General features: G+C 38.1%; 4 protein-coding genes across 16 annotated transcripts; 2 read left to right on the top strand and 2 right to left on the bottom strand.

Annotated features, from left to right (window-relative positions):
• The first annotated feature begins 8,661 nt into the window (after window positions 1-8,661).
• On the top strand, window positions 8,662-18,859 carry LOC117421053 (PACRG-like protein). Of its 4 annotated transcripts, XR_009330488.1 has the most exons (9): window positions 8,662-8,831; window positions 9,163-9,314; window positions 12,330-12,397; window positions 12,596-12,686; window positions 13,598-13,732; window positions 14,276-14,383; window positions 14,981-15,061; window positions 16,317-16,601; window positions 17,751-18,859. XR_009330488.1 is itself a non-coding variant. In XM_034034936.3 (8 exons), exons 2-8 carry the CDS (start codon window positions 9,180-9,182, stop codon window positions 17,805-17,807), a joined length of 675 nt encoding a protein of 224 aa, XP_033890827.1. In that variant the 5' UTR covers window positions 8,662-8,796; window positions 9,163-9,179; the 3' UTR covers window positions 17,808-18,859. The 4 variants fall into 4 exon arrangements, 3 of the variants coding, with proteins under 3 accessions (XP_033890827.1, XP_033890825.1, XP_033890826.1); XM_034034936.3 differs by lacking the exon at window positions 16,317-16,601 and having other exon boundaries at window positions 8,662-8,796; XM_034034934.3 differs by lacking the exon at window positions 16,317-16,601.
• Window positions 18,860-25,430: 6,571 nt separating this feature from the next.
• kcnip4a (potassium voltage-gated channel interacting protein 4a) lies at window positions 25,431-379,140 on the bottom strand. Of its 7 annotated transcripts, XM_059032735.1 has the most exons (9): window positions 379,016-379,138; window positions 74,950-75,055; window positions 63,096-63,216; window positions 33,561-33,630; window positions 32,601-32,671; window positions 31,392-31,499; window positions 30,859-30,963; window positions 26,520-26,582; window positions 25,431-26,143 (listed from the first exon to the last, which is right to left on the bottom strand). In XM_059032735.1, the coding sequence occupies exons 1-9, from the start codon at window positions 379,074-379,076 to the stop codon at window positions 26,096-26,098; spliced, it is 753 nt and encodes a 250-aa protein (XP_058888718.1). In that variant the 5' UTR covers window positions 379,077-379,138; the 3' UTR covers window positions 25,431-26,095. The 7 variants fall into 7 exon arrangements, with proteins under 7 accessions (XP_058888718.1, XP_033890237.1, XP_033890236.1 ...); XM_034034346.3 differs by lacking the exon at window positions 74,950-75,055 and having other exon boundaries at window positions 25,432-26,143; window positions 63,096-63,220; window positions 379,016-379,140; XM_034034345.3 differs by lacking the exons at window positions 74,950-75,055; window positions 379,016-379,138 and adding an exon at window positions 279,426-279,831 and having other exon boundaries at window positions 25,432-26,143; window positions 63,096-63,220.
• A 23,605-nt stretch (window positions 379,141-402,745) lies between these two features.
• Window positions 402,746-446,676, bottom strand: LOC117421409 (adhesion G protein-coupled receptor A3-like). The gene is made up of 19 exons (XM_034035813.3): window positions 445,699-446,676; window positions 432,484-432,555; window positions 429,223-429,294; window positions 422,045-422,116; window positions 421,060-421,131; window positions 420,691-420,851; window positions 420,211-420,424; window positions 419,759-419,923; window positions 412,000-412,201; window positions 411,428-411,577; window positions 408,622-408,783; window positions 407,908-408,111; window positions 407,588-407,795; window positions 406,930-407,138; window positions 406,446-406,570; window positions 406,226-406,349; window positions 405,948-406,093; window positions 404,946-405,041; window positions 402,746-404,410 (listed from the first exon to the last, which is right to left on the bottom strand). The coding sequence occupies exons 1-19, from the start codon at window positions 445,917-445,919 to the stop codon at window positions 403,123-403,125; spliced, it is 3,963 nt and encodes a 1,320-aa protein (XP_033891704.3). The 5' UTR covers window positions 445,920-446,676; the 3' UTR covers window positions 402,746-403,122.
• Window positions 446,677-454,060: 7,384 nt separating this feature from the next.
• Window positions 454,061-463,288, top strand: LOC117420881 (cytosolic beta-glucosidase). Of its 4 annotated transcripts, XM_059032710.1 has the most exons (7): window positions 454,061-454,126; window positions 454,472-454,536; window positions 455,893-455,985; window positions 459,552-459,776; window positions 460,372-461,174; window positions 462,116-462,239; window positions 462,717-463,288. In XM_059032710.1, exons 3-7 carry the CDS (start codon window positions 455,901-455,903, stop codon window positions 462,923-462,925), a joined length of 1,446 nt encoding a protein of 481 aa, XP_058888693.1. In that variant the 5' UTR covers window positions 454,061-454,126; window positions 454,472-454,536; window positions 455,893-455,900; the 3' UTR covers window positions 462,926-463,288. The 4 variants fall into 4 exon arrangements, with proteins under 4 accessions (XP_058888693.1, XP_058888700.1, XP_058888683.1 ...); XM_059032700.1 differs by lacking the exons at window positions 454,061-454,126; window positions 454,472-454,536 and adding an exon at window positions 454,798-454,848; XM_059032704.1 differs by lacking the exons at window positions 454,061-454,126; window positions 454,472-454,536 and adding an exon at window positions 454,859-455,689.
• The last annotated feature ends 41,901 nt before the right edge of the window (window positions 463,289-505,189 follow it).

The raw sequence follows: 505,189 nt of genomic DNA, 5'->3' as shown, positions 1-505,189 counted from the left end.
TCTTGAAATAACTTCCTGTTTATTTATAGATATCTCAAAATAACTTCCCTTTCAATTTGAAGATGACCAACAACCAATACTTTTGGGGTATGCCTGCCACAGGTCAGGTATTTACTGAACATTTTATGTCAGAGCTGCCCGATAGTAGTCATTCCGCAGAGATAACATTCTCTTTTGCTTCTCACAATCAGACAATTAAGGTAGGTATAAGGTAGGTATAAACTAACCTATCCAGTTGCATGATTGAATATTTTAAAACAGCTCTCACTTCGAGTTTTCTGATAGTTCCTCTGCAATTTATTGCTGGAAGTCGGCTTGCTACTACCCCGGAATCTGAAACTCGGCTCTGAGGACTGAGCTTGAAACGCTGTGCAACTGCGCTCTGCTTAAAAAGAAAAAATCTATCAGTTCTCCTAGTAGTCAAGGGGAAACCTTCAAGGGACCAGCAACAAATTTTGCATTATACCACTGTGATAGGGGGTGTGGGTGAGTCACTGAAGCATACGGAGCCAGAGATGTTTAGTTGAGATGCCCCACAGGCGCACAGTTTTATTTTGGTTACCAACAATGTTATTTTATTTCTGTGTTTTGTTGTGCTTTTATCACAGTCCTTTCAGCACATGCAAGTGCCAGTTAAATAAACAGTAATGTGAGAAAAACAACAGATGAAAGTAAAAAGGAAAACAAAACACTATAAACCAAACTACAAAAGAAATACTGCTTTACGCAGGGTCCCACTACCTCCACTACTCTGCAAGGTGCAATTTGTGAATGATGCACCCCTATTCCTCACTACTTACTATGGGGTTGCCCAGATCCCCTCTGAGCTAACTTACACAACATCCCAGTACGGGTACGTAACAAAAGTAAATTCAACGGCTGTCTTCTACAGCCACCACCGCTGCCTTCCAGTCCCCCCGAATCTATTAACAAAAGTCATTTGTGGTGCTGTTTATATAAGCTTATTGTTTTCTTACAAAAATGTTAGTTTTAACAAAACTGCCGACAAGATAAGATTACTATTTTAGATAATTCCTACACACACGATTTCTATAAAGGACCCTGATTTGATACTTTACAGTGACAGATCTACTGACGGCATTGAAATTATGTGCCTTTACATACAATGAGTCCCCCATTAATAAACTAATAAAGGACTGCTTTATGACGATAAGATATTTAACATCTTTTAAAGCATTGTTTAACCCAAGTACATGTTTATAAACACTTAAAAATAGCACTTAGAACATTCCTTAAAACAGTCCTTAAAGTCTTGTGAACAGGGCACAATAATACATTAAAGAGATTAAAGTCCACTGATATACTGTAGATGTTGCTTTTCAAGCCCCTTGGTAAACACATGACTGTGATTGAACTCAATTCAGCCCATTACAATTGAGCCTGATGTTTTTATTTTATTTTTTTAATTGTCTAGTGATTTCAAAGAACTCACAAAAAAATGTAAGCATTCATTATTTGAACATGCAATAGGCAGATAAATGGATATAATCCTTAAGCTTGATGATGTCCAGCTAGATCTACAGTACAAGGACACACAGCTAAAGGGAAAGGGTTAGGGTTTAACACTATTGCCAGTAACATTTGAGACAGACCACCATGAGAGAAAGAGAAGCCTGCATTTTACAAAACAAACAGTTAATATACAGTAACCGAGTATACAGTAGTCCCAAATGCGGTCTTCAGAATATGTACATAACTTTGGGCTTAATGGAATACTTCACATCCATATTTAACACATTTTAGAATGCTGCTAATACTACAGTATTGTAAACATAATGCATTGCCATAGTACATATTTGTGTTTAAATAAACACTAAAAAGAAAGAAAAAAAGTATTTTTTAACACTAACATCACTGAAAAATAATTTGCATCACCAACATTGAGTGTAACCATTGTTTTTTTAAGTACTCAATATAAATATCTGCTTCTGACTTAAGCAGGCTTAATTATAGAGGCGTTTACTTTTTGCCTGGTGATGTGTCAAATTAAATATTATGTTGCTTTGGCAACCACAAGATTCCTTGAAGTTGTTATATACAAATAGAATGCCAGAATGATACCGATACTATTTACTGTTTTCCACTTGGGTTTTATTCTTCCTATGCTGGGTGAGGCTGTGTGGGAGTTTATGGGATGGGATCTGTAAAGACTAAACTGCCACAGGTACATGTTTGTTCAATGAGAACAAAGCAGGTTAAGCTATTAGTAGACTCCCAGGAAGAGGAATATTATACTGGTGCCTGTGTGGTATCTTCAAGAGTTATCAAGTGAGATCAAATATGGACTACTGATCACTATAATTATTTTATTCTGAACGTATATCATATGACACAGTATTTTTAAATAGTAAAAGAAGTTATAGTGACCTTATATGGGATCTAAGAATAATTGAAAGCTAGGAAAGTTTATCTTGCCTCTACCATTTCCTCCTTCAGGATATTATTATTATTATTATTATTATTATTATTATTATTATTATTATTATTATTATTATTATTATTATTATTATTATTATTAATCATAATAAAAAAAACAATGCTTTACATCCACATACACCAATTAGTAGAATTGTTAGATTGTATATCAAACTTAACGGTTATGTTAACCATGACCATTCTACTGTTGCTTTGTATAATGTATTTATTTATTTACTTATTTATTTAAAAGTACCATGGTAAAAGCTAAAAACATCGAGTTATTTTACCAATGGAAGGTTATATCTGTGTGCTGCAGCACTTGACAGGTAAAATGGAAACAGAACCAAAAGATGTAAACACCAATTTTCAGCTTCCATTTGTAAGCTAGGTGCCTAGCAACCAAGGTCATTTGAGAGTCTGCCCTGAAAATACAACCACCACAAAAGAACAGTTAATTTATTCAAACAGAAACGTTAATGAAAAGTAAACCCCAGTACAGGGTTTCCCAAATGGGGCTCTGATACCCCTAGGGGGCTACAGCAGATACTGAAATACCTGACAAAATAATGCTGCCCATGCCATGGGTCAATTCATTGATAGGATCGCTGGTGTTAGGTGCTTTAGATTAGTTGAAAAGTAACATTTACAGTCTTGACATCAGGGCTGTCATAATTAACAGCATGCATTGGGAAGAGGTCCTCAGTCAGGATACACAATGTCACGAGGAACGTTTGGGAAGCCCTGCTCAGTATGTCTGCTAGAAGCATGTATATAAAAGGGAATACCATCCACGAGTGCAGACACAAGCCTCCTTTACATCTGGGAAACTAGCTTACCCAGATGTATCTGTGAGTCTCTCATTTACATCATGTTTTGCAGCTCATAATGTTGCTGCCAAAGACTAACCTATTTTCCAACAGCTGCCAAACGACTGATGTTTTTCTGATCAAGCAGGATTAACCTACCTCAGGGCAGGCGCCAGACTATTCTAGAGTTCTCTTTTTACACAATTGAGTTCCTGACCTCTTAAGTTCAACAGAACCTACAGTAGGGTTATCACTAAACCACTAGATAGTTCTTTGTGCACATGTGGTTTTAGTCACTCAGGCCAGTGTTTCTCAACCGGTGTTCTAGGGAACAGTGGTGTTCCGTGGAAAAAAATGAAAACATTACTGTTAGCTAGCTAGCTAACGTTACATTTACATTAAGCCCTCATACACGTTTGAAATACATAGCTAACGTTAGTTAATACAATGTTGCTCACAATTAACTCATCATACACACGCATTTGTATTGTAGGGCCTATATTAAAAATATATAATAAACAGCTACAAGCAAGTAACGTTACGCTAAGTAGGCCGATAGCTAGCGGTGTGTTTCTGTCACGTGAGACGTAACTATAGCGACAAGCAATTTTCGACAACTTACATGTGTGAGTTGTTTTTCAAGCCTTTTACATCAAGAACAAACAAAGAGAGCGGCTGCGATCTGTGGAAGAAGAACTCCGAGTGTCACTGTCAACGATTCCCCCAAGGATTAAACACCTCTGTGCCACAAAACAGGCACAGGTGTCACAATGTTTTTTTCTTTTCTTTTTGCCTTTCATAACATACTATGAATAGCAGCACACTTTTGTCAACAATTTGTTTTTAATTTTACTTCGATCTTCAATTACAGTTTGAGCGCATATGCGTATATTGTTGATAAACGTTTTTTCATTTAAATAATTTATTTTAAAGCTTATATATATATATATATATATATATATATATATATATATATATATATATATATATATATATATATATATATATTGATGTTTACCGTATTAAGGACAATGCTTTCAGTTTTGAGCATTCTGACATGGTTTTTCTTGGCTTTTATAATGCCTAATTAGCAACATAAATTGAAGGATTTAAACTAGTTTTTATTTGAATTAATAGTTTGATTAATAATTTAAAATGAACACAATGCTATATTAGCTTAAATCAGTTGTTTGTCTTATACTGTTTTGTTCTCGATTTGAATAGGAGTGCTCATTGCAATGTTTATGATTGTCATTTGTTACATTTTAGTCCATGTCTTTAGTCAAAAACATGGATACATTGTTTATCCTGAAACATGATGGTGCAATTGCAACAGACAATCTGAAGTTTAAACCTGAGGTTTAAATCCAGTTTAAACCTCAATCACCAATCTGATTCAGATGGTCCATTGCAATTGCACCAATAAGTTTATAATGGTATTTTGTATTATTATTTTTGTCAGTGATGATTTGGCCATTGGGAATGCAGTGCCCATAGTGCACTGATTGCCTGTGTACAATTAGTAATATAAAAAGCAATACTATCTGTGATTAAACTACAATTTTAAGATTATATAATGTGGTGTGCCTCAGAATAATTTCAAGTGTCCGGCTGTGCCTTCCCTAAAAAAAGGCTGAGAACCACTGACTTAGGCTATAGTATGGACACTCACAGTGCTTGAAATGGACTTGGAAGAAACCTTGTTCCAGTACAACGTAATCACCTGCTCTGTTAAAATGAAATGTGAAATGTATTGTGAGTGTGAGTAACCCCCAGCAACAGGAACTTCAGTGTATAGAAAAACAATAAAGAATTTCTACATTTTCCATCAGAAAACACCCCCACCCCTCCCTTCCTGTTCATTTTTTTTCTAATTTGAAGCAACGAGTGTTAAGTTATGTTTAGTTCTAGAACTTGTAATGTAACACTGATTCCTGAGGGTAGTCCAAAAATGGATAAAAGTGGAAAACCTATATAACCAGTATAATGGCTTTAGGGCATATCAGCATTTATGAAAGACATTAATAATAATAAAAATACATTTAAAAAAGTAGGAGGAATTTTCCATTTAGAACAAGATATTACATTATTTTGGATTATTTCATTTTATTACATTTATTCCAGCCTCAATCCTTACCTTAATCTAATCATTATTTACAGTCATTACTCTATTGCAAAGACTCTTCAATACTGATTTGACAGCATTGCTAAATAAGTCATTTAAGATGGTATTAACCAGTGAGCATTGATTATATTATTCAGTACTGGTATATTATATATTGCAATGACCTTTTTTAACTCTATGCTTGAGAATTCCACATTTCACTATAAAACCTAATTTTATTAAATAAGTTGAACATGCTGTTTTGGTTTCAGTAATAAAACTGCTCACATGGGCAGCGAAGTGGCGTTTTACTACTTTCTTTGTGCAATTTAAAAAAAAAAATACAGGAAATCTGCATCTAATCTAGAACCTTATTTATAGCATAAAATAAAAGCAATGACATAAGCTGCACTATATATTAACCTTCTGCCTTAAATGGGCTGCTGGAATTTAGTCTAAATCATAAGCGTACTGATTCTACCATCCCATGTCCTTGGAAGAAAAATGTTTTCCTCTGCTTGGATGCAGATATCTTTTGGAGTTTGATCTATCTTTGATCTGTGCTGTGAAGAAGCAGACAGAACAAAGTAATTTTATGCATAGCAAATATGACATGCTGAGTAGCTTCATGGTTAATTGATTAAAAGATTCAAGGGAAGGTATCAGATCAAAGGCCAGCCTAATGGTTTTATGTTACTCTAGTGGGCTTTCAGTTCACTTTTTCTGACATGTCTAACCTCAGGCATAACATGGGCTATAACATGTACCTGGAGCTGGAAACTGGTAATCTTTTATTCACAAATGTAAAATACTTTAACCAGGCCCAACTCCCTCCTTAAGGGAAGGAATGTTTACTATGTCCCGAAGGGTACATTTACGATGCACAGTTCAGTGTAACGTGGCAGTGTGTTGACTGGCATAAACTTCTAAATAAAGCATTGTATTGCCCTGAAGCTGAAAACAATTTTATTTGTGCAAAATCAATCATATTTGTCCCAAATTACAGGTTTGAATAAACTATTAGTATAACAGGAAGAAATACAAGCTATTTTAATTCCTTTTGTTTTAACTTCCATACATTATTTAAATGAACAAGCCATTTTCCTTTTTCAACAGCCTCAGGATGTATAATATATTTAATTGATTTCTTGTGAAACATTTTGCAACCCTTTTTAAAAAAAAATGTGTTTTTTCTGCTGCAGTTGGTAAAGATTGCCATCTAGTGGATTTTATAAAATTCAATTGACATAAAAACTAGTCAGACAATATTCAGGAAATTACAAGGATTTTACTATTTCTCTTTAGTACTAAATTTGTTTTTAACTATTTACACACTCAGAAAGCTATGGAAGCGTCCTAGTGCTAATTTAAAAAAAAATGTTGGAGTTAAAAAGTCTGACGTAGGAGATATCCTACGATGTCCTACGAAGTCCTACGATGGATATATAAAGTAGAAGATACTTTTTTTTTCTTTTTAATTGGCACTAGGATGCTTCCATAGACAGAAGACTTTGTTTCTTTGCATACTCTAAAGGTAGGTGTTAGAACCAAGCCGCCATACTTAAAAAACAAACAAACAAATATTTAACATGCTTTAAACCCTAGGAACCTTGTCTTATCATTCAGAGTATGATTTTACACACTGACATGCACGTAATAATGTGCACATTTTAAGAGAATACATTGAACATTGGAGGGAACATGCACTGAACTGCTAAATTGATTGGGAAGTATTGTCCTACGCAAACAGTCTTCAATGTAATTAAACAACAGTGGCAATGCAGTTCTAGGCAGTGAGCCACAATGAATCAATAAATAGTCCATTGCAATAGAAGTGCACTACCATATGAGGAAAACTGCAGTTTGGTGTTCTATATACCATGTGCTTCTTTGCTGATGTTCCATAATCTGTGTTGGCGGTAACTGAGATTTGTCTGACTAATAATACTTAAGGTGCAAAGTCAGTAATGATATAGGGCTGTAGCTGGTACTTATTAGAACTGTGTTGACTTTCCTTTAGTGCCTGAAGAAACCTGGACATGGAATCATTGAGTGTCTGCATCACACCTTGGTCCAGGTTTATAGATTTTTAAAGTTATAAACTTAGTATGCTGAACTTTCTTGCCAGTTTTAACAGGCTTTGTTCTCACTTGCTTCTTTCAGTCTGATTAAAAGTCAGTTCCAAAGAGCTCCATTTCTTGAGCTTGGCAAAACTCAAATACCCTTCAGAGGTTAAGTTTTAGTTTTCTTCTTATAAAAAAAGACGACCTGGGGTCAAGCAAGATCTGACTCAAGTATAGCAATCTAAGATAAAACCTATTGAGACTGCTTTAATAAAGCCAGGAATCCAGTAATGCAATTAAAATACACTACAAGGTTGCAGTATCGCAATACCAGACCATATCGAATGCTCTAAACGTCGAAATTGCAATTCTGAGACATGGTGGACAAAAGCAGTAGAAACAAAAAACCTGTGGTAGAGCTATTTTTAAACCAACACCCAGATAGATGGCTGAAACATGATCAAGCTACTGCCAAGCTACTGTCTTCTGCCTTATCTTGACATTATTGATCCTGCCATTTAACTTTCTGATACATCAGTAAACCTTGCTTTTAACAGTCATTTCTACCTAGATAATGCCAAGCAGTTCCATAAAGGGCATTGTTTTCTCTACAAAGAGACAATAATGTGGTAACATACAATGTGGGGGAAACTGATTACTTTTGCAGTTTCTATCTTTTTTAGACAGTTTTTGGAGGCTAGAAGTCAAGGAGGTGCTAAAATACAGTGTTGTTTATCTTACTACACCCTTCACGTTCTCTGCTTAGTAACCATTTCATGGTTATAGTGGAAGGTGATGTAGACAGAGTACTGAGAGTCCAGGAGGGAGAATGCTGGTGTCAAGTTTTTACTACAGAGGTACAACATTGCTTATGGCCAAAGAAACGAAAGACCAAAACTTGATAATAGCTAACAGCACACATCTATTAAAACATATTTGGTCACAAATGTCTACGCATACAATCTTCAACTCTGTCTGATTATATCCACAAGGAAAACTGTTATCTTGTATCCCAAGTAAAAACGCATTGGAGTTCCTTTACTACCCTTTACTGTATTGTTGTTTAAACTAGTTTTGTATTCCTTGTAGGTTGGTTTTATTATTAATATTACTATTACTGTATTAGGTATCAGCAAATAAACAAACAAAAAACAGACAAAAATTGTCATAAGTCTACACGTGCGGGCTATTTACAAGGTACTAACTCTAACCTTCCATTGGTTCTAGTATAGTTGAAAACATTTGTGCCGCTTCGGTTGCCGTAGTAGGAACTAAGCTTCCTAGCAACAGGTAGTTTCCTTGTCTGAACATTGCTGAACACAGCTGTTGCTCGTTGAATCTAAGACGTAACATTGACTGGCAGTTGGAAGTGTTCAAGACACCGGTACTGTCAATCTGAATATTCATCTAAACATTTTGGTAGGTTAGTGTTTTGCATTTATTTGTGTCTTTTCCATGACGATGGGATGCTGAGTTTCTAATACAGCTCCTAACTGCGATTCGTACGTAATGCGTTTTGGTTTATTTAGCTATGTAGACGGGTTTCTTTTTTGATAGGCAGGAGAAAAACACACACACATCACAAATTGTATTATTAACGAACGGCTGTAGTATCAAAAACAACAATTTAAGGTGACGGTCATTCATTGAAAGGTCTCTATTGTGCTGTTGATCATAAAGTGTTTTTAGTACTGTATTACACGTACTTTTACATGTCTATTTAGCCTGCATGTTTTTCATTAATTTGAAGGACCACTATGAAAAATAATGTCATCAACTTCCCGTGGGAAGCCTGAAACTCCGAAAAGGAAAGTCAAGTCTGCGCCTTCAGTACCCACAGCGACTGCAAATAAACCTCAGCCTAGGCCCAGTGACAGATTGAACCCAAAGACAGTCGATCCAGTACGGTACTATTGTATACAACTGTGTGTATGTTGTCGTGGTTTACCCTTGTATTCTTCATGTTCATGTCTAGGCTACATACATACACTTAGATTGGTCTGTAGTTTTACTAATACATGGTCTTGTTTTACATGTATCAAAAACTATTGTACATAATATTGTCCTTAAGACTTATTTTTTTTACTGAAATAGTAAAGGTAAAACAGTGATTATTCACATCCTACCTCAACAGCAGACATGTTCTCTGAATATGTAGTGTTTGTACACACACACACACACACACACACACACACACACACACAAAACTATTGACAAACTTGACCTTGCTGTCCTGCATTAATAATAATAATATTTTATGGTTTGATGGTTTACTAACTAGCCAGAAAATACAGCTGGGCAATGGCCCTCCTTCCTGACTTGTATCTATACCGAGCATCAAAAGAAACTAATCACTATTATAACACATTTATTTTTGAAAGAAAATAAGGTATATAAATGATGTATATTGACAAAATGTTTTTGGTTTCTTTTTAATCACTAGGTCATTCATCCTTGACCATGACATGCATGAGTGACTATGACTGAAGCATATGAACTTAATCACCTAATTAGTGAGACAGTTGATTGGACACTGGATATGGAGTGATTTCAGCTGTTGAATTGCAAGCTGAATAAGAGAGCAGCACCTTCGTGCAATCGGCATGTTGGAGGCTGGACTAGGGCAGCGTACTGTGGCTCGCCGGCTTGGGTGCTCACAGCCAGCAATTTCAAACCTGGCGAGATGGTATAACCAGACACACTCTTGTCAATGACAGGCCACGGACTGGGAGACCAAGAGTCACAACACCTGCCCAAGATCGACAGATCATTATGCAGCATCTTCGTGATGTTAATTGTTAATCGGCACAATAAAAAGTCACTGCATCTGCTCTAAAACAGAGTTTTTCATTTTTCAATCACATCTAATGAATTTTATCCAAATATAAGTGATAAGTTTCTTTTGATGCTCAAATATAAGTGATACGTTTCTTTTGATACTCGGTATATAATTTATTCGTTCTGAATACTTTAAACCCACCCCAGCTAGTGGCAGCACATTCTTACATTTCTATTGAAGACTCCGCTTGTGATATTTAAAACGAGATTACAATTAGGAATGGAGGCTTGTTTGGGGGATTTAAAACTGTATTACAGTTAAAATACGGATGATTTAAAACAGAATTGCAAATTCTAGCGAAATGTAAAAAAAGCTTACACACGGAAACCCTAGAAGAATGTGCCCGTGACCATAAGGATTTCGTTGTGGAAGACAGTAAAAGAAAGAAGGTACAACTTAAGTGTGCAAGTACTGTCGAGTTACTACTATACATATTTTGACAGAAAAAAAATGCCCAAGCATTTTGGAAAGTAACCGGCTGTGTTCGAAGGTCGTTTTAAACATTAGAAGGTTCGTCAGGTGGCATTCACGCACTTTTTTTTCTCTGTTAACAGAAACTGTTTGACAATGTGTAAATACTATAAATCACGCATTAAATGTCACTTGCATGCAAAAATTGGATCTTTGGATTTGCTTATTACGTAAACAAAAGTTGTTGTACTAAAATCCACTACCAAATCATTATACGTATCAATTCTATATGGCGCTGCTGCCGTGTATGGACCATCCAGAGCACTGTGGGGTGGAGTGGGGGTTCCTATAGCGGTTGTAGTGAATACCTAGTGTACAAGATAGTGTAACAGAAGTGCTATGGTAAAATATGTTTGAAACATACAAAATATACGCTAACAATACGAAGTTTGATTTCGAAAACTGAGCACCGTCCGCGCCAGCTCGTATTATCCAGAGGCAAACCTTTAATTTCTTCATTCACCATCTCGACAGCAAAGCGCTGTAAAGCGTAAGGCGTAAGCTGTATTGAAAGAAATGTCTCGAAACCCCTCTGCTGTTTGGTATTTATTTGCGGGGGTGGGGTTGGTTTTGTGACGCAATCAAATATGAAGACATAAGCCCGGTACCAGCTTCTACAAGAGAACTGGTTCATTTGTACAGCGGTATCGGTGCTATACTTCAGTGCAGGACGTCCTGAGTTCGTGTCCCACCTCTGCCTGTGAGAAACCCTGCCTGTGGGAACCGAGATCTTTACAATATATAGCAGCATCAATTACGTGTAAATAAACAATGTGTATTTTATTTGTATTGAACTTATAAAAACATGATTACTGTTCTGTATAACGCATTTTTAAACTACATGTGACTGTTTTATTCCATTTGGATTCCCTGTAAAATAATACAATTTTTAATCAAATATAAATAAGAAGCTATGGTGATGTCATTAGTAGATTATGCAAATTAGTACTATCAAAGGTTCGAACCTTCCTTCGGTAATGTGTTCCGAACCTTTGAAGGGCAACGTGTACCTTTCATTGCAGCCATAAAACCAATAAATTAATATATTCATATACATATATAAAAAGCGAAGGCCAAAAAAAAAAACCATAAAACAAAATAAGCACCGAAAAATGAAATAAAAAAAAAACGAAAAACAGAAGCCCTACATATAATCCACTAGACCTTCGGTATGTAAGGTGTGGGTTGTGTGCAACTACTCACTAACAATAATGTGATATCAGAATGATCCTTGTGATTTCACAAGAGATTGTGGATGCCTGTACAAGTGTCTCATTTCTCAATACAGTGGCTACATTGTCATGCACAAAACACCTCAAGGCACGGTTCAGTAAACAATCTAGAATAAGATCCCAGACTTGAATTATAGATGATGGTAGAAACCAGCAGCATAGATTCCAATGTACTTTATAGGAATATTATATAATACATCAAAGTGATGTACTGTTAATGTTTCCCACTCTGAAGACTTACATTTAGGAAATCTAGCAAAGTCAATATAATCAAAATGTATTACTCAAACAACATTTTACAATTAGTCTGCTTTATTCAACATTCCCTTATTAGTTTTATTATTGTAAATAATGGGCTTTTTCTTTGTTTTTTAGTTCAGTGGTCCACTGAGAGCTCAGTCCACATTTGCAGCAGTGTATTCTAAAGGAGGTATACCCTGCAGGTATATTTGTCTATTTTGTAATATTAAATATTCATTATTTTATCCATAACTGTAAATACTAAAAAGTCTGAACCAAACTAAAGAAAGTTCTTAGTGGACAAATTCTACTCCATTCTACTGAAAGGTAGAAAGCCTAAATGTTTCACCCTGCTTTCCATTTGTTGTAACATTTGTTTGTTATTGGTTTCATCTGTTTAGGTTAGTTCACGGCTCAGTTAAACACAGGTTACAGTGGGAGTGTCCACCAGAGACTATTCACTTTGACCCTCTGCTTATCACACTTGCTGAGGTAAAGAATTTTGGATTGTGGTGGTTGTTAATTTAGTCAGTGACTGTTATAATGTTTCAGCGTTCTTTGGTAGGCCATTTAGTGTCAGGATCTCAATTTGGAATGTGGCCTAATCATGTTAAAATGCCTATTTATTTTATTTATTTATTTATTTTTACCTATCTCTTTCCCTTTTCTCATGTATGGTTTTGGTTTTTGGACTTAAGAAATCATGTGATATTGTGACCTTTTTAACTGCCCACCTACTATACTTTACCATAAAGCAGGTGGAGTCAACATGGGGTTGTTATGTTGTATGAGCTAAAACCTTTGCGTTACTTCTGTGATAAAGCCTGTTGCCCACGTTTTAGTCTATACTAGTAGCAGTGCACTAACACTAACTTTTATGATAAACTGAGAGTGGACAATCATTAGCAATGGACCACAAGCTGATTGCAACATAGTTTAACTTTGGATCCTAACATGTCTTTAAGAGTAATGCAAGAAGTCATACACACAAAGTCTTGATATAGCTGTGAGGGGGGTTCTGTTAGTACCCACATAATCTAGCAGTGCAAAGAAACTCCAACGATTGTTTCTGTGGATGTTACCATTCAAGAACAGAACCCAAATCGTTTATTCATTTAACTGCTAGAAAATCAGCATATTACAAAGTACATTTAAGTAATTCTGTTAAGGTTACCAGATGTTTACTGTAAATAAAAATTGTAATATAGGTTTAGAAATATAATAAACGCACAAACACATGTTCTGCTTGGTTTTTCTCAGTGAAGTGCAAAAAAGGTTGGAGGTGTTTTTAACAGGCATTGCTGTGCTATGGTGTGCCACCTTTAGCCACAAGATGGAGTAATTTAATGTTTTACCTAAATGTACAGTAGAATGAAAATCTTGCTGTATATTAATATCTACAGGGGCTAAGAGAAACAAAACACCCGTACACGTTTGTGTCAAGGGAAGGCTTTAAAGAATTACTTCTTGTTGATGGGGCTGCTGAGAAAGCCATCCCTTTGCTGGCAAAATTGGTGCCAGCACTAAAAGCGGCTCTGGTAAGCAATTTTTCTCTCTGTTAACCATGCATTTATTTTTAGTACAACTGCACAGGTATGGATCTCATTAGCCTAATCTCACTAACATGTTACAGATGAGTTGTTTGCTGCACCTCATACCTCACGACACACAAGGTTTCATTCTTATTGCTTAACCACTTGCAGGGGTTTATTTTGACTGAAGTGACACGCAGCTTTGCAAAAAGCTCACATTTTCTAAAACTAATCTTTACAAGTCCATGTGTAAAACTTCTGTAGATATAGGTGAGTACATACATACTTCAATGTTAGAATTTATTTTGTAAAAGCTACATACAGCTAAGCTGCACTTACACGTTAAAACTACAATTGCAGTTGGATCAAAAGATTCAGAAGATGGTCAGACTCCTCTCACAATAGGTCTCATATATCTGGGAAGTTCTATTAAGGTTGTGCTTTTTAATAATAACATGTTGAAGACACCCGTTGAAAAAGTTCTCAGACCTTAATGTTATCACTGAATGAAAACTGTAATTTAACTAACTGAACTTTTCCATCCTTAAGGTTCACACTGATTCCGATGTCTTTGAAAGGGGTTTAAATGGCTTGGTTCAATTAAGTGCTGCTGTTGGTCCGGCTCTGAATGACCATCTTAAACATTTACTCACCAGTGTAAGTCCTGCATTTTTAAGTACATTTATTATTATTATTATTATTATTATTATTATTATTATTATTATTATTATTATTATTCCTTGTATAATATGATATCCCAAAAATTCAGGGTTAATGTTGCAAGAAATATAAATGACTCTGAATATTCTTTTAACCACAAAACTTTCTGAGCGAGACAAAACAGCGAACCCTACAAGACATAGTTGTGGACCTCAGTTAGATTGTGACTCAGTCCAAGCTGTGCACATCTCTACCCCAAGGTGACAACAGCTAAAAAGAAAACCAACTATCTTTGCCTTTTAATGAAGTATTACTATTTGATGTAATCTCTGCATGTACACGTTGTCTAGATTTATCCTGTAATGTACGTGACTTTAATGGTTGGCATATAACTATTATTACATGTGTCAACACCTCTGCATAGTATGTATAGTACCTGCCTATGATTTAAATTGTAATGATGGTGCAGGTTTTCTAAAAAGTACCACCTATAAACAAAAATATCCATAAGCAATTTAAACTTCTCATCTTTTTTTTTTTTAAATAACACTTTTTTTTTTAATTAAATACACCTTTTTCTGCTTTTTTCTGTAGCTATCAAAGAGACTAATGGACAAAAAATATAAAGACCAAGTTATGAGTGGATTACAGAAACTGGAGCAGTATGGTGGCAAGGTATGCTGCATGTAATACTTGTATTTTAAACATAGACATTGCACTTTTTAGATCTTTTGGGTGGCACTTTTACACTTGAAACATGGTGGAAGAAAGTTGAGATCTATTCTATTCTATGTGACAGAATTTGTGACCAGCAAGAGATGTAAAATGCAGCAAAATAGTTATGTCTTAAAGGTGGTTTCACATACCTCAATTAGCACAAATCATACATCCAATGTTAAGGTAGTCTGAGATTAGTGCTTATTGTGCTGAGATTAGTTTTTTGGCAGATTTTCTGGCAGTCTGGTAAATTTGAGTTTGACATATACTGTAGATGCCGCTAATTAGCAACCCTGATAAAGACAACTTTCGGTTATTAATAACATATTCCCAGGAACCAATCCCATCCCATAGACTTTAATGTTAATGGAATTCTGATATTAGAAATTGCATGCCACTTATTGACAACTATTACTAGTTGCCAGTGCTACTTGCATGATTTATGCACATACTTTATGCAGCTTTTATAACACATTGACTTCGCAACTGTGTATTTCTGGCAGACTGAGGCACAATCGTGGCTTTGAAACTGGTTACGAAGCTGTATGCAAAATTGAGGACGATTTACAGCGGGATGTGGTACATTGTAAAAAGCAGACAACATTGGACAATTTCTTATTTTAAAATTATGTTATTTAGAACTGATTGTAAGTACAACACATTTCTTATGTTTGCTTTACTCATTAAGGACAGTGTAGTACTATTTAAGCCTACTCCTTTTTTTGTTTTAAACACGCATGAAGTAAACAGTTCTATGTTTGGGTATTTCGTGTTTCTCACATTAACATTTAAAACACATGTATTTCAGTGCCATACTTGTACAACTACAGTATATATCATTCCATATAAATACACTTGAAAACGGGGGCTTTTCACTTATTGGCATCTGTCGGTTAATGACAAGTTTTTGCTGGGAACTGAGGTTGTTAATAAGTGGCATCTACTGTGTGTGTGTGTGTGTGCGTGTGTGTATATATATATATATATATATATATATATATATATATATATATATATATATATAATTTGTTTGCTTGGGGGGTTTTGCACAAAGCACCCTGAAAGTTCTAGATCAAATGAGCCGCAACTGTCTTTCTGAAGTCTCGTTTTTGTACATCTGTGGAAGGGTGGTGGGCAATTCACTGACACACACGGGAGACAGAAGTTTTATTTGTAACGCCGCTCAGGCGCACTGATTTATTTTTACCCGCAGAGGGCGCTGTTGTCCGTGGCCTGAATACTGGCAACAGTAAGCAAGACCACGGGTTTACCAATGCTGGTATACAGTCCAGTGCACATACAAGTGCTCAAAAATAACAATGAAAACAAAAGGCGGAAGAAAAAGAGAAAATAAAACACAATAATAAAACTACAAAAGTGCTGCTTACACAGTGCACCCGCTGCCACTAAGCCGGTCAGTACGAGCCTCCAACCTACGCTCAGTTGATTCCTGTACACTGAGGTGGCCACAGTTCACCGTACTACACACCTTTCCTCGGTACGTAATTATTTATTTTAGTTTTATTTAAGGCAGGCGTTCTCACTCAGCCGTGCTTGCCTGTTCTTTGTCTACACTGACGTCTTCCGCCAGTGTCACTGGGTATCCTCTTGAATGCATAACCAAGCGCAGTTCTTATGGGCCGAGCAATCCCCCATAGCCCACCTCTCAGCCACTCAGAGAGAGGGAAAGCCAGCACACCCTCTTCCCCACCTCTCCGTGTCACTGCCGTGACTGACAGGTGGATCTACGAGGCTAGGAGGCTGCTGCCCCAAAAGTACTTGTTTGCATGAACTGCAGAATGATGACATAGCTGTTTTCTTCTTTCTTTTTTTTTTTTGGAAAGTGTGTATTTGAGAAGCGATTGCATAATGTTAAAATCAGTGTTTAATAAAACAGGTAGTGTCAGAGAAGCATAGTCTACCCATTCATTGCTTCCAATGTTCATACCAGACTTTCAGTTTAGATGTTTTATGATGACATCTACGTTGTACTTATGCAAGGCAGCTAACTATGTGATGCAAGATGTGAATGACACAGCTGCAAAACTAATATTTATCTAAGTTAAAACACTGATGAATATTTTAAACGTTAGTGTTATAACTTAACAAAAAATGAAAAAAAGAAAAAAAAATCCTTCAGTCAGTAAAATGTATTGTGGCTTCTATTTTCTCTTTTCTACCGGCCACTCTGATTGTAATGGGGAACTGTGAAACCACTGTTAAATATTAATATAAATCAGTCACCTACATATGTGTAATCTAAAAATGTGCTCAGGTTCTATGGATTCTTTTATATGATTTTGCTCAATTGGAAGGTCTTCAAGACAATACCAATAGGAAGTAGCCCAGGTATTTCAGAGACAAGTGTGTGTCAATTGAACTCTGCACTAATAATTAATTCTGGTATAAAAACTTCTCTCCATAAATTAGATGCCCTTGTAGAAATCAGTCAACATTTTTTATTTTTTACTAACCAGTATGATCCTTGTAACTTCCACAGAGGTAGAAGAGTTTTACTTTAAACCAAAAATGCAGGGATTACAAGAACACACAATGAAGTACCTTAATTACAGATTTGAATGCAAGGGAATGACTGTAAAAACCTGTGATGCATTGGTAATAACATAAATGTTATTTCTATTTTCAGCCCAGTCTTGCTGTTATCAAATCCAAAGTTCCAACCTACAGTTCTATTTTCTCATGAGAACATATGACGAATTAACCTTTGCAGTATGGAAAAAATATGTCGACCTACTCTGGGATCCTGGGAAAATTCTAAAGTTGAAGAATGCTAGCTAAAAAGAAGTCTAGTCTGAGTTTTCTGCAGTGGGCCTGAAGACCTGGATTTTTTCTTTAAATTGTACTCATTAGCCATGTATGAATGTCCATGCTGTATGTAAAATAGTTTGGTTTTTTTTAGGTGTAGGGGACCATAGACTTTTCTAAAGTAATGTAAATAACTTGAAATAACTGTATAGCTTCTACAGGTATGGCCATACGTTTTGCATCACCGTATATAATTAACACATTTAGCTTCATAAAAGTTGAATGAAACCTGCTGAATAATGTTGCGTTAATAAATTGAATTACATACCTCTTTGTAGTTTTCCATATATATACTTAACGGAAATCTGACCAAAATGTGATATTTCGAAATTTAACATGAAATACTGCATGGCTTCCGGTAGACTATTGCAATATTTTGTAGTTTCTTTGATTACATGATGTTAAATAAATGATCTAAATTATGTTCATGTATTTTTATTTGTTTATTTATTTATTTTTAATTATGTCTCAATCCTAAAATTATAGGTGATGCAAAACTTTTGGCTATGGCTGTATGTCATTATTGATGTTATACAATTAAGTACATTACCCAAAAGTTGAAATATAAATAATATAATCTCAAATGTTGGCACAGTCTGAAAGTTTATTGCAATTTTTTTTTATTATATTGACCTTTTCAAACAAATAACAGTGTGTCTGCAATTAGGAGTTTCAAATCAGATAACACATTCTATTCTTCTTTAAATGGAAGACTTTAAAGTTTTTAACATCTTACTTTACAATTGAATAGCACACATGAGAAACAACGGTCTGATTTCAAATTCCTTTAACCTGTTACACTCACAATGCTAGACGGCAGACTTCTGTATAATTGAAAACACCATTAAAAATAATATTTCTGTAATGGTATTGTTGGTTCTCTGTAACATTATACCTGGCTAATGTATTTAAAACAGAATTATTTATAAATTGTGTTCTTCATCCATCAAAATACGAATTGCGTTAAACTGTTTTCAAGTGTTCGAGGCAGCGGACTTGGTCAATTCCATTACTTCTACAGGTATTTTAGTTTTTCAGGCTTAAAATAGTAGCCTTTTAACTTAAGATGTACAGTATTTGGTTGCATTCTATATTTTTACACCAGTAATTTCAACTCCTGATTTTCATTTAAAGGGAATCTGAACTAACTTGCTATGGGTATGAAATATCAGTCATCTTAACTAATCTGTTTATATCCATTTTGTATAATTTTGATTCAGTAATCCCTGTGAACTCGGTCAATATGAGGTAGACTTTCAAAGGCGACAAAATTTTAGTCAAACGTCTAAAGTTACACGTCTTAGATGACTACGTTTTCGTCAAGATTTTCAAAAATGACTTGGATGAATGACATTCGTTGATGTCTAAGTTTACTATTCGCAGTATCGACGTCCAGCCTCTCTCATAGGTTAGCATCGGAGTTAGACGTCAAGAGAAGGGAGTGATTTTCAAATACTTGGACATTAGTCAGCTAGCCGTCTATGTAAATTACTTTTGCATATTAAAATGAATGCAGATCAACAGGAAGTGATGTGTTTCGTCTAGGTTTTAGACATTGTTCTGGCTTCGCTTGTTACTACTAGCAGATACAGACAATGGCAAGCATCAATGAAGCTGGACCGTCTGGGACAACATCTCATAAAACAGGCAAATGCAGGAAACCAGATTTCTCTGAAGAGGAGAGTTAAGTATTGGTACATGAAATGATTACTTTATATCAAACAAGCGGGGCAGATTCCAATATTACAAACAGACAAAGGGAATCAGTTTTACTTAAGGTAAATGCGATTTCCCCCACTAAACAAAACACAGAAGAAATAAAAAAAGACATGGCGAGACATCAGACGAAATGCAAAAGTTAAGGCAAGTCAAATAGGAACAATGACACAAAAAGCACATCAATTTGGAAGGGATTGCTGGAGTAGACACATTTGCTGATACGCAAAATCAAAGTGATAAGTTAAAAGTCCCAAATTAAATTAGATTATATTAGATTGTACACAAATACGTATTTTACAGGTCTTGCAATCAGGTCTATTTCATTGAGTAGGCTACAACTAACCTATTAATTATTTGATTTAGATGTCTTGCTTAGGCAATCCACCTTAATAAATTAAAAGTTAAGTGTTCATTTTATTGGATATGGTGTTTATACCCATGAATACATGGATGTGTAGTCAGAACTATCAGCAAATGTTAAACACTGTATTGGTTCAGTTGGGTGAGAACACATGAGTCTGAAACTTTGTAAATGGACTGAAGTGCTTACAGAACCACCCATTAAAGAAAAAAAAAACAGAAGATCACCATAACATGCTATAGACCCTCTTTTTTTTATTCCAAGGATTTTGCAAAGTCTTACTGTTCCAAACAAAGTACCTGCTTTTGATGTGTTTTCAACAATGCCATTATTTTGTTCTGAGATTCCCTCCACCCCATCTGTTGCAGTAAACCCAGTGTAACAATGAAATTATGTTGTGAAATAGTAAACGTTGCTGATCTGGATTTTTTGGGAAACGCATGTATGCTCACACTGCATATATCTCCGATCAATCTCTGAAATCTCCCAGAGGCATAATCTCTAAGAGCAGCTGTTACCTTTACTGCTATAGGTAATGCATGGTCATGTTCTGTCGGACATTCCAAATCTGGTCCAAGTATTTCACACAGATCTACTATAGCCTCTGTGTTGAGTCTGAAGCATCTGACTACTTCTTCCTCAGGGATGTCTAAATATGCCAATAGAGGACAATATACCCTTTCTCTATACGTCACAATTAATCTTCTTACTCTCCTCCAAGCAGCTCGAACACACACTAGTTCTAATAGTAGATGTGCCATTGTGCTCTTGCCTTGCGCGAAACATTCCCTTTTTCTAGACATGTTTTTGCCACTGATCAACACAAAAAAAGTCCATAATGTCAAAGTGAAAAATAAAATATACAAATTGTTCTAAATTAATTACAAACGACATTCTGTGACACACAGCATGCTGGGTTTCTGTTGCTTTTCAGAAACAACAGATTGTTTGTGAACGTTAAGGTTGAAAGAAGTCTTGTTGCTGTTTTCATTTTTGTTATCCACACTATTGACAGCCTTATAAATAAAGATTTGACAGCAACTGGCAGCGAAAACAAAGAAAAAAAAGATGATGACCTGTACTTCTATCATTGTAAAGCTTTCATGGTAAGCATTTGTTCCTAAAGCTTGCATGGTAAGTATTTGTTTGTAAAGCTTTCATGGTAAGTATTTGTTCCTAAAGCTTGCATGGTAAGTATTTGTTTGTAAAGCTTGCATGGTAAGTATTTGTTTGTAAAGCTCGCATGGTAAGTATTTGTTTGTAAAGCTTGCATGGTAAGTATTTGTTCCTGAAGCTCGCATGGTAAGTATTTGTTCCTAAAGCTCGCATGGTAAGTATTTGTTCCTAAAGCTCGCATGGTAAGTATTTGTTCCTAAAGCTCACATGGTAAGTATTTGTTTGTAAAGCTTGCATGGTAAGTATTTGTTCCTAAAGCTCACATGGTAAGTATTTGTTCCTAAAGCTCTTTTTGAGTTTTTTGAGTTATGCCAGTACTCAAAAAACCCTCCCTCGACCCGGCTGTCTTATCTAATTTCCGTCCCATCTCCAATTGCCCTTTTCTCTCCAAAACTCTCAAAAGGGCTGTAGCCAGTCAGCTGATGAAACATCTCACGGATAACAATCTGCCTGAATCTCTACAGTCTGGCTTCCAGCAGTACGGAAACTGCTCTGCTCCGGATTGTGAATGATCTCCTGCTTAATGCTGATGCTGGTGCTCCCTCTGTGCTTGTCCTCCTTGACCTAACAACCGCTTTTGACACCATAGATCATGGCATTCTTCTTGACCACCTTCAGAAGTATGCTGGGATCTCTGGAACCTGTCGCTCCTGGACTTCCTCTTACCTATCCAGACGTATGCAGTCTGTTTTCTATGCTAGATGCAGTGGTGTCGCAAACCCGGTCACTTGTGGTGTCCCCAGGGATCTGTTCTTGGGCCCCTTCTCTTCAATATCTACATGCTTCCCTTAGGTCACCTCATCCACCAACACAGCCTCATGTTTCACTCCTATGCTGACGACACCCAGCTCTACTTAAAACTCAACCCTGGGAGCCCCTCTGCCATGGTCCAGCTGTCGGCTTGCATTCAAGACATCGAGGCCCGGATGTCTGACAATTTTTTTCAGCTGAACACTAGCAAATCTGAACTCCTTCTAGTAGGATCTAAAACTCAACTTAAGAATCTCAATATAGCTGCCCTGAACCTCGGAAACAGTCTGCTGCTGCCTTCCCCCACAGTACAAAGCCTTGGTGTACTTCTTGACAGCAACCTCTCCTTTGATGCCCACATCTCCTCCGTGGTCAAATCTTCCTTCTACCATCTTCAAAACATCTCCACCCCCCCCCCCCCCGTCTTGCCCAGCTGCACTGGCTACCTGTGAAGTTCAGGATTACTTTCAAAACTCTCCTGCTCACCTACAATGCCCTTCATCACACAGGTCCCGAGTACCTCCTCAACCTGCTGACCCGCTATGTCCCTGCCCGGAAGGTCTTCCGACTCTGGCCTGCTTGTTATCCCCAAGCAAAAGTGCACCACACTTGGAGAACGCTTGTTTAGCTTCGTGGCTCCGACTCTTTGGAACTCTCTCCCAGCTTTGGTGCTCCCACCGTCGCTTGCGTTAAATCAACTCTCAAGACCCACCTGTTCTCTCTTGCTTTCCATGCTCTTTAAGCCTGATATCTGCTATTAGCTGCTGTGTTGTTGCTATTATTTCATGTATTATGCATTATTTTTTTACTGTATATCATGTATTATGCATTTCTCTGTATTTAAAGTATTGTGGATTTTCTTGTTGTTACTGCATCTTGTAAAACGCTTTGTGATGGTGGTCCACTATGAAAGGCGCTATATAAAATTGATTGATTGATTGATTATTAGCTTGCAGTGTCTGATTAACATTAAAAATGCAGCCAGCTGACAAATCAAAAATTAATTTCAACATAAGATTGCGTTGCATGCAGATGATGGGATTCTGTTTTGCTCAACTTGTAATGTGTCTTTGGATCAACTAAGAAAAGGTACTATTGACAAGCATCTTGACAGTGCAGTACACAAAAACAAGAAAATCAAACTTGAAGTTCAGGCTAAACAATTACCGAACAAGCAGGTCACAATCACAGGATTGTTTAAAAAGAGCACAAAGTGGAGAAACACGTAATGTCAGCACGTTTGAATTAGTGGAAGCCTCTAGTGCAGCGGAAATACCGATACAACGACTGGTCAATGTTGCAAAAGGCCTGACTCCTGTGTTAGGAATGGGTTCTTTCAATGCAGCAGGTTTGTGCATTTGAGAAAGGAGAGGAAGACTGAAATTAGTTGTAGATTTAAGTTGATGAGAAGTAATGACCCCCCGTTGTACAAATTAAAACGGTTTGAAAAATGAGAAAAAGCAAGTCACCAAAGCTACAAAAAATGTTTGTGATATATTCATAAGTTAAATGGAATAAATACACTGGGCTGCAGTCAGACGATACATGTGTTTTGCCAAACACCTTTTGAAATGTAAATAGTGAACTTTTAATTGACTGAGCGAATTCTTTGCTGACTTTTGATTAAATATTACAAAATAAATCAGGGAGATCAAGTTGAACAAACAAATATTTAATTGATTTGCAGAATTAATCATAAATGTTCCATTAACAATTACTTTCTCTGCTTTGACTGTCTCGCAGGACGCTGTGATTTGGGACAAGACCCCTGCCCTCCTCCTACGGAGTGCATTCATTTTGTCCTTAATGTTTCATTGAAATTAATGTTCTCACTGATTCAGCACCAAAAAGCCTTTCATATTTCCCAACCACTTCTTCTGCTAATACATTCAGCTCCTGGTGTATAAACTTTAGATTCCTAACTCTGTCCTCCTTGGTCGCTGTCATTGTGACAAACTCAGAACCATACTTTTCTATAATACAGTGTGTGTAAACCTCATGCATAATTCCGTGCGTTGTGCAACTTGCAAATGAATCGTTTAGATCGCTTTATTTGTGCATATAATTAGCTTAGTGAATAGAGCTACCGCTGCTTCATTTTTGCGCGCGGTGTGGCCTTCCCCCTGCCACGCGGTAATTCTGGTCGTTTACAGTCGTTTGGTGAATAAGGCCTACTGTATCTGGTCTAATGAAGACACTGCAGACTACTTTAAATCATTACTGATGCCAGCCAAAGCCACAAAGCGAACTTCTATACTAATAATTAAAAAAAAAGTACTTTTTTAGTTTAATTTATTTAAACAGTTGTATTTTTTTCTAATAAATAATGTGTGTAAATTATGTTAAAATGATTGTTTCTTTCCCTTATTAATATTACTAGTCAAGCCATCTAACAATGCAATAAGGTTGAAGTCTGTATTAAAGTCTGTGTGATAGAGAGAGAAAGGATTGATGCTGTAAATCTCCCTCCCGATTAGAAAGGGCGCTGTGTAAGGGGGAAGGTACGCTGCCTCCTAGATCTGCCACCTCGGTGGTAGGTGGAAACCGGAAGGTGACCATATTAGGAGGGGCGCGTAGCTGCAAGTACTCAGGACGATTCCATTGCAGTCAGCTGCGGGGCAGCCCTCTATTGGAGAAACCATGGTGACGCGTTGACTGCAGGGAGGAGTTTGCTGAGTACAAAGGGGAAGCAGCTACGTCAGTACCTCCTCTTGCGCTGAGAAACTGAGCCACCAGCCGGAGCGTTGTGTTTTTTGGATTACGTGTTGTTTGTTGTGTGTTTTCAGATTCGGAGTAGGAGCGCGGGACTGCAGCCACGGAGCCAGTTCCAGATCACAGAGCACTACCTTCCCTTCACCAACATCAGCACACCCCGTGGACACTCGGGATTTCATTGTGGACACTTTGTTTGTTTTTGTATTTTTGTTTGTCAGCCAGCTGTGTTCCCCCAATACCCTCACTGGTAAAGGGGAGGTTTATTTTAATAAACACAGACGTTTTTTTGGGAGAAATACTGTTTCAGGACTGTTATTTATACACACACCACTCGCATCCGTCACAGTCTGCCTTCCAGACTCTGACTTATTTACAATACCGTGATCCCATGGTTATCGCGATAATATGTTGTATTACGGTATTAATAATATCGTGGTATTCCGTCATACCGTGACATCCCTATATTGGATATTACTGCACTGTATGTGCTATTTTGTAAACTACCAACAGACTAAAACGTACAGTAAGAATGATTAAGGTTTTTGGATCTCATACACTCAGACTTGGGTGATTATTCTTCTTCACTGGAAAATATGGCTACCCCAAAATGCAGCTGTAAATGTAATGAAGCTGATCCAGTCTTACTTCCACTGGGTGTCACCACGTTCCTATACATGAATTAGGGGATAGCTCAGGGACATTTAGCTTGGCTGTGAATACTGGACTAAAACTTCTACTATATAAACACAATATACAGTATGGTATGGTGAAGTGAAATTTATGTCAAGAATCTATTGACACCCTGAGACATGACACAGTAATTGAACAGAAACGAATCTTTTTTTTTTAATTAAAAGTGCTAACAACATTCTGTACAGCTTGTGATCATTTCCATTAAAAGATTGAGGTCAGTTTATTATATGTTACACAATGGTAGTAAAAGGCAATTTTTAATGACCACCTATAAACATAACAGCAGTAACTTAGCAGTTCAAAAAACAAACACAAATGTGTAGTGTTGTCTATTTACCACATTTGAAAGGATTGTAAATAAATATAAGCAAGCTTATATCAAATATACCAGGAAGGGTAATTGGTACTCTAGTCTAGTGCACAGACTTGAATCCAGTATTGTATGACAGTTAAAAAGATGATATCATATTCTAAGACTTTTGCTGTTCAGTTGCACAGCTATATGTTCAGATCTATTTAAGGGGATGCATTTATAAGGCTTGAACATGAAAACATGTAAAACAAAATGTATCCATGTAAAAAAAAAACATTGACTAAGAAAGCTTCACATTTCAACAAAGCTTATTTGCATAATATATATAGCTCAGGATATTGCTGAGTGGTTTAAGTATGTACGAAGTCGTAAGTCTTGTAATGTATTCTCTGAATAATTCTGGGAGCTGGCCATTAAAGTGCTGCTGGTAAACACCCTGTTAGATGACATTTTCAAAGAGCTGCATGGATCTCATTATATTCTCATCCTGTGAAGAAGACAAACAAGAACAAAGAGATAATGGAGCCAGAAACATCTATCAGCAGTACCGATAATCATGGCATTCATTTGGCAGGACAATTTCTGCATAACAGTTTTTAACACTGAAAGGACAAAATGCCAGTATGTCTGTTGTTATTAAGTTTAGTAGCTTGCCAAGCATTTTTGTAAATCACTGTAGTATCTAAAATAGAAACTAGTAAGTTGCAAAAAACACAAGCCGACTTTCATGAATAATAAAGAATAAAGTATTTTGAATGAACCATTATAGAAAAATACTGCCTGAACATGGTGCATATACTGTATACAAATAAACAGCAGCTCATGTTGGTAATGCACTTAATCAGGGTCTCAACAGTACTCACGTTTTGGCAGCAGTCGATAAATTCATCTATGGTAACTACTCCATCCTTGTTTTTGTCCATTTTCTATAAACAACAAAAGAAAACTATTTATGCACTAGAATTACATGTAATGTAGGACATGCATAAAGCTTATATTTCAGGGGTTTTAAGAATCTAATGCTTATCCCCAATTTTCATCTCAATTTAAAATATCCCATTACATTCCCCCTCAGCAGCAATTCCTCACAACGGTTCAGGAAACTAAATTAATTTATTATTAACAGCGTTATCATTCATTTATACCAAATCACATTTTTATTTACAATAAAATTGTAAAATGTATTTATTTAAATAAAAAAGTGGTTTGGTATAATTTAATTATAACGCTATTAATAATAAACAAATCCTGCAGCATGGTCCTAATAGCAGTTGTTAAGTATTCTGTAAACATTTAGTCTAATAGTTAAAAAGTGCAATATGGGGCTCTAACAGGGGAGATCTGGACTGACTATCTGGCACGTGCGTGGTACTGCAGGAAGAGGGCAGCAGTCTCGTAGAATCCGCCTGTCAGTCATGGCGATGACACGGAGAGGTGGGGAAGAGGGTGTGTGGGCTTTCCCTCTCTCTGAGTGGCTGAGAGGCGGGCCTTGGGAGATTGCTCGGTCCATAAGAACTGCGCTTGGTTGTTCATTTGGGTGGCCGTGTTCGGGAATATACAGTGACACTGGCAGAAGACGTCAGTGTAAAACAAGGACCAGGCAAGCCCGGCTGGAGGAGACAGCCTGCCTTAAAATAATTTAAAGACTACTAAAATACATCAGTAGATGTCATCATAAGAAAATAAATTCCAACCAATATAGATAGATGGCTTACCCCTGCCCCATCCAAAAAATTAATAAAAAATTAATTTTTGTTTTAAATCTGTGCCGTCCAATGTTTACCCACACGCCAGCTAATCGTAAATCATTATTTTATATGTGAAGTTATCTAAATAAATGTACATTCTGTATGACAAAATGCACAATTTTAAATGAAGATTACAAATTATACACAAAATAGATATTTCCATTATATTTTATTTCCATTTGGCTGCTGCTCGCTGTGGTGGGAGAGCTGTCTCACTGTACGCTAGTAGTTTCCATAACAGTGAATTATGCATCAATTAATTTTTCTTCCTCTCGTTAACATGCATTTTGCTTAACGAGTTCCTCTTGTTTAGTCATTGAGACAGGAAGTGATGTATGTGACCTGCAACAATTAAGCTTTTTTAATGAGAAATGTATTCATTAACGACCTCACCGACTCAATTTCAAAGCATTAATGGATTGATTTAATTACACATTTTGTTTGAAAATCACTTGCTACTAAAGCTCTCATTACTATACCACAAGTTCGAGACAATAATACTGTTTTTTTTTAAATCCTGCCCAAATAACCTCATTAACATCACTAATAATACAAATTCAATGTTCCACAGTAGAGGAGGCTTACAAGTTTTAGGACTGTCTACAGTAGGCTAGGCTACTTATGACCTTTGCATAGTGACAATAAAGATTGATTTATTAGCCTAATCAATGCGTCGTTCGTTTACTTTTCAATACCGAGATACAATAAACATGTGGTGCTTTTTAAGAACAAGGATTTGACAAATCGAATAAACACATGCACTTTAATAAAAATGCCTGCCGTTTTCTTTAGAAACTAACACTGAATTCCCTTGTTTTTTTTTTTTGTTGATCTTCTGATAGGTTATAGGCTATATTGCCTGTCCGTTTTAAATTGGCACATTCCCGAAATCACCTCTGTGATTCCTATTCATTTGCGGTATAGTTTGTGTTGAATATTATTTTTTAATACACTACAGGCCTATATATTTATTTATTTTTTAAATTAATGACAATCCTTTGCGTTGTTCCAGCTTGCGGCATAAACCAATTTCGGTAGCTTTTGTTTTTAATGTAGACTACAGACTCCGTAGCCTCCATGTATTTTTTTCTACATGTTTACAGTTAACACGTTTGTATTATTTTGTATCAGACATAATTTCGCTTGTCTCTAGACCAGCATCAGAAAGTATGTTTAAGTAGCTTTTTATGTTATCAGATAAACTGTAGATTAGAATGTTAAGGAAAAAGACGGTATTTACTCACACACACACACTGAGACACACACACACTGAGACACACACACACACACACTGAGACACACACACACTGAGACACACACACACTGAGACACACACACACACACACACACACACTGAGACACACACACACACACACACTCACTGAGACATACACACACACACACACACACACACACACACACATGTTGTCAAAAGTTTACATACCCCAATGGAAATTTATAATTTCTAAAAATTTCTCAAACAAAACATTTTAGGAAAAATCTTTTGTAGCAAAAGTTTTGCTTTTGTGGATGAGGGAAAAAAAAAGTTACAAGAAATAAAGGTCTACAATTATTTATTTCAGCAATTTTTTTTGCAAAACTCTAAATATGCTTATGAACATTCTTACAAGAGTATAAAAAGGGTTACGCATAGGATGATTTCTGTCATTACCAATAAGTCAATACAGGAAAAAGTAAAGAGCTATCTGAAGACCTTAGGCATTTATTGTCATAAAGCTGGAGAAGGATACAAGAAAATTTCCAAGCATTTGAGTATCCCAATTTCATCTATTATTATTAGTTATTATTATTATTATTATTATTATTATTATTATTATTATTATTATCAACTGTTAACTATTATTTTATATTATCAAGAAGTGCAAGACTCATAGTACCATCACAACACTCCCTCGCTCTGGAAGAAAAAAGATTATTTCACAAAGAGCAAGTAGAAGAATTAGCACATAAGAACATAAGAAAGTTTACAAACAAGAGGAAGCCATTCGGCCCATCTTGCTTGTTTGGTTGTTAGTAGCTTATTGATCCCAGAAATTGTGAGGAAGGTTAATAATAATCCGAGATTGACTGCCAAAGATATTTAAAGTGAATTATTATTATTTGTTTACTTAGCAGACGTCTTTACCCAAGGCGACTTACAGAGACTAGGGTGTGTGAACTATGCATCAGCTGCAGAGTCACTTACAATTACGTCTCACCCGAAAGACGGAGCACAAGGAGGTTAAGTGACTTGCTCAGGGTCACACAATGAGTTAGTGGCTGAGGTGGGATTTGAACCGGGGACCTACTGGTTACAAGCCCATTTCTTTAACCACTGGACCACACAGCCAGAATTGGCTGCAAGTGGGACTGGGGTTTCCATTTCAACCATAGGTCGAGTATTGCATGGTGAAGGTCTCAATGGTCGCAGGCCAAGGAAAAAGCCACTCTTAGGAAAACGTCACAAGGACAATCGCTTAAAGTTTGTAAAAACGCATTTGAATGATGTATATGAGTTCTGGTCAAAGGTTTTGTGGAGTTATGAAACAAAAAAACGAGCTATTTGGACACGCTGATAGCTACGTTTGGAGAAAGTCTCCTGAGGCGTACAAAGAAAAGAACACTATACATACAGTACTGTCAAGCATGGAGGTGGTAATATCCTTCTATGGGGCTGTTCTTCCTCTAATGGCACAGGAAATTTAGTTCCAATACATGGTAAAATGAATTCCATAGCATACCAAAAGATATCTGAAACCCTCCGCTACAAAACCTTTTTTAAAGCGCAACTGGACATTCCGACACGACAACGATCCAAAGCACACATCAAAATCTACTTCAGAATGGTAAAATAATAAAATCAAGGTTCTGGAATGGCTTAGTCAAAGTCCCGATCTAAACCAGATTGAGAATCTTTGGTATGAGTTGAAGAAGGCTGTGCACAAGAAAAGTCCTTGGAATTTGAAAGAACTGGAACAATTTTGTGTTTAAGTCACTAAAGAATCATGCCAAAAGCTCTTTGACAAATATCCTAATCGTTTAAAAGAGGTTATTATTGCTAAAGGTGCCTTTTGGAGTTCTAAAAAAAGATGTTGAAATAAATAATTGGAGACATCTATTTCTTGTAACTTTGTTTGCTCATTCACAAAAGCAAAACTTTTGCTACAAAAGATTTTTCCTATCATTTCCTATATTTATTATACATTTCTATTGGGGTATGTAAACTTTTGACTACAACTAATTATTCATATATATATATATATATATATATATATATATATATATATATATATATATATATATATATATATATATATATATATATATATATGCGCTCAGAATACAGCTCAGAAGTAGATCTAAATGGGTGTCCAATCAGCATGAAATGATTGCTATGATGTTTTTTTGCTGTTGTTTTTTCAGCCAGTGTGTATTCCATGAATGATTGCCTTACCTGGAAGAATATCTCCACATGCTGTCTGGGGGCTTCGTCTTTGAGGGCAGGGTATGTGCATTTTCCCATCATATCATATATAGCTTTCATAATGTCCAGCATCTCCTGCAGAACAGTATATTGACAATTGGCTGTTACAGTGTAATTCAGTTTACATTTCCATAGCTAATACACAGTAATTCAGACAAAGTCCAATTTCTACCCCCAAATGGAATTTTTTAAATAAGGGTTAAACCCGATTTGACCCTGAAAATGGTGTCAAAAAGCCATCAACTGATTATGTGTGGGCACTGCACCTTTAAATACATTTTGTAAGTATGTATGCAATTTTTTTTATATTTAAGACAGTTGTCCCAGTCGTGACACTAGAGCTTTAAATCCATCTTAAATGATTTGACTTTATTGAGATACTTTCTGTTTAAACATTATTACATGCTTTAGGAAATGGCAAGGAGGCTTACTGGCAATGTACACTTCACAAAAAGCCCTTGAGTGAGTGATTAGCATTTCATTGCTACCCTGTGTTTCCTTACCTCTTTAGTTATGTAGCCATCTTTATTTATGTCGTACAAATTAAAAGCCCAATTAAGCTTCTCTTGTACCGAACCCCGCAGCAAAATTGAAAGACCCGAGACAAAATCCTACAGGGAAAAAAAAAAAAAAAAAAAGTGCAACTTTAAACAGGACTTTAATAAAAAGATTGGATATTAAGGATACTCTGCAAATCTGAACTGGACAATTGCAGAAGCAAAGTGTTCGCGTTTCAGGTCGCTGGTATAACATTTTAATTATAGTCATTATAACAGTATGCTCCAGTTCCACTGTAGATGATGTTCAATTGCTGTTTTTTCCTCTGCCTGAGCAGCTTCACCATCAGCAGTCTGTCAGCACTGGAAGGTAAATTTCAAAATGAAAATTCACAACAAGCAAGCAAGCACATTATTTACTTAGCTTGGAAGTATGCCCTGGTGAATCATATAACTTAATTTTTTGGTTGTTTCCACTGCAATAAGATATAGTATGGGTAAAAAAAAACAAATAAAAAAAAATCTCATCTTGCTCCTATGGTGATTTTTATATTCTATCTGAATTCTTGCATTTGATTTCTGTGTCTGTCTGTGGATTTAATGGGCCAATGTTTTAAAGGGTATCAGAAATAACCATTGGGGATTTACAGAATATAATGTTTAAAATTAACCACTAACTGTGTTTAGAAAATTGGCAAGGATTCCAAGTTTATTACTGTACTGTATGTAGTACTCCAGAACAAATGAACTAAACTAGTGAAAACAGTACATTTCAACTAAAGTTAACTACTATAGAAATACCTAAGTAGTGTGTAAAATAACAGTAGAAATGGAGGAGTATATCATACGAAATGTAATTATTTGGTGTCAACTGAATTATCTGTCAAGCTCTTTATAAAGTAAGTGTCATGGTTTATTACTGGAATAACAGGCAAGAGGCAGTAACAATAAATGCAGAAGGCTACAGTTTTAGAGGAAACTTTTTATTAGACAATAAAACACATATGTTTACTTGACAGAAGGATTCATAGAGGGTAGGATGTAGAATGTACCAGTTTAGTATCATTCAAAATGAAATTCTGTACACTGTTCTCTATGAGATTGACACCTCCCCCCCCCCACACTTAATAAATTCACCAAATTGTGCTAATGTTAATTTGGAGAATCTGTCTAATATCTCAGTGTGCTGTCTATCAGGCAAAAATGTATGCTTACCTCAAAACTCACAGAGCCGTTGTGATCTGTGTCAAATGCATTGAACAGAAAGTGTGCATATGTAGTCGAATCTGAAATAATACCAAAATATTTTAAAAACTTGGTAAGCACTCAATGGTTAATGATTTAATTGAATAGTTCCCATGCGTGTTTTAGCACACAGAACGCAACTTTGCAGCATTTTGTAGGATATATAAAATATTTTTCAAATATATAAATTAATTTAATTTCCTTTAATGCAAAAAAGAACACAGTTAAATTGAATTAAAATAAGTTGTTGATTAATTAACAGATGCTGAGATATAAAAATAACAACTTTAAGATAGTTCTGCTAACTATACATGGTGACACATACTGTGGTAGTGGACCGGCTGTTGTTGCCTGCAATTTGTCAGTTAGATTCCAAACTATTTAGGTTCTTTCACCAACATTATTGTACTGATTTTCATTGTATTAAACTTCACAACCAAGACTGAACTTAATGGTGTTATAAGAACAACACACATTTTGGTAGGTTTTGTGATTCCTGAACAGTTTCAAACATAATTAAATCTCTATGGTTTCAGCCCAGATGTTATACTATTAACAGCTACAACTGCAACATATGGTGCAATCTCATCACGTATAAAATAACATTGTTTCTGTCTTTTCCTTGCTGTTTTAATATGCCTATGTCATGTTATACATATGGGCAAGAAAAACAGTTAACAAAAAAAACATATTCATTTCCATTGCAATGCAACAATAAGTTATTTGTTCCTTATATTTAACATTTTAGTTTTTAGTGTGTTCTATCTAGTAGTATTTTGTTTTTGTATTCATTACCACTTGATATCTACATATTTTCGACAATGTTTGAGTCAACCAATATGCCCTATGCATTGATTTATATTCAAGATTAAAGGGTACATTTTGTTTAACTCAGCAGTGGTTTTTGGTGAAGTTGGTCCACAAACTTACCTCCCTGTGGAAAGAACTGGGAGTATATCTCTTTAAAAGTTTCTTCATTGACGATCCCACTGGGACATTCCTGAAATAAGGCAGCCATGTATTAAAATGAGAAAGTCCTCCCCCTTTTGTACAGTGTGTCCTGGTACCATTATAACCCTCATCATTGTACTACACTTTGTAGGTCTCTTGTCCAAATTATTATAAGACATAACAGGTGTTATTGTATCAAAACTCCCGGTATAGTAACGACAGCTTTACTAGCAAGTGATTTTCAAACTAATGTTTTACTAAAGTGAATCCGTTATGCTTTGAAATTGAGTCGATGAGGTCATTAAATAATGCATTTCTCGTTAAAAAGCTTAATTGTCGCAGGTCACGTAATCACTTCCTGTCTCGTCAACTAGATGAGGGGAACTCGTTAATCAAAATGCATGTTAACGAGATCTGGAAAAATCAATGAAAGCATAATTTGCTGTTATGGAAACTACTAGCAAACAGGGAGACAATTATTTTTTATTTCCATTTGGCTGCTTTTGTGTAAAATGTGTAAACTTAATTTAAAATTGTGCATTTTGTCATGCAGAATATACATTTATTTAGAACACTTTACATATAAAATGCTAATTTACGATTATCTGGTGTGTGGGTATAAAACAAGCGGCACGCATGTTAAAAAATAAATAAATAAATCAATCCCACTAGTCATTTATCACTGAGGGGGATATTTTGCCACAGCTTATTATATACAACTCTTTTAATGTGCATTTTGCAATCTTTTTTGGTTAAAAAGAAAAAAAATACCTTTTTTTCCCTTTTTTTTGGATGGGGCAGTGGGTGTGGTAGAAGCGTAGGCTGTGTATGCTTGGTTGGAATTTACTTTTGTATGTATTTTAGTATGTACAATTGTAGGCTCTAAATAAATATGTTTGAAGTGCCATTTGTATTTGTAGTTGTTAGTTATTATTAGCGGTCTACCTAAATCGCGATTTCGCGGAAATCAGGAAATTGAGGGGTCACCGCGAAATTCACCTCTTTTAGGGGTCAATGCATACCAGATAAGTACAGAGAGAGAAAAAAAGAAACCTTGTTTAAATGAACTACTGCACAATGCAAACGACGCAAACTACGTATCTTCCTTCTGTAGATAGGCTTTTTTTTAAATTCCTTTGCCGTCCTGTGTCCGTGCACTTAGGCAAAAAAAATAAATAAAAAATGTCCTTAGACAAATAACATTTACAAAGAAATACTCCAAAGTGGTTAACGTTCCTGTTTACTGTTCAAATGACAACAATGTTTTAATCAGCCTATCAGTGTGTCTGTACTGGCTTTTCTGTGACCTGTACTGTGCAGTAGGGGGTGGGACAAAGTCAGTGCTGCATTGTTTTGATTTAGGTTGCTGAAATCTCGTTTTCAGCATTGGAGGTAAAATACCAGAAATGAATGACAAAGCAAAATGGATGATCGTGTCAAGATATTTCCCAAAGAAACTGTACATGCAGATGGAGGTAATTGTTTTGCACATCTTGTAATGTGTCTTTGGAGAAAATACAATGGCAAATGGCAAAATCATAGACAAAGAAAAAAAATAGCAAATATATTAAATGATTACTTTTCACAGGTTTTTACAAAGGAGGACACGGACAACATGCCCCACATGTCGACCTGTTTCTATCCAATTTTAAATAACTTTAGCATAACAGAGCCAGAAGTGTTAAAGGGACTAGGAGCTCTTAAAATAAACAAATCCCCTGGGCTCCCAATAGTACTCAAAGAAATGAAAGAAGTTATTTACAAACCACTAACCAAGATCATGCAACCATCTCTTGACACATGGGTTGTACCGACACACTGGAAAATTGCAAACGTAATACCCATCCACAAAAAGGGAGACAAAACCGAACCAGGTAACTACAGACCAATAAGCCTGATTTCTATTATATGTAAACTTATGGAAACTATAATATGATCTAAAATGGAAAATTAACTGTATGGTAACAATATCCTGGTTTTAGGAAAGGGAGATCATGTCTAACTAACCTGTGTGATTTTTTTGAGGATGCAACATCGACCATGGATAATTGCAAAGCATACAACATGGTTTATTTAGATTTCCAGAAAGCTTTTGACAAAGTCCTGCATAAAAGATTAATTCTCAAACTGAACGCAGTAGGGATTCAAGGAAATGCATTCAGTCTTGAACAAAGAAGACTATGCGGTGATCTGATTCAAGCATTCCAAATCCTAAAAGGTATAGACAATGTCGACCCAGGGGACTTTTTTGACCTGAAAAAAGAAACAAGTACCAGGGGTCACAAATGGAGATTAGATAACGGGGCATTCAGAACAGAAATTAGGAGGCACTTTTTTACACAGAGAATTGTGAGGGTATGGAACCAACTCCCCAGTAATGTTGTTGAAGCTGACACCCTGGGATCCTTCAAGAAGCTGCTTGATGAGAATCTGGGATCAATAAGCTACTAACAACCAAGCTGAATGGCCTCCTCTCGTTTGTAAACTTTCTTATGTTCTTATGATCGCTATTTAGCTTCAGAATCACACATTAAATGAAAGGCTACTACAAAGGCTGCTGAACAGAACGTAAAATAAACAGCTTTCAGAAAACAAACGGAAAAGTCAGCAAGACAAAAGGTATTCCTGTCGGTTGTTGCCAAGTTAAATCAGTAGTACAGGTACGATCTAGCACAGCCACCTTGCTTCAATCAAACTGTTGCTTACTTTTTAAACGCAGTTAGAATTTTAGACCTGAATAGGCACGTTTTTCTGGTTTTGACTCAGTACTAATAAAATAAATTATTGGATGGGACAAATAACATGACAACAAATGTGCTGCATATATTGCCTTTATTAAAGTATGCCAGATGCCCTTGGGTAACCGAGTTTTGGGTCTGTTTCTAATCGATTTCCACATCTGTATAACCTGGCAAAGCTTTGCCTTACACGACAGACAGAGAATGTCGACAGCAACTGCTCGGGGATTTTGCATGCTTGCCTTTAACAAATGACAGCACTCTGTTTTAGTAAGGAAGCAAGTACCACTATTTCTAGGCTTTTATAGTGCTCTGAAATATTGTCAGGTCCGCAAAATGTCTGCAGTTATTAACCTACCCACGAAGAATACGTAAATTTACCACGATTTAAGTAGACCCCTAGTTATTACACATGTATACCATGTATGTAACACTTACGATAGAACTCCCTAACAAGGACACATTGCAAATCCGCAATCACCGGTAAGGAAACTTTATTGTAATAGTATGCTGTTTTCTATACCAAGATTTCATTATTTAATCTTAGGTTTTTATTTGTATAATTCAAATAAAATCCACAGTAGAGGTCAGTTGTCATATAATGCCCTATACAGATCACGTTTTTAGATCGGCATCTGGTAAATCTAAGAAATGAGCCCCTGTCCTGTACACCCTCTCTCTATAAGGGGGTACACCGGGCATCCAAAGACGTGCCCCCATGCGTTCTGTATAGGTTATAATGGGCTACACTTTGGGGTGCTGCTGCTCGTGGGGTACGGCTTGCTCACTAAAATCTTTAGTGGCTTTGCAAAGAGGGTGTTATAACCTATCTAGGCATACCTCGAGCAGTGTGGCAGCAGTGTGGAGTAGTGGTTAGGGCTCTGGACTCTTGACCGGAGGGTTGTGGGTTCAATCCCCAGTGGGGGACACTGCTGTTGTACCCTTGAGCAAGGTACTTTACCTAGATTGCTCCAGTAAAATAACACTGGAGTTATCATCATTTATGACCTTTTGAAAATCCTGCCCAGTAAGTTATGAATATTTCACAGCTTTATTGGATTTTTGAGGTCGTGCGTGAAGTGTAACATGGGAATTACAACATGCTCTTGCTAAAAGAGTACTGCTGACTCTTTGCGTTGATTCTTTTTATAACAAAAAAAAAAAATCTAGTATAAAAGTTCACTGGTAAAAAGAAAGAAAAAAAAGGGCAGTCATCCGAACAAAAACTTAATAAGGTCTCCAGAGCAGAATGAACTGAATAATTACCACAGCTGAATTACAAAACAGTTACAGTTTGGCTGAGAAACAGTCACATATAATATGCCTGTAAGATGAGTGGAATAAACAATAAGGCACACATCAACATAAGTATTTGTCCTGCCCTTAATTTGCTTCAGTAATCTATTCACAGCCCCCTATTATTGTTCAGTTAATCTTGTCTCATAGGCTGTCTTAACCTTGAAAGGTCTTGTAGGTACATCATACAGATCATTTGGGCTATAGATACAGGTTCTTTACAGCATGGTAAACCTCATGGCTTGTCGGGTTCTACAGTATATATCCTCAATACTAACAGGACTTTTTAATCTTCCTTTGAACGTCAGCCTAAATTCCCAGTTGCCTAAAGAAATCCCGACACTAATTTATACCTAAATACACATTTTAACATTATCATCACGCACAAAAACGATTTAAAATGATTAATATCCTTCCTGTAGATAACTGACCCTGTCTTTTCTTATAGAGTACAGTAATAGACAGCCTGGAGGTAGGGCATACACACAGAGAGCTTTCTTTAACCTAGTATGGAACTCACTTGGGTAGAGAAATGGTAACAGACTACCTGATTGGATTTTTTAAAACGAAAAAATAAGTTTGTTATAAATGGTGCTTTCAAGCATAAAAAGAAAATGGGTTCTGACAATAAAATTGAACTCCTAGAGAAAAATATATTAATAATTTAAAAATGTGCTAGACCTGCTGCAATATCAGATTTCCCAAGAATTATAAAAGTGTAGGGTATGCAGTAGAAAAACAAACCAAATAATACAGGAAAGTATTTCATTCTAAATACATACTGTAAGGCTATATTTGCCATGTGACTAAACAAGTCTAGTTATTTTAAAACTACAACAAATAATAAATAGTGAAAATAAGTGAACTTTAACTTGTTTTTCTCAAACTAGAAAGAGCCAATACAAATTATACTATATTATCTGAATTTTGCACCATGGGGTTATTAGAAGCATTTTAACATTATTATAAATGTTTAAAAAGTATGACCACTTAAAAAAACAGTTTTTTTTTTGTTTGTTTTGTTTAATGTTAACGACTTATCTATTTTTAGGCTATTTAATTCACGTTTCAATTAGCCTGGTCTGCCACCTAGATCCAAAGAGGGCAGGAAAAGTAACCTATAAAGAAAAAACTGACCTGGAAATAAAAAGTCTTAGGCAATGTTAAAAAAGGTGGCACAGTGGGTTAATACTCTGCATTCCCCATCTACTGGCCTGGATTCATGCCGGTCGCAGGTAAAAGGAGTTTGGTGGTGTAGAGGACTGGCTGTTGTTGCCTGCAATTTGTCAGTTAGACTGCAAACTTATTTAGGTTCTTTCACCAACATCGTTGTACTGATTTTCATTGTATTAAACTTCACAACCGAATCAATAAATGAACTTAATGGTGTTATAAGAACACAAAACCAACCACAATTTAGAAAACTTGCCAAGTTTTCTAAATCGGTTTTGCAAGTACTCACAAAAAGAGATGCCAAGTATTGAATTATCATGGAGACTGTGCTGCTCCCTCATGCCCTAAAAGGTTGGGCAGTCTTGGTATACACTCCCGCTTTTGCTATTTTATGGTAATAAATAGAGAAATCTACAGACTTCAGTCCCTGCTGCTGCCAATCTTCTAGCATCCCTCTCATTAAAATGTAGCGCTACATTTATTTAGGCATCGATTGTAGTATGGGGTATTCTCATGGGCATGAGAAATGCACTTCATACACAAAGCTCCACTGAAAGCACTTTTTAACTTGGTAGTACAGAAAATAACTTTATAACCCGATTATAACTATGTAGTTATAACTACATCCCTGAATGACCTTACATCACAATTGAATTAATGGTTCAATTGAAAGACAGCTCAACTCAGTTTTGTTACTAAAGCGCTAGTGCTGCTGGTCAACTGCTAGGTTTAATTAATACCAAGTAGACCTTCTGCCTGCAGTGCCTGCACCAGACAAGTCCCCACTGAGCTCACCACATTTTCTTTCTGAAACTGCACAGATAAAAAAAACTGTCAACGTTAATATTGCTACAAACAATTTACTGAGACTTTACCTTTTCTTTATTCGAAAACATTACATAAATTAAATACCAGATAACCCAGGGAATGAATATACTTGGTCAGCACAAAAACTACTGTTCTGCTTATATTTACTGTACTGTGTGGGAATAGATGGGTTTGTGTTTGTTTACTGGTTGTCTTAAGTTTTTGCCCGGGGGTCCTCCTCTGGTTCACTGAGAACAGCCCTCGAGAAAATGAGGTAGGCGCTGCTGGGCCTCTAAGGCTAAGGAGCTTCACTTGCCCACAGAGGGAAATGCAGTTTAGAGGTGGCAGAGATGAGGATGGGGGAGCAAAATGGGCACAGACAGAGAGACGTGCTTGAACTGGGGTTTAAATAGCGAGCTGATTAAAGGTAGGGGAGGAGCTGTTGATCCTGCCACTGAACCATCCCCATGGTAACAATAATGCTAGCCTTGAATATTCCGTCATTATCCAGGCCCAGCTACTTGGTTAATTCATATATTCTGTAGCAGTAGACAAAACTGGGGTAAACAGTAAATATTATTAAAAAATAACTAGCCTCTCCTTTTTTGTTTTTCAGCAGATCCTCGATGGAATTATAGCATTATGTTAGCACCAGCGATTAAACTGTTGTAAAGTGAGTTATTGCTAGTTTGAATGCTGTAAAGTGAACAATATTAGCCAATTGTGTTGAATTAAGTATTTGCCAAGTAACAGCAAGGTGTGGCTGATTCGATTATTGTAATTTGCAAGCCATTGTCTGAAGCACACAGCTTTTGACCTCCAGGGCATTATATATGCACTGATGCTAACCTAGTGCACCTGCACTCAGCACCAGCTCACCAAAGGGCAGGTAGTCTAAACTGTGGTAGTCCAAACGAGTACAGTCCAACGAAGACCGGCTGCACAATTTTTTAACCAAGCAACCGTGAAGGCTCCAACTCCAGACCTGGTTTGCATACATTTTCCTTTTTATTAATTAATGCTCTCACTCCTCCTGTACCTGTCGGTTTTTGCCTCGGTACCACCCTCTCCCATAGCTACTTCCTCTCCTCTACTGCTCCCTATCATGACTAACTTTAGTATACCTCTAATCCTCTCCTCTTGTTCCCCTCCTCTGGCTTGTCCCTGCTGCTGCAAATCTAACTTTTCTAACCTGATCTTTCTGCCTCTTCCCCTCCACGCTCTCACTGGTACCCTCTGGAACTGCTGCTCGGCTTCCAACAAAGACCACTATCTTTGACTTTGTCTCTCACATCTCTCTTGACTTCCTAGCTCTCACTGAAACCTGGATCTCCCCTGATAACTCTAACACTCCGGCCGCCATTTCCTGTCCTGTCCCACTCTCCTTGCCCCTCTGGACAGGGTGGGGGAACAGGACTTCTCTCTCCCTCCCTGCTCTTTTCTGCCCCCTCTGCTGTCTCCTCTCTCTCTCTGTTAGCACCTTTGAGTTTCACACTGTTGAAATCACCTCTCCTTGTCGCCTTCTCCTCATTGTTCTCTACTGCCCCTCCTGGACCCCTTACTCACTGTTTTAATAAGCTTGACTTCCTCCGCTCCTCCCTCCCCTCTCCCTCCACCCCTGTTGTTCTATTAAGTGACTTCAACAACCACCTCTCCAACCTCAACTACTCGGCTGGATTTCTCCCCTTCTTCACTCCTTCACCTTCTGATCGTTGCTCCCTGCTCCAGAGCCATAAACCCACCACGTGTGCTCTGGACCCCCTCCCCACTCACCTCTTCCAGGATGCTGCCCCTGCTCTACTCCCTTTCATTGCCTCTCTTCTCAACACCTATCTACTCTCTGGCTGTTTCCCCTCTGCCTTCAAACAGGCCTGCATCACCCCCATCTTAAAAAAAAAAAACCCTCCCTTCATCCCTCATCCCTCCAGAACTACCGTCCTGTCTCCCTTCTCCCATTCCTCTCTAAAACCCTTGAGTGAGCTGTACATCACCAGCTCTCTGCTTTCCTGTCAAAACATTCCCTGCTCGACCCCCTCCAATCCGGTTTTCGCCCAGCACACTCCACTGAAACTGCCCTTCTGTCTGTCACTAACTCCCTATTACTCTGCCACCTCCCTCTCCTCTGTCCTAATTCTCCTTGACCTCTCAGCTGCCTCTGACACAGTCTACCACTCGCTTCTCCTCTCCCTCACTGACCTTGGACTCTCTGGCACTGCTCTTGCCTGGTTTCTGTATCCTGTACTTGATTTTACCCTTAAAGTTAACCGTATTCAGGTTTTTTGTAATTACTTGAAATCGTTCTTATCCATTTATTGTACTTACTACTTGGTCCTCAATCTTTATTGTCAATCAGTCTTTATTTTATATAGCACCTTTCATAGTGGACCACTATCACATTAAATACAGGCATATTACAATGCAAATACATTAACTATAGGCATATTACATTACATACAAGTCTAGGATGTGAATTCTAGACATTGTGGATGCGTGTGTCATACAGAATCATACGAATAAGATGGAGTGAAAAACCTGAACTAGCAATTTAGACAACAGCTAATAACAGATGTCAGGCTTAAAGAGCATTGAAAGCAAGAGAGAACAAGTGGGTCTTGAGAGTTTATTTGAAGCGCGCGACTGTGGGAGCTGCACACACTAAAGCTGGGAGAGAGTTCCAGAGAGTCAGGGCCATGAAGCTAAAAGAGAGCTTTCCGAGTGTGGTGCACTTTTGCTTGGGGATAACGAGCAGGCCAGAGTCGGAGGACCTCAGCTTGCGGCAGGGACATAGCGGGTCAGCAGGTTGGAGAGATACTCTGGACCTGTGTGATGAAGGGCCTTGTAGGCAAGCAGGAGAATTTTGAAAGTAATGGAATTTACTCTTATAAGCAAATACCTTTACTTCAAGTTTAACTGCTCCTAGTCGAATTCACTCTTAAATGTAATTATTTACTGTACTCTTTTGTGAACCGGATAGCTTCGTGGTGACGGCAGACCTGGAAGAGAATGGATATCAACACCAGACTGGGGTAATTAAGGCACTGATGCACAAGTTTTATTAATAAATAAAAAGATTTAACAAAACAGAAACACTTTACAAAACAAAAAGGCACGTTGGCTAAAACAAACAGACAAAACACAAAACAAAGCGATCACTAAATCAAACAAGCATTGTGCTGGTTTAAAGCCAGCACGAGTAGCAATTGTTTATATTTGTTTCTTTAGTTCTTACTGTCTCACTCTCTTGTTCTGCCTTGTGAAGTAAGGGGTTCAGCCACAGCTGCAGGTTTTTATACATGTGACCATCTCCAAATTAGCAATAAATTAATTAATCTGGAGACGGTCACATTCTACACAAGTTTAGCATGGATGGGGAATTTTAACCCCATCGATGCTGCAAAATAACAATAACAAAAACAATACATTTAAATAATAATATGAACTAATACAAAATACACACAGGGCGGGGTGTACCCCATCACATCTTTATTTTGCTCTTATTTACATTTGCTCATTTTCTACTGATTTGATTGTATATGCTCTTATTGGTAATGTGATATTTTGTAACTGTAAGTTGCCCTGGATAAAGGCGTCTAAGAAATAAATAATAATAATAATAATAATAATAATAATAATAATAATAATAATAATAATAATAATAATAATAATAATAATAATAATAATAATAATAATAATGTTACGATGCCTGCCAGCTCTCTCAATCTTTATAGGACCAAAATGCATTAGAACACTATTAAATCAACATTCTACCAAACATTTAAAAAATTGTCATTAGTCAAAATAAAAAAAAATAAAACATGTAGGTATGCAAAGAGCAGCACGATTCAATTTTCCTAGTTAGCAAAGGGTTGGTAACTATGTCGGATCGGTTTGTCAATTAATTGAATAGATTAGGATGAAATTTCTGCGCTGCCTGTAGATACACTTAAGCAGCAAATTGAAAGTTAATTTAATTTTTCTTTGATCTACTGTGGTTTGATATCAAATTAGCTTTTATTTTCAAAACATCTAAAGACCACCATTGGAGAGACGCATGCATAATTCCAGAAGTTGCCATTTCAAGTTTAAAGCCTTATTATTGTATTATTGGCAAATAAAAACAACATTTCCTGTTGAAAATTAGCAAAAATGACACATAATTTGTATTTTTAAGACACATACTTGTATATTATTGTGGTAGACCTTTTTACTGACCTTAGATTCAATTTTAATTGTGGCACTGCTATCCTTACAGCAGCTTTTAAAATGTGCCACAATCATGATACAGATAATGCATGTTCTTTGGCACTGTATGTTGTATAAGCATTAAATAATTGCACAGCGTTATCGTAATATTTGGTATTTGGTACTTTTTAAGAGCCACTACAAGCATAGCAGCATGATCATTAAAATGCAATCCTAATGTGAGTCTTTTAAGTAGTCATTTGCAGTACTAAAAAGGCATACTTTGAAAAAGGTGTTCAGCTACAAATGTAGAGACATTGACAGGCCAAATGTAAAGTAAATGAAAATGAAAGCTAGGCTGAGGGTTACATCATTAAACAGTCCAAAATAGAATATTTCAACTTACAACTCCTTTCCTTAATCATAAGTAAATTTCAAATTCAGGAGCAAACTATGTCCAAAAAATCTGAAGATTAGCCAGTAAACCACTTTTGCTCTCAAGTTTCAGACAGAAAATTAACTGTCATTATCATTTGAGTTTAAAATAAGCACTGATCATTACTCTCAGTATTTCTCAAAATCTGTGACTTGATGATGTGCTGATTGCTTTATTTGAAGGCGGGTGACAAAACACCTTATTTATTTTCTTGTAAAATGTACTTTATTAAATATGAAACAGATACACTCCACTACATTAAGCTTAGAGTAAACTATCTTGCAGCAGTATTGCTATGCAATTGTATTTGAAATGCTTCTGTGTTTGTGTGTTCTCTCTTCCACTTTCTTGATGAAATGCAACACTTTCTACAAACTCTCCTGTCTTTTTCTGTGTTCTTACCCTTAATCTTTTTCTTTGTGTTATAATACTGCAAAATATAATACATGTTTTTAAGGTCATTAGGACATCCTCTTTCCAAAACTTATGTTTGTATAACTATGAAAAGGGTTGGGGTGTAGATCTCTCAGTTAGTTTTAATGGAAAATAAAAATATACTGATGTACAGAATATTGTTATGAAGTATAACAGGCTTTTGAAAAATCTAAAAGAGCTATTTCAATTTATAATAATGACAGCTGAAAGGTAAAAAAAATTGGGATTGACATTTGAAAATCTTATTATTCTTAGGAAGTTTCCTGGCTGTCATCCTGTTTTCTTTCATCAGTCAGTGAAAAGAAGCATTCTAGTTAGATACTGATTATTCAGACAATGTTAATTTGAAGTGAAAAACGTTTCTGTGTTCATCTTCAAGACAATAGACAGTAGCTGCCAGTATTAGTTGAATGACAAGACATATAATTATACTTCCCTTTAGCAAATCATGCAAGTTATTTGTGAAGTCAAATGTAAAATGCATTTCATAAAAAAAGGAGGAGGTGTGTGTGTGGGGGGGGGGGGGATCATTGCATTAAATGTGTTTTATGGATATTCTTTATCTTTGTGATAGCAGAAAAATATAATGTTAGTTATATCTGGCTGTTTAGCTCGTAAAAACAACTGATTTTTACAGATAATGGCATTATTCCTTTAACCAAGAAAAAAAGGAATTGTATTTTATTTAACTGACAGAATAGCAGCAAGACAGAGACTCAGGAGCCAGAAAACTGCAGTACAAACACTAAAGCACACTTTAATAAACAAAAATAACACAAAAGTACAAACAGGGCAAAATAAACGTTTAAACAAAAATACAAAAACTATTTCAGGCTGGGCAGAGCCTTCACTGAACTTTTAAAGACAATACAGGTTCACTCACCAAACTCCTCTCTCCAAATGGAGCCCTGGCAGAGAGGAATTAACCCCACTCCTGCCAACCACCACCAAACACCAATAAATATACAAGGGCAGAGCTCTCGCTCTGCCACATTAACTTTTATAGAATTTGTGTCATCTGGAGAAGAAAGAGAATTTTGAGAAGTTGGGAGAACAGTGAAAGTGTGTTACCAGATTCACTGTCAGTGATTTCATACAAGATGCCAATGGGAAGCGCTCTTCTGAACGCAAATCTGTCTTGATATTGCTGTCACAAACATAAAGAATATCCATAAAACACATTTCATGTATACCTCTGACAATCACATCTACAGTTGCATATATATATGATATACTGTAGTTTTTTACATGTAAAAGTGCCTTTTTTTGCCATTACCCCCTAAACTTTTGGAATCCCTTCAATTGGCTGCAGCATAGGGGGGAACCCCCCCCCCAGCACACAGAAATGAAATTCAATTAAAAAAAAATCTATATGAACATAATTTACATCTTTTAAGAGTAAGAAAAACATATCGGCATATTATTATTATTATTATATTATTATTATTATTATTATTATTATTATTATTATTATTATTATTATTATTATTTCTTAGCAGACGCCCTTATCCAGTGAGACTTACAATTGTTACAAGATATCACATTATTTTTACATACAATTACATTATTTTATTATTATTATTTATAATAATAATAATAATAATAATAATAATAATAATAATAATTACCCTACTGCTGACTGTTTCTCTACCTTTTCACTTCCAAATGCTGCTCCAGCCTGTATTTCCATGGTTTTATATTTCTTACTACCTGCCCACTCTGTTTTTTGCTCCTTTTTTTCGAGAAAACTGGTCCTGCAAGCTCTTCCATCATTTTTTTATGCAAAATAAGTAAAACAAGCAACAGTATATTACTTTACTTGTGGTTCGCTATAGCACTTTAACCAGAACAGAACCATTAAATTGTCGCATATTTTAAATATGTAGGCTACGGTTGAAGTTCTTAATCATAAATCACTATTACCTGCTGTATTATTGAATTGTGGTTTGTCAAACTTGTACTTTACTTGAACAAAAGTTATTGTATTTCTTGCTCTTATTGTATTACTTGTATTGTAACGCTTGAAATGTTTTTGCTTACGATTGTAAGTCGCCCTGAATAAGGGCGTCTGCTAAGAAATAAATAATAATAATAATAATAAAAAACTAAACTTTATACAACTATTCAGTTTAAAGATAAAATATGTGTTTGAAACACAGGGCTCTATACTTATGCCATTCTCCTCAAATAAGTAGTAAGCATTTTGATGATTGGGCATTTATGTATTTATTGTCTGTCCTAAAAAATTAAATAATAATAATAAATAAATAAATAAAATATACATAAACAAAGATTATACACATTATATTCATACATGTATTCATTTAATTCAGATGGAGGTATTTTTTTTAACATGCCGGGTCTCATTTTGTGTTGCTGTTAATAATCCTTGAAAGTTTTATTGTTTTCTTTACTGTAGCTATATTTGTTTCCATTATCTTTAAGGAAACTTAATTTAGGCAATATGTAATGTTTTAAATAACTTATTTTCATTAGGCCAATCTCTGTTTGTGTTAATGAAATACAGTAGGGGCTACCTGTTGATGTTTGTTGTCATGCCGATGAGGGGACGAGAGCTGGAGTGTGATTGGTTAGCGAGACAAATCTACGCCCGACGCGCACAGAAAAATAGGACAAGGTCTATTTTTGACGTCGTTGGTTTCACGCAATGTGTCCAGTGTGAATGCCTCCATAGGATGTATAGTATTCTAAAAAATGAAGTTTATGCTGGACAGTGATGCTTTGAAGCGACGCACTGTGTGAAAAGACCTTAGAGCAAGTAGGCCACAAAAGTGATTTATGTTTTCCAACCAGTAAGCAGCTTATCCTGTTCAGATGAGTTAACATTGCAATTTAATGCATGTGTTGCAAATAACAAAATACTTAAATTACGTAATTATTGGATAATTAAACATAGATGTTTTATTATTATTGCTATTAGCTTAAATATATGTTCGTAAATGCAGAAATGATGCTTGTAAATCCACCTAGCATGAGGTTAATTATGATGCCAGTGAGGATCAATTAATGGCACAATACAGATTTATGAATCGGACGAACAATATGCTGACGAGAAAATTGGTCTCTAAGGGCAAGTTATTTTGACGTCACGATGAGTGAAGTTTTCTGAAATTACATGTTCTTCCAATGTCACTCAAGTTTAATGATTTTTTTTTTTTGTCTGTTAATTTTGAACTAAATCAAAAGGTCTGCAGTACAGAGCCTTTGAACTCGGGCAGCTGTACTGTAAATACATTTTAAAATTGAATGTAAAGCCAAAACAAGAAACAGCCACACCTTTCTACTATGTTCAGCTACCATCTGTTGTTCTTTAAAATACCAATAAACAGTAATGTTCCAATTCAAATGCTCTTTAATGGGGACCATTCCCAGACAAACATCTGTTTTATTGCACATTTTTGCTGATTGAAATCTGTTAACACATCCACATAGGCAAAAATTTGAAATGAAAATATATCAGTGGTCCCACTGACTGACAGAAAATGTTCTGCAAACTCATGATGCTTTTGGTCTGCTACAGATTAGTAAATAATAATGTTTTTCAAGTAAGAACATAAGAAAGTTTACAAACGAGAGGAGGCCATTCAGCCCATCTTGCTCGTTTGGTTGTTAGTAGCTTATTGATCCCAGAATCTCATCAAGCAGCTTCTTGAAGGATCCCAGGTTGTCAGCTTCAACAACATTACTGGGGAGTTCGTTCCAGATTCCCACGATTCTCTGTGTAAAAAAGTGCCTCCTATTTTCTGTTCTAAATGCCCATTTATGTAATCTCCACTTGTGTCCCCTGGTCCTTGTTTCTTTTTCAGGTCAAAAAAGTTCCTTGGGTCGACATTGTCTATACCTTTTAGGATTTTGAATGTTTGAATCAAATCACCGCGTAGTCTTCTTTGTTCAAGACTGAATTAGATTCAATTCTTTTAGCCTGTCTGCTTACGACATGCCTTTTAAATCCGGAATAATTCTGGTTGCTCTTCTTTGCACTCTTTCTAGAGCAGCAATATCGTTTTTGTAACGAGGTGACCAGAACTGAACACACTATTCTAGGTGAGGTCTTACTAATGCATTATAAAGTTTTAACATTACTTCCCTTGATTTAAATTCAACACCCTTGATTTAAATTCAACACTTCTGTCTTTGAAAGACACATGGAATATATATCTTCCTGAGCCCAAAGAGTAAATTAAATATAACTCTTGATGGCAAGTTTCAATAACTGATTTGTGTAGGGACGATGGTACTTAGTAAGTTATTCCATTTGCACTAATAGCCCAAGACGTCCAGGTCAAAATATATCTTGAAAGTCTTCAGCCCTGCAACAATAGCAGTAAGCTAAGCAAACCACAAATGACATGTAATCTGCTGTCACTGCCATGGTATCATTAAATTACAATATATTAGCTTACTGCAATTGATTCACATGGACTGGTATGGATATCAATAGCCATTCTAGGAAAACGAGAGCATTCTCAGTCAGCCTCTGCTGCACCATGGTCCAGTGTGTCTTTCTTTGTCGGATTGTCTTTCTACATCTGATCCTTCAAATACAGCTATAGGTTCCTTGTCACGTTAGTATCTGGACAGTATCTCTGTGGTTCTCTATGTTTTACTGTTGTTCCTGCATTGTCACGATTACACTGAAATCCTGGAGCAATTACAAGAGCAATTCCATGAATACAGAACATTCCTGGACACTCAGCTTATTTATGGCTTATTTTATTTTGACTATGTGTGTGTGGCAATGTGTCCCATGCCTTGTGTGTATTTTTGTGTTTCATGTTGTATGTTGTATGGTGTGTAAATGTTGGTGTACTGTAATTGCTTCATGGGTTTAAATGGGTGTGTTTAGCACGAGTTATTTAAAATGTATAAAATTGTATTTAGGCACGGGGATTGCACTTCACTTCACATGCATTTAAAGTACTTTAATATGTGAACACAGGGTTTTCACAGATTAGTTCACCTGCTAGGATTCAAGTGAATAATTAATTGGTAATTGAATCCCAGCACAGCACATCTCATTCACTCTGGGTTGTGTGTTCGTGAGTGGAGACTGGGTGTGGAGAGGAGGTAAAAACTAAAACGTAAGAGAAGATAATTGCTACAACGTGCTGGAAGCACCAGCACTGTACTTGTTTGTCTGTTCGTCCACTCGTTTGTCTGTCTGTTTATTGTCTGTTCGTTTTGGCTACTGTGTCGTTTTATTTTATTATATATTTTATTTCGAGTTTGTTCAAACCTTCTATTTATAATAAAGCGGTGCAAGCAAGCGCCTTCATCATTTCACTTCAGTACTGTGTGTGTTTCCTTTCCTGGTTCTGACGGCACCATTCAGACAGTGTCACAGTGTGTAAATTGCTTTATAAATTGCTTTCCAACTAGACTATGAAATGCACTAATGACTTAACTGAATAATGCAAGCTGGGTTTACTTATCAAGATTTACTCTTAAACAACATTTGAGTTAGTTGCTGAAGGGAATTTGTGGCAAGCTGGCCTGTGCAATGACGTCAGACCTGGAAGAAACACAGCACTGCGAGGTGAAACAGTGAGTGAAACGAAGGAAAATCCACAGCAGACTGGGGTAATGAATGCACTGCTAATTGCACGTTTATTATTGTAAATAATAAATGGATAAAATAAAAGGTTTGAACACAAAACACAAAACACGGATACAAAACAAAACGGCACTTTGGCCAAATCAGACAGACACTATCAAAAGGGACGAACACTAAACACACAACAACTATCGTGTTGGCCCTCCAGCACAATAGCAATTGTTATCTTTAATTCTTAATTCTTCTCCTCTCCTCCCTCCCTCCCTCCCTCTCTCGTTCCTTTTCCCTGAACACCCAACCCAGAGTGAGTGAAACATTCATCCTTTAATGCAGCTGTGCCGAGATCGGATTGCTAATCAATTGGAATCTCAGTACATCTGCACATGAACTACTTTGTGCACTTCCCTTGCTTCCATACATCTGCCTTCCTCGTGTCTAAATACAGATATACACTTTATAACACTCATGCTGCATAACCCTACATTATATCCCATGCACCAATACATATACACCAACATTAACACACCACATGCAACATATAAACATATAAATACACACAAGGGCGGGGCACACTGCCACAGAATTCCACTTTAATTTATCATAATGACTGTATACATTCCTGTATGTAGTATATTTTCAAACAATACACAAACTAATACTTTTATTAGTTGTTTTACAATCAAAGGTAACAAATCACAGGCTAAAGAGTTAATAAACACTGCCAGTTCAGTCAGGAAACTAATGCAATAGATTATTTTTTAAAACATAGACTAGATAACACTACTACATTATACATATTTTACATTACATTATTTGGCCTTTGGCCTTGCCTATCGAGGTGCCCCTGCCCATAACTTAGCTCACAGATAAGTGGAGACAAAGCCAAAAAGAGAGGAGGAGGCGAACTTTGGCGCACAGCAGGTACATAATGGATGTTTCGTATTTACGTGATTTGATCTAAGGTTAAAGCGAGTTCCCTGCCAGAACCACAATTTTGCTTAATTTAAAATGGAAAGTTTATTATTGAACAGATTTTTGTTTTTGAGTGAGAAATACATAAATATTATAATACATGTAAGGGAATAGGAAATAACGAAGAAAAACCAAAATAAAAAAAAGGAATCTGCAGATCAATAATGATTCAGAACAGTTTAGTTTTTTTCTTTGATCTCATTGTTTTTTTTCAGTAACTGTTTATGGTAATTTGCATGTCTGAGTTGAAATACCCCTCGCTGTGCAGGGGTATTAGAAAACTAATGAATTTTCAGTTATTTTATACGACTCAATAAATTATGCATACGGCAATATGAGAAAGAAACCTTTAAATGATTCTGTTTCTATGTATTCAGCAACATTTGAAAAGCACTAATGTGTGAAGTTTGCTTCAAACTATTTTAAACCCTCCAGTAAGCACAAAACTGGAAATTCATAAATATTTACAGAGACAGTAAGTAAGAAATCACTTTTTTTCAGACTGTTCTGTGACTGCCACTTTATATCTCCGGCTGTGCCAATTCATTTAATTACACCACGAAGCAACTCATGTCAAAACAAATGTTGTAAACCCAATAATTAAGTCCAATTTCAAAATGCCTTTTAGGCATTTTAATTCATTCAGATTGTGGGAGGCTTATGTAATTTAGCAGCAGGGAGACTACTCAATGGAGAAATACATAATGTATTGTAAAAATAATGTGAAAGAAGTTAAAAGAAATAATCCAAAACATCTGAGGTGACCTTGCAGTGAAAGGTAGAAATGGTTTTATTCATACGGTAGCATTTTATTTCTGCAATGTTTTCTACCCAGTAACCCAGGGGGAAAAAAATCATATTTATTTTTGTGATTAAAGCTTAAGTCGTTTGCCAGTGTTAGACTAGGGGGAGGGGGGACGCAGGTGGACGTTGTCCACTCACTTTTTTGGAAGGGTGGACATACACTATTTTTGGTGAAACGCCATTTTTTACACTCCATCTACGTTGTTATTTATCTTGAATAGTAGCCTATTTTATTTCTCTCCAATACTTCATCGTTTAATGTTCCCGACGCAACTTTTGCTTTTATTGCGTCTGCGTGAGCACTCCAAAGAAACAGCAACTTGAGTTCTACTGAAATTGACAAACGGCACCAAGAACTGAAATCGGCTTGACAACTGGTAGAGGGAGATTTCATTCGTTTTTTTTTTTAAAGAATGTTATCACATAATAATAACATGTGTTGATTCAGTTTAACATTTCTAAAATAAAGTGAAAATTAGTGTAACAGCTGACTGTGTTCCAAGCAAGATATGCTGAAAATAACTGTGAAAGCATATAATACAAAGCGAAATTTGTTTAATAGAGGGTGACCATACGTCCCCGTTTTCCGGGGACAGTCCCCGGATGAGGTAATGTGTCCCCGGGCAAATAATGTCCCCAGTTCCTCGGTTCACGAAGCTCATCCCCGAATAAACTTACTATTAATTTATCGCATTGGTCTAATGTAATGTAAATGCGTTAGAGATAAATATAAATGTTTCTATCATTAAATTACATCCAACCGCTTTTTTGATTCATCACTGACATTCGTAGTCTAAAAAAAGAAACAAGGACCAGGGGTCACAAATGAAGATTAGATAAAGGGGCATTCAGAACAGAAATTAGGAGGCACTTTTTTACACAGAGAATTGTGAGGGTCTGGAACCAACTCCCCAGCAATGTTGTTGAAGCTGACAGCCTGGGATCCTTCAAGAAGCTGCTTGATGAGATTCTGGGATCAATAAGCTACTAACAACCAAACGAGCAAGATTGGCCTAATGGCCTCCTCTCATTTGTAAACTTTCTTATGTTCTTATGTTCTAGTAACTAATCAGGTTTTGAGTTTAGATGACGATCCAACCTCCGTTTAAAAATTCCTACCACTCAGTTTCTTTGTATAATCAGTGGCATTCTACTGTCTGTAGCCTATCGGTCTAGTTTGTTGAGCTGACCCACTCTTGTTTCAACTGCCGGTAAATGCAGCTTCAGTACACACTGGAGCGAGTGTGAAGTACTAGACTTGAGGACATTATTTAGATTACTTTGTTTTTTTAATAAATGCATTACCGTGGTTATGTATTTTTGTCTGAAAAAAAAACAAAACACTTGCATTTTAAAATAAAACGTGCTCGGTTTAGATAGGCTCACTGTATCACATGAAAAGAAAAAACAGCTGCATGAGGCTTGTACGATAATGGCGAGGGAGTAAGTACAAACCTTTATTATAATATATATTTTTCATAAACCCCAGTGTTATGGACGTTAATAAGTGTTCTTGCTTGGTGCGTATGTAAATGTGTTAAACAGTGTTGAAGAAAAAAAAAACATCAAAATACAAAGTATATAAATATTTTTTTTCCTTCTCTAAATTGACATGACATGAAACCCCATAACAGCATACTGTACAGTAGGATGTCAGTAAAATTCGATTTTATATTTTCAGGAATCTCCTGGTTATCCATATCCCAAAGTTCCCAGTATGTCCGCGTCTAACCCTGGCTACTTAGCTTTGGCTTGAAGGCAGCAGGAGAAGTAGGCTGTTGCATATTGCCTGTTTTGTTTAGTTTGTCTGTTTTTTTTTGAAAATGTAATGTTTTTTGCAATTATTGCGGAGTGTGTGTTTGTTTCTGTAGGTTATATGCAAATTTGTTTTCTATTTGTAATGAATATGTGAATCTGTTAAAATATAAGCTGCTGGCGATACACTCTGCAACACACATTTCAGTCTTGGCTACTTTGCTGTGTTCCCATAACTGAGTGTCCCCGGATTTGGTTTACAAAATATGGTCGCCCTAGTTTAATAGCATATCAGTGTTTACAAAGACACTGCACATCTGTTTTACTATAGGCTGTAAAATAAAGCCTTCCATTCTTTATTGTATTGCATATACAAATTGTTGTGCTGTTTTTTTATTTGTGACTTGCTATTTTGTCCGATTTTTTCCCTTTCTTTTTTTAAATTTTATGCATACAACTTAATACGACGGCTTTGTGCTTTACTGTGTGTTGTATAGGTATAATTCGCAATATATTTTGGTAGGTTCCAGGTTTTTTTTTTTTTTTTTTTGGTGCTTCCATAGTAAGTTATTTTTCAAATTTTATTTTCTGTGTATTTCTAAGGGTTTTTTTAAAATTTGTATTATGATTTGCTAAAAGCGTTTCATTTTGGAAATTAAAAAGAAACAGCACTCAAATACAGTAGGCTACAGTAACTTTCAGTTTCTATAAAATAAAAGCATTTAGAATCTCACTTGAGCAACGCATAAACCTTCAACATATTACATGTAGGTTTAATGTTACTAATACATATAAATGTAACTTAATAGCAGATGTCTTGTGCATCTTTAAGATTCAGGTAGTGCAGAAGTGCAGTCGGCTCCCATTAGATATAGACGGAGCTCTTCAGCATGGCAGCAGATGGTGATTGAGGAGCTGAATCAGTGTTGAATCTCGCTGTCGAGAAACAAGATGCGAGAAAGCTGGCTGCCATTCACGTCACCCCAACATGTGTGATGTGGATTTATTTCATTTGTGGTCTTTTATTATATTTAGAAAGGCATTACGTATTGTAATGAGTGCTGTTGAGATGGTTGATTTTGTTTGTTTTGAACCTTTGTACACATGTTGCTCTTTTTACTTTTTAAGCCAGTGTTATTTAAATTGAATGATTAAAACATCGATTTTTTTTTATCACTTAAAAACCAATTAGTTTACATGAAGACATTCTGATAGTGTTAACATGTTTCCAACCGTCCTGCTCTGATCCTCTTTAAACATGTTAATCAGGTTTTATTTTGTGTTTTAAATATTTTGGTATTAGATATTAGAATATTGAAAATTTTGGAAAAGATTCTATCTGGCTTGGCATGTGTGGGACACATATAATAATGAACAGCGAAGCAGAGGGGGGACTACATTTTTTTCTTTTTCTTTATTTTGCGAGGTTCAATCAGTAGTGTACTTACCTATAGAGACCAGTGGGTGGCAGATGCGAGTCATTTCATTGTGAAGTGAATAAAGCACGAAGCTGCAAGGTGTAAAGCTCGCACTGTCTTGACGATTTTTTCTTTATTTTAAAATACTTACCAGGTATGTAGCTCCTCCGAAGTGATTGTATTTTACCCTCTGTTGTGTTGTGAACAAAAAAACTGATTTTAAATTCTAAAATTGCCTCATTGTAATTGTCCGCGGTTGGTACTAAAAAAATCACGTATGGTGCACGTATTTATTGCAACCAAAAATAAATAAAACGCTTTTACAAAAACACACAGCTCACCGAGCAAAATAAAAAGCTTTAAACAAAACAAAGTCTCAAACACATAAAGCAAAACAATGCTTCGATCTGGCTGGGCAGTCGCCTTCACTGATCCTGTAACACTATCGCGCTGGTGCTTCCAGCACGCGTAGCACTCGTTTGTTTTCCTCTCTTTTTACTTTCGTTCTGTTCTCTTTCAGGTCGTGCTCGCTCATGTTCCTCCTTGAACCCACCCGATCAGCAAAAGCTGCCGGTTTTTATACATGTGACCATCTCCAAATGAACAGTAAATGAATCAATCCAGAGATGGTCACATTCCACACTAGAGTTTTATTAATCTGCGTGGTCGACAGCCCATCTGTTAATTAATTTGCTACTGACCACGCATTCTCACGTGATGTCTGGCAGAGACGAGCTGCTACCATTGCCTGTACCAGACCAAATTTAACTATACAACAGTACATTTATTTTAAATCACCCAAACCATAATCCCAACACAATTCATTTAACCAGCAGGGCTTTGCCCAGCCCCCTATTTACACGCAGGGCTCTGGCCTGGCATCGGCTGATTTAATAACCAGCGCAACCCGGGGCTATTCAATGAAATGATGCTAATAATGTTTGAGATTTAATTACTATTGCAGCAAGCATGTTCTTTAAGCATATTAGCAAAAGAAAAGTATGAAATTACAATTGAATGAGGGGGGTGATGCTGGGACGCCAGAATCACTGTCAAGCCCTCTTAAGGTGTTGTGGGCTAGTCAACGAAACACCAAGGATGGAAGGTGCCCACTTGAAGACCCCAGAGAAGTACCCTACTCAGCTCAGTCCAGACGGTTGTCATGCTGATGTGCTAGGGATGCCGCACAGTGGTTGATCCCTGGAGACAGCATTGCAGATGTTGTGTGTGCTGATGCGCAAGGGAGGCAAAATAGGCTGATTCCTGGAGCCAGCATTACACTTCAGCCATCAACACCAGGCAGAAGGATATCTACATCATCAGATGGAAGGAAACGCAGATGGATCACATTAGTTTACAGTAAAAGAAGCTATGTCTTAGTTGGTGCTTATCTTGGCAATAGCTGAATCCAATATCTGCATAAAGTTTTACGCCTACTCTCATGTAATGGAAATCTATCTCTATGCTTTCCTCCAGTGTCCAATCTGCAAACCAAGCCGTTCCTGTGTGAAAACATTACATATCTCATTATGCCTATTTATGATTTCCATTACACGAGAGTAGATGTTAAAACTTCATGCTGATTTGAACTCGGCTCTCGCCAAGATAAGCACCAACTAAGATGTAGCTTTACAGTAAACTAATGTGATCCATATGTGTCTCCATCCATTTACGTTTCCTTCCATATGATGATGTAGATATCCTTCTGTCTGGTGTTAATGGCTGAAGTGTAATGCTGGCTCCAGGGATCAGCTTATTTTGCCTCCCTGGCGCATCAGCACACACAACGGCTCCGATGCTGGCTCCGGGGATCAACCAAAGTGCGGCCTCCCCAGCGCATCAGCATGACAACCGTCTGGATTGAGCTAAGTAGGGTACATCTCTGGGGTTTTCAAGTGGGCACCTTCCATCCTCAGTGTTTCGTCGACTAGCCCATGACACCTCAAGAGGGCTCGACGGTGATTCTGGCATCCCAGCATCACCCCCCTCCGTCCTCCGTTACTATTAAAGGTGATGAAATGTGTTAAATATGTATGCAATAAATGAAGTCCATTAATCAGCTTTTCTGAGTTTTGTTTAGAAGCAGCCCTGATTGCAGCAATAGGAATTTCCTTCTGAAGTCTGGTAAATAGTAATCCACGTAGGCAAAGCCTTTAAGTTTCTCCAAATAGTTATTTCCAAACTCCCCCTTTACGTGCTGTAAGCTGACGGGGTTTGCTAAAACAGTAAGGAAACATTTTGAAATGTTCTGCCTTCCATTTTTCAGTGTCAGTCAATGATCATGAGAAAGCATCTTCTGACAATCTAAATGAGATAACTATGCATTTTACGAAGGCTTATTTCTTTGATCTTGTTCGTTTATTTTTTGAGTCAACAGTAAGGCTGAGACATGGATTGAGGTGTAATAAGATGAAATCGTATTCCTTTTCTGATCAAATGAAACGTTGTCATTTCTTTATTTACGAAAGGAATGCTATCATTGATTGGTACTGAAAAACTGCATAGACAAGGCAGGAAATGTCATCATACAATTAACATGTTTTTAATAGGTTCCTCTGGGCCTCATTCACTAAACAGCGGTAATGTGTTTTGCACGCAGGAAGCCTAACCAGTGGCAGGCAACCTAGCGGGTGGAAAAAAACGTATGGAAAAAGTAATGTGTTCAAGTAATTTAAATATAATGAATAATGTTAATTATTTGGGGGGGGGGGGGGGGGGGGGCGACTGCCCCTGCCAAACTCACCAGGGGGGGCCCCAAATGGCAGTTTCTGTGATAAGTTAAAAGGCTTAAAGGAAGGTGTTCAGGATATCGAAAGTACAGCTTTAAAATATACAAAAGAAACTGTAAAGGTCCCATAAATGAATGTACACAGAGTGAGAGTTGAGGTGCAGTCAAACGGCATATAAATGTTACAAAAGTGACATTTCGCCAAACACCTTTTGAAATTTAAATAGTGAACTTCTAATTGACTGAGCGAGTGCTTTGCTGACTTTTGATTAATATTACAAAATAAATCAGAGGGAGATCAAGTTGAACAAATAAATATTTAATTGATTTGCAGAGAGAGTTAAACATAAATGTTCCATTAACAATTACCTTCTCCACTTTGACTGTCTCGCAGGACGCTGCGATTTGGGACAAGAGCCCCGCTCTCCTCCTACGGAGCGCATCATGTTTCCTTGAAGTTAATGTTCTCGCTGATTCAGCACCAAAAAGCCTTTCATAAGAACATAAGAAAGTTTACAAACGAGAGGAGGCCATTCGGCCCATCGTGCTCGTTTGGTTGTTAGTAGCTTATTGATCCCAGAATCTCATCAAGCAGCTTCTTGAAGGATCCCAGGGTGTCAGCTTCAACAACATTACTGAGGAATTGGTTCCAGACCCTCACAATTCTCTGTGTAAAAAAGTGCCTCCTATTTTCTGTTCTGAATACCCCTTTATCTGATCTCCATTTGTGACCCCTGGTCCTTGTTTCTTTTTTCAGGTCGAAAAAGTCCCTTGGGTTGACATTGTCAATACCTTTTAGAATTCTGAATGCTTGAATCAGATCGCAGTGTAGTCTTCATAAACGTTGCAGGATAAAATATCCTGAGGGTTACCAAATTAAAAAGAGATGTATCCTGCCTCTAAGGCAGCTTATTTTGATATTTTTTAAAGAAGAAAGGTAAAATGAAACGAGGACGTGATTCTTCTTTATCTGTAATTGTTTTAAACTATTTGTATCATATACAGTACTCAACTATCAATATTCATTTTTTTTTTTAAGAAATGGCACCTGGAGACCTGAAACTATTGTATTTCATTATTGCTAAAACATGAAATGTATACTTACATAAATAAAAAATGTTCTGAAACTTGTAAAATATTTTTACAACATGAATTTCACAAATGTGAAAATAACTAGTTGTGACAAACAGGCTGTACTGGTGACGTCAGACCCGGAAGAAACACACAGTACTGCGAGGTGATATGTGAGTTGCACTGTTGCGCGGTTTAATAATGAATAATAAATAAAAGGTTTGAAACAAAAACAGCACGCTGCACTTAAGGCCAAAATAAATAGACAAACAAAACGGACTAACACTTAAACAAACAGTGGACTAACAGATAAACAAACACGGTGAGTCAAAACAAACAAGTATCGTAAATAGCAATTGTTAAGAATTATTTTACTTTATTTTACTCTCCTTCTCTACTCACCGAACACACAACCCCGAGTGAATAAAACGTGCATCTATATATACTGTTGTGCCGGGATTCAATTACTAATTAATTATTCACTTGAATCCCAGCACTTGAACCAATTTGTGCAACCCCGTGCTCACATACTATTAAATACTTTAAATGCACGTGAAGTGAAGTGCAATCCCTGTGCCTAAATGCAATTATACATTTTAAATAACTTGTGCTACACACACCCATTTATATCCCGTGCAGCCATATCTATACACCAACATTAACACACCACACGCAACATACAACACAGAAATGCACACAGGGGCAGGACACATTGCCACACTAGTTCATAAATTATTTTGTATTATTCACTAACATACGTTTCTGTGGTGAACTGAAAGTGAATATAGACTTATTTCAATAGAAAATATGTTTCCAAATACTTTTGTTATATGTTGATGCACAAAGTGTTCAGACCACAACAAGCTTCAGTGCGCTGTGTTGTAAACATGACGGTGATGGGACATGACAGCGTTGATTTTTGCAGTTGTCATCTATAGCTACACTGGAAGCAAAGCCGTTTGCACGCAGATATACAAATATCATGGATGAAGAAAATAGTTCCAACACAATACAATGGTACCTGTATGCATCATTATTGTTAGACTACAGTAGTCTAACCTCTTCGGCCAGCGAGAGTGATGATTCTGATGAGGATAGCCGCCAGTTCATTTTAGCAACAGTCAGTGGATAAACCCACCCGCAACTCTCTGTGATTGGTTGCAAATATGTTCAGTAGTTCTCCAGATTTGCATGGTGCTGTACAGTCACTTTTTAATGCTACTGGTCTTTCAACCTTCCGTTTAGTCGTATCAAGTGTCATTATACTGTAATAAGTCATGGATATGGTAGTATTGTAGTAGCTGCCTGCATGAAAATACAATATTCTCTTACCTGCACGACGACGCTCTGGGGAAAAAAACAGGATGAAATGAGTGTCCCGTTCTGGGGACACTGGGACCAGTGTTCCAAAAGTGAGACTGTTCCATCTAAAATTATTATTATTTGTCTTCGCTTGAAACTTCTTCTAAACACCAGCCTCAATATATATATATTTTTCTGACAAATACATGACACTCTTTCAGCATGCTCCGTTTCTTCGGCAATGATTTTTTGATGTTGTAAGCACCAAATAAACCAAAAGAACACGGACAACAGCACATCACATAAAGTTTTCTACATGTTGGGTATGATGGAAAAGGTTTTTTTCCAGAGAACTCAAGTTTGCTTGATTTTTTTCTGGTGTGAAACGAACCGAGGCAAACTTGAAAAAAATTAGTTAGTTAGTTTGCAAGTTAACCGCGATTCGAATCACTTGCAAGCGAAGTGTGAAAGTGCCCCAACTGATTTTTTTCAGGAGTACGTCAGTTTGTTTCACAGCAGAAAAATTCAAGTGAACTTTTGGTTCACTTGCAGCTTCATCCAGACTGGAATTCTATTGGATTCAGACTGCATTTTTCAAAATGCACTCGGCTCTCTTGCTGATTACTAGAGCGGAAATTCTCTCTGGGGAAAACCTTTTCCATCATGCCCAACATGCAGAATACTTTACATGATGTGCTGTTGTCCGTGTTCTTTTGGTTTATTTGGTGCTTAAAACATCAAATCATTGCCGAAGAACCGGACCTGAAAGAGTGTCACGTATTTGTCAGAAAAACATATATTATATATATATATATATATATATATATATATATATATATATATATATATTTGAGGCTGGTGTTTAGAAGACAAATAATAATAATAATAATAATAATAATAATAATAATAATAATAATAATAATTTGCTTCACTGTTTGGAGCAGTTCGTTTCCAAGTGAATTGGAATACGTTTGGTTTCACTTTGCAAAAAATTGAAACGGAGCAAAGTGGCAAATGTGCCGAGTCCACTTCCATGTGAACCAAGACCACCATTTCAAGTGATCTCCGTTCACTTGGCTTGATCCGCATCCTGGTGCGATTACGTGGTTCTCGGTGGTTTCACATATAATCAAACTGCACTTCAATCTGCATCAAAGGTGTGAACTAGGTGTAACAACCAGACTTTAGACACTAGCCAAAACTAAATGATTTCAAAAAACAGATAATTAAAGACTGATTGACAGCGAATAATGGGACCAAAAGCTCGTGGGTAAGAGTGTTATAATCTTCAGTAGCCTTTTTATAGTGGCAAAAAACTGGAGAACAGTACAATATCAATACAAAGGAAGCAAAATATGCCTTAAACATTGCTCTAAGAAACCTCATAGCACAATAAAGTACATAGTGTATACACTGATATAAATATTTTGGCAGTGAAACAGCAAGTAATACAGCAAAAACCACTCAAAATGTCCCTGTTAACCCTGGATATTGCTGGCAAGAACGGTACACAAAACAGTTCGAAACACAATCAAAAAGTATTAACAAAAAGAAAATCAGTTCATGTAAATTAATGCAGTTACAAAGTTCCTTATTGCAGAAGAAAAAAAACGACAAACCAAACTAAGTCAATCCAAAAAACAAAGTCAAACGTGCTTCCAGACAAAAAACTTACTATACTTTATTTTTACTTTATTTTTCTTTGGAATATGTTTTTTGCAAGTTTGTTTTGTCTTGAAGCACGTTTGACTTTGTTTTTTGGATTGACTTTGTTTGGTTTGTCGTTTTTTTTCTTCTGCAATAAGGAACTTTGTAGCTGCATTAATTTACATGGACTGATTTTCTTTTTGTTAATACTTTTTGATTGTGTTTCGAACTGTTTTGTGTACCATTCTTGCCAGCAATATCCAGGGTTAACAGGGACATTTTGAGTGGTTTTTGCTGTATTACTTGCTGTTTCACTGCCAAAATATTTATATCAGTGTATACACTATGCATTTTATTGTGCTATGAGGTTTCTTAGAGCAATGTTTAAGGCATATTTTGCTTCCTTTGTATTGATATTATACTGTTCTCCAGTTTTTTGCCACTATAAAAAGGTTACTGAAGATTATAACACTCTTACCCACGAGCTTTTGGTCCCATTATTCGCTGTCAATCAGTCTTTAATTATCTGTTTTTTGAAATCATTTAGTTTTGGCTTGTGTCTAAAGTCTGGTTGTTACATAGGTGTGAAAGTGCCCATGAAATAACATTGTAATTTGTCAATAGACAGTATATTGTTTAAGTGTTTTTACAACAAAATACATTTTAGAAACTGAATCCCACACATCCTAGATACAAAATTCACCACTGTTCCTGTAGTTGAGAAAAAAAGCCTGCTTTTAAGATTCAATTGAATGACACCCTCCTTTTCATCCCTTTTACATCCAGAAATACTGTCAATCAAACAGCAATTTAAACTAATCAAAGCAATAACACAATCTGTGTGGCTGCCTTTTGATTACATTGGCATTTACTCTATCTACTTTACTGAAAAGGAATAACATTGCGACAGACACAATTTGGGAGATTAGTTCAATTCCATGAGACAGTTTTCAGATCATTATTAGAGTGGAACCATCAAATAGTACATTACTCCCCCATCACCCTGACCCCACTTCTAAATGAAAATTAAAACTACGTGGCAAACATTAGATTGAGCCCTATCCTACCTCCTATGTTGACCAACAATGATAGCAACCATTGCCAGATGGTTTCAAAAGCACCGGTAATTAAGTCATTTATTCATATATAAACCGATAGAGGTTTAATGTGCTTACGTTTTTGAATCCCCTGTAGAAGATTTGAAGCTCCTTCTTTGTAAATCGTGTTTGTGCCTCCAGCTGTTGCAGGCCCTCAGGACGGTAGCGGACAGTGGCCAATTCCAATTCATCTTCGACGCTGTCTATAAAACAAAATTAACACTTAGCAGGGGGGAAACCATACAGTATGTTAAATTCGGTAAGCTGGAATATAACAGATGTCTTTTAAACTAAAAAAAAAAAGAAACAGTGATTAGTTTAAAAACCTGTTACATCGCTGAAAGCAACTTACCAAAAAAAGTAGTATAATTATAATATATTAATATAGTATAATTATAATATATTAATATATTTCATATTTTTTTTGTAGTGTGTCACTGTGTACAAATAAAGTAAATGGGGGGGATTTTCAAACATCAGCGTTATTGTATTGAACTTGCGGTATAGTAATGAGTAGCAATAGATTTTCAGACAGAATGTGTTAATAAAATCAATCCAATAACGCCTTGAAATTGAGTCGATGAGGTCGTTAATGAACACATTCCTTGTTAAAAAGTTGAATTGTCGCAGGTCACGTACATCACTTTTTGTCTCAACGACGAGATAAGGGGAACTCAAAAGTCAGAGATTGATCAAAATGCATGCTAACGAGATCAAGACAAACGAATGGAAGCATAATTCGCTGATTTACAATTATCTGGCGTGTGGGTAAAAATCGGACGGCATGGATGAAAATAAAAACAAAACAAAAAAAACTTAAATCTCACTAGTCATTTACCCTCGGTCGGGTGGATATTTTGCCACGGATTACTATATACAACTCTTTAAATGTGCATTTTGCAATTTTCTTTGGTGAAAAAGAAAAAAATACAATTACAAAAAGATATATTTAATATTACAGTAGAAGGTACAGAGCTGTGCTCCTAATTTGTGCAGCAGCTTCAAACTCAAAAGGATGCACCTTCACCATCTCCCAGCACACCACCTAGAATAAGGGCAGGGATAATATCCGATCAAAACAGGAGGCCATCCCCTCCAGTTTCACCTGCAAGCTGGACTACTTCCCCTGCCAGATGAATACCGCAGCTGACGTCAGAGATGTTTTGTTTCAGTTGCTAAATGCACAGAGGGAGGTAGATAATGGGCAAGGTTACATCATCAAGATACTGGATGCCATGAAGGACCAACAAGGGCATCAGTTGGTAGTCGTGCAAAACTTAACTGATCACCAGAGTCTGTATGGTTGAAAATCACCAGGCTCTGGTGCAGCAGGTGTCAGAGATAGGCACTTGTCTTAGGGAGTTTATAGCTAGCTTGGTTCCTATTCTGCAAATTCCTAGTTCTCAGCTGCAATCATTTGCTGGAAGTGTACAGGGACAACAGACACCTCCCTTTCCCGGGCTGTCTGTGTCCCTCTGCATCGCACTGGCTGACATGCAGGTAGTGAGAAAAAAATAGTATTTTTAATCTGACATTTTTTTGGATGGGGCTTGGTTGGAATTTATTTTGTAATGTTGACCTCTACTTTTGTCAGTATTTTAGTGTGTACAAGTGTAGGCTAAAAATAAATACGTTTGAAGTGCCATTTGTGTTTGTAGTCGTTAGTTATTATACATGTATATCATGTATGTAACACTTCATTATATATTTATTAAGCTAAAAAATTACAATAACAAACCTAACCCAATACACAATTTGTTTATAATTGTTCTGTGAATTGCTCTAATCGTGTTGAATACATTTTCTCTGGTACTCTTTGCTCACCTCAACGATAAATGAACTCAACATTATTAGAAGTAGCCACTGAAAGCTTACAATATTATAAGAACATTTTATATGCATACAAATGTGTGAAGGTGAAAGTTTACATTGTACTTACAATATTGGGGGGGGGGGGGGGGGGGGTTAGTCAGACAACATTACAAATACGTTTAGGCAAAACCCATGTGAATGATCTGGTGCCTGAGCCCTGGCGGCTGAGGAGGCTCCAATGGTTCAAGCTGAGGGGCTTCTTCCTCCTCACCTTCAAGTGCATCGAGCATTTCTTGATTGCTTAGCAATCTTCGATGTATAGCTATGTTGCAGGAAACAATACGCTACGAAGATCCCAGCTACAGTTTGGGGGTCATATTGAAGCACACCACCTAATTTTTAGTAAACCAAAGGTCACATTCCTAGTGGATCTGTGTGTCCTATTATACACCTGTTCTTCATTCGTTTGTGGATAAGACACAGTTTGTTAAAAGCCAAGGACGCATTGCAAATCCACAAACACCTGTAAGGAAACTTTATTGTAATATTTATTATGCCATTTTCTATACCAAGATTTCATTATTTACTCTTTGTATAATGTAATAGTTTGTATTTGTATAATTCAAATAACATCTACAGTAGAAATCAGTTGCCATACAATGTCCAGATTTGCATTGATCATTTTTGTAACAATACACTTGGTACAAATAACAGTATATCCTTTTAGCAATACAACACATGTTCTGTAAGGTTAAAAATGGTTAAAACAAGTGAATACATCTCATTCATAACCACAAGTATAGAAAAGGCTTAAATATTTTCATAATTACAAATACTGAATGATCTAGGTAGTCTGTAGGAAATTAACCCTGGTCCTGTACATCCTCTCTCTGTATCGCCGGCATCGCAGCCGGGGTCTGTCAATCTCAGGCTCGCACTCAAGCTCTAAAATTACATTTGCTGCTGCAACTGCTGCCCCTCCCAGCAAAGCCATACTGTAGTGTTTATTCTATTTATTTATTTTTAACACCAAAGAACTTAAATACGGTTTCAAGGTGAGTTACATACTTGTATGTTAATTAAAACCCTCCTTCCAAGTGCAAATTAACTCCTGATAAATTATGACAATTAACACAGATTTCCTTTTAAATTCCCACACAAACAAAATAAATAGTCGCAAGAAGCACTGCTCATTAAGATATTAACATTATTTCGTAAATCAACATCATTTCGGAAATCACATTAGCACGATTATTTAATAATGAAATAGGCATAACGACTGCTTGAAAATGTCAAAATCAATGCTACATATGATTTGTTCAGTAACACTGGAGTTATCATTTATGAACTTTTGAAAATCCCGCCCATGGTCTTAACATAAGCAAAAAGGCACTGTTTATATCATTTTTATTACAATACAAACACATAACTGGTGCATTAAGTAACCAAGCTGAGTAAGAATTCTCAGCATACAGAATTGAGCATGCCCTTAAGTGGGTTCTTCCACACTGATATGCTCTGAGCAACTCAGTTATTTAACACACCCAGTGTAACAGGCAGTGACTGCTAACCAGTGTATGATGCAAAATACACCGTGTAACACATTTTTTATTTTTTTTGGTTCCTGGGTAGTAAGTGTTATTTCCTAATTGCTTATGCCTCAAAAGTATAGAAAATGGCTATTATTCCCCACAAACTTTGCTTTTGTGACCAGGACAGTGATATTTTGAAATTTACCTATTTTCCAGAACATTCCAGATAGATTCAGTGCTGAGCAAACTTGGAGTAACTTCTAGAACTTTCTAGAACTTTCCAGTAATATAAATAGTAGTATAAATACAGGGGCCTTAAGCCCACCAGTTCAGTTTAGTTCCAGCTGCCTAAGTGGATACATACAGACGTGCTCAAATTTGTTGGTACCCTTACAGCTCATTGAAATAATGCTTCATTCCTCCTGAAAAGTGATGAAATTAAAAGCTATTTTATCATGTATACTTGCATGCCTTTGGTATGTCATAGAATAAAGCGAAGAAGCTGTGAAAAGAGATGAATTATTGCTTATTCTACTTTGTTGGTACACCTTAGAAAAGATAATAAATAATTGGATTATAGTGATATTTCAAACTAAATAGTTTCTTTAATTAGTATCACACGTCTCCAATCTTGTAATCAGTCATTCAGCCTATTTAAATGGAGAAAAGTAGTCACTGTGCTGCACCACACTGAAATTGGACCAGAGAAAGCAAAGGAGAGAGTTGTCTGAGGAGATCAGAAAGAAAATAATAGACAAGCATGGTAAAGGTAAAGGCTACAAGACCATCTCCAAGCAGCTTGATGTTCCTGTGACAACAGTTGCAAATATTATTAAGAAGTTTAAGGTCCATGGAACTGTAGTCAACCTCCCTGGGCGCGGCCGCAAGAGGAAAATCGACCCCAGAGTGAACAGAAGGATAGTGCGAATGGTAGAAAAAGAACCAAGGATAACTGCCAAAGAGATACAAGCTGAACTCCAAGGTGAAGGTACACCAGTTTCTGATCGCACCATCCATCGCTTTTTGAGCGAAAGTGGGCTCCATGGAAGAAGACCCAGGAGGACTCCACTTTTGACAGAAAAACATAAAAAAGCCAGACTGGAATTTGCTAAAATGCATATTGACAAGCCACAATCCTTTTGGGAGAATGTCCTTTGGACAGATGAGTCAAAACTGGAGCTTTTTGGCAAGTCACATCAGCTCTATGTTCACAGACGAAAAAATGAAGCTTTCAAAGAAAAGAACACCATACCTACAGTGAAACATGGAGGAGGCTTGGTTATGTTTTGGGGCTGCTTTGCTGCGCCTGGCACAGGGTGCCTTGAATCTGTGCAGGGCACAATGAAATCTCAAGACTATCAAGGCATTCTGGTGCGAAACGTACTGCCCAGTGTCAGAAAGCTCTGTCTCAGTCGCAGGTCATGGGTCCTCCAACAGGATAATGACCCAAAACACACAGCTAAAAGCACCCAAGAATGGATAAGAACAAAACATGGGGACTATTCTGAAGTGGCCTTCTATGAGTCCTGATCTGAATCCTATTGAACATCTATGGAAAGAGCTGAAACTTGCAGTCTGGAGAAGGCACCCATCAAACCTGAGACAGCTGGAGCAGTTTGCTCAGGAAGAGTGGGCCAAACTACCTGTTAACAGGTGCAGAAGTCTCATTGAGAGCTACAGAAAACATTTGATTGCAGTGATTGCCTCTAAAGGTTGTGCAACAAAATATTAGGTTAGCGGTCCCATCATTTTTGTCCATGCCATTTTCATTTGTTTTATTATTTACAATATTATGTTGAATAAAAAATCAAAAGCAAAGTCTGATTTCTGTTAAATATGGAATAAACAATGGTGGATGCCAATTACTTTTGTCAGTTTCAAGTTATTTCAGAGAAAATTGTGCATTCTTCGTTTTTTTGTGGAGGGGTACCAACAAATTTGAGCACGTCTGTATCTGCCTTTTTCTGAGATGGCATCAAGAGGCTGCAAGCATCCGGCAGACGCATTTTGCAATGTCTGTGGCCAATTTATCAAGACAAGAGCGAAAAAGTACTCCGTGGAAGCATCTGCTAAGATGTGTGAGGCCTACAAGGCATATTTCGGCATGCCTGTCGGGGATCAAGACAAACCCTGGGCACCTCATTTCACCTGCGAGCACTGCAAAAAAAACTCTGGAAGGTAAGATGGACAATTGTTGCTCGGAATTTTATGTTATAAAATTTGTTAAAATTTTTAAAATTGTAAAAGTTTTTAATTTTAAAATGTTTTACAATTTTCAATGTTATTGAAAAAATATATCATATATGAAAAATGTTGCGAGAATCTCTTACACATTAGTCATGGGTGAAATAAATGTATTTTTGTAGAATGGTACAGAGGGGAAAAGAGAGCCATGAAGTTCGCTATCCCAAGAATTTGGCGGGAACCCACTGACCACTCAAGCAACTGCTACTTCTGCATGGTGGACCCTTCCAAACGTCGGACTGGCAAGAATGCACCTGCTATCACGTATACGGACCTTCCTTCATCCATCGCCCCGGTGCCACACTGCCATGAGCTCCCCGTACCCATTCCTCCGGAGAGAGAGCAGCTGTCTTTAGAAGAGAGCAGCAAGTCAGAGAGCGAGGAAGACGTTGTAGATCCAGATGACAATTTCAGAGGTGGAGCTGAGGAGAGAAACCCATACTACCCCAACCAAAATACCTCAATGACTTGATTAGAGATCTTGGTCTCACCAAGTCCAATGCCGAACTTTTGATGTCTAGGCTCAAGCAGTGGAACTTGTTGGATGAAAGTGTGCAAGTCGCAGATCAGAGGAAGCATCACCAACCTTTTTCCAGCTTCTTCACCCGTCAAGATGGGCTCTGCTTCTGCCTGTAACCAGAACGAGTGGCGCCTCTTCATTGACAGCTCATCTAGGAGCCTCAAAGCCGTGCTGCTCCATAATGGTAACAAGTACCCGTCTCTTCCACTGGCTCACTCGGTGCACCTCAAAGAGGATTACAACAGCATCAAGACCTTGCTGGATGCCTTGAAGTATGATGAGTACGGCTGGGAGGTCATAGGAGACTTCAAAATGGTGGCATTCCTGATGGGTCTCCAAGGCGGTTTTACCAAGTTTCCCTGCTATCTTTGCCTTTGGGACAGCAGGGACACCAAGGCGCACTACCACAGGCGGGACTGGCCACAGCGGACCGAGTTCTCTGTGGGGAGGAACAACGTCAAGTGGGAGCCACTGGTGGACCCCCGGAAGGTGCTGATGCCACCACTGCACATCAAATTGGGCCTTATGAAACAATTTGTCAGAGCTCTAGATAAGGAGTCGGCAGCCTTCAAGTACCTTCAAGACTTCTTCACTAAGCTGTCTGAGGCAAAGGTCAAAGCCGGTGTCTTCGTCGGACCACAGATAAAGAAGATCCTGGAGTGCAATGAATTCCCCAAGAAGCTCACTAGTAAGGAGAAAGCGGCTTGGAACAGCTTTGTCGCAGTGGTTCGGGGCTTCCTGGGCAATCACAATGCCGAAAACTATGTGGAGCTGGTTGAGACTCTGGTGAAGAACTACGGCCCAATGGGCTGTAGGATGTCCCTCAAAGTCCATATCCTTGATGCTCATCTTGATAAATTCAAGGAGAACATGGGAGCGTACTCGGAGGAGCAAGGCGAGCGCTTCCACCAGGATATACTGGACTTTGAACGCCGCTACCAAGGACAGTATAACGAGAACATGATGGGAGACTGCATTTGGGGGCTGATTCGTGAAAGTGATTTACAGTATAATCGTAAATCTCGAAAAACTACTCACTTCTAAATCTTTTGTAGTCATTTTTGTATTACTTTAGTATAATTACATGTTAATTTGGATTCATATGTTGTTTTTTTCTGACTTTATGTGAACGAAGAGACACAAATTCACCCGTTTTCTCATTGGAAATAAGTAAATTTCAAAATATCACTGTCCTGGTCACAAAAGCAAAGTTTGTGGGGAATAATAGCCATTTTCTATACTTTTGAGGCATAAGCAATTAGGAAATAACACTTACTACCCAGGAACAAAAATTGTGTTAAATAGTGATATTAATCCTCAAAGTGACAAAGTGAGCATTGTCAGAAACAATGTGTGTCTTCCAGCCTCTTTTACAGTGTGTTATGAATCTGCACAAATCAGATACTATTACAGTGGCTCTCAAAATTATTCACCCCCCTTGGACTTTTCCACATTTTATTGTGTTACAACATGGAATCAAAATGGACTTAATTAGGAGTTTTTGCCACTGATCAACACAAAGAAAGTCCATAATGTCAAAGTGAAAAATAAAATCTACAAATTGTTCTAAATTAATTACAAATATAAAACAGAAAATAATTGATTGCATAAGTATTCACCCCCTTTGCTATGACACACCTAAATAAGCTCTGGTGCAACCAATTGTCTTTAGAAGTCACATAATTAGTTGAATGGAGTCCACCTGTGTGCAATTGAGATGTTTCACATGATTTCAGGTTAAATACACCTGTCTGGGAGGTCCCACAGTTGGTTAGTATATTTCCTAACAAAAACTACATCATGAAGACGAAGGAACATTCAAAGCAAATCCGGAATAAGGTTCTTCAAAAGCACCAATCAGGGGTAGGATATAAGAACATTTCCAAGGCATTGAATATCCTGCAGAGCACAGCAAAGTCCATTATTAAGAAATTGAGAGAATATGGCACAACTGTGAATCTGTCTAGAACAGGCCGTCTTCAAAAACTGAGTATCCAGGCGAGAAGGGTACTAGTCAGGGAGGCCACCAAGAGGCCAATGGCAACTCTAAAGGAGTTACAGTCTTCCACAGCTGAGCTGGGAGACACTGTGCATACGGCAACAATAGCCCAGGTGCTTCACAAAACTGGCCTTTATGGGTGAGTGGCAAAAAGAAAGCCATTGTTGAAAAAAACTCACATCAAATCTCGGCTAGAGTTTGCCAGAAGGCATGTGGGAGACTGAGACCAAGTGGGAAAAGTTTCTATGGTCTGATGAGACCAAAATAGAGCTTTTGGGCCTCAACGCTAAGCGCTATGTTTGGTGCAAGCCTAACACCGCACATCATCCTGAGAACACCATCCCTACCGTGAAGCATGGTGGTGGCAGCATCATGCTATGGGGATGCTTCTCTGCATCAGGGCCTGGAAAGCTCGTGAAGATAGAGGGCAAAATGGATGCAACAAAGTACAGAGAAATCCTGGAGGAAAACCTGCTGAAGTCTGCAAGAGACCTGGGACTTGGGAGAAGATTCATCTTCCAGCAGGACAATGACCCCAAACATACAGCCAAAGCCACACTGGAGTGGCTTAAAAACAAAAAGGTCAATGTCCTGGAGTGACCCAGTCAAAGCCCAGACCTCAATCCAATTGAGAATATGTGGAAAGAGTTGGAAATTGCTGTTCACCAAAGGTCTCCGTCCAACTTGTCAGACTTGAACAAAAGTTATTGTATTTCTTGCTCTTATTGTATTACTTGTATTGTAACACTTGAAATGTATTTGCTTACGATTGTAAGTCGCCCTGGATAAGGGTGTCTGCTAAGAAATAAATAATAGTAATAATAAGAACTTGACGCAGCTTGCGCAATTTTGCAAAGAAGAATGGGCAAAAATTGCAGTGTCCAGATGTGCAAAGCTGGTAGAGACTTATCCAAATAGACTCATGGCTGTAATTGCTGCCAAAGGTGCCTCTACCAAATATTGACTCAAGGGGGTGAATACTTATGCAATCAATTATTTTCTGTTTTGTATTTGTAATTGATATAGAACAATTTGTAGATTTTATTTATCACTTTGACATTATGGACTTTTTTGTGTTGATCAGTGGCAAAAACTAATTAAATCCATTTTGATTCCATGTTGTAACACAATAAAATGTGGAAAAGTCCAAGGGGGGTGAATACTTTTGAGAGCCACTGTATTTCTTTTTAAATATTTTTCATCCCTGCTTGCTTCCTTCTGCAATTTATGTTGCTGTGTTGGAATTGGTTTAGGTGTTTAGCCTAGTCGTCTTTGCAAAGTCCATGTTTCACTTTAACAGAACCAGTCATACATTACAAGTTGGTACAATCAGACACAGATCAGCTCTCTACCTGATGATTACAAAAGCCTTTTTGGCCTTTTACTTCAGTGAGTTTGTGAACAGAATTGAGTTTCATGCTTCCAAAATGACCATGGATATATTGCCACCTTTTTAGAGCCAATGCTGCCAATGCTAAATCTGCTTGAGTAAAAGTGTGTATGACATCTTTGAGAGTGATTTCAAGTTTGAGCAGTGGGTGTGTGATAGGGAGAGAATGAATCAATGCTGTAAGTCTCCCTCTCGTCCTGTGATAGCGCTGCGTAAGGATGGTCGGGCTCACACAAAATGGTTGACTAGAGCACTTCCTATGAAACTGGAAGTCTGCCATTTTGTGCCGAAGCGGAGCTGCATGGTATCTGAGTTTCCAAACTGTGATCAGCTGTGCTGCATACAGCACTTGGCTGGTTCGTAGGGATGCACTGATTGCAGGACGGGGCTCAGGTGTTTATAAGGAATGCAGCTCATTCACTCACCCCCTTGCACTTTGGAAACAAAGACTGAAACGCCGTCAGGATTTATTGTTTACCTTTTCCAGACTGACAAACTCGTGGCTGAAGCTATTCCATCCCGGACTTTGGACTCGCCACTTACTCACGGATCCACCCTGGTCTGAAGGAGCACTTCACTACACCTCCCTGAGCACATAAAGAGATGGCCAGTGGAGCAGTGTTTGTGTGTAGAACTGTTTTTGTGTTTGAACTGTTTATTTTGCCCTGTGTTGTAACCAATCTCTGGTTTTAACCAGGAGTTTTACTTTGTGCTGTTTTATTTTGTGCAACCTTAATTTATAACCTGGTCTCAGCCATTGCTGGTTTCTTTGAGTTCCCCTGGAATAAAGTACCCGTGTAAGGGTTTGGACTATCCCTTGTTTCCTGTGATGTCATTTTGCACGCTACCACTTGTCTTCCCATGACAGGGTGTCAAAATGTGGCCCCTTTTCAGTGCTTTTTCAACTACTTGGTGATATAACTATGAGGCAATATAATGCTATTAACAAAAGAATCTTCAAGCTTCTTTTTTCTCCATTTACCTGAACAGAAAGGATTTGTTTGTATCACCTCATCCGCAAAGTTTTGTATAGCTATATATTCTGTAAGGGATCACCATTCCCCATTGTTGCACTCTATTGTTGTTTTCTATTCTCCCATTCCAGAGCTTAACTCTTCGATTCAGAGAATTACATCACGCATGAAACCTGTTAATTGTGCAAAACTTTTCAAAGGCTTTGCCACCCAATGTGATAACTTTCAATTTCGTCTTTATCGGATCAGCTGCAATAAACTATCCCTGAGAGCATGTAACCTGAATGTCAATCTTATGTAACCCAGTGCAATTCCTCAATACAGACCTTGTTTACTAGCAAACAAGAAGACTTACTGGACTAGAACCTTTCTGATTCTCTAGAAGCAGGTCAGACATGATCCTACTACTGCAGTACCTTATTGGATAATGCTGTAGATAAAGTGGGCCATGTAACATATGATTGTTGACATTCAATGTTTACTGCAGCTCATCCCCATTTTTTTTTTTTTTTTTAATACAAGGGCAGTGATTTATTAAAGGTTTAATGGACATTTGTCAAAAGTAGTAACTGAATAGTTCAAATCCAAGTTCTAAATCCTCTTTTATATCCACAGGTATATCTCTTCTTTATTGATGACTCTGCTGGTTCTCTGACGTTATTCACTGATTCATCACACCAAACTTCTGAAAGGGTCACTATTAGCATCCTATTAGTCACAATGAGAACACATGCTTGTTTTACACATGCATCCATTAAACCTGGCCATATCATCTGCAAAATGGATTTGCAGCCATACTCCCTTCTCTTCTGGCCAGCACCAACAAATGTCCATGTTACAGTGAATTGTCACCACACGACATCTCTTTCTGCTGGTTTTCTTTTAGCCAAATTAAGTGGAATTCATTAAATTGTAATTTATTATTTTCAATGACTTCAAAATCCTCAATCAGAATTATAAAGTAAAACTATTAATTCATACATTATTTAATTTGTATTTTAAGAATTATTGTCTTAATGAAGGTGTTTTTTCTTATAGAATAATGAATACAATAAAATTAGTTCATAATTATATTGTTGTAGACAGTAATTACCATCACACAATGACATGTATTATTTGTCGGTTTATCTTTGTACCTCACATTTTCACAGATCCGTACTTCAGAAGCAAATTACTTTTTTGCATGGATTATATTAGTTTATTCAATTTAATTTGAAATAATGGAGAGAACACAGCTTTAACAAAAAACGTATATTTTGTATTTTTCATCGACAGGCTTCCTGCAAAACAAAGATAACATAAGTTCTGGAGGCAATCTCAAAACCACAGGGAGCCTGTGTTTTGCTCATAGCCATAATAAATGTTGTCTTATGTACATTTGCATTATAATATGCCCATCAAGAGACCTATTCTCTTTCCACAAAAAGAATCACACAGGGTTAACAAAAGGAAAGAAATGACTTGCTTTGGGTATCAGTAGAGGTCTTTGTAGCAGCTGAGCAAGGCAAGAGTTTCATGAGCCGCTCTTTAATGCTGCGTTTGATGCTCCTCTGAGGATAGATGAAACCTAGAAGATACATCAGTCTTGATTAATACCACTATCTCAGTGACGAGTCCTGTGCATGCTGCATATACAGTAACACTGCAATGCTGAGGAGCTGGAGTGGGGAAACAGGCATCAGGCATAGTCATCCATTTCAAGCATTTCAATTGAGGACCTTAATTCAGAACAACATTGCTTTGTGACTCTTATTTATTTAGCATGCTCACTCAGTGTGTGTTTTAGACTTACAGTTCATTCATTTTGTAACTCACAAAATATGTAATATTTCCCAATGCCCTATGCTCCAACACACTGCGACTGTAGCCTCAATCAGTTATAAACATTACATTGTCTTACACTTCACATTCATTCCTAAAAAAAATAATTAAACCAAACATACATGAATTACTAAACTATATATGAATAATTTGTATGTATTTTCAAATGCAGGGTACTTTACGAAATGTAGTAAATAATAAGATAAAAGTTTAGGTTCGGTATCATGAGCGGAGAATAGATTGTCCACCCATATCCATACCAAGGCCTTGCCAAATAGGGATCATGGGTCAAAGGGGGATCCATAAGCATTCAATGGCATATTTGAAACAATTTTGCTTTCCAATAAAGCATTACTAGTGCACAAAATTGCCCAACAGCCTTCATCTATACCAGTCAGTCAATTTTGCAAAAGTATCACAAAAAAATGTTTAATTTTAAAAAGAATGGCTGAAAATGTAATGTGACACAACATGCAAAGGCATCACAGAATACAGAAAATGCCATGTGTCCTGATATGAGAAGAAAAAAGTATGAAACCTAACGGGTTTGGAAAAAACACACACAACTGTTAAATCTTTGACTGCAGTTCAATAGTTTAGTGTTATCTTTACCAGAGTAAGTTCAGTTTATAACCAGACTCCTATTCTATCACAAAGTGCACTGTTAATTGTGAGTGACAGTGGGGGGGAAAAAAAGAACTGATTGAAGATGGGCAAAACACCAGCAGCTTCAACACCAATAGAAATTGTCTATCTGTATCACAAACTCATTCGACTCATTAGTCCCATCGTACATTTTAGTGTAAAGCAATGACAAACCACTGTGTTTTGATGCATGTATTGTAGTGATGACAACCACAGTCATGCTGCACTGTAAATTGTATATCCGCTTTATCAAACCATCTTTTCTTCAAATTCAATTTGTTTTTTCAATTAAAAGACAGCTTTGGGCATTTCATTATAGGTTTATCTATTAGAAAGTCTTTAACAGAAAGAAAATTGAAATTCCAAATATTAAAGCAAAAACATTTATTTTCATATTATAAAGGCTGAAGGCAGTGTCTCGCAGCTTCTGTGGAACCTGCTGTTTTAAGATTCTTTCTGAAAAAAAAATGCCTGATACTACTTTGAAGAACTACAGCATGATTTGTCTTATTTGAATCCCCTCCAGACAGATTGAACATCATTGTAATTGCTTTTTTAGTTTCTCTTATTTCCTAAAAGTGATTGCATAGCAATCATACTCGTTGGTTTTAGATAGAGTTGCTCTAAGTATTTTGTTTTTGTGTGTGATCAAATGTTTATAGGGGAGAATACAAAAACATAATTTTAAATACAGTAATTCCCCCCCTCTTTTTTCAGTGTTCTGTATTTCATTTATTTTATTAAATAACTGTTTTTTGAACAGTGTTTATAAACATTTGTTTAAACAGCGCTCTATAAAACGAGAATAAATGAATAAAGCTTTTATAAAATAGTTGAAAGGGGATTTGTGAATAGCAAATGTTATTAAAATAAATCGGAATTGGCTTTAAAAAAAACAGTCCTTAAATAATTTCTTAATGTGTTTTTATGTCATTTTCTGTGACAAGTATACTGTACTTTAGCTCTAGGTCATATCCATCAATTTAAAAGGAAATTAATATATTATACTATATATATATATATATATATATATATATATATATATATATATATATATATATATATATATATATATATATATATATATATATATATACATATATACACACACAGACACACACATACATACACAAACACAGAATTCATAGCCTTTAACAAAAATTCTAATCAGTTTTACTGTCTGTACATGGATTAATCTGTTACAATTAACAGTTCCTAAAAACTTCATTTGACTTGTGTTTTAAATTTCTTAAACATTTCTTACATTTCTTAAAACAACCATGCATACCATTATATTCCTGTCCACTATTAGGAAAATTTTTTTTTTCCTAATAGTGGACACTATTTCCTGTCCACTATTAGGAAAAAATGTATAGGTCTTTTCACACTAGCCATTTCGACCAACAAGCACTTTCACATTGCCAGTTTCAAACCGAGACAAAACTGTTTTACCGGGGTGAACTCACCCCTGACAAAGTAGGATTGAGAATTTTCAACCCAGGATGAAGCGCTCACCTTGGGTTGAAAAATTGAATGTGAATGCAACAAGGTTACGCTCGCCTCGGGTTGAAAATGCGCATTACAGTAGCCAAAAACAAACGTCAAGGGGCAAGGTTAACAGATCCACGTGCAGTTGTAAAAAAAAAAAAAAATGTTAAGTGTTATGGAGTGATGATGATGTCCGGGAGCTGCTCAGTCTGGGCAAATGAAAATATCCAGCGGCAGCTGGATGGAACAAAAATAAACTTAAACAGTAGCACCCGGGATTGTGATTGTTGTCGTAGTTACCTGAAACGGTTACGTCTTGCACGGAGCACACGTTGCCAGCGCCTCCTGTACACAAGCCCTCCTTCGCAAAATAATCAAAACCAATGAAAGCCGTGTCGGGAGCCATTGGATATTTTCTTCCGCCACTGCGTTTGACACGGGTTGAAAATATGCAGTGTGAAACGGTCACGTCCAACCCCAGGGCGAATCTTAACCCGAGAACTGTAGAGCACGGCAAATGTGAATGCATGCAGGGATGAACTCAGGGGGGAGTCACCCCAGGGCCACCCCGTGTCGACTCAGCCCGAGTTTTGGTGGTGTAGTGTGAAAAGCTCTTCTGTTTTATTTATATTTGTGGTTGTAAAACCGACAATGGCTACTAGTGGCAAGTAGTTTTGTAAAACATGTATGTTTATGAGTAGGTAACAATGTGATTAGCAACAGCTGAGGGTACATCCATTTTAGTTAGCAATTAGGGGCCAAGCTGTGACAATGGTATATAAAGCCAGGTGCAGAGCCATCCCTCTGTTTGTTTTGTTTGGAGGAAAAATAGGTGCTGTGTGCTTTTACTATGTTACCTACTACACAAACCACATGTTCTTGAGGAGGAGGGAGCATTCTGCAAACTGGCAAAAACATGTATGCATTATTTGTAAGTGAGTAATCTATTTATTTTAGAGAGGTAAAGGGAGTAGCCCTCCTCTAATAGTTAGGGAGTCTTTTGTTTAGTTAGTGCCATTGACGGCAGGTTTGTTTTATTATTTGGATAGGGGAGTTTTCCCATGTTTTTGTTAAATGTGTATGCAATAAAACCAGCAATTTTTAAAAAAAAATCATGGTGTCCTTCAGCTGCCTCTTTCACCTGCATTGATCACAGCATAGAGGGAGGTATTGCCCTCAGTACACCACTAGGGGCAAACTTCTACACTATACAGTCGTCTCTGGCTAAGAGCGAAGTATTATCTTAGCCGAAGTGTTCTTTAAAGAATCAAATAAATATTTATTTATTACTTGTCATGACGCACATGCATCAACATATAAAATGAAAAGAATAAGTAAGAGAAAAGCAATAGACAAGTGTATGTTAATAAACTATAATAAAGTAACAGACAAACTAACGTTAATAAACTGTCAAACTAAATTAACACAGCACCCTTACACAGCAGCAGCTCTAGATGAATTATGAATACCTGTACAGAAGCAATATTCAAGATATGCACAACATTTAAAAGAATGGTAAAGCAACTCACCAGAACGGAAAACACCAAATTGCTCAGCTACTTAGAAATGCGAAGAAATAAATAATAATAATAATAATAATAATAATAATAATAATAATACTTGTGTCTGATTCATGGGTTTTCCAGGAGCTCAAACAATTTACAACTTTTTATAGCACGATAAACAGCGGCGTGTTTCACCGTTTGTTTACATGCCATTTTATAGCGAACAGGTGCACTCACGGAAATCAGAATGCAAAAACGAGGGAATTATATGATGGTGGTTCTAGAAAGATTGATTAAACCAATCAGAGTGCCTCAAGACACTCTCATGATGACAAGTCACATTTGAAAAGATTGACTAAACCATTTTAATTTAATTTTGATGATGATGAGTTATCAGGTTACAGTACTTTATAAGTGAACAAATCGCTTGCGGTGCCAAAAAAGGTGTTATTTTAAGAAAAGTTCCTGTTCCTTTAGGCAGAGCATTCACAATGGAAAAAATCTGTTTCATCACAAGGGTGTTCTCTAAGCGAAGTGTTCTCTTAGGAGGTGTTCCTATATGCGGAGAATACTATGTGTGTAATAAATATATATATTATATATATATATATATATATATATATATACACACACACACACACACATACATACATACATATATACACACACAGAGTACTGTGCAAAAGTTTTAGGCAGGTGTGAAAAAATGCTGTAAAGTAAGAATGCTTTCAAAAATAGACATGTTAATAGTTTATATTTATCAATTAACAAAATGCAAAGTGAGTGAACAGAAGAAAAATCTACATCAAACCAATATTTGGTGTGACCACCCTTTGCCTTCAAAACAGCATCAATTCTTCTAGGTACGCTTGCACACAGTTTTTGAAGGAACTCGGCAGGTAGGTTGGCCCAAACATCTTGGAGAACTAACCACAGTTCTTCTGTGGATTTAGGCAGCCTCAGTTGCTTCTCTCTCTTCATGTAATCCCAGACAGACTCGATGATGTTGAGATCAGGGCTCTGTGGGGGCCATACCATCACTTCCAGGACTCCTTCTTGTTCTTTATGCTGAAGATAGTTCTTAATGACTTTTGCTGTATGTTTGGGGTCGTTGTCATGCTGCAGAATAAATTTGGGGCCAATCAGATGCCTCCCTGATGGTATTGCATGATGGATAAGTATCTGCCTGTACTTCTCAGCATTGAGGAGACCATTAATTCTGACCAAATCCCCAACTCCATTTGCAGAAATGCAGCCCCAAACTTGCAAGGAACCTCCACCATGCTTCACTGCTTCTGCTACAGCCAAATATTTCAAATTTTGACTCATCAGTCCAGAGCACCTGCTGCCATTTTTCTGCACCACAGTTCCTGTGTTTTCGTGCATAGTTGAGTCGCTTGGCCTTGTTTCCACGTCGGAGGTATGGCTTTTTGGCTGCAAGTCTTCCATGAAGGCCACTTCTGACTAGACTTCTCCGGACAGTAGATGGGTGTACCAGGGTCCCACTGTTTTCTGCCAATTCTGAGCTGATGGCACTGCTGGACATCTTCCGATTGCGAAGGGAAGTAAGCATGATGTGTCTTTCATCTGCTGCAGTAAGTTTCCTTGGCCGACCACTGCGTCTACGGTCCTCAACGTTGCCCGTTTCTTTGTGCTTCTTCAAAAGAGCTTGGACAGCACATCTGGAAACCCCTGTCTGCCTTGAAATTTCTGCCTGGAAGAGACCTTGCTGATGCAGTATAACTACCTTGTGTCTTGTTGCTGTGCTCAGTCTTGCCATGGTGTATGACTTCTGACAGTAAACTGTCTTCAGCAACCTCACCTTGTTAGCCGAGTTTGGCTGTTCCTCACCCAGTTGTATTCCTCCTACACAGCTGTTTCTGTTTCAGTTAATGATTGTGTTTCAACCTACATATTGAATTGATGATCATTAGCACCTGTTTGGTATAATTGTTTAATCATACACCTGACTATATGCCTACAAAATCCCTGACTTTGTACAAGTGTACCTAGAAGAATTGATGCTGTTTTGAAGGCAAAGGGTGGTCACACCAAGTATGGATTTGATTTAGATTTTTCTTCTGTTCACTCACATTGCATTTAGTTAATTGATAAATATAATGTATTAACATGTCTATTTTTGAAAGCATTCTTACTTTACAGCATTTTTTCACACCTGCCTAAAACTTTTGCACAGTACTGTATATATATATATATATATATATATATATATATATATATATATATATATATATATAAATCCAGGGCTGGCAATGGAACGTGAAACAAGCAATTTGATTGTTTGAGGAAGGTTCCAGCTGTCCATATATTGGATGGATACGGACAGCTGGAGCCTTGTCACATTCAAAATCACTGTGCTGCATCCACAGATTTTAAAGTACCGTAGCCATCTTGTTTAGAGTTACAGATGTACACCAAGTATAAAACTGAGTGACCAATTACCAGCAAAAAAGTAGTGTAGATATGCTGATTTGGATGAAGAACAATTAAATGAACTGGAAGATAGCAAAACAGAATACCCCCCCCCCCCCCAAAAAAAAAAAGTTAAAATATTGCTGTCTTTATTGTCACTCACTCCGACTTTGTCACTTCAAGTAATGTATTTTTAGTGGTTTTAAACGCTACAGAAAAAAACAAAAACGACACAACTGCACATATCCACCCGTCTCCGACACAGACCTTGAAAAATGACTGAAATCCATTATTTTACTCCCGTTCTGCTGAAACAGCGTCTTGCATTCACAGAATATAGATGTATTCAGTGCTGTCTCAACTCCGCCTCCTGGTGGATATTTAAAATGGGAATGTAAAATTCAACACATCAAAAACAAACATTTACTTACTTTTCCATGTTTCAATTAAATCAATGTACTCAGCTTAATTTAGTGTGTAGTTCAAAGTTCTAAATGGGACTACTTTTGTGGTCCCTTTATTGGCGTAAGGATATTTAATAATAATAAAAAATAGCAATATTGTATGAAGTTCAGCTATTCTTACACCCTTACCCTAGCATATTTATGTCCCGCCTCTGCTCACTAATGATTGGACACCTGCATAACAAGGGGCGGATCTTTGATTCTCCCATTTTTTTAAACCTACTAAAAGACCCAGAGTGGCTCATCCAGTTAAAGCGCTGCCACTGGGAGCGCAGGATGAGTTATACAGCTTGAACAGTGCCGGTTTGCGCCCGGGCTGTGGAAAGAGACTTTGGTGAGAACTCCGAAGTGTCTCAGTTTAATGAAAAACTGTGAGATTTGCATCTCAACGGAAAATAAGTAAGCCATAGATATTTAAATGCAGTGGTAGTCCTGACAGTAAAATACTGTAATGTCATTTTAATTCAAAGGCCATTACATGTAACGCCGCACGGCTGTTAAACTAGGCACCCTCACGAGACGATCACTTCTCAAGTATACTGTAGTAAAATAGGATTCTGCAGCCTTGAGTAAACATAATCATGATCATACAACAAGCTGCTTACCCACGAGGACTTGTTTTGATGTACTGTCCTCAGTGATTAAATGCTAGTAAATGCCATAATGTTTGTCACATTATTTCACAGCTGGCTGAAACAGAAAGGTTTGATATTTTACTTTAGACAGGGTTGTTGATATGATGTCACCTGCGATTTCCAATATGCACATGAGCATCAGCTGGTAAAACCCTGTACAGAATGAGCATGAAACAGGGTTTTCATGCATTGTATTTTAACAGAGAACTACAACTTTTGTCAACAGGTGCATATTCCATCTCTTGTTTTACGCGTGGACATCAGCTCAGATATTAAAAGATATTAAATGATTTTATGTATTGAACAGACGTTTTATCCTGTCCCATTATAATGCCAGATACTGTTACACAGTGAACACAAATTGAGATTGGTAGCAAAAAAAAAAAAAAAAAAAGCGCTATTTTGCTTTCCTCAACATTACTGGACTTCATTGATTTCAACGTTGACACATTTGAAATACTAAATACTAAATTAAATGCATGTATTCATATTTCATAGTGATTAAATACATTCAATTTTTCATATTGGCTTGAAGTAAAGATATTATTGATAAGGCCTAATTTTAGTACCTATACTCAATACTAAGAACTTACTAGAAGCCCTAATTGTTTTCCAAGAGGAAGATGAGGAAGACCGTGAAGATGGTTCCCTGCGTCAGCTACTTTTCCAGGTGCATCATCCGGTCTCCCTTGGCACAGAGCCATGGGGTGAGGATACAGCCACCTCTCTAACCAAAGGGTGATGGGGAATAGTGCTGTGTAGGAGTAAGGGACACTGTTCACCAGTGCCTCCTTGGTGTACTCTGGCCCCAGGCAGGAAGAGCATCTGCCGTCCTCAACAGGCAGACTGGCCTTGCATGTCTCTCGGACAAGAAGCAAGCAATGCAGTGTACGGTATACAGATGTACATCTGTTGCCTTAATCTGCTTATAGATAGCAACTGGGCGCGTCAAGACCCGAACAACACCGTTTTGGTACCGGACCGGGGGTGTGACGTTAGCACCGGGTCGGTACGATATGGTACCAGGTCGGAGTTGGGCGGTGACTTTAGCACCAGGTCAGTACAGTATGGTACGGGTACCGTACCTTGTCGGTACCAGTTCGGTGATTTTAGCACCGGGTCAGGAACAGAGCAGGTCGCTGACCTCGGTACCATTACAGTACGGGTCCACCGGTTCGTAGTCATTGCAGGTAGCAATGCACAGGGATTCCCTTATGTACAAACCACTGGCAAAACCACTCAGCCAGTACACATACGAAACTGAGGGAAGCCTGCTTGTTCAACGTACTAGCCTTTGCAGTGATGATGCTAAAAGCAGTCACCAAAACAGCATCAAGATACTGTGGATGAGATTGCAAGCAATCAACATCCGAAGCGCGTATCTTGGTCCTGCGCAGTGCTGCTGAGCCCAGCAGCTGCTCTCACTGTACGTGTACAAAGCACCACGTTGAAGACCAGCCTGCAGACAGAGGTAACAAGTACTTATCTGAACAAGGTTCATCCATCAGGTCAGTCTTGAAAGGAAAAATGGCATAGAGGTCTGTGAGTGCAGTGCTTTTATGGCCTCCAGGGAGGGCCATGATGGTGTCACAGGCTCTGTAAGTAGCTTTGTTATAGCTTAATCAGGTTTCGGGGTCTTCAGGAGGTAATTACCCATGCAGTAATGGTTACATTTCATACTGTCATACAATCAACTACTAATTTAAACAAATAATTTAAACATTATATGTTATACAGCAAATAAGCCCCTTAGCAAAAAATCCCAGATGCAAACATACATGTTATATGAATAATTCAGGATCACATCAACCTTATACATAATTATTAAATCTATTGTCAATGTTGACTTTTAAATGTATAGCTTTGATTATACCATACTGTGATGAAAAATAAAAACCATTATCAAGTATATTTTAATAGTGTTTTCTAGTTCAAGTCATTAAGCACCCACAGGCTATCATCTTCAAAGATCTTCAATGCAACATGGATGAGAGGGATTGGATTAGAAAACAGGAGCGCACAGACATATTTCAGTCTTTGTGAAAGTTAGTCAGTCAAGACTGATGTTTATTAATAACACGGCAGTTTAGTATTGTGATACATTTAATAAAATTGATCTATACTGACTAACTGTAGGTGGGTGCAGGCACCACTGGGCAGTGACTATGAAACAGGTAGGTGTAGGCACCACTGGACAGTGACTATGAATACAGGTAGGTGCAGGCACCACTGGACAGCATGTGGCTAAGCATGGTTTCATCTAAAGATTTACTAGCTTATAGGTATTTCTTACAACCCACATACAATATAACTTATTTGGAACTACTGTAGTAATGTGGTCTGATGAAGAATTACAGCTATATATATAGAACTGCTTTATCCAAAAATATTTCTGCCAGTTTCTGGGTAGTGTGAATCACCAGAAAACTGCTATCTCTTCCTGTCCATGAAGCTTTAAGTCTCCACTGTAGCTACTGTCTGATAACAGTATTTTAGTCTATTTTCATGTTTGAAATTTAAGCAAGACCATTTTCATTGTTGATGTACAAACTAATGGGCACTAGAGGTTTTCTTTTTTTTTCAAACACTAATCCGTGTGGGGCTTTGTGGGTCAGCTAATGAAGGAAGCAATCCTGTGTATTATGAATCACTTCTGGTAGCACAATAAGTACTAAAATCAGAGACTTGCTCAAGGAAATTGAGCAAGTCAACAGGTGTTACAACAGATCTTTCCAGTCCTCCACTACAAAATCGGACCGATTAATCAACTAATGAGTTGATCGCAGATTATTTTTTTTACAATTGAAATCGTGCACAATTTTTTTTTTTTTTTTTTATAAAATACAACAACCAATAGAAGATCAGCATTTTCTCCATGGCAGTCCAATCATAAGTGATTGGAGACAGGACATAAACAGTTGAAGGTATTCTCTGCCTCTGCTGAGAGCATTGTGTAAGTTTAACCAATGGAAGAGTCAAATATCTGCCCTGGTTTTGGAGCTGTCCAATCATGAGTGAGCAGAGGCGGGACAAATATGCTAGGCCCCAAGCGGAGTAACAATAGCTGAATTTTGCACGATACTGCTTATTAGAGCGTTACTGAGAATTATATTGAGAACGTCAAAGTAAGATTTCAATTTAGTTTTTACAAATAAAAAAAAAAAAAATGTCAGACAACGGCGGCATCGTAGTCAATTTGGTTATGAATCAAATTTTCAAGAACTTTCTCAGAAGCAAATGGAGATTGTTAAAAAAGAGAGGTATACACACCACAAATACCAGAACCGACACAGGAAGGGAAGGGATCTACTTGCCACTTCCAACATTCTAATTATTAAAAGGTATCCGTGGCTTACCGGTAGCTGTCAATTAAAAAAATAATAATAATGCTTTTGTTCAGTACAGAAGAGGTTATACGGAACAGCACTGGCTACAGCAATCTAGAATAGAACAAAGTCAGCACAAAATATGGCACTTGCGAGCCACTGTTACCTCAGAAATTTTGGACAACCCCAAATTTATGTTCAAATGGATAGGGAAGCGTAGGGATACAATACATCACAATTAGCAAGCAAGAACTGGCTTTCAGAGGACACAGTGAAGGTACCAATTCCTCAAATAGAGGATAGAATACTTTTTTCTGACTTCTTGGCAATTGTAAAAGCTCTCCAGGCAGGGATCATGTTTAATCTGACCAATTCCTGTCCACAGACAGGTTGGTTGCCAGTCTGTCTGGGTTCACCAATCCTGGACATGCATTTGTACCCCCAGAATACTGGCGGGAGATTGGGTGCCCGGGATTGGTGAAGGCGGATGGAGGGCGGGGTTTAATGTGAAGAGATAAATAGGAGTGCATGCCTGAGCGCAGTTGTGTGAGTGACAGAGGCTGTCTCAGTGACAGCAAGAGGTAGAATGGAATTTAGTACAGAGATAGGTTATTATTTTGTTTTGCTTTGGCGTGGTCCTTAATTGTTTATTTGACCTGTGCTAACAAACTGCTGAATACAAGCACAAAGCTACTGCCTGTGTGGAGCCTGCTTTCATTTTACACACAAGATGTTACAATGTTATTTTAGGAAAATCATATTTTTCTAAATATTGTGCCGTTTACTAAAAAAAAAAATCTTTGAAGGAGGGCACAGCAAAAAAAGTCTGGGAACCCCTGCTCTAAACTAAAGCAGCTTACTCAACTGTCAGTTTTAAGATGGTCAGCAAAGTTCTTTCAATATGATATAGCAAAGTGTGATCAGAAATCATTGCACATTTGCAACAACAATTTGCTTTTTGTTAATAAGAGACTAAAATTTAAAAGAGTTCTGCCTGTATTTTATCTTTGAGACACTAGTAATAATCCTGTGTTTGTGAACTTTAATAAATTGTCCACCTTGTAAAACACATACAACCAGCACTTTGTGATGGCATGAAACAAAACCAGGGGAATATTAACTCCATTACTCCTTTCCAAGGATTGTGATTTATATTGGATATTTAAAGTGTGTAGCTTTACATGGGGGGACCTTAAGAACAGGATGATCAATAACTGTTTTTTATTATTATTATTATTTTAGGGACTTGATACAAAACTACAACAGATAAAAACCGTTTTCAGATACTATATTGTTTTTATAGGATTTTGAACCACCCCATTAGTCCATAGGTTTAAAAAACTTCTTTAAACACTGAACACAAATGCATTAAAACCAGTCTCTCTTTTATGAGGTAATTAGGATGCAATAAACTATTTTATTTCATGTGTCAAAGCAATTATAGTCAGAAGCATTAACTGCATTCCAGAGGATTCACACGCACCATGGTAATTAGTAAAGTTCAGGTGTTTAATTAGCATTTTCCTGTTGTGCTTTTGAGATGCCAAGCAGCAAAGGTTCTGATGTTTTAACCTTGAATAGTAGCTCAGCCACCATGATCCAATAATAACCGTAATTTGTGCAGTTTGCCAACTTTTGTGCTTAAATACAACAACTGTACATTAATCAATGCCACTTTACACTGGTGTTTAAATATGTTTAGCACATTTAACACTGCTGCTCAATATTATACTACTGCTGCTAAAAATGCCTGCCAAGTAGGCTGAAGAATTTATTCTGCTGCAATTGTGGAAAATATGTCTATATATATATATATATATATATATATATATATATATATATATATATATATATATACATATATATATATATATACATATGATAGCCCTTCCAATTAGGATATTTAAACACTATTTCCCTTATTCAAAAATATGGTATACATGCTATAACTTGTTATATCACAAAATGTTTGTTTTTCTGTTCATATATATATTAGGAACACAAAACCAAAAGAGAATTCTTTCCTTTAAAAACATATCATGCAAAATTACATCATAGTAATGTCTGGTTTTAACATGGTTAGACTGGTCTTAAATGCACTAAATGAATGTGTAGTCAATAGGAAGATTTAACTTATTTATTTATTTATTTATTTATTTATTAAGAAACAGTACTTTACTGAGTAATGTTAATGACAAGTATCAGCATTTGTATAAGTTACTGTCATTTAGACAATAATTGAGTCCTCCTTTTTTAATCTTTTCTAATACAGTGCTATAAAATGAAATGACAATTTACTGGATCTTTTCATTACATAACCAGCATTCCAGAAAGTGAAACACATCATTATTCAAAAGCAGAAAAGTTCAAAGCAAGCATATAATATGGGTCACGAAACAACAAGTTCTAATAGAATTCAGAATCACATTGCATTGTAAGCTCATACAAACCTTGAACATACTACAGCTGCTCGTCAACAACATGAAATACATTGTCACTGCTCCCCTCATATGGGCTCTCCTTGAAATCAAATCGGCACAAAACTGATTACCAACAGAACTAAATGATAGAAATGTCTGATTGGAATAATAATACTCGCTTTAAAAAGAGCTGAATTCCCAAGCAAGAAAATGTGTTACTTTAACATTAACATTTTTATTAAGGAACTGATCATTTAAAACACCCCTCTCTCTTCTCACCAAAATATATTTAATCACATAAAGCACACTTTTTTGGGGGCCTCAGTCAGCAAACCCTTTAACCACATGCTTTGCCACAGCCTTACCTTCAGAAAAATCTATCAGTCCCAGCAAGTGAAGCAGTTTCAGAGAGGCACAAACAATCACAACAATGCCCACCGTTTGCAGTCCCTCTATCTCCCACTCAACACTCAGCATGCTTTCAAGGGGCACACCATCCAGTCTATAATCCCGTGTCTATAGTTGCTGTTCTGTTATTGTTGCCAAAAAACTCTATGTGTGATGTATTTTATAGATAAGTAAGATAATAAAAGTAGTCAGCAGCTAATATTGTTGGAAGAAAGCAAAAGAATTAAAAAAAAATAGTGTCAACCAAAGCATTGCATATCAAGCTCTCTTCTGTTGTTAGTTTTACAAAGTACCGGGGAGTTCTCCTGGAATGCTCTGCCGACCACTTAGTCCCTTGTTGCGACATCCTATGAAGCAGTTAATGCTACCGTAGGGCTCCTGAAAAACATCTGTTCTACGACTGTGTCAGTTTGGAAAACACTCCCTTAAAAAAAAAAAAAATGCACTAGGGAGCACCATGTATCAAGCAACTCTGTGCATTCTAATACGTTTGGTATTTCTAAAGAAACTTCTTGTTTTATCTGTTAAACCTGGCCAATAATAGGACCAGAAATAACAGTTGTTATCTGTACTGTCAACTTGTCCAGAGCTATACTTATAGGCATAGTTTAAATTGATTAAATCATTTCATTTCATAATGAAACATCCCCAGAAGATAGTCAAAAGTAAAAATAAAAAAATCACATGAAAAACGGTCTAAGTGAGATGCCAGTAATTGAATGCAGAGTTTTTTCGTCACAGGAAAATTAAACGGTCCAAGTGAGATGCCAGTATTTAAATCCAATGTTTGCTAGATTTTAAAGCTCCATTATTATTTTAGAAAATAATTATCCCTCGTGGGACATGGATATGGTGAAGGCATCAGTACGTACATATCCATATAAATCTAGAGAACTGGAATGGAATTTAGTAAGGACGTTCTTTAGTTCTGTAGAAACAATGAGCTAATAAGGCTGTTTTTTCTGAAAATAAAATACTAGATACTGAGGTAAAACTGCAATTATACATCTCGGCAAATTCATCAGCTAACTGCAAATATCCTTATTTAGGGAAAAAAGCATAATTAAAAACACATGATCACAATTAAACCCATTGATTTATTATGGTTTTGGCTGCCTATCAACCAGGTAAACACACCATAGAAAGCAGCCGAATCTCCTGCAGCACTCTCGGAATATTCCATTATCATCTACAGTGAGGTAATCGTCTAATGGAGCTTTCTGATTGGAGGATGAAAGTCTTTTTTTTTTAGTCGTTGCCAATTGTTTATTTTCTTCCAATTTGAAATGGCCAATTATTTTTAGGCTCAGCTCACCGCTACCACCCCTGCGCTGACTCGGGAGGGCAAAGACGAACACACGCTGTCCTCTGAAGCGAGTGCCGTCAGCCGACCACATTTTTTCAAACTGCGGACTCACCATGCAGCCACCCAAGAGCTACAGCGTCGGAGGACAACACAGCTCTGGGCAGCTTACAGGCAAGCCCGCAGGTGCCCGGTCAGACTACAGGGGTCGCTGGTGCTCGGTGAGCCGAGGACACCCTGACCGACCTAACCCTCCTTCCCCCCGGGCGGTGCTCGGCCAATTGTGCGCCGCCCCCTGGGAGCTCCCATCCTCGGTCGGCAAAGGAATAGCCTGGACTTTAATTCGCAACGTCCAAACTATAGGTCACTTCCTGCACTCCACGAGGAGCGCCTTTACTGGATGCGCCACTTGAGAGCCCCCTGGAGGATGAAAGTTCTGAAATGTGTAATTATCTAGATATGCCCAGTCCTCAGCATAAAAAGTGCTGGGAAATAAATCTTAGTGAGATGCCAGTAATGGAATACAGCGTATATATTAGACAAATTTCCTGATACTATGAATTATATAGTCTATATGGTCCCAGCCAAATTTAGCAGTCACTTATTGTAATTTACTCTTGTAATACAAATTCACTGAACACAAATTTCCTGTTAAGCCCCGGTCACACCTGGAACGATAACGACAATGATAACAATAACCATATGGAGAGGTCACACCAGAACGAAAAAGTTCTCACATATTGTACAGCAAATGCCAATCAACTTTTTAGTACACGCACACTTTTATTTCCAGCAAGATAAGGGACAGTGATGAGAACATTAAGAAATACTCCTGTTGTATTAGATCAACAGAAGGTGTATTAGACAGAGAAGACGAGTGTGGGTACACAGAATACTACAGAGCAGGGAGTTAGGGGAATTCCACACGCTCGTTGGTATAGTCAAGTGCTGAAAATTACGCCGCGGGTATTGCCTCAAGGAAGTATGCATTGGGTACAACTACTTCCCATTCAAGTAAAACAAAATAAGAACATGGTATGTATCGTTGATTACACCTTACTTTATGATGATAGATGATACTCCATAAATTATGTATATATTTATACTACTAATGATTTATTTTTGTTATTATTATAAACAAACAAAAAAAAGCAACTACAATATGCAGACTGACATGTCTTTATGGAGCACATAGGATCATACGTCATGCTTGTGCTATAATTATACATTAATGGCTGTTTATCAAATAATTTACAACACAAAAAAAAAAAAAAGATTCCTTGATGTATACTAGAACCAGTTTTCCGACATGATGTTCTGCAGTGGAACAGCGGAGGGAAGTCTTCTCTGTAGTAAATCATTGCAAAAATATATATATGCAATGCCTGTATTTACTGTTTATCGTGTTTAAAATAATATATAAAATAACACCAGGTAGGTGATGTCACATTTAATACGGCCCTGATTGGCCAGGAACATTTATCGTTATCGTTGTAGCAGAAAAAAAAAATTTAAAAAAAATTGCTCTGAAAGCGATAGCTATCGTTATTGTTTACAATAACTGTTATCGTTATTATTATTATTATTATTATTATTATTATTATTAGTTTATTTAGCAGACGCCTTTATCCAAGGCGAGTTACAGAGACTAGGGTGTGTGAACTATGCATCAGCTGCAGAGTCACTTACAATTACGTCTCACCCGAGGAACGGAGCACAAGGAGGTTAAGTGACTTGCTCAGGGTCACACAATGAGTCAGTGGCTGAGGTGGGATTTGAACCGGGGACCTCCTGATTACAATCCCTTTTCTCCATTCATTTGAACTGGAACGATTTTTAGAAATCGTTATTGTTATCGTTCCAGGTGTGACCGGGGCTTCAGTGCGGATTATTTTGGAGCCCACTCAGGGAATACAAATTTGAATACAATATAAAACTGCCCCAATTAGAGTGCAAAGGATACTGGGAAATGTATTAACTTGCAACCAGATTCACGCCTCTTATGATGCATTTCGAGTTGCCATAGTGCTCACGCATCAATGCCATCTCCATGAAGCAGCGCAAAAGTGTGCACTATCCTTGCAGACAAGTGGTGGATAATGCACCACCATACAAGAAAAAGAAAGGTGTTGCTGCAGGTTTCAACATTGCAGCGAACACCGTCAACTATTCTGAAAAACTGGGTACAACAGTACAATCATTAACTCTTACCTCAATCCCAGACATTTTGGTGCTCATAGATGACCTTTTGGCAGAGAGTACTGACTTTTCAAACATCATTTGTCTCATGACAATCAAGGAAGGTTTGAAATGCCATGTAGTCTCAAAAAAACAGTAAAAGGGTGATTTCTTATCAGCATTGTGCACAAGATGACCTTGATAACTAGACAATAACGTATTCCTCTGTTTTGACATTAAAAAAGAATTCCAGGTTGAGATTATACAGTTTGTCTTGTTGTGGCCACTAACGCCACAGTATTTTATACGTGGGAATCTTATACACTGTGATAAATGTATTTGAACTAAGCAAGAGCTAAACCTTAGCATTCAAGATGTTAACCTTTTCAGCTGAAAGCAAAAGTCATTTATTCCACTCAAGAGTAAGGGGATACATATTGAGAACTATAACCAGCATATTCCCAGACTTGGATGTTTACAATAATGGAGTTGCATTTTAGTCCTAGGTGGTTAAAATAGTACTTATTTTCTGCTGAAGTTTAATTTCAAGCTTTTCCCTTTGTTGTACACCATTTCAATTAAGTAGCCTTTTGATAGCCAAAGATGTCATTGTCAAGACAAAAGGTGCACACTTACTAAGCTTTTTCTTTTACAATATATTCTGTACATATATTTATACAACGGCTTAAACAATTTCAGCAATCAATCAATCTGTATTGCGTATATAGCGCCTTTCATGATAAATCGCAACAAAAATAACTAAAATGTATATTATACAAAACTATTTAAAGTAAGTAAATAGGTTTTACTATTTCTATCTAAAAAAAAAAAAAACAGTGACAAAAATCAACATATTCAGTACCGGCCATGTGGTGTAGCATGATCTGGTAAAGTCCTGTACTCATGCTTTTCTTTTCTTTGGGCAATCTGATCAGAATTCTCGAATTGCGTTGGCTTACACTGTCAGCTGGATAAGATTTGGTTTCATTACAATTGGATAAGTATGTTTTGGTTTCTTACTGGGGTTGCTTTGAGTCAGTCACAAGATATGCAATTATAATGGCCAGTGTTGTGTGATACACCGTGATTAAGGAGTCCCTCTCCCCTGTCCATTAGAATCTCTATAAACCCAAACAACAGTGCAGGATTTGGAGGAGGACCAAAGAAAAGAGAATACCTGTAGTCTACTGTAGTTGTCAAAACAATAGGAGTTTTATTCTTATTAAAAAAATAATAAGACTGGAGTTAATGCTTGAAAGTTTGTCCCACAGTCAATTAACTACAGCTATTTTACACATTTGGCAGTGTCATTGGCAATGTAAAAATGCAAACTGAGCCATTCCATGTGTTTAACGACACTGTTAATGTTCCCTTGATTTCTATCTATGTGCATTGGTAGTTGTGGAAAATGAATGCTCACAAATCCATGGCTGAATGCCAGGATAATTAATTACTTACTTTATTATCTCCTGTGTGAGCTTAGCTTTTATGGAAAATAATAACTACAATAAAAAACTAAAGAATGCAGAGATTGTAAAATTAATATTTTTAAAACATTGGCTCATGTCAAGGATCACAGCTGCTTTTTGTACTTACAGTATTATGTTTTAATGAACAGTCATTTGAATGTACTTAACACTGTATAAGTAGATGCTATTGACCTTTGGTATGACAGTACTGCAACGTAAGCAATACCAGACACAAAGGGAATTATTACAGACTACTGATTGCTTTTTGGTCAGTCTATTTTTTTTCCAGATTTTTTTTAAGTTGTATTTTTATTGCATTTTAAGGCTGACATTTTGTCTTTCAGCTTGTTTTTTCACCTGTAACTATCTTTTTATATACAACAGCTGTTGCCACAGTGATAAAGTAAAGAGTCTCGGATTTAAACTCACTGAGTAATTCTTAAAATGCCAGCAAAACACGACTGCGCCAACTTCTGGTGAAATACTGTATTTTCATCTAGTCAGATGACATCCTCCATTAACCAGCCATGTGTGGAGCTAACCAGGCCAGCAACTGTAGTATTTGGGATTAACAGAGTTTTATCATCTATGATTTTGCAAGTTTTCCAGCTATCGAAATCTCTATAGACAGTTTGGTAGAAAGTGATTCATTAGAAAAAAGTGAAAGAACAAAAGTAAAGAGCAAGAGGAGAGAGGAAAAAACACCAACTCAAATAGGTTATTCCTTGTCAAAAGATGTGTCTTCTCTAAATTAGGCATTGTGTGTCTTTTCAGAGCAATTTTTTAAATAACACAACAGAAATGAAAACATGTTTGCTGCACTATTGGTGATGCGCTCATTAACCGATAAGCTCAAAAAGAGAAACCAGTGGCAGAAAATGACATTTTAATAATGTAGTAAGCAGTCATGAACTGGAAGATAGCAAAAAAAAAAAAAAGTCTTTATACTCAGTCACCCTGACTTTGTCACTTAAAATAATGTATTTTTAGCAGTTGTAAACCCTACAGAAAAACACAAAAAGTCTTTTCTGCACATTATCCACCCCTCTGACACATACCTTGGAAAATTACTTAAATCGTTGTGTTTATTTTTATTTCTCCCATCTGTTCTGCTGACACAATGTGTCTGCACTGTCTAACAGAGAAAAATAACTCTGTGCCATCTCAACTCTGCCCCCTGGTGTATTTTTCAACAGCAATGTCCACAATATCAAAAATACAGATGTTCTTTCTTTTGCATGTTCCAATAAAATTAATTTAGTGTGTAGTTCAAAGTTATAAATGGGATTACTTTACTGACATAAGGATATTTAATAAAAAACTAATACTTTTTGCCCTAAACAAACATTTATGCTTTGTCTTAAAATCTACTGCTGGGCCTGGATTTTAAATAAGGCCCTTCAAGGCGACCGTATACATGGAATATACAGACTTCTCGGGGGTTGGAGGATGCCCTGTCGGGCCTTATTGTGTGTGTAATATATATATATATATATATATATATATATATATATATATATATATATATATATTACACACACACATACTATTATATCATAGAAGATGACTGACCAGAGGGAAGACTATTGTTACCGACAGGGGGCTAAAATACCCGAAGCCACAGATAGTCTTCCCCAAGGGCATTTAATTTTCCACTGTGCATATTTAATACATAAATCAGGTCAAGCAAATAAGTGAGGCAATATAGTAAGTCCCTGACAAGATAAAATATCTGCATCTCAGAAATCAAGAAACACCTCTTTGAGGAAACAGCCCTGAAGACAACAACTGCCTTTAGAAAACACTCTTGCAATATCATGGACTTGGGGTGTGAAGGATTCTGAAATGAGCAGGGCTAAGAGGAAGTGGATGATGTTGATTTTAAAGTGGGCATTATTTTCAATATAACCAAGTATTGTACAGAGGTTGCATTAATGCAAAATTGTGTGTCCTAGACGCAAAATAAATCCATTGGACAGAAAAATATTTTGTCTTGCGTTCACGGGACACACACACACACAATGGGAAAGGGATGCAGACATCCATATTCATGGTAATCTATTACACTGCAGCAAAATTACCATAAAATACTTGCTTGTTTAAAAAAACCTGTTCTGCAATATAACAGCATCGATTAAGGTACACTCCAGTCCTGTAGGTGGCAGCAATAAGCCTCGTATTTGGCTTACGCAGCAATATCTTAACCGATTAATCTAGCTCAAAGCATCCACACTGTAGTACTGTTTCACGTTTAGTCTGGTTTAATGCGTACACACACTTAAGATAGTTCGGCTACAGTTCCTAGCAGCACAATGATCAGTGGAAATGAATATGATAGTATTCTACCATGCACTGCATTTTCTTTTACAATAATGTGTTATGCCCCATATTAGAGGTCCATATTGCTAACAAGAAATAAAACAAGTATTTTGGAAAAAGTAAATGCGAACACACACAAGTAGGGCTTAAAAGTAAACTCAGAAAAAGCTGTTAATTACAAAACAAATCTTTGCTTTTACCTTCATATTGTGAACCGGCCGGCACCACTCACAGTTCTTGCCCCTTTAGAAATTGTCAACATGTTCCTATCCAGTTTTAAATAACTTTAGCATAACAGAGGCAGAAGTGTTAAAGGGACTAGGAACTCTTAAAATAAACAAATCCCCTGGGCTGGATGAGATCCTCCCAATAATACTCAAAGAAATGAAAGAAGTTATTTACAACCGTTAACCAAGATCATGCAACAGTCTCTTGACACAGGGGTTGTACCGACAGACTGGTGAATTGCAAATGTAATACCAATCCACAAAAAGGGAAACAAAAGCGAACCAGGTAACTACAAACCAATAAGCCTGACTTATTATTTGTCAACTTATGGAAACTATAAAAAGATCCAAAATGGAAAATTACCTATATAGTAACAGTATCCTGGGAGACGGTCAGGATGGTTTTAGGACATGGAGATCGTGTCTACTAACCTGCTTGATTTTTTTGAGAATGCAGCATCGACAATGGACAATTGCAAACATATTATATGGTTTCTTTAGATTTCCAGAATTATTATTTGTTTATTTAGCAGATACCTTTATCCAAGGCGACTTACAGAGACCAGGGTGTGTGAACTATGCATCAGCAGCCGAGTCACTTACAACTACGTCTCACCTGAAAGATGGAGCACAAGGAGGTTAAGTGACTTGCTCAGGGTCACACATGAGTCAGTGGCTGAGGTGGGATTTGAACTGGGGACCTCCTGGTTAACCTCTGGACCACACAGCCTAATTCTCAAACTGAATGCAGTAGGGATTCAAGGAAATGCATGCACATGGATTAGGGGAGTGGTTAACATGTAGAAAACAGTAAGTACTGATTAGAGGAGAAGCCTCAAAATGGAGCAAGGTAACCAGTGGTGTACCACAAGGATCAGCATTAAGTCCTCTGCTCTTCCTAATCTACATTAATGACTTAGATTCTGGTATAATAAGCAAACTTGTTAAATTTACAGACAACACAAAAATAGGAGGAGTGACAAACACCGTTGCAGCAGCAAAGGTCATTCAAAATGATCTAGACAACATTCAGAACTGGGCAGACACATGGCAAATGACATTTAATAGAGAAAAGTGTAAGGTACTGCACGCAGGCAATAAAAATGTGCATTATAAATACCATATGGGAGATACTGAAATTGAAGGAATCTATGAAAGAGACCTAGGAGTTTATGTTGACTCAGAAATAACTTCATCTAGACAACGTGGGGAAGCTATAAAAAAGGCCAACAAGATGCTCGGATATATAGTGAAAAGTCTTGAATTTAAATCAAGAGAAGTAATGTTAAAACTTTACAATGCATTAGTAAGACCAGCTCTGGTCACCTCACTACAAAAAGGATATTGCTGCTCTAGAAAGAGTGCAAAGAAGAGCAACCAGAATTATCCTGGGTTTAAAAGGCATGTCGTATGCAGACAGGCTAAAAGAATTGAATCTATTCAGTCTTGAACAAAGAAGACTACACGGCGATCTGATTCAAACATTCAAAATCCTAAAGCAACAGGAGACATTAAATCAAATGGCTAGCTCATGTCTCCCCCTTGGTTTTTTCTTAATCCAGTGAGATGTTGTGACAGAGAGAGAAGGAATCTGAGCTGCAAGTCTCCCTCCCGACCAGAAAAGGCACTGTGTAAGGTTGGTGGTATGCTTTCCCATAGACAGGGCAACTTGATGGTAGATGGAAATTGGAAGTCGGCTGCGTAGCTGTGAGTTTGCTAAACAAATCCATTATGATCAACTGCTGGGCATGCAGCAATTGGACAGAGCGTGGCGACAGGCTGTTTTGGCAGTACAAAGAGGACACAGGTTACTGAGTACTGCCCCTTATGCTGAATGTACTAACGCGCCAGAGTGTTGCTTTGTTTTCTGTTGCAGAGGACTAAGAGGCTAGGGAGCTGCAGCCACGGAACCAGCACAAACCCCGGAGCACTACAACCACTGCACAGCACAACCCAGCACCACCGTTCTTGAAGCACTTTCCCTGTGCGCAAAGGTGGAGTATTATTTTGGGACTGTAACCCTCCATATTAGCTCCCAATACCATTGCTGGTAGCGGGGGCAGATTATTAGGTATTGTTTAAATAAATACGGATGTTTCTGGGAGAATACTTACTATCTGGATCTTCACTTTATTACCCACACCACTCACATGCCACTCAGAAAATGTTTGACTTAAAAAAGAAACATTTAAATACAGCTTTGTGTACTGCTGTAGAAAATTAAAACCTATATGTCGGCTTTAGCCAGACTTCCAAATGTTTCAATTGAGTCTTTTCCAGTGTATGAATTTGTAAATCAATAAATACATGTGTTCTCCAAGTTTTTCCTGTTATTGCATTCCATGCAGTTAGCTGATGTCCGAAGTCTTCTTTCTGAGGTGTCCAAGCGCTACTGCGGCTTGATTCTGAAAATAGCCACCAGTCTTTGATTTGGTCTTGCCACAGATGGCAATCATAATCACTTCCAATTCTGGAGGTATTTATACTCTTACAAGTACTTGAATTTAAGTTTAGCAAATGTGACTGCCAATAAACTGAAGCTCTCAATCATGCTACAGAGGGGAACTCTGAATCTTGCTAATAAGTCATCCACCCTGATTTATCGGATTGTTTCAAAACACATACTGCAGAAGGAGGTACTTCTGCCAAACCAGACTGCATTTTGTTGTAAAAGATTTGTAAAAACAAGATGAACTTTAAATACTTGAAAATAATTGTTTAAAACAAAATGTCTCATTCTAAAACAAGAACATCTTTAAATGGTGTAGGTAGACCTTAAGAACCAATTGTTCGATTCATTTTTTAGGAAAACCCATATTCTAAAAAGGCTTTTTTCTTTGTAGAAAGATTGGTTTACACTTCATTAAGGATCTGGATAGGCTGACCTTCAAGCTGTCATCCATCAAATACTGGTTGATAGCCAGGAAGAAAAAGGACAAAAATATCAACATAGATGAGACGTTTCCAAATCTATTTAGGATCACATTTAAACCGTAATTGCATGACACATTAAGGAAGAACCATCCTGTGATGCAAAGTGTCTTTATACAGATAGGACCCCATCATATTTACCACAGCATTCCCTGTGACAGGCAGGCAATCATAACCCCTGAACCGCTATAACCCCTGGAAAGGGTTCGCATGAGCAGCATTAATAGGAATAATAACCCCCTAAAAATACCATCAGTATTCAAAATACTGACCCCACAATATTCCTATATGGGGATTACACATTGTTTTAAATTAAAAATAAATGTCTGGTTTTAAACCAACATATAGTGAAAAACATAATATTTAAGTTAACATGATTTACAAGTCCATTTGAACATTATTTAAAAGTCAGTCGCAAGGTTACATCTACCCTTTAATTGTATTGACTTGTAATGCAGTCTGAGCAATTCAATACATATGAATTCATATAGATATGTTTACATGTGTCCCAACAATTGTCAATTAAGTTCAAAGACCATTTTTCCTGTATGTTTAAATTCCATGAAATTTCCTTAAATCAAACTCTTTATCTGCAAACTCTTTATCTGCTTTTAAATAGTGTACATTTCTAGAAAATACGATTATCGATACACTTTTTAAAAACATTTTTATATAAAGTAATTTTGTCTGCTAACATAAACATGCACTAATTTGTGTCTACACTGTGTAACAACGTGGGGTGTTATTTACCACAGTACTCAGCAGGTCTTTTCACAGCTGTCCTCTAGTGTGGTGTTGCAATTACACTCAGACAACAGAAATAAGGTCTAAACAGGGCGGGACCTGTGTGTTTTTTCAGTTTTACTTTGTCCTGTCATGGGGACACAGAGTCACCAATTTTTAAACAAAAATTACAATCTCCTTTTTTGGAGAACTTACTAACACAACAGCCGTTTACCCTAACTATCACCCAGGCAGCTAAGCTGCTTGCTGGTTTCAAAACAAACTTAAAACACATACACAAAACCTAGAGTAGTTGTCGTTGTTACCGTGTTTAATTTTCCTCTGCTCTCTTCTGTTGTTCACAGACGTTAGCCCCACACTGCCAGAGAACCCCTCAGGTGGGGCGTTTAAATACCCATCATTAATCAAGCACAGGTGCTTCCCATTCTCTAGCCACTCAAAGCCCCTTGAGAAATGTAGTCTTTCAGCCTGCCACCATTATCTCCCTGAACTACATTATCTCAGTGGTCAGAAAGGGTATATGCTTCTTTCCAGACGTGGCCCTATGTACCTGCCCTCCATCACTTTAATCACAACTGATTAGAGAATATTATTTACTAGCATGTACTCTAACAGCCACACCTACCAATAACTGTGTTCAGTGTGTTTTTGTCAAGTCCGCAGGCAGCTGTGCGGAGGCGGGTTATTGATGTTGATAATCTCATCAGGACGACAGCGAAATTTGACCTACTCTGGCCGGTTTAAAATCCAGTGTGGACTCACCTCATGTTCTTAATAAGAGTCACACTGTGTGTAAAATGTGCAAGACTCGAATTTGCAGGGTTCCAGACTGGGACTAAAATGGTTGCAAATGCGACAAAAATGCTGCCTCTCTCATTAAAAGCATGTGTCAATATTTATCAGTGCGCTATGACGTCAGTCTGTAAGGGGAGAAAAAAATGCTTATCACACGTTTTAATAAATTGAAGAGCGAGAAGGATGGTAACAAATACACTAATACTAATAACAATTTAATTGAATACAAAATGCTTGTAGATAGGTGCTGTATTAACACTGGAAGAATACGGTAACCCCAGTTTCATGCAACAGTTGTGACGGTGACCAAACATTTGAGTTTTGTGTAAACATTTAGCAATTGGATTTGGCAACCTTTTTTTTTTTGACCTGGAGCCATTGGCTCCTAAGGCAAAAACTTTGTCTGGAGCCCTGATTTGTTATTGTTTTAAAGGAATGTATTTTACAAAATAAACAGGAAACCAAAGCAAAACAGGCCGTGAAACTTATTTGATCAAAAGTGCTTTACCAGTGTGATTGCAAACACTTCCAAAGGGCAAAGAGACAATTGTGTGGTTTTTATGTTTCATGTTTAATTTACTGTATCGTGATATGTATCATGAAGACACTGCTGATACCCAGCCCTAGTCCATACAGTTGAATATACAAAGGTTATTCAATGGTTATGAACAGACAAAGATTATTCTACACTAGAAAACACTTTCAATTTATTAGAAAAATAATTATAAAACCATTGTACATGCTTGGCTGTATGAGGACTGTAATGTTCAAGTTACTTTGCCTTAAGATTAATTGCCTTAATATTAAAAATAACATTAATAAAACAGCACTGTAGCAGGGGCATTCTGTTACTATATGGGTATCTGCTGAGAGACGAGAGAGACAGAGTGTTGTAGGTTGCAAACGCTGTTCAGGCATCCCGATTTTATTATTTACAAGGGGGTGCAGTGGTTGGTGGCCACCACTACGGTACCGGCAATGGTAGCCCTAGTGCAAAAGAATATATATACACAGGTACAAGAATATATACAAAAAGGCAAAAACAAAACACTGTACAAAACAAAGCTAGTAAATACAAACTCAAGCCGTATGCTACTCCCAATAAAAGGTAGGTCCCGCACCAGGAACCTTCACCCTGCAAAAACAAAAATAAAATGGGGCGGGATTAAAAGACCCTAAATTAATCCCTACCCTAAAATTCTAACAATTATCCCAGTACATACATGGTGATAATCCTTATCTCACCCTGGTTCCATACCCAGTCATATGGGTTCTTCTCCAGGCTTGTCAAAGAAGCACAGCACAAACCAACAAAGGACAAAACAGAACAAAGAAGAACCAAGGGCTAGCTTTTCAGACCAGGGTTAAATGATTATCAATTATTCAGTTAACACCTGGCCACCTGCTGCACATGGCATTTCAATTAGAGAGGGAGGGGAGTCTAACCTCCCAGCCCTGCCATATCTAATCAAACAAAAATACATTTTCTTTACAAATCACCACCAATATACACTATTTGCAGGCCTCAGCCCTGCCACAAGCACTAATTAGGAAGTTAAAAGAGAGCCCTGATTCTGTGGGCAATAGTGTATTTGATTGCATGTTCTTGTTATAGCCTGTTGAGGGAAATATGCATAATCAAGACCATGTTTAGAATAGGTGATGACAGGGCAGATGTGATAATGTGAAAAGGTGAACCATTGTAGCAGTAAAACTTGAAAAAAAGCAATTAATATGCAAATGAAAAAGACAGCTGACCAAATAAATGATAAAGAGATTGTAAATTCAGGATATTTAGACGCACAAAGGGGCAGCTTAGAAATTCCAGAGGCTGTAGAACAATGCCTATTAATTAATTGTGTACTAGGAACAGACTGCAATCTAAGACAGTCATTGTAAGACAAATGTATCTGACGATTTCTGAATAGGGAATGTATAGGTGCTGGTGCAGCACTGGCTTGCAAAAGTGAGCAATTTTTCTGCATATTTTTAACTATTTCTAGGTCTCATTTAAATAATTTACTTAAGACCTGGAACTAGGTCAAATTGGTGCAAATAAGTAATTAAAAAAGGTGCAGAGTGGCTCATGTACACTGTACATACACAACTATACACACCCACATTGAATGAACTTATGATAGTTTTTATAAGCTATTTGTCTCAGTAAGCCGAAGCGAAACAATGTTTGGTTTTCCCATTAAAAGCTGGATTGATCATTATAAAACACTGCAGTATTTAAACTTCATTAATATTTAATGAGTTTCCAAATTTAACCTGTTCAAAAGCAGTTTACTGCGTACCATTATGTTACCCCTGATTTCCTCCCCAATTTCCTCCCCATACCATTCTTTAATTTATTGCCTGTACCCCTATAAACATTTACCAAGGTACATTTGCACAATACTTTTACAGTTTCAATGCTTTTGCTGTGCTTTTATAAGGCTACCAGAGCTGACTGTGGTAGTCGAGGGCTCCATACTTTGTCAGGAACACATATGTCTTCCATCCCTACGTTTCAACTCAGCTGTGGTCCTGATGTTTGATGCTATTGCTATTTGCAAGCTGGTTGGCTGAAACAGCACAGTATCACTGACCATACGCCCCCGCCTATTTCACTACAATAATGATCAAGAAAGGATGAATAGCGGTTTTCGTTTTATGTGGCAAATACACAGCTATTGATGGCCTATTGAATTATTATTTATATTAATGGCCTACTGTTTTTATAATGAGTACTAACTGTCCATCATAAATATTTGTTAGCATAAAGATTTTAATGAACATACCTCATACAAACGGAATATCTATGTAAATCCTGGTGCTAGTTTAGGACTGCATTAATTTAATTCTAGAATGCTGTACACGTAATAGGGTTGTGTACGTATATTTTATATATAGAATGGTCACCATTTGTATGGCCTTGATTAGTATTATATATCTGCATGTCCGCAAATACAACCTAATTATTGCACTATTTTATTCTACCCAGATTTACCTTTTGAAGTTTATCACTGATACCTTTTTATTTTAATTCTCTCACAGAATAATAAAACCACGACAAAGAAATTCTGAACATTCAGCAAGCTTACTGCAGATATTCATAGAGTAGAATAGTCTCAGAGAAATAAATGAATAATTTTGCTTTTAATTCATTAGACGACAGTACTTCAGGCACTGTCATTAAACTCATGCTGTACACCAAGATCCAATCTGTAATTAAGCTGGTGTTTTGAATAAACTGGAGGTTACCTAAAAGACCATACATTTGTTGAAATTGTTTATACAAGCATGGCTAATAATTGGTCTGTCACTTGATAATTGTTACTTTCCTGTGCTTACAGATCACCAAGCTCAACCTATGTAAAACTTAACCTAAAAGCTGTAATAACTGTTGTACACTCAACAAGGAATATATAGAGATGACAGGTTGTGTATTATAACTAGGCTTGCTACTGTTCGATTTTGGTTTTTTTGCCAAATCAACGATTAATATCAACATGTATTTAATTTATTTTTCAATTCAAGCAGAGAATGGGTGAAATCGACTTTTATGCTTGACATTGAGAAACGCCTCATTCAATGAAACCCCTTTATCACATTCAACATGCAACAAAACCTTAGTTACAACACTAACTGAAATAACGTTTGGTCACAGCGAAGCTATACCTTGTAAAGACAGACCCTACACAAATTTAGAAAACGTAGAAAACACAGCATATGAAGTGTACAACACAGACTTGTATAGCATAAATTTACGAGTAAAAATAATATGCACAGAACAAAACATTAGATAGTTGAACAGAACTAACTTGCACTTATTATTCGGAGTCTGAGCTCCCCCTCTCCTCCTTCAGCACAGCTGGAGTCAGAGTCACTGGAAGGCAAGGCAGACGGGCCTGCTTCATCTTGTCGCGGAGACTTCAGCTGTCGGTCAGGGTATTGTGCACAATATTCATTAAGTGTTTTCCTCCTACCTACACCTTAACCCGCTAATTTCAAAGTAGGCGCTTTGATTGACAGTCACAGTCAGTGCATCTCTTGGTGATTGACAGTCATTTAAACGAATTAGAGCATTCTAGCACTGCTTCAGCCAACAAGATCTGTAACAACAGGATGAGATAGATGACTGACAGCAACCTTAGCCATACAGAGCGGAATGGAGACGGGACAGACAGCAAGTATAAAAACTACACAAACTAGAGATGATTTCTAAATTATTATTTTTGGGGACTTCAATGTTTAAGCTTTACCGATTAAAATGGAAAAGTAGCAAGCCTAATTATAACCCTGTAAACCTATTATCTGAAATGTGATGGAGAAATAAAAAAAAACACAAGAGTGAAAGTCAAGTTTATTTTTAACATTGCATTACAAGCCAATCTAACAGTTCGAGTGAAATACAGAGTTCAATTTAAATAGCCTGTGACAAATAAGTGACAGGCCTGCTTTCCACCTATAAAAGGGTCACAATCAAAGTTTGCACTTCATTGTTGAACCAATTATCTGCTTGCCTGGTGGCTGGGAGAGATAATGGCCATGAATAACCTTCACTCAGTCAATGCATGCTGCAAATGTGACTGCTTGTAGAATTCAGCAGCATGGTGTTACAATGTCCAGCAAACTACTAAATCTGCCTTCTCTTTCAGCATTATACAGTATCTTCTTTCTATCTTTCAAAATAAATGGCCCAATTCCTTTTTTTTTTTGCAATGCAGGGGTAATATGCATTGTTCTAATACTTTTTTGTTTCAGCATTTCAATCACAATTAAATCACAGTGCTGTGATAAAGTTTAGATTTCAGACAGATATAAGAAAACTGCATCAACTGGCTAGTGTTTTATCACAATTGTTTTTACAAATAAAACAGCAGACAGCTGACAAATCCTCACAGCAGGCATTGCTGTTCCCTTGCACATTTAACTCTATTTGCTACAACATCTCACAAGATCATAATTTAAGAACATAAGAACATAACAAATTCTAGAAAGAGAAAAGGCCAACTGCACAAGACCGGAAAAAAACACTTGGTAGGTTAAACAACAACTGCAACAACAATGCACAGCATAATAAATGTTAATAAATAACAGAACCGTTTGAAATTGCTTTTTTTCTGACAGTACAGGTTGGGTGTCTATATTTATAAAGACTATTCAAATACAGTTTTAAAAACCATTGCTAAAAACAGACTAACATTTTTGTGAATAGGGTCTTACATGTTATAAATATATATTTCCTTTTTACCAGACAACACTGAAATTGGACAAACAATTTGTAGACCACAATAAAATGAGTCAATCAGTGCGTTTACATGAGCATAAGAATTCCGATATTTTTCAGAAAACTAAGTTTTCCGAAAACAAATTCCGATATCAAAAGTCCGAAAATGTATCGGAATATTCAGAAAGTCAGTTTTCGGAAAACAGCACCTAGAAATTTCCGATTCAATTCCGAAAACGAACCAAATGTATGTCATGTAAACGCACTTTTCAGAAAACTTATTCCGATAGCGTACTGCACATGTGCAAACTTTGACCTTCATTCCTGCGCATGGTTTAAGAAAACAGAAAATAATAATATTCATCTGTAGTCAGCCTGCATGCATCCATTTGTCTAGTTAGGAATAAAATAATACATTTGTTAAAGTCTGTATGTATTTTTTTAATAGCCCATATTGAAGCAGCACATGTTTTCCAGCTTTAAAATGATGTGATCATTTCAAATAATGACTGCAAAAGAAACTAGTAATATAGAACAGGATGAGCTGTTGGAAAGGCTGATTGCACATTGTGGGGAATCTTAATAGAGGTACAGGATAGTAATCTTTGAATTTAAGACCTGACACTTCTTAAAGCACTATATTGGATTGGTCTCCGTTCTATCGCCGAAATGTCCGGTCTGTTCAAATCGTACTTAGGTTACTACAGTACTTTGCATGCGAAAATATCCTGCGTTTTCTGAAAACTTCAGTCCATGTATACAGTTGAATTATAATTAGACTTTCTATCGTTAATCATGTAAACACAGACTTACTACCATGTGCAATTGGGAACAATATGCACAAAGGTAAAGGTCTATTCACTAAAGCCTTGTGTAAAAATCCCTCTTACATTAGATTTAGTTTAAATGGTTTTTCCTTAAGCTAATTAAAAAGAGCTCAACTTCAATTTAATCACCTGTCAGATTAAGGCCTGTTTATGTAAGTGGATAATGTATATTTATACAATACAAACTGAATGAACATAAATGTGTTTAAATCAGGTTAGAAAATGTGTCTTGGTACTGACTGTGGTGTTATTGGAAGTGGTGGCATTCTTCTGTTAAATATGTTGCCCTTGCAGACTGGATGTGGATCATGTTTTAATAATTGCATTGTATTCTATAATACCCAAATAGCAAACCTACACATGCACTAATACAACCAATTTAGTTGTATAATGTCTGCACATACATTATATACTCTATGTATCATAAAGCATGTTGCTAACTTCCTAAGCAGACAAATAAACAAAGCTATTAATATGATTTATACATTTATGGAAGTTCTTCAAACTTTACCACAGCTACAAAATGCACCCGCCTAATGTCAATGTGCTATTGATGTATTGTATATGCAGAAAAAATACAACTACACAAATATTTAAAAAATGGGAACAAATATCTACCATAATCCAGGTGCACTTTAAATCCAAGTGGGAGATTTATATTATATATATATATATATACACATACAGTGCCTTGCAAAAGTATTTCAGACCCCTGACCAATTCTCATATTACTGAATTACAAATGGTACATTGAAATTTCATTCTGTTTGATATTTTATTTTAAAACACTGAAACTTAAAATCAATTATTGTAACATGACATTGGTTTTATGTTGGGAAATATTTTTAAGAAAAATAAAAAACTGAAATATCTTGCTTGCATAAGTATTCAACCCCCACACATTAATATTTGGTAGAGCCACCTTTCACTGCAATAACAGCTTTAAGTCTTTTGGGGTAAGTATGTACCAGCTCTTCACACAGTGTCGGAGTGATTTTGGCCCATTCTTCTTGGCAGATTTGCTCCAGGTTGTTCAGGTTGGTTGGACGACGCTTGTGGACCACAATTTCAAAATAGTGCTACAGATTCTCAATGGGATTGAGATCAAGACTTTGACTGGGCCACTGTAGGACATTCACCTTTTTGTTCTTGAGCCACTCCAATGTTGCTTTGGCCTTGTGCTTGGGATCATTGTCCTGCTGAAAGGTGAATTTCCTCCCAAGCTTCAGTTTTTTAGCGGACTGAAGCAGGTTCTCTTGCAGTATTTCCCTGTATTTTGCTCCATCCATTCTTCCTTCAATTTTAACAAGATGCCCAGTCCCTGCTGATGAGAAGCATCCCCACAGCATGATGCTGCCACCACCATACTTCACTGTAGGGATGGTGTGTCTTGAGGCATGGGCACTGTTAGGTTTGCGCCACACATAGCGCTTTGAGTTTTGGCCAAAAAGCTCTATCTTGGTCTCATCTGACCACAAAACCTTTTCCCATTTCGCAGCTGGGTCACTCTCATGCTTTCTGGCAAACTCCAGACGTGCTTTCAGATGGTACTTTTTGAGTAACGGCTTCTTTCTTGCCACCCTCCCATACAGGCCAGTGTTATGCAGAGATCTTGATATGGTTGACTGGTGCACCATTACTCCACTCCCAGCCACTGAACTCTGTAGCTCCTTCAAAGTGATTGTTGGGCTCTCTGTGGCTTCTCTCACAAGTCTCCTTCTTGTTTGAGCACCGAGTTTTGAGGGACGGCCTTTTCTTGGCAGTGCCTGGGTGGTGTGATGCAGCTTCCACTTCCTGATTATTGATCCAACTGTGCTCACTGGGATATCCAAACACTTGGATATTATTTTGTACCCTTTCCCTAATCTATGCATTTGTATTACTTTATCTCTGACTTCTGTAGAATGCTCTTTGGTCTTCATTTTCCTTCAGATTCACAGCCTGACCAATGATCCTTCAACAGTGGGGTTTTTATCCAGAAAATGTGACAGCAACTTTAATGATTCACAGGTGGAGGCCAATGGTAAGGTAATTGTGTCCTTGTTAGGGCAATTTCTTTCATCGGTGTAAACTGGGAGCTTCCATAGCACAGGGGTTGAATACTTATGCAAGCAAGATATTTCAGTTTTTTTTTTAGTTTTTTTTTAAATATTTCCCAACATAAAACCAATGTCACCTTACAATAATTTAATTTGAGTTTCAGTGTTTTAAAATAAAATATCAAACAGAACGAAATTTCAATGTACCATTTGTAATACGAGAGAATTGGTCAGGGGTCTGAATACTTTTGTAAGGCACTGTATATATATATGAGAGAGAGAGAGAGAGAGAGAGAGAGAGAGAGGGAGGAGAGAGAGGATATGCCATGGCCCAACTGGAAATATCACATTTATTTTACGAGTTAGCATAGCAGAGCCACAAATGAGGTCGAAAAGATCAGGCTAAGGAGTAAAAAGAAATCTGATATTTCCCATTTGGCCATGTAACAGATTTATACAATGGTTTTATTTTCTTATTTTTATTCTTTCTTTACTTCTTCAGTTTATGTTGGGACTATGTTATGTCCATCTGCAGTCTGTCATTGTCTTAGTGTTGGTTGTATGAAGGAATTTTAATTTAATTGGTTCTTTCTTTCCGCATGGAGAATCCATCATGGATGAGATTTATTGATTGCAATTGTAGATGGTTTGATTGTGATGGGCGCTCAGGGCCAGATTACTGTGATGGACGCTCAGGGCCTGAGTGAATAATAAATGTGGCCGGAGGCCTTGTCCGTGGGTGAGCAAAGGCTACCTGCATAAGGCCGGCTGGAAAAACATGAACGGTTACATGCATCCTAGTGCCGCAGCTAGGAAGTGGCTATGAGCAGGAGGCTGTGTGGTCCAGTGGTTAAAGAAACAGGCTTGTAACCAGAAGGTGCCCGGTTCAAATCCCACCTCAGCCACTGACTCCTTGTGTGACCCTGAGCAAGTCACTTAACCTCCTTGTGCTCCGTCTTTCGGGTGAGACGTAATTGTAAGTGACTCTGCAGCTGATGCATAGTCACATGCTAAATAAACAAATAATAATAATAACTTGACTGAGCGGCCGAAACAAAAGAATCAATATGAGAGAATAACACACGGAGCCTTGTGGGAATGGCATCTTAGTGAAGCTCAGTTGTGCTGTAGCTGTTGAGGAGGCAACATGTCATGTATGCAGTGATGGATTTGCTCACCCAGGACAGGATTACATATAAAAGGCATTTATTTCTTGGTCTAGTTGTTTTGCCTACTGTAATTGTTACATTTGTTGTGTGCTTTTTGTGCTTACTATTTGCCAGTTCCTGTTCTTCATTCATAGGCATACAAGTCTGCTTAGTGATAAGCAGACATGTCAACCCCTAAGTTCATACCAGTGAGACCCCTACTAAAAAACCTTAAGACCAGTAGATTTTTTTGTTTTGTTTTGGGGGTGGGGGGGGATGCTGGTGACGGATCAATATTTTTGCACATGGCTGACAGCTACGCCACTGACCTAGACTTAAGGGCTATGCACACTGGGAGCGAAGCAAACAACATGAATACAGCACAAGTACATTAAAAAAAAAAAACAACCACAACTGTAGCTAGCCATTAAAAGAAAATACTGTCTGCTTTTGCTCCTTTTGTGGAGATGAAATAAAATAATTAAAACAAAGAAATACAGTAGTCTAGGTACACCACACACTTAAATGAATGTGAATGTTTACATGTGATGTGGTTTAACATGTACATTATTCTTAACATGCACATATTTCTTTGAAAGTACTCCGAAAATTAGTTTAATATACTTTTTTTTTTTTAAATTGATTTTCAGTTTTAATAAAATCTTCAGTTAGTGTGTGAATGTGAATATTATTATTCTTGGTCAACATTATTAAAGCAAAGAAGCATCATTTTAAATAAATACAAAACCAGTGTGTGGCGCTCCTCGTGACGTCACTGCCTAAAATTAAGGTGAAATAAAGAGAGACAGACAGACATACCATCAATTTCCAGTTGTTCTGTTATTTCTTACCATATGGCATCATGAAGAACTTTTTTCTTACTTTAATTACATTCCCATTGATGTCCATTTCTCTTATTTCTGTGGTAATTTCTGTGTGAATGAGACAGTGACAGTGACAGTGACAGTGACAGTCTGACAGTGACAGTGACAGTCTGACAGTCTGACAGCCTCTGCTTCGACTGTCTGAGTAACGATATGCTGTGTACAGAAACATAGAAGGCTGTCACAGACAGTCAGTTTGAGACAAAAAGGCAATTCTATCTTTGGAGTAAGGGGGGAGTTTGCGTAACAGCTACAGGAATACAGAATGGTAACGTACACCTCTTGCACGGCCGTGAGACTCTCAAAATTGTGAAAAACCATGAGTTTCACGGGTAAAGCTTGAGATTTGACATCCGGGTAAGTTATTATTATTTCTTAGCAGACGCCCTTATATCAGTCGTCAGTGCATAAAAATCACTAGTAGATGCAGGCCACAGGGTCAATAGAACTTGTTGACTGCGTGAAATAAAATAAAAAATACAGTAAATTCAAATATGACAGTGTCTGATTTACTGCATATATATATATATATATATATATATATATATATATATATCTGTATTCTTGTTTTTATTTTAGTAATTTCTTACAGCTGAAAGAAAAATCTATTTGTTCCCTGTGCTTTGCTGTCCTGGCATGTTTTCTGTTTAGCACACATTACTCTTGTACATCGCATTGAATTAATATAGTAGAATGTCATTAATAATAAATCGTATCAGTGATACACTTCAAAAAAAGCATGTGTCAGCTATACTGAGCATTTTGTCAGACATTAAAAATAATTAATAATAATTAAGATTCACGTTTCTAGTTTTTGTGAGCAATAAGTCTGTGTCTCATGCCTTTATGTTAAACTGTTTTATTTTTGTACTGCACTGTACATTATGTATTTTGTGTCTGCTTCAATAACTGGAGGAGTTTCTGTCTTTGGCGACAACTCTCGGCAGTCAGGGACAGAATTTTTTTTTTTTCTTTCTCAGAGTATATTTGAATATCGGAGAAACTATGAGAACATAAAAGTAGCCCAAATAAGTACATATATTATAGTTAGTCCACACTTTTTCTTGATTAACTTGCAGCATACCACAGGGTAGACAAAGCATGTAGACAGAACTGAAAATCTGTTAATGAAGTGTCAGGGCTGTCAGGAAACAACTGGGGGCATGTGAAGATAAATGGGATTTTTACAAAAACCATGTAATACATAGCTTCTCAGACCTTTATACAGTGTCTGGTTTACAGGTGCTATGACTTTCACAAATCAAAAACGACCAGATATCGACACTGACTAGAGATGAAACCATGAAACCATGAAACCATCGTTTGCATACATGTATTGGAAATACAAGCACATTTATGTCACAAAATAAATACTTTTTATTACCAAATATATTTTGGCATACTGAGGCCAAAAGTAGATGGTGTAGGTTACCTCCAGGGCAAACAAATAGGTTTCTAGTGCCTTCAATTTCCGGAAAGGTACAACAGTTTTTGCAACAGGTTGAAAGGTTTTATTAGAATAATATTGGATCTCAAATGGGTTATTATCTTTTCCATTCTCAAATGAAAAAGGAAAATCATGTTACCAATTGCACTGTGTGATTTGCCAGTGTATGTACAATTACTGTTTCGCTGGTGGGGTGAATACACTATTCAGAAGAATATCAGTCTAAATAAAAACTTTATTTTACATTTCACAGTTGTATTTTTTGTAAGTTGTTTGTACTGTCTGTTTTCTGATTTACAAGACAGACGTGGGTAACAACCAGAGCATTGGATTTTTACAAGTCATTTTTGTTTTTGCTGTAGAATTGACAACTGCCAACTGTGAACTGACTGGTACAGAATAATGAAACTCCAAAGAGGTTTCAGCTCATCACATGCAGTGTTTCGTTCAAAAAATGTATAATTGTAACCTTGTGTGTGATTGGGGAAGGAGCCCTAGCTCTTGCCCCTGATTCAGTCCCGCCAATAATATCTTCTCCACTAAGCGGTGAGATTAGTCTTTAATTACCCCCTCACAGTAAAAAATAATTCAAAATGAATAATTAACCTCTATTTCTTTGCATTGGTGGCGTAGTTCTAGCCACGCTGGCTTTGTTCAGTCGGGAAGGTTCTCCATGAGTCAGAGGAACCCTGGCCAAATCTATCCTAACTCTCTCCTGGTTTCCCATTCACTTCCCGGTCTTGGAGGCCGACCGGTTCGGTCTCACCTCTGTGAGGGTGGACCTCTGAGCCAAGGGGAAACCCTGTACTCCTTCCCAAGTCATAAAGCACTTCTCTCCTACTCTCAATTCCTGAGGTTCTTCCTCCATGCAGCCCTTGCTCCTGTACTGTGAATCACACAGTATTAAAAGAATGTCCAGGATTTAGGTATAGAAAACTCCTGGAAACTCCTACTGTAGGTTGAATGCTTTTAGTCCTACAATTTACTATTTACAATTTCAAAAAATTGAAAAAATTGAGATACATTCAAAGATAATTCAAAGTAATTTTTAATTTAAAATGAAAGTAACATGTTTTCGCATGTGTCACTTGGTGCAGCACAGGCTCCAGGTTGAGCTGCTGCAGCTTTGCAGTTTTCTGATTGAAATGTTTCTGCCAAAGTGCTGTGGCTAGTTTCAAGATGAAATCTCTCCTACAGATATTTTCATCAGTGCATTCCTTGCACAAAACGAAGGAATTGATGGCTGCCAGGTCCAGTAGAGATAACAAGAAGCTTATATATAAAAATAAAATATTGTAGGTTACATTCAAAATAAAAACATGTATTGTAAAAGGCAGTCAAAATGACAGCTTTGGCGGTTCTAGGTGGGTGAGATTATAACTTCCTTATTTTCGCGATTCTGCCTTTAAAATGCCATCAGGGTATTTAATACATGTATTTAGGAAAAGTCATAAAACGGACAACAGCATAATTTCAGACACGCAAAGTAATTTAAATTTGAAAACCTCAAACCGTCAAAATGACTGCCGTGGCAGTTCTAGTGTTAAAGTGTGGTTCAAAATGAAAAAAATACCTGAGTAATGCATCCAGATAAAAAAAAGATACATTTGATTTTCTTCAGTAATATCACAGTATTTGCAATTAGATTGATACTTACACGAAGTGCCAATCACACTGCTAACAGAGCAGATCACAGAAGTTCCATTATTATTTATTTCTTAGCAGACGCCCTTATCCAGGGCGACTTACAGTTGTAAACAAAAATACATTAAGAATCACAGTGCAAGTATTAATACAATTGCGAGCAAGATAAAATACAATGACTTTGGTTCTAGCAAGTTCAAGTATGACAAAATACGATTCAATAACGGAGCAGATAACAGTGTCAGTGATAGTTACATCAGGATATAACTTCATGTGGCGGAGTGTCCCGCCCATTTGTTTGTTATTTATTTATATTATGATTTATGTTTATTACGGCGAAAGCCGATTGTTATTTGTTATTGTTTTGTATTTTAAAAACCTTGTGAGGATGCGTGACTGATCAGCTACTGATTATTTAACTAGCTGACAGTCATGCATCTTTACTAAACTCGTGCAGACTATGACCGAGGGGTAATAATATATATAAATATACTTGTTTCCATTATTGTTTGTTTATTTGTTTGGCCAACGTGCCCTTTTGTTTACTGTTTTGGTGTTGTTTAAATATTTTGTTTGTTTTATTATTTAATAAATAGCTGAGTGCTGTCGTGCCGAATTTTGAATGCTTGAATCAGATCACCTTTGTTCAAGACTGTTCAAGACTGAATAGATTCAATTATTTTAGCCTGTCTGCATATGACATGCATTTTAAATCTGGAATAAATCTGATCGCTCTTCATTGCACTCTTTACAACTTTTGTAACAGGTGTATAAATAGGGTGATCACTGGTGTTAGATAGATGATTAGAGCTAATGTTGTTGAAGGTATGTGTTCGGTGCTGTTTGCATTTTCGTGAGTGTTTTGTGTCCTTTTGTTTTGGCCCTTGTGCCGTTTTATTTTGTTAATGTGTTTTGTCTAGTGTTTGTCCGAGTTATTTTTGTCTGTTTATAACTAAAGTGTGCATTAGCGCAGTTGAAACTTGCAACTTCTGTGTCTGAGTCTCCCTTCCTGGTGGAAACAGCTTGCCAGGGACACTGTCCTGCCACAGTTTCAAACAGTCATTCATTTTTGGATGGAAGAAAATGTAATACCAGAAATAAACAGAAGCAACACACTTTGGCTAGATTCAATTCTAAAACAATAGACTCTGTTTTTACTGGCTTCGATTCACCAACAGATGGCACCCCAGCAGTATTTAATTGGATGTTGTCTGAGAAAGCTGCAATAATTAAGGTAGAAACTGATTTACTTGACTTGGCTTTGGAAACAGAATCAATTTAGATGCTTCCCAACCAAAATGTACTTCCCAATGTATTTAACAGGAAAGCCTGTCATATGTGCAGTAAGTAGCAGCAGACTGAATCTTTCTGAAGTGTATGAGCTTGATAGAAGATTGAAGTGTATGAGCTTGATAGTCATACTTTAGCCTTCAATGGTAGTAGTCCACACTATACAGTAGAAACTTCAGAAAATATCAATATCATGGTTAGCTACACATTTAGCATGCAGGGTCTATATAAACAAACATACAAATACGAATCCACTACCTAAACTGGTTTCTGATATATGAGGTGCTGACAATGGCGGGTGTAATGAAAGGGTTATTTTTTTCTTGTAAGATACTCAGGATAAAACACGACGGAGAGAATCACAGAATTTAGCTGGGTACTGAGTATTAGGTGAATATCTCAAAGCATTAGGTCTTTTCAGCTTTCTTGATGATAATGTGCCATTACACAAGGATGCTTCATTACTCAATCTCACCTTTTAAATTTACATGGTATAAGACAATTTCAAAAGTTTCAGAACTGTGATGTCATTTTAGTAAAAACAGACTTACATAAACTCAGCAAAGATAAACCAATTGCTTTTTGTACTTAATGTCCCAATGTGTACTTAAAATCACTTTCAACGGTGAGTTGAAATATAAGTCTTGAGATATGAGGCTTTGCCTGAACATCTAAAGAATCCATATTGTTTTTCTAATTTTTTGTAAATGTTATTATCCTGTATTGCTCATGTTCTCTACATACCCACACGCAGTATACCCTCTAAATGCAGGATATCTAATCTAATGGCCAAAGACCCTACCAATGTGGTGTGTAACTACATTTTAAGAGTACATAATTGATATTGTGGTCAGGAGCACACATCCCCTCTAGTGGTCATTTGTAAGCATCACAACTTGGTGAACAATAAAGAACAGTATATTTATTATACTTGCCAATATTCCTCGTACCCAGGCAAATTATCAAATTTGATTTTATTTATGATTGTTTTCTCAAACTTCTCACTTTATAGACCAGATATTTTATTACACAAACCTCAACAACTTGGATAAACAATGTACAATCACTGTTAAAATCCATAAATACAATTTTCAGTTACTCAGAACATGTTAACTAAAACAAAACAAATAAACAAGGACAATATATTTATAGTTTAATTTAGCAAATGCATATGCTATAAGCTGGGAAAGTAAACACTGCTTTAATTAAAGATGGGTCATCTTTAGTTTAAGCAGTAACATTAATAATATGTGAACAAACCGCGAGATCATCACCTTAGTCTAATATGATCTGGCTGTTGAATTCTAAGTTTAAGCTTTGTCTAAAAATACAGACACATGCTCAAATGTTTCCAACAAGTCATAAACACAAAATGTACACTTATGTATTCATAATATATACCGGTACCACTTTATAATAACTGTCATTAATTAAAAATATTACATTCAAGCCACCCGTGCAAATCACTTAAAAAAAAAAAAAAAAATCTGACAAACATGTCTCTTGCTTCTCTTTTTGTACAAATGTGCATCTGCTCTTGCCTAAAAGGGTGTTATATCACTGGTAGTTAGTATAATTAATTTAAGATTAATTATACTATTATTATTTGATTATTTAGCAGACACCTTGATCAAAGGTGACTTACAGAGACTAGGGTGTGAGACTAGCTGGGATTTGAACCAGGGACTCCTGGTTTCAAGCCCTTTTCTTTAACCACTGGACCACACAGCCTCTCTTTTCTTAGTTGTTTCTCAAGACCACATACAACAAAGTGCGTTACTTTGAGCCACTGTGATAGAAGGTTGTGGGTATCCACTGACAGATGGGGAGAGACACACAAAGTTGTCATTGAAAAACACCAAACTGCCATTCAGGATTTATTTGCAGGTAAACAAAATAGAATCAGATATAGACAATCATACATTACACGTGTAACACAGAACAAAAAAAAGCAGAAACACTCAGAAAATAAAACAAATAAAAGCATGCCATTAAGATAGTGAGCACTACTCCCGCTATCCAGGGAGGTCCCACTGACACACCTTGTATACTTTTGTGGGATTTCAAAATCCTTACACTAATCCTTACTCCTACTGGCAATACAACTGTGATCCTGGTTCCACACATGGTGGTCAGCGATTTTAGTTTCTTTACAAAATACAGGTTTGTTGTAGCCTCGACGGTCCTGTCCTTGGCCTTTAAGCAGCCTTGAGGTGTGTCAGCATCTCCCTTGTATGGTAAAACGCTCCGCCAGGACACGCCAACAACCCAGACAAGGAACCGCAACCTCCAATCCTCGGCTGCAATTCTCTGTAAATAAACTCAGCTAGAAGTGCGTCACTTGTGGAACGTCTCGCTTTCTAACTATTAATAAAAGTAACAAAACAAAAAGCACACTTTTCCTGTGTGCAATGCCTACCACAGCCACCAATTCAACAATAGTGATACCATGTGACAGATGTCACAATCACTGGGGATTTTTCTTTGTTTCATGCCCATGCTCCATCTTTACAAGGACTTTGAGAATGTTCAAGTCTGATATAAATCAGATTCAGTATAATTTCTATACAGTATAATGCTGATCCTTAGCAACACACTGATCATGTCTTTGTTTAAAGGCAGTCTACAGTATCTTTAAGCAAGAGAAAATAATTTGTGTTAGTTGTTGAATGACATCTTACGAGAACAAATCGTGTGAACTGGGACTGGGACTAACAAAAACCAATAACATACAATATATAAAATATTTGTGTGCACTAAAGGTCATATTTTTTAGATTGTTTGTCAACCCATCAGAAACCTTGCTGCGACCCAGATTTGGGTCACGACCCCCACTTTGGGAAACGTTGACCTTGACTAATTATTATTATTATTTGTTTATTTAGCAGACGCCTTTATCCAAGGCGACTTACAGAGACTAGGGTGTGTGAACTATGCATCAACTGCAGAGTCACTTACAATTACGTCTCACCCGAAAGACGGAGCACAAGGAGGTGAAGTGACTTGCTCAGGGTCACACAATGAGTCAGTGGCTGAGGTGGGATTTGAACCGGGGACCTCCTGGTTATAAGGCCGTTTCTTTAACCACTGGACCACACTGCCTCCTAATGTGATTCTGTAAGTAGCACATTAATAGAAATAGAATAGCTATAGTCACACAAGGTATACATCACATAATTGCTGTTACAATGGTTTAGAATAGGGGATTTAACCATATCCTTGCAGGGACTAGAACTCTAAAGGGGCGTTCACACCGGACGCTGTGCGGCACAAGCAATGATTTTCAATGAAGGTGGTTAAGCGCAGCGGCAGAGGGACGCGGCACCGCAAAGCGGTGCGCCAGAGTTAAAATATTTTCAACTTTTGCCACGTCGCATCGTGATGTAACCTACCAACAGCCAATCAGGGAAAAGCAGGAGGTTCCTTTGCGAGGAAGAAATAAAATAATAAAATGGAGGAAAAGCTGTTCGCTTTAATTTCTGATTTCCCGGCGTTGTATAATACAACAATTAATAGTTACCGAGATATTAATTAAAAAGATGTAGAATGGAGGTCTGTGGGTGTACAAATGGGATTCCCGAGTGAATATTAAATATACATAATTACGTAAATGAGGCAATATATATTTTTGTGCTAAACTCCACATTGAAAATAATTATGCACCTGCTACTATAAGCATTTTTTTTTGATAAATTAGCTGCAGACAAACTTTTAAAAGATAAAGCAAAACATTTTATTTGGTGTACATATATTATATTTTAACAGTTAACAAAATTAATAAAAAAGGAGGGTGGTGATTGTGGTGGTGTGGGGGTTATAATTAGGTTTTGTCTTTTGTCAGTGTCTTCAGTTCTGTCAAAAGAGTTTTATTTTCCTGCTGGTATTTACTGTTTGTTGCTCGGCAACCAAAAGCCACCGTACCTGCAGCCGTGACGTAACAACGGACCGCCCATTGACTTTACCCTGCCACGTTTGGCATGAACAGTACTGCAGCGTGGCGCACAAGCAGGCGGCATGCGAGCCGCATCCGGTGTGAACGCCCCTTAAGGTGACATCCTAACTAATAGCAATTTCATTTAAATCTGATAAGAATAGTAAATACATGTTTTTCTTACTGGTAGTTCTCTCATAATAGCATCTCAATTACCTTACTATGTAAAAAAAAAAGTTTGAAAGCATGAATTTATGCATGGGAGTATATTAACACTACACTGTTGAACAAATGAACGGTGGGTCATGAATAAGTGATATCGTACCCATATTTCACATTACTGTGGGCTAATATAGTACTAAAAAACTTAATCCTAGCACTCATTTCCAAAATAGTGTTTTGCTAAGAATGACGGAGCTTTTAGTTTAAATAGCCTGACTAAAGAAAAGAAAAATTATTCGCAAAAATCTTGTGGCAGAGAAATCATCATGGAATAAAAACAAGCATATTAGTAACATACATCATAAATACACACATCATATAAATACAGAATTAGAGCCGTCATGAAAAGTAGATCTACAAACTCCAGATCCACGGTTGGCACAGGCTAAAATAACTTAAGACAATCATAAGTTGTATCATTGAGTGAGCAATTCACAATTAGGTGTGACATGCATACACAAAGACAGACAATTATTTTTATTCCCAGATATTGAAACTTTTAATTGACTAGTATTGGAGACATGCCCATATTACACAGACATTCGGTTGTAGTGAATGCGCACACTTTTAAAAAAAAATGCAAGTGGTTTTAAAAGGTAACAAAAGCATAAAGGCAACTCAAATCTGTAAATTCCACATTCTTCTATAAACTTAATATGCCTTTTCAACATGCCATTATGTGTTTAATTGATTTAGCAAGGAAAGGCTGATGCTTTGAACAGTTCCCAGTTTAATTATAAGTTTACTTTGAAGTAGTCTCTGGAAAGCTTCTTGTTCAAATTAAATTTTCACACATCACATTTCTGGCACACTGTCTTACAATTAGCAGCAGAAAACATCCCATATGGATTTGCACATTATCTTAATATCACACAAAGGCAATGCCTGCTTTGTATGTATTGAATATACCATGCAAAACATTACTTGGTGAATACTGAACACGATTTTACTTATTTTAAAACTACATAAAATACCTTGACCTTGCAAGGTGATAGATAACAGGAGTTATTCTGTAGCATGTTTGTACTGTTATTTTGTTTGTTTTGTTTTAAAAAAAAAAAAAGATCACACAAATGACAGCTACCTGTAGCTCATAATTAAGGCTACAATTTTTTAGTATATTTCCATGGATGTCAAGTTTCAAGGTTTACCAGTGAAAGTCACAGTTTTTCAGTTTTGGGAGTCTCACAGTCATGCAATGGATTCTCACATTTGTGCATAAGTTTGTTATTGTTTGCAAGGCTGCAAAACCCTTTATACATGATACAGCATTCACCCTCTACTGGTGGAGCTGGGAGGGGCAAGCAGTCCTCCCACGGCGGCTGAGGCGGAACCAGCAGGCATACATCCTCTGCTGGTGGAGGTGGCGGAGGCAGAGGCAGCTCCCGCTGCTCTGCTCCTGGCGGTGGAAGTAGTGGAGTTGGGGACAGCGTGTAGTCTCCTCCTGTTGCAGGGAACCGGCGCTTCTCCTTCTCCTCCTCTTCCTGGAGAATGGGGTAGTTGACCACAAAGTGGCCCCACTCCCCACAGGCAGTGCACCAGTTCATGGTCTCAAGTGCACTGAGGTATGCTTCCCAGCTGCCCTTCTCTTGGGCTCTTGACGCTCGGGCTCCACCTTCATGGGCGCTGGATGCACGCACCGGCTCCCCCCCTTCCGGGCGCTGGATGCACCGGCTCCCCCCTTCCGGGCGCTGGATGCACCGGCTCCCCCCTTCCGGGCGCTGGATGCACCGGCTCCCCCCTTCCGGGCGCTGGATGCACCGGCTCCCCCCTTCCGGGCGCTGGATGCACCGGCTCCCCCCCCCTCTGGGCGCTGGAGCCTGCTTCTTCGCCTTCTTGACACCGCCCCTCCTTCCCTTCTTCGGGACCAGCAGTTCCACCTCCTGCCATGGAGGGGGTTGGTCGGGTGCTTTGTGCCCAACCTTGCCGAAGGCAAAGCACCACTCCTCCGCTTTGAGGCAGGTGAGGCAGATTTCCTGATCCACCTGCGGTGATGGTATGGCCTTCAGGTGGATCCACTCCTCCACGGTCTCCACCTCACCTTGATCAAAGGCCTGCACAAAGAGGAAGTCTTCATATGGGCACACATCAGGGAGGTGCCCATACTCCAGGCAGGCGAGGCACCACGTAGCCCCTCCTTCCTTCAACTCCCTCTGATGCTCATGCCACCTCTCCATGTAGGCATCCACTTTATCCATTTTTTATTTATTTATTTATTTATTTATTTATTTATTTATTTTTTCCTCCAAAACACTTATTCTAAAAAAACGAACCAAAAAAATGACCTTTTCTTTCCTGGTCCGGCTCCTGGAGGCGTTGTTTGTCCCACGCAGGACACCATATGTGACCAAGTGCTGTTGAGTGGCTTGTGTGGTGACGTCATGGACCAGGAAATACCAGAAACAATGGAAGTACGGGAGAGGGCTGAAACGCTATGGCGTTCAGCTTCTTTTATTTAATAATAAACAAAAACAAAAGGTTTAAACAAACACCACAAAACACAACAAACAAAAAGGCGCGTTGGCCAAACAAATATAACTAAACAAATAAGCGTGCTGATTTTACCCCAGCACGATACTTAGCAGTTGTTTACACTCTCTCTCGCTCGCTCAAAACCTGTCTCGCCTCAGACACTCTCCTCCGAGCACGGACAGCTGCAGGTTCTTATACAGTGACCATCTCCCGATTAGCAACAATTAATCAATGAATTAACGCGGGAGATGGTCACCGTCTAATAAGGATGCGTGACTGTCAGCCAGCTAAATAAATCACCAGCTTATCAGTCATGCATCCTCACGAGATTTTTCAAATATAAAAATAATAACAAATACGTGGCGCTTTTATCTGCGCCGCAAACAATAATACAAATAATAATAAAACAGTGCACATATAAATATAGGGGCAGGACACTCCGCCACAGGGGGTCACCATGAAGAGATGTACATTACCATTCTATATTCCTGTAGCTGCTACGCAAACTCCCCCCTTGCTCCAAAGATATAATTGCCTTGTTGTCTCAAACTGACGGTTTGTCTGTGACGGCCTTCTATTGCCTATATTCATCAAGTGTTTTCCGCAAATTCGCTGTTTCCGTGTGTATGTGTGTTCATAGTAAATCCTCGATCTTTGTAACGTGTCAATTAAATATTATTAATAAGAGAACTAATCAACCCAGATAAACATTATATTATCAATTATTGAATTGTTCCTACAAACACCTTCAGATTAAATAACGCAGAGCCAATGAAACTCGGTATAAAAAATAATAAAGCCACTCAGTAAAAATAAAGTGATATATCAGTGACATAACTGTCAAAAGAACTTTATTAGGAATTTCACAGCATAGTTCTCTGAATAATCTCAAAAGAGGCTAATTGTACTGGGGGTTTTTTTTGTCGCTGATAAAACTACTAAAATGTCAGCACCAAGCCGAACTCTCTGTATATAGCGTAGTAGTCAGTAAAACCTTAACTTATGGTCCTTAAGATCATCGCATAAAATCCTTCTGATGGAAAGTATTTTAATCTCTTTGAAAATTTAATTAATTTAGGAGGTAAGAATTGTAGATCTTTTACCAAACGTATTTTCTATTAACTTTATGCTGTTAATTTCACAAAGGTTTTATTCTATTACAGTAAAACTATTGATCCTGATGATCACATTGCTGACAAAGGATAAGCGTGTCAAACACAGATTAACAGCACATAGTTCAAAAACTAAACTTTAGTGCAAATACTAGTAGCGGGAAAGTTTAACAAATAATTACATTTTACCAAACGCAGAGACAAGTAGAATGATCCAGTTACACCTGTTGTTCACCTGGGTGGCAATGATTGGGTAAGTAAAATTAGAAAGTTTCTGTAATATCATTCTAACCAGGGGCGTCATTTCAGAAAAATTCTTGGAGGGGCAAAGTTGTGTCAGCAGTCTCACGGTAGTCTGTCCGTGTCTAAGATATTTTTTTTTTTTTTTATACTGGGTTATTCCAAAAGAACACTTTTCAGTGCAAACCTTTTTTTCCCTGCAATCTGATTTGTGAATAATGTAGATTGTTGAAACATTGTGCTTTTTTCCCCCCCAATTGGATGGAGGATTCCATTTGCCATTATGTAATGGAAATGTATACTGAGATATTTAACAGATGTTCAGCTTAACAGGTTGCTGTTCTGTAGGACGTTCCCCTAACAGATTGTTACATGTTGTCAAGTGGCAGCTTTCACACAGCTAACTGCTGGGAGCCCATATTACTTCCAGCCTTCCGTGGTTTTAAATGTGAGACTTCAACTGAAATTCTTCAGGTAATTCAAGCACGAAGAAGCTACTGTATATGTAGAATCAGCTCTATTGACCGAGACCTCCCAACATCTACTTGGACTGCAAACATAGTAAAGGCTACAAAAGGGACTGAATGAAAATGTCATGTCAGTAACCGATTTATTTTGAATTACTTTGGAAAAGATTGTTTTTTCTTGAGTGTAGTGTTTGATGTTGTTGATAATATATCAACCATGAAATATGAGTTACAATACAGAAACTTCTGTAGTCTGGTTGCCAAATCTACAATTGGAAAACACTGCAACTTTTCATTAAATAGTTAGGAAAAAAAACAAGGATGTTGAGGGTGAGGACCAGCATTGTAAACCACTGCAACTTGTGGGAAATGCTTCTGTTGTTTGTACTCCATCATAAGGCATTACGTCGGACCCTGAAACACTGCATGCATAAAGATCGACAGACTAAAGCAGTGGTTTTTAATGTGTGCACTCATTTGTGCTATGGACAAGGGTTGCACATCTACAGCAACAATAAATCTACAGTTATCACATCAAGATTACTGTTATTCACATGGATTTGGTAAATATTAGAACTTTCAGGATATCGGTCAGAACTTTAACACTAGAACAGCCACAGCAGTCATTTTGACAGTTTGAGGTTTTCAAATTTAAATTACTCTGCATGTCTGAAAGTTATGCAGTTGTCTGTTCATGACTTTTCCTAAATACATGTATTAAATACCCTGACGACGTTTGAAAGGCAGGAAGTTATAATCACGCCCACCTAGAACCACCAGAGCAGTCATTTTGACTGCCTTTTACAATACATGTTTTTATTTTGAATACAGCCTACAATATTCTTTTTTTTTTTTTTTTTTTTTAATATATAAGCCTGTTATCTCTACTGGACCTGGCAGCCATCTATTCCTTCATTTTGTACAAGGAATGCACCAGGGAAAATATCAGTAGGAGAGATTTCATCTTGTGAAGCTAGCCACAGCGCTTCAGCAGAAACATTTCGATCAGAAAACCTGAACCCAGCATCATCAGGCTGCAGCAGCTCAGCCTGGATTCATTGCTGCACCGAGTAACACACGCAAAGAGAAAACACGTTACTTTCGTTTTAAATTTTTTAAAAAAACGATTTCGTTTTTACAGTTTTGTATGTACATACACCTGTTTACACACTAGTAAAACTTTTGAGTTGTATCCGATAGTTTGCCTTTCATTTTAATACTGATGTTTTTTAAAATGTAACCGTCATAATGACTGCCGGCGGCGGTTTTAGGTATGAGTATAACCGCGGCGGTTCTAGTGTTAAGAGATAAAGCTTAATTCAACTATGCAACACAAACTTGTCTTCACGGTTATGGTTGTGAATCTTATAGGGTCAAATTCACTCACCTACATAAAAAGGACTTCAGGTTCGACCTAAATATGAGGTTGTGGCAGGAATGCTGGGCGGTGACGTCAGGCAGAGGCAGGAAGTAAAAATACTGACACCAAGTCTGCAGTTTAAATAATAAAGACGCGGCGCGCCGTTTTATTTTAAATAATACAAAAATAAATAAAATGTTTTAACAAAAAAGACACTCACAGAGCAAAATAAAAGGTTTAAACAGAAACGAAATCACGAACACAAAATACACGATCAGGCTGGGCACTAGGCTTCACTGATCCTTTACGTTTTAGTTTCGTTTTCTCTCGCCACTTGCTCTCTCCCCTCAAACACCCACCACCTGCATCTAAAACAGCAGGTCTTTTCTATCATGGCCGAGGGGTTAACTGGCTATCAATTCTCTCATTACCCCTCGGCCACAGTCTGCACAGGTAGCATTACTATACGTGACTGCCAGCTAATTCAATAATCGCCAGCTGACACTAGTCACGCATTCCTACAAGGTTTTTTAAAACAAAACACGGCTACGCCGTAAATACATTTTAAATAAATACAACAACAAAACACCCGGGGCTTCGCTGTCATATAAATACAACTAAATCATAACGACAATAATAATAATAATAATAATAATAATAATAATAATAATAATAATAATAATAATAATAATAATAATAATAAACAAATACAAAATAACACGGGGGCGGAGGGGGTGTTCTAAAATTAAACAAATACATTTAATCAGCAGGGCTTACTACCGCCCTGCTACAGAGGTATATATCTATCTGCCATTTTATGGATTAGTTAAATAACTTCAGTGTTTCATTTTAATTGTATAAGTGAATATATAGAGAAATAATACACATCACGATAATCATTGCATAGGTAGTGCTGATAACTTTTAATAGCAGCAACAGTTCATCCAGAAATTACACCCTTCTTCTGATTGTTAACTTTTAAAGCAACTAGTAAACAACATTTTAAAGTGTAGTTTCTATGACTATGGTTTTAATCCTGTATTTTCTCATACACATAAATATTACTGGTTTTAAATGTTTTAAAATCTCTAGTAGCAATTTCATCTTATAAGTTCTGCAATGTTTATTTTACAACTAAGGCTGCCACCTTTAAACAAGTAAACACGCCGGTTTAGAAAATCCATAAACTGCAAACTATCAGTAAGTAGCAGACAAGCCTGTATCACTTTATGTCTGGTGTACTTTTGTATTACATTGCAATCACATACTGACTGAATGGCATTTCATTTTATTTTTTTTATTTGTCTTTAAATACTTTGCATGTCGGTACTGGTATACAAGTACTTGTTAAGAAACTAGAGAGCGACTCAACTTCCTGCTAAATGAATACTCAGAGGCCGGCTTCTGGCAAGTAAACTGCCTTGTTTATCATGATGCAGCGTCAACGTTTTAAAATAAAATCCGAAAGACTAGTACCTTTTGAAACTTGCTAGCCCTGATGTAAACTTACTAGTCCTTATGTGAAGTGCCTAAATTGGAATCAACAAACAGTTGGGGTCCCTAGAAATAGGCTTACAATTTATTTTCCTAAAAAATAAACAGTTATAAATTTAGATTTAAAAAAAACAAACAATTTTTTAACAAAGGCACCTTAGTAAACGCTACTACAGACTGATTAATCATTGTTTTCGCTTCATTACGGACTGACTACTGTACTGTGTGCTGAGAAACTGACACTGACAGCACCAGACGGGATGACAGGACAAATTCTCTCAGCTGTGTCACCTTGACGACCACGAAGCTCTGTCTGAAACTGATACCAATGACACAAATAAAATGTTTATTTTATTGTTCATTACATGTGTTGCTATTAACAAAAATGAAGGGAGGTTTCAGTTCTGAGTGACTGGTTTGTAAGCATTATGAATGCTTATTCACCACAATACACCCCGTTAGAAAATTGACTTTCCTGCATTTTTTTTTTTTTTACGCGAGACTGTGAATGCGAGAGTATGTGTACATTTGTTTTAAGTACTCGCCCAGAGGACTACTGAGACACAGACATCAACTAGTCCTCATCAGATTTAATTCGCCTCGGGCGAGGGTGAGTTTCTAACCCTGATCTTGTAAGAGGACAGGGCTTGTTATCTAAACAAAGGTAAGATGTATTACGATGTGATGTTAAAGCCTTTTTTTTTTTTTAGCTATGTTGTCTAACGTCTTCCCTTAGCTTTAGTTAGACCAAAATAATTGTCAATATTAGAAAATGATTACCCTTTTCAAGGAGGTTTTTTTTTTTCATTTTCCTTGTTGTTTATTTGAGATCAACACTTCATAACCTATGTTCCTGTACAGTGTAAAATGCTGAAAAGCAGATATTTTCCATGTGTTTTTGTGTTTAAAGGGCAATGCATTGCAAATTACATTACAGTTCATCAGTTTTTGGAAAACGTGTGTGCTTTTAGGTTGCAGATTCAATAAGCAGCCATTAGCCTAATATTAAAAAAATATGTCTTGCAGATTTGTTGTCTTCTCTGATCTATCTTACCATATACCTAGGTGCATTGTGAGGCAAGAGGCCATAGGCCGAGGCTCTTCAACCACCCAGAAGTCATGCATTACAGCTAGGCTTGCTACTATTCGATTTTTATTTTTTTGCCAAATCAACGATTAATATCAACGTTTATTTTAGAAAGAATTTACCGGGTTTTTTTTTTCCAATCTTTAATTTTCAATTCAAAGCAAAGAATGCGTGAAATCAACCTTTATGCTTTAAAAAAAAAAAAAAAAAAAAACACTTTATCATTGAGAAACGTCTAATTTAGTGAAACCCCTTTATCATGTTCAACATGCAACAAAACCATGGTTACCAACATTCTAACTAAAATAACATTTGGTTACAGCGGAGCTATACCTTGTAAAAATAAAAGATCCTACACAAATTAAAAAAAATGGTCTCAAATAAACCGTAGAAAACGCAGCACATAAAAGTGTATTACATAGACTTTTATAGCACAAATTTGAGTAAAAATTACAAGCACAGAACAAAACATTAGATAGTTGAACAGAACTATCTTGCACTTAGTCTGAGCTCCCCCCTCACCTGCTTCAGCACAACTGGAAGGCAAGGCACACAGGTCTGCTTCGTCCTGCCGCGGAGAGTTATTCCACGAAGCACTATGAATGTTCATAGAGTATTTTTTATAACAAGTACATGGAAATTCATTGTTTAAAACTAAACTACTGAATTTGTAATGTAAAAGAGTCATACTCTCGTTGGATTTGAATGAATGCAAAATAGATTTCAAAATGAGATCCGTTTAAATAAATAAATAAATAAAGTATTCACTAAAGACCATCGAATATGGAAAAGGTTATTAATGCTAGATATCTCAACGCTTGTCATATAAGGTTAATTATTGAATCACAATCAATGACTGAAGGCACAAGTACTGTTAAATACTGACATTTCTTAAAGCAGCATGTTATTATACAGCACATTTACATTGTATAACCATTCCCAAAAGTGAATATTTCAAAAACTGAAATTGTCTTTTTTTTTATCAGCTGTCAGATTTGGTGTTTAAAGATCCAGTATCATAGTTTAACCTTCATGTTGCACAGTATGTATTCTTTTTCAATTATAAACAGTTTTACCTTTTTATTATTCTTAGCAAACGCCCTTATCCAGGGCGACTTACAGTCATAAACAAAAAATACATTTCAAGAATGAAAGGAGGCTCTGTGGTCCAGTGGTTAAAGAAACAGGCTTGTAACCAAGAGGTCCCCAGTTCAAATCGCACCTCAGCCACTGACTCATTGTATGACCCATCAGCAAGTCGCTTGTGCTCCGTCTTTCGGGTGAGACGTAGTTGTAAGTGACTCTGCAGCTGATGCATAGTTCACACACCCTAGTCTCTGTAAGTATCCTTGGATAAAAGCATCTGCTAAATAAACAAATAATAAGAATCACAGTACAAGTATTAATACAATTAAGAGCAAGATAAAATACAATGACTTTGTGCTGTGTTTTGCCATTCTCTCGTTATCTCATTTCAGATAGACCCACTTCCTTGTTCAACTTGAAATAACAGCTTGTTTTCAAAAGACTGCAAGAATCAACATGTACCTGCTAACCGCAAAAGAAAATAAATAGCCTGTCATTCAAATACTGCCCCCTTATCAATGGAGGAGAAAAACACTTGGGTTAGCTGTTTTCTAAAATGACTAGAAACAATACAAGTTCTTAAGAATCAGGTTTGTTTAAAAAAAAAAAAAATTGGAATCATAGTTGAGATTAAAAGGATAAATAAATGGAGGCAAAATAAAATGTAAAAGAAAATGTCTAGTCTACACACCTGACAGTTTTAAAAAAAATGTTTTAGCCCAAATAATAATAATAATAATAATAATAATAATAATAATAAATATGGGAATGTTGTCATGAGTTTCTCAAGAAAAGTTAAATGTTGTCCTGCTTTATTGCTTGTTGCCACAATATACAAAAAGATTTGGATGATATTTTAATAGTTCAAAAGTGAGTTTGAAAATATGTTTTTCTATTTTTATAGTAACATTACCATAACAAAGTCTGAATGAATGAATAAATTACCTAGGCTTCTGGCTAGGAACCGGGCACTTCTGACCTCAGCTCACAACCAGTGGTATTGGTATTACTATATATATATATATATATATATATATATATATATATATATATATATATATATATATATATTGTAAAAGAGTGGTAGTGTGGTGTTGCTGGGCACCGGTATTTTTCTTCAGACTGGGTGAACACTTCAGTGATTCAGGTGAATACTTTTATTTACAATATTTACAACAAGACATTTATTCTCTTGCATTTATTTGCCCTGTACGGGCCACTAACTATCTAATTTCTTCTCCCCTCTCTATGCTATGGCGAGCGTAAGTTGGACTCCCTCTGGTGGGGTGAGCCAGGACCACAGGTAAGTATCGGTTGGACTCCCTCTGGTGGAGTGAGCCAGGAACACAGGTGAGTATCGGTTGGACTCCCTCTGGTGGAGTGAGCCAGGAACGCAGGTGGGTACAGGTTGGGCTCCCTCTGGTGGAGCAAGCCTGGAACACAGGTGAGTATCGGTTGGGCTCCCCCTGGTGGAGTGAGCCTGGAACACAGGTGAGTATAGGTTGGGCTCCCTCTGGAGGTTATCTCCTGTAACATAAGGAAGAACAGCACATCCTCTATCCTAGGCTGCCTGGAAGACAGCAAAGAGCAGGCCAGAAGGAACCAGCAATAATAAAGATTGTTCTCACACCCCGATTCTGTGCTTGGTGGTTTTCTTCCAAATGTCTACCCCTCCTTCTTAGGATTGTACCGTTACTCCTGCAGCCTGTAATCCACCCTGTATGAGCCGGACCTGCTTCTGTAAATTGTTTCTTGATGTGCACTCGCTGCACCAGCAGCTGTAAACCGTGCAGTATTTTTAATACGTCCCGCAACACACTTGGTCAAAGTAATGCTGCTCCTGCAGCTGGAGAACACGTAATATTTGTAGCGAGTCCTGTTAATATAAACAACACACTCGGTCAAAGTATCGCTGCTCCTGCAGCTGGAAACCAAACAGTGTGGACATCGTAATATATTTTTAATCCAAATTATCAAAACAAAACCAAACAGTTCAAAATAAAAGTCTGCCTCACCAAGTGGTAAAAACGCTCTATGCTAGACTTTTCCAAAATCACTATAATTCAAACGTAACGCACTTACTACATTTTCCTCAGCACCAGAATACTCCTTGGAAGCTTGAACAGGCAGGACAACCGGGTAGCCTTCCCCACAATCACCCCCATTGTTCTGCCCCGCTTCCTTTTAAATCATCTAACCCCGCCTTCTCAATCAATACTGGGGACTATGGGTTGTGTAGTTTTTTCCCCAGTGACGCCATTTCTTAAAGGCGCCACTGCTCCTTCCTCACAATATATATATATATATATATATATATATATATATATATATATATATATATATATATATATATATATATAAAATTACTGTTGCATCAGACATTTAAAAATAAATAAATAATGCATTTGACTTTTATCGTGGTGCACCTGCTACTACCTGACCGGAAAGAATGATTCCGGGACTACAGCCAACAATGAAAACATACCAACTGCCCGTAGCAGTTCACAATGCCAAAAAGTACTGAAAGTTATTTCAAATGATCTGGAAAGATAGGAAACAGCACATCAAGTTCCAATATATCTTACAGGTACCGTTAGCAATTCACAGTTCTGTAAACAAGTAAAACCAAGTGTTAGAATCCATTTGGGAGCCACTGTCTAAAATGAATTCTGAAAATTTAATAATAAGAACAAAGCACCCAGTGTGAGGAAAATGGCTCTCCAATTTAATTTTAATTTCAGTTAAGCAGCTGCGTCATGTAATTTCAATTCCACCTCAAGATCAGACTAAAACATTTCTAAAAATACACCTTAAAGCAATCATGTAACATGTAATGAATGGATTATTAAACTCATTTTGTCAAATGTCTTTTGAAAACAAATGAGCACTTTATTTAGATGTTCTTTCTTGGAATTATGCATATATTAGAACACAATAAACAACAACTTACTAACTTTTGAATTATTCCAACAGTTACAATATTTAGGTATTTCTGATGATTCTTAATATTATATCTAATGTTCTTTGAATGCATAATTTAGGATAGTATGTCAGAGTTGTTCAGTGTGCTCAAAGTGAACCCTCTCACAATATATTTTTTTGTATTTGAAAGATCAATATTCACTGTCCATTACCAAATTTCATGCACTACAACAGAGATATTTAGAATCTAAAATTAATGGTGAGAAGACATTATCTTTAAAAGTTGGCCACAAAGCATGGCTACATCAAAAGGCATTCCATTTTCTAAATCAATCACTGGGCCCTCTATGGCATCAAAGTCTTAAATTGCTGCACCTTGGAGAGCTTAGATTGCTTAACAACAAGATAAAGAGGTTTACTGAAAATGACTTGTAACAACGTGTGTATGTTTACTGTTGAAACAAAGACACAGGCCTGTATTATATTACAACGATCAGCAGTAATAAACATGAGCGATGGAGATTAATATATCTCCTTTAGAGTTGTATTATACGACTGATACTAGGCAGAGATAAGAAAAAATGTTTGGACTATCATCACGCAGCTTAGAAAGTCATCACTGTCTCTCCAGTCATTATTTATGTGACGCAGCACGTACATGTCACGCACGTTCCACACGTTATAGGAAGGGCACATCTAAAACCTTATACGACTTCAAAGGAAGGAGGCAGTGTGGTCCTGTGGTTAAAGTCCAGAGCTTGTAATCAGAAGGTCACCGGTTCAAATCCTACCTCTGCCACTGACTGACTCACTGTGTGACCCTGAGCAAGTCACGTAACCTCCTTGTGCTCCATCCTGCGGATGAGATGTTAAATCAATGTCCTATTGTAAGTGACTCTGCATATAATGCACAGTTCACAGCTTTGTGATGGTGGTCCACTATGAAAGGCGCTATATAAAAATAAAGATATTATTATTATTATTATAAGGGTAAATCGCATTTTCATGCTAAAAAGCTGTACAATTGACCAAAAACTTTTGCATGAAAACATGTCTGGAAATCGTGCATTATGCTTACAAGACTTCAGCAGTTAAAATCCTGCTTGTGCCATAACCTCGTGCAACTTTCTACTATAACTAAAGGCTGTACCAAGGAATCCTATTGGCTGTGGAGAGAGTGACCACTTTCTAAGCTGCATGGAAACACAGCCACGGTTACCCCTACTGTGCAATCAGGTTAGACTGATTTATTTCTGTCTGTGAAAAGGAAAAGTTTAATGATTTAATGATTGCTGTTTAGACCAAGAAAGAAATAAACAATCTTAAATATGTTACAAGAGAAACTAGCTTCCTTAGAGATTACAACACGTTTATGTTAGGAAAAGACCACTGGCTATCAATACTAATTAAGCAGGACAGCAGGTAGCACCTTACACAGCCCAAACTCATTGACTCAGGGTGCTTTGCCAAGAGAAGAAATCAGTGTACTGGGCTTTTGCAGTTGTAGTTTTTTTCTGCTTGAAATAAAGGAGTTCCCTGACAAAATGGTCAATACAAAATCAGCAGTTAAAGAGTTATAGCTACTTTAAATAATAATAATAATAATAATAATAATAATAATAATAATAATAATAATTTAAAAATCACTGAATTTTCTTTTTTTAAATGAAAATAATTACATCAGATTAAAAATAAGCTAAACAAGTCTAACTTTATTAAGTAATTTTGATTATATTGTTGCAATGTTATGTTTTATAGGAGGTCAGAATGAATATTACTGTATCAAAATATTTGTAAATTTTGTTTTACTATTAACCGAGTTAGTACTTGTAACTACAGTGTTAGTAACTACAGTAACTACTGTGTACTACAGCCAGTGTCCATGGATCATTTTATCTTGTCTTGTCTTCACAAACCATTTAATTACAAAACAATGTTGAAAGAATCATGTTGCTTTTCAGCTAGACTATATTTAGATGTGATGTCTGGATCGGCACACGTGTTCCCGGGGTCAAAGATTCTGCTGTTTTCACTTTTACCTTTGGAAACTGAAAGAAAACAGCACAGTTTAAAAAAAAAACGGCATATGTTTTAAAATCTTATCTTAAGCCAAGTAACTTCCTCACTTGTTTCAAGGATAATCTGAAAATCTTCAGTTCTGACCAGCTCTCTATTAACAATGTTTGAACTCAGTATATTAAACTATAATTAATATAAGTCATAGACACTATTGCAGGGGTACTCAATTATTTTACTGAAGGTCCAAAATTCTTGGGAGAACATTCTCACTCCCATCCCCATACTGACAAACAAACACAGAGCTACACAAATATAGTTTTACACGTGCTGTTGGTTTGAGAGTTCTTCACTGGGTTTAAAGGGATTTTTGGGGGAATCAAAACTCTGTCTCATTTTTACTTGCCTACCTTCTTTACTGATTTGTTACAGAGTTCTTTCCCTGCCATAGCCATAGAATTGTATAACTACTGTATTCTTATATGTGTCTGTGTTAGCAGAGCCAAACATTGTGTTTCACCACTGCAAAAACAAAGCAAATTGTAGCAAAGAAAACTGAAGCACAAGAAAAAACTGAACTGAAAAATCACTGCGCTTTCTCTTTCAAGTGAATTAAAAATAAAAACACCTTACAAATAATAAATACAGTAATTTTACATTCACTGCATTAATAAATTGGCTAATACTCACAGTAGGTGGGAGAAGTAGCAGGTCCTCAAGGGCCTTGAGTTACAGGTGAGCTCAGCAAGACCAATACAGAGACGCAAACATTTGCATCAGTCAGAACAGAATGCTGGTATTAACATTAATAATGTTCGTCTTGGAGAATGACTATCCGCACACATCATGTGATTTGCAGATACTTAAGACAGGAAACTTTTTAACTGGAGGCTGTGTGGTCCAGTGGTTAAAGAAACAGGCTTGTAACTAGGAGGTCCCCAGTTCAAATCCCACCTCAGCCACTGACTCATTGTGTGAGCCTGAGCAAGTCACTTAACCTCCTTGTGCTCAGTCTTTCGGGTGAGACGTAGTTGTAAGTGACTCTGCAGCTGATGCATAGTTCACACACCCTAGTCTCTGTAAGTCGCCTTGGATAAAGGCGTCTGCTAAATAAACAAATAATAACTGCATGTGTTGTAAGCCTGACTTGGATCACATAATTTGACAATTATAATCACCAATGCAATCAACATACTCATTGCTAAGCTTTGCACACACAGCACACGGTGGATCGTGGAATGATATGATATCTGTCGTGGACGGGGTTCTGTCCATTGCGCTACCATTTCTTTGGTACACATGACTAGTACAGTACGGTACCATATTGTGTGAGTCAGGGGTACCAACAGTAACACAAATACACGTTGACTCGTATGTGTTTTAAAAAAATATTATATGTTTTACTGGTAATATTTTGTAATTGACTTGGAAAAGCTACTTAACAAAAATGGCCTTTTTAGCACCGGTACTTGTCATAGTTTTCTTGGTCTTTCTGAAGTGCGATTTTCTGAACTCGTACCATAACTAAGGTATGAAAATTGTATCTTAATTGTGTATTTTCAAAAAAAATTACTAATGACATTTGTTTTATTAGCCATAGAGAAGGGATATGTTGACGCTTACAAAAAAGGCCACAGCAGCCAGAGAGAGGCTACTAATACTGTTGACGCGTACATTTTGTTTTATTCATAGCTTGCACAGTATCTGCTACTTACTATCACAGTGACACCTACTGTACCCTTGCGCACCACACTCTCATAAGAACTATGCTGTCTGAAAAATTCACAGCATTTCCAATGTGAATGCAAGTATAAACCATTATTATTATTATTATTATTATTTATTTCTTAGCAGACGCCCTTATCCAGGGCGACTTAAAATTGTTAGAAGATATCACATTATTTTTTGCATACAATTACCCATTTATACAGTTGGGTTTTTACTGGAGCAATCTAGGTAAAGTACCTTGCTCAAGGGTACAACAGCAGTGTCCCCGACCGGGGATTGAACCCTCGACCTTCCGGTCAAGAGTCCAGATCCCTAACCACTACTCCAACTGCTGCCCAAACCATAGATTGGCATATGACTTGGCAGTCCGGTCAAGTCTGTCTATTGAGTACCCCTATTGATAGCATCTACCACAAATGTGCTTAACATTACCAAACTCAGAAGGATTGTAATCTCCCTTGCTCAGTGACACATTTTCTATTAGCCCCCCCTCTTTTTCATGAGGTTAGTCTGAATGCATAGTTTAAAGTAACTAGTCTGGGACATTAATGCCACTTGATTTTATAATCTCATTGGTATTATTCCAAGTAAATCCTGTAAAAGGCATAAGAAATGTGATACTAATGACTGCATATAGTCTCAAAGTCTCAAAAGGCTAAATGGTTGATATAATTATAATCTTGTATGTCCAATGTCTAGAACTATGTGATGTACATTAGCCAACGTTCTAAATTTCAGGAGTGAAACGAAAATTCAGCACCTATAGGGTATGTAACTGAAGCTTGATGATTTTAGTTTGACTTGTATCTCTTGTTTCACCTAAAGAAGCAAACAGCCCACATCACAGATTTGTGACCTGCTCATCAGTGGTAAGTAAGGGATAAACAACCGATTATCTTCTTACTGATTCAACACTTTGAGTTGTTTATGCCACTTAAAACATTTCTTCCTAATTAATACTTGTTCGATAAAGAGATTCAATTGATTGTTAACTTGGTAATTGGATTTGGTTTTTGTTCTTTTGTTGTGGGAACGTTGTCATGAGTTTCTCAGAGTTTGAGTTTGAAATCCCACTTATACAGACAAAAGTGTCTGTTGTAAGTGAAAATAGTAGCGAGGACTATGTTTTAGATGTAGATTGTAGAACATGAAAGTGACATTAGAAAAAGAAATGCAAAAAACAACGGAATGTGAACCGGGAACGGAGAGTAAAGTTATTGATCATTTTGCCAAACTTCAAACAGATGAAGACCTAAATATCATTGCCAGCGATCATTTTTTTGAGAAGTACTCAGGCAATATGCAAGTTGGCTATAAGCTTATTTGAATAATTGTTAACACGAAAAAAATGCAAAAGCTCAGTTTAAATCTAACGTCTGTGTAATGGATGAAGATTTACTAAGTGATGATGAAATTGCTGTTCTTGAACCTGCCCAGAAAATCTGTGAAATAAAAATTCGAGGGGGGAATCAATTTGTAATTATAAAAACTTTTTTTTTTTTTTTACATTATGTTAATGTATAATTGTATTACTTTTTCGCAAGCAACATTAAATGCTAAACTGAAATCGCAATAAAATGGTATTCCCTTTTCTGTTGAATTGTGCCGACTCTGGTTTCGTTGATGAAATCAGTTTTATGTAGATTCGTAGCACACGTTGTGGATTCAATTTTAATTCACAGGTCAATCGTGGAGCAATTGATTCACCCAGAAGCCTGTCAAGCCTTTCCTATTGATGAATTGACAAATTAATTTATGAATTGCTGCACGAATTGATGAATTAATTTATGAATTGATAGATGAATTGACAAATTATTTTATGAATTGACGAATTAACAGTAGAACGACCAAGGCGGTCATTTTGACCATTTTTGGAATTTAAATTTAAATTGCGGTGCATGTGTTTAAGATACAGAGCTGTACTTTCCTGACTTTTCCTAAATATATGTACTAATTACCCTGACAAAGAAAGAATCGCATAGCTGCAAAAATTAGCTAGATAAAATACTGTCATACCTATTCCGACCAGGCGCGGTCAAATTGACCGATACATATTATAACAATGAAATGTTGTGTTATTATTTGTGTTTATTGTTATAACAGTCTGCATTCCTCAAGTGAGTGGTCTGTTGACATTTCTGTTGTTTCAATGAGCCTCTGATAGCCCATCAATCAGCCTTTACAGCTCATGGAGCCAGGCTGTCTGTCTGCACTGGTTACTATAAGTCATACGTTTTTCTAAGAAATTTATTGTTGCCCCAATACACACTGCAAATGGATCGCTGAAGAAGCAGGACAGAAAAGAGTGTTTGGAATGACTGCAAATTTTACCAAACAAGATTCTGATGCAACAAAGATGGTCAATGCGGTAAGTGCACTGCATATTTTGAAAAGCACCGTATCTGTGTGATTTGTGCCAGGACTTCGACTTTGTAAACAATTGTAAATGACGCCCATTCTGTTCAAATGTTTAATTATTCATGTCATTTCGATTAGTATGTCTGTATATAAATGCATAGCTTTGGTTGTGCTTTGTTATATAGGCAATATAACCCCATTTATTTAAAAAATGTGATACTTATTTACATTGTTTCAGTTGTACAGTTTTGTATGTACATTATATACCTGTAAATACAAAAATGTATTTTCAAATATTTGTTTATTTCATGATTTTTCTAGGTATGCCTATAAACGTGGTCGTTCTAGTGTTAATTTCTGAATTGATGGACAAATTGATAAAATAATTTCTGAATTGACAAATTGACAAATTAATTGATGAATAGTTTTGGCACAAATGGCGCTCCATAATACAGTAGCTGCCCCACACTCCTCTTCAAAGCCACACATACACTTTTAGTTAGAAGATTCATACAGGTCAATTCAATGGTCCTTTAGTTTTGCGCTTAGTATAAGCATTTGAATATGTGGCGGTTATTCCGCTCTAACCTGCAAGTACACAAAGTGTTTCAATGCTACATGGTTTGTTAAAGGTTTTTACAATACAGATTGTGTATGTCCGATCGGACGTCTGTAATCACGCTTCTGTGGCTGTCACATGCCCTCTAGTTTTTACTGATACCATCCCATTGTGTCCTAGACATATGACATTACATTACTGGCATTATTGCTTCAAAGTAACAATGCACATGTGCAAAGGCTCTGAAGTGCCAGTACTTCACAGAAAAGTCTAATTATGTAAATAAGTGTTATCACATGTGTTATCAATTGTGTTTCAACAGTATGAATATAGTTGTCACATGGAATATTTAATGTATATCATTAAAAATATGAATCAATTACATTTTGTATTATGTTTGATGATATGTTTTTTTTTTTACTTTAACTATGTATTTAATGTATTATGCATATAAAAAAATATATACTATGTATAATGATGCCATAAGGAGTTAAAATCCAGTTTTTGAAAGGGTACCCACTGTCTCCTGAAAAATAGTGACAGTGTAATTATTTTAGTGGCATTTTTTTACACTACCCTGTTCAGTGCAAATAACACATAATATCATAATTACTTACCAAGCAGACATCCAGTATTTGCTGGTAAGGACTCCATGTATGCCATTAAGGTACTCTGCTGCAGAGTATAGGAGTCATGAACAGCACCCCCAAAATGCCCATCCACATCAGTTATCAACATCTCATGATCACATATGGCCTGTACATTCAGGCTATGATGATGTTTCCGGCTGCAAAAGTCGATTTCATTATCTTTGCATGCTAGCAGACACGTGGGTACAGTCTATAAAGCCAATTATGTTAGGCATAGCATAATTCAATACATTTATTTATGTTTCCCATCATCCCAAGTAGGAAACCATGCACAAAACGGCTTGCCGAGGATTGAGAGACTCCTGTAGAATCCCCACAAACGGGTGTGAAAGAACCAGAAGTTAGAAACCGTAACACTGTCATCACTCGAGCTTCCAAAGATCTTTACAGAGAGTGTGGGCTCCAGAAAAGGCTTAAGCAAAGTGCATCTCTCCATAAGGAGTGCCTTGATAATCTAAAGTGCTCAATGCACTGGCGTTCTGTGAACTCATCCAGTGATCAAACTGGTCTAATGATAGAGCCTGGCAGCTTGTATTCTTCTTTTATGCTGGACAAGTTGGGCAGCTAAATGTAGTGCCCACAGACATACGTCCAAGTGCAGGGTCGATAGTGATGACTGATAGTGACAGACACAAAAATTGACAAACACATTAATGGCAGGGTGTTTGCTTGTAATGGATTATTATTATTACATTTCTTAGCAGACGCCCTTATCCAGGGCGACTTACAATTATTACTATCACATTATTTTTACATATAATTACCCATTTATACAGCTGGGTTTTTACTGGAACAATCTAGGTAAAGTACCTTGCTCAAGGGTACAACAGCAGTGTCCCCAACCGGAGATTGAATCCTCGACCCTCTGGTCAGGAGTCCAGAGCCCTAACCACTACTCCACACTGCTGCCCTATGGATACACCAATAAACAATATTTCCATCAATTTATCATAGATTGACAATTTCCTAAGCGAACACTGTACTTGTCATTAAATGCCTTAATTGTTACAATCCACTGTACACATCCACATTTGAGGAGGTTTAATATTGTATCATGAACACACACACACACACACACACACACACACACACACACACACACACACAATAAGAATATTATGTAGACAGTTTTTAAAATGCAGGGATAATGTGTTAAAGTTTATTTTTAGGTAAGACAAGCATTGCTCCTGGTTTTGCCGCATATATCGCATACGGGACCTTTGAGCCATCTGTTAACGTACTTAAGAAATCTCGGTTTATATGCCACACACCTACTCCAAAACTCAATTACAAGCAGCACTAAATAGCTCATAGCGTAGGAAAAGGGAGTGCTTCATTGAAAAATCTTCAGACACGCCTCCAAACATAAACTAAGTCATGCAACGCTGGGTGATGCAGAAGCAGTAAGATTGCCGTCTGATAATCAGAAACAACTCCACGAACTGGCAAAAAGGTAACCACTGAATCACTATTAGCCATTATAGCATTTCTTAATACATTAAAATGCGCTCACTGTTGCAGAACTCAAGCATTGAATCGACCTGAGGGTGATGTCACAGAAATGTTTTAATCTGAAATACAATACTGAGTATCTTCTTCCTAAAACACAACACTTGAATTTATTAATCATAGATAGACATAAAAGTAAAAAAAGCAGTGACAATGCATGCATGTTTGGAATTTAAACCCAATCAATAAATAAACCTTGAAAAGACTCCCCAGGGGCATAGGTAAGGGCTGGTTAGAATACAGCTGTGTACCAACTGTATGCACTAACTAGACGCTAACTCAAAGCATGTGATCTGTATCACAGATAAGACCAGAGGTTAAAACATTGTGGCAATGATACAATGAATTTCTATGAAGTTGGCACCTGAAATAGTTTATAAGATATTAGCAGTTGAAGTAACAGAGGCAGAGGGTTTACAAAAAAAAAAAGCTCCCTTCCCTGGGATGCTTACAGTGCCTTGCGAAAGTATTCGGCCCCCTTGAACTTTGCAACCTTTTGCCACATTTCAGGCTTCAAACATAAAGATATGAAACTGTAATTTTTTGTGAAGAATCAACAAGAAGTGGGACACAATCATGAAGTGGAACGAAATTTATTGGATATTTCAAACTTTTTTAACAAATAAAAAACTGAAATATTGGGCGTGCAAAATTATTCAGCCCCTTTACTTTCACTGCAGCAAACTCTCTCCAGAAGTTCAGTGAGGATCTCTGAATGATCCAATGTTGACCTAAATGACTAATGATGATAAATAGAATCCACCTGTGTGTAATCAAGTCTCCGTATAAATGCACCTGCACTGTGATAGTCTCAGAGGTCCATTTAAAGCGCAGAGAGCATCATGAAGAACAAGGAACACACCAGGCAGGTCCGAGATACTGTTGTGGAGAAGTTTAAAGCCGGATTTGGATACAAAAAGATTTCCCAAGCTTTAAACATCCCAAGGAGCACTGTGCAAGCGATAATATTGAAATGGAAGGAGTATCAGACCACTGCAAATCTACCAAGACCTGGCCGTCCCTCTAAACTTTCAGCTCATACAAGGAGAAGACTGATCAGAGATGCAGCCAAGAGGCCCATGATCACTCTGGATGAACTGCAGAGATCTACAGCTGAGGTGGGAGACTCTGTCCATAGGACAACAATCAGTCGTATACTGCACAAATCTGGCCTTTATGGAAGAGTGGCAAGAAGAAAGCCATTTCTTAGATACCCATAAAAAGTGTCGTTTACAGTTTGCCACAAGCCACCTGGGAGACACACCAAACATGTGGAAGAAGGTGCTCTGGTCAGATGAAACCAAAATCGAACTTTTTGGCAACAATGCAAAACGTTATGTTTGGCGTAAAAGCAACACAGCTCATCACCCTGAACACACCATCCCCACTGTCAAACATGGTGGTGGCAGCATCATGGTTTGGGCCTGCTTTTCTTCAGCAGGGACAGGGACTCCATCAGGTTAAAATTGATGGGAAGATGGATGGAGCCAAATACAGGACCATTCTGGAAGAAAACCTGATGGAGTCTGCAAAAGACCTGAGACTGGGACGGAGATTTGTCTTCCAACAAGACAATGATCCAAAACATAAAGCAAAATCTACAATGGAATGGTTCACAAATAAACATATCCAGGTGTTAGAATGGCCAAGTCAAAGTCCAGACCTGAATCCAATCGAGAATCTGTGGAAAGAACTGAAAACTGCTGTTCACAAATGCTCTCCATCCAACCTCACTGAGCTCGAGCTGTTTTGCAAGGAGGAATGGGCAAAAATTTCAGTCTCTCGATGTGCAAAACTGATAGAGACATACCCCAAGCGACTTACAGCTGTAATCGCAGCAAAAGGTGGCGCTACAAAGTATTAACTTAAGGGGGCTGAATAATTTTGCACGCCCAATTTTTCAGTTTTTTATTTGTTAAAAAAGTTTGAAATATCCAATAAATTTCGTTCCACTTTATGATTGTGTCCCACTTGTTGATTCTTCACAAAAAATTACAGTTTCATATCTTTATGTTTGAAGCCTGAAATGTGGCAAAAGGTCGCAAAGTTCAAGGGGGCCGAATACTTTCGCAAGGCACTGTAATAAATAGCTATTTAGAATAATAGCATTATACTCTACATCTAACAAGTATTGGATATGCACTGGGATGTTAGCTTAAGATTTGTTGTTTTATTCCCGTCAATATGAAGAAAATGTGCCTTAACAATGCAATTAACAAATTAGATAACTGGTTTGAATTTCGGAAAAAAACGTATAAAGAATAAAAATCAACTGTTAACATAGTAAGCTTATCTTTTTGCCTATAGGCAACACCTTTCACACTTAATAAGGAGCTTTCCTCAAAGTCAAATGTTACTATTAAAAGATTCAAAGCACATTAGAAAGGAAATACAAAGTTAAAATATTAACCAGAAGCAACATACATTTACATGACAACAAAATCAAGAAACGTTTCCAGACTGGCCTTGTGACCTCTAAATAACCGTTTCTCCACCTGGAAGTGGAGATCACCTCATCGTACCTCTTTACTTCGCAGTGATTGGACTGGTTGTAGCACACAGCCCGTTGACCTCCACATTCTTCATCATAATAGAAAGTCATCAAGCAATTATTCAATTCCTGTACCCCTAGTCTGTTGATACTCAAGCTGACAAAATGAAATGACATTTCAGGGTAATATGAGGAGGGCACATTTGAGAAATGACATTTAACAGCTGCTGGAGTCTCTCTCTCTCTCTCTCTCTCTCTCTCTCTCTCTCTCTCTCTCTCTCTCTCTTTAACTCTATCTACAGCTGGATGGATTAGGGCATTGGTACAGTATTAAAGGTGAATACATACATTCATGTATTAAGGAAATGTATGTCCTGGTGTTCTTTCTTAGTAGGCTGCTTCTTGCATTTTAATTATTTGTATTTTTATCTCTTCAGTTTCTAACAGAAATGAATTATCAGATGAAAGTAGGGTGTGCAGAATGTAGATACAATAAAATGTTATTTAATTACAAACTTTTGATTTGCTTGAGAGGTCAAGGTTTTGGTGACAAAAAAAACAAAACTGTACAGTATATACATTAAAAGTCACACAGCTAAAAAATACAAAAGTAACCTCATATCTCTTGTGATGCCTGAATGTTTTCACAATGTTTGGTATCTATGTGATGCATGCAGTACTTTGCAGGCACTACAGTCATGATGTCGACTTTGCTTGATTTCTGAGGACATTGAAGGGCAAGTCGTTAAGTGAGGTTGGAATCTCAAGTGGTTTAGAGATGTTGAAAATGTGGTGGTGATAAAAGAACAGAAGTTAAAGGGAGCCCACACTTACTTATCATGTTATCTGATCTTTATTGTTTACTGTTTTTTAAAAGTCAGACAATCAATGGGAATTACAAAGGGTTACAAACCATTTTTACAAAGGGTTACAAAAAAAAGCATCATGTAGACAGGATCAATACCAAGTAGTTTTGTCAATTACATGGTTGACAGGAAAATTCAATATATTCCAGCTGTGAGACTCGAAAAGATGTTAAGGTCTCAGAAGATTAAGGAAGGGTTCTCAGGGGATTATCTAGCAGTCTCTTGTTAACCTCTAAGATTTGACACTAACCAGGTTAATGTACAAGTATTGTACATCCAGTCACGTTGAAGGGCAGACATGTTGCTCATAATAATCATATTTGATTTTGCTGTCCAAGGTTATAATTAGATGACATTCTGTCCCATGGTTTTTAAAGCAGCTATTGCACACGCAAATTGTACAGTTGCGTTTAGATTTAAATACAATACAATGGTGTATATTTTACCAATATACAACTATAATTATTAACATAACTAAAAAGAAAAAGCTCATAAATAAAATATATACTTGCTTGTTATCTTTACCATTCAGTTGTATCGCTTTTTTATTGAATGAAACATGAGATTGACATTATAATGTTCATTCCCTTTCAAGTACGAAATATATCCATTACATAATGGGTTAACTTTGTTTACCTGAAAATTCTGAGACTGAGTGACTGGCAACATCTTCGCACCAGTCTCCGCCCCTCCTGAGAGACACTAGGCTCTGTGATGATGTTTGAACAGCGCCATTTTCTTTTCAGCCTGATTCGAGCAAGCTGCAGAGAGATTCATCATTTCAAATGGTTTCATCGAAAGTTTTTGTTTGAAAAAACAAAACAAAAACAAAACGTATATCATTCAATTGTATGTTGTGGAATTAGTCACTGAATTATTTTATAATTTCAGCTTTTTTCTCAAAGGTTTTGAGTGTGTTTTGTGAGACTGTACACGGCCTTGTGGCACACCGGGAGCCTGTGGCTTGGCTGCACCTCCCCCACGCGGCTCACTCTCTGTGTCACGGTTCACTCCGGCTGGAGTTGCATCTCTGAGGAGATTTTTCAAGCTGTCTGGGCTCAGATAATCTTGTATTAGTGCTACCTAGTCTGGGCTCAGGCTAGTGTGTCCACTTGTGTATTGTGTATAGTATATATATTATTTTGTAGAGAGTCTGTTGTTAGTTACTGGATTATTTGTATAGTGGTAGGATCTGCCTGTGTCGCTTTCTCTGATGTTTTTCTTTTCCAGGTGCACTACGTGAGTTGCTGATTTTTTTCAGCTAGCAGCATTTTCTGGAACCAGATTGTTTTTGACTCACACTCCTGTACGAACGGTGCTCAGCTGGCCGGCTACACCGACTGATCCGTTGGCAGGAGCCTTCCGATCGGAGAGCTGGTCTCTGTGTTCATGCCGCAGCGGTGGGCAGCTTCACCATGCTGTGCACCAAGCGGGCACACACAGGATCTGCTGGGGTACTCCTGTTGTTGTCAGTGGTCTGTGGGGTTGCTTTTAGCCCAGCGTGCTACCACCGCGGTTTCTGGCCCGAGCACCACTTGTACCCCCGGCTTGTACCGCACCAACCCAGTTCACTGCACTAGGTCGAGGCAGCCTCGGTACCCTGGTATCTCACCGGCCCGTGCACCGCACCGCACCGGATCGCAGCAGCTTCAGTATCGAGCCATGGCCGTACCGGCCCATGGATTGTTCACAGGTACCACCCGTGTACCGCACCGGGTTGCGGCAACCTCTGTACCAAGCCGCGGCCGCACCAGCAATGTGCATTATTCATCGGTACCGCCCGTGCCCGTACATTACACTGGTACCGAGACGGGCACCACACCAGTCCATGCATCACCCTGTGCACAGCACTTAGTAGCAGAAGATCCAGGTCCAGTGCATTGCACCATGTCCTGTGACAGTACCATGTTGTCATTGCAGCTGTTCCATCATCCTGTACCGATAGCTGTAGGTACCTGTCACAAAGACGGCCGGAGTGGGTGGTGTCAGACCAGAAGCAGGAAATAAAATGACAGAGAGGTGTGGTTTGGTGGAGCTGAGCGAATGCTTTCGCTCAGCATTTAATAAATAAACAGAACAGAAAATAAAAGGTTTGAACACAAAACAGGACACGGCACTTCACGCCAAAATAAAAAGACAAAATTACTAATTAATTATTCACTTGAATCCCAGCACGTGAATTAATTCTGTGCAACCCCGTGCTCACATACTATACTTTAAATGCACGTGCAGTGATGTGCAATCCCGCGCCTATATAATTATACAATTTAAATCACACGTGAAACACAGACCCGTTTATATCCCGTGTACCAATCTCTATACACGCAACATACAACACAAAACACACAAATGCACACAGGGGCGGGGCACATTGCCACAGTACCCTATAAAAAAATTTAAAAAATGGTAACCAAGGTTCCAGCAGACCCAGGTTAAGTCAACTGTTGCGCTGTTTTGATTATTTTTTCTTTAGACCTGTAACGTACTGCACAGCAGTGTTGCTGCTTGTGTTGTTGAGACAACAGGACTGTCTACCACGTCAGCCCTGAACCGGTACCAAACTGCACTGCTTTCTTACTGTACATTGCTCACTATTTACATTATGCCTGGGTTTTATCCCTGTGACACATGCAAAGCCAGCCTGCCTGTCTAGTACCAAGCAGGCCTTGTTGACAGTCCAGTTACTGTCTTAACAAGCTGAGGCAGCAGCTGTACATTCTTACTGTACATTACTTGCTATTTGCATAATGCCTGGGGTCATCCCTGTGACACATGCCTGTGGATAAGCAGATGTCCTGCCTGAGGCAGCAGCACGCAGAGGAGACATTGGTAAACCGCATTTCTGCGAGATTTGTGTGCATTCTGCAAGTTGTACATTGGGGAAACTTTTCTCCTGCAGCCTGGGAATAGAGAAGCTCTGGGCAGCAGTTCCCCACAGGCACGTGTGCCTGATGGGGACAAAGTTTGCTGTGTTCAGGCACTCCGCGTGGAGTGCAGGATGTGCCCTATAGCCTGGAGGTCGTCGGTTCGAGTCCAGGCTATTCCACTGCCAACCGTGGACGGGTGTTCCCAGGGGGCAGCACACAATTGGCCCGAGTTGTCCTCCGATGCTGTAGCTCTAGGTTGGCTGCATGGCGGGCCTGCAGAGTGAAAAGAAGTGGTCGGCTGACGGCACATGTTTTGGAGGCGGGGGTGTTAGCGGTGAGCTAAGTGTCAATACAATTGGCCATTTCAAATTTGGAGAAAAATAGGGTAGTGCACCACAGACATCCGGGTGCTTACTACACTTCAGACCGGCTACTCGCTGCAGTTCAAGCACGGTCCCACTCCCTTTCGGGGCGTGACTGCATCATCACTGCATCACGGACCCACAGGACGCCACTGTGGTGTCTCAGGAGATAGCAGTTTTGCTGCAAGAACAGGCTATTCATATGGTACACCCCCTCCAGTTGGAGGACAGGTTCTACTCCATGCTCAAGTGGGATGGTGGCCTCAGACCAATCCTCATCCTAAGGCAGGTCAACCTGTTCTGAGCTGAGGGAGGTTAAAAATGTTGATGAAGCAACAGCTGTTACAGTCATTCAGGCCAAGCGATTGGTTCACCACGGTGGACCTCAAAGATGCTGTATCCCTATAAAAACTGGCGCACTTAACTACTTGCGGTTCACCTTTCAGGAAACAGCGTACAAGTTCAGGATCTTGCCGTTTGGCCTCTCTCTAGCTCCCCATGCCTTTTCGAAGCGCAGGGAAACTATACTGGCCCATTGAAACTCAAAGGTAGCAGAGTACTCTATTTGGATGACTGGTTCATTGTGCCCAGTCTTCAGCTCAGGCAGATGTTCATACGTAACTGTTCACTGGCCACCTTATGGTTGGTGCTTACGGTGAATCATACAAGAGCCAGTTCACACTTTCTCAGAGTCTCCTATCTAGGAGTGTGCTTGGACTCTGGGTCCTTGCTGTCCACTCTGTTGGACAGCAGAGTGCAGAGAATAGCCGCCTGTTTAGAGCTACCTCAACAGAGCGCCCATGGTATGATGTTGCAGAACTTCTGGACTTTAGGGCAGCAGCTTCTCAGACCCTACCTTTGGATCTCCTGTGCATGTACCCTGTGCAAGCCTGGTTCAATACCAGGGCTTTTTCAGCTTACATTGCCCATTGCACTGCCCATTCACGGTGTTCATCACTGTCTAAAAGCACTCTCTTGGTGCAAACAGCCTGCCCATCTGCGCCTTGGCATAGCATTGGGCAGCGTCACCAAAGGGGAGGCCTTCACCATGAATGCATCCAGCCTGGGCTGGGGCGCTGTGTAGAATGGCACCCCACATAATGGCTTGGAACTGCAGGCAGTTTTAAATAGTTTTTTATTTTATTTTTTTTTTTTTTTACAGGAGGGAGACACGTGCTTGTCCGGATGGACAACACTACTGTGGTGGCTTATATAACCCACCAGGGCGTACAATCACCCCCACTCCCTGCAAGCAGTACACCTGCCCAGGGTTATAAACTGGGCGATGGACCTCATCTCAAGGGGAGTTCCCAATACCACAGAATGGAGGCTTCACCCGGAGGTGGTGAGCCTCATTTGGCATTGTCCCCGCTAATTCTTCATAACAGGAGCTGGGGATCCGCTAGCGATACATGCCTTGGCACACCTGTGGCTGAGGCAGCTGTTGTATGCCTTCCCACTGCTCGCCATGTTCCAGCTGTGTCTGAAGAAAATCAGACAGGACCGAGCAAGGCTGCTACTAGTAGCTCCTTATTGGCCCAGGAGACTGTGGTTTTCAGCTCTGTGGCTCTGGGTCTGGCCCCTGAACGGCAACATTGAGTCGTCTGGAGTTTTCCAAAAGGGTTATTGACACCCTGCAGTATGCCAGAGCATCATCCACATGTTCTAAGTATGGGTACAAGTGGGGCATTTTTCAGACATGGTGCTTGCCTAAGGGCTTGACCCCACGATCTGTCCCATGACAGCAATCTTTGCAGGACCTGTTTGAGGGGAAATCCCCCTCTACACTTAAAGGTCTATTTGACACCTATTTCAGCTTGCCATGTTAATTTACTTGCTCCCCAGGAGCTCGCTTCCTGGCGGGGCAATTTTTGAAAGAGGCACGGAGGCTGCGCCCTCCCCTTAAGGACAATATTCCTCAGTGGCGGCTGAACGTAGTGCTTAAGGCACTCATGAAGCCACCCTTTGAGCCCCTGCTTTCAGCTGAGCTGAAGCATTTTTGCTTGCCATCACCTCACCAAGTGCATGAGCGAGTTGCAAGTCTTTTTCTGTGGTGGAAGCTTGTCTTTTTCGCGGAGTCTAGGACCAAGAACAAAAAGATGGAGGCAATCTGAACAGCTGTTCATCTGCTATGGAGCTAAGGCCCACGGTAAAGCCCTGTCTAAGCAGAGGCTGTCTGGTTAGATTGCAGAGACAGTCAATATTGCTTATAAACAAGCCAGCTTACCTCCTCCTGTAAGGGTCACTGGTCGCTCCACAAGAGGTATGTCTACCTCTTGGGCATTGTTCCAGGGAGCATCTGTCACAGACATTTGCTATGCTGCAGTATAGGCTATGGCCCATATTTCACAAGGTTTTACAGACTGAATGTGCTGGATCCTCAAAACCCTGGCTTTGGGACAGCTTCTATGTCAAGACCGGAAGCACCTGCAGAGAACTGATCCCTGCTATGTACTAAAAATAATAAATAAATCTATATTGTGGCAGCCTTACCGTCTGATCCTCTCAGATTTAAGTCATTCTGCAAGTAATGCACTTTGCGATTGTTTGGGTATAATTACCCATTGTGTAATGGATATATTTCGTACTTGAAAGGGAACGTTAGGTTATTATCATAACCCTGGTTCCCTGAAATAGAAATGTATCCATTACAATCTTTGGTCGCTGCGTACATTACACACAGCAGGCTGAAGTAGTAAAAAGTTGACTTGCGCTGTTCTAACATCATCACAGAGCCTAGTGTCTCTCAGGAGGGGCGGAGACTGGTGTGATGATGTTGCCGGTCACTGTGTGACAGCTTTGGAATTTTCAGGTAAATAAAGTTAACCCATTATGTAATGGATACATTTCTATTTCAGGGAACCAGGGATATGATAATAACCTTACGTTTTCTAAGCAGAGGTAATTCGAAACAGAGCATCGATCAAGCATGGAAAAGTCATCAAGGTGTTTTATGTTTAAGTCTAGCCTGTTCTTTTTGATTGATAATCCATTTACCATGTGCATCCTTCAAACATTGTAAAGGTAAATGGGTAGTATTTAATTAAAAATGTCCTTCAACTTTTAGAAAAGAGTCCCTAGTCATTCTATATTACTTTCTTTATGTTTTAAATAGAGGTTCTAAATATTAAGCATTGAGTTATGGAAATCTTATGAATCGTTTCATAGACCCTGAACAGCACTAATCTTAAACTAAATAATGTTACCTTATGTAAGGTAGTTCAAGATTATTGGTAATCAGGGTCTGTATAACCAGATTATGGTGTTATTTGAAATACTCTGGTTTCATATTGAACCCATTCTATAAGACCATCTGTTGTTCAAGCCACAGTTCCCTTCGCTGAAGTCTGGGCTGGGACAGGACTCCAAAGTATGTAGCTTGATATTATTATTAAAAAAAAAAAAAATCAGAAAAAAGACAACTTTTGGATATACCTTGGAAACCTTGTTGTGCTATGATTTGTCTGGATAATAGTCCTGAAAAGTTTAACACATTCCAATTGACAGGCTGCAGAAGTGGCAAGCACAAGAACGACTGTGTGAGTGAATACAGTTTGATGTTTTTAAGGCAAATTATTGATTGGATGATCCACCAGAAGAAACAGATATGGACCAATTGTCTTTTTAGTCCAATAGCTGCAGATGTATCTTATTGTGATTATAAAACATCTCGTGAGAGTAAAATTAAAAAAAAAAAAAAATACATCTGAATAACAGCTACTGCATGCTGTAGAACTGGAAGGTTCTACATCTGAATAACAGCTACTGCATGCTGTAGAACTGGAAGGTTCTACATCTGAATAACAGCTACTGCATGCTGTAGAACTGGAAGGTTCTACATCTGAATAACAGCTACTGCATGCTGTAGAACTGGAAGGTTCTACATCTGAATAACAGCTACTGCATGCTGTAGAACTGGAAGGTTCTACATCTGAATAACAGCTACTGCATGCTGTAGAACTGGAAGGTTCTACATCTGAATAACAGCTACTGCATGCTGTAGAACTGGAAGGTTCTACATCTGAATAACAGCTACTGCATGCTGTAGAACTGGAAGGTTCTCACAACTAAACAAGAATGTTTAACAGAACCAGAATAAATGTATCTAAATCAGAAGACCCAAAGAGCGTTTATTTACAATATGTTCAATAATACTACTGGGAACAAGCAATAAACAAGCCAATACACATAGTGCCTCCCTCCAGCCACCTCAGATCATTGACAGTGCACCAGAGGGTTTGTTCAAAGTGTAAAGACAGGTTAAGGATTGTCCCATGTTAATTATATCCATCTATAGTATAGTACTAGACCAAAGCAAGCGTAAATAAACTTACCAAAGAATCCTAACTGCAATAATTGGAATCTTATTTGTGGTAATGGGTTTTGCACAGTAAGCTCCTAAAGGTTATTCTGTCATCAACAAAGCCTCCTAACTATTTACCATTCTACAGTCCCTTAGAAGTACTTTGAGATGTAAATCCACACTCGCTTTAAAAACAATTCTGGCAAAATACAGTGCCTGTTGAGAACACAAAACAGTTTTTGTCTAGATTTAATTCAAGGTTAAATGCTTTAAAAAAAATAAACTTAATAAAGCCTAATAGTAAACAGTGAAACATAAGAACATAAGAAAGTTTACAAAACAAGAGGAGGCCATTCAGCCCATCTTGCTCGTTTGGTTGTTAGTAGCTTATTGATCCCAGAATCTCATCAAGCAGCTTCTTGAAGGATCCCAGGGTGTCAGCTTCAACAACATTACTGGGGAGTTGGTTCCATACCCTCACAACCCTCACAATTCTCTGTGTAAAAAAGTGCCTCCTATTTTCTGTTCTGAATGCCCCTTTATCTAATCTCCATTTGTGACCCCTGGTCCTTGTTTCTTTTTTCAGATCAAAAATAGTCCCCTGGGTCGACATTGTTTATACCTTTTAGGATTTTGAATGCTTGAATCAGATCACCGCGTAGTCTTCTTTTTTCAAGACTGAATAGATTCAATTCTTTTAGCCTGTCTGCATACGGCATGCCTTTTAACCCCGGGATAATTCTGGTTGCTCTTCTTTGCACTCTTTCTACAGCAGCAATATCCTTTTTGTAACGAGGTGACCAGAACTGAACACAATATTCTAGGTGAGGTCTTACTAATGCATTGTATAGTTTTAACATTATTTCCCTTGATTTAAATTCAACCCTTCTCACAATATATCCGAGCATCTTGTTGGCCTTTTTTATAGCTTCCCGACATTGTCCAGATGAAGACATTTCAACATAAACTCCTATGGACATCAAACTACTACAGTATGTGATCTCGTAAAAAAGAATATATTTTAGAATTCTATAACTAATACCAAACAAATAAAAAATGGATTACGTACAGAAATATTGAACACATTTCATTTTCATATCTTTTAATTTATGGGAGTTACATTTTATTTCCAACGTTAAGCAATTCCATCTATGAACAACATACCCCAAAAGAGCAATAAAAACACAATATTAAAGCATTTTAAGCTTTTGCTTTGGTGCTTTAGTTCAGTGTTTCTAAAACTAGGGGTATGTGACCTCACCTTGTCAAACACTGATCTGATCTGCGAGCTCAACAGCTTTCGTTTTAAGTTGTAGGACTTCTTCGCCATCCTGATCAAGCTGTATCCATAGAAATAAACTTCAATATACGCCTCACTCAAATACCATAAAAAATGCAATAAATGGCTCCTTTCAAAAGCCATAGTACTTCTAATTAATGCCTCCCTTGAATAAGCACCACCCTTGAATAAGTGCTTTTTTTAGCAATTTAAAATAAACGCTGCAGCATTAATTCTAAGTAATACGGTATGTATTTTGATTGAATTAACACAATGTTTTGATGATTATACAGGATTACTGGCAATAATTTACTGACAACTTCTTAGCATTTCCTCAGAATTAAATCAAATCGCATTAATTTACAAAATCAACATTTTAATCCACCCAGTATATGTCAGCCATTGTGAAGAATGTGGACTACTGATTGGGATGGATTTACTTGACCAACTTAATTTAAATAATGATTAGAGAGCCTATACGCTGTCTGCACAAGTGAGGAGAGCAAGACCTGAACCAGAAGTGTCAAATCACAGTTAGAATATTTCGGCCATACATGAGATGGACGTCAGCGAGACGACATGGAGAACTGAGGGAGGTAACAGACTGTGGAACACAGCTGTTCATGTAGTTTAAGGTTTTAAATTATCAAATCAGATCAAATATAAATACAAGCTTGTCCTCCCCCCTACCAGTAAGAATGCTGTAGGATCATTCATATTTGGCTCATAGTGGGAGAAAGAAACCAAACTACCTTTTAGATGTGAGAGGTTAACATGTCTTCTTGCTGAAAACATAGAATGCCCTGCACAGAGGACTAAAACTATTGTAAATAAGGACACACATTGTTGGTGTAAAATGATATGATTTTAGTGCACCCAAGCTTTAATATTGACATTACAGCTTATTTTGCACTGTATTTCTCAAGAAGCATCTACATTTATTGTTATTGCAAAGCAAAAGAGGGCTGTTTCAAGTCAGGAACATCACATTAATCAGAAGCATGCTATAAAGCCATGCCAATTTTTTTTTCCTTCCAAGGTATATTATTTGAAGATTGCTAGAGCATATTACAAAGAATGTTTTACCTTGCTAAACTATATTACTTTTTGGTCCTTAGAGCTAAACTTAATTAAAACAAAATAAAATACAATGTGAAGTTTTTTTTTTTTTTTAATGTACTGGCACATCAAAACAACTTCTGTAGGTTTATCTTTCACACTACAAACTGTAAATTTTAAATGAAGCTTCAATGATGAAAATAAGACTTTGTCTGGCTATTGTTACTCAGAATTTCAGAAAGCAGTATTATCTAGGTGCTGCAAAAAACTCTGCTGAATGCCAGACTGGGCATTTCAGTGCATTTCACTGATCAGTTATTTAGTAACTAGGAAATTAGTGCTTTCAGTTATTATATGGATCTGCATATAAATAATGCGCTTATAATATGGCTCAAAAGTTTCAATGTCTCACAAACACTTCATAATAATATGTTGCATACAAAAACAAAACCTGAATATTGGTGATTTAAAACAACATGCTATAACACTTCTCTGATCACATAACAGTGGATTTGTCCTGTACGCTTTTATTTTCAGTTTCTACATTTACACTAATTATCTACTAATATAATCCAATGTCAAGAACAAATGTTTAATTTTATAATAAAATATTAAATTAACAATGAATTAAAGTAAACCAGCTTATTGGACCTTTAATTTATATATATATATATATATATATATATATATATATATATATATATATATATATATATATATATATTTATTTATTTTTTTAAGTTAAATGTAATTCACATATCAAAATGATTTAGGTTATAGATAAGAAACAAAAGTTAAAGAAAAGCTTTTGCCTTACCGTCAGTATATGATTCAAGTAGCCCAAACTGTTCCAAAGCCTTTACAAATAGTACAATCACCACCAGGATTGCTATCATCTCAAGCCCCTCAAAGTTCATGGTGATTTAGGTCATGATCTCACCACAGCCACTGAAAAAAGCGCTCTTTGCAAAGACTCGTTGTAAAGTCATTAAGGAAAGCAACATCTCAGACAGAGAGACAGTGAACACATCCTGACTATACCAGCACAGGCCAGGAGTGGCAGGCAGATAAACTTGGGACTCAGGATTATCCACTTGCTTGTTATCTCTCCTACACAGAAAGACATCCGTGCATGAAAGAACACACAATTCACCCAAGGACCCAGGAGGTCCCCAAGTCAGCCTCCCAAGGAAAGGTGCCGTGTCAGGAGTGATAGCCAACCATCTGAGAATATGCTTCTCCTTATACTCTACTTGTGCTGTTCCGAGTGGTATTGTTGTGGATAATCTGTTCCCTAGGCAACAGGACCTCCAACAACTGTACTGATTCATACAGGATGCTGAGATAACCAAGGAATACATACAAAATAAATAAATCAATCAAGTTTTATTGTCAGGTCCAATTAAATGTTACAAGAAAATCAACTTTGTTATTTGGCATTTGAGTTTTAATGCATCAAAATAAAACTGAAAGAAGAAAACATGGAGAAAGAAGGAAAAGAGAGAGAGAGAGTCATGCTTTTCAATCACAATAGATTGTGAGGTTCTGGGAGTGTAGTCAGCCTGAGTTGGTCAAGGTTGCCATGCCTTAAATAATTTTACCCTGGACCCTCTTAGAGTATATTTCAGTTTTTCCAATTTTAGAAAATATAGACGATCCCTAACCCAGTATACGTGAGAGGGCGGGGCAGCTTGCTGATAAACCATTAAAATCAGGCATCTTGCCAACAAGGTGGCGAAGACCAGAGTGTCCGATTGTAACTTTAAGAGAGTGTCACTGGGCACAACTCCAAAGAGAGCTGTTAGTGGTGAAGGATCGATGGGTACTTCCAGAAGAGTCTGTAGAGAGTGTACGATTTTGAATTTAATTAGCCCATGTCGGATGCAAATTTATGAGGAATGTATTCTACCAAGAATGTATTCCCATGGGAGCTCAATCCCTATATCCTGTTCCCATGTGTTTTTTTATTGATGATAGGGATAGTCACGGATTTGAAGGTAACCCCTGCACACCCAGAAATGATTCAAGGGTCAAAGATGGGACGCCTGGAGAAATGCGATAACCATGTTAAGCTTTTGGAGGTGGGACATTACCTTGTTGCGCTCCACAGGACGGTGAAGCCCTTTGGCGTTCCAACTAATGAAATTAATAGGGGAACAATTGGTGTTAAAGTGGCAGCCATAGGTTAGATGGGACAGAGAAAAGTTGTGCTTTGTAATTATCAGTGGTGTTACATTAACTAACCCCCCAAATAGGATGCTTTCCTCAGACTGAAAATATCTTGTTTTGTATGGCAAGTAGAGGCTAGCAAGGCCCATCAAGGGCTAAAGACAGGCTCTGGCAACATGAGAGGATCTAAATGTAGTGAAGTATCCCAGGCTGCACAAGCATCGTCACAATCCTCCCTCAACACGTGACAGGGCTCGGATGCAAGTGATTAATGTTTTGCCCAGAGTTCTTCTGCCTGGTGTTGGGCACACATTTTGGGGGTGGCCTCATTATCCTTTCCACTAAAGGGATTTTGCCTTTGCCTTCCAAACAAGCATCCTGAAAGCTGGTCTTTTCAAAAGAGCAAATATGATGGCAAGGAAGCTACTGAACACACAATAAATAAGCAGCTTTTTAGGGATACAACTAAGAAGACCATGTAGACAAAACTTTAAAATTAGGGTTTCTGATTTTCAGTTTTAACTGATAAAAAAAAATTAAAAAAAGATAAAACACCCGATACAAAAAAAACATGAAATCGGTGTATAGCTAATAAACAACGGAAAACACTGGAAAAAAACACTGGAAATGGTTACTCAATTCGTTTTTTACTTTACCCCTTTCCCATTTAAAAAATAAAAAAAACATACTACAAAAAAAACTAAAACAAACTACCTTTCCCAGTGCTGTTAGGCAATGTTCCTCCTTCCTGACTTGTATCAATCATCAGAGGTCGCGCTAGCTTTTCTATTCATGCGTTCCTGAAACGCACATGTCCAAAATTTTGCGTCCCATCCATCAAATATACATTTTAACACAAAGGCTAAGAAACTCCAGGGATGTGCATTTTGGTACATTTTTTTGAACGTTTAAACTCTATAGCATGTAGTAGTTTAAAAAATCTCTGTCTGTGTATAGATATACATATAAACACAGACACACTTTTTTCTTTGTTATTTATACACTAACAGTAGACAGTTCTCATGACAACGAGACGGGATTGTAAGCATTGTTTGTTGCCTTCATCTATGTGTTTTAATATTTTTCTGAATTCCAATAACAGCATTGCCATGTCTTTTAAGCGAAGATTCATGAAAAACTGTACATCTGTGCGTATGTTTTTTTTTTCGTTTTTTTTTTTGCCCAGCAGCTCTTTCACACACAGAACAACTTGCCATCTCGATAAACAAGCCATGGATACTTCATCTTCCATTCAAAATTATAAGAACGTATTTTTCGTTTGCGTTTTTGTGCATTACTACTGCTTGCACCTGCTTTGGTCACTGTAGTATGCGTAGTCAGAAGTAGATGGCTGAGATGCAGATGAGCAATCTTCTTCATGAGAATCCCATGAAGATGCTAACTGCTTATTATTATTTTACTTGTTTAGTTGTAGTTTATATAGTTTTTAGCGAAAGCTAAACATGGCAACGTACGTGGTCTTTCTATAATGAGCAACGGGAGTGTAGTTGGTTCGGAAGATTTCGATACCAGCGACAGTGATGCTGACTTATCACTCAGCGATGATGATGACGAAGAGGATGTGGAGCCAAGAACAGTACAAACTGTACAAACAGAAGAGCATGCAGCTACTTTACAGCTAAGCCAGTTGCAAACGGGAAGCTGTTTGGTTTGAAATGGCAGTGCTGTGACAAAATACTATCAAAACACAGCACTGGGTACAGGCAATGCGGCAGTCAAATCCATCACAATGCCTGCGCAAAGTAGCTGTGTACATGCATTTGTGACTATCCCTTCAACAAAAGGGAAGCAGAGACCGTAAAAAAGGTACAGGGTCTGCTACGAAAAATGAAAACAAAAGAAAAGACACAAGAAAATGTGCAGTAGTTGGCACAGAGCAAGTTGATAAAGTTGGCAAGTTGGCACACGGTTTGATGTTGTTTGATTTTTATTGATAATTACTGTATTCCAGCATTTTTGTTTTCATTGTTCAAAAAAACAAAAACAAACATGTTTTTATCTCTATATTGAACATGGGTATGTAGTACACAGGAGCATAAAGGGTTAATGAAAAGCACAGTTTAGGTCATTTGTTTGTGCTTTATTCATCATATGTTAACATTTTTATAACAATTACAGGTTTGAAAACATTATTATTATTATTTTCAAAATCTGGTACGTGGGAAGGGGTTTCATTTTTACATGTTGAAGTGGTTAATATGGGGCATAACATTATTGTAAAATACAGTGCATGGTGGGATACTATCGTATTAATTTCCAGTGTTCATTGCGCTGCTAGGAACTGTAACCAAACTATTCTAATAGCATTAGTGTGTGTATGCATTATGCCCGACTAAACATGAAATGGTACTTCAGTATGGACGATAAAGTTTGAGCTGGATTATTGTCACAAAGACGGCCGGAGTGGGTGGCGTCAGACCAGAAGCAGGAAATAAACAGACAGAGAGGTGTGGTTTGGTGGAGCTGAGCGAATGGTTTCGCTCAGCATTTAATAAACAGAACAGAAAATAAAAAGGTTGAAGAAACAAACACAGGACACGGCACTCACGCCAAAATAAACATATAAACAAAACGGACTAAACAGTGAACAGACAAACGAACAAACACGGTGAGTGAAAACAACTATCAATTTAATTTACTTTATTTTACTTTCTCCTTCTCTCTCTCCCGTTCTCCACTCACCGAACACCCCACCCCGACTGAATGAAATGTGCATCTATATATACTGTTGTGCTGGGATTCAATTACTAATTAATTATTCACTTGAATCCCAGCACGTGAATTAATTCTGTGCAACCCCGTGCTCACATATTACATTTAACCAGCACGTGAAGTGATTTGTGCCCTCCTCGTGCCTAAATACAAATCTACATTTTTAAATCACACGTGAAACACAGACCCGTTTATATCCCGTGTACCAATGACTATACACCAACATTTACACACGCAACATACAACACATAATATGCACACAGGGGCGGGGCACATTGCCACAATTATTTAAAAAGAGTATTGTTCTCGGGATCGGTTATGTAGTGTTGACAGGGCCTAAAAGTAAATATCCTTAATATTGCTGGCAAAGCCAACTGTGAGGTGTATCGCTGCTACCTACAATCAATGCTGTTATATTGCAGAACAGCTTTTTTTTTTTTTAAACAAGCAAGTATTTTACGGTCATTGCTGCAGTGTAACAGATTACCACAAATATGCATCTTGTCTCTCGTCCCTTTCCATTCTGTGCGTCCAGCGAACACAAGACCACCGTCCAATGGATTTATTTTGCATCTAGGTTGCAAAATTTTGTATTAACATGACCTCTGGATCATTAATTCATTCTGAAAACCCACCCCAACTGTTGAGTGGCAGCAAATTCCTATATTTCTATTGGAGATTTAAAACTAGATTACAATTAGGAATGGAGGTCTGTTTGCGAGATCAAAAGCTGATTAGAGTTAACATACAGAGGATTTAAAACAGAATTGCAAATTGTGGCGAACAAAGACAATAAAGGAAAGAAGGTACAACTTAACTGTGCAAGTACTGTCAAGTTATTATACATATTTTGACAGAAAAAAACGCCCAAGCATTTTGTTAAGTAACTGAAAATTTCTTACAGTACATAAAAAGTGAAAGCCCCCCAAAAAAAAGATTTACATAAAACTGAAAAATAGCTAAAAATAACCACTGAAAAATAAAATGAATAAAGCCAGAATAACAGAAGCCCTATTTATAATTAACATAAGTTAAAACAATGTATTATTTATTTTAACATAAAAAATATTTTAGAATTTCTTAAAATATTTCCAATACAACACACACATGCTTCACAGATTTATGGTGTATCATCCGTTTTGTTTCCTTCAGAATTACAGACTTCAGTTTGCAGATACATTGTGAATGTTATGTACAAACATATTTAACACAGATACATACAGATATGTTATACATTGATTTTGTGGAATATTCCATTGGAATATTCCAAATCATAAGGAAAATGAACAAAATGAATGCATCTTTACTAGTTTTAGCATTATTATGTATGGCAAATGTGTGTCCCCTGGAGGTTTTCTGGAAATGTTGTCGCTAGGTTAGCTAATTGAATACTACAATACTTTTATTAAATAGAAATAGAATTATTGCATTAACAAAATTAAAAAGCTTAACAAGAAATGCCTTCTATTAATTACAAAATCAGTATTTTTCATAGTAATAACATGAATTGCGTTATATTGTACAGATACAGTTCCTGCACTGTACCCAATATAAGCTCCCATGATGGGATGTTTACCATCATGGAAATAATTCATGTTCATTTTATTATCAGAAAATCACAGAAAATACATGCGCAGTAAGAATATTCCACATTAAAGGGAAAGTCACTTTCTCGTCACTGGCAAACCCTTTCTGTCTCTCACCTTCCATGTATTGGCCGGCTCTAACCAAATCGCGCCAGTGTTCAGGGTTTACTCTGTTCAAAATCACAGCATGGGAGATATTGCAGGATACAGTGCTCAAGTTTGAAAATTGCCTTCCTTTTATAGCGTTCATCAAAATTGGGCCCATATTAGGGGTGTGCAGAGAACCCATTATTCATACTCATACTCAGTAACCAATACTTGTACTAATACTGGTACTTCAATTTTACTCTGATAAAACTGGAAGTGCTGCTAAAATGCATCTGTCACTCAGAAACTGACCCTACATTGTTTTGATGTTTATTTAACAATGCTTTTTATTGATTTGGAGTCCGAATGTCATTTACATTTATTGGTGATAAATGTATACAGTTGCTGCAGAGACCACTTAGAGTCGAATGAAAATCTGCCACATGTATTTATTTATTATTATTTATTTCCTAGTGTGACAGAGTAGGGGGAGGAGCCAGAGAGGAACACCTGGCGCCAATTGAATTGAGGCCCCTGCATAAAAGGGTGGGAAACCTTGCAGTCAGTGCTGTGTGCCAGGCTGAAGAAACTGCATGTGCTGGGGAGACCTGTGTGGTCAGAAAGAAAGGTACTATGTACACTTGTTTTGTCGCTGGTAAACGGTATAGCTGTCCAGCGTGTTAGTGAGGGTTGTTTAAGAAGAGCTTAGTTAGCGCTCCGTTCAGGAGTTAGGCTTTTGTTTGTTTTTTGTTAAAATTGAAGTTTGTGTCTGGGTCAGTATTTTTAAACGGTGCAAACAAGCCCGAGTGGAGTGCTTTGCCACACTAGTTATGTTGGATTATTGTGATGGGGGTTACTTGTGTACAGTACATAGTAAAGTATGATGAGATCAGTTAAGTATGATGAGACTGTAGTCATGTATTAGGAAAACAACGCTGTACACAGTTACAGACCCAGTGTCCGAGGGGGGGGGGGGGGCACACAAACTAATGCTTTAACAAAAAAGACAATATCAAGTGCATGCACAGTAATTGAAAAGTCGAGTTATTAGCTATTATACATGTTGTCTGTGTGTACTGTTGTACAACATAAAATGATAGTACACAAGACCTCAAATAAAGAGGAAAATAATAAGGAAAAAGAAAAAAAAAATACCCACAAGAAAAAAACGCCTACTTGAAAATTGTTATATTCTTCTAATGCTAAACAAAGAAAGTGATTTCAAAAATACGGCGGCACTAAATGAAGAAGCTTTCTTAACATCACAAGCAACTTGAAATATATCTTACCTTTAAAGAGAAATAGCCATGTCCTCTTAAAAAGAAACAGTATACCGTTTTATGAATACTAAAACAGTTTCTTTGTGTGCAAACAATAGCAAGTTAAAGTGTTTACGAGGCACAATAGATGTTGTATGTTAAATCAGACATCTCATAACAAAAACAACTGAAGACACCGCAAGAAAAAAATCTCTCTTTTTCAACATCAGGAAACTCAAAAATATCTTACCTTTAAGACAGAAGCACTGTCCTTACAGGACTGACAAAATATAATGTTGCTTTGAAAGAGTAGAACTACATCTTACCTCTTGTCTATACAAAGACAAATAGTTTTACTATAAGACAGGGACATAGTAATACTATAACCCACACAGTCCACCCCAAAACACAAAAATCAACTGAAATGCCAACAAAAACACCTTTAAAAAAGTACATGCAGCTTGTCGTAATAGCACAGCTCAAAGACTACTATTATCCCACCCACCCGATTGTCAATCTCAAACCTAGAGATAGTGAACCAGTCGCCTCTGCCCTACTGAAGCCAGGAGGTGATTTAATGATTTTTCTTCTCCGAATAATCAGTAACAGCACAATTAATCATTCTCAGAAAAATGGCCATACTTGTTACGAATATTTGTTTGTACTTGTTGCTCAGCACAACCTGTTATAACGTGACCCGTTATAGTGCGGAATCGATTATAACACGGTAAGGTTGTTGCTCCCATTTCCCCCATAATGCAATTTGACTAAAACATTGGGATTTATTGTTGTTTTACATTACCATATTTAAACCTATTTAAGTTCAAACTGAGACATATTACTTATAAAAGCACCCATGCTTGCACTGTATTTTTTTTTTCTAAAAATAAAAACAAACTGTCCGTTAATGTTACAAAACAAATATGAAACAATACAAGTGTTATTTATTTACAGTTTACAACATTTATTATAAAAAACATACAATTTAAATAAGAGTGGTGTCACTAGATCCTTTTGCACGGAAGGCCTCGGTTGCAAGGGTGTGCGGTTCTTTGATGGACCCAGATTCAGTTCAAATGTGTTTGCCCACTGATGATGGGAATGAGAATGTAAAGATGGGAGTCCAGCTATCAAGATTTAAACTGAGTCACTGTGAGCAGAAACTGACCCAAGACTGTCACAGCTACTGGAAGCAGACTGATCTTTGGGAAACAAATTGAACATTTGTGAAACTGCAACAAATATTGTAATGGCTGTAATGAAGTTTAAAGCAGTAGAAAATCTTATTTGCAGATCTGTGTAAGGCTTGTGTGGAGAAGTTCATTGCATTGAAGGTCAGACTGACCTGCTGAAAGTTCCAAACCTCCCTTATAAGCCAAAAGCATCTTTTTTTAAATTAGACTCAGTCTCAAAACATTCTGATCCAGCGAGAGCAGAATGGTAGAATCTATGGAGCACAGTTAATATGCTAGAAGCAATCGAACTAGGTTTGATTATAGTAAGAAAAAACAAAAGTATTTAAATAAATAAGAAACCTAATATAATAACATTAAGTAAATGTATGAGCAGTCCTAAGTTAATTTTCAAGGCTGCATTTGCTGCTAATTAAAATGTAACCTCTTGCCTTCTGTGTATATCAATGAAATGAAATAGAATTGCAGTTTATAAGAGATTGCTATATTGACATATCTGAATTAGAACTACATGTTATAAAATCATTTAAAGTAACTCTAACAGTAAACTTACTAAAGGAATACAACTAATGTTGTTACCTCATTCTCACCTGCTTGTGGTACAGGCAGTGTTGAAGATGACTCATTGGTGTTGGCCGATGAAGCGGGGATTTTTTCTGATGATCAGCGATTTAACTGCCAAGGTCCTCTCTAATGAGCGATCTCGTTAATATTAACAAATGGAAATACCTTTCGGATAACAAAAGACAGGAGTTTATCTTACAATAATCATTTTCTATATATAACAGAAATTAATTAGAACCTGGCAGGAAGAGATGGGAATGGAAAGTGTAGGACGTGTTAATACGTTAAGTTAGATATTGGTTTGAAATAATGAGTCTTGAAAAATGCTTACGATAGTGTTTCATATTAAATCAACCCTAAAATTGGCAAAAAGCAAAGGCTGCCTTAAAACCTGCTGTGACTGGATTTTGTATGAACAGTGAAGAAGGTCTGACTTAGTTCAGTCACTGTAGCACTATGGCAATAATAAAATTAGTTGTTTCACTGATTAATCTTTTAGGCTTTTAATGGAAGTATATGATTATTAATGGAAGCTTAAAGATTTATCAATGGAGTAAAATAATATTACACATTTCTAGGAGCAATTGTTATACTGAAGTAACTTAATTAGAAATACATCTTATAATGCCATTTAAAGATGAACTGTTGAAAGAACACAGTAGAAGTTTTATAACAGAAGCATGGCATTGACAATATTGTAAATATATTGTTAAGACACATTTGAGATAATGTTCCATTTAATTTATTTAAGAATTAGTTCAGTTTCTCCAACTAAACAAAAAGTCTATTAGACATTACAATATCAATTAAACTAAAGAATATAAATGTTTAGCTTATATAAAGGTTTTACTGCAGTAATAAACAGAGGTATTTATTTACCGGGAAACTGAAGAATTTAAAAGTGAAAGAATTAAATGTTTGTCTCAGACACACAGTATAATTCTGGAAGGGCATTAGACCTTCAAAAAATAAAGCTTAGTCTTTGGCACCTCAAAGCAGGATTCAGGGTTGACTCTTAAAAGCGGGATTTGCCAACCTTGAATGATAACCAACGGAAGGTGCTTTAAGAAAGACAGGAGTATGTACCTCATTATATTAAGGAAATAATGAGAGCTTATTTATAAAAATTAGGATGTAAGCGTTTTTTTGTATTATCTGAAAAGATACCGGTCCAGGAGTCTCTTGAATTGGCCTAAAAATGACTTAATGTGGTGAATTTGTTAAAGTGCTTACAGTGGAGTTTCATATTAATTAAAACACTAGCCTTGGCAAGTAAACAGGGTGTCTGAAACCTGCTTCTGCAGGCAGATTTTAGAAACCGAGAGAGACATCAAGCTTGGTCCAAGCATGGTACAAGTTAATACAAGGCTATTATATTGAACATGTTTCCTTATAGCTTAAATTTAAATGAAAATAACTGGACTTGCCACTGTATGCTTAGTGGTCTTATTCAAAGGCTTATGATAAACCCATACACTTTGTCAAATACTTTGTTAACACACATTTGTATATGAAGTTAAACTGACCCATTGACAACACACTGAAAAGGTAACATACTATGCGGGTAAGAGGGACATATATTTTTTGACCCAGGTTAATATCATTAAATAGATCTGGTGTTACATATTAAAAACATCTCTCATATATACACATATACTTGTATTGTATTTGGTAGCAGGGACCCTGTGAACTCCAGTTCACCTAATTTTTAGGGAAAGGAGGGGTGGAAGATAGTGAACCATGAGCTCACATACAGTTAATTTTGAAAACAGAGTTGACCGGATCCTTCTAGAAAATATCATTAACCTCAAAAGATAAGAACTGTCAAGGCAGATTGATGATCAGATTTAATTGGGACCCCTGATGTATTCAATGGAGGGAAAATCCTATAAAAACCAAGGTAAAACCCCAGTCAAGTATCACGCGACTTGCTAACTACAAGTTGTGTGGTCTGTGCATTGAAGATCTCTGAAAAACTGCTTACTGTTTGGTCATATTCACAAGTCTCTGCCTTTTGAAGACAGTTCTTAATTTTCAATATATCCTACACTACACTTCCATATACTGGAAGGTAAGCATATATATATATGTGATATATATTGAATGTCCTACAATTTTTAGCTTTATGCATGCATAGCCTGAAGGCTAAATATATAATAACCATATTTGTATTACTGTATTGAAGTGCTAATGCTGTTAAACCTATAAAGCACTGGATCGCCCAGACTGCTTTTTACTTGGGATTTACAGTGGTCTGTGCAACCAACCAATCCAATTTTTAAAGCATTTAATGAACCGAGAAGAGCACTACTACTGCTCAGATTCGTTAAAACTTCAAATTAAATTAGTCTGTGTGATTTTCTTGAATATGTCTGGACATATAGCCCACCCAGTGCACAAACAAAACCACTACAGGATTTTAACACGTCTCTGTCCTCCTTAAACATCTCCCCTGAGTTTAAGAGTGTGCTCAGAGCATATATATATATATATATATATATATATATATATATAAGAGTACGTGCGAAATTTGGACAGGTGTAAACTTTAAATTGGTGGACTAGCAGTTTCTATTATACAGTATTGTGACAGGAATGGCTGAGGGTCTGACGTCACGGCAGAAGCAGGGACAACAAAAACAAAAAGGTATTGTGTAGTGGCGCGGGCGCCGTTTTATTTAATGAATCCAAAAAAATAAATAAAATATTCAAACAGAAAAACACTCGCTCACAGAGCAAAATAAATAATTAAACAAAAAGAAATCACCAACACAAAAACACAGGTCAGGCTGGGCAGATCGCCGTCACTGTTCCTGTTTACTGTTAGTTTCGTTTTAATCCTCTCGCTCTCCGTCTCTCTACTCCAAACACCCACACCGAACTGGAGAGCTGCAGGCTTTTTATATTCAGGTGACCATCTCCCGATTAGCAACTAAATTAATCACTTAATTAATTCGGGAGATGGCCACCTTCTGCACGAGTATTTTTCATTACACCTGGCAGAGGACGAGCACCAATCTCGCCTCTGCCAGGACACGTTTTAAAAATAAACAAAACAATAACATACGGCGCTCGCCGTCATGTATACAATAATAAATCATAATAATGATACAAAATAACACAGGGGCAGAGGGGGACCCCGATCTAAAAGTAAACAAACAATGTACAGGGCACCTCACCCTGTTACATATCCCCCCCCTTGTGCAATGCACACATGGCCCCAACGGCCACCTCCCCCCTCAGTCTCAAAGTCCCGGAAGAGGGGGAAAGCACAGTGTCCATGGGGGTGGCCATGGTGGGAGGTCCGGCACCCCCCAATTTTCCGTGGCCGGCAGCTCCCTCTTCAGGGGTTCCCGCCATACACTATCCTGCCGCGAAAGTGCGGCTGGGGGAGCTGGTCTCCTGACCTCCCCCCCCTTCTTTGTGGCCGGCAGCTCCCCTCCGTGGGGCTCTGGCCACAGTGTTTCCTGCCGCGAAAGTGCGGCTGGGGGAGCTGGTCTCCTGACCTCCCCCCCCTTCTTCATGGCCGGCAGTTCCCCTCCGTGGGGCTCCGACCACATGATCTCCGACCGCGAAAGTGCGGCTGGGGGAGCTGGTCTCCTGACCTCTCCCCTTTTCTTCATGGCCGTCCGTTCCCCTCCGTGGGGCTCCGGCCATAGTGTAGTGACCCCAGGCGAAGCAGGACCCCTGGCGACCCCAGGCGACGGCAGCGCCCCCTCGGGAGGCGACGGCAGCAGCAGCGGACCCTCGGGAGGTGACGGCAGCAGCAGCGGACCCTCGGGAGGCGACGGCAGCAGCAGCGGACTTGGGAGGGGAGCCCCTGGCCATAGAGGCGGCAGCGGGAGCTCCACTTCTCCCTCGCACCCTGCACCCTGTGTGGAGCAAACGGCAGCCCCAGGCGATGTGGAGCGGCTGGCAACCTCAGGCGATGCGGAGCAGCTGGCCACCCCAGGCGATGCGGAGCAGGCAGCCCCAGGCGATGCGGAGCGGCTGGCAACCCCAGGCGATGCGGAGCGGCTGGCAACCCCAGGCGATGCGGAGCGGCTGGCAACCCCAGGCGATGTGGAGCGGCTGGCAACCCCAGGCGATGCGGAGCGGCTGGCAACCCCAGGCGATGCGGAGCGGCTGGCAACCCCAGGCGATGCGGAGCGGCTGGCAACCCCAGGCGATGCGGAGCGGCTGGCAACCCCAGGCGATGAACGACAGGGCGGCAGCGGACCCTCAGGAGGCGACGGCGGCAGCGGACCCTCAGGAGGCGATTGCAGGAGGGGAGCCAGGACCAGCGTTGGGGCTAGGTTTGGCCCTCTTCTCAGCCGCTGCGACCCAGCGATTTTCCCCCTTGCTCGTTTTAGCAGCCTGTGCAAGGGCAGCTGCGGACCGCCAACCTTCTGTTTCGGTCCATCCTGTCGTGAAGGGAGAGGCAGCTCCTGCTCCTCTCCCTCGGGTGGTGGTGGTGAAGAAAGAGGCAGCTCCTGCTGCTCTCCCTCGGGTGGTGGTGGAAGCAGCTCCTGCTCCTCCCCTTCTGGCTGCGAAAGAGGCAGCTCCTGCTCCTCCCCTTCTGGCTGCGAAGGAGGCAGCTCCTGCTCCTCCCCTTCTGGCTGCGAAGGAGGCAGCTCCTGCTCCTCCCCTTCTGGCTGCGAAGGAGGCAGCTCCTGCTCCTCCCCTTCTGGCTGCGAAGGAGGCAGCTCCTGCTCCTCCCCTTCTGGCTGCGAAGGAGGCAGCTTTGAAACCAGCAGGCATGCTCCTTCTGCTGGTGGCGGAACCAGCAGGCATGCTCCCTCTGCTGGTGGCTTCGATGGAGGTGGAACCAGCAGGCATGCTCCCTCTGCTGGTGGCGGCGATGGATGCGGAACCAGCAGGCACTCACCCTCTGCTGGCGGAGGTGGGAGCGACACACAGTCCTCCCAGTGTGGTGGAGGCGGAACCAGCAGGAACTCTCCCTCTGCTGGCGGAGGTGGAAGCGACATGCAGTCCTCCCACGGAGGTGGAGGCGGAACCAGCAGGAACTCTCCCTCTGCTGGCGGAGGTGGAAGCGACATGCAGTCCTCCCACGGAGGTGGAGGTGGAACCAGCAGGAACTCTCCCTCTGCTGGCAGGTACCTGGGCTGTGGACGCACCGACTCCCCCCTCTTGGGTGCAGGATGTTCGGGCTCCTCCCTTTCAGGCGCAGGACGTTCGGGCTCCTCCCTTTCAGGCGCAGGACGTTCGGGCTCCTCACTCTTGGGTGCTGGAGATGACCGGGTCTGGTCCACTGCCCAGAACCACTCTGCAGCGTCCCCCACCAGACCCTGGTTCCACGCCTCTTCAAACTGGGGGTCCCCGTAAGGGCAGTCTTCCCTGACGTGCCCAAACTCGCCACAGGCGCCGCACATAGGAGCCCCCTCCTTCCTCCACTGCTCCTGTTCAGCTGCCCAGTCCGGGGGTCCAAACTTAGTTGGCACCCTGGACCACCACCTCTTGTTCAGCTGCTGTGGTTGCTGTTGTGGCCGCTGTTGTTGGGGCGGTGGGAGCAGCAGTCTACCTCCCCCTGCTGGTTGTGGAGACTGAGGCGACCCCTGCTCCTGATGGACAGGGCAGCGGGCCACGTAGTGCTCACCTCCGCAGATGGGGCATAGTTGGGGTCGCTGTCCAAGGGGGTACCAGGGGCAGTTGGTCCTGGAATGCCCAGGCTCAGCGCAGCAGTAACACCAGGGCTGCTGTTGCTGCAGCTGCTGCTGTCTGCAGCTCATCCTTCTCCCTATCCTCCGTTTTCCTCCCATCCTTCTTCCTCTTTACTCTCCTTTCTCCCTCCAACCACAATCAAAAAAACGAAAAAAAAAATGAAAAAGATGTAGTACCCTCTTCTGCCTGCGTCCTGGAGGCGCTGCGATCCCACGCAGGACACCACGTGTGACAGGAATGGCTGAGGGTCTGACGTCACGGCAGAAGCAGGGACAACAAAAACAAAAAGGTATTGTGTAGTGGCGCGGGCGCCGTTTTATTTAATGAATCCAAAAAAATAAATAAAATATTCAAACAGAAAAACACTCGCTCACAGAGCAAAATAAATAATTAAACAAAAAGAAATCACCAACACAAAAACACAGGTCAGGCTGGGCAGATCGCCGTCACTGTTCCTGTTTACTGTTAGTTTCGTTTTAATCCTCTCGCTCTCCGTCTCTCTACTCCAAACACCCACACCGAACTGGAGAGCTGCAGGCTTTTTATATTCAGGTGACCATCTCCCGATTAGCAACTAAATTAATCACTTAATTAATTCGGGAGATGGCCACCTTCTGCACGAGTATTTTTCATTACACCTGGCAGAGGACGAGCACCAATCTCGCCTCTGCCAGGACACGTTTTAAAAATAAACAAAACAATAACATACGGCGCTCGCCGTCATGTATACAATAATAAATCATAATAATGATACAAAATAACACAGGGGCAGAGGGGGACCCCGATCTAAAAGTAAACAAACAATGTACAGGGCACCTCACCCTGTTACAAGTATATATTGTAATAACCCAGAATTTATACTGTTAGAATACTGGTCTATGGACCGTGTGTGTGTGTGTAAGCAGGGAAGCGGTAAGTTTGCCTCAGCCGGGATTGATTGACGTCAGGGTAGGCGGGGACATGAAAGCCCACATCAACGCGGACAGAGTTGACAGCTGAGTAAGACAAGCTGCTGTGTGACTGTGAAAGACTGTTAGCTGTTTTTGGTGTGGCCCAGGCTGACAGGGGCCAGGAATAATCGTCCCAATAAACTGTGGATTCGAGTACCTGCAAATTGTGTGCGCCTCCTTCCTTCATTTTCCACAGTACGCTACAATATTAATTTGGCCATTGTAAATCATTCCGGGAACACACATGCCAATATTAATCATCAGGCGAAACACAAATAATGCGGTCTCCAATTATGGACCCAGACAACCGCGTTATGACGGGGTAGCTGTATTATTCCTTTTTTTTAAACTCACAATAAGATTATTATAGACTTTTATTCTACATCTTTAAGGCACACTATAGAGTATGTTTGTTCCTACAGTGCACAGTGATTATCTTATGTATTTACTTTTTGTTTGCATTCTCCTATAAGGGGACTACATATTGAGAAGATTTAACTAAAATTTAACAGCCTTTTCGTAATTTACTGTATCAGCAAGTGCAAAAAAAAACAAATAAATAAGTCAACGCCATTTGCTTATCCAACCTTGAGTTGGTCAGGTTTTTTGTTTTTAGAATTCACCACAGTCTTTTAATAACAGGTAACACTGATTGCTTTGCTTCCTTGTAAACCATGCTAGAAAACAAAGCGCTTTGTGATGGTGGTCCACTATGAAAGGTGCTATGTAAAATAAAGATTGATTGATATGACACCCTGTAAATCTCAGCTGTCATACTAATGAGAACTATATTAACATAGCCTAACCACATATAAGACATGCTTAAAGCAAATATGTGTTCCCTGAGTAGTAGTTAAATCTTATTGATTAAATGTCAACCATTTCTCCAGACACACAACCCCCGTTTGTTTCATATAATGAGGCTTCTCGTTTGTATCAATCCATCACCTGTGAAAGTAAAAAGCATCTTTTAAAATCCTGTTAAATTGTCTGTATTGTAGTCCAGAAGTGGTAATATGAATGCTGCCCTAAAGCAATTAAAAAGCTAAAAAAAAAAAAAAACACAGGACATAAAGGGGAAATCCACTTGTTTTAAAAGGCTAGTGTGTAGCTTGTGTTTTTCAAAATTGGTCATATCCAGGTTGCAGTTTGCTATTCTGTCTGTATCTCTGATCAAGTCAGAATATGGAACACAGACAGATCATAAAGATCATAAAATAATAAGGTCATGCTCTTCTCTTGAATAGTCTGTGCCCACTCACAGACTCTAACCCAACTGAGCATGCCATTTCCTTGAATGCAATCTCAAAGGAATTGAGCCGAGGTAAAAAGGTCAAGAATTAAAAGCCTCACTGGACAATCAAAGTCACCGCCACCTTGAAACGCATTAAACTATTGCATTACAAAATCCTGTTGGTAAATTAACAATAGTTGACAATCGATGACCGGATTCTATTTTTGTGGAAGGTAGCGTACTAGTTTATATTAATTGTATAATATCCCTGGGAAGGCAACAGTACTACCTACAGATTTCTAGCCAAATGCATGAGGTGCAGCAGAACCTACAATCCTAAGGTTAGGGACCGATTAAAAAAAAAAAAAAACTTCGTAAGTGTAAATGTATTCACTTGTCAATTGAATACAGCTGGTTTGCTTTTGTATTTCAAGGTCAATGTAACAGTCTATTTTGCTTAGTGAAGTTATGCTGTCCATGCAGATATGATTGGGATTTCAACAACAACTAGACCCATGTTAAAGTAAAGTTCCATTTTACAGTGGCCACACACCTTCATTTCATGGTTTAGCTAGCATTTAGACTGATTAACATCAGGGATGAAGAAAGAGAAATATGTACATTTTACAGGTCTTATGTTTCGAAAAAGGGAGGATGAGGTACAAATATCCCAGTATCTTGGTACAGAATAGTGACGTTGCATTGGAATCTTTAAAGTATCTAGTTGGTAATTCTGTGGGTCCCTGATTATTCAATTGTGCCAAAAACTCTAGAGCTTGAAATGTATTTGCTTACGATTGTAAGTCGCCCTGGATAAGGGCGTCTGCTAAGAAATAAATAATAATAATAATAATAATAATAATAATAATAATAATAATAATAATAATAATAATAATAATATCACTTACACTATTACTGTTCTGTCAGAGAAACAATATATTGGTAAAAGTAATAAAATGTCTTAGTTTGTAGCAATTGATGAAGCAGGGCCCTTTGTTTTCTTCAGTCTTGCAACAACCCTGTATCTAGTAAATTGTGAAAAATAGAAAAAGAAACGTAGTAAATCTACTAGGAACAAATTTGCAATACCAATGTCACCCATCTTAGTATTTTATCTGCATGTAATAACAAAGATAGCCTGTTAGTTTTTAGGTCGAAGAAGATTTAGAGAAAAGCTTCAGGTCCTGAAATGTGTTAGTAGGTAAACAGAAACATGAAGATAATAAAACCACTGTGATTTGATTACATTTCTTGCGTAGTCATTTGTTTTCTATTTGCTGAATGCTTCATCACTTTCCTGATAGATGGCATAATTACCTTTACACTATCTGTTCTTTACAGTGAAGGTGACACAATATTTTATACAATTCAATGCATCAAGGGTGGAATGCATTTAATTAATACATGAAGTTTAACTTCACACCATTCATTACTTTGTCATAACTGTGGCAGGGCAGAAGCCCTACTGCTGTAAATAGGGGGGGGGGGGATATAAGGTTGGCAGGGATGGGCTATTCCCCAATTAGGCAACTGAGGGCAAACTGGAGTGGCCACATGCGTAAAAGGAAGGAGAAATCCTTTGTCAAGGTGGGGGGGGCGGGGCAGCCCAGCCCAGCCCAGCCCAGCCCAGCCCAGCCCAGCCCAGCCTGTATAGTTTTGATTTGTTTAACCATTTGTTGTGTGCCTGGAGAAATGGTTGACATTAAAAATCAATAAGATTTTACTCAGGGAACACACATTTGCTTTAAACATGTTTTATATGTGGTTAGGCTATGTTAATATAGTTCTCATGAGTATGACAGCTGAGATTTACAGGGTATCATAAGTTTTCCAACATGGTTAACAGTAACATTGCAAACTAATGTGGCTACTCAGGCTTAAAAGAAACTACAAGCTACACTGGATATCAGAAGCGAACAAACAAGCAATTTAGTCAGTATCAAAAATTATGTTTTTGGTGACTTTTTTTGTACAACGTTCTTAATAAAGTTATGTTTTAAAGCAGCCATGCAATACAGATGGTAAGGGGCCAATGGGCACTCGGGTTAGACATGCTGTAAGCACATACCAAATACCAAAAATGGATAGTAATATAAAGCAAGTACATATGCACAAATGTGATGATGTTTTCCAACATGGTTGTTCAACTTTGTGTAACTAATTGCAACAAAGTTACTTTTATGTGGACCCAGAATGCAAAAAACAAAATAATAATAATAATATTAATAATAATTGATGGAAACGGCACATTAACCCTTTCAAACCTGGCTTTAGAATGCTATGCTAGAATCCTGAGCACACTTGTTTTTAAGAGTCATAAATCATTTCAAATTGTATCTCACCATAAAACCTCACATCTTTTAAAAGCTTAGAACGTGAAGATTATTTTCAAACTTTACAGAATTCAGAACATGGCAAAATGTAAAAGGTACAAAATTGGCAGAAAAAACAAAACAAAACATTTCTTAAGTTTCCCCATAACACTTTATCCTCCTACTATCCCATTTCAGTGTTTCAGGTCCTAAATGATGGTGCTACAGATAAAGGAATGTCCTCACAGGAGATACAGTACTATTCTGTCTCCATATGAAGACTCTTTTTTCCCAGTAACTATTTACATAATTCAGAACATGCTGGAATATAAAATGGCACAGCAATTACTAAGAAATTACAAGCATATTTCAATAAGTATTTATGTATTCACTTTGTCATGAACACCATAAACAGAAATAACGTTGACCTCCTGAGGTCAAATAGGTAAATAACACAACAAATAAATCAAATGGTAAATACTAGGGCTGTCAAGTGATTAAAAAAATTAATCGCGATTAATCTCACGATTTAAAAAATTAATCTTAGTTAATCTCGGTTTTAATCGCATATTAAATTGTTACAGTTACTACATCTAATTTAAATTTGTTTTATTACTGATGCTATTGTTTTTATTATCCTTAACTGTAAATAAAATTGTTTAAAATGTATTTATGTATTTATTTAACCAGGAAATGTACCCATTGAGACCACCACCAAAATGTGCTAGGGGCAATAATTTAGAAATTACAAATACAACCAACACAATAAAATGTGCGGTTCAAGCTTGATCAGCAGCATAGAGATCAGAAAACATAATACATAGGATATCTATTTTTAAATGTGATTGTGAACTGAAATAAATTAGTTTTTTTAAATAAAATTATAAATATGCAGCTATAGTAAGCACTCTATGAAATGAACTGTTAATTCTTAAGAGAACATAACATTTTTTTTTATTTTTTTTTAAACTTAGCTTGATATGGGCTTGCAGCGATCCTGCATTTCTGTCAAAACTGGTGGGTGTGGCAATGTGCCCCAACCCGTGTGCATTTGTGTTTTATGTTGTATGTTGCGCCTGTTAATGTTGGTGTATAGATATGGCTGCACGGGATATAAATAGGTGTGTGCAGCACGAGTTATTTAAAATGTTCATTGTATTTAGGCACAGGGATTGCACTTCACGTGCATTTAAAGTACTTTAATATGTGAACACAGGGTTTTAACAGATTAGTTCACATGCTGGGATTCAAGTGAATAATTAATTGGTAATTGAATCCCAGCACAATTGTATATATATATATGTACATTTAATTCACTCGGGGTTGAGTTCGGTGAGGGGAGAACGGGTGTGGAGAGGAGAAAGGAAAATAAAGAAAATAATAAGTGTTTGTACTCACCATGTTTGTTCGTCTGTCCGTCCACTGTTTGTTTAGTGTTATTCAGTTTTGTTTGTCTATTTATTTTGGCCTCAAGTGCTGTGTCCTGTTTTCTGTTTAAAACCTTTTATTTGTTTCATTAAACCTACTGAGCGCAGCCATTGCGTTTTCAGTTTCAACCCCAGTACTGTCTGTCAGTGATTTTTTCTGGCCTGACGTCATCCACTGCAGCTAGCCTGTCACACGTGGTGTCAGAACAGGGAAAACAGCGCCTCCGAGACTCAGGCCAGAAGGAGTACTGTTTGTTTGGGAAAAAAATAAAATAAAAAAAATGGGAAAGAACAGCAGAAGGCAGCAGCCACAACACCAGCCGGAGGAACAGCAGCCCAGGTGTTACTGCTATGCTGAGCCTGGGCATTCCCGCACGAACTGTCCCTTGTACCCCCTCGGACAGCTACCCCAACTATGCCCCATCTGCGGAGGTGAGCACTATGTGGCCTGCTGCCCTGTCCATCAGGAGAGGGAGGAGCAGGGGTTGCCTCGGTCTCTACAACCAGCAGGGGGTGGTAGACTGCTGCTCCCACCACCCCAGCAGCAATAGCAACAGCGGCCAGAGGAGTCAGAGAACCTGTTCCCCTGGTGCACCTGGTGCGGAAAGGTGGATCACCGCTGGAGGGACTGCTCAGAGGTGCCACCGAGCTGGTCGGGCGATGTGAGGCAGGGGGACACGACTAATCGGGATGCCCCTATGCCAGCGTGCCAGCGCCCAGGCAGAGGAAGCCTGTTCATCCAGTGCCCAGACGGGGGGACCGTGAGAATTCAAAGCCCAAGAGGCAGCTGTCCCCGTGTCCACCAGCAGAGGAAGAATGCCTGCTGTCCCCATGTCCACTAGCAGAGGAAGAATGCCTGCTGGTTTCCCCTTCCGAGACAGAGGGAGAACTGCACCCGTCCCGTGCAAGGGAGGGAGAGCCGCACCAGTCCCCTGCAAGGGAGAGAAAGCTGCACCAGTCCCCTGCAAGGGAGGGAGAGCCGCACCAGTCCCCTGCAACATGGGGAGACTACATGCTGCTCAAACCTCCGTCGCCAGGAGACTACACGCTGCTCTACACGCTACTGCCATCTCCACCACTTCCACCACTAGAAGCAGAGCAGCAGGAGCTGCCTCTGCCTCCACCACCTCAACCGCTTCCACCACCAGGAGGAGAGCAGCAGGAGCTGCCTCTGCCACTACCAGGAGCAGAGCAGCAGGAGCTGCCTCTGCCTCCACCACTTCCACCGGCAGGAACAGAGCAGCAGGAGCTGCCTCTGCTTCCACCACCTTCACCGGCAGGAGCAGAGCAGCAGGAGCTGCCTCTACTTCCACCACCTCCACCGGCAGGAGCAGAGCAGCAGGAGCTGCCTCTACTTCCACCACCTCCACCGCCAGGAGCAGAGCAGCAGGAGCTGCCTCTGCCACCTCCACCAGCAGAGGGTGAATACCTGCTGGTTCCGCCTTCACCATCGTGGGAGGACTGCTTGCCCCTCCCACCTCCAGCAGCAGAGGGTGAATACCTGCTGGTTCCGCCTTCACCGCTGTGGGAAGATTGCTTGCTGCTCCCACTTCCACCACCAGAGGAGCTGCACCGCCCAAGGATGCCTGCTTCGCACCGCCCAAGGATACCTGCCTTGCATCGCATGGGGTTGCCTGGTGCTTCACATCGCCCAGGGCGGCCTGGTGCTCCGCATCGCAGCAGGAAGTACTGTGGCTGGAACCCCACCAAGGGGAGCTGCTGGCCACAAAGAAGGGGGAGGAGGTCCGGAGACCACCAACCCCAGCAGCAGTTTCGCTGCCGGAGATCGTGGGGGAAGTCAGGAGACCTGCTCCCACTGCAGCACTTTCGCTGCCGGAAGTATGGTTGCCGGAGCCCCACAAAAGGGAGCTGCCGGCTTTGAAGAAGGTGGGGGGGGGTCTGGAGACCACCAACCCCAGCAGCCTGGCTACTGGCAACATTGCCGCCCGTGAACCCCTTGAAGTCCCTGTTCTTGGCCCAGGACTTTGAGCGAGACTTTTGTGATTAAGGGGGGGAGGTGGCTGTTGAGGCCATGTGTGCTGCGCACAAGGGGGGGTATATTTAGCAATGTGCCCCGCCCCGTGTGCATTTCTGTTTTATGTTGTATGTTGCGTCTGTTAATGTTGGTGTATAGATATGGCTGCACGGGATATAAATGGGTGTGTGCAGCACAAGTTATTTAAAATGTTAATTGTATTTAGGCACGTGGATTGCACTTCACTTCACGTGCATTTAAAGTACTTTAATATGTGAACACAGGGTTTTCACAGATTAGTTCACATGCTGGGATTCAAGTGAATAATTAATTGGTAATTGAATCCCAGCACAATTGTATATATAGATGCACATTTAATTCAGTTCGGTGAGGGGAGAACGGGTGTGGAGAGGAGAAAGGAAAATAAAGAAAATAATAAGTGTTTGTACTCACCGTGTTTGTTTGTCTGTCCGTCCACTGTTTGTTTAGTGTTAATCTGTTTTGTTTGTCTGTTTTATTTTGGCCTCAAGTGCCGTGTCCTGTTTTATGTTTAAAACCTTTTATTTGTTTCATTAAACCTACTGAGCACAGCCATTGCGTTTTCAGTTTCAACCCCTACTGTCTGCCTGAGTGATTCTTTCTGGCCTGACATCATCCACTGCAGCTAGCCTGTCACAGTGGGTTTAATTTGTTGTTTTTATTGTCTGTAGCAGAAGAGCTACTAGTGTATTTTGAGACATGAAGGCATGTTCAGCACGCAGCAGACTAGATGTACTTGTGTTTGATACTGGAACTCACTTTGACAGTAGACAAGTAAAACGTCTTTCTGTCCAGTGAGCCTGTCAAAAAAAAAAAAAAAAAAAAAAAAAAAAAAAAAAACACCATTCATTTTTAGTGCTTTGCTCCATTAAGCGGTTCAGGGACTAACTTTCTATTTAAACAATAACTTCACTCAGACACTCAATCCAATGTTGCCGCGGCCGGGATTGAAGTACGGTGTGCCGAAAGGCGATTAGCACACGTTAAAATAATTAATTTCTAAAAACATTTACGCATTAATTGCAGAAGTTAACTGCAATTAATTGACAGCCCTAGTAAATACATAAATACAAAATACATCTTTCTTTCAAATAAATACAGAATTGTAAATAAATTAGGGCTATGCTATTATTATTATTATTATCCTTGACTGTAAATAAAAATGTTTATAATGTATTTATTTAACCAGTAAATTTACCCATTGAGACCAGGACCAAAATGTACTTGGGGCAATAATTTAGAAATTACAAATATAACCAACACAATAAAATGTGCGGTTCAAGCTTGATCAGCAGCATACAGAGATCAGAAGCAGTTCTAGGAAATGAACTGTTCATTGTAAAGAGAACATAAAAAAAACCTTATCATATCCAAAAACTGTAAACTAACAGAAAAATTGTCAGGCTTTACATACTACACGCAAAAAAAAAAAAAAAAAAAAGCAGCAATGCAGCCTCTCTTGATTCGTGGGCTTGCAGCGATCCTGAATTTCTGTTGAAACTAGTGGGTTTAATTTGTTGTTGTTGTTGTCTGTAGCAGAAGAGCTGCTGGTGTATTTTGAGAAATTAAGGCGTGTTCAGCATGCAGCAGACTAGATGTACTGTCAGCATGATCTTCACGCAACCTTTTACTCCTCACAAAATTAGCTGTCTCTGCTTTCACTCCTAACTACAATCTCATCCGGGTTCAAAGTTCATTGAGCCTTCCCTTCAGTCCACATGACTGTTTCAAGCCTATCAGTACACACAGATCACATTTTGGCATCATTTTAAATGATGCAATTGGAAAAGAAAACAGGCAGCGCAGTGAAACGGCGGGCCCAAAATATTCAGACTCAGTTCTGAGGTAAATCTTCCAGGGCTCGGCCTTGAAAGGGTTATGTATACGTAACAAGTATAGGCAGCAGTGTGGAGTAGTGGTAAGGGCTCTGGACTCCTGACCGGAGGGTCGTGGGTTCAATCCCGGTGGGGGGACACTGCTGTTGTACCCTTGAGCCAGGTACTTTACCTAGATTGCTCCAGTAAAAACCCCAGCTGTATAAATGGGTAATTGTATGTAAAAAATAATGTGATAATTGTAAGTCGCCCTGGATAAGGGCGTCTGCTAAGAAATGTAATAATAATAATAATAATAATAATAATAGTAATGTTTCCGAGAACAAGTCATTGCCTGGGTAAAAATAAATACTAAGATTCCAAGTCCCTGCCAATTAATGTTAAAGCACTGTCTGATCATAGTGCCACAAACACATTTTGACGTTCCTGGTTTTAGCTCTGCTCAGAGTAAGAGTACACGTAAGATTATGACAGTTCAGCATACAAGTATGAGTATGAATATGTACAACATTACAATCAAACCCAAAGTTGAACCTGCATAAATGACAAAAAACAAATGCGTACGTGAGATTTTGGATAGGAAACGATTCTATATCAATAGATTACAGTACATAGATCAATATCATTCTTTCTAACTTCATGAATGTGTTTAAGAAGCTCCACGACACAACTTAATTGTCGTGCTCTTATACTCTCATATTATTATTGACTTGAGGTCTGGGAAACATTCTGTTCATTTATTGATCCTGTGCTAATTATGGTGGTAGAGCCTTTTTTTTTTTTTAAATGCAGTTTGGAATCGAGACGTAATTAAAAGTTTTTTGGAAGATGTTGCTCATGTAACCACTAATTAATTTATATTTTTTCTTGTGGTACAGTCTCTGCTTTTAGGTTTGATAGTGAGAGTGGTTAAATTGTAATTGTGCACCTGAGCCTTCTGTGACCCAATACAAATGAGATATAATAGGCTGGATTAACAGTTCTCTCAGGTGCCCTCTGAGTGCCTTGGTAGTGTTTCAAGTGACCTGACAAAGCTGAATTTCATATTAATTCGCCTTTAAGCCCTTTAAAATACTATCTGTGTAAATTGTTATTGGTGGGTAATTATCATAGTCCTGAAAGTGTTCCTATATTAATGCAGAATACCTATTTACATTTTAATGAAGGTGTAGCAGGGCAGCAGGAGAGAGCCCTGCACACTATTAGAGGGGGCAGGGCTAAGCCTTGCTTTTATATATGTTTTGCATTATTATTATTATGTATAAATGACAGCGAAAAGCTAGTGTGTTTTGTTATTGTTTGATTTGAATGTATTTTGTTTTGTATTTAAAATACAATGTTTTGTTATTGTTTGGCAGCGTGGATGGGGAAGCCACAGCCACACAAAAACCTGTGCAGAATGTGACCACCTCCGGACTGATTAATTGAGTGTTAATCCAGAGATGGTCACTTGTGTAAAAGCCGGCAGATCTTTGTGTTTGGGATGTGGGTGTTCGAGAGGAGGAACGGGAGCGAGAGAGGAGAAAAAGAAACAAAAGTAAAAACAAAACAGTATGGGATCTGTGAAGGCGATTGCCCAGCCTGACCTGAGTTTTGTTGTTTTTTGTGTTCGAGATTTGTTTTATTTAACCTTTTAACTTGTAACTTAGTGTTATAGTAAGTAATCACAGGGTGGCACTACATATGTTTAGTAAGGCTCTAAGTCTAAATGACTTTCTAGGTGCAGAAAAAACACGGAGAAGGTGGCTGCTCTCTAGTGGTGTACTTCAAACTGTTTTAAGTGCATGATGTATATCCCTATTTTTTAATTTTTTTTTAATAAAAACTGGTAAAACAAACAGATGAGTATCAAACTAAGATTATTGGGAATATGATGTCTGTTTCTTAAAACAGAGCAATGTGGATCTGACTCAAATCACCTGCAGAACAAGGGGTAGTAGTGCTTCACTGACCAAAGGCAACAAACACAAAACACTTGGCCTGCCAGTCAGACAGGAAGAGAAAGGCTGGTGTGTGTTTTGGGTATTGATCCATGGAGGGTCAATCAAATTACTTAGATGAGCAGGTATCTTATTACATTTAGTTCCTGAAAATGAATGCTGTTGTTAACATTATGAATGCTCTTACAAAATGACTACACATTTAGCATTTGGTAGATCTGGGGTTAAGATAGGATGACAATAAGTGTTACAACCCTTTGATACAGTCTTTTCTCTACCAAAAGGTAGTTATTAAGTTACTGCCAATTAACTACATGTGTACTACCTAAGTACAACAGCCACTCATGTAATTTGATTTGTATACAATATGACTTGTAAGCACTATTTTAATGCCTGTTCTATTTTTGAATGGCTAGTGGTGTTCTACTACTACCAAGGATAATAATTAATTGACTACTTGGTTTTAGACTGTTAGACAATTTCAAACAACAAATTCAATAGCACATATATAAAAACTTCATACATTTGGTGCAATGGAGTTTTTTTTGCCATGACTACTTGATTTTAGTATTATATTAGTAATCCAGTAATAACATACCTGTACTGTTGTAGTTTAGAAGGGGGATTTTCCCCATTTGCTTCAATGTAGTTAAAAAGTAATATTTGGAACCCACCTTTTGAACCCCTCTTACCTATGATTATAAACTACTACTAGATAATGTTGCTATCCAAAAATATATAGTCGTTTTCATTCTACATTCCCTAACAAAAATGTTTCATGAGAACAAATTAGTGGCCAGTAAATCATCATAAGATGCATTGGTATATAAACAGGTGTCCTTTTTGGGGAAGCTGTTTTGTTACAGTAAAGCAGCCACGCACAAATGTTTATATAAATCTGCCTTACGAATACACCATGCTGTGTGGGGGCTTCCATGGAAACCAAGACTGTTATATTCCAATAGACTCTATCAACCTGTTCTGTCACGTCTGGCCTCCACACCAAGGCGGCAAAAAAAAAAAATGCCCATCAGGACAGAGCTATATTTAGAAAGTGCACAGCTGCTACAAATAAAATGGTAAACAATACGAAATTAATAGAGACAGGGAGGGAAAGCGTACCAAGCACAGAGATTGTTTATTTGGTAAACCAAAAAACAATTATATATATATATATATATATATAAATCCATTGCCTGATTGGTCACTAAAAAGAGCTATTTAATCTATTTTACATAACTCTGAACAATATCCACATTTGTATTCCCTTTTCAATAAGAACTTCATAAAGGCATTACTTTTTAAACCTCAACACAGCTCAGCCTCACCACACCACTGACTAAAACTGGCACCAACCTGTACTTTCAATGGAATTGTCAAACATTATGATGAAACTGACACAGTCCGGCACTTCCGCAAATAGCTGCCTATATAGTTTAACTTATGATATTAAAAGGGAATTTCTTTTATTTTTAGGCAAACATCTATTTTTTGTAATACATGGAATAAAAGTGTAAAATAAATGACAAACACATTTGTTGTGGTTATGAGCTTGCTCTCTCTCTCTCTCTCATATGTATATAGTGATAGGACTGGTAGTGTGGTGCTACTGTACACCGTCGTTTTCTTCCTGATGGACAGAATTGGACTTGCTGCATGTTCAGGTGCGTAACTTTATTTACAATATTTATACAAGATATACTTAAATACGTACTGTGCCCTATACGGGCCACTAACTAACTCACTTCTCCCCTTTCTATGCTATTTCACAACGACAAGCGGCCACAGGCTCTGCCTGCAGAATGTCTGAGTCGAGAACACAGGCAAGCAATGAAGAATGTCTCCTCTGCATGTAGTAAGCCAGGAACACAGGTAAGTAGCTGTTTGGCTCCCTCTGGTGGAGTGAGCTGGAACACAGGTAAGGTAGAGTGTGGGCTCCCTCTGGTGGAGCCATCTGGGAACACAGGTAAGTAGTTCAGGGGCACCCTCTGGTGGAGTGAGTCGGTAATACAGGAAGAGCCCGGTATGGGCTCCCTCGGGTGGAGTGAGCCGGTAACACAGGTAAACAGAGTGTGGGCTCCCTCGGGTGGAGTGAGCCGGTAACACAGGTAAGCAGGGTATGGGCTCCCTTCAGTGGAATGAACTGGGAACACAGGTAAGCAAGGTGTAAGCTCCCTCTGATGGTAATCGCTTGGAACACAGACAAAGAGATAACAACAGGCCCCCTTTTTGTTGGAGTGGGCCCACTGCACAATCGTGTGGGAGCAGGAGAGCGTGGCAAGGTTCCTACCACTGAAATACTCCAGAACCTCCACAGAGCAATGTTGTCTTCTCTAGGAGAATAGCGGGGTACTGGCGCCCCCAACCCAGGAACGGTTGGGTCTGGATAAACTGGTTCCAAGCAGTTAATAAACACTTCACAAAATCACAGTCCCGTGTCTGAGTCTCTGGTTCTTTGTGTACTTTTCCCAGCGTCTTGCCGTTTGCTATTTCACTAACTCGAGAGACATGAACATGCCCCTAACCAGTCCCGGGTCTATTTCTCTTCGTTTACAAACCCTACTAGTAATCCAGTACAGGCTGCCGTGTCTGTGCAGCAACGAGCACCCTATGCTCCAGTGGGTGATCCCTACTAATAGCGGCGTAGTAAACAGTAAGTAACGTAGAAAGCAAATAACTCAACAGGATTAAACAAAACAAAGAGCACGACCTCAACAAGGATGTAAAACACACTACACTTGAGTTTTCTAATTATAACGGTGACTGGGATGTCACGTACTTACGATTCAACTGCACGGGGTAGTGAAAGACAAATTAAATCCCAAAGCTTGCACAGGCAGAACAATCCGGCAGTGTTCCCCTGCTTCCTTTTAAACAGTGTAACCCCGCCTTTCCAATTCACGCTGAGTCTTCTGGGGCGTGTAGTTTCTTTTCCAGCGATGCCATTCCTTAAAAGGAGTCGCTGCTGTTATCTTCACAATTATCATATATACAGCTCTGGAAAAAATTAAGAGACCACTGCAAAATTATCAGTTTCTGTGGTTTTACTATTTATAGGTATGTGTTTGGGTAAAATGAACATTTTTGTTTTATTCTATAAACTACTGACAACATTTCTCCCAAATTCCAAATAAAAATATTGTCATTTAGAGCATTTATTTGCAGAAAATGACAACTGGTCAAAATAACAAAAAAGATGGCAGTGTTGTCAGACCTCGAATAATGCAAAGAAAATAAGTTCATATTCATTTTTAAACACAATACTAATGTTTTAACTTAGGAAGAGTTCAGAAATCAATATTTGGTGTAATAACCCTGATTTTCAAGCACAGCTTTCATGCGTCTTGGCATGCTCTCCACCAGTCTTTCACATTGATGTTGGGTGACTTTTTGCCACTCCTTGCGCAAAAATTCAAGCAGCTCGGCTTTGTTTGATGGCTTGTGACCATCCATCTTCCTCCTGATCACATTCCAGAGGTTTTCAATGGGGTTCAGGTCTGCAGATTGGGCTGGCCATGACAGGGTCTTGATCTGGTGGTCCTCCATCCACACCTTGATTGACCTGGCTGTGTGGCATGGAGCATTGTCCTGCTGGAAAAACCAATCCTCAGAGTTGGGGAACATTGTCAGAGCAGAAGGAAGCAAGTTTTCTTCCAGGACAACCTTGTACTTGGCTTGATTCATGAGTCCTTCACAAAGACAAATTTATCCGAGTCCAGCCTTGCTGAAGCACCCCCAGATGAGTCCAATTTTCAGCTTTGCCCAACACCTGGTCGTCTAATGGTTAGACGGAGACCTGGAGAGGCCTACAAGCCACAGTGTCTCGCACCCACTGTGAAATGTGGTGGAGGATCGGTGATGATCTGAGGGTGCTTCAGCAAGGCTGGAATCGGGCAGCTTTGGCATGAATCAAGCCAAGTACAAGGTTGTCCTGGAAGAAAACTTTTCTATAAAAAAATAACACCTACAAAAATACATACATTTCCCAGTGCTGCTGAGCAATGTCCCGCCTTCCTGACTTGCATCTATCATTGATTCGTTCAATACTTTAAACCCGCCCCAACTACTGAGTGACAGCACATTCCTACATTTCTATTGGAGACTCCGCTTGCGAGATTTAAAACAAGATTACAAATCAGGATGGAGGCGTGTTAACGGGATTTAAAGCAGTATTACAGTTAAGATACTGAGGATTTAAAACAGTATTGTGGCGAAATGTACACACAAAAACCCCAGAATAATGTGTCCGTGACCATAGGGATTTCATTGTGGAAGACAGCAAAAGGAAAGAAGGTACAACTTAAGTGTGCAAGTACTGTTGAGTTACTATACATATTTTGACAGAAAAAAAAAAACGCTTAATCATTTTGGAAAGTAACCAAAAACACTAATTTCATACAGTATATAAAAAACGAAAGCCCCGAAAAAAAACGATTTACATAAAACTCAAATAGCTAAAAATAACCACCGAAAAACACAATTAATAAATCCCGAAAAACAGAAGCCCTACCAACAAAGTAAAAATCCAACAGATTTATTCAGGGTACTTTCTAAGTAGCCCAAATGTGCGTCATAGGCAGTAATGGGCACTTTTAAAATATATAAACAAACAGCATTAAAAAAAGTGTTCAACCAAATTGTTTGCTTTTGACAATACTGCTCCCATTCTTGTATAGCTATTTATGCTAATTACCACAAAATAAGGAATGTTCTAGGAAGAAGCTGCTATATCTCTAAATAGGATTCTTCATTTCACATAAACTTTCCAGGGGAGACTGTGCAAATTTATTTGTGATTTTCATGTGCTATGGCATGGGTTTGCTTTGGGCATGGCCTCTGCTATATTTTCAAAGCATTTACTCAATTACAGACATCAGTCAATGAAGCTCCTCTAAAAGAGGGCCCATGACGTAGCCACACCTCTGGTAGAGTGCGTGACCAGCTTCCCAGGTGGGGTTAGGCCGACATTAGTGACAGACAAAGAGCTGGTCAGACTGATGCAGCGCTCTCATCCTATCTACATAACCTCTCAATGTCCACACTGGGCAGAGGGAATTCAGTCTATCCTCCTCTGAATCAAAAGGAGAAGGATGAAAAGCCTCCAATTCCATGGATTGGTTCAAGTGGAAAGCCGTAAATCACCTTAGGCAGGAACGTAGGGTTTGTGTGTAACGATAACCTGTTCCCATTGTCCTAAATATGCATACAGGAACTGTGCACAGACAGAGCCTGTATCTCACTGATCCACTTAGCGGGTCAATAGAAAGGATGCCTTCATAGAGAGATATTTCAGCTCTATGGAATGTATAGGCTCAAAACGGGGCCTTAGGTGAGAGCCTCCAATACCACTTCTAGACTCCACTCAGGGAGGACGTCCTTTCTAGGAGGAAGCACAGGGGCCACCAAAATGTACCCAGGCCACCGATGCACCGAAGCTCTTGATCGAAGGTGTCAAAGCACCGGGGCACTGAAGCTCTGAAGCACCAAAGTACCAAAAAAAAAGAAAAAGAGCAAGAAAAAAGGAAAGCGACTTTTTTTTTAACCTACACACACACCACTTTTTTGGGGTGAGTGGTTAGAATGAACATGGAGTCTACTCAACAGTAGGACAAGGTAACACCAGGCCTAAATGAGGAAGCACACGACTGAGTTGTTGCTTTTTTTTTTTAAACTGCAAGGCAGTATACACATGCACAAGTTTGCTGGAGAGAAAGTGTGTTTTTTTCTTTTTTTTTTTTTTTACTGCAAGCAGAAAATCAATATTAATAGACAACCTCTAGGGGCAGACTAGGCTGTGCACAGTGAGTTTGAGCCAAGGCCACCCAGAGTACTCGACTCAACAGCAGGCACAGCAGAAGCCGGGTCCTGCTGGAGGATGTGTCTTTATATATATATATATATATATATATATATATATATATATATATATATATATATATATATATTTCGAAGCTGCCAAGGCAGAGGAAAAGTAGAAAAAAACAGGCAGCAAGCTGCATGGTTAGTAGAAGTAGACTACAGTCGCTAGGTGATGTAGGCTGTTGAAATAATATTTTTGATATTTTTTTAAAAACGGCGTGCAGTTGCGCAGCATATCGCTCAGTCTTCAGCCAACTTCCAGCAATCCAATTGTAAGGGAACTCCAGAAAACTCAGAGAAAGAGCTCTTTTAAAGAGCCAATCACACAACTGGAAAATGTTAGTACCTTACTTACCTTGTTGTGAGAAGCAAAAGAGAACGAGATCTCTGTGTAGTGACTATTTAATCTCTCGGAAGGCGGGACCAAGGAAGTCACTCCACGGAGGGGTCTATCGGTAGCTTTGATATAAAATGGTCAGTGAATATCTGACCCGTGGCAGGCATATCCCAAAAGTATTGGTTGTTGATCATCTTTGAATTGAAAGGGAACTAAAGTTAAAACAAAATTAAGTTTTGTTCCATAAAATATTGTTGTTTTTCTCCATAGAGGGGAGGACACTACCTGGGTTAACAACATACCTTAGTTCTGAAAAAAAATAAGAAGTGTCATTCAAATTCTGTAAGCCAATGAAAGGACTGATTTCAGAAGTGATAGGATCACCAAAGTAAACTCCTCTTTTGGGCACTATATTTAAAGCGAAAGAAGCAAGAACTTAATTTTTATCTGTTGTTTCTTTTTGCCTGTCATAAGTTCTAAAGAAAGACTTTGATTGATTTGTGATCCTTATACCTATATAGTATACTGACTTAGTTATTTGACTGGTTAACTTCCTCATGATATTGAAACTGAAAAGCATATTTTTTATAACTTAGCCTCATATTTTTCTATTTTGTTCATAGTTCTTTTTATATATTTGAAAACAAATAATGGAATTGTGAATATAATTTTATAAGAAATATGAAAATGTGTGATGGACTAAAACACTATTTTTAAATTTAAATATTAATCACATAATGAAGGCTTTGTCATGTATAGTAAGAAATTAATATTAACTAATGTTCACATATTACCAACATAGTGGGGTTGTGGCCTAGGATATTGAGGATAGGATAGGATATTGCAAAGTGGTTTGCAATGTGCAGGTGACAACAACGTTACTGGTGAAATGATTTATTTTGTAATCCAAAGTCACTTGACAACAGTAAATAATAAAAGTTAACTGGCAATACACAACGATGCATATTGCTCAGTGAAAACCACAGAGTCCTGTCCTGAAATAATAAAACACAGTCCTTAATACACACACAATATACTGTAGCGTTCCCCATCGACTGACCCCAGAGGCACTCCGGACCACATTGTTCAGGTACAAAGTATTTATTGCCTTTTAAATGTTTACACTGTACCAGCCCACTCTAACAGTGTACCGGAAAGCTCTGCCCAGGCTAACCCCCGCCCACCCCTATATAATCATTCCCTTATCCCGCCCACGAGAGTCAATCTCCTATCATAATCCCATATTAAACCCGCGAAACACCCATGGAACCCCCACTTGTCAATCAAGACCCCCAAACGTGCTATAGGCATGGTGTGTGTCTATGTAGAACCACCCTGGGAGCAGGTGGGTCCCTAATCCTGTCTCCCCTTTTACCACAATGGAGGTGATAGCACATTACAATACAAACACGGTCACAAGTCCAAAGTGAGTGCTGTAGTGCTCGTGGTGCAAATACAATTTATCGTGAAACAAGTGCAGTGATGTGCAGGTTTGTGCTGGCCTGTAGCGACAGCTCCGGATCATTTTAGCCGTCTAATATGAACAACAAACAAGTATATAATTAGACATGACAAAACAAACACAACTCACGATACTTTAACACGGTTCTCCTTCCGGGTTAGCGTTAACCATAACAAAAGGAACAGATCACCTGGCTATGTCCCCTTATACCGTCAATCACGCCACCTTGGTTAACGATTGCATAGTTCACAAACTCTAGTCTCTGTAAGTCACCTTAAATAAACAAATAATAAGAATCCATTAGAAGAGCAAAGTGGTTTATTCAGCTGCAAACCTGGATTTATATGCAGTCTCCTTACTTAGCATTATCTTCAACGATATCCACACTGAGACAGGTAATTGCATTAGTTTCTCGCCGACTGTATAGGGCTGCAGGGTTGGATTTAAGGGGGGGCAACTGGGACATTTGTCCAGGGCCCTGAGCTGCCGAGGGGCCCCACGGCCCAGGTTAAAATACGTAAAAAAAAAAAATTAAAAAAAAAAAAAAAAAAAAAAGCTATTTTACAGTTTAAAATCCAAATCGACTTGCCCCGTGATCGCGCTAGCTAAGCACCTGCGTCTTTTACTGGTCACGCGCACGCTGGAGGACGGCGAGAGAGAGAGAGAGAGACTAATACAACAAAAATAATAAAAAAAAATAAAAACTTAGTGGTGCAGCGAAATGAAAAAACAAAAGGAAAAGCAAACTTGTGAAAAATGTCTGCTGGAAAAAAAAATCAGAGACTATCAAATTTCAGTTTTAAATCCTATAAAAATGAACGACAACAAATGAACCTGAACTGGTCAACGAGAGTTTTGGCGTCGCTACTGTTCCAAATATCGGCCCTGAAGAATTAGAAAGTACTGTACAGAACAAGGAGTCGGACCCAGTCTGACCACATCGCCAATGAATGATCAAGGCAACTTCAATCTGCCTTTACCCACAGACCTGTGGAATAACATTCTGGAGAGAGTCGACAAAACTAGTAAATCCATTCAAGCAGAAAACATCGAACTGTCAGTGGCAGATGAATTACTTGAATCTCTGAAAATATTTCTGGATGAGATTCGTGATCATTTTGATTATTTTGAAAACCGTGGTAAAGTTAAATTGCAACTTTGAAAGTATTCTTCCTCCCTGAAATTTTTTTTTTTTTAAAAATTGTTACCTAAGTGTATATTACATGTTCCCATGTGTTGCTACAACTGTAAGTAAGGTGTATGTATTTATTTTTATCTTGAAAACAGACTGATTTCTCAGTTTCTTTATTATTCTTTATATTATTATAATTATTATTAGCTGCATTGTAAAACACATTTCTTTTTTTTTTTTTCAAGGTTTGGTTTTGTTTGTTTTTTCAGTGGGATGCTCCCCCATGACCAGGCGTGTTTTGGCTGTATTTGACTCTTCCTATAAAAATGCACTAACAATCTTTTTTACAGTAGCATCTTGGAAATGGTGTTTTTTTTCAGAACACTCTGAGGGACATTATAAAGTACTTCAGAAACATATTTATTATGTATTCTGCTTAGAGATACGTGTATAAAAACATGTTATTCTATGACCCGAGGGACCTTACAATACTTCCTGATTGAAAAATATTGATGTTTGGGCAAATTACAAGACATAGTTTTACCTGAGTGATTGCAAGGACATAATACACGTTTATTCTCAAGGTCTTTACAAACAATAATGGACACTACCCTGGATTCTTTTCTCAAAATAAATATTATAAATAAAAGTAATAAGGGAAAAAAAAAACCTACCTGATAACTTTAGTTAATGAAGTAGTATCTGCTTACAGCCACTCGTTTATTGATATTTATAATGTTGTAAAAAAAATATATATATATATTAACACATAATACATAATAAATGTTCTACTATAACTATGTCAAATAAATCTGATTTACAGCGTTTTTTCAGATCTTTACCTTTTTTTGTTTATTATGTTAAACCGTGCTTTGCTATATTTTATAATTCTGGCTTATGTTTTGGTTTACTGAAACTTGCATTAAGCATTTAATACAATGCTAACATTGTTTGGATTATGCATCAATCTTTTCATACTGCTGCTATTCGCAATTCAGGTACTGTGGAGCAATATTTCACTGCTAATAAAAAGACTACGGCTTACAAATACTGTACTCTTATTACGTATTTAGTGTATGGAAAAGGGCAAGTCATCTATACATTTAGATGATTTTAAATAAGTCTACCTTTAATTGTAGTCTCTAAACACATACCGGTATTTGTAATGTAATACACTAACTTAATGTGATGACATTGCCGTTCAAGCTCTTTTGTGTTCATGTTTTTATACTGTTTTAATGTCCAAAATGTACATTTCATTTGCAATACCGAAAGTTCACGGTAAACCACGGTGATTAATACAGTAAAAGTAATCACACGGGCAAACTTCAACAAAACCCTCACGCATGCGCATATCTCAAAGTCGTGCAAAATTCCACAAGGGGCACAATTCGGCACAACATGCTGCACTGCGCAAATTTACAGCAGATTTGTAATTCAAACCATGCAAACCTTATGTCTTTACTGTTGGCAGTGACCTTTGAATTGTGTAAGAGATTACTTATTAAACACAGACTGTAAATCTAATCATAGGTGTGAGGATACATTTGCAATGCCACCTTAAATCACCTGTGCTTCGACAAGACCATGTATTAAGACCCCTACTAGCTTATTTTAAAAAAAAACTCAGCATAATAACTGGTTGACATCTTCCATAAATACCCTTTTATAGATGTTTCATAGAGTAATCAGGACACTGTGATATGCGAAATAAATCAGAAAATGCAGCAAAGCTAAGCATCTTGTGTCTGGCAACATCAGAACTTTATAACCTTCATTTTGCCCTTTTTCCTTGTACATGATTGGTGAACTTAAAATGACACTGACCTTCAGTAATTCTTTTTGATAGTATCACAGAAACAGAGAAGCAGGTCACTAAAACATTACAACCAAGTACATGGGTTTCCAACTGAGTTTAAAATGCCAAACACCTGATGACACCCCACATACAACACAGCTGAATTTCTCCCAAGTGCGTGTGTGTGTGTGTTTTTTTTCCCTCAGATAAACTAGACTAGCTACAGTACAGGCAGCTCATGGGCTTTGTTACCAGTTGTTACCTCCAGCTGTCTAATGAGAAATGAGTAAACATGTTTATTGAATCTTCAGTCTACAATAAGTTATTTCATATGCATTGTGTTTTAATAATATAGTATGCACATGGGCAGTAACATTAAAACAAGTAGATTCAAAGCTAGATAAAATCAGTTTTGTTTAGATTCTGTTTTCCTTCCCTCTATATAATTATTTTAAACATCAATAACTGTCTTTCTAAACAGAACAATGCCTTCAGCTGTTAGAACACATTAAAGTCCCTATTGCCTTGCTGTCTCTGAGATTTAAAAAGGAGAGAGAGAGAGTTATGGGCTAATGGCCTTTAAACAAATTTAGTTAATTGCGGATTACAATCATTTTGTCAATATCATGCAATACATTTAAGGGATATAGCTCAATTTCTGAAATAGTATTAAACTATTGGCCCTGGTCTGGGGTTGGTGAAATCAACTGCAACTCCACAGAGAACAAAAGAACTTCCCTTAGAATGGTAAAAGCATAGCAGTGTAATAAAGCATAGTTAATGCATGGTACAGCATAGGTCACATTGGAAAGACCAGCAATATATTGCAAACCAGGGTAAACTATGATAAATGCATAGTATAACCAGCTCGGCTGTTAATTTACTTTGCACACAAGCCATTGTCTGTTTTGTTAAAAATCATTCACTTAAGATTTTTTTTTTTATTTGGACTTTGAAACACTCAAATAATCCTTGTTAAATAAACATTAGCCGGTCACTTTCTGGATGAAAATTAGGGCCAGAGATGCATCTGTATACAATTCTGGACCACTTCCAATGATGTCATCTGAGTATGAATATTCGTATGAGTATTGGTTTTCCAAGTACAAGTATGATTCCGAGTACCAGTAATGGGTTCTCTGCACACCCCTAATTACAATGCATTGCTCTGTTAATGCTATTGATTATATACCTGTAGAAATGCTCAAACAAAAGTGATTAATCATAAAAGCCTCAAGATATTTGAACTGTATTGATTTTACCATTATCATTCATACTGAAAATACAGACATTGCACAAAGCAGACTGAGTTAGTTAATCAATAGAAAGTACTGGGATATGCTTGTATTATGAGACTGAGATCAAGTACAAAGGCAAATGTCTTTCCTCAGAGATGAGGTATGAATAGTTTAAAAAAGTTAAACTATCAAGAATATTTTGAACAATAATTAACTGTCAAAATTATTAAGTTAGATTAAAGCAAAAATGACTGTTACAACAACTTATAGCAAGCTACAACAGCACATTCTCATCCAATAATACACTATGTTGTCACACACTTAATATGTTTTATGAAGTGCAGGATATAAAATGGCATGACCCAAATGGTGCTTCCTAGACGTTTTGGGTTGATAAACAGCGTACCATACCATTCACTTTGTCATATGGTAGAGACACCTAGCATAATTCCTTATATAACTGCAAAAGAAACATTAAAATGTCTCATTCCAAAATCTCCTACCTGTCTTGTGCAGAATTAGATATGCTATTATTAACAAATGGGGTGATGCATGAGATCTATACATTTGCCAGAAGTAACAACGATATGTAACTCTTGCAGTCTATAACATCTTAAATTGTAACTTCAGTCTCGATATTAGAAATGTGCAGCATGAACAGTATTTCAAAACGCGCTATATGCACGTATATAAATAGAATGATTAGTGTGTGTAGAAACTTCACTAAATACGTGGGATAAATTTTAAAGGCACATCTTTACTTTGTCACTTGTAGGCAGACGAGCGATTGACAGCAGTGACATAAATGGTATGACTGGTCAAATGTCACAGGGCAGCTCAGATAGTGCAGACACTGGGCTAGTAACATGTAAAACATTGTTATTATTATGACTATTTGACCCCTAAGAAATACTACAAAAAATATTGCATAATGGGTATAATTATAATTTTGTAACAAACAAATAAATGCCTTTTAAAACGTGCTATAATACGTTATGTTTCTAAAAATAATAATGTGATAGCTTTCAACAATTGTAAATCGTCCTGGATCAGAGCGTCTGCTAAGTAATAAAATAATAATATACATTGCCGTGAAAAAGTATTTCCCCCCTGTCTGATTTTCTGTATTTTTGCATATTTGACACTGAATGTTATCAGATCTTCAACCAAAACCTAATATTAGATAAAAGGGACCCTGAGTGAACAAATAACACAACAATTTGATACATATTTCATTTATTTAATAAAGAAAGTTATGCAACACCCAATGCCCCCGTGTGAAAAAGTAATCGCCCCCTTAGACTCAATAACTGGTTACGCCACCTTTAGCAGCAATAACTGCAACCAAACGCTTCCTGTAGTTATTGATTAGTCTCTCACAGCGCCGTGGAGGAATTTTGGCCAACTCTTCCATGCAGAACTGCTTCAACTCAGTGACATTTGTGAGTTTGAGCATGAACTGCTCGTTTCAGGTCCTGCCACAACATCTCAATGGGGTTTAGGTCTGGACTTTGACTAGGCCATTCCAAAACTTTAAATTTCTTGTTCTTCAACCATTCTGATGTAGACTTGCTTGTGTGTTTCGGATCATTGTCTTGCTGCAGCTGCGCATCAGCTCACGGACGGATGGCCCGACATTCTCCTGTAGAATTGTCTGATACAGAACAGAATTCATGCTTCCTTCAATGATGGCAAGGCATCCAGGTCCTGATGCAGCAAAGCATCCCCAAACCATGACACTACCACCACCATGCTTGGTATGAGGTTCTTACTGTGGAATGTAGGGTTTGGTTTTCACCAGACTTAACGGGCCCATGTCGGCCAAAAAGTTCCACTTTTGACTTTTCCACTTTTGACTGTCCATAGAACATTGTTCCAGAACTCTTGAGGATAATCCAGGTGCTTTTTGGCAAACTTGAGACGAGCATTCATGTTCTTCTTAGTGAGCAATGGTTTCCGCCTTGCTACTCTGCCATGAATCCCACTTTTGCCCAGTGTCTTTCTGATGGTGGAGTCATGAACACTGACCTTAGCCGAGGCGAGGGAGGCCTGCAAATCCCTGGAAGTTGTTCTAGGGTTCTTTGCGACTTCCTGGGCAATTTTACGTCTTGCTCTTGGAGAGATTTTGGCAGGACGGCCACTCCTGGGGAGATTCAATACTGTCCCAGACTTTCTCCATTTGGACAATATGCCTCTAACTGTGGTTCAGTGGAGCCCCAGAGCCTTAGAAATGGCTTTGTAACCCTTTCCAGACTGATAGGCATCAACAGCTTTTTTCCAGAGGTCTTCAGGAATTTCTTTTGTTCGTGGCATGATGTGTGCTGACAACTTCACTGTGATGGTAAGGGCCAAAGTTAGTCAGATTTATATTGGGCATGGCTGGCCCAAATCAGGCCTGATTGTTAACCAAAGCACTCAAACAGCTGACCCTAATGATCCCTTTAATTGGGTTGAGTTGACTAGGGGAGGCAATAACTTTTTCACACCTGAAGATTGCATGTTTGATTACCTTGCACACCAAACAAATGAAAGAAGCACCAAACTTTGGTGTCATTTTTTCTCTCAGACTTCCTCTATATACTACTACAACCCACAAAAAATCTGACCAAATACAATGTGAAAAAGGTGCAAAAATGCAGAAAATCAGTCAGGGGGCAAATACTTTTTCATGGCACTGTGTATTATAAACAAACCCCATGCATTTAATATGACGCCTTATGCATTTTTTTGCAGTACAGTGTCTGTCTCAGTGCCAGGGCCTCCTGACAGTCTTGGCAGAGTGACAGATGTGTTTTTAGGGGTAGGCTGTAGTATAAAAAAATAAAAATCTTTCAATTTAAAATCAATCTAGCTTGGAGTGAATTTTTCCAATGAAAAGTTTTCATATTTTAGCGCCACATCTTTTTATTTTTTTTAATTCTGAAAGCTAGTCAGTAGAATGCAAAACTTAAATCCAAGATGGCCACCGGGCAGGAAATGTAGTTAAATTGTGTGTGTAAAAAAGCACTTACACATACATATTTACAAAAATATATATATATATATATATATATATATATATATATATATATATATATATATATATATATATATATATATATATAATTTCAGATGTTTAGGTTAAGTAAAAGCTATTGATAATAAACTATTTTGGGGGTTGGTTGTTGAAATTTAAAAAAAAACATTTGACCAGCCTAATCTTATGTTTTTGGCCAAGGTTCTGCCACTGGCTCGCGGAGAAATGCCCTTGGAGTAAGGGCCAGCATCCAAGGCTGTAGGCCTGTTTTTGACATCCCTCAGAGAAGGACATGTGTAGAAAATCTTTAGGCTGCTGCATCACCCAAAAAGTAAGTTGTATTATAAGAGATGACTGGCCCTAACTAACCAAGACGCCATGATAGAATGAATTTTGCTGAATATAGTTATGCAGTGGATCGAAAACTGGTCTGCAGGGATGAAAGCGTTGATCCTACCAATACAGAAACCCTAGTTGTGGAGAGGTCAATGCTGAGACGAAGAGCTGTGCTATTTTGCTTTGCTATATGGGAAACAGTATGTTTATTTTATATTTATTGTATTATACCATTTGTCCCAAATGTATTTTTAATTTTAACATTCATTAAACTCCATATTAGCAAAGCCTCACCTCAATTAAAATACAATGACACCCACCGCAGGCCACAGAAAAGTTTGTTGTAAACCCTCCTCAAAAAGCTACATAACTTTTTTTTATCATATTATAAATCAATCACAATAGCATGCTTGTCAGTTTTCTCCATTGTTAAAGAAACAGTTGAATTGAAGATATTTCTATGCCAGCTATCAAGAACTGTGGGCAATAAAAATGTGCATTATAAATATCATATGGGAGATAGTGAAATTGAAGAAGGGAACTATGAAAAAGACCTAGGAGTTTATGTTGACTCAGAAATGTCTTCATCTAGACAATGTGGGGAAGCTATAAAAAAGGCTAACAAGATGCTCGGATATATTGTGAGAAGTGTTGAAATTAAATCAAGGGAAGTAATGTTAAAACTCTACAATGCATAATTAAGACCTCACCTAGAATATTGTGTTCAGTTCTGGTCACCTCGTTACAAAAAGGATATTGCTGCTCTAGAAAGTGCAAAGAAGAGCAACCAGAATTATCCCTGGTTTAAAAGGCATGTCGTATGCAGACAGGCTAAAAGAATTGAATCTATTCAGTCTTGAACAAAGAAGACTACGCGGCGATCTGATTCAAACGTTCAAAATCCTAAAAGGTATAGACAATGTCAACCCGGGGGACTTCTTTGACTTGAAAAAAGACAAAAGGACCAGGGGTCATAAATGGAGATTAGATAAGGGGCATTCAGAACAGAAAATAGGAGGCACTTTTTTACACAGAGAATTGTGAGGGTCTGGAACCAACTCCCCAGTAATGTTGTTGAAGCTGACACCCTGGGATCCTTCAAGAAGCTGCTTGATGAGATTCTGGGATCAATAAGCTACTAACAACCAAACGAGCAAGATGGGCTGAATGGCCTCCTCTCGTTTGTAAACTTTCTTATGTTCTTATGTTTCTAACTCTCCAAACCGCTGTATATGAAGCATTTACACCAATAACTAAAGTGCTTGAAACAGTGCCTTAAGATCCATTTTGAATATCTTAGTTATACTTTAAGGTTTCTTTTACTCAGCAAGATGGCTTAAATAGGACTATAGCCAAGAACCCTGCTAGAAAATGACAGACGCATGAGTCTACCCACTAAATTATAAGCAATCATTTCCAGTAAACAGGTTTCTTTCATTTTATTCCATCTGTTGTTCAATTTAACTGTTCCTCACTTGCAGTGAGAGCTAACTCTGTAAAAGCAGCGGTCCATGACATTAGGAAGTTTATGAATGTGAAACCGCATTGTTTAAAACAATTTATTTCTTAAAGCCGTTTCACAGAAATGATACAATGCAGTAAGTGTGATTTTGTTTCTCCGTTCTATGTAGAAATAACCTTAAATCAAACTGTCACTTTGTAATTTATTGTGCATAGAAAATGTATTTTAATGGCACATTTTAAACAAAGATTGCTTATTGCTAAGTATCAAAGAGTCTAATTTAGCTGGTTTGGTGGCAGACGCTACTAGGCATGAACTGTTTTGTTTAGTTTTTGGTCAATTTGGGTATACTTTTCTTTGGTGTTTGAACACTATACTTATTATATTTTGATAGCAAGTACTATTGTATTTGCTTAAAAATGATCTTAAACTAAATATAGAAGAATCATATAGCAGAGGTGAAAACACATCAGGTCATTGTTACGAAGCACACAGAAGAAAGAGGATCCATTTAGCATTTATAATATTTTTTGGATGTGAAGAAAAAAAATAAAATAAAAAGTAATTTTTCCTGTTTGCCCGGACAGAAAAGGGTATTGAGTGAAAGGTTATCTGCATAGTTCAGTCCTGTTTTGAAAAAAACATTTGAACACAGTATGAGACAAATTGCTAATTAATCTGTCCAGTTTAATCTGCCGACCACATTCAGGTTTTTAAAATGCTAATTGAAATTGCTATTCTTTCTGGCATATAGTGGGTATGTATTAAACTGTTTCACCTGGCTGAATTTATTGCATATTAAACCACATACAATATACAATGCAGTGCATCACTGCCTTAGCAACTCTGCCAATGATGATGACAACATTTTCATTAGCAATAATAGAGCGTGTGGAACATCAATTATTTATTCTAGAATTAACACTGACAGCTGAATATTGTGTGTAGTCAGAAGCAAAACACTTGACACATAGTAAAGTGCCACAAATTTTATAGTGAATTAATTTGTATATAGTTACCAGAAAGTAGGGGTGCAACAATTAAATCGATGAATCGATTATTGCTCATATGCCCTTGAATTTCCCCCGAGTTTCAATTACATATTGGTGAATCAATGCATCAAATTAGAACCAGTTTGAAGTCTTCTGTTGCCAGTTTGCATTAAAACCTTGAGTGTGTGAGATTGCGCTTCTTTTAGTGCTAGTATGGTAGATAAGCGTGTTGCTAGGATACACACTTTAGACCTATACATTAGCGTTGGACAAGCCAAATCAGAAGCAGGCCTATTGTATTCACATTATCTTGATTTAAAAATTAAGGCAATACGTTTCTGTTTTTTTTTTTTTTTTTTTAATCAATTAATTCTATGGCTTACCTAATTTTGTTTCAAAGCACGTTGTGTTTGGATTATATGGCAATATTATAAAAAGAAGCAGCATTTAGTATGATAGTTAAAATTAGTCAGGATTTGTGAGATTAATTCAAATACTTTGCTTTTGGACATAACCATATAGTTCAGATAGAATTTACTTCTGTTAAAATATAGTATTTTTTATTATTACAATTTTAAAAGGGACATCTGATGCGAACGCATGCATATTCTTTTCAGTTGTTAACTCAAGTCCTTTGTTTTTCTTTTTTTTTTTTTTATAAAGTGATCTAATTTGAATATAAGTTGTGCCTTTTTGTTTAACTATTATTAAGGATACAATTTAGTCATGGAGGTCACGGAAATCGTGAATTTGAACAAAAGTTTGTGAAATCTTGGATGTGGATATAAAAACACATTGTTAGGCACTGCCTTTATTTCCTTAAATATGCAGTATGTCATGCATTACAAATCTGCGATCTATATTGTTTGGTTGTGTATGCACACAGCATTTGTGTAGCTATTAAGTAGGTCAGCGAATGAGATTTTTATTTTGTAGCTGAACGAGCATGAAAATGAACACAGATCGGATGTTACTGTAAACTCTCAGTTGTGATCTTCACATACATACAGCGCTTATTTTTTTTTTTTTTAACTAAAAAGTGGGTTTGCATCTTCAAAGATTATTAATTAAATACTTACATTTTATTTCTTGAAACTTTTTTCATACAATGTAGGGTACCCAAGTAGTCTGTTGAAAATAAATACTCACTTTCTCTAACACTAAACATTGCTAAACAAAATACTTTATTTCCTGCAAACTGTAGATTAAAACGAGAGGTTTTATCTGTTTTGTAGTCCTTTTTTTCTGATCTTTGTGATTCCCCGCTTCTTGGACACGGTGTCTGCCTGTGTGATTTGACTTTGCAACTCTTTTTGTTTGTTTTTTCATTTTTAAAAGGGGCAGTGCTCTGTAAGTTACTCAGAAACAACCAAATTTAAATGTCTCGTTCTTATTATTGAAGAACAAATATATAGCGTTTCATTTAACATGGTAATAAAAACAATTGACATGCTGATTTTATATATATTATAGATAGATAGAGAGAGAGAGAGAGAGAGAGAGAGAGAGAGAGAGAGAGAGAGAGAGAGAGAGAGAGAGAGAGAGAGAGATGTACATTTACGTCAGACAGTGTGTTTCGCTATGCGGCCAGTGTAAAAACCTGCATCTTATAGTACTGTATTCTAAAAAAAAAAAATAATAAAAAGTGTGTTACATTGGTGTGAAAGTTTTGTACTCTAAAGTAACATTTAAATTTGTCAGCAGTCAAAAGCCTTTTAAATTATTGGTTTTGGTGTACTATTTAAAATCTCTTGTATGTTGATGTAGCTAAACCTACATTATTTGGTGGCCTTTCCTTGACCTTTCCATGAATTCTTGTCCGTGAAATGTACTAAAAATCACTGTGCCGAAGTCGTATACTTAACTATTATGCACAACAGTGTTTTTAGTTATTGGATCTACTGTTAACCCTTTGCGGTCCTATGTCAGACCTGGTCCGACATTACAATTTTCCCTTTCCGGTCCAATATCGGACCCTGTACAACATCATCAAAAAGACGTAAAAAACAGGTCTCTAGTCATTTCTCAGGAAAAAGCCGAGAAAACCATTCAATGGCCGAGTGAGACCGTTAGGAGCCGAGAGAAGCCGAAAAGAACGGGGCAGATCTGAGCAATACACATAGCCCCAGCACCACAGAGATAACACAGACATAAACAAACGATAGCTGCTTCTGCATTCAGCGTTCAAAGAATCACTGACATTTGCAGAGCTTTTTGAGATGTTATTTTAATAAAATAATGACTTGGATCGCATTATTGAGGAGTTTGGTGATAAAACAAGTGATCAAGAGATGATTTATAGGTATGCACTACTATGAAGAGGTTTGTGAAAAATACAGCGTGGCAGGGCTGGAGATGCAGTACTGAGTGTCTTGTTGATATGCAGTGCCTTTTTAAACCTGCTTTACTGTGAAAAAAAGTACGTTTAAAACAGATAATAAATGGACCACAAAAGGGTTAAAAAAAAAACCTAATGTTTGTTTTTTATTTTGAAAAATATTATGGTTGATAAGTGTCTATACAATCATCTAATACGAAATAAAGGTGCTGATTGCACCACTACCAGAAAGTAGATATTAGATGCCAATTAAATATTCTCCATTTCAAATCCCTAAACCTTGTAATGTTCACCCTGTATTTAATACAGGGCTTTTGGAATATGACTGCCACCAATTAGAGCATACGTGGATGCCATGACAATCATGACTACAACAGTAGCCTGCACTAATCGGTTATTGGGCAAACTAATCAATAACACTGAATGGGCACTAATGCAATTTAAGCCCACTAAGTCAATGAGCATCTCTATAATTAAAGGTAAAGTAGTGGATAAGTTGTTCTATATTAACGGTGAGGCAACACCAACCGTGTCTGAAAATCCTGTGAAAAGTCTTGGGAGATGGTATGATGGGGACATAAAGGACACAGTTTGTTTGGAAGAAGTGAGACAACAAGCAGGGAGGCAAAATAGACTGTAGCCAGCATTACACTTCAGCCCTCAACACCAAGCAGAAGGATATCTACATCATCAGGTGGAAGGAAACACAGATGGATCAAATTAGTTTACAAATTAGTTTACAGTAAAAGAAGCTATGTCTTAGTTGGTGCTTATCTTGGCGAGAGCTGAGTCCAATATCAGCATGAGGTTTTAACACCTACTCTCATGTAATGGAAATCATGTCTAAAAGTAATTCCAAGTCATCTAATTTGTCAAATTAAACATTTTGTAACTGTCAGGCTGCAAATAGAGGGATACAGGTTTTTTTTTGTGATCCACCCATTGTAGTGGCATGGAATATTTATAATATCTTGATTGTTTTCATTACTAACTTGATTGTTTTCAGACCAAATGGGCATATTCATAAAGGGTGTTTACCAGGCATTTAGCATTAGACCAAGAGTTATCTACATGCAAATTGGAGTTAATTGCGTCTGACTAAAAGGGCTTTCAACAAGACTTAAACCACTATTCAAACATCGATGCAAACACCCTTTTAGTTGAACGTGTCTAAATGTAAGGCAATGTTTAGCTACGTTCTTACTGACAGAAGTGGCTATGCTTGCAGTCAAATCTAATCGACTGCAACTGCAACTGCTGGATTAGCCATTGTTGCTAAGGGGGCTAACACAAACAAACTAGAAAAATAAATAGTTTATATGAACTTAACATGTACACAACTGCGTAAAATTGTAAACTTGGTTGCTTTTCTACAAAGGAGAATCCGCCCCTAACCAATGAGTCATCAGCAAGCGCATAAAAGCTCCGTGTGCTATTCTTTCATGTCGATTCTTTGTTTCAGCTGCTCAGTCAAGCGCTGGGAGGCCGAAACGGGAGTTGACCGCTAATAACCTGGAGGAAGGGCTGCCCTCAGCCACGGATTTCCTGAGGTTTCCTCCCTAAAAATTAAAGTGCTGAGCGGTTCGTATTTATTTAATTTTTTTGCTGTTGACTTGCAGAATTGATGGTTGAGAGAGACTACAGGCAATTTGGAATAAATGTTCCTCCATCTACCAGACTTTGATAACAGTTTTGTGCACTTTTTTTAGGGGCTTTTTTGAAAAGACTGAAGCCATTTCTTTATGCATAATTAGCATTCCGCATTTTCGGTTTTTATCTTAAATTTTTACCAGAAACTTTTCTGAGTTTATTTTATATTGGTAAACATTGGTAAAAATCATAAAATTAAATTCTCAGTATACACACTTTACATGTGGAACATGATGCATAGCAGTTCTGGTTTCTGATTAACGTCCCTGGCAAATTTTGTCATGTATGACGAAGCAGAATCTGTGCAAGTCGAGGCCACATTTTCCCAAGTTAGCTGGTACTTTGCGAACGTTTGGGCAATCGCAGTGCTGACAGAGCTAGTATCTGCAGAAGGTATGACTGTGACATCAGCACAAAACAAGCCAGTTTTATTCGCCTTAGTCATAAAAAGAAAACAAAATTGACAGAACTGGAAAATATTATATTTGTGTATTTCAATTTAGTTTTTGATCAAGCTAGTTACGACGCCCAGCACTTGCCACAATAATCAGACTTTGATTGACCATTGATCAGTTGATAATGTGTTTGTGAAGCAGAGAACTAATCAAATGCAACATTTGAATGTTATTTGATCCTCTGACATCTAAGCGTACCTGCTGTATCCTAGGTCAGTGTAGGGCTGCTTATTACGATGTTGGTGTAAAAATGAAACAGCATTGCACTCTTGCTTTTCAGCAGTGAAATAAACTGAACTGGGAGGGCATTACCCTATACATCACCAGCTAATCCACCAGTGTGCAGTTGCAGTCGATTACACTTGACAGCAAGCAAAGCCACTTGTATCTGTAAGAACATAGGTAAACAGTGCCTCTCGCATTTAGATGTATTTAACTAAAATATTTAAATGTTGTTGAAAGCCCAATTAGCCAGACAATTAACTCCAATTTGCACACATTATTCTTTGCCACATCTAAAGTTTAACACCTGGTAAACACTCTTTATGAATAAGGCCCTACTTTTTTTTTAGGAAAGAGAGAAGCCAAATTCGAGTCGCGACTTGCCCTCAAAACCGTAACCATAATTTGTTGTGTACTTATAATACAAACACAGTTTACACAGCAATACTGTCATATTGAATAGTACAATATTAAACAAAAAAAAAGAGTTATTCATGTATTATTTATTTATTTTCCCCATTTTAAGCAATGCCATTTTAGACCAGCGTCAAATCACTACTTAATTAATGGATTCTTATGTCACTCGTGTTTAGATTCTGTTTAGTTTAATCCAAATGTATGAATGTAATATTAAATCTGTATTTAACTGCTGCAAAATAATGCTTTTATATGACAACATGTCAAATGTTTTGCAGGTAAAGTTAATTTATATAAAAAGAATCAGGGAATTAGTGCTAGTCACAAAATATTATTTGAAATAAAATACCTTTACACCAATCTTGGGGTGAACAAATTAACCAACTGCTTCTGCGTCAGTTCAAATTAATGCATTTTAGTGGACTTTTTAGAAATCTTTTTATTAATTTGAGTCAGTTGCCAATTGTCTGCTGTTCTATGAATGTTAAGCAAAGTCTACTGCGATTGCTTTGCGTTTCAAGTGTCTAGTAATTTTCCACTGTATTTAAATCTGCTGTATGTCACTATGAAACAGCAATCATTATACAGCCCAACATTGTCAGCACCAGATATGTTTAGTCTTTTACTATACTATAGTAGCCTGCAATTTTATCATTTATGTGAACTTCCTTTTAGACAGGGGAAGGTCATGATGGTGTGGTAAAGTAAGCAATTATTTATAACATTTACAAAATGTGGATTTGACACTTTTCCCGGTTGCCATTTTTTTGTTTGTTTTTATTTAGAATTAAAATTGACGCATGAACTGCATATCCATAAATGCAAAGTGGTATAATTTTAAAACAAACGCTGCAATTTCCTTATCTCTGTGCTCCGAGCGCAAGCTTGGAGGGGGTGGCTTTTTAACATAGAAATAGACATTGGCTGTGCGTCCCTTTGGCTACTTTAGACGTGCGGTTTTCTAAATTGGGTACCTAAATTGAGCCCCGAGTTTTTCACAAATACAAAATAACACAAAATATAAAACGAAATGCAAATATATAAAAGAAATAACATGAACAATAATTATAAAACAAACAGAGTGACATTTTTTTAAATTGTGAGGTTTATACGGAAAACACTTTAAATAAATGCTTGCAATTGTAGTTGTCAAGGCTCAACCGTTACCACAGACACAGACTGAAGGGAAACGAAGCTCTGACTAGCACTTGCGTAGATGTGTAATTTGAAGAGAGTCGTTTGGGAAATAAAATTGAGATGGAAGAGAACAGGTGTTTGTTTCTAAAATGCCTAAAGCGCGCATAAATTAAACAATGCTGCAAAGAATTTGAGCATAAGGGGATGTATGCAGCTGATGGTGACAAAATAATGTGCAGATTTTGCAACTGTCGGCTGGAATGGGAGTCGAAAGGTACAGTCATTAAGCATCATTAGCTGTTTATTGCTTTTGGGAAAAATATGGCTTGTTTGCTTGCACAGATGAACACGCTTTCTCATGATTGCTGTGCAGGCATAATTTGTGATATAAAGCAGATCATGAACACATTACGAGTGTGAAATAAAACTGTGAATTAAAGAGCAGTGTTTTATTTTTTTAATTTGGAATGGCCACTTATTTCTTATTTTCTCCCCAATTCTATTTTATTTCAACCCCTGCACTGACTCAGGAGAGATGAAGACGGACACATGCGTACTCTGAAACGAGTGCCATCAGCCATCCTCTTCCTTTCACTCTGCAGGCCCACCATGCAGCCACCTCAGAGCTACAGCATCGGAGGACCACGCAGCTCCAGGCAACTTACAGGCAGGCCCGCAGGTGCCTGGACTGTCTACAGGGGTTGCTGGTGCACCATGAGCCGAGGACACCTTGGCTGACCTAAGCCCTCCTCACCCGGGCGGCGGCCGGCCAATTGTGTTTATTGATTTAATTAACAAATGTCCAGAGCCTTATGGCAAACACCTGTAAATAATAATGATGGAGTGATACAGCGGCGTGTATCACTCAGTATTTGTAATTCCCCGGGTTTGACCCATAACCAAAAGTCCAGTTTTACACACCAACACTAAACACAAAACACAGTTCTTAGTGATAGTGAATACGTACAAGTGGTGCAATACAGTTCTCTGTGAAATGCAGGGGTGAAAGTGATGTCCAGGTTTATGCTGGCTTTCGCTACAGCTCCGGATCGTGCAACTAGTAGTCTATTAAAAAACAGACGACAGTTAACAAAACACTAACAAACACAAGGCAAAACTCACGGTTCATGAAAAAGCACACAGACTCCTTGTAGGTTTTCAACACTAACCATTTACCAAGGAACAGATCACGTACACTAAGTCCACTATTTATATCCTTGCTCATGACCCCTAGGTTAACGAGCGCATATGCTCCTCCAATCCTCGGATGCCACACCGTTTACCGTCTGGGTCATTGAGTTTGGATACCGTAGCTGCACCCCTTTCCTAAGTGACCAACTTCCACCTAACCTACGGAATAAAATGTCGTGCCATTTAGTTAAGGGTACTCTGTTCCCGTTACACAGTGCCCTCACAGGTCGAGAGGGAGATCTAACACCAAGCACCATTCAATCTCTGTTACAAGGACAAATACGTTTTGTATCATTAACTGGAACAAAACAGTTTGTGTTATCTAAAAAAGTCTGACTGATGAGAGCTACCAGTTTGTTTTTTTTGTGTGCATTTGTATAAGACTGACTATATTAATTTGGTGACATTGGTGTTTTGTAACTGAACTGTATCCTAGCTGCACCAAATATCAGTTTATCAGCCAAGATGATTATTGGTTATTAGTTGTGCTGGAAATTAATTATATCCTGTGGTTACTTAGTAAAGTCCGTCCACGCAGCATATGACAGGCTGCACACAACATGACAATAAGCGGGTTTGTGAGATGATATTAAGAGAGGTAATTTCTCAAAGAACCTGTGGTGCATGGCGAGTGGTTTTTCAAAGACTGTGATAATAAAACGGGGTATGATATTAAGCGAGGTGATATAAAACTGGTTCATCTGTATTTTGTATTAGTATTCTAATTCTTTGTTTTATTTCAAGTGGTGCAAACTTTGCACTGGAGCAAATGCAGTTTTGGTTTTGAATGAATTTGAATGAATGAATCTGCTTTGCTCAGTGTTTAAATACTGAGAAACTCCAAGCTTCTTGTATACTGGAGCCCTGCTACAGCGCAATAGGATTGAAATACAAATCCCATCTTTTTTTTTTGTTTGTTTGTTTTGTTTAAATGGGTAGATTGATGTATGTGCAATTATTATGACAGCCCCACATAGTAGGGCAGTGCAAGTATATATTTGTTTATGTTATCTTATTGTATTTTTATAGAGGACATGGGCATTATTTACTGTAAATACTGTAAAGAGTAGGGGACTGTACGTTAACGTTACTGCCGGTAATGAGACATTATGGTAACTAAATTATTTTTTTGTGCGAGGTCTGTTTGTCAAAATGTTAAAATAAAATCAGATAATGTTTAATAAAAAATATGTATGTAGTTAAAACATGATGTATACTATGCTATTATTGACATACATCTATTTGGGTGGTTAAACGACATTTGTGAAATTATAAAAAATAAAAAGAATTTCACGTGGCTCTATAAATTGGGTACCAATAAAATACCATATTTTACAGCTGAAAATATTTTACATCAAAGTTTTGAGGAAATTCTGGCCTGTGACTGGTTAAAACCTCATCATAGGAAAAATAGATTGAACTATTGCCCTAACATCCTTACACCACCGGGCAATAGTCTTATATCTGTCATGTGATTGGTTCACATCACTGTCAGTCCAGCCCATTTTCAAAGAAACACCTTTCATCTTCACTCCTCACAAGAGAAAATGACTGAAACACTGATTCTGTGACTTAACAGAAAATAAATGACAAATACTACAAACGAAAGATGCTACAAACACTAAAATGGTGATTAAAACATCACTGCTTTCTGACTCGATGATGTAAACAAATATGACGGATATAAACTGGATTATGGAGCAGTCAGCAAGCCACACGGAGAGTTGATAACTGTGTTATGAACTTCAAAAACATTTTTTTATTTATTTACTTATGCTGTGTCAGCTATATTTAAACAAACTATATCAAGTCATATTTACTATCTAACCTTGCCTCACTTATTTTTTTTGACTGATACATATATTAAACATGAATATAACAAATATAACACTGACATTTTAAATAACTACCAACTTGCTCTTTAATCAGAATAATCATTCTGTTTCATTAAAGATAAGAAAACAAATATTAGGATAACTGAAAGATGTCAAATGACCTTCAAATCAGGTGTTACTGGAGAAAAGCATCCTTGATGTGACTTTTTCACTCCTGACCTAGACCATCAAAATTGGTTTTGATTGGTGATCCATTAGAATTCTTCCAATCAGTTTTGAAACCCTGAGATATGAGCTGCAATGATCTTGCCTGAAAGAGCAGGCAATGCCTAAAAGTAGGTGGACCACAATCAGTTTTTTGTGTTTTCATTATTAAAATGGTAGTGAAAAGGCTGGCCCTTAATAAAGGAACCAATGTTTGTACCACTGGGAGCAATGTTTCAATGCAATCAAAGTAGAATTAATCTGTAAAAAACAAGGTTCTTTGAGCAAGGATTCCTAGGTAAAATACATCCTCGTCGTGCTGCATAGAGATATTGCCTTCACATCAATTTGTGACTTTGCTAGAGGTTAAAGTCATTTCTATCTAATTACAATTTGGAATCAAACTTGGCACAATTGGATGATTCAAAGCGGAACATTTAAGTACTGTAGTCACACAAATAAAGGAGCCAATTATGGTGTGGCATTTGAGAGTTGTGCATTATGCGTTATCTTTAATCTACCATCACCTGATTCTGTTTACTAGTAAGCACATTGCTCATTTATATTTAAATAAAGTTGTTGTGTTTGACTGCATATTAATAATCTTGTTTCATTAAACTTGTTGGGACTATTTACATTTTTCACCAGAAAGGTACCAGGCTTTAAATACAAATACATAGAAAATGACTTTCTATCTAATCGCAATAGTACCTTCTCGATAAAGACACTACTGTGTGGTAAATGACTTGTGATACCACTTGGTTCTATAACTGACACTAAAAATGTAGCTATTTTTTATTGTTTATTTACTGCAAGGGAACTGCATGCTTAAAAACGCAGAATTATGGTAATTGCATTGCTTTGGGTGCTTGTATTCAAACCAGGCATCTCCCATAGGCTTTGTTAGCTGGATCAACAGGAGACAGTGTACTCAAACCTGTTAGAACTAGTTAACCTTGGAGGTAGCCCATCACACAGCAATCCTGGAATTAAAGTATGACCTTTTTCATTGTATGACCAAGATCCAACTATTCAGTCAGAAAACGGGCTCTATTTTACAACAACTCCCCTCCCTCTTAATATCATTTTAACCTTTTAAATCTCACAGTATGCAAATGACCCACACACACTGCACTGATTCTTCAATCTAACACAGTCTTTGCTGCCCTCCTGTGTACTGCCGGATAATTGCAACACACTACTTCAATAGTAAACTCTACATGTAAGAAAAGAAATATCCCTCTATTTATATTACTTTTTATAACTTCTACCTACAATTTGTTTTCATTCTGGTGTTATTGAATAAACAGGCAATGAATTTAAACAAATGCAATGTTTTTATGAATACTGTTTTTCATAGTAAATCCTTTTTTTTTTTTTTTACTTTTTTTTTTATTAATCATTCTTTTTAATTAACCACTGTTTAATCCTCCTGTGTAAGTAACATGTGAATTTCTTTCCGAGTGTGGTTTGAAAGGCTTGTACTATGGGGAACATGCACTGTTTGGTGTATTTAACAGGAATACGTAGTCTTGATGCTACATCAGATAACATTTACACTACCAACATCCAAAGTAAATGTCTTGTCTTTTGAGCCAACACTTTGTAGTTTGCAGGATAGGGTTGCCACCTGGCTTCATAATCTTGGGACACATTAAGAAAGGTCAGGTTTTTTAACTCGCCTCTAAAATCAGCCGATTTTAAATCAACAAGTAAAATTAATGTGGATTGCTGGAGCGGCTTCAATAAATGGACTACATTTTTTAATTGTGGTGGTGATTCTATCCGGTGAGCATCATAACATGTATTAAAACCTTACTGCTTGAAATTACCTTATGTTAAATATCAAAATAGTGCAATTCCGTCATTATAGAGAACTTCACACTCACCTGCACTCTTTCGTTTAACCTTGTGGTTGAGTTTCTATTTACAGTATTTAATATCTCTTCCTGCTTCACACAGTCCCACCCAATCAGACAAAAAAGCAAATCAGCAGGAATTCCTGCCCCTGTGCATGCGTGTGCTTTTAGTAACTAGCATGTAAAACAATTTCATTCATTTAGTGACAGTTCACACAATTCACACTCACTTTACATGCTGAATAAAGTCAATGAATTTGTAGTTTAGAGAGGCGAGATGAAAAACTTGGCCTGACTTAAAGCGGCCCGAGATTACGAAGCCAGACGGCAACACTAAAGCAGGAATCAAGCTTTTGTAGCATCATTTGGAGCATTATCTGATTTATCATTCTCCTGAAGCCTGTTGGATCCACGCAGTGCTTTTCATGAATAAGAAAAAAGTCAGCCCTGAGGGCAAGCACTAAACACTAGTATTTTTACTCAAGTAAAAGAGGTATTTTTGTCACTGTTTTTCATGCCACTGGCCTCACAGAAACAATGCCAGATTATGAACCTGTACCTTCATTGATAAAATGGCTAGAATGTAACAAATACATTTTACTTTTTTTTCTTTGTTTATATACACACACATTATATATATATATATATATATATATTGTAGGGAGGGGAGTTGTTGTAAGGCGGGGTTTACACATAAAGCCACACAACACAAGTCCAAGTGTTTATTTTCAGGCTTTGGCAGCGTTCTTGATAAATAAAAATCAAAACAAACAAAGTAAATAATCCGCCACCAGTGGGAGGTCCTTCAAGCGTTGTCTTTTCAGGCCGGGGTTTGTTACCGAGGGTCGTTTTCATACAGAGGGGGGTCCAAGTGCCGTTCGGGTTCTCCAGTCCAGTCCTAGTTGGTCGTTGAGTGTTCAATCCTTGTTGTAATTATATTTTCCTCTCTGTACAACCTCCTTCTCCACAGTACACGTTCTCTCTAATATCTCCCACTCCTTCACCTGCCGGGATCAAAAAGAACCAAGAAAGAAATCCAGGGCGCGGTTAAATAGAGCAACTGATTAGTATCACCTGTCTGCCGTTTGGCTCTGATTACAACTGGAGACAGGTGTGGCTGTTCTGCTGCAGTCTAGAAGTTTCCACTGAGCTGTCCGTCGTCCTGCCTCTGTGGAATACTTCACATTGCTGTCCGTGGTCCTGCCTCTGTGGAATACTTCACATTGCTGTCCGTGGTCCTGCCTCTGGAATACTTCACATTGCTGTCCGTGGTCCTGGCAGCCAAAAAACAAAGAAACCTCGCAGGCACATAACGTCCATCCACAACACAACCCCTGAAACCGCTACAATATATATATATATATAATGTGTGTATTTTAATTACCTGTACCTTGTCATAAGGTTCCCCACAGGTCTCCTCTCAGGCCTTAGCCTTAGCCTTAGCCCTCTGTTCTCAGCTCTCTGGTAGTATTCCTCTAATGGAGCTTCAAGATCGCTTTTTATATCATGTGGCTGTTCCCAATTAGCACCAATTATCTAATTTGGGAACAGCCACGTTCTCACATGTATTTGGCAGTGATAGGAATTAACCCCATCCCTGCCAACCACCACCAACACATAAACCCCAACACTTTATTTCCAGTGTTGGGGTTCATGTGTTGGTGGTGGTTGGCAGGGATAGCCAAGTATATATACAGTATATATTTGGAAAGGACTCAGGAATACCCAAGATAAGCAGGGGTTCACAGGCTATGTGGATTAAGATGCAGCAAATGCCCCACCCATCATTCTTCATTAATTCATCTGTCACAATTGTTACTGGACGGTGTTATACTGTACTTTATACAGCAACTTAAGAAAGATACATTTCCATATACATAACTGTGGTACTAGACTATGGTACTAGACAGGAACAGCTGTGGAGTTTATTCTGCTGCTGTGAGTCATAGGAAATGTGTCCACGTGGCTGATTGATAGGATATACATCTGTGAGTCCCTTGCCTTTCTCCATCTAGTGGGAGCAGGCAGCTGTCGCCACTCCTGTTTTTCTTTTACACACCCAGCTTGCTGTCAACCATCATTGTAAACACCAGAAGGCAGTAATGTAACTGCCTATCAAGACTAACCATTCCTCTTGCAAAATGTCAACTTAGGCTGAAAGCTGTCTTTGAATCACATTGCTATCACATTTTCTTCCCAGCACTTTATTTTATATATATATATATATATATATATGTATATATATATATATATATATATATATATATATATATATATATATATATATATATATATATACACACACACACAGTGCCTATAGAAAGTCTACACCCCTTTTAACTTTATTCACATTTTGTTGTGTCAGTGCCTCAGAGTTTCATGCATTTAAATGAAGATTTTTTGCCACTTATCTACACACCATACTCCACACTGTTAAGGGGGAAAAAAGTTTTTATTGAGAAAAAAATTATATATTAAAAATACAAATCTGAAAGATCATAATTGGATAAGTCTCCACCCCCCTGAGTTAATACTTGGTGGAAGCACCTTTGGCAGCAATTACGCCTGTGAGTCTGTTGGGATAGGTCTCTACCAACTTTGCACACCTCGATTTGGCAATATTTGACCATTGTTCTTTACAAAACTGTTCAAGCTCTGTCAAGTTCCCTGGGGAGCGTTGATGGACAGCAATCTTCAAGTCATGCCACAAATTTTCAATTGGATTTAGGTCGGGGCTCTGACTGGGCCACTCAAGGACATTTACCTTTTTGTTCCTTAGCCACTCCAGTGTAGCTTTGGCTGTGTGCTTTGGGTTGTGAACTTCCATCCCAGTTTCAGCTTTCTTGCAGAAGGCTTTTCCTCAAGGACTTCTCTGTACTTTGCTCCATTCATTTTCCCTTCTATCCTGACAAGTGCCCCAGTCCCTGCCGATGAGAAACATCCCCATAACATGTTGCTGCCACCACCATGCTTCACAGTAGGGATGGTGTTCTTTGGGTGATGTGCTGCGTTGGGTTTGCGCCAAACATAACGCTTTGCATTTAGGCCAAAAAGTTCCATTTTAGTTTTATCAGACCACAAAACTTTTTGCCACATGGCTACAGAATCTCCTATGTGTTTTTTTTGCATACTTCAAACGGGATTCAAGGTGGACTTTCTTGAGTAATGGCTTCCTTCTTGCCACCCTACCATACAGGCCAGATTTGTGGAGTGCTTGGGATATTGTTGTCACATGCACACTTTGACCAGTCTTGGCCATAAAAGCCTGTAGCTCTTGCAAAGTTGCCATTGGCCTCTTGGTAGCCTCTCTGATGAGTCTCCTTCTTGCTCGGTCATCTAGTTTGGAGGGACGGCCTGATCTAGGCAGGGTCTTGGTGGTACCTTCCACTTCTTAATAATCGTTCTGACCATGCTCCAAGGGATATTCAAGGCCTTTGATATTTTCTTAGACCCATCCCCTGATCTGTGCCTTTCAACAACTTCGTCCCGGAGTTCTTTTGAAAGCGCATTGGTGCTCATGGTTGAGTCTTTGCTTTGAAATGCACTACCAAGCAGAGGGAATCTACAGGAACTACAATTTAACACAGGTGGAAGCCACTTAACTTGGTGTGTCATTTTGAAGGCGATTGGTTACACCTGAGCTAATTTAGGATTGCTATTACAAGGGGGTGGACACTTATCCAACCAAGCTATTTCAGTTTTTATTTTTAATTAATTTTCTACAAATTTCTAGAATATTTTTTCACTTGGAAGTTGTGGGGTAGGATGTGTAGATAAATGAAAAAAAAAACTATTTTAATGCATTTTAATTCTAGGCTATAAGGCAACATAAGGTGAACATTTTGAAATGGGGTGTAGACTTTCTATAGGCACTGTATATATAAACACACACACACACACACACTCACACGGGCTGCTGTGCATTACAAGAAAATATAATTTGAGGGGTTATGTGACATCATAAACCACGAGAGCGAAGTGAAACACTGAGATGAAGTATTTTCTCAAAATGCACTGCAGCTCATGTTATTTTTTATATTACGTGGATTTAGAAAACATGATAAAATACTATACGTTGTTGTTCAAGATATCTGTCAATACTACTCAGAAGAGAACATACCCTTTTGGATTCATACTCACTGCAATCTCTTTGCGTAATGCATAAAGGACAATAACAAGTGTTGAATTCAGAATAGTGTTGTAGCAACCTTTAGAAAGATGCCACCTACTGGGTCTATAAAGAAAAACCAAGACACGTAGCTCAGGGAAATGTAGCTCATTATTAGGCAGCAATCCCCCAAAAGCATGTCTGCTGAACTATTAAAACTGTTCTATTGCTCAAAACGGTGCTTCTCTAAATGCTGCATACTTTGCAGAGCTGTGCCTATGATCTACTGTAGGGAGAGATACCCGGTTCCCATTTATTTTACTTTGAACCTGTGTCACCACGCATTTAAAAAATTGGATAGTGTGAGCGTGACCCATTACAAACCTATTTCCTAAACTTGAAATTCACATGTTTTTTTGCAGAATATTTTCATTCACTTTTTTTGCTGAATCTTTTCCCACACAAGAGCAGCAAATACATATGAATCCACAATTGCTGTTAGTTAAAACAGCTTGCTTGTACACGTCATCATTCTAATCGTAGATCATGACGTATCTAACACACATAATCCCAATTATTTCCTCAACTCTTCTTAATTCCATATACATATTGCATATACAATAGGGTAAACAGCATACTACCATATTTCTTTTACTTGGACATCATTTTAAAAATAAGAGGAAACATATGATTATCCTTACATTCCATCCCATTGAGCAAAACATGAATACAATACACAATAGAATGCTGAAAAACTCCCACCACATTGGTACACATGATTTTGTTTTGCTGCAACGTAACACAAATCAAGTTTTCTCAAAGTTTTTGTTCTTTGCAAACCATTCCCAAAAGAAGAAGTATGCAAACGAAAAAAAAAAAAAAAGGTTTTGGCCTACCTTTAGTTTGATTCCTTTGTTTTGTCTGTAGGGAAAATATAACCATCAGTGCCCCCATTTCTTTGCTAGCTCTACCTTAAATGTCCAGTCCTTAATCCTTGTATTGTGAAATACGTACAGGCTGCTTCAAACACAGCTTGTGTAACAAAGTACACATTTGAGATTTATTTTGTTTCCACACTCTGCAGCCTACTAGCTGTAATGTATTTTACTCAATCCTTGTGCTTCCCAGAATTTTAATTTTGGTGTATTTGGAGTTCAGTGATGGGTGTTTCAAGAGAAGAGCCTGTGAAGTATAGCACCATTGTTTCAGAGCACATAGATTAATTGTGCTTTCTGTTTCAGCTAAAGCTTCTACTTACTATACCAGGCAACAGAAAGAGGTACTTCTACATGCATTTTTACTTCAGCTACTGCAAGAACAGAGAAACATGGATGTACTATCTGTTACAAATGCTGTTCAATGTTCACACATAATGTAAATTCAATATTACTGTGCATTATATTTGTTAACATGATACGGGCTGCCTGAACAACTTATTCAGTACAATGGCAGATGAAGCATATTAATTACGTGGTATAAATTCCATTTTAAAAAGCATAACCACGCTGTAGGCTAACGCAGCTTAATACACGATTGCCTTGTGGACCAGTGCCATATCTATGATATAAAGACATTGATAAACTATTATTGTTAACGTTTAACACAGAATTAACCATTACCTTCAAAAAAGCAGGTCAAGCAGAGTATGTACAACAAGAGAATCAAACTTGAAGCCAATACCTGAAAGTGTACAATCCTGGAAACAACAGATTATTGCCCGTTATTGACCAAGATAATTACAGAATACAGTTATGTACGGTACTGAAAGTGAATACAATATTCAGAGCAATTCCCCCTCTCAGCCAGGAGCCATTTTGGGCCTTATAAAGTTAAAGGTTAAGGGTCCAGCATATTATGTGTTAATACAAATTAGAACAGACAATAAAAACGTAGTGGTGCCTTTTAACATAATTCATTGAGAACTTAAAAGCACTACTTCATATAAACTTTTTTTTTCTTCTAGTGAGCTATGCTTTTTCCATCCAAATAAACATAGCATTTTTACTGACATTTTGATTAACTTAAAATCTGGATGGTACCTCAGTCATATTAATAATTACACCTTGGTTAGGGTTGCCAACATGTAATTTCAGAAAACAACATTTCTTGTTTCTCATATCTAAACAATTCTATTACTCGTCGGTCTGCAATATGTTTTCCCTTTTTACTTCACCTGAAGAATATTCTATAAAAAAGAAACTGTTGTGCAGTTAAATTCTGCTTAGTGCAGTTAAATTATGATTATCAATTGATTATTTCTTAGCAAAGGAAATCCATTCATGATTTGAAAGTGATACACAAAGAGGCAAAAAGCAGTTGGTGTCTGGTTACGCTAGCTGTTTACAAGATGCAATCAATATGTTGTCACATAGAAAAAGTGATGTTGTTAACTGTGACAGATCTGTCATGAAAGCCGTTGCTTCAGTGTCAACCTATAAGCGACTGAGATTAGGCACTAAGGATATCTATGATCTTTAAAAAAAAGACAGTATTTGTGTAAAGTACCTAAGGCACAATAGAAATGTATATTGCTTATATTAGACTGGACACACAGACACACACACATTTATTTAATAGTAACTGATTTACAAAATTACTTGTAATGTAAGGCATTCCATATCATTTTAGTATGAAAAACCAATAGTTATAGCTTGCTGTGTGCTTAATGGTGAATTACATTATTTAGTGAAGTTTGCATCCTTCTTGTACGTTAAATCTGAAACAAAAAACAAAAATGGCAAGTTATCAAAAGTGCTCAGCCATTTAAAGTGGAGATATCAAAAACACAAGCCAAGTTTCATGAAACCATTGGGGCAACCTTAGCCAGCACCAAGCAAATAGGGACAACTGTAAAAGCGGTGGGGGTGAAGGTTGCCCCAGTTGTTTCTACTAACTTGGCTTGCGTTTTTCAGGCACAATAAAAGCGATTTGAACTTGAATGAAAAACACAAGCCAAGTTAGTACAGTCTCTTGCTGCATACATTTCCATTCATACTGCAGTTGATTGGTTACAGTTGCTCTCAAAAGTATTCACCCCCCTTGGACTTCTCCACATTTTATTGTGTTACAACATGGAATCAAAATGGATTTAATTCGGAGTTTTTGCCACTGATCAACACAAAAAAGTCCATAATGTCAAAGTGAAAAATAAAATCTACAAATTGTTCTAAATTAATTACAAATATAAAACAGAAAATAATTGATTGCATAAGTATTCACCCCCTTTGCTATGACACACCTAAATAAGCTCTGATGCAACCAATTGTCTTTGGAAGTCACATAAATAGTGTTTGGAGTCCACCTGTGTGCAATTAAGGTGTTTCACATGATTTCAGGTTAAATACACCTGTCTGGGAGGTCCCACAGTTGGTTAGTACATTTCCTAACAAAAACTACATCATGAAGACGAAGGAACATTCAAAGCAAATCCGGAATAAGGTTCTTCAAAAGCACCAATCAGGGGTAGGATATGAGAACATTTCCAAGGCACTGAATATCCCCCGGAGCACAGTAAAGTCCATTATTAATAAATTGAGAGAATATGGCACAACTGTGAATCTGTCTAGAACAGGCCGTCCTCAAAAACTGAGTATCCAGGCGAGAAGGGCACTAGTCAGGGAGGCCACCAAGGGGCCTATGGCAACTCTAAAGGAGTTACACTCTTCCACGGCTGAGCTTGGAGACACTGTGCATACGGCAACAATAGCCCTTTATGGGAGAGTGGCAAAAAGAAAGCCATTGTTGAAAAAAACTCACATCAAATCTCAGCTAGAGTTTGCCAGAAGGCATATGGGAGACTGAGACCAAGTGGAAGAAGATTCTATGGTCTGATGAGACCAAAATAGAGCTTTTTGGCCTCAACGCTAAGCGCTATGTTTGGTGCAAGCCTAACATCGCACATCATCCTGAGAACACCATCCCTACCGTGAAGCATGGTGGTGGCAGCATCATGCTATGGGGATGCTTCTCTGCGTCAGGGCCTGGAAAGCTTGTGAAGATAGAGGGCAAAATGGATGCAGCAAAGTACAGAGAAATCCTGGAGGAAAACCTGCTGAAGTCTGCAAGAGACCTGGGACTTGGGAGAAGATTCATCTTCCAGCAGGACAATGACCCCAAACATACAGCCAAAGCCACACTGGAGTGGCTTAAAAACAAAAAGGTCAATGTCCTGGAGTGGCCCAGTCAAAGCCCGGACCTCAATCGAATTGAGAATATGTGGAAAGAGTTGGAAATTGCTGTTCACCAAAGGTCCCCATCCACCTTGACGGAGCTTGAGCAATTTTGCAAAGAAGAATGGGCAAAAATTGCAGTGTCCAGATGTGCAAAGCTGGTAGAGACTTATCCAAATAGACTTGTGGCTGTAATTGCTGCCAAAGGTGCCTCTACCAAATATTGACTCAAGGGGGTGAATACTTATGCAATCAATTATTTTCTGTTTTGTATTTGTAATTAATTTAGAACAATTTGTAGATTTTATTTTTCACTTTGACATTATGGACTTTTTTGTGTTGATCAGTGGCAAAAACTCCTAATTAAATCTATTTTGATTCCATGTTGTAACACAATAAAATGTGGAAAAGTCCAAGGGGGGGGGGGGGGGGGGGGTGAATACTTTTGAGAGCCACTGTACATCTTTAGTCATTCATACAGTGCACTGCTGAAATAGCAGTTTAATTGGTAGTAAGAGCATGTGTATGAAGCTATGTGCACTGCAGAAAGTGTGTTTGCTTCTACAACACCCGCCCACAAATATTTTAAATATAAGCATGTAAAAGTAAAGCTAATTCAGCAGTGTTGTCAACTGGCTCGCTTATGTTGCCAAAAACAGACTCTCCCCACAAAAAATATAAAAACAAGAAACAGCAAAAAAGTGAAGGGGCCCTTAAAAGAAGCAAAGGGACCCGGCCATGGCCCACCCATAATCCGAGCACTGACTAAGGAGAGCTGATGTATATCATCTGGTTTCACAATAAAGCTGACGTTGTTTGTAACCTTTATTAACTTTGATGGCGTGTGTGGAGGTGTATTTTTCTAAGTGTGTGTTCGGGCAGTCGAGAGGGGCCCACCAATCTTCATTTTCGGGGCCAGGGGGTGTGGCCGCACACCCTGCCCCACCGCTGGCTCTGCTACTGGAGTGTTGGGAACTACAAATTAAAAGTGAAATGGTGCTTTTGGCTGATTTACTTTTGCTGCGCCAATACCCTGAAAACATGTAAACTATCCTTGTGTATAGACAGTCTCTGGCAGTTCTTGCTAATAACTTGGAGTGAGGAACTACCATTCCTCTCAATACATATACTACACATTCATGATTAACTCTTCCAAATCAATTAAACTAATACATCTTACCTTTATACCCTGATTTTTTTTAATTGTTTTTATTCTATGGAGCTTCTTAATAAAACTATAATATATAGGACATTGTGTTACCATTTAATATTTCCACAATCTTAGCATTAAATCTCCTACCCTTACAAAACACTTGGGTGAACTATGGTTTCTTCTTGCTAAGCTAATAGTGGCAAGCACTGCACATACAAATGTGCCAACGTGAGTACAATACTTCTTTCATTTTATTTCGATTGCAACCCTGTTATTTTAGCACCAGAGGGCACTCATTCTACAGTATTCACAACATGCACAAATAAACCATCCCAGAAGACATTCCTTTCACCCAAATTGATATCTTATACATCACAACCACCTTTATTACTAGATACTGCAAACAAAGCAAACCGTCTGCACATTGATTAAATGTGTATACTGTTGCTAGCTGCTTGATCACTCTTGACAAGCTTTGTGAAATTAGATGCCAATAGTTTAAAGAAGCTGTCTGGGCTAACAAATACATTAATAAAATAAAAGCAGCCAACACAAATTTGCAATAAATTGCTGTCACTTCAAACATGTCGCTTCTTAATGATGTTCTTATAAATCATCAATCTTGTTGACATATCTATTGTAAAAACAAACTAATTTAAATCCTCAAAAAAGTATTCATACCCTGACAAGGACAATTAAATTAATAGCTAATTGAGGCACCTTTAGCAATAATAACCTCTTTAAACAATTAGGATATTTGTCAATGAGCTTTTGGCATGATTCTTCAGTAATTTTTGACCATTCTTCAACACAAAATTGTTCCAGTTCATTCAAATTCCGAGGACTTCTCTTGTGCACAGCCTTCTTCAACTCATACCAAAGATTCTCAATCGGATTTACATTGGGACTTTGATTAGGCCATTCCAGAACCTTAATTTTATTCTTCTTTAACATTCTGAAGTAGATTTTGATGTGTGATTTGGATCATTGTTGTGTTGGAATGTCCACGTTCTGTAGCAGAGGGTTTCAGATGATTGGCCAATATCTTTTGGTATGCTATGCAATCCATTTTACCATGTTTTGGAACTATATTTCCTGTGCTATTAGAGGAAAAACAGCCCCATAGAAGGATATTACCACCTCCATGCTTGACAGTTGGTGTGATGTTCATTTCTTTGTACGCCTCACCAGACTTTCTCCAAACATAATGACTATTAGCGTTACCAAATAGCTCGATTTTTGTTTCATCACTCCACAAAACCTTTGACCAGAACTCATATCCATCATTCAAATGCCATTTTGCAAACTTTAAGTGAGTGTCCTTGTGACGTTTTCCTAAGAGTGGCTTTTTCCTTGTCCTGCGACCACTGAGACCTTCACCATGCAATACTCGACCTATGGTTGAAATGGAAACCCCAGTCCCACTTGCAGCCAATTTTGGCAGTCAATCTCGGATTGTTATTAACCTTCCTCTACTTGTTCTTGGGGAAACAACCTTCTTTCTTCTAGACCGAGGGAGCATTGTGACAGTACCATGAGTCTTGTACATCTTGATATTAGAAACAATAGTTGAAATTGTGATACTCAAATGCTTGGAAATATTCCTGTATCCTTCTCCAGCTGTATGACAATAAATCATTTTCTGCCTAAGGTCTTTAGACAGCTCTTTACTTTTTCCCATATTGACTTATTGGTAATGACAGCAATCATCCTATGCCTAACCCTTTTATACTCTCTAAGAATGTTCACCTACAATTCAGCATTTCTAGACTTTTCTAGAATTCGGTTCTGTGTTATCATATTGAAATTTCTAGCACCTTGTAGACAATACTAACATAGTATGGAGTTTTGCAAAAAAAAAAAAAAAAATGCTGTAACTTTTTTTCCTCATCCACAAAAGCAGAACTTTTGCTACTTGTTTTTGAAAAATTATGCATTTCCATTGGGGTATGTAAACTTTTGACTACAACTGTATATATATATATATATATATATATATATATATATATATATATATATATATATATAGTAAATATGGACTGGAGAGGAGGGGACCGATATGATTACAATTAGCAAAAGCATGCCTCCACGCATCAGCAGTTTAAATAGAGTATACAAATGTCAATGGTGCTCAATCACATCAAAACAAGTCCTCGTGTAAGCAGCTTGTTATATAATCACGACTATGTTTACTCAAGGCTGCAGAATCTTTTACTACAGTATACTTGAGAAGCGATCGTCTCGTGAGGGTGCCTAGTTTAACTGCCGTGCGGTATTACATGTAATGGCCTTTGAATTAAAATGACATTACAGTACAGTATTTTACTGTCAGGATGCAAAGCTCCACAATTTTATCCCAGTGGTTTTGATATGTGGTTGATTCTTATATAAGGAATTCTGAATACCGTCCACGCTACCCGGACATGGAGACCTGGCAGTGTAATCACCGTGAGAGTGACCTGGGATCAGAAGATAAAGAAAGCGAAACTGCAGACGGCCCTGCTAGTAGTCATAGTAGGGGTTTGTTTATGATTAAACAGAGAAGATTAGTTCAGGGATTGTCAATCCCGCTAATGTATAGTGAGCGAGGTGTATATAGCGGGACCATGCCCTCGTCTCCATTTTGATCTTTTTGTACTGTGTTTATCTTGCTTTTTTTACGCTGGCTGTATGTCCTCAGTGCGCTACTATTGTTGGTAGTGTCACGTGAGCTGTTCTCACTGTGTGTACATGTAAATAAACCTTCAATCTCCGTCTCGATCTCCTGCCTGTCACTCAGCAGCGAATGCACGCACCCACAAGCCAGCAGTTTGTTATGCATTAATTAAAAAAATTTAAAAAAAAAAAAATTATAGATGTTGATTTAAACATTGCCATTGTAAGTGCAGTTTTTCTGTATGTTTGAGTTGTCATAATTCTTGGTTTGTTCATTACATTTGAAAGTAAAATATTACTGCCCATTTTCATCATAACAGCACAAATGAGTCTGCCTTTTCAATCATGCAGACCATTCCTCACAAGACTTGCAACAGAATCAGGCGAGTGCTGTTGGTTTTTTATTTTATTTTATTATTTTTAAATCATTCTTTGTTATCCTGGGTAGTAACATGCAGTATCCAGTGGTGAGAAAGACATTATTTGCATTATAGAATATCTGGTTACAAAGTTATCAAACTGACTTTGCAGTTTACGGCTGGACAACGTGGAGAATTATTGGACCAGTGTTAAGAAACAATTTAAAACAATGCAGGGCACAGAAGAAGAGATGATACCATCGTACCTGGACACATTTATGTGGAGAGAAAGGTACTGCATGAATTGTCGAGATACAATTATAAATACTCTGCATCAGACCACACATGCTGCACAGGGGGTTGGACCTGTTGGCAGCAGGCACAGATACGGGGGCAGCAGCAACAAAACATCCATTTAATGACCAAAGTCTCTTAAGAGCGATTCATATATATTTTTTTAAAAGCTTAAAGTTTAAGAAGATATGTGTGTGTGTGTGTGTGTGTGTGTTCACAGTGCTCCCTCGCTAAAACGCGGCTCTCGGGGGACACACAATATAAGCGTTATAACCGAATAGCGTTATAAACAGGGGAGGGGCGCCGCGGGACACATAACACACACATCTGACTAAAGTACACAATAAAATAACTCCCTCTCTATAATACATGTATAGTGAAGCAAAAATGTAACTTTCTGTGAATTAACCATACATAAACCACCATGTAATCAACGCCATATTTTTTACAAAAAAAAAAAAAAACTAAGAAAGGTAACATTCCCACTCGTGGATCATTTTAATTAGCAGTTTTAAAACTATAAATAGCCTGGCTAAACGGCGGTCGGGAGTTCAGTTCGAAGCGACAGACAAGTGCGAGAAGGAGAGTGGGTCGGGAGAGGGGAAGAGGGAATGGGCTCATCCCAGGTTCAGCTGCCGGAGTGGGGCAGAAGTGAAGCTGAAGCATGTTGTCTTTTGGAGAAAGCCGCAGACCCTCTCGCAGCAAAAAAGTAAATACATTAGGAAAGATAACAACGTAATAGGCCTAATATTTATTTTGTTATAAAATGAATGATGTATACAATATAATATATATATATATATATATATATATATATATATATATATATATATATATATATATATATATATATATATTCACAAAGGTGCAGTTTTGAGCTGCAGGAAATACCAAACTTTGACAAAGAAAATACTTGTTCAGCACTTTTTTTTAGTTCTGTCAGACAGTGTCCTTCCAGACAGCTTATTCATTTTTAACAGGTTACTTAAAGACTTTGTTGCAGAAAGAAGCCATTGGCCGCTTCGCATAAAAATAATCATGTTTACTAATCTGTGATTAAACATTGATGGACTGATACTGCAGCTTTTTCAAGCATCAATAAAAATGACAAAGAGGCCCATCAACAACATGTGCTGCACTTCTTTTAATTTTCCTAGCACTGAAAGTTTAGTAGATTCAATTCTTAAATAATTGAGAATGACATTAAACTTGGATGCCCTGAATGAAGCTATCTCCTGTTTCAATGCATTTGCTAGAGCTTTTTTTTTTTTTTTTAATTTTAAGGCACTGAAGTACTGTGTTACTTTTGATTACTCATCTTCCTCACAAAGCCCTGCCTGGATCAGGAGACTGTGAGTGTTTAGTTGTCTTGCTGGTTGATGAGAAAGAAAAGCACTGTATATTAAAGAGTTCAGCCCTGCGGCTCTTAGAAACTGCTGTAAGAAAAGAAAGGGAAAATAAACTGACGGTACTGAATTGACATTTCTCTCTTGTTATTATTTCCCTCTCCATGCTACACTGGTATGTGACCTCACCAAGTCAAACACTCATCTGATCTGCAAGCTCATCAGCTTTCGTTTTAAGTTGTCGGACGTCTTTGCCATCCTGATCAAGCTGTATCCGCTGAATTAAACTTCAATATACGCTTCCCTCAACAACCGTAAAAAAAAAACACAATAAAAAATGCCGTCTTTTGAAAACCATAGTACTTCTAATTACCGCTGCCCTTGAATAAGTGCTGCAGCTGTTTTTAGCAATTCAAAAATAAATGCTGCGCCATTAATTCAAACTAATATGGTACTTGAACAAATATAATACTGATACAATGACAAGGAAAGTGTTTTAGCACAAAACACATTGATCAGCAATCTATAAGCAAGGCGACGTGCTATTACTCCCTTCAAAAAGCGACCTCTATTCAAAATTCATATCACCCATTTAAAGCCAGTTATAAGAAGTTGTCAAAGGAAAGGGGGTTTGTGGCAACCTTTTGCTGCACTTAGACAAATTACTAGCTAACCAGTTTAAAATGCAATATTTTCCACAGCACTTCGCAGTCTATTGCAAGCAATGCAATAAGATGAAAAAGTCTGAATAACAAACCGTTTAAGCTTACTGGTGTGCTTTGTTATACTTCAGGCAATGTTTAAGTTGTTGAATAAACCATGGGTATGCAGTGGTATTACTGTAAATGCCAAAGCAGTCGATAGCAAGCAACTGGATATTTTAAACAATTCTTTAAACAAATCTGGTAAGCAGATCATTTAAAAAAAAAAAAAAAAAAGAAAAAAAAACATGGCTTGTTGGCTAACCCTCTTTTTAAGGTAAACGTTCTCTGAATGACAGTGCATCAAATTCATGGCTAATGAGATAAACAATCCCACCACTCGAACAAGTTCTATTATTGTTGGGTTATACAAATGTAATGTATCTTTCTTAGCACTTATTTGATAATTTTAATATTGCTCTGTTTCACATCCTAGTCCCGTTCAACCTGTAGCAACACAATTTAAGTTTAGTTTTTTTTCTGAAAACAGCAGAAAAAAAGGAGCTTGGCAAAAAAACTTTTATTCGACACTAGAGATACACTAGAGTATGATTTCCCCTTAACTCAAGCTACAAATTGTTCTCTACCATACTGTAGTAACCAGTGAAAGTAACTTTAATTTCATACCGGTACTGTATTATTTTCACCCTAGCCCAGCCCCACCCCCCCCACCCCCAAATCGCAAAACAGGTAACATTTAACACTTTTACTGTTTCTGACTGTGATAGAAAATGAAGGCTGTTTTTGTTCTACTTGTTTCCTCAGAATATGAACTAAACTATAAAAATGTTTACTTCCGAGTGGTGTTTCCTTGTATAGTTCGTTTTGATTGTGAAGCATCTCATGGTTCTTTCTCTGTTTGACATTTTTCCGTTTTTATAGCAATTAGAAGGAGCAGCGTATCACAGTCTATCATTCTAATAAGCCGTAAAGTTGAATAGTTGTAGGCCTCTGTCTTATGTAGATATTCACTTCAATTCAGTCTAAATATTTCAGTTTGCAAAAGCTCCAAGAGTTTCCACTGTGAGGAGTATTTTTTTTTGTTTTGTTTTTCAGGAATGCGTTTTCCTGCACCAAATGTAGCTGAATGTCACCAGTCGATCCTGTGACTGGTTACCATGGTGATCACCCACTCTGTCATCCTAAGTCACGTGAATGGGACTGGAGTGACTTTGAGTTCTTTTGCTTAAACATCAATAACAGTTAGTAACCGTACAACCAAGAAGAAGTCGGCAGGCGGGAAAGGACTTAAAATACAAAGAAAAAATGATGTAGCTAAACAATTGTTTTGATAAGTCAAAATATAAAAATACCTTGAAAAAATGTTTTTACCAGTACGCAGTACCGGGCTGTACCGGCTTACTTTCACCTCTGGTAATAACAGTTATTGGATATTCATCAACTTCCAGGATAGTCACACTAATCCTAATTTTGTGGCCTTATTTTAAGGATTCAATTTCCCTTTTGACATCGCTATAAAGATCTACCAATCAATACAATTACAGTGACAAATTGCCCTTTACTAAATTAAATATGAGCCACAGGTGTTTCTCGATTTTGGCTACCAGTTAGGCCTATCTATAAGCAATTAAGAAAGACACTGGTGCATTACAATTTGTATTAACATGGTGAGATTTCACTTTCTTAATTGGGTTTAGGTTGCAACCAATTAAATTAGAGAACTAAATATGTAATACCTGTTTCTTGAGGTGGTAAGCCCTTTATTTTGCTTTTTTTTTTGCAAATCAAAGAATAACAACAAAATACATTTGTATAGCACTATTCCTCCTTTGTACCTAAAGTGGCAAAATACAACAGCACTTTTTTTGTAAGAAATTGTATCTATTTGAAGCTTGAAAATATACAAGCTAATGTCTCCCTCATTTAGAATAATCTGCCATCTGGAATACTGTGTATGTCCTTTCGAAATGTGTCAATGACATACACATCCCCAGTCAAGGATATAAATAACACACTACAGGCTTTAGTGCCAAAGTAGGTCACCATCCAGTGGAACAGCATCTCATAAAACATATTAAAACATGGCTGCATCAAAAGTGGACACATGGGTTCCAATTATGCAAAACTGTATGTGTGTTTGCTTGTGTCTGCTGCTCTGTGTTTTCTTTCTACAACCTCTTGTTAACAAGTCTTCAGTCTCAATAGGAACTCTATGAATAAATAAGAATAAATAAATGATGAAGATTACAGCCTGAAAAGCACTACCCCTAAGCATGTCTGTGCTTTATCTATGCTGCTTTGTTCTTTTTGACACACCAGCATCTGCAATGTTTGTAAGTAAAGGTTCCCGCTGTGCAGGCTGAATGTGATGCAGTGTAAGATATCATCAGTGCGCAGCGTGTTGGAAGCACTGAACCTCTTAGCGGGAGGTGCATTGTTCCTTGCATACTGATGACATCTTGTAGCGTAGGGCATTGAGCTGTAACAAGTTAGAGAACTCCTTGATTTGAGTTCTGGGGTTTCAAAACAACTCATTCTTTAAGCTTGTGTAAGGCTAGTTTATATTAATATACAATCGTATGTGCAAATCTATAAGTGTTGTGTTATGCACAATGACCTGAGCAGTGAGAGACAGATTTATGAATTTATACTGTACGTACAGCAAGCTTTCTACCATACGTAAAGCAAGCTTCCTACTGTATGTTGTCCTCTGTTACAGACAGCATGTGCACAAAGCCAAAACTAGAACCAAGAACCATAACCCAAATTTTGAGTAATCAGTTGTCTCATATTTATTTTATTTATTTATTTATTACATTTATATAGTGCTTTTCATACGAAGTATCACAATACTTCAGTATATTAACTATAATAGTATCACAGTATATTAAAAAAAGCATTTACATTTACACCATACTATTAGTAAATAGCATATTTTAAAAAAACACAGTATATATATATATATATATATATATATATATATATATATATATATATATATATATATATATATGCTCTTCCTGAGCAACATCCAAAGAATCCGACCCTTCCTCACCAACTATGCTACCCAGCTCCTGGTCCAGGCCCTGGTACTCTCCCGCCTAGACTACTGCAACTCCCTCCTGGCTGGCCTCCCTGCGTCCGCCACCCGTCCGCTCCAGCTCATCCAGAACTCTGCTGCCCGCCTGGTGTTCTCTCTGCCTCGCTTCGCCCACGCTACTCCACTACTCCGCTCGCTCCACTGGCTCCCGATCACCGCTCGCATCCAGTTCAAGACTCTTGTACTAGCCTACAGATGCCTTGACCAGATTGCACCCAGCTACCTCCAGACCCTCATCTCTCCCTACACCCCCACTCGACCTCTCCGCTCCGCCTGCACTAGAAGACTAGCTCTACCTCCGCTACGCTCCCCTGCCTCCAGAGCCCGCTCCTTCTCCACCCTTGCTCCGCAGTGGTGGAATGACCTTCCTACAGATGTCAGGACTGCCCAGTCCCTGACCACATTCCGGCGCCTCCTTAAGACTCACCTCTTCAAACAGCACCTGTAGAACTCCTCTGTTTGTATCCTGGGACACTATCACCCTTCATGTAAATGTGCTTTATTTTGCTCTTATCTACCCCCTATTTTACTGCATTTAATCCTGTACTTCAGAATACTGTAATCTGCCAAGTGTTTAACCTGTAGTACTTTGTATTTAATCACATCCTGATGTAACTATCACTATTTAATCATATCCTGATGTAACTATCACTATTATCTGCTGTATTATTGAATTGTGGGTTGTCACACTTGTACCTTGCTTGAACAAAAGTTATTGTATTCTTGCTCTTATTGTATTACTTGTATTGTAACACTTGAAATGTATTTGCTTACGATTGTAAGTCGCCCTGGATAAGGGCGTCTGCTAAGAAATAAATAATAATAATAATAATAATATATATACACTGGCTGCAAGCAAGATATTTCAGTTTTTTATTTTTCTTAAAAATATTTCCCAACATAAAACCAATGTCACCTTACAATAATTGATTTTGAGTTTCAGTGTTTTAAAATAAAATATCAAACAGAACGAAATTTCAATGTACCAATGTACCAACTACCCGGAATCCGCCAGGAGGAACAGTAATTAGAACAATGGTAGAATATACAGTTCTCAATTTGTGTCCTGTTTCTGTATCCCACAGAATGTCCCAGCACACAGACTTACAGCCCCTTCGTAAGGGCTCGCTGATGAGGCAGATCAATACACAATGCACACTCGAGGGCAGTACAATGGTGTTCAAACAAACAAACAAACATAAACAAAACTTCGACTTCTTCAAAAGTCACAGCTAACTATACTCGGCAGCTAATACTAACAGTGTGTTCCAAATACTTACAAAACTCTTTGAAAAAACAAAGTGAAGACACAGCAGAATTCCCGGTACCTTGCACACAGCAGAGCAGTCAGGCGGTGTTCCCAAAAACAACACCCTGACTATTCTGCTTGGCTGCCTTTTATACTGCTCAGCCCCACCCACTACCTAATGGTGGCACTGAGCATTCTGGGACTTGTAGTTTTATTTTATATATATATAAAATAATAATAATGTTAAAAATGCAGAAATTTAAAAGTTACATTAAAACACACTAAGATAAGAAAGCCGTTTTATAAAAATATGTTTTCAGTCTTGGCTTAAAAACTGTAACAGTCCCAGCTTCCCTGACAGCTTCGTTTGTAAACTTTCTTATGTTCTTATGTTCTTATGTTACAAAAACGTTATTGCTGCCCTAGAAAGAGTGCAAAGAAGAGCAACCAGAATTATCCCAGGTTTAAAAGGCATGTCGTATGCAGACAGGCTAAAAGAATTGAATCTATTCAGTCTTGAACAAAGAAGACTATGCAGTGATTCAAGCATTCAAAATCCTAAAAGGTATAGACAATGTCGACCCAGGTGACTTTTTTGACCTGTAAAAAGAATTAAGGACCAGGGGTCATAAATGGAGATTAGATAAAGGGGCATTCAGGATAGAAAATAGGAGGCACTTTTTTACACAGAGAATTGTAAGGGTCTGGAACCAACTCCCCAGTAATGTTGTTGAAACTGACACCCTGGGATCATTCAAGAAACTGCTTGATGAGATTCTGGGATCAATAAGCTACTAACAATCAAACGAGCAAGATGGGCTGAATGGGCCTCTCGTTTGTAAAGTTTCTTATGTTCTTCTTCTTAAAAGAAGGGATGGCATTCCATAATTTAGAGGCTCTGCATGGAAAAGCCCCTTCTCCTATGTTAATTTTGTTGACCCTAGGAATAACCAGTAGCCCCACATCCTGTGATCTAAGAGTGCGATTTGGAAGATAAGGGTCAGTAACTTCTGCAAATAACCAGGTGCTAATTCATTTAGGGCTTTATAGGTTTAACAGCAACATCTTAAGATCTATTCAATACTGCACAGGAAGCCAGTGTAAAGAATTCTGGTTTTAGTCAGAATTCTAGCGGCGGTATTCTGAATGAGCTGTAAGCAAGACAGCACACCTTTTGGGATACCAGAGAGAAGTGCATTACAGTAATCAATTCTAGATTAAACAAAGGCATGAAATAATTGTGAAATTCTCATTCTTTAAGCTTGTGTAAGGCTAGTTTATATTAATATACAATCGTATGTGCAAATCTATAAGTGTTGTGTTATGCACAATGACCTGAGCAGTGAGAGACAGATTTATGAATTTATACTGTACGTACAGCAAGCTTTCTACCATACGTAAAGCAAGCTTCCTACTGTATGTTGTCCTCTGTTACAGACAGCATGTGCACAAAGCCAAAACTAGAACCAAGAACCATAACCCAAATTTTGAGTAATCAGTTGTCTCATATTTATTTTATTTATTTATTTATTACATTTATATAGTGCTTTTCATACGAAGTATCACAATACTTCAGTATATTAACTATAATAGTATCACAGTATATTAAAAAAAGCATTTACATTTACACCATACTATTAGTAAATAGCATATTTTAAAAAAACACAGTATATATATATATATATATATATATATATATATATATATATATATATATATATATATATGCTCTTCCTGAGCAACATCCAAAGAATCCGACCCTTCCTCACCAACTATGCTACCCAGCTCCTGGTCCAGGCCCTGGTACTCTCCCGCCTAGACTACTGCAACTCCCTCCTGGCTGGCCTCCCTGCGTCCGCCACCCGTCCGCTCCAGCTCATCCAGAACTCTGCTGCCCGCCTGGTGTTCTCTCTGCCTCGCTTCGCCCACGCTACTCCACTACTCCGCTCGCTCCACTGGCTCCCGATCACCGCTCGCATCCAGTTCAAGACTCTTGTACTAGCCTACAGATGCCTTGACCAGATTGCACCCAGCTACCTCCAGACCCTCATCTCTCCCTACACCCCCACTCGACCTCTCCGCTCCGCCTGCACTAGAAGACTAGCTCTACCTCCGCTACGCTCCCCTGCCTCCAGAGCCCGCTCCTTCTCCACCCTTGCTCCGCAGTGGTGGAATGACCTTCCTACAGATGTCAGGACTGCCCAGTCCCTGACCACATTCCGGCGCCTCCTTAAGACTCACCTCTTCAAACAGCACCTGTAGAACTCCTCTGTTTGTATCCTGGGACACTATCACCCTTCATGTAAATGTGCTTTATTTTGCTCTTATCTACCCCCTATTTTACTGCATTTAATCCTGTACTTCAGAATACTGTAATCTGCCAAGTGTTTAACCTGTAGTACTTTGTATTTAATCACATCCTGATGTAACTATCACTATTTAATCATATCCTGATGTAACTATCACTATTATCTGCTGTATTATTGAATTGTGGGTTGTCACACTTGTACCTTGCTTGAACAAAAGTTATTGTATTCTTGCTCTTATTGTATTACTTGTATTGTAACACTTGAAATGTATTTGCTTACGATTGTAAGTCGCCCTGGATAAGGGCGTCTGCTAAGAAATAAATAATAATAATAATAATAATATATATACACTGGCTGCAAGCAAGATATTTCAGTTTTTTATTTTTCTTAAAAATATTTCCCAACATAAAACCAATGTCACCTTACAATAATTGATTTTGAGTTTCAGTGTTTTAAAATAAAATATCAAACAGAACGAAATTTCAATGTACCAATGTACCAACTACCCGGAATCCGCCAGGAGGAACAGTAATTAGAACAATGGTAGAATATACAGTTCTCAATTTGTGTCCTGTTTCTGTATCCCACAGAATGTCCCAGCACACAGACTTACAGCCCCTTCGTAAGGGCTCGCTGATGAGGCAGATCAATACACAATGCACACTCGAGGGCAGTACAATGGTGTTCAAACAAACAAACAAACATAAACAAAACTTCGACTTCTTCAAAAGTCACAGCTAACTATACTCGGCAGCTAATACTAACAGTGTGTTCCAAATACTTACAAAACTCTTTGAAAAAACAAAGTGAAGACACAGCAGAATTCCCGGTACCTTGCACACAGCAGAGCAGTCAGGCGGTGTTCCCAAAAACAACACCCTGACTATTCTGCTTGGCTGCCTTTTATACTGCTCAGCCCCACCCACTACCTAATGGTGGCACTGAGCATTCTGGGACTTGTAGTTTTATTTTATATATATATAAAATAATAATAATGTTAAAAATGCAGAAATTTAAAAGTTACATTAAAACACACTAAGATAAGAAAGCCGTTTTATAAAAATATGTTTTCAGTCTTGGCTTAAAAACTGTAACAGTCCCAGCTTCCCTGACAGCTTCGTTTGTAAACTTTCTTATGTTCTTATGTTCTTATGTTACAAAAACGTTATTGCTGCCCTAGAAAGAGTGCAAAGAAGAGCAACCAGAATTATCCCAGGTTTAAAAGGCATGTCGTATGCAGACAGGCTAAAAGAATTGAATCTATTCAGTCTTGAACAAAGAAGACTATGCAGTGATTCAAGCATTCAAAATCCTAAAAGGTATAGACAATGTCGACCCAGGTGACTTTTTTGACCTGTAAAAAGAATTAAGGACCAGGGGTCATAAATGGAGATTAGATAAAGGGGCATTCAGGATAGAAAATAGGAGGCACTTTTTTACACAGAGAATTGTAAGGGTCTGGAACCAACTCCCCAGTAATGTTGTTGAAACTGACACCCTGGGATCATTCAAGAAACTGCTTGATGAGATTCTGGGATCAATAAGCTACTAACAATCAAACGAGCAAGATGGGCTGAATGGGCCTCTCGTTTGTAAAGTTTCTTATGTTCTTCTTCTTAAAAGAAGGGATGGCATTCCATAATTTAGAGGCTCTGCATGGAAAAGCCCCTTCTCCTATGTTAATTTTGTTGACCCTAGGAATAACCAGTAGCCCCACATCCTGTGATCTAAGAGTGCGATTTGGAAGATAAGGGTCAGTAACTTCTGCAAATAACCAGGTGCTAATTCATTTAGGGCTTTATAGGTTTAACAGCAACATCTTAAGATCTATTCAATACTGCACAGGAAGCCAGTGTAAAGAATTCTGGTTTTAGTCAGAATTCTAGCGGCGGTATTCTGAATGAGCTGTAAGCAAGACAGCACACCTTTTGGGATACCAGAGAGAAGTGCATTACAGTAATCAATTCTAGATTAAACAAAGGCATGAAATAATTGTGAAATTCTCATTCTTTAAGCTTGTGTAAGGCTAGTTTATATTAATATACAATCGTATGTGCAAATCTATAAGTGTTGTGTTATGCACAATGACCTGAGCAGTGAGAGACAGATTTATGAATTTATACTGTACGTACAGCAAGCTTTCTACCATACGTAAAGCAAGCTTCCTACTGTATGTTGTCCTCTGTTACAGACAGCATGTGCACAAAGCCAAAACTAGAACCAAGAACCATAACCCAAATTTTGAGTAATCAGTTGTCTCATATTTATTTTATTTATTTATTTATTACATTTATATAGTGCTTTTCATACGAAGTATCACAATACTTCAGTATATTAACTATAATAGTATCACAGTATATTAAAAAAAGCATTTACATTTACACCATACTATTAGTAAATAGCATATTTTAAAAAAACACAGTATATATATATATATATATATATATATATATATATATATATATATATATATATATATATATATGCTCTTCCTGAGCAACATCCAAAGAATCCGACCCTTCCTCACCAACTATGCTACCCAGCTCCTGGTCCAGGCCCTGGTACTCTCCCGCCTAGACTACTGCAACTCCCTCCTGGCTGGCCTCCCTGCGTCCGCCACCCGTCCGCTCCAGCTCATCCAGAACTCTGCTGCCCGCCTGGTGTTCTCTCTGCCTCGCTTCGCCCACGCTACTCCACTACTCCGCTCGCTCCACTGGCTCCCGATCACCGCTCGCATCCAGTTCAAGACTCTTGTACTAGCCTACAGATGCCTTGACCAGATTGCACCCAGCTACCTCCAGACCCTCATCTCTCCCTACACCCCCACTCGACCTCTCCGCTCCGCCTGCACTAGAAGACTAGCTCTACCTCCGCTACGCTCCCCTGCCTCCAGAGCCCGCTCCTTCTCCACCCTTGCTCCGCAGTGGTGGAATGACCTTCCTACAGATGTCAGGACTGCCCAGTCCCTGACCACATTCCGGCGCCTCCTTAAGACTCACCTCTTCAAACAGCACCTGTAGAACTCCTCTGTTTGTATCCTGGGACACTATCACCCTTCATGTAAATGTGCTTTATTTTGCTCTTATCTACCCCCTATTTTACTGCATTTAATCCTGTACTTCAGAATACTGTAATCTGCCAAGTGTTTAACCTGTAGTACTTTGTATTTAATCACATCCTGATGTAACTATCACTATTTAATCATATCCTGATGTAACTATCACTATTATCTGCTGTATTATTGAATTGTGGGTTGTCACACTTGTACCTTGCTTGAACAAAAGTTATTGTATTCTTGCTCTTATTGTATTACTTGTATTGTAACACTTGAAATGTATTTGCTTACGATTGTAAGTCGCCCTGGATAAGGGCGTCTGCTAAGAAATAAATAATAATAATAATAATAATATATATACACTGGCTGCAAGCAAGATATTTCAGTTTTTTATTTTTCTTAAAAATATTTCCCAACATAAAACCAATGTCACCTTACAATAATTGATTTTGAGTTTCAGTGTTTTAAAATAAAATATCAAACAGAACGAAATTTCAATGTACCAATGTACCAACTACCCGGAATCCGCCAGGAGGAACAGTAATTAGAACAATGGTAGAATATACAGTTCTCAATTTGTGTCCTGTTTCTGTATCCCACAGAATGTCCCAGCACACAGACTTACAGCCCCTTCGTAAGGGCTCGCTGATGAGGCAGATCAATACACAATGCACACTCGAGGGCAGTACAATGGTGTTCAAACAAACAAACAAACATAAACAAAACTTCGACTTCTTCAAAAGTCACAGCTAACTATACTCGGCAGCTAATACTAACAGTGTGTTCCAAATACTTACAAAACTCTTTGAAAAAACAAAGTGAAGACACAGCAGAATTCCCGGTACCTTGCACACAGCAGAGCAGTCAGGCGGTGTTCCCAAAAACAACACCCTGACTATTCTGCTTGGCTGCCTTTTATACTGCTCAGCCCCACCCACTACCTAATGGTGGCACTGAGCATTCTGGGACTTGTAGTTTTATTTTATATATATATAAAATAATAATAATGTTAAAAATGCAGAAATTTAAAAGTTACATTAAAACACACTAAGATAAGAAAGCCGTTTTATAAAAATATGTTTTCAGTCTTGGCTTAAAAACTGTAACAGTCCCAGCTTCCCTGACAGCTTCGTTTGTAAACTTTCTTATGTTCTTATGTTCTTATGTTACAAAAACGTTATTGCTGCCCTAGAAAGAGTGCAAAGAAGAGCAACCAGAATTATCCCAGGTTTAAAAGGCATGTCGTATGCAGACAGGCTAAAAGAATTGAATCTATTCAGTCTTGAACAAAGAAGACTATGCAGTGATTCAAGCATTCAAAATCCTAAAAGGTATAGACAATGTCGACCCAGGTGACTTTTTTGACCTGTAAAAAGAATTAAGGACCAGGGGTCATAAATGGAGATTAGATAAAGGGGCATTCAGGATAGAAAATAGGAGGCACTTTTTTACACAGAGAATTGTAAGGGTCTGGAACCAACTCCCCAGTAATGTTGTTGAAACTGACACCCTGGGATCATTCAAGAAACTGCTTGATGAGATTCTGGGATCAATAAGCTACTAACAATCAAACGAGCAAGATGGGCTGAATGGGCCTCTCGTTTGTAAAGTTTCTTATGTTCTTCTTCTTAAAAGAAGGGATGGCATTCCATAATTTAGAGGCTCTGCATGGAAAAGCCCCTTCTCCTATGTTAATTTTGTTGACCCTAGGAATAACCAGTAGCCCCACATCCTGTGATCTAAGAGTGCGATTTGGAAGATAAGGGTCAGTAACTTCTGCAAATAACCAGGTGCTAATTCATTTAGGGCTTTATAGGTTTAACAGCAACATCTTAAGATCTATTCAATACTGCACAGGAAGCCAGTGTAAAGAATTCTGGTTTTAGTCAGAATTCTAGCGGCGGTATTCTGAATGAGCTGTAAGCAAGACAGCACACCTTTTGGGATACCAGAGAGAAGTGCATTACAGTAATCAATTCTAGATTAAACAAAGGCATGAAATAATTGGTCTACGTTTGACTATATTTCTCAAATGGTAAAAAGATACTTTTGTAACTTCCCTAATATAAGTCTCAAATGATACCCAAATTGTTTTGGGTTCTAGACTGGATTGGATAGGCCAATGTATGGAAATTACATGATTCTAGTCTAGTAAGCCAAGTAATTAAAAAAAATGACACCTACTGTTGTGAGCAACAACCACAAATTAACCAGCAGTTCACTCCACCAGACCGGATTGGTCTGCACTGTGAGCCTCCAGTATAAACACTCAGTTAATTTTGAATTCAACTCATTACTTGTTAACTTGTGGGCAGCAGTGTGGAGTAGTGGTTAGGGCTTTGGACTCCTGACCAGAGGGTCGTGGGTTCAATCCCAGGTGGGGGACACTGCTGTTGTACCCTTGAGCAAGGTATTTTACTTAGATTGCTCCAGTAAAAACTCAGCTGTATAAATGGGTAATTGTATGAAAAAATAATGTAATTGTATGTAAAAATAATGTGATATCATGTAACAATTGTAAGTCGCCCTGGATAAGGGCGTCTGCTAAGAAATAAATAATAATAATAATAATAATAACATTAATCCTGGGTTTTTGAAAGCTTGCAATGTAACCCTGTACCAAAGTGAGTTTAAACCTGTCAAGTACATTTTTTAACTGTTACTTAGTTCACGAGACAGTTTAAAAATGATCAGTGATTATGGGAAAACAATTACCTGTGTATTAGCATATTGTAAGCAGCAGCTCTATTTAAGTTGTATAACTATAAAGGAAGGTTAAGTATGTAGGGAAGTAGTGGCACAGCCAGGATTCATTTAAAAACATGACAACTGCTGTTTTTTAGGCCTTACCCATTCTAATTAAATTCTTTATCACAAATCCTTTGTGTAGCTTACATTGTTTCTAGTAGGCAACTACCTTCATTTAGACTTGATATTTTTTGTTAGTAACTTGAAATCACAGTCAAATACAGCCATCAAACTCGACAATGTTCCTAGTCGATAGTTCGTTTAATTTAAGGAAACCTTTTGCATTGCTGCAGATGCATGAAGAAGTTATTCCTTCAAGGATCATTATGCTTTGGAAAACACTTGATTTCCCTGTTGGATTCTGTAACAGGACGAGGAGCCCTGTACATGGATTTGTTTATTTAATTTTAGAACAGGGTCTTCCCCTCCGCCCCTGTGCACTGTGTTATTTTGTATTTGTGTATTATGATTTATTTTTTGTTTATGTATAAATATAGCGGCGGAGCCGTGTTTTGTTATTGTATTTAAAACCGTGTTATTGTTTAGTTTGTATTTATTTAAAATGTATGACGGCGAAGTACCGTATGTTTTGTTTATTTTAAAACGTCTTCTGGCAGATTGGTGCTCGTCCTCTGCCAGGAATAATTAATAAACTTGTGCAGATTGTGGCCGAGGGGTAATAGAATAATTACTAGCCAGTTAAACCCCTCGGCCACGATATATAAACCTGCAGCTCTCTGCACTCAGGGTGGGGTTGTACAGAGGAGTGTACGGGAGAGTGAGAGAAACTAAAACGAAAAATATACTAGGATCAGTGAAGGCAATTGCCCAGCCAGTCCAAGGTATTATTTGGTGTTCGTGAACCAACGCTGTGGACATAATAAAGGTACAATATATTGAGCCCCATTTGAAAGCAGTAATTGATCACAATTTGATGGCAAAAACCTTCAATGGAAAATGCATTCAAAAAATTCCAACCAAAATTTCTTTGTGAGACAAAGTTGTGGCAGGGCATTAGCCCTGCACATGTAAGTAGTGTGTTTTTTGTGTATTGTTGAATTATTTTGAATTTAAGTTTACAATAGTCTACCGTGTTTTTTTTTTTTTTTTTAATATGCTTTACCATACCTCTCTGGGGTTTACCATGTGATGCACTGCATGCTACACCAGGGTGCCGTTTTAACCCAAGGCACCTTGTAAAAATGTATGCTTCCTACTAACCTTATTTGTAACCATGGGGGTTAAACGGGCACCCCTTTATAGAAGCCCCGTGGTCACCATGGGGGTTAAACTGGCATCCCTAATGGAAGACCCAGGACCACCCCAGTAGAAGGTAAGACCACTTCCATCACAACCCCGACCACAACCGCTGTGCATCAGTCCAGCGCCTGTGGGTCGTTCCCACTACCCAGACTCCCAGACGCCCAGCCTTCTTGTCTGGACCGTTGGTCACTGGGCATAGCTCACAGGTCACTGCTCACAGATGGCCTAGACATCGCTGCACGATTGCCTGGACTCGCACCTCTGCCTGGGGCTACACCCGCCCAGTCGCCAGCCTGTGCTCCCAACGCCCCGTCTGGTGTAGGCAGCTGGCATTCAATTTTAGATGGTAAGCCATTGTAAACTATGGTAAATGCCTATAAAAGCCATGAGAAAACAGCAAAATGAATGTGGAAATGTGTATTTGTTTCTGGATAGTTTGTGTAATGTTAAAGAGGAATACATTAGCTGACATTATTCCCCAATTTAAAAAGAGATTTTGAAGTCAGTGCAGTTAATATTAATAGCAATTAATACTGTCAAGTGGATAAATGGTTTTTCCAATAAAGTGTATTTGTGTTACAATGTAGTTAGGCCTGGATGTTTTTTGACGAGTGTCCAAAATACTGTAATAAATAACTTTCTCTTATAGAAACATTTTTGTTTTTAACCAATTCATTGAAACCTGTTAATTTTCCAACAAGTTTCCAAGGTTTTTGGTTTCAGCTGCATTAAAACACTTACTGACCGTGTAAGCAATGCTGAATGCACACAGCTTGGATGTCAATCATATATTACAACCAGCCTTATCAGCTAAATTTTCTAATAGGTTCCTACAGGTCAGAGGCTCACATCTAATTTGCTTTTACTGAATCATTTTGAAAATGTGATGAGCGCGCATTATTTAGTCAAAAGTGTGAATATAATTATAATTGTGAATGGTATTTCAATCAAGAGTGAGCCAGCTCAAAAATTCAGGTTCAGCTGGGGTTCTTCATTGAAACATCATTAAAAGCCCAAAATATAATGGATGTTGTTCTTATAAAACATGCAAGCATGCTCGGAGTGATTCTTTTTTTTCATAATTAACCTGCAACTATGACAAAAAGTTAAATACTTTAGTCATGACACAAAGTGGATAATGTCTACAAATCTAGACATAAATGTGAAGCTTGATCTCTGAAATATGTCAGTTTACTATTCTTTATTGAAATCGCCCACACTAGAAAAATGTGGTATTTGCACTGAAACAATTTAAACAAAGGAACAAATAACTGGTGAAAAAAAAGCTTTGGGCGTGCTTATTAAATCTAATTTTTACTGATCTATTATTAAGTAGAAATCAAGATACTTGTTAAATATTATCACAGTGGAACTCATGTTAAAATGCTGAGTGAACAAAACCAACACAACCCTATATAGGGAAAGGCACCTCTGATATAATGGTCTGTATAACTGATACATTACATGTTTATACTGTAAAATGGATATTTGAAAAAGATCTGTTGATAGGACCAGCGTTAAAAACACTGTGGTAGTGAAACAGTCATTTCTTTACTGTACAACACCTGTAATGGTACATCATTGAGAAAATTACAGAACACAGATACATGAAGCTCTGGCAGTGCTTTGTCAGAAGCTTTGTTAAATTACTGCCACAAAAGGGTTAATTTTTCTTGTTTGATACTCATGATCAAACTTGAGACTGCATAGATTTAACAATGTACTAAAAATAAAACTCTAAAGTTTCCATGACAACGGTTTCGCAACAGTTCTTTGGTTCATTCAACCCTCATTTTATGATTTTAAATACTTATTCATCTGCAACCTCAGTTTTACAGTAGCTTTGCAACATTTTGACCAGGCAGCTTTGTGTGATAACTAGGTTTATTGACAACCCATCCCAAACTATGCACTACAGTACTTTTGTTAAACAAATCTGTACTTTGTGCCTCAAGCAACCTGGTGTCATCTTGACAGAATAACTTTTATGTTGGTATATACACCAAGATCAGCCAAATGTAGTCCTCGCAATGACTTTTTTAAAAATTAAAATGTACTGTCCCTTGTGGAAGGTACAGTAGATAACTTGCACATATATATTTTTTTTAAAAAAATTTTTTTATAAATTTAGTCGTTGCCAATTATTTTTATTATTTTCTCCCAATTTGCAATCACCAATTATTTTATTATGCTCAGCTCACCGCTACCACCTCCGTGCTGACTCGGGAGCAGCGAAGACGAACACACACTGTCCACCGAAGCGTGTGTCGTCAGCCGACCGCTTTTTTTCACACTGCGGACTCACCATGCAGCCACCCAAGAGCTACAGCGTCGGAGGACAACGCAGCTCTCGGGCAGCTTACAGGCAAGCCCGCAGGCGCCAGGCCAGACTATAGGGGTCGCTGGTGCGCGGTGAGCCGAGGACACCCTGGCCGACCTAGCCCTCCCTCCCCGGGCTGTGCTTGGCCAATTGAGCTCCGCCCCCTGGAAGCTCCGTCCTCGGTCGGCAAAGGAATAGCCTGGACTCGAACTCGCGACTTCCAGACTATAGAGCGCATCCTGCACTCCACGTGGAGCACCTTTACTGGATGCGCCACTCAGAAGCCCCCATTACTTGCACATATTTTAAGCTTGGAGCCTATATTCAAATAAAGTAAAGAATACCAAAATGTTGCCAGTTTAGAATGTGCATTAAATGTCACATTAACCTCAATGGGGTTCTATTGCACTAGCCTTGATATACTTACCATGCCATGTTGCATGTTCAAGAACAGTTAATCGGAGCAAGTGGTTGTGTCAATGAAAAACCCAGGGACTTGAAGCCATTTGAGACATATGTTTCAACTTCAACGCTTTATTACTGGTAACTAAATATTATTGTAAACTTAATTCTGCTTAATCATATACTGTATGGATTTAAATACTGTACAATGTGCTGTTCCACATAGCCAAAACTCACCAACAGCAATTCTAAGTTATACTAGTCCTGGGTGATAGATTTGAGTCTCAGGATAACTTGTAGCACCAGTCTTCGTACAACATTAAACATTAATCTGGGAGACCTTGATATACCTATGCATCCATAGATCCTCTCCATGGCCTGCTCCATTTGGTTCAGTCTACCTTCCACTGATCCAGGCTATTTAACTCCTGTGGTTTCCCCAACACAACGCAACACAAACAAAAGGATTAATTTAGCATTTAATCACCTGCACCTAGCCAAGGATTCCTCAGCGGACAAGGTCAGAAACTAGTGCCCGAATTACGGGGGCTATCATGACTGGTTACCCCTAAAAGCAGCCACATAGTCACAGGACCGCACCATATTCATAATCAACTGGCACAAAAAGCTCATTACTGTATTTATTACTCTCATTATATTTTAAATACCATACTATTCAAGTAAGTTGTGGTCTTCCACAGGGTTCAGTGCCTGGCTCTTTAACATTTAATCATGGAAACACTACAGTATATGAATGTGCTACTGACACTCAGATATATCAGATGTTCAGCCTATATATTGATGACACTTAAAATGTAATAAAGTTTGAAGCACTAAAAAGTACTACAAAAAGTCAACTTTCTATCTGTGGCAAAGTGGTTTGAAGTGATACAAAGCGTTACAGATGACAGACAACAAAGTTCACGGTCCAAACAATTCTTTATTGGGCTCCGTTTTTAATCCAGGTCATGGCGACCGGAAATAATAATCCCAGGCAATACACAGCAGGTATTGCACAGTTTTAAACAACAGGTTACAGTCCCGAAATAATAAACACAGTATAAACACACATAAAGACACAAACACACTCACAAGACCAGAGTGAGTGCTAACGTGCAAGTGGTGAAATACAATTTATTCATGCACAGTTGTGAAGTGCTGTTTAGTTTGGTGCTGCCGTTAAGCGACAGCTCCTGGTTTGTGTTAGCCGTCTAATAGGAACAAATGAGTACAATTAAACACAACGAAACAAATAAACACTAAACATTCACAGTTTTTTTTTTTACTGTCCTTCAGTGGTTCTCTCTCAACCATAAGAAAGGAACAGATCGCTTAGACACGTCCCTTTTTGTACCGTCAGCCACGCCCCCTTGGTTAGCGAGTGCAACCACTTTTCCTCCAATCCTCGGTTGTCACATCGCTTCACGTCTGGGGCGATGACTTAGTGTACCGTGGTTCTGCACCCTTTCTAGACGGCCAACTTTCACCTTTCCCTGAAATGAATTGTCAGACCATCCACTCCCGGGGCACACTGTTCTCTTTACACAGAGCCCTCACAGGTCGGGAGGGAGATTTATAATCAACAGTCATTCTTTCTCTGTCACACTCTCCTACTCAAATGTAAGCTAAGGAGAATAGAAACACAGGTATGGCATCTTGTCAGATGGCACAGATAGTTTGGTCTGAAATCTGCTTGAGTACATCAGCTGAACCTTAGTTTGTCCTTATGGCTAAGTTCATAGTCTGGGATCTCAACGGCAGACACAACTAGAAGAACATGTGTTTCCTTGACTTAACCTGGAGTGTTTATGCTTTAGCTTTTTAAGTTTATTTCAAAATACTGTCTCTATTCATGTTTTTCTAGTATTATTTTATGCTTTGCCCATTTTTGCTTGGGAGTTTGAGTTATTGGATGCTTGCGTCCAACTAATTCGTAAATCTTCATTTTTCATCTGAGACATGTTAATGGTATTCACGCTTATCTTCATGATAAATCAAATGAAATTCTAATGCAGGCTTTCATTACTTTGTGCTTAATCTACTGTAACGTCCTCCCCCAGGCCTAGCAGTAGAACATTGGTTAAATGTATCATCCACTTCCTAGCTCACATGCATTACTGTACCAATTCATAAATATGTGTTACAAATATTGATGCTGACAAATGTTCTGTAAAACAATGTACTGTTTTATAATGTACAAATTGTAAGGCATTATTTATCCAAAATGCTGTGTATCTTCAAGTAGGCAGAACGCTAGAGTATCTTTCTTGCAGTTTTCACTTTTACCATTTTCACAGGGATTATTCAATTAAGAATGAGTTGAGGATTAAATGAAAACAAAAAAACAATAATAGCTGGTGTTAGTCAATATTAGAATTGTATGCAAAGCAAAAACGGAGGCCATATAAATAAAACAATTTAAAATAAATAAGTAAATACAGAGATTTCCTCTACAATATTATTGACACTACACTGCCTTTATTTGAAACATCTGGAACCCAAAGGAGAGCTACAAGGAAGATGAAACAATCAAAATGATCTAAACAATTTGAAGATATTTTGGGTCACATAACCAGGGTTTACAGTATCAATGGTACATGCAAGAGAATGGATGTTTTTAATGAAAGGTTGTCCAAGGAAACAATAAATGTGTTAACTATAATATTAATAATTCACTCTTACCACTGTGTCAACTTGTCAACCTTTTCAACAGTTTGTGCACTTCTTTTCACTCCCTAAACGCATTAAAGTGACTTTATATGTGCAGCTTATGCATGGTGCCATGAATATTAATCTCCAGTATTCTAACAATACACTGTAACACAATGACCAGAAAGCCTAAAATAATAAGTCAAATAATAAGATCAAGCATGTTAAGTGCTCCCCGTACCACCCAGCTTCAAATGGATTGGCCAAATAGGCAGTCATAACATTTAAAGAAAGGGGGTAAGGAGAATGACCGGGGGTGCTATCGAGATAAAAGTGACCTGATTTCTTCTTGAGTATAGAACAACCTACCAGACTAATACAGTAGTCACCCCTGCACATTGGCGCCTGCAGCCCTACGCACGTTACGCACTGTGCGTACCTTTGATTTGCAAAATGTCATCTTTATAAGTGTGGAAGAGGAACGCAAAGACAAAACATAAGTATATATACATACCTATATTTATATTTTATAAATCGAATATTTTATTTTATATTTATATTTGATAAATGTGGTGTTTGTTTGATTTTAGCATTCTTGCATCGAAGGGAGAGAAGGAGATGTCAAAATAGAGTTTTCAGAAACTGTGTCTCTTTTTTACGCTTATCAGACACTGAATGTATACATCGTCTCTGACAATGGATGTCGTATTGACCTTTCAGAGGGCACAAGCTTTTAGGGAAGATGAGGCTTTTAGCCTAGGGAACACTGGGAGATGCTCTAGCGCCTTTTTTATATGTATTGATTTAAATTGTGTACTATAATAGACATTGTGTTACGTATACAACTTTGTTTTTGTATTTGTTTCCTAATTTTAACACAGTTTGTTTTTGCGGAAACAGAACAAAATGCCTGAGTTCACACCAAAACCATCCCTTAATGGGAATTGCATATAAGGTATGTAATATTGACTACAATGTAGTGTAGGGGTCCCTACAATTAGCAAAATCGCTTTATACTGAATCAATAACAGACAGCTTATTTACTTAGAGATGTAGTAAAGTGGACTAATATGTTCCTGTATGGGCAGTAATGTTCATGAACAGGCAGTTTTTAGCTGCCTTAAATTGTGTCCTACTAAACAGGGTACTACTAGTGTGTGAGTTAAGTGTACTGTACCCGTGGTTTATGTCCACTTGCTTCAAATCGTCAGAAATTCAGATATAAACTTTCTCATTTCTGACTCACGACTCCAGATCTTCCTGAACACTTCTATTTGCCCACAGATAAACTAGTGCCTGCACTTCCTCAGCGTACCAAGATAGTACTTTTCTCTCATCACACTCGCTGCCCGCCATGTTGTTTGTTTGTCTTTCTGGAGTGTACTGACTGATGCAAAGTAATGACGAAAATTCTTAACCCTGCCCCTGGCCCAGCTTGGTTTCCGAGCCAGATTCAGCTGTCCGGAGTATAAAGGTTTGGTTCTCGCTTGGCTGGACAAATAGCCAGTGGAGAAACACCTGTACCGTATCATATACAAACTACACCCGACCCGAACCTGACACTTATTGTTGGGTCCCATCAGGCTATGGTTTGATAGCAAGGCTCTACCACTGCATGAATCAGGTGATAACACAAGCTGACAGATACTGACAACCCTTGATATGCCTAATCACAGTTGCCCTAGTAAGAAAATACACCAAAATGCGTATCCCAAGGGTCGCATTTCAGCATACCCAGCTCTACACAAGCCATATCTACTCAACCCTGTCTATTAATTTACAATTTACAGTGTAATCTATATGTAAGTAGCTTCTTTTATTGGAACACACAGCTCACTTTCCCTAAGCATCTTAATTTCCTTCCATAATATTTTTTTTTTTAAAATCTCAGCCACACTACTTCTCAGTTTTGATTTACTGTGTTTATAACCTTTCTACTATGTATGTAATATGGGTTTGGTCATTTTTTAAGTATTGTAATACAGATCTTAGTTGACTCCCATTATTTCTGCAATGTGTGAATGAATAGTAGGAAAATGAAAATGATGTACTACAGTAAGAAAACCTGTATCCTTCTGGCTCTATTATCTGCTGCTTGGTATTTTCTGATTATCCCTGAACTAGCTCTCCCCTGAACGGTGGAAGTTGTATCTAATTTGTTGTTGCACGTAGGGAATGCTTTAATGTTTTTTCAGACTGCAGTATGTGTTGATTTATGTTCTGCATGTCCCTGGTGTACAGGGCAGCTATTTTCTCTGATATACACCTGACCAGAACTGGTTACTGTAAAGCCATAAATATTTACAAGCCTTATATTATGTGTTTTTCACGTATGAAAAAAAAAACTGCAAACATTTTTGGCACGAAATCAAACTCCACTAACAATGCATACTTTGTATATTGCAACAGGTCGCCAACATTTATGGAGCAAAATAGGGTTTATGTGTGTGATTCACCAAATATTTTGGTCACCAATATTTATGGCTTTAAAGTATTTCATGGCAGTTCCTTAATAAAAATGTCCTTGGGGGATGAAAAGTAACTTTTAATGATGTCCTAAGGTGTCAAGGCACACTCAATGTAATTCATTGCACAGTTATACCAGTTGTGTGATACTAGCTATGTATCGGTGGATTACTTTCTTATTTCCAGCATTTATACCACCTTATTTAAAGCAGTCCCTGTAATCCATAGTGGGCCCTTATCGACACACAAGAGATAACTCAATTCTCTGCACAATCGAAATCTTGATAAAAGACTACTGCACTGAATGCATATTGTCCATTTAAGTGTAAATCCTAAAAAAAGAATGCTTGCATTGGATTTAAAATCTTTTGTGGGAACAACAGACTTTCGCACCCGTTTACTAACATAAATGTAGAATATGCAAAGTGCAAATTCAGTATTTCATATACTTTATACTAGCACTGTTACCTCTTACAGCAAAGTATTGGAGGGTGTTATTTATTAAATGACAACATAGTGCAGCGTGTTGCTGTTTCCAAACTCATTGTTTGGGGCAGTGGTCTGTCCGTGCATGGAAATTGCCCATTCAGTATCCATAGAGTTTGGTGGGATTGACAAATAGCAAAGTGCAATCTTTCCCATGTTTGGGAACCAGCTTTCAGATGCCAACCAAAAATCCACAATATTTGTATTTTTGTCACTTTCAGTGGCATGGTACTTGAAAGATTGGATCTCATCATTACATGTTGCAGTGAAAGCAGGGATGGCACCCAGTAGCAGAGATTTGACATCTAGGGTAGACGCTTGCTTTGGGTCGTAAAAAATAATTGCATTTAGAAACTTTGCTGCTGGCTGAAAAGGATCATGGTTAGGTATACAGGCATGTGGACAGCAGTAATCAGATATCTTTTTGCGAGATGCTGGAATACATCCTGCCTGTGGTGATTTGTGCTTTCCGAATTGCTGTGCTGGGCTTTTGCTTGACCTTCACACTAGCGTAGCAAGTCTATTACCTTGTTGTAAGCATGATGGATTTGGATATTTCGTGCCTCAAACCACATCAGTAAATTCATGAAACAGTTCACATTTTGTGCAATTAATTGCATGTCTTCCTGTATGATGCTTCTCTCAACTAAGCTTGAGGGCTTCTGTGTCTGGTGTTAATTCAAGCTCTTGTTGTGCAAACTTTTTGTATATGTCAAAGTTTTCACAGTGTTATTTGACAGCTTTGAACCAGGAGTTCCTGTGTGTGACAACATGCTTGTGGGGGAGGCTTGCTGGTCCTTCTCTTAGTTCCATCATGCATTTTTAAATCGCAATTTATGGCTTGGGCAAGACTTACAGATATTTTTTAACCACTGTTACAAATGAGTCTACATCTGGAAAATTATCATGCAACAAATTGCTGACCAGAGCTATATGTGCTTACAATGTTGACGCAGTTTGAAAGCAGCCCCTGTAGCTAACTCTGTAAGCCTTTGTCATGTAGCTGGCATTGTCAGTTACAAAAGGCAGATACCCAGTTGAAATCAATGCTATATTTTGACAATGTCTTGATGACAGCTTGCCTTACAGCTGTGTGATTCAAAGAATTAAGGTGCAATGGGGGGGGTTTTCATAAGTTCGTAATTGATAACTCCAATGTTAATGAACAAATCGGTATGTAGCATTGATTTTGGCATTTTCAAGTGGTCGTTATTTCGTTATTAAATAATCGTGCTAATGTGATTTCTGAAATGATGTTGATTTACAAAATAATTTAATATCTTAACGAGCAATGCTTCTTACGACTATTTATTTTGTTTGTGTGGGAATTTAAAAGAAAATCTGTGTTGTCATAATTTATCAGGAGTTAATTTGCACTTGGAAAAGGATGGTTTTAATTAACGAAAAAGTATGTAACTCACCTTGAAACAGTATTTAAGTTCTTTAGTGTAAAAAAATAGAATAAACTAACTACGTCAAAGTATGGCTTTGCTGGGAGGGGCAGCAGTTGCAGCAGCAAATGTAATTTTAGAGCTTGAGTGCGAGCCTGAGATTGACAGACTCTGGGTGCGATACCAATGATACAGAGAGAGGATGTACAGGACCAGGGTTAATTTCTTAGATTTACCAGATGATGATCCAAAAACTCTATTGCGTCTGTGTAGGGTATTTTGTCGACCTCTTTCAGACTCTGCGGAAGGACCATGAATTGCCTACGAAAAGGGGCCGTGCCGTACCCCGGCATATGAAGGTGTTGACAGCATTGTCCTTCTATGTCTCTGGGTCATTTCAAAGGGTCACAGGGGACTTGAAGAAGGGTTATCCATTATATCTGTATCCCACTTAATCAGGAATAAGCTACAAAATATTAAAAGGGGGTTTTATGACATTGCTGGATTTCCCAGAGTAATGAGAGCTATCGATTGCACACACGTTGCACTCCAATCACCGCAACACCATACGTATGTAAACCGGAAGGGTTCCATCATTCACTGAACAGTCAGGTGATTTGTGATGCATCCTATAACATCTGGAACGTATGTGCAAATTTCCCTGGCTCCTGTCATGACTTACATTTTGATACAATCTGCTGTGTTTAATAATTTCAGACCCAATATACCAGATGGCATGTTAGTAGGTCAGTATTGTAAGACTACCTAGATAATTCAATATTTGTACTTGAAAATATGTTAGCCTCTTCTATACTAGTGGTTATGAATGAGATTTATTCACTTGTTTTAACCGTTGTAACCTTAAGGAATGTTTGTTGTATTGCTAAAATGATATACCATTATTTGCACCCCGTGCAATGTTACTACCAAGAAATGATCAACTGTAGCCTATCTGAACTCTGGATACATACATTATATGACAACTGACCTCTACTGTAGATTTTATTTGAATTATACAAATAAAAACCTAAGAGTAAATAATGAAATATTGATATAAAAAATGGCATACTATTACAATAAAGTTTCTTTACATGTGATTGCAGATTTGCAATGCATCCTTGTTAGGGAGTTCTATTGTAATTTTAAAAGCTTAATAAATATATAATGAAATGTTGCATACATGGTACGCATGTATAATAACTAACAACTACAAACACAAATGGCACTTCAAACGTATTTAATTATAGCCGACAATCATACAATCATACAATCATCCTCCCGAATGAGGGTAAATGACTAGTGGGGTTTAAGTTTTTTTGTTTTAGTTTTCTTTTTTATTTTAATCCGTGCTGTCCAATTTTTACCCACACACCAGGTAATCGTAAATCAGTATTTTATATGTGAAATGTTCTAAATAAATGTACATTCTGGATGACAGAATGCACAATTTGAAATGAAGTTTACAAATTATACAAGAAATAGATATTCCCTTTATTTTTTATTTCCATTTGGCTGCTGCTCGCTGTGGTGGGAGAGCCGTCTCCCTGTACGCTAGTAGTTTACATACCAGCAAATTATGCTTTCTTTCATTTTTCTTGATCTCGTTAACATGCATTTTGATAAACAAGTTCCCCTTATCTAGTCATTGAGACAGGAAGTGGTGTACGTGACCTGCGACAATTAAGCTTTTTAACGAGAAATTAGTTCATTAACGACCTCATCGGCTCAATTTCAAAGCATTATCTGATTGATTTTATTAACAAATTCCATTTGAAATTCACCTGCTACTAAAGCTGTCATTACTATATCGCGAGTAAGCATCCAGTTAATCCGAATTAGCTGTTGTCATTTTTTGGGGGATAATATACAGTACAAAACACAGTTGTCTTGGTTGTTAGTGGCTTCATCACATGCAACACAAACCGACTTGGCATCTTTGATTTAACTTTTAATTATTTTTTGTGTATGCATACACAGTACTCTCGTCTGAGGGTGTCACTATTAGGCAGCTGTATTTTTCATTGTCTAACCACTGTAGGGTGATGTTTGCTGAACGTTATCAAGGTGCTTATCTGTGGTAAAGTCACATGACTCCAATATGGTGGCAATCTCAGGTACAAGTTAAAGTAGGCGGTTTGGTAGATTTTTTAAAACATATTTATGAACAATCACGATTACGTAGAAAAATAAATTACAGATATACAGCTCTGGAAAAAATTAAGAGACCACTGCAAAATTATCAGTTTCTCTGGTTTTATTTCTCCCAAATTCCAAATAAAAATATTGTCATTTAGAGCATTTATTTGCAGAAAATGACAACTGGTCAAAATAACAAAAAAGATGCAGTGTTGTCAGACCTCGAATAATGCAAAGAAAATAAGTTCATATTCATTTTTAAACAACACAATACTAATGTTTTAACTTAGGAAGAGTTCAGAAATCAATATTTGGTGGAATAACCCTGATTTTCAAGCACAGCTTTCATGCGTCTTGGCATGCTCTCCACCAGTCTTTCACATTGATGTTGGGTGACTTTATGCCACTCCTGGCGCAAAAATTCAAGCAGCTTAGCTTTGTTTGATGGCTTGTGACCATCCATCTTCCTCTTGATCACATTCCAGAGGTTTTCAATGGGGTTCAGGTCTGGAGATTGGGCTGGCCATGACAGGGTCTTGATCTGGTGGTCCTCCATCCACACCTTGATTGACCTGGCTGTGTGGCATGGAGCATTGTCCTGCTGGAAAAACCAATCCTCAGAGTTGGGGAACATTGTCAGAGCAGAAGGAAGCAAGTTTTCTTCCAGGACAACCTTGTACTTGGCTTGATTCATGCGTCCTTCACAAAGACAAATCTGCCCGATTCCAGCCTTGCTGAAGCACCCCCAGATGAGTCCAATTTTCATCTTTGCCCAACACCTGGTTGTCTAATTGTTAGACGGAGACCTGCAGAAGCCTACAAGCCACAGTGTCTCGCACCCACTGTGAAATGTGGTGGAGGATCGGTGATGATCTGGGGGTGCAAGGCTGGAATCGGGCAGATTTGGCATGAATCAAGCCAAGTACAAGGTTGTCCTGGAAGAAAACCTGCTTCCTTCTGCTCTGACAATGTTCCCCAACTGTGAGAATTGTTTTTTCCAGCAGGACAATGCTCCATGCCACACAGCCAGGTCAATCAAGGTGTGGATGGAGGACCACCAGATCAAGACCCTGTCATGGCCAGCCCAATCTCCAGACCTGAACCTGCTTGAATTTTTGCCCCAGGAGTGGCATAAAGTCACCCAACATCAATGTGAAAGACTGGTGGAGAGCATGCCAAGACGCAGTAGGCAGCAACAGTATACCCTACAGTCTATTCAGATTTAAGTAAAATAGTTAAAATAGTACAAGAAAAACTTCTCTTAATATTTTTCTAATTAGACATGTCAGAGTTTAGTCATGCACATGCAGCCTTGTGAGTTATGGTTTTGTGTCATAAAGCCTACCTGCTCAACTTTATAACGCAAGAAAATAAGTAAACCTGACACTTCTGGGATTGAAAAAAAAGAATAATGAGCATGTTCGTGCCAATTAGCTCAACACATCCTTGTGCACATGGAGGTATAACTGATGCTCACTGTAATTCACACAAAGCAGCAGCAGACATAGTGATCCTGCTAGTGTCAGTTTTAGTCTGCCTCTCTATTACTAGATACAGTCTGGTCAAAGCCCCCCCACCAATTTCAACCAAGCCATTTCAGAAATATTTATAGCTATGATATTAACCCTTGTCCTTAGCAAGTTTCAAGTTTTCTAGTGTTATTATTAGTTTTCCACCTCTGCATATTTTGTTGTAATTCTGTTAACTGAGGATAAGGTGTTTAGTTTTTAAACACAAACGCTCTGTTCCTTACAGTTAATTGAAATTTCACTTAGACATGTTGTTTGGGTATTTAATTTACACCACGTATAGTGCATTGTTTTAGTATGTTCTTGTTCTTTTATATAAATTTTTTTATCGCATTTTTTTTATAATTCTCTCTATTCTAAATATGTAAATAGGGACTGATGTTATGATGTAATGCAAAAATAACGTTTAAAGGTCTGAGTGGATATCAGCCGGAGCACACCAGCATCAAACAGAACTTGGCAACCGGCAATCTGTTTACAGCTGTGAGACTGTATGCATGTATATTTTTGATATCCCCAAACTATTACATATTTCTGAACAATGCATTCCAAAGTAAGGGTCATGACCTCACAAATGAGAGACAAAAATGATGCTCTTCTTTGAAAAAAAATGTAACATTGTCTAGGCTCTCCTGTGTCTCACCTAGTAAAAGCACTGTCATTTGGCATGCGGGATGAGTCTTTCAAGCATGGTTCGAATCCTGTCCACATCGAGCTGTCGCTGGTACACGGTGAGCCGAGGACATCCTGGCCGACCTAAGCCCTCCCCACCCTGGGCGGCGTTTGACCAATTGTGCACTGCCCCCTTGGAACTCCCATCCATGGTAGGCAATGGAATAGCCTGGACTCGAGCTAGAGACGCCAAGGCTATAGGGCGCATCCTGCACTCCACGTGGAGTGCCTTTACCAGATGCACCACTCAGGAGCCCCACCCACTAGTCTTTTTAATAGTTTTTATCCCTTCAGTAGTGTTATTTTCAGGTACGTGGATAAAAAATGGTACACACTGCACTGCACTTGCTCGCACATGCCTTAACAACTGCTTAAAAAGCATGGAAGTTCCCATTCAAATCTGGTATGTTATGCTATTTTTGGTATGTGAATATTTATCATATGCAATACCTTGGGTCTTGTACATTGTTTTACTTCTGCAACTTTGTGGTGGACACTTATCTTTAACCATCGGCACTGCTGCGCTTATTCCTGTAGGACTTTTTTTTTGTTGTATAAAACATAGCTACTGGCTCGAAGCTAAATGTTTCCTAGACGCACATGATGCACATTACTCGCATACGCAGATTGAATGTCTTGGCATTTAACTTTTATTTAAAAAATAATAATAGTAATAAAAAAACAAATAGCTTTAAAAGTGTTTATTTAGATTTTTATGGCCTTGTTTTCTTAAATTCCAAGCTGTATATGCAAGTAAGTAGTGTGCATAATGAAACAGCACAGCACAGCACGTCTTGGAAACTAAAATTAAGGTTTTGTTGTTGTTTTATTAAAATGTGGTCCAGTGTGTTTTTTCAAGGTCCGCCGAGCTGCATTACAATATTGTGTTTTGTAGTATTATTATTATTATTATTATTATTATTATTATTATTATTATTATTACAGTACTAAGAAAGATTGATGTGTTCTGAAATGAGTAACATGCAGATGTCTAAACATGTATAGAATACATCACTTACTTTGTTCACATGCACACAATATAGCTATTTTATATTCTGTCTTTAGGGAGAACAAAATCCAATTGTAACCTCATGAAGGGTTTTAGACGTCTATGCTCTAATAGCCAATAACTTTGAGTAATGTAAAAACATAACTTCAAACCAACATTTATTTAAATGTTTTCTTCTTTTGGTAGCTTTTCCATTTAATGCACAACTTCTACAGCTATTATTTTTTGCATACCTTTTGCTAATTTCAGAACACAAACTCTAAATATATATTGTTTTATAAATGTATTTAAAGATTACTGATGTTATTTTTCTGCATGCAGGATTGCAAACTCTTTTGCCTAATCCTAATTAATCCTACTTGAAAGCAAGCAGTCTTCTCTTGTGCCTCTAGCTGACCATGACACTGCATTGTCAGTTTTCCATAAAATGAAAAACGATGTATCCAAAATGGGAAGCAATGGACATGGAGAGCTGACTCCAGAAGTGGCTTCTAATGCACTACAAATATATAGTCCTGACGTAATGTTCCAAGGGCACAAACAGAATCAACCCAGGAAGTTGTTCCAGCCCCAGCCCCAGCAGCCTCCACCGTTCTGATTAACTCCAGCAGACTGCGTGTGGTTCCCACTAAGAAATATTAGTTACTCGTGCTGGAAGCACCAGCACGGTACTTGTTGTTTGTCTGTTTTTGTTTGTCTATTTGTTTTGGCCAGCACACAGATTTGTTTGTAAAAGTGTTTGTTTTGTTCAACTTTTTTTTTTATTTTTTATTTATTAATAATAAAAACGCCGCAGCACATTCATTACTCCAGTCTGCGGAGGATTTCCATTCCTTTCACTCGCAGTGCTGTGTTTCTTCCAGGTCTGACGTCACCACTACAGCCACTGCTCTAGCCTGTTCACACCCATCTATCACAGTGGCTTTCACTCCATGACATGATAGAGCAGGCTACAGCACAATATCCCCATTACACCCCAAGATGCATGAAAGCTGTGCTTGAAAATCAGGGTTATTCCACCAAATATTGATTTCTGAACTCTTCCTAAGTTAAAACATTAGTATTGTGTTGTTTAAAAATGAATATGAACTTATTTTCTTTGCATTATTCAAGGTCTGACAACACTGCATCTTTTTTGTTATTTTGACCAGTTGTCATTTTCTGCAAATAAATGCTCTAAATGACAATATTTTTATTTGGAATTTGGGAGAAATGTTGTCAGTAGTTTATAGAATAAAACAAAAATGTTAATTTTACCCAAACACATACCTATAAATAGTAAAACCAGAGAAACTGATAATTTTGCAGTGGTCTCTTAATTTTTTCCAGAGCTGTATATATATAAAGCTTAAACATGGCTGACATTTTTAAAGAGATATGCAAAACTTAACTTTAGAATTTGCTAGTGCTAAATATCCAGAAAGTACAGAAACCAAACAATTAAAATAAGAATATATAATGGCGCTCAAGGATCACAATAAAAATGCATTTTGTACATGTTTTATACCGGCAGAGTGTAACATATCATCTCTTTAAGATTCTGCATAGGGATAAACACGCTGTGGTTTGTCACAATTTAAATTCTAAGTTGGCAGCAAAGTAATTTTATCAGCTGGAAAAAAGGTTTACAACTGAATGGGGAAAAGAAAGCAGCCACAAAGCATCTGGGTAGTGCACTTGCTGCTTGTTATTCAAATGACATAAGGCTGCACGACAATATGTTACATAAGCGCTTTGGAAAATGATGGAAGTTTTACAGCCCGATCAGTAGCATCACTGCCATATCATATTAACTTATATAAGATGCCAAATTGTTGTGGATTTTGTAAAAATACATTTGTGTCGGTTTTATACAGTGTTAATTATGCAAAAGTATAAATGTTAAGCGTGGTGCTATAGAGGGAAAGGGTTTTGCATTAAACTATCAAATGTTTCAAAGGGAGCTACCCAATGTTCCACATAAGGAAAAATAAATTTGAATATATACTCATAAGAATTTCAAGAAATGAGTAAATCCATGTGTGAGACAGAGGAAAGTATACTTATCAAAATGTACTGAACAGTATATACAGTAGGGGTACGCAGAGAACCCATTACTCATACTCCTAATCATACTTGGAAACTAATATTTGTAGGGATACACGTACTAAGGTGACGTCACCGGAAGTGGGCGGGTGACGAGAACAGAAGTGCCATAAAAAATCTATTTCTTACTGTGATCAGAAAGTGGCCATATTATTTTTTAATGTTTATTTAACAATGCTTTGTATTGGTTTGGAGTCCTAATCAATGTGTAATTTTAATTCTTGTTGAGTAGGACTTATTATTATTTAGTATCAAATGATATGGGATGTAAGTGATGGGAAGGTGATTAATGTACACAGTTGACCAGATTATAAATATGCAAGATGTATTTATTTATTACAATTGATTTACTAGTGATTTGGGGGATTATTGTGATGGTGGGGAGTGATATGTACAGTACATAGTAAAGATGATTTTCCCAACATATAATAACATATTTTTCTGAAGACAGAAAGCAACATAGCACAGTATCACTATTCAAACACTTAAATTTTAATAAAAACAGAACACATGTCTCGGCTTGATTTCGGAGTTTCAACCTCAGATCTGTCTCTACATTCAAGCTATTTCTGTACCTGTTCTTATAAGCAAAGAAAACCCAGTTTCACACAGATATGTTGAGGCCAAGTGAACAAGTATTTTGACGGCTGTTTGTGACAATTCAGTTAAGTCTTTTTAAATTCAGTGGCAGAACTGATCAACAGACATAACTTTTAAATTATCTCTCAAAACAGAGTCCCCAGCAACGTCAATCAAATTCTCTTTTAGACTCAGCAATCTTGGCCTTTGCTACAAAGTTCTCTGAAAATCACAATTTATTTGCCTCACTTTCAGGAAAATATATTCTGAATTGCATGCAAAGCTGAGACAAATGCTCCACTATCACATCTTTAACTTCCAGGACCGACATTCCAAAATGCATAATGACAGAAGACTGTCGGGAACACAGTTACACCATATTGCATCACACAGCTACTCCAAAGCAAAAAGTTTTTGGGAAAAATTCTGTACTTTTTCCTGTGCGATGAAAATGTTACAGTTTGCAAAGAAAAGTTAGGTTCATTGAGCTTGTCAAATATATCAACCAAATAGCCCAGTAAAACTTGAAAGCGTTGGTCGAATAAGTGTTGGTGAAGTGTGGAGTGAGAGTTCATCAAAAACATATGAGTTTGCAGACTCTTGCCAAAACCCTGCGACAGCCATCGAACTTCTGTATGAAGTTGCTTGTGCAAATACCCCATCTCTTCACATAGCACTGAGAAAAGTCGTGAGTTCAGTGGTCGAGCTTTTATGGAGTGAACTATTTTTACTGCAGCGGTAATTACATCTGAGAGCTCTTTTGGATTCACTTTTGCAGCAAGTGCTTCCCTGTGAATGCAACAATGAGGCCATACACAGCGTGGTGCAACAGGCTTTAAGTGAGCTGCAAGTCTACTTTTGCGCCCACTCACCACTTTTACCCCATCCGTACAAATCCTGACACAACAGTTCCACTCAATGTTTTTATCCGTCATGTACCCATCTAAAATTTTGAACAGCTCCTCAAAAATAGTTCTCCTTGGGGCAGAGCAGGAAAAGCACTCTTTAATCTCATATGAGCTGATGTATCAAACATAAACCATTATTGGGGCTGCATTGGCACTGTCAGTACTCTCGTCAATCCGTAGCATGAAAAAGGGGCTTTGCCTCACTGCTTCAACAAGCTGCTCCTCAATGTTTTTCTGCCATATCAGCAATTCTGCGGGTAACTATGATAGTGGAATGCGACTTAACTGATCAGCAACTTTTCTTCCAATCGCTGCTGGCAGCACAAGATCTTCACCAATCGTATGAGGTTTTCCACGTCTTGCTATTTGGTAGGAGACAGCATACGATGCTTCATGTGCTTTGGCAGGTGTAGTGCTGCTTTCTTCGATTAACCTCCTCTGTCCTTTGGCTTATCTTTGAGGGCAGGATGTTTGGTCTCCAGATGGTGTTTTAGTTTGTTTGGTTTCATGCTATCATTGGCAAGAACATCTGCAAAAACAACACATTTTTGCCCGGCTTTACCTGCTCCTTCATCTGGATCAATATCCTCAACTTTAGGTTTTAAAAAATGCTCCATTCTTTCCTGTTATTTACTGTCTAATGTTAACACAACCGATCGCTGGCGAGAACCAATAACACCTGAGTCGTGTTCATGTCTACGTTCACACGTCGGTTTGGGTGCTAAGGGGAGATGACGTGCGTTGGAATATTGTTCAATTAAGCTTTGATATGATGCACCTTGTTTTACAATCATCAAGAAATCAGAAACAAATATTTATCAGATCTTGCACCCCCCAGATAACCTTGTCGCACCCCCTAGTTTGAAAACCTCTGCTCTAAAATAAGTAAACCTCTTCTACCCAGTATATTGCATTACAAACATGATACACAGAGCATTACTGAATGGCTATGCCTGGAGAAAGCATTGAGAGAGATCTCTCTGTACTTGGCATGACTTTGATCAACATGGCAGGTAGGCACCACAACCACATCCTACTTCTTAATGAGAGAAACTTACCGGTGGGCATTCTTGTCTGACTCAATCAAACCTATGATTTTGTGCAGCCCAAAAATGTTGATACCTTGTTTTTGTGCTTTATGTTTTCCCCAAATGATGTATCATCTCATTTGTGCAGGGCTTTGTGAATAATATTAAGGACTGTGATAGAACGAAATCTGGAATGGACTGGAAGACCTTTGGTTTCCTGCCCCTGGTTTAAAGTTAACCAAGATTTTAAAATCCTTTACTCATTCCACATTAGCAAGGCACATTTTAATTAAAAAAGATCCTTTCTTACATTATGAATAATGTAATTTCAGATTTAATATGTATGATGAGTCAATAAATCATACTTTACAAGACTATGAATAAATGATCTAGACTGATGAGTACAGTACTAAATGACACAAAAGTTACAAAAATTAACATTAGGCTGATGTAAAATGCATACATTGAAAAATAATACAACCTTTGGGGTTAAATGTCAGGTGGAAAATTGTCCAGTGTTGAATGGTCCTATAGCATACTATTTAAAGGTATCCAGACAACTACAGTTTAAATATCCATAGTTTATACAGTACTTTGATAAAGTTCAACCTCATGCATTAAGGTGACACAGGCTGAGGCTGACGGGAAGCTTGCTTTAAGCTGGCCTCTCCTCCCTTTTTTAAAAAGACAGAAGCCTGCTCCTCAGCGCTTCAAATAAATATGTTATTATAAATAGTGTTTTCAATGAATGTTTTATTGTGCCCAGTCTTGTGGGTATGTCAGAAGCTGCCCATATGCACATGGTTAAAGGAAAATAATTCCATTGGGAATGGTTAATTAATTCATCCTCCACTGGCAAATTAAGGGACAGACATATCACAAGAACGGGGCTTATTTAAATCAAAGTTTTTGGCTATATAATGGCTATGGCACTGTCAAAAGTTTTAATTAATCCAGGTCTGGGAGACTCAAGTAACGGAGAATCAGAGAAACATTGAGAGGCTTAGTGGCTGTACAGAGCTGCGTGTTTGAAGAAAGAAGGCTACAGTAAATCAAATGTAAGCTGAACACTGATTAATGAATGGTGACACAACCTTAGGAACGTCACTGTGTAAAAAGAGTTGGCGCTCTCCTAGCTCACCCTTTGCTACAGTTAACTGAATTTGCAGTTTGAAACAAGAATAGTACAATTCATTAAAGGGAAGCCGGGACACAATAGATCTTGGTAGTTGTTGAGCTACAGAGATGGCTCAATTAGTTGGGTCAACAGGTTAAAGCTGCCGGTCTCCCTTCACAGCAGAGGCTGACTTCTACCACACTTTGTTATTTCTGCCAGAATATTGTTTATCCAGATTTTACAAAGATTTTCCATTAAACTTCAAAGTCAAATATTGAAATCTACTATTGCTTTTCACAACTGTACCTAATGTTGTGGACTGAAGTCAATGCTGTCATCTTAGCCTTTGCTGGCTTGTCAATACTCAATAAAAATTTGGTACCATTTCAAACTGTTTGTAAGTCTATACATCAGAGGCAGTGTGGCATCTCTTCTCAAACTGGAAAGCTTTGTTAATTTTCCTTCAGGTGATATCTGAACCGTTGTCTGTTTAAGATGCTTTACCTAAATTAGAGTACTCATTCATATCACGAGAATAGCAAAAGATTTGCAATGTCTTTATTTTAATTTAGCAAGCTTGAAAAAGCAACATCTGTCTATACATTTATAGTCTAGTGGTTTGTAAATGGTGCATCTCTTTAAGTCATTTGGTATTACAAGGACAGGAAGGTCACTCAAAATTATACTAAACATGTTACTCACTGCTTTACACACAAATTATAGCTAGCTAAATTCTTGATTACACAAAGCTGCAAGTGACCTGACAGTAAGTGCCCACAAAGCCTCTTTAAAATTACCATTAAACCTATTTTTTTCACATAAACTGAGAAAAGTTCTACAAGAACAGCCACTACATTGAGTATAAAGGAATATTTAATTACATCTTCCTAATAGTTTAGATTTATCATCTGTTTAATATCTGTATATAAATGAGTAACTGTGTATTGAAGCATGTACTACCTCTTTTCTAATATATATATATATATATATATATATATATATATATATATATATATATATATACACACAGTGCCTATAGAAAGTCATTTATCTACACATCCTACCCCACAACTTCCAAGTGAAAAAAACATTCTAGAAATTTGTAGAAAATTAATTAAAAATAAAAACTGAAATAGCTTGGTTGGATAAGTGTCCACCCCCCTTGTAATAGCAATCCTAAATTAGCTCAGGTGTAACCAATCGCCTTCAAAATCACACACCAAGTTATGTTATGGGGATGTTTCTCATCGGCAGGGACTGGGGCACTTGTCAGTATAAAAGGGAAAATGAATGGAGCAAAATAGAGTACAAAGAAGTCCTTGAGGAAAACCTGCTGCCCTCTGCAAGAAAGCTGAAACTGGGACAGAAGTTCACCTTTCAGCATGACAACGACCCAAAGCACATAGCCAAAGCTACACAGGAGTGGCTAAGGAAAAAAAAGGTAAATGTCCTTGAGTGGCCCAGTCAGAGCCCCGACCTATATCCAATCGAAAATTTGTGGCATGACTTGAAGATTGCTGTCCATCAACGCTCCCCAAGGAACCTGACAGAGCTTTAACAGTTTTGTAAAGAAGAATGGTCAAATCTAGGTGTGCAAAGAACAGACTCACAGCTGTAATTGCTGCCAAAGGTGCTTCCACCAAGTATTAACAGGGGAGTGGAGACTTATCCAATTATGATCTTTCAGTTTTGTATTTTTAATGTATAATTTTTTCTCTATAAAAACTTTTTTCCCCTTAACAGTGTGGAGTATGGTGTGTAGATAAGTGGAAAAAAAATCCTCATTTAAATTCATGAAACTCTGAGGCACTGTGTGATAGAGAGAGAAAGGATCGATGCTGTAAATCTCCCTCCCGATTAGAAAGGGTGCTGTGTAAGGGGGAAGGTATGCTGCCTCCTAGATCTACCACCTCGGTGGTAGGTGGAAACCGGAAGGTGACCATAATAGGAGAGGCGCATAGCTGCAAGTACTCAGGACGATTCCATTGCAGTCAGCTGCGGGGCAGCCCTCTATTGGAGAAACCATGGTGACGCGTTGACTGCAGGGAGGAGTTTGCTGAGTACAAAGGGGAAGCAGCTACGTCAGTACCTCCTCTTGCGCTGAGAAACTGAGCCACCAGCCGGAGCGTTGTGTTTTTTGGATTACGTGTTGTTTGTTGTGTGTTTTCAGAGGCGGAGTAGGAGCACGGGACTGCAGCGACGGAGCCAGTTCCAGACCACAGAGCACTACCTTCCCTTCACCAACATCAGCACACCCCGTGTGGATTACAGAGCACTCTCATGCACAGGACACTCAGGATTTCATTGTGGACACTTTCTGTTTGTTTTTGTATTTTTGTTTATCAGCCAGCTGTGTTCCCCCCAATACCCTCACTGGTAAATGGGAGGTTTATTTTAATAAACACAGATGTTTTTTGGGGAGAAATACTGTTTCAGGACTGTTATTTATTCACACACCACTCGCATCCGTCACAATTGGTGTTAGCAGTGAGATTCATCATGGATGCCGACGGATTGGGAGCAATATTGGAGGCGCAGGAGCAAAGACATCAGGAGGGTATGGCAGCTATGATGGAAAGGATGCACGCTATGTTCCTGGAAGCCAATCGGGGGAGAGAACCGGCGGCCGAACCAACGGTGCCCCTACCACGGATAAAAGTAGTAAAAATGTCGCCGGAGGATGATCCCGAGGCCTATTTAGTTGCTATTGAAAGGCAGGCAACGACAGCCCAGTGGCCTCGGGATTGGTGGGCTATCCAGCTGGGACCCAACATGATTGGGGAGGCCCAGGCAGCCTACCAAGCCCTGACCGATGAAGACGCCCAGAATTATGATCGGGTGAGGCAGGCCATTCTCCAGCGACTTGATATCACTGAAGAAACGCACCGGCGTCAGTTCCGGGAATACCAGCGACCCCCAGGACTGTGACCTCGCGTGGTGGCGCAACAACTGGTGGACCATGTGACCCGGTGGCTCTGCCCCGGTACCAATAGCCCTGAAAAAGTGACTGAACTTATAGCCATTGAACAATTCATAAAGGTGCTGGGGCCAGACACGCAAAACTGGGTCAGCTGCCACCGTCCCACGGTTACCACCCCGGCTCCAGCCACCAACAAGCCCCGGGCAGCGGGACCTCCACCATACCTCACCACCACCACCCCCGGACCAGCACTACAGCGTCACTCCATGGGCGGCCTCCCTCCAACACAATGGAGACCAAGTGTGACCCCCAGCAGGGTAAGAGTAGAGCACCCCTCCCCGTTGCCAAATCGGCAGCGGGACACGCAGGCTCCATGGGCACCCTTTCGCTCTACTTGTTACCGGTGCCAGGAGGTCCGCCACCTGGCTAGGAATTGCCCAGCAGCAATGGAGTGTGGTGTGGCCTCCCATTATGTTCTAACAGCACCAGGTAAGTCCAGGGGTAATGATTGGGAGGGGCCTTGCATTGTTGATGTACGGATTGGTGATGTGAGCACCCACGCATTAGTGGACTCAGGGTGTGGGCAAACTTTAATTTTGAAAGCTCTGTTGAAGGGGGTACCTTGGTGGTCACACGGGGTTGTGGTCATTTCCTGCATTCATGGGGATAACAAGGACTACCCCCTCACCAAATTAGATTTGACCATTGGAAGTCATACCCGCCGCATAATCGTGGCTGTGGCTGAAAAGTTGCCTTATCCAGTTATTTTGGGTCGAGACTGGCCACATTTTGATAGTATGATTTATAAAACGGTAAAACCAGTCTCCGGTAAGGCCATGGGAGCAGCAGGGGAAGCTATTGGGAATATTTTTCCGCTGCACACTGACCTGTTCCATTCCCGATTTCGCCCGAAAAAAACAAAAAGAGAGCGAAGGGTTGAAAAATGGGAAGGAACATTAATAAGACAAGGTTGGGGCTTGGTGGGGGATACTGTTTAATCAATCAAATGTGGGGGAAAGGGGATTGGGACTCAGTGTGATCTGCGGGGGCAGGTTACTGAGACCCCCAGTGCTGAAGCTACTTTAGCTCCGCTCGATATCCCGAAATTCTGGGACCGAGATGTGGACCTAGCATTGGAGCAAAAGAACGATCCTTCGCTGGTACACATCTGGGGGCAGGTTCGGTCTATCGAGGGGAAGGATGTAGAGGATAACCGGCCGCTGACATATCCCCACAACATTATTGTCGGGCATTTACTATATAAAGTATCCCAAGCCACGAGCACGTCAGATTGTAACACAATTACTTGTTCCCCAGTCTTTTCGATGTGAGATCATGCGGTTGGCTCACGATGTCCCCTGTTCGGGCCATTTATGGATCGAAAAGACTTGGGAACGAATATTGGCTCGGTTTTATTGGATGGGGGTGTTTAGTGATGTGGCGCGATATGTAGCGGAGTGTCCGGAGCCAGCAAGTAGCGCCGGGGCAAGTTCGCCTGGCCCCGCTGGTCCCACGGCCCCTGATCTCAGTTCCCTTTGAACGCATTGCTATGGACATAGTGGGTCCATTGAGCCAGTCTGACTCTGGATATACGTACATTTTGATAGTGGTGGACTACGCGATATATATATTGTGGCAGAGTAGGGAGATGAGGAGAAAAGATGTAGTCCAGGAGGGGGTTGCAGGACTACCTTCCCCAGAATGCCACAGGACCTAGTGGGGAGCTACCTGACTCCATTATAATTTGAAGCACCTGAGGCTGATTAAGCCCAGGTTAAAACCAGGGGAAACACTGTACACAAGGCTGAGGGAGAATAAGCCCTAACCCTAACCCTGTCTGGGAAGAAGGAAAATCGAAGGTACTGTGTGAAGCTTTGTGTAAGAAAATGTGTTTTGCTGGTAAACGGCTTAGCTGTCCAGCCGTAGTTAGTTGAAGAAAAAGATAAGTTTAGCGCTCCAAAGTGGAGTTAGGTTTTTTTTGTTTGTTTGTTTGTTTTGTTTTTGTAAATAACAAATGTGCACAGAAGTGCGTAAAAGGACAGTTCTGTATCTGGGTCTGTGTAAAAAAGGTGAAAAGTAAGCCTCAGACGGCTACGTGTCACATTATCTATCTATATCTATCTATCTATCTAATATATATATATATACAGTACTGTGCAAAAGTTTTAGGCAGGTGTGAAAAAATGCTGTAAAGTAAGAATGCTTTCAAAAATAGACATGTTAATAGATTATATTTATCAATTAACTAAATGCAAAGTGAGTGAACAGAAGAAAAATCTAAATCAAATCCATATTTGGTGTGACCACCCTTTGCCTTCAAAACAGCATCAATTGAATTATAGTGATTTTGGAAAAGTCTAGCATAGAGCGTTTTTACCTCTTGGTGAGGCAGACTTTTATTTTGAACTGTTTGGTTTTGTTTTGATAATTTTGGATTAAAAATATATTACGGTGTCCACACTGTTTGGTTTCCAGCTGCAGGAGCAGCGATACTTTGACCGAGTGTGTTGTTTATAGGAGCGGGACTTGTTAAAACATTACGTGTTCTCCAGCTGCAGGAGCAGCATTACTTTGACCGAGTGTGTTGTTTATATTAACAAGACTCGCTACAAATATTACGTGTTCTCCAGCTGCAGGAGCAGCAATTACTTTGACCAAGTGTGTTGCGGGACGTATTAAAAATACTGCACGGTTTACAGCTGCTGGTGCAGCGAGTGCACATCAAGGAACAATTCACAGAACCAGGTCCGGCTCATACAGGGTGGATCACAGGCTGCCGGAGTAACGGTACAACCCTAAGAAGGAGGGGTAGACATTTGGAAGAAAACCACCAAGCACAGAATCGGGGTGTGAGAACAATCTTTATTATTGCTGGTTCCTTCTGGCCTGCTCCTTGCTGTCTTCCAGGCAGCCTAGGATAGAAGATGTGCTGTTCTTCCTTATGTTACAGGAGATAACCTCCAGAGGGAGCCCAACCTATACTCACCTGTGTTCCAGGCTCACTCCACCAGGGGGAGCCCAACCGATACTCACCTGTGTTCCAGGCTCACTCCACCAGGGGGAGCCCAACCGATACTCACCTGTGTTCCAGGCTCGCTCCACCAGAGGGAGCCCAACCTGTACCCACCTGCGTTCCTGGCTCACTCCACCAGAGGGAGTCCAACTTACGCTCGCCATAGCAAGGAGAGGGGAGAAGAAGTGAGATAGTTAGTGGCCCGTACAGGGCAAATAAATGCAAGAGAATAAATGTCTTGTTGTAAATATTGTAAATAAAAGTATTCACCTGAATCACTGAAGCGTTCACTCCAGTCTGTGAAGAAAAATACCAGTGCCCAGCAACACCACACTACCACTCTTTTACAATATATATATACTGTATATATATATATATATATATATATATATATATATATATATATTTTTTTTTTAAGCTGGTAATTATACACAATCACAAACAACAGTTATATGTTGATCCGTTGGTATTTAGATCCTTTAAATTGATTCCATCATGTATGGCAGATACATAACAAGCAACATTATACAGATAAATGATAGCAAAGAAAGTGAAATTGAAAGCAACAATTACAAATACAAGAGGTACAGTAACCTTATGCTTCTCTAGTGACATACACAGCCTTTTCTTAATTCAATGGCTTTCATATATAAATGGCATTGTTCATGATGGAGCAAGAGCCTTTGTTTCATTAAACAATACATACAACCATAATAAATATAATTAATAATTTTCAATTTGCTTTATTTTCCTACATGTATTTCAAACATCCCTTTCAATGAAAACAGAGACGTACACAGCTTGATACATTTCCATTTCTGCAGCTGTGTCCTCTACACAATCCTGCTTCTATAAATACACAGCAATTAATTTATAAACATTAGTGTAAATGAGAAAACTGAATATATTTGCAAAATACCTTAATTGGTAAGGGATTGGAAACGGGCATAAAATGACTGCCTGGAAGCAAGATTCCTACAGGGAGCACCAGGCACTGATTACTGCATTGTCAGACAAAAGGTTGCATTCAAAGATTTGGTTGCATAAAGAAAAGTAACAATATAGAAAATCTCTTATTCAAGTCAGACTAAATCAATACTTTATCTGGCTATTCACATTTCCAGCAACTGCTCAAGGAAAATCACTACAAGACTGTCTTCTCTGATTTTATGACAACAAATAATAACCCCCTGCCGAAAACAAGAAACAAAAAGGCAAATAAATATGTTTTTGATATTTCTGTAAAACACAAAAATATGGTTTTGGAACAGATTATTGGATGATGCAAGGGACATCCGGACTTCCTGGGAATTTTCTAGACTTAAGGAGAGTGCAACTTCTCATGTGTGTGTTTTAGGGTCAGATTTTTCGACTGTTGCTCAGTAAGAATCGGCAGGTGCGTGCTAGAGTGGAGATGTGTTGGGAGTAGGAGAGGTTACTCCAAGGTTCTTGGCTGAAGAGGAGGGAGAGAGCATGGTAGATTCCAGAGGAATGGAGATAGAGATCAGAGGAGGGGGAAGATGAGGAGGGGAAGAAAAGGAGGTCTGATTTAGAGAGGTTGAGTTTGAGGTGATGTGAGTGCATCCAGGAAGAGATAGCAGACAGACAGGTAGAGATATGGGAGGGGATGGTGGGGTCAGAGGGGGGGAAGAAGGGGAAGATCTGAGCATCATCAGCATAGAAATGGTATGAGAAACCATAGGATGCGATGAGGGGGCCCAGGGAGCGGGTGTAGAGAGAACAGGAGAAGACCCAAGACTGATCCTTGGGGGACTCCAGTTGAGAGAGGGTGAGGTGTGGAGGTTGAGCAGTGCCAGGTTACCTGGTAGGTGCGGTCGGAGAGGTAGGAGGAGAACCAGGCCAGAGCAGTGCCAGAGATTCCCAGGTCAGCGAGAGAGGATAGTAGAATAGAGTGATTGACAGTGTCAAAGGCAGCAGAGAGATCGAGTTAGTGACAGACAGGAGAGCAGTTTCAGCAGTTGTATGACACTTGTGGAGCTCAAAAATACAAACCAAAAAAATATGTCAGAGGAAGGGCAGAAAAGTCCTCTAGGCACACGGAAAAGAAAGGTTTTCTGAGAAGGAGCTTAAAGTTCTTATGGCTGAGGTCACACAGCATGAAACGTTGTTTGGAAAAGCCTCAGCCAACATCAGTAATGCTAGTATCCTTAGGAAATGATATGTATTGGCTTGCTGTTTTTAGCATGACATCCAGAAATCTGCCTAGCACTCTGGAAAAGGAGGACTGGGCTATCCCTCCAGACATTCCAACTGTGATCTGAAAGGAACCAGAGGCTAAGTAGTGCAGAGAACACAGCACTTTCACATGTGTTAGGATTAGCGGTCCCTAGATTGATGCTGGGGTCTAGCTCATCCCTCAGTTCAGCTATTAGGTCTATTAGCACCGCATCCTCCAGCCCTTCTCCTCCGAACGCATTCCTGCCTCTCCTCAACAAGAGCCAAGTGTCGCCGAATCAGGAAGTGTACCACAGCAACCATCTTGAAGCCAATGACAGGTCTCTGCAGGTGTGTGCTTTTATACAGCTCTTAGTTACTTGCTTCTACAATGGTTCTACAATGGTTTGCACCTTGTAAGAAGAGGGGCAGCAATTGCCTAAGTGCAAGGCAAAATCCTTACATCACATTATAATGTCCGCTTAGTATCCAGATCCCACCCAATTCCATGCTATTTTCTTCATTTGGATGCATTTCAATATAATTGTAATGGATTAATGATGGCAAAATGCAAATTTGATAGTAGGTGCAGAACGTCAGGTGAACACGATTCTTTACATATGCCACATTTTTAGCAGCCGGTAAAATCAGACTTTACATCGGCTAAACATGATTTACAACAGCATTATGGGTGTTTGCAGGTATCCTCACATCTACCCCCAAATGTAGAGCTCCGGGATGTTAAGAGGCAACTTGGTGGACAGTAATTACCTACTGTGCCCTTAAGCTGTTGTGGGGATTGCTATGGTGAGAGACCTTAATTGGACATTCTAAACAGGAGAAAAATGAGGATAACATAATTAGACACACTAAATTGAACATAATGTTGTTCCCAAAGTGCTGCATAAAGGGCAGATGAGCCGCATTTTGTAAGAGAGTAATCACTAATACAGACACTTGACAACAGTCAGCAAACAGTCTGTAGCTCATTGCCATCTAATAACAAGTAAAAGCAGTTTTCCTATCAAAGACATACAGGTGAATAAGTATCATAAAATATTAAAGACCGTTTGATTATAATCAAATACAGCTTGAAATTGACTCTTTCTATAAGAGCAGGAAGTTCCATTTGGGTTTCCCTTATGAATTTGAATAATTACCTTATCTTTTTAATACATTCAATTATACTGGTATTGAGATACATTGTAGCAACAGATGCTGCAGTGTCTAGCATTTTAATATGACTGTATCAACTTGTCAGGCTACTAGATCAGATTCAGGAATGTCATATAAGAATGAATGATGCTTTCACTCATTCTTATATGACATTCCTGAATGTTTAATTATGTTATAATTAAACAAAATAATGTTTAATTATTTTATTAGTTAATATGGCTTATTGTAAGTATAAATATACAGTATTGGAATATGAAATTATTGCTTGGTCAATATAATTATAAAGTTTTTGATTCAAGTAAGAATATCTCCTTCAGAAAAAAAAAATGATTCAAGTAGAGAACATTTCAACTAAAGCTTTTTTCAGAATTTATGATTGAGTATCAAGGTTTGGGCTTATATGATTTAACTAATTGGCATTTGATAACTATCGGAATGCCAGTGTAGTGACTTTGGAGTAAACTGGAATTAATTAATTCTGACAATTTAACCATTTATTTTAAAATTGCCTTTTAAGTTTACCATGCTACCTGATTATGTAATAAATAACCACAGTGACACTGGTTGAGCCAGATGACCTGTCACAAGTGAACCCAAACAGCAAGGCAGAGGAGAAAGGTGGTGGGTGAATTTGAAAGATGGTAAAATGTTATTGTTGACAGGTTACATTATTATCCTTTTGATTTCTGAGACAGGTTGAATCTGATTGACTACACTACTGTTCTTCACCTGCGCACACCTGCATTGGTTATCATCATAGCAATTAGAAGGAACAGGGCAACCTGGACATTGCCAAAACAAATATATGTTATACAGTACAGCTATTCATGAAAGGTACACAACATACTCTTTAGAATTTTGACAAACAAATAGAGGATATTACGTAAATGTTCATGAAGTTATGTCCAGGAAGGTGGTTGGCTAAATAACCAAGGCACTGCATCGGGGTAAACTGGGTTGTTTACAGCTAGCCTCGTGAGTGGGATTAACCCAGGACTCCATGTGCGTTCATGTAGTATTCAGTTTACAAAACAATTATAATAGAAATGTTTATGCAACACTGTATAATGTCTATGGCAGGCCCATAGTTTTGATTTAATTTAGACCTCAGTCATTCCTTTGTTGAACAACAAAGAGTTAAACGTATAAAGCATAATATCTTTATAAAGCATAATAAGTTTTTTTCCACAGAAAAACAAAACCTTTGGCAATTTTGTAAAAATGTGCCAGAGAAACTAGCTCTGCACCCTACGGATCATTCATTTGAGTCACAGCAGAGGTGGCTAGGTTTCACAGTGTGTCTGAAACTACTGATGGGTACATTACCATACTCACGTCCAAGAAAATGTCATTCTGTCTGACAGGAATAAAAATCTGAAACTCAATGAGGCACGGCAATTCACAAAATGATTTCAGAGATGATATTACCTTCGGCAGGCTGAGTCCCTCAATCAAGTTCAAATTTGAACCTTGTGGCAGGTTAAAAAAAAAACTAAAAAAAAAACATTGCAATACATTAATGCTCTGATCAGTAACCTATAAAACTCACTCACTTCAAGGTTGGCTCACATCACCTAATTAACCAATGTATGATAACACCCAGGAAATGTTGACTGACAAATAAAAAACCACCCAGAGGAATACATTAATTCCGATGGCGCCGTATTTGTGCATTCATAACATTATTCGGTCCATTTTAGTATTAGATCAAATATTGACACGAAGATTGAAAGATACTGTAACCTAATAAAAATGTCATGTTCAGTCAATATACTGTCTGAATCAAAGTAACGCAGTTAAATGATGACACTTAACATTTATCAGAAATTGCACAACTTATGTCATGTTGCCAACGCTTGGAGAGAATGTACAGACAAACTTTATACTGAACTATTACATAATGAACTTGGATGTGTTGATTCATTGGACAGAGACAATAGATTGGTTTTCCCTTGTGTACTGGTTGTCTGATGTGTTTGGCCGGGGGTGAGGCCGGCATTGCCGGACTTCCAAGTTTGGGAAATGAGCTTCGCTTGCCCCCAGAGGGAAAAGTGGCACGACTAACTGTGTACAAGTACATAGCCATCATAGAATGAAGATATTGTGAAGTTCACAGTATCTATTCTGTTTTTTAATATTGTTTTGTTGTTACAATGTATATTAGGTTTATTATTAACATATTATCAGACAATTTACTGACCTATAATCATTTTATTATTTTTATCTTGATCAGATACCATACATTTATTTTCACTTGCTCTTTTTCTGCCAAGAAAATAGCTTTTTTTTCTTATTTGTTATTAATTCAGTTTTTGGAAAATGACTCCATAAATCTTTAACTCTTGTTTTTTTTTTTATTTGCTTTGAAATACTCCCTACAGCAGCTAAACAAACTTTAAAGTTCAACTGTAAGCCTTGTCCAGTGAACTGGAACTGGTACATTTTATTAAGGGACACATAATCTACCCTCTTATATGAAACATTTAGTATTTGGCTCAGTGCATAGGAGTGGAGTCCACATTCTTTCAGAGGACAGGTGCAACTTGAGCTGGTATTTGCTGATCAACAAACAAAAGGAGTTGGATATAAAGATGGGTCACTTCAGTGTATAAACCTTCGCACACCCACAGGCCAATTGCACCCAATAAGAGGCAACTAATGCTGGGTATACTATAGAAGAGAGCTATGGTTTGGTGTGAGTTTTTTTCTTTTTTTCTTACTGTTGAGATATTTGGTTATCCAAGGACACTGTGATCTCATCCTATAAATTGTTTTTCTAAATAGCATGAAATCACAATCCACTCTGATTTCTGGCAGTACAGGGCCTGTTTTTGCTAGATGTTTATTCTTATGTTTGTAGTTCTACCGGGTTACCGTGTTTACCCAAAAATAAGTCACCCCACTCATTAGAAAAATGCACACACACACTGGATGCAAGTCACATCTAACTCTTAGCTAAATAGCACAAAAAAATGAATTTCAAGATGACACCATTACATTAAAATCACCAGAGGATTTGGCAAAAGCACCAGTATATAAATAACAACAAAAGGCATCTGACAATACTTATTGGGGTATCAGCAGTATCAGTTCCAGTGGTGTGCCGTAACAAAATGGACTGGGTTAGCAGAGTCGTCGCAACCCTCCCTCCCCCCCCCCCCACCCCCCGCCCCCCCGACCCCCCGACCCCCCGACCCCCCTCCTGACCCCCCTCCTTTTTTAAAGTGGCAGCTACCTGTAAGCCACAGATACCTTTTATAATTTGAATTCTGAAAATGCCGAGTATATCCTTTCCCTTCCCGTGTCAGCTCGGGGATCTGTGGTGTATATCTCCCTTTTTTAACAATCTCCAATTTTTCAGAGAAAGTTGTCCTTGAAAAAGGATTCATAACCAAATTGACTATGATGTCTCAGTTTTCTCACATTTTTTTATTTTAGTGTAAAATAAATTTCGAAATAATTAGATGTTGTAAAGGTATTTGTATTTATCAATGTATATTTATAAGCAATATCATGCGAAATCCAGCTATCCTCCTAACTGCAGTGCTAACCAAGGAATATTCATGTTTTGGGGTTGCTCACTAATAATTGGTCAACTGTCAGAGCTTTGACTTTCCCATTGGTTGCTAAATCAGGCCCTTCAAGTGAGGCAGAGAATACCCTGGGAGACTTATGGCCTGCCTCTGCTCACTCCTGATTGGTCGCCTGTCCAAAAAAAAGGACATTCTTCAACTCGCCTATTGGTTAAACTCACTCAAGCCCTTCAGCTGAAATGGAGAATACCCTCAACTGTTTTTTTTGTAGCGTCTGGTCGTTGTTTTAGACTTATGCGGGGGAAATGCAGATCTCTTATTGGCTGATCACATCCCCTTCAGGAAACCCCTAGACTCTTAAAAAACCTCTAGTAAACCCTTTAAGTCATCTTGGATAAAGACGTCAGACAAATGAACAAATAATAATTTGAGTAGTATGCTTCATAGTATAAGCAAGCACACTGTATGCAAGTGAGTGAGGCAACGTAATGTCATTTGACTGACGGTTTACTTGGCACTGTCTGGTCAGCAGAGAATACCTTGAAGATCCTGACGGCACGCCACTGGCACAGTTCAGTTACCAAACTGGAAAAGGTAAATTAATGGTCTTATAATTAGGGATGTGGCAGCAGCTGGTTTTATTCATGATTCCATTATTCAAAATGGTAACTTGCAAATGTTAAAACAGAAACTGGTACACAAGATGGCTGCAACAAAACAGTTTACGAATTACAAGGCCTTTCGAAATATTCTCGACATGTCCACCGAACCATAGAGCTCTAGTTTCCCAGAAGATCAACTCAGGCAAGAAAAATTGCCAGTGGCCCTCGAATCCAAGTAAATAAATTGGAATATATTGTCATCACAATGGCATTGCCAGCTGTAGACAGGATAGGAGGACTCCACCAAACTGTTCTGTTTACAGGTACTGATGTGAGCATTAGGAAGTATAAATCCTGTTACGACAACAGCAACCACACATTTTTGTAAATCGTGGAAATCAGAATTTGTTGCTTTTCAGAAATGTAACCTTTAGAGTTGTTCTTGAGTCAGAGTTCTGTCCAGGACAAGTTTAAATCCATTTAAAATGTTGCTTTAGGTGTCTCCATTTCTTAGTTATATTGTTTAGACTGTTGTGTTATTGGAGAACCTGCATGGTTCACCTGGACCTGTTTGGTTCACAAAGAATTATAACTTGGAATCACATTTCAACCCCTTACTTCAAACATTTCTACAGCACTGCTTAGCTTTTAAAACATAATCCATCAAACTAATAAAAGTGGCCTGGAGTTTAAACAGGATATACTGTATAATGGGTCTCAGTGATTAATCGGACTTTGCCCCACTTGTGAGAAAAATACTTTTAGATATGAGACCTTCCCTCACTGTTGGAAAATATAAATATCATGAGATCCTATATGTATCCTCTATACTGTGTCGTTTTGTTCAACAAATACCCTGGGACAGCTGTCCTGTACACTGTAATATACCAGTTGTTTGCAGGGACTTTTTTTTCTAATCACATATTTTAATTAATTATGAAAACTAAATTATAATTCAACAAGGCACATAGCATTTTTTTGTGTTACCCAAAGGCAATCTAAAGTAGTTATGCAAGTGTGTGCTGGTTACCCAGTATAGAAACCAAATAATTAACTGATAATGCCTCTATAAAGATCTGTGGTTGACCCATACAGTTCTCTGTGTTTTGTCTTTATCAGGAATGAAGCACAAATGCTGTCTGGCTCTGGAGTTGTGTTTAAATTAGTTTTTATTATTATTGACTGGCATGGTCCTGACTTCTTTTATACGGGTATTAGTAAAAATGCTGCTGGCAGCCCATAACTAAATGCTTCCTAAGCTTTCTTACCTTAGTACTTAAAAAATATTGCTGTAAAATAATATTTTGATTGTGAGCCCTGTATATAGCAGGATCTGTATTGTATTTTTGTTTTCATTTGCTGTTTTGTTATTAGTTTAAAAGAGAGCCAGGTGCTCTGCCTGAGACACACCGCCTGCTGTGCTTGACTACGGGGAATGGCAGCCAGGACTGTCTGGCTGAAAATTCCTAACCAGCAGATTGGTGTGTCCTGGGAGAGCGCCTTGCAATAAAGATAGACACTGACAAACCCTCTAATGAGCCAGAGCCTCCGCCTTGGGACAGAGTTTGCATTGTTTTGTGAGTACTTGTATTATGATAGAGGCAGTCAACAAGTGTATACCAGAGTCTCTCTTTTAGTTAAAAGACTAGGGTTTAGTTTAGGGGATTTGAATCCCAAAAAAGTATATTGAGGGGACCTCCCTTATAGTGGGGCAGCACTCAGCCGCTTGTTGGCAAACTTTTGTTTTGTAGTTGTGTTTTTCCCCACTGTTTTTTTTTGCCTTTTTCTATCTATTTTCATTTACACTTTGTTTGCCTGTGTTGCCACATCATTGTTGGTATAGCCATGTGGTCCACACTGGAGCAACCCAACACTAGGGATGCCATTGCTGGTACCCTAGTGGCAGCTACTGTTAACTGCAACCTGAGTTGCGAAACACTGCAAATACTTGTAAATAAACATGGGTGGCTGTGCACCATTTGCAACTGCAACATCCGGTGTCTCTCACTCTGTCAGTGCATATTCCCACACCCCGTTTACAATGATATATTAAAATAATGGCACATTCTTGACAATATATCAAAGAGGAACTTCACACTATTATCATACTAAACCAAATGAATACAACGAAAAATACACTAAGATACAGAAGTCAAATACCAGTACATCACTTTGCCAAGTAAGAGATGTCATATGAAGAAAGTTTACTCTTCCTTCAGCTGTTTCACAGACTCCACTTAGTACTAATCTTGAAAAACCTAACACAGTGCACTTAGAAAATACAGTCTCTCTCCCTAGTTAAACATCCTGGACTTCATCTAAAGTTTTATCTACTCAGAAAACTAATCTTCACATACACTTGATGCACCCTATAATTATCGCTTCTTTTTACAACCAAATCAGTAAATCTTAAGCAACCACTGTCCATATACAGACGTGCTCAAATTTTTTGTTGGTACCCTTAAAGCTATTTTATCATGTATACTTGCATGCCTTTGGTATGTCATAGAATAAAGCAAAGAAGCTGTGAAAAGAGATGAATTATTGCTTATTCTACAAAGATATTCTAAAATGGCCCGGACACATTTGTTGGTACCCCTTAGAAAAGATAATAAATAATTGGATTATAGTGATATTTCAAACTAATTAGTTTCTTTAATTAGTATCACACATGTCTCCAATCTTGTAATCAGTCATTCAGCCTATTTAAATGGAGAAAAGTAGTCACTGTGCTGTTTGGTATCATTGTGTGCACCACACTGAACATGGACCAGAGAAAGCAAAGGAGAGAGTTGTCTGAGGAGATCAGAAAGAATATAATAGACAAGCATGGTAAAGGTAAAGGCTACAAGACCATCTCCAAGCAGCTTGATGTTCCTGTGACAACAGTTGCAAATATTATTAAGAAGTTTAAGGTCCATGGAACTGTAGCCAACCTCCCTGGGCGCGGCCGCAAGAGGAAAATCGACCCCAGATTGAACAGAAGGATAGTGCAAATGGTAGAAAAAGAACCAAGGATAACTGCCAAAGAGATACAAGCTGAACTCCAAGGTGAAGGTACGTCAGTTTCTGATCGCACCATCCATCGCTTTCTGAGCGAAAGTGGGCTCCATGGAAGAAGACCCAGGAGGACTCCACTTTTGAAAGAAAAACATAAAAAAGCCAGACTGGAATTTGCTAAAATGCATATTGACAAGCCACAATCCTTCTGGGAGAATGTCCTTTGGACAGATGAGTCAAAACTGGAGCTTTTTGGCAAGTCACATCAGCTCTATGTTCACAGATGGAAAAATGAAGCTTTCAAAGAAAAGAACACCATACCTACAGTGAAACATGGAGGAGGCTCGGTTATGTTTTGGGGCTGCTTTGCTGCGCCTGGCACAGGGTGCCTTGAATCTGTGCAGGGCACAATGAAATCTCAAGACTATCAAGGCATTCCGGAGCGAAACATACTGCCCAGTGTCAGAAAGCTCTGTCTCAGTCGCAGGTCATGTGTCCTCCAACAGGATAATGACCCAAAACACACAGCTAAAAGCACCCAAGAATGGATAAGAACAAAACATTGGACTATTCTGAAGTGGCCTTCTATGAGTCCTGATCTGAATCCTATCGAACATCTATGGAAAGAGCTGAAACTTGCAGTCTGGAGAAGGCACCCATCAAACCTGAGACAGCTGGAGCAGTTTGCTCAGGAAGAGTGGGCCAAACTACCTGTTAACAGGTGCAGAAGTCTCATTGAGAGCTACAGAAAACGTTTGATTGCAGTGATTGCCTCTAAAGGATGTGCAACAAAATATTAGGTTAGCGGTCCCATCATTTTTGTCCATGCCATTTTCATTTGTTTTATTATTTACAATATTATGTTGAATAAAAAATCAAAAGCAAAGTCTGATTTCTATTAAATATGGAATAAACAATGGTGGATGCCAATTACTTTTGTCAGTTTCAAGTTATTTCAGAGAAAATTGTGCATTCTTCGTTTTTTGTGGAGGGGTACCAACAAATTTGAGCACGTCTGTAAAGCCATACAGCAATCATTGCCGAATCTGTCTCTTTAAGGTGTATAGCATATTTTCTGTATTTTTTCTACTCTGCTCCATTTTATTTGCAAGTGGAGCTCACCTCTTCAGGTTTACTAAGGGATGTAGTTATTGATGTAAATAACTACAATCTTATGTAATTACTTCACAAGCACAACATGGAAATAAAAGGTAGGAAACAACATGAGTGACAGAAGTTTTCAAGTAAAATAAGATGGCAGTGGTGCCAATTATCTGTGTTTCTCTACTAAGAAATTGGGAAAGTATTACACTGTATCACTAGAATACAGTGGCAGCTGAGATGAATACTCTGAAGGCATCCATTTTGATCAGAAACCACAAACAGATTTTTCTTGCACCAGGTTTCTGGGAGAGAAACATTTGTTGGTAGGATACATAAAAGGTCTGCAAACAGGTTTTATTGACAGCACAATAAATTACCCTGATATAACTTCAATTCTGTTTGTCTTTTAAGTAAGCAAATACATCATTTTGTATTAGCTAATTTGATATTAACCAGTGGTTTAAAAAAAAAAGGTTTTTTTTTTTTATTATTTTTTAATATTAAAACGTTTTCATTACACAATGGAACTAGATTGAATTTGCTGGGACATCAAACTCATCAAACTCTAATTTAATAAGTGGACCAGCATTATCAAATTGTATTTTTTTTTGTGGTAATTTTATCACAATACCTAGAAAGTTGAAGTGATATATGCTATAGGGACCACTCCTGTCTAAGACAGTTCAGTTCACTCTTAATTATAGTAACTTTGAAAACCGCAGGTGAAATATGACTTTACCCTGTACAGTACTTTTGAAGTGCAAGCACAAATTCACAGAGATGAATAAAAAAGTTACTGTATAATACAATCAAGATATAAATGAACACTATCTTTTTAAAGCATTTTATAGTCCAAAACTAATAAGAAACTATACAGACACAAATTGACTGTCTGAGGTTTTCTGGAAAACTTTATTGGAAATGTTTTTCCATAATCAAAAAAGATGTGCTAATGAGTTTAAAGAGCTTTCAGTTTCAGGAAAATGCAGTTAAACTATTATCCATTGCACTGTCTTCCAAATAGGGGGATGCTGTAAAACATCTCTCACTCCATAGCCAACCGTTTTAAATGTATAAGGCACAGAGGCCTATAAACTTAGTTATTTCAATATCGCCTGTGAGCACCTAAAATGACATGTTACAAAATCACTGATACTGTGTATGACTATAGAGCACTATAAATACACTTCCTGTGTTTCAAGTAATAATGCCCTGCCTGAGCCTTATGTATGCAGTCTTTTTTTCCTTTTCCTTCTTATTTTGATGCAGTGTGAATTTCTATGCAGCACTATATGCTACCAGTACAAGCAATGTCTTACCTGTTGAGTAACCCCAATCGAGTGTCAATGTCAAAAGGATTTGCATGTCATTTACAACAGTGAAAATAATCACGAGAGGAAACATTTCAACATTTCTAAAATGTTGTACATGGAACAGAGGGGAATCAGAGGATATCCAGAATCTGTCAGTAAGAAACACCAGTCTGACAGCTGATAAAGTTTTGAAGAAAATAATGTCTTGATACTAAACAAAGTTCACTGTTTATAAAGCATGCCTGAACCACTCGAGCACTTTTTTACATTTTTTATTCCAACATAGAAGATACTATGTAGACTGTTCAAAACACTACATAAAGTTATATTAATGCTGCAGGCCTGAGGGTGAACTACAGTATTAGTGACTGTCAAGTTCCATCAGTTGGTATGGAAACGAATAATAACAGTAATGTTTTATTACTGTACAATCCAATATAAAGCAGGTGCAGGAGTTCACACCAAACTGTGATAATTAAAATAATAGTGTGGCCTTGAAAATGGCAGACCTTTAAAATGGCACGTTGTTTAAATTCCATGACAACGGAGGTGAAACAATTCTAAAAGGATGGCTAGAACATTTTTCTTTTTTGTTACAGAGTACAAAAGAATATTCCTGAAAAGATTTGTCATGTACATACTGATTTTCATATTATACTGGCCAGGCAAACTTAGAAATATATTAACAGCAACCAGACTAATTTAATTCTGTGCAATTTCTATGTTCACATGACACATGATTTGATTAACTATAAGAATCTTCATAAAAGCTGCATCCATTTGAATCGTTTTTGTTTTGCAGGTTTATTTCTTTCAAATGCTTAGATGCTTTAAACAACAACAGCTATAATAATAATAATAATAATAATAATAATAATAATAATAATAATAATAATAATAATAATAATAATAATACATTTTGCTAATTATGTAATGTTCAACTATTATTTCAATTCCTTGATGAGAAATAATTCTTTGGAGTAAAGCCAGTAATTGTTATCACTATGCAAGAAAGTTTAGGTTTTATCTGCTGTAAATGACAGTAATGTATGCCAATTTAATTCTATAAAGCTTTCTATCTTAAACAAACAACCATTACTTATGTAATCATAAATATGTCAGATCACATTTGCTTATTTGTGAACGATAAAATTATATATATATATATTAAATAATGCTCATTGTGAAGAATTAATCAATAAATCCATTTTCCAACAGGGTTTCATTTATTACTTTTCTTTTTTCAATTTTAACAAACTGCAGGTTTCATCTGCTTTGACCACAGGTATTTGTGTAGTTTCACACACTATAACTGTGAATGACCTCTTTCATATCATGACATGCTGAAAAACAGTATAACCCTCAATTATCCTGGAACTTATCAAACACAAATTATTTACATTTTGACGAAAGATAGTCAATATCATATTTACCACATCTCTTCGACTGTGTACAGTACCTGTTGTTTACTATTTCACTTGCTATGCAACATTTCAGTAAATCCTTCAGTTAAAGTGAAAGTCCACATCTATTGTAACTAGATGATGCAGTGTATCAATTGCCTACAGAACAAGTTAGTAGTCTGACCTTGATAATACATGCATTAACAATAACTAGTTTGGAAGATAAAGCAAATAGCTTGTCTCATCTTCATACAGTTAACAACGTGCATGTAATCTGTCTGATTCTTTAAATTTGAACCATATGCTCAGACATCACCTTTTGAAGGAACGGCACATTAATTACCACTTTTAAAAAATACAATACTTTAGTACTTGCTTACTAAGAACATGAATACATGACTCCTTTTAATTTAGATAAAAAACAAAAAGGAAGAAACATGACCTTACAAAGCAAGAAGTCATTTCAGTAAGAAGACACCATTAAGTTAAGAGCATTTTACCTGTGTGAAGTGTGCCTGTGATAAGCCTGAAGAGGTATTGGGCAAATTTGAATACTTCCCGCTTACAGCGTTTTCTACAGCCACTCATTTTAGAAGATATTCCTTGCAGATAAGACCTCTTTGGACAATTGTCTATGACAGAAAACTTACGCCTTAGTTCCCAGTGCAGTCTGCAGTCCAACTTGCCACGTTCAGAGTAGTCTTAAAAAAAAAAAAAAAAATCCTTGGCTTAATCTTAAGTGCCTGGTGTCTAAAAATATATTTTCTCAGGAAGTGCTGCAAAAAACAGAAGACTGCAATTGTACCAACATGTGGATCCTTGCTGAGGTCATTTAGTTCCTGTGTTGTAATTCACCTTGTCTCTCTGAGGTTGCACGCTTCTGTGTATGGGACCGGCTTCAGTAGCATTTCACTTAACAGAGCATCATCTGTAGATGTTGCAACCTCACAGACCATTGCCTTGGAGGCGGGGCTTGCTTGTCCCACTATACAAGCTGAGAAATGTGTCTTCTATGAATCAGCAATGGCAGCAGGCTATGAGGCTGTCAAATTGTAGTTTATTTTGCATTAAAATTGCAAGTGACTGACAGAAAGTGTTAATGGCATCAGATCCCAGTAGACAAGCATGCTGAACAGATACAATATATATATATATATAAACAAAATAAAACTCTAGGTAATACAATGAACAGTGTGAATTCATAAAAGAGGAAGATAAAAAAAAACACCCAAGGTCAAACCTGATAATGAGTGACAAGCATTTAACGCAATGCTTTTTCAAATCTCCACCTGCTGGAAATAGAAACAATCTCCTGACAATGTGAGAACCTGTGAACCATTGTGACAAATACCAATTACTTTGTATTCAAAATATAGTATAATTACAGTCATCTATCAAATATCATGTTCCAATTTTACAACATCCACCATTAACTACAATTATATGCACTACTCAAAGTCACTTATCTTTTGTGTCTTCTTTCAACATTTTTTTTGTGTCTACATTGTCCTTTGTTGTGACACCATTCATAAATTCCCTGGAGCCATCCAAACAATGTGTTGTTAAAAATAGAGCAGTCAGATATCAAATCAAAGTCATTTTTGGCTTGCTGTGATTTAATCAGATATACAGTTGTAATTTTGTTCAGTGTATGTGCTTGTTTTTGTTATACAGTACTTACAAACTGAATATAATCCTTGACCTCACTGAAAAATAACCTTCTAGGTAACAGTCTGGTTATCAGTAAGACTGGGGCCAGGGGACCTTTAACGAGCAACCTGGTGTGGGTAAACAGTACAACAGATGAACTAGTTTATTCCTTCACTTTATGTATCGTTTTCTGTTTCAGTCATCAAAACTGGAAAATGATTCACAAAGTCATTTTGAACTACAAGAAAAATAATAATTTGGGGGGTGAACGACTTTACTTAATCATTTCTTAGAAAATGATGTGCTTCTCAGTACCTACAGTAGTTCACCTTGCTTCTACCCAGTATCCTTGATTTAAATCCAGGCAGTTCGTATTGTCTGGACACCCCTGCCACAAAAAATATTAGCTAAGCATTTTCCAAAAAAAATAAATAAATAAAATATCTCATTACTGAAAATTGCATTAATCAATGATGTGTACCTCTGTTATTTCTCCTCCACTTCATAGTCTGGAAAGCGTACCGTGTGCTGTCAGCGGACCGCTTTTTTTCACACTGCAGACTCACCATGCAGCAACCTAAGAGCTACAGTGTCGGAGGACAACGCAGCTCTGGGCAGCTTACAGGCAAGCCCGCAGGCGCCCGGCCAGACCACAGGGGTCACTGGTGCGCGGTGAGCCGAGGACACCCTGGCCGACCAAAGCCCTCTCCACCCCCGGGCGGCGCTCGGCCAATTGTGCGCCGCCCCATGGAAGCTCCAGTCTACGGTCAGCAATAGAATAGCCTGGACTCGAACCGGCGACCTCCAGGCTATACAGTGCATCCTGCACTCCACTCAGAGTGCCTTTACCAGTTCTGCACAACTTTTTAGTGTTACAACATAATACTGGCAAAAGAGGCATGTTACTTTGGTAAAGGTGCTTTCTGTTCCATATCTTGATTATAGAATACAGGAAAAAAACACTTGAATCTGTTGATTTTTTTTTCGAAGCGTAACAGTTAATGTCCATGTGCATGTATGGGCAGTGCTATGTAAACGACCCCATTAGAGACCCTTTATGGGTCTCAATCTGCTGGCCACCTACTATTGCCATAACCCCAATTCAAGGGGCATATCCTGTTCAGAAGAAATTTTAATACAAAAATAAATATTTTGTGACCTACTGCTTTGTATTAGCCATGGGTAGGGGTCTACATAAATCGCGATTTCGCGGATTTCGCAGAAATCGTGAAATTGAGGGGTCACAGCGAAATTCACCTCTTAGGGGCCAATGCATACAAACAAGTACGGAGAGAAAAAAAAGAAACCTTGTTTAAATGAACTACTGCACAACGCAAGCAACGCAAACTACGTATCTTCCTTCTGTAGATAGCCCTTTTTTATTCCTTCGCAGTCCCGTGTGCATTGCACTCAAGCAAAAAACAAACAAACAAAAAACGTCCACAAGTAACATTTACAAAAAAAAATTCTCCAAGGCGCTTAATGTTCTTGTTTACTATTCAAATGACAAAGTTTTAATTAGCCTATCAGTGCGTCTTTACTGCTTTTCTGTGACCTGTACTGTGCAGTAGGGGGTGGGACAAAGTTGGTGCTGCATTGTTTTGAGGTTGCTAAAATCTACTTTTCAGCATTGGAGGTAAAATAGTAGAAATAGTCGACAAAAAAAGCAAAGTATACTTCGGCTGATGATCGTTTCAAGATATTTCCCAAAGAAACTGTACATGCAGACTGAGGTATTTATTTTACATATCTTAATGTGTCTGTGGTGAAAATATGATCGCTATTTAGTTTTAGAATCACACATTAAACAAAAGGCTACCATAGAGGCTGCTGAACAGAATGTAAAATAAACAGCTTTCAGAAACCAAACTGGAAAGTCAGCCCAGACAAGAAGTATTCCTGTCTGCAAGTTAAATCAGTACTAAAACGATCCAGCACAGCCACCTCGCTTCAACCTGCTGCTTACTTTTTCGTAGTTGGAATTGTAGACCCGAATAGCCACGTTCTCTATGTTTTGACTCGGTACTAATAAAATAAATTATTGGATGGGACAAATAACATGACAATGAATGTGCTGCATACATTGCTTTTATTAAAATATGCCAGATGCCCTTGTGTAACCGAGTTTTTTGGGCTGAAATACTGTCTACTGTTTATTTAATGTTTAAACAGGTCCGCGAAATCTTAATTTTATTCCGCAAAAATACCCGTGAAAATCGTGTATTGTGCTCACGTGCACTCAACACCGCAGCTTGTAAAATAAGGGATAACACACGACAGGGCATGCATTGTGTTGCATTAATATACAGCTGTAGTTGGGTTGGTTCAGCAGCCAACAAAGCCATATGCAACACAGCACACAAGCCCTGGGTGTTATGCTGCTTATAAAACAGATACAAAAAAAAAAAAAAAAGTTTTTTTTTTTTTTTTTTAAATGACAATTTTATTATATGTCCTTATGCTTTGGAGAAAAAATAATCCTTCAAACAAGGTTATATTTGTTGTAAACATTTAAACTGGAGGTTTTCAACGTTTCCATTTATTGTAATTAATTAAAATGAATGAAGCCCCCGTGCTGATCTCAATCACCTCCATAAACACAGCTGACAAAACCTGCAATGTTTGCCCTTGTTAGTGTCCAAGCATTTAAAAATGTCAATGATGTCTCTTACGGAAAAAACACATGTGATTCACATGTGAAACACATGTTATTACATGTGAAAAACACATTATTCACATGTGTTCACATGTGAACACATTAAAATGCCATAGAATCTCCTTAAATTCACATAATAAACACGTGTGAATATTTACTGATCACATGATTGTTAAATTCACAAAATAAATACATGTGTCTAATTAGTACCACATGTGAATATTTGATGATCACATTCATGTATGAAAGACTGGGAACAACATGTGGGAAACTTACAGCATATGAAAAACTGTTTAATTTACATGTTGTTTAATTTCACATGTGATGATTTCCATTTACACGAGAGTAGATGTTAAAACTTCATGCTGATTTGAACTCGGCTCTCGCCAAGATAAGCACTAACTAAGACGTAGCTTTACAGTAAACTAATGTGATCCATCTGTGTCTCCAACCATTTGTGTTTACTTCCATATGATGATGTAGATATCCTTCTGCCTGGTGTTGATGGCTGAAGTGTAATGCTGGCTCCAGGGATCAGCTTATTTGCCTCCCTAGCGTATCGGCACACACAACGGCTGCGATGCTGGCTCCGGGATCAACCACAGTGTGGTCTCCCCAGCGCATCAGCATGACAACTGTCTGGATTGAGCTAAGTAGGATACATCTCTGGGTCCTCAAGTGGGCGCCTTCCATCCTCTATGTTTCGTCGACTAGCCCATGACACCTCAAGAGGACTCGACGGTGATTCTGGCATCCCAGCATCACCCCCCTCCGAACCCCCACTCAGCTCAGCCCAGCTACTTACCTGTACATCAGCATTGCTTTCTTTCTATTGTGCTTGAGATCCTCAACCAGAATCTTTCCGTCTCAACCACAGCCAGTTGCTGCCTCCTCTCTGCTACTTCAGATAAGTTCTTCACTGTGCGACGCAACTCTTGGCAACTGATTCCGACGTCTCTGAGAAACCGGGTTGTAGAGTGTGCCACACAATCCTCAACAAACCCACCTCCACTGGGTAAACCCGGACTCTCCATCCTCGCTGTTCAGCGGCTAGTTGAGCATACCACAGTTTTTTCCTCTGATACGCCTCATCTACAGCATCCTCCCATGGCACTGTTAACTCTACCAGGTGAACAAGGCGTGCTGATCCAGGACCACAAGACAATATCTGTCGAAGGTTAGTGGTGGCAATCTCGGTGGAAAAATAAGCTGTTGACCAACATCTGCCAGCATTTTCCAGTCTCTAGCAGCATCCAGTTGTCCTGGGTGAGGCTTGGTTTTAACACCTATTCTTGGTGGTTGCTCTCCTGGGCGGAGGAATGTTGTCTTTTGTGTGCAATGTTTTGATGGAACTAGTGGCAACTTATTGGTCATGTTACGCTTGTCTTCCAATGCTAAGGCCAAACATCGCAGGACCCTGGTCATGGCGCCAAGTAAACCGTCCTTGGCTAAGAGCCACCTTACATCCTGTCAAAATGTGCCTTAATGTTGCAGGTGATGAACACAAAAGGCATGAGGGATCCTCTCCTACCCAGAGGTTTAGGTTCTGTGGTGATGGGAGAACATCATATGTTGACCTGATGAGGGAACTGATCCTGCTCTGTTACATTGACCATTGTCTTGCCAGCCAATCTTGCATTGTTCCACACTCTCCCATCTCATCCATTCTCCCTGCTTGGCCTGGGAAATGGCCTTTATGCACCTCATCCTCTCCTCCTGCTTTTGCACCTCGTTGACTACCAGCTTCCTCCGTTGAGCTGGGGCTGCCTTATGCCATGTAGGAGGAGCTGAACTGAGACCAAGACCCCCTCTTCCATGCTGAACTTCCCCATGATATTACCAATTCGAAGGGAAGCCTTTGCATCTTGCACAGCTTTCTTTGCCGCCCACTTAAACTCCTCAGTTAGAGCGGAGACTGGTAGCTGCAGTATTCCTTTACCATAAAGTCCCACTCTGCTGAGGCAGCGTGGAACTCCCAACCATTTCCTGATGTATGAACTGATTAAAGCTTCCAGCTTCTCTACTGTTGTCAAAGAAACCTCGTACACAGTCAGTGGCCACAGCAGCCTCGGCAGTAGACCAAACTATGCTCGTCAACCCTTCCACTGCTTGTTGTCTAACTTCTCCCACACGAACTGTGTCCTTTAGATCCCCGTCGTACCATCTCCCAAGACTTTTAACTGGCTTCTCAGACACTGTTGGTATTGCCTCGCCGTTTACCTTAAGCGGTCCATTTATTCAGTGTGTGTCAGGCGCATCAGGTCCAATTTATTTTCACACGCGCAGTTTATTTTAGACGCGCTGTTTTAAAGTATTTTTTACAGTAAAACAGGTTTAAAAGGCACTGCATATCAACAGGACACTCAGTACTGCATCTCCAGCCCCGCCCCACCCCTTATTCGCTATATCTTTCAGATATCTCTTAATAATATTACATACCGATAAATCATCTCTTGATCACTTGTTTTATCACCAAACTCCTCAATAATGCGATCCAAGTCGTTATTTTATTACTATAACATCTAAACAAATCTCTGCAAATGTCTGTGATGTTCTTTGGCCGCTGGATGCGGAAGCAGCTATCTTGTTTGTTTATGTCCGTGTTATCTATGTGGTGTCGAGTCTATCAGTATTCATGAGATACGCCCCTTTTTTTTCGGCTTCTCTCGGCTCCTACCAGTCTCACTTGGCCATTGAATGGTTTTCTCTGCTTTTTCCGGAGAAAAAACGACTAGAGACCTGTTTTTTGCATCTTTTTGATGATGTCGGACAGGGTCCGACATTGGACCGGAAAGGGAAAATTGCGATGTTGGACCAGGTCTGACATAGGACCGCAAAGGGTTAATGTAGAACATTTTATCTACTACTTTACCTTTACCTTTATAGAGATGCTCCTTGATTTAGTGGGCTTGAATTGCATTCGTGCCCATTCAATGTTATTGGTTAATTTGCCCAATAACTGATTAGTGCAGGCTACTGTTGTAGTCATGGTTGTCATGTCATCCATGTATGCTCGAATTGGTGGTAGTCGCATTCCAGAAGCCAAGCGCTCTCCTCCCACTACCCATTTTGATGCCCTAATGATTAACTCCATTGCCATGGTAAAAGCCAGTGGAGAAATGGTGCATCCTGCCATTATTCCAACTGCTAGGCATTGCCATGTAGTGCTGAATTCTGAAGTTGAAAAACTAAATTGCAAATCTCCAAAGTAGGCTTTCACTAAATTTGTTATTGTCATCGGTACTCTGAAAAAATCAAATGCTGCCCAAAGAAGTTCAGATGGCACTGAACCATATGCATTAGCCAAATCCAGGAATGTCACATGGAGCTCCTTCCTCTCCTTTTTAGCTGATTGAATTTGTTGCCAGATCACATTGATGTGTTCTAAGCATCCTGGGAAACCTGGAATGTCTGCTTTTTGTACTGAAGTGTCAATGAAGCAGTTCTTTAATAGGTAAATTGACAATCTCTGAGCAATAATGTTGAAGAAAATCTTGCCTTCTATGTTTAAACAAAAAAGTAGAAATCCAGGGGAAAAATAACAGTTAGCTAGTGATGTTAAATATTAAAATATTTCAGACATTTTAGAATTACATAAATCAAGCATATGTAAAATGTCTGAAATAACATTATTTAACATCACTAACGTTTTTTTTTTCTTCTGGATTTCTACTTTAAAACGGAATACCTGCAATTATAATACTTATGTAGGCTTTGTACAATATGTTGTGTAAAAAATAAATAAATTGATGTGATGTTTATGCTTTTAGTCTAGTGTCGACTCTAAAAAGTAAATAAAAAGTAAAATAAAAAAAATATGCATACATAAAAAGTATACTATTTTGACATGTACTCCTTTAATTCAGCTGGAGATATATTTTTAAGACGCCTATCTTATTTTGTGTTGCTGTTAAAAGTAGTTGAAATTATATTTAGTTTTCTATACTGTATTTACTGTAAAAACAATGGGGTACTTTAATTTTTAAATTTTAACAATAAAACTTTGGGCAACATAAGATATACAATTTTATTCTTAAAACATTACGTTTTATTTCTACAGATGATCTAAGATACATTTAAAAAAAAAAAAAGAAAGAAAGAATGGGTGGAAGCTGAATCTCAAGATGATGCCACTCGGGAAAGCCCACTGAGAAAGAAGATGAAGAGAGTAAAAAAGAGGCCAGCAAGGTTTTCCTCTGGCAAATCTGATGAGGAAAATGCAACAGTCAGGATCAGTGGTCCAGAACTTAAAAAGGTATCCATGAAAATAATTAGTACAATAGAACTTGTCTTTGATGAGGTTGTCTGATCTTTATATCAAGATAACTAGTATAGTGTAGGGTATAAGATTCAGTCAGTAATTATAAGTGACTGATGACATTTACCATTAAATATATATATAGATTTGAATGAGAGAGGAACTGATGACTCCAGCCCCCTACTTTCTGTATGTACATATCTTCATAGATTATTTTGCTCCGAAATTACAGTACTATACTAATGTTAAAATCTTTAGTAAATAATATGTGTATTTTAAGATGGGTTATTGTTCTGTTCTGTTCGGATTTTTTTTTTTTTTTTTAAGATAAGAGGTGTTGCTGTGCGTAAAGCGAATGCTGGTCTGTTTGATAAACTAGAAGCTAGAACCCCTGGAGAGGAATCTCTTGACCAAATGTTCAGAGACATGCTATTGGGGACAAAAAAAATCAACAATTGGATCGAGGGTTATATTCATGAAGTAAAAGGTAAATTAGCAAGCGCATTTGTGATCGGAAAGTGAATAGGCTACTAGCCTATACTAGATTCGTCAAATATGTTTAGATCTCTCAGTTTTAGTTAGAGAATGTTTAATTTAATTAATATTGATGTTGATATTATGCCTCTGTATTGTTTCACGTTTATTGGTTTGGTATAAGCATGTGTTAATTGTTTTCTAAATACAGTTAAGAGGCAGGAGAATGGATGTAGCGTTAGGGCTAAGGCGTTCCGGTCAATGAAAAAGAATGAGTCACCTTACCGGGTTCAGGTAACACCATATCCAAAAACCTAGGCTTGGTTTGTTTCTCCAAGCTTAGTTCTGTTCAGTTATTAATCTTCAGATAGCACCTGTAGAACTCCTCTTTTCCCTCTGGACACTTATCACTCTTCCTTAAATGTGCTTTACTTGCTCTTATCTGCTCCCTATTTTACTGCATTTAATCCTGTACTTTAGAGTTCTGTAATCTGTCACAAGTGTTATTTAATCTGTAGCATTTTGTATTTAATTATATCCTGATGCAACTATCACTGACACCTGTTATCTGCTTCGTTATTGAATCGTATTTTGTCATATACTTGTACTTGCTAGAACCAAAGTAATTGTATTTTATCTTGCTCTTAATTGTATTAATACTTGTACTGTGATTCTTGAAATGTATTTTTGTTTACGACTGTAAGTCGCCCTGGATAAGGGCGTCTGCTTAGAAATAAATAATAATAATAATAATAATAATAATAATAATAATCGGCAATGGCATAGCCCAGATTTGAACCGACGATCTCAGGCTATAGGATGCATCCTGCACTTAGCTGGATGCGCCACACGGGACTATTAAAATTCATTTTGAATTAAATTACTTTTGAATGGCTAGCTGTTGACTTTTGAGCAGCACTATCTTTTATATATTGTTGCCTGTACTTGTGCCTAATAAAAATTAATAATTAATTGTATATTGTCATGGCTATGAATCGTATATATTGTGGGAATGATGTTACAGCATCAGTGTACCAATCAAATTACATTTGTTTAATTTATTTTTATATATATATATATATATATATATATATATATATATATATATATATATATATATAATACCAATCACATCTACCTGAGTCAGTCACTAGTGTGTCTGCCAATGTGTGCCTGGTAAGTATATATGTAATGCTTATATTTGTGTGAAAATCCACATGTGAACACATTTAAAACAACAACATGTGAACAGTCACACAAGAAAGCCCAAAAACCTTGTGTGAAAATTCACGTGTTTTTTCCGTAAGGAGTATTTTTGTTGATAATGAAAAGGGTAAAAAATTCTCAACAGCCAATCAGGCTGCAGCATTTAAACATTCTGTTTTATAAATAAAGATTACAGCTGGAGATTCGTAGCTCTGACTGTGCTGGTACCTCATGGGTGTATTGTAACTTCACAGATTATTAATTCACACGGATTTGGCACTTTATATTAACTATAATAACTATAACAGGTGTTAATACAAGTAAATATGAAAATGTTCCTCTCATTGTGTTGTAAAAAAACATTTGCATAATATGATCTAGATAAAATGTTTTGAGCCAGCTGTAATCTGCTCTTTCTGTAAAGGATCCAGTTAGTATCGATCCTCCCACCTCCCTGCTAGTTGATTTACACCCGGTCAGTGAGGTCCATCAGAAATAATTAACAAGGTCTGGTGACCGCCTCCACTTTAAACTCATCTCAGATAATCATAGTGGGCTAGAGCCTCCAATATGCCCTTCAGCTTTCTCTGTGGATTCATTTCACGCAGCAGCCTTGGAAAGATTGTACTGCAGACAAGAAACCAGAACCTGTCGTCCTAACCCCCTGTCGTCTACTGAAATATTTAAAACCCAGGAACATGGTGATATCAGAGCATGTGTAACCTCAGGATCTGACCTGCCAGTGTTTGGCCAGAAGAATGATGCAACAGAAAATAAATAAATAAACAGGACATGTGACACTGTTCTGTGTAGAGAGAATGCCACATAATGCTGATTTCTTGTTATACAGTAGTTTCCGGTTAAGAGAACACCCTGGGAAGCAAGGGGTGTTCTCTTAGCCAAAATGTTCTCTAAGATGGAGTTGACCACCTGACACAATATGAATCAATCAATAAATAAATATATAATGTGATATCTTGTAACAATTGTAAGTCGCCCTGGATAAGGGCGTCTGCTAAGAAATAAATAATAATAATAATAATAATATTACTTGTCATGACGCACGTGCATCAACATATGAAATTAACAGAAAAAGCAATTGGTTAAGTGTGACAGGGAGAACCCTGTCACTGGTACATACGCGAATGTGTGCAGCTGAGATGCGTTGCTAGGCAACCAATAGAGCAGGTAGGCTAGCCCGGTGCTGAACTGATAGGGAAGTCCGGAATGGCTGGGGGGCGTTCCCGGGGAGGCTGCACGCAGCTCAAAAGGCGTCTGCGCCACAGCTCGAGGTGACTGCACCGCACTTTGTTTACATCCAGGAGGAGAGTCCACTCTGCAGGATAACTACTACCGTTGGGAGGCCGAGACTTCAGGAGCAACAGCAGTAGGTTAGTTTAGGGGATCTTGATCCCAAACAGTATAGAGAGGGGTTTTTCTTGTAGTGTGGTAGGTTCCTGGAGCAGGACATCTCTTTTAGTGAGACTAGCATTCACCTTGTGTGGCAAAATTTTATTTTGAGCTTTGTTTTGTTTTGTTTTCTTTTCTTTATTAAATCTGACACTAGGGCAGCACTTGTGCTGAATTAAATCTGCACACCTTTGCGGCGTGTCAACACTAGGGATGTAAATATTGTTTAATACAAAACCTGTTTAACCTATTTGATTTCTATTGGTTAACTGTTTAACTGTAGTTACCCATCACACCAAAATACCCTTTAAATAAATACCCTTTCCAAATATATTTAGTCTTTCACATGCATTGACATTTGTTTACTAAACATAAAAAGAGGCGGCTTAGAGCACAAATCCTCTTTAACTGCATCACGATTGTATCACATTGACGATATGTGTACCGATACACCTTTCTAAGTTTAGTAGTATCTCCTTCATAGTTAATCTCGATCCACTACAGGGGACACTGATTTCACATAAAAACAAAACACCATTTAAAAAAAGTACACGTTACCGTCCTATAAACTTAGTGTAGCAATCAACAATTCATTTTTCAAGATTCTTATGTATTAATGCTATGAATCATTTTTAAAATATTTTTTTTCCATTGCTTGAAATGACCACAGATAAACTGCAACTTTAACTGTGCCCACAACTACTGAATTAAAACATCTTCGTTTAAAAAAAAAGTGAATACCTGAGTACACAAACAGCAACGTGACTGGCTGGCAAGAAAGGACGAACAAAAATGTCACCGCCCGATCTCGAATTCTCCATGACATACAGCAGCCATTTTCAAAGAAGCATCAATAGCTTCCTGAGGAATTCAAAGAGAAGCTTTTAAAAAAAAAACTTTATAAAATTCAATGACAAATGTTTCTACTAGCCAAAAAAATAAATAAATAAATAATACTTTAGCCTAAATATATGTCATTGAATTTTATTACGTTTCTTTCGGTCCTTCTAAATGTAGCATTATTGACTGTTTATGAGTTACGGTTCATACATATTGCAGCATTACGTGGAAATGAAGGAGGCTCACACAGGATTTGCAGGTTTTCTAATTCACGGTTTATTAAGCCGGGACCCTACACTGGATAGATTAAGTGTGCTGCTTTACCAGCCAATGGTACAATTACAGCTGAGCCGACTGTGACGAAATAATAAAAATAAAATAAAAGTAAGTCCCAAAACACACTGTTGCGGCCATGTGCTACAGCCACTAAGTGCAGTCTCTGGTCCTTTCCAGTCCCGCTTCTCTTTTGCTCTTTCCCGTGGTTTCTTCTGCTCTCTTTCTCTTGCTCTCCCTGCAGCTCAGCAGCAGCAGTCCCCTACTTATTTCTGTGTCTAGGCCATGCCCCCTGTGAACCAGTCACCAACCCCAAGCAGACACGGCTTCCCGCTCTCGATCCCCTGAAGTTGCAAAATCTCGTCCTTTGATTCTGCCAACATTGTTGAAACTGGGGACTGGTGGCGATTCTCCCGTCTCTGACATCCCTGAACACCTGTTGGCCCTGGGCCAAGACCTTCCCGAATGCGGTTATAGCAGACCCAAGGTCATTTCAATATATTGTATTGAATAAAAATGTAGATGGTAGTTTGACAATTCAATTGCAATGGATTTCTTTGCAGATAACAGGCTCTATGTATAGCAGCAGTGTGGAGTAGTGGTTAGGGCTCTGGACTCTTGACCGAAAGGTCGTGGGTTCAATCCCCAGTGGGAGACACGGCTGCTGCACCCTTGAGCAAGGTACTTTACCTAGATTGCTCCAGTAAAAATCCAACTGTATAAATGGGTAATTGTATGTAAAAAATAATGTGACATCTGTATAATGTGATATCTTGTAACAACTGTAAAGTCGCCCTGGATAAGGGTATCTGCTGAGAAATTAATAATAATAATGTATCATTGATATTTCATAGGTTTTTGTGACTCCGTAGACCTACCCACGATGTATTAAAGTCATTTTCACTCCCGTAACTTAGTTTCATCCCTGCTGCGGTAGTTTACGTTTCAAACAACTTTCGTATGCATAGACAACTGAGATACGACGAAAAGTATTTACTTGCATAGCCTACTGTATGTACTGTACTTTTTTTCCTTTACACAACTAAAATATACATAGACTCAAACAGGTTTTCTGCAATATTGTTAAAGTAAAGCACTGAAAGCACAGGGAAGCACGGTTAGGGTACAGACGAGTACAAACATGGTAAACTGCAGAATTACCGTGCAAATGTACCATGGTAAACTTGTATACATTATTTTCGTAATGTTTTTTGGCCCTGCAAAGTCATAAATAATATTTCCTGTTTTTTTTTCCTTTCACTAACTAACAGGTCAATGTTGTCTTTGTGGAAATTTGATTTCCTTTTCTTTTTGGCCGGTGCCGTAGTTGCATCAAGGTCGTAGTCTGCAGAAGCCATGGCTCCATCCTATTATATTTGCCTACTACTTTTTCTGTTCACTATTATACCATTCATTTATGTTTGCCAGAAGGAAGACTTTCGGAGTTTCAAATCTAGTTATAATGAGATGCAAATTCTGATCTGTCCTGTATAATCAGCACTAATTTATGCTGTTTGTAAACTTGCGGTGATATTACAGTAGTTGTTCTTGAAAAAGAGTTGTTTAGTACATCACGCTCAAAAACTTTACGAAGGGCGGAGGCTACGAATTTGCAGTATTTATGAACACGTAAATAATATTTGTACATAGAGCCCAATATTTTTAAATACAGTATTTTGCAGAATTTTAATATGAATGGCAAGTATGTCCTTTCAAAGTAGACTAAAGTACAGCTTGTAGCAACTCTATGTTGTCTGTAAGTACCCAAATCTTTCTGACCCAAACAAGTTTACAGGTGATAGCATTACATAGAAACTATCAAATATAGTGTTTGGAGAGAAGATATTCTACATCTTCACCAAAAAAAAAAAAAAGAAATGCTAAAAACAATCCATAAAAGTAATATACCTGTGTGGGAGGGGTGGTAGGGTGTGGGAAGACACAAGACAGACACCAAGTTCAAAGACGAAACGCCGGCACAGGCGCCCAGATTTATTAAGGTGAGCTCAGTTGGCAGGTGTTTCAGTTATAGTTCGGGGCACTCTACCAACAATGGTATTGTGCCCATCTTCATACAACATACAGCGATATGTAATCCAAAAGCAAAAATAAGTGAAAAGGCGAAAGGAAAAAGGAAAACAAAATACTTTAAGGAAAAACTACAAAATAAAGTGTGCGTTTTTTTTCTGTGGCTCGTTGCTCCCTCTAGTGGTGGGAGCCCCGAGAAACAGGCACTGTTCTGTACCCTCTCGTATACTGTGGGATGGCTCAGTCCCGCTAAACTCACTAACTAAAAATTAGTAGGACAGTAAATAACCTGTGTGGCTTGCTTGCACCCCGGGTCTGTAAGCCTTGCGCTGGAATTGCCACCGTCTCTCCGAGTCGCTGCTCCAAAGCTTCTGATTTTCAGGATTCTGCCATGAAGTCACACTCCACTATGTTTCCTGTATGAGCCAGAGAGGATACAAAACAGTGCCTTTTTATTCATTCATTCACCCCGTGTAGTCCCACCCCCCCAGCCAATGACAGAACGTCAGCCGATTTCCTCACAGCTGAGTCCTGTCAACAAAACATTGCCTGACAGCGTGGGAATACACGGAGAGTACAAACCCCCTCCCCTCCCCTCTCAACCTGTAATAAAAAAATTAAAAAAAAAAAATTGGAGAAATATTTAAAGGACTTAACTTTTTTTAATGTGCCAAACTACTTTCCAGATAGTCTGAATGATTAAAGGGCAGTGTCTTGTGTTTAGAAATCCAGGCCGCTGGATTACTGCCAAGTGCATCCGTTGTCTCCCATCCAAAACGCAACGGCATATTACATCAGGCCAAAGATCACCTATATGTATCCCATTTTCGTATAATTACCAACATTTCTTCACCCGCCAACAATACTTATCAGATAGTAAAATTAATTGACAGCCCACATATTTTATTTTTCTTCAGTTCAAGGTTCAACACCCACTGCTAGCATCCTTCAAGATGAGAATACAAGTGCTTGTGTAATGGCACTATCGGGGAAATAGGAGCCACGATGACCATACCACATTATAATGATACCTGTAACTGTATTATTATTTATTATTATTTATTTCTTAGCAGACGCCCTTATCCAGGGCGACTTACAATTGTTACAAGATATCACATTATACATTATGTAAATTGCTCCATCAGACCACCAGTTAGAGACCACCTACAATCCTGATACCAAGCACTCTACATCAGCTTGATAAACCACAGCAAGCGTGGAAATAGCCCAAGAGACTTTATGCTAACCCTGTTCTATTTCAGAATTGTATGTAGCAATGTCCCCCACCTGGGATTGAGCCCACAACCCTCCGGTCAAGAGTCCACTACTCCACACTACTGCTGCTGATCTAGACAGCATTCAGAACTGAGCAGACACATGGCAAATTACATTTAATAGAGAAAAGTGTAAGGTACTAAATGCAGGCAATAAAAATGTGCATTATAAATATCACATGGGAGAAAATGAAATTGAAGAAGGAATCTCTGAAAAAGTTTATGTTGACTCAGAAATGTCTTCATCTAGACAATGTGGGGAAGCTATAAAAAAGGCCAACAAGATGCTCGGATATATAGTGAAAAGTGTTGAATTTAAATCAAGGGAAGTAATGTTAAAACTTTACAATGCATTAGTAAGACCTCACCTAGAATATTGTGTTCAGTTCTGGTCACCTCGTTACAAAAAGGATATTGCTGCTCTAGAAAGAGTGCAAAGAAGAGTGACCAGAATTATCCCAGGTTTAAAAGGCATGTCATATGCAGACAGGCTAAAAATAATTGAATCTATTCAGTCTTGAACAAAGAAGACTATGCGGCGATCTGATTCAAGCATTCAAAATTCTAAAAGGTATTGACAATGTCGACCCAAGGGACTTTTTTTTTACCTGAAAAAAGAAATAAGGACCAGGGATCACAAATGGAGATTAGATAAAGGGGCATTTCGAACAGAAAATAGGAGGCACATTTTTTACACAGAGAATTGTGAGGGTCTGGAACCAACTCCCCAGTAATGTTGTTGAAGCTGACACCCTGAGATCCTTCAAGAAGCTGCTTCATGAGATTCTGGAATCAATAAGCTACTAACAACCAAATGAGTAAGATGGGCCGAATGGTCTCCTCTCGTTTGTAAACTTTCTTATGTTGTTAAGTTCTTGACAACTTATCCTTTTCCTTTTACTTGTATTAGTTAGGCTTTTACCCAGGGCAATAACCGCAATCCCTCCAGCCCATCCCCCAACTGAATACCTGCAGCCTTTTATTGCCTTGGCCTTCAGGTAACCCCGCTTCTCTGACTAAGCCATACTTTTGGTTGTAAAAAAAATAATATTAATATAACACAATCGTAATATATAACACTATAATCTGCAATCTCCGTTTATTTTTGTTAGGAATAAATTTATCCAGGTAGTTAGTTAATTCATTATATTTAAAAATTACCTGTGCAATATTGTCTTTACGCGCCGACATTGTCTGTTATCAGGGACATGTGCACCTCTCCCTGAGGATACACTGCTCCATAGCCAACAGCTACGTTTTTCTTTTAAACTAACCTGATGCATTTTTTCTTTTTACAGGAAGAACCCCGTCACTCGGATCCCAGATTCTGAACAGAGGTAAGAAATTACACTGTTGTTATTATTTACAATATCAGAAAAATAAACAATGTCTGTGCCGTTTTAACAAGGGAAGGAATGCGGATCCTTCGCACTGCCCTTTTTCTTACTTATTATATTGGTGAATCTCTCGTTTAACTTGCACCATTAAGATGTGCCTAACTCTGAGGTCATGAGCAAAACCAAATTAGATGGAACTTGTTCAGTATATACTGCACATTCCATATATTATATGGGAATTGGTTTAGCTGCTAGCTTTTTCTCGAAAAAAAAAAATATATATATACTGTATATATATACTGTATATATATATATATATAACAACACGCACCTTAACAGTCATTACTTTGAGTCATTTTTCTTTCTGCCTTTTTAGTAAAGGACTGTAATAATCTTCAATTTGATTCTCATCCCAGAGGAGCCTTTCACTCTATTTTTTCAAAGAGAATTGTTTATCATTTATGACAGAGTCTGGAGTAAAGCTGCCACTTGCAAGAAATATGACTTGAGTAATAAGTGTCAGGAAAATATCAGAGTCCCCGGGTGTGACTAGCTCCAGGAAAGGGCATTGCTGAAGGTTTTTTTCGGTGCTATGTACATGTAACAGACCTCTCATTCTATTTAACAAAATGTGATTATAACCCGTAGGCACACTTTTCCCTACTTTATGTTTCCAAGCTAAAGTGATTGTACTGTACCTAGTAATACAACTGTAGAAAGTATATTTTGTCACTATCTAACATTTAGACAGTTGAAATAGATTGGCCTTGATTTTCCACTTACCCTAATTAAGTTCAAAATTGATATAAGTTAAAAAGCACTGTTTAAGGGTCATGCAATATCAAAATAGGCTTCAATGTTACTTAATAGTAAATTACAGAAAGCCTGACTACAGCATCATTTTTTACCTTCATTTTATATGTTGTACTTCATCATTACAGCATAGTGGAAACGAGGACCCAATATCTTTGGAATCCTGATCGGTCATCATATTCTTATACAGCAGGGCATGTTTTCCATTAGTTTACTGTCAGTAACTTACAAAAAAAAAAAAAGAGAGAGAGAAATGAGAAACTAACAACTTGAGAGTTTATACAGTAAATAGCAGTACATCTGGATAATCTGGCCCAACATTGATTGATTGATTGATTCAAGTACCATATTCTTAGGTTGCCTGCTTTAGTCAACCATATTTCATTATTTCAATAGACGTGTTTGTACAAATAATAAACTCCCGTTCCTTGGCAGTTAAGCTTTCTTGTGTTGTTCATATTTAAGGTACGTATGGTCGCAGTTACATACAGCATTTTGAATTGTGTTTACTACGTACTTCGTTTATAAAGTACTGATTTCCATTGACCCTTGGAGTCAATTATAAGTGGAGTGCACATGTATAATACAAGAATGTAATATGCAACTTTTAATGCACGTTGCTGAAGACACGTGTGCTGTGTCCTGGTTGAAATTCATGCTCCTGGTTGATTCAACATCGAAATAGGTAAGTGGATTACAGTTAATTTGACAGTTAAAATTGTTGTTTGCTAAGGTAACCAGACTGCACTTAAAATTGTAATTAAGTTTTCCTAACTATGGTGGGCTGTGTTGAATTGTGAGGTTGATTAGAATATTGTGTTAAGTATATGTCTGTAGGCCTACAGGATAGAATAACTTGACCAACAGTGTCTTAGAACGCCAGCCGTTCTAAGCGCCAGCCTCGCCCTTGCTGTTATCTATCATCCATCAAAGAATAACTCAGCTTTTATTGCTGTTCTCGCAATTCCTCTCCCTAATCTGCACTTCAATTGACAAAATTCTACTCCTAGGTGATTTCAACATCCATGTCGATTTGCCGCCTTCCACTCTAGTGACCGACTTTGTCACGCTCCTGGACTGTCTTGGACTCTCTCAATCTGTCAACGTTCCCACTCACACCTGTGGACACACCCTGGATCTGCTCATCACCAGGGGTCTTGATATCTCCAATCCCTCAGTCTCAGATATCTCTCTCTGACCATTTCTTAATCACTGCCAATATTAATCTTTCCGCACCTTCAGCTGCTACTGATACTGTTATTTCCTTCTGTCCCAAAAATCTGCTAAATCCTATAATATTCTCAGAATGTGTCTCTTCTTATGGTACTCTCCCGTCTTTGGTCGATACTGCAGTGTACCTCTACACCCTTACTCAGATCATCGACACAGTTGCCCCGCTTACAACCAGAACAGTGAAGAAACATCACAACTCCTCAATAATGCTATCTAAGTCATTATTGCTATAACATCTCAAAAAGTTTTGGAAAATGTCTGTGATATTCTTCCGCATCCACATTCTATGGATGCGGAAGCAGCTATCTTGTTTGTTGCTCAGACCCGCCTCCTTTTTTTTCGGCTTCTTTCGGCTTCTACCGGTCTCACTCGGCCATTAAAAGGTTTTCTCAGCTTTTTCCAGAGAAAAAAATGACTAGAGACCTGTGCTTGACGTCTTTTTGATGATGTCAGACAATCGGACCAGAAAGGAATAACTGTAATGTCGGACCTGGTCCGTCAAAGGACCGTAAAGGGTTAAGCCTGATATCTGTTAGTAGCTGTTGTCTAAATTGCTATTTCAGGTTTTTCCATCCATCTTATTCGTATGATTCTGTATGACACACGCATCCACAATGTTTAGAATTCACATCCTAGCCTTGTATTTACTGTATTATGCCTGTACGTAATGTAATTGCATTTGTTTTTTACTGTTTTTTTTAATGTACTATGCCCTGTATTTCAATGCATTTTTGTATTTTAATGTATTATGCATTGTTCCTCACTATCTTGTAAAGTGCTTTGTGATGGTGGTCCACTATGAAAGGTGCAATATAAAATAAAGATTGATTGATTATGTAACAAGGTCATGAATTACTTGTGATTAAGCTTTCAAACAACAATGAATTGGATGGCATGGCCATAGACATTGGTTTCATTACATCTAAGCTGTTACTTATTTGTTATCAGCAAAAAATCTATTTGCATTTATTTTCAGATTTATTTAGAATTATCAGCCACACATTTTCAGTACAATTAAATCTAATTAAAAAATACAGCTGTGAAAGGATAACGTCAGGTTTCTGTAAGGCGGTGACCGTTTAACCCCCTTGGTGACCCCTGGGCTTCTGTGAGGAGGTGCCCATTTATCCCCTTTCTAACCCCTAAGCCCGAGTGACTTTTCCCTGCTCTGGGCTTTTCTATAGAGGGTGGCCTGGCAGTTACCCTGCTGACTGGAGCCGGTGGAAGCGCCTCTCCTTCCGACTCTGGAGACAGCAGCCCCTCCCCCTTTGCAGAGGCCCTTCCCCTTCCAGCTCTGGAGAAGACAACGGCTTCTACCCCTTTTGCACTAGAGGTGACATAGGCTCCTCCCCTTCCAGCTCTGGAGACAGCAGCAGACCATCCCCTTTTTGCACTGAAGATGGCAACGGCTCCTCCCCAACAGCTCTAGGGACAGCAGGGCTTCTCCCTCTGCTCGCCTCCGGCAACAGCCGCCCCTCCCTTTCTTCCTCTTTCTGGTTGGGCGTCAGGAATGAGACTCAGAGTCAGGGAAAGCTGCAGTTTAAAGCGCTGTTGCTCACGTTTATTAAATCAATAAACAAAACACTGGAACAAATTAAAACAGGCACAAGGACCAAAATAAACAAAACAATACTGACCACAAACTAATGTCAGGCTGGCCATTCGCCTTCACTCAGTGGCACCCACACTTCCTGACTCTGTATACATGTGGTCACTCCCGAATTAGCACCAATTACCTAACTAGGGAATGACCGCAATTGTATTAGCAGGCAGGGACAGTTTTTAACCCCATCCCTGCCAACCTTACATTCATAAGAACATAATAAAGGTTACAAACGAGAAGAGACCATTCGGCCCATCTTGCTCATTACACACACACTATTTACAGCAGCAGGGCTTCTGCCCTGCCACAACAGCATTGTGTTTTGGTACTTGGTTTGATTTACCAAGAACTGGGCTTTCCTTGGCAGTTTTAATGAAGGTTTGTAAATATCAGTAACGGCTTTATCTGTTTAAGGGGTAATCTGTTCAGAAAGTTGAGTAATTAAAGATACCACTTCCTGAAAGACAACCTGCTGAAATATAGTTTAAGTGTATACTTGTATTCATTTTATAATTTAATTTTTAGTACTATTTCCTTCACTTCATTCTTCACCCTTCATTTTATACATTTGACTTTTCTGTGACAATTTGCTGTGCCTAAAAGTAGAAAATCAAACTAGAGGTTTCTACTGTAGATACATTCTTTATGCCTTTCAAATATCATTTTACCAGCACGTTTATACAACATTTTAGTGGCATGTGTGTCTGGTATGGTCAGTGGGTTCGAGCAGGGGTTCTCAACCGTGGGTCCGCGGCCCCCAGGGGGCCTGGAGGAGGTTTCAAGGAGTCCTCCAAAAACAAACCAGAGAATGTGTTATTTCCCCTGCATGCTTATGACACGCTGAAACCTATTAGCTTCAGCATGTCATAAGCATGCACAAAAAATGAACGCATTCTCAGGTACAGAACACGTTCTTGGGTTATGGTGTAATAGAGCTATTTGAGCGGGAGCACGACAGGTTACAAAGCAGAGGAAAAATTGTTGGAAACACAATAAATACCAGACATGGATACATTTTTAATTCAACCATCAACATCAAAACTGCCAAAGATATTCTATGTGAATTGGCTACAAGTGGGACTGGGGTTTCCATTTCAACCATAGGTCGAGTACTGCATGGTAAATATATATATAATGTATATGGTAGCAGTGTGGAGTAGTGGTTAGGGCTCTGGACTCTTGACCGGAGGGTTGTGGGTTCAATCCCCAGTGGGGGACACTGCTGTTGTACCCTTGAGCAAGGTACTTTACCTAGATTGCTCCAGTAAAAACCCAACTGTATAAATGGGTAATTGTATGTAAAATAATGTGATATCTGTATAATGTGAAATAATGTATAATGTGATATCTTGTAACAATTGTAAGTCACCCTGGATAAGGGCGTCTGCTAAGAAATAAATAATGGTAGGCCGTGGAATTTGTATAGCTTGGGGAGGGGAGGTGGGGTTGGGGGCCCTCAGGAGCAAAATGATTGAGAACTCCTGGGTTAGAGTATTACAGTATATACTGTAAATGGATGATAATGTAGCAATCTAGCCAGCATAGATGGAGGGCTCCATTTCTGGCTTGTGTTTCACATGGATTTAGGATCCCTAAAATATGAAATTTGTATCTCCATAAGCTTTATTAATCCATATTAAGGAATCTTTGTCAGCTGAGCTAGGCTGACAAGGACACAGCTAGGACACTGACATACTCAACAAATCATAGCCAGTTACCAGTGGAGGAAGCTTGTCACAGAGGGTTCAATTGGATGACACTTTATAGGCATTGACAGTAATGCTCTAAAGCATTTTGCAATTGCAGCACCTGCTTTTTTTGGCTCACATTTTACTTCACACTGGATGGTCTGATTGATTGGTGAGACAGTTACAGATAAATACTTCTCAATGTACATGTAGGCCTAATGCTGTATAATGGAATGCAGTACCAAAGCCAAAAAGACTCCAATAATTATAAGCAACACATATTGGCTGCCAATCCAGCATCCACATTTCTAAGAACATATTTAAAGTATCCTGTTTATGGCAGTTAAATTTCAATGACGCTGTTTTGAGGTATATTAAGTCAAATCAAAAGAAGTGGTGGACAAAGCAATTTATGGGAATACACTACATGACATACCAAAAATAAAAAACTATGGGGCTGATGTAAGGATAGGCGTAGTGCAAACAATTACAGCTGCAAAATCCAAATTGCTTAGTGGCCAGGCAATTATTTTGCACTGCGGCCTATGTAAGCTTATGCAGCAATGCAAATTACTCAACACGCTCAATAATGAACTGTAATCATGATAATGAAGGTCGCAATGCGCGTCGCCTGTGCATTGTGCTGTTCAGCAGCTGCACTTACAGCCCAAAGGTGAGATGAGTTAGGAGTACAGAGAGCAGTAGGCACTGTATGAGATTTGTGGAGCATGAAAATCAAACCAAACAAAAAAAGATGTCAGAAGGTCAGCAAAGTCCTCTTGGTGAACAAAATTGAGTTATTTGGAAAAGCCTCTATAGTGGAAAAAAGTAAATGCTGTTGGTGTTACCAGGAGGACAGTCAACCAGGTGATGAAAAGGTAAAATTCAGCTATTAGGTCTAGGATGACTTGCAGAGTGAGACGACAATGCCTTACCACTGCATCCTCCGGCAAAGTAACCCCGGGTTTGAATATGCAGGGTCTTCTCCGTCTTGCCCTTGTCCTCCGAAGGTTTTACTGCCTGTCCTCAACAAGAGCCAGTCGTCGCTGCATCAGGAAGTGTACCACAGCAGGCATCATGAGGCCAATGACAGGTTTCTGAAGGTGTGTGCTTTTATACAGCTCTTAATTACTCGCTTCTACAGTGGTTTGCACCTTGTAACTTTTTGGAGGGTCAGCAATTGTCCAAGTGCAAGGCAAAATCCTTACATCTCATTAGAATGTTTGCACCTGCTTAGTTCCAGATTCCCGCCCAATTCCATGCTCTTCATTTCTTCATTTGAACACATTTCAATATCACATATCACATGGCTAATTTGATAGCGGGTGCAGAACGTCAGGTGAGCACCGTTCTTTTCATACGCCGCATTTTTTGTGGCTGCTAAAGTCCCACTTTACGGCTGCTAAACACGGTTTGTGTGTGCAAAACGCTGATTTTGGCCGCAATATGGGTGTTTTGCAAATCACTTACATCAGCCCCAAAGTATGTTAACCACCTTCACCGTTTTTTAATTTGCTCAACTGCATGTTTATGGGTTTCCTCTATTAAAACCCCATGCATAATGTAAAATGGAAATGTAATTATTCCTAAAATTACCTAATTACCAGCATGCCTTGCTTTTGACTTCAGACAGTCAAAGTAAATATCCTGCTGTTTGGCCGGCAAAATGACGTAGCACACTACGAATGATTCTCACTGAAATGCAAAACCTGTGTACTTTTAAATCACACTTAGTAGAGGCATGAGTTGTACTGAAAAGATGTAATTATTACCATATTTAATGTTTGCCCTATGGTAAATTTAGATTTAAAATAAAAATCGGGAAAATGCAATTTTTTTTACATAAAGCGAAAAACAAGGGGGATAAAATCGTTAGAAATAAAAACAGAAATCTGTCTCTAATCATGTGTGTATAGAGGACAAAACAATAATACATGGTCTCTGCTAAATACATACAGTATTATTAATAATAATAATAATAATAATAATAATAATAATAATAATAATAATAATAATAATAATAATAATAATATTGCAAGAAGGGATGCAGTGAAGTTTAGGAAGAATAATCAAATAATACAAACAAAATCCTAAGGCTGGAGTTTAAGAAAAATAAATAATAAAAGAGTTAATTTACCCAAGTACGTAACAGATCTTACAGAAATCTTTTTATTATTATTATTTTGCCATTAAGCTCCCTGACGTTACTTTATTTCTGAATTCACCTCAAATGCTGTAGCATTAACTACCATCTCCTTAGTTATTTTATACATTGACCAGTGAGCTGGTAAATCTACACATATACCGGTTATTTTATAGATTGACCTCTGATCACACTACCGACAGAAAGGAGACAATGCTTTATACTACTGATAGTTTTTAAAGCAGGTTTAATACATTGTGTAACTGTCCCCATGATTCTCTTTGGTAACCCTAGCAAACACGTAAACAATAAAACATAATGTACTACAGCAGGGGTTTTCAACCTTTTTTTGAAACTGTACCCCTTCTGTCTTTCAGTTTTCAGCTTAGGTACCCCTTTACAATTTTCACTTGACTGAATTTTCACTTGACTGCATGGTACCATAGTTGCGATAAAAAGGCAGAATATTCTTTGGACGCACAGAATTAAAAGACAGTATTTGTGAATCCAGGCCTGGCGGCAGCATGAACGCTATGGGGGGGCATCCACTTATTTAGGTCGGGCTCATTTTGGAAAAGACAAATCAATGAGCATGTATTCTCTACTGTTTTACTTCACTGTGATGACAATAAACAAACAAACAAACAAACAAACAAATAAATAAATCCTATGACAGCGCAATATTATGAACTATACACACAGCACGAATTACCACAGCTCTAACCGTAAGAGTTTTTATTTTCTTTCTTTTAAATTATTATTATTACCGCATTAGCAACAACGGGGTGTCAACAATACTTGAAACGAATACAGTCATACAGTGAGCAGGCCCTGTATAGAGATTGCAATAAACAGATTCCCACACACACCAAATGACTGTAATGTAACAAATGCACATATAATGCTTACTTTCAACTGACTATTTAATATTGAACATAAAAAGCATATGCTCTTGTAAACAATTTGAAGATGGCCTTACGAAGGGGTTTCTAAACACCAGAAGCAACAAGACATTTTTATTATGCTTAGCTTTAATTTGATTTATGATTTCTCATAGATTTTTTATTTAAGCGATAGTGCCCGTCGATGACGGCTGTACCGTGTGATAGTTCTTGACTTTTGTGACGGCGACAGGTTATGCGTCTTGAGTCGAAAGCGAGGGCACTAACGAAAATCAAGAACTATCACACGGTAGAGCCACCATCGAGAGGGCACTATCGGAATTAGTTTTCCGAAAAATATCGGGCATTTTATTAGATGTGAAAGCACTGCAGAACCCCTAAAGTGCCCCTCCATAAATACATGTGGGCCCCCTTGGTGCCCCCCTGTGTGCTATACTCTAGAATCACCACTGTCTGAGATGTAGGTCCTATATTTCATTTTACACACATAAATGTGTCCTTACGCTGAGGGAGAGCAATTCTGTCTCCTATATTGTGCTTGCCACAAATACATGCTTCTTCAGGCTGATGGGTAGATGTTGCCCGCGGTGCGTTACTTGTTCAGTGTTGTTGCCCATGGGCCAACAAATGATGTACAGTAATTTCATATGATATCGCATCGCAGGGTGGGGTGGGATGGAGTGGGGATGGGGGGGTCGTTTCAGCCTGAAAGGCAGGCCCAGCAAAAAAAGTTTGAGAACCCCTGTTCTAGATTATAAAATCTTACAGAATTTGTGGTAAGGAATGTCAATTTCACATTACATTGCAATTGGATGGGTGATTCTTAAGTTAGATAAAACGTAGGGATGACAAGAACAGGCCTATCACTAATCTATGCATACCCGCTGAAGAAAAAAAATATGGTGAATCAAAAAGACAGAACATTGAATAAAGAAACAAAAGCTCAAGCCTTTGAGGACTTCACTAAACTAAAATAATCATTCTACTTTACAGGTGAATTGAAGATAGCCCGGTGGATAAGACAAGATGGAAGGTCCTTCATCCACAACATTCACCCTCAATTCACCAGTCGTAATGCACAAGTACATTATTAATATTTAATTATAGTACCCATTTCATTTTTTAACTTCTTACCTTTCTGGTGTTTTTATATCCAGTGTGGACATTTAAATTATTCTGTCCTTCATTGATGTCAGTTTCTGGGTGGACTCAGGACTGTAACTATAGTGTTGTTTGTTTGAATGTATGCTAATTGCAAGCCTCAAAGTCACCCATTAAGACAAAGTTTTAGCCCCAAACAGACTAGGAATTAAGTAGACCATGGCTGCAATATTAATACTCTAAATGTAGCATGTTGACTATGGTTTAACTGTGCATTATTTAAGATGTATTGTATAAATACATATCACAGGCTTGGGAGAACACGTATTGTGGGTATTTATTTATTTTTTTTAAATTTCATTTTAATTTAATAGTCGCCAATTAATTCGACCCCGTTTTTCTCCCAGTTTGAAATGTCTAATTGTATTTTAGGCTCAGCTCACCAACTTCCCCTGCGCTGACTCGCAAGCAGTGAAGACAAACACACGCTGTCCTCTGAAGCGTGTGCCGTCAGCCGACCGCTTCTTTTCACTCTGCAGGCCCGCCATGCAGCCAACCCAGAGCTACAGCGTCGGAGGACAACGCAGCTCTGGGCAGCTTACAGGCAAGCCCACAGGTGAACGGCCAGTCCACAGTGGTCACTGGTGCGTGGTGAGCCAAGGACACCCTGGCCGACCTAAGCCCTCCATCCGTGCGGCGCTCAGCCAATTGTGCACCACCCCCTTGGAACCCATCCACGGTCGGCAGTGGAATAGCCTGTACTTGAACCGGCGACCTCAGGCTATAGGGCGTATCTTGTACTCCACATGGAGCGCCTTTACCGGATGCGCCACTCAGGAGCCCCGTGGGTATTATTTATTTAATACTGTATACCGGAAATGTTTTTGTTTTTTGTTTTTATTCAGAATGTATCTTTTTTGCAAAAAGCTTTTTGAATGTACATATTAGTCAGAGTGAATACATAAGTAACTTAGTTTAATATGAAACCTATGAGAAACATAATGATTAGGGTGATGAACATAATGTGCAATGCCCCCCTTAACAATATTAGAAAGATGTTATAGCCAAGAAAAGATGCATGAATACTATGATAATATTCATGGAAACTATCTTCATTTAAACCTTATCAGTTGATAAATTTGTTAAACTTGCTCACTAAATCTTGCCCGTACCATTTGGTGTACAGATTGTATCCCTCAAAGACTGCAGTGCTATCCAGCTGCAAGGAGATTCTGCCTTGTACCAGCTTTCAGCATCAGAAAGCAGTCACCCCACATTAATGCAACAGAAAGGAGAGAATATCGGACACATTTCATCTTGTGTAGCATGCATGGATCATTGAGTACTGTTATTGCATCAATTTGAAATACATCTTACATGTATACCTTATGTTTTATGTCTACATTTAAATGCTTTTTATTTTTTAATAAAATTGATTCTCATGGTTGGGTTCATTTTGTATCAGTATGTTATTTCATCTGTAGCACCTATATAGAAAATAAATCTGCTGAGCTGTGAGAGTTGCTAAAAAGGTTTCTGGGCACATTTCTTACATGCTTAACAAAATGTACACAGTAACTATCATTCATCACTGAACCCATTTCTTATGTCTAGAGCACTTTGGTCAATATTGTGCTATTGATATAATAGGCTATATATGAGCCAGGTGATCACAAAATCAACTAAAGGTTTGTGACCTGATGAAGATACCGGCGGTGTCGAAATGCATTGTTTGACGTTCTTCTTAACATTAATAAAAGCTGATTTTAATGGACTACCTCTTGCTTCACCTCTCTTGTTCGCAATCTTAAAGGATCTACAAGAGTGTGCTAATATACCTGTTTCTTGTGTGGACAAACGAGAACATATCAATTAGTTACATCAGAGACGTTCATATATATCTATATATATCTATATCTATCTATATATATATATCTATATATATATATAGTGTGAGTGAATGCAAAATTCTCTATGATGACGGAATTGCACTATTTTGATAGATATTGTTTACCATATGAAATTTTGAGCAATACGTTTTTAATACATGTTATGATGCTCTCCCGATAGAATCGCCACCGCAATTAAACACCTTTATTGAAGCTGCTCACACTCACTTTACTTGTTGATTTAAAATCAATTCATTGAGGCTTCAAATTTGGTATGATGTACATTTACCACATTGATGTATTTTGTAAAGTATACTAGTTTAATCGTTTAGTACATTTTGTGTCTTATTAAATGTACAGAAATGTCCATCCCTAATTTATATCTCCAGATTCTATTACTGGAAGAAAATTGGTCCCTGGCTACTTACATTTCAGCCATGTGAGAATGGCTGGAATGGTGGAACCTGGGGCCTTCATTAGTTGACCACGTTTATTTAACTTGTATCAGTGTTACCAAAGCCTATTCAAGGTGATGTGTGTAAAGCCCTCCTCACGTTGGATGTGTGACGAGAAAAGCAGGCAGGTTAAGCAAATTTCCTTCGCTCCAGGGTTTACCCCAAACCTGACAATAATTTACCCCTTGTCCATTGCCGAATCCACATGAACGACATACACTATGTTTCCTAACCGATGGATTTCAAGCCACTGGGGTGAGTGAACCAAATAAATGGTAACTTGATTCTATCATTATTCACTTTCTTAGCATGCATCTGGTCTGAGGAGGGCTTTCAGTTAAGTCAAAGACTGTTTCTTAAAAAAGAGCAGAGTGCCAGTAGTTTGTGTTTAAACTCTAGCAATGATTATTTTTGTAATCTTGTACTCTGTAATTTAAGTCATTAAAACACATTTACCCGAAAATGAGACACTAAATCTCATTGGCAAGATCATTCACAAGGGAATGCAGCAGTTTCACCATCTGTATTAATTTCAGGAGATTGTAAAAGGGAAAATGTATCCATTTTGTTATGTGGCAAAACGAAGGTCATCCTATCTGGCATTTTTCAATGTCATTCTGTCTAATCCTCTATTGTACCTATTGAGATAACAATATCCCTTTTTCAGTTTTCCACAGACCGCAGTTTTGCCAGAGCCTAAATGGATTTAGAGCAAACAATTGACATTATACTATTAAGCTGTTGGCAAAATATTCAGCAATGACATTGCAATTATCCAATCACATTATTTTTACTTTAAGAGGCTTTGGGCATATTTTTTTTCAGATCCAGAAATGTAACATCCTATTAAAGTAAAACAACATTAATACAGTAATATTCTAATGCATTTTCAAAGAATGGAAAACATCCACAAGAATTGAGTCTCTCTATTACAGTATGTCAGGGAAAGAAAATAAACTCAACGCATCAGGTTCCCATACTATCCCTTTGAGCACATCATCTAATGTGATTGTTTTACATCCCTTACAGCTTGTATGAAGTGATCAATACAGGTAACATCATTCAAATACCTTTTCTTGAATGTATTTATTTACAAAGAAAGAAGAATAAAGTTCCCTATCCAATAAAATATACAGTCTTCTCTCTTACTGAACCCTTGCAGTCAGAACTGACCAATAATCCAGATCACGCTATCATAATGAAATGCATGCTCATTGCAGCTGTAAAAACTGAATTTCCACATGGGCGAATTTAAATATTATTAAAAACAGGGACCGGCACATATACAGTACATGTACTGTATAATACAGCGCAGTATAGTAAAGTATTGTTTTTAATAATAATAATTTCCAGCTAGTGTTATCAGTTCATATTGATATAAAAAGTTAAATTCAGTTAAAAACAATTTACTTTCTCAACAACTTTAATGCTTTCATTACATTCTTTGCTACATGAGCTGGTGCCAAATCTTTCAGAAAAAAATGATAAATGTTCTCTGAAATGTAAAAAGAAGTTTCAGGCAATATTTGAGACAAAGGTAAGATGATTCAATACTCAGGAAAGCTCATTCAGGAAAAGTATACTAACTTGAGAAAATCTCATTACAAAAGTTGAAAAGTGCCAGAAGTGTTAATATACTGTAGGAAGCAATATTGCAAATAATTGCAACATCTAAGACTTTATCAGTGATGCAGTTAAGGTTTTAAATAGCAGGGGTGAACTTTTGTGGGGGGCTGGTGAACCTTTGTGGGGGGCTGGAGATCTGAAAAGGTCTTTGTGAAGCTCTGCAAGTCCAAGGCAACCTTCTGTAATTGTTGTTGTTCAATCCATGGTGCAAGTTACTGTTTTTGCAATTGTAAACACAAAATACGGGCAGGCAATTCACCATAAAACATTCAAGATATACTTAGGGCTTCTGTTTTCTGGTTTTATTAATTGTATTTTTCGAGATGAGCACTTGCTTCCTCTGAAACGTGCGGTCAGCCGTCCTCCAGGCGCCCAGCCAGCCACTGGGGTCACTGGTGTGCAACGAGCTAAGGACTCCCCAGCCGACCTAACCCCTACGCCGCCTGGGTAGCGATTGGCCAATTGCGCGCCGCGCCCTGGGAACTCCCGTCCACGGTCGGCAGTGGCATAGCTTGGATTCGAGCCAGCGATCTCCAAGCTATAGCGCACATCCTGCACTCCAGGCGGAGTACCTTCACCGGATGCGCCACTAGAGAGCCCCTCACATCCTATTGTTGACATTTGCATTGTATTGCAAAGCAAATCTCCTCTGCTTAATACACAGCACGTTTTTTTTTTCGACTAACCTACAATTTCACTTAGCTGTACTCTAGTCCCCCTCCGCTTCTTCAGTTCTGTGTATAATGTATATGCATCAGCATCGCCAAAATGAGAGAGAACCCGTACTGTAACAACAAAACTGATCTGAACTGTAACAACCAACAATCTTATTTTTTTCTTACACTTCATTCAAATAAAATATAAATTTTAAACACTGATCTCACAGCAACTTTTTCCAGTGACTATAATCTTTGCTCACATTTCACTGAGCCCACTGCTCTTCTGCTACGCACAGCTGCTCACTGTACCCTCTAGTAGTTTCATGTCAAGTCAGCGGTGAAGTTCTTGCTGGGGTGGCTACTCTGAGTTTCTGCACAGGTGGGTATTTGGGTCCAGGGGACTCGTGTACAGATTGTGTACCATAGCTACCAGTATAATAAAAAGACAAGGTGCAGTGCATGGGATACTGAATTGCAATTTATTTTTATAAGCACAGTAACTGATAATGGAGCTAGCCAGTTGAATCTGCCTAATCTCCAGCAACCAATCAATGAACAGCTCATTTGCTTGTCTTCGCCACAGAGACAGAAGACAGGTAAGAAGAGTTTGTTTTTCCAGTTACAGTTCATGAATATAGCTGGGGATTGTATGAAAATAGTCATGGATTACATCCTGACTTGATGGCTGTCTAAAGAGGGTCAATGTATGGCCTTGATTCTCAGAGATGTTCTTGCAATTCCAAAGAAAGTTTGTTGACTTGATTAGATGCATTTCCTTGAAAATCAAGCCTTTAGTGTTATGACAAATGTATGGTTTAATTTTGTTGACAGCTTCAGCACAGACCATTAGAGTTCCCTTCCATCAGGTATTACAGTATTCCTGGATCTTTTAATTGGACATCGTTCCCAACAGCTATGTCAAATCAGGTGCAATTGGAGCATTAATGCATCTGTAAACTTGTTTTCCAGCTGGATTCTTAGCAAATGCCAATTCAGTCTCTGTAGCATTGAACAAAGTTGCTTGTTGAAATTGCATTTGAATCCGTACAAAGACATTCTATTATAGATTATGTGTAGTTCAATAAGCAGTACCTCCCTGTGGCCTTAGATACAACAATGACTGTAAAACCATCTGTTTGCTTCTGGAGTCCTATCCCTCATTATGCATGAGGGACATCTTGACTTGCAAGTCATTTTTGATATTGTTTTGTAGATTTCTGTTTTAAGCTTTGTTGGGCCTATTTTCATAAGCATCTATTTGTTATGTAATGGAAGAAATGTCAGGCAAGAAACAGTGGCAAAACCCCAATTCCGACAGTATGAGGAATGTTATGCAAATAAAGTGGGTAGCTAATGAACATACTCCCCGTGCAAAAATCAAAAGGGTTGATGTGGTCGGATTGAATATTTTCCATCTAAAATGGTTCCACCTGTTTCAAAGCCCTAAGGAGATGGGAACATATTTCAAACAGGTTCCGTGCTAAAATAAATTCCAGTATCGTTGTATCGTTTGGACCTTACAGAAGAGAAAGTGCTACTGTGGGAAGTATTAACAAGTAAATAAATGTACAATACCCAATCAAGAGTAACTAGCTGATATGTGTAATGGTTTTAATTAATCAGCACTCATAATTATTAATTACTTCCAAACAAGCTCAAGATCCGGAAAATGTCGAACAATAACAACATAACACGGTTATATAGTCTATACATTTTATCAAAGTGAGTAATTACCATTTGAGAAATATAGCCAACTTAGACCAATTATTTCCGTATCTGATGTGGAGAGACAAATGCATGCCTTTGTTTCATCTAGAATTGATTATTGTAATGCACTTTTTTTCTGGTGTCCCAAAACATGTGGTATCCCGCTTGCAGCTTGTTCAGAATTCCGGCGCTAGAATTCTAAAACCAGGAAAAGTGAACATATTAACCCTGTTCTGGCCTCTTTAAACTGGCTCCCTCTGCAGTACAGAATTGATTTTAAGATGTTGCTGTTACAAGGCCCTGAATGGATTAGCACCTAGTTATTTGCAGGAGTTACTGGCCCCCTATCTTCCAAACCACACTCTGAGATCACAGGATGCGGGGCTGCTGGTTATTCCTAGGGTCAACAAGAGCAACACAGGAGGTAGGGCTTTTTCTTGTAGAGCTCCTAAATTATGGAATGCTCTGCCTTTGTTTGTCAGGGAAGCTGGGACTGTTACAGTTTTCAAGTCAAGACTAAAAACACACTTTTATAAAATGGCTTTCTCATCTTAGTGGCTTTTAATGTAACTTTAAAATTGCTGCTTTTGTATTATGTGTATACTGTTTAAATCTGTATTTAAATGGCCTGAGTGTGGCAGTCGTATGTGTGACATGCAAATATATTTTGGTTGTTCTATTTTTCTGCTATGTACTGTGCAGTGCTTTGCAATACTTTTACATAAAAAGCACTATATAAATGCAATAACTCAATAAAATAATATTCAGGTAATACTTCAGCTTCAGTGTGACATGTCAATTATAAGTAAAAGTGAGCATTCATCAACATTTTACATTTGAATTTCTAAATTAATAATATAATGAAAAAAAAATCTATCTATCTATCTATCTATCTATATATATATATATATCAGGAAAATAATGATCAAAATACTAACTCAGTAAATTCTAATTAACAGGATACTACAAAATCATAATGTTGTTAGCACTCTTTTCTGTGTGTGTGTGTATATATATATACATATATATATATATATATATATATATATACAGTATATATATATGTATATATATATGTGTGTGTGTGTGTGTGTATATATATATATATATATATATATATATATATATATATATATATATATTATACACACAGAGAATACTCATTTTTTGTCTTGCAATGTATGCAGCTACTCGTTTAGGCTGTTGTCTGCTGCTCTTTCCTTTCTCTGACTTTGCTTGCTAGATGTTGATAGCAGTGTCCTTTTTTTCCCCCGACTTATTTGTTGCTTGATGTTGAAAGCATCATTGCAGTTCAAGATGATACACCTGCTCTTCCCTTTCTCTGACTGACTGTATAATTCACTGGAACAAAGACCAGCTTCTCACTCTATTAGAATTATTCATTTTTGCCACAATCGACCTTGAGAACCAGGTGCATCCATGTTTGCTATCTGATTCAGTAGCGTATTCCAAGCTTCAGGAATTCGGGAGGGCCTGTCTTCCCCCAATACTTATCAGGTTACTATGGTGACCAGGGGCCTATTTCTTTCCAAGCTACACTTACACATTTCTCGCTTTCTTTTCTTGTGCTACATCATTAAAGCAAAGTTTAACCCTTTAAATACTCTTATGGTCCTACACTACGAGTATACTGAATGGATTAAGCTACGATATTGTATTTATGTGACAAACCTAAAGATGATTGCCAGTATCACTCGCAGCCTTGTCATTCTTTGCCACCATTTGTTTATATGATATCCTAACATACACTCAAGTGTTATTAATTTTCATAAAGTGCAAACGGGTTCATGAAACTATAATGGAATTAATACATTATTATTATTATTATTATTATTATTATTATTATTATTATTACTGTATTCCTTCGAATTTAAGACGCAGCCCAGATTTGAGGAAAAAATAAAACATTATTGCTTGGCATGTTGAAAAATACGGGGGTCTGATCAGCATTTCCGATCTATCCAAGGTGGTACTGTTTGTTACAAACGCTGAAATTGTAAAAGCTTCTCTTTGAATTCCTCAGGAAGCTAATGACACTTCTTTGAAAATACCTGCCTGTATGTCATGGATGATTAGAGAGCGGGCAGTGACGTTTTGGTTTGTCTTTTCTCAGCAGTCAGTCACGTTGATGTTTGTGTACTCGGGTAGTCACGTCTTTTGTTAGTGATTTTAATTCACACATCGCTACTGTACTCAAATTTAAGCAGGATATTTTTGAGAAGCAAAAAATAGTTCAAAACGTCTTAAATTCGAAGGAATACGGTATTAATACCTGAACATACATTTACAAAATTACATTCAACTGAGTTCTCTAACTGTACTTTTTTTCTTTTTCTAATTGTCCTGATGCACTTGCTTTATTATTATTTTCTATTTAATGTGTCTTCTTTTCTTTCTCTGTATCTTCTGAAAGACATGCCTGTTTGGTTTTTCTGCACTTTTACTACCTTTCAGTCCCACCTGTCTATTGATTGAAATCCTGAAATGATGTACAAACTGCCATTTGCATTATTAACATATATTATTAATATATATATATATATATTAATTCCACCACCTTTATGTAAATTGCACCTATTCCACCTGTCGGAAAACAGCAGAAAAGTGTTTCATTTTATGATGGAAACCATTTTCGGGATAAGGGTCAGGTTAAAACAGATGGAGACAGCGAATTTCAGACTGTTGGAAGACACTTCTGATATTCAAGGCCGATATGGCAAGGCCAATCGTGATATGAATCAAAAATACAAATGTATTTATTAATTATGTCATGATGCACGTGCATCAACATATGAAATGAATAGAATCAGTAAGAGAAAAGCAATAGGCAAGCGTATGTTAATAAACTATAATAATAAAGTAACAGACAAACTAACGTTAATAAAATAACTGTCAAACTAAATTAACAAACCAGTGGCTCTTACAGTAACTATGAATATGAGAATTAATTTTAACACAATGGTTATTAACACAGCACCCCTACATACGTTAAAAAATGCAGTAGCAGCTCCAGATTACTTTCGCGATGACAAGTTAGTTTTGAAAAGATTGAACAAACCAATTGAATTTGAGTTTGATGATAAGTTATCAGGTTACAAACCAGTACTGCATCAGTTTTGAATCGTTTAGCAATGACTTGCTATTGGTGCCAAAACTGTGTTCTTTTAAGCTGCATTCACACTGGGTCAGTTTCAAACAGACTCAGACTGGTTTGTTTAGTTTGAAACTATGCATTGGTGTGCTTGCTGTTCACACATATCTCTGTGCAAAGGGACTGAGTTCATTTGGATGCAAGCTAAAGTTCCATTCTTTTACAGGACCAAGTTTGTTTGTGTTCACAATGCAGTTTTCAAGTGTACTTGGTTCATTTATATGGTGTGTGAACCAGATGTTTACAATATCCTGCAAGGCATATTGAAAGATGGCAGCTATTGATGTATTGCTCTGGTTTTTAATACAGCATGCTTTAGATTCTTACATATTGCTGTGGTAGAAAGCACTGAGGGAGCACTTCGCTGATTTAATTAATACATGTATTGAATGCCTACAGTAGGAGAATAATGCAGTCTTTGAGAAAAGACTGAATGTATTTTACTATTTTTGTGAGTTTTGTCCAGTACGGCTTTCTATCGGAGCTTCAGTTTCTCACACTGTCCATGTAGTATAGAATTACCAGATTTCCATAGTGAAAAACAGGGACTTTGTTTTTCTGAATCTGAATCTGAATCTGAAACTGTTAACAAAAATAACAGTATATAAAGTAACACAATACTAGTTCAAAAATTAAACATCTAGTAAATTTATTGCAGATCATAACAACTCATTATTTTCTTTATATTGTCAACTAGTCAAAAGATGTTAAATGTACAATTTCCATTTAAACATATGGTATACACATAATCAGAATGATTAAACAAATAATCCTTAAGATTGCTCATTTTATTTTTGAATTGCACTAACACACAACCTCATACATTACTCTGCTATTAACTTGCTGAGCACGCTGATACAGTTTTGTGCTTAAAAAAAAAAATACAATAGCAAAACCAGGATGAGTAACAATTTTACTGGTTCTGACCGGCACAAAAAATGAAGGCTGAAAACTGTGACATCTTAATTTTCCCGGCATGTCTGGTAATCATAATGTCCCGAGACATTTTTTTGTTTTTTTTGCTCTACTTGTTTCCTCAGAATATGAACTAAATAGCAAAATGTTTACTTCCTAGTCAGGTTACCTTGTATAATTTGTTTCCTATGTGCAAAATTACCGAGTCCAGCAGTTGTTCACATTGATAAGAACATAAGAACATAAGAAAGTTTACAAACGAGAGGAGGTCATTCAGCCCATCTTGCTTGTTCGGTTGTTAGTAGTTTATTGATCCCAGAATCTCATCAAGCAGCTTCTTGAATGATCCCAGTGAGTCAGCTTCAACAACATTACTGGGGAGTTGGTTCCAGACCCTCACAATTCTCTGTGTAAAAAAGTGCCTCCTATTTTCTGTTCTGAATGCCCCTTTATCTGATCTCCATTTGTGACCCCTGGTCCTTGTTTCTTTTTTCAGGTCAAAGAAGTCCCCTGGGTCGACACTGTCTATACCTTTTAGGATTTTGAATGTTTGAATCAGATCGCCGCATAGTCTTCTTTGTTCAAGACTGAATAGATTCAATTATTTTAGCCTGTCTGCATACGACATGCCTTTTAAACCCGGGGTAATTCTGGTTGCTCTTCTTTGCACTCTTTCTAGAGCAGCAATGTCCTTTTTCTAACGAGGTGACCAGAACTGAATACAATATTCTAGGTGAGGTCTTACTAATGCATTGTAAAGTTTTAACATTACTTCCCTTGATTTAAATTCAACACTTCTCACAATACATCCGAGCATCTTGTTGGCCTTTTTTATAGCTTCCCCACATTGTCTAGATGAAGACATTTCCGAGTCAACATAAATTCCAAGGTCTCTTTCATAGTGCCCCTCTTCAATTTCAGTATCTCCCATATGATATTTATAATGCACAATTTTATTTCCTGCATGCGATACTTTACACTTTTCGCTATTAAATTTAATTTGCCATTGCTGCAACAGTGTTTGCCACTCCTCCTATTTTTGTGTCGTCTGCAAATTTAACGAGCTTGCTTACCATACCAGAATCTAAATCATTAATGTAGATTAGGAATAGCAGAGGACCTAATACTGATCCCTGTGGTACACCACTGGTTACCTCGCTCCATTTTGAGGTTTCTCCTCTAATCAGTACTTTCTGTTTTCTACCTGTTAACCACTCCCTAATCCATGTGCATGCATTTCCTTGAATCCCTACTGCGTTCAGTTTGAGAATTAATCTTTTATGCAGGACTTTGTCAAAAGCTTTCTGGAAATCTAAATAAACTATGTTGTATGCTTTGCAATTATCCATTTTCAACGTTGCATCCTCCAGTCAAGCAGGTTAGTTAGACACAATCTCCCTTTCCTAAAACCATGCTGACTGTCTCCCAGGATATTGTTACCATATAGGTAATTTTCCATTTTGGATCTTATTATAGTTTCCATAAGTTTACATAAAATAGAAGTCAGGCTTATTGGTCTGTAGTTACGTGGTTCGGCTTTGTCTCCCTTTTTGTGGATCGGTATTACATTTGCTATTTTCCAGTCTGTTGGTACAACCCCTGTGTCAAGAGACTGTTGCATGACGGGGCAGCAGTGTGGAGTAGTGGTTAGGGCTCTGGACTCTTGACCGGAGGGTTGTGGGTTCAATCCCAGCTGGGGGACACTGCTGTTGTACCCTTGAGCAAGGTACTTTACCTAGATTGCTCCAGTAAAAACCCAACTGTATAAATGGGTAATTGTATGTAAAAAATAATGTGATATCTTGTAACAATTGTAAGTCGCCCTGGATAAGGGCGTCTGCTAAGAAATAAATAATAATTATAATAATAATAATATTGGGAGGATCTCATCCAGCCCAGGGGATTTGTTTATTTTAAGAGCTCCTAGTCCTTTTAACACTTCTGCCTCTGTTATGCTAAAGTTATTTAAAACTGGATAGGAACAGGTCGACATGTGGGGCATGTTGTCCGTGTCCTCCTTTGTAAAAACCTGTGAAAAGTAATCATTTAATGTATTTGCTATTTTTTTTCTTCATCTATGATTTTGCCATTTGTGTCTCTTAGACATTTAACCTCCTCTTTGAATGTTCTCTTGCTGTTATAATATTGATGTTTAGCAAGTGAACCAGGCTCAGTGTGTAAGCAATACAGACCGAGACCACCTCTTTAGGTGGACCCGTTACGATTCGTTTCCCAAGCGGACTGTGTTGTTCACACTTCACACCGAACATACTGAACCATACCGAGAGCGGACCAAACCCTCTAAACTGACCCAGTGTGAACACAGCCTTCAGCAAAGTTCCTGTTCCTTTAGGCGGAGCATTTACAATAGGAAAATTCAGTTTCACCACAAGGTTGTTCCCTAAGCCGAAGTATTCTCTTAGGAGGTGTTCTTATACACAGAGACTATTTGAAACAGTCCTTAAAAGTAGTGGGAATAGGGTGCTATAGAATGCATTTTTCTACACAGTGGGACATAAAATATACTACAGTAGCGACAATGATACTGAACAGCATTTAAATACTTATTATAAGCCTACTTGGAAAAATCCTGGTCTCTGATTGGTTAGTTGCATTAGCCATACATTAATCCCACACAACCTTTCAACAGGCACATCACCTTTGATTCAAATTACTCTGTCCTAATTCTATAACATTCAATATCTATATAAGTAACCTCGAACTTTTAAAACATGTCAGACCCAGAATCACATTATAATCTTTTTACTGGAAATATGGTATGAAGATTAATTTCCTGAACCAGACAAAAGTACCAGTAATTCACTTTACCTTACTTGTACTTTCTAAGGATAAGTTGAACCGTCTCCTCAGGAATTTTATGTCTGTTTGAATTTAGCAAAAGAAGCAAGACTTTCATTTAAAAACTAAGACAAAGTGGAAAAGCCCAAACACACTTCCCCCAGTGACACCAGCAGAGCTGGAGAAGCTAAAAACTGCACAACATCTAGCAATGTTTAAGTGAACATTTATTCCAAGAATCACTTATCTATAATTCAAGTTAATTAAAGTTTTATCAGATTTATTTATGTAATTTACTAATTTTAAATATGTATGCCCATTAATTAAATAGTAAATTAGCAAGTATGTTAATATAATTGATATACATAAATTATTTACTTAGTACACATTTTAATCAATATTTATTATATTTATGAATAAACTGATTTTCATTTATTAAAATAAAAGACTTTTAAACAAATGTTTACTTTTCACTAGAACTATTTTCTTGCACGCAGTGATATTTACTGTTATTGGAAAGATTTTTTTTTATTAATTTGCTGTGTTAATTAAAAAAGTTAATACATGGAATAATTTTATAATCGTTTTATAATAGCATTAAGGCACTCCAGGGGATGGGTTGACATGATATAACCACACACTTAAGGGTTAAAGTCACTCTGCTTTGCATCAAGCCTTATAATGCCTAAAGAGCAGCGGGGTTCTGAATAATATAGCGTTATACATATCCATGTGTTCATTTAAATATCGTACCTGTAATTTGTATTTTTGTTGTTAGCATCCTGACAAGTTTTTACACATACATTTTGATTCTGTCTCAAAGGTATTTTCAAGATGGCTAACTAGTGCACTCGGGTCCTCTGATCACTGCCTGAGAGTACAAGACTCAACCATCCAGCGGGATGCAGCGGGGTACAGTAAATGCGGCCGCGACCAGCGCAACCATCGAGTGAAAAGGGTCAGGTCACCGGCAGGATATTTAACATTAGGCGGGCCCCATAGGGCACATTTAAACAAAGTCAAGATCAAAATCTTCTTACTTTTTTAGACTTGCCATATGAGACACCACACGGTGCCCCGAGGTAGTCTTGTACCCTGGTCTCTTTCATTCATGAGGTGGATTCTCAGCTAAAAGTAAACTTAATAGCTACAACAAACCAGACACATAAAAAAAACAAACTGAAAAAGCACTGCAAAAAGTCAAGATGCACAGGCTTAGCAACATAGCCTGAATAAAAAGGCTATTATCATCACTGTCTTAATAATTTGTATCCACATTTAAACTTTATTATGATTCGGCTTGAGTCAGGCTTGTATAAGTGCATACTAATGAAACAGCATTGCTAATTTCAATTGCATTAGAAAACTTGAAAATGCACCTCATTCAATCACGATGATGTTCAGGCAATTTTGTTTTCAAGCCTGACCACAGCTGGGATAATTTCTCTCCCTGCTCTGGGAGCTTTGTATACTCTAAAAATACAATCATAGCTTTCTGCTTTGGGATTCGTCCATTTGTTTGTGGTCACTCTGAAAGCTTTTGCAGTTAGGGTAAATGAAAATGCTATTTGCAAGTAATAAAAGTTCACTTACACACTCAACAGATTAGAAAATATCAAAATAATTAAATAACAAAACGAAATGTTTTATTGAGGATGCCTTTTCAATTAGAATCTTATCAAGCAGCCTAAAATCAATCAGTGAGATGCTTACATCATGATATAATTGTACTGTGTGTAAAGCAAATGTAATACCTCTGTGTAAATATGCCTGCAACATCTGATTACATTTTGTACATTTAATTTGTAAAATCCAATTCCTTAGTTCACACTAAAAGATGCAGTCATAATTTGTAGATTTGTAGTGTACGTAGTAGAAGCACTTCATGTTTTTGGACTGCTTTACTGTCAATCAGATTTGTATACAAGGACTGACATAGTCTCATATTTTGACAGAAGAATCTGCTCTAACACTACAACAGTAGCTGTGCATGGTAATGGTCTGTATATCATCCATAACTATATAAAAAATACTACTTTATGGTATTATACAATAGTATTACTAAACATAACTTAAACAATTCTTAGACTTACGCTTTGACTATCTGCATCCTTCTACAGTACATTCTAGGTATGGTAGATTTAAAACAGATAACTGTCTACAGTAGCCCATTCTGGTGAGGCATCATCCATTCAGCATCCCAATACACCAAATGAAAACCCCAACATTCATGTAATTTACCATAACAACTAAAGAAGATGTAGTCATGGTCTTATGAATCTAAACTTTCATCTCTCCAGTATAACACGGTACAAACAAGTGGCCAGTAAATATGATATATGAAAGGTTGAGTGAGATTGCAAAACCATCAGGATACAGACTCATAAAACATGTTTGAGTCTGTGAGGTGCATGAGTTATAAAACCGGTCTGTCACCAGGATAACATCTAACCTGTCCATCAGCTGTCATTCATCTTGTGCACTGTAAAGTGGAATACAATTACAATATAGCAGTAATGGCATTTCTTCTGGAAATCCCTTTTATGGTAGAATACAGATATTCGCAGTGTCTTAGTTTAGAAACTATTAATCAAAGTAATGATTTTAATGAACAGCAAATAATGACTGTTCATTAAACCACACAGGCTGTGTGGTCTAGTGGTTAAATTATTATTTATTATTATTTATTTCTTAGCAGACGCCCTTATCCAGGGCGACTTACAATTGTTACAAGATATCACATTATTTTTTACATACAATTAATGCTCAAGGGTACAGCAGCAGTGTCCCCCCACCAGGGATTGAACTCACAACCCTCTGGTCAAGAGTCCAGAGCCCGAACCACTACTCCACACTGCTGCCCGGTTAAAGAAAAGGGCTTGTAACCAGGAGGTCCCCAGTTCAAATCCCACCTCAGCCACTGATTCATTGTGTGACCCTGAGCAAGTCACTTAACCTCCTTGTGCTCCGTCTTTCGGGTGAGACGTAATTGTAAGTGACTCTGCAGCTGATGAATAGTTCACACACCCTAGTCTCTGTAAGTCGCCTTGGATAAAGACGTCTGCTAAATAAACAAATAATAATAATAATAATTTATAAATCCATGCATTCTGACTGCATAGCCAGATCTGTGCTTGCAACAGTGTCCAATCTTCAAAAGCTGTCTTCTTGTTAGTGCTCCCTGAATTTTAGATTAGTTTGAATTTAATACTAACATGGAATTGTTTGTGTCATCATCATCTCTGGCATTTGTGAAACAACAGAATGCCCTGGAAACATAATTCCAATTACGAAATAAGTTATGAAATAAAGACCCCATTAGGTGGGAGTGGAAAGTGGAAATAAGAAAAGATGTCAGTGACATTCTACTAGCGGATTTTGTAGGAGCTACAGTGCCTGCCTCCCTCGGTGGGGAAAAAAAGGCTGAATCGAATTATGCTTGCTAGATTATCTTTATGTCGACTAGGACTACACTATACTGTAGGGCACACTAACCTTGCTGCAATCGTTTTTAATAAATGTACTGAATGTAGATTGAGAATGCAATTCTAATGGTGGGTTAGAGGATGCTCAGTGATCTTTCTGCTTGTGATGAGGCAACAATTCATGAAATAACCACATGAAAAAGCTGACCAACTCAGTTCTTAACCTTTTTTTTTTTTTAATACCTGCTGAGTCAATTGGTCAATTGCACTGAATTGTCTGTAGAGTTGTGTTATGTCTATCAGATAAAGAATAATACAAAATCAATTTCCTGTTTATACTGTAAAGACTTTTTCTACATATATGCTAATGGTTTTTTCTACGACAGACTCACTTCAGCTAGATACATTTTAAGAACGGCTGCTGACCTACTTTATGTACTGTTCAGCTGTTCTATATTCAGTGTTCTATCAAACAATATACCAAAGATGTGAACTCCCTACTTTATAAAGTGCAACACTAAAGACAGCTAATAATATCCAAGTTCGGACCTACTAGGGATATCATTTAAATTACTTAAGTGGTAATATATGAAATATTACAAACAGCTTGTCACACAAAAACACTCATAAGGAATTAAGAGCAGGAATAGTCTTTAGTTTTAAAAATTAAATACATTTGGTTCTGCCTTGAGAATAAACTCGTGCCACTCATTTGACAGTGATCAGGTTTGCCGGCAAATAACTTTCCACAAATGTAATATGTATATTAGCAAAAAAACAAGAAACACAAATATCGATACTGTAAAGTACATATTGCACTAAGTAAATTATAGTAATATAATTAATGTGAATGTGGCTTTTGTTTTTTGTAGACAGGTTTCTTTTGCACTTTTCTTGCTGCTTCAAACAGGCTGTTATTCCTACCTGATGGTATGATTTCCAGTCTGTCATGGGGCAGTAAACCAATTTGACACATGCCTGATTCCACTTGGTATTTTCACTCTACCCAGCCCAGGGCAAATAAACAGTATGCTACTTGCTTACATCGAGTCAGATACCATGCTTAACTGTGAAGAAACTCAGCATAAATGGCCCTAGCAGACATAACCCAAATTACTCAGTCATGTGTGACTGAGTGCACTCAGGCTAGTGAAAGTGTTTGAAACACTGAGCATTCCAGAACAACTGTTGAGCTTGGTGGTAAAACCATGAGAATATCATTCAATACAATTTTGCAGAGCTGGTTCTTCGGGTTTGGCCTGAGCTTTGTGGCGAGGCTCATTTAGGGCTTGATTCATGTACCGGTGTTAAAACTGGAGTTAAGATTGGAGGTGTGTTATTATCACTCCACGCTTGCTCTGTAATTCACAAATGTACATGGACATGGGGTAGCTCAAAGAAACTGAATAGAAAACGGTACTGCCAATACTTTTTTTTTAAAAGACTTTATACTGTTTTTATACTACTACATTTGTCTTTTACCTTTCAAGAAATGTCAGTGTTAAACTGATAACAGGGTCTAGTGGCTAGACTTTCATTTATACATTTTGGCATTATCTGACAGCTGTTAATTTAAACCAGCATTCTGAACTGCCTCTCAGCGTTTTCTTTTCATTTCTCCGTCTGGCCGCAAAGCTTCTGCTGGCTTGTTTACGTCCTATAGGGGCAGATCTGAGGGAACAACAGTGTTATTTTATAGGGCCAGCAATCCCCCAAGGCCCGCCTCTCAGCCACTCTGAGAGAGGGAAAGCTAACACACCCTCTTCCCCTCCTCTCTGTTTCACTGCCGACTGACAGGCGGATTTTCAGAAGCTGCTGCCCTCTTCCTGCAACACATACGTCAGACAGTCAGCACAGATCTCACGTTACATGCGGGTTTGCTTTAAGTTTATATTTGGACGATTAGAAATCCTTGTTATATGTATATGAATACTTATGCTCAGTGGTGACCACATTAGTAGGTTTCATCCCATTTATTTAAATTTATGAAATTGAAATACTGTGTAATGCAATTACTTCCTAGGTTACTGGATCTTTCACTTTATCACCATTCAGAAAGAGTGGATGTCATTATTCATCTTAAATTGCATGAATGATTTTGAAATAAAATGTATGGACTCATTTCTCATACAACTACTGTAGACACTGAATTTCACCCTGAATTTCAGTCTCCACTGGTCTGCTTTCTTCCCATTACTCCCCTGTGAGAATGGTTGATGACTTGGTGGAAGGGCTTCTAAATCAGAGTTGTTTTGTTGTGGGCACCATTCAGCCTTATGTGAGTCGTCTATCTTTTGAGTGTGGGAGCCTGACAAGCTGGGTCCAGTAAGACCAAAACCAACTACAGTAAGCTTAGAATCTTCTTAAACCTATGGCATTAAAAAGACAAAAATCAACCTTTATCTACCACTACTCTGTCTTACAATAAGCTATGGAGCCTGAAAAATGGTATTAATGAAAAACACCTTAGATGCTTTTGCATTATAATGTGTTGTACTATGAAAGTTCAAGTTGTTGTTGCAGTTATTACTGCTCCCCGTGGGCCACTTCAGTGTGTGATCGTGTAGCAGCTGCTTGCTTGACGTTGAAAAATTGACCAAGTAAAACTCAGTAAAGTTTTAGGCTGCGCTATGAATAGTAATGGTCATTATCTGCATACATTTTATGAATGTTGCAGTATTAAAAAGATGTATTTTGTTTTGCATAACGTGTAATGTTATGTGATATCTGCATGAGGTAGGGCAGAAAATCCCTGCTGTTAAATTCATTATTTTGGGGTGTTTAATGTGATTTGTTGTATTTAAATGTATATGTTTGGTTTGTATGTTGGTGGTGGTTGGCAGGGATGGGGTTAATTCCTATCCCTGCCAAAAACATGTGAGAATGTGGCTGGAGCCTTTATTGAATAATTGATCATTAATTAGGCCACATGGGATATAAGGGGAGAGAAATCCTTTGTTTGGTGGGTGTTTGGAAGGAGGTATGTGAGTGAGAGCAGAGGAGAAAAAGATTTAAGAAAAATAACAATTACTAGACATGCAGGAAGCATGGTACTTGTTTATTTGGTGTCATTGTTATTGATTTGTTTTAGTGCAAACCTTTATTTTGCTCTGTGAGCAGTTTTTTTTGTACAACCTTTTTATTTTATTTTTGTACCGCACTAAAACAGTTTGTCCACAGTTTGGTCCAGGTAGCAGGAGAGGGTCCATCACACTTCAGAACAGGGTCCTTGAAGGTAGCAGGACAGTTAGTGGATGAATAAAACCAGCTGGAGGCACAACTGCAGCATCTTTGTTACTTGAGCATACAGGGTAAATCATGTTTCTGTTAGAATAATACGTCATATACATCAGTACTTAATTGCAGTTAATGTTTGGATTATAAAAACACCTGGAACACGTCCATATTTGTACAGTACCCTTTCTCACAGTTTATGCATGTCCATATTTGTACAGTACCCTTTCTCACAGTTTATATGACACATCTCACTGACTCTCTTCCACACATGCCATCATAGAAAGTGTGCCCTATGTTGACACATTTGAATGGACAGCAGGGCCCAGAGAGCAGAGCTGTCCACCCGAGTGACATTCTGTGATCACATTTCTATTGTGTTTTTATACAAACCAAAAACAGCAGATACACATACATTGAACATATTTTCCCTTTTGCCATATTTTTCCTGGCAGTAGATAGTTTTAATATAACTATGTTATTAAAATATGACAACTGCTGCTGCATAGGAAGTCTATGGGGAGGGAGCCAGCGCTGTACCATCAGTTTATTTGCCGCTAGCACCAATAGTGTGGGTGGATGGGTTGGTTGGGGGTTGGTTGGGGGTAGTTCACAAAACTCTGAATAAAAAAGGATTTGTTAAATATCATTTATTTAACATATTTAACATAATGATGCAACTACCAGCATTCCTCTACCAAGGAATGTCTCTCATTGGGGTTCAGCATGCCCCTGATTTATTCACATCTGCAACTTAGGTGGCACTCTTGCACTTCATCAGTACAGGCTTGTATGTAGCTTCAAAGCATTTCTTATTACTAGTCAGGAGTTTCAGCTCCTGAACACACAGAACTTCTAGAGTTTTCCTGGACAATGTTGGATGGAATTCTGTGTGCAATTTATGCACAATACTGAATATCCGCTCTGTCTCAGCGTTACTGTGTGGTATAATCAGCATGGTTAGCATCACCTTAGTCAATAGAGCAAACTTTGGCTGGCCTGTAGCTGTAAATGTGATCTTTCCAATCATGTACCATGCAGTATCTACCCTGTCTGACATGAATATCTGATGGAAAGTGCTCCACCTGATATGCAGCAAACTCATTTTCCAGCGGATCTAATCTGTCATATGACAACAGGTCAAATCGTCTTACAAAATACAGCACAGATGCAAATTTGGGCACTTGTTCTCTGACTAATGTCAGCCACTTCAGCGTGTTTCAAAACCTCATCATGCACTGGCAATTTTCTGGCAATATAAGTACTTGCCTCTGCATAGTATTTTCTGGCAGAATCAAAGAAGACATTCATCTCATCGCTTCCTAATTTTCTATTCTCCCTGGATTCCTCTAAATATTGCCTTGTTTTCATACCAATTACTAGGTCATCTCTGCCCTTTTGGTTTGCTCTAACTTTTACATCTACATCGTATGCGGATCTTCTGCCAGTGCTGATGAGGACTAAGTGCAAGGAATCTATTTCCTGCTTAAGAATATGAATAAATGGCTCCTCTCTCTGCAAGAGAGTATTCAACCCATCAAAACATGGCAAGGAGGCTTGGAGAAATAGGCAAGACAGCATCACATGAGGGTTCTCTAGGCTGTGCTGTATTCTACTGAATCTGGGGTCTGGCTTCCTAGCTGCTGCTACTTCTGGCTTTACACCACTCTTCTTGCTGAGAACTCTCCCTGTCTTATGGCCTCTCTCTGTAAAGCAAGCAATATGTGCTACACTTAAGTCCCTGGACATTTTCTTAAACATATTCTTTTTTCCATAACATATTCATTTTCCATCTTATGCAAAGCTTATGCTAACTTGAAAAAAATAAGGGTAATTACACTAAAACAAATGCATCTAGTGGGTTTACACCACTTTGTACTATAAACATGTATACTTATTAATAATGAACCAATACAATTTTGCAGACAAGATTTAGAGGGCTACTTTGTAACAGGCTACTGTTATATCTTGCACTAACAGGAATTCTGGTAAACAGATGGTACCTTTGCCACTTGCAGAAGAAGTTTCAACTGCCTGTGTCACTGGACACTTCACTTGACATCATAGCTGAGCCTAAACTCCAATAAAGCAATCCACATGAAGTCAGTCTTGCATAATTTAAGTCAAACGGCTTGATTTAAGTATATCAACGTAAGAACTTATTGTTTAAATAAAAAGTAAAGAGAAGATCAGAGGCATAAACATGTCCTAATTCAATTAACTACAACAATTTTCCAAATTTCCTTAACACCAAGTCAACATATTTTAAAACGCTTTGACAAATTTAAATAGTAGTTACACATACTTTTGGTAGGTTCTGCCACTGTAAACGGTTGCTTGCTTGGCATTTTTTTGGTTGGTGTCTCACTACACCTAGTAGCGTTCTGAACTACCTTGCTCTGACCTACTCGAAAAAAATACATACAAAACATGAATCAACAAACTTGAGTTTCACACTGCATGTGTCAAGGGACATCTCTATTGACCTCACAGCTAAGCCTAAACTAAAGGAGTCCACATAAGGACACATAGTATAAGTTTTACTGTTTAATATTTTAAGTATTTGAGGTTGATGATTTCTGAAGAAGAGGTAGAAATGAAAATGTATATTTAAAGAATTGCATACCAATCAATCAATAACAAACGTAATCAATAACAATAACAATAATAAAGAAAGTCAATAACTACAGTTTTCTTATCTTTAGTGTGGATTTATGCTCAAGATATGTCAACAATTGCTTGCCTGGTGTTTTTTTTTTTTTAGCTGTGTCTCACTACACATGACTTTCTGAAAAAAAAAGGACAAACGAATCGTTTCAATGGATGCCTGAGATTCACTTTGTTTCAATTTCAGTGCAAGTAACCGGATGAGTTTAGTGCCGTGAAAGTAATATTTTTGTCTAACTCGATGCATAATAAATTCTGCCCGTCGACGCAATAAATCATTAAGCTCTGCCCTGGTGGCTCGCAGTTTTTCTTCATTAGCTCATGAATAGTTATTTTTTGTGCATGTTCCAACAACTGACAGTGTTTTTCCAGATCATGAATTTGTTCAAGTCTTGATTTTTTTTTACAGCGAAAAGAAGTATTGTCGGAGAAAAAACGACTAGAGGCCTGTGCTTGATGTCTTTTTGATGATGTCAGACAGGGTCCGACATTGGACCGGAAAGGGAAAATTGTAATGTCAGACCTGGTCCGATATAGGACCGCAAAGGGTTAAAGGCATAGGCAACCCTTAGGTCTGCCACAGTGTGTATGCAGTTAAAAATCTTTATTAAGACACGCATTACACTAATAAATGTTTTTATTAAAACCTATGAATGTAATAAAAAGTAATTGCAAAAAAGTAATGCAAGTGCAGACATGTACAGAACTGGTAGGTTACATTATTGCAAATTGTTTCCAGTGAAGAACTCTGTGATATGCATCTGGATGATCTTTTTTTGCAAGGATGGATGGCAAACTTTGTCAGCATTTTCTAAAAAATCCCAATTCGTCTCTATATCCGGATGCTGCTCCATAGCACACCGCAGTGTTAAAAGCGCAGCACGCACATAAGTAGCCATTCAGAAAAAATGTCCCCAGTCCTCCAGGCAGTTCTGTTGGTAAACCACAGGCAGGTGGCAAACTCCTCTAAAACAACGTGGGGTTTGCGATTTCTCAATCATATTTTTCACTGCCATCCATATTACAGCAAAGCAGGACTGAAGTGATTTCCTTTTCTCTTTCCAGCCATGCCGACAGGATCGTCTCCCTCCCGGTTCGATGCCAGCCCAGATTCTGACGTTGTTGCGTCTGGATCTATCTTCGAGATCAGCTATTTTGAGATGCAATTTGTCTAGCTCAGAAGTGCCCAATATCACGGTTCATTGCCCTTGTCTCTGATTGTATACCATCCACCTTAGTAATTAGCCCCCGAACTACTGTCATGTGGGAATCCATGTCTGTTCTGAGAGATTGTACCGTTTCTCTGGTCTCCCGAAGCGAAACTTTCACCATTCACAGCCTTGGAGAACACTGCCTCGAGGGATTCGTGTTGCTTGGTCGGTGCTTAGGAAATGGTGTCAGCGATGCAGGTCTCTGAAGGATTTTATGAAGATGGTCTGAAACATTTCCCAGAAGGGGTTGAAGCCGGCAAAGCTGTGTCTTTTTTATGCTCCAACATTGTGACAGTGAGGAAAATTGAAGAATTGTAAAAAACAAAAAGTAATTATAACCTTGAAATTCACCAAAAAGAAGGGGTTGGAGTAGGAGTTCTAGTTCTCTTCGACTATTGTGTGTGTTGGTCATGTGACCACCAGCCACCCAAGTGACATTCTAATGGCTCTGGTCAACATACGGTAGCAGTAAAAACAAAAAAAAAGTAGACAAAATTAGACAACTATGTGTTAATAAAATAAAAATAAAACTACAAAGCAATGTAGTAACTCAGCAAGTTTCTGCTTTTACAGTAACTCTGCAAGGCCACTCCAGAAAGGGGCTCTGTTGGACGTAACCAGTGATGAGAATATCTTGAAGAAACAACAAGGTTTGTTGTTATTATTATTATTATTATTATTATTATTATTATTATTATTATTATTATTATTACTATTTTAAAAATGGTGAGTTGCCTGTGGTACCACCTGGTGTACAGTCATATTTTAAAATGCACACCTCTGGGATTCTTTACTGGTTTATATTAATACTATAAGCAATTTTAAAACAAAACAAATATCCATGTTCATTTGAAAAATGCTACAGTATTTCATTCTTATGAGCATGTACTGCCATCTGCTGACCATCAGCTGCATTAATGAATACCAATAAATCTTCAGATAGCTAACTCAATATTTAAAGCTTTGTGGATTAGGGCCCATCTTTATATATCAGCAAATTACCCTTAAAATACCACAGATGTATTATTCAGTAATCCAATCATGTCAACCCAGATATTTTTCTGGTTAATTATACCATTACGTTACTGTTATTGGTGATTATATGTATGCATTCTGAAAATGTATTTAATGATAAGTTCTTCTTTAGTAATCGAATAATATAACTGCTAATGATAATCAATAGGTCATTCTGTTCTGATCCAATAAGGTAACCAAGACAAATGAGGGTGCTTCCCCCTCACTGATTTCATTCTATCGGCAAATAAAACAACACATCCAATATGCATGACAAGACCCACATGGTTATAGTATTATTCACCTGTCGTTTCCCATTGACCCCGATTGTTAATTGTCCCAGGATACCTCAGTCCAATCTTAAGGCTATGCAAGACAGAAATAGTGCCATAGTTTGCTGAACTACACTAATACATTATGTGCATTTGTTCCACCTGACTTGACGACTATGCTGACAGACAGCTAGTTAATTCCTTAGACAACAGTGCTCTAGCCTGGCAGGTCTTTTTCAGCAATCACAAAGAAAGCTGTGCCTGAGGTTACCACAGAATGACAAAACACCCACCGCTTGTTTAATAGCTACGGGTAATAAATGGTATTTGACAGCAACAGGAAAGAAAAGTATCCCTCATGAGAAACCTTCTCTTCACATGTCAATGTATAAATGTGTAGTGTTGTTGTTGTTGTTGTTCCAGCTTGGTTCAGAAGTAAATAACATCTACACTGATGCCAGCTCAGAAAACTATCAACTGAGACTTGTGCGTGAGATCACTGATGTATCACCTTTGGTTTGCTTTGTTCCTGTTTGCATTTTGATTCCTGAATAAACTATTTTTGATTGACTTTACCTGAAGATGAATTACTTTTTAATTCATTTTCAGGCAACGTCCAGAGTATAGGGCGCATCCTGCACTCTACGCGAGTGCTTTTACTGGATGTGCCACTCGGGAGCCCGTCAGGACTTTTTAAAAATATATTATTCACTTACAGATAAGAGTTGCCAAAATAAACTAAATGTTTAGATTTAATAAGCCTTCTTATTAAAGTCTTCTGACGTACGAAGTGGAGGAAAAATTTTATGAAAGTCGAGGCGACCCCAGTCAAATATCATTCAACTTGCTAAGACAAGGTGTTTGGTCCATTCTCTTGAGGATCTTTGAAAAAAGCTGGTTGCTGTTTAGTCATATTCAGAAGCCTCTGCCTTCGAAGACAGCTCTTGTCTATACTTATAACCTATACAACACTTCCATATATTGGGAGGTAAGCATAATCTTGAATTGATATCTCACTTATATTGAAGCACTGCTATAAGGGGTAGGAATTATATTTTAGCTTTAGAGAGTGACATATTGGATGCTTTAGGATTCAGCATGTCTGGCCTAAGTGCGAAACATGTGATAACCATAATTATATTGAAGTGTTAACGTTGTTAAAATTGGAAAGGCACTGGATCGCCCAGATTGCCTGTTAGCTGGGAACTGACATGGTATGTAACCGCTCAATCCATTTTTAAGCATTTAATAAACCGAAGGCGTACTAATACTGCTCTGATTCGTTAAAACTTCAAACCTGAATGTGTCTGTGTGATTTTATTGATTACTTCAAAGTTAGTAGTAAAGGTATAACACCACCTGTCAAAATGCTTTTATGACCCTGTAACAGGGTGAAGATCTGTGCTGACTCTTCTGGCGCGTTCATAGTGCTGCAGGAAGAGGGCACCAGCCTTGCAATACCCGCCTGCCAGTCATGGCAGTGACAGGTGGGAGAGAGGGTGTGTGGGCTTTCCCTCTCTCTGAGTGGCTGAGAGGTGGGCCTTGGGGGGATTGCTGGCCCTATAAAATAAGAGCACCTGTGAATGCGCCAGCGTGTCTGTTTTTTATTTCTGTGGACCTGTCTACCATCGCTGGTATTCAGGCCACAGACAACAGCGCCCTCTGTGGGCTAAAATAAATCACTTGAAAAAAAATAATAAAAAAATAAAACTGGGCACCTGTGCAGTGTTTTCAAGTACACTCTTATCCCGCCCCTTCCGGTGACGTTTATCCCCACCCCATCCCGTGAGGCATTTATACCCCACCCCATCCTGTGACGCATTTTATCCCATCCACATCTGCTTACATCCTTGATGATTGACAGGACCAGCTCCCACACCTCAGCTGTCATTGCAGGGTCCATTTTGTTAATCCATGCGACATCCTCTGTTGGTTTAATAGGCTTGTTTCTAGATAGATTGATTGGTGTGAGTAGGAGATTATTATGGTGTGGGTGCTTTTTAAGATGCAAGGGGGTAGGGCTTTTGTTAACCGGGAACATGGATGCCTTAAAACATTTACAGTGAAAAAGGATGTTAAAATAAAAAAAATAAAGCATCCGATTGGTGCTCTATAATTTAATAAAACATAAAATGATCTCCCTGGAAAAAGCAGCCGCTCTGTGTTCAGCAAATAAACGTAAAAAATATATACCCCTTCTTATGTAGGTTACATTCATGAAACATAAAAATATATATTGTATATATTTATAAAAGAAAGAAAAAAGAATGAATTATTTTCAATGTCTAACATTCAAAATATACACATCAATTTCACATTTATTACAAACATCCTAACTAGTAATAAATTTCACAAAACAGCTCTATTTTTTAAAAAATATTTCCCTAATGATAACATCTTTACCGTGTCTCTCGAAACATCTGAAAGCATGGCCCCATACTTGCACCACCCCCCCCCTCCCCTGCACAAGCTGATTCAAAATGATCTCTTCACTGAAACCTGTAGTGAAAACTGATTCAAAACCTGCAGCAGGGGCAAGGGTGTTCCTTCCTAATACGAATCATTTTGCTCCTGAAAATGGTTTTAACAAATCTATTGTTTGCAGCAAACCAGGCCATACTATCTTTCTAAGTCCTTTACCCCCCTCACCCCCAGGTATGCTAATATTCACATTGTGTTGTTATGTCTGTGGCATAGAGACAAAATAAACAAGCCTAAACAAAAGTTTAAACTAATTTGAAAGCCCCAGCATTTTAATTAAATGCATAAATGTGACTAGTACAGATATTTTTTTTAAACTATTACATAAATAGTTAACACTTTATAATGTTTTATAAATGTTTTATAAATGTATAATAGATGCTTAACTGTTATAGAGTGTTAATGAAGCATTGTAGATGGATTATAACCTTGCAATAGCCATAGATGGAATTAGAGTCTTATAAAGGGGACAGTTTTTAGCCACCTATTGTACTTTGAGATGCTGTAATACATGTGAAATTGCTGTGTAGATTTTGAGCGTTAGACCTAGAACATAATTAGGTCTTCTGATTTTCGGTTTTAACCGATAAAACCCAATAAAACACCGCCAATGCAAAAAAAATGAAATCTATGGATAGCCAATGAACACCGGAAAGCACTGGAAAAACTGTGGAAATGGTTAATTAATTCACGCTGACTTTACCCTATTCCCATTAAAAAATAAAACCTATTACAAAAATAATAATAAATACATTTCCCAGTCCTGGACAATGTCTTTACATTTTCTAACATCCTTTAGATATTTTTGCTTTACATTTTCATTGTATGATTTTAAAAGTTAAAAAGCAACTATGGTACCACAATCACTCACCCACAACATTTCTTGACACATTAATTGTTCTCATTGTAAGAAATTCTTACAACTCCTGCTCATTGTTCTGTACCGCCCCCCTGGGCCTCTCACTCACTTTCTGGATGAACTCGACTATCTACTCTCCTCCCTCCCCTCTCTGTCTACCCCGACTGTCCTGTTGGGTGACTTCAACATCCATCTCTCCAACCCCAGCCACTCTGCTGGATTCCTCCCTCTCCTTCACTCCTTCGATTTCTGTCTCTCTCCGTCCCCTCCTACCCACAAAGCTGGCCGTCAACTGGACCTCACCTTTTCCAGGGCCTGCTGCCCCTCCACCCTGGACCTCTCTGATCACTATTTCATTTTTCTCTGTCTCTCCCCACTCTCCCTGCTCCTCCTACCCCCACTGTCACCTCTCGCCGTAACCTCCAATCTCTCTCCCCCTGTCCTTGCCTCGACTGCTCTCTCTCACCTCCCTCCTATCGACTCCTTTTCACAACTCTCCGTAGACTGCTACCTCCACCCTCTTCTCCTCCCTCGACTCCCTCTCTCCCCTCAACTCCCGACCTGCTTGCCCCTCCCCTCCCCATCCCTGGCTCTCCTCTGCGCTCCGCTCGGCAAGAATCACACTGCGATCTGCTGAAAAGAAATGGAAGAGAACCAAACTCCCTGCTGCCCTAGACCTTTACCGCACTCTCCTCTCCTCCTTCTCCTCTACTCTCTCCTCTGCTAAATGTGCTTATTTCCAATCTGTAATCCAAGCCTCCACTAACAACCCACGTAAACTATTCTCTACCTTCTCCTCCCTCCTAAACCCTCCCCCCTCCTCCTCCCTCCTCTATCTCCCCTGACGACTTTGCCTCCTTCTTCTCTTCTAAAATCTCAGATATCCGCAAACTCTTTAACACCTCTCCCTCCCCGCACCCCCTCCTGCTCCAACCCCTACACCCACTACATCCCCTACTTACTCACCCTCCTTCTCCACCTTCTTGCCCCTCTCAGACTCTGACCTCTCCTCCCTGCTCCAGGGTCAAAAACCCACCACGTGTGCCTTGGACCCCCTCCCCACTCACCTCTTTCAAGCTGCTGCTCCTGATCTACTCTCCTTCCTCCTCCCTCCTCAACACCTCTCTACTTTCTGGTATCTTTCCCTCTCCCTTCAAAAAAGCCTCTATCACTCCCCTCCTCAAAAAACCTACCCTCGACCCCACCTCCCTCCAGAGCTACCGTCCTGTCTCCCTCCTACCCTTCCTCTCCAAAACCCTCGAGCGGACTGTACACCGCCAGCTCTCTGCTTTCCTGTCCAACCACTCTCTGCTTGACCCTCTCCAATCTGGCTTCTGCTCTGCTCACTCCACTGAAACCGCCCTCCTGTCTGTCACCAACTCATTTAAGTGTGCCCGAGCTGCCTCTCTCTCCTCTGTCCTAATTCTCCTCGACCTCTCTGCTGCCTTTGACACTGTTGATCACTCTATTCTACTATCATCTCTTGCTGACCTGGGGATCTCTGGCACTGCTCTGGCCTGGTTCTCCTCCTACCTCTCCAACCGCACTTACCAGGTAACCTGGCGTGGAGCAACCTCCACACCTCACCCACTCTTAACTGGAGTCCCCCAAGGGTCAGTCTTGGGTCCTCTCCTGTTCTCTCTCTGCACCCGCTCCCTGGGCCCCCTCATCGCATCCTATGGTTTCTCATACCATTTCTATGCTGATGATGCTCAGATTTTCCTCTCCTTCCCCACCTCTGACTCCACCATCTCCTCCCATATCTCTACCTGTCTGTCTGCTATTTCCTCCTGGATGCACTCGCATCACCTCAAACTCAACCTCTCTAAATCTGACCTCCTTTTCTTTCCCTCCTCCTCCCCCTCCTCTGATCTCTCTATCTCTGTTCCTCTGGAATCTACCACACTCTCTCCCTCTTCCTCCGCTAAGAACCTTGGAGTTACCCTGGACCCCTGCCTCTCTTATTCCCAGCACATCTCCACCCTGGCACGCATCTGCCGATTCTTCCTGAGCAACATATGAAGAATCTGACCCTTCCTCACCAACTATGCTACCCAGCTCCTGGTCCAGGCCCTGGTACTCTCCCGCCTAGACTACTGCAACTCCCTCCTGGCTGGCCTCCCTGCGTCCGCCACCCGTCCGCTCCAGCTCATCCAGAACTCTGCTGCCCGCCTGGTGTTCTCTCTGCCTCGCTTCGCCCACGCTACTCCACTACTCCGCTCGCTCCACTGGCTCCCGATCACCGCTCGCATCCAGTTCAAGACTCTTGTACTAGCCTACAGATTCCTTGACCAGACTGCACCCAGCTACCTCCAGACCCTCATCTCTCCCTACACCCCCACTCGACCTCTCCGCTCCGCCTGCACTAGAAGACTGGCTCTACCTCCGCTACGCTCCCCTGCCTCCAGAGCCCGCTCCTTATCACCCTTCATTTAAATGTGCTTTATTTTGCTCTTATCTGCCCCCTATTTTACTGCATTTAATCCTGTACTACATCTGCCAAGTGTTTAACCTGTAGTATTTTGTATTTAATCATATCCTGATGTAACTATCACTATTCAATCATATCCTGATGTAACTATCACTATTATCTGCTGTATTATTGAATTGTGGTTTGTCACACTTGAACAAAAATTATTGTATTTCTTGCTCTTATTGTATTACTTGTATTGTAACACTTGAATGTATTTGCTTGCGATTGTAAGTCGCCCTGGATAAGGGTGTCTGCTGAGAAATAAATAATAATAATAATAAATTACATTCTCAATTAAAAAAAAATAATTGTATTAGTGATGTCACGGTGTACCGTGGTAAAGATTCACGTGAAACTGCAGCTAACTTACCTGGTCAAAACAGATTTAGCAGTGGCAGTTCCATGAATGCTACCCTTCACAGGATTTTTTTCTTTTACTATTTAATGTAATGATGATGAGTTAATCAAATGTATTCATAAAGTATCACCAATACAGAACAGATAAACATGAATAGTAAATTCAGAGGAGCGCTGAAAACTTGTACAGTCAGTCAGTACATAATATAGCTCTTTATTTAACCCTGTGCGGTCCATTTATTCAGCGTTTCTCACACGCGCAGTTTATTTTAGACACACTGTTTCACAGTAAAACAGGTTTAAAAGGCACTGCATATCAACAGGACACTCAGTACTGCATCTCCAGCCCCGCCCCACTCCTTGTTCGCTGTATTTTTCACATATCTCTTCATAGTCGTTCATACTGATAAATCATCTCCTGATCACTCGTTTTTATCACCAAACTCCTCAATAATGTGATCCAAGTCATTATTCTATTACTATAACATCTCAAAAAGCTCTGCAAATGTCTGTGATATTCTTTGAGCGCTGGATGCGGAAGCAGCTTTCTTGTTTGTTTATGTCGGTGTTATCTCTGTGGTGCCGCGGCTATGTGTATTGATCAGATCCGTCCCTTTTTTTTTTCTTTTTTTTTTGGCTTCTCTCGGCTCCTATCGGTCTCACTCGGCCAGAAAAAACAACTAGAGACCTGTGTTTTATGTCTTTTTGACATCGGACCGGAGAGGGAAAATTGTAATTTCGGACATGGTCCGACATAGGACCGCAAACGGTCAACATTATTTATAGCAGTAAAACGTTTCTCAACTGCTGTTTTGCACACAATACAGTTCAAAGTCAAACTAATAGCACATATTTTGATTTTCTCAATAAATTTTGTAGGAAAAAATGTAACTACAGTAAGAGCACTTAAATAAACAGCTTAACATAGCTGTTTTAAAACAGAAAGCTTAATGTTAAAAGTAACACCACTTTTTCTTAATTAATCCAAATATTAGTTGACTACTGTGTATTTCTTTGAATAGTCATTTTAAGTATTAATATTTTTGAAGATGCATGACTGAGGATGTCCCCGACGTCTCTTTATTTATTATTTTTATTTCTGTTGTAATCTGATCTTTATCTGTTTTGTTTTAACAATTTTTATTGTGCACTTATTTATTATTATTATTTATTTATTAGCAGACGCCCTTATCCAGTATGTAAATCCATTTCAAAGGTTACAAAGCACAACTGTTAACACCAGTACTATTAACTGGACAAAGACACGCACATGCACACGTGTAATGTAGAATCTGACAATGACACGGGGCCAGCTCCCGCAAAAATCCCCATGCCCTGTCCCAGGATAGTTCTGCAAGGTGCAAGCAGAATGCCGGGTCTTGCAAAGTTCAGTGTGCATCCTGACAGCTCTGCAATACAGGTGGGCTGCAAAGGTCCCGTCTGCACTCGCCATTACAATAAAATTGTTTAAACTTTAACAGTGTTACAACTGTTGGTCCAAATTAACTAAACTGACTGGACAATGTGAATGTAGCCCTACAGCTATAAAAAAATCTAAATTGATTATGCCATTTTGTAACTAATGTACAGGTTTTAGGGCTCCCGAGTGGCGCATCCAGTAAAGGCGCTCTGCGTGGAATGCAGGATGCGCTCTATAGCCTGGATGTCGCTGGTTCGAGTCCAGGCTATTCCACAGCCGACCGTGGACGGGAGCTCCCAGGGGGTGGCGCACAATTGGCCGAGCATCGCTTGGGGGGAGGGAGGGTTAGGTCGGCCAGGGTGTCCTCGGCTCACCGCGCACCAGCGACGCCTGTAGCCTGGCCGGGCGCCTGCGGGCTTGCCTGTAAGCTGCCCGAGAGCTGCGTTGTCCTCCGACGCTGTAGCTCTTGGGTGGCTGCATGGTGAGTCCACAGTGTGAAAAAAAGCGGTCGGCTGACGGCGCACGCTTCGGAGGACAGCATGTGTTCGTCTTCACCCTCCCGAGTCAACGCAGGGGTGGTAGCGGTGAGCTGAGCCTAAAAAATAATTGGCCATTTCCAAATTGGGAGAAAATAATACAAAAATAATTGGCAACGACTAAATAAAAAAAAAAGAACATGTACAGGTTTAGATATGTATTAGTATTTTATAGATTACATGTTTATGAAAAAAAACAGATATACTGTATAATATAGAAATTGAAAGTAAATGTAGATTTAATTAATCTTTATTTTGGGGCACTGAGAACAGTTTATTAGATGCATATTTACAGAGCTCCATCTTAACCAAATTCTGTTGTTAGTACAGTTCCTTATCAAGTGGTGTTAAGAAAATAAAGAAAAACATTCAATAGATGGCCAGCAGAGAGCACTGCAAATCATATCCAGGGCCTCCATCAACAGCTGTTCATCCTGCAATCCCTTTCAGGTATCTGTGATATTAAATACTACTTATTAAACACTATTTCATATTTAAGGTATGCAGCATTTTTACCATATATGACTAAACTGAAACTATTAACGTTTTCTTGAAAACTGCTATTGTTAATTGTCCCTTTTCTTCTTACCCTTAACCTATAACAAGCTATTTCTGTGTATTTTAAGTTGTTATATGTGACATGGTAAATAAACTTTTTTTCTGTGGTTGCATTACTTGTTTTAGTCGGGTTATGAAACACATGTATGCCAGGTGTAAACCTTCTTTCAAATAAAGCACAATTATGACATTTCATACATTACTTATCCCTATATTCTGATTATTTCTGTTGCTGAACAGGGCAAGATCATGACATGATGATGTACAGAATTTGTCATGCAGCACAGTTGTTGTCATGATAGTGATAGGAATACCAAACATACACTTGGCAGATTATTGCAAGACAGTATGAGTCAAAACCATTAAAAGATCATATTGCTAGTCGTAAACATGTAGACAACAAGAAGCAAATAAGACGGCAGCAATGGCAAAGCACAGCATTTTTCTATGCTGAAAAACTTACATCTAAGGTACTGTACTGCGCTCAGGCAGGGCTTTCCCTAAGTAAGTAAGCCAAATTAATTGCGTGTTTAATTGTTGTTTCATTTATTTCTTTCCATGCTACCTGCCTTTAATTAAGCTATAATTAGCAATAGTAAACCATGGCCATTTCTTAATTACATTATATTATATGACGATGAAGAAACAAGCTCAAAGCTATTTTTCTAGCTATCATTTTTATTTATTTTAAAGCTGCCCTCTATATAGGCTACAACTGGAACTGTGGCCAATTCTTTTCCCACAACCATTTAACCAAGAAACCCCATCTTCAACTCAATACTACATGTCTCACAGGAAAAATACATTCTGTTGACAGTGACAGCTCCTTACCCTGTCTGTCTATCTATCTATCTATCTATCTATATATATATATATATATATATATATATATATATATATATATATATATATATATATATATATAATTAAAATTAATGCTTAATTTAGAACACACCCAACATGTCAGAGGTCAAGACACCAATAAGCTGAAAATAAATTATAGAAATGCTTTATGGATAGAAAGCATACACTCCAAGCACTAAATATCAATTATTCTCACATCCTTGAAATACCTACAGTAATATTTGCAGATCTCAGTGTAAATGTTTGATTAAAACAGTGCAGATTTGATTGTTTTATTATTTTAATATTAACATGTATTAAACCAAAAAAAGAAAGTGAACCCCCTTTCTATCTTCCAGAATTTGGCAACCCACTCTCCCACCCTCATAAACCAAAAGTTACATGGCTGAGCATCACTGCTATAAAAACATTTCTACAATCCTCTAGTGTTCACTCTTACTAAATAGTGTGTATAGGTTATTTTATTCACCTAGTGTCTTAATTTCTTATTAACATTATTATTTTTGTTTATTTTAACAATTTCCATCTCTCAAGTTTAGGTCAACATATTTTTTTAGAGTATAACATAAAAAATACAGTCCGGGAGATTCTGTGTCCATTAGTGGGTGGCAGCACTTCAAACACAATAAATAAATGCTATAAACCCTAGTCTACTGCAATCAATTACAAGATGATCAATGGTGCATAAAGGTATGTCAATACTACAGACATAATCTAAACAGAAAAGAAAAAAAAACAGAAAGTGTATCTTTTCTATTTAAGAAAAGTAAATTAGCTAACCTTGTGGCAATGTTTCCAGAAAACCACCAGGCGGTGTTTGTGTGTTGTAATTTCAATGCCAGACATAGAAAAGAGGCATTCGTTTTCATATCTCACTTTCATTAATTTTCCTTAAGATACGGAATATTCCCAGGTACGTAAAACCTCTCAATCAATATATAGTATAACATGTCTGTGTTGCTTATAGTCTCTTTCCAATTTCTGTTCACAAACTTTGCTCAATTTATCAAATGTACCCAAGATTTTGCTAGTAACTCCAAGTGATAATGTTAACAAAAAAAATCAAGAAGCTAGGTTAATAAGAAAATATTTCACATGGGAATTTAAAATATAAAGGAGTAATCTAGGGCAGCTCAAGTTTAAAAAAAAAAAAAAAAAAAAACTGCTGTGGGATGGTATTTATAAAATGGTTGCAGGCCATTAAATAAACAACCATGTCAGTGAAATTCATCCACTTGCACAGCTGTAAGTACAAAATAAAAATGTTGGTGATGTTCATCCACTCATTCCACCTGTCACCTATACATACCCCTAGATTGTGACACATCACAATTGTACATGGTTTTCCACAGAAAAATCCAAGTGTGACGATGAAGCAAGACAGTCGGACAGACAGGCAGCCTATTTTTATTCCCATTTTTATCTTCAGCATAGGTTATTACAATTGGACAGCAGTAGATGCCAGTATACATAAGATAACATTGGCTGCTGAATTTAACCTGTGGACAATGTGGAAACTGACTGGTAATTAAAAATAGATTTATAATCTGTAGACTTTAGAAATGTAGAAACTAAAATTATGACATTCAGTTTTACAGTAGAATTGAGAGATAGGAGCCAATGTAGCATTAGTTAAGGAGGATTGTTGACTGCGACAGAATAATTAAGTCTGTAATTTATTTATTTTAAGAGCACAGACTTTTATTATCTCCCACTGTGGGTTACATATTATATGCAACATTGTATTGGTGCATACATAAGTGGCACTTTAGAGTTTTGCTTGTCCAACTGGGATAAAACTCGGTTTATACAAATGATTTAGGGTATCAGAAACTGGAGGTATATGGGGGCATCTGTCCCATCTATCTGTCATATTTACATTATTACATATTCATACGGTGGGTGAAGGTCATGGTGAGCCACATTTTCCTGTTACTAATTGTGTGTGTAGAGCCATTGCTGGGCATGTCACCTTCATACTGTAATGGTATTACTGCTGTGAGCAATGTCCTTTTCAAAGACCTACTTACTTCTCCTCAAGTATAAAGCAATGAACAACTGTAATCTGTAGAGTTCTTGACAAATTAACTATACAGTATTAACTGACCAAAGCATATGAAGGAGATGCAAATTGATTAAATGGATGGAACATTGGTAAAAGGTGAGAAATGAACCCTTCCAGAAATTCAGCTGTCACACAGAGTGAAGGTGGAAGATGGCAGGGGTCAAGATAAGCTACATACACCTAGATATAATATATTGTTCTTGTACAATACAGTGCAACAATGCAGCAACAATGAACAAATACTATCTAAAATTAATCCAATCTCTCACGGACAATAAGCTTGTTGGTATATTACAAATAAATTAATCTACCATTATTGTGAAGCCCAAAATAATTATTTTCCATTATTGCAAAACCAACTATTCTGAATAAGTCATAGCAGCAATTAAAAAGTATTTAAACTGTTGAATTCTGAAGCATAAAACACTAAAATAATATTATGAGAAATTAATGAGAAAAAAATACTAGTCCTACTGAGTGTTGCCAATGGCCAGATATGCTGGAGAAAATCAGCCTCTATAAGTCCTAATCAAACTTATGAATATTGCATTAATATCATGTTATTTTTACAGAAAGCTTCAACTAAATTAGCATGCTTTCACTGCAATGACATTCATTTTGTCTAAATCCTAATTGAGGATTTGATGCTGCTCATCCTTGGATACAGACCTGTTCTACAATACAATACAACTGTGACAAAAAATGTTTTAACAGTAAAATCTATCGTATTTAAATATAAGGTACAATAGCTAACATCACTATATATAGCTTCTCTTTAATGGCAGCCTTTTGAACAGGTACAGTATAATTCTATGCACCATCTGACTACTCCAGGAGTTATATAAAACCATATGATTACTAGGATTGTAAATATCACAGTAGTGTTCCTCTTTCAGCATGTTACTGAAAGACACTAAAACAATTTCCTGATTTTGTCCTAAACTACTTGATACCAAGGACAGCTTTTGCCGCAGTTATATTTTACTTCCTAAGGGAGAGACCATCTTATATTCATTTTCTTGTCAAATCCTCTCTCGTCTTGAATGCTTTTATTAATTACCCTGTGGAAGGGTGGTGGGCAATTCACTGACAGGGGTTTTATTTGTAACACCCCTCAAGCACACTGATTTATTTTTTACCCGCAGAGGGCGCTGTTGCCCATGGCCTGAATACTGGCAACAGTAAACAGGACCACGGGGTTTACCAATGCTGGTATACAGTCCAGTGCACATACAAGTGCTCAAAAATAACAATGAAAACAAAAGGCGAAAGAAAAAGGGAAAATAAAACACAGTAATAAAACTACAAAACAAAAGTGCTGCTTACGCAGTGCCCCCACTGCCGCTAAGCCGGTCAGTACTTGCCTCCGACCTACGCTCTGTTAATTCCTATACATTGGGGTGGCCAGAGTTCCCTGTACAACTACACACGTCCCCTCGGGTACGTAATTATTTCTTTTACTTTAGTCTATTTTAAGGCAGGCTATCTCACTCAGCCTTGCTTGCCTGTTCTTTGTTTATACTGACGTCTTCCGCCAGCGTCATTGGGTATCCTCTCTCCGGCCACCCGAATGCATAACCAAGCGCAGTTCTTATGGGCCAAGCAATCCCCCAAGGCCCGCCTCTCAGAGAGAGGGAAAGCCAGCACACCCTCAGTGCCTTTAACCCTGAAGTGTGCTGTTATATCACGTGCCTTAATGCTACTGTAAAACGATTCTAAAATTACCAGATGTATTTACTTTTTAAATTAACACAGCAAATGTAAAAATCTTTCCAAGAACAGTAAAAAGTAAACAACATTTGTTTATTTATTTTTTTATTTTATTTTAATAAATGAACATCAGTTTATTCATAAATATAATAATTTTTGATTTAAATGTGTTAGGTAAATCATTTCTGTATATCAATTATATTGACCTATAATGTGCTTATTTCCTATTTAATTAATGGACATACATATTTAAACTTAGTAAATTACATAAATAAATCTGATAAAACTTTAATTAACTTTAATTATAGATCTGCAATTTTTGGAATAAATGTTCACTTGAAAATGGCCAGATATTGTGCAGTTTGAAAAACTGCCGGAAGGGGAGCTGCGGGTGAAAGCAGTGGCTGTCTGTGAGAATGCTCGCTTTGTGCCTTGTAGGATTTTCTTTTTTTTAGCTTCTCCAGCTCTGCTGGTGTTACTGGGGGATAGTGTGTTGTTTTGACTTTTGTCTTATATTACTGCTTTTATAATTACTGCTTTTCTGCTCTATGGTGGGGCATTCAAAAAATGATTAATACCAGCTTGCAGACATAAAGCTTGATATGCTGTATTTTGTGCTCTATCTTTATTCCTCACAGAACCGACATAAAATTCTCAGAGGAGACTGTTCAACTTATCCTTAGAAAGTACATTACATGAAAGTCTACTTTTTTTCTTGGAGACAGTTTTTTTTAGGATATTCACAGCCCGTTCGAATCCAAGCTTTGCTACTGTCGACCGTGGATGGGAGTTCCCAGGGGGCGGCGCACATTGGTCAAGAGCTGCCCGGGTGGGGTAGGGGTTAGGACGGCTGGGGAGTCCTTGGTTCAACGAACACCAGAGACCCCTGTGGCTGGCCGGGCACTTGCGGGCCGGCCTGTACGTAATTCAGAACTGAAATTCAGAGTAGTAAGGTGACCATATGGCTCCGTGTTCAGAGGGACAGTTCAGGCTTTCTGGTGTGTTTTACCTGTCTCAGGTACCATTCTTTCCTTTAAGAGAAGCAGGACTACACTTACCAGAATGCATTGGGTTGTGAGTTGAAAAGCCTGAACTGTCCAAAACTGTCCCACTGAACACTGAGCCATTTGGTCACCTTAATAATTAAGACATTCCAAAATTATTTTACAGAACATCGGGACCTTCTGTAACATTTAAAACTCTTTTAGTCTTTTTACTCCCATGCAAATTGACCATGTCAGTGTTATGTTACACTTGATATAGCATTTCCTGGGTATTCGCCTCAAAGCAATAGCAGCCTTCACAATAAACCATAATATAATATTATAACTGGTACGTCCTGGTATCTGTCCTGAGATTCTACAGTTCAGTAATACACAACGATTAGGCATAACCAAATTGGGGACAAAACATAATTGGCCATTCTTACAAAAAGAATGCTTTTAACGGTGCATTTGAAGATATCTATGCAAATACATATCAATCAAAGGACAGGTTTCATTATTGTTAATTGAAGAACAGCTCCTGAACTCCACAGGGCAGCAGTGTGGAGTAGTGGTTAGGGCTCTGGACTCTTGACCGGAGGGTTGTGGGTTCATTCCCCAGTGTCCCCTGCTGTTGTACCCTTGAGCAAGGTACTTTACCTAGATTGCTCCAGTAAAAACCCAACTGTATAAATGAGTAATTGTATGTAAAAATAATGTGATATCTGTATAATGTGAAATCTTGTAACAATTGTAAGTCGCCCTGGATAAGGGTGTCTGCTAAGAAATAAATAATAATAATAATAATAATAATAATAATAATAATAATAAACATGTTTTAAAAGGTGAGTTATTATGGTATGCTTGTGGCAGACAAGTGGTTTACTTCTACTTTACACCACTGCAATGGAAAGAATAGAATACAGCTGTGTACCAATCATTAAAACAACAACTCAAAGTGTATTGTCTGTATACAGCAGTAACCTAAAAGTCACATAATCTCATTTGGCAGCCGTATAAAGTCAATGTCATGGTCACCAACTAATTTGGCATGGAGGGTTTACGGTATACAACCTGACAAATATGAAATCACTACCTCAAATGGTTTCTGACACTGTGGTGGCGGCTGCAATTTGAAAATTGATACATGCCAAATCTGCGCCTATGTGAATGCCAAGTTTAAGTAAATGTATACTTTTTTTCAAAGATGGGAGCTCAAGTTCAGGACAAATAATCTATAGAGAAAATGTTGCAGGCTTTAGCCAATCAAAGCAAAGTAGTCATTCATTGGATTTCCATGCGGGTCAATTTACATGTGAAATGGTGATGCACGTGCACGTTTGGGAGAATTACTTGTGTAAATCAAGTTTGTGGCCGAAAAAAAAACGTCCAAAGAGAGGGATAGGGTAAATCTCATTTACTCGTGTAAATGACGAAACACACAGGAAAACCACGCCCAGTTTCGCATTGAAACCCGCATTTCACGTGTAAACGTTAATGAGCGTGTTTATCCTTAACTATAAATATTGCAAGGTAGCAGGTCAGTTGTTACTGTGGATTCCAAGATGGCAGAAAGTAGTGGCTGATGGGTGATTTTATTGTTAGCAGTGGAGTAGTTCACCTTAATGATAATATGGGCGGCATTTTTTATTATTGTTTTTTGCTGTGTCTGGACTGTCATGTTCTGTATAAAACCACTTACCATGAACTGCGTTATGCCCTTGCTATAGTATTAAAGCAGCTGTTTAAGAATACCCTTGCTGTAAAAACTACGCTAAAGTTAAACACGAAGAGCAAGTGAGCTACTTAAATGTAACTCAATTAATTCCCGTCCTTTTTTTGATCCCAACTATCTCCAAAGACAACGCGTATCTGCCCTCCACGTTAATATAGTTGGTGAACTGGATATCATGAGCCAGCTCGATCGCCCAAAACAGAGCAACAAACATCCAACAAGTTGTTGATGCCCTCTCAGAAGTGACCAAATAAAACTGCAAATTTAGGTAAAATGATGTGTTTCTTGGAGAAGGTAGTAGATAATCATTGTGGAGATTGTGGGGAATATTCAGCCACTTTAGGATTTTTACTTTGTTAAAATTGTCTAAAGTATAACATAGGCAGATGATCAAAACGAAAAAAAATGTATTTTAGCTGCCTAGAATATGCAATATATAATTCTGCACTAACCAAGAAATCTGTTTGTGATCCACTGTTATTATTACATTTCTTTCTGTAATATCAAACTTGGACTGCCACCTGCCTTAAAAGGTTAACCATGGTAAATCTGCACAGTATTTTTTTTAGTTTCCCCATGCTTTTCATACAGTTATAGTATATATTTATCATAGCTCACCATGGTTTGCAATGTTTTTAAATATGCTTTATCATACCTCTGGTCTTGCTTTACCATGTGTTAATAAGCTTTGGGGGTAGCAGCGGTGAGCCCGGTTGAAAGAAAACTAACTGGGCTTTCCAAATTGGGGATAAAATGAGAAAAAATAATTGGCGATTCCAAATCAAAAAAAAAAAAATCTCTTTAGAACGAAACACAGAGATGTTCCATGCTCCAGAGATGAAAACATGCTCCAGCAGTAAATTATCCAGGAGCTCTCTGTCTCTTTAATGGTGCTCTTTTCATTATAAAAGATGCTGACAGCAGTCTCCTTAAGACAGATTTAAGGGAAAGGGTTTTTATGAAGATGTATCTGTCTGATAACTTAAAACTCTTCCTGTAGTAAGACCTCGTGTCAGTGCCTCTTGTTTGCAGGGATCAGGTACTACAGTACACCAATCACCATTGTCAGAATGTCTAACCATTTATGACCTTATTAGTAACCTTTGGATTTGTGAAGGTATATTTATCCAAAAAGCATTTTTGTAGCTGGACTAGTCAGTATAAACTAAAGGGTTAAAAAGTTAGATTTAATAATTCTCACAAAAAAAAACACAATCTATTGTGGCTAGTCAGTAACAGAAAATCTCACCTGTTCATCCCTACGGAACAACACTGTGCTTGTTTTCAGTTATTTATTTTTTTTGACCACTGAGGTGTGGTTAGTCCCTATGTATGCAGGAAGACTTAGCCCCAAAGATAAACTACATGATTACCAAAAATTTCCCACCATCTAAATATGCTGTGCCACATTACGTTATTCTGGCTAATTTCCAGATTCAATGTTATGTACTTATAGTTATATCATCACTGAATGAAAACCAACTTGTGTCAAGAGTTCCAGAAATATTTAAAAAACGCTAAATCCAGGATACTAACCTTAAATAGAATCCAAGGCTTTAAAACCACATAATCATCCTTCTCTCTCAGCGCAAACAGGTACTGGAGCAATTTACTTTCCAACTAATTGCTGCTAGAAGAGGTAATTAGTGAGTTATTTTTCTCAGTCATTAAGAGCTTTGTGGATGGAAGATCAACCAGCAAACCACCTGCATGTTTCTTCCAACCACATTATTTTTTAATAGGCAGTGCTTAACAAAAAGTGTAAAACCCAGGTTGACACTAAATTATTAAGGACTGTAAATCTACAACAAAAGTCTCACTCACTCACTCACTCACTCACTCACTCACTCTCTCCCTGTTGCGGCGCGTGCAAGGAGTACGAGTGGGCGGAGTCAGGAGTGTGAGTGGGTGGAGTCAGGGGTACAAGTGGGCGGAGTCAGGAGTGCGAGTGGGCGCTGCCAAAAGGTCTGTTTTTTACTGTTTTTTTTAAGTTTTACAGATTATTTTGTGCTGAAAAAGTGAACTGACATTTTGATCAGTTTGGCCATTATGGCCAGTTCGGTTGGATCCCGATCCCCCTTCTTTCCCCTTTAGGGGAATAGTTCAATTACCTGTTGGACACAAAGGGGGCACTAATAAGATCGAGATTCCAGAGTGTATCGCAGGTTGATGCCCCCATGCAGTATTTCTTCAGTCCGGTGAAGAAACAGTGCCAGAGCAAGCTGATCCACTGCCTGCAGGTGGAGGACAGGCGTGAGCTGCGAGAGCCAGGGGAGATCCGCAGGAGGGCTATGCAGTTCTACAAACAGCTTTTCTCCACTGAGGTGGGGGAACAGGTGGACGGACGGCACACATAGTTTCCTCCAAGGGCTTTCACAGGTCCCTGAAGAGGAGAGGGGTGGTCTGGAGAGGGGACTCTTACAAGTTTACAAGCTTACATGTTCGGAATAACAGCAAAGCCCCCGGCATTGACGGGCTCCCAGTGGACTTCTATAAGAGCTTCTGGCCCCTGCTGGGGGAAGACCTGTCAGTGTTTGTGGAAAGTCTGGTGCAGGGAGAGCTGCCACTCAGCTGCAGGAGAGCAGTGGTCAGCAGGATGTCATGGGAGATATGCACGGGCCTCACAGACTTTGAGACTGTCCTCCGCCAAGATAAACTGGACTAAGAGCTGTGCCCTACTGATGGGGGGAATGGAGGGGGGCTCTTCCGACTGACTTGCAATGGAGGCGCAGCGGCTTTAAGTACCTGGGCGTGCAACTGGGAGATGAGGCTATCGGGCACAGTAACTGGGAGGGGGTGCTGGAGGATGTGCAGTTTTTTAAAGGGGAAAGAAGGGGGATCGGGATCCAACCGAACTGGTTTAAAGACTTCGCCAGAGAGTTTCTGTCCCCTGGAACAACGTGTGCTAGCGGTGGGAGATGTTGTGGGATGTGAGAAAATTAGGTCGGTTTCCTGAATGAATGGGAGGCTATATGGTCCAGTGGTTAAAAAAATGGGCTCAATCACTGGCTCACTGTGTGACCCTGACTAAGTCACTTAACCTCCTCGTGCTCCGTCTTTCGGGTGAGACGTTGTTGTAAGTGTCTCTGCAGCTGATGCACAGATAATAATAATAATAATAATAATAATAATAATAATAATAATAATAATAATAATAATAATAATAATGGGGCAATAGAACTTTTCTTATCTAAAATAGAAATAGCAAACAAGCTTGTAGAGACGAGAATAGTGGTAAACGATACGTTCACTCCCGTACTCCTTCTCGCAGCCCCAGCCAAGAAAATTACCCTGTCTAATGTCCCCCCTTTCTACAGGGGATAAAACAGGTCCCACTGGGATGCAAAGCACGCAGCTGAAACACATTGTTTCATTCCCGAAGGCAGCGCTTTATGATTCTAAATCCAAATGAAGAGTTAAGTATTGTTCTAAAGTTTAGATTTGAAAATAATGATATGTTATTTATATGACTTCGGAGTCAAGGAAGTGTTTCAGGTGCGGGAGTGAGGGGCATGTCAGAGAACCAACAGCGGGAGGGAAGAGGCAGTGCTGCTGGGCCCCAGTCATAGGCAGCAGGGGGAAATAAGAGCACCACACTGGGACAGACAGACTCCCAGGCTGCCGGCCCAAGTGCTGTAGCTGAGGGATTGGAGACGCAGGCTGGGCCGAGCAGTCAGAGGGAGGAGGCAGACAGTAACGCTGAGACATTGGCTGAGGGGGATAACACATAGTCTGCAGCCAGGGAACCAACAAAGCAGAGCAGCCTGTGGGGGTGGAGGTTAAGATGGAGGTAGAAAAGGGATGATTGTAGACCTGAAAAATAAAAAAAGCATAGTTCAATTACCTGTTGGACACAAAGGGGGCACTAATAAGATCGAGATTCCAGAGTGTATCGCAGGTTGATGCCCCCATGCAGTATTTCTTCAGTCCGGTGAAGAAACAGTGCCAGAGCAAGCTGATCCACTGCCTGCAGGTGGAGGACAGGCGTGAGCTGCGAGAGCCAGGGGAGATCCGCAGGAGGGCTATGCAGTTCTACAAACAGCTTTTCTCCACTGAGGTGGGGGAACAGGTGGACGGACGGCACACATAGTTTCCTCCAAGGGCTTTCACAGGTCCCTGAAGAGGAGAGGGGTGGTCTGGAGAGGGGACTCTTACAAGTTTACAAGCTTACATGTTCTGAATAACAGCAAAGCCCCCGGCATTGACGGGCTCCCAGTGGACTTCTATAAGAGCTTCTGGCCCCTGCTGGGGGAAGACCTGTCAGTGTTTGTGGAAAGTCTGGTGCAGGGAGAGCTGCCACTCAGCTGCAGGAGAGCAGTGGTCAGCAGGATGTCATGGGAGATATGCACGGGCCTCACAGACTTTGAGACTGTCCTCCGCCAAGATAAACTGGACTAAGAGCTGTGCCCTACTGATGGGGGGAATGGAGGGGGGCTCTTCCGACTGACTTGCAAAGGAGGCGCAGCGGCTTTAAGTACCTGGGCGTGCAACTGGGAGATGAGGCTATCGGGCACAGTAACTGGGAGGGGGTGCTGGAGGAGGTGCAGGGGCGGTTGGGCAGGTGGTGCTAGCTGCTCCCACAGCTGTCCTACAGGGGCTGGGTGCTCGTCATCAACAACTTGGTGGCTTCCGCGTTGTGGCACAGGCTGGCCTGTTTGGAGCCACCGCGGAGACTGCTGAAAGAGCTGCTAGATTTCTTTTGGGAAGGACAACACTGGCTGAGACAGGGAAGTGCTGTACCTGTCCCAGGAGGATGGGGGGCAGGGTTTGACCAACATCACCAGCCGAGTTACTGCCTTCCGACCAGCGTTTTTTAGTTAACTGTAACGATAACGAAAATGTCTATTAACGAACATAAATCATATCCATTAATAGTAACTATAACTAAAAAATAATGAAAAACAATAACAAAATAGTAACAAAAAAAAATCCAAAAAATTTCGTTATAGTTAGGGATGCTACTTTTTTATTGTAATTGGTAAAGCTCATGAATTCCCCCCCCCCAAAAAAAAAATTATATAGGATAAACATGTGTAAAACCAGTTGCTATTTTTTATTTTCTTACCAAAAATAATCATCTCTGGTTTGTGTAGTTTTTATACTTGCTGTCTGTCCTGTCCCTGTTCCACTCTGAATGGCTAGATGGCGCTGTCAGTGAACTCATTGGTCGCTTAATAGGCTACTGTAGTTTCACTGTCAATCATTTCATCCTGTTACGTTGAAATTAGCAGGTTAAGGTGTAGGTAAGCTTTTGCTATAGGTACAGTGCCTTGCGAAAGTATTCGGCCCCCTTGAACTTTGCGACCTTTTGCCACATTTCAGGCTTCAAACATAAAGATATGAAACTGTAATTTTTGGTGAAGAATCAACAACAAGTGGGACACAATCATGAAGTGGAACGAAATTTATTGGATATTTCAAACTTTTTTAACAAATAAAAAACTGAAAAATTGGGCGTGCAAAATTATTCAGCCCCCTTAAGTTAATACTTTGTAGCGCCACCTTTTGCTGCGATTACAGCTGTAAGTCGCTTGGGGTATGTCTCTATCAGTTTTGCACATCGAGAGACTGACATTTTTGCCCATTCCTCCTTGCAAAACAGCTCGAGCTCAGTGAGGTTGGATGGAGAGCATTTGTGAACAGCAGTTTTCAGTTCTTTCCACAGATTCTCGATTGGATTCAGGTCTGGACTTTGACTTGGCCATTCTAACACCTGGATATGTTTATTTGTGAACCATTCCATTGTAGATTTTGCTTTATGTTTTGGATCATTGTCTTGTTGGAAGACAAATCTCCGTCCCAGTCTCAGGTCTTTTGCAGACTCCATCAGGTTTTCTTCCAGAATGGTCCTGTATTTGGCTCCATCCATCTTCCCATCAATTTTAACCATCTTCCCTGTCCCTGCTGAAGAAAAGCAGGCCCAAACCATGATGCTGCCACCACCATGTTTGACAGTGGGGATGGTGTGTTCAGGGTGATGAGTTGTGTTGCTTTTACGCCAAACATAACGTTTTGCATTGTTGCCAAAAAGTTCGATTTTGGTTTCATCTGACCAGAGCACCTTCTTCCACATGTTTGGTGTGTCTCCCAGGTGGCTTGTGGCAAACTGTAAACGACACTTTTTATGGATATCTTTAAGAAATGGCTTTCTTCTTGCCACTCTTCCATAAAGGCCAGATTTGTGCAGTATACGACTGATTGTTGTCCTATGGACAGAGTCTCCCACCTCAGCTGTAGATCTCTGCAGTTCATCCAGAGTGATCATGGGCCTCTTGGCTGCATCTCTGATCAGTCTTCTCCTTGTATGAGCTGAAAGTTTAGAGGGACGGCCAGGTCTTGGTAGATTTGCAGTGGTCTGATACTCCTTCCATTTCAATATTATCGCTTGCACAGTGCTCCTTGGGATGTTTAAAGCTTGGGAAATCTTTTTGTATCCAAATCCGGCTTTAAACTTCTCCACAACAGTATCTCGGACCTGCCTGGTGTGTTCCTTGTTCTTCATGATGCTCTCTGCGCTTTAAACGGACCTTTATTTGTTAAAAAAGTTTGAAATATCCAATAAATTTCGTTCCACTTCATGATTGTGTCCCACTTGTTGTTGATTCTTCACAAAAAATTACAGTTTCATATCTTTATGTTTGAAGCCTGAAATGTGGCAAAAGGTCGCAAAGTTCAAGGGGGCCGAATACTTTCGCAAGGCACTGTATACGGTGACAGTTACTAGTTTGATTTGAAAATAGGGCGCAAGAGGAAAACACTTAACAGAGGCGTTGTGCACATTGGCAAATCATCACAATATATATACTGTATATATTGTGATTATTTGCCTTCTTGTCACAGGTTTTAACTCAAACAGACACTTGACAACCAGATGCAAGAAAACACGGTAGAGTGTGTTTATTATTTTTAAACACTGAAAAGAAAATAAACCTAACCCGGTTTTGGGTCCTAACTAAACAGATAGTTCCTCCGTAACTAATGACGGGGCAGGCTAAGCCTGTTACCTCGTCTCCAAAACCAAATCGTAATCCAAAACTTTTTCCAATACGTCGTTGACCAGTTCTCACAATAATAATAATATTTTTCCTCGTTCACTCTCCCACTCTCCAACCCAACTCCTACCATCACACTCAGTGTAACACACACACGGACACTCTTTTAACCATTCTCAATTACCCCATGTAATTGACTTCACCTGGAATTAGTCCTGACTCTATAACCTCTACTGGGTCCTAATGCCCAATGTATGGTCTTTGCACACCAACCATTCCATATTATTTAATTTGTTTGTTCACCATCCAGTTAGTTTATGTGGTCCTTCCACATTCTGTTTGTTTTTTTAACCAATTCCTCACTATATATATATATATATATATATATATATATATATATATATATATATATATATATATATATATATTGTGAGATAGCGGGTTGTGAGAGACAGCAGGGAGGGGGTTAAAACCTCCCTGCGAGAGAAACATGTGCGGAATGCACCTTTTTGTTTGATTGTTTCTGCTTTTTCAGTTAATCAGTTTTGTTAATTGTCTTATTGTTTAGTTTAACTGTTTTATTATTTAATTATCCCATGCACCTGGGCAGTAATTGAGAATTGGGACCGGGTGCAGGGTATTTAAGAGGAGCAGTTAGACTGCTAAGGGCTGCTGAGTAGAAGGAGGCAGAAGAGAGGTGCTCTGCTTCCCAGCAGTCCAGAACAAAAAAAAGAAGTAAGTGTTGTGTTAGTCTGTAATGCCAGGTAAACGGCTTAGCTGTCCTGCAAGTTAGTCAGGGAAATTACCTGTATAGTTAGTACTCCAAATCGGAGTTAGGTGTTTGTTTGTATTTTGTTTTATTTTTGTGTTTATTAAAATAATAGCGCGACAGCGCTGAAAACTCAATTTCTGTGTTTCTGGGTCGTATTTTTAAATGGGCATGAACCCGTGAGTGGTGCAAGCTGTTTACATATGGTGTCAGAGAGTGTGGGCGCCCCTACGACCCTAGAAATGGAGAGCATCAAAGAGTTGATAGACAGAATCAACCGCAATACTGCTGCTCAAATACAGCAGTCCGCGAGATACGAGAGGTGGGAGATGGGGTTGGCACCGCAGAAGAGACAGAAGCGGGAGCCAACTGAGCTAGAGCGGTTGATCCAGGCATGGAAGCTGCCGCTGCCAGAGCCCAGAGGGGAGGAGCTGCCGCTGCCAGAGCCCAGAGGGGAGGAGCTGCCGCTGCCAGAGCCCAGAGGGGAGGAGCTGCCGCTGCCAGAGCCCAGAGGGGAGGAGCCGCTGCTTCCGAGGCCCAGGGAGGAGGTGAAAAGCATACCTCCACCACAGCCCCGACCACCACCCCTACGGTCCAATTCAGCACCGCTGCATCCAGTCCCTCACCCCTTGCTCCTGGACACCCTGTCGGTCTTCCTGGACCTCCCTGTGCTGGACCTAGGGCCCAGGAGTCTGCAACACTGGCCACAGCTCTGCCCCTGGTTCCCTGCTCCGCTCTCCCCGAGCATCCAGACGTCGCTGGGCTGCTGCCAGACGTCGCTGTTGCTCCCCCTGTTCGCTGCTTCGCTTCCCCTGGGTGAGCGGACATCGCTGCGCCGGTTCCCAGGGGAAGATCTCTGCCCAGTGATGCATCCTCCAGTGCCCTGCTCTACGCTTCAGTTCCCCGTTGAACCGTTGGGTCCCCTTGTCGCCGGTGCGCGGTCCTTACCTGGCGGCGCCGGGATGTGGACCGATCCACCCTCAAGTCCGCCCATGGAAAAGGGTGGAAAAGGACATTGATAGACTTGAGGGTGGGTGGTTATGTTTTAAGGGAGGAGGTGGCCATCTCGTGGCCTGTGTCTTGTAAAGACAAGGGGGGGATGTGTGAGATAGCGGGTTGTGAGAGACAGCAGGGAGGGGGTTAAAACCTCCCTGCGAGAGAAACATGTGCGGAATGCACCTTTTTGTTTGATTGTTTCTGCTTTTTCAGTTAATCAGTTTTGTTAATTGTCTTATTGTTTAGTTTAACTGTTTTATTATTTAATTATCCCATGCACCTGGGCAGTAATTGAGAATTGGGACCAGGTGCAGGGTATTTAAGAGGAGCAGTTAGACTGCTAAGGGCTGCTGAGTAGAAGGAGGCAGAAGAGAGGTGCTCTGCTTCCCAGCAGTCCAGAACAAAAAAAAGAAGTAAGTGTTGTGTTAGTCTGTAATGCCAGGTAAACGGCTTAGCTGTCCTGCAAGTTAGTCAGGGAAATTACCTGTATAGTTAGTACTCCAAATCGGAGTTAGGTGTTTGTTTGTATTTTGTTTTATTTTTGTGTTTATTAAAATAATAGCGCGACAGCGCTGAAAACTCAATTTCTGTGTTTCTGGGTCGTATTTTTAAATGGGCACGAACCCGTGAGTGGTGCAAGCTGTTTACATATGGTGTCAGAGAGTGTGGGCGCCCCTACGACCCTAGAAATGGAGAGCATCAAAGAGTTGATAGACAGAATCAACCGCAATACTGCTGCTCAAATACAGCAGTCCGCGAGATACGAGAGGTGGGAGATGGGGTTGGCACCGCAGAAGAGACAGAAGCGGGAGCCAACTGAGCTAGAGCGGTTGATCCAGGCATGGAAGCTGCCGCTGCCAGAGCCCAGAGGGGAGGAGCTGCCGCAGCCAGAGCCCAGAGGGGAGGAGCTGCCGCTGCCAGAGCCCAGAGGGGAGGAGCTGCCGCTGCCAGAGCCCAGAGGGGAGGAGCCGCTGCTTCCGAGGCCCAGGGAGGAGGTGAAAAGCATACCTCCACCACAGCCCCGACCACCACCCCTACGGTCCAATTCAGCACCGCTGCATCCAGTCCCTCACCCCTTGCTCCTGGACACCCTGTCGGTCTTCCTGGACCTCCCTGTGCTGGACCTAGGGCCCAGGAGTCTGCAACACTGGCCACAGCTCTGCCCCTGGTTCCCTGCTCCGCTCTCCCCGAGCATCCAGACGTCGCTGGGCTGCTGCCAGACGTCGCTGTTGCTCCCCCTGTTCGCTGCTTCACTTCCCCTGGGTGAGCGGACATCGCTGCGCCGGTTCCCAGGGGAAGATCTCTGCCCAGTGATGCATCCTCCAGTGCCCTGCTCTACGCTTCAGTTCCCCGTTGAACCGTTGGGTCCCCTTGTCGCCGGTGCGCGGTCCTTACCTGGCGGCGCCGGGATGTGGACCGATCCACCCTCAAGTCCGCCCGTGGAAAAGGGTGGAAAAGGACATTGATGGACTTGAGGGTGGGTGGTTATGTTTTAAGGGAGGAGGTGGCCATCTCGTGGCCTGTGTCTTGTAAAGACAATGGGGGGATGTGTGAGATAGCGGGTTGTGAGAGACAGCAGGGAGGGGGTTAAAACCTCCCTGCGAGAGAAACATGTGCGGAATGCACCTTTTTGTTTGATTGTTTCTGCTTTTTCAGTTAATCAGTTTTGTTAATTGTCTTATTGTTTAGTTTAACTGTTTTATTATTTAATTAATTATCCCATGCACCTGGGCAGTAATTGAGAATTGGGACCAGGTGCAGGGTATTTAAGAGGAGCAGTTAGACTGCTAAGGGCTGCTGAGTAGAAGGAGGCAGAAGAGAGGTGCTCTGCTTCCCAGCAGTCCAGAACAAAAAAAAAAAAAAAGTAAGTGTTGTGTTAGTGTGTAATGCCAGGTAAACGGCTTAGCCGTCCTGCAAGTTAGTCAGGGAAATTACCTGTATAGTTAGTACTCCAAATCGGAGTTAGGTGTTTGTTTGTATTTTGTTTTATTTTTGTGTTTATTAAAATAATAGCGCGACAGCGCTGAAAACTCCATTTCTGGGTCGTATTTTTAAAGGGGCACGAACCCGTGAGTGGTGCAATCTTTTACTATATATATATATATATATATATATATATATATATTGTGAGCGAGAGTGCTCTATTCTGTAAGACTCTGACTGAATGTGCTATTCTAAAGACTGAGGCGGAAACAGAAATGGCGAACCAATAGGTGAGATTTTATTTACAAAGAAAACTAAAGTAGAGACAAAACTAAATATAAACACCAAAATAAAAACTAACCCAGGTCTGGGCACTAACTCACTTTTTGAGCCCTGACTATTGATTATGGAGTGGCTAATCCACACCATCATAATTAAGAAGAACTGTACACACAAACATAAGGCAATTAAATCCCATAAAGATTTACTTTAAGTCCACTGGTACATGCACCTTTTCTTTTCAGTCTTTTAATTGTCCACACTTGGTGCACTTAGTCCAGTAAAAAAACACAGCATCGCTTTCTTGTTCCCGGGTAACCAAGTTGACTTGCCAGCAACTCCACCAAGTAAGTACAGGAATATGTATTCAGGTTGTAGTGCTTGTACTCACTGATTGTTTGTAGCGTTGCAGGTAAGTTTATATCCAGTTCCAAAGCATTGTCTTCAGTATTACTGTTCTGTCCTTTGCGCTGGATTGCGTGCACCAAACGCTTATTTTTAAACAGCGCACCTTGCTGTATTTACGTATTTTACCGTCCTTTGAAGACTGTCCCTTACAGCCTCCGCTCGCTGTGTAACCGTGCCACCGTTCAGGTTAATACTGACAATATTTTCCACTCTTCGGCGTAAACAGGCACGTCCTGCTAGGGTTTTTATAACACTTAAAAAAAAAAAACAACCCAACACACCTACTGTCTTTTCTGTGTTGTCCTTTTCTTTTGTTTCCAACCCGTATCGTCTTTGCAGGTTATAGATTAATCCAGTCCACTCTCACACTCGTCTCGTTTTTAGATCCCACGTTTTTATAATCCAAGACTCAGGCCTCACTGCCATACCACTCTTCCCCTTGCTACAAAACACTCCCCTTTTTATTACCCAGAATCCCGCTGTTATAGAACCCCTGAGTTCCAGGGACTAGGGGAATTGTAGTCTTTTAAGCGGCGGCCATTTTAAAACAAACAAAAAGAAAATCCTACCTTTTAAAATCTTGTGACAAACAGTACAGTTATTGCTGTCCTTTAAATAGAAATCCCCACTATTTCTATCGGGACTAACACCCGATAACCATCTATTTATCGCAATATATATATATATATATATATATATATATATATATATATATATTGTGATGACGTGACCCCAAGGACTAGTAAACCACAGGTAGGAGACTCGAGTTGCCGTTCAACAACACTCTTGGTGTTCTTTATTTATTTATTTTAATTCACTCTTACCAAACAAACAAACAAAACAAAAGCCTAACTCCGGCAAGGAGTGCTAACTTAACCTTTATAAGGAGGCCCTGTCTAACCACGGGACAGCTATCTGTTACCCATAACAAAAAACAAATACTCAACTTAATTTCTTTAACAACGTGGTTTGTGATCTTTTGTTTTTCCTCTCCAGATCCACACACATGTGCCCTTCTTCCATCCACCTCTCTCAGATGGGTTGAACCTCTCCCTTTTTAAAGGGCTTATCATTAAGTCCAGCTGCCAACAATAAATCAATTAACTGGGCCATCAAGCCAAGACCTCTAGTGGTTGTACAGTGTATTCACAGGGCATAAAGCCCTTTCCATCCTCAAGCTTATATAGTGCCCTTGAATGACTTTATTACAATATATATATACAGTGCCTTGCAAAAGTATTCAGACCCCTGACCAATTCTCTCATATTAGTGAATTACAAATTACGAATTACAGCAACTTTAATGGTTCACAGGTGGAGGCCAATGGTAAGGTAATTGTGTCCTTGTTAGGGCAATTTCTTTCAGCGGTGTAAACTGGGAGCTTCCACAGCACAGGGGTTGAATACTTATGCAAGCAAGATTTTTCAGTTTTTTATTTTTCTTAAAAATATTTCCCAACATAAAACCAATGTCACCTTACAATAACTGATTTTGAGTTTCAGTGTTTTAAAATAAAATATCAAACAGAACGAAATTTCAATGTACCACTTGTAATTCAGTAATATGATATAATTGGTCAGGGGTCTGAATACTTTTGCAAGGCACTGTCTATATATATATATATATATATATATATATATATATATATATATATATATATATACACACACACACATACATACATATATACACACACACACATACATACATACATACATACACACTGTAGGTTATAGAAGACTGCTGCCAAGATGACAAGACTGCAGCTGCTCAGTGGAAGCTGGTCCCCCACTGCTGTGACAACCTGTGAGGATGATTTCACTCCCAGGCAAATACATAAAAACAAACGCACCTTCATCATTCTTTATGAAAGCAAGCACAGCTTGACAAGAACAAATTATATCTGACCAAAAGCAGTTTAAATGTATAAAAATAGCCAAGGTAGAAAAGGGTATGCTATATATGGATTTGATAAAAAAAAAAAAAAAAAAAATTTGGACAGATATTTTTCAGATTTATGAAATGGCAGAGACAAGTCATGAAAATGTACCGTTGTTTACCCTATGCTCAGTTTATTCAACATGGAAAGAAAAAGCAATGACTTTAGTCACAATTTTACAAATCTGGTACTATACAGGAGTATTAATTGTGTTAAATGAAACATATGTATACAGTTATCAGCAATAAATCAAGTAGATAAACGTTTTAGCTAGTGCCTTCATCCATTGGTTAGTTAAACAATTTCAGAGAATATGGAGGTTTTCTGTTTAGAACACAACTGATATCTGGGATCTATAGTTCTTATTCGTACAGAAGCCATTTGTAACAAATCTTTTTACACAATTGCAATTATTGCTCAAAAACACTGATGTAGGACATTTTACTCCAGGCCACCACAAGTAGCTCTTGACAATTTCATTATTTAGCAGATCAGATTGCAAAACTGCTGATCAATCTGGTCTGGTTGAAACCCCATTTCTAAATTACTCTTCTAATATTCCATGCATCGTCTCTCTGCCTCGCTTCTCCTACACAACTCAACTGCGCCACTCACTCCACTGGCTCCCGATCACCACTTGCATCCAGTTCAAGACTCTTGTACTCGCCTACAGATGTCTTGACCAGACTGCACCCAGCTACCTCCAGAACCTCATCTCTCCCTACACCCCCACTCGACCTCTCCGCTCCGCCTGTACTAGAAGACTGGCTTTACCTCCTCTACGCTCCCCTGCCTCCAGAGCCCGCTCCTTCTCCACCCTCGCCCCGCAGTGGTGGAATGACCTTCCTACAGATGTCAGGACTGCCCAGTCCCTGACCACCTTCCGGCGCCTCCTCAAGACTCACCTCTTCAGACAGCACCTGTAGAACTCTTCTTTTCCCTCTTTTCCCACACTTTATCACTCTTCCTTAATGCGTTTTACATGCACTTATCTGCTCCCTATTTTAGTGCATTTAATCCTGTACTTTACAGAGTACTGTAATCTGCCACTAGTGTTATTCAATCTGTAGTATTTTGCATTTAATCGTATCCTGATGTAACTATCACTGACACTGTTATCTGCTCCGATATTGATTTGTATTTTGTAATATACTTGTACTTACTAGAACTGAAGTCATTGTATTTTATCTTGCTCTTAATTGTATTAATACTTGTACTGTGATTCTTGAAATGTATTTTTTGTTTACGACTGTAAGTCACCCTGGATAAGGGCATCTTCTAAGAAATAAATAATAATAATAATAATAATAATAATAATAATAATAATAATAATAATAATAATAATACACAAGACTTTTAATTTATTTATTTTTTCTGCCCTGGCTGTCTTCGTCTGCCTTTTTGCATGTTACCGCCTTGTTTCCGCCCCTTCAAAATGTCACAAATACCGGCTGGGGATTGGTCCACAGCTGTTTTCATGTTGCTTTCAGTGGTCCCTCCTACTCCTGCAAAACTTCTCTCCACTCATTTTGTGGACTGGAAATGGCTAGTTTGGGTTTTGTGATAAAGAAAATGCGATATGGAAACTAACGATATTATCGCATAAACACTCTTTCGCAAGAGCGATCAGGGTTTGATTTGGTCTGGCCCTTAGTTAGTTTTCATCTGTTCATAACTGCATTCCATCTACAATCGCCAGTCAGGGAGGCCTTTGACATTCCATCAAAACAAAATGTATAAAGTAATTTAACATTTAATCAGGATACTACATATTAAACATTCCTTGGCATTCCCATTCATTCTTGGCAAAACTGAATCGCAACCCATAAGGGCTGTGTTATATCACAGGTGCAGATCTGATAAATGAAGGTGGTGGATTTGATCCATCTCTAACTCAGTATTTATCTCACATTCATTTTATTTCCAGATATTTGTGGCCCAAAGTGGTTTAAGACTTCCAGGCCCTTGTAAAAACTTTTAAATTGAATTCTAAGAAACAAACAAACCTATACTTTATATATATTGTAATCTGCCAAGTGTTTAACCTGTAGTATTTTGTACTTAATCATATCCTGATGTAACTATCACTATTTAATCATATCCTGATGTAACTATCACTATTATCTGCTGTATTATTGAATTGTGGTTTGTCACACTTGAACAAAAATTATTGTATTTCTTGCTCTTATTGTATTACTTGTATTGTAACACTTGAATGCATTTGCTTGCGATTGTATGTCGCCCTGGATAAGGGTGTCTGCTAAGAAATAAATAATAATAATAATAATAATAATATATTGTAAATGATTTGTATTCAGTGCTTCTTTTGTATTGTTTATTTCCGGGAAGAATGTCAAAATGTTAAGAAGAAAACAAAATGTTTAAACTTAACTAACTCTACCGTACTTTGGAATGTTATTTCACAAAAGTCTAGGCTTATTTTATTTTCCTAAGAAAGAGACATTTAGAAGTCATAAAGAAAGCATAAACATTGGTCAGATTCCTGTCTAGTTTGTCCAGCTATTCTCACTTTGGCTCTGCTGCAAGTTATCTGTTGTATGGACCTGAAGGACAGATGAGGAAGGCTACTGTTTTTCTAGGCCAGCTGCTTTGCTTCTTCCTTAATTTGTCAGAGGGACAGACAACCTTGGTTGTCATACCCTTACTGGCTTTGTGTAACAGCATAAAGTGACACACACATATATAGATGGGCCTCACAATCTTGCATTATGAATTTATGTTTGTTGTATATATCACCTTCAAATTGGATGTCCGCACTCACCAAGCAATTATGTTTTTATATTTTTCATATTTTGTGAGGTTAAAGAAGCTTAAAGTATATCACCAAATAGCAAATGGGTGTAGATTTATTTAGCAACCAGAGGTCGCGTTAATGCAAAATGGCCTGGATACAATTTTAACTGGCCAAATTATAAGTACAAAACTGTATCACCCTGCTTGGCAAGTTAATAGCAGAGTAATGTATTAGGTTGTGTGTTAGCGCCATTCAAAAATAAAATAAGCAATCTTAAGGATTATTTGTTTAACCATTCCGATTATGTGTATACCATATGTTTAAATGGTAATAGCTGATCTATTTTTTAAATCTGGCTTTTGTATATTTAACATGTTTTGACTAGATGACAATATAAAAATAAAACCCAATGTTTTAACTATTGTTGTGCTATTTTATATACTGTTATTTTTGGCTTGAGAGTTGCTATGGCATCAGTAAATTAAAAAATGAAAAAAAACTCCCTGTTTTTCACTGGAAATCTGGTAATCCTAAACTACATGGACACTGCGAGAAACTGAAGCTCTGGTAGAAATTTTGGTCAGACACCAAAATCTTGCCAAACTCACAAAATAGTAAAATATATTCAATCTTTTCTCAAATTACTTTGTTTAATACCGACAGTAGAAGAACCGTGCAGCATTGCTTAAACTGCATTCTCCTACTGTAGGCATTCAAGAAATGCATCCATTAAATTAGCAAAGTGCTCCCCCAGTGCTTTCATCCACAGAAATATGCAAGAATCTAAAACGTGCCATATTAAAAACCAAATACATCAATAGCTGCCATCTTTCAATATGCCTTGCAGGATTTTGTAAGCGTCCAGTTCACACACCATATAAACGAGTCGAGTGTATGTGCAAACTGCATTGTGAATACAAACGGACTCAGTCCTGAAAAAAAACGAAAGGCGGAAAAAAATGTTACGTGTGCTGTGTTAATGTTGGTGTATAGGCATTGGTACACGGGATATAAACAGGTCTGTGTTTCACGTGTGTTTAAAAATGTATAATTGTATTTAGGCACAGGATTGCACATCACTTCACGTGCATTTAAAGTATATAATATGTGAGCACGAGGTTGCACATAATTAATTCATGTGCTGGGATTCAAGTGAATAATTAATTAGTAATTGAATCCCGGCACAACAGTATATATAGGTGCACGTTTCACTCACTCGGGGTTGTGTGTTCGGTGAGTGGAGAATGGGTGTGGAGAGGAGTAAAGTAAAGTAAAATAAAGTAAAGTAAATTGATAGTTGTTTGTACTCACCATGTTTGTTCGTCCCTCTTTGTTAGTGTCTGTTTGTTTTGTTTGTCTGTTTTATTTGGCCTCAAGTGCCGTGTCCTGTGTTTTGTTCAAAACTTTTTTATTTATAATAAACCGGCGCAAGCAAACGCCTTCATCATATCATTTCATTTCATCTGTCTGTGTTATTCGAACTGTTCTACAATGGTTTACCCAAACCATTCTATAATTGTACCGTGGGTCAGTTATTATCGCCCGAAGTGGATAGAGTGTGAAAGTGGTCATACATGTTATTACGTATTTATGTACATTATGTATGTGCCATTGCCATGAAGCTTGGTATTAATGTTATTTAGGAAATGTGATTGATAATACCAGATTCTGTGGATATATGGGGGTGACTTTCTGCACCCGTCCTTCTCTATGTATCACTATATTTTTGCATTTAACTGGAGAACCGCTTATCCAATTGCCATGAAACTTGGTCTAAACATTATTTAAAGTCACTATACGTATCAGATTCTGGGTATATAGAGGGGGTTCCTGTCTGTTCATCCACCCCTGTATTTGTATTGGTTACAACCTCTTTTATATGCAGAGGAACAATTACAGTTAACTTGTGCCTGTATTTTAAACACACCTTCATTAAACCTAGGCTATTAAATTGTCTTACAATATGTAAACACAAGAAGAAAGATAAAAAATAGCCTTTTTTAGTGTTTTAGAACAAAAAACAAAGCACCCTCAGGGACTTAAGGTTTGTAAATATGAGTGGTGCAAAATTGCTTTTATTTGCTTTTGCATGGTTTATTAATGCAAAAATATCCACAAACACGGACAAAAAGAGATTGTTTTCAATGTACCAGAATAACAAAAACACCAACAGTGTTTTACTTGTTTTCAAAGTTCTTTGTTTAACGCTGTTTTCATTATTTGTTTATTCAGTTGTTTTTTTTGAATAATTTTGTTTACACGGTTATTTTTTTTTGACTGCACACAAATATGCCTACAGTAACAAGCCTACTCCCAACTGTTTTTGTCAGATTCTTCTTGCACTATTATTTAAAAAATATTTTTGTATATTATACTAGTATTTGATGTCTAGACAACATCTCAAATCATAATAAAGATAATAATAAAAAGTATAACATTTCTATACAGCAGGCACCTAAAAAGACACATGACTTTGTTATGGCAACCTTATGAGGTTAGAGGTCAAGATCACTAGCACATTTAGCATTAAGTATTTATATAACCATGCACACCTCTGAGATCTGAGGCTCTGAAACGGTAATCGCAGAATATAAGACAATATCCTAAAGCATGAGTTCTTTATCATATGGAAACCAAAAAGTCACTTTATCACAAAATGGCAGCCATCTTCGGTCACAGGTCAAAGTGAAGGGTGCCATTAGATTTTTGCCAAGGAGGTTCAGTAACACTGAAAAATGTTGTAAGATATTTTAGCAGTTGTAGTTGCGATAGTGGCGGATTTGCGAACTCACATAAGCACCCCTCACAGGGATTCTTAATTAAAGATTGGTGTCATTTAATGTAAATGCTTAGTTCTTTAGCACTGGAGGTAAGACTGGCAAATCAATAAACTGCTTATGGTATGCTGGAAGAAAATGGTACAATGAACAATTCGATGAGGCTTCTCAGTTAATTACTGAACTTGAAACAACTAGATTTGATGGATGTACTGTGCATTTGTTTAGTTACCCAGTGAGCGGCACAAGAACAAGACAAGAACAGAGTGTTACAGGTCACTGCATTCAGAATAAAGACAACATTGGAAAGAGCTGACACCAAAGCAATCTGGAACAATTTAATAATGCCACACATAAAACATTGCAGGATTGATGTTCTTTCATTGATTTTTTTTTTATTTTTATGGATTCTCATTGGGTCTTTACTGCAGTTTGAGCCTTCTCGGCCAGATCACTCTTGTAAATGAGAACTTGTTCTCAACTGGTTTAGTACCTGATAATAAATGGAAGCCATGAATAAGCAGTGTTAAAAGAACTGGAAAAAAATATTGAAAAAAAAAATCAATCACAAGAATTTATACTTCAAAGTGCAGCATAGAGAACTTGGCATTCTATAAACTCACATTAAGCTTCTTTTCAGAGAAATGTAATAATTCGACAGGGATTCATTTTTTCCCCAGTGTAATAACTTTGCACATAAATTGTATTTCAACTTTATATTAGTTTGAGGTATTTTTCAATCACATTAAACTTTTCTCCCACTAACCACCGTCACAATATCCCCTTCACTGGGGGTTGCATTCCCTGTTGTGGGATAATAAGTGCATAAATTAGTAATTCTACCAGTCCAGTGTAATGGTATAGTTGTAGACATTTGTTTTTAAAGGTTAATCTGACACTTGGCTCAGTCACTCATGACTTCTTTTAGTGTGCAATATAATGGTAACAGCTTTGAAGAAAAGACATTCGTCAGAGCTACTATTATAGACCGTTTGTTTGGGACTAGTTTAGAATTTAGAATGTGTAGAGTAAAGCCACTATGTTCAGATCAACTTTCAAATGGGGAGGGGTGTAAAGTCAGTTTTGAGAAGTATCTATCAAGCAATATATTATTGGCTGTTGTAAAGAAATTTAAAAAAAAATAATAATAATAATAAAACAAGCTCTGTATTGGAACAGAAAAATAATGAGAATGTATTTCCCTTCTGGCAACAACACAATAAATGATATGCATCATTGAATCAACAATCAGTGACACTAAAGACATCTGGATGTTTTCATTTTCAGTTATGTGGCTTCATACCAGCTAGAATAGATGGTCCCTTAAATATAGTAGGTGACCTAATATATTGAACATTCCCTCTAGCAATGTCAACTACATCACAATTTCAGTCTATTCTGCCATTCTTCCATTGTCATCCTTTCTATCTTGTCTGGAAGGTTCTCATGGGGGAATACTCAGCATTGTAATAAATGTGGCAAAGTTCCATTGTGACCAGTGATGCAGCACCTTAACTAAGAGAGAATAATTAGTGGTCAAACCCCTCTTTTTACGCTATCTCTCTGCCATTCACTGTGCCAAACAGAATAGGTCAATATGCCAGACATACCTGTTTTTACTCCAATACCCAACTCATACATTTTCAATGTATTCAAACACAAAAAAGTAGATAAATCACACTAGATATAAATAAATAAATAAATAAATAAATAAAAATAAAAATAATTCACTAATTATTATAATTAACCAATTCCATTGTATAGCAAAAGGAGGAGTGTTCTTAGTCTGTTTTGGTCCAATACGATAAAATGTTTAGATCACTTTATTGGTTGCATTTATACCCGTTACAGAAATGAATCATTTGATATTTGTCTGCAGCTCTTTCTGTAGTATTGTGTATTGGTTAACTGGTTCTATAGCTCTCTTGTTGCTGACTGTCAAACAATACCTAAAAATAGGGCCCACTCAGCCCCCCGCCCCCCCTCATTCTTTCATATACCACAACAGAACCACAACAGATTACCAACATAATTACCAAAAAAAAAACATCAAGTATCATTTAGTTGTTTGTGTCTAAATCCAACTGTGACGTCAGGTCAGAATCAGGAAGGGAAACACTGACACCAGGCAGTAATGCATTTCAAAACGAAGACGCTGCGTGCCATTTATTTAAATACAAAAATAAAATAAAAAGTTCAAACAGAAAACACAGAGCACACAGAGCAAAATAAAAAGGTAAACAAAACAAGTCTCGAACACAAACAAAACAAAACACAGGTCAGGCTGGGCAATTGCTGTCACTGTTCCTGTATTACTATTTTTTTTAAGTTTAGTTTCTCTCTAGCTCTCTCCACTGTCTCTCCTAACACACCCCACCCTGTGTTCAGAAAGCTGCAGGCTTTTATATCGTAGCTGAGGGGTTTAACTAGCTAGCAATTATTCTATTACCCCTCGGCCACAATCTGCACAAGTTTTTTGGTTTTTTTTTTAAATTACTGTGGATGGGGCTACCCATCCACCCTACTAAACAAATACAATAACAAAACACACGACTACGCCATCACATGTATACATACCAATACAATAACAAAACAAAACACACCGTCACATTTATACATACCAATACAATAACAAAACACACCGTCACATTTATACATACCAATACAATAACAAAACAAAACACACCGTAACATTTATATACATAACAATACAATAACAAAACCTGCGGCGCTTCGCCATCATATAAATAAATCATAATACAAATACAAAACACAGGGGCGGAGGGGGAAACCCTGTTCTAAAAATAAATAGAAATAATACGTAAAGGGCTCCTCGCCCTGTTACACCAACATTTTAGTTTAGTTTATTCACTTCATGCCTGCAGGTCCAGCACAGGTACATCTCATAGTGTAAGCACTAACACAAAGAGAGACAGTTGTAGTCAAAAGTTTACATACCCCAATGGAAATGTATAATTATAGGAAAAATCTTTTGTATCAGAAGTTTTGTTTTGTGGGTGAGGATAAAAAGTTACAAGAAATAGATGTCTACAATTATTTATTTCAGCATTTTTTTTTGCAAAACTCAAAAAAATGGTAATTTAAAAGGCAAATTAATAGCTAGTTGAGGCACCATTAGCAATAATAATCTATTTGAAATGATTATCATATTTGTCACTAAGCTTTTGGCATGATTCTTTAGTGATTTTTGACCATTCTTCAATGCAAAATTGTTCCAGTTCATTCAAATTCCGAGGACTTCTCTTGTGCACAGCCTTCTTCAACTCATACCAAAGACTCTCAATCGGATTTAGATTGGGACTTTGACTAGGCCATTCCAGAACCTTGATTTTATTCTTCTTTGACCATTCTGAAGTAGATTTTGATGTGTGCTTTGGATTGTTGTTGTGTTGGAACATCCAGTTGCACTTTAAACCAAGTTTTGTAATGGAGGATTTCAGATGATTGGCCAATATCTTTTGGTATGCTGTGGAATCCATTTTACCATGTATTGGAACTAAAATTCCTGTGCCATTAGAGGAAAAACAGCTCCATAGACTGATATTACCACCTCCATGCTTGACAGTAGTTATGGTGTTCTTTTCTTTGTACACCTCACCAGACTTTCTCCAAACCAAACGACTATCAGCGTGACCAAATAGCTCGATTCTTGTTTCATCACTCCACAAAACCTTTGACCAGAACTCATATCAATCATTCAAATTCCATTTTGCAGACTTTAAGCGATTGTCCTTGTGACATTTTCCTAAGAGTGGCTTTTTTCCTTGGCCTGCGACCATTGAGACCTTCACCATGCAATACACAACCTATGGTTGAAATGGAAACCCCGGTCCCACTTGCAGCCAATTCACTTTGAATATCTTTGGCAGTCAATCTCGGATTGTTATTAACCTTCCTCACAATTCTTGTACTTGTTCTTGGTGAAGCTTCTTCTTCCAGACCGAGGGAGCGTTGTGATACTCCCATGCATGAGTCTTGCACTTCTTGATAATAATAATAATAATAATAATAATAATAATAATAATAATAATAATTTTATAAAGCGCCTAAGCGAAGCTTAGTTTTGGGTATTGCCAATAAACCCAAGGATGAAGAACGGAGATTACGTACGGGTGTGTAACGTGTAAGCAATTCAGCAATGTAACATGGAGCTAAACTGTTCAGAGCCGTATAGGTTAACAACAGTATTTTAAAATCAGTCCTGCTCTCAACCGGCAACTAGTGCAAAGAAGCAAGAACCGGTGTAATATGGGCACCCAGTTTAGTGCCAGTTAAAATGCGAGCAGCGGATTTCTGAATATACTGTAGCCTGCTAATAGCAGCCTTGGAGACACCCGCAAACAACGCGTTGCAATAATCGAGCCGGGAAGAAACAAAGGCATGAACTAGCCTTTCTGCATCATGCACAGACAGCACAGGGCGCAGACGAGTAATGTTACGAAGGTGAAAAAAGGGTACCTTGGTGACATTGTGGATATGTGACTCGAAAGTAAGACTAGGGTCAAAGAGAACACCAAGATTCCTAACTACAGAGTTAGACTTAACTTCAACCCCATCAATCACTATGCTAAAAGAGTCTAAATTTCTAAGTTGTCAAGGAGAGCCAAGTAGCATTACTTCAGTTTTATAACTATTTAACTGTATGAAGTTTTAATCTCATTCAGACAATTATCAAGAGCTGAAACAGCCACATTTGTATCAGGTGTAGTCTTGAAATATAACTGTGTGTCATCTGCATATGAGTGAAACCTCACACCATGACGACGTATGATCTGTCCAAGTGGCAGTATATAGATATGCTGCCAACATTCTTGTATCCTTCTCCAGCTTTATGACAATAAATAATTTTCTGCCTAACGTCTTCAGATAGCTCTTTACCTTTTACCATATTGACTTATTGGTAATGACAGCACTCATCCTATGCCAAACCCTTTTATACTCTCTAAGATGTTAACCTACAATCCAGCATTTTCTAGACCTTTCTAGAATTAGGTTCTGCATTATCATATTGAAATTTCTAGCACCTTGTAGACAATACTATCATAGCTCAATACTACCGGAGCCAGGCCGGAAGCCATTAAAGGCTCTGCTGCCAGTCGGTAAGCTGACAGGGAGCTAGGGAGCCGCTGGTTGTGAAGAGGGGAGAGGAGGTCAGGAGACCACCTTCCCCAGCAGCACTTTCGCTGCTGGAGATACTGTGGCCGGAACCCCGGAAGAGGGAGCTGCCAACTACGAAGAAGGGGGGAGGTCAGGAGACCACCCCTCAAGCAGCTGTTCAGCTGCCGGGATTGACTTGGTCAGAGGAGCCAGCCTCTGTTGTGGGCCAATGGAAGCCTCCGTCCCCACCCCTGGAGCATGGGGAAGACTTTGGGGATTTTAAGGGGGGAGGTGGCCATTGAGGCCATGTGTGCTGCGCACAAGGGGGTGTATATGTGGCAATGTGCCCCACCCCTGTGTGTATTTTTGTGTTATATGTTGCATGCAGTGTGTAAATGTTGGTGTATTGTAGTTGCTGCATGGGATATAAATGGGTGTGTGTAGCACAAGTTATTTAAAATGTATAATTGTATTTCGGCCCGGGGATTGCACTTCACTTCACATGCATTTAAAGTATTTAATATGTGAGCACGGGGTTACACAGAATTAGTTCACGTGCTGGGATTCAAGTGAATAATTAATTAGTAATTGAATCCCGGCACAACAGTATATATAGATGCACGTTTTACTCACTCAGGGTTGTGTGTTCGAGAGTGGAGAACGGGAGAGTGAGGAGAGTAAATTAAAATAAATAACAACTGCTACTACGTGCTGGAGAACCAGCACGGTACTTGTTTTGTGTGTAGCGTTCGTCCACCCTGTTTGTTAGTGTCTATTCGTTTTGTTTGTCTGTTTATTTTGGCTAAAGTGCCGTGTCCTGTGTTTTGTTCAAACCTTTTTATTTATAATAAACCGGCGCAAGCAAGCGCCTTCATCATTTCATTTCACCGTCCTGTGTGTGTTTTCTTTCCTGGTTCTGACGTCACCACTCAGCCAGCCGTGTGACAGTGACTCAATTACTTCATAACAACTGTGACAAAAACATTATGTTTTTGGTATTTTTTTGCAATTTTGGGATTAAGCACTTCCACACAGTTTTGTTATTCGATATATTTTAAAAGTCTCTATAAGGATAGAGTCACCATAATTAAAGTGTAATCCTAGGAAGGTCGCTTGTTTAATCATCTGACTCTATGCAGTTACCAACCAGGGTTTCCTAACATGTTTAAACTAACTAACTGCTAAAACACTGGCTTGGTTTACATCCAGTTTAGAAATCAAATGCGCTATAGTAAGTGTGCGGCCAAAAACATGGTACATCTAGAAAGGGCGGGTAAATCGCCTTCTGGTGCTAAAATACACGCAAATTGACCAAAATGTTTTTTTTCATGGCAAGTTCGAAAGGCATGCAATATGCTCACAAGACAGGAGGCAAACTTGTTTTGTTTCAAAACTGTCCAGGAAGAAAACATTTTTTGAGAGTGGTGTAATGTACTTTCAAGGGTCACTCTTTGTGTGTTCTGGAAACAGCTCAAAATGTATTTATTAATAAGTTATTTATTAACTATATTTTTGTAGATATTTATTTATTTATTATTTTATATGGTTACTTTGTAACAATTACAACCACATAGAATTGCATTCAACAATTTAACCTTGGAAGTAGGATTGCTACACTAACACTAGAACCACCATGCAGGTCATAAAGGCAGACCCAGTCTGCCTTTATGCTACCATATGTCTTTGTTTCTCACGCAGTGAGACATAATGTGTGGCTAAGTGTATTTTTTGTAGTGATGTTGTTACCCTTGTAAGAATGTAAGTCACAATGCATAAAGGTGTCTGCAGCTAAATTACTTAATAATAAAAATGATAAAGATGTCTGCTAATGACTAAATAATAATAATAATACAGATTCATTGGGTGGGGGGCCTCAGCCAGGATTCTGAATGTTTTGCGGAGCCTTGAGCTGAGAAAGAACCCCTGCACTAGCTACATTGTATGAAAAAAGTTTAAAGAAATGTCATTAATATTTTTTGAAGATGCAGCCCATTTTTTGTTTCAAAAAATAAATTAACAAGTGCTGTATGTATGTGAAGATCACAACTGAGAGTATACAGTATGATCTTTTCATTTACATGCTCACTCAGCTAATACAAATCTCATTCGCTGACATACATAGCTACACGTAAATGCTGTGTGCATACACAACCAAACAATACAAACACTCGCATATTTGTATTATCAGTGCATGGCATACTGCATTTTAAAGTTAATAAAGGCAGTGCCTAGTGTAACAGGGTGACGTGTTATATGTGTGGGTAGTCACTGGAAAATACTAACAGACACAGAGCATTGGTGTTGATACGCCACTCAGGTGCGCAGATTTAAAAAAGAAATAAAAACAAAAACAAAACCTAAAAATAAAAGTTTGCCACACAAAATGACGAGCACTAGTCCCACTAAAAGGAAAGTCCCGCTCCAGGAACCTTACTACTCTACGGTAACTCTCTCTATACTGGTTTGGGATCCACATCCCCTAAGCTGACCTAATTCTGTTGTGTTGTTTCTGAAGTCCTGGCCTCCCAGCGACTCCGGGCCATTCTGACGGTCCTGGCTGGGCAATCGCCTTCACAGGCCCCGTCTTGCATTTAAAGGGCTCCGTAGTAGTAGTTCCCGCAGAGCTGACGCTTCCCTCCTGATGTAAACAAACACTCTCACTCAGCGCCCGTATGTACAGCAATGACCTTGCAGCAGCCCCGAGCTGTAGCGCAGCCGCTTTTTGAGCTCTGCGCAGCATCCCCAGGCACGCCCCCCAGCCAATCCAGACCCCCCGATCATCTTAGCTCAGGGCGAGCCTGCCACTCAGCTGGTTGCTTAGCAACGCGTCTCCAACTGCTCGTTGCAGCTGATTTTTCACAGGCACACACTTGAGCAGGAACCAGCGACCCGGTTCTCTGTCACACTAGCCAAATGTGTTTTTACATCCATTTACAAGATTTCACTGACCTCCGTGGCAAAATCGTAGCCTTATTCATCGTAAATAAGAGTTTACTTTATTTAACGTGGTTGCATTATAGTTTACTAGCAATCATTTGAATCCGTTTTTCAGAGTTTGTCGCACGCAAAAAATCAACAACAACAACAACAGAAGATATTGTACGTACTGTCCTATATTGATAAAAAAAAATCCTGTAGCACAGTAAAAAAATTAATAATAATAATAATAACAACGTGTTAGACCTGGGGCACTTCATAATATACAATGCGTTTAAAATGCATTTGGGTGTTAATTACGAATATATATATATATATATATATATATATATATATATATATATATATATATATATATATATATATATTTATACTGATGCACAAAAGAAATGCAACACAGGTCTAATACTACTAATAATATGAACTTACGCTTGTCAAGTGACCCCAGAGATCGGTTATGCCTCCATGATACGGGTCGCTTGCACAGTTTGCATTCAACTTTTTTTTTTGGTTGTCTGGGCATTTAACAAAAAAACAGCAGAGGGGTTTGGAGACATTTCTTTCAGTACAGCTTACGTCTTACGCTATACAACGCTTTGCTGTCGAGATGGCGAATGAAAAAATTAAAGGTTTGCCTCTGGATAACACGAGCTGGAGCGGGGAGGTTGCTCAGTTTCCAAAATTAAAATTATTAGTGTTAGCGTATATTTTGTATCTTTTCAAACATATTCTACCATAGCACTTCTCTTAGACAGTCCTGTACACTAGGTATTCAGTACATATTTCACTGATGCAATACAGCCACTAGAGGTATGAGCCCACTGCTTTGGATACTATACCCTGCTCCAGTTGTATGTAATGTATAACGATTTGGTAGCGGATTTTATTAACAACTTTTGTTTATGTAATATGCATTATACAAATCAAAAGATCGAATTTTGCATGTGAATGACATTTAATGTGTGATTTATAGTATTCACACATTGTCAAACAGTTTCTGTTAATAGGAAGAAAAAAAAACATACAGTACGTGAAACCGTTTAAAACAATCTTCAAATTCCTGGCTAGCGAACGAACCTTCAAACCTTCAGACACAGCCCTAATATATATACACTACCGGTCAAAAGTTTTAGAACACCCCCATTTTTCCAGTTTTTATTGAAATTTAAGCAGTTCAAGTCCAGTGAATAACCTGAAATGGTACAAAGGTAAGCGGTAAACTGCCAGAGGTTACAAAAAAAGTTTAGGTTACCAAAAACTGAAAAATAATGTACATTTCAGAGTTATACAAAAAGGCCTTTTTCAGGGAACAAGTAATGGGTTAACAACTTACAGCTGTTCTGCAGCAATGGAAGTAAATTAAGCCTTGAAAGTTGATGCTAACAATTCCTACAGGTGTCCCAACTTTTGTTGATTACTTACAAACCCTCTGTCTGTATAAAAGCAGTGTTGGAACAGACTGTGTTACTACACCCTCTTAAGCATTATTTGGACAGTATTGTAATGCAGGAAGTAGTATATTGCTCTCATAATGGCGAGAAAAAGGCAATTAACAAAGGAAGACAGACAGACCATTATAACCCTTAAAAGTGTAGGTCTTTCCTTTAGAGAAATTGCAAAGAAAGCCAAGGTGTCAGTGAGTACAGTTTCCTACACCATCAAAAGGCACTTGGAAACTGGAGGAAACTCTGACAAGAAGAGGTCTGGCAGACCCAAAGCCACAACAGAATCAGAAGACAAGTTTCTGAGAGTCAACAGCTTGCGTGATAGGCGGCTCACAGGACAACAGCTTCAAGCACAGCTTAACACTGGTCGAAGTAAGCAAGTCTCAGTTTCAACTGTGAAGAGAAGACTTCGAGCTGCAGGTTTGACAGGTTGAGTGGCAGTAAGAAAGCCATTGCTAAGATGGCAAAATAAGAAAAAGAGGCTTGCCTGGGCCATGAAGCACCGCCAGTGGACTACTGAAGACTGGAAGAAGGTCTTACGGACCGATGAATCAAAATTTGAAATCTTCGGTTCATCACGCAGGGTTTTTGTATGCCGTCGAGTAGGTGAAAGGATGGTTCCTCGGTGTGTGACACCAACTGTCAAACATGGAGGAGGAAGCGTGATGGTCTGAGGCTCTTTTGCTGAATCCAGAGTCTGCGAATTGCACAGAGTGACTGGCACCCTGAACCAAAACTGCTACCACAGCATTTTGCAGCGCCATGCAATACCCTCTGGTATACGCCTAGTTGGTCAGGGGTTCATCCTACAGCAAGATAATGACCCAAAACATACCTCCAGGCTATGTCAGAACTACCTTAGAAGAAAAGAACAAGACGGTAGGCTTCAAATCATGGAATGGCCAGCACAGTCTCCAGACTTAAACCCCATCGAGCTGGTTTGGGATGAACTGTACAGAAGGGTGAAAGCAAAGCAACCTACAAGTGCAACACATTTGTGGGAACTTCTGCAACAGTGTTGGGAAGAACTTTCCGAACAATATTTGATTTCCATTGTAGAAAGAATGCCATGAGTGTGTTCGGCTGTTATATCTGCAAAAGGTGGCTACTTTGATGAGTCAAAAATTTAGATTCAATTTTGTTAAACAAAACGATTCCATGATTTCTTTTTTATCTCCAATTGTTTATTTGTTCTATGCTTTAATTTCAGAGTACATTGAGACATTAAACTGCGTAAATTTCAATAAAAACTGGAAAAATGGAGGTGTTCTAAAACTTTTGACCGGTAGTGTGTATATATATATATATATATATATATATATATATATATATATATATATATATAGTACATCATTAGGAAGCCACCGGACCAGTTTAGTGCTAGGAATGTTATAAGCATACCTTAGGGCATTACAAGATTAAAGTCACTGAGTCTAAAAAGGCATTAAAAACACATCTAGACATCACCCCCACAATGTTTAATGCATACTACAAACACTCAGTGAAGCTTTGTGGTGGATTGGTGGATAACTAATTCAATCATTAACAGCCAATGTTTATACCATAATGTGTAAAAATACAATGGATCAATGAATAATTCAGATTACGATAGAAACTATAGATTTAAAGATATGAATTACCAAGTGCAATGAATTGAAATACTTAATCATGAGTGAAAATTTTTTAAGACATTCTGTTCACATTATAATTTGACTTATCATTCACTATTCTTTTAAATGAAAGACAATATTTATGATAGATTATAACAATGTGTAGCTGCAGTTTCAGTCATGGTATGATCACTGAGTGAAACACAAACATGTTAATTAATATATACTGTGTTATTACAGGAAATGACTGTACATAGAATATACCATGAATGGACCTTCACTCTGAATATTCAAGTGAACCGGTACTAAACGATTTAAAAGAAATAAGCAAAGGAATAAAATGATTTCAATGGAGTAAAACTGCTCCTTGAAATTAAGTAGATTCTTGCTACCTTTATACTTTTCAAATGATGCTATAAATCAAAAAACTTCCTTACATTAATTATTTCTGAGCACAGCATAGCATACACACTGATGCCAAGGGTAACAACCAGCATGCTGTTCCACACAAAATTCATCTATTTCAGAGCAATGGTCTCATATCGACTCTAACAGTGACAACTCACAATCTGCTAACCAACACCTGCAGTCATTCGAAATATGTTTGATCAAACTGTAAATCCAAAGTAAGCCCAAAATCATGGTGTGAAACACTCGTTTTATAAAAGTATGTCAACCTGGTTCTGTGAAACTAGTCTGGTTCTATGAAACTAAGCACAAAACAATGTCAACCTGGTTCTGTGAAACTAAGCACAAAACAGTATGTCAACCTGTTTGTGTGAAACTAGCCTGGTTCTGTGAAACTATGCACAAAACAATATTCAAGCAACACTTCAACTGAATAGCTATTTGATTACAGAGATGAGTTTCATAAAACTGCTTGTAATGATCGTAATGCATTTGTTAATGTTGGATGGTTTTCAACCTCTGGTATGAATGCATAGCTAGTAATATCTGATGCATATGCGTTTTAGTTTATTACACAAGTATATTCAGTGAAATCTGTCGAACCTTTAAGCAGTTTATTCAGTTTTATTGTTTTTTTTTCTTTCAAATAGCAGGAATGTGTTCTTGTGAATATTGAAATTGAATAAAAAAAAACAATTAATCTGTGTACACTTCCTCAACAACAGTATAACACCAGTGATATAGGCTTATAATGCAATTAAAATGGCCATTTATAGTGTAGCAGATAATGTCTTCGCAAAAATTATCCACCACCTCATCTGAGTTACTGACCAAATACATTCCTGCCACTGCATTGTGATAGTTTGTGTACAAAAATGTCCCTGAATGTACCTGGTCAGGCTTATACACTAGATCACCCTACCAAACTCCCTTTTCAGTGATAAAATGGATTCATTGGAACATTGGAATAGAATTGTGAGGGAGCTCTAAAATACTACCGAAATTAAACAATATACTTGACAAGTGCTCTGCATATAAAGTAAATCATACTTAAATACTTCCCAGGGGTTCATATGATTGCTGCTGTTAAAGACCATATTGGAAAATGAACCAAATCTTTCACTGAATGTATTAGAACTAACTGTCTCTGGTGTCATCTGTTTTCAGGTTTATAGCGATTCAAACTGAGAGAAGCCCTTTCTGTAAGACTAGTTAAACCTTAATAATGAAGTACATTGTTAGTATAGCACACCTGCAGCAATAAATAAATAAATAAATAAATAAATAAATAAATAAATACGATACTGGAAGGAAATTCTTTAACTTATACAAGCTGCTACATTATCAAAGGTCGAAACTCGAGGCTCAAATCTGGACAATCAACGTAGAAACAAAACATGCGTATAAAGCCTAAAAAACAGATACCACACATATTTACACATATAATTGTTTTTTATGTAATATACCTAATTAACCATCCATGAGGCACTGGGAAATACAATGTAATAATCTGTGTATTTCAGCCGTACTATACCATTTTGGAAACAGAAAGACAAAAGTACTTAAATGTCATTAAATAGAGCGCAAACATTCATAACAAAACATTTGGAAGTGTTTCTGACCTGTAATCTTCATGCAAGAGCTCCCAAGCTTGCTCTAATAGTTTTAATGCAGGTTTGACAACGGCGTGCTTCCTTTTTAAACCAAGAGTCAACAATCCCTCTTTAAATAAATAAAGGCATGCTCTTTTTTGTCCTACCGCCTGGAGAACCAGTTTCTTCCAGTCGAACAGAGATGCTTTCCACCCTTCTTACATCCATGATAAATTGTTCCTTGTACACTAGTAGCGACTGTATCAGAGAGTATGTGACTGCTGCACTGCAAACTCTCTTTCACGGAGCCCCCCTGGAGTGAACAGTACTGTACAGCTCTGCGCGCGACCTACTCGACGGATGCTGGCGAGTAAGCAAAGATCAGATGATCAGTGGGAAAGAAGAAAACAGATGCAGGGATAAAATACACCTGCTGAGTTTAAACCTGGCAGGAACTTGACAGGTTTAAATGCCATCAAGCTGAATTCCCTTTATGTGGTAACAGTGCCCAATGATATGACTTTTACTGGAGGAATAAAAGTAACCCACAATTTGGTGAAGTCTTTTGCGCAGCATAGAGCTCTTCGCTTAAAAGTGTGAAAGCGCTGTACTCCGAGTGCATTAGCACACCATATGGCCCCAAGGAGCAGTGTCCAGTTTTAACCTGGTAGGATGTAATAGCCTCGTTCAGGTTGCATATGTATCACATATGTTTTTGGTTCAGTCTGTATGGGTGTATCAAATCAGTAATGTAAAGTAACAGTTAACCTATATTGGTATTTAGAAAGCTGGACATTAAAACCTAAACGCTTAAGGAGAATCGCATTTATTCTGTGAGTGTGAAGTCACCTGGTTTGTGCGTCACGATCTGTAAACACAGCTAATCAAATCCCAGACTATGTGAGCTAACCTTTGTTCACCGATACCCCTCGCTTCAATATTATAAACAATTGTACAGAGATTGTATGATTAATTAAGAGAGACGTATTGAGAATCTTGTCTACACTATAGGTTAGGTGAGGTAACGCATTAATGCTAAGTGTTTTGTTACAGATGTCCTGATATCATTATGTTCTGGTTATCCTGCCAGGTAAAGCAGCAGGGTAACACTGGCTGGATCCTGAAAAGTGGGAAATATATATATATATATATATATATATATATATATATATATATATATATACAGACGTGCTCAAATTTGTTGGTACCCCTCCACAAAAAATGAAGAATGCATAATTTTCTCTGAAATAACTTGAAACTGACAAAAGTAATTGGCATCCACCATTGTTTATTCCATATTTAATAGAAATCAGACTTTGCTTTTGATTTTTTATTCAACATAATATTGTAAATAAGAAAACAAATTAAAATGGCATGGACAAAAATGATGTGACTGCTAACCTAATATTTTGTTGCACAACCTTTAGAAGCAATCACTGCAATCAAACGTTTTCTGTAGCTCTCAATGAGACTTCTGCACCTGTTAACAGGTAGTTTGGCCCACTCTTCCTGAGCAAACTGCTCCAGCTGTCTCAGGTTTGATGGGTGCCTTCTCCAGACTGCAAGTTTCAGCTCTTTCCATAGATGTTCGATAGGATTCAGATCAGGACTCATAGAAGGCCACTTCAGAATAGTCCAATCTTTTGTTCTTATCCATTCTTGGGTGCTTTTAGCTGTGTGTTTTGGGTCATTATCCTGTTGGAAGACCCATGACCTGCGACTGAGACAGAGCTTTCTGACACTGGGCAGTACGTTTCGCTCCAGAATGCCTTGATAGTCTTGAGATTTCATTGTGCCCTGCACAGATTCAAGGCACCCTGTGCCAGGCGCAGCAAAGCAGCCCCAAAACATAACCGAGCCTCCTCCATGTTTCACTGTAGGTATGGTGTTCTTTTCTTTGAAAGCTTCATTTTTTCATCTGTGAACATAGAGCTGATGTGACTTGCCAAAAAGCTCCAGTTTTGACTCGTCTGTCCAAAGGAGATTCTCCCAGAAGGATTATGGCTTGTCAATATGCATTTTAGCAAATTCCAGTCTGGCTTTTTTATGTTTTTCTTTCAAAAGTGGAGTCCTCCTGGGTCTTCTTCCATGGAGCCCATTTTCGCTCAAAAAGCGACGGATGGTGCGATCAGAAACTGACGTACCTTCACCTTGGAGTTCAGCTTGTATCACTTTGGCAGTTATCCTTGGTTCTTTTTCTACCATTCGCACTATCCTTCTGTTCACTCTGGGGTCGATTTTCCTCTTGCGGCCGCGCCCAGGGAGGTTGGCTACAGTTCCATGGACCTTAAACTTCTTAATAATATTTGCAACTGTTGTCACAGGAACATCAAGCTGCTTGGAGATGGTCTTGTAGCCTTTACCTTTACCATGCTTGTCTATTATTTTCTTTCTGATCTCCTCAGACAACTCTCTCCTTTGCTTTCTCTGGTCCATGTTCAGTGTGGTGCACACAATGATACCAAATAGCACAGTGACTACTTTTCTCCATTTAAATAGGCTGAATGACTGATTACAAGATTGGAAACATGTGTGATACTAATTAAAGAAACTAATTAGTTTGAAATATCACTATAATCCAATTATTTATTATCTTTTCTAAGGGGTACCAACAAATGTGTCCAGGCCATTTTAGAATATCTTTGTAGAATAAGCAATAATTCATCTCTTTTCACAGCTTCTTTGCTTTTTTCTATGACATACCAAAGGCATGCAAGTATACATGATAAAATAGCTTTTAATTTCATCACTTTTCAGGAGGAATGAAGCATTATTTCAATGAGCTGTAAGGGTACCAACAAATTTGAGCACGTCTGTATATATAAAATTTGGTAATTCACACTAGTCTCTGCACAAAATTTACTTTCATCCAGTATATATTTTTCTGTCATGGTTTTCTGTTGGACATGTTCACGGGTTGGTAGACAAAAACCAGAAACACCTGCAATAGCAAAAACCACCTGCAATAATTAATTATGTTTTAGGTATAACCAAAAATCGACATAAGGCAAGTCTGCAAATTGTTCTTGAGGGATGTGAGACCAGTGTTTATCCACTTTCATTATTTCAAGGAAGCTGTATGTAGAAATATATTATCCACTAATATCCAGTGTCCTCCTTGTGAAAATCAGTTCACTCTTGGATATGGAAGCACCTACCAACTGAATGCTTACTCTGGCCGACTGGCCACGCCTTCTGTCCACTTCCCATCTGGCAGTGCCCACTCCTTCTCTGTGGTGGAACCAGCTACCGGAGAACTTCAGAACTGCTTCGTCTTCTGTTGAATCTTCTGTCTTGTCTCTAATCTTGCACCTGTTGTCCTGAAAGAGGTTCACCATCACAGAAGGTGAAAGGTCATTGAAATGTCTGGGCCTTGGCATCAACCTTCACACATCCTCAAATGGTACTGGGCTACAGTACATCAAACACAGTTTCTTAACAAACAAAATTTTAAAAAATGAATAAACTTGACAATATCTGGTTATTGTATAGTTTGTAGTATAAATACACATATTTTTTATTTCCTTGCTGGTTTTGGTCCCCTTTTTTGAAACCACTGCGTAGATGTAGCTGTTTGGGAATTAATTTAGTTGTTCATCCATGTGTGTAACTCGAAAACAAAAAATGCATTGCTTTTGCACTTGTGAAGTACCCTGAAATGCATGACTGCTATAATGTACACATTATATAAAACACAGAAACAGAACAGAGATTATCAGCAATTCAGAAATTACATTCTGTATACCAAGCCAACATTTTAAAGGTGGCAATGCATTAAAGATGTGTTTTGGCACGATATCATTAGGGTTTGACTAGCCTACTAGGGGAACCAGTGGTGGATGTGTCACTGAATGGGACGGGCAGTCTTAAAATGTGAAACTGAAAATATACCAAAGTAAATTCCCATTTTCATATTGTCAAGCTTTGCTTTGAATATAATTTGCCACAAGAGTCACTGAATTAATTATGTTACTTTATTGAACTGAAGTTATCACAGTTTTATTTCATAATATTAGTCCCTGCCTTGGGGTATTATAGAGTATTGGATTTAAATACGTATTTAAAATAAAAATATGGATACCATGATTTTTTAATACTGTACACAAAGCTGGCTAAATGACCATCAAGCTCCCTAATGCCAATTTCATTCAAGTCTCTTGTCTGAATCTTCGCTGCCTGTTGTAGGAATGATTACTGTATTGTGTTTTTTGCTTTCTTGATCTCCCATGAATGATTCTCAAAAACCAAACAGCATTTTAAGTGCTTGGAATTTTTCAAATAATACTAAGGAATGTCATTTATATGAACTTTGTAACTCTTCTCTCAGTTTTTAAGTGTAATGGGCTGTCTCTGCAAATCTTTTTGAAAACTGTTTTCAAAGTTTAGCACCAGAGAGCTTTGTACTATAATGTAAAGAAGACAAATTGCATCTTCTTTATTTGAACATTTAATTTAGACTGGCGAGGGATGCTCAAAAATGAACATATGGGCAGCTAAATAAATATCATCAATAAGATGTCAGCATTGTTCATGTATGTTTTATTTTATGTAATTGATTCACTTTCCCTGTGCTATATCAGTGTAATTAAACAGTGTTTCAGTGGTGTGATTGTATATTGCTTTCTATTTTGTCATGCCAGAATTTATAGCATCCTGCTTAATGTGGAAAAAAATCTATTGCTCGATTACCTTTCCGTCTGAGGGCTGAGTTGGCAGTTTAGAAAACATTGTAATTGACTACTTAAAAATTTAATAATTGACTGCAATTGGAAATTGTGCATGACTTTCCTCTTCTGCCACAAGCCAGTACTAGTGAATTACCAACTCCTAAACCTTTTGAAACCTGTTTACAAAATACATTCATGTATTCTATTTTTAAAGTTTGTTTTAATTATTAATAATAATAATAATAATAATAATAATAAGTTGCAGATTTTTATCTTTATCAACAGGTAAATATGTACCCTCTTCTGCAGGGAGAGATCTTTCCTGTTGTGGTATGGGTGTAGATGTTTCATCTTTATCACTTTTTGTTAAATGTTGTTCCAGTTTGTCAAATGTCAATCAGTCAACCAATCAATCTTTATTTTATATAGCACCTTTCATAGTGGACCACCATCATAAAGCGCTTTACAAGATGCAGTAACAACAAGAAAATCCATAATACTTTAAATACAGAGAAATGCATAACACATGATATACAGTAAAAAAACAAAACAAAAAAAACAATATATTAAATACAGTGGAAAGTTGCATAATACATGATAGTAACACAACACATGAAATAGTACATTACATACAGTGGAAAGTGCATAATACATGAAACAGTAGCAACAACACAGCAGCTAATAGTAGATATCAGGCTTAAAGAGCATGGAAAGCAAGAGAGAACAAGTGGGCCTTGAGAGTTGATTTAAAGTGAGTGACGGTGGGAGCATCACGCACCAAAGCTGGGAGAGAGTTCCAGAGAGTCGGAGCCATGAAGCTAAATGAACGTTCTCCAAGTGTGGTGCACTTTTGCTTGGGGATAACAAGCAGGCCAGAGTCGGAGGACCTCAGCTTGTGTACAGGGACATAGCGGGTCAGCAGGTTGAGGAGGTACTTGGGACCTGTGTGATGAAGGGCATTGTAGGTGAGGGAGAGTTTTGAAAATAATCCTGAACTTTACAGGTAGCCAGTGCAGCTGGGCAAGACGGGGGGTGATGTGATCACATTTTTTACAAATGTCCTTATCATACCTAAGTAAACAGAGTATGTATTTAAAATTCAGCAAACAAATAGATACAAATCCACAGCTTCTTTTATTAATCGTTTACAAGCTCCATTAAAAAAAAAAAAAAAAATCATCAGATTACACCTATAATTTAGGACTACTAAATGTACTTTGACGCACATGTCCATGAAATGATTACTCTAGTGGGAGCTAAGGGTTCCTTCTGAATGAATCCAGAGAAAGAAAACACACATAATCAAAAAAAGAAAGAAAACAAAATAATCATATTTACCTTTCTGCAATGAATAATCTAGTTGTTTCAGTTTAGATATTTCTCTTTTTAAATAATCATTTTTGTTTTTCAATCTCCTGTTCTCTTCCTCCAAGTATGATGGGTCTTTAATTTCTCTCTCAGCAACTATCTTTTTCATTAATGTGTTCTCTGTTGCTATATTCTTTGAGGTTTCTTTTGCTTTCTAAAATGAAAATAAACAAAATCTGGACTAAATGTATTTTATGGGAGAATTGTTTATTAATTATTCACAACTAGCTTACTAAAACTTTAACTTTTTTGTTTGTTTCTTTTGTTTATTAATGGTGTATATATGTAAGCAATAAGACCCGACACAGAGGGCATTACCAGGCATTATATGGCCATTTGGATAATGGGGCCCAAACCAAACGGTTGTATAATGCCTGGTAATGCCCGATGTGGAGAGTAATAATAATGTATTTTCCTTGGTAATTGATTTGAATGTTTCCAGATATCGAGCAGTTATTAAAAACACATCCGCGAAAGTTGCCTTGTAATTGGACAGAAGCAGCAATGTGACCTTCAGAAGAGCTTGATGGCGAATGAACGTTTCCTGCTGCTGACAGAGTGTGTGACCAAGTTTTGCATTGCTCTAATTACAGCGACTGTAGACATCTCAGAGGTGCTCGTATTTTCTGGGATGTTTTGATTTATCCATTCCTCAATTTACATCTTATTAAAAAGGTTGAAATTTACTGTAAACGGCATTTTGTTAATAGCTGATGGAGTGATTTTGTTTGATTTGTTTTTGTGAGGCGGTTACAAAAATTCTAAGGGTATATATCAGGGATTATATCCTCTAGCTCAATCGTAGTTAGAATGCGTGGAATTTTTCCATTGAAGTATCTATTATTAAGCGATAGTCCGTCAATGCAGGCTGTACCGTGTGGTATTTGACCGCGATTGGAGTTATGCGTCCCGAGCCGTAGGCGAGGGCGTTAACGAAAGTTAAGGTCATCTACCACATGGTAGAGCCCGCATCGAGAGGGCTCTATCGCTATTAGAAAATTATGCATTTCTTTATTTTCTCTTTAAAATAAAACAACTTTAAAACCTATATTTACCTTGAACTTCTGATATTTCGCCAGGTAACCTTCTGCTGAGGAAAATAGTCCCTAACATAATTAGAATAGAAAAACGACATACACGTAGAGAAAACGTTATTATTATTATTTGGCTAACATATTTATTTATTGGGGTCTTACTCTTTCTTATTATAATTTATCTGGACATACACAATTATTGAATAGTCTGTGTAGTATTGAGTTGGACTCGAAACTTGTTGGAGGCGGGGCGTCATTCAAGCTGGCAGGGAGTAGCTTTTTATGTTATCAGATTAACTGTGAATTAAATTTTAAATCAATCCGCTCATAAATATCGGCTTTTTCCCTTAACATTCTAATCTACAACTAATCAAATAAGCTACTTAACATACTTTCTGACGCTGGTCTAGAGACAAGCAAAATCATGTCTGTGACAGGACACTCTAGTGAAGGCTCAATTTGCAGCTACTGGACAGCAAATCAACAGGAAAGACACGATTGGTCCACAATTCTGTCATCAGCTGGATCCAAACAAAACCCTCCCTCAAAACCAGCCAGTCAAACTGCCAACCCTGCTTCAGTTCTTTCCACACCAGCCAATCCACTCCCTGCCAGCTTGAATGACGCCCCACAATTGTACATGTCCAGATAAATTATAATAAGAAAGAGTAAGACCCCAATAAATAAATATGTTAGCCAAATAATAATTTTAATAATAATAACGGCTCGGAATGCGTAACTCCAGTCGCGGTCATCTACCACATGGTAAAAAACATGATCATGAAACAGCCAGTCAACTTTGCTAATACAAAGAAAATTACACTTGCTTTGCACTAGAACCGCCACTGCAGTCATTTTGACAGTTTTCACTTTTAAAATGTAAATCTCGGCGTGTGAAACATAGGCGGTTGACCGTTCTTGACTTTACATGCCCCACCCCCAGACAATCTATATGACATTATTTCCACTTTTTGACACCCCCAGACACATAATATAATCACATGTCAGATGGTCAAAGTTTTCTTCACAAACGAATAAAATACATTTTTCAAACAACTTTTCTTCTCTAACCTGGATCTGGAATGAAGTCGGTGACGGTTGCTATGTGATGTAATTCAATTGCTGGAACTCAAGAGACACAAGGCATCTGTCGACGGCATTTACTCATGTTTGATAGATAGTTCATTGTTGTCCAGTTGTTATATCGACAACACAGAATTACACTGAATTCTATTATTTCTATAATAATATAATGTTATTGACATCATGATGAGTCAAAAGGAAATGTTGGATATGTTTGTCACAGCAGGTGGAAAAAGGAAGAAATTAAACACAGGAGGGATTCACTTGCAAAATAAACTATTACTATTGCTTATGCCCAGGTACAATTATTTATACGTGCTCTAAAGAAAAGGTACCATGGATTTGAAAATGAGATTTAGGCTCATGTGTAGGGCTGTGCTGTGTGTTTTCAGATTTAGGCTGAGATGTGTAGTGCTCTGCTGTGTGTTTTTAGATTTAGGCTGAGATGTGTAGGGCTCTGCTGTGTGTTTTTAGATTTAGGCTGAGATGTGTAGGGCTCTGCTGTGTGTTTTTAGGTTTAGGCTGAGATGTGTAGGGCTCTGCTGTGTGTTTTTAGATTTAGGCTGAGATGTGTAGGGCTGTGCTGTGTGTTTTCAGGTTTAGGTTCATGTGTAGGGCTGTGCTGTGCGTTTTCAGGTTTGCATATCTGCTCTATAAACACATTGTTGTCTTTTTCACAGTGGAGCGGCAGAAAATAATATAAATGGTGGTACACTACAGTATTAGATACATTCTGGTAGGCAGTGGTATACATGAAAATCAATGCAATACATTACTTCCCTTCTGACACTTGCTTAATCCACTTCTGACACTTGCTAAATTGGCAGACAACACAAAAATAGGAGGAGTGGCAAACACCGTTGCAGCAGCAAAGGTCATTCAAAATGATCTAGACAGCATTCAGAAGTGGGCAGACTCATGGCAAATTACATTTAATAGGGAAAAGTGTAAGGTACTGCATGCTGGCAATAAAAATGTGCATTATAAATATCATATGGGAGATACTGAAATTGAAGAATTTAAATTTAAATCAAGGGACTTTTTCGACCTGAAAAAAGAAACAAGGACCAGGGGTCACAAATGGAGATTAGATAAAGGGGCATTCAGAACAGAAAATAGGAGGCACTTTTTACACAGAGAATTGTGGGAGTCTGGAACCAACTCCCCAGTAATGCTGTTGAAGCTGACACCCTGGGATCCTTCAAGAAGCTGCTTGATGAGATTCTGGGATCAATAAGCTACTAACAACCAAGCAAGATGGGCTGAATGGCCTCCTCTTGTTTGTAAACTTTCTTATGTTCTTATTTTATGCATGAATAAATTAATGAATTATTGATTGCCAGATGTATGCATCCTTTCAGGTCTCTCTTGTGAAGCAGATGCATTGCATTATGGGATAGTACATGTCTTGCTCCTGCAAAAGCTTTGTTGCATATGTATATTCTGCAAAATAAAAATAGGGTAAAAAATGAATATCTAGACCAGAACATGCACGTGGTGTCCATGAAATATCTGACATCACAGGATGCGAATAAACCTTCACCAGCCCAGGAGGGAGTTATCCCTTACAGTATCTTACAGACTTTCAGGAACCAGAAACATGCAGTCCTCAAGGGTAAGGAGCTGAAGAGAGAGTTAGGAGGCTGGTACCCTGTTAACAGGATGGCTTGCAGTGGTGACGTCAGACCAGAAACATACTCAGGAAGTAGCGGGGCAAAACTGAAATGCTACGGCGTTCAGTTATTTTATTAAATAAAAAAAAACAGTTTAAACAAAACAAAATACTTAGAAAACATATGGCACGGGGGCCAAAGTAAAACAGAACAAAACACAAGTAATCTTTCTAGAATGAGTACCTACAAGGTCTCGCAGTTGGTAGCAATCATTTTTCTTGCACTCACAGTATTGTTTCACTTTCTTCCTCTTCGCTCTCTTCCCTGACAAAGGATCTCTCCTGACTTTTATAGTTTGTGGCTGGACCCCAATTAATCCATAATTAACAATTACTCAATTAAAGCTCCAGCCACACTCTCACATGTATTTTGGCAGGGAGGAATTTAACCCCCTCCCTGTCGATCCAAAACATACAAACGCAAACTCATATCAATAATAAAAGGAACAAATACATATATACATAAAACAGTAATAAATCATAGTGCAAAAATATAAATTAATAAGGACCGGGCACCCCATCACATACCCACATCTAATGGGGATTTTAAGCTTGGAAGTTAACAAGAAAAGACTGAAAAGCATATAATTGGTTTCTGTATTTCATATTTGCTGATGCTGATGCTTTTCCCATTAAAATATAATATCCCATATAAAATCACTTTCCTAGCATGTCCATGTGGTAATTAAAGAGTCTGAAGAGCTAGAAGGCCTACATCCTGGTTCTTTTGCAAGGTTTTAGGTATGTGTGTCCTATGGCTGAAAGAACTGAATATATTTAGCCTAAAACAAAGAAGAATTAAGGGGAGGGGAGGGAGTGGGCTACCTAGTCATGTTGTTGAGACAGAATCACTTGGGTCCTTTAAGACTAAACTTGACAAGTTTTAACAACAATCAGCTGCTAGGAACTGTCGTAAAGTTTCTTATGTTCTTATGTACTTGAATTGCTATATGAATGTTTAAATTTGAATAGAGGTTTTTACATCTAACTTACTTGACGGAGTCAGATCACATGAATGGACATCATCTGTGTAGGTGTAACCGTGCTGTAATGAGTAACAAAATCATGTAACTTTAGCTGTTAGTATACACTAACGCTCTTCCTATTGAATATTTGTATTTCTCTGTTACACTGCATCCCTATGATTCTAATGTTGTGAATTATCCATTAACAACATGGTGTTTAATCTTAAAATAATAGGTTTTGTTGAAATATGTGTCATATTATGTGTAACCACAAATGTCTGCATCTCTCAGCTGTGAGTAAACTAACTTTAGTACTGTAAGCTTTTCAGTTACAGTAGCAAAATTTAATAATTTCATGTTTTTTATAGGTAACCACACTTTTGATTGATTTCCTCAGCTAAATACAATGTTGTCTTTCAAATTAATTTATATTACAGTAGTATTCCGTGTAAAGCTGCCAAAGGCAGTACAGTGCATTACAGGTATCTGAAAAATGTGTTTCAGTTGATATTGAATAAATCCATACATTGGTCCATAAGCTCCAAGTCCTTTGTTTGATCTACCCAAATCAAACAAATAACATTATTATTATTATTATTATTTATTTCTTAGCAGACGCCCTTATCCAGGGCGACTTACAATTGTAAGCAAATACATTTCAAGTGTTACAATACAAGTAATACAATAAGAGCAAGAAATACAATAACATGTTTATTAAGTTACATGATGCATTTCCTGTACTTTTATCCTGGGCTTATTCTTTACTTATGCTTTTGTATTTCTGTTATGTCAATTAACAGCATTTATGCATCTATCTAAAGTCAATCCATAGACAAAGCAGTAGACATGGTTGTATTGCTTTAGGTATACTTCAATGGTGCAAGAACTTTTAAAGTATAGGATGGTTATATAATGGATTAGAAAATGGATTAGAAATGTCAATTACTCTGACTTGTAAGAAGCTGGTCCTTAATGGCTGATAGACAACTTTGAAGGATATGTTTCCTAAAATCTGCCAAAAATATGCAAGTATACATTTTTGTTTTTAACCCTTTTCCTGCTTGATGAAAGAACATCGCTGTTGTTCATTTATTAAGAAAAAGGTTACACACCCACCAAAATGTTGTATATAAAACTACTGTATTCTGCATTAAACACATTAGGGTAGAGATCTTTTATCATTAGTTTTATTCACTTTAAAAGGAAAAGTTTAGACTGGTAGAGAAACTGTGGTTCTATCAGTGATATAATGTACGCAAAGTTATGGTATACTGTACAAAATGCAAATAAGAAAATATTACCAATGTAAATGGGTTTTATGATTCAGATATTTTTGTAAATAATTAAATATATGTGTGGCAAGGCGAAAGCCCTAAATGTAAATAGTGTGTGTGTGGTGTATAAATATAGGGTTGGCAGGGAGGGGGTTAAAATCCTCCCCGCCATAATACATGTGTGAATGTGTCTGGAGCCTTAATTGAATGATTAATGGTTAATTAGGGTCCAGCCCCATGGTATATAAGGAAGTGAAAATCCTTTGTTTGTGAGGTGTTTGGAGTGGTATTGTGTGGTAACCTGGTCAGCGAAGATGAATGCCCAGTGTGACCTCCAAGGATTGACTACTACGTAAAGAACTGTGCATACACAATTTGGTCAAAATCGGAGTGGCCACTCTGCTGTATCATCCAAAAACAGGAAATTGCCATGTGGATAGAAGTCTATTTCTCCAAAACTATGAACATGCTATTCCATCACTGGCTTTTTTCCTCCCATCTTTCAAAAACTAACAATGATGTCAATAAAGTTTTAACCACAGCTGAGCATTCCAGATTTAAAGCTTTTTATCTTACTTTTGCAGACTGTCTGGATGCACCCAAAACAGCTTGCAATGGTAATTTAATCTTTGGTCCCAAGGGAAAAACATGCTGTAAGAAATATATTTAAATTCTGAAATTGAAGTAAAGGTCCCACTGTGACAAAGAAGAGCCTAATGGGCCTAAACAGAACAGACACAAGGTTCAAGCTGAAACGATTGCATCCCTTAACACCAGCTGTAGTTTACTAAGAAAGAGTAAACATGGTCTCATGATTTTCAAATGAAATGTCAGACTGTGAGAGATGCTGGAAAGTAGAAGCACTTTTTTGTAACAAGTGAAATTTTGGTTTACATCCATACATAGCATTAAAAAGCAAGTAAAAGAGCTGCCAGTCCCCAGATGGGGAAGAATATTTTGGGCATTTAATAAAGATGAAATCTAGGAAACATGTTTGATGCTTTTTTTCCAGTTCAAATTTTTTGTAATGGTTTATGTGACTTGTCAAGTTAGTCTGTTACATAGACATTGACAGTAGTTACTAACATTGTGAGAGTGCTTTTGGTGTGGACCTATCATTCCTTTCATAACTTTGTTGGGACTCTCCACTAGGTCTTAAAATTCAACAGAAAGAAAGTTGACCTGATGTCACTGATCGCAAGTTTAGAAATGTGAGGTTCCATAAGATCTGCCAAAAGCAAATATGATTTGCAGCTCTCTCACCCCCTAAGAAAAAGTAAAAACAAGCAAGACTTAATTTGAAAATGTTGTCACGGTCAAACAAAAATAACAGATACGGTATACCAAAGCATGACTGGCAGCATACAAGATTACTGTGGTTTACCAAGGTAACAGCACAGAAAACTGCAAATTATAGGGAAGGAGTTGTTAGGCAAACATTGTAAACACATCACAGATGCATTTTAGACAGCAACCGTATTAGCCAATCATATTAGCGATTTTACATTACACCTTACATAATATCCTTAATTAAGGAACTGTGTAATGGCTTGGCATCTCAGCCCATTGAATTGAATGGAAAGGGCTAGACGCAAACCGCCGATAACATTCAACAAGCCAGACATGGTACAGTTAATACTGCCAGAAACATGGATATTTAATTACCGTTTCAACCAGCACCACTTTATAGCTTGGCACCTCAGCTCATTTAATTGAACGGAAAGGCATATGACAATCCACTATTCCATGAGAGTTAAAGCCCTTCATGTCCCGCTAGAAAATAAATCAGCTGCTGCTACTGGTAGACAGATCAGGGAGGGTAGTAAATATTTTACACTTTACATGTAGTAATGTCAGCCTCTCACCTGAGTGATGATATAAGGATGGAATGATACACAACCGTCAAGTGGTGACGACAGACGCATCCAACCTGGGTTGGGGTGCGGTCTGGTCAGGCAGAGAAGTCAGCGGGTCCTGGACAGGCCGCTGGACATCCCTGCACATACATATGCTGGAGCTCCAAGCAGTGCACTAGCCAACGAATGGCCTAAAGTGCCTTTGGACGCTTTCCCCATTATTTTACAGTTTCTGCAAGATTTACTAGAGGTGGGCAGGTCCCCCTCTATGCTGAAAGTGTACCTGGCAGCTATATCTGCATGCCACGTCCCCATAGACTCAGTATCCCTGGGCACCCATTTTCTAAGGGTGCTCGGCAGCTGTGTCCTCCTAGAAAGGGCGTTCGGGAGTCTAGACGTGGTATTGGAGGCTCTCACTAAGGCCCCATTTGAGCCTGTACATTCCATAGAGCTGAAATATCTCTCTATGAAGGCATCCTTTCTATTAGCCATCGACCCGCTAAGTGGATCAGTGAGATACAGGCTCTGTCTGTGCACAGTTCCTGTATGCGTATTTAGGACAATGGGAACAGGTTATTGTTACGCACAAACCCTGCATTCCTCCCTAAAGTGATTGGTTCAAGTGGAAAACCGTAATCTGTGGAATTAGAGGCTTTTCATCCTTCTCCTTTTGATTCAGAGGAGGATAGGAGACTGAATTCCCTCTGCCCAGTGTGGACATTGAGAGGTTATGTAGATAGGATGAGAGCGCTGCATCAGTCTGACTAGCTCTGCATCTGTCATGGTGAAAGGACCCTGGGTCAAGCCCTCTCGAAGCAGCGACTGTCCCACTGGATTGTGGACACAGTTGTGACTGCACATACTAATGCCAGCCTAACCCCACGTGGGAGGGTGGCCACGTACTCTACCAGAGGTGTGGCTACGTCATGGGCTCTCTTTCAAGGTGCATCATTGACATATTTGTACTGTGGCTAGCTGGGCTACTCCGCATACGTTCACCAGGTTCTACCGGCTTAATGTGGTCGATGCCTCTACGCCTTCATAAGCACAAGAGTCCTTGAGGTTTACGCTCACACCCTCGCCACTAGTTTGTGGTAGCAAGGCGTCCCTCGCATATTGCCTGCTCACACTCCCTCGCGACGGCTTTGATATACTTTCCCAAAAGTATTGGTTGTTGGTTGTTGTGACCGGGTCTTACGTCACATGCGTGGATAGCCGCTGTGTTTAGCAAAACAGAGAGACAACTGGGGGTGGATTTGAAACGCCGGCACAGGCGCGCAGGATTTATTAACAAACAAACAGAAATGAAAGTAAATGTGGTCATGTGAGGTTACCAGCCATGGTAACGCACAGAGGACACATACAGCAAGCTGTACAAAAGGCAAAATAAAACACAAAAACTACAAATAAAAGGTGCCCCAGAGGGCGAGCGCTAGCCTTAAAACGAGGCGTCCTGCTCCAGGAGCCGGCTACACTACGTAACCCTCGCTATACATCACATGGGATCACAATCCCCTAACTAACCCACTCATGAGCCGGTATTCATACAACGACTCCTGCTGCTTCATACGGCCTTGGCTGGGCATTGCCTTCACAAGCACCGCTTGCAGTCTCAGGGCTGCGTAGCTGTCGTTCCTGCAGCGCGGACCCTCTCCTCCCGTGTATACGCCGCTCCCCTCTGGCATGGCGTTACAGTCGCCTCGAACCATCTCCCACGGATGCTTTTGAACTGACGGACACTCAATTAAGACCCGCCCACCTGCTGATTGAGGTCCAGCACAGCCAATCACTTGCTGCCCTTCCCCTCAACCAAGCCTAGCAGGCAGCAAGTCTCAATCGAGCGCCCGTCTGTAAAACAATAATTCAATTAAATAAATCAGCTCCAAAACGACACACAATAAACCCATTTCCCCATACAAATTATCCACCCTAAATACACGTGCAGGGCAATCGCCCTGCTACAGTCGTCTTTTCTTTCAGGGAACCAGGGTTACGGTAAGTAACCTAACGTTTTTGTCAGTCAACCTAAACAATGAAAAAAATGTTGAAAGAAAGCTTAGCAAAACAATATTTACCAATTCTCAAGGGAACTGATGAAGATTAAGAGCAGCCCAATTTTATTGTTATTTCTTATTGTAGCTCCAGCAGCTTTTGTTATTGTGCTATTACATGTCACTGTTAAACAAGGATGTATTACATTTGTCATACTTAACTGAAAGAACAAACTTGTCTTGTTATTGCTATAAACTTATATATATATATATATATATATATGAGACAAAACTGGGTCATTTTTCAAGATATAGAACTGAAAATAAAATTCAAACTACACTCTATCAGCTTTTCATATAATTTCACTTCTCTTCATCTGCTCAAAATGAATGCTAGATAAAGCAGACATCTATGAAATACTGGTAGTTATAAATAATCTAGGATGAGACTTTGTTTAAAAGTAAGGACTTATAATTAAATTACAGCTACAACAGAGAGCTGTTCAAAGCATCAGTAGCTGAAGGGATACCAAAGTAATGTCCCTGGATCTCCAACTGTTCTACAAGTATAATGCATTCTTTAAGCATTTACAGTTTAACCCCCGAGATTACTCCCATAATGCATTTATTTTAAGCAGAACGAACTCCACACAGCAATCTTTGTTGCTTGGTCAGCAAAAAATAAAACCGCTACACACATCATGTTTCGCGATTCCCTAGAGATTTAATTTCAGCAAAAATGAGTAACAGAGTTCATGATCATACAGTACATTTATGTACATATCCCCATCAGTCCATCATTATTCATTAACACCAAATTAGTTGATGAACTTGCTCAATGAACTGATAAAGAAAATGTTGCTGAATGTGTGCAACCAAGTGTATGAGCGAGACACATCTGCCACAGCTGGATTTCATTAGTGCCTTTTACAGGTAATCCTTGAATGCATCAACCAGCTATTAGTGGTTATATAAAAATTCACGGGTTGAAGAAATGCAGTTTAATCCCTGGAGCTGTGAAATTCTATAATAAAATCCTTAGCTGGTTTATTGACCAAATAAACCTCTTATAATGCCTTACAGAGGGGCCAATAATAAATCTTAAATAGTAACAGCGTGTTGCTTCCCTACCTGAACTAGTATGGGGAATTACTGACAGGGAGATACTTGTGTCATGTTAATTTTCAATATCACCTTCTGACCGGAGTTTTGATGTGCCAATTTTGTTCTTGAAGAACTGCATTCAAAAATCAAAATGACATGGACCCAATACATAGAACTTGGGATATAAGACTGCTTGAAACGAGTGCTGCGTGCCTTGAATGTTAAAAGAAGTGCACATGAAGTCCACAATGCAAAAGGGAAGAACAAAAATACATTTTTTATTTCCAAGCAACATGGTATTTCTTAGAATGCCTGGTGTAGTTGTAATGCGTATAAGGAAATCAATATCTATCGTACACAAAATTGAAAACTGTCTGTATGCCTCCTTGCAGATTTCTATAACCAAGCAATAAATCTGAAACCATAAATCTTAGGTTTATGAAATTTTAATATACCCAGGATGGGTCAATGATATATCTATGTCTCTTTGAAATATGCATTTAATACATCATCATTTAAAGCAAAAGTATGGTGTTTTGATTTTCAGAATGCACCATTAATGTTATAATGTCAAATGACAGTTATGAATTAGGGTTATTAAAAGGGTATTAAACTTTATAGCCTTAGACTGTAGTGACTTATGCCAAAGCAAGGGCAATGTGAGCTGGTCATGACAATAACTAAGAAAGAATGAATGTTACAGTTATCCATGTGGAACAGCAAAACAAAGCTCAACTACTTTAATTTGCTAACAGTGGTTAAATTAAATTGGGGTTGGTGTTGTAAACCATGTACTGCATGATACTAAAATAAGAACATGCTAAAAGAACCCATGTAAATACTGTATGTGGCTTAAGATGGCCAACTACAGTATACAATTATAACATTTTATGCAACATGTCATTTGCCTTTCAGTTTCAGAAATTGTTATATTAGCAGTAATTGACCAAGCTTTCCACATAACGTTCTATGTACAATATGGAGGGATGTCATGCATTTATCCAGTGAATCACCCTAACAATTTAACCCTAACCATGATTAGTCCCAATTAGGAGAGTTCTTCCCTAAAAGTTTGTCTTTGAGGAGTAGAGTGGATTGAAAGAAAAGAAGTTGAATCTCAAGTACAGCTTAAATTAAAACTTTAATTTTATGCTTTTTAGAAACTGTTGGAACTGTGAAGCATAACAATCACTGCCAGCTGTTCTGTATTTAAGTTGATTTAAAAGACAACGCATGATTTCCAGAGGTTACATTACTAATTCTTTATTTGTATTCTATCATAAGAAACCTTTCTCCTGTTTAATAACCTTGATGTAATCATTTTCAATATATAATATAGCACATGCTGTTTATTGATCGGATTAAAAAAAAAAAAAGCTTTACCTTTATAATAATGAGGTTTAGCAGCAGAGCTGGGTTCAATCAAACAAACAAACAAAAAAAATCAATAATATTTGTCATTTTTAAGCTCCTAATGCATAAATTACTAGCATCAGCAGAAAAGCCGCAGCAAATCCCCAAAAGTGCTGATGAAACCACAGTCAGTTTTCAATCAGGTCCGACCCTAACAGGTGTAAGGCAGCCAACCAGGTAACGGTGATGCACAGACAGCTATTTAATGAGTTGCTGTCTTGGATTTGGCAGTTACTTTAGATTAAAGGCTAGTTTCACTAGAATAAAAAACAAACAAACCAACAAACAAACAAACAAACAAACACAACACAACCGGAACAAATTCTGATTAAGATAGTCCAGGGGAGGGAGATTAGAAATGGGGTAGATTTTGCTGACAAGGAAACCGAGTAGGGTACTGATAACGTGTCAGGTATTTTCTTTTCAGACATCATCGGCTAGAAAATGCTTCAGAATTAGACTGAGCCAGTAAGACAGTATTATGACACAAATACAACAGTATTGTGCTGGCTTGATACATGTTGGAAGTGTATAGGTCTAATGTAATTTAACTATATCATGTGATGGTTATGTTTTATGGAGATTTATTTCATTGTTTTCAAACAGTTTTGGATTGCAGGTGTGGGCTTTTTTTTAAATATCTTCCAATGTATTATTCTGTGTGCTTTTTCTTTGTAGAATTTATTTGTTTTTCCTTTATGGCTGGCTTCACAGACTTCGACTAGCACTTACCCTGGACTCCAGTACGTTAAGGTACTGTTAGGAAGTCCAAAAAGTAGGTGTCATACATGTAGTAATTTTGATCTAAAATCTTCAAATGAGCCATGTTATTTATTAACATGGATACACTTTAAATGCAGGATCATTACTTATCCTGTCTGTTAAACTGACCATTTATTTTTAATTTAGACTGATACAAGTTACAGATTTATACATTAACAGCAGAACAGCACATGGTATTAAATTTTGTGATAACTACATAACACGCTGACCATGTAGCCAGAGTATAGGTTATAGTTGTTTTTAAGTAAAAAAATAAATAAATAAAATAAGATACCTTTGATCTGTTATTACTGCTGTATTATTGTAAAGATTAATTCTCAGACTGAACGCAGTAGGGATTCAAGGAAATGCATGCACATGGATTAGGGAGTGGTTAACATGTAGAAAACAGAATGTACTGATTAGAGGAGAAACCTCAACATGGAGCGAGGTAACCAGTGGTGTACCACAGGGATCAGTATTAGGTCCTCTGCTATTCCTAATCTACATTGATTTAGATTCTGGTATAGTAAGCAAACTTGTTAAATTTGCAGACGACACAAAATAGGAGGAGTGGCAAACACTGTTGCAGCAGCAAAGGTCATTCAAAATGATCTAGACGGCATTCTGAACTGGGCAGACACATGGCAAATTACATTTAATAGAGAAGTGTGTAAAGTATTGCATGCAGGCATAAAAACGTGCATTATAAATATCATATGGGAGAAAATGAAATTGAAGAAGGGAACTATGAAAAAGACCTAGGAGTTTATGTTGACTCAGAAATGTCTTCATCTAGACAATGTGGGGAAGCTATAAAAAAGGCCAACAAGATGCTCGGATATATTGTGAGAAGTGTTGAATTTAAATCAAGGCAAGTAATGTTAAAACTTTATAATGCATTAGTAAGACCTCACCTAGAATATTGTGTTCAGTTCTGGTCACCTCGTTAGAAAAAGGATATTGCTGCTCTAGAAAGAGTGCAAAGAAGAGCAACCAGAATTATCCCGGGTTTAAAAGGCATGTCATATGCAGACAGGTTAAAAGAATTGAATCTATTCAGTCTTGAACAAAGAAGAGTACGCGGCGATCTGATTCAAACATTCAAAATCCTAAAAGGTATAGACAATGTCGACCCAGGGGACTTTTTTGACCTGAAAAAAGAAACAAGGACCAGGGGTCACAAATGGAGATTAGATAAAGGGGCATTCAGAACAGAAAATAGGAGGCACTTTTTTTACACAGAGAATTGTGAGGGTCTGGAACCAACTCCCCAGTAATGTTGTTGAAGCCGACACCCTGGGATCCTTCAAGAAGCTGCTCTGCCCTGTCCACCAAATTTGATTGACAGATGACTTTACCAATCCAAGTGGTAATCAACGAGAGCCGTGCAGCTAAAATAAGAACCGGATGCCGTGGAAACCACAGAAAGAGGTTTTAAAGTTAAACATTTAAACTGTTCACTTTGTTTACAGTCACATTTTTTAACACTTTGTTGAAGTTGTTAGTATTTTAAATACAATTATTTCTGCAGTGCTCTCCTCGGTCTAATAACTCACTGACACACTAAGCAGAGTAAGCCCCCACAACAAGCAACACAGAACTTTAGGACTCTGGCAGGAGTTGCTCACCAGGGATTATAAAAAAATATCACAAGGGGTAGTGTCGGATAAATGAGAATTGAATGCCCACCCTTGGGTGGGATGCTTGGATAAACCCCTCTACCTCATGTAGTATGTATGTATGGTTGTTTGTGTGTATATATATGTGTATATATCTATATCTATCTCCAGATGTCCGTATATTGGACGGATACAGACAGTTGGAGCTTTGTCACACATTCGAAATCACTGCTGCCTCAGAGAATTTTAAGTACAGGTAACCATCTTGTTTACAGATGTACATAAACTAACTATAAAACTGAGTAACCAATTACCAGCAAAAAAATCCCCAAAGTGGCAAGTAGACATGCCGATTTGGAAGAACAACAATTAAATTAACTGGAAGATAGCAAAACAGGAAAAAATACCAAAAAGAAGAAAGAAAGAAGAAAAAAAGCTGTCTTTCAGGATTGGCTGAAACAAAAAAATGAACTCTCAATTGTGGAAAATGCACATCTTAAAGAAAATCTTTATAAAATATTAAAGGGATTTCTATAGAAATGTCAAAAAAATGCCCAAGGAGAGAATATAACATTTCAAGCTACATTAGTCACAGAGCTGGAATAAACCACTTTACAAATGAAAACAAAAAACCGAGTAAATCTGCCAATATACACACTCACCCCAACTTCGTCACTTCAAATAATGTCTTACTTACTTTTGCATGTTTCAATTAAATTAATTTACTCATCTTAACTTAGTGTGTCGTTCCAAGTTACAAATGGGACTACTTTATTAGTGTGAGGACATTTAATACATTTTTTTCTTTTTTTTTGCCCTAAAACATGATTTATGCTTTTTGTTTTTCAAATAGTGTAAGGCCCCGAGGTGTCTGTATATGGATACCCTGTCAGGCCGGATTGCTTGCACACACACAAGTAGCTTTTGAGTTAAGGGGAATGAAAGCAATGAATAGAGAACAATGGGTAATCCAGGAAATATGCAAATTTCAGCATTACAAGAGCCAATCAAATGGCGTGAAAGTCACCTAAAGGCTTCTACATTCATAGTGTTTTAAAAAGTCAAAAGCACAGTATCTGCAGACATGTTTCGCCCTGTTTGGAGCTCATCAGTGCAGCGCAACTGTACTTTGAGTACAGTTAAGGGGAATGTGTGCGTGTATATATATATATATATATATATATATATATATAAAATCAAAATTACACACACACACACACACACACACACACACACACACACACACACACACACACATTGTTCAACTTTCTAGCAACCAACAGCAGCCTGGGAGTTACAGCTCAGGGAATAATAAAGTTGCTAATGTGAATAAGATATAAGAAAATGGACTTAATAAACCTAGGGGGAATGGAATCTAAATTTCTATTGCAGTTATGAGGTTTAGCCAGATCGACAGTTGGCTGTTTAAAGATCTTCAGTTTGCAAGTCGTTGTGTATACAGCACTTACAGGAACAAATCGTGAACTGGCCTACTGTAGTTATTCTGCACTACATAGACACAGTTGGTTTCAGTACTTCAGGCTGCTTGTTGCATCTGGTATGGAAGTCAGGTATGTTGCAGGCACAACGACAACCTGACCCATTCTAAAACGGTTTAGACCCATTACACAATGGTTCAGAAATACCAAACCCCATTCTGGAATTGTGCATGGGCATTTGATTCTTCGGTTCATGGGAGATATTTTTAAAATTATAATGGCATAATGTATCATAATAAATAACCCAACATGACGGACATCCCCAGTACATATACAAAATAACCAGAGAAGTGATTCCAAAGATGAAGCCTTCAGCAGATTAAACAATGATATGGCAGTAGCTGGCTTCCAAATAAATAAGCATTCACTGGTGCAGATAGCTGCTGGTGTTTTTTTTATAGTGGTCTCATGACAGAAATTGTACCTTACTGAGACTACACCAAAGATAAAATACGCTGGTGACTAAGTGTGCCGAAACAGCCATATATACAGAAATGGTAATAACCAAGATGTAGTACAATATCACAGAATAATAAACAGATAAAAATAATAATAAAAAAGAATTATGCAAATCAAAAATAGAAAGTATTTATTTAAATATTGACTGTCTGCAGTACTGTTTGCATTTTACTGGCAGCCCTACAGCTGGGAAACATTATAATTTATTCAAGAAAAATACTGATGTTTTTTCACAGGTTATCTAGAACTGCCAACAATAAATAAAATACATACATACTGGTGCAACTTTGATTTACAACTTTCTAGAAAAAATAAATCTATTCAAGAAGATGGAGTTCTTAATAGCAAACGGTTTGCTTTTACAAATGAAGATTGTAAGATTTTAAATGTATTTGTTGTTATAACTACAGAAGTTTTTCGAGAATTAGCCTACGTCCTAAGCACTAGATGCAACCAAGGATACAAAAAAAAAAAAAAAAACTGACAAACTAAAATTGCTACTTCTTGTATGGGAAGCAAGAGACAGGACATACAAATACAATACAAACCTACATCTTCATTCTATTTTAAAGAATTCATTTTTCTACAGCTAGCAATAAAATAAATAAAATGGTTTCAAACCCCCTAGAGCATTTGGAAAGTAATATAATAAAGAAAATCACTAAGCCTGGTGGCCTTGCATTTTTACTTGTGTCACTTTGATATAGAGAAGATGCCCTCACGTATCTATTTTCCATAAGCCCACTGGCATAAAAAGTATATATTTTTTCCCCCTCAAACAAGACACACTGTTCTGTAGAAGGATGGCATGGTCTTACATGCAGTATTACTTCATAAAAGATACATCTCCCCAGAACCACATACAAGTTACACTAAAATAGAGAACAAATGGTCTACATATTTAAGTTATTGACCTCATCATAACCAACCACAGCATGATCATATCATCAACGTCCACTGATCAGTTGTAATTCGCTTTTTTTCCTATTATCTACTGACTTAACACATACATGCATTATTAATACACACAAACTTGGGTCTCTCTCTCTCAATTGAATTTCTGACCACCTCTTGTGCTGCATCTCCACAGGGACCTTATAAGTTTAAACTTATGTAGCAGACCAGGCGTTTTGTACACATTCCTTTTATTCTGTTTAAAAAAAAAAAAATGGATTGCCCATGGTAAGTTCAAGGGGCAACACCACAAGTCATACAGCTTAACATACAAAATTCAAGCACTGCATATCAAAACAGGACAAAAAGGATAAACAATTTACAAAACTGTAATAAAATGTGTCATCTTAATCATGTGGGAGATGGACAATGTATAATACTTTATTTTCTTTTGCTTTTTTTTCCTTTTGACTGCTTCACAAATCAAATTATTCTGTAGTCTTTACTGGTTTAAAATAACTGCAACACTTTAAAAACAAGACAGTGTCCATAGCTTAAAGGAATGTCTCTCAGTTCAGTGGCGTGGGTTCATAATTAAAATGGCATGGTCACTACACAGTAGTTTCATGTTTCCATAATCCAGTCCTTGTATTGCCAGTGTTATCTGCATTTAGTAATGGCACATCCTGCCCACTGTCTTTTAGCAGTCCATTCTGACTGGCCAGGTTTAGGCCATATGACTTTTGCTGGCTGTCAAGTTCAACCATAATCGTTTGTTTTAAGCTGTCCTTGTTGCTGGAGATTCCACCTTTTCCACATCTGCCACCACCTCCCCCCCTGTCTGTACTTCTGCTGTATTTGGGCAATGTTCTGCTAGCATCACTGCTGTCTTCTTGGTACTGACTTTGATGTCGTTCTCTGTATGCAGCCAGGTAGGCAGCTCTTCGACTCCTTGTATGACTATCATAGTTGCTTTGGCGATTCTTTGGGAAGCAGTTCTGCATGCTCCCTTCCCCACTTGTGGGAACATTGTGTGCATACTCTCTTAACACAGTGAGCCTGCTAGCTCTATGGGCTCTAGTTCGGTTTTTATGGTGCCTGTCTGGGTGCCCATTAGGCCGGAACTGCACCTCAATGGGAGACAAGTGCATTTTGATTTCATTGTCCACTGAATGCTCTGTCAAGCTGTTGTCCAGCTGTGCGATTGTGTTGCTGGGCACGGGATTTGGCTTGCATAGAGCTGCCTCAGCTTGCAAATTGGTTAGCTTGCAGGCCTGGGAGGAATTTTTAATGCTGGATGCACTTTTGTTTGTGCAGAATGACTCGGCGCTGCTGTTGGTGCACTTGGGGGCCTCCCCATTGCTGTTACTGGAATCTGTCAGTTGGACGTTGACCTGCATGGAGTATGTGCTTCTTCCAGGACAACAGGCAGCTATCCAGTAACGCCGGACATCTTCTCTGTTAACGCAATGATGAACCACTAAAAAGGCACCGAGACCCAGCGCTACAAGCCCAAAAAGGCAACTGAAGACTAGATCCATGGGATAATCCATTGAGACCGACAGAGCTCCGAAAAACCATAAGGCAATAAACAAAGGAAGGGTCAAGCTGGCCCCAAAGAGCTGGGCTTGAAACGTGTGCTCGTTCTCTAGTGCAGAGACAGAAACAACAGAGTAGTTGCCTTGGGACATCGACATGGAATCAGTGAGGTTGGTCTCCCCATTCTCATTTGTCGCCAGCCCCCGCTGTGCCTCAGCCGACTCCTTCAACTCATACTTTCGTTCTGGGTGTCTCTTTAAATGGATGAAGATGCGGAGGAAGTACATGCAGTTTATGAAGATGATGAAGCCTGCGGGTCCATAAAATGCTCCTAGACTGGGCTCCCATGCCATCCAACAGCTATAACAGTAAACAAAATGTGTTTTTGTTTAAGAAAAAGTGGGTATTAACCAGGTCATACTTGAAAACACAGCTTTTTTCTTTTTACATAAAGATAAAGCTAAAACCACCTTGAAAAAACTGTGGGATAATCCCCATGTTCTTAACATTGAAACTACTCTTGGGGTTAACCCACGCTCAATAAAAGCAGCCTATTAACATTGATCCAGAGAATGTAGAAGGCATAGATGTTTTTACCTGTAACAGAATGAGTAATGCAACACAGTACACAAATATAAAATACAGACGCTTCCACAGCTATAAATACAAAACTGAAGCGGTCAGCATCATGCAAAAAGTAAGCCAACATTATCTATATTCTGTATACACATGTAAAAAAGAAAAGCCACAAGCATATGTCTGAGAACTGGAGAAGCAGTTCTCAGACATATGCAAAAATTTAAAAGTATCACATAGGTAAGTGGAAGAAGTGGTATTATATCGTTCTTTCAAAAAGGGTTTGATATTGCACCCAAAAAGGTGCACTACTACTTACAATGATGCATTTACTTGGCTCCCATAATTTTTTATATTGGCTGCTGCTGTGATTCCACAGACAATAACAGGGATGCCCCCTCCAATCAGGTAAAATCTGTGGGTTTAAAAAAAGGTAATAAATAAAATAAAAAATAAATAAATAAATAAATAAAAGGAGATTTACAATAAAATATGTAGAACATCTCATATCCTCTCGGGGTGAGTTTTTAAGCTATAAACTATTTTATATTATGCCAGCATGACATAATTCCCCCCCACAGAATATGAAGGCAATTAAATACTGGGAAATGGTATCTGTACCAGTGTATCTTAATCCTCAAGGGGAAATCAAGGGCACAACAACAAGGTAACATTGGAAAATGTTTGTGACTGGCGTTGGATTGGTTTCAGCTGCACTTTTTCAGTCTGAGAGATTAATCTAGCAATAGGTACCAACAGTTCCATAGGGTGGGACTAGAAGATATCGCAACTTACTGTGATCAAGACCTTGATTGCTACTTTCATAAGCACTTTAAAAAAAGGGGGACTGGAGTTACCAGGAATTCCTGATTTTCATTCTGAACTCACAAGGCTTCTGGAAGGTGGCATTACTACCACCATGTGGCTGCTTTGAAAATCTACACCAAGATTTTGAAATTTTACCATCAGGGCTAACATGCTAAAAGTCATTATTTTGGTTTGAAATTATTATTTATTTGTTTATTTAGCAGACGCTTTTATCCAAGGCGACTTAGAGACTAGGATGTGAACTATGCATCAGCTTACAACAACGTCTCACCCGAAAGACGGAGCACAAGGAAGTTAAGTGACTTGCTAAGGGTCACAGCGAGTGAGCTGGGGACCTCCTGGTTACAAGCCCTTTTTTTTTTTTTTACAAGCCCTTTTCTTTAACCACTGGACAACACAAATTTCTCTTTTAAAATTTCAGGTAAACTACATATTATTCTGACATTTGTACAAAATACTGTTTGCATAGCAGTGTACTATTCTTCACCCTTACCTAAGCATGGGTCGTGGAGGGGGAGGTGGCTCTTCCAGATCTTCACACTGCTTGGCCTTTCTCGTCACCTGCTTGTAGATATTCCGTGCAGTCACCCCCACCCACAGGAGAGTAGCCAGGGTGGAGTAGTGCAGAATAATACCAACCTGGATTAAATACAAATGATATAGTTATTAAACTAAAGCCCCCCCGCCCCCCTCCGCCCCCCAAAAAAAGTCATTAACATTTAAGTAATTTCAACGTCACTTCTGCCAAATAAATGCAAAAACACGACTCACAGCTTGGCAAACGCTTATGTTCCTGGACTGATTGACACCTCCGACAAACATCACACACGTCAGGAAAATATGAAAACACAGATTGACAAGCATGTGCCAGCTCTTACTGCTTATCCGGATCAAACTAGGAAAAAAGAAACCACAAAACAATTTAAAAAGAAGGTGTTTTGGAATAAAACATTAGAACTCAAGAATAATGTCTGCCTTGGTCTGCCTTTACCTGTGATGATGCAGGTAGCTGACAATTATAATCAGGAGGCACAGAAGCAGTATGACAGTAGTAGCATAGATGACTGGGTGGAGAAGATCAGCAGACTGGGTGAAATACTCGACTCCTTTCAAATCCTAAATAAAAAGAAAAGACTGCATGTGTTATTACAGTAAATGTTACAGTTTGCACATGATATTCCAGAAGTTAAAAGCACTTACTGCAAATTCATATAATAAACAAATTAGTATACACTGCAAACCACTCTTGTTTAGGACGTTGGTTTTATTTTTTTTACTTTATTTTAAAAATGTAAATGAAATCCTAGGAGTCTCCCTCTACCCATTTAAGAAAATAACAAAATGTTGCATTGTATTCTGGTTTATGCAACAAAGAAAAAGCAATGCTGAACCATTAGTCTCCAGGAACGAGTAATTTGCTCTATAGTTAAACTAATATAGCCCTTTTCTCTACCTTACTGCAATAGCCTGCTTACCATTAGTACTGCATAATTACAGAGGGAATTGCACTGGATAGTGGTGACATTGTCATCAGAGTAGAGAATATGGCAGCCATCAGATTCCCAGCCTCCCTGTCCATTGAGAAGGCTGAAATTCCAGTTTGCTGCCACAGCGTCCATTCCATGTGCAATGTGCCGCAGGGTCACATTGATAGGATTGAACAGGTTTTTCAAATCATGACCATCTGATGAAGAGGCAAGAATATGCATCGGTGCACAATAGAAACACAGAGTGCAACTGTGCAAATGCTGAATGTGCCGGTTCCAGAGAAAGTACAAGATCCTATAGGCATTTCCTTCAGGCGTGTGGCACTTCATTGACAGAATTAAAATAAAGAACACAGCTAAAGCAAGATAGCCACCCCCGAGTACACATTTGAAGACATAAGGGTATTATTCTTTTGTATTTTCAAATACTCATCATAATGTGTTACTTCTGCCTTGCAAAAATGAACCTGCATATTAAAAAAAGGCAAAGAAACACACTGCTAGATTTCTAGCAGCTTGTTAGAAGAAACATATAAATCAAGGATGAATAATATTATTTATATACATATATCATTTTTAGCTGCCTGGTTCCTAAGTTCCTGAGAGGTATAACGCAAAAGGAATTTTGGTAACGAACCAAACCTACCTATCTTTGTCAGGATGACAGGGGTTGCCACGGTTCTCCTCTTGCCATGGTCAGCCAGTGCTGTTGAATTCCCTGTAGCTGGAAAGAGTTTACCATTCCTAAAGGCAATGAGCTGCAGTTTGTAAATGGCATCCTCTGCCTGACCCGAATCATCTTGTTGGGAGAACAGAGTTGAGGGCAGCTGTACAGAGGCTTCCACAATTGTATTCTAAAAGAATTGAGAGAATCATTAAAGATGCGTGCACTTGTAACACATGGGCATACAGAAATGGTGTGTTTTAACATAAAAGCAGAGGCCATGCCAAAGCTGCAAGGCCTACCTTGAGCGCCAGGCTGGATAGTGTGCTGGTGACATTGCATTTAAAGCTGAGCTGTTTGTCAAAGTTAATATCTGGATCTCTTCTTCCAAATTCCCCCAGACCTATCCGGTCTCCAACAGTAACTTTCTGGAACACAGTGCAGGTCATCCCAGTGAAACTGCTAGACTTGATCACATGCGCTTCCAGGGCAATGTTTGAAGAATACTATTAAAAGAAAAAAAAAGGATGGAATGAAGCTATACAATACCGTCATACATTTTTAGGACAATATTTTTTAAATATATTTCAAATCCTGTGTATAGCATGTACATTGATCTGCCGTGGGTTGTATTTTTTCTATAACATGTACCTCTTGTATGCTACCACACCATAAGATTAAATCAAAACAGAAGCTATATTTTGGTTAATAAAACATTTGGATACACCTGTTTGAATTAATAACCACAGAATTGTGTGAACATAAATCTCATCTTCTGCATTAGAATGTAGCTCTGTATGGAGGTTGGAGAAAACAGGAAGAAAAGCATATATCGGTCTATATTTTGTATTTGTTTTATTTTATCTCTTAACGATTAAATCATTCTGGAAGAATTTAAATATTCACGAGTCATGTCAAAACACTTTAAAAATCAAATCAATAAGTGATTTGTGATTAAATGCTATATCAATATCTGTAAAGTCAGGGTCAATGGTAAAATATAAATCTTTTCCTACCGTGGAATAAACCTGAACCCCGCTTGCCAGTCTATATCTGGCGATCCTCTGCAAGCACTCCACTATCCTAGTGCAGGCCTTAGCTTCCCTCTGAGCCATCCACAGCACCCGCTCATCTGCCAGCATGATGTTACTAGCAATGTCTACCATAACGTCTCCAAGCTGAAAAACAACAAGCACTGTAAGAAGCAAGGTTTGCACCTCTAAAATAGGATGAACTAAAATACTCACAGGAACATTTGTTACTTGTTTGGGTTGACACTTCTACTTATAGCTAGTTAAACATCATGACACCCAATCCAAAAGTAAAACAGCCTAATATGTTTGTCTACTTATTTTATTTCCGAGTTTAAGATTGGAAGTTTCAAATTTTGGATGATGTGGTAGTTTTCTTATCAAGTACCTAAACAGAACTTAAATAAAAAGTCACAACTGGAAATATGCACTTACTGGACAAAATGTCAAATCACATACTGCTGTAAAACTGAAATAGCTACAAGCTGGAGCTGGCAGTCAAGATATTTATCAGTTGTTTGAACAACTGGGGGTCTACTGCCACTAGGACTGGGAGCTGAATGCAATATAAAAATCAATCCTGTTTGTTTCCATCAGCAGCAGATCCATCTCAACACTGTTTTAACTGGGACACGGACAGTCCAAGCCTCAAATACGAAATGAGAGATTCTGGTCTGACCCAGTTACTGGATAGTAGAATTTATCAAATGTGAAAGATACCAGAGGTGGATTTTAAACCGTGGATTGCGAAACAAAAAAAAACACACCACACACAACGAAACGATTAGGGCTGTGAATTACACAGGAAAATACTGCTAGTAAAATATTAGGAGGATGGTGAATTAATTTCACCAATTCTATGAAAAAGGGATACACAAGGACCATCTTTGACCTTTGTGTAATATCCAGATGCAGATTGGACTGATTGCAAGCCAATTTGATATTGGAATGAGGATGATCGAGTTTTATAGACCGATAACATGGCATTCTAAAAGACCCTTTTTTACATATACCGTAGCAGGCTTACGTTTAAAAAAGTACAACCTCAAAATAAACTTTCCATATTGCCCCCTTCCTCCGCCCTTTACAAATGTCACATTTATTCCACTAATGATAAAATTGAACTGAATCTTAAATGGAACATTAAGGCATACAGCAACCACACATGCAGTTTCACAGCAAGAAACTCAATACATTTCAGAAATCCTTGAAGGAGTACCTACAAGAGATTAATTTATTCCATCAGCTCCATAATGAGATCAGGTAGTTTGTTTTCAATTTCAATAAAAATGAAATATGAAAACTGCACACAGTTCTTTGATTTAGACATCAAATTCTGCCACTTATCTGCAGCTGTCACCCGGCAGCTCAGCGTTTGCAGACTGCATACAGCAGCTGTCAAATAGAGACCATCAGAGCAGCAGGTAATTATTTTTCTATTTTTGTCCCCTCCAGCAATGCTGTAAAAGTGCCACAACTTTATATACATATGTATTTTACTATAGATCATAGCCCTCCATGTCAGTTCTTTAAAAGTAATGGAGAACAAAAAATTAGCTTGGACTGTTTTAGAAAACTGTTTCTAGAATTGACGGGTGGTGTAATTGAGAAGCTTAAAATACCCTATTTCCTATCCATCCACTTCCTCTAGCTTCCTATCTTGCATAAGATTAAAAGCATTGACAAATAAATATTTGCTGTGTTCCAGACAAGCAGTTTTTTGATGCAGGGTTCTAGATTGCATTAAGAGGCACACATTCTAGGTTGCTGCACCAAAAAATGCCATTCATGATTTTTTAAAGAAAATCCATATATTAAATTTAAATAGATACAGGAATGGGGTACAGTATTATATCTAGGGCAGCTTCATGATGCCAAGTCATAGAACACTTAGCAGTATACATCCATAATGTTTTAACTATATACATATTTATGAAATATTATCCGCCAACATTCACAGACCTAGCACAGAAAAATAATAGTTACCATAATTTCTCATTATCTATCCATCTACTGTTGTGGGGCTGTCATAATAATTGCACATACAGCAATCTACCGATTAAAACAATAGGAATTGCATTTCAATCCTACTGCACTGAAGCAGGGCTCCACTATACAACAAGCTTGGAGTTTCTCAGTATTTAAACACCGAGCAAAGCAGATTCATTCATTCGAAACCAAAACAGCATTTGCTCCAGTGCAAAAGGCATAAACAACTAATGGAACATCATTCTTTTGTCACGGTCAGCTGCATACATTCCCCTCATGCTCAAATAATTTGCAGTGTTTAATTGTTATGCGCAGTTTAGGCATTTTAGAAACAAACACCTCTTCTCTTCCATCACAATTTTAATTCCCAAGTGGTAAACGACTCTCTCCAAAATCTACATTTGCACAGGTGCTAGACAGAGCTTCAGTTTCCCTTCAAACCGTGTCTATGGTAACGGATGAACCTTGACAACTACAATTTCAAGTATTTATTTAAAAGTATTTTTGTATAAACCTCCTAATTTAAGAAGGTCATTCTATATTTGCTTTATAACAATTTTTCGTTTTATATGTTGTATTTCGTATTTGGGGAAAAAACATAGGGCTCTAAATATAATCCTTTTCAATTGAATGGAACGGGATTACTTGCAGCTGTTTGGATCATGATGAAGAACAATGACAATCAGTGACTATCTATATAAATTTAATAGATCCAGAACTGTAGTTTAAGTTGTCAAACACAGTTACATACTACATTCTGAGAGAAAGAATCTTGCAAATACTATCGGAAAAACTGACATACCTCTTTGTACTTCTCTGCAAATCTTCCAAACTTTTCAATCAAATCAGCCACAAAGATGACATCCATCTTGTCAGAGAAGTTTGCTGCTTCCACAGTATAAGCCAGTAGCTGCCGTGCTGTTGTGACAGCATTTGTGAGGTTTATAGGCATCTGCAGAAAGTTGTTTGAAGTTTATAGTTGAATAGTCTATTCTGTTTATAGTGTATTCTGGATCAAAGCTTGTTACTGGTTGAAAGGATGCAGGCCAATAGGGGAAGCAGCTAATTCACAGGAAACAAGCTATTGAACTGGTGGGGTCAACTTCACCCACCATGTGAAATGACCCAGGAAGTGCAAAACTCTAACAGCATGGCTTGCAAACAGAGATATCTAACTTAGTAAAACAGACATGTGTTAAAATGAAAATACCTGTTTGCTAAAACATGTGTTTCTGTCAAAACTGCACATTTGAAAGCTATAAAGGAATGGATGTGCACTGTGGAGAAATTGTTGAAGCTAACTATTTTGTTAGCTTCAATTACTTTAAATAGTTGTTTGTGCAAGATTCCTCCCCCTCCCCCATAAAGGTTTACCTGGTTAATTATGTACAGCACATGGGTGACATCATTTTCATACTGACACCGGGAGTAGTCTTCTTCTGCCCAAAATCCACCACGGTCACATCGGCGCCAGGCCCTTCTCTCATCAGGATACCCACCAGGAAAAATCCCACTGCCTGCAGAGTAGCGGGCACAAAGGTGGTACGCAGTGATGCCTGAAAAAGTCCTCGGCCACCTGGAAGTAGTTTTGTTTGTTTTGGTTTTTTCAATTATTAAAAAAAAAAAAAAAAAAAAAACCACCACACACACACACACACACACACACACACCTACCTTTGACAGACATAGTGTAGCTCCTTCCTAGTAGCTCTACTGAGTATAACTAATTCAATTGTTCAGAGTTTTTTATTCTTATTTATTGCATTTATATAGTGCATTTTACACAAAAGTAAAATCAAAGCACTGTACAGTACAGAGCAGAAAAAAAGACCCAACCACAATATATCTGTATAGCATGTAACACATACAACTGCCACAATCAGACCTTTTAAATAACAGTATACACAATACCAAAGCAGCAATTTTAACGTTACATTAAAACCCACCAAGATAAGAATGCCATTTTGTAAAAGTGCGTTTTTAATCTCAACTTGAAAACTGTTACGGTCCCATCTTCCCTGACAAACCAAGGAAGAGCATTCCACAATTTAGGCGCTCTACAAGAAAAAGCCCTACCTCCTGTGTTGCTTTTGTTGACCCAAGGAATAACCAGCAGACCTGCATCTTGATCTCGGAGTGTGGTTTGTAAGATACGGGGTCAGTAACTCCAGCAAAAAACCAGGTGCTAATCTATTTCAGGGCCTTGCATGTTAACAGCAGAATCTTAAAATCAATTCTATACTGCACAGGGAGCCAGTGTAAAAAAGGTCAAAACAGGGAAGAAGTTCACTTTTCCTGGTTTTAGGTCAGAATTCTAATGGCGGTATTATGAACAAGCTGCAAGTGGGACACCACACATTTTGGGACACCAGAAAAAAGTGCATTACAATAATCAATTCTAGATGAAACAAAGGCATGCATTAGTCTCTCTGCATCAGATACAGAAATAATTGTTCTCAGTTTGGCTATATTTCTCAAATGGTAAAAAGATACTTTAGTAATTTCCCTAATACGACTCTTAAATGATAGATCAGGATCAAAGATGACCCCCAAACTCTTAATTTCTAGTTTAAGATTTGATGAGAGACTGCAAGGGTTGAGCTCATGTAATCCCACATTTCCTTTTAGTTGGTTCTGTGAGCCCACTAGCATAACCTCTGTTTTATCTGACTTTGACATTGGAAAATTCTGTGACATCCAATGCTTGATGTCTGTAAGGCAAGTAGCTACTAACACCCAGGCAGAAGAAATTTCTAGCTTTAGGGACAAATACAGCTGGGTATCAGCATAGCAATGGAAGTTCACTCTGTGTCTGCGGATAATGTCACCTAGCAGTAGCATATATAACAAAAATAACAAGGGACCTAGAATGGAGCCCTGTGAAACACCACAGACAACTTCAGATAATGCCAATTTTACCTCCCCAATAGACAAACTGAAACCTTTAAGTTGCCAATAAATCTAAATATTGCTGGCCGTTTTGGTTTGGTTTGCTTAAAATAAAAATAAAAAAAGCAAATTACATACTTATGAATGAAGGACCTTTTTAGACTTTCAATTGTGAGGAAGGGACTTGGGTGGTCTAACATTTTGTAAAGGATATGCCGAAACACTTAATTTTTTTTATGAACAGACGAATAAAAATCAAATGCAAGGAGAGTCTCAGCACTTATCCCTTCCTGGATTCACCCTCTGCTTAAAGAAAATGCAGCAGCACATTAATAAGCTCTTAATTGTGCGTGAAAAAATGGCTTTGGATGGGTGCCTACTTTTTGGGCTAGTTTTGGGCATTTGTGCAGATATCATATTTGGATATATTTTGAATGGTTTTAAAGTCTTAACTAAACAAAATACTAAGCTATGATACACAACCCTCAGTGTTTACATCACTGCTGCTAAACATCGTAACAATATCTATGGAAATGAGTACTGCTATGCACTGCATTATGGATAGCATATTTCAAGCACGCCTGTTAACGGAAGATCAGTCGAGTTATACTGGTATAAAGTATATAGGAAAGAGTGGGAGTCTGATCTTGAATTAAAACATGGAGGGTGTTCAGTCAGCATGTCATAGTTTAATGAAAGTTTAAGACCTTGATATTTAAGTTCATACATAAAAAGGATGTATTTTTTATACATCTTTTTTGGATATATATCCTCTGCACACAGACCTGTCATCAGAATTCAGGTTGGTTAGATATTCATGTTTTAAAGTCAGTTGTATCTATATGCAATATAAATAATAGGGTAAGCAATTGCATTTTGAATTAATAGCTGTGTGGCTTTACTAGTCGCTTAACCCTACAAAATGTCCCCCCCTCCCCCACCACCACTTTGAAGACCTTTGCTTACACAGTTTAAACTGCAGTAACCTATATGACTTCTCTGTTACCCGTAGCAACAGAGTGTGTGTGTTTGAGTCCTGATAAATCGAAAACCTTAAAGAAAATGTAGTAAGAAACTGGAAAATACAATGTTTATTGGGCTACTTTTGAGCTAGTTTAGGCAACATACTATTGAGCTACTTTTGGGCTGGTATTTGGTTGACTTTGGGCTACAAACTTATTTTAAATTTCTGGCAACCCTGCTGACAATAAGTCCCAAGTCATACCCCTGCAGATAAGAGAATGCCTAATTGCAAGGAAAAGGAGGGATTTGGAGAGTATGAGGAGTTCTTTTTTTAATTTAAATTTTCCACATCATGTAGCAGAACATTCACTAGACATCATGCCAATAATAAAAGCTGGTGCAGTGACTCGTTACGCTTTACACTGAAGTGTTGACCTTCTCTGTACGGACAGTAGAGGGGACACTGTGGTTCTGATTGGAAAGAGGGCTCACTTAATATTCAATCTATTACACATCTTTGCTTTCAGAAAAAAAAAGCACATTACATTTTTTTTTTTTTTTTTTTTAAATAAGGAAATTGCTTCTTATATTATTATTGAGCTGATGAACTGTAAACATGGCCTATTTAAACAAAAGAGAAAAAAAAAAAAAAAAGGATCAGCTTAACTGTTTAAATTCAATCAGTAAAGGTCCTGGCTTACTATAAACACTACAAATACCAAGCATGACAGGGAGGAAGCCATCTGTTTAGTTTGTAATTTTAAACATGGTGTGCCTTCATTTTTCTACCATTTATAATAAAACCCTGGCCATGAAAAGCAACTAAAAAGTAAGCTTACACATACATACGTAATATATATATATATATATATATATATATATATATATATATATATATATATATATATATATATATATATATATATATACACACACATACACACACAGAGTGCCTTGCAAAAGTATTCAGACCCCTGACCAATTCTCTCATAATAATTGATATACAATAATTGATTGAGTTTCAGTGTTTTAAAATAAAATATCAAACAGAACGAAATTTCAATGTACCATTTGTAATTCAGTAATATGAGAGAATTGGCACAGTAATTATATATATATATATATATATATATATATATATATATATATATATATATATATATATATACACAGTATATATATACAGTACTGTGCAAAAGTTTTAGGCAGGTGTGAAAAAATGCTGTAAAGTAAGAATGCTTTCAAAAATAGACATGTTAATAGATTATATTTATCAATTAACTAAATGCAAAGTGAGTGAACAGAAGAAAAATCTAAATCAAATCCATATTTGGTGTGACCAACCTTTGCCTTCAAAACAGCATCAATTCTTCTACGTACACTTGCACAATGTTTTTGAAGGAACTCGGCAGGTAGGTTGCACAAAGTCAGGGATTTTGTAGGCATATAGTCAGGTGTATGATTAAACAATTATACCAAACAGGTGCTAATGATCATCAATTCAATATGTAGGTTGAAACACAATCATTAACTGAAACAGAAACAGCTGTGTAGGAGGAATACAACTGGGTGAGGAACAGCCAAACTCAGCTAACAAGGTGAGGTTGCTGAAGACAGTTTACTGTCAAAAGTCATACACCATGGCAAGACTGAGCACAGCAACAAGACACAAGGTAGTTATACTGCATCAGCAAGGTATAACTACCTCTCCCAGGCAGAAATTTCAAGGCAGACAGGGGTTTCCAGATGTGCTGTCCAAGCTCTTTTGAAGAAGCAAAGAAACGGGCAACGTCGAGGACCGTAGACACAGTGGTCGGCCAAGGAAACTTACTGCAGCAGATGAAAGACACATCATGCTTACTTCCCTTCGCAATCGGAAGATGTCCAGCAGTGCCATCAGCTCAGAATTGGCAGAAAAAAGTGGGACCCTGGTACACCCCTCTACTGTCCGGAGAAGTCTGGTCAGAAGTGGCCTTCATGGAAGACTTGCGGCCAAAAGTCCATACCTCCGACGTGGAAACAAGGCCAAGCGACTCAACTATGCACGAAAACACAGGAACTGGGGTGCAGAAAAATGGCAGCAGGTGCTCTGGACTGATGAGTCAAAATTTGAAATATTTGGCTGTAGCAGAAGGCAGTTTGTTCGCCGAAGGGCTGGAGAGCGGTACACGAATGAGTGTCTGCAGGCAACAGTGAAGCATGGTGGAGGTTCCTTGCAAGTTTTGGGCTGCATTTCTGCAAATGGAGTTGGGGATTTGGTCAGAATTAATGGTCTCCTCAATGCGGAGAAGTACAGGCAGATACTTATCCATCATGCAATACCATCAGGGAGGCATCTGATTGGCCCCAAATTTATTCTGCAGCATGACAATGACCCCAAACATACAGCGAAAGTCATTAAGAACTATCTTCAGCATAAAGAAGAACAAGGAGTCCTGGAAGTGATGGTATGGCCCCCACAGAGCCCTGCTCTCAACATCATCAAGTCTGTCTGGGATTACATGAAGAGAGAGAAGCAACTGAGGCTGCCTAAATCCACAGAAGAACTGTGGTTAGTTCTCCAAGATGTTTGGGCCAACCTACCTGCCGAGTTCCTTCAAAAACTGTGTGCAAGTGTACCTAGAAGAATTGATGCTGTTTTGAAGGCAAAGGGTGGTCACACCAAATATTGATTTGTAGATTTTTCTTCTGTTCACTCACTTTGCATTTTGTTAATTGATAAATATAATCTATTAACATGTCTATTTTTGAAAGCATTCTTACTTTACAGCATTTTTTCACACCTGCCTAAAACTTTTGCACAGTACTGTGTGTATATATATAGTACCAGTCAAAAGTTTGAGTACACCTGCTTGAAACCAGGTTTTTCATGATTATCTATGCTTTTAACTGTATAAACTTGTCTATAAAAACACTTAATATTTCATTATATGATACATGTACTTATATAAACTGATAATCATAAGTGAATTTCATTAAATGAAAATGTAAATCTTGTCAATTTCAATGAAATTATTATTTATTTCTTAGCAGACGCCCTTATCCAGGGCAACTTACAATTGTTACAAGATATCACATTATTTTTACATACATTACCCATTTAAACAGCTGGGTTTTTACTAGAGCAATCTAGGTAAAGTACCTTGCTCAAGGGTACAGCAGCAGTGTCCCGGATCTGGGATTGAATCCACGACCCTCCGGTCAAGAGTCCAAAGCCCTAACCACTACTCCACACTGCTGCCCTAGTGGTCACCCAAAGCAAGGGGATTTCAGTTAAAAGTCTGAAATGTGTATAACACGGTGTTAGAACACTGGCCTAAGTATAAAAGTGTCTTTGTTAAATGTTCTCCGAGTTAACTAGCATGTTACCTAATTAACCTTTTGTCACCAATTATTGTTAACAGGTGAGGGTCCATGATTACTATAAAATATAGGTAGCATAGGCACAAGTTTGTCATTCCAGAATGTAAGAGAGCAAAAAATGGCAAAATACGCTCAGTTAAGCAAAGAAAAAAGATTGTAATTACTTTAAGAAATGAAGGTCAATCTTTAAGACAAATCGCAAGAACTTTGCAAGTGTCTGTAACTGCTGTGGCCAAGACCAAACGCTTTGAAGAAACTGGCACTCGTGAGGACCGAACAAGGTCAGGCAGGCCAAGGGTGACCTCAGAATCAGAGAACAAGTTCATTTGAGTAACAAGTCCGCAAAACCAGCGATTATCTGCCCCTGAAATACAAGCTCAGCTAAATGCTACTAGAAGTACAGATGTTTCAACATCAGCTGTTCAGAGGAGATTGCGTGAAGCTGGCCTAACTGGAAGAATTGCTGCAAAGAAACCATTGTTGAGTGCAGAATAAGAGGAAGAGACTTGCCTGGGCCAAAAAACACAGAAACTGGACGTTTGAGGAGTGGAAGTCGGTCTTATGGACCGATGAGTCAAAATTTGAAATATTTGGGTCCAACCGCCGAGTATTTGTAAGACACAGAGAGGGTGAGCGCATGAGTTCTGCATTTGTGGTTCCCACTGTCAAGCATGGAGGAGGCAGTGTCGTGGTCTGGGGTTGCTTTGCTGGTGACAGAGCTGGTGATCTTTACCAAGTCCATGGCAAGCTCAACCAGCATGGCTATCATAGCATACTTCAGAGGCATGCCATTCCATCAGGATTAGGGCTAGTTGGGCAGTCCTTCATTCTTCAGCAAGATAATAACCCGAAACACACCTCAAAGTTGTGCAAGAACTATCTGGCGAAGAAGGAAAGTGAAGGACAACTCAATCTAATGACCTGGCCTGCCCAGTCTCCAGACCTCAATCCCATAGAACTTGTATGGGACAAACTGGACAGAAGAGTCAAAGCAAAGCTACCCACAAGTGCCCTACATCTCTGGGAATTGCTGCAGAAGAGCTGGGAAGACATGTCGGGTGATTTCCTGCTGAAACTTGTTAACCGAATGCCTTGTGTTTGTGAGGCTGTTTTTAAGGCAAAGGGTGGCTATTTTGAGGAATCCAAGATTTTAGAGACAATTTTCAATTTTCTTGAACATTGCTTTGATACTCCTTATGTTTTGTTTTGTATATTGTAACATGTGTTTTCATTTTCAAGTATTTACAGAAACGTATACGACGTAAAACATTGTCAATTATGGAAAAAAACTAGTTTCCAGCAAGTGTACTTTTGACTGGTAGTGTGTGTGTGTATATATATATATATATATATATATATATATATATATATATATATATACACACACACACACACATACATATACACACATATACATATACACACACAGTAATATACAAAAGAATATTATATTATATATATATATATATATATAATATATACACACACACACACATATATATATTTCCAACACTTCAGCCTACCTACTTCCTATAATTCATTTTTTTTAAACGTACTACTTATTCTAGAACGTGCCCCGTTCCAGGAAGAGTATGCGAGAAAGCATGTTATGTACTAAGTGGTTTAAGCTTTCAGATTGATCCAAAATTCCTGTTTTGGTGAACACTGGAGTTTCATGTTTTGTTAATTTGTCTAAGACTTGTGTGTATAAGGCTACAAATGCTTTATCCCACCTAATTAGATTTTAGAAACACTCACAGCTTTTTGTACAGTAGTTCGTGAAATCTGTACCCTCAAGGTCTGTCTCCCCTCAAATTTAATTTGGTGTAATAAGGAGCATGTGAACTTGTGCCTGACTGATGTGGCGAATGCAGGGCAGAAATACAAACCGATGATTTTTCCACCTGCTGGTACTGACCTAAAATTCCCCTTGTTGTTGACCACCTTCTCCGGGGGACAATACTGAGCTGAGCTCTCCAACACCACGATGTGAACTGTTCTTGTATTGTTCCCACGACTTGTCCGCACCCGGCACTCCCAGTTCCCAGTCGAGCCACTCTGGATATTGGAAATGGTCAGTTCGCTGCAATTCAATTATTATTTTAAATGACAGCAAGGAACAGTCATAATTTCTTCATTGTTTATATAAAAAATGAACTATTACATTTGAAGTTGCATTTGCTGTATACTCAATGTATGATGTCTATATTGCAGACATTTGCAAGTTTATGCAAGGTTATTCTATCAATCCAGTATCTTTCAGACATGCTCAGGTGTGAACAAGCTACAGGTTTGTTTAAATGGATATAAAAATGTTGCTTAGGTCACTAATCCTAGCATAAATTTCCTAAATGAAATGTTAGTTGATACCTTTCAATCAAGGAGCAGTTCTGAACCATGCTCTTTTTGATGAAAATGCCCTGGGTCACATTTGGTTCCACCATTTTGCCATCTTGATACCACAGCACCTGCATATCCTGATCGATATAGGAAACCTTGCATTGGAATGGGAGGCTGTCACCCTCAAACACTATCTGTCGATGAGATGGCGTCATCTGGAAAGAAGGTATCTCAAGGGGAGCATCTAGAAAGAGAAATCAGTGAGAACAGAAATCTGCAGTAAAATACCAGTACAGGGGTTTAAATGCATGTGCACCAACAGAAATACAATTACAAAACATGACAATACCATTGTGATAGTTAGGATGACTTCTCGGTTAGACCAAATCAAGCTGGAACAACATTATAAAAAGAAGTGGTCTATTTGATCTAATCTGCTTTAAATTGGAGAGTATGAGGTTACACACAACCTGGTGCCCATCAATACTATGAAAGTAAACCATCTCCTACCACATGTCAATAGCTCTGGTTTGACGTCAGTCACAAGCTGGCTCTGCAAAGACCTCGGATAGGAACACCTGCTTTCACGCACACATATACTTCTCTCCTTCAGCCATCGAATCAGCCAAACCAGATTGCAGTCACAGAGCAGAAACGGTGTCTGGAACTCTCTGCAAGAAAAAAAAAACAAAACACCCCCCATTAAAAAAAAAAAAGTTTAAGGTTTTAAAAATACCGTGGCAACTACAGCATGAGTTTCTATTACACGCTTCAAAAAACTTCAACTAATGAAAAGCAGTATACTTTAAGAAGTTAACAAGCATAATTAAAGTGCATAAAACACATTTAGAATGGATTAATAAATCAAAAGTTACTTACAGAGCCTTGAGTGAGCCAAGACTGTCAAAAGCACCTTGTGACAAAGAAGAAAACTTATTCCCTGAAAGGTTTCTGAAAAAAATGAATACATAAATTGGGTATTGCTTGAGATGGGGGTGGGGATTTTATTATATTTAACTGAGGATCTTTTCACAGTCTCTTAACAGGTGCTGTTAAGCAGCTGAATGGCTTCCAATCAATATTTTTCATGCTCAAATGATGCATACTTTGTGCGACACAATGGAGTCGTGTCTTAAAAGGTGATGGGGAGAGAGGAAGAATAAATTAACAGCTGGGTATTAGCATCGTCTTTATTACATGCAGACAAAAATCCTTCCAGCCAACACTTTAAACCTAAAGGTTTTGTTTAAAATACCTGTGGCCACGGTCCAAAAAAAAAAAAAAAAACACCCTTGCATTAATAAATAAATAGCATGTAGCTTTGGGAGAAAGAGACTGTGACCTGTTTTTGTTTTAATGTAGGACAATGTAGCTCAGGATACAGGAACCACTTTGTCATTAGTAGCTGGTGTTATAAGGTATTTCTTAGCAGGGCAGTCCGTGTTCAGTAGGGGTTAACCTTACAAATTTTCTGCAGCGACGTTTAAAGTGGTTCACATTTGCACCTGGTAACTATTGTTGTCATCTCGGAAATTGTAAACGTTTATATAGTAATGGGCTGGAAATTGCTTCAATATCTTTTTACATGAGGAAGCTTGAATCTGGCATTTCTTACAGAAATATCAAGTTTCCAATCAAAAGTTAACCTGCAGTGATATGGTAAATAAATAAATAAAATAAAATAAAATACATAGAAAAGGCTGTGCTCACATGTATATAGCAACTACAGCAACCAGTAAATCGTATCCCGAACACCAATGGCTATGTCAAAATATACAAGACAAACAGTTATTGGGGTATTAGGTATTCTAAAATGATAATGTAATTTTTTTATTATTTTTTAAGTTATCAAAACTGTACTCACAGTCGGAGAAGACTCTGGAGACCTTTAAACATGTCCGCATTAAGACAACCAATTTTGTTATTAGACAAATCCCTGCAAGACAAAAACAAGTTTCAAACAACAACATTTAATGGAAAGTATTGAGTCTGAGGATTAATAACTGAATGATACGGGCCTCTGAGGCTCCACGTGGATATTGTCTGCAAACATACCAATATCACACTGCTTCTGTTCTTATTTTCTGTAGGATGGTTTGATTGTTGTTTAATGAAAAAGTAAAATTTGAACCCTTAATTCCACCCATAAAAAAAAAACCCCAAAAAACAAATCCATTCTAATGACACCGACCAAAAACACAACTGATTAATATTTATGACCTCCAAATAATCTCATATCAGCTTTACAAATTAACATACATTATATATATATATATATATATATATATATATATATATATATATATATATATAATATATATATATATATATATATATATAATTCCCTTTTATTAACAGTAGTTTTATTGTGTATAAGTTCACTTGCTTTTTTCTCATCACCGAGATATATTTTGGTTTTGTGATTTGTAACTTACTTTTATGAAAGACCAAATAGGAGTCTGACCAAAGCTTTTTTTTTTTTTTTTTTTTTTTTTAAATATGCTTAGTTTACTAACATATTAAGATTGTAGATATTTATGCATAGTCGCTGGCATGTATTTTGACTTAACAGTGGAGGAATTTACTGTATGAAGCCATCGTTTCTAGTGGTAAGCTTTTTGATTTGCTAGGTCTTGAAGAAATCTGGTTAAAAATTCTGAAGGGGTGACATCTTTAGCTCCAGGGCATTGCTAAACACCTGCACTACACAACAAATCAGTGCTACATTCGCAGTACATTCAACTGGGTTGATCCAAACACTGCTTATAGCAATTTCAGATCTCTTTCAAGGTTATTAAATAAAGCACTAAAAAAAAACCTAAACCAACCAACACATTGATTGCCATTGTCAGGAGTAAAACACGACTGTTCAACATTAATTCAAACTTATCCAACTTTCCTATGATAAAGAGCACAGGTTCAGTCTGACCCTTGACTATCTAAAAAGGTGTGAAGTGCAGACCTCCAATTTAAGACACTGGTTTTCTCCCAAAAAAAAAAAAAAAAAAAAAGAAAACACCAACACACAAACACACCACCACGATCTAGTGCTCTATCTGTGCCAATAAAAAAGACACACCCTCAGCCTTTCTGTAAAATAATCGTTTTTGAATTGAATTGATGAACATTGACAACAGGCAAACTGAATCAAGCACATGTTTTCTTGTAAAACACTTCAAGCACTGCGATATGTACACAGATATTCCTTACGGCAGTTAACTGTGAACCAGTACCTTCATATGTTCACAAAGGTGCTTCTTTGAACAGAGAACTACTAAAACTTTCTGGTAAGAAACAGTTCTTTAAAAAAAAAAGTAGCGAAAAAAAAAAAGAGCAACATGCCAAAAGTTCTGAGAGAAATCTAATGAAATCTTTTGAAGTTCTACGGAAAGGATTACAGTGCAGGATAAGGTTATGGGCAGTGTTGTAAAGCAGATTAACTGCAAAACAATTTCTAAAAAAAAAAAAAAAGTCTAGATAACTATTTTTTCATTTCCTTTTTTGAAAAACAAAACAAAAAGGGTTAGTGTAGTTTTGTTCTTTTATCAAGACTGCATTAAAGATTTTCAGAATGGGTATCAGCTCGTATTTCTGCTCAATGATGTAAATACATTCCAGCTCTGGCTTTATGACAGGTTATTGTAAATTAATCTGAAGTGCATGCCCACATCTGGAGCGGTACATAAAAGAAAAGCCAGCCATGTGAACTAAAGCATGCTGATGTAGCTCTAAGCAGCTTGTGCAATCAACCTGATAGATGCATTATCATTCAGACAAGAATGCAGAGTTCTCATTTTTGTATTTGGGAACATTTTGTTTGAATTGCAATTGTAGGTTTCTTTAAGAATACAAAATATGTTCCAACAATAAGATCACCCGCTACGCATGCCAGCATCAGTAACACACTGTCGGTTATGGTGAAAAGCATACAGTGTTCACTGCTGCTGGTGCTCAACACCTATAATATGGCAGGTCGGCATTAAACCACCAATCAGTGTAGCACCAGCGCTGATCAGCAGCCAATCGCAAGTCAACACCACAACTAGCACACACACACACACACACACACACACACAGGTATTCCATTGGTTTGTATGAAATGTCCGTGCCGATATCTTTTGAAAACAAGCCTCGACAGCCCCATTAGCACTGTACTTAAGTACTAGAAAAAATATTTGCAGAGTAGTTAACTGTTGCTACAACCATGATTAATTTATTAATGGTGTTTTAATTAAATTATACCAAATTATGTTCTTATTTACAATGAAGGGAAAACATAATACATGTTTTCATTATAAGCATTTGGGTGACACAGTTCCCTTCATTGTAAATAAAAACAGGATTTGGTAGAATTTAATTCAAATGCTATTAATAATACATGAATCATGGTTGCAGCCAATAGCAAGGGCTGAATTTCTCTACTTGAGAAAGGATTTTTTTTCTTTTTTGTGGTGCACATTAATCAGTGTATGGCACAAAACAAACAAACAAAAAAAAAAAAAAAACTACCCTTACTCAGTTTTACAGACATGCGTGTTATATGAAATTAACAAGGAAACAAAAATAAATAAAAATAAATAATAAAATAATTTTGGTTTACTTTATTATTATTATTATTTATTTCTTAGCAGACGCCCTTATTCAGGGTGACTTACAATTGTTATAAAGATATCACATATGGTCCAATGGTTAAAGAAAATGGCTTGTAACCAGGAGGTCCGTGGTTCAAATCCCACCTCAGCCACTGACTCATTGTGTGACCCTGAGCAAGTCACTTAACCTCCTTGTCTTTCGGGCGAGACGTAGTTGTAAGTGACTCTGCAGCTGATGCATGGTTCACACACCCTAGTCTCTGTAAGTTGCCTTGGATAAAGGCGTCTGCTAAATAAACAAATCAAATAACATTATTTTTAAATACAATTACCCATTTATACAGTTGGGTTTTTACTGGAGCAATCTAGATAAAGTACCTTGTTCAAGGGTACAGCAGCAGTGTCCCCCCCACCTGGGATTGAACCCACGACCCTCCGGCCAAGAGTCCAGAGCCCTAACCACTACGCCACACTGCTGCCCCACTATGCCACACTTTAGTGTCTCCTCTTCATCCATATTAGCTTGTTTGAACAATTAATCTGAAAACGAAGGACTGCAATGCCTCATTTGCTCATAAAACCTCAGTCTTTCATTGGATGAATTGAACTTATGACTGTCACCTTAGTCAGGTGATAAGAGATATGACCCCAATAATAACATGGAGATATGACCCCGAGAATGGTCATTTTTGACGTGGCATATCTCCAGTTAGAAACTTGAGGGGTTAGGAACTTGATTTTTTGCGGCAGGGCACCATTGGGGCCCAGCACATGGGGTGACCATTCTAGGTGCCAGGATGGCTTGGCAAAGAGTATTAGTTTCCTTACAGCTTGAATTTTTGGGATACCACTACACTGTAGGAGGTAGTTTATGGTGTCCCCTCAAGTCTAAAACACTTTGAATGGTGGTTCTAGGAGCTCGGGTTCAAAAGTTACACCCCAAAAACCATGGCCGATTGTTGGTTACGTCTCTCTCCTGTAACTCAGCGACCCCTGGGAGTTTCACAGTGTATGGATCATTACAAAAACAGTGGAAAACACTTACACACTGGTATTCTGATACCAGAACACTCTGAATTATTTGCTTTGCTTTCCTGGAGGAGTCTAATCAGTGATGGCCAATCATCGAGGCAGTGTAAACTCATCTTTTACTACATTAAATTTATATTGTCAACCACCAGTGCCGCACCGAGGGTGGGGGTGTTGGGGGCTGAGCAGGCTATTTAAACAATGTCATTTTTTCTCTCTTTACCTTGGGCAATTCAGTAAATCAGAAATATTGCCCCCCCCCCCCAGGACTTTCAAGTTTGGGAAAAATAAATAAATAAAATAAAAATCCTCCCTCAGGAACAGAAATTCAATAAATGAAAACATCATATGAACAACTGACATATGACCCTTGCTACAACCATAATTAATGTATTATTAACAATTTATTATAGCTCCTTTCACACCAATCAACATTACAAAACACAGTAAATAACAGTTAATTATATAAATACTTAAAGTAAAATACAATAAAAGGTAAATAGGGAATTGATCATAGAAGTACAGTATATTGTAAAAATCAATCATAAAAGTACAGCATGTTGTAAAAAAAAAAACAGTGCTGACTGCAGTAGAGTCAAAGAGTTAAAATACAGCAGATGAGTGCGTCTTAAGGGTATTTTAAAATTTGGCTACTATTGTGAATTCTCTAATGAAAGTTGGGAATGAGTTCCAAAGAAAAGGAGCAATAGCGTTTTAATTAATTTATACTAAATTACATTTTTATTTACAATGAAGGTGATGTAACTTAAAAAAAGGATGGTGAGTAAGTAGATTCAAGAAAATGCACAGAGTCCTTTTCTTCACTCAGTTGTTAGGTTTATTGAAATATGCAGGGAGTCTGGTCCCAGGTACAGGACAAACAGAATACTCGTTCTTACAATCTTTTGCATGACATTAAATACCCTTCTGCATAGGTGTCTCTCTCCTCCTCTTTCTCTGACACTTAACCAATAGAAAAGGTACAACTCATTATCCTGTTACCATATATTTCATTTAGTGTGATTGTGTGTGTGTGTGTGTGTGTGTGTGTGTAATCTAGTGTGACGACCTCTGAACTCAGTGCATTCTTCAGACCCCTGGTGCCCCAAAAAGGTCCATACATCTGGTTTTTGTCATCTTCCTTGTTCCCATCTCTCCGTTTTGCCTGAGACCCTTTGAGTCCAGTGGCATTATCTCTTATTCTCCCTGTGAACCTTTGGGTCCAACGGCAGTCCCTGGGAGCCTTTTAGCTCCTTTATGCTTTGTATTCCCAAAAGTCTTAGAGCCTGGCCCCTTCTGGTCCACAGCATTGTTATCTTGTTAGCCTGCAGTCAATGTTGGACAAGAAGCTTGTAGACGCAAGGTCTCTTATCAATTGTTAGCAGTACATGCAATTTGAACCAAACAGTCTGCTATCTGCAATATTAGTCTCTTCAGAAAAGAACACCAGTATAGCTCTGCCAGTCCACATGCGTAGCAAACTGCTAATCAATTCTCGATCCATGTTTTCCAACAGAAGGGAACATAGTGTCGCCCAAATGCTTATAATAAAAACATTTATTATGTTTTCACTTCATTGTAAATAAAAACGTGATTTGGTAGAAGTTAATTAAAACTCTTAATAAATGAATCATGGTTATAGCAGCAGTAAAGTATTCTGTAAATATTTAGTCTAAATTAAAAAATACAATGTTATGGGCAAGGCTTGTTGTCAACCAGCCATATAACAGGTGTTGAGCACCAGCAGCAGTGAACACTCTACGCTTTTCACCATAACTGACAGGTGTGTCACTGACGCTGGCATGCTTATCGGGCGAGAAGTTTGGGTATGCCCGCTTCTTGATTTTTTTTATTCTTGCATTTTATGATGGGGATGGACGAAAAACTATAAAGTTGTGAATGGTTTGTGAAGTTATATTCTTTCTAATGCAGGTTGTTGTACAACCTGCATTCATAAAACCTCTGTTGTGCTAATGGGGATAGGTGCTGTTCTTTGGGAACTGGTCCTGTTGGAAAAATAATCTCAGTATACAGACTTTACATGTGGAATATGATTTCTGATTAATCATAATGTCTGTGACATGTATGATGACGCACAATCTGTGCAAGTTGAGGCCACATTTTCCCAAGTTAGCTGGTATTTTGCAAACGTTTGGGCAATCACTATGCTGATGGAAATAGTATCGGCAGAAGGTATGAACATGACATTAGCATAAAACAAGCCAGGTTTATCACCTTGAAATCATAAAAAGAAAAAAATTGACAGAACTTGATGGTCCAAGCCATTGGGAGACACGTCAAAAGCCACACTGGACATGTCCATCCATATCTTCCATAAGTAAAGCATCATCATTTTCTGTCAAATATTTACGATTAAGATTATAGGCGTTAGGCAGTGTTTTAGCTGACGGACAGTACTGTCACACAAAGTCACCAATACATACCCTCCTGCAACAAACAGTGGCTGTCCAGCAAAGCACAGCGCTGTGACAAACTCGTTGCATTCATTCTGCGGGCTCTCTTATTAAAGTGTGTGTAAGCCATTTCTGCGGCTTCTTCTTGTCTCTCAGTTCACTTTCTTGTTTTAGTTTAATGTGTCGCTTACTTTCAGTTTTATTCTGTCAGCGCAAACATGTACCTCAATGCAGCAGTATTTGCAACACTATGCATCCTCTGCCTCATCTGACCCACTTCTGCTATTTGGTTTTTTATATACTTACAGAATAAAACTGGCAATGCAGAACACTATAGATACTATAAATAATTTCACTATAGTCAATCAGAGGCAAAAACACTCAAGATCAGTTGTCAAGTTTGTTCTGAAAAACAGTATTTTGTCTTTGAAAATAACCTAATTTCCCCAAACCTTTGCATTTATTTACTAGTTCAATGCAAGAACCTTCCACTCTTACATTAATGAAAGAGCTGCATGTGTTTCACAGCCTTAATCAAAAGACACCATGCAACTTCAAGCAACATTTTTTGGAAACTTTAAAAAGCAACTAGTTGTGGGTCACAGAATTTTTCACCAAAAAAATCTCCAAATCAAGGTTGTTCAGATCCTGCTGCTTAAACTAAATTGTTAAGTCATTTACAAGTTTCTTCATAAGACACTAAAAGTTGCATGGTGTTAAATAGCTTTGGATGGAGGTCCTACAGTTAGTTAGGGACCATTGCTCAGTAGCAAATTTAAAGCACTGTCAGAAACCTTAGCCAAACTAATATCTGCATCATGAAAAAGGCAGGATCACCAAGACTTACATATGCATTTTAAAACATTTCATACGGGTATGCATTCCCAAGCAGGAAAAAAAATAATAAATAAATGTAACAGCAATCCACAGGATTGATTTGCTTTCACAGCACTGACATTAAGTAAGGTGCAAACTAGAAAAAATAAGGAAAAACATTCGATACTTACAGTCTCTTTAGTGCAGACATCCCCAGAAAAGCCCCAGGCTCAATGTTGCTTATAAGGTTGTTTTTGAGGTCTCTGTCAAAAAGAAGACACATAAATATGTAAAACGCTGTAAAAGACTCATCTCCTTGGCATCCAACAAACATTTCTATAAGAAACGTGTGTGTGTGGTCTGCAACACTGACATGGCCAGAGGTTAAGACTATTGGCTAGAGTTGGTAATGCAGCTTGACAAAGAATCATAGAAAACAGTTGTGTACCAAAGTGGTCTAGAGCATAGATATTGCCAGAGGTTAAATTGTGCCAGAGAAACACTTTAGCATACAGATGTGAACCAAATATTAAAACTATAAAAATCAACCTTAATACACCGGAAACCTGGAGTCACATGATATTAATAAGGCAACTTTGTTCGGTCAGAAGTCATTATCATGGCCACCAACACGTCATACATAACCATGCAAATGTGTAGTCACTACCTCAGATGGTCTGCCGTGGTGGCTGCTTTGTAAAAGTTACTATAAAATAGAACATGACCTTCAGAATCCTGTGGTGTCTATCATCCACAAACCAAAAATTCACATGACTACAATGCTAACAAACTTAGGTCTGTCAAAATGAAAGTTGCAGTTATATTTTCCAAATTAGTTTCCATAACCCTGAAAATCTGAATAAGGCATCTATAATGATTTATGACCATAGAAAATAAGCTATATAAATATCATTTGCATGGATAAAATACAACCATAACAGATTTGTAAAAGTCATTATGCACTATTACTACATAACCCAGCATTTATGATGACCTATGGCAACTCAAAGCAGCCCATGGAGGCTTCTTACCAGTATACTTAATGCAACAATGGGCTCCTCCAACAAGCATTAACAGGGCTTAGACAGAGACTTAATTGGCCCTCACCTTTCCCTTAGGCCCATTACCAATCTGGTCAAAAATAAGTGCCGATACCCTCTGTGTTACGAGTCCTGGCTTAAAAACTGCTGTCACTTTGTACATAAATGTTATGGTTATTTTGAACCACGTCACACAAAAATAAATAAATAAATAAATAAATAAATAAATAAATAAATCAATCACAACAGGAAATACAGTAGTTCTCAGACATCGAAAACATTTTAAAAACTGAAAACCTAAAAAAGGTTTTACTTCGTGGTGGGAGGGACATCTGACATTCTGAAAACAAGTATGCTATACTTGTTTAGTAGATCAAAACAGTGCATTCATATTCCCCCCCTCAAGACAGAGTCCTTAAAAAGGGTACATAAGAACCTTTTTATTTTATTGAGTTTCTTGTTCCCATATGTTGCTACAACTGTTTACGTAAGGTGTGTGTATTGTTTTAATTTTATTTTTTTTTACATTGAGACAGGGAATGCAATTTAAAAGTTTAAAAACATGGTCAATGTGAAGAAAAAAAAATTAAAGAAACACACACCTTATGTAAAACAGTTGTAGCAACATGTAACACAATACAATAAAAAGGTCCTTATGTACCCTTTAAGTACTTGGCAGGGTGTGTCACTTGTCATTAACTAGTTTTGAAAAGGTAAGGGAAATAAAACCAAAGTAACTTACTGAAACCAACCCGTACTTTACGTACTTAATATTACTATGACATTGTTGTTTCAAGGATCTGGCAAACACACAACAAACCTGCCTTAAAATACCCAAAGTATAGAGCAGTGCTTCGCAAACTCTTTGGGCCGCGCCCCCCTTCATCTGGTCTGTGGTACTTGATACCCTCAACAACCCCCCTCCCCCCGTACATATATTGTTTAAATAAAAATTTAAAAAAAAAAAAACACCACAACGTGCCTGCGGCTTCTCTGTCACTTTTTTTTGGCACGAAGCAGCCACCAATCCATCGTAATAGGTCTACTTTTAATGGTTTTCAAGCAAATATGCTTCAACACTGCCAGTCTCATATCCACTTTGATATCTGACACATTATTTCTCTCGTCCAGCGTATCTTTAACCTGTTCTGTATACTAGTCTGCAATAGGGAGGGAACGCTACGAGTACTGTATGTAACCCTCTGACTGGTGGAAGTATTATTGTTGATCCAATCAAAATAACCAATAAAGCCCAAATAAAGCACCCGCCCGTTATACGGTATCGCCTAGGTTTAAAAAATAAATAAATAAATAAAAACACTACACCTGAACCTTCTAATGCCCCTCATGACACAGTCCGTGCCCCGTAGTTTGAGAATCACTGGTATAGAGAAGAAATGCTGCTATTAAATACTCATTTGATCTTTAGTTTGACTATCTTTGTGTTTACACTTAAGATAAGAGTTGTGACTTCTAGAAATCTGCCACTGGAGATATTATGGCACACTTTACAGCTTGGGAATTCTGTACAACACACTGTACAAGTGTGTATCTGTTAAAAGGTAAAAACCTTAATACAAATCTCAGATAAAATCAGTAGTTTGAACCTTTTCAAAAATAGTTTCACATTCTGTCCCTTATATAAAAAAAAAAGATAAAAGGAGAGAAGGGCCTTGGATTTCAACCCGATAAGTAGCATCCATCTCTGGATACAGTAATTGCCAAAATGCCAGCTTATCAGAATACGTAATTGAAGGCAATTATTCTTTGTCTGACAGACTAACATTTTCTAACCTATACAAGCTGAAAGAAACTAAATCTCCAACAGCCTGCAGGCTGTTTTGTAAAGTGCTTGTCATAGCGTATTGCACTTCTGATAAACCAGCACTAAGGGACAGGTTGTTGGATTGAGTGCATGTCATAGAAACACTGACCAATGTAGGTATGTTAACTGGAAACAAAATCAAACTTTGATCAAGGCACAATTTCACTCAAAGTCAGTTGTGTCTCATGAAACAGCAAGTTAAATCAGCAAATACCAATCAATGACAGAAGAGTTCCATGGAGATTCATAAATTGCTAAAATATATATATATTGCAGCAACTATGATTTATTAATAGTATTACAAACAGGAGTAAAATTGGGTAAATAAAACTAAAGAAAAGGAAAATACAAAGCTAAATAAAATGTGCTTATTTTCTAGTGTAAAGCGGATATGTTTAACATACAGTACTGTATTCACAATCCTGATAACATTCACATAGCTGAATAAAGGAGTCCAAAAACCCTTGACCATCTCTCTTGCAATGCAATTAAAACAATGGCACTATAAAGCAATCAAGTGTTTCCACATGACAGTACAGCTCTTCTGGATTGTATAACTATAAAAAAAGACATTCAAAAGTACTTACAATCTTTCAAGGACAGAGAGGCCAATAAAGGAGCCCTTCTTCAGTTCTTGTATTTTATTGTTGCTCAGAATCCTGTAAAACAAAAAGACATCTGTAAAACAGAATTTTTAACTTGGTGTCAGAATTGCTTAAGCACAGTACATAATTTAATTAAAAGGGAGCTGAACTGTAACCCACTTTTTCCCCTCCAGTTCCCCCATATGTTAATTAGGATGGGTGTTTCGTCTTGTGGTATATTGCATAATATAATATGAAGCAGTTGCTGTAGTCCTGTTTTCAGGTGTAACCAAGTCCTTTGAATCTCAACAGTTTTCAGATTTGTACAGCTCATCACTAGAAGCGTTTCAAATCTGCAGGAAAATATGCAAAAAAATTGGGGACATTAAGTAGCAACCTGCAGAGTGTTCTGTGGATCCCAAACCAGTATAAAGAGGGTTACCATAGAGTAGTAAGGTGCCTGGAGGGGGACGTTCCTTTAAGTGGGACTAGCGCTCGTCATTGTGTGGCAAACTTTTGTTTTTAGCTTTTGTGTTTGTTTTTTTTCTTTATTAAATGTGAAACTAGGTCTACCATTGCTGGTACCCTAATGTCAGCTCTGTGTTGAAATTAAATCTGCGTGCCTGAGCAGCGTATCAACACCAATGCTGTGTCTGTCAGTATTTTCCAGTGACTACCTTCAATTAACTTCTACTTTTTGAAAGGAGACAATACATCTGTTAAATTTAACAAAACTAGAAACGAAAACAGCCAAGTTATATATTTCAGGTCACTTGCAAACTGTCATGTTTTAAAATGCGACAGGGACGATACCAATCCAATCGAACACAAATGCCTGGAAGTCCAAAGGTGCTGTGGTGACTCCAGTTCCATGCAGCAGTTGTACTGTGTAGCTTAAAATAAAATGTTGCATTCAAGAAATTTAGAACAAGAACAACGAAAAACTAAAACAAAAATACACTTAAGGTTTGTGAGTCGGACATGTGCCATTAACAAAAAACCCTGAAAACTTAATTATAAATTATAGTATTTTAAATAATGTTTTTAATGTCTCAGACAGCTCTGTAACGGCATTTTTGTGTTAAACGGGCACTAAAATGACATGACCAGCGGATAATATCGCTTGACTTCAGCCAAAGAAGCAGGCACGGCATTTTAAAACGTTACCATAAAAGAACAGTAAATGTAGTGTGGGTTTTGTACTAAAGCAGGGTCAGCTGCTGCAGGGAAAACAAAGTTGAGAGCAGAACGCATAGAAATACTTGGGACTGTAATTAGGAATTAAATTAAATGCACTGCAGCTTCCTTGATTGCAGCAGAAAACTGCCATTAATTAAACCTTAATGAAAAATAATGGTTTGGAAATATCTAAAATATATGATCCGGGGTTTACTGTGGTGTATTTAATATCTAAATAACAGAACAAACTCACTGAAACTTAAACTTGTTTTTACTGAAACAATAAATGGTTACATGTACAGTAAAAAAACATAAACGCAGGCTGTTACATGATCTCCGATCAGGACTTCGCTAACTAACACTCAGCTTGCGAGATGCAGCATGCCATTTCCCATATTACCTGGACACAATTAAAAAGGTGCAGTCACCAATTCCGTACACAAAATGTGGAGTTCATTGCAGCTGCGTAGATTGCCTGTCCAACAAAATGAGGCAACAAACAAGTGAGAACTAATAGAAGTTACTGTTTTAGTATCACTTTAGTGTCTTAACAAGTTGTTATATTCTTAGCAGTTGAATATGGTAGCAACCAACTTGCTCTTAAGTGGCAACCAACAATTGGATTTGATAACCAATGTTTTTGGCCTAAGAGCTATTGGATCCTAAGGCAAAAAGGTTAGTCCAGAGCCCTGTTTAGGCTGCAGGTTGACGGAAAAAAAAAAAAAAAGAATTCTGAATAAATAAACAGTTATTTATTAAGTTAAACTGTGTTGTTTCTTTCTGTAGCCAATAATTAGCTTTATATACGAATCCTAAGTTAAATTACACAACATACTACAATGTGGCCTTGACTTTAATCGTGTGGCCTTGGTGCCCTCTACAAATGTATTGAAATGAAGGCCACTTTGGCCTTGTCCTTCTTGTTGCCAATTTAGAGCCCAAGTACAGTAATAAATTCAATGTTCTTTGCAGAATACCAAAAAGTTTTTTACCCCCTCTGGAGGTCTTTTTCACCTTCATGGTTTAAGATAACATTTCTGAAAGTTATTCAATATTTTGACACTTTGAAACTGCAAATGGAGATTGCTTCTGGTCTGTAACATCATCTGCTTTTTAAAACATACAATACTGAATAGTTGCATATATTCAAAACACATGATAAACACTGCTGCTAATGTATCTATCTATCTATGCCAAGATTCAACATATTTTGCAACCAAGGCTATAGTAGTTAAATACTTTATTGTTCGATAAAGAAATGCAGTACACACACATTTCGGAATTAGAATCTCCGTTTTGGGTGACTTCCATAAGGAGATTTATACAAATTTCTAATGTTGACATATTAATAGTTGTCAAATATCCAACACACAAGTTGGCAACAGGGTTGAAGATGAAGTACAGTACATACTTATCAAAAGAACAAAATTCCAGTGTCACCCCTTATGAAGCCACACTACCACCATTGACTGAGGTACATGTATGATGGCCTAGCCTTTTTTCCCCCACATTGCAGAGACAGTGTGACTTCAGAGTGAAAATAAAATGTAATGAGTCATCTCAGATTGTAAACACCTAACTTGTTTCAATAGAAACCAGATACTGTACTTAACTTTTCTTTGAACATCTGCCAACTGTAATACATTTTCAACTCTTCGGTTACTGTTACTGTACCACCTGAATTCAGTTTTTTCACTAACCAGGTCATATATTTGTAGTGCTGTAGTCTGCTGATATTGCACACACAAGTAGTGATTTCAGACTATTATGTCAATGTTTGCTTGAGAGCGGTCAATTTGTATCCACAACACCAAAAGTTTACTGAATGGCAACAGACTTCAAAATAATTTAAACATATGATTTTGCTTTCCTTCTAATGCAACAAAAGTATTATTTTTCATTACTTTTGAAGTTATTTTTACAACGTGTGCTGGAAATTGTGCAAAGATTATTGCAAAACCATATGCAACAGGAGGACGTACAGTACATCATTAAATCAGTTTAACAGGTATGTCACTGGTTGGCATTTCCCCCACAAAAACTGAGCCAACAAACCAGTATGGTCCCTGCAACACTGTACTATACTAGTTTCTCTGTCATGTAAATTATTTTACCTTATGTCTGCTACTGTACTATTCTGCAGGCAAAACGAACACTTAGATAATGAGGGAACACGATCCTCTGACACCTTTATGGCTGAACCATTTGTCTTCCTAACTTTAGCACTTGGATAAAAAAATAAAAAAGTGTATGTAGAATATTCATCAATCATTGCCCTTACCAAAACCAAACAAACATTCCCACTCAATTTATGGAACTAAAAAAAAAAAATTAAAAAGTTACAATGTGGATGTGCAAGAAGCATATTCTTTATGAAAGCGTCATTCCGTGACAGAATCACTCAACAGGTAACACCCGACCCCCTCTGATTTACACCAAACTCTGTGCTTAGGGTTGTTCATGGTAAAAAAAACTCAATTTATGTTTCCAGCCTCATTGAGTCAATGGGGTAAAAAGTTATATCAATCTTCAACTCAAAACTGAGCTAAATATTTGTTAGGTGTCTTTTATTGGAAATTGCATGAAGAATCCAACAATTACATTAAGAACACATTTCAAAAAGTTATCCCTCAAAAGTTAAGATGTTTGTTACCCCACCCTCAAGAAAATTCTGAATAAATGCAACAATAAAGTTAAAAAGGTTTTAAATAATTGGTCTTCATCCATCTGTTTTATTAAGGTTTTTTTTGATACCTTAAAAATGTCTCCACATGATGTGCACAGACAGTTTTTACCACAAAATCGCTTGATTGCAAAGTGTACAGTATTTGTTAATGTTAGACGGCGCAAAATCATTTAAACTCAAGCCAAGCAATAAATAAATAAATAAATAAATAAATAAATGGATCCGCCACTGTGGCGTGTTAGTATGTGAAATTTACCCGCCACAGACCAAATTAACCTGCATTTGGCAGGAGGGCAGGTGCTAATTTTGAACCCTGCTTAGGGCTACTGATTTTCAGAGATCACGGAATCATGAAAATCGCAAAATTAGGTATTGGGAGCAGAATTGGGCATTTTGGGAATTACATTTTGCAGTGTTGTGTTTCTCCTCGCAACTCCAGTTTCCTGCATTTCTTTTTTTGCACTACACCCAGCCAGATTGAGTTAATTCATCACGTGACTTCTTACATGTCTCTGTTGAAACTCAACATGTTGACTGCACCAACAAAGAAAAAAATGCAATGTTTCATCAAAAGACAGAGCCAAAACATTATGATTATCTACGTGAGGATGGTGGGATACTACTCTGCTGTCATTCGATTCATCATGCATGAGTCAATACCATTAAAAAGATCATATTGCCAGTCGTAAACACGCAGAAAACAAGCAAAAAGACAGCAACAAAAAGACAAAGTACTGCATTCTTCTATGCTGAAGAACTTAGACCTAAGGTACTGAGCTCAAGGTGGGGCTTTCCTGAAATAAGTAAGCTAAATTAATTGTGTTCTTCATTTTTGCTTAGTTTATTCATTTCCACTCTACCTGCATTTAAATCTTTTTCTAGCTATACATTCCTTAAAGGAAATGGATCGCTTGAATTACTGTGTAACGAATGTAGACACTACACTGCACACCGTTTGTTTCATAAAGACATTCTGTCTGAAGACATATCTCTTGTTAAATTTTGCAAATAACAAGGCAGAATTACCAAAGAAACAATTGGGAGGATTAATTTACATTAACAGGGGCGAACCTGTGTTGCAACGAGTCAGGCGACACACTTTCAGTGTTTCATATTTGATCCTTGTTATTGTAATGCCAGTAAAACACTAAATTTAATCTGTGAAGTACTGTACATAGGATTACTCTCACATGACATTGCTGGACTGTTACTAAACTGTTTAATATTTGTTATTGTAATGCCAGCAACAAGCTAAAACAGGTCTTTTCAAAACACACTTAATTAGTTGACTGAACTACAGTGTTACTGGAACTGTAAATATGATTCACAACAGGGCTGGACATTTGTTTTCTTAACTGTTGTAATATAATTAAGTTTTCCTGCTCATTTTAATGCCAGCAAGAGAGCCAAATTATGTTTATAAAACAGGATGACATGCAAGTGCCTTCAGGTGCTATACTTACTACTACAGCAACAAAGAGTCTGATTGTAAATCTTGGCTTTAATAAAAAAAAAAAAAAAGAAAAAAAAATCACAATTGTATTTATTAATTTACTTATTTTAACCATCAACATTATATTGATCATATTGAGTGGAAAATCAGTAGCCCTAGACTTGACACAGCAGCTTAAGGGTATAGTTCACAAAACACTCTGGTTCCAGCTAGTGGGACTGTATGACTCTGAATACCGTAACTGAAGGCCTTTATCCAATCTGCCATCAATGCAGCTTTTTAGGCAAAGCCTTCCACTATAGATCAAAACAAAAATCTTTCCAAAGTCAACTGCGGGAGGAAGCAATGCCATGCTCCCATTTTAGTCACATGACTTAAACAATACCCACTGTGACTAGAACAATGAATTCTGAAATTAAATGTTTAATCTTTTAAAACAACTTGAGAATACAGAGCGTCAAAACTTAGCTGGTATTCAAAGACACCATATTGTGGCTTTGCTCCCATAATTAGACCAAACTGCCTCCTCAAGCGTAAACTTCAGAACCCAAAACCAAGGTTGAGTTTATCAAAACTTGTCCATCACCATCTACTAAATACCCTACATGCTTTAATGGTTCACCTCAACTAAATTCCATTATGTCACCCTATTTACCAGATCTAAAATACAGAACAATGAAAAGATATGTACATACATGTACATAAAAATATACAAATAGTCAATTAAACCAAAAAAGGGGTTTGCTCTACTGCAGATTATGGATTTCTCTTCAAAACTTCTAAACGTTTGTTTGTACATTTTTATCAGGGGAGACAAAGGACTCCTATAAATTACATTTCATACCAATACGTGAAATTGGTATCTTAGAGTTTATTTGCTTTTGCACAAAAGCAACAGGAGGCTAACATAATGCACTGTGTTAGTGAATCATCTGCCTGGCCATTTTAATTCCCCCATGCACTTCATGTTTTAGAAGATACTGTTGTATGGCTCGTTGAGGTTCTGCACTTCTTTACTTGTTATAGAATTTTAAAAGTGAAGTAGGAAGCCTTAAAACTAAAATGGACTACCTAACTAATATATAATCTTTAGGTCTATACGCACCTGTATAGAAATCCAGGCAAAGAAATAGCTTTGTTCTGCTCTACCATTAAAATTCCAACATTTAGGCCCTATGTGCCACTATCAAAAGTATATCACAGTAAGTAGAATAATATTGACCATAACAAATGACCATGCAAAATCGCAAACGTGGTTCCCCAAATATAGCCAAACAGCTCAGGTAAAGATCTACAACAAGGAATGTCCTTCAACATTTGCATGTGCTAAACCAATAAGGGTCTACAGATATGTCTGGAAACAAGTATTTCAACAGCTCGGGTGCCTTGTTAAAACTACTCACTCTTTTACCCTGGAAATGTATCAATATGATGTATGCGAACCTTCAGAGTGAGAAGGGTCACGGACAACATGTCCCACATGTCGACCTGTTCCTATCCAATTTTAAATAACTTTAGCATAACAGAGGCAGAAGTGTTAAAGGGACTAGGAGCTCTTAAAATAAACAAAGCCCCTGGGTCGGATGAGATCCTCCCAATAGTACTCAAAGAAATGAAAGAAGTTATTTACAAGCCGCTAACCAAGATCATGCAACAGTCTCTTGACACAGGGGTTGTACCGACAGACTGGAAAATAGCAAACGTAATACCGATCCACAAAAAGGGAGACAAAACCGAACCAGGTAACTACAGACCAATAAGCTTCTATTATATGTAAACTTATGGAAACTATAATAAGATCCAAAATGGAAAATTACTGATATGGAACAGTATCCTGGGAGGCAGTCAGCGTGGTTTTAGGAAAGGGAGATCGTGTCTAACTGTGTCTAACTAACCTGCTTGATTTTTTTGAGGATGCAACATCGACAATGGATAATTGCAAAGCATACGACATGTTTTTTTTAGATTTCCAGAAAGCTTTTGACAAAGTCCCGCATAAAAGATTAATTCTCAAACTGAACGCAATAGGGATTCAAGGAAATGCATGCACATGGATTAGGGAGTGGTTAACAGGTAGAAAACAGAAAGTACTGAATAGAGGAGAAACCTAAAAATGGAGCGAGGTAACCAGTGGTGTACCACAGGGATCAGTATTAGGTCCTCTGCTATTCCTAATCTACATTAATGATTTAGATTCTGGTATAGTAAGCAAACTCGTTAAATTTGCAGACGACACAAAAATAGGAGGAGTGGCAAACACTGTTGAAGCAGCAAAGGTCATTCAAAATGATCTAGACACCATTCAAAACTGGGCAGATACATGGCAAATGACATTTAATAGAGAAAGGTGTAAAGTATTGCATGCAGGCAAAAAAATGTGCATTATAAATATCATATGGGAGATACTGAAATTGATGAACGGAACTGTGAAAAAGACCTAGGAGTTTATGTTGACTCTGAAATGTCTTCATCTAGACAAATGTGGGGAAGCTATAAAAAAGGCCAACAAGATGCTCGGATATATTGTGAGAAGTGTTGGGGGAAGTCAAGGGAAGGGAAGTAATGTTAAAACTTTACAATGCATTAGTAAGACCACACCTAGAGTTCAGTTCTGGTCACCTCATTACAAAAAGGATATTGCTGCTCTAGAAAGTGCAAAGAAGAGCAACCAGAATTATCCCAGGTTTAAAAGGCATGTCATATGCAGACAGGCTAAAAGAATTGAACCTATTCAGTCTTGAACAAAGAAGACTACGCGGCGATCTGATTCAAACATTCAAAATCCTAAAAGGTATAGACAATGTCGACCCAGGGGACTTTTTAGACCTGAAAAAAGAAACAAGGACCAGGGGTCACAAATGGAGATTAGTAAAGGGGCATTCAGAACAGAAAATAGGAGGCACTTTTTTTACACAGAGAATTGTGAGGGTCTGGAACCAACTCCCCAGTAATGTTGTTGAAGCTGACACCCTGGGATCCTTCAAGAAGCTGCTTGATGAGATTCTGAGATCAATAAACTACTATTATTATTTATTTCTTAGCAGACGCCCTTATCCAGGGCGACTTACAATTGTTACAAGATATCACATTATGCATTAGTTCACATTATACAGATATCACATTATTTTTACATACAATTACCCATTTATACAGTTGGGTTTTTACTGGAGCAATCTAGGTAAAGTACCTTGCTCAAGGGTACAACAGCAGTGTCCCCCACTGGGGATTGAACCCACAACCCTCCGGTCAAGAGTCCAGAGCCCTAACCACTACTCCACACTGCTGGAAAACCAAACGAGCAAGATGGGCTGAATGGCCTCCTCTCGTTTGTAAACTTTCTTATGTTCTTATGTACTCTGGTTCCTTAAAGCAAAACAGTACTGCAAAGAACTCTATTCTGTTATCAGGCTTAAAAGGACAATTAAATATTCACTCTACAGATGAGCTACATGTGCTGTACCTGTCTGCAGCATTATAAAAAGGTCACTCTCCCCTCTTTATAAAAACCTAAAATTCACATGCAGAGCTATTTAATTTAATACGCAAGGGTACAGGAGACAACTGCCAAACATTCACCCTTTAGGTTGATTTCCTTGAATTTGAACTTCTACAAACCAAATAAATCAGACAAAAGGCAAACTACTGCAGTTGTATCAGGACACCTACTTTATGCACTCCAGTGAAGCCAAAAAAAGGCTAAAAAGTTGTTAACACTTCATAAATAGCAATGCGGCAGGATGCTGGTGGTGTTAATTGCCAAAACTGGTCTCAAGTAAGATGAATATTTTATAAATCTCATTTACCTTAAAACAAACAATACAACATGATTATAAACTTCTTTACTTTAAATTACTTTAAAATGATGGCTTTTAAATCATTTTCACCATCAGAAACCAGCAGTGTTGGAGAACGCAGGAATCACATGCAAGTGAAGCCTCAAAGACTGTAAACAGGAATAAAAACAAACATGCCAAAGTTGGAACAAGGTACAGTAGGACTGCAAACAAAGATTAAAAAATAGTATTTGTGCATGTAAGAAATTCCAAGATATTAACTTTAAATGTAGTTCCCTATAAATCTCCTGAAGGTCAATCAGAATAGTGAATAGTTCAAACATCTAAGCATTACAAAATAACTTAAAAGATTGTGTCTGTTTGCAATCAGACCTTTACTGCACGCAACTACAAAAAATTCAAGAAACACCATCTTTGAGGTTAAATGACATAAATCAATTCAGTACAAATCGGCTTCCAGCTCTAGTGGGCTTCTATTAGATTGTAAATGACCCCTGAAACATCACTGTATCAACTGTGAATCAAACTTCAAATCAATCTGCACAAGTGCTGGCTTTTTCATTTTGACCTGCCGTAATGAAAGCTCAGTTCAGATTGGACAGCAAATAAGACAAATTGGTCCAAATGTATTTTTTCCTGTATCAAAATCAGCCAATCAATACGCTGCACCGACAAAAGCCACCAGTTCTATACCTATAACTGCCAAATCAGCCAGCCAGTCAGTCGGTCAGCTCGACTGGAGCGCAGTATCTTTCAACAACAAACCGAGACAGAGACAATTCAGTAATATTGCTCCATTCAGATATCTGGCACTGTCTAGATAAACTATAAGAAACTCTGACAAGTAAAATGTGTTTAATAAAGTTTTTTCAGGACTGTTTTCTTAACACTTCAGTGTAAGGTTCCTATATGCTCTCTCAAATGCTCTACCATGTAGTTGACCGTGACTAGAGTTCTGTGGTCCGAGTCGAAGGCAGAGCCTTCAAAGCACTTACGTTCCGCAAAACTTTTCTTAGAGCAGTTTAGACATCATCTCTGTATGTGTTTTCATGTACAAACAAATATAGCATGACTTTACATTTTTGCTTTGATTACCTGTGCTACAGCCCATATGCAGAAGACAAGTCATAGCAGGAGCAAGCCTGTTCAGGCACTTCCAGCAAGACCAATGCTTGTGTGCCTGCACATGAAACTACAATTAGGAAATGTAAACAAACTAGAAAATCAACAATGCCTACCGATGAAGTAGAGTGACCACAGAAGATGTCAAGTCGCAGATGAATAATCTGAATTTTATTACATTTTGATAGGATTGCAGGGCCCTGCAGCTGCAAGTAACATGTACCTCTTAAGGTTTTCTGGTTAGCCCAGTTCCATTTATAGATATTGTAAATCACACCATTATACAATGGGTAGAAGTTAGCTTAAACATACTACAATTCACACACGGGCAGAACTGCTGAACCAGCAAGGGGGGGGGGATGATGAAACTTCTTTATTGTGTACGATTGCCATGATGAATCATTCACTGATAAGAGGGTCGTTACAGCAACATTTATCATAATCGCGTGTACCTCAAATTGGACTCCAATAACCTGATATTCCAGTGAAGCAGCTCTACCATGACAAAAGTTCAGTATTACCGCTCAGTCAAATTCAGTCACCTACTACCCGAAGTATTGCAGTGTAAATTCACTGTCAAACACAGCACTTTGGTTTATTTGGAAGCTGCAGTCTACCACAAACATGTTCTCAGTTACATAATAAAATACTGTTCATAAAGCAAGAGTATGTGAAACATCACCCAAAATAAGATCAAGCTTTGTCAAAAGACGCCGGGTTTCCACAGACTTGACAGGAGTTAGGAGTCGTCTCCATAAACCCTTGTTTCTGGCTCCCCACGTACCGGGTCCCAGCTCTAGTGATACATTTGTGCAAGATATATTACAGCCTTGAACTCTGTAACAATGAAAAAAATGGTTTTGAATGCTTGCAATAGTAAAACTCAATTACAGTAAATGAATCACTGTGCATACAAAAACCCTTAACCCACATACTAGTTCCAATTTTGTGGCTCCCAGGGATTTTCTTCAATATAACTCAAAACGTGCTTTGCATGACTGGATAGTGTGTGTGCACGTGCACCTAAAGTTACACAAAAACAACCATACAAACTTTGTGCCAAGCAAGTACTAGTAAAACTATTATGCAGCAAGCTTCACTTTGCAACCCAATTTAACCCAACGTTCTGTAACTGTGGGGCTACAAATTGCAACTGTAAGTTGTCCTGGGTAAGGGCGTCTGCTAAGTAGTAAATAATTATAATAATAATAATAATAAATAATAATAATAATAATAATAATAATAATAATAATAATAATAATAATAATAATAATAATAATAATTACAAATTGCAACACATGGCACAAGGAAGTTATTTTTTTAAACCAATAAAATTGCTGTGACTGTTTAGAACAAACTGAAGCATACAAGGATAACCTGCACAAAGCTGATAACAGATAACCAATAGAGTTAAAAATACTCCAACAGGATGTCTGAAAAGGGAATTGAAAATCTATCCTATTGTAAATAGTTTAGCAGACTGAATGCGTTCTTATTTGTTACATACATCCTTACACGGGATGCTAACATGTGGTCTCAAATGAGTTATAACAGATCCTGCAGTGGTGACTAGTATATAAAATGATGGTGGTTGTAATTTAGTAAACAAAGAAAATACTGTATTCCTTTCAATTTAAAAACAAAACACTTTTTAAACCAATTTGTTCTTTTCAAAAATGGCCTGCATCTTAAATTGGAGTATAGTAATGCATGAATTAAACAAAATGAGAGTATCATATAATATTACTGCATAATTTAAAAGACAATTCCTGAAAAAAACTAACTGAAAAAGTGTCTAATTTTACTGGATTGTACCAAAAATGGCAATTAGAAGAATCACAGAATAGAGGTCAGGTGTAAACAATTTCATGCTCAGCATTTTGGCCCAAATTTATTTTTCTATCAAAATAATATTTGAAAAAGAAAACAAGTTTAATAAAAAAAGAAATTTAAAAAATGGTACACACAGGACTATTCTGAGTCAGTAGCATATTCCAAGAAGTCAAAACTGCCACATGTTGCCTGGTGAGTTTATTTAACCCCATAGATATAAAGGGATTTGAAAAGTACAGTCAGATAACCAACTCAACTCTAAAGTTAAAAAATGTCTGTCAAAATGTATGTAAGGCTACTGTACTGTGGCTTCGGTAGATACATACAGTAAGGCATATAAACACTTATCCAAACTAAAAGGCATTTCCATCCTTGCTTTTTTTCATTAGTCAATGAAAGATTTGGTGCTATTTGCTGTCTAATAACTATTTCAGTTATAAAAACAAATCAACTGGCCAAAACTATTTGTATTGCCATTACTGTAGAGAACAGGAATATAACACCTTTAGCAAACCCATTAAGCAGAGGCGCTGGAACAGTTTTTATAATTATAGCGGGGGAACAAAACTGTAACCCCTGTATATGATGGACGCCATGCAAAGCCAGGGGTGCTGTTGCACCCCCACCACCTCTAGTTCCAGCGGCCCAGCCTTTATGGCATAACTTTTTAACACGTTTGAACAGACTACCTAGTTTCTATCCATCATAACTGTAGTACCATCTTTGCGTCCAATAGCACGCCTGGTCTATTACAAATACCGGATTTGTGTCGAACCAATAATACTGTATGGATAAACACAATGGAATTGTACAGTTCGACAACCAACCACTATCACGCTCATACACCATTTGACTTATTAAATTTACCATTCGCCCTATTACACTGTGTGTATGTTTATCACTGCTGACAAAACGCTACATAAGGAGCAGCGACTTGGGTATTTGGGGAAGGCCTTATAAAACTTCGTATTTGAAGAAAAAAAAACTAAAGGTTTAAGTTTTCGGTCACACACAGGCAAGCAGCACAAACTTTCTTAAGTTGTCGCATCTGGGTACGGAGCACGGCACTTTGGTCTAGTTAAACTGGATTGTATAAGCAAAGACACTGCATCTTGCCAATCTATGAACAATGGAGTTAAAAGTATACTTACAGAGTCACAATCCAATTCGGCAATGTACCTGGAGGTACGACCTGGTCAAGTTCCATATTACTGCAGACCACCTTTCTATCCAGTGCTTCTGGGGAGGAGGGTAGTTTTCCATTATATTTTCGTTCATTATTGGGTTTACAAACAGATGGTAATCCCAGACAACCACTTCCAATCAGCAAAAATACAAGAAACTGCAATAAATCCACCCCTGTCCTCTTCATTTTTTCTGGCAAACAAATATTTTAAAAAAGGCCAAATTGCAGACAAGCTGCAAGAATAAAAATGCACCGACAATTCCAATGCGATGGTTAATCGCTGTCGACCTGCTGCTACGTGTATGTTCAATTATAAATCAGTGTCTTTTGCAATAATAAAAGCTTATGTTTCGTTCATTCTGCTAAATTTGTGTCCTACAAACAGTAGGCTTTTCTTGCATTGTGTGCATGGATGTTGATTTCTCGGTGCGGAAGATTAGGCAGGCAGGGCGTCTCGACATCCTTCTTTGTTTTCCAAGAGAGGGACTCATCTATTCTATCCCAATCTCTTATTCCACAAGGAGACAGCTGCAGACATCCCAAACCAGTCAACCTGATCACGATTTAAACTGATGCAAACTTTCTTAACACCGAGTTTCTTCTTTATATTTGTATTGATCATTAACTAAACATAGGGTTTCAGTTATATTATATTCTTTGTGTTTGATTTAACGTTTGAAAAACGCATTAAAACAAATACCAAACATTTGACAAATAGCACGCATTGAACAAGAAAAGTTATTTCACACTTTCTGATTTCCCTTTGCAACAAAAATAATTATCCTACTATTACTGAACTGTTACGCAAATATAACGCTGTACTCTAAACTATACCGTAAAACTGAAACCAGAAAAATGTGTTTGGTATTCCTGCTTGCCCATTGCCCCGGATCCCTACAATTCGCAAGCTTTCCCTGACATGCCCCAGGCTCCATATTGAAATTTCACCCCTGACGTCACCTCACCGCTCAGATCTGTCCTTTTAAAGGAGAATAATGCGTTGCGTATAATGAAAAACTTCTGAAATGAACTATTTCTTGTATTTTCAATGTTTTGCTAACTGTACATACCTATCCCTTCAAGTTTAAATATAACATTGTTGTTGTTTCAGGAAATAAAAAAAGCGATTTAGCTAAACCTGGTTTTATATCAGTATTTATTTTAGCCAAGTTGTTGCTTCTTAATCACTCTGCATTTCTCAGCTATGATGGCTCACTTAGCACTTCATAATGAACTAAAGCAGACGTGAGAGGATACCAAACTAAATCCAATCAAACGTACAGTTGAAGATAAATTAATTCAGAAACTCATTGGGTCAGATTTATCAACGACTTTTCTCCAAAATTCCATTTGCAAGATTAACTAGAAAATAAAATTGAAAATTGAAAATGCTACAAACCTAGTTTAAAAAGAAACCTATGATTCCAGTACAGACAACGAAAAATGTGCCTACCTTGTTTGTTACTAGTTTTGAAGACGTTCATAGTATTCATAGAACATTAGCACACTAGTAAGTTCATATGGTCCGAATTCACCTGTAGCCCAGTGTCTCCCCTTAATCTAAATCAGTGCCAGACATATTGTTCATTTGACCAACTGCCCTGGCCTGCAGTCTAATGTCATAATTCCAAGTGCTTGTGTCAAAATAGAAGGCCCTCTGCTGCTTTCAGTGACCCAGTCCTTGTGGTGCTGATGATTGTAGATTTTTTTTTATTTTATGTAATACTTATTTAACCAACGTGTCCCATTAAGATTTAGCAGGCAGGGAAGAAGGGAGACAACAAGCTGAAATCAGATCCAAATCTTTTATTTTGGGATGCTAATCTCTAGCATCCACTCAGGGACCACTGCTATAACTGCTTTCTGAAACACAACCAAATCAGGACAGCAACAACAACAAATAATTGGCAGTGCAGTGCCCTTTTATAAAATAGCTCTGCCCCAGCCGCACACCAGGACCAATGGGCACAGACAAACAACAGCCAATTACAGGCTAGACACAGACAGCACCACACACGCAGGTTACATTAAAGAGAGAGTTGAAAGGAATAATGTTTGTTCTTACTTTGTAAAAAAAAAAAGTCCTGTTCCATAGCAAAATCGGTTTTAATTGGGAACCAGCTGGTGGTTGGACTTTCTTTTAGTTATAGTTTATTATTTATTTGTAAATGGTGTAAGATCACTCTCTGGAGGTTTCACCTTTACAAAAAGGTAGATTACTTAACAGACATGAAGCCGGGTGGATTAAATAAACTAAAGCGATAAGAGTATTGGAGCAGCTTGCTTTCTAAGTAAATAAGATATCTGTGGCTTGTATGGGGATCAAACATTTTTAGTCAATAGTCTGCTATGAAGGGCAGTCACAGGCACTGTGTGGATGCACTATTAAATTAGATTTGTTCTTAAATGGATCCCAATGCAATAGGCTTAAAAGGTCTATCACTTAAAAATGTACTTTTAGTAACAATGCAGTACATAAAAAAGTAAATCTTTAAAGAGTAAGTAGCGGGGTTCCAAAAAATAAAGCCTTACACGTCCCCACGTGCTGCTACAACTGTTAACGTACCTGTCATTTTTCTTTTCATTGTTAACATCCTGACAACTTTGTACACGTACAACTTTAAAGTCTGTTTCGAAGATCTTTTCAAAATGGCCACTCTAGTGCACTGATCGTGTAAGGATTATTGCGCACATGGTAACACAGCAGTAACGATCCATGGTACGGAATAGAAAAGTCAGAGCATGTTATGTTTTTTTTTCCGTTTTTTGTTATAAATCCTGCAGTGATTTATAGGACAGATCTCAAACCCCAGTGCACTAAAGCGGCCATTTTAAAAAGAGCTTTGAAACAGACTTTGAAGTTATAAGTGTACAAAGTTGTCAGGATGTTAACAATGAAAAGCAAAAAATGACAAGTACTTTATTTAAGCAGTTGTAGCAACACGTGGAGACGTATAACGCTATATTTTTCGGAACCCTGCTACTAACTCTTTAAGATGTACTAAATGAAATCAAAGTGACAGTGTAGCTGGAACAAATTTTCAATATATAGTTACTTAAATCTTATACCTAAAAAATATAAAATAAGATACATTTTGAAGCAATATATAATACTTCTCCTTTTTGTGCTACCTAATAAAGTATACAAAGGAAATAGACAGTGTGTCTATTGCAGGTTATATGCTGGTGAGGATTTTTGTTCCATACAAAGTCAGTCATTACCCTCATTTATTTAAGATAATTGAGGTGCTACTGTGAACCAAACCAACAACATTAAACATGAATATAATACTCAAATAAGAAACATTTTTAAAAGTAGCTTGCCATCTGTTGGATATTCATCATTTTATTCTGGCACCATTTCAATGTCTCCAGCAGCTGATTGACAGTTCAATGTACAAGTTCAAAGTATATGTTAAAAGATTAAATGAATGTGTGACCATGGAAACAGCTACATAAATACATATGTGTGCAAACTTGTTCATTTAGTCCATTTAAAAAGTGATACGTTCAATACTTTTTTTTTCATCTCCTTGATGGAACTTGGAAATCTGTCATCAAAGACAGTGCTACCCATAAAAACAGCACAGGCCAGATACCTGATGAATACTAGTAGGGTTCTGTTACTGATAGTAAAAAATGACTGCATTTAAATGTATCAATAAAAAAGAGAATGGAGAATGTGTTGAATGTGCATGACCAAACTACATTAAAAATAGCTTGTTTATAATTACACATTGTAATCCTTGAACAACCAATAGTAACGCTAAAGGGGTTGTTAGGATAAGGTTCTAGTCAAGGTAATGGTTAATGTTAGTGTTAGTTATACTGTATTTATAGAGATTTTAGCAGTGTTGATGCATTTATTATACTGTATACAGGACTGCATTTTTACAGGTCAGAACAATATGAATTAATTTATTTCAGAACACAAATGATTGTAGCTGCCATCTTTGCTTCTGTTTGCACTTGAACCCACATCCCTCACAAAGCCTCCTAAGTGGTAGTCCTGTATCAAACATACCTACCACAGGCATAACCATGACAACCTATTACTCTTGAACACCCAGTGGGATCATATCTTTTTCATGTAACGTGCCCTTCATAACAATTCTCCCTGCTTGAGCTTCAAAAAGCAACACCAATCTTGGCATTGCTGCCTAACTATACCAGGTTGGGAGATATCTTACTACTGGCCCACCAGGAGAGTCAAACTTAATTAAAGTCAACAAATATTTCCGTCAAAGTCTCTTTATCAATGTCTTGGGGTGCCTCTACGGTTGCACAGTATAAAACTGAAAAAAGGTCATTTTGCCTTTTTATAAATTACCCATCACTCACTTCGTCATAAGTCTTTTGGATAGGTGTTCAGGAAGAAATGTGAGTTCAGTGGAGTGATGAGAAATAGGCCATATCTTTCTTTCTTTCTTTTAACAGGTGATATCTCCACTTAAATCTCAACCATTTTAAATATTGTTTTGCGTGGATGGGATCATTTGGGGGTTTGGGCAGTGTTTAAAGAACATGCTTTTTTCAGTTTTCAAATGCAAATGTTTCTTTAAAACCTAAATGGATACCTTGGGACCTGTGGTACCTCATGGACAGTAATCAGTTCTACAGGCACAACTGTGGAAAGTCCAGCCCCTGGAGGCTGTGGAAGTGATATATCTTCTATTGTGCATTTTTTTCTCTTCTACGGATGAAATCTTCTTCAAGGTTTAAGTTGCTTTACCTTAAGAATAACTGACTGTAAACAGACAGAGAGGGTGATCATTTGGAGTAGACAAAGATAAGGGCTGGTGTTTGGTATAACCTGCCAGAAAGGGAAGCAAAAACACATAGTGGTATTTCCTATGTGATGACTGAATGGAGAGAAGCACCGGACATGTGTGAACCAGTGGCAGCTCAGAGCAGGAGGCAGAGGAGGAACTGCATAGTTAGTCATTTTTAAATAAATAAGTTCTTATTTATGTATTTATTTATATGTAATATGCAACATATTTATTTTGCGATGAGGCAGTCACCTGATCCAAATTTTCCACTCAGTCACTGCTGTACATTCGGAGGAGGCAGACACGCTCTTGCCTCCTCTATAGTTAAGGTGACCATATGGCTCTGTGTTCAGCAGGACAGTTTGGGACAGTTCAGGCTTTTCAACTCACAACCCAATTCATTCTGGTATGTTTTACCTGTCTCAGGCATCATTCTTTCCTTTAAAAGAAAGAGGACTACGCTTACTAGAATGCATTGGGTTGTGAGTTGAAAAGCCTGAACTGTCCCAATCTGTCCTGCTGAACACAGAGCCATATGGCCACCTTATCTATAGTTATGATTAGCATGCCTATTAGACAATCATGTTCTTCCATTTCTTCAGATGGCTAGCATGGAACACGTGAGAGCCATCTAAAATACTAGCCAAAGACGGCATGCTTCCCATCCCCTTTTGCCTGTTTTAGCCAATTGACGGATGTGTCCCATCTCACATTGATGACCTCAGATGCTAACACTGACGAGAGTGAAAGGAAAGAGGTGCGGGTTATCACAAATTTCGTAGTACTAGCAAATACAAATGCAGTAGTTTGATTTATTTAATTTTCAATCACAATTTCTGTTTCTTTTTCTTTGTTTTTTAATTACTTTTGGGAGAAGGTTTTCCCATCAGCCACCTTTGCTTCAAGAGATACAGCTGAGTAATATACCTTGCTATAGAACTAAAATTTGTCTGAATTGCTTCTTTTATATTAAATAGATCTGTTTATTTTGTTGATCGGGTGTACTTGATTTTTGTCTGCCTTTCTCCTGCTGTAACAACTTTGTTTAGAAAATATTTTATGCAATGTATGTTAAAGTGACGTGGTCTTGAAATCTAAATGCTATATTAATATTGTATTTTAAACATACGCTGGCAGTGTGTAACAGTTAAGTGTATTAGAATAAACTACAGTGGGCTACTGTTTTTTTTTTCTGCTGGCTGGTGGACAAAATGTGTTTAACAGCTTTGAATTGGGGTAAAACGGTAAGATATGAAAAGTGTTGTCAGTCTGAATAGAATAATAAGATTATTCTACTCCTGGTGGCTTAAGGGGATCCCAGGACCTCTGCTTTTTCCTGCCTCCCCATGACTACCAGCTGCCACTGGTGTGAATGACATGGACTCAAATAGCAATACATAAGATGGATTGTGTTAATGCTTGTGGATGACCAATTATGCCTTCAGATTAAAGATAAAAGTACATTTATCCTTGTGACTTTTTAAAACTCTCCTTTTGTTTAAAGCACTCCTCTTGCCTCAAATTGGCCCTTTAACATGTCCTCTCTATAAGTGAATTAACATTCTGGTGTACCAGCTGTAATTAGAAACAGTACAAAGCCATAGACAACAAGATAACTGTGAGTAAGATGTCATATAGTGAAAGCTTCAGATTTCTAAACATAGCAGGCCTTTACCAGTGGCATATAATCTATCTTTGGGAGTCTCATGCCTGTTTACACTGTACACCTTCACACTGATTCATTGGAACCCATACCTCTGCTTACAAGGTGTTAAAAAACATGACGCCTTTCAGATTTGAACAAGCCATCATATCTTTGATGTGCCATTTGAAAATCAATAAACACTAGACATTAGTGCTGCTCTATGCATTGGTTGATACTTTATATGATTTTTTTATTATGTTACATCCATAACTAAAATTGCAGGGCTCAACTAAAAAAAGTAAAGTAAACAAAAAAGTGTAAAACATGTATTTCTCTAGGTAATTTGTCTAGATTGCAGATATTGCCAGAATTACTTTTCTGTGAGCAATAAAGCACACAGATCTTCAAAGCCACCTTCGAAATGTAATAAAAATCACTGATTTTAAAAATATAAATTCTCTTGCTTGGTTTATCAGATCTTTAACAATCTTTTTCATGATTCTGAAAGAACCTTCACCACAACCACTGTGACTGAAAGCTGTGGGGTACCCTGGTGCCACCAAGTCACACTTCGGGCCAATTGACAACAATTAAGTGATACACACTCCTGTACCATCCTATCAAGTCAGGTTAGGTTTTAATATCATATAATTCAAATATATGATTTTCCTGAAAGAAGTTTTGGGAATTCAATTAATCAGAGCAGAAAAAAGGGTAGAATTGTTTTACCCTGTAGTAGTTGGATGTTAGCACCAGTAATCTTACTTGAAAAGGTGCTATGGGATCTTTAACATCATAAATTAAACAGTTGGATGTTATGGACTGGCATTTCAGCCCATTGAATTTAATGGAAAGGAAAGGACTGGAAGCAAACCGCAAACCATATGGTTCAAAGATGAGCACCTTACCACTCAATTAAAAAGTAAGTTCTGTTATGCTGATAACAGCATTATTAACTCATCAACTGCTAGGAGGAGATTCATTACAAGGACAACATCTTATCTGAAAGATGGTCCCCCAAGAAAGCACTTCCCCCTTACTTCATGCTTTTTAAGGATTAACCATGAGGGAGTGTAATCAAATGACCTTCCCAACACCCGGTGTTGTCTGTCCAGGGACTGTTGACGCCCATCGCAGATAAGGTATTGAAAATCTGATAAAAGGGAAATCCATGGTGGTAGGGGAATTTGTTTTTTGAGATCTGATGAGATAGCAATCCCTGTGTGTAGTTAAAGTTGAAGTAGAAACATTTTAGGTATTCTTTTCACAGGATCCCCTTGGAAAATTAGATATGTCTCAAGCATTTATAATCCTGGTTAAAAATCAATTGCTGGTGGGTCTTGTGTGTCGTAACAATCTAGGACACTATAAAAGAGAACAAAGACTTGCATTCCAAAGTCAATAAACACTGAAGAAATGAGTTTAGTCCTCCATGAGAGATGGGTGTGTGGGGTGATAAGATCACTTGATTAAGATAAAAAAAAAGGTTCAGGCTTAAGTGAACTCAACACAATACTTTCAGTGTGTCTAAAAAACAACAAAGCCTGAGGAAATTCCTTCTGTGAAACAAGTATAAAGGCCTGAGGCCAAAGAGCTTTATAGAAGACTTCCCACTCATAACTTTTATTAAAATTAGGTTATTGGCAGTTTATTCGAAATAGAATATGTTGCTGTTGGGTAGCTTTGGCTAAAAAAAGCAATTTAGATCATTCAAAGGAGTTATAACCAAGGTTTGACAGGGTGAGTTGTCCCCTGTCTTAAATCACTGTAGCAGCAGATATAAGTAATAGGTAGGTGCTGGGTGACAGCTCTTCTGCAGATGACTGATAAGAGCTTTATAATGTGCGTCATACAATATAGTCTTTCTGACTTTTAATCAACAGCTTGCAAGCACTGCAGAAACTCATCTGTTAATTGTACCTGCAGACAGACAAGAGGTTTGTTATGAAGTGATCTAAATATTTCTGACTCCAAAGGTAAGGAATGCAATTCTCTGTTCTGAGAATCATACCACTATGTAAGAGGCAAGGTACAGCAGAGTTTCATTTCATTTGATGGTATATGAAATTTGACTAACAGATTGGTGGTTGGTTGATTTTACCATTTCAGCCAGCCAGAGCTACGGATTATGTATCGTTTTGAAATGCCATCTACAATATTCATTATGCTTTTTTTAAAGGACTTGTTAGTGTTTTAATGTTATACAATGAAAACAGAAAATTATTTTCCTGTCAATTATTTATAGATTACGCATCATAAAAGTGTAATATTTATTTCTTTCTTTTTTTTTTTTTTTTTTTTTTACTGCTTTTGCAATTTAGGGTGCTTGCAAATGGGATTATACTACATGCTACCCACTGGGGGGCTCATGTAACACCTTGAACAGGTAGGTTCAATTAGAATTTTTTTGTTTAAGTAAAAAATCGTGCTTAATTAAAAAAAAAAACAGTACATCTAACCATTGAAAACGCGTAAAAGTTGGAAACGGTTCTTTATGTTCTGATCTCTGAGACTTTGCAAACATGAGGTAGAGGGAGGAGAGAGCATGGAGCATGACGGAGGGAGGAGGGAGTATCTGACGATTTATTTTTGACAGATGTTTGAAGATGTCCTAATATGGACACCGTAGTCACGTTATACAGAGACGTAAAGCCATTTTTTATGTTGTTGTTCGAAATAAAAGGGTGTTTTGTTACCGGTATGCATACTGGCGTATACTGCCCACTTTAATAACCATTGCAGCTGATTAAGCCAACCTTTGAGTAATACTAGTTACCAAGATTACCATTTATTGTTACATAGGTCGAAGTACAACATGGATGTTATATTAATTAATACCAGCCGAGTTTATATTTACAGTCAGTTGTCCATGTACCATAACTTAATTGCTGAGGTTACCCCTATAGCGTTAATATTGTAGCCGTGCCCGGAGTCAGCCTCTCCTGGAAGGGGACTGGAATTGCGAACTGTTTTGGCGAATATGTTCATTGTTGTTGTTATTTCACTGTTTTGATTATCGCTCATAATTATTGTGTTGTATAATTCTGAGATTGTTGACTCGGTTTGCCCGTTTGAGTGTGTGTCACCCTGGCAGTTTCCAGCTGGTGTAGGGCTCCGGGCTGTATGTGTGCATGGTGCTAGCTGTAGCTGCCAATACAAACCGCATTTTGCTTTGTGTGTGCGTCAATTACTCACGTGCTCGCTACAATATGCTATTTTATGAACCATAAACAGAACATTTGAAAGTCAGAAAACATGTTATTTTCCAGGTCATAATTACATCTATAAATAAATGTAATAACTTTAATGTATCTGTAGCGTTGTTGGATGTAGCTTTTATGTGGGCGTGTGTCTCTTTTGCCAGTGGCAATACGGTGGGAGGTGCAAAGTGGCCATGAGGAAGTGTTTTTGTTCGCTTCTTGTTTTAAAATAGAGAGGGAACATACTGAGCAAGGTTTACAGTTAAATTACAATAATGTAAATACATCATATTTGTGTGCTTTATTTCTACCTCGATTGTTTCTCAGAAACCAGGATCGGTGAGTGATCCAAATTATTAACTAATCTTTGAACCATTGTTTTGTAAAACCAAAACCGAAATGCTAATGTTACAGAACAAGGTGTATGTAGGAGTAACTGAGTAGTTATTATTTATTTATTTATTTATTTATTTTACCTAAATGTTTTCAAAAACCAAATATATGTTACCTTTACATTTTATATACTTTCTTGTGAAGCGCAGATGTCAACATGCCCTTCTCTGGTGAACTGAAGAACGCCACGTTTCCTGAAGGGTTTGCGTGGGGAGCAGCAACAGCAGCCTATCAGGTAGAAGGTGGGTACATGACTGTACAGTACGGTGTATCCTACCGAATCGTTACTATCTCCATATATCTTTCGATAAACACCTCCTAAAGATCTGTTGTGGTCATCTTAGGTCAATTGCAGTGTTTCACTGACTTAAACCACACTATCTTGGTACTACATTTAAGTTTGGTTCAATCTCAGTTAGTACATTATACTGGTCTAAAACCCTACTTTCCAAACACTAGATCCAATTAATTGGTTTAATAAGACCAATTTACTGGTTTATTTTAGACCTGTTTTAAAGTCTTATATGAACTCATATGTACTGCACAATTGACTCATTGCCCTGTGTGTGTGTGTGTTTAAAATGTATGGGCTTCTTCAGAATATTTTATATTTATAATAAACTCATATATATTTATATATGAATAATTCACAGATCATATGAACAGCTAAATACTGCATAACCTCTTAATGTGTTTATTATTGAAGTCGTGGAGAACTTACCAAAGACCAGAAGCAGACGACCAAGTACAAACACCATTATAATGAGATATAAGCCTATAGTCTACTGCACCTTTCATCTATCTATCTATCTATCTATCTATCTATCTATCTATCTATCTATCTATCTATCTATGTGTATATATATGTATATATATATATATATACTATATATATATATATATATATATATATATATATATATATATATATATATATATACACATATATACATATACACATATATACATATACAGTGCCGTGAAAAAGTATTTGCCCCCTGTCTGATTTTCTGCATTTTTGCATATTTTTGACACTGAATGTTATCAGATCTTCAACAAAACCTAATATTAGATTAGAGACCCTGAGTGAACAAATATTGATACATATTTCATTTATTTATTAAAGAAAGTTATGCAACACCCAATGCCCCCGTGTGAAAAAGTAATCGCCCCCTTAGACTCAATAACTGGTTATGCCACCTTTAGCAGCAATAACTGCAACCAAACGCTTCCTGTAGTTATTAATTAGTCTCTCACAGTGCCATGGAGGAATTTTGGCCCACTCCTCCATGCAGAACTGCTTCAACTCAGTGACATTTGTGGGTTTTCGAGCATGAACTGCTCGTTTCAGGTCCTGCCACAACATTTCAATGGGGTTTAGGTCTGGACTTTGACTAGGCCATTCCAAAACTTTAAATTTCTTGTTCTTCAATCATTCTGTTGTAGACTTGCTTGTGTGTTTCGGATCATTGTCTTGCTGCATGACCCAGCTGCGCTTCAGCTTCAGCTCACAGACGGATGGCCTGACATTCTCCTGTAGAGCAGAATTCATGGTTCCTTCAATGATGGCAAGGCATCCAGATCCTGATGCAGCAGAGCATCCGCAAACTATGACACTACCACCACCATGCTTGACCGTTGGTATGATGTTCTTACTGTGGAATGCAGTGTTTGGTTTTTGCCAGACATAACGGGGCCCATGTCGGCCAAAAAGTTCCACTTTTGACTCATCTGTCCATAGAACATTGTTCCAGAACTCTTGAGGATTATCCAGGTGCTTTTTGGTGAACATGAGACGAGCATTCATGTTCTTCTTAGTGAGCAATGGTTTCCGCCTTGCTGCTCTGCCATGAATCCCATTTTTGCCCAGTGCCTTTCTGATGGTGGAGTCATGAACACTGACCTTAGCCGAGGCGAGAGAGGCCTGCAGATCCCTGGATGTTGTTCTAGGGTTCTTTGTGACTTCCTGGACGATTTTACGCCTTGCTCTTGGAGAGAATTTGGCAGGACGGCCACTCCTGGGAAGATTCACTACTGTCCCAAACTTTCTCCATTTGGACAATATGGCTCTGACTGTGGTTCGGTGGAGCCCCAGAGCCTTAGAAATGGCTTTGTAACCCTTTCCAGGTCTTCAGGAATTTCTTTTGTTCGTGGCATGATGTGCCTCTAGAACAGTGGTTCTCAACCCTGGTCCTGGGGACCCACTGTCCTGGTGGTTTTTGTTCCCACCGAGCTCTCAATTACTTAATTGAACGCTTAATGGAATTAATCAGAGCTTTTTACTTAGTTTAAAGAGTTGGAGATTTCATGTTAAATATAAAATTATATAAGGAACTTGAATTCTCCAACATTTTGTAAGCTAATCAATTTAAAAAGTCAAATTAAACAAATTATTAGTTCAATTAAGGTTTCAATTAAGTAATTGAGAGCTTGGTTGGAACAAAAACCAGCAGGACAGTGGGTCCCCAGGACCAGGGATGCAATAATTTTTCACACCTGAAGATTGCATGTTTCATTACCTTGCACACCAAACAAATGAAAGAAGCACCAAACTTTGGTGTCATTTTTTCTCTCAGACTCCCTCTATATACTACTACAATCCACAAAAAAAATTTGACCAAATACAATGTGAAAAATGTGCAAAAATGCAGAAAATCAGAGGGGGCAAATACTTTTTCACAGCACTGTGTGTGTGTGTGTGTGTGTGTATATATATATATATATATATATATATATATATATATATATATATATATATATATATGCAGTGTAGTGTTAGAAAGTGGTAAATAAGTAAATAATCACAATGTGGTATGCGTACCAAAACTTGACCTGTGTTAGAAAGTGGTACGCTGTGAGATTTTGGTACAGATGCAATCAATTGCGATGTGATGTGTTTTCCTATTGCCAAACAGGTACATTTACCATTAATTGTACATAATTTGTTTGCAAACTTAAACTGGAAACAGACAATCAATTTCTGTAAAAAGAAAAAAAAACAATTCAGGACGATCAAGACAAAATGAGAAGTCCACCGCAAAGTTGCAGAAGTAAAAAAATGTACTGCATATGTAGTGCATATGATAAATGTTTGCATACTATTTTCTTAATGGTAGAAAAATATGATTAATTCAATTAAAAAAGATGAAAAAGACCGATAATAGCGTAACGTGCCAGATTTGAATTGGCGCTCCGCGGAAATTGTTTAGGCAGGCACGAGCAAGCGCAGTCTGCTGCATACCACTTTTTATCCACATACCTGAGAATAACACTACACTACAGTAGTTTGTTATATAATCACCTGTGTTTGATAATTATTCATGACTTTGTGACTGTCCAAAAATTAAAGTGTTAATTTATTGAAAGTAAAATCAAATAAATATACCCCTCTATAATTAAAAAAAAAAAAAAACACAAAATGTAAAACCCCATTAGATATTAAAATAATCACTCAAAAATATTTGGAAATACTTAGCACACCCATTGAGAGAAAAAACACAGTAAAACCTCCCAATGCATGGACCAAGTTATACCTTTAAATGAGACTAAATGAAAGTTGGTTTCTGACACCTTGTGGTTTAAATTGGTACATTGATTTTGAACTCGTAAGGCCATTTTCAGGTTCAAACCAGTCTAATTGCAAAGTTGCAATTGACCCATTGTCTTCCCTCTTTAAAAGACCTTCAAAGTGAGTATTCTGAATTCCCTGCCTAGTCAAAGAACATGAACTTTGGCCAATGACATGTACAAATATTGGTATGTGTCATATACAGTACAGCACTCATTATGCTATCTTGTTTTGAAACAGGGGGGTGGAATGTCGATGGAAAAGGTCCTAGTATTTGGGATACATTTACGCATCAGAAAGGCAAAATATTTCAGGACCAAACAGGAGACAGAGCCTGCAACAGCTATGGACTGTGGGAGGAGGATCTGAAGTGTATCAAGCAGCTTGGACTGTCCCACTATCGCTTATCCTTCTCGTGGTCACGCCTGCTGCCTGAAGGAACAGCATGCAACATTAATAAAAAAGGTAGGTTATTAGGGTTGTTGTTGTCATACACTTTTATTGAGCCATTCTGCTGACACTATAAAATCACAGTAACAAAGTCTAATTGTTTTATTATTATGCCGATATTACAGCATTCCAAATCTATAATGTTAATTCCAAATCTATAATTTTACTATGCTTCAGTACCGTAGTTTGTTGTCCGCTTTCCTGAGGTTTATTCACTTTTAATTAAAAAAAGTCAGAGTATTGCAGCTTTATTTATACAGCTTTGAGAGTTTTATTTTTTTTAATTTAAAATATTTTCTGTATCAGATGACTTGTGATGTCCATTATTAAGCTGGCAAAAGCTAGACTGCTCTCATAAGGAATGGACTCCAAGCCATCTATTATTCTATATAAATATTGATGTAGAGGTTTCTAATTTCCAAGCAAACTTCTTCTCTTCTTTTCATTACAAGTTTTACGTAATGTGGCCCTTTCACAGCTTTACATTCTACATTAGATAGCATGTGGTATTATTAGGTATAATTCTGCTGTTTGAACACTTGAATTTCATCATGGTTTAAAATCTGATTAGGATTTAAATGGGAAACTAAATTCATGTAATATTTTACAGGTGTTGCTTACTATGACAGAGTCATAAATGACCTGTTGACGAATAAAGTAACCCCTATGGTAACATTGAACCATTTTGACTTGCCACAAGCCCTTGAGGATAAAGGAGGCTGGAAAAATGAACAGATTGTGGATATCTTTGATGAGTATGCAAAGTTTTGCTTCCAAACGTTTGGGGATAGAGTAAAGCTATGGCTTACATTAAATGAGCCTCATGTTTCTGCTAACTTGGGTTATGAAGAAGGTATTTTCCCTCCAGGATTAAAGGAACCTGGGATGTCAGTATATCAGGTGGGTCACAACATGATAAAATCTCACGCCAAAGCCTGGCACAGTTATAACACCATCTTCAGACAGGAGCAAAAAGGATTAGTATCACTGGCTTTGAACAGTGATTGGGCAGAACCATTTGATCCAAGCAGCCAGGACGATATTGATGCCACTGACCGTTATATGGCATTCATGTTAGGTTGGTTTGCCAATCCTATCTTTGTTGATGGAGACTATCCAGCGATCATGAAATCCCAGATTAAAGCTAGAAGTGAAAAGCAAGGCTTCGTGTCGTCCCGGTTACCTGAGTTCACAAAGGAGGAACAGAACATGATTAAGGGTTCTGCTGACTTTTTTGCCTTAAATTACTACACTAGTCGCAAAGTGAAATATTCAAAAAGCCCACTGGAGATGCAAAGCTTTAAAACTGACATGGAAGCTGAAGGTATCATAGATCCGTCCTGGCCTGTGCCTGGAGTCGCTTGGTTGGCTGTAGTTCCCTGGGGATTGCGAAAGTTGCTGGAATACATTAAGGTAAGCTTTGTATATGTTTTACAAGGACGTTGGCAGCAGATGATTAATCTGTTAAACCACCCACAAAACATTCAGATAATATGTTGATGATGTATCTAGCAGGATCTGAATAACACTTATGGTTAGCTTCATAGTTTTTTTCATGATGTAGATCTGTTATTTATTTCATTTTATTTAATTTCATTTATATAGCACCTTATGTCATAGACCACAAGGTGCTTTACAGAAAACATAATACACACAGCACAATAAAACATAAAAATAGCATAAAAAAGACTAATAAAAATGCTATTTTAAGTAAATGTAAATACATTTCCAATCATGTATATTTAAAAAAAAAAAAAAAAAAATACAGTAATAATGGATATCAATAATAAAAAAGACTATAATAAAAGGCTTGTGTATATAAATATCCTTACGTTAGGTGGTTGGGGTTTATTTTGATATGCTTAATTTAAAAAATGCCCACTTTGATTACTTATTGTGCCTTTCTGATACATTTATCTCAGTTGTTTGTCTAGAGCCATGAAAATGTGGGAGTGTGTTTGTGTAGTTCATTTGTTCTGGAAACAAAACTAGTTTAGAAAGTGTAATCCCCAAACCAGACATTTATGCCCATATTTAGAAGGAACCCTCAGCTTTGATGCTCACTTGTGCTCAGTTAATAGCTAGTCATACACCCACAGTGAGTGAGCACCAACACTCAGAGGTTGTTTCTGAATAGATGTTTGTGTAAAATGGTTTCTGGGAAATTCAGGGTTACTAAAGTCATCCAAAGCCACAGGGAAAACCATTTTGAACATACCCTCAATACTTCATAAGCACATTTAAAATGTAACATTTTGTTGTGTAGTACAGAAGATATGTTTCCTGTTTTAATAATACATCAGGGAGCCATAGGGCAAACACAATCTAAGCTCAATGCACCTTTTTATCTGTAGAAAACATGCAACGACCCAGAAATCTACATCACAGAGAATGGGTTCTCTCTGATGGGCCCTGCGTCTTTAGAAGATAACCAGCGGTGCCAGTTCTACCGAGAAACTCTACAGGAGATCCTGATAGGTACATCATGAACATGAAGGCTCTTCCTTCCTTTCATTTCAATGGAGCTCAAAAGCTACATCTATAATTAAATTGTATTTCTTTGAGTTTTTACTTTTCATAATGAATTCAGTTTCCTCTCCAGTGTTAATCAAAATATACTTCTTAAAATAACTAAAACAAACAAAAAGATACAAGATATATATAGTATGATAAATGGTTTGAGTTTATATGTTGTTAAACGTAACTTGACTCTGGAATAGATATTATGAAAAGAGAAGACTGCCAATTGATCTACACCTAAGTTAAAAAGTTTGTATGTGCATATTTAATAAGCTATATTAAATGTTTTGTTACAGTTCATTAAGAACATTATTAAGTAAAGCAACAGTGCCTCATAAATTAGCATTAGGTTAAATTGCGATTAGACTTTGACATGTGTCATTACATATTATTTAACCAACATTTTGTAAGAATGACATTTATTTTTTATTTTAGCTATTCACCAAGATGGAGTTGATGTTAGGGGCTACTTTGCCTGGTCCCTTCTGGATAATTTTGAATGGGCCTGTGGTTACAGTGTTCGGTTTGGCCTTTTTCAAGTGGACTTTGAAAACCCAGAATTCCCTCGCACTATGTACAAGTCAGGAAAAGAATATGCAACAATAATCTCATGCAATGGATTTATAAATAAGAAAGTAACCTGAAGTTTCATCCTAAACAATATCGTATTGTGTAAAAACACTCAATTGGGTTCATTGTTCAATTTAAATTCAAGAGTTTCTTGGATAGCCAATGTCATCCAACTTACAAAATTAAAACATTTCACAGAACATTTTTTCAAAAATAATAATCGTGGAACCTAGATATATGGATTTCAGTCAATCAAAATCCAGGGGTAAGACATCTTTTTATTTGATAGACACATCAAATATCATTTTAACATGTTTTAACATCATTTTAAAACCTTCATTTAAAAACAGATCTATTCAACGATTATATATTGTTTTCTTGTGTAAAACACTAACAATATCACTTTAACAAATAAATAAACTTTACAATGTTAAGAATATTGTATTTCATTGTTTTTCAACGAGTGGTGATTCCATTATTGCAGCTCTTTAGCATAAATATTCAAACAATAAAAAAATGATTATGCTGGAGGTGCTGACAGGGCTCATGCAATGCATTCTCTGTTATTATTTTATGACATGTTATCACATGTTTCCATATATATAAAAAAAAAAAAAAAAAAATCCTTTAAGATTTCCAAATCTGTGGTGCAGTTTTAATAAAAAGCAACTGTTATAATCTGAAAACACTTTTTGTGTGTGTAGGGAAAGGAAATTATTTGACAAGGTTATAGGTTATTTAGGCATCCTTGGTCTGTTTGAAATAAGCTTATAAACTAAAGAATTTTGAACTATGCCCTCAAGGTGCTGTGTCAAGTATCAGACAGAATTGTATACACACAATTACCCAGCTCTCTGTCTCTTACTGTGCTGTCTGTTTGTATATAGACTTGCTTCTTATTGGTGTGATTTGAGCCATATGAAGAAAAAAAAATCACTACACACTGTTTAAACTTTCAGTGTCGGTCAAGTATGGCCTGATAGCTTATTTGACTAAATAGGAAAAAAAAATGAGCATACGAGGGGTTTTAAGACCTGTTCGTTAACTATGTGTTTTTTTTTTTTTTTGTGACACCTTTTATTTGTGTTTTAAATTATTGGCATTTGCACAAGACTCCTAAAATGATAGTGCTATGTAATTTAGTTGTTATATAAGCAAGGTTAATATATTATATATATAATATATATATATATTGAAGCCAATGTAAAAACACCCAGCCATTTGCACAAAAATGTAATGAAAATATAAAAATAATGAAGCCCTTTATACAGTATAACAATATATATATATTTTATCCTTTTACTTTTGTTATTGTATTAAGCTTAGACTTTGCAGTCCCTTAGCAGTAGGATAAGATGCAGCTCAAGTTACACTTGTCTTAAGTAGCATCTGTCATGTTTTGAACTAAAATTAAAGTTTGTACCCAACTTAAATGTATTAAATTAGCACAGCAGGGAATTTGTGCTGTGGGCTATTGACCATGTGAGATTTGAAGTAAAAAAACTAAAAATAAAACTCTAAAACCTAATACATAGAACAAAAACATGAAATAGCCATCATTGTTTGTTTATTTATTTATTTATTTATTTATTTGTAGCCAAATACGAAAAGTGGAAAAGTGTCAACATCTTGCTACACTGGTCTTAAGTATGGAACGCAGTAAGGATTCAAGGAAATGCATGCACATGGATTAGGGAGTGGTTAACATGTAGGAAACAGAAAGTACTGATTAGAGGAGAAACCTCAAAATGGAGCGAGGTAACCAGTGGAGTACCACAGGGATCAGTATAAGGTCCTCTGCTCTTCCTAATTTACATTAATGACTTAGATTCTGGTATAGTAAGCAAAATTGTTCAATTTGCAGATGACACAAAAAGAGTGGCAAACACCATTGCAGCAAAAGGTCGTTCAAAATGATCTAGACAGCATTCAGAACTGGGCAGACACATGGCAAATGACATTTAATAGAGAAAAGTGTGAGGTACTGCACGCAGGCAATAAAAATGTGATTTATAAATGCCATATGGGAGATACTGAAATTGAAGAAGGAATCTATGAAAAAGACCTGGGAGTTTATGTTGACTCAGTTACTCTTGAACAAAGAAGACATCGCGGCGATCTGATTCAAGCATTCAAAATTCTAAAAGGTACTGACAATGTCGACCCAAGGGACTTTTTTGACCTGAAAAAAGAAACAAGGACCAGGGGTCACAAATGGAGATTAGATAAAGGGGCATTCAGAACAGAAAATAGGAGGCACTTTTTTACACAGAGAATTGTGGGAGTCTGGAACCAACTCCCCAGTAATGTTGTTGAAGCTGACACCCTGGGATCCTTCAAGAAGCTGCGTGATGAGATTCTGGGATCAAAAAGCTAACAACCAGACGAGGAAGATGGGCCGAATGGCTTCCTCTCATTTGTAAACTTTCTTATGTTCTAATAGTTAGGTTGGAGGTGGTGGTTTTTGCTCTTATTGTATTACTTGTATTGTAACACTTGAAATGTATTTGCTTACGATTGTAAGTCGCCCTGGATAAGGGCGTCTGCTAAGAAATAAATAATAATAATAAATAATAAGTAGCATTAAAAACACAAGCAACCACAAGAACAACAATGTAGCAATATATTACAAGCATTGAGTGAGATCTATACAAAGGATTTTCTATAGTGACCAAGATAAATGTTCTCATTCCTCAAAAAATAATAGCCGGGAACCAAATCAATGGGACTGAGAAGCTAATATTATTAGCTCATCAAACCATGATCAATAAATGAAACACTAAAGACGTGCTTCTATCCTATACCAGATCCCTCAGTAGCTATGTGTCCTTAAGGTTAGAATGATATTAAGGATCTTAATATAAAATAAAAAAAAGGTTACAATTTTTTTTATTGAATTCCACTGTTTTTGGGTTTACCTTTCATATAGCAAGAAAAAAAAATAACACTGATCTTATCAAACTAAGGTAAACATGTTATTTTGTTTCTGTTCTATCTAGGTGTTTAGGCAAGTGGTTTATTTGTCGTACTTCAGAAACAAAATGTGTTTTGTTTCAATTTGCCTTCTGTAATTAGAGACATTTGTATTTTTTCATGGATGCTTTTGTTTGCCTTATAGCACCCTCCTGTGGACAAAACAAATACTGTCATTGATTCAATCCCAGACATAAAACCATTTCCAGTTTTCTTCAGACAGGGCGACTCACATATTAAAACATTTACTTGATGTATGTGCCTCAAAGGCTAATCATTTTCATCTACTTTTTAACAGTACAATGTAATGCTTATGAAAAAACATTGATGTAATTCCAAAAAGGTATACATTCAAACATGCTGTTCTTTACTGAAATGTTTATTGAGAATCAGAATGGGTCAACCAGAATTATGCGGTCTTAAATTGCGGCTGTAGTCTTATGGCGGTCACTGGTGGTTCGTAACACAGACGTGGGGATCAACTGGGGAAGGTAACCATACAGAGATGGAGACTGGCTGGTGCCCATGCCTTGATCATTCCAACACAGATCTTAATCAATTTATATAAGACTGATTTGGGTGAGCATTTATAGACATGATTTATTGCCTTCTCATGCACGACCTCTTTTACACCATATGGGTCATTCTTCTACTTTATTTTTTTTTTGCATCTCTTATCCTGCACTACACTATTTTACATGTAAAATGTAATTTGTTTGAAAGAAGAATATAATTAAACAATGTTGCAAGAATGAGGCAAGGTGTGTATAGTGTTAATGGTGAGGTTTCTGTTCTCTATTCATAAGATGTTTGGTAGGGATGTGAGTGAACTTAAAAACTGCACTTTTTGCTACTTTCAACAGCTTATGGCTGGAGTTTTTTGGACCTTGCCTAATTTGTTTTACGTGGGAAGTGGGGTTATGACCTCTATTTGGCTCTATAATATATCAATTACAGCCAAATAGAGTAACTGTAGCTAGTTATTAAATCCAGTAAAGAAAAAAAAAAAAGTAATTTACAAAAATGTTAATTTTCAGATATGAACATTTAAAGTTTTCTGATAAAAAACAAAATTATACATTTTACTTTCTTTATTTTATGAAAGTAGTTACATTGGACATGCTTTTCCACTTTCCCTATTAAGTTGTGTTTAATCAATCAGATTAGCTATTGGAGAATTAGTATAATTCAACTGAACACAGCTCTGGATTTGCATGACAACTAAAATTGATATTTTACCAAACTTTAAGTTACTTTAATTTGACATAAAATATTCAACAGCAAAAAGCTATCAAACCTCATTTGCATAATATAAATTAGCTAAATAATTTAACTGCTAATTAACAATCTCTGTAATAGCTTTTAAAATATGAGATTATTTTGATGTAGTGCATACAGGTATGCAGCTTTTGACTTCTGGCAAATAATGACTTTTTATATATACTGATTACCCTGATTTGCATATACCCATGAGAACAGCTGTAATTAAATTGTTTATAATGAAACTATATTTTACCAACTTTACAGGTTATATTCACCCATGTTCTGTATTGAGAATTTAACCGTCGTATTAAGAATTAGCAAAATAACAATACATGCTAATTAACATGTTGTGCAGTTTATGCCTTATGTTGGTGTTGATTCTTTATTAATGAAAAAATAAGCAAATGTATATTTTAAATATCTTGATGCTGATTAATTTGGAATACAGTTTTAAGACTCTACACTTGTCATTTGTAGCTCCTAAACTGAAGTTTTTTTCAACCTGAATATTTGTCAGTAACCATTAATATAGTTCATTTTAGTTTTACCAAGTTCACATCAGCTTTATAAAATATAGCAACTGATTTTCTACCATTAGTAACCAGTCCTCCATGTCAGCTGCAGCCCATTCCTCAACATCCCATTAATCGGATATTGATGTTATATTGTACTGGAATAAAAATATTCCACGGCATTAACCTGTCTTGACAACCATGATGTACATTTTTCAATACCATGACAACCGTGACATTAGTGTTTAAATGTGTTTTAGGCAGCTTTCGCAACTTTACATTGATTCCCAAATTCACAAGGGCAGAAGAAATAACATGCTTTTTTCCATGACCAGTGTTTTGTTCTCTTTGCAATTTAAACATGAATGTTCAAATTATTATTTGATCGGGTCCATAGTACATAACTCTCGCCATGTACACAACAAAAAATCTATGAATCTTCTTGAAGGCTTCTGTTATAAGATGATAAAAAATGTAAAAAAACCAAACAAAAAAACTTTCCTGAATCCTGAGGTGGCCAGCATTCTTCCTCAAACTGTTCATGGCAATATTTTATTTTTATTTTTAAATGTAGCTGGTTTTCTTGTTATATCTGATCTTGTTGGATGAGAGGATCTGTCGGCACAAACTGCAAAATGATTTTCTGTCAGTAATAAAAAAAAACAACAGCCAAGGCTATAAATTCAAATTTAAAGCTGTCAATATGAAGATATTGTTGTGTGTACCAGAAAAAAACACACAAGAAGCCAGGAGTTGCATTTTAGGCACCCAAGATGTTTTTTTAAGGCTGGTCAAACAGTAAACCGCCCACAACAATCTCAAAGACACAGCGCACAAAACCCCAGACCCCCATGAGAAACTACCAAAATACAAATCATAACAAATGTAGACCCCAGTCCCGCCCCCTAACCCCAGTGGTTCCCCCTTAGAACGCCAAAATTAATCTGGCTTTGGTTTCCATGATGCTTTCAGTGCCTTCATTTGCACACATTAGCAGGCCAGCGTAACCGTCTCACTAGAAAACATATAAAACAAAAAGGTAAAATTTAAGTTTGGCAGACAACACACAGCAGACAAGCACCAGACTCACAGACCTTCCTACCTTGTGTTGCCCCCAAAAGCTCTTAAATAACCTGCACATGTTCATTCCATACCCTTAATCATCCAGTTAAGTATTTGTGTTCTTTATAGTGACACAGAGAGAAAAGGCATTTCCTAATTAATGTGCTAAGTGCATAGGACCTGTGTGTGGGCTGCCTTGTAGGTAATTAACTACATTCATTATTTTTTTTAAAACCCATCACCTGAGGATTACACTACCTCCTCCCTTAAAAAAACACATCCTGTGTAATAACCAGGGATCCTAGGAATCCATTTGCTGTGGAATAATGCGGAAAAACACAGATTTTCTATGTTGTCAGAGAATTTTTAGTTTTACATTTGCAAAAAACATGCAAGGCTTTTTTTTAGTTGTTTATAACCAAATCAATACACTTATCATATATAACCATCAACACAAGCAATTTTGCTTTAAATTTAGTAAACATACTTGTTCAATAAAACTGCTTCTGGTGAACAAGACACACTCACGTCACATTCATGCTGAAACGTAGCTGCAGTTTACTTCAGTGCGTTTTTACACTCGACAAGCTGTTTAAAGATGCGGAAAACGATAAAAATCACCCCTAAAGATCGGGTCAGTGAGTTTGCCAGTAGCCATCCAGGTGGCAAAGACTCACTTGAGATTAACTAATATTTATTACTAGTACACAGACATATTTTTGTAATGTTTAAAGTAAAATGGTTTGTTTATATTATTGATTGGTGGCACTCTAGTGAGCTTGTAACTGCCTTTGAATTTGAAAGTGTACCAAATAAATACTTCCTGTTATTCAATAGTACTGTTTGTGTATTTTATAATCTGACTGGGGGGGGGGGGGGGCATTCAGGGCACTCAGTAGCATGCAGGCAGCATCCCCCGGCGGAGGCGTGCAGATGTCCCCTGGCAAAGCAGAGCTGGGTAGAAGCAAGTCCCTGAGATGCAGTGGCTGCAGTGGACCCATGGGAGGCAATGGCCCCAGACCCCCCAGCAGTTACGGACCCCCAGGTGAAGACAGCTCCGGGCTTTCCTGAAATACAAAACGGCAAAACAGCGACATCTCCGGACCCTCCGGAGGTGAAGTCAGGAGGGGAGCTCCCTGGCCAAGAAGGCGGCAGCAGGAGCTCCACTTCTCCCTCGTGCCCTGTAGCTGGTGGCTCCCCCGGTGATGCATAGCAGCAGGGAGCCCCTAGCGATGACGTTCCGGCATCCCCGGGCGGTGACGTGCAGGCATCCCCGGGCGGTGACGTACAGGCATCCCTGGACGGTGACGTGCAGGCATTCCCGGGTGATAAGGTGAGTCCCTGGCCATAAAGGTGGCAACATCACTTCTCCCCGTGATGGAGTCAGGACTAGCTGGGGTTGACACTCTTCGCAGCCACTGCGACCGGGTGGTTTTCCCCCTTGCTCCCCGTTCTGGGCAGTCCTCCTCCTCCTCATAATGGCGGAAGGGACAGTTGGCAAACCGATGTTTTTGGTCGCAGAGTGGGCACACCGGTGATGGCTGGTCATACAGTATCGCCCTGATATATTGATCCCTGGAGCCAGCATTGCAGCTGTTGTGTGTGCTAATGTGCCAGGGAGGCAAAATATGCTGATCCCTGGAACCAGCATTACACGTTAGCCATCAACACCAGGCAGAAGGATATCTACATCATCAGATGGAAGGAAACGCAAATGGATGGAAACACAAATGGATCACATTAGTTTACTGTAAAGCTACGTCTTAGTTGGTGCTTATCTTGGCGAGAGCCGAGTCTAAAATCAGCATGAAGTTTTACATCTACTCTCGTGAAATGGAAATCTCTTATCTGACACTAACAGTTTAAGGACTTAAGATAAGATTTAACTAATAAGGTAAAAAGTTAATTGTTAAAGAAAAGGGAATGTACTGCTACTAATTATGTACTAATAAACACCCTTTTACAAAGTCATTTTAAGAAAAGTGATTTTATACTTTAATTGGGTAAGTACGCTTCATGTTGTGTGAAATGAAATTCACACTGATGTACTATTCCTTTAACAAAAGATAACAAAATAAAAGCAGGTTTAATTAACGCCAGTGCTGTTTACAAAATCCTTCTCAATCCAGCACAGTATGAATCTCATACAAATACATCTGAATGAATGTATCCAATTTTAATGAAAACAAATACAAAATTGCACTGAAGTATGAACCTACACTACAAGGCTTTTTTTTTTTTACATTCTTAAATTCAAAGCAAATAATTTAAAAGGAAATCTCAATTGTACATACACACCCCTATCAGTATACTCCAGTCTAGTAATTTACATATTTTGAGAAGAACTGAACAGAACAATTAAGGTCCTTTTAATAGGATTTACTGTTAGTTTTTTTCCTGACAGCAACTAGAATTAATAATTAATGTTTCCAGTTCATTTAAAAATGGAACAATTGTCCCTCAAAATGAACTGTCATCATGCAGTACATTTGTGGATACATCCCTCCAGTTCAGGACAATACCCTGAAATATATTTCCAAAATGATTTAGAATCCTAGTCAGTAACATTGGAGCTAATTTTGGTGAAATAAAGCTCTAAAGTAATTGCAGGAAACTGAAGAAAATTGAATAAAGGGAAGATTAATCAGTTAAATATAAAACAAGTAACTTTTAGCTTTGTGCTTCTGACAGTTCTGCACAGCTTATGCTGCCATTATGGTTCCCAGTTTCAGGGTTTGGGGGAGGTGTGGGGGGGTATTTTGCATGTACTGTAACCCTAACTTGATGTCAGCTCTAGTGTACAGTTCTAAAAGGTGATTTTAAGGAGAACACCTTTCAGACGTCTATGAATTCACTGGATATGTGTCCTCAGTCACAAAGCCTTGTGTCATGGGAGGCCTTAGCCAAGTAAGCTTCACAATAACATTCAAATTTATACCACTTCTCACTTATATTAACTTTTGTTTTGTGTCTATCAAAGAATGTGTATATTTTGATCAATGTGGTTGTTAAATAATCTAAAACAGGGATTCAAATCAGTGGTGCTATGGTTTAAAATGTTTTTGGCAAGGATATATGGATATTGTATTCTCAATGGAACCATATCAAGATATGAATAATGACTATATTAAATGTGGTGAGAAGCTTCATAATGGATGTGCATTAGGATTGGTTGTAGCTGCAGTTTAGAATGGGGACACAGATCAAGGGGGCTGAATTGAGGCTGGTAGAAATACAGTGGACAGAGATATGGGACAGAGACAGGATACCGTCAATAGCAGTGTGCTTTCTGGACTGAACCTAAGACAAGTGTAGGGCAGTAGGCCTCTGTCTAGTATATATTGCGTTTGCCTTAATTGAAGTAGAGAAAATGTCTGGGTTGGACAATAATTTACACTTGAGGCCTCATGTTTTCTTGGTTTCTGACAACTCATTCACTTACGCTCGGGCGAACGGGACTACCAGGCACTCCATGTGTCAGCCACCAAACAGAGTGATTCGGGGGACACGTCTTATTGCAATATATATGGTAATATATGAACTCTTTCAGGAATAAGCAGTCAATGTTGTGCCAAAGCAAAACAATGTTTAGTAGGGGTCTGGTATAGCCAACGTAAATTTTATTTAAAGCCTAATCTGTAGATTGTCAATAGTGTCATTATGAATTGCTACCCAGGAACAGCAAAAGCTATTTAAGGGGTGGAAAATGGTTAAATGTTTGTGAAGCATTGCACCATTCCCCAGGTTTTAATTGCTTCCCTATCAATAAAATATCATGAATGCTATTTTCAAGCACAGTACACCCCACTTACTTTCAGATGCTGGACTTAAATAAATACCAATGTCACTATCTGTCAGCAAGTTCTTAAATGTGGCCGATTTTTGCAAAGTTGTTCACACATGCATAAGGAAATCAATAACTTTATCAATAAACCCTGTGAATTTTACGCGCGTGAAAGGGCTGTTAATGTATGTGATGTAAGTAGTCTCAGCGGGACTTTTAGATCAATTTGTCAGTTTAAGTTATACATTTTTGGACAGGAAGCAACTACTTAAAATGCATGAGTGTGTAAATGTTCATTATTTTGAACCTTTCTCTGTTAAATTTGTCTTGAATACGGTTACAGTGAAACCCTTCAGTAAACCAGGGTCAATTCAGATGAGAGCTGCCTCAGAGGTTAAATCATGTCATTATGCTTTAGTTGTGACCTAGCAAAAGCCAGAAGCAATTAGGGTTTTCTATAGGGAACATAACATTGCTTTGTTGTGATGAAAGTAAGTTTCAGAAAATGAGCTTTTGTATAAAATAATTCATAAATGCCAACATCAGAAAATGTCAGTGCTTGATGTGGGGGACTTGTCTGAGGGGTGACCACATCAAAGCTATCCAGCATTTGGATGCCATATTTTTGGTATTTACTTTAAACAACAAGAGACATGTGCCACGTTGCAGGTTGTTTTTGTTTGATATTTCCAGCTGAATTCACAGGCAGCAGTGCAGCACATATTTCAAAGTGTAACATTTTTTTTTATTATTATTGTTATTTTTTTTTGTATCACAGCTCTGGATACATTTTCCAGTCCCTGATAGAAGGGCAATTCACAAAACTAATGGCATTGTTAAAACAGCCAGTGCCATCTTTTATCATGAATTAGACAGTGCTGCTTATTCTCAAACACCCTTACCAGCAGGTATGAAATAGGTTTGAATAGGTTTTAAAAATATTACTGCTACTTCTACTACCACTACTACTAATAATAAAAAAACTAAATTCCAATTGCCACACTAAACTAAAAAAAGGATGCAACACAGCTCTTAACAAAGAAACCTTAACCCAGACACCTTAACCAATTATTTGTATCTCCAATGACAAAGCAATTGCACGTCCAAACCATTTATATAAATATACATACACTGTCGGGCCACTTTATTAGGACCGGCACCAAATATAGACTTCCCCTGAGTGATCACAGTCTTTACATAATGTGGCAATTACTCCACAAGGTTCTGGAATGTGTCTCAAGGGATAAATTAATATTTTACTCAATTGGTACAGAGAGGTAGGCAGAGGAATGTGATGATGAATGATCATTCAAGGTCACCAAAAACATACTCAATTGGATTGAGATCCAGAGATCATTGTGGCCATGGTCGATGCCTGAAGTCTCTGTTATGCTGGTCAAACCATTTGTGTAAAATGTTGCCACAGTAGATAGGTGCATTATGGTCTTGAAAACATCACCATCAGGGTTCAAGTGCAGCATTGCTGGGTTGACTTGCTCTGCAATGATGTTTGAGTGTACTAAAGCAGCATTATAGTGCTATAGGGATTACATGCCATGTCACACGATTAACCTAATTTACATTTCTAATTCAGACTGATGCCAAATCCAATATTTTATACAGGTCTGAATAAAGTGGTCAGGTACTACATATTGTATATACCTATACTTCTACTTATTTTATTTAGACCTGAAAATTAAGTTATTTTGTTAACTCTTTAAACTCAGGCCTATTTCTGCCTGTTTTTCATTTATGTATGTGTAACTACTGGATAGTAGAGCTGTTGTTTCTTTCTGGCTTTGTATATTTCCTTCAAATATATTTATAGGGTGTAGCTCTTTCATGAGGTATGGTCCTTTACTAAGAAAAGTCCCTGTTCCAAATCTGGAGTGAAGCAATTAGACATCTTGGATGAAATTGGCCAGGGCACCAGATTTTTCCAGGAGCGATTTGGAATCCTTAACGTCCATATGGCAGTTGGAAATTGGTTTACAATAGATTAGGAGGAAAGGTCCTTGAACACACAGCTTCTGTACCTTTATCTTACTCGCCGCCAACGTTTCTTCTGAAATAATCAGGTTGCTGATTTATCCTGTGCTAAATGCCCTGTGAACTTCCACAATTTGTATAGCATATTCTGTATGTAGAATAATATTGACTTCGTCCCCTGGAAGACTGAAAAGCAATTTTACAATTTGCTAGCTAATGTAAGGTTACAATTAAGTTAGAGAGTTTGGGGTAAAACTACAATTTACAGTTTATGTGTAGATATTCCTGGAAGCATGGATATTCATGGAGCATTGAGCACATTACCTTAATAGACACCTCTTGAATTTGTTTCCTTTATTAGTATTTGGATGATTTTAGTGCCACAGAAATGAGCAAAAATTGCCTAGGAACCAATAAGGCAAGGGAAGCTGAGTCACATACATGTTCATATGTGGAATCCTATTTTAATGTGGCATTAAAAGAATGCTAGGAAACATCCCGAAATTTGTTTGGGTTTTGGTTCAGCTACATTAAAAACACATTTCAGTTCGGGCTTGTGCATACCCCTATTTTTACCGGTTGATTTTACTTTAATGCTTTTCAGTTATGATTCACCATTCCTCCATACAGTGACAGCAGCACATTTTTCTTTATGTATTCTATATTTTACTATGTGTTGTTGTTTATAGATAACTGCACAAGAAATGAAAGGCTGTGTTACATCAATCTTGCTGATTTTTATTTGTTACCACATTTTTTTTTCTTTTCTGTTTCAACACAGGAGTTGCCAGGCAATCCCATACGGAAACAAATATACAATAAAAATATTTCAAAATATTAAAAAATGGCAGCAAAAATATATTGAAATACATTGTAAATATATATATATATATATATATATGTCCAATGGAGATTCCGGAAAGAAAGAGAGACCCCATGAAACCAACGGCTCCATAAGCAACATACTGTATATTAGACATACAATGACATATATTTTTTAAATATATCCTAAAATATAGCATGAAATATAAGGGAACATATTTCAAAGTATGCTTCCATGTACTTTGAAATATGTTGGGAATATATGTCAAAAATATATTTAAATAAGATAAAATATAAGTGAACATATTTCAAAGTGTGCATCCATATGTTTTTACAACATTTTGATTTATATTATAATGTTTTTTTAACATTTCATAACATTACTGCTACACATCTATTCTACCCAGAATTGATGACAGATTTAACAGAATTAAATCAACCAAGTTTTATTCATCCAACCCATAAAGTTGCACAACATAACACAGGTCAGGCAATTCAACACGCAGTGTGGAAAGGCAGGGGGGGTCACACCAAACAACTCACACACAGTATACTGTAACACATCACACTTAGACAGACAGGACAGGACGGTGGTACACACAAGGGGAAACACTAACACAAGGGTTAACGTCTGATAAGGGGAACAGAACAGTCCACCTGTCCTTCGGAGCCGATAGAAAGTCCAATCGCTCGGTCCCAGCATGCCCCGCTCTGAATCCATGATTCCTTGTACTGTGAGGTAAAGTTATTTATAAACTTGTTTTGTGTCAAGACAATAATGACTTGTGTGTGATAATATAAAGTGTTAATCTTCTTCAGGAAAGGATAAAAACAAATTAATAATAAATCAAAACTGCAATATACGAGTGTTCCTTTGCTTTCCTATATTAGTAAAATATAATGTCTGGTAAGGAATTACATTTAGACCCGGGACAACATTTTAAGAATTGTTAAAATGCACTAAAGAAAATGTGTATGTTACAGAAACAGTGTGGGAATGTACTGCAATATATTTTGAATGTTTTCTGAAATGAATGAGAATATATTACAAAATATACTGCACTGTACAGCATATATTTAGGAAAAAGATGACAATATATTACTATGTATTTTAAATATATTTCTATTGCTTTGACATATACTGAAATATATTATTTTTCCGTATGGGAAGCGGACCCACTATTTCAGGTCATGATCCATAGATGCCAAATTTCCTTTTCCTTTCTGACCTCAGTTATTTAGGGTCCAGTCACTGCCCATTTACTGCATTTACTAAACGAATCCATTACTAATCTTCCTGTCTGTTCCTCTAAATGTTCTTGGGTCAGGTAAATGATGCCTCCGTAAACAGGATGTGGACATTTCTTTATTCTTAAGGTAGGTCTGCCAGCTAAGAGCATTTTCCACAGTTATTGTTATTTCCAAACAAGCATTTTTTTGATGATGATAAGAAATCGTTCCATCCATATGTGATGGATTAGATCCTCCCGGGATTACTAAACCATCTAAGCCGTGTTTCCTTTCCAAAAAAAGAAAAAAAGTATTTCTGTAATGAGACACCTTTCTTCATTTTAGCTTAGGATTGTCATGTTGGCTGTCAAAGGGCGTCATTATATTCTTAGCTGGTGATGCAAACACCTTCACTAACAGGTTAATGGTCAATTGTTAATTGTACATTGGACTTTAAGAAAGAGGCATTTAATAACTTTTATTGCTAATGAATTGCACAACAGGGATGGCAATTCAATCCCACCCTACAATATGAATTCCATTTGTTTAAGTGTCTTTCATGCAGTCATCACTTTTGATTATTTGTGAAATCTTGGCTATGGTGTTACAAGTTCCTTGGTATTTCTTCAGTAATGTCCATCGTAGCAGACTGACAGGACGGTGAGTGGTGCGGTGTATTAAGGGAATGTCCAGGCAGTATTTCCCAATACAAAACGTCTGTGTTTATTTATACAAGCTAAATAATAATCCCCTCTACCAGCTGTGGTATCGAGGGGCACACAGAGGGTTTTCTGTCCCAAATAATAAATATACAATACAATAAACAATCCAATCTTTGTGCACGGAGAGGTGTGCGGTGTCTCAAACTGCTTGTGCTGTGCTGTGGTGTGCTGTGCAGTAAATCACAAGGGCTGTAAGGAAATTTGATAGTCCATATTAATATTTGGGATGTATGGTACTTTCAATGGAGAGATATTGAGCACAGAGTTTAGGTGGGATATTTTGGAATGCAGGGTCTGTCTCAATACTAGTTCAGCTAGAGAGAGAGCAAATATTTATGGGCATTTGTGGAAAGGGTCTCTGTTCTGTTGTGCTCTGTTTCGGTTGCATGGGAGGATGGGAGAATCTCAGAGATAACAGATGCAGGGGAATGTTTGTGAGGCTTGGGGACTGGCCACGTACACAGGTTTAGGTGGGGAGGGTCTCAAATGATGTCATTATAGGGGAGTGTTCTATGTTATTAAAAAGTGATTGCAGCCATTGTCTGTTGCATAGATTCCATCTGCTGTGACCCAGAGCATTTGTCTCTGCTTTCTTCAAATAGTTCTATTCTTGTATTACACCAATAAACATATTTTTGGCTTCACTAATATTGTTTTTCAGGTTTCATCAATTTTTCCTTACAGTGCTCCAGGTGGTTATGCTGGCTGGTTAGCTGTAGCTCCCTGGAGTTCAATCCTCTGGGAACACAGACAAGACAAAACAAACAGCGCTCCGGCTTAGGTTACTACATCAGGGTAAGGGCCGTACTCAAGCAACTGTGTCCCCTTTGTACCACCAAACTCCTCCCTGCAATCAGCCCGGTGCCATGGTTTATCCAATCGCTGCCTGACCCGTATCTGATCGAAATTGAGTTGTTTAGAGTACTTGCAGCTATGTGCTTTCCTACAACCAACCTTGCACAGCGCCTTTTCTGGTTGGGAGGGAGAGTTACAGTTCAAATACCTTTGCTCTCTGTCACACTGACATGATTTATTAATACAATCAGGTTCCTAGTAGCCGATAGATCTCAAAACCTTGTCAAGTTGGGTCATAAAGGCCACAATATGACTAGGTAACCCATTCCATACCCTGACCACTCTTTGTGTGAAGAAGTGTCTCTTTCCTCTGTCCAAAGTCTATCATGTCCCTCCTAATTCTTTTTTTGTTCTAGGCTAAATAAATTCAGTTCTTTCAGCCTATCTTCCTAACTCATTCCTTTAAGCACTGGGATTAGTCTGCTTGATCTTCTTTGGACTGTCTACAGCACCACAATATACCTTTGGTGCTGTGTTGACTAGAATTGGACACAGTATTCCTAGTGCGGTCTCACCAGCGCATTATACAACCTTATCATAAACTCCTTGGATTTGTACTCTACACTTTTGCCTATATACCCAAGCATTCTGTTTGCCCTTTTGATTTCTTCCCAACACTGCCTGGCTGCTGACAGCGATGGGTCTATTACAACACCAAGGTCTTCCTCTTGTTATTTTCACCTATCCCTAACCCCACGCTGTATTCCTTTTGGATTTCCTGGGTGGTTGAAAGCATGACAGCCACTCCCCCATGCTTTGTATCGTCTGCAAATTTGACAAGTTATCCCCTGATCTAAGTTGTTGATGTAGATATGAAACAACAGGGGTCCAAGCACGGAGCCCTGTGGCACCCCACTGAGTACATAGCCCCAGCTAGTGTTGCCTCTTACAAGTACTCTCTCCTTTCTATGTTTTAACCAATTATGCATCCACTTGCATTTACGTCATTGAATTTCCACGGATTGCAATTTTTGGATAGTATTTCATGTAGCACTTTGTCAAAGGCTTTTTGAAAGTCCAAGTATATGATGTCAGAGGCTCTTTTGTGCCCATCCTTCTTTAAAGAAGTCTAAGAGGTTTGTCAGACAGTAGTGGCCTTTTCGGAATCCATGTTGATGCCATTGCTATATAGATACTCCTCTAGTTTCCCTCTTATGATTGATTCCATGATTTTACATGTTATGGAGGTGAGGCTGATGGTTTTGTAGTTTCTTGGTTCAGCTTTATCTCCTTTTGGGGTACATGGGTACTACATTTGCAATGTGGCAGTCAGCTGGAACATCTCCTGTCTTGATTGATTTGTCAAAAATATTAGCCAGTGGCTTGGCAATGACTTCCCTTGTTACAATAAGCACTCTTGGGTATATGCCACCCGGACCAAGGGTCTTGTTAGTCTTGAGTGGCCCCAGTCCTCTTAGTTTTTGAGTTTGATTTATACTTAATGCATTTAGGATCGTTTGAGGACTATCTATGTCATGGGGCATGCTGTTGATCTCCTTGCTGGTAAAAACACGCACAGTAGTCATTAAATAAGTTTATTATAGCTTTGTTATCCTCCCCTACATTCCCTATGTTGCCCCTTAGGCTCTCAACTTCTTCCTTACCTGTTCTTTTGCTGTTGTGGTATTGGAAGAACTGTTTGGGGGTATGGAGTTCAGTATCTCTTTCTGCATGTACAATATATTTATTTTTTACCTGCACAAGGTAAGGTTAGTACATAGGATTTAATCACGATAACCAAATTTGGTAGTTAACATTCTATGAATAGCATGAAATGTCAATTTCTTTAATTTCACTTTATTTCAATCTCCCACTATTACATTAAAATGAAAAAAGAACGTGTAACAGAAATTTATTTGCCACTGAAATCCCTTAGAGGGCCCTTTTAAAAAGAGAAGTGTCACCTGGCTTCTTGATTGAAAACAAAAATACAGTATTGATTTTCTTGACATTGCCAGAAAATCATGTTTTTTTCTCCATAATTACTTTTTTTAACATACCTAACAGTTATATTTTTTAACTCTCAAGAATGGGTTTACTATTGCCTTTTTGGAGTTAAAATATTTTCTTTTAAGCCAATTTCTGCTGCCATGTGTGGTCATGACATCATCTAAATGACTTTTAAATTCTCAGAATGTCTCAGGCTACTAACATCATAAACTAGTTTTGCAATCAAACTTGTAAACGATACATTATGCAGTATACAAATATACTAAAAAAGGAGGTAACCAAGCTGTGTGGATTTTTTTTTAATTTAGCAAAGCGGTGGTTCAGGCAGCGAACATCAAGCATTTTAGGCACCCTCATTACCAGAACATTCATCAGTCAAATGGCTTGTATCTCATTTGTCATTTGATAAACAACATGTCCAATGATCAGCTAGAAAGAGCTTTATATATCACCTTAATCCATTAGCTCCCCAGTCTCCACCTGATTTTTGGCTTTGTCTAAGCTGTCCTGCTGTCCTGCCCATGGCTTCCCTACAGTCATCCTCTCCAGTATCAGCAAACTAAATTATGAGCAAGGGTACCTCGAAGGGCGAGGCCAAAGGCCAAAGATGTAATGAAAATATGTGTAACATAGTATTTGTCTAAGCTTTAATAAATATTGTTCTCTATCGCATGAGTTTTCCTGACTGAACTCCCTTTCATTGCATTAAGACTACTTTTAAACAATTTTCCTTTTTGCTGTTAGTGGTCATACGGCATGTATTTTGTCTGCACACGTCTCCCAATATTGTTTTAAATCAGTATTTAACCATAGGCAATGAAAGATTGCTCAGTTCATTTTTGATCAATCATTTCACTTTGCAAGGAATACAGAAAGAATTGCAGAATGCACAAGTCAAGTAACCCTGGCTCTATGTGGATAACAACTACAAAAGTTTCACTATAATTTACAGTAATAATTTTCCTGTAACTCTTTTAATTATGTTACATGTATCTTTTCATTGAAAAATGAAGACAAGACAACTGTATTTTGGTTTCTTTTTTCTTTCTTTTATTGTAAACTTACAAAGCAAGGGTTCAAAACAAACTGGCCAAAGCCTATTAAACTCCATTATACCACAGACTGCATCAAATATAAAAACCAGTGTAGGCACATACAGAGGGTCCTCATAATCCCGTAACAATTGCAAGGTTATAGTGAAATGTCTTCTAAAACTTCTATAGGAGCTAGGAGTGTAAAATAAAATAAAACTTTGGTATATTTTGCGTACATGCATTAGGTGGATATTATTATTTATTTCTTAGCAGACGCCCTTATCCAGGGCGACTTACAATTGTTACAAGATATCACATTATTTTTACATACAATTACATTATTTTTACACATTATCTTTACATACAATTACCCATTTATACAGTTGGGTTTTTACTGGAGCAATCTAGGTAAAGTACCTTGCTCAAGGGTACAGCAACAGTTTCCCCCACGTGGGATTGAACCCACGACCCTCCGGTCAAGAATCCAGAGCCCTAACCACTACTCCACACAGATACAGTGTAGACTGAGGATGTAATGCCTTTGAACTGCTTAAGTATGACTAACAGCATTCCTGAGTTAATAACAGCAAAAGACACATAAGACATTACATTGCTTGCACAGTTTACAATACTTCCTTCTACATTGCATGTAGAGAATTAACATCAGATTTCCATGTTCTGGAAGTAAATGTATTCTTATCTGATTTATTCCTTTCATATTAGTAAACAAAATATTGGCCTTGTTGTCTTTTGACTCCTTGCTTGCAGCTCAGTGGGTACAAGTCATGTGAGTTGATTCTAACAAATATTCCTCAGTGGGGACTTCCTTGAAAGCAAAATGTGTTTTGCTTTGACATATTCTGCATTACTCAGGCACACATTTTGCACGTTTTGGTATAAGTTGTTGACTTAAGTGTTTCAAAGACAAGCTCGATTTAGTATTCTAAGTATGTTAAAACTATTGCTTGTCATAAGGCTAGTTTCACACACCCTGATTAGCACTAGTTTTGGACTGCCATACTAAAGTAACATTAGGTAGCCAAAGACTTGTGCTAATCAAGGTCTGTGACACTAGCCCATAGTGTATAGTGGTGAGAATGCCCACTCTTGTGGTGCTATACCAGTGTGTACTGTACAGCATCTTGTCATATATTTTTTATCCGCTTCAGTCACTTCCCTTTAGATTTTGAGTTTTGAGAGCTTGTAGTCCCAGGGCCTGAAGATGATATTTATACTAGAGACTCAGTCTCTTTGCCCAGTAGGGGTACATTTGATTGGGGAATAGAGTTTTATGGGGTGGATATAAGCATATGTGCAAAGTGATTTGCGACTGCAAAACACCCATATTGCTGCCAAAATCAGCATTTTGTATGCTCAAACCGCGATGGGTCCGTAAAGTGGGACTATAGCAGCCACTAAAAATGTGACTTATGTAAAGAATGGTTTTCACCTGGCATTCTGCACCTGCTATCAAATTAGGACTTTGCCATCATTAATCCTTTTAAATGATATAGAAATGTATTCAAATGAACAAAAGAGCTTGGAATTGGGCAGCGAGAGAAAGCAGTGAACAAAGCATTTCAAAGGAGATGCCCCATTGCAGACCCAGATGTGGAGCGAAAATCAGATGGTAAACAGGTCCCCAGTGAGGATTTTACACAATTGAGCAGTGGTTTACCATCACAGAGTACCACATAAAACAGAAGACACATTAGAGTAGGACAGGGTCCAAAATGGAGAAATAATTCACTAGACAGTTTTAGTGGAAGCTCTACATAGGCTGCAGAATGACATGCTACATTATAATCAAATTGTAGGTGCAGGTGAGTAGACATAAAATGTAGTACTCTCCAGTGTAAGGTTCTGTTGATGAAAAGTGTGCAGGGATTTGTGAGAAACGTACAATCTCAGTTGAAAGCCAAGAGATATATCAGAAATTACAGGGTTTCAGACCAACTTCATTGAAAACTATCTGAGATTTCGGTTAAGTGTAAAGATAAACACAGCAATTTGGAGGAACTACCTCATGTCTATTTTGTCCTCATAAAAAATTACTTTCCAGACACCATGCTGTATTAATGCAATACCAATAAGATACAGGGGAAATTCTCAGCCTATCTGCCTGGCGTATTTTAAAGCAGCAGAGATGCAAGCAAGTGGCTTTATGGAAGAAATAGCTGTAGTTGTGTTGCCATACACTGGTATCACACTTGCCTTTAATATAGTCATGAGAGGAACATGGGGCTTGACTTACTACTAATTTTCACCATCTCAAAAGGAAAACCAGGGGGGCGAGTTAACTATTACTAACCGCAGCGGAAGATTCAAAACCAAATTAATTACTAAAAGTACTGAAGTACATAAACATCCCCTGAACACTATTTTGTTCTGGAGTTTCTGGATGTTTATATACTAAACCATGACTGAAGTCGTAAAAAAGAACGCACAATTATTTAGATGGGGAGATTTTGAATGCAAAAAAAGGGCAATTATGTAATCTTTAAAAAGTGCACAACTTTTCAGCAAGTTATTCTTTACATGAGTTGTGGACTTGTACCCCTGAGGAAAGATTGTAGTGAAAACATTACAGTTGTTTATGTAATAGGGTGATTCAAAATGCTGGCAACAAAGAATGGTGGTACCGCCACAGAATTGATTACCCTCTGACATTGGAATAGAAAAAAAGCTAAATGCCAGAAAAAGTAGATGCATTGCTGCTTATACAATCAATTAACATTAACTTTCTTGTCATTTTTATAGAATTCTAAATGTGAGCTTAAGCAATACGGAATACCAAACTGCATGTAGCTGCATCATTCTGAAAAGGAGTTATTTTCTAATTAATCTGTCTTCAGTGCTTTTTTTAAAGCGCATCAACCTGCAAAATTACAATAGGTGTAATGGGCAGCATGCTCAATAATTACATAAATGTAGCTGGAAGAGTATATAAAAATAAAGAACAGAAAGGGATACAAGACAAGCAAACACAAGGTGAATAAACATATCACCCCATATGGTTGGAAAGTACAATTAAACCTGATTTAAATTCAGGGAAAAGGCTCCCATATCTGAACTTGTCTTCAGACAAACACTGCTGTTTACAGTATATACTGTGTGGTTAATCTTTTCCAGGTATATATATGGATCACTTTGAGATTTCCAGTAGCATTTTTCATAAATGAAGATAGGTTATGCATTGACTGAACAATTTTTTATTTTTATTTATTTAATTATTTATTTTCTGGTATGAAACAAATGTGTTCCCCTCCTGGTAGTTCTAAATGTGGCAAGCAGCTACCGGCTACCCTGTCAGCTTAGCATTTTCCCTTTACTGTATCCTACCGACTAAGCCACCCTCAGTTTATGTAGAGGAGAGGGACCGCTAATGTAAGATAAATATAAAATACAACAATTCCAATATCACTGCCAGCAAGTCCCCTTCAACCAAATGAAGACAAGAGAAAAAAGGTGCAGTTGGAAATAATTCTCACTATTTATTATTACAGATAAAATAGAATAAAAGTGAAGTAAAAAACAAATAACTTTACTGAGCTTTTATATAAAACTAACACTGACCTTCCCACTCAGATCTAAAGTAACAGTATTAGTAAAGGGTGAACTAATACGTATGCAAGCCATGTGTATATGCTATATATATATATATATATATATATATATATATATATATATATATATATATATATATATATATACAGCTCTGGAAAAAATTAAGAGACCACTGCAAAACTTGGCTTGATTCATGCCAAAGCTGCCCGATTCCAGCCTTGCTGAAGCACCCCCAGATCATCACCGATCCTCCACCACATTTCACAGTGGGTGCGAGACACTGTGGCTTGTAGGCCTCTCCAGGTCTCCGTCTAACCATTAGACGACCAGGTGTTGGGCAAAGCTGAAAATTGGACTCATCTGGGGGTGCTTCAGCAAGGCTGGAATCGGGCAGATTTGTCTTTGTGAAGGACGCATGAATCAAGCCAAGTACAAGGTTGTCCTGGAAGAAAACTTGCTTCCTTCTGCTCTGACAATGTTCCCCAACTCTGAGGATTGGTTTTTCTAGCAGGACAATGCTCCATGCCACACAGCCAGGTCAATCAAGGTGTGGATGGAGGACCACCAGATCAAGACCCTGTCATGGCCAGCCCAATCTCCAGACCTGAACCCCATTGAAAACCTCTGGAATGTGATCAAGAGGAAGATGGATGGTCACAAGCCATCAAACAAAGCCGAGCTGCTTGAATTTTTGCGCCAGGAGTGGCATAAAGTCACCCAACATCAATGTGAAAGACTGGTGGAGAGCATGCCAAGACGCATGAAAGCTGTGCTTGAAAATCAGGGTTATTCCACCAAATATTGATTTCTGAACTCTTCCTAAGTTAAAACATTAGTATTGTGTTGTTTAAAAATGAATATGAACTTATTTTCTTTGCATTATTCGAGGTCTGACAACACTTCATCTTTTTTGTTATTTTGACCAGTTGTCATTTTCTGCAAATAAATGCTCTAAATGACAATATTTTTATTTGGAATTTGGGAGAAATGTTGTCAGTAGTTTATAGAATAAAACAAAAATGTTCATTTTACCCAAACACATACCTATAAATAGTAAAACCAGAGAAACTGATAATTTTGCAGTGGTCTCTTAATTTTTTCCAGAGCTGTATATAAAATTTCTCAAGTTCATTTCACTGTAGCCCAATATGTCTGGAATGAAACGGCATAATCGGCAAATGATGACTGAACGTCATTATTAGAAAAGTGCTGTTTTTTGAGAACAGTAATGTATTTGGCGCATGCGCAGAAATACAGTTTGGACAGTACCTAACTGACATTTTTCACAGCTATTTTTCTGTGGTACAGTAGCAGTGCAGTAGCAGGAAAATTGACTGAGGAGACACAAGTGACATTGAAGCAACAACAAATATATTTTATTAATTAATTAAAAACCTAGAATAAAACTGTTGTACAAAATAGCGGTTCATATTTTTACATGTTTATTATTCAGCATGTACTGTTTTTCATTCTTCTTTTAGTGAAATACTCTCACTTTTAAAACACATTCTTGATTCAGTACAAATTAGTGTATCCACTACTAATGTTTTCATTGTCATTAAAAAAGTATTCTCTTTTATTAATAACTTAAAATTGTCTAAAAAAACAAAGCATTCATTGAGCAATGGTTGTATTCTCCTTAACTGTAAATACTATATATATACAGTGCCTATACAGTGCCTATAGAAAGTCTACACCTTTCAAAATGTTCACCTTTTGTTGCCTAATAGCTTGGAATTAAAATGCATTAAAATATCTTTTTTTCATTTATCTACACATCCTACCCCACAACTTCCAAGTGAAAAAAATATTCTAGAAATTTGTAGAAAATGAATTAAAAATAAAAACTGAAATAGCTTGGTTCGATAAGTGTCCACCCCCCTTGTAATAGCAATCCTAAATTAGCTCAGGTGTAACCAATCGCCTTCAAAATCACACACCAGGTTAAGTGGCCTCCACCTGTGTTAAATTGTAGTGATTCACATGATTTCAAAATAAATTCAGCAGTTCCTGTAGGTTCCCTCTGCTGGGTAGTGCATTTCAAAGCAAAGACTCAACCATGAGCACCAAGGTGCTTTCAAAAGAATTCTGGGACAAAGTTGTTGAAAGGCACAGATCAGGGGATGGGTATAAAAAAAATATCAAAGGCCGTGGATATGCACGGTCAAGATGATTATTAAGAAGTGGAAGGTGTATGGCACCACCAAGACCCTGCCTAGATCAGACCGTCCCTCCAAACTGAATGACCGAGCAAGAAGGAGACTGATCAGAGAGGCTACCAAGAGGTAAATGGCAACTTTACCAAGAGCTACAGGCTTTTATAGCCAAGAGTGGTCAAAGTGTGCATGTGACAACAATATCCCAAGCACTCCACAAATCTGGCCTGTATGGAGGGTGGCAAGAAGGAAGTCATTACTCAAGAAAGCCCACCTTGAATCCCATTTGAAGTATGCAAAACACACACAGGAGATTCTGTAGCCATGTGGCAAAAGGTTTTGTGGTCTGACGAAACTAAAATTGAACTTTTTGGCCTAAATGCAAAGCGTTATGTTTTGCGCAAACCCAACACAGCACATCACCCAAAGAACACCATCCCTACTGTGAAGCATGGTGGTGGCAGCATCATGTTATGGGGATGTTTCTCATCGGCAGGGACTGGGGCACTTGGCAGGATAGAAGGGAAAATGAATGGAACAGAGTAGAGAGAAGTCCTTGAGGAAAACCTGCTGCCCTCTGTTAGAAAGCTGAAACTGGGTCGAAAGTTCACCTTTCAGCATGACAACGACCCAAAGCACAGAGCCAAAGCTACACTGGAGTGGCTAAGTAACAATGAGGTAAATGTCCTTGAGTGGCCCAGTCAGAGCCCCGACCTAAATCCAATCGAAAGTTTGTGGCATGACTTGAAGATTGCTGTCCATCAACGCTCCCCAAGGAACTTGACAGAGCTTGAACAGTTTTGTAAAAAAGAATGGTCAAATATTGCCAAATCTAGGTGTGCAAATTTGGTAGAGACCTATCCTAACAGACTCACAGCTGTAATTGCTGCCAAAGGTGCTTCCACCAAGTATAAACTCAGGGGGGTGGAGACTTATCCAATTATGATCTTTCAGTTTTGTATTTTTAATATATAATTTTTTTCTCAATAAAAACTTTTTTCCCCTTAACAGTGTGGAGTATGGTGTGTACAGTGGCTCTCAAAAGAATTCACCCCCCTTGGACTTTTCCACATTTTATTGTGTTACAACATGGAATCAAAATTGATTTAATTAGGAGTTTTTGCCACTGATCAACACCAAAAAAAGTCCATAATGTCAAAGTGATAAATAAAATCTACAAATTGTTCTAAATTAATTACAAATATAAAACAGAAAATAATTGATTGCATAAGTATTCACCCCCTTTGCTATGACACACCTAAATAAGCTCTGGTGCAACCAATTGTCTTTAGAAATCACATAATTAGTTGAATGGAGTCCACCTGTGTGCAATTAAGGTGTTTCACATGATTTCAGGTTAAATACACCTGTCTCTGGGAGATCCCACAGTTGGTTAGTACATTTCCTTACAAAAACTACATCATGAAGACGAAGGAACATTCAAAGCAAATTCAGAATAAGGTTTGTCAAAAGCACCAATCAGGGGTAGGATATAAGAACATTTCCAAGGCACTGAATATCCCCCGGAGCACAATAAAGTCCATTATTAAGAAATGGAGAGAATATGGCACAACTGTGAATCTGTCTAGAACAGGCCGTCTTCAAAAACTGAGTATCCGGGCGACAAGGGCACTAGTCAGGGAGGCCATCAAGAGGCCTATGGCAACTCTAAAGGAGTTACACTCTTCCACAGCTGAGCTGGGAGACACTGTGCATACGGCAACAATAGCCCGGGTGCTTCACAAAACTGGCCTTTATGGGAGAGTGGCAAAAAGAAAGCCATTGTTGAAAAAAACTCACATCAGATCTCAGCTAGAGTTTGCCAGAAGGCATGTGGGAGACTCTGAGACCAAGTGGAAGAAGATTCTATGGTCTGATGAGACCAAAATAGAGCTTTATGGCCTCAACGCTAAGCGCTATGTTTGGCGCAAGCCTAACACCGCACATCATCCTGAGAACACCATCCCTACCGTGAAACATGGTGGTGGCAGCATCATGCTATGGGGATGCTTCTCTGCGTCAGGGCCTGGAAAACTCATGAAGATAGAGGGCAAAATGGATGCAGCAAAGTACAGAGAAATCCTGGAGGAAAACCTGCTGATGTCTGCAAGAGACCTGGGACTTGGGAGAAGATTCATCTTCCAGCAGGACAATGACCCCAAACATACAGCCAAAGCCACACTGGAGTGGCTTAAAAACAAAAAGGTCAATGTCCTGGTGTGGCCCAGTCAAAGCCCGGACCTCAATCCAATTGAGAATATGTGGAAAGAGTTGAAAATTGCTGTTCACCAAAGGTCCCCATCCAACTTGACAGAGCTTGAGCAATTGTGCAAAGAAGAATGGGCAGAAGTTGCAGTGTCCAGATGTGCAAAGCTGGTAGAGACTTATCCAAATAGACTTATGGCTGTAATTGCTGCCAAAGGTGCCTCTACCAAATATTGACTCAAATGGGGTGAATACTTATGCAATCAATTATTTTCTATTTTGTATTTGTAATTAATTTAGAACAATTTGTAGATTTTATTTTTCACTTTGACATTATGGACTTTTTTGTGTTGATCAGTGGCAAAAACTCCTAATTAAATCCATTTTGATTCCATGTTGTAACACAATAAAATGTGGAAAAGTCCAAGGGGAGTGAATACTTTTGAGAGCCACTGTATCATCATAATACATTGCAATTTTGAAAAAGGGTATTCAGTATGTGTTTGTCATCCAGCTGCAGCTTATACCTGTTCCTGACACCTGTTCATGAATAATGGTGCTTTACACACACTTGACTCACTCAGGTACTCCCATTGTGAAAGACAGAACAAAATCCTTGCTGTGGGCAAGTTATGCTCAGCCATGAATCTACAAACACATCTGGAAGTACATAAACCTCCTAAGTTTAAAAACACTGTTGAAGTTGAGAAAAATATGTCAAGATAGAATAGCATCTGTAATCTACTAGATACCATTTGAGATTGTTTTATGTGCAATGAAGGGGTGCATCCACCTATTATTATGTGTGACAGAACATATATATATATATATATACTGTATATATTGCATTTTTTCAAGGACAAATGCATTTCAATTGGAGATGAGAACAACACATAAATCTCAGACAATCTCTGGCAACAAGGCCATGAATATGGTACTCTGAATGTCTACTGTTCTCCTGCCAGTCAGGCAGCAGGCTTTTAAAATGTATTGCACAGAAAAGCCTCATCTCTAAACCAAAGATCCTGGTGCTGATTTCTAATCCTGAGTTCTGTGATGTTTTATGGGTCAGAAAGGAATGGAATGGAAATATTGTGCTGTAGTCAGCATCATGCTTGAGTTCAGGGATGAAATGTGAGCAGGACATTGAAAGAAGAATCCTCATAGTTGTGCATTGACCTTCAGAGCACTTAGGCCTAGTCTGAGATTAAGGTAATTAATATGAAGCTCCAATCGTCCGCCTTTTCACTGCACATCTTTATATGGATGCTGTCAAAGGGAAAACACAGAGAAAATATTTAAGGTGTAGTAATGGTAGGCCGTGTAATCTTAAAATGCGGCATTCAGTAAATCTGTAGCTTCTTTATGATGGAGTGTGATGGGGTACCCCCCACCTGCCCCTTGGTGTATTTGGTTTATTTTGTATGTTTTACAGTAGGTGATGTATTATTGTTTGTATGTATTTGGTGCATGGGTTTTTGTTTGGGTTATGTAGCACGGATGATTTAAAATGTATATTTGTAGTTGGGCACAGGGATTGCACAATCACTTCACGTGCAGACTGTGTCAGGATTCAAGTGAATGATTGATTAGGAAGCAAGCCCCGGCACAGCTGTAGGTAAAAGGAGCATGAATTTCTCACTTGGGGTCAGTGTATTCATAGGCAGAACAAGAGTCGGGAGGTAAAGCAAAATAAAACCACAAAAATAGCAATTGCTACGCATGCTGGTTATAAACCAGCATGATACTTGTTTGTTGGGTTCTGTCTCTGTTTGTTTGTTTTGGCCATCATGCCATTTTGTTTGCTCAGTGTTTTGTTTTGTTCACCCTTTTTATTCATTATTAAAACTGGCACATTAGCACTTCCATACCTCAGTACTGTTGTCCGGTCTTTCTTCCTGGTCTGATGTCACCACACAGCTATTCTGCCACATGGCGTCAAATGCAAATCATTTTAATAGTGGAAAGGCACCCTTTAGCCAATTATATAGGAGCATGTGTGCTAGCCTCAGGTCCGGAAACATTAATGTAGTTAGTTTAATTTCCATTATGATATAGTTTAATTATGATTTGATTGACTATGATTACAGTATGTAACACAATTTTTGTTCCTGGGTAGTAAGTGTTATTTCCTAATTGCTTATTATTATTATTATTATTATTATTTATTTCTTAGTAGACGCCCTTATCCAGGGCGACTTACAATTGTTACAAGATATCACATTATTTTTACATACAATTGCCCATTTTACAGTTGGGTTTTTACTGGAGCAATCTAGGTAAAGTACCTTGCTCAAGGGTACAGCAGCAGTGTCCCCACTGGGGATTGAACCCACAACCCTCCGGTCAAGAGTCCAGAGCCCTAACCACTACTCCACACTGCTTATGCCTCAAAAGTATAGAAAATGGCTATTATTCCCCACAAACTTTGCTTTTGTGACCAGGACAGTGATATTTTGAAATTTACCTATTTCCAATGAGAAAACAGGCGAATTTGTGTCTTTTCGTTCACATAAAGTCAGAAAAAAACAACATATGAATCCAAATTAACATGTATTTATACTAAAGTAATACAAAAATGACTACAAAAGATTTAGAAGTGAGTAGTTTTTCGAGATTTACGATTATACTGTAAATCACTTTCACGAATCAGCCCCCAAATGTAGTCTCCCATCATGTTCTCGTTATACTGTCCTTGGTAGCGGCGTTCAAAGTCCAGTATATCCTGGTGGAAGCGCTCGCCTTGCTCCTCCGAGTACGCTCCCATGTTCTCCTTGAATTTATCAAGATGAGCATCAAGGATATGGACTTTGAGGGACATCCTACAGCCCATTGTGCCGTAGTTCTTCACCAGAGTCTCAACCAGTTCCACATAGTTTTCAGCCTTGTGATTGCCCAGGAAGCCCCGAACCACTGCGACAAAGCTGTTCCAAGCCGCTTTCTCCTTACTAGTGAGCTTCTTGGGGAATTCATTGCACTCCAGGATCTTCTTTATCTGTGGTCCGACGAAGACACCGGCTTTGACCTTTGCCTCAGACAGCTTAGGGAAGAAGTCTTGAAGGTACTTGAAGGCTGCCAACTCCTTATCTAGAGCTCTGACAAATTGTTTCATAAGGCCCAATTTGATGTGCAGTGGTTGCATCAGCACCTTCCGGGGGTCCACCAGTGGCTCCCACTTGACGTTGTTCCTCCCCACAGAGAACTCGATCCGCTGTGGCCAGTCCCGCCTGTGGTAGTGCGCCTTGGTGTCCCTGCTGTCCCAAAGGCAAAGATAGCAGAGAAACTTGGTAAAACCGCCTTGGAGACCCATCAGGAATGCCACCATTTTGAAGTCTCCTATGACCTTGATGCCATCTCAGAAAAATGCAGATATGTATCCACTAGGCAGCTGGAACTAAACTGAACTGGTGGGCTTAAGGCCCCTGTATTTATACTACTATTTATATAACTGGAAAGTTCTAGAAAGTTCTAGAAGTTACTCCAAGTTTACTCAGCACTGAATCTATCTGGAATGTTCTGGAAAATAGGTAAATTTCAAAATATCACTGTCCTGGTCACAAAAGCAAAGTTTGTGGGGAATAATAGCCATTTTCTATACTTTTGAGGCATAAGCAATTAGGAAATAACACTTACTACCCAGGAACCAAAAAAAAAAAAAAATTGTTTAACGGTGTTATGATTTCTTATGGAACAGATTTTACTTTACAATATATCAAATCAATGTATTGCATTTAATTTCCACTAGAATTAACTGATCAGATTTATCAGCTGTAAGGGAAGATTGTGTCTATTCAACTGATCTAAACAGCTAATAGGATAAAAGTATAATAAAAAAAGGAGTGGGGCATGTTAGAAATTCAGCAAGAGTCAATAAATAGCAGTCAGGTACTATAAAAATGTTTTTTAAAAGTAGATGAACATAAATGTTTTGAGGCTGAGCCAAACCACAGTTCTGGCTTAACAATGTACTGCAAATGAGTCTGTGGAAATCCACACGGCTAAGGAACAGTACAAATCTAAATTTCTAAATGTTCTTTTCACTTACAAGCATTTCCGCATGTCAGCCCTTAAAGCAAGAGGAAAACCTATGGTTGTGGTCAGGCCTATCCCAATGGAAACCATAGAGCCAAGGCTATGAGAAATTGTAGGCCACAACTAAATGTGGAGCTTGGGGGACGATGACCCATTTTTGAAACACAATCTAGATACATACTAGGCCTGGCTTGCTGTACTATACATAGTTTTTATTAGTTATGAATGCTGCTGAGATGTTAGTCATTACTGCTCTACTTGGGAGCTTCATTTATTTTACTTTAGAGTCAGCATTTAGATGATCAACCCTTTGTAAATCAGTGGGAAGGATGGTAGTCCCTTTTTCTATTCAATGGGCTTCGTGGTGTTGCAGGTTAATCACAGCAGCATGATTTTTTTTTTTTTGGCGCTTGAGGGAGTCTGCCACTAATATCATACTCCATCCAGTGATTCATTTTCCACAAAAGGGACTTGTCATTCTAAGCCCTGAAGCAGTGCCATACAGTACTTTCATGTCCCAGACTGCAACAGCATGCCAGCTAGTAGGTGGTGGTTCAGAGCGAATGATTCTATGTGCACATTTGTAGAGAGCTGACTTCTACAACTTGGCTCATGGATTTTGGAAGGACATAGAGAGGACCCAGATCAAAGACTTTGAACTTCAGCATGGGTCAAGCCAGCGATGGCTTGCATCCATAATTCCTTCATACCGTTCTGGGGTCACAGGTTTGATTGTAAGAGTTTACAATTAAAGCTGTGACTGGATTTACAAGCATAGGGGGACTGGTCCATTGGAAAGAGTATGTTATTATTATTATTATTATTATTATTATTATTATTGTTATTATTATTATTATTATTATTATTATTATTAATAAAGTGGATTTCACTTGCATTGTAAACATTATTGGTACTGACCAGGGAGAGGATAAATAGTATGAAAGCATTTACTGCCATCACAGTACTTGCATTTCCAGCTGATTAAGTAGAAACTAAAGAAGAAACAGCTTCACATATTTTAAACAGGTATTATTAATTGATAATATTCTGTTGCGGCATGATACAGTTGTCTTTATTTAATTTACTATTTGTTTTTTTCTCTTGAAGGTTCCCTCTAACCCCTAGATGACCACTTTATGTGAGGGTCAATTCATATGATATTGAAATGATAGTAATAATAATAATAATAATAATAATAATAATAATAATAATAATAATAATAATAATAATACATTTTATTTATATAGCGCTTTTCATTTAAAAATCACAAAACATTTCACAAAGCAGCATAAAAACAGACATTCCAATAGACAAACAGTAAGAACAACAAATCATTTACAAAAAGCCAATTGAAAGAAGTACGTTTTAAGATTAGATTTAAAAACATCAACTGAGTCACAATTTTTCTGATAGCATGGCAGGGTGTTCCATAGGCGTGGGGCTAAAGAGCAGAAAGCCTGATCACCCATAGTGCGCAGACGAGTCCTAGGCACAGATAAAAGAACATTGTTACTAGATCTCAATTTTCGTTTAGGTAAGTGGTACTGAAGGAGATCCCTAAGATAGGCAGGACCTTGAGAATGTAAGGATTTATAAGTTAGTAACCTTAAAATCAATCCTATATTTGACTGGCAGCCAGTGGAGAGAAGCAAGGACAGGAGATATATGCTCATGTTTCTTGGTCTTAGTGAGAATACGGGCAGCACTATTTTGAACATATTGTAACCTGTTGATAACCTTAGAGGAGATACCTGCAAAAAGAGCATTACAGTAATCCAATCTTGATGAAATAAAGGCATGTGTAAGCTTTTCTGCATCAGTCACAGATAATGAGGATCTAAGTCTAGCAAGACTTGCAGACATTCTTAATATGATCCTCAAATGATAACATAGGGTCAAATCTCACACCAAGATTGGTAACCAATGAAGAGGGAATGATCTCATGTCCATCAATTTCAAGGCTAAAATCAGTTGTCGTTGAGATCTGATGCGGCAAACCCACTAACATTACCTCAGTTTTGCTGCAATTAAGCTGTAAGAAGTTTTGCTGCAACCAAGTCTTTATCTAGTCGACTAGAAAATTATTCAATAGAGAGACAGCCACAGTAATATCTGGTGTAGTTTTCAAATAAAGTTGACTGTCATCTGCATAACAATGGAATTGAATACCATGACGGCTGATTATTTGACCAAGAGGGAGTAAATAAATACTAAGTAAAACTGGTCCCAAAACAGAGCCCTGTGGGACACCAGTTTCCAATGGGCAAACATCAGATTTAGTCCCACCCAATGTAGCAAACTGTGTTCTATCAGAAAGATAAGATGTGAACCACTGCAAAACTATACCAGAAAGACTAATCACAGATTTCAGACGGTGTAACAAAATCAGCACTTAGATCTAAAAGAACCAGTATAGATGGTGAACCAGAGTCTGCAGCCATCAGTAAGTCATTAACTGCCTTAACTAAAGCAGTTTCAGTACTATGGGCGGGTCTGAACCCAGACTGAAAGTACAGTAAAGTATCTAGTTAGTGATAAACCAGTACCGGTATGTAGTTATGGACAGGGACTGTTGTCCCTATTTGCACTGCTCTAAGGGAGATCTACAGTAAGTCTGCCCTATTCTCTTTTGAGTCTTTTAGCCTGGCTACCCCAAGGCTGATCTACAACACAGTGGCAATCTTGCACTGTGACTGTTCATACTGAACCCGTTCTACCAATAATTAGAAGACCTTTCACAAATTGAAAATAGAAAATAAAAAGGAAAGTTGATGTTATCACTGAGGCAATACTATGGTTTGGAAATGTTATAGCTAATGGATTCTGCAGTGGAAAATATGATAGTCACTCTACACATCTCTCCCTTCAGCTGGCATTCTTTAAGGGACAGGTTTAATTCCTTCATTGGTTCTACTTCATCTCCTATCACATTCAGATATATGGCATGCGATCATCATTCACAATGGAAACAGCCAATGCAGAATGATAGGTTGAGAATTCATGTCAGTTTTAAATTGGGTCTACAGTAAGGGGTTAACAAAACAGAAAATAACTTATGACATTTATACAGACTCTCTGGTTCTTGTCTGAATTGTGTGACAGATGTAAAGTGTTTATAAGGAGACAGTCCCTCATCTGTGGTATAATACTATTATTTATGTATTCCCAACACGCAAACACAAGTATACATTCTCACCTTTCATTTCTAGAAATAGAAAAAGATGAACTATCTGACGCATACATTGTTATCATGAATTATATAGTTCCTATGTTATTGATAAGTATATTTTTTTAATTCATTCATAGTTGAGATGTGTGGACATGTTTGATATATCATGGATTAATTGGCTTCATGTTTTATTAATGATTCCATTTCAAATACGCTAGTTCCTGTATAACCAATTATTTCAAAGGCTTTTTCTTTTTTTTTTGGTCCAAACTTCAAAATGAAAACCAGTATTTGTGTTATTTCTTTATATTATTACTACACACAGTAAAAACAGGTACTGTAAATAGCATGGCTAAAACCATTTCAGAGATACGGGATATGTATAAATAAAGTCTTGTATTGTGTTAAATTCAATTTGGTGGTACAGGGATATATTGTTTTAAAAAGATGACAATGATCTCTCAAAGTAAAAATGTCATTAAATAATGTTTTTATAGATGGGCTACCCTTAAAATAAAATAAGATGCCTATACACCTATAAGCTCTCATAGTAGTTGTTACTATGGTGGGGCTGGGTATGTCACAGAGGCATAATACAGAGGACAACTGCCACTCCCGTGTCTGTGAGAAGTAGATGTCTTACTCCAAGGGCTTATTGTGTTTATTTAAAGTTCTCTGTAGTGGGATGGTCTGGGCTTGATTGTGATTTGTCTATGGACTCTTATTTCTTCAGTTCCTGACTACCACTTCACCACCACTGTGATGAATAGGACCATCAAGTGTTGCAGCGGTATCGGAGAGTGAGGAGCTACAACCAGACAAGAGGGAGCACCTATTTAACCTAACAGAGAGGTACACCGGCAATGGTACTAAACCGAAATTAATTATGAGAACTCTAAAAGATACGCCAAAATCTACACAATCCTTTTTTGTACGAATTTACTACAGATACAGTTGTAGTCAAAAGTTTACATACCCCAATGGAAATTTATAATTTATAGAAATTTCTCGAATAAAAAAAAAAAAGTGTCTTCAACACAAAATTGTTCCAGTTCAATTGTCCTTGTGACGTTTTCCCAAGAGTGGCTTTTTCCTTGGCTCGAGACCATTGAGACCTTCACCATGCAGTACTCGATCTATGGTTGAAATGGAAACCCCAGTCCCACTTGCAGCCAGTTCACTTTGAATATCTTTGGCAGTCAATCTTGGATTGTTATTAATCTTCCTCACAATTCTTCTACTTATTCTTGGTGAAAGAACCTTCTTTCTTCCAGACCGAGGGAGCATTGTGACAGTACCATGAGTCTTGCACTTCTTGATAATAGAAACAATAGTTGAAATTGGGATACTCAAATGCTTGGAAATCTTCTTGTATCCTTCTTCAGATATCTCTTTACTTTTTCCTATATTGACTTATTGGTAATGACAGCAATCATCCTATGCCTAACCCTTTTATTCTCTCTGACAATGAAGCCTAGTGCAGATACCGCTGTACAAAAGAGTCAGGCTGCCTTGCAGGAGCAGATATCGGGCTTGTGTCTTACTGTTTAGATTGTGTCACCTAACAGCCCTGACCCCTACCCCAGTGACAATGACAATATTAAAAAGGTTAAAGATCCTGTAAACTAGTAACTAGTAACATGTATTTATTTTTGTGTGTATCTCACCTAACTAATCCTAGAATACTGGAGACAACAAATGCATCAATTTGATTGAGTTCCTGAGACAAGTTTTGTCTCAGGAACAAAATACAGTTCATAACAAATACAGCCAAGATTGCATTGTAAACCAATAATTTCGATAAAAAATATTAAAAATATCAATCCATACATTCTACTGCACGATGCAGATTATTACCCCAAAAGCCGTGACGATTGAGATCAATGGTAGACTTAAGGCTATTTCGCTTCCGACTGTTAGACCTTTTTTAAATCCTCCACACACAAAACTAATTTTCTGGTCAATAGAATCAATACAAATTATGAAATTAAATCAAATTTGACCATTCAAAATGACTATTCAGTGAAACGATTCATATGTTTTTTATAGCTACTTTATAGCTGCCTTGAGATTTAAAAATGCAAGTTTTTTGGGAGGAATACCTGTCATTGGCACCTATTTTTTAAGCTCTATTTCTATGTTCAAATATTATCTGTCCACAAAAGGCACTAACCTTTATTTATATGGTCTTACATCCACCAATAATACAGTAGATGGTAAATTTAATTTGAGGTTTTAAATCATTTTGTTTAGATAAACAATTCTACCAAGTTCCAACTATTTTGTAAAGTGAGATCCAACGCACTTATGTTTTTTTTTTTTTTTGTCACCTTCAAGTTTCACTCTCTTTCTGGGTCTGCTTAGCCAGAAACATATTTACTAGTTGCAGAGTGCTTGCCCTTGCACATTAATACACCCTAATTTGCTAATATATAGGCCAAAGGATCCACAATAAAGATCCACAACACTAGGGGATGAATCTCTTAAGCCAACTAGACAGTGTGGAGAAGCTATAAAAAAGGAAAATAAAATGTTAGGTTATATAGCCAAGACAGTTGAATTCAAATCAAGAGAAGTTATATTAAAATTATACAATACAGTGGTATGATCACACCTAGAATATTGTGTCCAGTTCTGGTCCCCTTATCATAAGAAAGACATTGAGGCATTGGAGAGAGTACAGAGGAGAGCAGCACGATTAATTCCAGGATTGTAGGGCATGTCATATGAAGATAGACTGAAAGAGCTGAATCTGTATAGCCTAGAAAGAAGGAGAGCCAGAGGCGACTTAATAGAGGTATTTAAAATTGCCAAGGGGTTTAACAAAGTAACTGCTGAGAATTCTTTTTCACAGGTCACAGAGAACAGAACCAGGGGCCACAGGTGGAAGCTGAAGAAGGGCATATTCAGAACCGAGGGGAGAAGGAGCTTTTTCATGGAAAGGGTGGTGAACCATTGGAACAGGCTGCCGGACAGAGTTGTTGAAGCAGAGATTATCGGATCCTTCAAGAATAGACTGGATGCTGTCAAAAACATTACTGTGTAACCCTTTCTGTGACCATAATAAGACATTTAGCTAGCTGCCTGGAGGAAGGGTGGTCCGCTTAGCCACGGATTCCCAGAGGTTTCATTTCCCCTACTAAAGGGTTAGGGTTTTTTTTTGTTTTTCCTCTCCTGAGTGTTAACGGACCACGCTTGCATTAAGCAAGAGAGCATAGGTGGGCCAAATGGCCTTTTCTCGTTCTAGAATTTCTTATGTTCTTATGTTCTTTAGTATATAGGTGCTGATAGAAGATCTCTTTGGCATGATTTATCCTTCAATAATACATATTCTTCCATAGATAGTATTCTTAAATGATAGCCTTGTATGTGAAAACAGATCTGGTGGTCATTGGTGGCATTAAACACCTTTGTAGAATGTTTCTCAGGTAGGCAAGGCCTGACATTCATAAAACATTATCTTACAAGTAATTGCACAACAGCCTTATGTATTTACCAGCACACAAAACAGCAATATCATCTACAAGAATGAGTGGAAATATGGCCAAGAAAGTGAGGTATGTTGGTCTTCCACCATAGATCTTCAACGCACTGGCTGACTATACTCTTATGATCCTCACTTCCAACTCATAGGGGTCTATTGCAAAAATCTAAATATTAGTGGATCTAAATACCATGACACTTTAACGCTATATAAATCCTGCACAAAATGAGTTTATCTGTGCCCAACATTACTGCAAGCTATCCGTTTATATGCTTGCAAGTTGTTATGGTTCCACTGGCAGATTTTGTATTCTGCATCTTTTAAATAAATTTGTCTTCATTAAAATAATGACTGTTCAGTACAGGCCAGTGACGCGGTGCCCACCCCTTTTGTATATTTATTCATTTATATATTTTCATTTGTATTATCACCATTGTTATATTGTGTTTGTATGCGGGTGGATGGGAACCGTCCGTCATTATTATTTATTATTTGAGACCGGCAAAAAGTCGGTCTTATAAAGTGTAGTTGGGTTTGGATGGGGTTAAATCCCCATCTCGATAAATCTTGTGGGAATGTGGCTGGAGCCTTAATAAAGTAATTATTTGATTAACAGGTAATTAAGGCTCCAGCCACAGAATATAAAAGGACACACTCTGGGCTCATTAAAGGGAGAGCTTAGAGAGCTGAGGAGAAGAAAGAGCAAGAGCGAATGCTATCTGAATTGAGAGATCCAAAAGGTACTCGTTTTGTGAAATACTGTATTTGTTAGTGTTTATTTGTTTGGCCAATGTGTCCTTTTCTTTTGTGTGTCTAAAGCGTTTTTGTGTAAATCTTTTCTTTGTGTTTAACATTCTTCATTAATGGTGAGGCAATACCAACAGTGTCTGAGAAGCCAGTGAAGAGTCTTGGGAGATGGTACGACGGGGATCTAAAGGACACAGTTCGTGTGGGAGAAGTTAGACAACAAGCAGTGGAAGGGTTGAAGAGCATAGACAGCTGCGCTCTACCAGGTAAACTAAAACTCTGGTGCTTTCAGTTTGGTCTACTGCCAAGGTTGCTGTGGCCACTGACTGTGTATGAGGTTTCTTTTACAACAGTAGAGAAGCTGGAAGCTTTAATCAGTTCATACATCAAGAAATGGTTGGGAGTTCCACGCTGCCTCAGCAGAGTGGGACTTTATGGTAAAGGAATACTGCAGCTACCAGTCTCTGCTCTAACCGAGGAGTTTAAGTGCGCTAAGGTCAGACTGGAAATGACATTAGTAGAGTCACGCAATAAATGCGTAAGGGAGGCAGCACCTGTGTTGAAAACTGGAAGAAAGTGGGCGGCAAAGAAAGCTGTGGAAGATGCAAAGGCTGCCCTTCGAATTGGTGATATCATGGGGCAAGTTCAGCATGGAAGAGGGGGTCTTGGTTTCAGTTCAGCTCCTCCTACATGGCACAAGGCAGCCCCAGCTCAAAGGAGGAAGCTGGTAGTCAACGAGGTGCAAAAGCAGGAGGAGAGGATGAGGTGTATAAAGGCCATTTCCCAGGCCAAGCAGGGAGAATGGATGAGATGGGAGAGTGTGGAACAACGCAAGATTGGCTGGCAAGACCTATGGTCAATGGAACAGAGCAGGATCAGTTTCCTCATCAGGTCAACATATGATGTTCTCCCATCACCACAGAACCTAAACCTCTGGGTAGGAGATGATCCCTCATGTCCTTTGTGTTCATCACCTGCAACATTAAGGCACATTTTGACAGGATGTAAGGTGGCTCTTAGCCGAGGACGGTTTACTTGGCGCCATGACCAGGTGCTGCGATGTTTGGCCTTAGCATTGGAAGACAAGCGTAACATGACCAATAAGTTGTCACCTGTTCCATCAAAACATTACACACAAAAGACAACATTCCTCCACCCAGGAGAGCAACCACCAAGAAAAGGTGTTAAAACCAATCCTCGCCCAGGACAACTGGAAGCTGCTAGAGACTGGAAAATGCTGGCAGATGTTGGGCAACGGCTTATTTTTCCACCTGAGATTGCCACCACTAACCTTCGACCAGATATTGTCTTGTGGTCTGGATCAGCACGCCTTGTTCACCTGGTAGAGTTAACAGTGCCATGGGAGGATGCTGTAGATGAGGCGTATGAGAGGAAGAAACTGCGGTATGCTCAACTAGCCACTGAAGCGGAACAGCGAGGATGGAGAGTTCGGGTTTACCCAGTGGAAGTGGGTTGTCGAGGATTTGTGGCACACTCTACAACCCGGTTTCTCAGAGACGTTGGATTCAGTGGCCAAGAGTTGCATCGCACAGTGAAGAACTTATCTGAAGCAGCAGAGAGGAGCAGCAACTGGCTGTGGTTGAGACAGAAAGATTCTGGCTGGGGATCTCAAGCACAATAGAAAGAAAGAAACGCTGATGTACAGGTAAGTAAGCTGGGCTGAGTTGAGTGGGGGACGGAGGGGGGTGATGCTGGGACGCCAGAATCACCGTCGAGCCCTCTTGAGGTGTCGTGGGCTAGTCGACGAAACACTGAGGATGGAAGGTGCCCACTTGAAAACCCCAGAGATGTACCCTACTTAGCTCAATCCAGACGGTTGTCATGCTGATGCGCTGGGGAGGCCGCACTGTGGTTGATCCCCGGAGCCAGCATCGCAGCCGTTGTGTGTGCTGATGCGCCAGGGAGGCAAAATAAGCTGATCCCTGGAGCCAGCATTACACTTCAGCCATTAACACCAGACAGAAGGATATCTACATCATCATATGGAAGGAAACGTAAATGGATGGAGACACATATGGATCACATTAGTTTACTGTAAAGCTACGTCTTAGTTGGTGCTTATCTTGGCGAGAGCCGAGTTCAAATCAGCATGAAGTTTTAACATCTACTCTCGTGTAATGGAAATCAACTTGTTTGATTTATTATTTAATAAATATACGGCTGCGGACGTTTTCAGCCCCGTACCACGGTCTGTGTATTGCTTCCCTGGTCTGACGTCACCCCTGCAGCCATCCCTGCCACAGGGCCAAACATTATAGTGTACAGATTATTCCTTTCATTCCGAGTACGTTGGTATTATTTTCTTGCTGGATTCAGATCCTTGTGCATCAACAGGAATGCGGTGTTCCATTACAATTGTTCTATGGGTGTATACATTTTTTTTTTGTGAAGCTCTGTTGATTATTTTCATGAATTAGAGAAAAATTATGTTTATGTAGGTAAGTATATATTTACAAATGAGCATTTTAATTTAAGAAAATAACTCCATTCTATTGGCTTGTCAAAGACATGATGAGTGATGCATAGCCTCAAGTCATATACTGCAAGTGATTGGTTTTGTATTGCTTCAAAATCTGGATGGCATAGATCAAGATAAACAACCCAGAGCTCCATTAATGATTCCATAGTCCAAACCGGGGATTGTGGTTTTAAATTACAGATCCATTGAATTCAGGGAGGCTTAGACAATATTTTCAGACATCGGGTAAATAAATGTTTAGATTGATTTTCTGCTGAGCTGTGTTTTTTCCTTTTAACTTAAAACATGTAAGGTTGTATTAGCCAACATGTTTTTTTTTTCTTTGCATTGACTGATAGCATTAAATACTTTACCCCTGGGGTTTGATTCCAGCAACAGGAGATTGTATTATTATTTTAAGCAGTGCAATGGAAAATAGTGTGTTTCGTTTGCTTTGTCTAAACATTGATTTGTGTATCCTGTGGTAGAAGATGAAATCCATTTAATGTTTTCTTTTTCTGTGATAATGAATTCAAAGGCATCTGTTACCCTATATATATCTGTGTTGTACTTGAATGGAACTAGTTAGTAGTTTATATTTACAGTAGCTGAGAATGTACATGACACGGACATTACATAAACAGCATCAGAGTCTGGTCATCCAGGCAAAGTCAGAAGTCAATACAGAACCGTATATAGATCGTGCTGCCTCCAGGTCAGCAGCCTATCAGCTTAGAGGACTTGATATATATATATATATATATATATAAAATTCTAAATACTCATTGCAACCTTTCCAGGAGCGATGTATACCTGTAGTGCCTTCTTTTACCAACAGATGACACTGTGGAGCTGACCAACTGTTTCCAAATGGAAACCTCAAACAGGCCATTTTTCATTATGTTCTCCTGTTTTACCCCAGATGGCTCACAGTAACCTTCTCTAAAAAGTAATGTCACTCTTACATGTGAAAATACCATACGACCATTATTCAATATATCACAAATTGTTCACTGACCTTATACTTACATTACCTTCCTATACAGCATCAAAAGTTTGTAAATATTACACTGGACTACATTGCCAAGAGGCAAGTAGAATGATCAATATGTAGCTATGTCTAAGGTCACAAACCAAGAGCAGCAACAATGGCAAAAAAAGGTCATGATAGCAATTCTAATGTCTGTTGCTATTTTTGAGATCACCAATTCACAGTGAACAGTGCTTTAGTTTAGCTGAGGATACATTATAAATTATGCTCACCACATTAACATTTTAAAAACTGAAGCCTATGGCAATAATGTAAACATTATAAAACATGAGGGCTTCTGCTGTCCTGTAAGTTTGATTCAATGGGACTGATTTTCCACTGTGGGCAAATTGCCCACTTCATACATTTGTTATATAAACATGTATTGACAGAATTGTTCCTAAAATCATTTTGGATTATTTTTCTCTAAATATTTTCCTTCTTTTTTTCCACCCGAAGGCTCCAGTGGTTTTCTAACTGAATTCGGCTCCATTTTTCCATGCTTTATAGCCTACCCAAAATGTACTGTAGTGGTCAATATTTTCAAAGTTATAACAGTAAGTAAAATAACATTTATATTGTCATGTATTCAATGAGGGGAAAATAAAAAGATAAACGGAACATACAGCAGAGTCCCGAATCAGGAGTACACAGCTTATTGTACAATTTTTTTTATTTTATTTACACAGCAAAGAAAAGGTTTACAGGCACCAGAGCCAAGCCAAGATCACCAACTCCATACCAGAGTATTTACAATACTTTAATCACCACTGTTGATTCTCTTTACAGCAAGCTCCTGTCTGACGAATGTCACTACCACTTGGCACCAATATGTATCTCCTCTTATCTCCACCCCTTTAATTACCGACCTCACCCCTCCCTTATGTGTACACACACACACACACACACACACACACACACACACACACACACACACACACACACACACACACAAGTGGTAGCTCGATTATGAGATCCAAAGCAAACACAGTAAAAGCAAAGCAAACCACAGGGAATAATTAAGCAAGGCACCCCACAGTAACGCAAGTCCACAAACCACTCCAGCTGGCCAGGGATTCCTCCGCGAACCAAGCTGGAAACTAGTGCCCAACTACAGGGATTAGTGTGACGGTCACCCCTAAAATCAGCGACATCGTTCATTGAGGGATACCCCCCAGGACCACTACAATATAAGCCCAGTTTTGAAAGAGTTAATTTTCCTGGGTTCCTTATTGACATTAATTTCCTCTTTAACATTAAACTGTTAAAAACA

The sequence above is a fragment of the Acipenser ruthenus genome, chromosome 1 (assembly GCF_902713425.1).
Source record: "Acipenser ruthenus chromosome 1, fAciRut3.2 maternal haplotype, whole genome shotgun sequence".
NCBI classification, from domain to species: domain Eukaryota; kingdom Metazoa; phylum Chordata; class Actinopteri; order Acipenseriformes; family Acipenseridae; genus Acipenser; species Acipenser ruthenus.
The sequence above is the reverse complement of the archived record's forward strand: the minus strand, read 5'-3'. Positions and strand labels throughout refer to the sequence as shown.

What these genes read in the sequence shown, in the direction of transcription:
- LOC117421053 (XM_034034936.3), top strand. Translation starts at nt 9,180, where the DNA reads ATGTCATCAACTTCCCGTGGGAAGCCTGAAACTCCGAAAAGGAAAGTC. An exon ending in TTAAACATTTACTCACCAGT is followed by an intron (nt 14,384 to 14,980) that starts GTAAGTCCTGCA and finishes TTTTTTCTGTAG; the next exon opens with CTATCAAAGAGACTAATGGA. An exon ending in TGGAGCAGTATGGTGGCAAG is followed by an intron (nt 15,062 to 17,750) that starts GTATGCTGCATG and finishes TTCTATTTTCAG; the next exon opens with CCCAGTCTTGCTGTTATCAA.
- kcnip4a (XM_059032735.1), bottom strand. Translation starts at nt 379,076, where the DNA reads ATGGATGTAAGAAGGGTGGAAAGCATCTCTGTTCGACTGGAAGAAACT. An exon ending in TCTACTGATACCCAAAGCAA is followed by an intron (nt 63,217 to 74,949) that starts GTCATTTCTTTC and finishes TTTTATAGACAG; the next exon opens with CGTCGAAGATGAATTGGAAT. An exon ending in ACGGCTCTGTGAGTTTTGAG is followed by an intron (nt 31,500 to 32,600) that starts GTAAGCATACAT and finishes TTTTCCCTGTAG; the next exon opens with GATTTTGTCTCGGGTCTTTC.
- LOC117421409 (XM_034035813.3), bottom strand. Translation starts at nt 445,919, where the DNA reads ATGAAGAGGACAGGGGTGGATTTATTGCAGTTTCTTGTATTTTTGCTG. An exon ending in CCGAATTGGATTGTGACTCT is followed by an intron (nt 432,556 to 445,698) that starts GTAAGTATACTT and finishes TTTGTTTTACAG; the next exon opens with GATTCTGAGCAACAATAAAA. An exon ending in GGGTTCAGGTTTATTCCACG is followed by an intron (nt 408,112 to 408,621) that starts GTAGGAAAAGAT and finishes TTCTTTTAATAG; the next exon opens with TATTCTTCAAACATTGCCCT.
- LOC117420881 (XM_059032700.1), top strand. Translation starts at nt 454,812, where the DNA reads ATGTTGTTGTTCGAAATAAAAGGGTGTTTTGTTACCG. An exon ending in AAAAGGGTGTTTTGTTACCG is followed by an intron (nt 454,849 to 455,892) that starts GTATGCATACTG and finishes TGTGAAGCGCAG; the next exon opens with ATGTCAACATGCCCTTCTCT. An exon ending in AGCAGCCTATCAGGTAGAAG is followed by an intron (nt 455,986 to 459,551) that starts GTGGGTACATGA and finishes GTTTTGAAACAG; the next exon opens with GGGGGTGGAATGTCGATGGA.